This window comes from Papio anubis, chromosome 6 (assembly GCF_008728515.1).
Source record: "Papio anubis isolate 15944 chromosome 6, Panubis1.0, whole genome shotgun sequence".
Taxonomy (NCBI): Eukaryota; Metazoa; Chordata; class Mammalia; order Primates; family Cercopithecidae; genus Papio; species Papio anubis.
In genome coordinates, this window is record NC_044981.1 from 151094148 (window position 1) to 151640304 (window position 546157).

General features: G+C 42.6%; 3 protein-coding genes and 1 non-coding gene across 19 annotated transcripts; 3 read left to right on the top strand and 1 right to left on the bottom strand.

Moving 5' to 3' along the window:
• Positions 1–175839: 175839 nt before the first annotated feature.
• Positions 175840–386080, top strand: FYN (FYN proto-oncogene, Src family tyrosine kinase). 11 transcript variants are annotated; one of them, XM_003898298.3, is made up of 14 exons: positions 175840–176317; positions 203803–203843; positions 267583–267652; positions 327348–327605; positions 332194–332290; positions 338668–338766; positions 342595–342698; positions 343669–343818; positions 346463–346627; positions 350259–350438; positions 351984–352060; positions 352158–352311; positions 372230–372361; positions 384899–386080. In XM_003898298.3, exons 4-14 carry the CDS (start codon positions 327359–327361, stop codon positions 385105–385107), a joined length of 1614 nt encoding a protein of 537 aa, XP_003898347.1. In that variant the 5' UTR covers positions 175840–176317; positions 203803–203843; positions 267583–267652; positions 327348–327358; the 3' UTR covers positions 385108–386080. The 11 variants fall into 11 exon arrangements, with proteins under 11 accessions (XP_003898347.1, XP_017813893.1, XP_009204526.1 ...); XM_009206262.4 differs by lacking the exon at positions 346463–346627 and adding an exon at positions 347047–347202 and having other exon boundaries at positions 176018–176317; XM_021937971.2 differs by lacking the exon at positions 384899–386080 and adding an exon at positions 372450–372577 and having other exon boundaries at positions 176018–176317.
• Positions 386081–398329: 12249 nt separating this feature from the next.
• Positions 398330–399142, bottom strand: LOC101004536 (histone H3.3-like). The gene has a single exon (XM_009206263.3). The coding sequence runs from the start codon at positions 399059–399061 to the stop codon at positions 398651–398653; it is 411 nt and encodes a 136-aa protein (XP_009204527.1). The 5' UTR covers positions 399062–399142; the 3' UTR covers positions 398330–398650.
• A 2212-nt stretch (positions 399143–401354) lies between these two features.
• On the top strand, positions 401355–401455 carry LOC116275601. The gene has a single exon (XR_004184716.1). It is a non-coding gene; the product is annotated as a small nucleolar RNA U13 (small nucleolar RNA).
• Positions 401456–438470: 37015 nt separating this feature from the next.
• On the top strand, positions 438471–485748 carry TRAF3IP2 (TRAF3 interacting protein 2). 6 transcript variants are annotated; one of them, XM_021937973.2, is made up of 9 exons: positions 438471–438584; positions 451575–452405; positions 464175–464367; positions 468766–468944; positions 471338–471426; positions 476890–476958; positions 478063–478179; positions 481629–481703; positions 485140–485748. In XM_021937973.2, exons 2-9 carry the CDS (start codon positions 451583–451585, stop codon positions 485284–485286), a joined length of 1692 nt encoding a protein of 563 aa, XP_021793665.2. In that variant the 5' UTR covers positions 438471–438584; positions 451575–451582; the 3' UTR covers positions 485287–485748. The 6 variants fall into 6 exon arrangements, with proteins under 6 accessions (XP_021793665.2, XP_021793664.2, XP_021793666.1 ...); XM_021937972.2 differs by lacking the exon at positions 438471–438584 and having other exon boundaries at positions 451409–452405; XM_021937974.2 differs by lacking the exons at positions 438471–438584; positions 451575–452405; positions 464175–464367; positions 468766–468944 and adding an exon at positions 469234–470761.
• The last annotated feature ends 60409 nt before the right edge of the window (positions 485749–546157 follow it).

Below are 546157 nucleotides of genomic sequence, written 5' to 3' on the forward strand. Positions count from 1 at the left end.
TTTTCTAGGCACCTTCTAGGTCTGCTGGATTATGTTCAACCCCCACTCGTGGTGGCAGTGGTGTGGGTGGGTGGGTGGTCATGATGGTGGCCATGGTATTGAGGAGGGGGAGGAATGCACCAATGACACCTTAGAATAAATTCATCTCAGGATGGAGGCAGGGTGGAGGCACGGTGGAGGCAGGTTGGAGGCAGGGGAGGAGAGTTCAGAGCCGGTTTTTTTTTTTTTTTTTTTTTTTGAGATGAAGCCTCGCTCTGTCACCCAGGCTGGAGAGAAGTGGCGTGATCTCCGCTTACTGCAAGCTCCGCCCCGCTAGGTTCACGCCATTCTCCTGCCTCAGCCTTCTGAGTAACTGGGACTACAGGCGCCTGCCACCACGCCTCGCTAATTTTTTTTTTTTATTTTTAGTAGAGACGGGGTTTCACCATGTTCGCCACGATGGTCTCAATCTCCTGACCGTGTGATCCACCCACCTCAGCCTCCCAAAGTGCTAAGATTACAGGCGTGAGCCACCGCACCCGGCCCAGAGCCTGGTTTAATTTGAATTAAAGAAAATGAATTTGTGAAGTCACACTCATACTTGCTACAAATACCACAAGCTTCACAAAATTGCCATTCTCCTGGAGTGTGGACTCTCCCTTGAAAATTCACAGAACTCAGAACCAAAACCAATGCCCGAGCATCTGTACCATGTCCCATGGCTCTCTGTTCACTCCTGGCTTGGCCTGCAACTGGGTCTCTAATAATGCAGCAATTCTACCCGCTGGGTTGCAGGCCCAACAAGGCTGAAGGACGTTTGCTCGGTGGGTGCTCAATAGACTTGGTGATTCAGAAGAGAGTCCTTTTAAATCACCTTATGCTACGTACTGCATACTACCAAAGCTAAGCATGTCTTTAATTTTGCATACATTTATCCATTGCATTCTTTCCTGCCATTTGCAAACTATTACCATTACAGTCATATGTCCCTTAAAGACAGGGATATGTTCTAAGATGTACGTTGTTAGGTAATTTTGTCATTGTTCAAACATCATAGAGTGAACTTACACAAACCTATAGCCTGCTACACACCTAGGCTGTATGGTAGAGCCTGCTGCTCCTAGGTTACAAACCTGTACAGCATGTTACTGTACTCAATATTGTCAGCAATTGTAGCACAATGGTAAGTATTTGTGTACCTAAACATACAAGAGGTACAGTAAAGAGATCGTATAAAAGATTAAAAATGGTCCACCTGCATAAGATATTTGCCATGAATGGAGCTTGCAGGACAGGAAGTTGCTCTGGGTGAGTGAGTGGTGAGTGAATGGGAAGGCCTAGGACATTACTGTACACTACTGTTGACCTGATGAACAAATAGATTTAGCGTAGCCTATTTTTTCTTCAATACTAAATTAACCTTAGCTTACTGTACCTTTTTTACTTTATAGACTTTTTAACATTTTTTTAACTTTTTGATTTTTGTTTGTTTGTTTGTTTTTGAAACAGTCTCACTCTGTCCCCCCAGGCTGGAGTGCAGTGCTGCGATCTTAGATCTCTGCAACCTCCACCTCCCGGGTTCAAGCTATTCTCCTGCCTCAGCCTCCCGAGCAGCTGTGACTACAGGCGCCTGCCACCACACCTGGCTAATTTCTGTATTTTTAGTCGAGATGAGGTTTCAGCGTATTGGCCAGGCTGGTATCAAATTCCTGACTGCAAATGATCCACCTACCTTGGCCTCCCAAAGTGCTGGGATTACAGGGGTGAGCCACCGTGCCCGGCCAACTTTTTGACTCTTTTATAATACAGCTTAAAACACATTGTACTGCTATACACAAATAATTTATTTATTCTATATGCTTTTTCTAATTTTAATGTTTTTTCTTACTTTTAAAACTTTTTTTATTGAAAACTAAGACACAAACACCCACATTAGCCTAGGCCTACACAGGGTAGGATCATCAATATCACTGTCTTTCACCTCCATGTCCTGTCCCACAGGAAGGTCTTCAGGGGCAAAAACATGCATGGTGCTGTCATCTCCTATGATAACAATGCCTTCGGAAGGATCTGCCTATCCTGTGTTATAGCTAACTTTTTTTAATAAGTAGAAGGATTACACTCAAAAATAATGATAAAAATATAGTATAGTAAATATATAAACCAGTAATGTCGTCATTTATTATCATTCTCAAGTATTATGTACTGTACATAATTGTACATGCTATACTTTTATATGACTGGCAGTGCAGCTGGTTTGTTTACACCAGCATCACCACAAACGTATAATGCATCGCGCTGTGATGTTGGAGTGGCTATGACGTCACCAGGTGATTGGAGTTTTTCAGCTACACTATAACCTTATGAGACCACTTTTGTATATGTGGTCTGTCATTTACTAAAATGTCATTGTGTGACATGTGACTGTATTGCACATCTCACTTACCTTTTTTTCTATATGTCTTTCTGTTAAAAGCATCCAGTTTTTTTAACAAAGCACTGGTCTCAAGATCCCAACATGATTCTAGTGACATGTGCATGAGAGAGAAGGTTTGTTTTCTCTTCTTCCTCCACTAATATGTATACAAGCCTTGTTAATTGACACCTGTACATTCTCTGAGGGGCTGTTCTGTGTGTGCTAGAGTGCTGCCAATGCCCCCATGGACGGAGGGACAAAGAGGTGCCAGGCTCTGCTTGGTCTCCTGTCCAACTTTTAATAAACCAAGTCCAAAAACAAGCAACCCCTAACCACCACAAAACGCTCTGCCTAGCCATCTGCGTGGGGCTTGGGTCAGAGTCTCCTTGAAAATAAGCAAGTATCCTCATTCCAAGGGCATTTAGAAAAGTCAGGCTGTGGCCCAAGGAAAACAAGGCCAAATATCTCAGAGGGATATAATTCATTTTGTCACTTGGCCGTGTTGGTCTGGTTTGCAGAGGGAGCTCTGTGTGGGAAACAGGGCCGAGTTGATCAGAGGCAGACACCGAGGCCGACCACATGCAAAGGAGAAGTGAGAGAAGAGGAGGACAGAAGAATTTTCAGTATTTCCAAATGCGGGTGAAGTTAATCTTTCAGAGAAGGAAAAGTAGGCATAATGTGGTGTGTGTCATTCCTGATTTGTAAAATGCTTGCACATGTGAATCATAATTCAATCAGACGGGGACAGTGACAGGCATCCTGAACTTGGAGTCAAAAGACCCTCATTCACATTCAAGCTCTGCTACTTTTCTGAGCTCACTCGCCTCAGACAATTTCCTTCAGGCCTCCCTGCCTCCAAGCTTTCTACCTACCCCAGTCCAGCCTCAACCTTGCTATTTGATCTCTTTTCCTTAAACACAAATTTGATCAAGTCACTCTCCCACTCAAAACCCATTTTTACTCCCCCTGGAATAGAACCCAGCTCCTGGGACACACGGTAGAAGGCCTTCAACGATGAAGCAACCTCGCTCCTGCGCTATCCTTGCCTCACCTGCCAGCTTGGGTAGCACAGACTTGCTGTACTGTGAGTCCCCCAGCCTCTTGCTTTTGCTTATGCGATTCTACCAGAACAACCCTGCCCTGAGGAGTCCGCTGCTCATGTTGCTTTATCTAAGTGGTTTGCACAAGTGACTTCTCCCCTGAGAAGGCTTCCTAACCAGCACCCACAGCAAAGCTCCTCAAGCAATTAGTGTGCCACCATGCCCTTGTAAAACCCATACTGCAATCATCTGTTTATATGCAGGGTTGCAAGATTTTGCTTGTAAAAATAATGATAATAATAGATGCCCAGTTAACTGCTTTAGCATATATGGGACACACTTACACTTAAAAAAAAAATTCCTTGTTAACCTGAAGTTCAAATTTAACTGGGTATATGTTCATATGGCTTGTCCCTACTAGACTGGGTCACTGAAAATAGAGACTGAGACATCTTCATAGCCTTGGTACCCACAACATGACTGACCTACAGCAGGGGCTTGGTAAATATTTACTTTAGAGTTCCTAGCTTTAAAATTACTAATCTTACAGGCAAATGAATAAACAATCCACTCACTTTTTATTTGCCTTCTTAAGTGAGATCTACATTAAGTGAGATCTAGGTTTTGCAGAAGGCCGAAGGTCACCCTTCTGCAAAATCTAGATTGCAGTTTCCAGACTGTCCAGCTTCAACCAGCCACGAGCCCCTGCGGACGCTAGATGGCGCAATGGGTTAAGGGACCAGCCCTGCTCTGGGGTCCGGGCACCCGTATATAAAAGCAGGCTCTTCCTCTCCCGCAGAGCCCTGCATTATTGATTGTGACGCTGCCGCAGAGGCGGGAGGAGCCCGCCGCCATCTCGCCAAGTCTGCAGTATCGGAAACATGCTTTTAGGATCCTTTTCTCTCTCTGCAGAAAGTCCCTCGTTAGCTGGAAAGAGAGAGCTCTCTGTGGCACACAGGATTGTTTTCATTCATAGGAAGACCAGACTTTCCCATAGTCAGAATCATTTTTATTTCACATTCTCATTCTGAATAGCGGCACCAAAGAATAGCCGCTGTACTTGTTGAAAGCCACTGGTTTGAATCGGCACCTATCGTAAAATATTACCGAGTCACTGAAAGGCAAAATAGTCGGGGGCAGTGGGGGAGATTCATCACCTCTTTAGGTTTCTCAGTTACAAAGCATTCTTATAAAAATAGATGAAAGTACTACGGACGTAAAATAGTTTCATGATATTTAAAACCACGGCCGTATTTTCAGCCGGCATTCACTGGAACCGGAAATCGGCATCTTGGAACTGAAAAGCGCTGATCTGAAACTAAACCGTGGGTGGGGCCTCCATGCCGTCCCCGCCGTGGCACCCTTCCCTCCGGGCCAGCAGAGGGCGCTCAATGGGCAGTCAAAGGGGATCTCGCAGGAGCCCTGCCTATGCAAACATTTTATTTTAGCAGGGAACTGAAATGTCTTTTTACTCACCAGTGCTTTTATTTAGCCAGTGCCTTTCTTTGAATATAGATGTGCTGATTAGAGTGCCGTATTGTTCCCTCTCTTTGTGAGCCACACATATAATGCATCCTCCATGTTGTTTCATTTGAGTTTCCTTTGTGAAATGAGAATTTAAAGACAGTGTAAAGCATCTTAACTAAAGAATCTTAGATTCTGTACTCATAACCATCAAATATAATTCGACAACACATTTAAAGCAGCTTTTCCTATTGACTCTTTCCCAAGCATTTTGCTTTTGTTTTCATTGGAAATATCTCCCCTTTCTTCATGTATCTGTGTATCACTAGTTTTAGTAATATTTGCTCAAATTAATATTTGCTCAAATTGTGTCATTATCGGGATACAATTAAGTGGAATGAACAGACTAGGAAAGAGGCAAACAACACACGGTGGGCCTACTAAAGAGGAGCCTCCTGTCCTACCACCTGCAAGTTCTCAGTGAGCTCAGGGCATGTTCGAATGTTTCACGAAAGAAACTGAGAGTTAATTAATCTGTCCGGGTACGCGGAGGTCAATCAAGACAGCTTCCACCTGAATTCAGAAAGGTTATCATCATTGTTTAAAAGAAATGCATACACACACACACACACACACACACACCACTTTGCCAAATCCACATGTAATGTAATTGAATCAATTGCTAAATCAAATGCTGTCTTAAGACTTGACAGAACAAAACCGAGCTCACGCTTACACACACTAGGACTGTTAATCAATGAGGCTCATCCACCAAAGACTCTCCAAAGCGAACCTCGTGCCACAATTTCAGAGTATGGAAAGCAACTCTTCAGTCCTGGATGGTGACTTTCAGAATGCCATCTGTGTCCTGTGCGTGCCAGGCACACAGACACTGCCCTTACCTGCCCCTCAGTTTTTATGTCCAAACTTAGTATGTCCAACTTCAGTAAGCAAGAATATCAGTTCTTTCAGTTCTTAAACTCAGGTTCAAAATACATATCATATATTTTTAGAATCCTTTAAATCAAGTTGCATGTAACTCCAAGTCCCCCTTTTACTGAGCTGTTGGACAGCTGAGTCATAATCATTATTGGGCAACTCCTCCATCCTGGTTTGGGTCAGGGTTCCAGGTCCATGCATTCCACAGGCAATGGTTCCTTCGGGTTTGACAATCCTGCTATTTCAGTATCAGCCTTGGGGCATGAGAACATTGGTGCACTGGAAGATGCTGCATCTAGGGAGCAAGCTCCCTGGCTGGAGTCGCTGCTAGGGATGTCTTGGCACCTCCCCAGCCCAGCACGCAGCCAAGGAGAGGTGAGCAGCTCCCATTCTCACAGGACCTCTGACCAGTCTTGGAGGCAGAGAATCTCTTCCAGTCACCTAGCTGCTCCAAAAATGTGCCACTTCCTCCTCCCACTCTAGGAATTTACTGTAAACAGTAGTATCAGCTGTAAACCCTTTCAAACAAGATGGTGTCCCCACCCTCACCCCCATTCCCAAGAAAACTAAGGAGCTGCAGAAACTAAATATGTGGATTGGCACTGCATGGGAAAAAGTTCTGTTCTAATGGGGCAAAGTAATGCTAAAGATTCAAAGCCACTTTGATCAAAATCATTCTGTTTTTTCTGGACAGTTACAAAAAGAGGAAGGATGGAAACTTTCCCACCATGGAGAACATGGGAGCTCTGCTTTGGGGCTCTTGAAGCATTTCCATGTATAAACACTTTGTTTTGTTAGCCAGCATTTTCAGTTCATGCATTCCTTCAGTCCCACCTCTGATTAAGCAAGGGCATTACATTTGTAGTATCAGTAATAAATGTCCCTTCCACTCCCCAAAAATGTCTATTACAATTGTATATTTTTTTCTACTATAGAAAAGGAATAACTTAAGTTTATGTGATGTAAATGTTGGCTTTGAGAAAATGAATAGGGAAGTGAGTCAGGAAGTAATCAACAGGAAGCATAATGGTGGGAAAGAAAGCTGGGACTCACAACCCCTGGGATCTGGAGGGTGAATGCAGGTCACCAGGCCACTTCCTTTAGGGAGCTCATTATTTCAGAGACAGCACACCATTGTTGGAACCCTGTGTAGCAGCACTGTCCAGCAGAACTTTCAGCAATGATGGAAATATTCTATAATATAGAACTATAATGTGCTGTTGAGCATTTAAAATATGGCTAGTGTGAATGAAGAACTACGTTTTTTATTTTAATTAATTTTAATTAAGTTTAAATAGTCATAAGTGGCTAATAGTTACCATGTTGATAGCATAACTCTGAAGTCTTTTTTCTTTTTTAAGTCATAATTTATCCCTCACATATTTTCATAAATGTTTTTGTAAGCTAAGACAGCTTACAAAAAAATGAAGCACAGTATAAAACAGGAGAATTGAGTTTTTTTTAATGATTGAAAAAAACAGTAAAAGAAGAGGAAAGCTCTGTAAAATAGAGCAGAGAACTAGATGCTCCCAGACACATGGAATGAGTTAGTCAGTGCCTTTGAAAATTAAATTTATTTCTAAATTGCTGGAAAGTAAAGCAAAAATGAAAAGTCATGCAGGAGGCAAAGGTGAAATTTATAGTTAACCATTGTTTGGCTGCTCAGAAACACTCAGTTCCTGAAAATGGTCGCCTTGCCCCTGAAGCCCTCACTCCTACCCATCTGTTCTAGTTGGTATGGCAGAGCCCCTCTGGGTGATACCCCTGGGACCTCACCCAAGCTGGCCAATCATAGTCCTTTCCTTGAGAGATGACTGGAGACACAGAGAAGTGTGGTGTCTCCATAGACTGATGGATGGCATGTGTGAAACTTGGGGTGTGTTGAGCTGAGGGGCAGAGGACAGCAGTCTGCACCAAGGCAGGAGACGACGATGTGGTGAGGGTCACCAGTACAGGCTGTGGATTCACACTCGCTCTCTTACTACAATAGCTGTGTGACATTGGACACATGTCTTTACTTCCCCAGACTTCCACCTCTGAAAAACAGAATAATTTTAGTTCAGATTGTACAGAGTTGTTGTAAAAATAAATTTTTACATTTATTTGTAAAAAAAAAAATAAATTTTTACATTTATGTTGTCCTGACAACATTCATGTTTTTGGATTTGTGTCATTCCCAAAGTCCAAGCATGGATTCCATTGGATTCCATGAGACATGCTCCTCCCCCATATTCTTTTTTTCTGCAGTTGTATTGAGCTGTAATGGACAAATCTCTCCCACATCCTTAAAATAAAATTTCTGTTTTGCTTAAGCTAATTTGGATTGGGTTTCTGCTAACTGCCTCCAAACGAGTTCTCACTTGTATGCCACCTTGTTTGGGAGTCTGACTTGTCTTCCTCCCTATGCAGAAGGCCGGGTCAGCTGCAGGAGCACCTAACCCTTGCAGACTCTTCACAGGCAATGGCCATGGAATAGGAGAATGCAGATGGACCAACTGTAGTAAAGATACTATGTTTAGTGAACATTCGCTATGTTTGGGGATGCCTATCACCCACACTCTCTTCTTACTTGGGAATAAATCTCCCAGAATATGCATCTTGGAGGGACATGCGGCTCCATCTCCTATGATAGGATCTGGAAGTTACCACATCAAGCTTTTCTCCAATCCTAGGCAATCTATGCACTGTGTTCTTCTCTGAATTCTGGGTAGATAAGAACATGAAGACCCAGTGCCTAGCACTGCTGCCAACACAGTAGATAATAATTGTCTGTTGAACAAATGAATAAGGGAGCCAGTGGATGAGTTAATGCGGAAGCAGTAAACCAAAGCAGAATGAGGACTCCGCTGCTCATGGGCACCAAGAAGGCAGGTGTTTGCCCTGGAATGTCAGCCCTGCCGTGAGCTCTGTAATGGAGAAAGCGCAGGGCTGATGATCCAAAAAAATCTACTCATCACAAAAATATGAGGTTATTTGGTCTGTTTTTCCGAGAAACGTTTACAAGGTAAACCTTCAGTTAAGGTAACGAGCACACCTTGCCTGAGACAGATACGCGCAGTGAACCGGTCACTGATGGAGCAAGTTGTGACCCTGTTTGATGGTGGAGCGAGATGCACCGACACAGTCAAAGGACAGCTAAGAGTTCATCACTGGCATCTGTGGGATTTCTGACTCTTCACTCTGCGTTCATCCAGCTCAGCTCCCTCGGGCCCCTGAAGGGACAGACTCGGCCACACCTTGCTCATATACATTTGGATGATGTGGCTCATCTCTCAGGGCCTTCATTTCTGATATTCCCCCACTCTTTATTGAATCCAAAACAAAGAAGGAGAAGAACCATTTCTGACAATGTTTGTCATCTACAGAAATAAAATTACATTTCTGTTTGCTTGTTTGTTTGCTTGTTTGTTTTGTTTTCCTGCTGCTTATTGTATCAGGGGAAGACAGATTTCCACCAGTTTGGGATCCCCCAACTAACTGGTGTTTGAAACCGGCACTGTGGAGGGGGGGGGGAGCTGAAGGCTCATTTGAGAGGTAGGCAGCCATCTTCTGGGGAAGCAGGACAGAGGCATAGAAGCCAGTCTGACTATGCCTCTGGGACTGAGACGAAGTAAGAAGCAGGCACACAGCAGGCCCTCTGGTTCACAGGCTTCCAGTGAGTGGAACTGCTTTCCACAGGGCAACTCCAGTCTAGCTCAGGGCTGTCAGGCTGCAATGCTCCTGCAGATCACCCAGGCGTCATGACTGGGATCTGGGTGGGGCGGGAAACTCTGCCTTTCTAACCAGCTCTGGTGGTTCTCAGACCCTACTTGTAGTCAGAGGTTCAAGCGCCAAGGTGAGCAGCAACATGGTTATTTACATAACAATTTCCCAGAGTAATTTCCAGTACAGCAGATACATTCAATAAAGGAAGCCTGGAACAGAGAAGAAAAAAATCCTTTCACACATGAGCATCCCCACTTGCCTGAAGCAGTGGCTCTCAGCTTTGGCTGCAACTAGAATCATGTGGGGAATTTACAATATCCCAGTGCTCAGGCCCCATCTCAGACCCATGACATCAGCGTCTCCAGGGGTGAGACCCAGGCGTCAGGATGTTTTAAAGCTCCCTGGGTGATTCCGATGTGCAGCCAGGGTTGAGGCTGGCTACCCGAAAGCAACCCTTTCCCATGAGTCACTGGCATTAACTGCCAGCTCCTCCTCCCACTGTTCCTTCAACTGGCTTCCTGTGCCTGCAACGGTGACTTCGCAAGCCTGCTAGAGCCATGTCCCCCCTTAGATTTGAAGGTGTCAGTCGTCAGCCCATTTGGCATGGAGTCTATTTCTATGAGCATCTAGGTCTCTGCTATCTGCTGGGACACAGCTCCCAAATTATGTTCTGCACAACACAAATGCCACAGAGATGCTCGTAGATGCTATTTAAAACAGGGAATAAATGTATTTTTATTAAAGTAGTTTGGGTTAAAGTCAGCCAGATTTATTTACTGAGAGACTTCTCAAATCCTTTAATTACCCAGTGCACTCATCCCCAGTAGGAAGACATGACAGGCAACATTTTCCAAACAAATTTGACCATGAAAACTTTTTTTAAAGAAAAGGAAAATCCAGGAAACAGGCTTTGGAACACACTGCTCTCTCAGGGTATAATTTAAACTTTAAACTTTTTGGATGTTCCCCAATATTTTCAATATTGTTATCAATCAATTTTACTCAATTGACTAGTGTTTTTACAGGTAACTACTGTGTGCTGTCTGTGCTGTATTAGGTACTGGGAGATAAAATTCACATGAAAGTATTAGAAAATAGCTGCACTGAACTGAGTTGCATTTTTAAAACAAAATAACATTTATTTTTTTTTAAATTAAGCAGTAAAAGAGAAGGCTACATAAGTCAAAGAGGTCTTTGTGGAGGAAGTGGTGCTTTCTTTGAAGACCTTGAAGAATGAGTCGGGTCTACATGTGCAAGAGAGCAGAAGGACAGAAATTTACTTTTAGGAAATGGCATGAGCCAGAGCCTAAGAGCAGGAATGAGTACAATGGGGTGTGATATGGGGATAGGGCATAGGCAAGAGGGACAGTGAGTGGACCAGCCTCAATACAGTATCGATGGGAATACTGAGTGTATGCAATAAAAAATGACCTTATTCATAAGGCGATACCCAGTTTTCCCAATGAGATAATTTTTAAAGAAAAATTTTAGTAACTGACCTGAATGTGTAAACTGATAAGGAGGTAGATGAACTAGTCGACATCTCCTTGTAATATTTATTAATGTCGTGCCCATGCTGTCACAGACTGAATTCTCCAGAAACAGATGCTGAGATGGAGTTTGGAATGTGAAATACTTTTCAGAGATCAATACCTGTCAAAGAAAGAGAAAAGAAGCAGGATTTAGCAGAGGAAGATATTAAACTGTGATACAAGCCTGACAAAGACTCCACCAACCCTGCAGGGAGCTCTGGAGCAAATGTTGCCTACCAGAGTTACCCTCAGTGAAGCCAAAGTGGCCAGGGCTTTATGTCTTTACCTTGCTTGGTCACCTGATGTGGACTGACCCAGTAGTGAGACTTCAGCCTAGCAGCTAATCCTGCTGAGGAATGCCCTGATGGTGTCAATGTGTGGGCAACAAGGCTTTCCTTGAATGCACATGCTTGTTTACAGGCATATCTTACACAACATACAAACACTGCTTTTCTCCATTCTCACATTTTATGCATCAGTTTTTGAAACTCTTCTCATGAATCACCATCATCCCTTAAGGCCATATTTTGAGTCATCTATCACAATTTTACAGAGTACCTCATCTCTACGGTCATCCAAGGTGTTGGATATATGGCATGATTTCAATCCATGTATGAAGTTGTTATTAAATATTTTACCCAAGCCACAATTTACCCGTTCTAGCCCATTAGATTAGTTTTTATAACCTTCTTCCTGTAATTGCATACTCATGATCTCCATAAAGTACCTTCTTACTGTATTTTTAAAGTAATCTTGCAAAAACTTTAATCTTTAAAATCACTTTTAAAATCTTAGAAGTAAGGTCATGCTCCCAGAAGTAATTACTAGTATTTGATGTCTTTTCCTACATTTTTTTTTGTTTGAACAGCTAACCTCAATAAGCATCCTCAATCAGTCTAAAATGTGATCCCCAAGCAGTGCTTTTTTTTTCCCCCCAAATAAAGTAGTAGAGAAAATACACACATTACCAGTGCTTTTTCAAAAGGCACCCAACTTTGTAAAGACACATCTAAAGTGACTTTCTATTTGCCAAGAGATGATATTAGGAAAGAAATCTTGATTAATATTTTTGGTATACATGCCAAGTTTGTCCGGGTGACATGAGGCCAGGTCACCGAAGCCTGAAGATAAAGGAGAGTCATTTAGATGGAACATCACTGTGGTTATGAAACAGGAAAGTAGCCTGATAAACATCATCTTAGGAAATTCTCTGCAGCTGAAGACATTCTTAAGATGTGTTTGGGGAAATATTGTGGAAACAAGTAGTCATCTCATAACTGTTATAATTAGAAGTTATAATAGCTTGGACTTTAGGGATGGCACAGGAAAGGAAATGAAAGAAGTTAATGGAAACACATTTCTAAAGAATTAATAACCTTGAAGGCATGTTGGATGATGGAAGCATAGGAAAGAGAAGAGCCAAACAGGACTTTAAGAACCTAAAAGGAATACTTTATTTTTTAATTTGCTATTGTTATTATTACTATTTTATTTTTATTTTTGAGACAGAGTCACGCTCTGTCATCCAGACTGGAGTGCAGCTGTGCGATCTTGGCTCACTGCAAATCCGCCCCCCAGACTCAAACGATTCTTCTGCCTCAGCCTCCAGAATAGCTGGGACGACAGGTGCCCGCCACCACACCCGGCTAATTTTTGAATTTTAGTAGAGTCAGGGTTTCACCATGTTGGCCAGGCTGATCTCGAACTCCTGGCCTCAGGTGATCCACTCATCTCAGCCTCCCAAAGTACTAGGATTATAGGCATGAGCCACCGCAAGCAGCCTAAAAGGAACACTTTAAATATGTGGTCAGTATATCCCTGAGGAATGCTTTCATCATAATTTTATAATTGAAATTTTCTAGTTGATGAATTTCTTGAAGAGATTTTAAGTTAGCCATGCAGAAGCCACAACAGGACACAGGGCCTGCCTGCACACCCACCCACCTGCTCCAGCCATGGCTTTTTCTCAAAAACCAGAATCAAACGCCTTTTTCCCTGCTGTCAGCACTGACCACCCAATGTAAGATAATCCCGATAGGTCACTGCAGGAGCCTAAACTGCATTGCAGCCTCTGCATTCGCAGCGGCCACAGAATTCTCAGATGTCTCCCATGTTCCAACCTTCCTGGGCCATGTTACTGTCCTTAATCTTGCAATCACCATGAGAAAAGTCTTTACTTGTCAGCCTCCAGGGCTGGTACCTTTTTATTACTGTGATTTCCACATTTAGCATATGAAAGATGATCCATATAGGAAGGTAGTCTTTGATTAGGTGATTAGTTCATTGGTTAATCAAGACCGAAGACAGAAACCTAGGCAGCCTTCTGATCTGCTCTCAAGTATACACCCAGCACGCCTCAGACCGCAGTGTGCACACAAATCATCTGGGGGAGCTCGTTAAACTGCAGGTTCTGAGGAAGTAGGGCTGGGGTGGCCCTTGGAATCTGCATTTCTAATACGCTCCCATGATGCCATTTCTGCTGGTTGAAGGACCACATTTGTGTAGAAAGGTCTTCCCTATAAAGGGTAGCAGAGAGCCACTGGGAACTGACCTTGCCAAGCAGTGTATGTGCACAGAATGTAGATCAGGGAGGTATTCATGGTGAATTCAGAAAAGCCAGGAAGCTAAAGGGGATAGGGACTTCAGAGTAAGCAGACTCAATCGGTAAGCCTCGCCTAAGAAGCCCTATAGCCAGGATGTGGAGGCTACATTGACAGTGAAATTATAGGAGCTGGGGAAGCCTGCAGAGCAGCTGTCAGTCTCCTGCCTCTCAGAGGAGGGTGTGGAGGGGCACCAATTTTGGCAAGAATGAGGATTACTTTATTATGGAGAACTCCCTAATTATGCAGTTAGAGAACAGTGTGTGGCACATTCCGGAGCCTACACGGCTCGCATAAGGATTCCACTGTTAATTTTAAAAAGAGAAATAGCAATGCAACTTTCTTAACTCCCACACCATTCACACATTGAATTTGTGTGCTTATCCATGATGCCCTGGAGTGAAACAGACAAAGCCAGGCTCTCAGGCTGAAGCTTGTCAAATACTGAATCTCTGGGGAAAGGGATCTGGGAGAATGCAGGAGGAAGAGAATGAATGTGGGGAAGAGATGGGGAAGGGGATGGAGGGATAGACAGGGGAAGGGAAAGACAGAAGAAGGGATAGACAGGGGAAAGGATAGACACGGAAGGGATAGACAAGGGAAGGGGTATACAGGAGAAAGGATAGACAGGGGAAGGGACAGACAGGGGAAGGGATAGACAGGGAACGGGATATGGGAATGAATCAAAAGACAAAGTCGAGATCTCAAAGGGCTCGAATCTCAAAGGATAAAGAGATAAGGACAAAGAATAAGGTAAGATCGAGTCGAATCTCGAGAAAAAGATCGACAAAGATCGATAAAGAGAATCTCGAGATCCGGATCGACGTCTCCGAAGTCGACTCGAATCGTCGCTGAATCACCAGAGAGATCGAGATCCTCAAAAAGAACCGAGACTCAGAAAGCTCAAAGATCTCAAAGGATCGGATCGAGATCAGATCCTCGGGGCTCACGGATCCGACAAAGGGAAAAAGGAAAAAGGATCCTCTCGAGATCCGGTCGACAAAGAAAGATCGTCGAGATCTGTTCGAGAAAAAGATCGTCGAAGAATAGAATCCCGAGATCTCCGGGAATATAATCTCGAGAATATCAGAGATCGAATATCAGAGATAAATGTCCCCAAAGTCGACAAAGGATGAGATCTCGAGGTTTCTCGAGATCAAAGCAATCTCAAAGGCGAATCGACAAAAGGAATAGAACCAGAGATAAGAGATCGAATCTCAAAGGGGCTCACGGATCTCGAGATCGGATAAAGGAAAGTCTCGAAGGAGATCTCGGGGACAGGATATAGGGAAAGGATCTCTAGAGGAAAAGGATAGACAGAGTCGGATCTCAGGGGACAGGATCAGGGGGAAGGATAGGGAAAGGGATATAGGGGATATGCGGAGACAGGATCTCCCTAGGGGATCGGGACAGGGCTGGGATACAGGGAAGGTATGGGGGAAGGTTTCTGTAAAGGGGGAAAAGGATGCAGGGGAGAAAAGGGATATGGGGAAAGGGATAAAGGGGAAGGGATGGAAACGGGGAAGGTTTAAAATAGGTACCATTTAAAATTGTTACATCGTTTTGTTAAACCAAAAATGGCAGAACTCGGTCTCCTAACATAGGGCCCTTAACATAGTAAGCTCTCCACCAATGTATTATCGCATGAGTGGTCTTCTGTGCATTTACACAGTATCCAGTAAGAACAGCTTTGCAAACATACCCACATCTGGATGCTTTCCTGAGCACTTGGGTCAGATATGGTCCCTCCCTTTGCAAATACTAGCAGGCAAGGCAGATGGAACTAGTAAGTTAGAAGGTGTCTCTGGAGCAAATGGAGACAGCGAACAATGAGACACCAAATCTGATCGCCAGTCCCTGGCCACTCCTGCCAGCTTTGTCCTTGTGGGGCATCTAACTCTATAGAGCAAGTGCTTTCAAAGTCTCTTGACTGGATTCCCAGGAAGAAAAATATTTTATACCAGATCCCAACACACACACCTGAAACAGTTGTATGAAATCATAGTCACCCATGTTACATAGTCACCCCATTTCTGAACGATGGTCTCTTTAAATGCATCCTTCAGACGATACCCTAGCTACACTTTTTTCATGGAGTTTTCTTTATCTTACAAAAAAACTACATGGCAGCTTTTTAAATCTCCCAGTACTTTAAAGCATCAACTTAATAATTCCTTTTCCCATTGCCATTGCTGCTCAATGCACTGCTCCTGTTATTCTTCTCCTCACCAGTGAATTTTATTCTTCTCTTTTAGAACCTGGGGAAGCGATTAGCACGGTGATGAGTAGCATAGGCTTACTTCCACTCCTGTGTCACCTTGGGCAAGTTACTAAGCCTCTCTGTTCTCAGTTTCTCATCTGGAAAAGGATAATAATAATAAGGCTACCTGATAGGTCGGTCGCAAGAATTGAATGTGTTAATACAGACACGGAAATTAGAGTATTGCCGAGCGTCGCAGAAGGCACCTGCTGCCACAGCTGCTGCTACTGCTCAAATTCTCCCCTCCAGGGGAAGGTGCCCACTGTGGGTAGCCTGTGCTTGAGCCTCCAACGCTTATGTGTTGAGCCTGGACAGCGTCCTTTCCCATTGGTTGACAATCATGCTGCGTGCTACTTGCAACTTGCATTTTTCTGGCCAGTGGAGTTAATATTTTAAGAGTACATATTCCTTTTCTTTTTAACATATCTAAAACATATTATTTAACACGAATGACTTCAGAAGATACTAAATCTAGTTTGGACTTTATTTGATCACAAATGGCTATTATTGAAAATATGCATTTTTATAGAAGGCTGGGATTGCAGTGATACCTCCTGTCAGCTACATGTTCCCTTTAACAGGTGAGTCCACTTTCCATTTCTACCCTAAAATATTGCTGTAGGGCTGGGATCCCGGAGAAGCAGGTTTGTTAAAAGAATGAATAAAATTCCCAAACGAAGGAGACTCTGTTTCAAGACCTTCTTAATGAATAGCGTGCATACACTTGGGTGCATGTGTTCGGGGACATTTTTTCTGGCTGCTCTGGGAACACTGCTTTTTAACTATGTTCCAGATAATTGCTTTTACACAAAAAAGGCATCTCAGTAAGTGAGGTGCTGTGATATGTGGTTCTCACAGTATTTCATGAGTGTGCACAGCCACTTTCCAACCTGATTCTAGCAGAGTGCAGAGACTTTTTAAGCTTTCATTCACTTATTCTTCCAACAGAAGAATTACCAAGCACCTGACATTCCAGGCATGATGCCAGGCGGTGAAAATAAAAACAAGCGTGTACACAGGGAACTTTATAGTTGTCCAGTACTTTTGGGTAAACTACCTCACTTATTCCTCTAAACAGCTCTGTGAGGCAAGTGATCTTGTTCCCATTTTACAGACAAAAAAGAGAGATCATGCACAAGAGAAATAAAAGGAAAAGAAAGAAGTACTGTGTTTATTAACTGACCAAAAGTCCTCGACGTCCCATCCCTGTTGGCATTTACAGAAGGACAACACACTCGAAGGGCGTGGACCTTGCTCTATGAACTTATTTGGTGTTTGTCCCGCACAGCACTGCATGCAGAAAGCCACTTAGTAAATACTTTGGAGGAAGATCATTTTGATGCTGGTGAGAGTTCAGGCCATCTCTGGGAACGGGAAAAAGGATGGTAATGAACTCCAGGAACCAGAGGAAAGGAGAAAATTAGACAATGGTCTGGGTGAGGTGAGAAAGGCAAGACTTACAGGAAAGTAATGAAGTTTATTTTTGTCTAGGGGAGAGGACAGACTGACAGAGAGGAGGTCAGGGGTTAGACAGAGAGGCCTTAGCACACAGAAAGCAGAGACTTAGGATCCAAGGACAGTTTCCAGGATGTTATAAATGGGCCCTAAGGAAAAGGAAACACACTTCTCCATGCCTTCACTGGCAAGTTCTAACCAGCAAAATGGTTCCAGATTGCTGACCGCATTTTGCATTAGTTTCAGTCTCAAATTCGAAGCAGAAACTGCCCTAAATTCCTCCGTTTCTCAATATGTCCTGTTTCTGTTGCATCGGGGAGCTAAGACACTCCTTACTGATGGTTTTGCAGATGCTCAACCATGGTAGCTTTACAGATTAATCAATGAGCCAAATATTTATTGGAGATCTGCTGTGTGTGCACCACGGTGAGGACCAGTGACATTCAGATGGGAGGCGTGGCTGACAGCACACACAGCATGCTGGCGGGCAGCGACACGCCTTCCAGACATACACTTGTGTGAGAGCCAGTAAAGCAGGTTATGCCTGAGTGGGAAGAAAAATTCGATAGGTCGGGTGGGGCCATATCAGAAAAAGCCTGAAGAGGGAGAAGAGTGGGTTAGAAGCCTTTAGTTAAAGTCTGGCAACAGTAGGTGTCCAGAAACTATTTGTTGAGTGCATGCCTGCATGAATGATTTCAAGTAAGCATGTTGTCCCAGACCCAGGACACAGTTATACTCTCTAAATCATTCAGTCCTAAGTGTCCAAATTGTGCCCAAACACAATTATGACATTTACATCTTTGTGGAATTATTCTGAGAATGTGGATGGATAGAGGTCTAACCTTTCCATGAGGCCAATGATCTTTTGCCTCTCTGGATCTACTGGATCACTTGGAAACAGAGGAGTAGACGCTGGAAGAATACAGTGCTTGGTACATAATGACCAGGCCATGCTAATTGCGGAATAATAGAGAAACAGATTCTCCTTCCACCCAAAAATGTTCCCAGGGCAAGCAGCCACAGAGGACACGGAGGCAGAAGGCCTACTAAACAGGCCTCTTCTGTAAAACAAAAAAAAAGTCCATACTGGCCACCACACCTTAAATTGCATGATTCCTTTTGCCTTCCTAACTCTCAAATGCTTTCTAGTCTATCTCATTTATCTTGACAGTCAAAGACATAGAATGGGTAGAACATTTGTAGAGTGAGCAGCAAATTAGCCGGTTTCTGAATCTTAAACAGTAAAGTCTTTCAGATGAAGAATGTGCTGGTTTAAGGAGGATGCCTCCTAAGCAAAGTCTTCAGCAGAAGAAATGTCTTCAGAAACCTTCCTGGACAGAACTACAGGCATCTTACACTTCTCTCCTGTTACTCATCCTGCCTTCTATCTGTACCCACACCAGAACACATCTGTCAGACCCTCAGACCAGTTCTAAAGCAGCTGCCTCTTCCTAGACGAGCCCAATCTTAATCATTCCAACATAGTAACAAGAGAAAATCTACTTGGGCAAAGGTCCTTGCCTTAACGAACAAGTAGTCTGCAACCACCACCAGCAGAGGGCGATGTCCAAAACGGCTGCGGTGAATTCAGCATGCTGCACACAATGGAAACATAATTCTTGCCATAGATCCCTTAAATGTCTTTCCATTAAATTAGTCTGAACTGCTCTTAACCTCAGAGCAGTTAAGAACATCAAGGCCTTTCTTGGACAGCCCTTCCCTTTCCCACAATGCGAGACTCCAGCAGTAAGACGCTTGAGAAGGGAAACGTGTAACCAATAGAAAGGCTCAAGCATTTCCACAAAGACTCCATGTTTTTGCGCTTTCTCTGTGCCACGTGACCGAATGATCATTTCACACTGGTGTAAGTCTCTGGCTTCTCTGGATTCCATACTTCTTAGATGTATCAGTTGGGTTTGCATTTTATTTGTCTAATATAAAGGAAGCAGATGCCAGTAGCGACTTTTAGATATAATCATTGAGTTCAAATCCAAAACCCATTACCCTGTCCAAGCTTCATGGACTTTGGTATCTAGGGAGATATCCCAGAGGTCATTGCTCTGTCGCCAGGCTGGAGTGCAGTGGCACAATCTCAGCTCACTGCAACCTCCACCTCCTAGGTTCAAGCGATTCTCCTGCCTCAGCCTCCCGAGTAGCTGGGACTACAGGTACACACTACCACACCCAGCTGATTTTTGTATTTTTAGTAGAGACAGGGTTTCACCATGTTGGCCATGATGGTCTCGATCTCTTGACCTCAAGGCCTACACTTTCTTAAAGTGAGTTCTGAGGGCTGGATGGAAGGAAGGAGGGATTGAAAAGAAGAGGCAGGCAATAGCAAAGGCAGACTGAAGCCAAGTTCTCCTAATTTTTGCCTCTTGGAGGACAGTAACCCCCTCCAGTCCAACCTGGGAATTCACCACCCAGACACATGATACTGAAAGCTCCCACGAGGCGGGTGGCAGTCCTCTGACCTTTTCACTAAGAATTAGAATCTACACATTGATCTGCAGCATGTCATTTAACTGGGACTATCTACTCTGTGTATCAGATATCTTGCCTCTCAAGATGTAGTGTTTAAAGTCCAATTTGAATGCTGAGATTTTTTTCTATGAGAGACATTTTTGGAATCTGCCTTCTAATTCAGGAAGGACAATCTCAGCTTGTACTTGATTTCCAAACAATAGCAGCAATAGCTCTCCTACTCTGGAGGCAATTATAGAACTTTATCTTAGGTAATCTTTTATCACTAGTGTTAAGTGCTGTTGCAAGCACTTGGCTGCAAGTACCCATGCACAACAGGATGTGGTTAGACAGTCAAAATTCATAGATCTTGGTAGCCTTATGGGGCAAGATGGAACAGGGTGTCTGAAAACCCCCACCAAGTATATGCAGGTTTTACTGACAATGTCAAAACATGTGGTTTAATTCAACCTATGTATTTAATGCCTACCATTTACAAGGCATTGTGTTTGGTGTTATGGGGGTTAAATAAATTATCAACTCAGCCCCTGCTATAAAATGGGGGTATAACGGCTAACAGACTCAGACTGAAATAAGCCCTGTTTAAGCTCCATTCTGGAAGGTGTGTGGTTTTCTGGGTTTTCTCACTTAGGCCACTGAGTAGATTTGAATTATTAGGTAAGGTCAGCTCCATCCAGGCAACCAACTAAAGTGACAACTGGGAGGGTTATTTAATTAAGGACCTTAAGAATGTACCAAAAGCAACCTTTGGGAAAAGATTGGACCAATACACCAGAATGAGAATTTGATGCCTGTTACCACACCACTCATGTAGAAATCCCTAAATATACAACTTCAGAGGGTAGACATGGGTCTCTGAGAGGCAATCCCACCTCCTTAGCATCCAGGAACTAGTGAAAACCAGTTCATGACCATAGGGCTTGGGTTCTGGTGTGCCCAGGCTCTCCCTGGCCACCCCTCCTGTTAAGGTCCTGTCCTGCCTCTCTCCAGGCTGGGATGTGTTTCTGGCCCTCTACTGCACACTCTGCACCATGCTGGCTGCCCCTGGATCTCCCCTTCCCATTTGGGATTGGCTTCTCTCACAAATGAGAGTTGTCCTGGGCGTGCTCTCTGCCCTACCAGTGCTCTGGGCCATCTGTGCCTTTAGTAAGAAGAGAGAAGGGAGAGTGTGGGCAAAAGTGTGATTTCCAGTATTTGGAGACTGAGATAAAGAAGGATTCCGCCTGGAGAAGAACCAGACTCCAGATGCCCCCTGTGTAAGCCATGACACGTCCAGTAGCTGGTTTTCCAGCTTGACCTTTGACCCCAGCTACATGTAGGTCAGGTAGGGCAGGGGGCGAGAGGCATTGCACAGCAAATCACAACAGAAGGGGCACAGGAAGGCAGCCATTTTGGTTTTCCCTCACTCTACCTTCTTTGAATCCTCCTCATCGCTCAGTAACAGGAAAGTACTGCAATCTCAATGCCATCCACATGTATCCATAGCACTGCTTCTTCTAAGATATGAAACTGTACCCAGGACTTTCCATGCACGGTAATCGGCGTTCATCAATACTAAAAGCTGAGTCTTCACCGCCACCTTCCTTTCTGGTCTCGGGCCTCTGTGGCCTGCTCACGCCCCTCCAGAGGTCTATCACACTTTTGTAGTGACCCAGCTTATGATAACAAGACTGTGAGCTCCAAGAGGGCAGGCCTGATGTCCAACATGGTCACAGGTTACTCCTGTGCTCAGCACACTGCCAGGCACAATAGGAGGCCTTGGTAGTTATTTACTGGTTAACAAATGCAATAATAAGTTATTTGCTTTCCAGTTAGTCCCTGGGTAGGAGGAATCATGCCATCCCCTGATCCTGCATAATGTCCCAATGTAAATCCTAAAGCCCAGAGGGGAGCCATCAAAACTGTCACAAATACAATTTGAACACTCAAAAGCACATAAAATCTGTCATAAAAATTGGGAAACATCTTCCATAGTTCTGTTCTCCTGTAATGTACTTTTTTCCGTGAAGGTAGGAAATGAAAGTGAATAAATACTCTGGGCTCCACATAATTAATGACAGCTGCAACTACCATAGCCATGCATCAGGGGCAACAGAACAGAGCTAGGTTCAAGACCTGGCTCTGCCATTTACTAACCAGCAGGTAATTGTTATAGGTGAAGTTATGTCCTCCTAAGGTCCTAACGCTCAGTACCTTGGAATGTGACTTTACAAGGAACTAGGGCCATTGCAGATGTAATTCATTAAGCTAAGATGAGGTAATACTACAGTAGGCTGGGCCCCTAATCCAATAGAATTGGTGTCCTTAAAACAAGGGGGAATTTGGACACAAAGACATGCACATATGGAGAATGCCACATGAAGACGAATCATGCTGCCACCAGCCAACGAACCACCAAAAGCCTGGAGAGAGGCCTGGAACAGATCTTTCCCTAGCATCTTCACAGGGAGCACAGCCCTGCTGAGACTGTGATTTCAGACTTCTGGCCTCCAGAACTGTAAGACAATACACTTCTGTTGTTTGGGCCACCCAATTTGTAGTACATTGTTATGGCAGCCTTAGATGACCTGCGGCAAATTAACCTCTTTGTGCCTCAGTTTCATTTTTTAAAAATGATGTTAATAATGGTCCCTACTTTATGGAGTTGTTATGAGAATTAAATTAGTTAATACTTGCATGGTGCTTAGAACAGTCCTTGGCTCAGAAGACCAATGACGTCTCATAATGTTCAAAATTATTTCCTATTCTATGTGGCAGTGATGGGAGTAGATGTCCCAAATTCTGACATAATAAGTTCTAATTTACAACCCATTGTTGTGTCGGGACATTTCATAATTTATCTTCAGTGCAGAGCAGGGATACACAGAAGCACTCAAGAAGCACACAAGAGCGATGAATGTGAGGTGGCTTTGCAATTACTTGGATTCACTAGACACTGAGCAACTTCCCCATGCATGGTGCAGAGCTGTGGTACTCACACGGCCAGGTGTGACCTACACGGAAAAGTATTTTATGTTATTTTATTGTTTCCTAACACTGAAACTTCGAAAGCAAAAATGATTCTAGATTTTCATCACTTTCTCTTGAGCATTTCCAGCGTTCCTGTAACTTATACAACCTGGGAAATTCAAAAGAGCAGGAAAACTTTTAAGGGAAAAAAATAAGAATGAAGGACTGAAACAGCTAATAGGAGAGAGACTGAGGCCAAAGAAAATTCAAGAATTATTATTATTATTTTCATTTTAAACAAAGGATCCTCTGCTTAACCAACATGGCTCTCTCTCAGCTATAGGCCATCAGTGAACCTTAATTAGTTAAAAGGTTTGTGGGTTCCACGGGTCTTCTTGTATAAGAGTATGAATATCTGCATTTTCCTGGCCAAAAGGACCACTAGAAAATCCTTTCAGTCATTCAAAAGTATTTATTGAACATCTATCATGTGCTAAGTACAGTTTTAGACATTGGGAATATGGCAATAGATAAAATTAACAAAAGTCCCTATCTTCATGAAACTTATACTCCAGTGAGACAGAAAGATAAACAACCAAGTAAATAAGTCTGTATATAGTATGTCAGAGAGTTACAAATGCTATAAAGAAAATCAAAGCATGGATACGTTTGGGGTGGGGATTTACTAGGGGTGCAATACTAGATAAGGTGGCCAGGGAGTCCTCATTGAGAAGGTGACATTTGAATAAAGATCTGAAGAGGTGAAGGAGTGAGCCATCAGATATCTGGGAAGTGAGCAGAGGACACAGTAAGTGCAAAGGTCCTGAGGCAGAAGTGTGCTTAAAAAATTCAAGGGACAGAACAGGCCAGTGTGGCTGATATTGAATGAGAGAGGGTACGACATGGAGTTGAGGGAGGTACCAGGGGCTGAGTCACAGAGGGCCTTGAAAACACAGTAACAACTGTAGCTTCTGCTCTGAGTGCAACAGGGAGGCATAAGAAAGATCATTGGCTGCCATGCGATCTCTTCTAGACTGTGTCTGAGGCAAAGGAGGATGCAGGGAGACAGGTTAGGAGGCTGTTGCAATAATTCAAACAAGAGGTGACAGTGGCTTGGCAGCAGTGTTGATTCTGAATATATTTTGAAAGTAGAGCAAACAGGATTCACTAAGTAAGACGTGAAGTATGAAATAAAAAGAAGAGTTACAGATTATTCTAGGGTTTTTGACCTGAACAACTAAAAGAATAGAATTTTCATTTCTCTGAGACAGGGAGGACAAGGAGATGAGCAGATTTGCAGGCAGATCAGCTCTGGATGTGTAGGGTTTGAGATGCCTATCGAATATTGCATTTGTTTTCTAGGGCTGCTATAACTAATTACCAGAAACTTGGTGCTTCAAATAATAAAAACGTTATCTCACAGTTCTAGAGGCCAGGAGTTCTAACTCTATTTCACCGGGCTGAAATCGAGGTATTGGCAGGACCACACTCCCTGCCGGGGCTGTGGGATGAATCTGTTCCTTGCTGCTTCTGGCTTCTGGTGGCGGCCAGCATTCTTTGGCTTGTGGTTGCATCACTTCAGTCTCTGCCTCTGTTGTCACATTGCTTTCTCCTCTTCAGTATGTCAAATCTCCCCGTACCTCCCTCTTATAAGGATACATGTGGTTGCATTTAGGGTCCACTCAGAAAAACTGAGATAATCCCTCCACTTCAAGATCCTTAATGTAATCACATCAGCTCTTTGCCATCTAAGGTAACATATAAAGGGATTAGGACATGAATATCTTTTGGAAAGAGTCATGATTCAGCCTACCACAGAGATCCAAGTGGCAATGTTGCATAAGCAATTCCCTATATAACTCTGGATTTCAGGAAGAGGTACAAGCTGAAGGTCTAAATCTATAACTTATCAGTATACAAGTAGTATTTAATGTCGTAAGCCTGGAACACCTCAGAAGTGAGTGTAGAAAAATAAGATGTCCCCTCAAAAAATTAAAAATAGAATTAGCTTTTGATCCAATAATCCTACTTCTGGGTATATATCCAAAGAAATTGAAGTCTGAATCTCGAAGACATGTCCACACTTCCATGTTCATTGCAACATTATTCGCAATAGCCAAGATATGGAAGCCATCTAAATGTCCATTGACAAATGAATGAATAAAGAAAATGTAGTTTACACATACAGTGGAATATTATTCTGCTTTTAAAAAAGAAAGAAGAAATCTTGCCATTTGTGACAATATGGGTAGAACTGGAGAACATTATGCTAAGTGAAACAGACTAGACACACAAAGACAAATACTGCATGGTCTCACTTATGTGTGGAATCTGAAATAGTCAAATAATGGAATCAGACAGAGAGTAGAATGCTGGTTGCCAGGAAGGGGGAAAGGGAGAAAGGGGAAAGTGTTTATCAAAGGGTACAAATTTGAGTTATGCAAAATAAATAAGCCCTGGAGATCTACTATACAACATAGGGCCTATGACTAACAGTACTGTTATGGCATACTTAAACATTTGCTATGAGGGTAGATCTTATGTTAAGTGCTCTTACCACAAAAGGAAAAAATAATAACAGCCACAAAGGGAATGAGAGGAATCTTTTGGAGGTGATGGATAAGTTTAGAGCATTGATGGTAATGATGGTTGGATGGTTTCGCAGGTGAATACTTATCTCCAAACACATCAAGTTGTATGCATTTTACATCTACAGCTTTTTGCATGTCAATCATATCTCAATAAAGCAGTTTAATTTTAAAAAGAAAAAGATGTTCAAAAACTGGGCCTGGAGCCCTCCAATGTTCAAAGATCTGGAATACCAGGAGAAATCAGCAAAGGAAACTTAGAAGCAGCAGCTGGAGAGGTGGAGGGGAAACTAGGAGGCCCCCAAGAGCCCAGCAGATAACGCTTCCGAACGGCAGAGGATAATCCAGTGTCAGATGCTAATGATAAGTCAAGGAAAATAAAATCTCCGAGCACTGGCTTTGCAATGTGGAGGACACTGCTGAACTTCACAAGAGCAGTTTGAATGCAGAGGTGGGCAAACGTCTGATTGGAGAGGTTATTAGGAAAGAATGTGAGAAAGGAATGAAAGACAGCAATCACTGACAACAAGATGCTTTGCCCTGGGAGGCACAATCAAAAAGAATCCCTTGACCCCCTAACTTTTAGAACAGCAGAGAGAATGGCCATTGGAACTGTTCTAGTTGGAATTCCGGGATCCGACAGAGAGAAGATGGATGCCATAGTTTTCCCTACTCAGCTGTTTTGCCCAAAGTCTACCTTGTGAGTCCTTCTTAAAACTGCTAAGGTTAATTACATTCTGAAAACTCCCAATAGAAGGCTAATCCCTGACACCAAAACCCTTAACCACAACGATCAGATGGACCACACCCTCACATAAGCCCCAAACACAAGCAAAAATGCCACAACCCTTATCAATGTGCTATGCAACCCTCCCAAACACCTAAAGGCCTTTAAATGACAAGGTTTCTAAGTTGGTAGAAGTCGACGCACCTTTATGTACACACTCTGGAGATGCAGAGCTAATCAATCTCAATCTAGGCAAGTTTCCAACTTTCTCAGGGAAGCTTATTTATGCCTAGTATAACTCAGGGCAATGAATGCAGCCCCTGATTTTAATTCCAGATTTGAGAAAGTGCAGGGCATTCCTTTAATGCTAATGAAAGAGGCACAAGTAAGTTAGCACCAGCTTTCAAGGAGTTAAAGAAAATCATACGGTTCTCTCCTGAGTTTCTCAGGCGTACAGGAGTATACTTACCTTTTCATGACTGTGGCACTTAGGAGGACACAGGCCACGCTCAGACAAGACTGGAGGGATGATTCTCACTGTCGTTTATCGAGTGCTCGCTCTGTGATAAGTAGTGCACCAGATGTTTTTCTGTGCATTATTATTTAACCCTCACAAGAGTCCTGTGAAGTGGTTGCTTCTATTAGCCTCATTTTACAGACAGAGGACATGAGGCTCAGTGAGGTCATGTAGCTTCATGCCATTGCCATGGGAATTGCAGGTGAATGCATAAGTACGGCAGCTACAGCCTCTTCTACGCAGGACAGTGGCCTGCAGTTCAGCAAGAGAGATAGACCCAGGGCCTCCAGAAGAGGTCTGGTGTCCAGAAACCTGCATTTGAAAACGCTTTGGCCTTTAAAATTCTCCATTTAAAAAAGAACATGAGAAGCTTCATTTGCAAATCCAGAGAGAACCACAAAAGGAATAGAAGGTGTGGGGGTAAGGGGTTGCTTCTTGCATAAAAGAAATCTTGTATATATGCAGATATTCCCTTCTGGACAGAGCAGTGACATAAATTTATTGAAGGAGGCTGGGGTTTGGTTATCAGCTCAGCTGGAATACATATGTTAAAGAAGGGGAAAGAGCAAAAAGTAACTGTAACATCCCCATAGCCCATATGCCAACCAGGACCTTTTCAGTTATTATCATGGTGGCTTTTTAACAAGCTGAAATTTAACACGACACCAATACTAAATACCCCTCCAAAATAAATGGTGCATATGAGACTGAGATCTGGCATGTGAGGGCAATAGCTGTTGATTTCCAGAATGTTAATCCGCTACCTCAAGGCCAGATCTAGGTAACATTGTAAAACAAAAGTTATCCTCCATAGTTCTTTCATTATCGACACTTTCTTCATTTAGGAGTTCCCAGACAAGCTCAGGTGTTCACTCCTTCAAGTAATCCCAACTGTCGATGACCTGCTCCCTTAGGGGGCCCCTCTATTCCTGCCCCTTCTTGCTCTCATCAGAATTTATGTCCTGGACTCAATTTTTTTCCGCTCCCTCTTAGTTGACAACCAAACTGATTTTACTGGAACAGAGAGTTAGTATTTTCAGGGAGAAGAAGCATGTTTGGGTGCCATTCAAACCACTGCCCACTGCTTTTATACAGCTCTGGACCTGTCTCTGAAATTGGCCAAGCTTTTCCCAGTCCATGTATAATTTAGTGAGAACCTGAGAAATGCGTGCTAGCCAAATGTTCATGGGGAGAACCCACTCACAGACTTACTCGTTTAAAACCATCTTCACAGCTCTAATCATTGTTGAATAGGAATTAGTTACCCAGATCCAAATAGGTACTAATAAGACAAAAATGACCCCCTGAAAAGCTTGGTTTTGCCTACCTGTCCCCCTTCCCTCCAGCCCCTGATGCCACCGCCACACACACACAAATCCTTACACTGTCAGCCTAGTAATAAGTGTATGTGCTTTAGTACCGCACAGAACAAGGTGAAGAATCTGTTTCTGCTAACTGGGTGACTTTGAGCCACAACTTTCCTCATTTATAGGACCAAGATAATAACAGTACCTACTCCATAGGGCTTTGTGCAGATTAGATGTAATAATAACTCATGTGAAACCCTTAGCACAATACTTGGCCCTTAGTGAACATTTTAAAAATGTTTGCCATGGTATTATCACTCCCTGAATAGTAACAGTTACACTTATATGGAGTTTACTCAGTGCCAAGCACTGTTCTCAGAGCTTTACAAAGGTTAACTCATTTAATTTTCACAACCACCTTATAATATAGATACTATTGTCCCTGTTTGAAAGAGCAGCAAATGAAGGCACAGAGGGGTTAAGTGATTTGCCAAGGTAACACAGCAAGCAAGTGGTAGAGCTACAACTCAGACCTAACTAGTCTGACTCCAGGGTCTGCACTTTTCACCACGCATTTAATGGGGGCTCTAGAGGGCACCCCAAGTCGGGCTCCATCTTAAAGCAAAGGGAAGTTGTGTTGTTGGTTGGGACAAACAGAAAGTTGTATGTGAACTCTGTCACCAAGAGGAAAAGGAGAGCAAGCGATCCGAGAAGGCGGAGAAGACTTCTATTAGGAGAACAGAAACTCCACACTCAGGTGGACGCGAATGGTTCTGAAGTCAGCAGGTTAAGGTCCACATTTCTGTAATGTTTTAAAGTGAAATTTAAGGGGAGGATATTCCCCACCAGGAATGAACAAAAGTCACTGTGAAGTTAGAGACTAACGAGACAGTCTAGAAAAAGTGCTGATGAAAAGAGGGGAGGGCCAACAGAGGAAAAAGGCCACAAGAGGGAGAAGGGAATGGAGTCGTATTCCCAGAGTCATAATTCAAATACAACCCAGCTTCTGGCAGTTTACAGCGACAGCTGATCCAATAATATCCACAATACACAATGCTCTAAGGACTTGCTTGATGTTGAAATGTTTTCTTGAATGAGATTCACAAAGGGAGTTACTGTTGTTTGACATTCCTTCAAGTTTATGAGGCCACAGTGACCTGTGTTTATCGCTGTGTGTGTATGGGGTAGCGGCAGCATCTGCCACGTGTTGCATTTATTCATGGATGAGGCTTGTCACTCCATTCGACTGCTGCTATGCCTCGTATTTAATTCATACTCAATACTTGGTGAAGGGGGGAAAAGGAAAATAAAACCCTTTGTGGAGATTTGCCTGATTTTTTTTTTCAATAATCCTAACGAAATTTTCCCAATTTGCAATTCTTTTTAAAAGCACCTAGTCTCGTAATAAAATCTCTTTAAAGGTGCATCAAAAGAGCTGTGAACCCTTGAGATCTGCACTCAAAATTTATCCAGATAAAGTCCAGGCTGCTCCGCATTTAGCCTGCAGCTCCAAAGGCCAGGCCATTAGCTGCTGACCCTGCCAACATATCCTGGCCAGGACAAACAAAACCAAATCCAGGGTCCATACAGCGAGCGAAAGGTCTCCGGGACGTTTGTCACTCCAGCTTATATCCGTGAGTTCGCCAGTTGCCATGGGGATAGAAATCCTTCAGTGGGGAGAACAACTATTATTTTCAGTGCTGGCTACACTACTTTTGCAAATAGTGTCCATAATTTCTACCAACAAACTGTGCACCTATAACCACTTGAGAGTAGAAGGGAATGAATGAACTGCATTTCAGCTTCTCTTCCTTGCAATTTTCACTTTTGAGGAAAATTGTAAATTATAAAGCAGAAAATGGATTCTCATTTTTCACGAGATGCAAGCTAGCCACCTACTGTGTATCATTGCCATTAGGTAATCTAGAAACTTATAGCTAGCCTGAACCGAGGCTGCTGAAGAGCTGCATGAGATCTACGAAGTGCCCTCAGTGCTTCTAGATCCGCTTCCCTGCTGATCTTAAAGCTGAGAGTGCCTTCCTGCCCGCAGTGAATCCAACTGCTGCAAAGCAGGCTACCTGCTCCTCGATCAGCACCAAGCCAAGCCTCCGACTTCCCAGCCTCTTTCTGGGAGTTGATTTGCTAAAGGACTTCTTTGACCATACAGATAAACTCTCATTTAAATTCAGGCACATACACCCACAGGCTGATCCACAAACACACACCATGAATTGAGTGATAAATAATACATGCAGACAAAGACAACACCAGCACTTATTTGCAGATGAAAGAACACTAGAAATTATTTCTGATGGAAATATAAAAGATTTAATTCAAGCAGAGAGTGGAGGAGGAAGTATTTTTTAAAGCTCCTCAAGAAACACCCTCATTGTTTCACTTTCAAAAAGACACTTTCTGTCTTGAGTCGGGAATTCAGTGGGCATTGCATTTGGAACTTGGGCCTCAATGGGAGATGCTAATCCATGAAGGATAGAGCTTAGGAGGACAATCATAGCTTAAGTCTAGGACAGGGCACCTGGTGGTGGTCAGCCTAGCATACATCTCCTTTCTTCTGGTAATTTTCTACAGGAGAGCTATTCCCTTTCCAGTCTCACTCCATAGAGCCAATAGTGCTGTGTCTTACCATCCACCATTGTGATCCCATTGTGATGGGATCAGCAATGGGAACATGAACCAAATCATTCCAGTGAGACTCAGTTGCTAGACTTTGCTCTTTTCACCAAAGTTGTGAGCCAGTGGGAGTGAGCCTGGAGAGCTCATGAGTGTCAGGAAAGCCTGCCTGAAAGCACAGAGGAAAAGTGAGCTGAGAAATGGAGCACTACAGATTCCTGATCATGTAGTGTGAGCACCTGGATTCAGACTTTCCTGAAGCTGGACTGCCCTGGACATTTCAGTGACATGAGCCAATAAATTCCGTTTTGTGCATAAGCCAGTTTGCACTGACTTTCTGTCACTTTCAGTCCTGCACTCAGTAAGGTGGACTGCTGGCTCCCACTCACATAGCTTGGGTGGCATCACTGTGTGGTAGAAGCAGACCTGAGCATGAATGTATGAGGAAAGGAGATAGGGAGCTGGGGACTCATAGAGCCCGGGCGAGGTGACTGCTAGGCGTCCGGGCCTCATCTCTCTGGTGTGATTCCAGACTCACTCGGCGATTATAAAGCTCCCAAGGGGTCTTAAGTTGTTAAAACTGAGATGGTCTTGGGAGCTAACTAAGGATTACTCATGGCGCCTTGATCTTAAACTTTGACAGCTTGAAGAAGCAAATATACATAAGTATGTGTAATATACATAAACATATATAGGCGCATATGTACATAGAATTACTAATAGGAAAGCAGTCTTCTTATGTATTAGTAAGAAGATGTATCCTACTGACAGGCAAAACCCACAAAAGAAAATCCAGGTTATTAATTGGTAAATTAGGGAGTAGTTATTTATTTGTTAAGGATTACACAGGATGCCAATGAAAAAATTATAGGGCAGACAAGACCCTTGTCTAAGATTAGGGGAAACAGTTCTCAGAGGGAGAGGATCATGGCCTGGCAAGACACCTCAAAGGATGTTTAATGTAATATGGAAAATGCAATTTAAACATGCAAATTAAAACAAAAATGTGAATCAAATCAAAACCATGAGCATTGTGGGAACATACAATGCTGGAAATAGGCAAATGAGATAGGTTCTTATGAATGGCTCCAAGCGGGAAAGCTGACTGTGCATGACTAAACCGAACTATGAAAAGCTTGATATCTCCTGTGTCAGTATTTAGGGAAAGTCCCCTAGGGTGGAGGTCAGGGCTTAGGAAATTCTGATGTGTGGGAAGAGCGAGCGTGATGGCTCCTGACCTCGTGGACGGTCCAGAAGCCACACTCAGCAGATGAGTTGTTCCCCTATATCTGTCACAGATACTGCCCCCAATCAGGCTATCTTGGACTCCTTGCCCCACAGCCAATCCATCTAATCCTTTTAGCTTCATCTTCAAATTTATATAGACTCTAACTCATTCTCACGCTGTGGTCCTGGGATAGCATCAGCCTCTGCAAGGGCTGTTGTGTCTCTTGATTGATCTCCTCACTTCCACTCGGGCCCTCCTACAGTCTTTTCCATCAACAAGACAGTGAGCCTTTAAAAACACAAGTCAGACCCTGCCACTCCTCAGCTAGAAACCTCTCCATCTTCCCCAGAAAAAGCCATAGTCTTACCATGGCCCACAAGGGCCTCTGCTCTGTTCCCCATGGCCCATTCCCCCATCACCTCTCTGGCCTCATCGACTCCTACTCTTTCCCCTGTCGCTCTGCCAGCCTTCCAGCCCTTCCTGCACCTCCTTGAACTTCTCAGGGTCCTTTGAAAATGCCAGGGCTGAATCACTTCAGAACCTTTTACTTGCCTTTCCCTTTCCTGGAACATTCTTCCCCCAATAGCTGCAGGCTATGTCCCTCATCTCCCGTGGGGCTTTGATAAAAAGCCTGCCATCAGCGGAGCCTTCTCTGACCACACTATCTACAATTACAAACTCACCCCAAGTACACCAAAATTGAGAGTGTTAGGAAGGAAAAAGTAATTCAATCTTTAAAAAGAAAGGAGAAGCTGGACAACTAGGAAGGTTTAGGCAGGAAGATCACTTGAGCCTGGGAGTTTGAGTTCAACCTGGGCAACATAGCAAGACTGTTTATAAAAAAAAAATAAAAATAAAAATTTTAATTGAAAAACTCAGCACTTCCTGTTCCCCTTCCCAGCTTCATGTCTCTTTATAGCTTTATCACCATCAAACCTATGCAAAAGCAAAATTCTTAAAGTTTATTCTGAGCACATACCAATGTTCAACATTTTAGTCAACTTATTAATAAGGAAACCAGAAGAAAGACAAGAACTGATTCAAAGAGCATCTAAATAAACAGACTTATGTAGTCAGTCTGGGTAAAGGATATTGACGTAAGATTCCTCAATTAGATACAAGAGTAGTTACTGTTCCACAGGGCAATACAACTGTAACTTCAAATTATCTTATTTACCAAGACCACCCCCAACCCCCATGCACGCACAACAAAAACAAGACATTATTACCTCATATCACTTTTTTGCAGTTTAACCTCCACATTTATAGGTTGTTAAACATCTGGTCCCTTGTTAGTTAAACAAAGTTATATCCCCTTAAGAATCAGAGGATAGTCAGGAGCTGTTTATAAAATGTGCTATCATCAGATTAAAGAAAACAGTCATCACTTAGGTTTATTTCCAAGTAAGGGATAAATTACCAGTTTATACCTATCATATGTTTTGCTTATTTCTTTTTAGTTGTCCATCTTACTCTACTAGAATGCAAGCTCCACAAAGCAGAAATTTTTGTCTATTTTTCACTGTGTTGTGCCCAGCACCCAGAATGGTGCCTAAGCCACAGAAAGTACTAAACGAAAAGTCTAATTGAATGAATGAGTTGCCAACGTTTTTTTAAATGCTACCATATGGCTATTGCTAACAGACAAGGGTGTTATCTTTTTCTTTTCTAATCTCTTACAGTGTGTGCTGTCTTGCAAAGAGTAGGCTTTAATGGTCAGCAGCTGTCCTGAACTTAATGATCACTGAAAAACTTTGTAAAGTCTTGGTTTACAGACGGCTGCATAGTTTTCAAATAGTCTGGGTCTGGACCAAAGCCTAAGGGTGTATAAAGTTGAGTCAGAGGAAGGATTTCAAACTCAGTGTTTGGCCTGCTAATTTTAGATTGACTCCCCATTTTTGCTATTTGCTCTGGAAATTCCATTCTTGTGCACCTTTGTTTTATTATTATTATTATTATTATTATAATATTTTAAGTTCTAGGGTACTTGTGCACAACGTGCAGGTTTGTTACATATGTATATACGTGCCATGTTGGTGTGCTGCACCCATTAACTCGTTATTTACATTAGGTATATCTCCTAATGCTATCCCTGCCCCCACCCCCCTCCCCACAATAGGACAATGTGTGTGATGTTCCCCTTCCTGTGTCCAAGTGATCTCATTGTTCAATTTCCACCTATGGGTGAGAACATGCAGTATTTGGTTTTCTGTTCTTGCGATAGTTTGCTGAGAATGATCGTTTCCAGCTGCATCCATGTCCCTACAAAGGACACGAACTCATCTTTTTTTATAGCTGCATAGTATTCCATGGTGTATATGTGCCACATTTTCTTAATCCAGTCTGTCACTGATGGACATTTGGGTTGATTCCAAGTCTTTGCTATTGTGAATAGTGCCACACTAAACATATGTGTGCATGTGTCTTTATAGCAGCATGACTCATAATCCTTTGGGTATATACCCAGTAATGGGATGGCTGGATCAAATGGTATTTCTAGTTCTAGATCCTTGAGGAATCACCACACTGTCTTCCACAATGGTTGAACTAGTTTACAGTCCCACCAACCATGTAAAAGTGTTCCTATTTCTCCACATCCTCTCCAGCACCTGTTGTTTCCTGACTTTTTAATGATCGCCATTCTAACTGGTGTGAGATGGTATCTCATTGTGGTTTTGATCTGCATTTCTCTGATGGCCAGTGATGATGAGCATTTTTTCATGTGTCTGTTGGCTGTATGAATGTCTTCCTTTGAGAAGTGTCTATTCATGTCCTTCACCCACTTTTTGATGGGGTTGTTTTTTTCTTGTAAATTTGTTTGAGTTCTTTGTAGGTTCTGGATATTAGCCCTTTGTCGGATGAGTAGATTGCAAAAATTTTCTCCCATTCTGTAGGTTGCCTGTTCACTCTGATGGTAGTTTCTTTTGCTTTGCAGAAGCTCTTTAGTTTAATTAGATCCCATTTGTCAATTTTGGCTTTTGTTGCCATTGCTTTTGGTGTTTTAGACATGAAGTTCTTGCCCATGCCTATGTTCTTAATGGTGTTGCCTATGTTTTCTTCTAGGATTTTTATGGTTTTAGGTCTAACATTTAAGTCTCTAATCCATCTTGAATTAATTTTTGTATAAGGTATAAGGAAGGGATCCAGTTTCAGCTTTCTACATAGGGCTAGCCAGTTTTCCCAGCACCATTTATTAAGTAGGGAATCCTTTCCCCATTTCTTGTTTTTGTCAGGTTTATCAAAGATCAGATGGTTGTAGATGTGTGGTATTATTTCTGAGGGCTCTGTTCTGTTCCATTGGTACCAGTAGCATGCTGTTTTGGTTACTGCAGCCTTGTAGTATAGTTTGAAGTCAGATAGCATGATGACTCCAGCTTTGTTCTTTTGGCTTAGGATTATCTTGGCAATGCGGGCTCATTTTTGGTTCCATATGAACTTTAAAGTAGTTTTTTCCAATTCTGTGAAGAAAGTCATTGGTAGCTTGATGGGGATGGCATTGAATCTATAAATTACCTTGGGCGGTATGACCATTTTCACGATATTGATTCTACCTATCCATGAGCATGGAATGTTCTTCCATTTGTTTGTGTCCTCTTTTATTTCATTGAGCAGTGGTTTGTATTTCTCCTTGAAGAGTTCCTTCACATCCCTTGTAAGTTGTATTCCTAGGTATTTTATTCCTTTGAAGCAATTGTGAATGGGATTTCACTCATGATTTGGCTCTCTGTTTGTCTCTTATTGGTGTATAAGAATGCTTGTGATTTTTGCACATTGATTTTGTATCCTGAGACTTTGCTGAAGTTGCTTATCAGCTTAAGAAGATTTTGGGCTGAGATGATGGGGTTTTCTAAGTATACAATCATGTCATCTGCAAACAGGGACAATTTTACTTCCTCTTTTCCTAAATGAATTCACTTTATTTCTTTCTCCTGCCTGGTTGCCCTGGCCAGCACTTCCAACACTATGTTGAATAGGAGTGGTGAGAGAGGGCATCCCTGTGTTGTGACAGTTTTCAAAGGGAATGCTTCCAGTTTTTGCCCATTCAGTATGATATTGGCTGTGGGTTTGTCATAAATAGCTCTTATTATTTTGAGATACGTTCCATCAATACCAAATTTATTGAGAGCTTTTAGAATGAAGGGCTGTTGAATTTTGTCAAAGGCCTTTTCTGCATCATTGAGATAATCATGTGGTTTTTGTCTTTGGTTCTGTTTATATGCTGGATTACATTTATTGATTTGCATATGTTGAACCAGACTTGCATCCCAGGGATGAAGCCCACTTGATCATGGTGGATAAGCTTTTTGATGTGCTGCTGGATTCAGTTTGCCAGTATTTTATTGAGGATTTTTGCATCGATGTTCATCAGGGATATTGGTCTAAAATTCTCTTTTTTTTTGTTGTGTCTCTGCCAGGTTTGGTATCAGGATGATGTTGGCCTCATAAAATGAGTTAGGGAGGATTCCCTCTTTTTCTATTGATTGGAATAGTTTCAGAAGGAATGGTACAAACTCCTTCTTGTACCTCTGGTAGAATTCGGCTGTGAATCCGTCTGGTCCTGGACATTTTTTGGTTGGTAGGCTATTAATTATTGCCTCAATTTCAGAGCCTGTTATTGGTCTATTCAGGGATTCAACTTCTTCCTGGTTTACTCTTGGGAGAGTGTATGTGTCCAGGAATTTATCCACTTCTTCTAGGTTTTCTAGTTTATTATATAGAGGTGTTTATAGTATTATCTGATGGTAGTTTGTATTTCTGTGGGGTCAGTGGTGATATCCCCTTTATCTTTTTTTATTGTGTCTATTTAATTCTTCTCTCTTTTCTTCTTTATTAGTCTGCTAGCGGTCTATCAATTTTGTTGATTTTTTCAAAAAGTCAGCTCCTGGATTCAATGATTTTTTGAAGGGTTTTTTCTGTCTCTCTCTCCTTCAGTTCTGCTCTGATCTTAGTTATTTCTTGCCTTCTGCTAGCTTTTGAATGTGTTTGCTCTTGCTTCTCTAGTTCTTTTAATTATGATGTTAGGGTGTTAATTTTAGATCTTCCCTGCTTTCTCTTGTGGGCATTTAGTGCTATAAATTTCCCTCTACACACTGCTTTAAATGTGTCCCAGAGATTCTGGTATGTTGTATCTTTGTTCTCATTGGTTTCAAAAACATCTTTATTTCTGCCTTCATTTTGTTATGTACCCAGTAGTCATTCAGGAGCAGGTTGTTCAGTTTCCATGTAGATGAGCAATTTTGAGTGAGTTTCTTAATCCTGAGTTCTAGTTTGATTGCACTGTGGTCTGAGAGACAGTTTGTTGTAATTTCTGTTCTTTTATATTTGCTGAGGAGTGCTTTACTTCCAACTATGTGGTCAGTTTTGGAATAAGTGTGATGTGGTGCTGAGAAGAATGTATAATCTGTTGATTTGGGGTGGAGAGTTCTCTAGATGTCTATTAGGTCCACTTGGTGCAGAGCTGAGTTCAATTTCTAGATATCCTTGTTAATTTTCTGTCTCGATCTGTCTAATGTTGACAGTGGGGTGTTAAAGTCTCCCATTATTATTGTGTGGGAGCCTAAGTCTCTTTGTAAGTCTCTAAGGACTTACTTTATGAATCTGGGTGCTCCTGTATTGGGTGCATATATATTTAGGATAGTTAGCTCTTCTTGTTGAATTGACACCTTTACCATTATGTAGTGGCCTTCTTTGTCTCTTTTGATCTTTGTTGGTTTAAAGTCTATTTTATCAGAGACTAGGATTGCAACCCCTGCCTTTTTTTGTTTTCCATTTGCTTGGTAGATTTTCCTCCATCCCTTTATTTTGAGCCTATGTGTGTCTCTGTATGTGAGATGGGTCTCCTGAATGCAGCACACTTATGGGTCTTGACTCTTTATCCAATTTGCCAGTCTGTGTCTTTTAATTGGGGCATTTAGCCAATTTCTATTTAAGGTTAATGTTGTTATGTGTGAATTTGATCCTGTCATTATGATGTTAGCTGGTCATTTTGCTCATTAGTTGACGCAGTTTCTTCCTAGCATTGATGGTGTTTACATTTTGGCATGTTTTTGCAGTGGCTGGTATGAGATGTTCCTTTCCATGTTTAGTGCTTCCTTCAGGAGCTCTTGTAGGGCAGGCCTGGTGGTGACAAAATCTCTCAGCATTTGCTTGTCTGTAAAGGATTTTATTTCTCCTTCACTTATGAAACTTAGTTTGGTTGGATATGAAATTCTGGGTTGAAAATTATTTTCTTTAAGAATGTTGAATATTGGCCCCCACTCTCTTCTGGCTGGTAGAGTTTCTGCCAAGAGATCCGCTGTTAGTCTGATGGGCTTCCCTTTGTGGGTAACCCAACCTTTCTCTCTGGCTGCCCTTAACATTTTTTCCTTCATTTCAACTTTGGTGAATCTGACAACTATGTGTCTTGGAGCTGCTCTTCTCGAGGAGTATCTTTGTGGTGTTCTCTGTATTTCCTGAATTTGAATGTTGGCCTGCCTTGCTAGGTTAAGGAAGTTCTCCTGAATAACATCCTGCAGAGTGTTTTCCAACTTGGTTCCATTCTCCCGGTCACTTTCAGGTACACCAGTCAGACATAGATTTGGTCTTTTCACATAGTCCCATATTTCTTGGAGGCTTTGTTCATTTCTTTTTAGTCTTTTTTCTCTAAACTTCTCTTCTTGCTTCATTTCATTAATTCGATCTTCAATCACTGATACCATTTCTTCCAGTTGATCGAATTGGTTACTGAAGCTTGTGCATTCGTCATGTAGTTCTCATGCCATGGTTTTCAGCTCCATCAAGTCAGTTAAGGACTTCTCTACACTGTTGATTCTAGTTAGCCATTTGTCTAATCTTTTTTCAAGGTTTTTAGCTTCTTTGCAATGGGTTCGAACTTCTTCCTTTAGTTCAGAGACGTTTGATCGTCTGAAGCCTTCTTCTCTCAACTTGACAAAGTCGTTCTCTGTCCAGCTTTTTTCCATTGTTGGTTAGGAGCTGCTTTCCTTTGGAGGGGGAGAGGCGCTCTGATTTTTAGAATTTTCAACTTTTCTGCTCTGTTTTTTCCCCATCTTTGTGGTTTTATCTACCTTTGGTCTTTGATGATGGTGACACACAGATGGAGTTTTGGTGTGGATGTCCTTTCTGTTTGTTAGTTTTCCTTCTAACAGTCAGGACCCTCAGCTGCAGGTCTGTTGGAGTTTGCTGGAGGTCCACTCCAGACCCTGTTTGCCTGGGTATCAGCAGTGGAGGCTGCAGAAGAGTGAATATTGCTGAATAGCAAGTGTTGCTGCCTGATTGTTCCTCTGGAAGCTTGTCTCAGAGGGGTACCTGGCTGTGTGAGGTGTGAGGTGTCAGTTTGCCCCTACTGGTGGGTACCTCCCAGTTAGGCTACTTGGGAGTCAGGGACCCACTTGAGGAGGCAGTCTGTCCGTTCTCAGATCTCAAACTCTGTGCTGGGAGAACCACTACTCTCTTCAAAGCTGCCAGACAGGGACATTTAAATCTGCAGAGGTTTCTGCTGCCTTTTGTTTGGCTATGCCCTGTCCCCAGAGGTGGAGTCTACAGAGGCAGGCAGACCTCCTTGAGCTATGGTGGGCTCCACCCAGTTCGAGCTTCCCGGTAGCTTTGTTTACCTACTCAAGCCTCAGCAGTGGCAGGCGCCCCTCCCCAGGCCTCGCTGCCACCTTGCAGTTAGATCTCAGACTGCTGTGCTAGCAATGAGGGAGGCCCCGTGGCATGGGACCCTCTGAGCCAGGTGCGGGATATAATCTCCTGGTGTGCCATTTGCTAAGACCCTTGGAAAAGTGCAGTATTTGGGTGGGAGTGACCTGATTTTCCAGGTGCTGTGTGTCATGGTTTCCCTTGGCTAGGAAAGGGAATTCCCTTACCCCTTGCACTTCCTGGGTGAGGCAATGCCTCTCCCTTCTTTGGCTCTCGTTTGGTGGGTTGCACCCACTGTCCTGCACCCACTGTCTGACATGCCCCAGTGAAATGAACCCAGTACCTCAGTTGGAAATGCAGAAATCACCTGTCTTCTGTGTCGCTCACGCTGGGAGCTGTAGCCTGGAGCTGCTCCTATTCAGCCATCTCGGACCAGCTCTTGTGCACCTTTGAGTTGAGAATAATCACTGTTACTCCCATTCACAATATCTTATTAAACACAGAGGCAGCTGACAGGATTTTCCAAATGTGATTTTGCTTTCCTCTGATCTGTCCTAGAGCTTCATGTCTGACCAATCTGGATGTTGAATATGTCCTTTCAATTCATGGGCGGGGACTGAAGGGTCAGAACAGAGAACATGGAGTGATCATGACCTATTTCAGCCAGAGGAGAAAATGGAAGCAAGACGTAACATCTTTGCGTCTTTTCTCTCTAATTGAAAGGCAAGCAAAAACCCAAGAGAGATACAAGTACACCAACATTCAGAGTTTTGTGAAGGCAACAGTAACTAAATGTTTAAAAATAAAGCAAAAGCTGGGCACAGTGGTGCATGCCTATAGTCCCAGCTACTCAGGAGGCTGATCGCTTGAGCCCAGGAGCTCAAGTCCAGCCTGGGCAACATAGTAAGACCTCATCTCTAAAAAGAAAAAGAAACTTTTTAAAGTTAAAAATAAAATAAAGGAGAGTAGACTTGAAACATTGTGGGAAAGAAGTATGGTACAGTAGTTGGAAGCACACAACTGAAGTTAGAATGTCTGGATTCATAGCCCAGCTTTAGCACTTATCTATAGTGAGGTCTGGGCAAATTACTTCATTTCTCTAGGTCTCAGTTTTCTCGTATGTGAGTGTTTACTTTATCAGATAGTTAGGAAGATAAAATAAAATAATGTGTCTAATATGCTTAACACCTTGTCTAACATATTATAGGAGTTCAATAAATATTAACTATTAACATTTATTATTTGTAAGTATTGAAGAAAAAAATTCAGACAGTTTAGTTGTCAGCAAGTATAAAAATGTTATTACAATCATTCATGCATGGGAAAATGACCCACAGTAGGCCATGTCAGAGATAAGGTATAGTAAAAGAAAATAATAAAAATAATCATTATTAGGTATAAAATGAAAAGAATGTCTGGTCAAAAGTTCCTGAACTCTTTTCTGACAATCAGCTAACAGTCAACTGGGTGGGTGAGTAACTAATTTCCTAGACCAAATCTTCATCCCATCAAAATTCAGCAGAAAGTTGCAAAAATATAATTTTTTTTCCAAAAGAAGGTAATGGATTTTTATCACACTGAAAAGGTTCTGCTCCAGACCAGATTTGGGACAACTTTTCTATTATAGGACAGAAGTGCACTAAAATATTACGTACTCTCTCATTATTCCCTTGAATTTTTTCTATAAGGGGAGCAGGATAATGAGTCATTTATCATCCTAAAATTATGAGAATGAGGCTTCCCTCGAAAGTAGACCAAGTTTACATGATTAGGTCATATGACATGACAATAGAAGAATATAAAGAAGAATCCCATTCATAATAAATGATTCAATGAGATCATGGAAAAATATAGTCTTTGAGCCAAGCTGATTTATAGTCAAATCTTGGTTTGGTCAAATTACTTAACCTGTATTAGTCTCACTTTACTTATTTGAAAATAGGGATGATGTCTATTTCACAGAGTCGATGTGTGGATAAGGTAAGATAAAATATATCAAGTACCCAATGCAGTGCTGATAATATAGACTCAAGATAATATTGTTTCTCTTTTTTCTACCCCCATTCCTCTCTACCTGCATTGCTCATTCCCCACTATAGCCAAGAATCTGTAACTTTTGATCTCAAATACTACCCATTCAGCCTTCAAGCCAATTGCCACATTCCCATTTCCTACATTTATTAGGAGTTATCAGGAGAGCAAAGTTAGCAATAATAAGTCTCTCCCACATACTCCAAATGGCTACACTTATTGTGAGAACTCAAAGCCCCATGTCAAGGGTGTTATCTCCTCATGGTCCCAACCCGTCCAGTCTTCAGAGCTCCAGAACAATGTGGGGTTCCTGATGTGGCTCTCACTCACCCTGGGGCATTCACTTTGTGAATGGTTCCATCAGCCACTGACGTGTTTCCTGTATCCCCAAGCACAGGACTCACCTTTTCCTTGTGTCTTAGTGGCGTGGGTGTTACATTTTCTCCTCCATCCTCCTCATCTTCTTTTCCTGGTCCCAGTTACAGATTAAAAACTCCTATGCATTAGAGTAGAGACAAACATGGTGGTGGTGTGTGTAAGGGACAGGGTGGAGGATGGGTTAGTTATTGGAAGCAGGCCACTATGCTTCCAATTGAATCAACTTTTTTTTTTTTTTTTTTTGAGACGGAGTCTCGCTCTGTCGCCCAGGCTGGAGTGCAGTGGCCGGATCTCAGCTCACTGCAAGCTCCGCCTCCCGGGTTTATGTCATTCTCTTGCCTCAGCCTCCTGAGTAGCTGGGACTACAGGCGCCCGCCACCTCGACCGGCTAGTTTTTTTGTATTTTTAGTAGAGACAGGGTTTCACCGTGTTCGCCAGGATGGTCTCGATCTCCTGACCTCGTGATCTGCCCGTCTCGGCCTCCCAAAGTGCTGGGATTACAGGCTTGAGCCACCACGCCCAGCCTGAATAAACCTTTTTAAAGTGTTTACTCTGAATCTGAATTATGTTCCCAAAAGAGGAGAATATATAGATTCAATTCCTATAACCATTTGCAGCCAGTGGGAAGGAGAAAACTGCCTCTTGAGACTGGGGCAGTCCATGTCTCATTCTCTGTTGGCATTCTCCATATCCTTGGCATAATGCAATCTCGATAATTCCTGGAAATAATAATAAATTAATGAAAGATTCTCTTTAGCCAACTTAATATGCACTTGAAATATGTGATTTTTGTCAAACTAAAATACTTATGATGAAGTATCAGGACAGTGAAAACAGCGGCCTATTGTGTGAGGGAAGATATCCAAATATGTACATTGTCAAAAGTAGAGACTGGGCTCCAGTCAACAAAATGAGATACAATCAAGAAAAACAAAGTGGCTCCAATATGAACAAATACGCAGCAAGCTGAGAAATGAGATTGTGGGTCTGGCTGAGCATGAGGAGTAATAAATTGTTTGGAAGTCCACAGAGGGCCTCATTGTAACCACAGACCATGGTGTTTTGGCCTGGGCTTGCAGCGATTTTACTCTACGGTCAAATAGGCATGTGTTTACTACTCTTGATTGGCCTTCGCTAAGCACAAGCCTGGCGGGGATATTAGGTATTCTTCTTCAAGTTCCAAATTCAAAATCAATGCAGATCCATCAACGAAGTTTCAGAGAAAATGAGAATGATTAAAATTTTGAAAAATAAGCCTTGTGAGAAAATGCAGCTAAGATGGCCTGCGTTTGGTTTGTAAGGAAAGAAACTAAGAAGGGCCATCATTCTCTGTGTATAAAGTTAGACTGAAGTGAAGACAAAAATGATTTCTTCTTTCCATACCCAGTGAACAGTTAAAATACTGAAAGGCATGGTGCCCACATTGCTTCATGAGCATGGATAAATCTGTAAAATAGGCAATGAGGAAAATCACTGGCATGGTCTGCTTCACCTTGGACTAAGTAAGGCTAGCCTTTATTTGGCTTGTTACTCCAAAGCCCTGCTTCTCCCTCACTTGCACAAACAGAAACTAACCCCCCAGAGAAAACTTGGAAGGAAGAAACAATACCCTATCCTCTCACATAGAAGGTGTCAGCATAACAATATTGTATTCCAGGAAAAAGCTATCTGGTGGGGTGAGGGCTGGATCTCTGTTATTTCTGTGCCTGTGAATTGATGAGGTCTTAGAGTGCTGGGTGAAGTGGGGATGTCTCTTTTTTTGTGAACTATATTCCCTCTAATTTGGTTTATGCATCCCAGATATAGACCTAGAACCTATATAAGTCATACTGAGGAGCACAGAAGGGGCTTTTATAGAATGCAAGGCCATATCACTTTTTTCTGAACCCTTTAACAGCTCCCATCCATCCCACGGACAAAGCTGTAGGTACTCTACAGAAGATGTGATGCTTTCTCCAGCATCTCAGGCCAGCTGGTCTCCACCCTCACTCTGAACAAATCTGTTCTGTCCTGTATCTCCCTTCTCTGTCCTGGTGCCTCATACCTAGTTTCCAAGCACTCTTCCCTGCCTCTTCAGATCAATGTTCCATGTTTAGTCTCTGGGTAGCCCTCATTTCAGACTTTGCCATGGTGCCGTCTTCTGGATTTTCTCTGACTCCACAACCAGCCACCCACATAGCTCCCCATACTAGCTCAGTGTCCCACATTTTAGACCAGGTCATAGGTCCCAGAACCCCCATCCAGGAAGGCAACTTGGATATGTCTTGACTGCGCTCGCTCCAGAAGTCACTCTGACTGAAGGAATCCCCCTTGAAGCCGTATTCAAGATGAAATCTATCAACGTTTGGCCAAGATTCAGAGCCTCTAACCCTTCAACCTGCCACTGTAAGACTGTGAGGAAAGGGGATAAAGGCCTCTCCCCTCAACCAGGAAAATGTACTCTCTTTGATCCTATGAGTCATGGGTCACAAGCAGTATGTCCCCAGGGGTCAGGCAGGCCACAGAAGTGGTGAAGTGGGCCAGGAAGAAGAGCAGAGGGAACCATAGCAAACTGAAGAGTATGCCAGCTACAGGAGTCCACCAGGGCTGCTATAACAAAGTACCACAGCCTGGGGGCTTATGCAACAGAAATCTATTTTCTCACAGTTGTTGAGGACATCTTCAAGGCAGTTCAAGAGCAAGGTGTGAACCCAGCTGGTTTCTTCTGGGACCTCTCCCCTGGCCATATAGATGGCTGTCTCCTAGCATACCTACATGGTCTACCCTATGTCTGTGTGTGCTAATTGCCTCTTTTTACAAGGACACCAGTCATATTGGATTAGGGCCCAACCCTCATGCCCTTATTTTAATTTAATTATTTCTTTAAAGACCCTATGTCCAAAAATGGTCACATTCTGAAGTACTAGGGGTTAGGACTTTGACACATGAATGTTGGGGGACACAATTCAGCCCACAGCCCCACCTACATGACTTCTGCCAATGTCTGCCAGGAGAATAGGGGCCCAAATTTGACAGAGCATCCTTCTCAGAAGGAAGCAGACATCTGGAATTTCACATGAAATCCCCAATTTTTAAACATAGACAGCTGAGTTTTATTGCATTTTTATTTGCCCTCACTCTTGCTGTCACTTTATAATTTTTATTTTTTTAAAGTATCATGTAGGCTGTAGGCCCCCAGGCAGCAAGTCTGTGACCTCTTCAATTAGCATGTGGTTCTCTGTGAAACCCACCACGGAGGCTGACTGTTTGAAATGCTTGACATTAGGCAGCCCAAGCAGCAGATGCTGAAGGCAGACTGGCCGGCCTCCTGGGCCTCTTCTCCAGCAACACACTGATCTCAGCCCTGCAATGGTGGGAAGGGCTGAGGGAAGACCAACCGCATGAAAGAACGGCCAAGCAAAGAGAGCATTTATCTCTACAGCCTTGGCCCTAGGAGTTGGCATCCTACCCCAGGCCTCTGACCAATCCTGCTTGGCCTTTCTAGGGCAGGAGATGGCACCAAGTGACAAGTGGCCCAAAGAGAACAGGGGAGACTGGACAACCCATTCTGTGGAGGTCAGGGTATTTCAATGTTTTACGGTTTACACCATAAGCTCCACTGCCCAGCATTAGGGCTAAATTATGTCAGTGGCCCACATCAGCACCATCTATCCTCAGAGACAGAGGGATGGAGTGAGGGTTTTCTTTGTGAGGGGCACAGGGACTGCACAGCAGAGCCTAGTCGGGAAGCCCAATTCTGAGTGATCTCAGAAAAACACTTATAACCAACCTTGTCCAGCTCTGTCCCTAAGATAAGCCTATAAATGGCACAGAGGAAAAAAAAAAAAAAAAACTAGGACATTTCAGAAAAGATCTCTGACTTCTCTGGCTTATTTTAAACACCCATGTAGAGAAGCTGCTACTAGGAACAGTACGGTAATGGTGATGAAGAAGGAATGTGGGCCCTGAAGTCATATCTGACCTGTAATAGGCATAACGGAGCCAGATTCTGTAAACACCTGGTAGCTGAAGTCCAGCAGTCTCTAGGGCTGTCTGTTAAAGGCCAAGAGCTAAAAAGAATTGTAGGTAGGTTACAGTTGTCAAATAGACAGGAGACAGGTCAAGTCCAGAGAGGCAGAGGAGAGACCAATAAAGTGGATCCGTGTGGGTAAGGGCATGATTTAGTGTAGGGATGGCAAACAGGGTTCCACTCAGTGCCAGCTCTCAGTAGTTGCAGCTGCTGGGAGTATCAGGTTGAGAATGATCTGCAACCTCATCCAGACACTGGAGGAAACAGTGCTGTGATTGATGTGGAATAGACGAGGCTATGCCATCCTGCTCCAGGAGATCAGGTGGCAGTAATCAAATACCCAGGCTTGGATGCAAGAAGTGTCAAGAGTGTTTCAGCTTCAAATGGCCAGAAGCTAGGCAAGGGTCTATGTACAGCGAGGGCATACCACCCACAAAAAAGTACCTAGATAATGATAAAAAATGTATGTAACCCAAAAACTCCATATATATTTCTTTTCTAGGCAAAGACTGTGTTAGAGTGTGGGCAGACCAGAGACTGCCAATGGAGAAAATTGGTTATATCTGAACCAGGAGGTAGCCTGAGAAACAGGGAAGTCCAGCAGCTCCTGACACCAGGAAGCCCTGGGGACTCACAGATGTGACACAGTCAGGCTGGTCGAGTGTGGAAGTTAGGCAGGGGTCTCGGGACTTCTTGAGCTGCCAAAATAGGAGATCTGGGAAGCCACAACAGAAATGAAGAATTTGGTGTTATCTGCCTCGGGAGCAAAACAAAAGCTTAAGAACCTGGAGGTCAGAGCAGAGGTGGGAAGGTCTGCCGTGTTGGTTTTCAGGAGCTAACTAATAACGGGAGAGAACACCAGAGAAGAGGTAGGTACAAGTGATGCTCCGCCCAAACAGGCAAGATCCAGCACCCAGAAATATAGACGAAAAAACAGCTGCAACTCTCCTAATATACGAGACCTAATATATCTCAGACCAAGGGATCCAGGTATGCACACCTGACAGAGAAGCCAGCTGAAGCTGGTTAGGGAAAAACTGGGTTCTAAAACCACTTCAGGCCAAGACAGACCAGTCCCTGGATTGCAAGCTCACGTATTTATTCAAAAGAATATTTACCAAACAGCTGCACCGTGTCAGGAACTGAGAGGCAACAAAACACGCTCCTGGGCCCTGGAGGAGCTCAAAGTCAAGCAGAAAAAACAGGCAGCAATCTTCCTAATGAATATGCTGAGCGTTGTAGTGGAAGTAAACATAGCCTACAGTGGGAACAGAGGCAGCAGAAACTACAGCTCATGTGTGAAAACGAGTGTGAGTGTGTTGAAGAAATGAGCCAAGATAACAAATACATATACATAGTGTCCATATGTGTCAGGCATTGTTATAAAACGCTTTACACACATCAAGTCATTTCATTGTCGGGGGAGTAGTATTGTACTACTATCATTTTACAGATGAAGAAACTGAGGCTCAGAGATATTAAGTAACTTCCTTGAAGTCCCACAGCTAGTAAGTGACAGGGTCACAATTCAAACCTTTTTGCAGTGCCTCCAGAGCCTGTGCCTTGCTGCCTCTCAAGGGAAGGTTAGAAATAGACCTAAAAGGTCACTCTCAAAAGATGTCTCAGGGACAAAATGCACCTTGGAGGTTATCTAGTTCAAGTGCCACATGGGCTGGGGACATCTGGGCTAATGTCTTCAAAAATCTTGAGTTCCCAGATTGTTCTGAACCCTCTGAAACTGCAGAAGCATCCCACTCTTCTCTATTAAGGGTTAACATCCCTAGGACAAAATTAATGGGCAGCCAGCAATGATACTACTCAATCTGAAATAAAAAGAAATCAAGGATGAATGATCAGGAAACGGAGGGCTGTCACCTCAGTGAAAAGTCATGATCTCTTCCCCAGTTTACAGATATGACCCAGTCTGTGGCCCTGGAATCTATTCATTGAAAGAGTGGTTGGGTCCTTAGAAGGAAGGGCCTGTAACATTATAGAAAATATATTCCTCCAGTCCTTCTCCAAAGAGATACATGGCCATTTGCCACAGATACCCTGAAGAAAGGGGACTATCCAGACATTTTGAGATCTGTTGAACACTTGACACTGATAACTGGAGACATAAAACACCACCACGACCCTCCTGTTAGAGTGAGGGCATATGGGACCCAGGTAATAAATGGAGGTGAGCTGGCCTAGGTCTGGCTCACAGTGGGCCCACTGGATCCATAGCCCAATCTGATAGTCGTGCTCACAGTCCCCAAATGTGTAACTGGATATACATAACCTACACTGATTGCTTGGATTGTGGGTAAAGTCAAGTGGAGGCCTCTGAAAAGGTACCCCCACACACACCCAGTTCAAAATAGTTACTCAAAAGCAATGTAGTTTCCTAGGGAAATGGCAGAAATTAGTGCTACCCTTAAAAACCTAAAGTCTATAGGGTTGGTGAACCCCACCTTACTTCAATTCACCAATCTGACCCCTTCAAAAACAAGACAGATCCTGAAGGATGGCAGTGGATGACTGCTACCCAAGCAAGCTCAAATCCAAATGCAGCTGCTGTGGCAGATGTGGTATCTTTGCTAAAGCAGATTAACCTGGCCTTGGATACATGGAATGCAGTCACTGATCTGGCGAAGGCATTGTCTTCCATTTCCATCAGAAAAGAGGATCAGAAATGCCCAGCACTGCATATTCACCCTCTTCACTGAGGAATATGTTAACTCTCCCATCCTCTGTCACAATATGGTCCAAAAAAAGAAAACTGGACTGGCTGAACATCTGTGGACAGAATGTTATACTGGTTCAATACATGGATGACTTTATGCTAATTCAATTGGATAAACAAAGTAGTGGCTAGTACATTGAAGGCCTAGGTGTAAGCCACATGCAACTCTTAAAGAGTAGGAGATAATAATCTATGAATATCTATAAGCCTGATAAAGATTCAGGAACTCACCACATCAGTAAAAATTTTAGCTGTCCAGTGGTCCAAGGAATGCTAGAGCATCCCTTCCAAAATAAATAATAAATTATTGCATTTTGCACATTCTGCCAACAAAGAAGGCCGGAAATGCCTTGTTCCAGTGGTGGGTACCAAAGACACATTCAACTCTCTCCTCACACATGAGGGTCAGTAGAGCAGACAATGCAAGTATTCTTAAAAGCACTCCCACTCAGAAAGGGCTAGCAGTAATCTGACTATAAACAGAAGGACTGCAGGCCACCTCATCCAAATGCATCCCTAACTCACTTCCCCCTACCAGGATCCCAAAAGGCTTCTGCTGTTCCAACACCACCCAACACAAAAGGAAATTAGAGTGCACATTTTTCTTTAAAACTCTGTCCAAGTGAACAAACACACTGCTAGGGCCCCTCCCAGGTCCTTGGAAGGGGACTGTACAAGTGAGGGGGCCTGGGGATTAAGCATCATTAGTTTCTAGGTCCATTCACTCATGGCTGGGAGCCAGGAGAATGAGCATGAAAGTGGGACTGGAGGAGACTGGTGTCAGGCCAAGGCTGGAGCTGGACAGGAGCGCTTAAGGTTTCATGCACTGTCCAGACGTCTTTTCTATTCCTCTGTAAATGTTTTCACCCTATGACAATTGCCAAGGGCTTTTTGTTTGTTTATTTTATCAAACTAGGTTCCATCAAATACTCTTGTAATTAGGAACAGTTGGTGAAGTGCAGGCACTGGGAGAGGAGCCGACTCTCCATCCTCATCCAAAATGAGAGTCATGGAGACCAAGAGTTTGGCTCCTTAGCTGCTGCTCTGGGTGGGAATTAGAAATATCTGGACATTCTTGCCATGGTCTAAAATTCAAGAGCTCTAGACCAAGGCATGGGAGCTTGCTGCTTCAGCTTTCCTCATCTGCAAATCGATGATAATTACTAGTCAGTGACTGCTAGATGAATGGCACTATTGAACTGCAAAATATTAGTATTATTGCTTTTCCTCTTTGATCTCATGGGGCAAGATAAATTTATGACATCATAATTGTTTCTATGGCAGCAAATCATATTGTCCCAAACAGGGGACTTCATGACTTCATGGCTGGATTGAGAAAAAGAAGAAATCAGATTGGGAGTGAGAATTTTGCTCAAACATAAATATCTTCAATGTTAGCACAGGGAATAGAGCAAATTACAGACCGGCAAAATTGCTTTTACTTTAAATGTTCTTCTCACAAGTTCATCCCAGTGCAAAAGCCCCTTTCCAGGCACGTAATTTGTGTAATGATGCCTCCTTGCTTGAATTCACAGAAGGCTAATGGTGAAGCTCATCTATTTCAGGGAACACTTCAGCAATGTTAATACTAATTGTTTTGCAGCAAATATCTGGATTTCTGCCGTAAGCAGTTTTGTTTGGTTTTTCTATTTGTTTGTGTGTGTTTTTACTCCCTCAATGTTTTATCTCTACAAATATATTTGAAATAAACCAATTTCCAGAAAAAAAAAATCAGTTTTTATCATCTGAAAATCTGTCAAGAACTCTGTCCCCTCGCTAGAAGCAGCTGCTTTGTCTCACTTAGGTTCCTATTGACTTTATTTTCATATTTCCAGGGTCTATTGTTAGTTTCTGCTTATTGCCTGAAAAGAACACAAAACGTCTAACTTTGAAGCCATTTAAATTCACCTCAGTTTCATTTAACCATACACTACAAACAGTGACTTGGCATCTTAAAACTCTAGAGATCTCTCTCCTCCTCCTGCTCTCTCTCTCTCTCTCTCTCTTTTCCTCACCTCCCTCCCTGTTTTTCTCCCCACTCCCTCTACCTTCTTCCCTTCTCTTTCTCTCTCTTCTTTCTCCTCCCTCTCTTCTCTCCCTGTCTTTCTTTCCCTTTCTTTATATACAAACATTTCCAGTACCTTCTACCAGTGATCTCCTCCTCTCTTCCTTTTAACTCTAAAATTTCCAGAACCTGCAAGTTCTTGCTGATTCATAAACTTCTTGCCAAGGGCCTCACCCAGGAGCACCATATGGCATCAGTTTTCTACGAACCCTGGAAATTCACTGCTTCTTATCCAGGCCTCTCGGTGACCCTTCTCCGCTCTTACTCCGAAAACTCCACCTGTTGAATTTCTCACTATGACTCCATCAGTAAGTGCAATAAGATGGTCAGTTTTATGTGTCAACTTGGGTAGACCATAGTACCCAGTTATTTAATCAAACATTAATCTAGGTGTTGCTGGGAAGGTATTTTGTAGATGTGGTTAACAGCTACAGTCAGTTGACTTGGAAGTAAAGGAAATGGCCTTTAATATTGTAGTTGGGTCTCATCCAGTCATTTGAAGGCCTAAAAAGCAAAAACTGAGGTTTCCCAAAGAAATTCTGCCCTAATACTGACACGTCAACTCTCACTTCAGTTTCCAGCTTACCACCTGCCCCACAGATTTAGCACTTGCCACATCCCCATAATCACATTAGCCAATTCATTAAAATAAGTGTGTGTGTGTGTGTGTGTGTGTGTGTGTGTGTGTCTCAGAAGAACCCTGACTGGCACACACACATAACAAATACAATGATGTGCTGAACACTATCCCATGGGAAGTATAAAGAGTGCATAAGATGTCGCCCATTTCCCCCAAAGAGCTTACAACTCATGGGAGAACCAAGATTAACTGTGCCTGAAACAACAACTTATTAAAAAATTATAAACATGGGGTTTAGATGTTTTGTGTAGACACCCAGGAGTTCAGCAGAAAGAAAGGCCAGTGAAAGCTGGAGGAGTCAGGGACCATTTCATGCAAAAAGTGAGTGCTGAGCTGACACTGGGGGATTTGAGGATTTGATGCCCTTGCTTCACCCTACTCTCAATTTTACTTCCTAGGAGAGGTCCTCATGTCAGAACCCTGGGATCCTCCTCTCTCCAACTTCTTCTCCATGCTCCTACAGTCCACCAACAGAACAATGTCTTATGACACCAGTTTCACGCAAGTTTAGATTGAGGAGTGGTATGGTTTGGATTCATGTCCTGGCCCAAATCTCATGTCAAATTGGAGGAGGGGCCTGGTGTGAGGTGATTAGATCATGGGGGCAGATTTCCCCCTTGCTGTTCCCGTGATATTCAATGAGTTCTCATGAGATCTGATTGTTTAAAAGTGTGTGGCATCTCCCCACCTCTGCCATGGAAGACATGCTTGCTTCCCCTTTGCCTTCTGTTGTGATTGTAAGTTTCCTGAGGCCTCCTAGCCATGCTTCCTGTACAGCCTGTGGAACTGTGAGTCAATTAAACCTCTTTTCCTCATAAATTACCCAGTCTCAGGAAGTTCTTTATAGCAGTGTGAGAATGGACTACTACAAGGCGTCAAGAAATCTGCTCATCTGGTTGTGTCACTAACTTGCCTTGGGTGCTTGGGCAAGGTACTTGAACTTCAGTCACCCTCTGAGAGCTCTAGCTCTCTAAATTCTAGGATTTCTTTCTACCACATCAAGCCTGCTCAGTCTACCCAGTGTTTATTGGGACTCTACATAGTCCATTCTCAGTCTGCCTCTCCAAAACCTTGCTTTCCAACCTCTCCAAATGCTCCCTGCCCTGGCCAGTCTGATCGCCTCACTGTCCCAGAGCCAGACTGTACTGATTCCTATCCTTGTGCCTTTGTCTACATAAGTTCATTTTCATGCTGCTATAATGACATACCCAAGACTGGGTAATTTATACAGGAAAAAGGGTTTATTGGACTTACAGTTCCACATGGTTGGGGAAGCCTCACAACCATGGCAGAAGGGAAGGAGGAGCAAGTTACATCTTACATGGATGGCAGCAGGCAAAGAGAGAGCATGTGCAGGGGAACTCCCACTTATAAAATCATCAGACCTCATGAGACTTATTCACTATCACAAGAACAGCAGGGGAAAGACCTGCCCCCATGATTCAATTATCTTCCACTGGGTCCCTCCCACAACACATGGGAATTCAAGATGCAATTTGGGTGGGGACACAGCCAAACCATATTACATGGCCTTTCTTGCCTAGTGCCTTCTGAACTGTGCAATGCCTATGCAAATCCTCATATCCCCACTGTGCCAGCTCAACACTCACTTTTTCCATGAAATGGTCCCTGACTCCTCCAGTTTTCACTGGTCTTTCTGCTGAGCTCCTGGGCATCTACATAAAACATCTAAACCCTATGTTTATAATTTTTAAAAGTTGTTATTGTCTCAGGCACAGTTAATCTTGGTTCTCCCATGAGTTGTAAGCTCTTTGGGGGAAATGGACATCTTATGCATCCTTTTTACTTCCCATGGCATAGTGCTACATATGTCCAACACTTTTCTCTCCACCACACAGTTTCTCATGCCTCTGCAGCATTTGGCAGTGCCAAGAACTCCTTCCTGAACTGCTGTCCATGTCTTCTCCAACACCCTCTCCTCCCTTCTCCCTTGACACTCCTCTCTATCTCCCTCCTCTGCCACATCAGTGTAGGCATTTCACAAGGAATGTCTTCTCTTCTCTTTTTAGAAACATCCTGGCAATCATCATTGATTTGTTGCCCTTAACTCTCACCTTGGTTGGGGAGAAAATTGCTTTATACAGGTCCACCTGTGGTCATGATTTCCAGGCGTATATGTTAACTCCTTACTGGAGCTGTGAACTCTCCACCTGGATATCCCGCCAGCACCTCTAACTCACTGGGACTGAAACTAAACACATCCCTTTTCTTCCCAAATCTGATTATCTCCTCCTCCCTATTTCTGACTTGGAGATCAGACACTTGGGTCCAACATCTCATCATCTGTTTGTGACCATTTCTTCTTCTTCACTCTCCATGTTCAATCAGATGCTAAGCTCTGTTCATTCTCCCTCACCAATATCTCCTCCACCTCCCTGTGCCTGCATTTCCACTGCTACTTCTGCTGCCCACATTTAGGCTGCCATGTTCTCTAGCCTAGCTGATGATCCTCTTTTTATTTCTCCTCTGCAACCCATTTAGAAGCTATGACTTAATTAACATTCCTGAAACACAGCTCTGATACATTATTTATCTGATCAATGTTTTCAAATCTCTTCCCAGTGCCTTCAACACAAAATTAAAAGTCCCTGACCTCTGTCTTCCACCTTGCTTCCCATTCTTCTCCCTTGTGCACTCTAGGACCCATCTAAACTCAGCTCTGACTCTTTCCCTTACCAGGCCTGGTTGTCTTGCTTCTGGGGTGTTCTGTTCATGCCATCCCCCCCATCCAAAAGGCCTCCCTCCCTTAGGATCTGTTTGTCCAAATACCACCTGATTTTCAAGGCCCGTCTCAAATGTTCCCTGTTCCCTGTTTAGAGGCTTCTCTAAACCAGGTGAAAGTATTTTTCCCTCTTTTGCATTCTCATAAACCCTAATTTAAGACTAATTATTTTCTGGCTTAAATTATAATTCCTGAACATGCTTTTCTTCTCAGCCTAGATTACAAACTCCCTGAGGGAAAAATATGAAACTTTATACCACACCTCCCCTAGGTATTTAGCATGGTGTTTTGCAATAAATACATACTTCCTTAATTAATACATTCTGAAAGAAGAACCCCTAGGACTTGGTGTTTACTGGGGAAAAAAGCATAAAGAGAGGAATAAAAAGAACTTGAAAGATTTGAAGCTTAGCCGAGCAGAAGGGAAATCATGACACTGGTAGGGATAGTGACTCTGATAGAGAAAGCAATTTGGGAGTTTAGGTGACAGTAAGGCAGCTTAATGGAAATGGCCACCAGGCAGCTAGAAATATGAGACTAGCAGAGAGCACAGATGTGAGACATACAGCTCTGAGAATGCATATGATCCCCAATGAATAAAGTGGAGAAAGAGAAGAGTATGTGTTAAGAACCTGAGCCTTGAAAAATAAGAGTATGGAAAACAAAGAAACCACAACATAAGAGCTAGAGAAAAGAACTAAGATTGTGAAGAGGACAGCATTTCCAGAAAGAGATGTCAGCAATGTTAAATATAGACACTCACTGAACTGATGTTTACTGAGCACCTAGTAGGTGCCTTGTTCTTTTGGATATACTGGAAATAGAATGGCCAGGAAAGGTCAACAAGGAGGTGACATTGAAGAAGAATGCTGGACGCGAGGGAGCAGACCATGCAAATATCTGGAGAATGTGTGTTCCAGACAAGGGATAGCATATTAGCTTCCTATGGCTTCCATGGCTAGATATAGTATGAATCTCTGTCTTCTGGTTGCCAGCTCTAAGGGTGGCTCCTGTAGTGCTCTCTGTCACTCATTGGCTTTCACACATGGATGAGGGATTATGTCTCTGTGATTTTCTATGCTCAGGGGCCCAATATGGGAACCATGCTGGGATTTACAGGGTTTTTTTAAATGGTGAGTTTATGGCTGGATCCTTGAGGACCACTTTGGACACTGTCTAATTCTTCTTTGCTTCTCCAGCACTGATTGTAGTAAACGGTGCCCAATACTTGCTCAACCAGTGTGGACCATTTTTAAATGGACTACCAAAGAGAGACAAAACTGGACACTAAAGTGGAAAAGGCCTATTTTAAACATTAATAACAATTATAATAGAGAAAAGAGTCCAGTGTGAACAGAACTCAACCTTGATTTGCAAATGTGGATGGATATTTCACAAAGGGATTGAGGGAGTAGAGGCTCAGTAGAGTCAGAGAAGTGAACAATTACAAAAAGCAAGAAGGAGGTGTTGATCCACGTGAAACCCACCTGGATTTGCTAATAGGCACTTACTGAAATTAGATTCCTACCATGCTGCAGAGATTGGGAGACTGGGGCCCTGTCTTCAGGTGTTGGTGGGAACAAACAGTAAATTCTTTGGTGGCCTTGAGTTCTCTTAGGCAGGTGCTTTATGGGGGCTAGGGTCATCTGAGGGATGCAGCCTTGAGTTTTTTGATACTTTGTTAGTGTTTGTTCAAGTGTTTATAGGTCAAGGTTGAGGCCCAGTAGAGAAGTGGACTCAGGGGAGTCTGCTAGTTTGGTCAAGAAGAGAATCTTTGTTGGGACAATGGTTGTTGCTAAAAGAAACTGAGACAAGTCTAATAGAAATTGTACAAAGGGTATTCACATGTAATATACTTCTTGCTTTTGACATGGATATTTTCATAACTCTGAGAATGTCTCTGTAAGTTTGTGTATTGACAGGGCAGGTGGATTAGGCCCTTAGGGTTAAGGCCCTTTAAGCAAATGCTTGGGTCCTTGATCTAATACTACTGGGAGGAGGAAGCACAGATGAAATTGAGAAAGCCCCAAGCACCATTATGTGCTCATAGCTTAAAACACAACAGCAAAACATGCAGCATTTCTACGCTGAAGCTTGGTTAAAAGGCAACAGCCCGTCAAACCCAGTTATTACAGCAAATATGTACTGCAAATCTATCTGCCTTCAACTGGTTGAAGTTACAGGAAAATGTATTCCCTCATTCCCTAACCCCCAAACTCCTTGCAAAACACATCCCACAAATTCCCATCCCCAAACAGCAAAGTCATGGGCCAGAAACTGTGATGTTTAGCCTTACTCTAAAGAATCTCCTCCTGGCTCCTGACTGAGCTTGGAAGTCATCCTCTGGCCCCGTTCTTCGCTGGGAATGAGTGCCATCCGCCTGTGCACTCACTTGGCCTGGACATCACCCTTGAGACTCAGAACGTGGCTTCAGAAGAGTGGGAGGGGCATAAGACGGAAGCGGAGAGCAGGGGCGAGAGCAAGAACCCCCTGGAGCTGATTGCTGCTCTGTGGACGCACCAAGGTCAGGGGAAGGAAGTCTTCTATAGTCGACAGCCTCAAGTAGAAATGGAGAGCTGGCCACCTCTAGAGAGCGGCCGTCAATGAAGAAAGGTGAGCAGGAACCCCTGACCTCCGCACAGCGCCCGGGGACATTGCTCTTCTCTCCCACCCTCCTGTCTTCAACCACACACACGCACGCACGCACGCACGCGCGCGCACACACATACACACATTGCAGTAAAAGAGTGGATGCCCTCCTATGGGAACGCTCTGGTTGAAACCCTAAAGGCAAGCGAAAGGGCTTTTTAAAACCAATCCCAATGATCCGTTTTAGAGAAAAGAAATAAGGCAATGTTTGAAATAGCATCTCCAGCACTGATGGGAGTAAGTGGTGCCAATGAAGTGAAATCCTCAGCTGTCAGTCCTGGGCTTCTCTACCCGGGAAAACAATGAGAAATGTCTACCTTGCCTTTGTTCGTTAGAAATTTGATCAGAATTCTCATCTCTGCTATTTTCCTTCAGTACTTAACCAACTGCAAATTCTCAGGCTCACGCTAGAGGTCGCTGTTGATCACATCAGAACCTCACCTCCCCACGCAGGCTGGAGAGGCAGGCCCACCGCCGCAGGTCTTCACTGCGCAGCCTGCAGGCTTTGGTGGCAGGAAGGTCATTTGGGCCACACCCGGTTCAGGTACAGCGCATCGGCCTGCGAGGACGTTGCTTTTTGTTTCACAGACAAAAGTATAAAACGAGGATAAAGCAGGTCATTAAAAGTGCTTCAAATTAATTTGAATTTTTTAAAGTACTGCATAATTTATGACCTTTCAACACTTCCCTTGCCCTCCCTGACTGACCCCCCAACCATATCACTTCTTCCCCCACTTCCATTAAGTAATTTGAGGAGCGTACAATATTAAGGACTTGAATAAAAGCCCAGGCTTAAATATGGACCATACCTGCAGTTAGCCGTTATCACTGACACCACCGGGTTTGTATCCTTCCCAGCTGGTTCTACGCCCAGAATATAAAACAGCTAAGAAATAAAATGACAAGACAACAGGGCTGATAACACTGTAAGCAATTACAGCCTCTCTTGATGCTGAGATTTCTAAAGACGCCACCCAAAGAGCAGTATTCTAATCGAAGGCCATTGTTAATGGACCAGATCTCTGCCTGGCTGACTCCTATTCTTCATCTCCTAATTATATTCATCTGCTCCTTCTTTGGTCCTAACTTTGGAAATTGCTTTCAGCACAGACCAATCCCAAAGGCGAGCTGGAAGCCAGAATTGACATAAAAGTCGGAAGTATTATCATTTTGAGGCAAGTCACGAAGTATTTATTGTTTGCTGCATTTCCACTTCTGCCCTTGACTCTAGACCCAAAGTAGAATTGCAGTGGTGATGCAGTGACATCATACACGCAGACACTGGTGCAAAGCAGTGTCTCATTCAACATTAAGATCGTGGCACTGACAGCAAGGCTTAGAAAAATTCCCAAAAGATAGGGTCAAGAGCACTGGTGTCAACTAAAAAAGGTTTCTTGGTAAAGAGTGGCTTTGACAGCCCCCCACGTGGGAAGTGAGCAGAGGCTGCAACAACCTAGCAGGGGCCAGGATGCAGCCACGAGCGTGGCGTCTGTGAGGAGGCTTATTACATGACAGCAGCCAAGAACTTATTATGAGAGGCAGCCTACATTTGGGTCCTAGGTGCAGGTACTGTCACTGAGTAGGATGAGAGGACAGGAACCTCTAACAGTATTATAGCAGGAGGGACATGGCACAGGTTGGTTTAGAAAGAAGGAATCTGTACACATTTGTTTGCTTATTCATTTATTTAGAAGGAGTCTTTCTCTGTTGCCCAGGCTGGAGGGCAGTGGTGCAATCTCAGCTCACTACAAACTTCGCCTCCCAGGTACAACCTGGGAAGTACAACCTCAGCCTCCCAAGTAGCTGGGATTACAGGCACCCACCACCACGCCTGGCCTAACTTCTGTATTTTTAGTAGAGACGGGGTTTCACCATGTTGCCCAGGCTGGTCTTGAACTCCCGACCTCAGGTGATCCACCTGCCCCAGCCTCCCAAAGTGCTGGGATTACTGGCGTGAGCCACTGTGCCCAGCCCACCTTTTTAATATTGTTATATTATAACTACTATGTTCTGAATGTTTGTGCTTCTCCCAGATTCATATGTTGAAACCTGACCCTCCAATGTGATGGCATTAATTCGGGGAGGTGACTCAGTCATGAGGGCAGAGCCTTCAAGAATGGGATTAGTGCCCATATAAAAGAGGCCTGGGGGAGCTGTTTGTCCTTCTGCCATGTGAGGACACATACAAGTCTTTGTTTATGAGGAACAGGCCCTCATCAGACACCAAATCTGTGGGTGCCTTGATCCTGGACTTCCCAGCCTCCAGAACTGAGGCTGTTCTGAGAGCAATAAATTTCTATCATTTATAAAATGCCCATTTTAAGATATTATAGCAGCCCAAACTAAGACATATATATATATAATAAAATTTACCATTTTAATCATTTTTGAGTGTATAATTCAGTGACATTAAGTAGATTCACAACATTGTGCAGCCATGACCACCACCCATCTTCAGAACTTTTTTACTATCCCAGACTGGAACTCTATAGCCATTAAGCACTAATTCCCCATTTTCCCCTCTTCTCAGTTCTTGGCAACCACCAGTCTGCTTTCTGTGTCTGTGAGTTTGACTGTTCTAGGTACCTCATAAAAATGGGATCATACAATATTCGTCCTTTGGTGTCTGATTCATTTTACTTAGCATCATGTTTTCAGGGTTCATGTATGTTGTGGCATGTCAGAACTTCATTCCTTCTTAAGGCTGAGTGATAGCCCATTGTCTGTATATACTACATTTTGTTTATCCATTCATCTGTCAATGGCCATTTAGGTGGTTTCCACCTTTTGCATAGTGTGAATAATGCTGCTGTTCACACTGGTGTGCAAGTATTTGAGTTCCCGGTTTCAGTTCTTTTGGGTGTATGCCTGGGAGTGGAATTGCTGGATGGATACGGTAATTCTTTGTTTCACTTGTTGAGGAACTACCCAACTGTCTTCCACAGTAGCCACATCATTTTATGTTCCCATCAGCAAAGCACAAAGGTCCCAATTTCTCCACGTCCTTGACCACACTTGTTATTCTCCTTTTGTGTGTGTGTGTGATAATAGCATTTTAATGGATATGATATTGCATCTCATTGTGGGTTTGATTTGCATTTCCCTAATGACTAGCGATATTGAACATCTTTTCATGTGCTTGTTGGCTATTTGCATATTTTATTTGGAGAAAATACCCGTTCAAGTCCTTTGACCATTTTGAACAGCCATAACACTTTTAAGCAGAATGCTTCTGTCCTGCTCAGCCACTTCCTAGCTGTGTGACCCTAAGCTGGTTACATAATTTCTCTGTGCCTCAATTCCTTCATCCCCAGGATAGAAATAGTAGTATCTATCTCATAGGATTGTATGAGGGTTAAGTGAGTTTGTATCTGTAAATCATATTGAATAGTGCCATAGCAGACACTCAACTAATGTTAGATTTATTTCTACATAAGGTGGCTTGGAGAGGGGAGAGAATGGGTGTAGGGGAGCAGTCAGGAGACAGTTTCCTGCCACCAGTATTGATGGGAATGGCCTCAGAGATCTTCTAGGCCAGCACCTTTATATTACAGGAAAGAGACAAAAAGATAACTCCTATGCCCAGTATTGAGAGGGACCCTTGACACCACCTCTCCAATGTCCTCTCTTTTCACCACACTTAGATCTTTCTCTCCTCTAACTTCTGCTTAAGACTGAAACCTCGTGTTAATGTCCTCATGGGATATGACTTGAACATCTTCAAAACCACCTTGACAACCTGTATTGGCGTCACAAGCTTGTATCAATGGACTTGCAAAAAGTTGTCATTCCTGAGGGTCAGAGTGGTAGCTGGTGTGAGCAAGAGGCAGTGAGTACTGCCTCCAAAATGTCCTTTGGGAGAAAACAAGCCCCAGTCCCTCCTCAGTGTTCAGCCTCTCTAACTTTGCAGTCAGTGTCACAGGCTCTTAATGACCTGCTCCCACCTTCCCCTATTACCTCTTACATACACAGGAGAAACCAATTAGAGCAGTGACTTGGGACTACGAGACCATCTCTCCCAGACAGACCACTCTTAGGACCCCCACAAAGCACCACAGTGTGCAGGCAGCCTCACTCACTTCAGACGATGCTCTTAACTGAACAGAACCCTGCTTCTCTTCGTGCAACTCCAATTATTCATGCCTGCCAGCAGGTGTAATAATGCTAACTGCCTCTCAGCCCCCACGGTGGCAGGTGCCACAGAAATAAGTGGATAAATGGACAGAAAGCTACACAGTCTGCCGAAGGCTTTCGCAGCCCCTTGGAAATAACACCCGGCTTCACTGTCTCGTGAATCAATACGGCCTTTTCTCATAGTCCCTAAAGCTGAAGTTCATCTCCAATTCCTTAAACTGTCCTTCTCCAGGAGAAGAATTCGCTTACCATCCACTTTACAAGAATCTGGACACTCTGTGTTTCTATCTTATTATAGATTCAGCTGATACAATTTCTCCCATCCACCATCCCTAAACAATGCAACATGTGCTTCGTCTTTGACTAAGCCCCATGGTCTTCTCTCTATACAGGGTGCTTTCTGATGATTCACATCAAATTTCCTGTTTGGTTTCCTTTATAGGTGCATGGCTCCTAATGTTTTTACTTCTCGTGGCGCATCCGGCCCAGGAAGCTTTACTGCACTTGTTAGTTTAGCAGCTGTGCTTCTCCACTGAGGCTACCCCAGACGGGAGGCAGCTGGAGAGGGCAGCGTAAGAAATTGGAGATGAACTTCATTGTTGTTGTTGCTGTTGCTCACGCTGTTGTTTTAGAGACAGGGTCTCACTCTGTAGCCTAAGCTGGAGTGCAGTGGTGTGACCAAAGCTCACTCCAGCCTCAAACTCCTGGGCTCAAGGGATATTCCCACCTCAGTCTGCTGAGAAGCTGGGACTACAGGTGCACACCAACAAATCCAGTTAATTTTGTTTTAACTTTTTGTAGAGACGGGGTCTCACTGTATTGCCCATGCTGGTCTCAAACTCCTGGCTTCAAATGATCCTCCTGCCTCCCAACGTGCTGGGATCACAGGCATGAGCCACCACACCCAGCCAACAATGTTTGGATTATTTTTTCTTCCTTATACTTCCCCCATTTTTTTCTCAGACTAACAATAGTGAGTTTCTGTGACCTCCAGGGTCCTAGATACATCTTCTGTGGTCACATATCCAATGAGCACAAGAAACACGAACAAGCTCCACCCCCAATACCTCCCATGGACAGTGGGATAAGGCCAAAGAAACCACAGCACAAAGGGTGGCCCCCAAGTCTTCCATTTTTAAAAAACAGTCAGAGGTTTTGTGTTTGCTCAAAGCAACTAGAAAGAATGATGAACCCCACACACAGAGATAGCTGTGCTATAGATAAGTGTTTTTCAAACTGTACTCCCCAGAAATGCCTTGGGAGAGAGAAAAGTAGAAAACAAGAGAGAAGCAGACTCTGGGGCTTCCTCCCGTGATTCAAGCAGAGCAACCTGAGCTTGGACGTTGTACACAAGCTTTTATAGAAAAAGGGTTTCTGTGGCCCCAGACATACAAAACCACTAGTGTACTGTAAAGGTCACTGTCCTGGGAGGCAGGGTCCTGGTCCCATCTTACCTCTATAGCCTTTGGCAAGACACTAAGCTTCTCAGGGTCTCCCTGCCACATCTGAAAGGGAGAGGTGTCGACTAAGAGATGGCCGGGATTCTCCGGTTTTATGATCTCTTCAGTGTATTTGTAACCTTCAGATGACTGTGTCAGTGGCAAGTTGGAAAGACTTGGAACCGAATTTTAGTTCAGCTACTCTTCAGCTCTGTTACCTAGGGTCGGGGGAGGTCTCTGTAGGGTGAATGACCCTGTATAACAGATGCACCTGAATGTGTGTTCCCAGCTATGGAATCCAGGAGTGGCCAATCCAGAGATTTATTCCTTGTCTATGAGTAATATCTGAGCCCCCATCCCATCCCATGGGACACGGGCCGTACAGAGGATTGAGGCCCAGAGCCTTGGGTTAAATGGACATTGTGAGGCAGAGGTCGTTAAGGGGAGGGTGTTAGTGAAAATGCCGTGTAAACTGCATGATGTTTGCAAGCAGCTGTGGTTCTCCTACCCATCCTGATGCCACCGGGCCATACATATATCTTGTCCAGCCCACTGTCACTGGACTCTCCCCCCTGCATGTGATCCCCTAATAAAACCCCAAGTCTCGTTCTCTGGCTCTGAGTCTCTTCTTCAGCATCCTGAACCTAATGCCTTCCCTATGGAGGTTAATAGACGTTCGACACAACAGCTTTCTCCTCCCTGAAGTTCAGTTCATCCTCACCTGTAATCACTAACACTATCAATGACCTTGAAAGATTGTTGTGAGGATTAAAAATAACATATAAAACTTTTCCTGGCCCAAATTAGCTGTTCAATAAAGGGTAACTATGACCTACATGATTTTTATGCATGCAGCCTTTAACTCAACCAACCCAGTGCTAGGACTTTAACTTATGGGTATATGTGTAAAAGTTCACCAAGATGTTCATTTGAGGATATTCATAGCAACAAAACGTGTAATACCAAAAAATGAATAAGTAGAATGTGTCCACCAATCAGACAGCAAATAAACAAATTATGCAAATATACCTATTTGAATATTTGCATTTTATAACCGTTGACAGGTTTTTAAAAATTGATTTATCAAAATTGAGATTATAGCCTGTCTTTTTATTTGTTTAACCTCTTCATACTTCTCTGTATTAAAGGTGACTTCAAAAAATACTTTTCTTGGTACATTTTATATTGTGTATCTATTGGTTAAAATAAGTGAACATTGATGATGAGGAGGCTGATGATGAAGGTGGCGATGGGTCACATTCAGAGGATATAGGAATCCTGGGATGTCCTTCGGGGCAAAATGACCAACAAGGATCAGGCTCTGCAGATGGATTTTCTCTGGCCAGTCCTTTCTTCTGACCACATCTGCTCCACTTGATGAATGACTTGGTCCTTCTTGGGATCTTCAATCAGAAGAGCTCTCTGACCCTTGTTTTTATTTTTCTCCATTTGACAGCAGAGTACTAGGAGAAAGGAGAGTTTACAATTCTCACCATATCTCAAAACAGTTAACTGAATGCTCAACTAAACATCACTAGGGTTTACACTCAAGACATAAGCCTGACTTCTCAGTTTTCAATGTGGGTTTCTCAGCAGTTGGGTTTGAGTGTGATAAGACTCTAGAATCCCCAAGCAGATGATCTGTCCCACTTAACAGAAAAAGGTGTTGCTGCCCTTATATATAAAGCTCAGATCTTTGGGGTGTCTGTTTTGTTTAGAATATTTCTTTTCTAACCACCTTTAAAATAAAATATGTATTCTTCCGACATACAGGCCAGTGCTAACCAAAAATTTTCATCATACAGATTAAAACCTCTAGAATATTGAGCCAACGCTAGTCCAAAAATGCAGGATTTCTGGTCTAGGAAAGAAATTTATGAGTAGGTCCTCATATTGTTTGGTCCCCTTCTCACCTGTGAACGCCCGGCACATACACACGTTGAATGTCTATTCTATTTCCTCTGGTTTCAGGGCCCCGTTACAACATCCTGTCACAGCTGATTTCTTCTGAAGTGTGTCAAGCTCTGCATAACTTCTCCTTTTCCCCCCAATACTCCACACCCCTCAAAGCCTCCTACCCCTACCCAAACTCAGATTTCTCCATCCTCATGTAAATGTCAGAAGGCAAGTAAGCTGACTAGCTCATTTCATTTACAGTGTGACTGACTGGTGGTCTGATACTTCTCTCAGGGGAACTGAAGGTTTTCGCAGAGGCATTTCATACAAATCTTTACCCTGCCGAAATTACAAATCCTCTGTGTTTCCTTTCCTTCTTGCCTAACCCAGCACAGAATTAGATGTTAGCCCAAAATCTGTTGTAGGAGGGATCCTGAAGGGGTCCTAGGATCTCAGTTTATGGAGAAGAAGGCAGCCTCTTAACCTTTGTCTGTTCTGGGATCTCAACTCCTTTCTACTTTAAGTATCACATGTTCTTTACTTCCTTTATGCCTTCATTTCCCCATAGCCCAGAGCCCATAGGTTCTTATCCTCTCTCATTCATTTCCATTCAAGCATGCATTCACAGGCATTCTCCTGCTTGGCATTAACCCACTTGCCATACTTTCTTTTTGTGGTGGCTGCTTGGTTATCCGGGCTGATAATTGAAGGACTCATTTTTTATGACCATGGGCCTTTCTGATGCCAATCTTTTATGTATAACCATGCATTCCTGGGTTTGGGGAATACAGTGTAGAGAAAAGTAACTAGTAAGTGGGCTAAGTGCACCATTCATGAAATAACCACTGCTCTCTGTGCAAGAACTCCTGACATGTCCTGGGTGTGCTCTGAGCAGCCAACACTTTCCTCCTGCCTCTGCCACTCTCTACCTTCCAGGGTCTTCCTGCAAGGACCTCTGCCTCCTGGCTGTCCTGCTGCTCCACTAGTGACTTTGTTGTGTTTCTACGGATCACAGTCTAGAAGTGGAGTCCTTCTTCCACTAGCGCTTAAAGGACTTTATTATTCCAAAGTATGAGACAGTTGGGCCCAGTCAGTGTCTTGGAGCTGCCAATGGAACCACTTTTTCATTTGAGTAAAAATTTTTTTTTTTTTTTAAGAGGGAGTTGCGCTCTGTCACCCAGGCGTGAGTGCAGTGGTGCAATCTCTGCTCACTGCAAGCTCCGCCTGCCAGGTTCACACCATTCTGCTGCCTCAGCCTCCCGAGTAGCTGGGACTACAGCCCCCGCCACCACTCTGAGCTAATTTTTTGTATTTTTAGTAGAGACGGGGTTTCACCGTGTTAGCCAGGATGGTCTCGATCTCCTGACCTCATGATCCACCTGCCTCGGCCTCTCAAAGTGCTGGGATTACAGGGGTGAGCCACTGCACCCGGCCTGTAAAATTTTTCTTTTTAGTTTCCCTTACCATTGGAACATAGCACATGTCCCCCAGACTAGGAGATACTGTGGAATGCTAGCTGTGCAAACTATCACCAAAGCACCCTGTGGATAAGTCAAAACTGAGTTTATTGCTTATGGAAGTAAAGAAAAATACTGCTCCTCAGAGTCTTGGAAGCAACTTGAGAGGAGAGGGCTGAGAAGGCATGTTTATTAAGATTGTAAGATCTGGTTTTAGGTAGGTTTTTCAATGCAGGCATATGGTTAGGTTTGAGCAAGGATCATGATATTGTAATTTAGGATTGCTGGAAAAAAACAAGGCAGGATTTTGAAGCAAGAGGTTTCAAGAGTCGTAGGGTATAAAACGTCATTTGATGTTTTATCTTAAAGAGTAGATAGGTCTTTCAGGTAGTCCTGCTGAGATCAATGAAGTTATCTGTCACTTTTTCTCCCTGGCGAGAGTTGCCTGGAATAATAAAGTTACTCTGAGGAAGGCAGTAGAATAAAGTCCCGTGTAGAAGAGGCCTGTGTAGAAGGTTCGATTCTCAATAGTAAGAACACCCAATAGTGCTGTCCTTAATTACATCCCAACATTCTGATCCCATACAGCCAGCCCATGCTTTCTGCAGAATCTGCAGACCTAAAAGGTTCAGCCCTTCTTCTTCCCTCATAGTGCGTCCTTCCCCATCCAAATCACTGCATGTGAAGTGGCCTCGTTGTCTAGGGTGACACCCAAGGTTTGTTGTCTCACAGCCCAGGAGACCAAGGACGCAGACACACAAAGAGTGAGGTTAAGAGTGGAAGTTTAATAGGCAAAAGAAAGAGAATAGCTCTCTGCTACAGAGAGGGGTCCCAGAAAAATGAATTGCCTATCCGCAGTGAAATGCAGGGAATTTTATAGATGAGCTGGTTGGGAGGTGGTGCCTGCTCTACATAGAATGCGAAAAACTGGTTAGGACCAGATATGCCATTTGCATAGGGTGTGAATCTCTGGCCATCCCCATCCCAGTCTTTTATTATGCAGGCAAGTTTTCAGCCTGAGCTGCACTGTGTTGCCCACTGTACACGTGCTAACAAAAAGGGAAGGTGGAGCTTTCATGGTGGACATACCTGGCCCCCAGGTAGCCCTTTTCTGTTGGCACAGTTGCCAGCATTCCCCTGTGCAAGCTTCCAGCTTCATTGTTTATGCTTGCAGCTCGATCTTTCAGGCTGCTCTTTGTTAGAAAAAAAAATATTTCTAGGGCTACTTTTTGTTAGAAGGGAAGTTCTACTAAGGACTCTTTTGCCCTCACTATCTGTCTAAATATTTTCTTTCTATCTCCTGTATCACATGGAAAGTAAAGGGTTCCTATCTTCATTCCCAGCTTAGCTACCCACTGTCTCTCCTTGAAGCTCATTAGGATCTCATGCAAACAGATTTCCTTCTAGCCTTTGGACAGGCCCTGACATGCCTGAACCCACATACAATAGGCATGCAGCATGGGCCCTTGCTCTATGTCTTTCTCAGACACTTGAAGATTTTGTGTAAGGAGCAGAAGGTGAAATTTGGGCACTTTCTAAAGTGGCACTAGGGTTTAAAGGACCACAGAAAATAATCAACATTCATTACTTTCATTACCAAAGGAAATGGGACAGACATGGCAACAGTTTTACTCCCCCTTTCCTAATACAGAGGGTCCTCAGCTTACAATGGCTCAACCTACAATTTTACAACTTTACAATAATGCAAAAGTAATACAGATTCAGTAGACACCATACTTCAAGTACCCATAGAGCCAGTCTGTTTTTCACTTACAATACAGCATTCAATAAATTACATGAGATATTCAACACTTTGTCATAAAATAGGCTTCGTGTTTGATGATTTTGCCCAACTGAAGGCTAATATAAGTATTCTGAGCATGTTTGAGATAGCCTAGCCTAAGCTATGTTTGGCAGGTTAGGTGTAGAAAATGCATTTCAATGTATGATATTTTTAACTTATAGTGGGTTTATTGGGACAGAGCCACATTGTAGGTTGAGGAGCATCTGAAAAGAGTTATTGCTGATAACTGACTGCGCAGCCAGAGACCATGTTTCCCAGCTTTGTTTGCTTCTAAGTGTGGCCGTGTGGCTTGTTCTCACTATTGGAATGTGTGCAGAAATGATATCTGGCCTTCTAGATCAGAGCTTTCTATTCTCTTTCCATTCTGCCAGCTTGATGCAGATAATGTAAGATCCAAGGGTTGGCAGGTAAGACAGAAGAGGTCTGGGTCTGGCTCTCAGGATCACCCAGGGAAATGCCACTTGCTGTGTAAAAACTGATTAAGAAATAAAGTTCTATTACATTAACCATGAAAAACTGGTCTATTTGTTACAATAGCTAGCAAAAGAAGTAAAATGATCGTAACAGTCCCCTAAGGAAGAAAAATCTCCATCATTGTTTTGAACTGAAGAATCACACCCCAGTGAAAAACACCAGGTTTAGGCTTTGGGTAACCTTGATGAAGAACCAGAACAAATCCATTTGGCTTTCAGCACATTAATAAAGTGGCAGGTATGTATAGAATGTGTCATTAGCTGATCGTATTTTGAGAACCAGTTTGCTTCTCAGGATTGGTTTGGGCAGCTGTGAATAGGCTTATAGTTTTCATTGTTTCCCTGCTCATAGTAATACACTGAAATTATTCTGATTTGCATACTTAAGACAGAAAGAAAGATGGGGCAAAGTTACATTGCAGCCAGAATTGCCTCAATACCTAGGTTTTTCCTAAACATGGTCTTGCTGCAGAATCAGGAGAATAATCTCCCTCCCAGGACCCTTCTAAATAGTACCCTCATGGCCTAGAAGAACTAATGTCCTTGCTACACAGGAGCCTTTGCAACAGAGGAGCCCTTGCAACAGAGGAGCCCTAACTGCCAGGGCTGATCTTGGAATTTTGCCTCCCCCAGTCAGGTGTTCAAGTTGAATCAAAGAAAAGAAATAGAAAATGCCCTCCAAGAGTAGGCTAAAGGCTTCTTCTGCCTTATGTTTCTATCATGTTCTGGAGAAGGACTCAATGTTGATCCAAGTACAGAAACCATGTCAGGTGGCTTGGATAACAACTGTAAACGAGTTTAGTTGTGCTGGTTTGGGGTGGGCCCCAGCCCGGGAGCATTGCTTCCCTGTGTACACCAACATTGAGCAGTGTGCGTTCTAACTCTTTCATCGCAACCATATGATCCATGCTAAGACCACCTTCTCCACCTGCTCTGCCATTTTCTGTAAAACAAGATTGTTAAATTTCATGAGGGAAAGGTAGTTTATAGATGTAAAATGATGACAGACTATAAATATGAGGGGAATATAGAGCAATCTATATGAACACTACACAAATGCTAATTAGCCCTAAGGCTGCGATGTTTCTTCCTACCACACTGCAAAAAGAACACAATGGATTAAAAAAAAATTTACAAAATTTTCCTTTCTCAGTAAAACCTTTACATGGAAAATAAATGTAGCATTTGGCTCAGGCATCTTGAGTACAAAAGGATTCCACGGGCAAAATAATGTGAGAAGAAGCTACCCGGCTCATACTTGCTCATTCATTAGTCAGAGTGTGCGAGCTGTCTGGAAACTGGTTTCGTCACATTCTTATGTGAGGAAGTCACATGGGCACCTGCAGCACATTTACCTGTGTGAGTCCTAGCTTTGATGGAGGTATTTGTGGGCAAGGCCCAATGAGAGGGTTGACTTTTTGAGGTTCAGATGGGAGTGAGGAGAGAAGCTGGCTTCAGGGACTGAAGGGCCAGGAGGCCTTAGACAGACTTGGCACTAGGTGCTATTTTTAGATAGGAGTTTGTCTACCTTACTGAAGTGAATAAATGCCAGGGAAAATAAGATCTTCATGGAAGAAGCCTAGTTGAACCATCAAATACGGCAGAGAATACTCATTAAAGTGCTTCTCCTTACGGCCACCTCCACTCAGTTATTTATGCCCCTTACCTTCCAGGTAGTGGTTCAGATTTTACTACTTGAGGAGCACAGGGAATGTCTTTGTGTTTTATTATTTCTCATAATAATATGAGAAATAATTTAAAAGTAAATAAATATATTAAATATATATATTATAAATAAAAATATATATTATACATATATATACACACACACACATAAATTTGCTTTTGGTTCGAGTGTACTTTTTTGTCTTAAAGTTTCTTAAAAATAAAGAGCCTTAGACCAGTGGAAGACCTATGATGTCAGAGAGAGATCTCACCTTGCACAGACTTTGTGGTATTCTTCCTACTCTTCCTGAGCCATGGAGTCCTCCTCTCTCCTCCTGAGCCTCAGAGTCCTCCCCTCCCCTCCTGAGCTGTGGTGAAGGGCAGCTCAGGTCTGCCTACTGCACACCTTTCCTGCTCTCCAAGAGTGGCAGCCATGCAATGAGAAAAAGTGGCTGTTCCTGTGGTTTGTTTCAGTTCGATAGAGTCTCACTGAAGCTATCCCGATCAAACGTGATTTCTTGTGGGGTTACATGGAGTTTCAAAAAAATAAATGGGCTCCTTTGCTTCATCTAAGAACAGAAGCTATAACAGAACTAGGTCTTAAAAGCGCCTGCCTTCAGGGATGCTCAGTGGACCCCATACGTAGGTATTAGTGGACCTTCACTCCCAAAGCTCCAAGAACTGCCAAAACCCATGTTGGATCATGTCATTCCTCTGTTCAGAATGCTCTGGTGGTCCCCCATCTCACCCAGAGTAAAAGGCAAAATCCCCGCCATGACTCACAGGCCCTATGTGATCCTCCCGCCCCTGCCCTACCCCATCTACTGCCTCCTCAGCCACACTGCCTTGGCCATGCTGCTCACGTTGTAGTCCTTTCCCACTCCAGGAATAGTCTTGTCTCCAGGGTTTTGCACATACCGTTCCCTGTTTCTGGAATGCTTGTCCCAGATATCTGCTTATCACTTCATGTAGGTCTTTGTTCACAGGTCATCTCAGTGAGGCCTTCCCACTCAGTGAGATCTGAAATTGTAAGCCCACTCTACCCTAACATCTCTTGTCCAACTTACCTGCATTCTTGTTTAAATTTTGTATTCTGAGAAATTTTAAGCTTACTCAAAAATAGTAAAATGAACCCCCATCTATCCATCACCAATCAGTTGTCTAAGTTTTACCACTCTTGTTTTATCTACTCATCTATTCTCCCTCCATTTTTTTTCTACATTACTTCTAATTTGCTCCCAGGATTTATCACTACCTGACATATATCTCTTACTTTTCTTTGTTATTTTGTCTCCCCCACGAAAATGTCAGTTCCATGAGGCCTGGGATTTTTGTCTGCTTTGTTCACTGCTGTATCCCCTGTAGCCAGTAGAGTGCCTGACACATAGTAGGTGTTCATGAATAATGGCTGAAGGAATGAATGAATGAAGCAATGAAGCAGTTACTCCACAATGGCACCTATGTTTTTCCCTATAATCCCCCTCACCATCTGACCAGCACAGCCATGAATGCCTCAAGCACCCCTACTCTGACTCCACCCAACGACTGCCAGCCACAGTACCCACGTAGCCCCCTCCTTGACTCTCAGTAGTCCCAGGACACCCACACAAAAGGCAAAGCTAGATTGGCCCAGCTTTCTGGGTGCCATGTCACAGGACTCTGGCGAGTCTGTGAACTATTACCTTCCCTGAGGTCTTCTGGCCACCACTGATCATGTCATACAAAAGTGAGCACCCAACAGGGGCCACAGGGGGCATTTCCCTTTGAAATGGGCATGAACGATTGACATCGACATCTTTCTTTCACCAGGCAAACAATTTGTTAGCAAACTGGATGAGACTGTTAAGTGGGTAAGTAACTCTCTGGGCAGCCTTTATTCATTGCAGCCATCCTTGCATGTACTGTGTATCTCACTGAACAGGTTGGTGTTTTTTTTTTTTTTTTTTTTTTTGCCAGATTCCACCTGTGAGGGAGGGAAGAATTCACAAGGAACAGCTTACCTGGTTTCAATTTCTTTCTTTCACCATTTTCAAGGTTGTCAACCAGCAAAGCCCTTCAGGCATCAGACACTCTCCAATTAAGCCTTCCATAAAAACCAGGAGATATTGCCAGCTACAATGACAAGTTAGAAACCTGCAGGACCAGTACTATGCCAGCAACCCAATGATGGCAACTAGGATTGCTTCGCCACTGCTCCCTGCCAATAGTGCTTCCTGTCTACCTGTCAAAGGGGTGTGGCTTCCTCCCCGGCCAGGTCCTGTGTAAATCAAGTAATGACCAGGCAAGAAGAGATCCAAAAAAAACCCATTGCCACATCAAAGCATATTCCAGGGCTGTTGCATTCTTTGCAATAAAGACTACTTATTTTTACAGAGGCTGGGTGCCCCTCACAGTTCTGCTCCACCTGGCAGCCATTTATGACAATTTTAAAGGCCATCTTGTTCTCGAAGTCACTTTATAAGGTTGTGGAGACTCAGTAGCTGTCAATTCTAATCCAGATTCAAAATATTAAATTGATAGTAGGTTCTCTGCTGGTTGCTGGATCTTTTATCAGTAAGCATATTGACCAAGACATCATATGGGGATGTCCTTTTCTCTAGATTCTTTCAAGAATGGATTGGAAGTCTGGGCACGGTGGCTCACGCCTATAATCTCAGCACTTTGGGAGGCAGATCACGAGGTCAGGAGTTCGAGATCAGCTTGACCAACATGGTGAAACCCCATCTGTATTAAAAATATAAATATTAGCCAGGTGTGGTGGCATATGCCTGTAACCCTAGATATTCAGAAGTCTGAGGCAGCAGAATTGCTTGAACCCAGGAGGCAGAGGTTGCAGCGAGCTGAGATCATGCCACTGCACTCCAGCCTGGGTGACAGAGCGAGACTCCATCAAAAAAAAAAAAAAAGGAATGGATTGCTATTCATCTGGTATTGTCTGGTATAGCCAGGCTATGTTTAAAGGATTGAAATACTTCTGTACCATTTTGTAAATAGCCAATGCCCCCAAGTACCCCCACTCTGAATCTTTCGCCATCTCAGCTACCTCAATCCTTCTCTCAAGACCCTTGAGTCTAAAGGTTTAATGCTAGCAGGAACTACGGGTACCCATTCTGATTGGTCAGCACTTGTGCTATACCAGTTGCTAATATTATGAATATCACCCCTACTTCTACTTCTAAGCTAAAATCAATGGCAACGACTAGTCCTCATTTTAGACAATGTCACTCCTACTAATTTATAGAGAAAGGGATGCAGTAGGATTGGGATTAGACCAAGGTCCAAATCCCAGACAGCTGCAGGACAGCTGGAAACAGAATTAATCATTCAAGCAGTGATGCTATAAGTGTTTTCCTCTGCTTTGGATGTCTCTCCAATAGAATGCTATCCACAAGGATAGGAATTTTTGTCTGGTGTGTCCACTGCTATATCAACACTCAGAATAGCACTTGGCACACAGAAACTGCTCAATAAATCAATACAGCTCTTGAATGAATGCATGAATTCCCTGATCTGATGGCCCAGTTGTTGCCTAACTTGACAGATCTGGGAGAATCTAAAGCTCTTCAGGGTTTCTCAGTCTGACATTTTTTCTTAACTATTTAATTTCTTTATACCTCAAGGCATAGAGGCAAGCACGTCATCACACATAACCCTGCAGAAGTCTCCAGCACACAGTGATGTGATGGTTGCAGCCTTCCCCTGGGGCCTATCAGGCATTCTAGTTTCTCCAAGAGACACTGATTTCTATTTCCAAAAATTAGCCTCACACATGACATCATTTTGATCAATTCAGCAGAAGCTGCTCTAGGATCTCAGCCAGCACTGGTGAAACAAGGAAAGGAGAGCAGCACTCTGAAATCATGGCTCTGTCTCAGCCACATCATTTGTGACTTCTTGTCCCGAGGAACTCCAGGGTCATGGAACGGTGTCCGGGGCCAGGAGGAAAGGCTGGCAGCCAGCCTTTGAGCACTGGAATAAGGAAGCTCACATTTTTTAGTCTGTCAAGAAAGGCCACTTATGGAGAGAGGAAAAGTGTTCAGGTTTGATTCTCCAAGGCATCCCTTATCCTGCCATCAAGCTGTGCTCAGCGGGGACATGTTTCCTGTCATCAAGATCTCTGTCGGTGAGGAGTGAGGATGGAATAGCAAAGGTATGAAGTCTCTGAAGGAAAACTTGGAACATGTAACATTTGAAAATCAGCTTTCTTCACTGTTTACAAGACTATAGGGAGCAGCGTCAGCCCACGAACACACATCCCATGCAAACCCACATTTTTCTCTTGACTTTAGTTTGGGGACCAAGGTGGCTTCCAACACCATTCTGAAATGAGACCCATTCTCCACAGAGCCTATGTTCTAAGATGAATTTTATCTGTCTGTATCGATTCTAATCACAACACGTACGACAAGTGACACAACCTACCAAGCCTCACAATTACACTTTGTTTTTAACCCCTTTCATCCCGGCATTGTCACGCAGTTTGCTAAGTTTAATTAATACCCCCTCGCAAACTAGGGAGTATCATTATCCCTGTGTAAAGTCCTGAGAAATCGAGTCACCCAAAGGCATAGGCTGAGTCAGTGTGAGAGGAAGAGTCTGAATTCCTGACACCAAATGCTTGGGCCAGTGGCCTGGCCTCACACCCACTGCAGAGGTATTCTTTATTTGAAGCTGCTTACTTCAACCCAAGGCCAGCTGGACCTTCTCTGATGTCTCATTCTCATTCCACAGCCAACGAGGCTGTTGTGACCCAGGAAATGTGGAGAACGGGGAGAGGAATGGTTGAACACACGCGTTAGAGAGCATCTGAGGACCTGAGACAGTGTCAAGAGTCTGGGACTGATTTGGGAGTTTTTCCTTGTGAATATTAGATGGCAAAGCCCAGGCTGCATCCCTGAGCCTTCCTGACGCCTCCTCCTTCCTTAAGGCACCTTGGCCCATTCCCCGCAGAGCCTCCACTCTTCCACTATTACCTCAATCCCACATCACCCTCTGTAACCACCTCCACCCCCACTTTACCTTCTCATGCTAGCAGTCCTTGCTCTGAGCAGAACTTCCTCAGGGACAGGATGGAGAAGAGAAACGAACCATGTCCCTCCTTCTCACACACTCTCCATCGTCATTCTTATCAACTGAGATGTTAGGGGAAGGTACCACCACTAGTGTGGTAAGGCTGTAGATTTCCTTTCTCACAGACACCCACGTGGCTGTTCTCCTCCTAACCCTATCCAGCCAACCTCTTCAAGACAGCCCTTTCATATTTAACTGTGCCAAGTGACTAAATATGAGCCTTCACCCTTTGCTTCTGGGCACGCTGCTTGCTATCACTCCCCTCCTTTTCCTTTCTTCCCTACTCCATATATGCCTTGCCTCCTTCTGCAAATCTCCAGATCCAAAACCTTTGCCTAGAAGGCCTGGTCCTCTAGCTTACCTTCTGTATACAGAATCTCTCTGGCACTCTCTAGAAAATGAAGCCAGGAACCAACTCCATGGAGATCAGCCCTCAGAACACGGCAGACTGCACCATGTGGACGAGACACACATTGACAGCTGGGAGTGTCTCCGCTGAAAGTGACAAACAAAGACAGCATTTTCCCCCAAAGGAGGAGAAACACAAGGAAGTGGAGGCCCAAGAAGTTTTCATTCATCTAGGGGCAATGTGGTACAGTGGCTAGCGAGGGCCACAGAGCCTAATGTCCTGAGGCTGAATCCTGGCTCCACACTAACCTTCTGTGAGACTTTTGCAGCGTTATTCTTCCGCTGGTGCTTCAGTTTATTCCTCTGTAAATTTGGCTAACCTCAGAAGATAATTGAGATAAATAAATGACTTAAGGCACCTGAAGTTCCTCGAATAGCATCTAGCTATCTGTAGTTGTTAGAACCCAACAAGAGCTGGCCTTCCAGGGATCTAGAGGGAGCAACAGACAAACAGATGTTCATTGTAGTGGTCAGAGCAGTGATAGGAATGTGCACAGGGCATGTGGGCTTGCCTTGGTGTGAAACAGAAAACAATCCCAGCCCCAAGGCATATGCTAGATGGTACAGCTTGGCCTGGCATGCAGAAATTCACTCCCTCAGCAGGGTGACTTTACCCAGTGAAAACTCTGCACAACTGTACATGGTAGCACTGATTAATAGTATCAAACCCATGCTGGGAAGAAAAAGGGAATGGTCAGAGATAGGCTTCAAGGAAGTGATGCCTGAACTGATCCTTATTAGGAATTCATTCATCAAAATGGACAGGGGACATTCTAGGCAGAGGGAACAATGTAAACAAAAGCAAAGAGGCAGGGAAGAGTGCATTATATGCAGGGAAATACAAATAATGTGGTACTGCCTCGAGCACAAGTCAGGAGTGGTAGACCGTGTGCCAGGCACAGGCTAGGCAATGTAGGGTGTGTCCATCATGCTCACACCAGCCCCAATATTCAACTCGATTCAACCAAGAGAAGATGACGACATGTTCAACGTTTTCTACTGAATCTGGGTTGAAAGTGGTTTCAACTTCCTTTCTCTGTTCTATTCTAGGGTTTGAGGGGGTATTGCTAACAGCTGGCATACTGAGGACAAATGATCCAACAACAATCTTGGGCTCCCATCCTTCCTGGACATCGAGATTAGACTGGAACCCTGTTTCAGGAGGGTGTCTTGCTTATTTACCAAAAACACTGAATGGAAGGCTCATTTTTTTTCTACTTTCTCTGGTCTACAGCTTCCTCTCAAGTTCCAAGAGGGGCCTTACTCAAGTCACCTCAATAAAAGAAGAAATTGATCCACTCTGAATGTATTATAGAATAATACTGCATAACATCACATATTTCTTACATGGTGCAATTCCACCGAAAATGAAATATACCATGTCATGACAATGCAGACATTCTCAAGTATAACTTTGCCTTGGAGATCCAACTTGTACTTAGTATTTTATCAATCAAATGCCATGAATTTAGTAAATTATTTATTTTCTCATTTTACAACTATGGAAAGCAGAGTGAATATATTTCCATGGCAGCAATATGAGCTTATACACAAAGGCATAAACCTAGATCTAAAAACTCCTTGATCCCTCTCAATCTAGAATTTTCATCTTGGTCCAAGTTCCTTTCAATAATCTCATTCAATCACTTAAAAAACATTTTTTGAGCATCAAGTGTTGGTCACAAGAAATAGGATCTGAGCTTCTAATCTACGAGAGAAGTCCAGTGCATAAATGGATAAACTACCAGCTGATTCATAAAGTGATGGAACAAAAATATGGGCAAAATATATGGGAATCAGAGAAAAATCAGTTTGGCAGGCAGACTTGGGAAAGCCTGCATAGAAGAAGCGGCTTTTCAGCTGGTTCTGAGAGGCTTCATGAATGTGGAAAACACTTCAGACAGAAGAAAGCACAAGGTTGTGAAAGCATCTGGTGTTTCAGAATAAGCCACTCCATCAGAATGACTGTGGTGAAGGTTTGAGTACCAGAGTGGACATGAGCTGAGCTGTAGCTATAGGTCATGGATTGAGATAAGTCCTACAGTCCCGTGGTCAGGTTTGCTTTTTGGAAAGATATGTCTGGTGTCTTCATTTATTTCAGTGTGTCTTCGTTTATTCAGGCTGCTATCACAGAATACCATAAACCAGATCACATATAAACAGAAATTTATTTCTCATAGTTCTGAAGAATCGAAAGTCTAAAATCAAGGTGCTGACAGATTCAGTGTTTGGTAGGGGTCCACTTCCTGGTTCATAGAAAACTACTTCTAGCTGAGCTGTGTCCTCACATGGTAGAAGAGGGAACACAGCTCACTGGGGTTTCTTATAATAAAGGTCACTAATTCCATTCATGAGGGCTCTATCCTCATGATCTGATCACATCCTGAAGGCCCTACCTCCTAATACCATGGCATTGGGGATAAGGTTTTCAACATATGAATGTCGTGAGACACAAACATTCAGACCCTAGGACAGTGTAAAGGGATGTGCTGGAGAGGAGCGCAAGTCAAAGCAGGGACTCCACGGATGGAGCCATCGCACCACCCAGGCTAGCAGCGGAGATGACCTGACCTAAGACAACACTGAGGGGATATTCACGGGCTAGAATCCTCTGGGTTTTTGACTGTTTGGCTACAGTGGAAAAAAGAAGAATTCAAGAATGACTGAGTTTTTTAACCCAAGGAACTGAGGAGGTAGTGACACCGTGAACTGAGACTAAGAATATTTAAGATAGAGAAGTTTTGAGATAAAAGGATTTTGTCTGGGATGCATTCATTTTGAATGGAAACCATCCAATCAGAAATATCCAGTTGGTCATTGGAAATGTTGATCTAAGCTTAGGAGACAGATCAGAGCTGGAAACAGAGGTATGGAAATTATGATAGGTTGAAACATATGAAATTACCAACACTTGATCACATTTTACCTGTAGAAAAATGGCAATTGCATCTGGGATAATAGTTTACATGGGAAAATATACACAGTGAGACAGAGGAGAAGAATACCAAGAGTAAGATAGGACCTGGAAAACACTGACTTCTAAAAGTGAGCTGAGAAGGAGAAACCATGAAGAAAATTGCAAAGAAATACAACAGGCAGGAGATGGAGTTTACAAGGAAACTTTAAGAGAGAGTAGTGTTGTGGAAGCCAGAGTAGGAGGGCTTATCAGAAAGGAGTGGATGTTCAGAGCCTCAAATGCTGCAGAAGATACAAGGAGGAGGACAGAAAGCAGGACTCTGACTCTGGCAGTTGGGAGGTGACTGCCCTGTCAGCAGGAATTTCAGCTGAATGATGATACAAAAACTCGACTGTAAGCGGTCGAGAAGAGAGGCCTGATGGCAAGATTTATTTATTTGCGTGTTTTATTTTTTAAGGTTCAGGGAGATTTGTACATATTTGTGCATAAAAGGAAAAAGCCAGAGGAAATAAAGTAATTGAAAATATAAGAGAGAAAGAATAATTGGGAGAGCCAGGTCCTAGATGAGGCTCAGGGATAGACTTGAATGCGTAAGAAGAGAGGTTTTCCCCAACTAGAAGGGACAGAGGGGGCTTGCTACAGGAACTTTTATATCTCTAGCCATCATGTGCACTTTCAGCCATGCATTCAGATAGATCACATTTATTAGTGCTATTATGTTGTCATGGGACAAAAATCCTTCTCAACAGAAAGATGCCAGAGATGTTAGTTACCAGGACTTCGTTCCAGAGTCAGTTCTAAGGCCTTTAATGTATTCTTGGGCACACCTACCTCGAAGGCCGCAGCATCATAACTAATCTTTCTCTATTGGCCATCAAGGGCTCGCCTTCCCAGGAATAGTCATCTCCTTAGAAGACCTCAAAAACAGTCAAGTTGTTTGTTGAGAACTGAGGGAGGGTGTCAGAATTTACTCAGGCTGCCAGCCTTAGAGGAGGTGTTTGGACATTTTCTCAGGCTCTAATACTAATGGTCTCAACTCCTACCACTGAGAAGAGTTGGGGCAAAGGGCCTCCCTTTGGTTCCAGTTTCTAACAAAACCAAAGGGAGAAATGCATCGCCCAGGAAAGTTGGTGTTTGCTTAATCAGGCATCACCAACATACGTGCCGTCTTAAAATCCCCAGCTAATCCTGCCCTCCTCATCACTCTGAGGCCAAAGTGCTGGGATTATGTTGTATTTATATTTGTCTACTCAGTTTATCTAATCAGAATAGTAGGAGAAACAGAGTTAGGAACATACAGCTCCTCATTCATGGAACCTAATAAGTGAAAGACCCAACAACCCAACCCTTTTACAAAAGTGCTTGCAATCCATTAGGCAAGGGACCTAAGTTGCCAGTTGAGCTTCCCATGGACTGGAAACATGGAAAATGTGAGCTATTTGTCACAGGGAGGACCTAATAAGAGATCAGGGGCCGGGCGCCGTGGCTCACGCCTGTAATCCCAGCACTTTGGGAGACCAAGGCAGGTGGATCACGAGGTCACGGTGATCAACCCCATCTCTACTAAAAATACAAAAAATTAGCTGGGCGTGGTTTCATGCGCCTGTAGTCCCAGCTACTCAGGAGGCTGAGGCAGGAGAATTGCTTAAACCCGGGAGGCAGAGGTTGCGGTGAGCCAAGATCAAGCCATTACACTCCAGCCTGGGCAACAAGAGTGAAACTCCATCTCAAAAAAAAAAAAAAAAGAAGAAGAAGAAGAAGAAAGAGACCAGGAAGGTTGCACGGTAAGCTTTTCATAGATTACCCACATAACACTTCACAGTTATCACAATTGTCTGCTTACAGCTCTCTGTCTGGTACAAGGACTCTGTCTATTACAAGAGATGTTCAGTAAATGTCTCTAATGAATAAGTTACCGAATGAATGAGAGGTGTTTCCAAGTACACCATTACTATTTACCCAAATAGGAATTCAGCTTGTCTTGGTGTTTGTGTGTACACAAAGAGAAAATAAGGTAAGTCTTTTGGAAAGTCACCTTACTACCCATTTCGGATCTAAGACGGTGAAACCAGTTTTTAAAACGAGACCACAGATCTTCCAAATACATATAAGTGTATATACCTATATAGCTATACATAAATACACATATGCTCATACACACACACACACACACACACACACACACACAAAATGAGGAGTGCAGGCATCTGTAAGACTATAGCTTGGAGTAAGATGACCTTGGATGCTTAAAGGTAATGAGAAACTGACACAATTTACACCCAGTAGCATCAAGAGAGTTTGTACTCATGTTTTCAGATAAATAAAACAGCAATAAAATTTTTCTAACATTCCAAGAAATTTTGACTTTAGCTCCTGCCTTTTGTTCCATTCAGATTTTCTCCTTTTTTCTATAATCTTCCACATGTTTCTCACACCATTAAGTGATTTTGTTACTATGGAAACCACAGAGTCTGCATAAAGCTCAAGTATCATGTCAACTTAGAAAGTGATTTGAAATGTGTCCCATGGCCTGATAAAAAGCACTTGGAAGAATATTGTGATGTGTCTATATGAACACATATCTGGGAATAATACACCTTTTAAAAATACAGGTGGGCATATGGGTGGGCAAACATGATTAATGAAGAATTCACTTACAGATACTGCTCCAAATGAAAATAAAGCTTGGTTAGGAAATGACAGGTTTATAAAATCATGGTAATTATGAGTTAGAGCATGTAGAGTTTATCCTTCACATGCAAACTTTTCCTTGTTTGTGAAGCACTTAAATCCTAGCTTTCCAAAAGAGCTTTCCTAGAAATATTTAAAAACAGCACAGTGAAACATCTAAGGAGAAAATTTTAGGTGACTTTCTGCCTGGAGGGGAAAGATAAAGAAGCTCTCCTCTTGGGGTGGTTTCTAGGCCTCTGGATGCTTAATTCTCCAACTGGAGATCTTGTTCTCATTTCCTAGGCTAAGTCCTGCCTTCAGACTAACACATATGTTTCTGATGTCATCATCTGGCCTTGAGTCTGTACATGATTCAGTGGCAGTGGAATCTCCCCTAATACTCTGAAATCACTTATTACACTGATAACAGTGGGTGGGGGTAGGGGGGACATGGAGGAGACTGGGAACCCACGACCAAAAATCTCCCAAGGCTGTCTATTTGAGGACAAGCCACAAATCTGTGAAAGCTGTCAGACAACAAAGAAAGTAAGTGGCACAGAAGGCGAGCTCTGCTCCCTCCTCCTCTCCTCCTCAGCCGCCCTTCCTTCCGCCAGATCACTCGCAAGCGAGTCATCGCAACAACCCTCCAGAGAACATTCTTGTTGGGTAATAAGAAAGCATAATTATATACTTCAGAGCTGTTGAGGTTTTCTTCTAGTTTCAAAACAATGAACATCCTGTGGAAAGATAGCGCCACTTGTGAATAAGCTGAGATTCTTTCCCCTGAACAACACACAGACAGTGGTTTGGAGGAAAAACCAGAGGACGGCCCTATTTAATGATTTTATTCCTTGGATAACCTAACCGCATTGTTCTGTGGTGCTCCCAGGAACAAGCTTCCGAAAGCATAATTATAAGTGTAATATCTTCAAAACTAAATATTGCATTCTCTCCCTCTGTCTCTTTCTCTCTCTGCACACATGAGGACACACACACACACACACACACACACACACACTGAATAGGCCATCTAGTGCTGAGAGAAATGGAGTTGTTTCTCAGTTCACAGCAGGCAAAATTCAAAACTGACTTCCGCAACGTGTTATTGGTTTATTCACATATTCCTATTTCTCACCCCAAGCGTGATGAATGAAGATGTAGAAGGATTTCAAGTGTCTCCATGAGCAACATGGTGGTCTTTCTGGATTTGGAATCAGAGTGAAGCTCCATGAATGTGCAGAATTATGGGCTTTCCAGAGGCAATCATTGGTTCCTGTGATTATCATCCCAACATTCCTCAGAGTCTCGCAGAAAGTCATAAGAAACAGTTGTTGCTGGAGCTGAAGAAAACAACATTTAACATTTCAAAAATGCCACTCCTTTCAGTGCTCCTGTTTACTAATGATTGTCCATATGACTTCACAGGTGAGGAGATGGAGACCCAAAAAATGCCCTAGGCATTCCTATCTCAGTCTTTGTTCAGACTGAACTTCCAGAGCCCAGACGCTTCGCTTATGGCTAAATCAGGCCGCCCTTCAGAGAAGGTTGAGTTGCTTCTAAACCATCATGTAAGTGTGGTTCCTGGAACCACAGCCCACTAAACTCTCAGTTCCACTCAGATGGCCTCAGCAAAACATGCTTCCAAATAAAAACATCACATTGGTGATTTTATGAGGCTTGGGTCAAGTTCTTTTGACCACATGGACCCTGTCACGCGGAAATGAAAATTGTCAATAGCTGTCAGAAAATAACATCCCACAAGAGGAAGCAAAGCATTCTGGAGCTCACACAATCACTAGCCACTGCCTGACTCTAGACCACAGACTCATGGAGATTCTGAGGCAGACACTGGGGATTTGATTCGTTTTACTTTGGTGATGGTTTGGGACATATGATTTTCCTTCCTGAAAATCTGTTTTCTGGCAGTAAAAACCAAACCGAGGGGAATGAGTCATTTTTCCTCACCCAACTTTGGGTTCTGCTTTTTAACCAACTGGGAAATTTTGGAAAATCCAGTTTTTATGAGTGTGCAAGTATGTACGTGAGTATGCATGTACATGTGTGGATGGGAAAGAGAGAGAGGGGAGAGAGATTAATTGTGGGAAGGAGTAGGGAATGGAGAAAAACATATTTATCTGAGAGCCAATTTCTACCTGATAATTCATATTCTTAGCCTGTGGCCTTGAAGATGGCTGTCATTTTATTGGCACAAATGACTTGCTATGCAGTTTGCTGAGTAAGTGTTTTTTGTTGCTGTTGTCATTTTTTTTTTTTTTTTAGTAGGAAAAAAATCTCAGCCATATGGGGAAAATGACTTGGCAGATGGAGCACATCTATTCCAGACCCCAGGTCCTTCACGGCCAAGAATCTTACTCTCCTTTGTGTTAGGCCCATTCACTGATGGGGAAACAAACGCCAAGAGTGTCCCAATCTCACTGCTGAGGATTTCTGAAAGGAAGAGAAATCTGGACCATTGCAGAAAACTCACTTGAAACAAAACCTCTAACCTGCTTGGCCTCTAGGTTAAGAGGGCTCTTTACCCAGATAGGCAGTAACCAAGGCTGGGCCCTGTACAAAGTGGCACTTCGTCTCCCTTGATCTGAGTGTGCTCTGAGCTCCAGCAATACAGGAATTAAGAGAGGTTGTTTGTAATTAAACTCCTCATACGATGAACTTCACTCTTGAAACCTGAAGAGAGACTGAAACAGTGGTACTAGATTCATAGGTAACCAAGCATTTTTATTTTGTCCCAAGAGCAGAACATGAGTTTATTTGGGAAGTCTTTTGACGGAATATTTTGATGGGGATGAGAAACTTACCTGTTCTCTTCAGCATCCAAGTCTCAATTTTCACAAACACTCAATTAACATGCACATACATGCAGATTCTGTTGCGTGTTTTGGATCACGTAGATGGCCACTTTTAGGAGACAAAGACATAGAAGACTCCTCTCCGGAGCTGATAATCTAGCAGAGGTAGAGTTGATACATGTGAATGGAAAACTAAAAATACAAGGGCAACCACTGTGAGGTGTCATAACTCATCAGGCTAGAAGCAAATAAAATGTTTTTTGATGTGTTTATTCATACAGCAAATATTAATTTGGCACCTACTATGTGTCAGGCACTGTTTGAGGTTCTGGGAATAAAGCAGAGACCATAATAGATTTAAAAAAAAATCCCTGTCTGCAGATTATTAGACCCTAATAAAAAGAGTCTAACGTAGGAACAGAAAACCAAATACCACGTGTTCTCACTTATAACTGGGAACTAAATGATAAGAACTTATGACACAAAGAAGGAAATAACAGACACTGGAGTCTAGATGAAGGAGAGAAGCAGAAAAAGAACTACTGGGTACTAGGCTTAATAGCTGGGTGATGAAATAATACGTACAACAAACCCCTGTGATGTGTGTTTACCTATGTAACAAACCCTCACATCTACCCCCAAGCCTAAAATAAAAGTTAAAAAAAAAATTGTGTAAAGCAAATTTATCTTTAAAAAAGGAGTTAGGCAGTAAAATATAAAAAATACATTGAGATGCATTATATCATATGAAGGTAAGTGATGTGGAGCAAAACGAAACAGAAAGGGCAATGGACATTGCCTAGTGTGTGTAAGGGAAGGAAGGGGCTTGGAATTTAAATGGGGTGGGGTTGGGGAAGCTTTGCTGAGAAGCTGAGAGTTGAGCAAAAACCTGAAGGCAGCAAAGGAGGGAGCCTTGGTCAAACAGGGGAGGGGGAAAGGGCATTCTAGGCAGAGGGTTCAGCAAGTGCAAATGCCTCCCGACAGGAGTATCCCTAACCTCTGTGTTTCAAGCAAAGCAAACTACGAGGAAACTATAAGAGAAGAGATCAGAGAAGCATGGGCTGAGCAAGGTATGAGCCAGATTACGGGGTTCATTTAAGTCATATTAGGGATTTCTGGCCTTTACTCTGAGATAGGGAGCCAGCAGACGGTTTGCTTTGCTTTGTTTGCTACTCACTAGCTTGGACAAATCAATTAACCTCTCTGAGCCTCAATTTCCTCACATGTCCATTGGAAACAGTAATAGAATAGTAGTACCTATTCCAAGCATGTTCTGAGCATGTTAATTACGGTAAAATATACATAACATAAAATGCATCAGTTGAACAATTTTAAGTGTACAGTTCACCACTATCCATCTCCAGATTTTTTTCATTATTCCAAACAAATCTCATTATTCCTTCTCTTCCAGCCCCTGGTAATCACTATTCTACTTTCTGTCTGTGAGAATTTGACTACTGTAAGTACCTCATTTAAGTGTAATCATACAATATTTGACATTTTGTGTCTGGCTTATTTCACTTAGCAAAATGTCTTCAAGGTTCATCCAATTTGTAGCATATATAAAAATGTCATTTTTAAAGGCTGAGTGACACTCTATTGTATGTATAGACCACATTTTGTTCATGTATTCGTCCATTAGCATTTGAGTTGTTTCTACTTTTTGGCTATTATGAAGAATGCTGCTTTAACATGGGTGTGCAAATACATTCCAGTCCACTTTCAATTCTTTAGATATATACCCAGAAATGGAATTGCTCCACATTCTCACCAACACTTGTTACTTTCTGATTTTTTATAATAGCCATCCTAATGGGTGTGAAGCGATATTTCACTGTAGTTTGGACTTGTATTTCCCTAATGATTAGTGATGTGAAATGTCTTTTCACGTGCTTACTGGCCATTTGTATATCTTCTTTGAAGAAATATCGCTTCAAGTCCTTTGCCCATGTTTTAATTGGGTTGTTTGGTTTTCTGTTGTTGTTGTTGTTATTGTTGAGTTGTAGGAGCTCTTTATATATTCTTGACATCAAATCAATAATATTCTCTTCCATTCTGTGGGTTGACTTTTCACTCTTTTAGCAGTGTCCCTTGATGCACAAAGATTTTTAATTTTGATAAAGTCCAGTTTACCTATTTTTTTGGTTACCTATGCTTTTGATGTCAAGAAATCACTGCCAAATCTAATATCAAGAAGTTTTCCCCCATGTTTTCTTCTAAGAGTTTTAGAGTTTTATCTCTTATGCTTAAGTCTGATCCATTTTGAATTAATTCTTTATATGGTATGAGCGACAGTCATTGGAGGGTTTCAAATAGAGGAGAAACACGACCTGACTTTTATTTTTGAAAGATCACTCTGGCAGCTGTGTCAGGACCAAACCAGTAACAACTATGCTTTTGTTACCATTGGCAAATCCGTACAGACCTGCAGCAACCTCAATTTTTGCCTCCTCAGAAGAAAGAATTTGACTGAGGGGCACAAGGCAGAAGGAGAGACTGAGGCAAGTTTTAGAGCAGGAGTGAAAATTTATTCAAAAGTTTAAAGCAAGAACAAAAGGAAGTGAAGCATACTGAGAAGAGGGCCAAGCAGGCAGCTTGAGAGAATCAAGTGCACGACTTGACCTTTTGACTTGGAGTTTTATATGTTGGCATACTTCCGGGGTCTTGTGTTCCCTCTCCCCTGATTCTTCCCTTGGGGTGGGCTGTCCGCATGTGCAGTGGCCTGCCAGCACTTGGGAGCATGTGCAGTGTGTTTACTCAAGTTGTACGCATGCTCACTTGAGGCATTCTTCTCTTATCAGTTGAATGTCCCTAGAAGGTCGTGTACCAGTTAAACTCTTCCATTTTGGCTTTTAGTGCGCGTGCTTGAGCCTACTACCCCAACTCCTGAGATTTTATCAGAGACCTCCTGATCACCAGTTTTAGATGTTGCTGTTTATTGGGAGACTGCCTTTCCCTGGTGCTGGCTGCAACCAATTATTATTTTAGAGAGATAGTTAACAGCTGCCTGACGGTTGCCTGACACTCTTGGTGTGTGTGTGAGAGAGTGTGTGTGTGTGTGTGTGTGTTGGGGCAGGGGGCGCCCTTTCTGGCCCGGCTCGTATCTGACTAGCTACCTACTGTAATACTTTCACATACCAAAAAATGGATTCAAAAACCTCATCTCAGTCTGAATGTATGAATTTTCTCTTTGTTCAGCAACTATCTTGATACTACTTTTGCATGAATGTGTGCATGCCTCCTTCCCTTCAAACACACTGAACCCATCAAATGAGAAATAAAAAACTAAATACAATCGTTTACGTTCATATTATGCTTTTATTATTATTCATGTCTTGAATATGTATTTAACAAGCATCTGTTAGGTATCTACTCTGAACCAGACACTTTCCCAGGCCATGAAGATGCCGTGGTGAGAAAGACAAACTCTGTCCTCATGGAGCATAGATTCTTATCATGTTTTAAAAAGCTGACCTAGGCCGGGCGCGGTGGCTCAAGCCTGTAATCCCAGCACTTTGGGAGGCCGAGACGGGCGGATCACGAGGTCAGGAGATCGAGACCATCCTGGCTAACACAGTGAAACCCCGTCTCTACTAAAAAAATACAAAAAACTAGCCGGGCGAGGTGACGGGCGCCTGTAGTCCCAGCTACTCGGGAGGCTGAGGCAGGAGAATGGCGTGAACCCAGGAGGCGGAGCTTGCAGTGAGCTGAGATCCGGCCACTGTACTCCAGCCCGGGCGACAGAGCAAGACTCCGTCTCAGGAAAAAAAAAAAAAAAAAAAAAAAAACTGACCTAACAGATAAATGGTCCTCATATACAATGATTACAAATAGAATGGCTAAGATGAACTATTGAAAAAACTAAACTATCAGACTTACTATTCTCAATCATAACCAAAGAGTCTATTGAGACATCCAAACCAATTAATGACAAAACAATTGGTAAAAAAAGATTCATAGAAAACTATGTTGCTTAAACAAAGATGTTAATTATTTCTGTGACCAGAGTCAGCAAACTGTGATCCAGGAATTCATTTAGTCCTACTTTGTTTTAAATTCTTAACCTACTACATGCCAGGCACTTTTCTGGGAGCTGAATAAGCAAGCCTATAGAGTGAGCTGATGTTGGTCAGGAAAGCAGGGGCCAGATCATGGAGAGCTATCCAGGCCACTGAGAAGAGTGTGCCTGCTGGAACGTGGGCCAGGGATTATTGCAGTTGTGTTCTACAGAATAGAGGGGCAGTTCTCAACCCAGATGCACATTATAACTACCTAGGAGATTTTTTTTTTTAATGCCAATGCCTGGGTCCTAGCCTCAGAGATTTAAATTTAATTGGTCTGGGGTGGGGCCAAAGCATCAGTAACTCCCAAGGCATTCTAAAATGCAGCTTGAGGCATTCTTCCCTTACCAGTTGAATGGGCTGAGAACCACTGCTGTGGAAATTTGTGGCTGAATTTACCTATTCATCCATGTATCGAAGTAGCCCAGCGTAACTATTTTTTTCTGAAAATAACTTAATTTTTTTTCTTATAACCAAGGCAACATCTGCTTATTGTAAACATAGAAAAGAGAAACGTCACCTGAAATCCCACTTCCCAGACATTTCTGCTATCAACATTTTGGTGTATTTTATTACTGGGCACACGTTTGTGCTCCTTTTCCCCAAAATGGAATCAAGCTTTTCTTGTCATCTAATAATGTTCTGTAAAGAACTATTCAGTGTCACAATTGAGGACTATTTTGACCTTGCCCATAGATATGTCTCAGCTCTTCTCATGCAGAAATGGCATGGTTCTGTTCAGGCAGGTGTGTTTGTGTGGCTTTTAATTTTCATTAAAAGGGTCTTAGTCTTACTGCCCACCTGACTGATTATCCAATCACATTTCTCTGCCCTTCATCAATGACAGAGGGTATCCATACTTAGGAGTTTGCCTTGAACTCTACTTTCTTATACTTTTCAAAAGCCTGATTGCTAGAGATAGTATCTACAGAGGATTGCCTGAAGGACACAAATCTATTTATTCCTGTATGTATTCTAAAGTCTATCCTTGCAGCATGCCAGATCTCAGAGGATTGCATACACATAGCACACAATTGAACTCCTTGTAAAAATGCTTTTACAGGATTGAACTTCAGCTGTACATCATCAGCCTATATTGAAAAGCATCATAGGAAACAGTTCTCTGAAGTTTATTATTCTATCCATGACAAAAGGAGATGCATTATTATGGTAGACATCACTTACACCACTTAGGATCCCCTTTATGAGAATCCACAAAAGTGCTCAGGAAAGAAACCACAGTCTTTATACATTTCCTCCATCTCGTGGACCTCACTACTCTTAATTATTTGTTTCCATCTTTCCTTTGGCTTCTAGGAAGCTCAGTAAAGTGATAGCCCCCAACTAGCAATTATGCCTAACCATGGTACGCATTTATGCATTTCCTCTTAACCCCAGCTTTATGATATCTCTACCATCATTTTCCTTCACCCATTTTCCCTTCAACTATACATTAATTTTAACTTTTTAAGTTGGATATATTTTTTAAGTCTTTGTGCTAGGGTGGAAGATGGAAAAAGTAAACAAGAAAGGTAGGAAGGGAAGAAGATATCAAAAGAAATAAGAGAGAATGAGAAGTGTGAGAGGGAGAGAAGAGGCAAGTAGGCAGAAAGACAAGAAAAGGCAGCCTAGAAAAATGGGGCAAACATCTGTGCTGCAGGAGTCTTAAGGAGGAAGAGATTCGTCTGTGTCTGACTGTGCTGGTCCGGTGAATACCTGAAGGGGCTAATGATAATCGCAAGCTCTCACAGACAGCCCACCTTTGTGGGGTTATCTGCCAGGTACCTTAAGTGCATTATCTCATTTAATCCTGATAGCAAAGCTTTGAGGAAAGCGCTATCAATATATCCATTTCTCAGATAAAAAATAAATAAATAAATAAATGATTTGCCCAAATTCACACTGGGAGTGATGAACCTGGTTTTCAACCCAGATCTGTTTGCTATACACTATCGCCTGTGGTTGAAGGTTAATCTGGTTCTTTTAAAATAAGCCTTTAAAAAACTTTTAGAGAACTCAAAACTCCAGTGGAAAGATATTTCCTTATATTAGCAATACCTTACCTTACCATCATCTTTGCGTGTGTGTGTATGTGTGTGTGCACACATAGATGCACGCAATAAAGGATGACTTTCCCTTTCATCCATCTGTTTCTATCCCCCAAATAGATGTAATCTTATTGAAAATGAGAGCAGGAATGGGGTGGGGGAAATAGTACAGACTGGCTGGCAGGAAGAGCAAAGAGGAAAGCCAAAAGGACAAAGGGAAAGCTGACAAGACAGAAGGAAAAGAGTGAAGGATGGGAGAGCAGACGGGAAGAGGGTCTTGCAAAGAACTGAAAACTTGACTGAAGGCCAGGGAAAAAACAAAGACAGTCTTGGCAGGAAGCATGGCATAAGAAGTGGCAAACTACAGCGAAAATAACAAGGAGGTGCTCAGATAAAGATAAAGGTTTAAGGAGAGAAAGAGAGAAGGCTTTTTCAACCTCTCCTTTCTACCTCTGGGTCCACAACACTGGACAAGAGACAGACAAAGTGAAGGGAAGAAACCATTGCCTACCCTAAGCCCTCAACCCTCCAGTCAAAACCCAATTCTTCTAATTCAAAAATTGGAGATTGAAATATTTGTCTCATTTTTAGTAAAGATTTTTTTATCTCCAATTTTGCAATTGTTTTATTAAATCTTAATTTGTCAATAGCTCTAAGATCCCAGTAAAACGCAGTATTTTTTTTAAATCTCTAAGTCCCTGAGAAAGCTTTATACTAGTGGTACAGATGAAGATGGACTTAGGGACTTTCAGGTGGCAGTGGACAGCTGCACTGGGCAAAGCAGGACTCTATTCACGAATGCACCAACACTGAGCCCGTTGCTTGGTGGTTCCATTAGCAGTAATGTAAAATCTCATCATTTTTCTATGGGTAGGAAAATATCATCTCTATTTCAACTGGGTCTTTTTAAAAAAATTATCCCAGTCACTGTACATGTGGTCATAGAGTCAAAAGATTCCATTTAGGAAAGCACCCCAAAGCCCAGCATCCATTCCCTGAATGAAAATAATGACAAATCTTTCTTCCTCCCTCCAATGTTTTATTTTGAAAATTTTCAAACCTACAGAAAGGTTGCAAGAAAATACCATGAATATACATACTCCGTTCATCTAGATTGGCTTTTTGTTCATATTTTGCCACATTTATGCCTTCTCTGTGTGTGTGTGTGTGTGTGTGTGATACATACACATACATACATATACACATTCATTTTTTGCTGAATCTTTGAAACTTTACAGAATTATTTGCAGATATTATAACCCTTCACCCCAAACACTTCAGCATATATCTCCTTAGGACAAAGACACCTTCTTTCATAACCACAGTATAATCATATTCATAAAATTTCACAACTGATATAATACTATTATCTAATATACAGTCTACATTCAAATTTATCTCAATAATGTCTGTTACAGCTAAATTCCCCCAATCTAGGATCTTAACAAGGAGCATCATTGTATTTGATTTTTATGTCTCTCTAGCTTCCTTTAGTCTAGAAGAGCCTCTCCTCTTTTTGCCTTTTTAAAAAAAAAAAAAATTTATGACATCGACATTGTTTTAAAAGTCCAGGCCAGTTGCTTATTTTGCAGAATGCCCTCAATTTGGATTTCCCTGGTTGTTTATTCATGATTAAATTCATGCTAAACAATAGAAATATTGTTAGGTTGCATCATACAAAATTGTCATTTTTGTAAACCAAAGTCAGTCAAATATTAGCAACTTCATTGATTGAAATTAATACACCGAGGGTGTGTGTCCTTCCTATTACATCCCACCTGGGACACATGATGTTTGTTTGTGCCGTAACTGGTGATGTTAAGTTTGACCGTGTGTTTAGGGGATGTCCCCTAAATTTCTCCATTGCAAAAGTAATTTATTCTCTTTGTAATTAATATGAAATCCGTGGGGGATACTTTGAGACCGTGTAAGTATTCTGTTCCCCCGCAGTCTTTCATCTCTGTATTTTATTACACATTGATGATCCATTGCTATGTCGGATTTAAAGTGATAATCTTCTGTTTCTATAATTGTTCCATGTTCACTAGTTGGCATCTTTCTACCTCCCCACTGGTTGTAAACTTTTTTAGTCAGTAAAGATTCATGGATTCTTTCTTTAAATTTAGTATGTTATAATTCATTCCTGCCATTATTAATTATAATTTGTTCCTACTAAAAGTGTTTCTTTTTAAAAATTACCAAGTCATTCTTGCCTTTCTAATGCGAGTACATTTTCCCCTTTCAATGTATGTTACCTGCTTTGCCAGGTTTAAATCTGCATCTCCTGAGAGGCAGTTCCAGAATTGCTCATTTATAATCCTGCATATATTTTATATTCTCCTTATCCTCTTCCCAAAACATCTTATTTAAAGAAATATATTTATAGTTATTCTATATATTGTTAGGAAGTTTCCTTCCTCCCTTCATCTCTCCTTCTGTCTTTCCTCTCTCATTCTTCCTTCTCTTCTTTCTTCTCTCTCTCTCTCTCTTTCCTCCTCACTCTCTTTTCCAGATCTAAGTTCTTGCTTTGTCTCCCAGGCTGGACTGTAGAGGCACAATCATAGCTCATTGCCATGTCAACCTCCCAGGCTCGAGCAATCCTCCCACCTCGGCCCCCTGAGCATCTGGGACTACAGGTGTGCACCACCATTCCTGGCTAATTTTAAATTGTTTTGTTTTGTTTTCTTTTTGTAGATATGAAGTCTTGCTACGTTGCCGAGGGTAGTCTCGAACTCTTGGGCTCAAACAATCCTTCTGCCTCAGCCTTCCAAAGTGCTGGGATTACAGGAGTGAGCCACCACACCTGGCCCTCTTTCATTCTTGCTTTTTCTTCCTTCCTTCCTACCTTCCTTTCTTTCTTGTCCCAGATATGTTTTAGAGTAGCTGCTAGGCCAGACAGTGGACCCAGTAGAGTCCCTGAACTTAGTCTAATAAGAAACAAGTATATAATATACGGAGCTATAATTCAAGATTAGAAAGTAATAAAGTGGTTAAAACACTTTAAAAAGGAAGACTTGTATAACGAGTAAAATCTGGACATGTGGTCGTTTGGAAGACAATAAAGGTTTAAAAATGAACACTATTCTAATTTAGTCTCAAATAAAGTTCAGTTTTTCATCTAATGTTGCAAGTTAACCAGGATTACCCATATCGCACATATGGGAGACACTGTACGTGTAAATGCCACATTTAGTTTCCAATGCACAAAAGTCTATTACTATAATTTATCCCTTCCATATAAGACCTAAAACATTGTGTCTGATGACATAAAGACTAAAAAAAAAAAAAATTAAACTGGGTAATTTATTCTGACCTAGCTTCCAATTCACTAATTCTCTCTTTATCTTTGTCTGCTGTTTTTAGCCCATACAATGGGCTTTAAACTTCAATTGTTGTTTCTCTAGAAGTTCTATTTTGTTCTTTTTCAAAACTGTTTATCTATTTTTAAAATTTTTTGTTTTTAGAAAAAACTATTACAAAATTCACATGGAACCAAAAAAGAGCCCAAATACCCAAAGCAATCCTAAGTTAAAAAAAAAAAAAAAAAAGCTGGAGGCATCACATTACCCAACTTCAAACTATGCTATAAGGTTACAGTAATGAAAACAGCATGGTACTGGTACAAAAACAGAAACACAGACCAATGGAACAGAATAGAGAACCCAGAAACAAAGCCACACACCTACAGCCATCTGATCTTCAACAAAATCAACAAAAATAAGCAATGGGGAAAAGACTCCTTATTCAATAAATGTTGCGGGGATAGCTGGCTAGTCATATGTAGGAAAATGAAACTGGACCCCTACCTTTCACCACATACAAAAATTAACTCAAGATGTATTAAATATTTGAATGTAAGACCTCAAACCATAAGAATCCTAGAAAAAAATCTAGGAAACACCATTCTGAATATCAGTCTTGGGAAAGAATTTGTGACTAAGTCCTCAAAAGCAATTGCAACAGAAACAAAAATTGACAATTGGGACCTAATTAAACTAAAGATCTTCTGAAGAGCAAAATAAACCATCAAAAGCATAAACAAACCACCTACAGAATGAGAGAAAATATTCACAAAATATGCATCTGACAAAGAACTAATATCCAGAATCTATAAGAAACTTAAACAACTGAACAAGCAAAAAACAACTCCCTTAAAAAATGGGCAAATTACATGAATAGATACTTTTCAAAAGAAGACACACAAGCACATGAAAAAGTGGTCCACATCACTGATCATCAGAGAAATGCAACTCAAAACTGAAATGAGATACTATCTCATACCAGTCAGAATGGCACTTATTCAAAAAACAAAAAACAACAAATGCTAGCAAGGCTGTGGAGAAAAAGGAATGCTTATACACCATTGGTGGGAATGTAAATTAGTACAGCCACTGCAGAAAGCAGTTTGGAGATTTCTCAAAGAACTTAAAACAGAACTACCACTCAACCCAGCAATCCCATTACTGAGTATATATCCAAAAGAAAACAAATTGCTCTAACAAAAAGACACACGCACTTGCATATTCATTGCAGCATATTCATAATAGCAAAGACATGAAGTCAACCTGCAGTGGACTGGATAAAGAAAAGATGACACATATAGACCATGAACTACCATGCAACCATAAAAGAATGAAATCATGTTCTTTGCAGCAACATGGATACAGCTGGAGGTCACTATCCTAAGAGAATTAACGCAGGAACAGAAAACCAAATACCACATGTTCTCACTTATAAGGGGGAGCTAAACATTGGGTACTCATGGATATAAAGATGGCAACAATAGAAACTGGGTACTACTAAAGGGAAGAGGAAGGCAGGGGCAAGTGTTAATTAAGTAACTATTGGGTACTATGCTCAGTACCTGGACAATGGGATCATTCATGCCCCAAACCTCAGAATCACACAATATATCCAGGTAACAAACCTACACATGTACCTACCCCCTGAATCTAAAATAAAAGTTGGGAAAAAATAAATGGCAGCCAATGTTCTGTCACTGATGGGTGTCTATGAACTGCTATTTTTATATGACATAATCTAAAATTTCCAGATTAGCAGTAAACACACTTCAAAACCTCACACACGAAAAAAATTAATTTTCTTGTTCTATGTAAATATTTTCAAGCTTGTCTTATTTCTTGAAACATAATAAGCATGATGGTTTTATATTTCTCAAATAATAATCTATTATATAAAGCCTTTGTAGATCTATTTCTCCTGTCTGTTTTTTCTATTGGTTATATTCCATCACGGTACTTGTGTACTTATGTTTTTACCATGAGCTGCTCATTTTTAATGGAAACTTATTTGTGGGACTTCTTTGAGGCCTGTTACTTTCATCCAGAGAGACACTGTCACTGCTTCTACCCAGCTTTCCAAGGCCACCACCAATCCTAGACCACCTTAATCTAAATTTAGGTTTGACGTTTTTTTAACCACCCAAATAACATAAAATTTGTACTTAAAAAATGCACATGGACAGATTTTTGTGGCTAAGATGTGTCAGGGCCAGTTTCCCTAACATTGGTTCTGCTCAGGACAAAAGCCACATTCCTTACAGTCCACTGGAAGTGGAGGTAGGGGTGACGTGTTCATTTCTGATTAACCTGTACCTTGAGGGTCCAGCCCTTCGGGACCCCAGTTTGATGGGTGGGATCTCCCGTTAAGACATTCTACCTTGGTCAAGCCCTGAGCTTTATTTTTTTGTCCTATGAATCCCTTCAATCATCACACACACACACGAAATAAAAATTTAAAAAGTTTGCTGGTTCAGCAGTTCAGCAAATGCCTTTAGGGCAAAAGTAGTTTTCCTCTCAGACTTTTTGCTTTCACTAAGATTGGCCTGATAACTCTTTACAATATTTTTTACCCTTCCATGTTTAAAAAACATATATTTTTCTATACTGTATTATTAAGATTTTATAATTGCTTTTAATAAAAGCATCCAAGTACCTAGCCCACTGTACTCTAAGAAATAGAACTTTAAATCAACAGTAACTGCAGTAACTTCTCAGACGTCACTTGATCATTCTACTTAAAAATGTAAAATGCTTGTTTAAAATGTTTCCATTCCATAAATATCCCAAGTTATTTACTGTCAATGATAAAAAATTATTTAAAATACACCCAATAAGCTCAATAATATGCATGTGTTCTGGCAAATTCTAGAAGATAAGACTTTAGATACTGGGCTTATAGACATTTATTTTTTACAATAAACTCTAAACTTATTGCAACAGCAGAAAATAAAGTATCCTGAGTAATTACATTGTTTTGATTAAGTAAGAAATTGTCATTTTGTTTTATTTTTATTATTAAAACGTTCTTAAATATTTAAGTACACATTAGTTAAAAATACAAAGTACCATTTAATGATTCAGAATCTTAACAATATTTCTTATTTAAAATTATGAAAAACATTTTAAAATCTCCAGAGTATCCTCTAGAAGTTGTTTCAAAAAATTCAAATAATATACATCTAATACATAGCACATCTAATGTTTGCTTGCCATTTGTCTGTCATCCAAGTCAAAAGGTGAGAGACAGAAAATAGTGTTTGACTAATTCAGGGTAATAAATTAGGTGTTGCTCCAGTTATTTCTGGTTTCGTTTTTAAACAATTCTTATTTTTCTCACAGCATTGTGAAAATGGCCAGTATTAACCCTCTTCCACAGACCAGCAAACACAATATTACACATTGATTCAAGTAGTAAATAATCAGTTCAATGTTGAGAGGGCTGAACTGTGCTTTTATCTCCCCTGACACAGCTTTTGAGCAGAATTCAATTATTTTTAAAACCGTGAAAGAAGGGTTGGGTAGTAAGTCAACTGGCAAGAAAATCTAACATACCAGCAATGAAGTAGGACTTGGGAAATCCCATGACTTCAATGGATTTGTTCAATAACTACTTACTATGCACCTACTTTGGAAATGCACTAGACTCTGTGGAAACACAGTGAACAAGACAGAGTTCCTGCCCTCAAGGAATTTAGCCTCCAAAGGCTCTTGTAGGTGGCCAGTGGGGACAATAGCTTTGCTTTTCCACCACTTTCCCTCCCATTCGTCTTCCGCTTGCTCTCTGCGATTGCCCCCGCTCCATCCCAACCCAGGGTGCAGTTTGGGGAGTAGGAAGGGCCCAAGGAGGCCCCATCACCCCAGCATCTGCCTTGTTGACCAAGACCCCAGCTGGGTCCCATTTCCTCATCTCCCTCTCTAGAAGCCCTTCCTGTTCCTCGTCCCAGAGCTCACATATTAGTCTGTGATGAAATGCCCTGTGGAGCCTCAGTCAGGCTTTGTTCTGAAATGTGGATATTTATATGGATGGTCTTACGTGAACTAACATAGCACCCAAGGCAGCAGAGGGCCCCTGGCAGAGGCAGGACCACCCTCAAAGGAGTTGATGTCAGTGCGAATGCCAAAGTAGAAAATGTGAGTGGGCTTGCTCCTAAGCACATAGAAGACACATCCTCACATCCTGGGGACTCCTAAAAATAACTGGAAGAAGTCTCAGAAGGAAAGCCGTAGTCCTTATCAATCAGCGGAAGCAGCAAATCAGCAAAATTGGGCATTAAGGTTATTGCAACCCCATCGTTAGCCAAAGCTAGTGACAACTGGGGACATTCAGGACATATATGCTGACTTCTGTCTCTAACATATAAGTCAAAAAGAGAAAAGGGAGTTGGAGAGGGCTGAGGGAAATTCCGAGAGCTCCTTACACTCTAATTCTCTTTTAAAAGGCCGTGTAACTATTTCAGAGTTGGGTGTATAGAGATGAGCTATGAGATTGGGTGGACTCTGTCCCACAACGGAGTCTTTGAGGAAAGGATTTGGTTAGAAGAGATAGTTGGGAAATCAGAAGAAGCAGGTAGCCTGGTTCTGGGTTAAGTCAGAAAAAACAAGCAACAACAACAACAAACACAGGCATTCATTAGAACCAAAAAATATGCTCAAAACTTATTTACATTAGCAGGAAGGCTGGACTCCCACCCTCAACAGGACCTTGTTCCACCATCACCCCCTCGCGTCCCGTTCTCACCCCTTAAGCCTCTCACCACCACAACCTCCCACTTCATTTTAACCCAGCAATCAATTTACAAATTTTAGGATCGTGGCTGTCAACCTTGGCTGCATATTAGAATTACCCGGGGAGCTTTTAGAAACCCCAATGCCCAGGCCAATTAAATCAGAAGTGAAACCTAGACATCAGTAGATTTTAAAGCTCTCCTGGTGATTCCAGTGTGCAGCCAAAGTTGAGAACCACTGTTTTAGGAGCACAACTCATTAATAATAAATGTCTAGCTTTTCATCAAAAGCAGAGTGTCAAAAAGGAAAACAGACTGGTGGGGGATCGGGCAGGGGTGGAGTGCAGAAAGTAGGCTTTTGCATCAGTAATGACAGACAATGTGTGTGTGTGTGTGTGTGTGTGTGTGTGTGTGTGTGTGTGTGCATGCGTGCACATGCACGCGCTCCCTCTGTTAAGAGCTCATTCAAATTTACCGCAAAAATATTGAGACCTAAAAAGGGAAGTGCACCAAGGTGATTAAATACAAAGAATAAACAAACTTGGAAAAATCCTTTTTGCTGAAAATGAAAGAACCAACTTTAAAAGCAATCTTGAGATTGCATTTTACAATCACCAGTGTAAGAAGAAAAATCTTAAATGACAACTTTGGTGAGGTTGCAATGAAACCAATATGCTCACAAATTCTGATGGCATTGTAAATTGATTTTAAAATATCCTTCTGGATAGCAAATGGTAGCACAAAGAAAATTATAAAGACGCTTGGACCCATGGTCTCCTAGATGTTTATCTTCAGGAGGTATTTAAACTGGAGCAAAAAGATAGACTTGGAAACTATCTCTGTAACTAAGTAGCAAAAAAAAAAAAAAAAACTGGAAAAAAACAAAATTTTCAACATCGGGGTAATGGCTTAATAATTCATGAACACTATGCAGCCATTAAGCTGACAACTATGAAGGCTCTGGGGAAACGCAGGAAAAAATCATTCCCTTTATGGGGCCCTGCCCCAGGCTCAACACAGCCTGGCTTCTCCACAGCTAACTGCCTGCGGGGGCCCATCCTGAGAAGGAAGCTGTAATTTAACTTGATTCCCAGCTTCCCCTGAGAGACCTCTGGAGGTAGCTCCTGTCAGGCCTCACACCTCGGTTTGGGACCTGCCAGCACCACAGGGAGCCCAGGCTCCTGCCACCTGGGCCCTTATCCCCAGGGCCTTGAACATACCCTCATCTCAGTGAGCCCCTCCACATCTTCTTCCTCCCAAAGCTCTCAGTCTGCCCTCTGAAACCCACAAGGTGTCATCATCCAAGCCCCCTGTATCTGCAACTTCATCTCTGAGCCTTCCCTTGTCATGCTCACTCAGTGGTTAGGAGGCATTTTGGAAATTTGAAATGTTAGTCATCAGAGTGATTGGGTGCAGCTTCCACCAGGGTGATAGGATTTGCTGCAATGAGCACTAACAGTCCCTCACAATGAAGAATCGCCTTGTATCCTGCAGGGCAGTCCCACAGTTTAAGAAACTGCTTATCATTATCTGAACCTGTAATTCAACCCTAGTCTACATACACACCCAAAGTATTTTTCATACACTTTCAAAATACACCGAATTGTCTAGACATCAAGCTTCCGTGTACAATTGAACTGGTCTTTGTCTCATGCACTTCCTAAGAGTTGCATATGCCATTTCAGAAACTCTCACCCTGGAAGGCAGCACACCCCTAACAGTCTGCCCAGGCACGTGTCACACTGCAATTCCCCTCCATGGGTCCACAGTTATAACTAAACATTTGTATATGTCTACATGAAACCATCTTATCATAACTTACTTTCCCTTTATCTTTGCATTAGAACACAGCTGCAGAGTTACAGAACATTTATTAGAAAAGGGGAGCATTGAGACATAGAGGAATGAGCCCCTAGTTCCTCTTATAGCTCTTAAAAGTGAAGTCTGAGTTCCTCCCTGCACGCTTCTTGCACAGGACTTCAAGCTGGTGTATCTCCGTGATGACTTCCAGACCATGTCTCCTTTCTCCTCTATCAAAACTCTCATGTTTTGAAAAGAAAAATATGCCATCAGACCATACTGCCCATATCCCCTTCTCAATGCATTCAACTACAGACTTCGGGATCACTCCCCTTCATTTACTGATTTTTCATCCCTGGCTCACCCTCTTCCTTTCTACCAATACTTCTGTGACCATTCCTGAAAACGTCGGCCTTTACGGGGACAATCAACCATCACCCTGGCTTTGCAATTCTTTAATCTCCTCACTTCCAAAGACCACTTTTCCAGCCTACGTTAGCCAACCACTATCATGGCTATACCCACAGTCCTCATCATCACCAGGAACTGCACCAACTCTAAAATCTCAGCTTAAATCCTCCTCCCTCTGACTGCCACCTCCTGTCCTTCCAGCTCCCTTACTCTACTACCCTCCTTCCAACAATTCTTAGACCCTGTTAGGACTTTCAATTCATCGTTCTCATCATTTTCCCACTCTCTTCCTCCCTGTCTGCACACCTGCCTCAATCCACGTCGTTACCTGTAAGGTTATGTTTTTATTGTTTCTTGATCCAGTTTTGATTCCATGGGACACAATTCTATACACACACACACACACACACACACTCTTTGTCACTTACTCCCTTCATTGTCTGGCAAAACCCTAATCCCAGTTAAACACTCCACTTCCAGCTGAATGAAGCAGAGGATAAAAGCACACTACCATGCAAATTGTCTATCTTTAATTTATGACAAAAAAATCCAGGTGGGCCCTTGCCTCATTTAGATTGATAATAGGAAATTGATTTTCTTACTTTTTAAGACAACTCTTTCACATTTTCTCCTTTTCTCAAATCACCAGCACCATCTCCTCTCCCCACTCTCTGATGATGATCTAGTATTTTATTTCATTGACAAAAATAGACCCAGTTTCATGAGAATCAGCTCCTCTTTCCACTATTAAATCTAACAACCTACTTGCATCTGTATCTATACGTTACACCTTTAACAATGTAAGAAGGATGAAATAGTCATACTCTTATCTAAGACCAGTCCTCACTTGTGAACCGATTCCTTCCCATCACTTCTTATCTACTTAGAGTCTTTGCCTCAGAAATTATCCCTCTCTCATGAATCACCAGTTTCTCACTCCTAGCAGCCTACAAATATGTCATATGTTTTCCTCCTTTACTATGTCCTTCTCCAGCTATGACTCCATGTAACTCCACTTCTCTGCTCCTGCTCACAGCAAAACTCCTTGAAAGTTGTCCCTGCATGTCTTCACTTCCTCACCTTTCTCATTCTGTCTAGAATGCACTTTATTGAAATTTCACCCTCACCACACTACTGAAACTGCTCTTATTAAGATCATTAATGACCTCCAACTTGCAAAACCCAATAGTCATTTCTCTGTCCTCTATCTTACTTCGCTTCTCAGGAGCATTTTACATAGTTGATCAGGTCCTCCCTTCTTTTTTTCTTTTTTTTTTTGAGATGAACTCTTGCTCTGCCACCCAGGCTGAAGTACAATGGCATGATCTCGGCTCACTGCAACCTCCACCTCATGGGTTCAAGCGATTCTCCTCCCTCAACCTCCCCAGTAGCTGGGATTACAGGCGCACACCACCACACCTGGCTAATTTTTGTATTTTTAGTAGAGACGGAGTTTTACCATATTGGCCAGGCTGGTCTCTAACTCCTGACCTCGTGATCCACCCACCTTAGCCTCCCAAAGTTCTGAGATTACAGGCGTGAGCCACTGCGCCCGCCCTGGTCCTCCTTTCTTAAAGTATGTATTCATTGTTTCTAGAAAGCTACACTATGCTGTTTCTTCTTCTACCTTACTGGTCATTCGTTTTTAACTTCCTGCTTCTCTTCTGCTCAACCTCTAAATGTTGATGCCCCCTAAGCTTAGTCCTAATCCCCTTCTTACCTATCTATCCTGAGATCTGTGGCATTAAGTATCACCTACAAGCTAATGGCTCCCAGTTTTAATCTCTAGCATCAACACTCTCCTAGGTTTGGATACACATCTCTGCTGTGTATCTGACGTCTCCTCTGGTGCTATCTAACAGGCATCTCAAACTTACCCTGACCAGGGCAAAATGCTTGGTGCTCCCCCACAGTCCACTCCTGCACTAGTCTTCCCCACCGCCTTTCATGGCACCATCATTCACCCAGCTGCTCAGATAACAAACCCAGGAATCATCTGAAACTGTTCTCTTTCTCTCATCCTCACATCCAATTCAATAGCAACCCTTTTGACTCTACTTATCAAAATTGTTGTTTACTATGGGAAATGCAAACAGTCAGCATCTCTTTGCTGCCTGTTTACAGAGTAAATGTGTCAGGCTCAGACCACAAGTGAGTCCAGCCAGTCAGAACTCACTCCATTCTGGCCATCTGCAGATACCCACGAAGTTACTTATTACCTAGATGTTTCAGTCATCTGTTGCTATATAAAACACCCCAGAACTCAGTGGCTTAAAACACAACACTTACTTATTTGCTGACTATTTTTAAGTCAGGGGGCTCATAGAGGGGATGGCTCATCTCTGACCCACAAGGCATCTGGTAAGGAGCTTGCCTGAAGCTACAGGATCTACCTCCAGGGTGGCGTCATCCACACGGCTGGCAAGTTGATGTTGGCTCCTCAGCTATTATCACCTAGTGACCTCATTTGTCTTTATGTGGGCTTATCACTGAAGCTTCTTGGATTTTCTTACAGAAGGGTGACTTCCAAGAAGAGAGAAATAGAAGTTGTCAGTCATCTCAAAGGATAGGCCTGGAATTGTCACTTCTATTGTGTTGAACAGTCCCAGGGCTAGCCAGAATTCCAAAATAGACTTCTCCTCTCATTCAGGGAGAGTCACAAAGAATTTTTGGCCATCTTTAACACCCTACATCGGCCCTTTGAACTGCATAACCAACCTGTAGTCCATTTGATTCTTTAGAAACGGTGGTGTGTTGGTACCGTTTTAACAACTGCCTAGAGAGAAGCAGGGAATGGGAATTGATTTATAGTATTTGCCCATTTCCATGGTGTACGCTCTCTCATCATGGCTGATTTGAGGCTACCAACATGACATCACTGAACACAGAACTGGGAAGAAATGCACACAGTCTGCTCTCTCAAGTCAGTACAAGCTTGCTCCAGAAACAATGTTGATCCGTTGAGAAGGAAACCTCTGCATGGTGTCCAGGCAATAAATGTTTATTGAGGACCTACTATGTACTAGGCGTTAGGAACACAGAAGTGGCCAAAAGTCCTGCACTCACAAGGCTTGATCCTAACAAGGGAGTCAGATAATAGGTAACAAAGTACCATAACGATATGTGCTACTAAGAAAAAATAAAACAGGGCAGAGTAGAGAGGGATGAAGGATACTCTTTGAAGATAGGGTAATCCGAGAAGGCCTTTCTGAAAAGAAGACATTTAAGTAGGTTAGCAACCGATAGTCAGTTGAAGCTAACTAGATGTTAACTCCCTTATAGCACTTGCTGCGTGCCAGGCACTCCTTTTGTCAGATTACACATATTAATTCATGAAATAAATTTCATAAGAAAATTTCCTAAATTTCCAAAACATGCTAGGGTTAAAGCCAGACTGAGAACATGACACATTTAACTCAATAAAAAATAATATGTTATTTATATCTGTAGTACGTATTTTTTATATGTAATATGTAATACGTTTGGATGTTACAACCATTGAAACATATGTCTAGATTCAGAAAAAAACATGTTGAAAGGGGCAGGAAATTTGGAACAGCAATGCAGAAAGACAAAAGCATTGGGAAGAATGTGATTTGGACTCTCATCCAAGCTCATCCTCTGGCGGAGAAACCAGCTGTGAAAGGACAGCCTAAAAAGAGCGGGAGGGAGTGAATTTACACATGTGTGATTCAGCAGTTTTGGGGAGAGTTTACAAACTGTCTTTAAATATGATGTTCACTGTCTGGCCAACAAGGGCAAAGACCTTACAGAGCCGTGCCCGAGAAACCCGCCTTAAACATGTGATGTGTTTTATGATCCAGGCACCTTCACCTTTATCCTCAACAGCCACCCTGTGAAGCAGCTAGGGCAAGAAATAGCCTCTTTTCACAGATGAGGAATCTTGGACTCAGTCAACAAGAGAGTCAGGCTCTAAATCAAATTAATTCAATAAATATGTCTTCAGTGCCTGCAATGGACCAGGCGTGATGCGGAAGCTGGGGGTGAAACTGTTCTTCCCCATCATTTATCCACTGCCCTGGGAACATGGGGAATGTGGTGCCACACCCTCACGGGCTCCCCCACACATGGACAGGGGTAGCACACCCTGAGTGATTCATTCTTCAGGCAGAGGAGGACGCCAGGGAGAGGTAGGGCCCTTCCCATGTGCAGTAGTGGATGTTGAACCTCACACACGTCTGCCTCAGCCCCCTCCGTCAGCAAGAGCAGAGACAAGCCACTCCCGACATTTCACCTTCCCCATCTGTAAAGCAACTTCAAAACTAATTTCTCTTATGACTAAAAATCTTTCTAAAATGCTATACCAAAACCAACGATTTCATAATCACCATTTCTGAGATCCTGAGACACCTCCCCGTAAATACACGCTGTTGTTGCTCTCAATCAAATGTGTTAGAGCTGGAGCAGGATAGAAGAGCCGGTCCCCTGGCAGAGCCCCTGGGGCTGATGAAAGCTTTGACTCAGTGGGTCAGAGGGACGCATCCCCAGGGAAACTGTCTAAGAGCACTAAGTTGAACCAGGTGTCAGAAGCCCCATTCAGCCTTTTAAATGGTTCAGGGGAGGCTGTGATCAGCAGAGTGAAGGGCTGCTGAAAGATCAAAGGCACCAGAGAGCAAGAGACAACCCAAGTCGGCCGTGAATAAGAAATTGTTTTCTTCCTTAAGGAGCAAAACATGCTACGGTTAAAGCCAGACTGAGCACGTTCAGGCTACAGCAGATATGGCAGGAAATATTTACGTGTATGTGGAGGTGGTAGAGGGGTGGAAGAAAAAATTAGTTTATGTAGTCCATAAACATTCATCTCCTCTGGAACTGTGAAGAAAATGATTGGAATTAGGGTCTCTATTTTTTAAAAGAACTGATGTCAGAGGAGGTAAATTGTTGAAAGACTCTAAGCAGATAAACAGAAGCAAAAAAATAAAAATCCCAAATATTTTATTCTCTGGTCTAGCCATCAAAGAATGTATCCTTTATCTTAAAAGATGGTTATCTAGTTGCTTTAAAGCCTGGGGAAAGATCTGAAAATGGCAAAATGCCTAATATATAGACTCTCTTGAGAAAAGAGGAGGGGAGATAAGAGGTTTTCCTATCAATGGAATACTAAGATTGACTTTCAGCTAGGAATCCAGCCAATTTATTACTTCTTTCCCATTGTGAAGAAATACTATAAACGACACACTAAGCCCCAAAGAAACTGGTTGGAGGAAAAGAAAAAAAAAAAATCAAAACCCGAGTGTAGAAAGACAGGCAAGTAAGATCAGTTTGCTGGGTTCTATCCAAGTCCACCTAATTATGCAGGAGGCTTGGCTGGCAACCTGACATCAGGCAGGCGGTCCTTAGATTCCCAGGCCCAGCCGGCAACTTCCCACCTGCACTGGGCGGGTAACAGGGCACCGCATCAACCTCCTACAAGTACTCAGGTTTTCTGTTTCTGTGCCCAAGGAGAGCCCTCCCAAAACCTAAGTACATTCTGCTTTTTCGGAATTGCTCCTTCAGGCGAACGGCCAAGACCCGGTGGCTCTTTTTTCTTGCTTAGGCGCAGCTACACACAGTCCTTTCTCCCCCTCCTTGGCCTTGTCCTCTTTCTTTTTCCACTGACCCCACCCAGAAAAGACTGTATTTCATTGTCTCTAACTAACTCAGTTGCGCTTTCCACACCAAGAATGTTATTTTGGAGAAAAAGGTTATAATACTCTGTGGCATACCCGGAAACATCTGGAGAGAAGGTGTAGGGACCTCAGGCTTGCTCTCATCTCCAAGCAAGCACAAACCAAGAGGGACTTTCTTTGCTACATTTAAGTGTTAAAGGGAGGCATCTTCCCCCTGCTCAGTCCCCCTTCCCTACATCTGCTTCACGCCCAGTCCCACCCTCGGGCAGCAGAGTGCAAAGGGAGCTGGCAGGCCATGCCATCGTCTCCTCTGACTGACCCTGAAGGATGCAGGGTGACTCTTCGCTGCAGCCTGGGAGTCCAGGCATAGGCAGATTCCCAGGATCTGGACAGGGCCCATGGCTTGCCTCCCTCTTCCTCTGTGTCAATCAGTCAGTCCTCCTCTGCCAAGCCAGCTGTCTGCACCTGGACGTCTCTGTCATTCTGTTCCCTCGCTCTGCCTGGCAAGTAGCCAGGTTGGCAGGGTCCCTGCTGGGGTCTGTGCTCCACTGTGTGGGCAGCCAGCTGGAGCTAGGTGGGGGTAGGGACACTCTCATGGGGCCTCTGGCCCCACAAATGCCTGAAGCAGCCAACCGTGCTCTGGCTTGACCTGGCTTTAACCCAGTGTAAACTCGTCTTCAGGCTTCCAGGGAGCTTCAGAGGCTGTGCCTTAACCAAATGGACAGGCCAATTGCAAAGTATTTCTATTTATGCACAATGTAGTGTGGATTTACATGGGTAGGCATATCTGGAGACCAAAGTTGATATTCTTGTCCATCATCTCTAAATAGTACCTTCAAATGTGAATTTAAGTAGTCAACAAAAATAGTAGATTTTTTCAATAATCTTTACTCCATTTAAGGTTCTAGGACCTCCCAAAATTCACTGAATCTCTCAAAAGTCTTCACAGAGCCACATTTTCAAATACCAGAATTACACTGTGGTACATGTTGCCACAGGTCATGCAAGTCCACAGCTCCTCATGTTAAGGCTCTTTTGGTTATAAGCAACAGAAAAAAATCTGCTGGCTTTAGCAGGAAGAGGGAATTTTATTGTAATGCTTGGACAGCTCACAGAACCAAATGAAGAATGGAAAAGAGGGAGGGAAGGAAGGGAGGGAAGAAGGAAGGAAGGAAGGAAGGAAGGAAGGAAGGAAGGAAGGAAGGAAGGAAGGAAGGAAGGAAGGAAGGAAGGAAGGAAGGAAAGTGGGGGAAGGTGTCCTGATGCCCTCAGCTGGAAAAGGTTACTGCCCTCTCCAAATGCATTGCCATTGTCCTGTGTATTTGTTTTATATTGCTGTCATAAAAAACTACCAGAAATGCAGTGGCTAAAAACAGCAGAAGCGTGTTAGCTCACAGTTCATTCATTCTTCTCTCTACCTCTAGGAATTTGACTATTTTAGGTACAAGCATACTTCAGAGATATTGTAGGCTCAGTTTCAGACCATCACAATGAAGCAAATATGTAATAAAGTGAGTCACACAAAACTTTTGGTTTTCCAGGGCATATAAAAGTTAGGTTTACACTATACTATAAGTGTGCAATAGCACTGTCTAAAAAGCATACGTACTTTAAATAAAAAATAATTCATTGCTAAAAAATGCTGACACAGACACAAAGTGGGTACATGCTGTTGGGAAGATGGCACCCACAGACTGGCTCAGTGCAGGGTTGCCACAAAGTTTCCATTTATTTCAAAAAAAAAAAAGGCAATATCTGCAAAGTGTAATAAAGTGAAGCACAATAAAACAAGTTCATATTCTTATATGAACTTCATATAAGTAAAATCATGGAATATATTGTCCTTTTGTGACTGGCTTCCTTCATTTAGCATAATGTCCTCAAGACTGATCCATGTCATAGCATGTGTCAGAATTTCCTTCCTTGCTAAGGCTGAATAATATTCCATTGTATCTGTAGACCACATTTTAATGTATCCATTCATCACTGGTGGACATTTGAGTTCCTTACACCTTTTGGCTACTGTGAGCAATGTTGCTATAAACATGAGTTGAGTATACAAATATCAGTTCAAGTCCCTGGTTTCAATTATCTTGAGTATATACCCAGAGGTAGAATTGCTAGATCATATGATAATTTTATTTTTAATTTTTGAAGGAACCACCACAATGTTTTCCATAGAGGCTATACCATTTAACATTCCTACCAACCATGCACAAGGGCTCTAATTTCTTCATAGCCTTGCCAACAGTTGGTATTTTCTGTCTGAATGTTTTCACAGTAGCCATCTTAACTGGTATGAGATGACATCTTATTGTGATCTGTCAAAGACTTTTTGAAAAGTATATCAAAATCTTCCACTACAATTGCGGTTCTGCTCTTGAACTCTAGTAAACAATTGTGCTTTTTATATTTGATATTATGTTTTTTGTGCATAAAAGTATTACATATTCACATATTTGTGCAAAAAGTTAGTATTACATAGATGTAGTACATTTTTGTGTCTTATTGCCTGGCAAGTTGCTTCTTAAATCCCAGCAGAGATTGACGATAGGTGCTCACATTGTTGCTCAGTGCCTGGAGTTTGTGGCCCCTCTGGTTTTCTTTTGTCCATTACCTCAAATAGAAATTAATATTAGCACTCCACTCTTGAAAGGCCATCTGAACCTCAGGCCATCTGAACATGCCATCTGAACATCAGAAAAATAAGCTGAGTGCAATTGGCCTTGATATTCCTCTAACTCTGCAATAAATACTTGAGCACAGCCAGACTTTGGCCTAGGTACTAGAAATGCAGCTGTGAACAAGATATACACAGTTTCCACTTTCATGGTCCTACTGTGGAGAAGGGAAACATTAAATAAATAACTGTACAAGAGAGGTACAGGTGTTAAGCAGCACATAAGAGAAAGATCAAACCTAGTTAAGGAGCCAGGAAAACCATCCCTGAGGAAGTTACATGTAAACTGATCTGTAAAGGGTCATGCATTCGGTCAGTTACGGAAGAGCTTACTGGTCAGGAGTGTGGACTCTGGAGCTGGACTGGCAGTACCCAGTCCCTGCTCTGGCATTTCTTAGCAGGGCCATAATGGACTGAATGTGTCCCGCCCCAAGTTCATATGGTGAAATCCTAAGCCCTAAAGTGATGGTATCAGGAGGTGGGACCTCTGGGAGGTCATGAGGGTGGAATGGGATTAGTGTCCTATAAGAAGAAACACAAGAGGGATGATTCCTCCCTCCTTCATGTGAGGAAACAACGTGAAGTTGGCCACCTGCAAGCCAGGAAACGGCTCCTCAGCAGACACCAGATCCGTTGGCACCTTCACCTTAGGCTTCCCAGCCTCCAGAACTGTTAGAAATAAAGATTTGTTGTTAAAGCCACCCAGTCTATGATAATTTGTTACAGCAACCCAAATGGACTTAGATAAGGTCTCTAGGTGGATTATTTAACTTATTTGTAAATAAGCATTGCAGTCATTGATGAATACACACACCAGTATCCAGCACATAGAAAGTACACAATAAATGCTTATTATTCAGTAAACAAACATGAGTGCTTACTGTGCACCAGGCACTGTGCTGAGAGCGCAATGATAAAAACGGACATACAGTCAGTAACAGACTGCATAACAATGTTTCAGTCAATGACAAACCACATATACAGTGGTGGCCCCATAAGATTATAATGGTGCCCTATACAAGTATATCATTTTTCATCTTTTATGCCATATTTTTATTGTACCTTTTTATGTTTAGATATGTTCAGATACACAAATACTTACCATTGTGTTATAATTGCCTGCAGTATTCAGTACAGGAACATGCTATACAGGTTCATAGCCTAGAAGCAACAGACTATACCAAATAACCTAGGTGTGTATTAGGCTATACCACGTAGGTTTGTGTAAGTACACCCTATGATGTTCACACAATGATGAAATCGCCTAATGGCACATTTCTCAGATGCGTGTCTCAGAACGTAGCCCTGTCATTAAGCAACGCATGACTGTAGTCATTGCCTTTATAGTATTAGTCAATGGAGTACACCGTGATAGAAAACATACCTACAGAAAGACTTGACAGCTTTTATCTAAAGTCTGTAAAATGCCCCTACCCTTCACCTCAATAATTACATGTCTTGGAATTTATCCTAAAATGACCACGAATGTATGCAAGCTTTTAGCCATTTCTAATACTGAAGAACTGAGTGCAATCTAAGTGTTCCACAGGAGATTAGTTGTATTTTGACACGGCACATATGATGGAATGTCATGCAACCATTAAGAAGATAGAGATGAAATTCTATTTACTGACATAAGATGAAATTTAGTATCATGTGTGAATACCTTTTGCTAATAACATTAATCTATAGGAAGCAAGAGTGAAAATATCTAAACCAAGGTGTTAACAGTAATTGTCTCTAGGTGAACACACCAGCTAGGAATCAATAGAAACCAACTCTGGCAAACTTGGTGGGAAGGGAAGACTTTACTGGAAGAAACTGAAGTAACTTAGAGAAAGGAAAGACAAGCTGAACAACCAGGCTTTGGTCAGATAGAAACCAGATGGGTCTGGAATCCAGGTAATAGAAATAAGAGGACAATCTCTGTTAAGCTATGCCATTGGTAAAAGTCAACTCAATCTTGTGTGTGTGTGTGTGTCCTTCTGCTTTCAACTCCCTCAGATCCAGATCTCCAAGAGAGAGAGTCTGGATTGACCCAGACTAGGTCACTGTAACTGGTGTTGCAGCGAGACCAGGACCACATGCAGTAGAAGAGCCACAGTGCCCCAGGGAGTGGGTCAGGGGAAAGGTGAACTTAACAGCTGTCCACTGTCATGGGGTTTTAGGCACAGTACTTCCCTTTTTTCTTTATTCATCTGTATTTTTTAATTCTTCTGTATTAGACAGATGGTGCTTTTATAACAAGAAATTTTATTTTTGTAATTAAAAAAACCTCAGAATGCAAATAAGTCAAGTTTCCTGAATGGGTTATTTCTCAACCTGTTGTCTTCTTTAACATCCTACTGCTGCATCTTCCATAGCAAGCCCCATCCCCCTGGCCCCACACAAACCCTACACCTATGTATCCACGTGGGTTATTTATTTTTATGTGGTTATATATAAATACAACATAATACAATGAGTACATAACACTCCAAATAGGCCATCACACTCCATTTCAATAAAACGATGACAAATCAATTCTTGAATTTATTGCCTAATATGAGAGTGGAATTTTGCAAAATAATCACTACAAATTACAGAAAGCATTTACTAAGTGCTTGTTTTGTGCCAGAGACTAGACTGAGTCCTTTACTTACATGATGTCACTTTAATGTAAAATACACGATTTGCCAAAGCAATATTTCCTTTCTCCAACATAACATTCTTTCTAGATTCTGTCTTTTCTGAAAACAGATCCTTCCTCTTCCAATAACCTCAAGGCATTCCATTCATATCAAGTATTCCATATAAATTCTTTCACCATCTCTAAGAGCAAAATACAGGATCTCTTCTGTAGAGTTGAGGACACTGTAGACAGGTACTTTCCTCAAAATTACACAGCTATCAGTAGCATGTGATCATCTCTCTGTTTATTGAGTTGAAGATATTGGGTAAGCTATTCTTTTATTTAACAGACCTATTTTGTGGTCCTGCTTCGTGTCAGGCATTCATGCAAGAAATCAAAGACTGATTCCTTTGTGCACATCCATACAGTGTGTGCCCAGGCTGTGCTGAGCACTGGAACAAGGCAGATCAGTCCCAGTCCTCAAGAGGCAGAAGCCCTGCCTGCCCTCAGGAGTTTAAGTTGGTGGGTAAACACTGCAGTATTTGCAACCAAGGCATTTGGCTTCAGAAACGGAAGTGAAAATTATGTTTGAGAAATTTGGGTGTGTGTGAAAATGATGAAATGAGAACAAAACTACACAAAATACACGTAGTTCAAAGGAACTCTTGGGAGAAGATGAAAGTAACATGTTATATATAAGGAAATGAGAAAGTAAATCACAAGCAGATATAATAACCTGAAAATGTTGGCTAAGCCTGGATAACAATAAACACACATACACATACACCCTCATGCAAGTGTCTTTTTTACTCTGGAATGTACTACCCCTCGTTAGGAGAGACGCTCCTGACCCACTGTCAGTGACTACATTTTCAATTACCTTCCCATAGTGATGGGTTTGCATAGTCCCAGCTACACTCTTCAGGCCACCATGTAACCAATCTCAACTTGTAAAGGCTGACAGAAGGTCAAATGATACAGCTGCTGTGGAAAACAGGATGGTGGTTTCTCAAAAAAAAAAAAAAAAACTGCACATGGAATTACCATGGGATCCAGTAATTCCACTTCTGGATATATATCAAAAGAATTGGATGCAGGGACTTGAACATATATTTGTACACCCATATTCATAGCAGCATTATTCACAATAGCCAAAAGGTGGAAACAAGCCTTTTGTCCATCAACAGATGAATGGATAAACAAAGTGTGGTATATACATGCAATATGGAATATTATTCAGCCTTAAAAAGGAGTAAAATTGTGATACATGTTACAACATGGATGAACCTTGGACATATGCTAGGTGAAATAAACCAATTACAAAAGTGCAAATATGGTATGATTACACTTAAATGAGGTACAATATGAGATACTTACAGGAGTCAAATTGATAGAGAGACAAAGTAGAATGGTAATTACTCAGATGTAGGGGAGGAGGTGATGAGCAGTAACTGTTTAGTTATTTCCCTTTGGGGTGATGAAAAAGTCCTGGACACAGGCATGGGCAAGGACTTCATGTCTAAAACACCGAAAGCAATGTCAACAAAAGCCAAAAGTGATAAATGGGATCTAATTAAACTAAAAAGCTTCTGCACAGCAAAAGAAACTACCATCACAGTGAACAGGCAACCTACAGAATGGGAGAATATTTTTGCAATCTACTCATCTGACAAAGGGCTAATATCCAGAACCTACAAAGAACTCAAACGAATTTACAAGAAAAAAACAAACAACCCCATCAAAAAGTGGGCAAAGGATATGAACAGACACTTCTCAGAAGAAGACATTCATACAGCCAACAGACGCATGAAAAAATGCTCATCATCACTCACCATCAGAGAAATGCAAATCAAAACTACAATGAGATACCATCTCACACCAGTTAGAATGGCAATCATTAGTTAGAATGGCAATCATTAAAAAGTCAGGAAACAACAGGTGCTGGAGAGGATGTGGAGAAATAGGAACACTTTTACACTGTTGGTGGGACTGTAAACTAGTTCAACCATTGTGGAAAACAGTGTGGCAATTCCTCAAGGATCTAGAACTAGAAATACCGTTTGACCCAGTCATCCCATTACTGGGTATATACCCAAAGGATTATAAATCATGCTGCTATAAAGACACATGCACACGGATGTTTATTGCGGCACTATTCACAATAGCAAAGACTTGGAATCAACCCAAATGTCCATCAGTGACAGACTGGATTAAGAAAATGTGGCACATATACACCATGGAATACTATGCAGCCATGAAAAAGGATGAGTTCGTGTCCTTTGTAGGGACATGGATCCAGCTGGAAACCATCATTCTCAGCAAACTATCACAAGAACAGAAAACCAAACACTGCATGTTCTCACTCAAAGGTGGGAATGGAACAATGAGATCACTTGGACACAGGAAGGGGAACATCACACACCGGGGCCTATTGTGGGGAGGGGGTAGGGGGAGGGACAGCATTAGAAGATATACCTAATGTAAATGACAAGTTAATGGGTGCAGCACACCAATATGGCACATGTATACATATGTAACAAACCTGCACTTTGTGCACATGTACCCTAGAACTTAAAGTATAATGAAAAATAAAAAAATACAAATAGTCCTGGAGATGGATAGTGGTGATGGTTGGACAACAATGTGAAAATGCCTAATGCTACTGAATTGCACACTTGAAAATAGTTAAAATGGTAAATTTTATATTATGTATATTTTGCTACAATAATTTTTTTTAAAAAAAAAGACTAATAGATCACAGGAGAGGCTGGCACACTAGAAGGAAAAACGACTGTGACCTCTAATAATAGTATCCCAGGGTTAACTAACTCTAATAGTGTGCTTCCCAGACACTGTGAGTACTTTGCAACCATTTCAATACAACCTACTTTACTGTAGACTCAATATATTCCTTCAAATCAACTTACTTTCTAAAATTAATTTCTACTTTGCCTTTGTCCTAAGCAAAGACGTACCATACATGAAATCACGGGTCTTGTGTGCCATTCTATTTTTTTTCTAACACACCCTAATAACATATAACTTAAAATAATAGATATTGATCAGCATATAACCTAAAATTATGTTTTGTGTCACACTTTGGAAAATACCACATTTCAGTTACAATATTGTTTCATTTTATACTAGTAGTTATGCAAATGACTACTAGTTTCTAAATCAAATGATAGAAAAAGAATGGGTTTGAAAATGATAAGAGGTAGATTTTAGAGCTGTGCATCCATCAAGGTTCAATGGGGAATCAATGGCACACCCAAATTAGACAAATTCCAGGAGCCTTTATTTACAAGGGAACTATTTACAAATATGTGAGTGGGTGTGGGTAGGGTGACCATCAGTCCCAGTTGCACAGGACAAGGTGGTTTCTACCTATTATTCTGGTGTAATAATTAATAACACTACTGTCAAGCCTCTGAGCCCAAGCCAAGCCATCGCATCCCCTGTAACTTGCACGTATATGCCCAGATGGCCTGAAGCAGCTGAAGAATCACAAAAGAAGTGAAAATGCCCTGCCCCACCTTAATGATGACATTCCACCACAAAAGAAGTGAAAATGGCCAGTCCTTGCCTTAAGTGATGACATTACCTTGTGAAAGTCCTTTGCCTGGCTCATCCTGACTCAAAAAACTCCCCAACTGAGCACCTTGTGACTCCCACTCCTGCCCACCAGAGAACAACCCCGCTTTGACTGTAATTTTCCTTTACCTACCCAAATCCTATAAAACAGCCCCACCCTTATCTCCCTTCGCTGACTCTCTTTTCAGACTCAGCCCGCCTGCACCCAGGTGATTAAAAAGCTTTATTCCTCACACAAAGCCAGTTTGGTGGTCTCTTACATGGACGCACATGACATTTTGGGGCCGTGACTCAGATCGGGGGACCTCCCTTGGGAGACCAATCCCCTATCCTCCTGCTCTTTGCTCCATGAGAAAGATCCACCTACGACTCAGACCCACCAGCCCAAGGAACATCTTGCAAACATCTCACCAATTTTAAATTGGGTAAGCGGCCTCTGTTTACTCTCTTCTCCAACCTCTCTCTCTATCCCTCAACCTTTTTCTCCCTTCAATCTTGGCACCACCTTTCAATCTCTCCCTTCTCTTAATTTTAATTCCTTTCGTTTTTTTGGTAGAGAAAAGGAGACACGTTTTATCTGTGGACTCAAAACTCTGGCCCCGGTCACGGACTCGGGAAGGCAGCCTTCCCTTGGTGTTTAATCATTGCAGGGATGCCTCTCTGATTATTCACCCACATTTCAGAGGTGTCTGACCACGCGCAGGGACGCCTGCCTTTGTCCTTCACCCTTAGCGGCAAGTCCCGCTTTTCTGGGGGAGGGGCAAGAACCCTGACCCCTTCTCTCCCTGTCTCAACCCCTTCTCTGCTTTTCTGGGGGGCAAGAACCTCCCAACCTCTTGTTTCTGCACCCCGACCTCTTATCTTTGCATCCCCAACCCCTTATTTCCATGCCCCAACTTCTTATCTCTGTGCCCCAACCCCTTATTTCTGCACCCTGACCCCTTTCCCGCTTTTCTGGAGGGCAAGAACCCCCGAACTCCTTCTCTCTGTGTCTCTACTCTCTCTTTTCTCTGGGTTTGCCTCCTTCACAATAGGCAACCTTCCACCCTCCATTCCTCCTTCTTCTCCCTTAGCCTGTGTTCTCAAGAACTTAAAACCTCTTCAACTCACACCTGACCTAAAACCTAAATGCCTTATTTTCTTCTACAATGCCGCTTGAACCCAATACAAACTCAACAGTAGTTCCAACTAGCCAGAAAACAGCACTTTTGATTTTTTCCATCCTACAAGACCTAAATAATTCTTGTCGTAAAATGGGCAAACGGTCTGAAGTGCCTGACGTCCAGACATTCTTTTTCACGTCAGTCCCTCCCTAGCCTCTGTTTCCAATGCAACTCATCCCAAATCTTCCTTCTTTCCCTCCCGCCTGTCCCCTCAGTCCCAACCCCAAGCATCGCTGAGTCTTTCTAATCATCCTTTTCTACAGACCCATCTGACCTCTGACCTCCTCGCCAGGCCAAGCTAGGTCCCAATTTTCCTCAGCCTCCGCTCCCCTACCCTGTAATCCTTTTATCACCTTCCCTCCTCACACCTGGTCTGGCTTACAGTTTCATTCTGTGACTAGCCCTCCCCCACCTTCCCAGCAATTTCCTCTTTAAAAAGTGGCTAGAGCTAAAGGCATAGTCAAGGTTAATGTTCCTTTTTCTTTATCCGACCTCTCCCAAATCAGTTAGCATTTAGGCTCTTTTTCATCAAATATGAAAAACCCAGCCCAGTTCATGGCCCGTTTAGCAGCAACCCTGAGACGCTTTGCAGCCCTAGACCCTGAAAGGTCAGAAGACCGACTTATTCTCAATATGCATTTTATTTTATTACCCAATCTGCTCCTGACATTAAATAAAACCCCCAAAATTAAATTCCGGCCCTCAAACCCCACAACAGGACTTAATGAACCTCGCCTTCAAGGTGTACAATGATAGACTAGAGGTAGCCAAGTAGCAACTTATTTCTGAGTTGCAATTCCTTGCCTCCACTGTGAGACAAACCCCAGCCACATCTCCAGCACACAACTCCAAACACCTGAACCGCAGCTGCCAGAGATTCCTCCAGAACCTCCTCCCTCAGGAGCTTGCTACAAGTGCCGGAAATCTGGCCACTGGGCCAAGGAATGCCCACAGCCCAGGATTCCTCCTAAGCCGTGTCTCATCTGTGCGGGACCCCACTGGAAATCAGACTGTCCAACTCACCCGGCAGCTACTCCCAGAGCCCCTGGAGCTCTGGCCCAAGGCTCTCTGACTGCTTCCTTCCCAGACATTCTAGGCTTAGCGGCTAAAGACTGACGCTGCCCCATCGCCTCAGAAGCCTCCTGGACCATCACAGATGCTTTGGGTAACTCTTACAGTGGAGGGTAAGTCCGTCCCCTCCTTAATCAATACGGAGGCTACCCACTCCACATTACTTTCTTTTCAAGGGCCTATTTCCCTTGCCTCCATAACTGTTGTGGGTATTGATGGCCAGGCTTCAAAACCCCTTAAAACTCCCCAACTCTGGTGCCAACTTGGACAAGATTCTTTTATGCACTCCTTTTTAGTTATCCCCACCTGCCCAGTTCCCTTATTAGGCCAAGATATTTTAACCAAATTATCTGCTTCCCTGACTATTCCTAGGCTACAGCCACACCTCATTGCTGCCTTTTCCCCCAGTTCAAAGCCTCCTTCACATCCTCCCTTCATATCCCCCTACCTTAACCCACAATTATAAGATACCTCTACTCCCTCCTTGGTGACTGATCATGCACCCCTTACCATCTCATGAAAACCTAATCACACTTATCCCACTCAACGCCAATATCCCATCCCACATCACTCTTTAAAAGGATTAAAGCCTGTTATCACTCGCCTGCTATAGCATGGCCTTTTAAAGCCTGTAAACTCCCCTTACAATTCCCCCATTTTACCTGTCTTAAAACCAGACAAGGCCTACAGGTTAGTTCAAGATCTGCACCTTATCAACCAAATTGTCTTGCCTGTCCACCCCATAGTGCCAAAGCCATATACTCTCCTATCCTCAATACCTCCCTCCACAACCCATTATTCTGTTCTGGATCTCAAACATACTTTCTTTACTATTCCTTTATACCCTTCGTCCCAGCCTCTCTTCGCTTTCACTTGGACTGACCCTGACACCCATCAGGCTCAGCAAATTACCTAGGCTGTACTGCTGCAAGGCCTCACAGCCCCATTACTTCTGTCAAGCCCAAATTTCTTCCTCATCTGTTACGTATCTCGGCATAATTCTCATAAACACACACTTACTCTCCCTGCTGATCATGTCAGGCTAATCTCCCAAACCCCAATCCCTTCTACAAAACAATAACTCCTTTCCTTCCTAGGCATGGTTAGTGCGGACAGAATTCTTACTCAAGAGCCGGTGCCGCATCCTGTAGCCTTTCTGTCCAAATGATGTTACTGTTTTAGCCTAGCCCTCTGAAACTTCCATCTATCAATCTCTTCCCACACAAGGCAAATGGTTCTTAGACCAAGGAAAATAACTCCTTCCAACCTCACAGGCCCATTCTATTCTGTCGTCATTTCATAACCTCTTCCATGTAGGTTACAAGCTGCTAGCCCACCTCTTAGAACCTCTCACTTCCTTTCCATCTTGGAAATCTATCCTCAAGGAAATCACTTCTCAGTGTTCCATCTGCTATTCTACTACTCCTTGAGGATTATTCAGGCCCCCTCCCTTCCCTACACATCAAGCTCAGGGATTTGTACCCGCCCAGGACTGGCAAATTGACTTTACTCACATGCCTCCAGTCAGGAAACTAAAATACCTCTTGGTCTAGATAGACACTTTCACTGGATAGGTAAAGGCCTTTCCCACAGGGTCTGAGAAGGCCACTGCAGTCATTTCTTCCCTTCTGTCAGACATAATTCCTCGGTTTGGCCTTCCCACCACTATACAGTCTGATATCGGACCAGCCTTTATTAGTCAAATCACCCAAGCAGTTTTCCAGGCTCTTGGTATTCAGTGAAACCTTCATATCCTTTGCCATCCTCAATCTTCAGGAAAGGTAGAATGAACTAATGGTCTTTTAAAAACACACCTCACCAAGTTCAGTCACCAACTTAAAAAGGACTAGACAATACTTTTACCACTTTCCTTTCTCAGAATTCAGGCCTGTCCTCGGAATGCTACAGGTTCCAGCCCATTTGAACTCCTGTGTGGACACTTCTTTTTATTAGGTCCCAGTCTCATTCCAGACACCAGACCAACTGGGACTGCACCCCAAAAAACTTGTCATCCCTACTATCTTCTGTCTAGTCATACTCCTATTCACCGTCCTCAAATACTCATAAATGCCCTACTTGTGTTTACACTGCTGGTTTACACTGTTTCTCCAAGCCATCACAGCTGACATCTCCTGGTGCTATCCCAAATCTCCACTCAAAATTCCCTCTTAAAGTAAATAAATAGCCTTTGCTGGCAGGGCTATGCTGGGCACTCCCTAATTAGATGTCCTAGGTCCTCCCAATTCTTAGTCCTTTAATACCTGTTTTTTCTCCTTCTTTTATTCATGCCGTGTATCTTCCGTTTAGTTTCTCAATTCATCCAAAACCGTATCCAGGCCATCACCAATCATTCTATACGACAAATGTTTCTTCTAACAACCCCACAATATCACCCCTTACCACAAGATCTCCCTTCAGCTTAATCTCTCCCACTCTAGGTTCCCACGCCACCCCTAATCCCACTTGAAGCAGCCCTGAGAAACATCGCCCATTCTCCATACCACCCCCAAAAAATTTTCGCCGCCCCAACACTTCAACAGTATTTTGTTTTATTTTTCTTATTAATATAAGAAGGCAGGAACGTCAGGCCTCTGAGCCCAAGCCAAGCCATCGCATCCCCCAGATGGCCTGAAGTAGCTGAAGAATCACAAAAGAAGTGAAAATGCCCTGCTCCGCCTTAACTGATGGCATTCCACCACAAAAGAAGTGAAAATGGCCAGTCCTTGCCTTAAGTGATGACATTACCTTGTGAAAATCCTTTTCCTGGCTCATCCTGACTCGAAAAGCTCCCCCACTGAGCACCTTGTGACCCCCACTCCTGCCCATCAGAGAACAACCCCCCTTTTCCTTTACTTACCCAAATCCTATAAAACGGCCCCACCCTTATCTCCTTTCGCTGACTCTCTTTTCAGACTCAGCCCGCCTGCACCCAGGTGATTAAAAAGTTTTATTCCTCTCACAAAGCCTGTTTGGTGGTCTCTTCACACGGACGCGCATGACAACTACCTTTATTCTCAATGGTGCCCCAGCTTGGATAATAAGTTACATGATTTCTCTAAGGACTGGGGAATCACAAGGGATCATGCAACAATCCAGGGTGAGTAACAGTGAAGCAGTTGCCAGCTCTAGACCCAGAGGGATAGGGGAGGGAGAAGTTACTGGTACCCAGGAGGAAAGTCTGTCTAGTGGGCCTTTCAGAGGAACTGTGCCTTTGGGTGGAGGGATATGGTCAATTTGAGGCAACATTGCAGGGAGAGAGCCAAGGAAATAAAAAAAAAAACTAACCTCATCCTGTTCTTTCTTCTCATCTCCTGCCAAAGATCCCTTTGGGCAAGTCAGGAAGTGAGGGTGTCTATTGATACAGCCTCGATGGATCAGTTTCCTGGGCTGAGACCAGAGTGGAGGGTAGACAGTGAATCTGGAGGACCACAGTTTATGTTCTTTGACCAAGTCCTTCAAACTCTTTGAACACCAGTTTCCTTACCCTTCACATGAGGTCCTCATTCTGGTCATCTCTAAGGATCTCCCAGTTTCAACACTGTATGAAAAAGGAATATTTATTAGTCTAACAAGAATTAGGGGAGATTTCCTTCTGTCATCTACTCAGAAGCATTATTTCCCCCACCTGAGGTGTATTTAATGTTAATAGGAATCCTGTTGACCTGATGAATTAGAAGAGTGTCCACTAAATGAAAAAAATGCCTTCTAGGAATGTTAACCTTGGTATGCACCTCGGGAAGGTCAGTCCCCCTCTTGCTGAGGCAGCCAATAAGCGGAGATAGACACAACCATCATAATATCTCCCCTTTAAATGTAAGTACTATTTTAATACCAAATAGATGAGGAGCAGCAAGGAGATGAAAAGGAGAGAGGAAGATGATCATTACCACTATTGAAAGTGACTTTCACCACTTCCTCTAAGGATGCTACCTCATAATTACCACTGAGAAGAAGTGTAAGACACTGGCTGGCTGCCTGGGACAGACGCTGAGCAAAGGTATGAAAGTCTACATCAAGGAGCCTGCATCCATGGGAAGCCCAGGACTCTGATGGGCCTTCTGTCTGGAACAACACAATTCATTCCACAATGCTGAGTGCTTACCGAGAACTGGCACACGCTTTAATTGCAGAGTACAAGAATTCACCAATGTGAAGGGAGAGAAGGGTTTTCTCCACCAAGAAAGTCAATAATACGTCAGGCTCATTTTATCCAGAATTCCAATACATTTGCAGAGCTGCAGACTTTGACTTCTTGACCTGCACAGATGGGAGAGGTGACATAGTGAGGAGGTGAAGTAGTGAGCACAGAAGCCAGACTGCCCGGGTTCAAATCCTGACTCTGACCTCATTAGCCATGTAACCTTGGCAGGTTACTTCACTTCTTTGCAGTTTAGCTCCTCATCAATAAAATGAGGACTGGTGCCTTCTCCTAGGACTGTTATGAGGATTAGAGTATTTAATAAGAAGCTAATAAACTTAATGAAAGCAGAACAGTACTATATATGTTTAATAAAATAAATGTTTCAATGGAAGGGCAAAGAACTGAACCCAGAAACCCTCAAACTTAAACATAAGGTGGATGGCACTGTTTCCTAAATAAAACGGAAAAGGTAAAGGTAATTTCTACTGGATTTGAGCAAGTTCCCAAGTAAATTTGAAAATAAATTTCCTATTAACTTTGTTTCTTTTTTCTGTGTTTTTACAGATGTTAAGAAGTATATGGCCTATGATTTTCATCTATTGCAGTTGTCATACATTTATATTTATGTGATTATAAATAGACACACACTATGTGCTCAAATTCTCCTAGTGCATAACCTACTCTCTGAGGCATGTCATTCACTCATAGTGAAAAGGGTAATGAATCCAAAGACACATCAGAATTTTGGTTCTATGCCCTTTTTGAGAGACCTTAGATAAATCTAGCTTTGGGATATGTTTCACCATCTGAATATGAGATGATCTCTCAGATTCTTGTGGGAATCAAACGAGGTAATACAAGCAAAGCACTTAGAGCAGAGACTCATTTTTAAATAAACAAAAACAAGCTAAATTGATGGTGTGAGACTTTGAAGACAAAAGGCACTGCAGCTTCCCTTCTACTCTTTCTCTGGATCACTCTGGGGGAAGCCAGCTGTGTGTTGTGAGGCTGCCTGAAACACTCTATGGAGAATTCCATATGGCAGGGATCTGAGGCCTCCTGCCAGCTGTCAGCAAGAAACTGAGGCCTCTAGCCAACAGCCAGGTGAGTGTGCCATCTTAGGAGCAGTTTCCTCCAGCCCCAGTCGAGCCTTCAGATGACTACAATCCTGGCCAACATACTGACTGCAACCTCCTAAGAGATCCTGAGCCAGAACCACCCAGCTAAACTGCTCCTGGATTCCTGCTCCATAGAAACACTGTAAGATAACATTCATTGTTGTTTTAAGCTGCTAAATTTTAGGGTAATTGATTACATAGCAATAGACAACTAATATAATAGGGGTTGAGTTCCTGGTCTACCTACACTGGGACTCAGAATAATAGCAAGATGAATATAGAAAGTTGAGAATAAGATTATATATAATAAGATGCTAAACTGAACACTACAGGAAACAAGACTGAGCACGATGAGGTGATCATTCTAAGGTATGAAAAATAAGCTGGAGAAAGAAGACATCAATTTGCCAAAAAGAAAGTAGGGTTGGAGCTTAGTGTGTATTCAGCTATGCAGCAAGTAAATGGGGCAGCAACTATGTGCTACACAATTCTCTCAGCAATGATTTCTACCCCCCAAAACACACACAACACAAGTAAATAGAATTACAACATGAGTGATAAGTGCCCTCTGATAGTGCCCTACAGTTTTCAGAAATTAGGGAAAGCTTCCCAGATGAAGGAGTATCTAACAGAAACAGAAGGTGGGGGTTGCATTAGCCAAGCACAGAGGAGGAGGTGAAGTACAATGATCTAAGCCAATGAAACAGCACATGCAAAGCCAGGATGATGAGAAAGTACAGCACACGACTGGAGGTTTTGACAGAGAGTCCAGGTTGGGGAGAGATAAGGCTGGCAAGGAAAGAGAGGCTGGATCCTGTAGACCTTATAAGCCCTTTAAAGCATCTGTACTACATCATAAGCAAGGGAGAGCTACCAAAGGGTTTGTTTTTTGGTTTTGTTCGTTTGTTTGTTTGTTTTGAGGTAGAGTCTCCCTCTGTCACCCAGATTGGAGTGCCGTGACCCCATCACATGAACAGATCCATCAAAATTTTAAAAATGTATCCGTCTTTATCCTATTATCTTTCATCTTTTTTAGACTTTTCCTATTTTCCATGGTAGATACTGATTTTCTTCCTCTCTCACCACACAGTTCACTGCAGCTTTGACTTCCTGGGCTCAAGTGATCCTCCTGCCTCAGCCTCCCTAGTAGCTGGGACTACAAGTGCACACCACTAAGAGTCCGGCTATTTATTTATGTATTTATTTTCATGTCTTAGTAGAGACAGGGACTGGTTGTGTATCCCAGGTTGGTCTGGAACTCCTAGCCCCAAGCAGTCCTCCCTTTCTCAGCCTCCCAAAGTGCTGGGATTACAGGTGTGAGCCACCGCTCTTGATCCCAAGGGGTTTTAAAGTCAAGTTTTGGTAGAATAAGAGTCAAGTGCAACACCATTCAAATGTACAGTGCCACCCAGTTTACAAGGCCTTCAAAGATACGCTATCTCCTTAATGCTTACCCCAGGTATGTATTATTTTAACTCCAATGCAAGGCACAAGCATCTGAGGCTCAAGAGTTTCAATGCCTCACACATTAGTTGTAAAAGGTAGAGCTCAGGCTTAAAAGAAAAGAAGGAAGAAGCAATTAAGGAAAGGCAAGTAGCTAGGGAACCAGTCTGGCAGGCTGGTACAAAGAACAGTATTATATTTTAAAAGCCAGCTTCAACTATCTATTACTGTAATAGGACTTCCCTTAAAAAGCATGTTGCTACAGCGGTGTGAATGTATGTAAATTTGGGTAAGACCCACTGTAACTACAGAGAACTAGAAAGCATTCTGACAGGTTCCTACTGCTTCCTTTATAACAGCATGTGTCCTGAGAGGTGTCTCGCTGTCCCTGATCTAAAGTGATAAATGATGATGCACATGTGATGGATACAACTCAGACTTCATTTGTGCCCTTCATAGTAGTATGTAATTCCACTGCAGGTGAGACCAGCAATGCCTCCCAGTGACACAGGCCCCCTGTCCAGCTGGCCCTGCCTGCTTCCAGCCTGTTACCCCCTAGGGTGTGTTCATGTCTTGGTGTGGAAAGAAAATAAAAGCAGAAGCATGCATGCTAAGCAAAAGAATGGTTTAAAAACCCTTAACTGGAAAAAAAAAAAAAAAAAAAGTCCTTAGCTGCATTCCTGAGAACACTGTTGATCATTTTCTCTGAGGCCCTTCATTTACATAATTTATCCAAGTATACATTTTCAATTACTTGTAAGAATTTCAACCAAGAATCTTACAAAACAGCAACACGAAATTCATTAGTCTCAATAACTGTTGTAATGAGTAGCAGATTGTCCTTATGGCAAATCAAATGTCTGGATATATGTCTGAGGTTTTTTTAAAGCATACTGCTTCTCATTTTTCTTCAATACTTTAGTAGCGAGAGAGGAAGAAAATGAGTATCTATCATGGAAAACAGGAAAAAGCTAAAAAAGATGAAAGAGAATAGGATAAAGACAGACACACTTTTAAAACTTTGATGGATCCGTTAACATGTAGGCTAAAGAAAACTGCAAATAAAAAATGAGTTCATTTATAATAGAGAAATCCCTTTGATAATATCTGAATCCTCTAATCAGTCTCAGTCTCAGAATCACTAAAAACGGCCAACCAGACTTTATATGCAGAGCACCACCTAGAAGTTAAAAACTTGAACTAGGATCTGATCAAGCCTCTAGACCTACCTCCCCATTTACAAGAAATACAGAGGGCAGACGTGCAAGTTAAATGACACAACAGAGAAGCAATTAGCTAATTTCAAATATGGTACATTCTCCAGGACAAATGACCTGCTTTCTCCCACAAATCAATAGCATGAGAAGAAGAAAAGAAGGAGCAGTGAAATGATAGAGACAGAAGAGAGATAACCAAATATGATGTATGGACCTTGTTTATATCCTGATCCAAGTGAACCAACTATAAAAAAGACATCTTTAAGACAATCAGAAAATTTGAATATAATGTGAGTAATAGATACTACTAAGGAATGGTAGTTAATTTTGTTGGGTGTGATAATGGTATGGTGGTATGTTTACTGCAGCACTATTCACAATAGCAAAGTCTTGGAACCAACCCAAATGCCTATCAATGGTATACTGGATAAAGAAAATGTGGCACATATACACCATGGAATACTATGCAGCCATAACAAAGAATGAGTTCATGTCCCTTGCAGGAACATGGATAAAGCTGGAAACCACCATTCTTAGCAAACTAACACAGGAACAGAAAACCAAACACTGCATGTTCTCACTCATAAGTGGGAGTTGAATAATGAAAACACATGGACACAGGGAGGGGAACATCACACACTGGGGCCTGTCGGGGGTGGGGGGCTAGGGGAGGGATAGCATTAGGAGAAATACCTAATGTAGGTGACGGGTTGTTGGGTGCAGCAAACCACCATGGCACATGTATACCTATGTAACAAACCTGCACATTCTGCACATGTGTACCTATGTAACATACCTGCACGTGCTGCACAGAACTTCAAGTATAATTTTTAAAATAACAAATAAAAAACATCCCTATTGTGTAAAGATGAGTACTGGACTTTGTATTGGTGAAGTAACGTGATAGCTGGGATTTACTTTAAAATACTGCAGATTTGAATGGTGATCACCAGGGAGAGGGGGGTTGGGGAGATAGTGTTCAAAGATCACAAAATTTCAGCTAGATAGGAGGAGTAATTTCAAGAGATCTATTGTACAAAATAGTGACTAAGTTAATAACAACATATTGTACTCTTGAAAAATGCTAAAAGAGTAGATTTTAAGTGTTGTCACTACACAAAAATAACTATGTGAGGCAATACACATGTTAATTAGCTCAAGTTAACCTTTCTGCATGGTGGAAACCTTTCCAAAGATTAACTTGAGCTAATTAACATGTGTATTACTTCACGTTATTTCACATATTTCAAATATGTTGTATGCTGTACATACTAACTGTATACAATTTTATTTATCAATTTTTAAAAATGTTGTAAAATGAAATGTTAAAAGAGAAAATACTGCGGATTTTTTTTAAAGAAGTCCAGAGGAAACGAGATAGGTGAAATGATCAGTGTCAAAGCTGGGTGACAGCACTGAGGGTTCCTTCTACTTTTCTCCCTTATCTTTTATGTGTGTTTGAAATTTGTCATTAAAATTAAGAAGAAAAGATGAAGTCATTGAAGGACCAATTTCTGTGGTAGGACTTGGTCTCATGGTGATCTAATCTCATTTGGGTCACTATAAACTAAATGAACTTGGAAGTAAAGACTCTTGAAGTCCAACAAGACTACAAGATCCCTGGAATTGCGGATGAGAAAGTCAACGACAAAGAGGTAATTGAGTAATCCAAGACATGCAGCTAGGCTGGGGACTACCAGGATTAACAGTCAAATTCTCAATCCACCTTTTTTTTTCTTTTCTCCACCATGTAGAAGACCAGTCCTTTAATCCTCCTGGAATTCAGTGTCTTTATCCCTAAAATGAAAATACCACCACCTATTATCGTGACTTCACTCAGAATTGTCCTGGAGATCAAATGATATCGTGATGTGAGAGGGCTTTGCTAAGCCCCTCAGAACTGTCAAGGAGTTGCTACTATTACTTCCCCGGTTCGGTTTCCCAGTATAAAACAGCAAAACTCAGAGTACACCAAAAAGGGAGGAGGAGGAGGGGAGGAGTAATAAGGAACAAAAGAACAACAGAAGGGTCTTAATGCTGCCAAGATACACTCAGTGTACCCTCCCCCTGAATAAATCAAGAAGATTTGGGGTGGAGCAACAATAGATCCAAATCAAACCCACAGAAAATGACAGCTCATCGTGTGTCTTTACCTGAGAGCAGCTTTCAGACAGGGCCTCCCACCTGATGCCAGTTGCCCTCAGGGGCACTCTCTTATTCCTTCCTGGCACATCCTTTGCCCAAAAGCTATATGGCTCCCTGTTGGGAGCCCAGGCACAATAGTGTGTGCCTGCCAACCAAGAGGTGTGACTTCTCTAATTGGCAAAGTCTGTTCAAGTGTCTAACCACCAGCTGACAGGCACCAGTGTTGACAGGGAGGAGTGGGGGTGGGTAATCTATGGCGGTGAATGGGGAGAGGGAGAGTGTGAGGTCTGAGAGGCAGAATTCTCCCATTACATTGATTCATCTTTTCCCTTCCCCCATATTAGGGGTTGAGGGATGTCAGCAGTGTAATTAATCGTTTTGGTAAAGGCATTATAGTATGAGAAGCTGGATGCCCACTCAGGGACATCTGCTCTGCAGAGCACCTATAAAAGTAACTCTAGGACCATAAGGGAACTGCTGGGCCTGGGGAGTCCCTGAGGAAGGGAGGAGGAGGGAAGGCAGTGGAGAATTAGATACCTGCCTTGCCACATCTACCATTCCATGCTGGCAAGCAATGGACCAGTGACGAGCAGGCTGAGCCACGTTCCCAGGAGCAGCAAAGGAAGCTTTTCCATCAATAAAATTTGTGCCATGATTCCAAACACTTGCAAAAGAGAAGTCATGCATAGAGTGCAGAGAATCCATAGGCTTTATTTCTTTCCTTCATTTGTCATTCAGCAAACATTTATTTAGCATCACTCTGTGCCAGTTGCCAGGCTAGGTGCTGGAGATCCAAAGGTAATGTGAGGACTGGGAGATGCAAGGAGTTTATAGGCTATTGGGAGGAACAGAAAATAACTTTTTTTTTTTCCTGAGATGAAGTTTCACTCAGTCGCTCAGGTTGGAGTGCCGTGACGCAATCTCGGCTCACTGCAACCTCTGCCTCCTGGGTTCAAGCAGCTCTCCTGCCTTGGCCTCCTGAGTAGCCGGAATTACAGGTGCCCACCACCAAGCCCAGCTAATTTTTTGTATTTTTAGTAGAGATGGGGGTTCACCATGTTGGCCAGGGTGGTCTCGAACTCCTGACCTCGGGTGATCTGCCCGCCTCGGCCTCCCAAAGTGCTGGGATTACAGGCATGAGCCACCGCACTCAGCCAAGAACAGATTTTTTTACAAGATAGCTAAACCTTGGTTTCTGTGGAGGCATCTAACTCAGACATGAGTGCCTGAGTCCAAGCTCTCCATTAAGTTGTTGGGTGATCCTGTTTCAGCTACCTAATCTTCCTGAGCTTTTGTTTCCTTACCTGGAAAATAGGACTAAAGCTGCCTTTCCCTTACACAGAAGGCTCAAGTGAGATGTGTCTGAGTCTGGAGATGTCCGTGAGTGAGGCAGCATTACGAATGGAGCTGTGCCTTTTTCTATGTCAGGATGGCTTGAGATTTCCAGAAAAATTATGTATCAACTTTGTCTCTCTTGACTGAGGTTTGTAAGACCTCACAAAAGAGAAAACAAATACGTGGCCTGTCTTTATGTGAGGGATGAATAAAGATAGGTATGTGGAAAGAAACAGTTGTCCAGATGATGTGTGTCCCAGTGACCTACAAAATGCACACCATGGCAATAGCTACATTTACTTAGCATTTACTTCATGCCAGGCATTATGCTATGTGTTTTACACACAAACATACACCTCATTAAATCCCCAAACTGTCCAGTGAGGATGACTTTATTAGCCTTACTTTATAGGTGAAGAAATTGAGACCCAGAGAAATTAAGCAACTTGCCAAAGGTCACGCATCCAGCAAGTGAGCCTTGGTTCAAACCCAAACTCTGTTTGACTCTGCTGGGGTCTTTTCTTTTAAGCTCCCAACTCCACCATCTCCACCGCTGGTGGGAAAGGACAAAACCATGACTCTAGGGAGCCAGCAGGGCACAGAACTGTCAGGTGGCAGGGCTGGAGGAGATCATCAAGGTCATTTGCTCTCTCTCCCTACCTCCAATTCATTTTATATAACAGAAAAAAATAGGTCACAAAAGGATGAAGTATGCTGCTGGGAAAGGCCGCTCATAATCCCACAATCTTCCCACCAAACAACATGGCCATGGCTGCTGGGCCACCCAGCAGAGCCTCTGGAAGAGGAATTTACAGGGAGTGACTTTACAAGGACCACAGCAGTCAAGGGTGAGGAGCTGACTGCTTCTGGGCCTTCCTGACTCATTTCCTCCTCTAACGCCCAGCCTCCCATCTGGCTGTTTAGAAAAGCATTCCCTACTAGACCAGTGGTTCTCAAACTTTAGCAGGCGTCAGAAGCACCTGGAGGGCTTGTGAAATCTCACCTTGCTAGGTTCCACTTCCAGAGTTTCTTCTTTTGTTTGTTTGTTTTTAAGAGACAGGGTCTCACTGTCAGCCAGGCTGGAGTGCAGTGGTGCAATCATAGCTCATTGCAGCATCCAACTCCTGGGCTCAAGCAATCCTCCTGCCTCAGCTTCCCAAGTAGCTGGCACTATAGGCACATACGGCCATGCCTAGCTAATTTTTAAAATTTTTTGTAGAAATGGGAGACTCACTATGTTGCCCAGGCTGGTCTTTTCCTAGGCTCAAGTGATCCTCCTACCTCGGTTTCCCAAAGTTTTAGATTATAGGCATAAGCCCCCATGCCTGACCAATTCAAGTTTTTGATTCAGGAGCTGATTCAGCAGGGTGGGGAGGTTGGAAGAATCTGAATTTTTATCAAGTTCTCAGGTGATTCTGATGCTTCTAGCCCAGAGACCACACTTTGAAAACCACTAGTATATAGCATTGATCTTGAGGATGAGCGGGTGTTTAATACAATATTTAGCCAAAAACCGCTAGTCGGTTCCTAATATCTATTCTCCCCTCCTTCTGCAGTAATAGAAAATCTGTTCATTTATTTGAGCACACAGCCAACCAAAATAGAGACAATAATTTTTAGCTCCCTTGCATCTGGGTGTGACAATGTGATCTACTTACAGCTGATGGGATATAAGCAGTAGTGATGTGTGTAACTTTTAGGATGTGCTTTTGAAGGGATAGGGCAGGCCCTCACTTTCTTCCTCTGTGCTGGTGGAATCTAGAGCTGGAGGTAAGTTATCTCGGACTATGAGGAGGAAGCAAAAGTCCCTGATGACTTAGTAAAACAGAGTTCTTAAACCATCTTGAACTTTGATAGTAAAGAAAAATAAACTATCTTTATTTAAGGCCATTTGATTTTGGGTCTCTGTCACTTGTAGCCAAACCTGTATCCTAAATGAAACAGACAATACCCACCAATATCTTGGAACACCGGAAACTAAGGTAGATAGGTAAGCTTAAACTAGAGTAGCTAAACAGATAGATCATTGACACATTAGCAATCAACAGTCAGAGCCCAGAATGTAACAGACACTTGATCTGGAGAGCTGGATACATCACCAGTCATCTTCAGTTGGTTTGGCCAAGGCTTAACTTTGCCAAAAGTCATTCAGCCGTTTCTAAAGATTTCATTTCAATTGACAATTATAGAAAATGTTCCCCAGTCATTTTATTGCCTTAAATTATACCTATAATCTTCCTAACTTGGATTGTTAACTGATACATAATTATGGTGCTAGAAGAAGACCAGGATCCCAGCAGATGATTTAAAATAAAAGTTAAATGGATGTAATTTGTGTTTATTTTTGTCTTATTGGAACCAAACACTATAGAATTGCCAGTGTCTATTTCACAGTGATGGTTTGAGGCAAGTAGTTATAGTTTCCCCTTAAATAGTCTCTTTGAGGAAAGTAAATGAGAATGAGACCAAAATTGTCCAAGAAGGGAAGGCAAGGTAGAAGGTTCCAGCATGATCAGGTTCTGTTCGTGCAGATTCACTTTCACCCATATGTCACTTTCCAAAATTGTGTCCCCTATATTGATCTCTGAAAAAAATCTAATCAAAGTCAGAAGAAAGCACAAATCAGAGCATCTTGATGTTGATGAACAACAACAAAAAGTTTTATACCTTTCTGCGGCATCTTAGAGTTTGCAAAGCTTTTCACAACATGTTATTTCATCCTCAGCTGAGAGAAACATAATTTTTTTCCTTTTTAAATAAATTTCTGAGAGTTATCTCCCGCAATTAAATGAAGTTAACTTTTAGAGTAACAAGCTCACAAGACTGCTTGCCAGCTCTACCTCAATGATATATGGCTCGTCTTGAGTTGTTCCAAATTGAGAATATTGGTTAATTGGATTTGGATGGAAAACATCGGGTAAACTGTTGTCTGACACTTCTGCCTGTCTTCAGAGCATAGATCAGTGTCTGGCATATAGATATCATTCATTAAAGATAGAATGAATAAATAAATGCAACAAACATAGAAGCCAGTGGGAATTGAGATAAGCAATTAAGAACTCTCAATATCCCACAATCAACATGACTTATGTGGGATTACAGAGCTGACTGAAAAAGATCCTATCTATTCCTTCGTTATTAAGTCTTTGGCAGAGCTATAAGGTGATTAAGGATGACCATGTTCGTGGCTGGCATTCAGTTACATGGAGGAATTATAAAGCAAAGGCATATGTACAGAAGCCATTGACAATGCTTACAGTATGACAAAACACCCATGCTAGTTATAATTCATGAACAGTACATGGGAATACTTATTTAAAAGACTACACTAAGCAGTTTCAGGATAATCTTCAAATTTCTGCAAGGCTGTCTCTTGCAACACTCACTGTGATTTCATCAGATTCTAACTGTAACTTTCCAATTAGACTGTGGCCACAGACCTCTCAAAAGTCTGATGTCATCAATGGCAGATAATTTCACTGATCTGCAAACTAGCAAACTAAAAATAGTGTTTTTTTACAACCTTGGAAATTATGGTGAAAAGTTGCCTTCCAGAATATTTAAGCATTCTCATTGAACCTCTAAATCTGTTTTTATTAAGGTGTAGAGAAGATAAATTAATGGAAGGAAGAAACATACTGGAGAGTTAGGGAAAGGAGGATCGTTTGGGTTATAATCCCACAGGTAAATGGCCATTTTTCCCCCCAGTGCATTTCTTGTTGTGACAGAGATGGATGGGGGAGGGCTGTGGAGACACCTGTAAGGTGCCTATGGAATTACATTATGAACACTGCTGAAAGTTACTTCGAGAAGGTACAAACCCATCAAGAGGGCTTTTTAAATAAAGAAAGGAAAGGTTGTTGGCTAGAAGATACCACTCTTCTCATATTCCTTTATCATGAAGCAGCATGCAGAGCAAAACTCATCATGTTTCAAGAACATGGAAAAACAAAAGCACTCATTACAGAATGTTTTTTAAAATAATACTCAAGTAATATTTGTAGTTGTCAACTTGATTGCAAGCTATAAAAGGGGATTAAAATACTTATTGTGCTATAATTTCTCTATAATTTGGTATTTTTAGAGTCCAAATGATGGACTTTTTAGGTTTCCAAATGATGGAATCTAAGGGACTCTCAGAATTTAAATGCAAAATTAAAAAGCAGTTATACAACTAAATAAGTGCTTACCAGTAGCTAGTTCTTACTAACACAAAACGAAACAGGTCTGGGTCAAATTTACAAGAAAAAAACAAACAACCCCATCAAAAAGTGGGCAAAGAATATGAACAGACACTTCTCAGAAGAAGACATTCATACAGCCAACAGACACATGAAAAAATGCTCATCATCACTGGCCATCAGAGAAATGCAAATCAAAACCACAATGAGATACCATCTCACACCAGTTAGAATGGCAATCATTAAAAAATCAGAAAACAACAGGTGCTGGAGAGGATGTGGAGAAACAGGAACACTTTTACACTGTTGGTGGGACTGTAAACTAGTTCAACCATTGTGGAAAACAGTGTGGTGATTCCTCAAGGATCTAGAACTAGAAATACCATTTGACCCGGCCATCCCATTACTGGATATATACGCAAAGGATTATAAATCACGCTGCTATAAAGATACATGCACACGTATGTTTATTCCAGCACTATTCACAATAGCAAAGACTTGGAATCAACCCAAATGTCCATCAGTGACAGACTGAATTAAGAAAATGTGGGACATATACGCCATGGAATACTATGCAGCCATAAAAAAGGATGAGTTCATGTCCTTTGTAGGGACATGGATCCAGCTGGAAACCATCATTCTCAGCAAACTATTGCAAGAACAGAAAACCAAACACTGCATGTTCTCACTCACAGGTGGGAATTGAACAATGAGATCACTTGGACACAGGAAGGGGAACATCACACACCGGGGCCTATTGTGGGGAGTGGGGAGGGGGGAGGGATAGCATTAGGAGATATACCTAATGTAAATAACAAGTTAATGGGTGCAGCACACCAATATGGCACATGTATACATATGTAACAAACCTGCACGTTGTGCACATGTACCCTAGAACTTAAAGTATAATAATTTAAAAAAAAAAAGAAATAGGTTTGGGTTTTCATCACATGATAGGCAGACAATTATCTCAGAGCGGGGAAAAGCTTTGAAAATGTGGTGCTTTTAACCAGGCTTCCAAATAAGCTGGTGACCAGCAGCTGTAAGGAATCCAACATCTGGCTGGGCTCATGGATATTCAGGGCCTGATCCAAAGAATGCAGTCCTGGGCAGGGGCCTACACTGGCAGGCACTTATAAACAAATGAATGAATGATCAGGTAGAGCTTGGAGACCATTGGCCGAGAGACTAAAAGGATTTTAGAAGTCTTCCTATTTGGTTGGTGATGGATATTCTAAACTTATTTGCACATCTGACTTTAACACCTAAATTTCAGAGTGACCCTTTCCAAAGCAATGGAATCATTGCAGTAGTTGATCCTAAAACCAAGACCCCATATGCCTAATGAGACGCTCCTCTCCTAAGTGTAACAGCCCCCACCTCACCCCCAACTTGACTGCAGTTGTGCACGGAATGTTCATGCCACAAGATGCACCTTTCCTCCTCCCCAATTTCTCACCTGAGTCAGGCAGTTGTTTTGACACAGGAACCTAAGGGAAAAATGTACAGCATTGTTCACCCAGGTGGTGAAAGGCTGATGATTTTGTGGATTCTGCCCCCTGAGGAGACACCGTAGTTCAGGACCCTTCTGTCTCTTCCCAGCATCTGACACCCCTAGGCCATCCAGGAAAGAACCAGATGGTGCCTCTGGACTCTGAGGATGAACAAAAGGACAGATGGCTGAGGAAGAGAGGGTGGGAATAAGAGGCAAGACTTGAAAAGAAGGAGAGAGGGTAAGTTACCTCTGCAGAACTCAAAATTACCAAGCAAGTTCAGAATAGGTTAGAATGTAATGCTTGAACCTGAGGAAATGCTCATTCTAGACATGTTCAGATTCTTTCTGGGGGTTCCCTTTCCCTTCCCTTCTATGATACAGGTTAAATTCTGGGGCTACATTAAACTGTCAAAAATATACAAACAGCTACTGATTTTGGTTGATTTAATTTTATTGTTCAATAAAATACTTACCTCTGAGGTAGGTATTCTCCTTTCCTTCCCTCCCCACCATGCACCACTTAACAGATGAAAAGACTGAGGCCCAGTGAGGTTCAGTGACTTTCCTAACCAAGACTTCTCACGCAGCAGGTAACACGGTGGACTGGCGAACCCAGCCCTCCTGACCCGGAATCCAGTCCTGCTCCTTTAGATCATGATGAATTGCTGTGGGCCATGCATAAACATTGATGTTTTCATTTGTTTGTGTGACTGACTTTTTAAACATTTAATAGTGTGCCCACAGAGATCAAATCTGTATGGTTTTTCTACTTTTGCAGGAAATAAAATGACAGAAAGTCATCTTGGACTTCCTAAGGGTAGCTTTCCTTCTGTGGGGTGGGTGGATTCCCAGGAATGACTCTGGAAGTCAGGGGCAGAGCGGGTGGCCTGATTGTCCAGGGAAAGGACATACAGGATGGCAGCCTGACCCTCGAGGGCACTGGAGGGAAGGGAGGCTCTGAGTTGTTGCTGGCCTGTCAGTCACTGGAATCCAACAGAATGGCCCCAGGCACTTTTCTGTCCAAGAGGGACTTGGACATGGGCAAAAAAAGGAAAATGACTGCAAGCAGAGGGCATGGAATGAAGGATGCAGCCTCTTCTACCTTCAGGGCCAGCTTCTGCTCAGCCCTGCACCTTCCCCATGGCAGGAAACAGCCTCAACATCCTTGGCCCACACCTGAGCACGGGCTAGGCCAGCTTCTGTGAACTCAGGCCATCTTCCACACAGCCAGCTATTAATCAGCAAAGAGAACCCAGCCAGGCCAGGGCGCCCATCAGCCCTCACCAGCCTTCACAGGCGACACCAATGGGGCCAGGCACAAGGTGCCCAAGTGTCTGTACTAGCCTTAAACCCAGTGGGAAGGAGGTGAGCACACCAGTTTAAAAGGAAATTGCTAAGTATAGGATTTCAGTCACGGCTAAGCAAGTTCTATGCATGAAACAATGATCTTATACCCGAAGAATTTACCCCTTAAAAAGTACAATACTTTTTCACCGAGGGTTGTGTTACCAGCTGGTTTGGGGGAAGAAAGGTGTCAAAGACAGGCTTGTTTTGTGTAAGAACAGTTCACAGAACATGCTCACAGCCATTTGTGACATCACTGAGGACCAGTTCTGCAAAGTCTACCATTTTAAATTATTATGTATTTTTTAAAGTTAAACTACTTTGTGAGTGCAAGGGCAATTTACTAAACCCTCTCTTTTCCCTATTGTCTTAGCCTGTTTATGCTGCTATGATGAAATACCTTAGGGTAATTTATAATGAACAGAAACGTATTTTCCCACAGTCCTGGTGGCTGGGAAGTCCAAGATCAAGGCTTCAGCAGATGTGATGTCTGAAAAGGTCTGCTCTCTGCTTCAAAGATGGCACCTTGTTGCTACATCCTCCAGAGAGGGCCAACACTGTGTCCTTACATGGTGGAAGAGCAGAAGAGTGCAAAAAGGGCAGAGCCCTCACAAGTAAATCACTTCCCAAAAGTCCCCAACACTTACTACCACCCCAATGAGGATTAAGTTTCAACACATGAATATTGAAGGACACTTAGGCCACAGCATCTATATTCTCCCTTTCCCTCATTTTAAGCAGGGAGCCAGGTTTTATGACTTCTTGCCCTGAGAATCAAGGCTTTGCAAAAAGCAGAAGCACCCTGGTATCCAAGATTCTGTCTTTTGTAGAGCCCACACCCATGAACAATGTAAAAGCAGATGCACGCAGTCTGCGCCAAATACGGACAACTCTCCAAAGGAATGACTCCTGGGAGCTGGAGTGTGATTATAGCTCAGGCAGAGGCCTTCCCACTGCACCAGAGTCCCAGACACCCGGACAGCCCAGAAGCAGCAGAGCATGGGAGAGAAAGAACCAATGGGCTGGCAGAGGCTGTAACCACTGTGGGCTGTGACTAAGCCTTTTCTGCCTGTGACTCCTGGACTCACATATCTGGGGTTGAGGAGGGGGGAAGCTCTAAGTATGACTGCAGTTAGATTTCCTGCCAAGCTGGTGGGATGCAAGCTTAAGGGTGGAAATTTTAGGCTTAGCACAGTGGTTCATGCCTGTAATCCCAGCACTTTGGGATGAAAAGGCGGGTAGATCACTTGAAGTCAGGAGTTCGAGACCAGCCTGGCCATCTCTGGTGATATTACGTTCTGCTGGCCTAGAGATCTCAGTCCCAGAGGGAGGAACGTTGCCACCAGGATAACAACATGACAAAAGCCCATCTCTACTAAAAATACAAAAATTAGCCAAGCATGGTGGTGCATGCCTGTAATCCCAGCTACTTGGGTGGCTGAGGCACAAAAATCGCTTGAACCAGAGAGGCAGAGGTTGCAGTGAGCCATGATTGTGCCATTGCACTCCAGCCTAGGCAACAGAGTGAGACCCTGTCAAAAACAAAAAGAAAGAAAGAGAGAGAGAGGAAGGAAAGAAGGAAGGAAGGAAGGAAGGAAGGAAGGAAGGAAGGAAGGAAGGAAGGAAGGAAGGAAGGAAGGAAGGAAGGAAAGAAGGAAGAGAGAGAGAGAGAGAGAGAAAGGAAGGCAGGCCAACAACAACAAAAAACCAAGGGTGGAAATTTCATTTGATTAACAAAATTCCATAGGTCTTGCACACCTAAATTTGAGGATTGCAATTCATCTCCATCATGTAAATTACGTATCGTAAAGATGCCAACCACTTTACCAATAAAACATACTGTGATTCATTATGAAGTATGGCCAGCTGGGTTAGTATTAAAGGACACAAGAATTCCTCAATATGAGGAGAGGGCAGTGGTGTAGGAACAGAGACCAGTGTTCCAGTCCACAGCTTCTCTGTAGTCATAAATATTGTTTTTCTTGTCTTTAAAATGTGGGATTGAACTTGATTGATAATTCCAAAAGCGTGAATTTTAGGGGGTACAAGGACAAACATTTTTAAATTTTAGTAATTATATATGTAAATGTATGGATTAGAATATATTGCCAAGACTACCATCTGTGGACTCACGGAATGCCTTATCCACAGTCATGATATTCCATATAGCATTGCCTCTGACCAAGGCACTCATTTTACAGCTAAAGAAGTGTGGCAGTGAACTCGTGTTTGTGGAATGTACCAGTCTTACCATGTCCCCCATCATCCTGAAGCAGCTGGATTCATAGAACAGTGGAATGGCCTTTTGAAGTCACAATTACAATGCCAACTAGGTGACAATACTTTGCAGGGCTGGGGCAAAGAAGGCTGTGTATGCTCTGAATCAGCATCCAATATATGGTACTGCTTCTCCCATAGCCAGGATTCACAGGTCCAGGAATCAAGAGGTGGAAAATGGAAGTGGCACCACTCACCATCACCCTTAGTGACCCACTAGCAAAATGTTTGCTTCCTGTTCCCGCGACATTACGTTCTGAGATCTTAGTCCCAAAGGGAGGAACACTGCGACCAGGAGACACAACACAATTCCATTACACTGGAAGTTCAGATTGTCGCTTGCACACTTTGGGCTCCTCCTACCTTTAAGTCAATAGGCTAAGAAGGGAGTTACAGTGTTGCCTGGGGTGATTGACCCAGACTATCAAGATGAAGTTGATCTACTACTCCACAATGGAAGTAAGGAAGAGTATACATGGAATACAGAAAATCCTTTAGGGTGTATCTTAGTATTACCATGCCCTGTGATTAAGGTCAATGGGAAACTACAATAGCCCAATCCAGACAGGACTACAAATGGCCCAGACCTCACAGGAATGAAGGTTTGGATCACTCCACTAGGAAAAAAACCATGACCTGCTGAGGTTCTTGCTGAAAGCAAAGGGAATACAGAATGGATAGTAGAAGGTAGTCATCAATACCAGCTATGACCACATGACCAGGTGCAGAAAATGTTAATTGTCATGAGCATTTCCTCCCTGTTTTGTTAAGAACATTTTTGTGCATGTATATACTTGCACTATGAAAATATCTTTATTTTATTTCTTTTTTCCTTTATCATGTGACATAAGATTTATTGACTTCATTTCAGCATTTAAGTATTGTTAACTTTATGTAATAGTATTTGAGTTGGGGATTTGTGAGTTTCTGGTTGTACGAAGGATAGTTGTATTATGTTGGGCATAATTATGATCTTATTATTGTCTTTATTTGAAGATTATGTATGATTTCAGGAGATGTGTATGGGTTCAAGTTGACAAGGGGTGGACTTGTGATGGTTAGTATTGAGTGTCAACTTGATTGAATTGAAGGATGCAAAGTATTGTTCTTGGGTGTGTCTGTGAGAGTGTTGTCAAAGGAGATTAACATTTGAGTCAGTGGACTGGGAAAGGCAGACCCACCCGCAGTATGGGTGGGTACAATCTAATCAGCTGCCAGCAAGGCCAGAATAAAAGCAGGCAGAAGAACATAGAAAGATTAGACCCATTTAGTCCTCTGGCCTACATCTTTTTCCCATGCTGGATGCTTCCTGCCCTTGAACATTGAACTCCAAGTTCTTCAGCTTTGGGATTCGGACTTTCTTTGCTCCTCAGCTTGCAGACGGCCTACTGTGGGGCCTCACCTTGTGATAGTGTGAGTCAATACTCCTTAATAAACTCCCCTTTATATACACATCTATTCCATTAGTTCTGTCCCTCTAGAGAATATATATATGTGTGTGTGTGTGTGTGTGTGTGTGTGTGTATTTATTTATATAAAACTAGCACATGAAACCTGTGATTTCCCATATATTATTGCCTGGATGTGCCTCTCTCAGGCATTGATAATGCAAATCATAAAAGCACTTGGATTATAGGGTTGTGCATAATGAGTACAGGATCCAGGAGCCTGGTCCTCAGCCATAATTGCTCAGAAGTACGGTTAAAGCAGGTGGTGTTCATCTATAACTCAGATCCTCATTCCCTGAATTCCTAGGCACATCATTGTATTCTATCAGTAATATGTCAAACTATCCTCTTCAAAAGTTGACAATCAATTAGTGCAAAAAGGCTGTATTCATGAACATAAGTATGCTTAGAAAACGCAGACAATTTATCTTTGCCTTGTTCAACTAAATACACATGTGACTTGGATTTCTCAGTGCTGGTTAAGCAGCTGCAGGTGCTAGACCCTGGACATGCCTGGCTTCAAAGCCCTGCTCTGCTTCTGACTAGCTCTGTGACCTCTGGCAAGTTGCTAAACCTCTATAAGTCTCAGTTTCCTCATCTGTAAAATATGGGGGATGCCAGTAAATACCTCCTGAAGTCTTTATTGGGATTAAATATATGTTAAAGCTCTTAGATCTGTACCTGGTACATGGTAAGCCCACTATACCTGTTACCTTTTAAATAAGTTTTAAGAATGTTTTCATTGATGTACAACCTCCAATTTAGCAACAAGTTAACGGTTGATCATAAATGGCTTCAATACTTTCACTGAGAAACCTATTTTCATAACTAGATTCATTATATCTTATAATCCATTGTTAATTTTTACGTCTTAATAACATTCTTTTGTTTTCATTAACTTATTTTAACAGTTACCGTACATTTTTGGCAAGTAATACAGGTTTTCATTTGTGGAAGTGATATAAACTTTCATTTAAATAAAAATATTTTGAGGCTGGGCTCACACCTGTAATCCCAATACTTTGGAGGGCTGAGGTGGGAGGATTGCTTTAAGTCAGGAATCTGAGACCAGCATGGACAACATAGGGAAACCCTATCTCTACAAAGACATTTTTTAGAAAATTGGCTGGGCCTGGAGGTACACACCTATGGCTCCAGCTCCCTGGGAAGTTGAGGTGGGAGGACCACTTGAGCCCAAGAGTTCCAGGCTTTGGTGAGCTATGGTCATGCCACTGTACTCCATCCTGGGCAACAGAGCAAGGCCCTGTCTCAAAGAAAGAAAGAAAGAGAGGCAGCAGCAGGAGAAAAAAGGAGAGAGAGAGAGAGAAAGCAAAAAGAAGAAAGAAAGAGAAAGAAAGAAAGAAAGGAAGAAAGGAAGGAAGGAAGGAAGGAAGGAAGGAAGGAAGGAAGGAAGGAAGGAAAGAAGGAAGGAGAAAAGGTATTTCAGTTTAAAAAAAAAGTGATTCCATATAAAGAAAACTACTAGGTAAAACGTTGTACGAGGAATACCCCACTACACCTAAAACCATTGAGCTGCTACAAAGACTGGAGTTTGGAAACTCTGAACTAGCTGCTGCCTAAGCCTGCTTCCCCTTCTAGCATGCTATGACTTCACAGTCTGCTTATTTCTATTCTGAAAGATCTTTTGTAGTGTTTTATAGTATTTAATTACTTGTGGCTGGGAAATAGAGGAAAAGCTTAAAAGGAAAGGAAGAAATGCTATTTCATTAACCTCTAAAGCAGTATTTCTCAAACTTTAGCATGCATACAAATTACCTACCCAGTCTTCTTAAATGCAAATTCTGATTTAGCAGGTCTAGGGTGAGGCCCAAGGATTTGCATTTCTAGCAAGCTTCCAGGTAATGCTGATGCTGCTGGTCTAAGGACCACACTTTGATTTGATTAGGCAGGAACTAGAAGTATAAATAGAAATATATATATAGAGAGAGAAATATATATAGAAATATATGTGTGTGTGTGTATATATATATACACACACATATATATAGCGTGAGCGAGAGAGAGACAGAGACAGAGACAGAGACAGAGAGACAGCGAGAGAGGAGTGCGTGATGTGCTGATGTGCCAGGCTTTCGGATTAATGACAGCCCCATTTCACTGAAAGTAGCAAAAGAAATATGTTTCCCAAATCTCATGAGGCATTTACAAACAATATTTCTATCTACCTGGAAATTCTAGGACATTCAACTGAAACAAATCAGAACTAATAAGAGGACTCAGTTATACAGCCATCAGTAGAAAAAATAATCCACTTCCTATAAGCCAGTAAGAAGCCGTTAGAAAATATAACTACATGTGAGTATGGGGGAAGAAGGAGGAAGAAGGGGAGAGAAGTTTCACTGACAAGAGCAAACAAAATATAAAAAACCCAAGGCTTTGCTTAGTCAAAAAAAAAAAATGCAGGGACTATAGGAATAAAATAACAAAATTAAAATTTACAGTATAACTACATACAAAAGAGTGAAATTGGACTGTTACCTTACCACAAACAAAAATTAACTCAAAATGGATCAAAGACCAAAATGCAAGAACTAAAACTAAAATTCTTAGAAGAAAATATAGGGGAAAACTTAATGACACTGAATTTGGCAATGATCTCTTGTATATGATACGAAAAGCACAAGAAACAAAATTTAAAAATAGATAAATTGCACTTCATTGAAATTTAAAACTTCTGTGCACCAAAGGATTCATTCAAGAGTGAAAAAGCAACCACAAAATGAGAAAATAGTTACAAATCACATGTCTAATAAGAATATCATATATTCTGATATGATTTCCAGAGTATATAAACAACTTCTATAACCTAACAACCACAAAAACCTGATTAAAAATGGGCAAAGGACTTGAATAGACACTTCTCCAAAGAAGATATACAAGTGGACAATAAGCACATTTTTTTTAAATGCTAAAATCACTAATCATTAGGGAAATGCAAATCAAAACCACAATGAAATATTGTCCATGAGGATGGCTACCATTAAAAACAAAAGAAAAAAAAAAAAGAAAATAAGCATTGGCTAGGATGTAAAGAAATCGGAACCTCTATGCACTATTTGTGGGGGTGTAAAATGGTGCAGCCAATATGGAAAACAGTATGGCACCATTCCTCAAAAAATTAAGCACAGAATTACCATAAGATTCAGCATTTCACCTATGGGTCTATACCCCCCAAAAATCGAAAGCAGGGACTAGAAGAGATATTTGTATACCCATGTTCGTAAGAACATTAGTCACAATAGCCAAAAGGTGGAACCAACCCAAGTAACCATTGATAGATGAATGGGTAAAAATATGGTATATACATAAAATGTGTATGTATATATGTATACACACACACACACACACACATATACATATATAGTGCCTTTAAAAGGAAGGAAATTATGCCACATGTTACAACATGGATGAAACTTGAAAACACTATGCTAAGTGAAAGAAACCAGTCACACACAAGAAAAGTACTGTATGATTCCATTTCTATGAGGTACCTAGAGTAGTCAGACTCAGAGACCAGAAAATGGAATGGTGGATGCCGGGAGCTGTCGATAGAGGGAAAATAGGGAGTTCTTGTCTCGTGGGTACAGAGTTTCAGTTTGTGATGATGAAAAAGTTCTAGAGATGAATAATGGTGATGATTGCCCATCATTGTGAAGGTGCCTAAAGCCACCTAATTGTACACTTGACAGTGGTCAATATGATAACTTTTATTATATACATTTTACCACAATTTTTTAAGGAACATAGCTGAAGACTGTAATAAATAGATAGATAGATCCAGTGTTGGTAAAGTTACAAGGCATGTAATACTCTTATATTATCAGTGAGGGAGGAGTGGAAGAGAGAGAAATCGGTACAAATTTCTGAAGGATAATGTGAAAATATAATTTTGCCTACCTTTCAACCTAGAAAGTTTATTATTGGGTAAATAAGATGTGCAAAGATTAGGCGAAAGAGCAATCCATAACAGTGCTATTCATAAGAACAAAAACATAAAAACTTCTTAAATGTCCAAAACTATGGGATTGGGTAAGTATGGCACATCAGCTATGAAATAGACTAAATGCATTCTATTAAAATGATATTTAGAAGAATATTAAATGATTTGGAAGTGAACACACAATTGAGTGGGTAGAAAAAGCAGGTTACCAAAAGTAGGTACAACATACATGTACAAAACAATGACTAGTAGTGTATACCAAAATATTAACAGTGAGTATGTAGGGAAGTGTATTCTAAGTTATTTTTCTTCCTTTTGCCTATCTATATTTCCTATCTTTTTTGGGTAAGGAGCTTTTATTACTTTGGGATCAAGAACTAAGTAACTTTTCGGCCAGGCGGGGTGGCTCACACCTGTAATTCTAGCACTTGGGGAGGCCAAGGCAGGCGGATCACTTGAAATCAGGAGTTGTAAACCGGCCTGGCCAACATGATGAAACCCCGTCTCTACTAAAAATACAAAAAAATTAGCTGGGCATGGTGGCAGGTGCCTGTAATCTCAGCTACTTGGGAGTCTGAGCCAGGAGAATTGCTTGAACCAGGGAGGCAGAGGTTGCAGTGAGCCAAGATGGAGTCACTGCACTCCAGCCTCGGTGACAGAGCAAGACTCTGTCTCTAACAACAACAACAACAAAAAATAAGTAACTTTTAAAAATAATTTTTTACAACCTTGGATAAATCTTGGGGCAAAAGGCTCTAATCATTCATTGGTCCATAATGAGAGACATCCATTTGAAATTATTTAAAGTGTTTAAGCAGTGAGAAAACTTAGAGAGGAAACTCTAAGATGCTCTTCCTGTTTTTAAAATTAAGAAACAACGTATACAGACTTATAAGTACACTGAAAAATGCGGCTATATTATTTCAGATTCAGTTTGGCTGGCAGTAACAGTAGTTTGGACACACAGGTTTTTATTTACTTAAGCAAAATTTCTAGAGTTCTGCAGCTAGGGCTGAAGCAGTGTCCCACGGTATCTCAAGGAGCAGATTTTTGTCTTGTTGCTTTACTATCCTCAGCATTTAGCATTTATCTCATGATCTAGCACAGCTGTTGGAGCTCCAGCCATCACATCTGAGAACTGGAAGCAGAAAGAGAGAATTCCCACCCTCTCCCTTTAAGGACACTTCTTGGAAGCTACTCACAACATATCTGCTTACATGCTAATAACCAGAACTCTGTCACCTAATTGAACAGGAATGGAAAGGAGGTCAGAGAACACAGTCTTTACTGCACGTGATCTGTGCTCATCTAAAAATCAGAGTTTGGTTACTAAGGCAGAAAAGATCTCAGGGTAGAGCTTTCTGTCTCTGCAACTGCCTCACTACCTACAGGACTGGCAGGAGATTGGAACAGTGTCTCTCCTACACTACACTCGCCCAGCAGAGAAAGGTACATCAGAACTCTCACCCATTCTGACTGTGGAGAGTGGGAAAATCACCACGCTCTTCAACATGGAATTTACTTAAACATTCTATTTGCTAAAGTTTTAAATTAGAATATATTTATACAATGTTACAATGAAAGAGACGCAAACAACAAGACAATTCAACTAAAAAAAAAACTAGAGGATCCCTTCTCCATAAATATCCAGTACAAGCTTTTATAACCTCTTCTGATAATCACTTTTTACATGATTATGTTCTTTAAGATGTATGCACAGAATTATAATCACTGTGCAATGCTGTTATATTTTTTCACCTAGTGTTATTTAAAATATGCTCTCTGCTCTCTCATATGTCCATAGTGTCAATGTACCTACCATTTTCATGCCAAGATATTGAATCAATGTAGCAATTGCACCTCTGTTACCAATTAGAGGACATTTTCATGACTTCCAGTTGGTTTTGTGTTTGTTGTTGTCACACAAATAGAATAGCTATAAACGTCTTAGTGCAAATAAGCATTTCTTTCTTCTAAGAACTTCTTTAGAATAAATTGTCAAACATGGGATTACCAGAGCAAGGACTAAGGCCAATTTGGTGGCTCCTATGTGAACTATATTCTCTCCAGGAAATTCTCTAATCATCAAGGTATCCGCATTTTTCAGTGGTGCTATTTTGTCTTCAGCCCTGCCATATATACATTTCTACCACATTTAATGGTTTCTAATTTACTGGAGATATAGTAATATGAACTAACTCACTTGAGTCAGAGTATATTTAAATGTTTCTTAAGCTGAACATCATTGATGTTTGTTTACTATTTATGTTTTTAATCCCTTCAAGTCATATATCCATTCCTATTTTGCAATCTGACTACAATTAGCAACTGCTGTTGTAAGCTTACACCAGTTCCTCTTATCTTCTGAACCCCAAAATGTATATCTTATCATTTTTACTATGAATGATTTTCCTTTCTGTTGCTTTTCTTCCCCCCGTTCCCTACTTAGGGCTGCTCAAATGACAGTGAAAAGTTTAAAAAGCAACATTTGTTAGAAGGCATAATGATGCACATTTCTGCTCAACTAGGAGTACATTTTCTGCTGGGGCCAAGGTCTGGGAGGTATGTTTCCTATTAGAAGAAGCAGGATCCCAGGTTCTCTCTGCTGCCCACAGAAATGGCAGGACTTGGAATGCAGGAGCAGCGCAGTGGGTACTCAAGACAAAAGACAAGTAAAGGAAGGAAGATACTGTGCCCAGGCCATGCTAAGGGCCTACTGGCAGGCATTTTGCAGACCATACAGGTGGACTCCTAGTTTTCCATGGGATGCATTCCTGAAAAAGCATTTTCATTTGAATGTCTGAATATCATACACTAGGATACATGTTATGGATTCATGGATTGGAGGAAGGCTGGTTTATACCCAAAGAGAAAAAACATTGTGAGTCCCTAATTATTGGGTCCTTAGATACTGCTTGTCTCAAGCCTGAGCCACTCAGTGAACAGAAGAGAGAATATTGAGCCCAACAGCTCCTCCTCCTTTGTATTAGGTTGGTGCAAAAATAACTGTGGTTTTTGCCATTAAAAGTAACAGCCAAAACCACAATTACTTTTGCACCAACCTAATACCCCTTCTCTGATCCATTTACAGAGCCCCTGCAGAAGGTCATGATGCCCTCAGTCTTTACACTTGAACTATGGGACACTCTAGTTACCTGGAGCAGAGGGGGCGCTGTTTTCTAGCATGGAGACAGACACAACCCAAACAAACATACAAAAGGTAAAATCTGAAAAAGCAAATAAATAAGCATGATAATTGCCAACTTATGCAATAAAGGATATAGACAAGGTGATGTCAGAAAAAGTAATTTGGAGGTTGTGCTATTTAAGGTAAGATCATCAGGGAGGCCCTCCCTGAGAAGGGGACATTTGAGCTGAGATGCAAAGGATGGTAGACACATAAAGAGCAGAGAAGGGTATGCCAGGAAGAGGGAGCAACCCAGTGGAGAGCTGGGGCCTTCACAAACTGAAAGGCAGGAGGGCAGGAGGGCAGAGGTGCAAGCAGGGGCCACCTCCTGGATGGGTTTAGAGACCCTGGTAAAGCCTTTGAGTTTCATTCTACAAGTTAAAAAACAGACGTTATAGAAATATGATTGGACAAAGCAGGATTTAAAACGCTGTTTAAACAATGCTATTTTCTGTTGTGTCTGCTGTATTCTATATTACATTGCATTTAACTGTACAGCTATTTTAAATATATAGTTTGTATCATTGATCCCACTTTGTTACGGGTAATTTATTCTATTATCTTAATAGACAAAAATGGTATATTTTCATTAAAGTTGTAGAAGTATATTATCTTGTTTTCTTAAAGGTATTTTATGAATATTTTCTATTTAGCTCATATTAAACTCATGTACACATTACTTTTGCTGACAAGCCCAGTGTTTAGGCACCAGCTTATCTTCCCAGTGTGTGCCAAGATGGTAATTTTTCTTGATCTGATTCTCATATTCAGCCTAGGACTTGATCATCTTCGTAGTACAATCTTGTCTTCTTTACTGGAACTAAAAAATGCTGAGAATAACCCAATGGTTCTTCAGTAGATGGCTCCTCCTGTTAATTTATTCATTTATTGGTTCATTTTTCCCAGTCATTAACTCGGTATCTATTTCTTTAGTATCTTATGAGCCAGCTACTGTATTATCACTGGGGACATAAAGATGGATAAGATAGTTTTTGCCCTCCAGGAGCTCACATCCTGGTAGAGGAGACAGACACTAAACCAATAACAATGATACAGTGTGATATGCTGTATGATTACATGTGCAAATGCAAGGGTAACACAAAGTGGGGGCATAATTAATTTTCCTTGGGGTAACTGGTACAAACTTCAGAGTCTGGCATTTGTCTTGAGTCTTAAAGATCTGAGCAAGATTTACTGGACAAAGATGAGGAGAAGGTCATCACGGAAGGAGGAAAAAATGTGAGCAAAGAGGGAACTTTTTTATATTTTAATATTTTCATCAAAATAATGCATGCACATGGTTTTAAAATGTAATTTTCAAGAAGAGAAAATTATAAGGAGACACCTCTATCCCACACCTGCATTCCTACTCTACTCCAAGGGGCAACCATTCTTTTTCCTTTTTAAAAAAATATTTTTTCATTTTAGAATAGTTTTAGATTTGCAAAAACATGTAAAGATAGTACAGAGATTTTCTGTATATGCCACACCCAGTTTCCCTTATAAATTAAATTAATATTAATATCTTAATAGCACATTTACCATAATGAATGAACCAATACTGATACAGTATTAATCCAAGCCCATCCTTTACCCACATTTCCTAACTTCTTATCTAATGTGTTTTTTCTGTTCCATCCAGGATCCTATAGGAAATTTAATCATCATGTCTCCTTAGGCCCCTCTCAACTGTGGCAGTTTCTCAGACTTCGTTGTTTTTGCTCTTTCTCTTTCATGTGGGGAGAGTGTGGTGAGCAAAATAATGGCTCTCAGAGATGTCCTTGCCTTAATATACAGAATCTGCGAATATGTTGTTTTATGGAAAAGGGGAATTAAGATTCCAGAAGGAATTCAGGTTGTTAATTAGTTGACTTTAAGATGGGGAGAGTAGCCTGGACTATCCAGGTGGACTCAAGGTGATCGTAAGGGTTCTTAGGGAAAACGGGAGGCAGAAAGGACCAGAGAGAGGTCCGCAGGAGTAGGACTTTGCCGACTTTGCTGGCTTTGAAGATGGAGGAAGGGGACCACGAGCCAAGGAGAGCTGGAAAAAGGCAAAGAAATGAATTCCCCCTTACAGTCTCCAGAAAGGATCACAGCCTTGCTAAGGCCTTGATGTTCACCCAGTGATGTCTGTGTTAGACTTCTGATCTATGGAACTGAGAGGTGATAAATTTATCTTGTTTTAAGCCTCTTAGTTTATGGTAATTTGTCATAGTGGCAATAGAACATGAATGCAGGCTTCCTTCACATAGTCCGTTCCATGTTGACTTCACTTTGACTGGTTAGGAAATCATCATCCTGTTGGAGGACTGCAAAATGCTAGTATACCTCATATATCTTTTCCTAGGAACCGCTCAGTTTCTCCAGCAAAGAATCCTCCTGTCCTGTCTAAAAGGCAACCTGCATCCTAGAAGCAAAGAGAGGGAAAAGCACTGAGGAGTATGGCCATGCCATAGGCTGAGTTGCAATTAATTCTCTCACTCGCAGCCCTATGACTAATTCTGGGCCAGGCTGTGCATATTGTCTCCAAACCCTGAGCCTCTTCTCTCCCATCCTCCAAAGAATAATCAGCCTCCTGCCTGGTGGGTGATTACACAGCTGCTAGGGTTCTATGCCTGAGCCATAAGTGAGGTACACAGACTGTTCCTCATGTTAACATATTCTTCAATTTATTCCCACCCTCTCTGCTGTACTGGATTCCCCAGTTTCTGAGCTTCTCCAGGAGTCTACAGGGCTAACTTACTCTCTCCTTCTTGGTACCATCCTCTCGCTTGTCCTTTAAGATATGGTATCCTCAGTCTGGTTATATCAGACACTTTTCCTACATCCCTTTCCTGTCTTTTGAAATATGATTGAAATATTTCATCAATTAATGTCTTCTCTCCTATTCTCTTTGTACTTGCAAGCTTAAGCCTCTTTTATCTTTTCAAATATTTTAGCAGGATCTCTGAAAGGAGAGGCTATAAACTTCTGTGTCTATTCTTCTATCTTTAAATTCAACAAGAGGCAGAACATTTTCATGGTTAAGTTAGGCCTGCGTTTAAATTCTGCCTCTGTCACATACTTTCTCTAAGACTTAGCAATTTGCTAACCTCTGGAAACCTTGACCTCCTTTCTGTAAAATGAGAACCTACCTCATCGGGTTGTTGTGAGTATCAAATAAAATATGTATGGTTGGCACATGCTTGGCATTCAGCAATTCCTTAATAAATGTCAGTAATCACCATCATGCAGATAATAAAGGATTTGCACATGGCTGAAAAGGGAACTTGGGGACATGAGGCCCCCCAAAAATTCAAATTGGTGTTTGAATGGCTGACGTGGCAATAACTTAAGAAGAATCTGTTGGCCAGGAGCAATGGCTCATGTCTGTAATCCCAGCACTTTGGGAGGCATAGGTGGGAGGATCACTTGAGCCCGGGAGTTCAAGAAGAGCCTAGGAAACATAGCAAAACCCCATCTCTATAAAAAATAAAAATAACGAAAATTAGCCAGGTATGGTGGCACACACCTATAGTCCCAGCTACATGGGAGGCTGAGATAGGAGGATTGATTGAGTCAAGGAGGTCATGTCACTGAACTCCAGCCTGGGTGACAGAACAAGACACTTTCTCAAAAAAAAAAAAAAAAGAATGTGCGTCAGAGTTCCAAGCTGAAGAATCCAGAAATAGCCAACCCGGAGATTCATTTCTTATCTATGAGGAATAGCCGAACCCTTGGCTCATCCCATGGAATGCGGGCCAGACAGAGGATTGAGGCCTTTTGTCTCGGGTTAAACGAAGGTTGCCAGATGGAGGTTGCTAGGGGAATGGTGCTAAGTGAAAACACGCTATAAACTGTATGTTTTTTACAAGTAGTTGTGGTTCTTCCATCCTCCCCGCTGCCACCAGACTGCCCAGTACGTAAGTTCCCTCAAGGAACCCCGTGTCTCCTTTGCTGACTCTGGGTCTCTTCTTCAGCCTCTTGAACATGGTGTCATCCCTAACGAAGTCAAAAGGGGTCCAGCACAACAGTGTTATAATGAGATAAACCATGGCAGTGACAGGTGGCTCAGAGAAGACAGGAGGCAGGGAAGTCAGTTATGAGGCTACTTCAGTGGTCCAAGAAAGGCATGAAGCTATGCACCCCCAAAATGGCAGTGTTTGTAGAAAGGATAGGATGAAATAAAGCTAGGCTTAGACAAACTTCTCGACCCTAGATGCAGGCTATAACCCCCTGGGGAGTTTTAAAAAAAAATACTAATGCCCAGGTCCTGCATTGAGACCACTGAATCGAAATACCTGGAGGTGAGACCCAGGCATCGGTGTTTTTAAAGGCTTGCAGATTTTTATGTGCATCTGTGCTTAAAAACCACTGGTTTAGATGGTAAAAGTCACAGGACTGGTCAAGTGATTGTCTGAGGGAGGAAAAGTGCAGAATAACAAAGTTTCTGGTTTGAATGATTAGGTGGGTGGAGCTTCAGTTTCAGGAATATGGTTAGGAGATAATCTACACCACCTCAAGCAACTTTTCATCCCACTTCTTATGCATAAGAGGACAGAAGTTGGGATGGCTAATTAAACTGATAATAAAGTTTATTTCTAATTAACACACTACCTGTCCCCCACCTGTTCTGCCTCTAGGGAAAGCCAAATGTTGGAACGCTGTTTCTCCCTAGTGCATTCACAGCTGTCACCAGGTTGCAATCAGAGCTTTAAAAGGGTCCCAGGGAAGCAGGCACTGTGGGTCCACGTGGGAGGTGGAGGGAAGGGGAGGTTGCAGGTCATTCTCCTTGACAGGAGCCCAAACCTGAGCTGGCAGTGGCCACAGTAGTTTTATTTATTTAGGATTTACAACCTGCTTACTTTCAAAAGGATTTGAGGTAGCTTATCAGATTAAGCTAAAGCACCCAATTAGGAAATCAAAACAGAGATCACCAAAGGGCCTGGAAGAATTAGATGCTTCCAGGCATCTGAGAAGAGCTGTTCTCTGTAACTGGGCCCTGATGCAGGCTTTGGGCTCTCCAGAGGACTCTGTGGGTGGGTTGTTGGGTTTTTAGGTTTGACTCTAAAAAAAGCACACCCTTTTCCAGGAGAGACCAGCTCTTTTTGTGAAACCAAACTTGAAGAGGTTTTAAGAAGGAGCTAAGTAAATGGCCCAAGGACTTGAAGTCTTAGCAGGTATAAAGCTCACAGCATGTCACTGGGAATCAGAGGCCTGGGCTCTGTACAAGCAAGTCATTTAGGTTTCTTCATCCATGAAAAGATGGGACTGAACAGATACATTTTCATCTCTGATTGCAGGTTTGGTGGTGCACGCCTGTAGTCCCACCTACTCGGGAGGCTGAGGTGGGAGGATCACCTGAGCCTGGAATGTCGGGGCTGCAGTGAGCCAAGATCACATTCATTTCTGATTAATCATTAATCATTCTGATTAATCATTTAATCATTCATTTCTGATTAAATTAGAAAGGAAGAATAGAATTTTACCTTTACTAGAATTTAGAGTGAATACATCTGTAAAATTCTCTCACATATTAATCTGCTGAGCTCTTAGTATGTGCTGGAGGAGTTTATTCATCATTGAATCTTTAGCAAGAATCTACATGCCAAAATTTATTCTTGTTGGTAAAGTGAGAACCAAACAATTTAGATATCAGATATGGGAAAGACAAACTGTTATAGTCTCAGTCAGACCCCAGGCTAGCCCACCTCAACTAGATGGGGCGCAATAAGGATTCCTGCAGGCAGAGCCAGTATTTTATTTAAAAGAGAGCATTGGCGGGGCGTGGTGGCTCACGCCTGTAATCCCAGCACTTTGGGAGGCCGAGGTGGGCGGATCACCTGAGGTCAGGAGTTTGAGACCAGCCTGACCAACAATGGAGAAACCCCATCTCTACTAAAAATACGCAGTTAGCCAGGCGTGGGGTGCATGCCTGTAATCCCAACCACTCGGGAGGCTGAGACAGGAGAGTCGCTTGAACCCAGGAGGCAGAGGTTGCAGGGAGCAGAGATCGTGCCATTGCACTCCAGCCTGGGCAACAAGAGTGAAACTCTGTCTCAAAGAAGTAAAATAAAAGAGAGCATTGACTCTTCATAAGAATCTGTAATGTGGAAAAGGAATGAACGTTTACTTAGTTCCAAGTCCTACTCTGGAGTCCAAGGACGCTGGGTAACTCCAGCTAACTTCACAGGTGCCATACATACTTTATCTAATACTTACAAGAGTGATTTTAAACCAGGATACATTTCCCCATTTTACATTTGAGGAAACTGAAGTTAAATAATCTGCCCAATGTTATACAGATTGGACTCAAACACAGATTTGTGTCTTTCCCAAGTCGATAACCTTTCCCTTTTAATTGTCAATGCACTTAATTGAGTCTTTGAAGTGCTATTCCTTTCTGCAGGAAAACGATTATTTTCTGTACATCTCTTCGTTAAAACTAAGAGTATGGCCAAAAGATTTTGACATGGCAACCAATAATATCTGCTATGGTGTATAATTCTTTTCAATGTTTTTAAAGGTCTTCAAGTCTATTTGTTTTTGTTATTCTCCTAAGTCACAAGTCTATGAATTAGTTTGGGGCTGGTGGAGTTAATCTCCCTTGACCTTACAGAAAAATTGAGGCCCCCGGAAGTTAAATGACTTGCATAAGGGAGTCAGCTGATAGACAGGCCAAAAGCAAAACTGCTCTGCTCCAAACCCAGTGGTCTTCCACTGCAAAATATTTCCTCAAGCCTCATTTTGACATGAAAGATTTGTCCCGAAAAGGGGGCTATATCATGTGTTCAAGAAACTTTTTCACCTAAATCTATATCATTGAATATCAAAATAATAAAGAGGATTATCTAGTAACAAAAAAAAAAGCTGGGGTGCTGGGGTAGGAATTGGCCCCTCACTGCTGAGAAAATGCTCAGGAAAAGTAGTGCAAGAGGTCAGATGAAGGTATTTAAGCAGCCCAGTTTCCAAGGCCAAGTCCAGCTAAGTCTACTGGTGAAGACTAAGTCCTTTTCCCTTGCTGATAGGTGGGCCAGGATTGGGGGTCATGGGTATGGGATAGGGAGAGTAGTGGTTCTCTATACCAGGAAAGGCACTGACCTCTGGTTTATAATCTACAGAGCCTCCATCTCCCTCCAAATGGTAGAAAGATCACTTTTCATACTTGATTTCCATTTCCAGAAAAGGAACTTCTATTTTAGGTATTCAGTTATATTCAGCAAGTAGTATTTATATTGAATACCGAGGTCACCACTGTGCTAGTGTTAGAGAGAATTGCTATTATTATTATCCAAATGCAATATTATGAAAGTATAGTGTGCTACTATTAAATTCAATATTAGGGAAAGTACACTGGGCTAGCATGGCATTAGGAGTTTATATTCTAACTCAAGAAAACAGGCCAAGAGGACAAATTTCGGGACCCAGGAAAGGACCCAGACGAACTCTTTGGCAGCTTCAAAACCTCTAGTGAAAATAAACAAAATTATTCAATGAATGCTTTACAAAATCAAATGACTTGAAATTCTTCATATCTAGGAATATCTGAATTAAATCTAAAATGGTAAAGGAGACCAAGCACAGTGGCTCAAGCCTGTATAATCCCAGCACTTTGGCAGGCTGAAGTGGGCTTGAACCCAGGACTTCAAGACCAGCCTGGCGAAAACCTGTGTCTACAAAAAAAAAAAATTAGCTGGGTGTGGTGGTGCACGCCGGTGGTCCCACCTACTCAGGAGGCTGAGGTGGGAGGATCACCTGAGCCTGGAATGTTGGGGCTGCAGTGAGCCAAGATCACGTCATTGCACTCCAGCCTGGGTGACAGAGTGAGACTTTGTCTCAAAACATAAATAAAATAAAATGGCAAAGGAGACTAAGATAAATCTTTCTGAGAGACAAAAGGGATTCTTGAGTTTACATTTAATTCCCAATGTGACAGCATCTTCCTATAAACCAAGGAGTTGCTACCAATGTGACCGCATCTTCCTATAAACCAAGGAGTTACTACTCTAAGTAACTCTTTGGAGTAGTCTTATAAATACCAGTAAGGAATTTAAGAGACGTTTTACTCTTTGGGAGTATCTAATTCACCTTGAATATAGGTTCTCATAATGCGTAAAAGAATATTTTCCTCCACTGTTGCACACTAGATTCATGTATCATAGTGAAGGTTGAGTGACCCGGTAAAATTACAAAGGATAAGCAAGCTGCTCATCTTTTCAAGGCTTTTTAGCATGGACTGTATTTAGATATACGTTTTTAAAGATAGTTTTTCCATTCCAAAAACTGGGTACGTAAATAAGCAGTGCTGAAAATGCATGGCGGCACAACAAAACTCCACATGATGTTTGCAGTTTAGCTTTCATCACTTTGTCTTAGTATTTCTCTTAACTCTTCATGGCTTATGCCCTGGTAGTTTCAGACTCCAACTGGGACCAGTGCTTACTTTCTTTTCCAGATTTCACCATTCCAAGGGAAGAAAACCTCAGACCTTGATTTCTTGGCATAATTCCCTTTAGCATAGCTCAAAGCCCAGTTCACTTTATAAAAAATGTAAACTTTTTTTTTAAATTTCACTTGAAATTTAGATGAAAAAAATAAAATTTTAACCTTAAGTTGTGCACAACAGAAATAATACAGAATTATAAGTCAGAGGATCTGAGTCTGGTCCTGGCGCTGCAGCTAGAAGCAGTTGTTAACTTAGACAATTCAATTAGTCCTTCCAATGCTCATGCTTGTATCTGTAAAATGATGGTCCCAAACGCACTCTATAATGGACACCCACCTGACCATTAACTATTTGGGTGAGTACTATGTGCCAGATCCTCTGCTAGGTGCTGGGAAATCACAGAGATGATAATGGCATGAACCACACCAACAAGGAAGCTTAATTCCTAGTATCCACCGGTTGCTGATTGATATTAAGCTCTGCTGAGACAGGTGACAATGCTGCCAGATCAACCTGGTGACTATTTTTTTTTTTTTTAACCACAAAAGCCATATTTTAAGAGGAAATGTTAACCTATTTTTCCCAACCCCAAATAAGAATAGGGCCATAATGTTAGGCCTATTATTATGACGTACATGTCATATGCAAAGAACCTGGGTCAGATGAAGGGAAAGGCGATCTCAGAATGAATTCCAATCATCTGCTTCACTTCCCGAAAAGCTCTCTTTGCTAAATATTCGGGGCAGCATTTCCCTAAACGTGCTTCATAGTGCACTCGCTCCTCAGAACATCAGTGTTCTGTGGAAGAAGGTTCTAGCACGATAGAAGTTGGAGGAATTCTGGGCAGGAAAGTTAAACAAGTTTCCTTAGAGCAGGTGTTCTTGGTGCCTCTAATGTCTAAAGTGGCTCTAACAGAGCAAGGAAACATGTTTTGAAGTGTTAACAAAACTTATTTGACCATAGAACCTGTTTGTTGTTTTACAGAACATTCCATGGGACCAGTCCTCTATGAAATGCCATTAGGACTTTCTGAAAATGATTATTTATTTTAAAATGTATGTCTTTCACACAAAAACCTGTGTATGAATATTCATAGCACCTTCTTCATAAAAGTCCAAAAGTAGAAACAATCCAAATGTTTATCCACTGATGAATGAATACTAAAGATGTGGTATAACAATTACAGTGAAATGTTTTTCAGCTGTAAAAAGGAATGAAGTACTGGTATAACATGAATGAACCTTGAAAACATGGTAAGTGGAAAGATGCCAGACACGAAAGGCCACATATTGTGTGATTCTCTTGATATGAAATGTCCAGAGTAAGCAACATAAAGTAAAGGAGTGCTTGCTAGGTACTGGAGTGGGGATGAATATGAAATGACAGCTAAAGGAGATGGGTTTTCTTTGGGTGAGGGGTGATGAAATTGTTTCAAAATTATATTGTGATGATGATCATACAGTTCCAAATATGCTAAAAATCATTGATGTGTACACTTTAAATAGGAAATTGTTATGTGAATTATATCTCAATAAAGCTGTTAACAAATATATGTCTTTGTGAAAAAAAGGACTAACTAAAAGGGTTCAGGCCTATGTTTTTGTGGGTTATCCACTTACAGTTAAGATTTATCTTCCTAGTGGTGTGCATGCTATAATGGAAGGAGCTGACCTGGTTTACAACCCAGTTGTACCATTTAACAATTAAGTGACCATGGAAAACTCCTAACCTCATCCAAAACTAGGAGTAACAACAGGACCATTGTGAGGATTATGAACTCATGTATAGAAGTCCTTTTGAAAAGTGTAAACATTTAGGGCCAGGCACGGTGGCCCACGCCTGTATCCCAGCACTTTGGGAGGTCAAGGCAGGTGGACCACGAGGTCAGGAGTTTGAGACCAACCTAGCCAACATGATGAAACCCCATCTCTACTAAAAATACAAAATTAATCGGGTGTGGCGGAGGGCACCTGTAATCCCAGCTACTTGGGAGGTTGAGGCAGGAGAATCACTTGAACCCGGGAGGCGGAGTTTGCAGTGAGCTGAGATTGCACCATTGCACTCCAGCCTGGGTGACAGGCTAAGACTCCACCACAAAAAAAAAAAAAAAAAAAAAAAAAAAAGAAAAGAGAAGAAAAGAAAAGAAAAATGTAAACATTTAATAAATGCTAATTATTATTTTACTGCAAATAGTTCATAGAGTTCCTTGGTGCACTGTGAGATCATTCAGCAAGACTGTTTTCTCCTTTGAGATAACAGAACTCCTTCATCACTGGGCTGTTAGGAGAATTAAGTGGGTTAGTAATACATGTAACACTGTTAAAATATGCCTGACACCTAACATTCAATATTTATCACTTAATTTCTTATTTTTCTTGCCAAGATTGCTTAATAGTCTCTATACACTGTGCTTTTTTTTCTTATTTCATTCTTCTCACATCTCCATCTTCTTTTTGACCATATCCAATATAACTCCTCCCTTTCTTTTTAGTATCTCTTAGTTATTTATAAATCAAAATATCCTTGTTTTCCTGCCTTTCTTCTAGGCTGTGTATGTCAAATTATTATTATCTGGGTGAAAAAATAATCTGTACACCAGACCCCATGACACGCAATTTACCTATGTAACAAACCTGCACATATATCCTTGAACCTAAAATAAAAGTTAAGGCCAGATGCGGGGTCTCACACCTGTAATCCTAGCACTTTGGGAGGCCTAGGTGGGTGGATCACCTAAGGTCAGGAGTTTGAGACCAGCCTGGCCAACATGGTGAAACCCCATCTCTACTTAAAAAAAAAAAAAAATACAAAAATTAGCCAGGTGTAATGGCTCATGCCTGTAATCCCAGCTACCTGGGAGGCTGAGGCAGGAGAATCGTTGGAACCCGGGAGGCAGAGGACGCAGTGAGCCAAGATGGCGCCACTGTGCTCCAGCCTGGGTGACAGAGTGAGACTCTGTCTCAAAAATAAATAAATAAATAAACATATAAAAGTTAAAATAAAAAAATAAGTTGATGATCCTAAAATAAATGAAGAGATTATAGTCACCATTCATGAGGTAATTCGTTCAATAAACACTTATGGAGTACCTGTAGTATACAGAAGCATAACTCATGCAATGAGTGGATACGTTACAAGTGGATACTTGTAACATGAGAGGATACGTTACAAGAGAATGCCTCACCCACACTGGTAGTTCAGCAAAAGCTTTCTGGTCAGCATGACACTGAGCTAGGTCTTAAAGAAAATGCAGGTATTAGGCAATTGAAAGGAGGAAGAACATTCCAGGAAAATGGAACAGCTTATGCAAAGGTACAAGGCTTGAGAACAGCCAACATGCCCCAGGAACCCATTATATTTATAAACGCACAGTACAAACAACATGGCTGGTATGGATGTTTGTGAAGGACAGAGCACAATCTGCTAAGAGTACCTAATATGTTTCTTAATGCGTCATGTTGAGAAATTTGGATGTTGTCCCGCAAGCAACAGGGAATAGAGATTTTTAAAAGAACAAGTGACATAATCACATTTGCGTTTTAGAAATATTTGGGAATATGGAAAAGAAGTAAGAGGACAGGTGTAGAGGCAGGAAAATCATTTGGGCAAAAAATGATAAGGACCTTCCTGCCTCTACGCTTGTCTTCTTATTTCTTTTCCATATCCCCAAATATTTCTAAAATAGGTTGGTGACCTAGGGGAGACCATCCTTTTGAAGGGACTTAGCTGTGAAGGAAAGGAGAGAGGGCAGTAGCTAGAGTGGTTTTCTTTCTTTCTTTGTTTTAGGATGAAAATGGCATAAATAAGTCTGATGAGAAGGAAGAACTAATGGAATGCAAAAGGCTGAAGGGATATAAAAGAAAGGAGATAATTAATGAAATGAGTTTTACAAAAATATTCCTAATTAGAGTCCTTTAAATGGGATACTCCTCATGGGTCCATAAATTATTATATAATTTTACAAAAGAAATAGATTCCCTCTAAGCAGCACTTCAACTGTTGAAATCAAGAAATACTTGTGGTGTTGCTCTATCATCTATGAGAAATATCCATCTATCCATTAAAGTGTCTTTATTTAATTGTAAAATGAGACTATGCCCGTTAATTCTGTTTGTCTTCTCTCCTTCTCTCCCTCTTCTCTCCCATTCCTTCTCCTAAACCATCACTTTTATTCAGAGCTCCACATGGAAGGGGATACATCTATTACAAGCCTTTGTTCATTCTAACCCATGTGCTTTTTAGTTTTCAACATGCAGAAATTGAAATAGAAAGAAGAAATCCCACCGAAACCATTCCTGTAGTCCTGTGAACTGGGTGAAACAATGGAATTCTGGAATGCAAGGCCGGAAGCTCCTCTTTCCTGAAGGAAAGCCATACTGCTAATCAAAAGAAAATTAGGAAAAACCAGGAACAGAAAAAGAAAGAAGAAGAAATTCAATAAAATGCATTCAGGTTTGTAGCACTGTGTTCAAATTCAAATTCTCCTGCTTCTAAGCAGCCACCATCATATTGTCCATCTTTCTATCTGAATGAACATATCTGGCATTTGAGTCTTAGAATAGGGGAGAGGAAACTCTAGAAAAAAAAAATTCCTTTACTCCTTTCTGTTTACTTCGTTTTATCTTTACATTAAGTGGCAAAGTAGTTCATTTTAAAAATTAGAACACTAAATAACTTAAAAGCTGAATGGCTAGTTTTTAAAAATAAAAATTATATACACAGATTGTATTAAAAGCTCTAACAGAACAGAGGGTATTAAGCAAAAGATAAAATTCCCTCCAGCCTGTCATTGCCCTAGGACCCCTCCCCAGAGGTAATCATTGAGAGTAGTTAATTGGGTATCTTGCCAGAAATTCCCTAAGCATGCGTGAGCAAAAATATGATTACATTTCATTTGAAAGGAAGACGATGGCAGTTATGATCACTTGGTCCCTATGCTGCCACAGTCCTGGGCTTCTGTTTCTAAATCTTTTGAGTAAGTAGGTCTTTTTTTTCCCCAATAGAATTAACTAAAATGGGCATACCAACTGCACATTGCAGTCTTGATTTGGTAGTGATAAAGTCCAAAGCAGGTGTTAGAAGTGCTAAGAGGGAACTTCAACCCTCTGATCCTCCTCTTTCTCCTCCAAAAGGGAAAAGCAGCTTTGAAAAGCGCAGCCCCTGCCGAGGTCCATCTCTGACCGCCTCCGAGCTTCTCTCTAGAAGCTCTATCCTTTTCCCGGCTGGAGCCCCTCCTCCTCGGATGGGGCAGGCATCCTGCTGCTGCTGGCTGAGCCTTAATGAGTATCCAGTTAAATAGAAAGCCGAAATCCTCTTTTCTGAAGACAAGAGAGGATAGACTTGAGGTAGAAAACATCATGAACTAGAAAGTAAATGAGGAGGAATCAGAGTTTGACTTAAAATAATAAGAAGACTTTTTAAAAATTCTGGCAGTGATCTGCTGTTTCCCCACGTATCAATTTTCACGGATCCGCAGTCTGAGAGAGCTCTCTTTCATCATATTACATAGCTACAATACTGCTTTAAATGTGCAAATCTATGCCTTTGGTTGCTTCTGTTGACAAAAGATAACCCTCCTACTGTTTCAGCTTCAGCCTTTCCAGTCCTCAGCGACCTGAGCAAGTAAATGAGCAAAAGGGGAACACAGACTCCTACTTTTTGGCATCGACCCAATTTTCCAATCTTCAAAATTCTCAGCCAGTTTCCCTCTCCTCATCACTGCATTGTGCTACTTGAAAGACACAGTGAAAATAGCTATGGGAACACAAGGAAAGAAAGAACACACACCATGGGGTTAGCAAAGAGGAAACCCTCTTAATAGATTCAAAAGAATAAATCCTGGAGCAATGCTGAGTCTTAAAAGATTTACCAGAAATGTAGGCAGAACTCCAAGACTATGAGGCTGGAAAAAATTAAGATATTGGGCACTGTAAGATAGAAAATAAGGAGAGGAGAAATTCCCAATGAATTAATAATCAAATTCATATATGGCTTCTCATTAATGAGAATCCTACCAAGAATCCCAAGACTGAACCTGGTTACTCTGCTAGTTGTAGTAAATATGATGTAGTGCTTATTAAAGCCATCTGTAAAACCTTATTTCTGAAGTAATTTCATGCAATCGGGGCCTTTCAGGTAGCCAAATCCTGCACAAAGTCAGAACTTTCTAGTAGTTTTTAAAAATCAAATATTTTCTATAGTAGTATTGCCTGGCTTATACATTCTGGCAGTACTTTCCCAGAAATATTGAAATCTATAGATCCATTGGACCACAGCAGTGTCCTCAGTAATATTTCTCCAAGTTTGTTTTGTAACTTAGCCAGTCTCTTATTGTTGATTGCAGTTTTTTTCCAATATTTCACTATCATACATGATACTGAGACAAAAATACAGCCATTTTGCACAGACCCATAATGGTTTCCTCAGATGTGTTCTTAGGAATGAAATTGCTGGGTCAAAATGGTTAATACAAAGCTAAGCCCAAAAATGCTATATCAATTTACCATCTCTGTATAGAAGTTTGGAAGAGAGCACCCCCTCCACGACTTCGAAAATATCCAATATTTTGCCAATTTGATAGAGATTTTTAAAAAAAGATTTCCCTTTTGTTGCCATTGCTTTTGGTGTTTTAAACATGAAGTCCTTGCACATGCCTATGTCCTAAACGGTATTGCCTAGGTTTTCTTCTAGGGTTTTTATGGTTTTAGGTCTAACATTTAAGTCTCTAATCCATCTTGAATTAATTTTTGGATAAGGTGTAAGGAAGGGATCCAGTTTCAGCTTTCTACTTATGGCTGGTCAGTTTTCCCAGCACCATTTATTAAATAGGGAATCCTTTCCCCATTTCTTGTTTTTCTCAGGTTTGTCAAAGATCAGATGGTTGCAGATGGGTGGTACTATTTCTGAGGGTTCTGTTCTGTTCTATTGGTCTGTATCTGTTTTGGTACCAGCCAAAATTGACAAATGGGATCTAATTAAACTAAAGAGCTTCTGCACAGCAAAAGAAACTAACATCAGAGTGAACATGCCACCTACAGAATGGGAGAAAATTTTTGCAATCTACTCATCTGACAAAGGGCTAATATCCAGAACCTATAAAGAACTCAAACAAATTTACAAGAAAAAAACAACCCCATCAAAAAGTGGGCAAAGGATATGAACAGACACTTCTCAAAAGAAGACATTTATGCAGCCAACAGACACATGAAAAAATGCTCATCATCACTGGCCATTAGAGAAATGCAAATCAAAACCACAATGAGATGCCATCTCACACCAGTTAGAATGGTGATCATTAAAAAGTCAGGAAACAACAGGTGCTGGAGAGGATGTAGAGAAATAGGAACACTTTTACACTGTTGGTGGGACTGTAAACTAGTTCCACCATTGTGGAAGATAGTGTGGCGATTCCTCAAGGATCTAGAACTAGAAATACCATTTGACCCAGCCATCCCATTACTGGTATATACCCAAAGGATTATAAATCATGCTGCTATAAAGACACATGCACACGTATGTTTATTGTGGCACTATTCACAATAGCAAACACTTGGAACGGACCCAAATGTCCATCAATGACAGACTGGATTAAGAAAATGTGGCACATATACACCGTGGAATACTATGCAGCCATAAAAAAGGATGAGTTCATGTCCTTTGTAGGGACATGGATGCAGCTGGAAACCATCATTCTCAGCAAACTATCACAAGAACAGAAAACCAAACACCGCATGTTCTCACTCATAGATGGGAATTGAACAATGACATCACTTGGACACAGGAAGAGGAACATCACACACCAGGGCCTGTTGTGGAGTGGGGCGAGGGAGGAGGGATAGCATTAGGAGATATACCTAATGTAAATGATGAGTTAATGGGTGCAGCACACCAACATGGCACATGTATACATATGTAACAAACCTGCACATTGTGCACATGTACCCTAGAACATAAAGTATTAAAAAAAAAAAAAAAGGGATTTCCCTTTGCTACTTGAATTTGCATTTCCATGTGGTGAAATGCTTTTTCATTTGCTTGTGGACTTTTGTGTTTTGGTCTTGAGCCATGCATATTGCAGCACCCCCTTCAGAACTAAACCTCTTAAAAAGGTCATATACTCTCTGTGTCCACTTCCTCACTGTTCCTTTATGTCTTAGCCCACTTCCCCACCAATTAACAAAGACTTCTACTTCACAAAATCCCGGGTTCATTTTTCTGATCTCATTTCCCTACATCTTTGGGTGATATTTGACAACATTTACCATTTCCTCTTGAAAACACTCTCCTCACGCCTTCTCAGATACCATATCTGACTGGTTTTCTTTCTGCCTCTCTGTTCCTTCTTAGTCTTCTCCTCTACCTGACCTCTCATGGCCCTGTCCTAGGTCCTCTTTCTAAGTGAGCTCATTTGTTTCCCATGACTTTAATTACCACAGATATTAATTACCTCATTTATAACTCCAACCCAAATCTCCCCACCCCATCAGGTTCCAGACTCATACATTCAACTGATAATAACATCTGTACTTGAATGTATCTCAGGAATCACAAATTTAACATGTTCTAACACAAACATCAGCTCTCCTTGCTTTTCTCCCAGACTTCCCTGTCACAGAAAATGTCATCACCATTTTCAGGGCTACTTAGCCCAGAAACCTGAGGGTTATTCTTGGTTACTCCCTCACCTTCCTTTCCCACTCATAAACAAGTCCTATTGTTTCTCTTTCTAAAATATATCTTTTTAAAAACTTTTATTTTAAGTTCAGGGGTACATGTGCAGGTTTGTTACACAGGTAAACTTGTGTCACAGGCATTTGTTGTACAGATTATTTCATCACCCGGGTATTAAGCCTAGTACCCGTTAGTTATTTTTCCTGATCCTCTCCTTCTTCTGACCCTTCACCCTCAGGTAGGACCCAGTGTGGGTTGTTTCCCTCTATGTGTCCACGTGTTCTCATCATTTAGCTCTCCCTTGTAAGTGGGAACATGCAGTATTTGGTTTTCTGTTCCTGCATTAGTTTGCTAAGGATAATAGCCTCCAGTTCCATCCATGTTCATGCAAAGAACATGATCTCGTTCTTTTTTTATGGCTGTATAGTATTCTATGGTATATATGTACCACATTTTCTTTATCCAGTCTGATGGGCATTTAGATTGATTCCATGTCTTTGCTATTGTGAATAGTGCTAAAGTGAACATACACGTGCATGTGTCTTTATGATAGAATGATTTATATTCTCTGGGTACATCCCCAGTAATGGGATTGCTGGGTTGAATGGTAGTTCTGTTTTAGATCTTTGAAGAAACATCACACTGTTTTCCACCATGGTTGAACTAATTTACACTCCCACCAACAGTGTATAAACATTCCTTTTTCTCCACAACCACACCAGCACCTGTTATTTTTTGACTTTTTGGTAATAGCCATTCTGACTGGTGTGATCTAGAAAGCTCTGCATAACTTGACCCTTATCCATCTCTTCAAGCTCATTCCTTACCACTCTGCCTGCCCTCTCCCTTTCCACCCAGGCCTCCTTTCTGTTTCTTTTATCACTAAGCATTTGCCACCCCAGGGCCTTTGCACATGCTGATTCCTCTTACTGGAATGCTCTTCTCACTTCCTCCCACCCTCTTACCTAGCAAGCTCCTTCTCATCCTAAAGGGCTTAGGCCTTTCCTGACCACTGTATCGAAGTACTTCTGTATTCTCCGTCACTCTGCCTTATTTGATCCTCTCATAGTACCTATGACAATTTGTAATTACAGATATATTTGTTTCTTATGAACTATGTTTCACCTATTAGACTATAAGATCTGGGAGAGCAGACATGATGTCGTTTTATTCGCCAGCACATACTCATTGCCTAGCACAATGCCTCCCATTTAACAGGCTCTCAAGAAATATTAGTTAAATAATGGGTGAATAGCTATTTTGCCCAGTTTAATTTTTATTGGTGTTTTAATATTTTCTTGTTGATTTTCAATAATTTCAAGAACTGTGTATATTAAGTACATTAATCCTTTCCCTTTTGTCTTTTTTTCTGTTTTGTTCGGGCCTAGATGCTTTCACTTTTATGTACTCAATTCTACCATTTCTTTCCTCTCAGATTCTACCTTGGGTGCCAACTTAGGCAGGACTTTCCCATTCTGAGAGTCCATAAATATTAACCTTCATTTTATTCTGTTTGGTACCTTGATATTTTTATTTTATTTACATTTCAATCTTAAATTCATATGGAATCTGTTCTATATGACATGATGTAAGATTTAACTTATCTCAACACTATTTATTTAATATTTCTTTCATTTGTGGCTTATATGAAATGTCATATGCAATATATATTACACACTTACAAACATTTGGGTGTGTTCTTGCAACTTTTAGGATTTCTGTGCTTGTCTCTACTTGTCTGTGCACCAGTACTACTCTATTTTATTATCTGATAAGGACAATATCCTCTCATTATTTAAAGAATTCTCAAGGGGAACATTGACTATATCCAAGTTTTCAAAAATTTTTATCTGTTCTTATTCATTTTTTTCCTTCCAGATAAACTTAAAGGAATAAAAAAAGACCCAGTAGAATTCTAATTGGAATTGAATTTGATTTATAGTTTAATTCGGGAAAATTGAAATCTTAACATTATTAAGTCTTTCCTCCCAGGAACTTGGTCCATCTCTCCATTTAAATCTTTTTTATTTATGATTCTCAGTAAAAAATGTGTGGTTTTTACATGTAGATCCTATTCTTTTTGGGTTAACATGGTAGACTCTGCCAGTGACTGACTTACCAAATCCCCTCCCACTTGCCAGGGCCACGTCCTGTGCATCCCTGAGCTCTATGAGGGGTCTCTTCTGGCCATTGGGATCTTAGCAGGGTAAGCCGGAAATCTGGAGTTTATGTCCCTAGAAATAGCCTGTAACCAATAACAGTGAGGAACTGTGTGGGTACGATTGTTCATTTCATGCGTCAGCTTGACGTGCCCATGGGGTACCCAGAGTAAACATTACTCCTAGGTGTGTCTGTGAGGGTGTTTGCAGGTGAAATCAGCATTTGAATTAGTTGACTGAGTAAAGCAGATTGCCCTCTCTCATGTAGAAGGGCATTATCCAATCCCTTGAGGGCCTGAAAAGAACAAAATGGTGGAGGAAAAGGGTATTTACTCTCTCTTCCTGACTGCTGAGCTGGGACATCAGCCTTCTCCTGCCCTTGACTGGGACTCATATCATTAGCCCTCTTGTTTTCAGAACCACATCACCAGCTTTCCCGGATCTCCAGCTTGCAGATCATGGGATTTCTCAGCCTCCATAATCTCATGACCTAATTTCTTATAGTAAATCATGTACCTATGCGCATCCTGTTTCTGTGTAGGACACTCACTAATATAGTGAGTGAACACCCAGCTTCCTCTGCCTTCTGCTGGAATGACTGTGATGTATACTCACAGTGTCTCCCGGAGGGGACTCAGTGAGCTGGCACTCTATTTGCCCACAGGAGCACTGGCTTTATAATGTGCTGTCTGTGGGCTTCCTTCTCTTCCGACCCTCATTCCCAGACTGGGATTCCTGGGTTCACTTTTCAACAAACAACTCTAACACTCATCTTTGTCTCAGGGTCTACTGCCAGGAGAGCCCAAATCAAGATGTGACCCCTACTTATTTTTGGTTGCCATTGTAACCAAAGAACTTTTCAAAATTATAATTTCTAACTGGATATATAGGAAAATTATTGATTTTTTTGTCCGTGGCATTTCCCATATATACAAATAATATATTCAAACACAACTTTTTGTTAAGTAAAAATTAGTATTGTTAAGTTGTTTTACATATATACTCTTACATGCTGCAAATTACTATATATTCTATGTATCTAAACAGAAATAGCATCTAGAGTTGCATACAAAACCCCTCATGTATACAGCACTTCAGGGGCAACTTGGATACTTTTCAAAGGTGATTTTGACTATGCACAACTTTCACCTAACTCACTGTTTTTAGAACCCAACCTCAATATCTTTGGCAACTGGCTCCATATTGAATTCATTTATTAGTTTTAACAGTGTTTCAATTGATTCTTTTGGTCTTTCCAGGTAGACAATTACATTAATAGGAATTAATAGAATTTTGTCACCTTTTTGTCATTTATATTTATGGTTTCTTCTTTTTGTCTTATTGCGTTTACTAGAATTTTCAGATCAATGTTAAGTATTAGTGGTGAAAAGGGTGTCTTTGAATAATTTCAATTTTGAATAGAAATTGAATGTTTCTCTTTTTATTGAAAGACAGAAAGAGTTTGGGAAATGCCTATAGCTTACCCGAAGCCAATTCATTGAAATGAATGATAAATGAAATACAGAATGAAATAAATTTCAGTTTTGCTTCTGTATGAAATATTTTCTGATTTTTCAACAGACCATTCTTAGTAAATATGATTCTCTTGGGATAAAATGAGTTTAATTTCTATAAACTCATGAATAGTTTAAATCTATCTGAGATCTTTTCTGGCTGCCATCTGACCTTAATTTGCAAGCTAGAAAAATTAAACCTCTAATATGTAACAGAGATTTGAGTTTCTATACCTGTACTTGCCAAATTCACACATCCCAAGTAACTATTTCTGCTCTTTTTGGTTCAGACAGCCAGTCCTAGGTATTTTCACATATATATACAAAAAATATATATGTAAAAATATGCATATATTTATATAGAGATAAATACATACATACACAAACATAGATTATATATTATAAACTATATCTGTGAGTTCATTTTGAACTCATTACAATATCCTAATATCTAGCCAATACATGTGTTCTTATGTTCAAGGTAGCCAGATATATTTATAAATGTACAAAATGATGTACGTTTAAGGACAATAATTTCAGCATTTTTGTAATCACAAAAGATTGGAAACATCTTTTACATCCATCAATAGGCAACTAGTTAAATAAATTAAGATACTTGTAATAGATAGTGACTTAAAATAGAGTCAATTCTTTTTTAGACTTAGTAGAAAGTGTTTATTTCCTCTCATCTTCCACTTTAGTATAGCTGACCCAGAATCTGTTTCCACAAATCTGGAGACAATAGGGAGTGGGTGAAGAGTAAGGTGGACTAAGGGATTTTCAAAGTGTATCCATGAGGATGAAACTTTAACATTTATAAGCAACAAAAATTGCATCTAAGATTCCTCAAGAAAGAAGTTTTGCCCTTCACATACTATCAACAGATAGATGCTAACTTAAAATTAGTGTTTTGCGACATGTACCCTGGCAAAAATATCCTTGCCATCCTAGTGTCTGGCTTGATGAGGACTGCTACATTATAATACAAACAAAAACGTAATAATGCTGGCCAAATCAGTGAAGCAACAGTCAAAATGAAATTTAGAGAAGGATAGCTGACATTACTTCTAAGTTTTAATATTATCTCAAATTTTCATACTTTGTATCTATGTAAAACATATTTTGTATCTGTGTAAAGTGCATATTTATGTATTGTTTCCCCAGAGCGCTGCTTAATTTTACCATCTCTCAATGTGGCACACAGGCTAGATACTCACCAAAGCCATTTCCTTTTCTTCCTGGGAACACCACTAGATTACATTTCCCAGCTCCCATGCCTACAGGTGTGGCTGTGTGATTAGTTCTGGCCAACAGAATGTGAGCAAAAATGATGTATGTCATGTTTAGACCTGACCCCTAAAATCTGCCATGCAATTCCCTCTCCTTCCTTGTTTCCCAGTCATATAAATAGAATCCAATGAAATCCTTGTTAAAGGGAGCCTAGGTCCCTGAATCACTTTAAGAATAACTGTCCATCAAAACCCAAATGGACTGTGACTTTAGAGAGAAGTAAATCTCTGTTATGTAAAGCCACTGAGATTTGGGGATTGTTTGTTACAGAAGTTGGTTTTAGTTTACTAATTGGTGTAGCTCACTAATATATTCAGCTCTGTATCTCTCTTATCCAGTTTTCAAATTCTTGGTAAATAATACTTGGCTCGTTCAGGGATAAGTGTCTATCCCTGGTCATTTGGCTATAGCTAGTGTATCAGTCCATTCTTACACTGCTAATAAAGATATACCCAAGTCTTGGTAATTTATAAAAGAAAGAGGTTTAATTGACTCACAGTTCCTGGGGAAGCCTCAGGAAACTTATAATCATGGCTGAAGGAGAAGCAAACACATCCTTCTTCACAAGAAGGCAGGAAAGAGAAGAATGAGAATCAAGCAAAGGGGGAACCCCCTTATAAAACTATCAGATCTCATGAGAACTTACTCACTATTACAAGAATACCATGAAGGTAACTGCCTCCATGATTCAATTACCTCTCAACAGGTCCCTCCCACAACATGTGGGGATTACACGAACTACAATGCAAGATGTGATTTGGGTGGGGACACAGCCAAACCATATCAGCTAGGATGGGGTACTACAGGGTCACTTGATATAGACATGGCCTCCAGGAGCCCACTCCTGAGCACTAGGAGCTACTCCCAGAAAAGAGGAATCACTGTGAGCTGGGTACCCACACAAGAGTGTTTCCTACATAAAGAAGGATAATAAACAGGAAGAAAGGAAGACTGACAGAACCTCACATGCAGATTCTCAGGGTAGGAGAAAGTGTAAGAAAACCCATCAATCTTCCCATTCCTGACAAGCTTCACATCCCTACAAGATGTGTCATAAATCTTGGCATGCATTCTCAGAGACAATTAATTCTCCCCTGGTAGATGTAGAATAAATGAAAGTTGAAAGATCATTCATGTTAAACATTATGTTCAACAAATATTATGTACCTTGCTAAGGGAATGTAAAGGGTGGGCCTAGGGAACAGATTGGAAAGGAAGAAATTCCTGTTAAATGAATAGGGACACTCAATCACGGATCACTGAGGTTCACAGAGATATGGGTGACCAATTGCAGTGGGCATTTGTCATTTTTAAATTCTGGCCCAGCATCTCGTCTCCCTTTTTTTTTTGAGGGGAGAGAGTCCTATTATCTGAGTTGGGTGGGGCAAGGCCTGACCATTTCCCACAGAAGCTGAAAAAATTCAAATCTCCCTCCCCCTCCTCTGCCTCCTGCCCCCCAACTCCTTCCCACCCTGACTGGCAGCTGGGGTATGGTCAGCATATTGGATGCTGCCACCTAGGAATTTGAATCTTCAGCAAGTGACACAAGGATAAACAGATGGCTTGGAATCTATATCCAGTGGTGTTTCCTCTTGGCAGTGGCAGAAGTCTCTGGTAGGATGAGGACACCAGCAGAGGTGTCCTAACCAGCTCTCAATTGTGCCCCTGGGTAGTCATTTCTGGTTCCCTCTTTTTTTTTTTTTTTTCTTTTTGAGCCTGGTTCTTAAGTCTTCCAATTGATTCTATGAGCCAATCAATGGCTTCCTAAAAAATTCCTATTCTGCTTAAATTAGACAAAGTAGGATTTTCTTTGTTTTGGTTTTTTGTGTTTTGTTGTTGTTGTTGTTGTCATTTTGTTTTGTTTTTGAAACAGGGTCTTACCCTGTTGCCCAGGCTGGAGTGCAGTGGTGCAATCACACGTTACTGCAGCCTCAACCTCCCAGGCTTAGGTGATCCTCCCACCTCAGCCTCCCGTGTACCTGGGACTACAGGCTCACACCACCTTGTCTGGCTAATTATGTATTTTTTGTAGAGATGGAGTTTCATCATATTTCTCAGGCTGGTCTCAAACTCCTGGGCTCAAGCAATTCCCCTGCCTCACCCTCCCAAACTGCTGGGATTACAGGTGTGAGCCACTGTGCCCGGTCAGACGTAGTAGGCTTTTGATGCTTGCAACCAAGAACCTTGACTGATACAATAATTTCCTCCTCCTTCAGTTCATTTTTTCCCTTGACAACTTGACAGATAGAATATTTGATTTCTTGAAAGTAGCAAGATAAATGTCATAAAGTCCACATTTCACACAGATGTAGATCACTAAACTAATTAGAAAGCTGAGACATTATCTCTTTTTCTTTAGGACTACAAGCAGCTATGATCAGGAAAATAACTGAATCATTGAGGGCACACTCTAGGAGCTCTATCAGATAAAAACAAAACAAAAAGCCTCTGCTAGCCTCACAGTGTCACTCTTGAGTGTCTCCCGTGGTGTGTCAAGTCAGGGTCAGCTCACCTAAAGATGATCAGGCCTTATCAACCTGTGCCTGCAAACAGGGGAGTCCAGAGGTTTCTGATCCAGTTATCTGTACTAGGGTGGGGTGTTCTATTGGTTCCACCACACTGGAGGAGTCTTAAATAATGTCACTGCACTGAGTAGAGCTTGGAAATGGCGGACAGTGAGGAGTCAAGGGAGGGCCAGAGTGAAAGGTATGGCTGGTTAGTATGCAGAAGAAAGGGGCAGGCCATCTTATGACAGAACAGCCTCCCTTGTTAGGCTTCTATGGGGTCCCTGCAGGAGGTGTGTTGGAAGATAACTCTATGAAATTAGAAGGGTTTCCATCTAGACCCTCAAGGTTGACTAAGACCCATTCTCAGGCACTTGAACTTCACAAGCTAATAATCCAAGCCACCCCTGGAGAGTCGGGCAAAGAATCAAAGAAATGCGTCTTCAATCAGTGCCACCCCATTCACCCTCCCTGTGGTCTGGTTAGGATATAGGCCTCTCTTCCTCCCCAGCATGCCTGGCTTGCCCAGTACTGACCCTGACACGTTGAGAGCATCCAAAAGAGGTTCAGTGCACATGGGCTCTAAAACCATGTTCATAATAACTCCTGTCTAGTCAGTCTACCCTCCATCTTTTTAAGAGAGAAGGGAGCTGGAAAGCCAAATGCCAAGAGGGCTCTGCTGTGGCCTGCCAGGAGGACCAGCTGTCCAGTGTGGACACAATTTAACAAGAGAGACAACGGTAGAAAAGTAGGACCAGAATCTCAACTTCAGAAGAGCCGCAGGTATCTTCCTTTCAGAGGCAGGTTTAACATCACCTATCCTCCTTTCTCAGTTCAGGCTGAGGTGTTGCCCACATGTCTTGCCCACATGAGATTTTTTCCAGGACCATCTCCTGCTGGCTCATGGCAAGCTGTGGACCCGAAGTGCCCTAAATCCATTGGCTATGTTTAAGGACTTGATATAAGGCATCAGAAGCAAGAGGTAAACAGTGAACCAGTTATGCCAACTACAGACAGGTTAGCCCTGGGGCCACTTTAGCAGTGGTGTCCCACTCTCAGACTGAAGGGGTTTGTTTGTTTCATTTTGTTTTGTTTTGAGACAGGGCTCACTCTGTTACAGCAGTGCAATTAGAGCTCACTGAAGCTCTGACCTCCCAGGCTCAAGTAATCTTCCCATCTCAGCCTCCCAAGTAGATGAGACTGCAGGTGTACACCACCACACCTGGCATCTTTTTTTTTTTTTTTTTTTTTTTTAGAGATGGGGTGTTGCTGTGTTGTCCAGGTTGGTCTCAAACTCCTGGGCTCAAGCAGTCCTCTGGCCTCAGCCTCCCAAAGCACAGGGATTGCAGGGATTGCAGGCATGAGTTATCACGCCTAATCTCAAAGTGAAGTTTTGTAAGAATCATTCTTGCAAGTCCCAGAAGACCCACCAGAAACAAGAAGGGTAGCTGTGTGTGGACGGAAGCAGAAGGCTTCCCTCCGGTCCTGGTCTTGGTTCCTGAACACTACCCTGGGGCAATATTCCTTCAAAAGGGAGGAAAAACAGCAGACAGGAGGAAGAGGAAGAAAAAAGAGAATTAAAGTAGCAAAAAAAGAAACAAGTTTAAAATGTTTTTATTGTTTTTTCTAATAACATAATAAATGCCCAATGTAAAAAGTTGAGGAAATTCAGAAAAAGATAAAAAATAAAATAACAATGACCTAAAATATGATTACTTGGAGAAAACGATCATTAAAACTTTTGTGTATGTATTGCTTTCTATGAAAAATTACACATATAGATAAGTTTAAAAATAATGGAAATATATGTGTATTAATACACACACATATATAAACATACACATGTGCACATATAAACACAATACTAATTTATCAGCTTTTCTTAATTTTGTTGTGAAAATCTTTCCACATAAATAAATAAATGGCAATGTCATAATTTTATGGCTATATAGTATTCTATTATAGATATAACATAATTTACACACCAAATCCCTTATTAATGAACTTTTCTTAGTGTTTCACTATTATAAACAATGTTCCAATTATTCTCATCATATGTGTGTGTGTGTGTGTGTGTATTTGCAAACTTGTTCCATTCTTTCCCAGAAGTAAAATTGCTAAGTCAAATGTATACATTTTTTTTAAAAGGCTTTTCACAAATGCTATTAAACTGCCTTCCAGCAATGTTGTACCAATTAAAAATTCCACTAGTAGGGTATGGGTATCCATTTTCCTGTTGAACCTCCTATCACATGTACTGGCCATTTTGGGTTTTGTTTTTGTTGCACGTATTTTTCAGTTCAAACATTCATCTTTATTTTCTTGTTGATTTGTAAAAACTCTATATTGAGGGTTTTTACCCTTGCCATATGTGTTGTTGTTGAGTTGACATTTAAGAGATTAAAACTAAAATGAAATAATAAGACAAGAAAATGTTTTAGCTAATAAAATAAAAATAAGAAAAAAAGTTACTTTAAAAGCAAGAGACGAGATTCAGATGAGACAAGTTCAAGAAAGCCAGAATAGAAAGAGGAAACTTTCAGGTAAAGCAAGTAGAAAAATACAAAATATATAAACAATATCAATAAAATCAAAGAGAAGTTCTAGAACAATGACTACATTCTAATTTGTATAATAGAAGCTACTCATAAGAAAACAAAACTGGTGGTTGTGGAAGACAATATTACTTACCTTGGGTAGGGCAGGGACAGCATCTCAGATCTTTAATCAAGTTCTTGGTAGAGATCGGCAGAATAGATCAAAACGGGCAATAGTATCCAAATCTTTTGCAGTGCTCTACACACTTGTTCAGACCATTAGCAAATTCTCCTGAGGAGTCCAAATCCATTTAAAGCTACATTTAAGACGGGCAACAGATAAAAAAACTAGGTACGGAAAGAATTACAAAAAACAGGATGAAGTCTTGATGGGAGCAGGTTAATCTGTCATTTTAATCACATTGTCTCTTTGTCCACTAATTAGATCAAGAAGCCATTAGAGTTGCAGACACTAAGAAGTGGCTTCTCTTGAAGAAGTGGGGGGTGGGGGAGAGGGGGGGAGAGAGAGAGAGAGAGAGAGGACTTATCCCACCTACTCCAGATTTCCAGATTTAGTGTAAGATAGATTGAATTAAATATGAAATTTCAAGGAGGTCTGTAGTCTAACAGTGTTCTTTCTGAGAGCATATGACACTTAGTCTGTCAGGAATAGTTTGAGAACAGTTTTACTATTTTTCACATTTTATGTATGAGGACACTAAGGTTCAAAAAGGATAAGCGACTTCCTTCATCAAGGCGCTCCCAACAGTGAACTGTGGAGCTGGAATCAGAAACAACTGTGCTGCCCGATAGAGATATAATTCGAGCCACATAGGTTATTTAAAATTTTCTAGTAGTTGCATTCAAAAACAAAGAAACAATTTAATTAACTCTAATAATATGTTTTATTTAGCACAGTACATTTAGACTATCATTTTAACATGTAATCAATATTAAAATGGGACATTTTACATTCCATTTTTCATGCTTGATCTGAAATATTTAATACATCTTTTACATTTACAGCACATCCTAATTTGCAGTAGCCAAATTTCCAATACTGAAGTACATTTCAAGTACTTAACAGTTGTGTGGCTAGTGGCTACCTCCTTGGACAGTCCAATTCTAGAACTATGGTTCTCAAGGTGTTGTCTCCAGATCGGCTGTATCAGCATCACTTGGGAACTTGTTAAAAGTGCAAATTCTTGGGCACCATCCCAAACCCCCTAAATCAGAACCTCTAGGGGGTTAAACACAGCAATTCATGTTTAAGCAACCCCCTTCAGTTATTTCTGATACATGTCAAAGTTTGAGAATCATTGCTCTACACAACTGCCTCTGCATCCCAATTCAAATAAACCCAGAACAGCCACTGTGGACTAGCCCTGAGGACGAAGAGACTCTGCTCTTGAGATAAGCAATTCTTGGCTAAATGAAGCTGGCTTTCTCTTATATGGAAATATCCTAGTCCTAGCTATGGTTCCATTTCTTGGGATTATGGAATTTGCAGACACAATTTAAACACGGTTAAATTTGCCATTTTGTTTAAGGAAAAGGAAAAAAAATCCAGTAACCACCCTATACTGTCACCTAGAGTTAGTTACTTAACTTCTCTTTTCCTCAGTTTCCTCCTCCATAGGATGCAGATCATGTAATAAATATTAGCAACTTTTCTTAAAAAGTAGGGTGCACAAAAAGAAAACAGTCAGCAAAAGGGACTGATTTTTAAAACTTAATTAGAAACAAGTAGTGGGCCGGAAAGGCAATATTATAGATTTTTGAGCACAGAAGCAGAAGCTGATTCACTTATAATTTCTTAGAACATTAGATTTGCTGAGGGGGAAAGGTAGGGTTCTTGCCAAAATCATTAAGGAGAGCGATTCTGAGTATGCCTTAAAGCAGAACTCTCAGTAAACAGGAATTACCTATAAAGAAAATCAGGAAGCCAAAGTGTTTCTTTTCATGAAGTTACATCCTGCCATAGAAAAGCTGGATAGGAAATAAAGACGGATGCACTCCCAACTGTATACTAAACCGGCAATTATTTCATCAAGCGAAATCTGAGCAAAAGCTCAGATTCTGTGAAGGGGAAAAAAACATGAGAGGTTTGAATGTCATAAGAAACCAAAGACAACCAATGGCTACAATTAAACAAGGTTTTTTTGTGGGGGGAAATGTACGAACAAATCTCTGTGATTTCAGGTTCTTTAGTCGCCGCTCTCCCCTCCCCCCATTTCAGTAATACTTCCTCTAGACTTTTGCTAGAAAAGAAATATAAATAAGTGTCTCCAGAAATAGGGGACTGATAAAATGATCCTAATCTCCTTCTCCTCCTCATTGTTATTTGTTGTGCGTTTCCACGTTTCAGTGACAGGATTCTACTTTGTTCGCTACTCTTTTCAGTTTGATCAAAGAAAACGCTGCTATCACCGTCCAAACAATTTTCCATTTCATCCTCTCACCCTCAAATGAAAAGACACCAGAAAGGCAAGATAGCCCTGTCTCGAGGCAGGTTCCCATGGTTTGGGGGGAATGGCAGGTGTCAATCTGCAGCAGCAGCTGCAACCTTCCGCAAAGCAGAAACTGCAGTTCACACTCTCCGCTCTTTCTCCCGCCCTACTCCGCCACCTCACAACTCCACACAATCCTTAAAAACACACAGACCTCCTCCTCCAACCTCGCATCCTCTTGCACACCCTGCACCGCACGCACCCTGGGATGCCCGCTGCCACAGTAACGCTCAACCCACTCGGCGGCCCCACCCACTGCCGTCCCGCCCACGCCTCAGGCGCCAATGGTTGAGGCCCGCAGCTCCCAAGGGGCTCCTTGATAGGGCAGCGGGGCCTGTCACTCTCGGGGAGCACCCCGCCCCCTCCTCGCTCCCCTCCGGAGCTGGAGGGGCCGAGCATCAGCAAGAGTAGCAGCGAGCAGCCGCGGTGGTGGCGGCGGCGCGTCGTTGCAGTTGCGCCATCTGTCAGCAGCGGAGCCGGCGAGGAGGGGGCTGCCGCGGGCGAGGAGGAGGGGTCGCCGCGAGCCGAAGGTCTTCGAGACCCGCCCGCCGGCCGGCGACGAGAGTAGAGGCGAGGTTGCCCTGCGAGCGGCGCGTCCTCTCCCGCCCGGGCGCGCCGCGCTTCTCCCGGCGCACCGAGGACCGCCCGGGCGCACACAAAGCCGCCGCCCGCGTCGCACCGCCCGGCGGCCGCCGCCCGCGCCAGGGAGGGATCCGGCCGCCGGGCCGGGGACACCCCGGCGCCGCCCCCTCCGTGCTCTCGGAAGGCCCACCGGCTCCTGGGCCCGCCGGGGAGCTCCCGGAGCCGCCTCGGCCGCGCCGGAGGAGGCGGGGAGAGGACCATGTGAATGGGCTCCGGAGCCTGAGCGCCGCGCAGGTAAGCAGGCGGCGGGGATGCGCCGCGGGAGGCCTCGGGGATGCTGCGGAGACGCCCGGCCGCCGGCGCCCCCGCGCACGCCGCCCCCACCGCGGGGCCCGGCGCTGCGGTCCCTCGGCCGCCGGGGCGCCCCGCGGGGCTGCTGGGGAGTCGGCGCTCGGGGTCTTCCCGTGGCTGCACCCGAGGACACCCCTGCGGGGTGCGGCTCCGAGGCGGCGCGGGGATGGGGGCCCCATTTCCTCGCCCGCAAGCGGGCGCCGAGTGAAAATTGGAATTGGCTTGGGGGTGAGGCTGGCCCAGACTCCGCCCCCGCCCTCCTTTCGGGGCCCCCAGCGGGGACTGGGGCTGTGTGTGTTGTTTTAATGTCAGGGATGATGTAATCACTTAATAATTGATGCCCCGTGCTGCTTCCCTCCCCCCCCCACCCCCTCCCCCCCCCTCCACCTCTCGGCCTCCTCCCTCGGCGGCGGTCGCCTTCTCCAACCCATCCTCCTGCCTATTTCTGGCACCTCCCTTGCACTTCCCCCATCCTCTCCTTCACTCTTCCTGTGCCACCACCCACCCACCCTTCCCCTTTCCCCTGTGCTAGAGCCTTTCCTTCTCTTCCTCTGTCCCTCACCCCTCTGCTCCCTCCAGCTCCTTTCTCCTTCCTTTCCGGCTCCCTCGCTGGATTTCCTCTCTACTTCCCTAGATCCATGGCTGTTTTTGTTTGGGCTCCTCCCCTCTCTTATCTCTGCGGCCACAGGCGGAGGGGACTGGGCCAGAAGGAGGCCACCGAGCTTGGGCCCAGGGAGAGATGTGCTGGGACTCACTGGGAAGATGGATAATAAAATCACCCTTCTTGCCCCTCCTTCCCCCAATAAATCACACAGACTCGCCGGGTGTGTGAGTGTGAGTGTGACACAAAGAGCCCTTTCAGTGCATAGAGAGGAGACACACAAAGTACCCTAGGATAGGCACGATGCTTCTTGTCTCTCCTCCCTGGGGCTTCCCTTTCTTTCCCATGAAGCAGTTGGTCTCTCTGAGTCTTTCCTGCCACATTTACCAAAAAATAAAAGAACCCCCAGATGCCGGGTGGCAGGTGTCGGCATTTTGCTGTGTTCACAGACCAGTAGTGTTGACTGGCAGCTGCAGTGTTTCTTAGATTTAAGGGGACAATTATTCCAGCAGTCTTAAGAGTTGCTTTACTTTTAAGGTAGCCTCCCTATCCCTATTCTTTCCCCTCTTCTTTTGGGAACAAGTACTAAGAGCTGCGGTAGAGTAAATTGGTGTGGGGGTCACAAGAATTTTGTTTCTGAATCAGAATTAAATTGGTATTTGATAAGGGGGAGGCAATCTGACTGGCTTCTTCTATCAAGTCTAAGAGGTCACTGTGCTGATGTCTTTTGAAATGAAATCCTGTCAGCCCAGTGATGTTGTTTTACCCTTTTATTGAAGTAAATACCTGGGGACGTGGATAAAACGGTCTAGAGTTAGCATTTGGAAGACCACTGCAGACTGTCTTTTGCCTGCTTCAAGGTAGTCTTGGGACGCCCACTTCCTTTCTCACCACCCAAGCAACTGCAATACTTTCCACCCTTTGTACTGTCTTCTTCCCCAGTCCCTGCTCCATGGTTACCCTGTGTTCAGATAAAGGGACTCGCAGACTTTTGGAGGAAGTGGTTTAACTATATGAGGCTTTGGGGCCACTTGGCTATGAACTGGGGCTGTAGAGAATCTTGACTGAAGTCTAAACCATCTGATGTTCTTTTTAAGGAGGAAATGTTAATGTAAATCTGGGGGCTTAATGTTCCGTTTTGTAAACCAGTGACTATTACACGCTTAATCGATATTGTCAAAACTTAAGTGAAACCCGTTCTTTCTTAAAAGTATGGCTCCTCAACTGTTATAAGTAACAGAACTGTAGGTTTCTTTTTCAGTAATTTTATTAGAAAAGAGTTATGATTCGTGAAACATTTACTTATGTGCTTTTTAAGAACATTAATCGTGGAGCTTTTTACATTAAAAAAAGCAATAGGGTTAATGAGTGTACTGTGAAAACAAAGGGTCGTTTGTTTGATGCCGGACCCAGGAAGGAAAGCCAGAGCACATAAACTCGCACTCTGTTGACCAAGTTTGAGAGACTTAATGATAAGGTTGAATGTGAGCAAATGCACACTCTGCTTTCTCCTGGGTCTGCAATCTCTAACCCCATCTGACTTCCTTGAAGTCCTTTTTAACCTTTGGCGCCCAGCTCAAATGTCATCTCCTCTGTGAAGCCGTTTCCATCTTCTCCTTTCCAAACAAATCATCATATTTTGGTTTCAAACTTTGGCAGCAGCTATTACGTTTGGCATGAGTCTATTTCCACCATTAGTTGGTCAGCACATTGATAAAAGGAACCTTATCTTATTTATCTTGTTTCCTACCAAGTTTTATCTTAGTGGGTACTCTGTTTCATTTAACAATCAACAAATGTGAGTTAGGTCTTTGGTATGTGTTCAACACCTGTATCAATTAGGCTAATGTTAGCAGTTGTAACAAATAGGCCTGCAAATATATAATGGCTCAAAAGCAATAGATGTTTATTCTTGCTCATTTAATAGTCTAAAGTTCATGTTTCTGATCTGTAGGTGGCTTTCCGCCATGCAGTGATTCTGGGTCCCACACCCCTATCTTTTAGCTCCGCCATCCCATAGCTTACCATTGGAACCTGTTTCAGCTTACAGAAGGGGCAACAGAGAGAGTAGACGGGGCACACCCACTTTTGAAATACCTTAGCCTGGAAGTGACACCATCACTTCCTCTCACAGTCTTTACTTGAGGGCTAGTTATATGGCCACATTTGATTGCAAGGGAGCCTGGGAAATGTAGTTTAGCCATGTGCTCAGAAAAAAGATACAGAGTAAATACTTTTATTGAACAGCTTTGCCAAACACTGCCACTTACCAAGGCACATTCACTGCCCTTAAGAAACTTACAGGCTAATGGGAATTAAATAGAAATCTAGAATGGACACCCGTCATTGCTTTTCTTTTGATTTTATAAGTTTAGATCTTTTCATCCTAAGCATGTTTCAAAAATCTTACTTGTTGTCGTGTTTCAAATGTTGCCAATTCCTACTCAGTAATCCCATGTAATACAATCATCTGATGCTTCCTGTGTTGACTTTGATGTGGTTCTTTTACCCTAGAAGCACCTTTCTTGGCTTAATTTTTCATCTGGTCATTCTGTAGACTCCCAGAGTTGCTAGGAGAGTCCTTAGAAATCACATTCCTTCTGGATGTTGTGGCTCACGCCTGTAATCCCAGCACTTTGGGAGGCTGAGGTGGGTGGATCACTTTAGCCCAAGAGTTTGTGACCAGCCTGGCCAACATAGTGAGACCTTGTCTCCATGAAAAATCTTTTAAAAATTAGCCAGGCATGGTGGCATGCATCTGTGGTCCCAGCTACTCAGGAGGCTGAGGTGGGAGGATCACTTGAGCCTAGGAGGTAGAGACTGCAGTGAGCTGAGGTCATACCACTGTACCCTATTTCAAAAAGAAAAAAGAAATCACAGTCCTACTCCCTCTTAATCGGAAGAGGAAATTAATCAGCCTGAGAGGTGAAACTGCTTGCCCCAAGGCCTTGCAGCTTCTAAACGGAAGGGCAGGAGGCTCAGCCAGCCAGCTCTTCAGGCCCACGTGGGTCTCCTCTGTCACTCAGCTGCCCTCTTTGTCTGTGAGTCTTGCATATTCCACAGAGGTTAAGTGACCTTCCAAATCTCCAGGAGCAGGGTTCTAGTGTTCTCGGTAGTCCCTTTTCTCCACAGGCTTCCAAATTGTTGAAGCAATTCCATTCATACCAGCCATCATAATTGTTAATGTACTTTTTTTTTTTGCAGTGAATACTTCATTATATTCATCTGTTCTGCAGACATTAGCCTAGTATGTTACTTTGTGCAAGGAACTGGGGAGATGAGGTCCTGGAAATGAATACTTCTGCTGTCCTTGCTTTTCAGAAGTTCATGGTCTACTAGAAGAGATAAAAATAATTAATAATTGCTAACATTTATTGAACATTTACTATGTGCCAAGCACTGTTTAAGCTCCAATCTTAACAATAATAATATGCAGTGGTTTCACTTATAATCTCCATTTTACAGATGGGAAATTGAAGCAAGCTTTAGTAGCTTATTAAGTAACTAATTCAAGATCATACAGCTACTAAGTGGTAGAATCAGGATTCAGGTCCAATTAGTTTGGTTCCAAAGCCTTTGCCCTTAGCCACTAGGTAATATTCAAAATACTACATGTTATGATGGTATTAAAATACGTTATGTGCCATAAAGGAGGGTGACTGAAATGCTTTAGAAATTAAGACTTTTGGTTGATGGGAAATAAAATTTTATAACCAAATAGAAATAAAATATTCATCCCTGCCCTCCTTTCATTCAGACTCTCATCTGCTACTTACCTGGGAAATACAAAATTAAATTAAAAAATGGTAAAGCAAGGCATGTCGATACGGGAAATAATTTTACTCTGTGTGATTCTTTATTTAAAGCTAGGCCTTTCTGTGGTACACAATTAGGTCTGTATAAGTTTATGAATTGTCTACATGCTTACTCATTTAACAGCATTCATTCATTGCATATTCTATTTGCCAGACAATGAATTCGATGGTTCAAGGCAAAAGAGATGTGATCCTGTCCCCAAGGAATTTACCTGCTAGTTTTGCAGAGCTATAAAAGAGTCTTCGAGCAATGTTACAAATGCTGTGATTTTAGGGGTCCATGTAGGATGCCAGAGAGCATACAGAATGGAGCATGAAACTGGAAAACAGGTGCACAAGTGGGATAGCCAAGCAGAGAAGGCTGGAGGAGGAGGGGTCTGAAGGCGAGATGAGTAGAGATGGCTCGGTGAGTGTTGTGGGAAGCCTCCTGTCCCAGAAAGAACAGCCTAGAGGACGAATGCACAGACCTTTTGGGGGAACTGCAGTTAGCTCAGGGTTGTTTGGAGTGGTACAGAGATGGACAAAGTGAAATGACAGAGCTGAAGGAGAAACTGAGAAGATTCTTGTAAGTACTTTATCCTGAGTGCCATTTAAGAGTTGTAAGTGGAGATGTGGCTTTGATGTGATTGTATTTTTATAAAGATCTGGCCACAGTATGGGCCTTTGACGAAGGGCTGGCAGAACTAGTGCAGGGAGGATAGTTATGGAAACTTCAATGAGTAGTAGATGAGGGTCTAAATGGAAGGAAAGGAGGTGCAGATGGAGCAAAAAAGACAGAATGAGAGAGCAGGAGACAGGGCATGGGGGTAGATAGAAAAGAATTTCTCTGGGAAATTAGGTGGAGACAAGCAGTCCAATAAGGAAAGCAGCGGCAGGTATCTAAGTGATGACTTTATCGTAAACACTTTAGACTTCCAGGTGTAGTAGCTCATAGGCAGGTAAATAGAGAGGTCTGGAGTGAGGGACAGGACTAGGTCTTTTTTTTTTTTTCTGAGACAGAATTTCACTCTCGTTGCCCAGGCTGGAGTGCAATGGCATGATCTTAGCTCACTGCAACCTCCGTGTCCTGAGTTCAACCGATTCTCCTGCCTCAGCCTCCTGAGTAGCTGGGATTACAGGCGCCCGCCACTACACCCAGCTAATTATTGGGGTTTTGCCACGTTGGCCAGGCTGGTCTCGAACTCCTGACCGCAGGGGATCTACCTGCTGCAGCTTCCCAAGGTGCTGAGATAACAGGCATGAGCCACTGTGCCCAGCCAGGACTAGGTCTTGAATATAAATTTGTTAGCAAATTACAAAATACTTGAAGCCGTGGATGTGGGTGAGGTCACCCAGGGAGAGTGTGTGGAGTAGAAAGAGCAGAAAGGGCGGAGAGCGAGCCCAGGAATAGAGGAGAAATCAGGCCCAGAATGGGAGAAGAGCCTGCAGAGTACTAGACCAGCCTCAGAGTTGAGCAACGTAAAGAACAAAATGTGCAGTTGGATTTAGCCCTGAAGATATCTGAACCTGCCCAAAGCAGCATCAGGAGAATTAGATGAGGAGAAGGCTAAAAATCTGTTGCTCCCCAACCAGGGTAAAAACACATATCAAAGCCTGCAGAACATACAACCATGAAGGACTCGCAGTTTTTCATGGGCACGGGCCATGGAATTGTAGAGATCGTGTAGTCAACATGTTCATTTTACTTGTGAGGAAAAATGAAGTTAGATAAAGAGGTTAAAGCAACTGGTCCAAGATGGCAAAGTCACCAGGTTTCACACCTTTCAGCCCAGGAGTATGGTGTGGTTAAGAGCATGGGGTTGGGGCCGGGCACGGGGGCTCACATCTGTAATCCCAGCACTTTGGGAAGCCTAGGCAGGTAGATCACCTGAGGTCAGGAGTTTGAGACCAACATGGCCAACGTGGCAAAACCTTTTCTCTACTAAAAATACAAAAACTAGCTGGGCGTGGTGGCACAGGCCTGTAATCCCAGCTACTTGGGAGCCTGAGGCAGTAGAATCGCTTGAGCCTGGGAGGCAGAGGTTGCAATGAGCCGAGATTGTGCCACTGCACTCCAGTCTGGGTGACAGAGGGAGACTCTGTCTCAAAAAAAAAAAAACAAACAAACGTGAGGTTGGGGTAGGGTCCCGGTTTGACCCCTTCCAGCTGTGTGAGCTGGACCAAGTTACCTGGTCTCTCTGTGCCTCCTTTTCTTCATCTTTAAATGGCAATAGTAGTTCCTGCCTCAAAGGGTTGCTGTGAGGATTCAGTGAGTTAATACATGTCAAATATTCCGAACAGTGTCCTACACACAGCAAAAGCTATGTGTTTGCTGCTGTTAATCCATATGTATGTGTGTATGTGTATATACACACATATGACATACCTGCTTTAGGCACCTCACCGTTCTTTTCATGTAAGTGTGGGTGACCATGTAATTCCCATAGTCTTATAGTCATTATTCAACAGATTCTTGATTTCAGATTGCCAAGTGCATATAAGGAAACTTTGAATATTTTAGAGAGATTTGGGTGATTGTCAGTTCTGGATCAAAAATTGTTAGAAAAGGTAGGAAAGTTACTTATATGGTATGATTGAAAACAGCATTTTTAGTAAGAAATGCAGCACCTTCATTCTTGAGAACGGAAAACATGAAAGCATTCTGAAGTTAGCCCTGTAAAAGGGTTTCTTTTAGTCAGATAACCAGAATTTTACCCTGTTTACAATGGAAATCCCTTGAGTTTGACTTCAGAATGTGATCGTGACTTTCTAAAGGCAGAATGAACTATAGAGTAAGGAAAAACGAATGGGTTATGACTTTCACACATTTGGCTCCTATGAAAAGGGTGTTTTGTGTTATTTAGAGGACTATAATAATTTTTTTAGTGTTTCTAGTTGAGCAAATCTGATTTTTAGCTACTAAAACACATGAGAAGCCTGAATGGTATTATCCAAATGGACTTGGGTGACATGCAGTATAGGCAGCTTAGGAGTAAGTGACACTCTGGACTTGATTAGGACGCAGTAATCCTGGAAGAATATAAATTGAACTGGATTTATGGTCTAATGAAAACGTGGGAGGAAAAGATAATGCTTACTGACTCATGAAACTTTAACAATGTTTGTAAGACTCTGAGTTGTCGTAATATTTGGATAAGAGCGCTTTCCTGTTTGTCTCAGCCTGCTTCCAGAACAGCCTGCTTTGCACCTCCCTCTGGAAGTGAAGCCTGACTTGAGTCTCCTTCTTGGGTATGCTTAGGAAGCAGAGATCATGACATACTCTGCACTTGTAAACCCATGACCTCCAGCAGCACTTGGCTGGTTTGGGCAAATATGTACTGAGTACCTATTAACTGTAAGAGTTTGGGGGAGAAAAAAGTACCATGAGAAAGTCCTAGTCCATTGCTTATTTGCCTTCAGAAAGCTTTTTTAGAGGACTACTTGTTTCTGGCCTTGTATTCTCCTTTCTGTGATACTGTACAAAAGTAGAGAGCATACCACAGCTACCTACTCCTCCCTGAATACACCATAGAAATAATAGCACGTGCCATTTTATTGAACTTGGAGGCATGTGTTAGCTGCTTACATACAGTCATGTACTTAATCATAGCAACTCTAGGAGGCATGTGTTATTATACCCATTAGTTAAATGGGGAGACTGAGGCTCAGAGAGGTAAATGGCTCATGGTCACACAGCTAATAACCAGTAAAGCCAGGTCTATGTGGCTGCTAAACTCCTTCCTGCTTTTGTTCCAGAGCTGTGGTTCCTCATTCCCTGCCTCCTTGCCTTTGCTTTGCAGTTACTTCTGTGTCCTGTGTTGCAGGACACGGAGGCACCTTTACCCACTGTAGAAGTCTCACCCTTTCTGATGACTCCTCTCAAAACCTACCACCTCTTGGGAAGCCCTCCCGTCTCTCCTACCTCTGGGCTCCCAGAGCACGTGATTACCACCTCCTCATCATCATCTCATCATAGCCTGACTTGTAAGGCAGAGAGTAGGACAGTGGGGCAGACACTGGCCTTTCCCACTGACTTGTGAGCTCTTTGGAAGTCAGGGACTCTATTTTATGATTGATTTGCCAACATAACACCCAGCACAATTCTAGGAGGTACTACCATTATTGTCCCATTTAAAAGATGGAAAAACTGAGTCACAGAGGCTAAGTGATTTAGTCAGCGTCACAGAGTAAGTGACAGAGCTGGGATCTGAACCCAGCAGTCTGGCTCCAACATCTATGCTCTTCACACTAAATTTGCGCCATCTCTTTAATGAGATTGTAAACTGTGAGGGTGGAGATGGTGCCCAGCAGCTCCCAGCCCAGTACCTCACAACTCTGCACAATAAACATCAGCCCTTTTATTCTTCTGTCCGCCCCAGCAGAGGGACAAACAGAATATATTGAACCAGGTCTCATCGCATAATAAGAAAAGAGCATGAGTATGCTGAAGATCTCATAGAATGCATATCCCCAGGCTTCATTCAGATTCGGTGGGTATGAGCCAGGCAGGGCTGAACACTTGTCATCTTTTCTGTATCTGGGAACAACAGTGAGAAGGGAAGAGTCAGCAGGCAGCTCTGGAAGACAAGGAAGGAAGCAAACGTCGGGAGTCCCAACTAGAGTGTTGGGAGCAAGCAGAGAAGTGGTAGAAACCATCAATCAGCCAGAGTCAGAGGGTGCCGAGGCTTGCGAGGGGCTCGGGATCATAAATCTGCACAGAAAGACCTCTTAACTTGCAATTTAAAGGTTTCTAAGTACCTGTGCCTTTTGAATGTGCTGATGGATTTTATCTGATGAATTCAAACACTTTCATTTTCTTCAGAGCTTCCATCTTTGAGGTAACCAAAAATAGTAGGCTTTTCATGGAGTTGTATAAGGATTCCATCTGCTTTATATTGAAAAGTAGGGCTTTAATGGAAAATTAAAAATGAGCCAGATCTCCTTTCCCACAACAAAGCCCAGGGCACTTTTCCCAATCCTTTCTTCTTTTAATCCCCAGAAAGTTACTGAATCTGTATTTCTGTGAAATCCTGCCCAATTTAAATTCTACTGAAAAGGCAAATAAACACCAACAAGTTCCTTCATTTCCACACAAATGTTGTGTCTATTTAGAAGCAGTAACAATTTCAAATGTTGCCACTCGTGAAATTTGATTTTTGTTTTAATTTTATTTTTATGTTATTCTAGAGATTGTGTGATGTGTTGCCTGTACCTAGGCGCATACATGCGCTAAGGATATTTTAAGAAGCACTGATTTCTGTTAATGGTTTCTCTAGTTGCTATCTGAGTTTGAAGGGTATCACCTTTTATTGTCTAGTTTATTTTCTAACCTAGAAATACAAACGTGGTTCTTCATTGTTTCCAAATGTAAAACTCAGAAGGAGTTACCAGTGAACTCTTAACATTCTGCCATTCTCTATCATTTGTCATTGTCTCCTACTTGAAATGTCCTTCTGTGGCTGTCCTTTGGTTATTCCTTTGTCTGATCCATATTCTCTGGATATGTTATATCCTTCAGGCTCTCTATGGTTTGCAGATAGCTTTGGCTTCACTCTCCTATTTCCTAGATTGAGTGAGGAGGTGTTGATCCATGTCACTGTGGATGTGCTGGCTAATGTAGATACTGGTTCTTGGGCCCTGTCCCTTTACTAAACAGCCCAGTGAATGGAGGCAGAATGAGCAGGTTCCTTAGCCTGGCCTTCAGTGCCTTCTGTACTATCTACGTTCTTCCTTAGTCATCCTGGCTCACCTCATTTAGCAGATGCTAATGCTTGGTAAGCCAGAAGCCCATCACCATCTCATTAATTGGCAATATGGCTCCGGCCTTTGTTTTCCTTTCCCAGAATCCCCCGTCCTCCCCTTCCCTTCGAATTCTACTTACCTGTCTAGGCCCAGCTGGAATCCTGACTCTCGAAAGCTTCCCCCAATCTCTTTATTCTCTTGCATTGAACACTTGTATCTGTCAATTGCCTCCTAATAAGTGATACCTGACATTGTTAATTAAATTCAATATGAGAAATTCAGGGTTCAGAAGGTTTTTACAACTTGCCCAAGTTTGTACATCGAGTTACTAATTTAGCTTAGACTAGAATCCAGTCCTCCAAGACACACTTGGCCCCACATGTGCAAAAATGTTGGCTGCTCCCCTTTTTGACTGTCCACCTCAGGCATGTAGCACACTGTCATTCACAGTGTGGATACTCAGCAGTGTTCATTTGGACAGGCCCGGGGTAAGGCACTGGAACGTGCAGGGCTTTCTGGGCATCTGTGCTATGAGGCTGGCATCCTTTTGTACATTGAGCTTCTGTATTTTCTGGTGGCACAAGATTTACTCCCTACTGAGCCACAACACAGTTTGGGTTCATTAACTGTCCTAGACTGTTTTAGGAACCACCATTTCATTTTGAGAATGGTATGTGTTTGAAGATCTTTTGTTTGGAATCTTGAGCTTTTTGTTAAAAATTTAGGGTGATTGGGGAAATAGTTACTCCTTTGCCCTCTGCCATCAGGTTTTCATCCACAAGATTTTCACTAAAAAAGAAAGGAAATGACATCCAAGAGCAGGGAGAAAATGCAGAATGCTTAAAAATCTACAGGAAATTGGAGAAATACAGTAATAAATGATGGGCGAGAGAAGAATAGCCAAATGGATCGCCAGTATTGTTGGGCCTGAAAGTATTATGTACCTACCCACTTCTGGACCTCACAAAGCAACATTTAACTGAGTGCCTCTACCATGTATAGCCCAATTTTGGCTGTGGAAGTGCCTTCCTCTCCATGCACTGATTTTGTTCGCTTTGTAGTAGAGTCTCCTTAGCGTAGGAAGAGGGTTCTGTCCCAGACTTAAGGCCCTACAAAGTAATGATTTAAATCCACAGCTCAGCTATAGCCTTTGTTTGTATATCCTTCAAAAGAATGATTGAAAACAAGCTTTATAAAATGTTTTCCATGGTCATGGGGAGGGACCCCTGGAGTCATTTCTATAACAAAACTCAAAACAGCACAACAGGCAGTGTTGGTCTGCATTCATGAAGAGCCTTCTCAGCTGCCTGTGAGAGCTTGCTGTGATTCCTCGTTAATGGCTTCCCCTGCCTAGTCCTCTCCTGGATGCCAGGTTTAATGTATCTGGAATAGAGAGCAGTAAGAACACTTTCTGTGGATGTAGGCCAACTGCTGCAGCTGAAAGGGGGAGGGGAGGTACCTGGTGCTTTACTGTTGTTTGAAATGCTATTGTGATCTTCGAGAAGTGGTGGTGGATTTTTTTGCTTGCTTAACCATACACTGTCTGTCTATAATTTAAGTGCTTTTCCTGCCACCTCCCTACCACCACAACCACCACCTTAAATGTGGGAGATCACATGGCACTTTGACAAAATATACTTTCCCCTCTGCTGGCATATAATGTCACCACTTCATGTATTTATTCATTCTGCTCATGTCCACCCTCTTTTGTACACGTCAGCGTCAACATTGTCCATTTTCAGAAGCAAGTTTCTAGAAGGCTGAGAGTGAACCTTGTTTAATTTGCCTTGTGCTGTGTAACACTACACTGTGCATTTATTAAATGCTCATTGGTTTTGATTCTAAGCTTCCAGGTTGAGAAGTTTTACATGTGTTTTCAGTACTTCTAGAATGAGATGCTTCTTAAATAACTTTTCTTCATGCAGGTGATACATTGGGTCCTCTGCACTTATGGATCCTTGGAGTCATGGTTTAGAATCCAGATTTTGGTTGCATGTTTTAGATTCCCCCTTATGTTCTGCCTCCTTGGGTGAAAATGCAATGGCCCTACCTTCTAATCTTGCCTGCCCATTAGGGCCAAGGCATACATAATGTGCTACACCTCACCCTTCTTTTCATATAAGTGTGGTTAACCATGTAATTCCCATAGTCTTGTAGTCATTATTCAACAGATTCTTGATTTCAGGTTGCCAAGTGTTAGAGGTTGTTCTCTTAGAGGCTGAGAATTACTCAGTGAAGACCAGTGAGGGTGAGGGGTGGCTGGGAAGATTCTGGAAGGACTGATAGAGTGAACAGAACCAGATGCCTCTGTGGGTGCCAGCAGCTCCTGGGAAAGGGACAGGTTCTGATTAATTTCTTCATAAGTATGATCCAAGAAGGATTGGCACTTAAAAAACTGCAACCCTAAACATTGTTTGATTGTACCCCAGTCCAACATGCCATGTGGGTGAGAGTCCCTGATCTGGGGTGCCCAAGGCAAGTCCTACTGGCTTCCCTGATCCTCACATCTCTAGCTCTGACAGAGGTTCTGTTTCCAGGGAATGAAACACCGTGGCCCACATCCCCAGAACGGGTCTTCCTTCCACACAATTGAGATCCAGAACTGCTGCTGCGGGAAGATTCCTGCTCTGTGCTCCCCACCAAAACACCCATGGGGTTTTCAGTCTAGCCCATGGTTGAGCTAGGACATGCAGGAATGATCCACTAAAGAGGGAGGTGTTGGTGAGGCAGGAGCGAGAAGGAACGATGGATGGAAGGAGATGGGTGAAGAGTTGGTGGAGGTGAGATCCTAATTAAGTATAGAGTTAGACCTTCTATTGGTTTCCTGGGACTGCCATAACAAATTCCCACAAACTCAGCTTAACACAAGAGAACATTTTCTCTCATAGTCCTAGAGGTCCAAAATCAGAAACCAAGCTCTTGGCAGGGTTGGTTTCTTATGGAATCCCTGAAGGAGATTCTGTCCCAGGCTTCTCTGTGGCTGCCGGCAAACCTTGGCTTTCCTTGGCTTGTAGGCATGTCACTACAATCTCTGCCTCTGTCTTCACAGGGTATTCTCCTCTGCATGTCATTTCATGGCCTTTTCCTCTCTTACAAGGACGCTTGTCACTGAATTTAGGGCCAGCCCTAATATGGGATATTCTTATCTTGGTATTCTTAATTTAATTACGTCTACAAAGACCCCTTTTTCCAAATAGGCCACATTCACGGGTTCCAGATGGGCATGGTGTTTTTTTGTTGTTTTTTTTGTTTGTTTTTCTTTTGTTTTTTTGTTTTATTTTTTTGGTTGAGGAGTTGGCACCATTGAACCCACTATAACCCCCCAAAGTAAGAGAAAGTAGCCGTCACTCAGAGAGAAAGAGAACAGACAAGAATAATATTTACAAGATCGCATGCCTACTAAATGGCAGGCATGGTGCTATGTACTTTACCTGTGTGATTTTAACTATTACTGCAAGATAAATAAAGATACAGTGAAATTTGCATGTGAGAAGAAAGGAGTTCAAAGGAGTGGAATGTCCTGGAACTTTTCTGTGAAGCTGGAGGCTGAACTGTCATCTCATGTTGAGAGATTTGGAGAAGGGAGAGTGGGCTTGGAGAATCTAGAAAAAATTCAGCCAGCCACTAAACTATAGGGTAGTGTGTAAATAGATGGATAAAAAATATTACGGTGTGAGGCCCCATTGGAATTTGCACATATGCTTATGGTTCCCTTTAGCCCAATTTTGTGACTTTGCCTGGTAATACTTGTCACTTTGGAATGAAAAATCTGGCCTTGTGGTGACCTAGAGTTAGGCATTGGTTTGAATAATAGGATGCTCTAAGAGACTAAAGAAAACATCATTTGAATCAGCTGAAACTAGTATTCGGGCTGGATAGGGACATGAGCTTGGATTGGAGGTGCTAGATACGGAAGGGTCTGAGGCCTCGGACATGATGACTGGGCACAGCAGTTCAGAGAAGGAGTGACAAAGGTGAGGGGGCCTCAGGTGAGGAAACCCAGGGAAGTGGAGAGTTCCAAAATGATGCTGATGCAAGGCTGGCTGATGCAAGGCTGGCTTTGGACCTCCACTCAACGGTAGGACAGAGATTGAAGATATTGGGTAGGAAGAACTCAGGAAACGGAAAGCCATAGGCTCCCCTTGCCCTTGGTTCAAATATGAATGTATAATGGTATAGATGGTATCTTCTAGGAGAATGACCTGCCAATGTGTTGCACTTTTTTTTTTTTTTTTTTTTTTTTTAATCCTAGGTAAGTGTTCCGGGACCTCTGAGACCTTGTGTTCTGGGACCTCTGAGACCTTGTGTTATGAGCAGCTAGTTTAGTGGGAATAATATTTTGAACTGGTATTCAGTTTACTTTCCCTTCCTCCTAATTCTTGTTGCCCTGGGAGTCTCCCCCACTGAAGCTAAGGATTCCATCACTTCAAGGGGAGGACAGAACATGGTCAAGGACAAAGAAGACATTGTTCAGCTTTTGACTTCCAAAACAGGCCCTTAAAGCCTGTTTCAGAGAACAGAGTTAGCCCAAGCCTTCATTTAAGAGAGACAGGCTTTGTTAAAAGAAAAATGGTTTTGTGGATTCCAAGCAGCCAAATCTCAGAAGGCCTGGCATATATGGTACATTTAGTCACTGAGGAGGGACGCTACAGGATCACTTCCGTTAGCCCAAGGGGAAAATCGCTTCCTGGGTTGGCAGGAGGAGCTTGCAGAGATTCAGAGGATTCCAGGGTTAAGGAATGGATGGGTCACTGAGATCTAGCACCCAGTTGTCCTGGGCTTCTGCTTACGGGGTTATTGAGATGATAGAAGGCCCAGGTAGGTGGGCGACCCCCTGTCAGCAAAGAGCACTGGTGCCCTGCCTCCTCTCTGGAACTCTGGAAGGAAACCACCTTGTAGTTTGCCCTGCAGTGGGGCGTGTTTAGGTAGAAATGGACCCTGAGGTGGTGTTCCTTCCTAGTTCCCCAAAACCTGTACATGGCGTGGGGAAATCCCGACAGTCCTGCTTATGCCCTTGGGTGGATGTAAAGGTACTGAGGGATCTAGGGTCAGAATAGAGAGGGCACAGAAGGGAAGTGTGCCAGTCTCCCTGCTGGAGGCTGGCTGAGATCGTGGCCACAGATACTGCTGAGCCCAGTGAGGTATTGACCAGCTACGTCAGCCAAACCAGGCCAGCACCCAATGACAAAGGAACAAGACATCCCACAGGGGCCAGAGGCCAGCACTTAGACTGGACCCTCTCCCCGTCGCTGTGATGGTCTGTAATCTCCCTGGGGAGAAGGTGGAGAAGGGAAGGAACAGAGCCCTGAGAGAAAGCTTGAAGTGAGTTTAATTTGACTAATTGCCCTGAAGCAACTACAGATTTAACTTTGAAGCCACTAGGTTACCTGTAACAAGTCAGACTGGGTTTTTTTTTTTTTTTTTCCTGCCGTAAGTAGAAATGCAATGATCATAATCAAGTTGAATTCAATCATGCAGAAATAAAGTAACATCTTTCATATATTGTTAGGTAGTAAGTGTATATTTCAAACCTGCCACTCTGCATTTGGGCTATATCTGCTTAAACTTTTTTATTTGTGACAAATTTACCTATACTCTTATAGTATACCATTTTTCCTGTGATAAATCATGGCTTAGTATACCTGTCTTAGGTTCATTTGGGGCAAGAAGTGTGCGGTTCTGTCCTCAAGGGACAGAGTTTTCCACTTGATGTTTCAAGGTGATGTGGGGTTTCTGGCTTCCCATTATTTAGCTAGTGGCAGTTTTCCCCTGAGAAGGACCTCAGTTGCCTTGGGGCCTCAGGTCAGTGGAAAGTATTAGAATTTCAAGACTTTCTCTAATGAATTTACTGTGATGCTGGAGATTAGAGAATTTTTACTGTGTGTCATCCTTCAGTTCCATATTTTAAAGGTAACAGGGTGAATAGTAGAAATGTCTCTAAATACAAGGGGAAATGCTCTTCATTTTTATTCAGTTCTCATGTGCTAAATAAAGTATCAGTTTATGAAGGGTTTCATTTCCAAGTGTAATTTGTAAGTAGTTACCAGAACACTCAAATGAGAGAGGGGGAGAAAAAACCAGTTAGCTCTTTTTAATCGCATTTCATCTCTCTTTGACATTCATATGAGGATGATGCTGCATTTAAGATGATGTATTTTAAAACCTGCTGTTTCTGAAATACCTAGTAATTTTGGAAGGGAAATCATCAGGCTTGCTTTAAAAGTGTGCCTTTATTAGGGGTGTTCTGGGGTGAGGTGGGGAGTTGCCTGTTTAGATACTGCGTATGTATTTTCTTACCAGAAAATTATTGTGACACTCTTAGCAAATTTTCTCAAAACATAAATATATCTCATATTTTTGCCTTGTCTGTCAAGGGGGAGCCAAGAGAGTTAGAGATGGAGAACCACATAATTTAAATTGAAAAGAGTCAGTAAATAATTACATTGATAGAATTTGAGAAGTATTGATTTATTAACTGACATCTAAAAAATATTTTAGACCTATAAAATAGTTCTCTTCAGAATCTTTTCAGAAATAAAATTTTTAAAACTTAAAAACATATGTCCATATAGATTAAATTTAAAAATCTTGTATTGATTATCTGAGTTTTATAAAACAATAACATAAGTAATTATTTTTCACTCCCATTAGTCAACTTTTTTTTTTTTTTTTTTTTTTTTTTGAGACGGAGTCTCGCGCTGTGTCACCCAGGCTGGAGTACAGTGGCGCGATCTCGGCTCACTGCAAGCTCCGCCTCCCAGGTTCAGGCCATTCTCCTGCCTCAGCCTCCGAGTAGCTGGGACTACAGGCGCCCGCCACCACGCCCGGCTAGTTTTTTGTATTTTTAGTAGAGACGGGGTTTCACCATGTTAGCCAGGATGGTCTCGATCTCCTGACCTCGTGATCCGCCCGCCTCGGCCTCCCAAAGTGCTGGGATTACAGGCTTGAGCCACCGCGCCCGGCCCATTAGTCAACTTTTTAGCTATGTCTCTAACACCTATGCCAGTGATACTTCATATAAAGAATGAATTGTTTTTAATTTTCTTAATAAAGTCACCTCCGCCGGGCGCGGTGGCTCATGCCTGTAATCCCAGCACTTTGGGAGGCCGAGACGGGCGGATCACGAGGTCAGCAGATCGAGACCATCCTGGCTAACCCGGTGAAACCCCGTCTCTACTAAAAAATACAAAAAACTAGCCGGGCAAGGTGGCGGGCGCCTGTAGTCCCAGCTACTTGGGAGGCTGAGGCAGGAGAATGGCGTAAGCCCGGGAGGCGGAGCTTGCAGAGAGCTGAGATCCGGCCACTGCATTCCAGCCTGGGCGACAGAGCGAGACTCCGTCTCAAAAAAATAAAATAAAATAAAATAAAGTCACCTCCAATCTCTTCAAAGTTGTGTTTATAGTAAGTATTTGAAATTAATATCTTTGATTGGCTTCTATGTGTACATCACAATATTTCACATTGAGAAAATAGCTCTTAGATGCAAAGTCCTTGGTGAGTTCTGAATAAATTCTGCTAAATGGAAGCTCTTAGACAAGTTTTAAAAATATTGAACTGTATAACTATTTTCACCCAAATATTTTCACAGATCGTTTTCTCTCATTCCGAATTCTTCAACAAATATTTTTATAAGACAAAACTTACAAAAGTAAGTTGCTCGGTGGTCCTTTTAAATGTTTTGTCAAATTTAGGTGGCACAAAATTGCAGACCTTCTCAGTTTCACTCCATTCTGGTACAGAATATAAATGTATCCAATCGAAACTAGGCACTCCATCAAAAGACTGCCACAAGTCAAGATATTACAAAACATCAGAACATAATTTCAGAATTAAATCTCGAACACTAAGTTCTCATCATGCAATGTGTTCAGTTCCTCCTTTGCTTTTATTGGAATAAATTTGAGCATCTTCTGTTTACAAGCCTTATTTTCAATAACTGCAGTTGGCTACAGGCTTCAAAAGCTGAAGTGTTTTGGTGCTTCATTCACTGCTTTGATGAAAGACTTCCAACTAGTTTGGAACAGAATGCACCCAAACTTTTTAAAGGATTTGTCTGTCATACCATTATGGCACACCCAGGTTGATATAGAGAGTCATTTTTCAAGCATTAACAAACCCAGTTGATGATGACAGGGGGCAAAAGAGAAGGAATATACTGCTATGTTGAAGTGTTTTTGTATTTAGTATTGGCTTTGTCACAAAAACTTTGGGATATTTCTAATTGGGTATATATAACTATTAGTTAATTTCTACCTCTGCAGTTTTTACATTCGATAGGATATAGCCACTTGTTCGAATGCGGTTATGAATTATGCATGTGCCATAACACATTCTAAGTAACTTTCTGCACCATAGGTTTCTTGATTTAGTTAATAACATTTTTAGCATCACAAATTTATATTTGTATTATTCCTGCAAAATCAAATCATTTTATCTTCCGTGTTGAACTTTTTACCGTTTACGGTAGCACTTACAATAATATGAGATGTTTTACCTGTGATAAAATAAATGTCCACAAGTTTTGTTTTGATCCCATGAGATAAATGAAAAAACTTATTATTTGAATTAATGGATTTTCTGTTTAAAACACCTGGTAATACTAACATAAAACTGGAGTAATTTAACTGTTGGTGAAGTTTTTTTCTTCTGCTAATGAAGCTAATACATTAAAGTCATTTCACTTTTCATATATGTGCAAAAAAACCTGAGCTCAAAAATAAGCAAAATCAATTTGGAACAACAGACATTTGATTCAAAAGAAATGTTCCTAGAGTGCTATGTTAGTAAACCTGCAGCTGCGAATGTTAAATCATCTTCCTTAACATAGTCTTGCATCATTATTAACATTTGAAGTAGTTGCTGTTGCCTTTTTGGCAGATTTGTGACTTGTGGTTTATGTAGTCAGTGATATCACTAAGGCTACCATGATGGATAGTAAATATCAACAAGCATTTTGTGTGAATTTATGTTCATCATCTGCTTTCTTGAAAAGCAAAAATTTGGTACTTAATTTTTTATTAAACTTGCATTTTCTTTTTCTTTTTAGCTCATCGCTGCCAAAAGGTATATTGCAAAATAAAAAATAGCGTAACCATTCAATAAATGACAAAAACACTGCAATGAGAACGTTCAGACAATTCTTTAAAAGGTCTGTAGCAGAACTGTTTCCTGTGAATATTTCATGTATGCCAAACCTATAACTTTCTGTGTTTTCCATTAACCCTTCTGACTGCTGTTTCGTGCATCTCAGGCTGCAACATGGGTCACAGTACAATGGTCAGCACATCTAGTGTCTGGTGGAGGCAGTGGCCTGGAATACTTTTCCCAGTACCAATCAAGACTGGAAGCAGTTAGCTGCCCTTAGCTGCTCATGTCCAAGTACTCTTTGTTTTATGGTGAGCATACTGTGTGTTGTCCTTGAAAGGGAGGTGTAGCTTACACCACGATTGGAAAGGGGCAGGAAAAGAGATGGATTGTCATTGGTCATCTTTCAGCTTTAATCACATGTTAACGTGAACATTCGCTTCACTGTATAGTTGTCTCACACACTGGTAGATAAGGTATGGGAGAAGCTGCAAGTGCAAAGTAGAGGTTACAAAACCTTTCCTGGTATATTTTAATATAACCAATAATAACACTTGGTTTACAAAGTGAAACGTCTGAAAAAGTGCTTAACCTGACTGTCTGCTGGGACAGCAGGCATAAACCGGCACTTTTGCAGACAAAGGGAGGGACGCTGTCAACCTGAGTAGACAATCACATTTCTCCATCTGCTTTGCACCCTCCTTTGTCTGGACTCTGCCCCTCTCTAGTCTTAATCTTTCCAACCCTACTTCCCACAATGGCTGAATGAGCTTTTAAAAAATCTATATGACAAAGCAGGAGGATCACTTGAAGCCAGGAATTCATGACCAGCCTGGGCAACACAGCGAAACTCCGTCTCTACAAAAAATTTAAAAATTAGCCAGTCATGGTGAAGCACTTCTGTAGTCCTAGCTACCCAGGAGGCTGAGGTAGGAGGATCACTTCAGCCTAAGAGGTCGAGGCTGCAGTGAGCTATGATCTTACCACTGCTCTCCAGCCTGGGTAACACAGTGACACCCTGTCTCTAAAGTTACAAATTCATATATTTAAAAGAATCTCTATGAGATCATGTTGCTCCCCTGATGTCATCCTGTCACAGTTAGGATAAAATCCAGCTCTTTGCCACAGCCCAAGCAAGAGGCTGTTTGTGCTCTTGCCTGATTGTCCCCAACTAGATTTTAAGTTTCCAGGGAACATACACCTGGCTATGTGCCTTCTTTGTCAGAAGGGGACGTGAGAGTTGCGCAATATATTTTCTTGATGTGATGAATTTGGTTTACTTTGAATTGATGAAAGAAAAAAAGGAGTGTCTTGGTAATCCATGCCAGTAAGCAAATTCAAGTCTAAATCTCTGTGTTCCAAATATCATTTGTATCTCTGATAACAAAGTTGGACAGCAGAATGTATGACAGGACTGGATCCTCTCCATTAGTGGAAGTCTTACGATGCATAAAACCATTCTGATTCTGTGGTCTTCCAGCCCCTCTCCACCTCTTGGAAGTGTGAATTCTAGGGAATCTATTGTCTTCATCAACAGTAGATCAGAGACTTTAAGTACGTTTGGAAAGGTGCTGCTCCGGGTGATTTGGGGAAAACGGACGTGCAAAAGCTCATGCGACTCTCAGAGACCTATGATGATGGTGGTAGAGGAATACTCTGAAGTCACAGTTGTGAGACCTTGTTGTGTTCTTGCACAACTGCTTCTGTTGCTTCTCTTTGTGAAACGTGCTACTGTTCAATTTTATCATGAATGCCTTTCCAAGGACAGTAAATGGTTTTTACACACTATGACATCGTTTCCATGGCAACTAATGTATTTTAGCAAAGAGAGACTGTGATAGAAGTAGGCTAAAAAGGACAAATACAGAAATGGCACAGTGTAAAATGTAGGGCAGTGTGTGTTGTAGTAAGGACTTTTTTTTCCTGGCTTCTTGTTTAGGAAAACCTATATAACTAGATTTTGGATTTTTTTTTTAAAACTCTTATTAATAAAATTTTTGCTGCACCCAACATAGTCTCGTGTTTTTCTGACACGGTTCCTTCAGTTGGTACTTGGGCTTTTTGTTTGCTTGCCTTAAAATGAGATAATTTCCATGATATGTAAACATTTGTAAGTTTATCCATCTTAAAGGATACACTCTCCTTAATCCCAATTCTCCTTTGGCCAACACCCCACTTCTCTGCCACCCTTTAGTTCAGTTCTTCTTGAGAGGGTTGTCAATACTACCTATCTCTACACGGTGTTTGTTAAAAATCAGAGCCATTCCAATCTGGCTTTCATTCAGCCATTTGATCCAGTATCATCCGCTGGTCACACCCTCATCCTCTAAGTCTACTGCAGCTCTCTTCTTTTGTTTATTTAGAAGCTAACTGCATGAATATACATTTTGAGTAATTCCACACCACATCAAGCCCCATTTATGTCAACCATGATTAAGAAATATAAGGGAATGTGTTACCCTGCTTTGTATATCTGAATACATTTGGATTATTTTGTTATATGATAATAAAACCCCCTTTGTGCTCTTAAATAAATCCCCAGTGGTGAGCAGATAGCAGTCAAATTCCTATTTAACAGAAGGAGAAACAGAGGCATGTACCTTTTTATTACTTCTAAAGAGAGCAAACCACTCTATGGGCTGGATCATACATACCCTCATTTGTGTTTTGTTGGGCCACATGGTGTGTTTTTAAAATGTAAACTAACACTTTTAAATAGGGCAGTATTATATATAAAAGCTGAGATTTCCAGTTTCTTCTTAAAAGAAAGGGAAGGTTTGACAAAACTGAACCTGCCTTGTCTAATGATAACAGCTTGCCCAAGCACTGTTGCGGCTATCTTCTTTGGAGGGAGCAGGGCTCTTCAGCTCACCCAGCTTCATCTCACCTGCGTTACTCATTTATGTTGCTTACCTGGCCCCTGGGATTTTTAAATATGTAACCCTTGCCTCACCATCTCCCACCCAATCGCAGAGCAGATAAATAGCAGTGCTAGGGATGAAACTTGGTTTCCAAGCCAACCTCTTCCTCCCTGCCTGTGGACCACAATTCTGTATTGTAGAGAGTAATTCATAGGTCAGGGATGAGGGGCATCATCAGGTGGTCACCATGATACTAATTGAAACAGACCATGCAGTTAGGGTTCTAGGTACACTGTTTTTATGGGGTCCCCTCCCCTCTTGGTTGCCTCTATCAGAAGTTGTATGCTCTCAATTGTGATGTGCAAGGCGGAGGTGCTGGGGTAGAATGTGAAAATTTATATGTGCATACAAAAACTGGCCCCAAATGAAAAGCTTCAGTATCATAACAGGGGTTTCATATTTTCCAAATCTTCAATGAGCATGTATTACCTTTTTAATGAGTTAAAATAAATGTTTACATAAGATAAACAAGACCAAAATAGTAATACAAAGTACACATAGCACTGGCTGAGACCTGTGCCATCCTCCCAATGTGGGGGACACCAAGGCCTTCCCCAGCCACCTCTGCTGTCCTCTACTAGACTAGAGTATTTCCCCTAGATGCCCCTGGGGTAGTACCAATGTCTAGTACCAAGTTCGTCACTGCCCTGTGCCCCTCATTTTGAACATGCACATATCACTGTACCTTGATTGGGACTGTTAGGTAAGACAGGAAAAGAAGTTGCAGTTGCTGCCATCTCTAACCTTGGGACAAGGTTTGTGCATGGAGCAAGACACAGGAGAATGAGCTAGTTTGGAGCCAGAATGAATGGTTGGAGGAAAATACATTTTTCCTGGGGAAATGAGGCAATGAGGAATGCTCCACAACAGAGGGCCTTGTCTGAGCTGGGTCCTGTCTCAGGCGCCTAACCCAGCTGTTGTGCGCACAGGAGACTGTGGTGACCCTGAGCGTGGATGGTCCCACACACTGCATGTCTGTCTGCAGCTGCATGGGCCTCAGGGAGCCCTGTGAGAGTGGGCCTGTTCCTGGGCTGCAGGCAGGGAGCCAGGGGCTGCCCCATTGCCAGAGAGCATTGAGGAGCTTCTGTGTGTGGTCTGTATATGTCTCAGCCTTCTTTGGAATTATGGCGGAGTCTGTCCCTGCCTGGTCATTTTTGTGCCTTGGATCCTAAGTTAAGAATAAGTGAAGGAGCACTTGTCCCTGTGGACACGCTTGATATGAAGTTGCTATCAAATGGCTATTTTATCCTCAGTCACCACTGACATCACTCCACGTACGGTTCTGAGGTTTTCACTTTAGTTGTGGTTGAATAGAGCTATGATCATTGGTGCAGAAAGAAGCCATTCAGATGTGAATCTGTGAAGATGTGTCTAGCAATGTACAGATGTTTTTTGGCAGGTCAATGAATATTTTAAATCTTTTGCAAGTAGTAAAAAGAGTTGAATTTGAAATAGAGAAGATACTATGGCAAGGGAAAATCATACCTCATCTTTCTCTCAATCTTCCATTTTTAAAATAATCAGACAAAATCCTAAACCATGATTTAAATCTTGGATTCATCATGGCCCTTAAATGTCCTTCATCCTGTATGAGACGTGATTACGACCCTAATGTATTGAATCTCTTTCAATAGCAAGAATTGCTGGGTAGTAGTCAACATAATAGCAGAATGTCCAGGTTGGATCTCCATCATTTGTTTAAAACTAAAGACACAGGACTGAATTTAATGAGGAAGATTCTGGTTTTGAATACATTGTGTGTGGTGTGTGCTTACACTCTGGATTTACGTACTCCAGCACCACCCCCAACACGCACACCTCCTGGTATTGCAGGGGCGAGTAGGGTGGGCCTGATTTAATTCCCTCTGTCACCTCCCCTCTTCACCCTTCCTCCAGCCATCACCAGAGATGGCACACGCCCCTGTATGTTGCAGGTACCATGCTTGGTGTAGTCCCAGTCACCAGCAAGCTGACAGTCTAGCAGGGAAACGGTGAAACAGGCCCTGTGCAAAGTGCCATAGGAGCACAGAGAAGAAGAAATCTAGTCCTGCATGGGGGTTTGGGCAAAGGAAAACAAGAGTGAAAGGTGATTTTGATCTGGACCCTGCAGGCTGATGAGGAGCAAGTTGCTACCCAGCAGGGTTGGCAAGATTGGAATGACAAGGCATAGCCCAGCGCCAGGAATATATTGGGGCTGCCTTTCTTTTTCGGCCCCTTCCTGGGATTGAGGCAGGTTAAAAAACACAGTGGTACAGTGCTACTGCTGGCTACCTTCTTAGCTACTGTACACCGTCTCTCACAGTCTGGCGTCTGCCTTCCTTCCCACCTTTCTCCCTCCAACGTGCCACCATCCTCCTAGCCACTCCTCTGTTCTGCAGCATTGTCAGGCCTCTGGCCATTCTCTGAGCATGCAGCCCGCTGTCCTTTGACTGTGTACTGGTTACTCCGCCTGAGTAACATTTGTGAGGCTCATAGGGAGATGTCTGTGAGCATTTGGAAACAGTGCAGGGGGGTGACGGGGAGCTGGAGGGATGACTTTATCAAGAGAGAGCTCAGGGTTTAGGATTGCTCAATTTTGTTTATTATCTGTGTGTTCCCCCAACGTTGGAGGATTGGTCTGATCTAGACAGTTGGAAGTAGTTCATTTTGGTCAAGGTCTTGTCCTTTGGCTTCCATTCCTACATTTGACCACACATTTGCAACATTAATGGATCAGCCTTTTCCACTGGGCTATCTGGGTCACTTCAGTTATGTTTCTCAAACAAAACATCAGCAGTGCTTCAGCAAGAAGAATAAAAGCATGGAAAATGCCCTAATGCCCAAAGCCCACAATTGAATGGATAGACAACTGTTTAAAATATCTGTATAACTACATATGCATATCAATATAGTATCTATACACACGTGCACACACACACGGGGGATGGGGGTAGGGTGGGAGAAGCCTATCTTCCCTTAGTCTTGGAAACCTAAAACTTGCATCTTCAAAAAATCAGATTTAGAATAAAGATAAATTAGGAAGATAATTGGTCAGTTTTAAAAAATGATTTTTAAGAAAATATGAGTCTTTGAAATAAAAAGTATCTCTATTTCACTTAAACATTTGTGAATAAACATTTCCTTATTCTCAACTTTTCAGAAAGACAGCCTTAAGAAAGATATACGTGGTTTGAAAAGCAAATGCCACTCTTTATTCTAGATAGCAATTCTATTTTGCGTCCATCCTTATCATCTTTGAAACAGTGGAGCTGCTGCCTAAAAATATTTCAGTATCTTGCTTGGAGTCCTCAGAGTTAAAGCTGTGGTGTCCTCCTTTTGGTTTATGGCTGCGGAATGATGGGTGTATATATTGTTTTTGTTAGTTAACTCCATCTGTTTCATAAGCCTGAAAAAGAAATTGGATGATGCCGTATATACGTATGGATGGATAACACTCCTTATGCAGTAGTGAGTCAGCAGCTTCAAATGGGTTTTCCGTTTTCCTATTGGTACTGGTTGCTAAAGTGCTGTAGCGTGAAGGCTTATTCTTTCAGAATCTGTTGTGAGTTGGGCATCCTATGTTGTTGGAATTACACAGTATGTTTGAAAGAAGGGTATTCAAGTTTCTTCCCTACATTAGAAATGGTAATGATTTTCTAAGTGGTCTTTCTAAGGCTGATGAAAGAATCTTTCACCTTGTAAATAGAAATCTCCTTATTGTGACCTGTAAATCAGAGCTACACTGAGCCTCTGCGGAAGTGTTCAAGAGTGGCAGGCAAAGTTCCACTCTATATATGTTCCCTTTTGTGAAGAGTTCTCATCGTATTGATTTATTCTCTTCTGATTATAGGGAAGCAAGTTAAAATTTCTGGACAAATAATTCTCATTTTATACAGCTCAGCAGTGTCTAGATCCTTGCCGGGTTAGCCAAAAGAAAAGGCGTGTATTGCCTGGTGGTTTCTCTGTAGGACAGGACAGCGTGTCTCAGAACCCAGGAAGAGGTGGGATGATATGGGTTGCTAAGGCGTGAGCTGCAGTGGCATGCTGATTCGCACATTCTCTCTCACCTCCATGGTGGTTCTCTTGCTCATCTCCAGTGAGATGTTCATGATTTGAATGCACATCTGCAGAGAACAATATATGAGTTTCAAATTCTCTTCCTCGTGGTCATTTTTTCTTTCCTTCATTCTGAGTCATCTTTGACTAAACAAAACAAAGATATTACTGTTAATTATACATCTTTACAAATAGTGCAAAAATTCTTGTGTGTGTGTGTGAGGGGGAGATGATTTTGATAGGAATAGTAATTTATGATGGGGGTGTTTTTAATCGTGGATCAGGAAGAAAGATACTAAGAGTCACATTGAAAAGCTTAAGAGTCTCTACTAAGATAGGAAACATTGTTTCTGCCTTTTTTTCATGTTTCTTAACTCAAAACTCTCTGCCCTAACATATTGTTGTAAACGTAATTCCATTCAACTATCTTTATTGTTCTCTTTAGACACTTTATTAAAACTGCAGCTTTATTCAAACAGCTAAAATCGCAGATAATAAATGAAGTACCATAATATTGGCCAGTTGTAGGCACAGCATGTGAACAAACTGGAAAGCTGCCGTCCTGCTCCTGGCACTTTAAAGATTAATGTGAAGCGTGCATGGGTGTCATCAGAACCAGCACTCAGTCTTGCCAGGGGCTTGGCACAAGGTTCTAAGGTAGTCCTGGGGCTGGAGTTCCATGGACAGGTTGATGCAGGCTGCTGGGTGGGCACACCTCCTGCAGAGGGGAACCCCAGCTGCTGGGAACCAGGGGCCATCTCCAAAAGGCTTTTTTGACAGTGGGGCCCACCCACAGTCAGGTAGGAAGGGGGAAGGTATGGGCTGGGTGCCGGGGGTGTTTTAATCCAAGAGGTAAATTGAGTAAGACCTTGGAAGACTCAGTTTTAATTGTGCCCCAACCATTGACGACTTGTAGAGACTCTGAAAAAGTGAAGTGTGTTTGTGTGTGTGTGTGTGTGTGTGTGTGTGTGTGTAGACACAAGTCCTCCATCCTTATCTTTCCTAGTTCTAGAAAGTTAAAATCTCATGCTGGCTTCGTTTGGTGGTACAAGGCCAGGTCTTTGCAGTTTCAGACAGGTGTTTGTGGCAACTGTGACTTAGCAACAATTGTGTGAATGATTAAAAAATTTGTGGGCAAATTGATTGTCTGCAACAAATGGAAATTCTATGGTGGTGCTTTGTGGGTGGTTTGGAGGCAGAGAGTACTTGGTTCTCTTTTGATGTCTCACTATTTTTTTTCTTCTTCTGCAGTTTTTTTGAAGAAGCAGAATGCTGATCTAGACGTGGAAAAAGTAAGTTGGCAAGTTTTGCACTGAGAGCATGTGCCTTGTGAATTATAAAGGGCTTCCTGTTGGAACCCAGGATGAAGTCCACTTTTAATTTGGGATTGTAATTCTGAGTCCATAGGTTTCTAAGAGAGAGGTCGAGTTGGAGATGGAACTGGTATGTGAAATAGAAAGAAAATCTTACCTCCCTTAGTGGACCCACTATTTTCTCCCTTCTCTTAGTTGTAACACTCAATTCTGGTAATTTATGGGAACATATGTTTTGACTATAAGTTATGGCTCCCACCCCAGAAATAGAATGGAACAGCTGTCCCATGGCTGAGGAGCCTTCGGGCTGGGGAGGAATGGGGAGCGCCTATGCTCAGGCTGGTCAAGAAGGTCGTCTTCAGTCCATTCATTGTTGTTTTTCCTCCTCTCTCAGATGGCTGCTGCTCACCTCTGCCTGAGCCTTATCTTTGAATTGCAGCCATTGTGTAGCAGGTCATTCTTTCATTAATGTAACATTTTTTTGGTTCCTACTGGGTGTTAGACATCATGCTGGACTCTGTTTAGACAAAAGTGAATGTGACTGACAAGTACTCAGGCAATTATGGTACAGTCTGAGAGCTGTGCAGAAGGGGCTTGGAATCTCTGACTGAGGGCTGAGCTATCCAGAAAAACTCCATGATGGAGGGGGTGTGAGAAGGAGCTGTGAATGCATTATTTCTCTGAACGTTTGCTGAGCCTTCTCTGTTTGTACTTCTGTCTGTCTCCAGGCGCCTTGAGTTCCCCCACTGAAAGGCTGGACGTCGCAGTTCTTGCTAGCCTCCCAGGTGTCCTTTTCGGCCCCCACTACTCTGCCCAGCCACATTGCCTTGGGTATAACTTTTCAGCTGTTCTGGGTTAATGTTCTTCAATTCCCTGGCCGCTTGGGGGCCGCCCCTTCATCATCTGAGAATGACTTGGGGTTATCTCTCATCTTGATTTGAGTGCAAGAGAGGCTTTTCTTCTTGAACTATGAGCCATTCTGAATGCAGGGCGTTTGTCTCTAAGTTAGGGAAGTATACTATCTGAAACATTGTTCCAGAACAATTGTGAGTAACTCCTGACCTTTGACCCCACGCAGGCACCTAGCTTCTGCAGGATGGCCTGTGATCTACTGCTAGCCATGGGCTTTTCAGCTCTTACAAACCAGGGGAACTTGGGGAAATAACACAGCTCTAGTTAGGACAAGGCAGAAGGAGCCTTTTTAGAATCCGCATGCACTCAGGTTTTGACTATGGAAGCCAGGAATTGGCAAAGGCTGTCCCCTATGTATTGTATTACATAGGGAGGCCGGTATACTGTGACCCTTCTGGACTAGGCCAGGTCACAAGAGCCTATGGGTGCCAGGAGCCCCCTCTGGGCAGTATTGTGCCGGGGAGCCCAAAGAAATACCTGGCGTTTGCCCCAGACTGCAGGACTTGCCCTGCCTTGTCCAACTCAGGCAGTGAATCCTGCAGCCACAGGAGGGGGAAGTCCATTCATCTGGGTTCCCAGTCCTGGCCCCATGCCGGGCGAACAGCAGGGCTCAGTTAGTGGGGGTGTGGGGGCGCTGAACGGAATGTGTTCAGTTTTGCTTCACTTCTGCTGTTAACTTGCTGTTAGACCTTAGGCAAATCATTTCTCCTCCCCAAGTCTCATTTATCTTGTCAGTAAAGCGGTCCCTTTCCCAGGACCAAGTAAAATTACTCGCTTTTAAATTGAAAAACACAAACTAAATACATTTTTTTTTTGTTTTCTGACTTGGATCTTGAATTAAAATGGAAAAAGGGCTGTTGGCCACCAGTCTAAAGAATGCCAGATAAGGTCAGTTATGGACTGGGACTGAAGGAGCAATGAGTGTCTAACAAAAGAGTGAACACGGGTGACTGATCCCGTGGTGTGGGTGTCTGTAAGTGCACAGGGAACCCAGAGTAAGAGAAGCTAAATGGGTAGAAATGCTGCTCTAACGGAGTGAGCCTGAGGTACCTCTGAAGGGCTCTGCCTGCACCCTCTCCTCAGTAGTTAATGACCTGAAAAACAATCATTGCCTTAGGGGAATTTTCTGTTTTAAAAGCTCTATTCCAGAAGTTCCACTTTCAGAACCTTTTTCTGTTGCTGGTAGAACACTGTTGAACACAGATCTATCACCTTTTCTTTTTGTCTGTGTTTACCTATCCAGAAGAATCTAATATAGGATTTGCGTCTATTGTATACGGAAATGACAACTGTTGACCAACCCCAGTGGAGAAAAATTGCCGAAGTTACAGTGTTTGTTCTTCACATGGATTTTTAAGTTTCCTCTTTTAGTTGAACGTTTTTATAAAGACAGAAGTGGAAAAATAGCTTTATTTTGACATGTTAAAGCTCAAAGACAAGTTAACATAAATTCTGTATTAATTAATATCTATGGTTTATTGAACTTCTGCTCTGCAGGGTGCTTTATATCATCTGTGTTACATTTTTCCGTGACAGCAGTCCTGTGACGGAGCCATGAGTGACTCAAGGTGCAGTAGTTATAGTAAGGATTCTACTCAGGTCTGTCTGGGCCCAGAGCTTTCCCCTTCCCATACCCCACCGTACTTTGGAGTTTATATAACATTTGAGACAATATGTTTGTGTGCCTTATTTTTTTAAAAGTTTTGTAAGTTCTAAGAAAGCGGTGTTTGTTGCTTTTTAGAGAGCTCTTCCTTGACACTCCCCTAAAGGCCCAGGCTGGATGGGGTTCCTCTATCGCCATGGCCACTTCAAAGCTGTCATTGTGGTTGCGTAGTTATCTGTGCAGTGACTGTCTAACAGCCGTGTTCACTGTGGAACTGCAGGCTTTGTCAGCTCAGAATCCTTATCTGTGCCAAGCCTAGTGCCTGACCCATAGTAGGCCCTCTTAAAAAAGTTGAGCAGGCATGAATGAGTGGAAACCATGCTTGTTAATAGCATTATGTGGCGATAAGACCATCATTCCTTGACTTTCTCCCCAAAAGTATAAAGTTTCAAGCAGACAAATGAACAGATAATTCTTAAAATCGAACTAATCTGGGCAAGCAAAGAGAGTTTAAAGATAGAAGAGGGAGCAGCAGTAGTGCACAAGGGAAACATTAAAGCAAATATATATATATTTTTTCCACAGAATCTTTTAGAATTCTTGAGGGTTACAGTTCTGAGCTTGGTTTCCAGATATCATTGCTTTAAATGTATAAAGTGTATTTTTTAAAAGTGAAACCCATACTCATTTAGAAATTGAAAAATATGTAATCAAGTTGTATCAGAACAAAAACGTGCTTTTTGTGTAAAAAGCTGATTAAATGGAATCATCCTATTTAGTGATTTAAAAGGATTTGATTAAAATAATACCTACTTTAACTACTCTCAAAGGGCTGAGGAGAGAGGTTTGGTTTCCATGCATCCTGGATGGCCTTTGTCTGGTGTGATTAAAGGGTTTTCAGTGCCTGCCATGAGAGAGGCCCCTGCCATTGCTGCAGTTTCAGTGAGACCAAGAATTCCTATACTGTCATTCCAACTGTTTGCAGGGTTTAGACAGCTGCGTTCAGGCCACAGATACGGCCGCAAACACTACTGCCTATCTGACAGACACAGAGGCCTTCCAAAACAAAAATTGTCATTCAAAAAGAAAAATAAAAAGAAAAATTACCTCCTGCCTTAGAATTGTTTTCTTTTTCCTCTGAGTGAGTGAATTCTTTGAAATGTGTTGGTCTGTTAATGTAGAATGTACATGGAAGTTGCTCCATTTTTCAGTGTTTCTTTGGTTTTAATAAGTCCCAAGAGAAATGATAAAAAAAAATCCTAGATTCTTGGTGTGGGGATAATTGTCTTGTAGGGGGAAAATCTAGTTCTAAGTGATCGAGAGTTAGAAATCTGAGGCCGCATCAGGAATCCAGCTTTAAAGCCACGTCCACATGATTTCTGTGCAGCTGGTTAAGAGGTGGGAAAATTGGCCGGGCGCGGTGGCTCAAGCCTGTAATCCCAGCACTTTGGGAGGCCGAGACGGGCGGATCACGAGGTCAGGAGATCGAGACCATCCTGGCTAACACGGTGAAACCCCGTCTCTACTAAAAATACAAAAACTTAGCCGGGCGAGGTGGCAGGCGCCTGTAGTCCCAGCTACTCGGGAGGCTGAGGCAGGAGAATGGCGTGAACCCAGGAGGCGGAGCTTGCAGTGAGCTGAGATCCGGCCACTGCACTCCAGCCTGGGTGACAGAGCGAGACTCCGTCTCAAAAAAAAAAAAAAAAAAAGAGGTGGGAAAATTAATTCATACAAGTTTTTTCTTTTGTGGGAAGAATAAGATTTCTGAGGTCAGAGGCCAGCAGTGTTTATGTGGGGTATCCAAAGGCTTCGCAATGCTAGTTGCTGGGGTGACATGAGGATGTGTCTCCAGTGTGAATAGGGGGACATTGGCTTTGGGGTGTACCGCCCTGATGCGTGTGCTGGTTGCTTTAGGGAGGTGAGGGAGAGAGTGAAGAAGAGGAAGGGAAGAACAGCATAAGCTACAACTCCCTGCTATCTGTGGGAGTCATTGCTTCCTGAGTGGGCATGGGGGAGTTGCAGGGGCAGGACTCAGGTGCGTCTGGTGCCTCTGAACCCATGGACACTGGACAGGGCAGCTCCCATGTGCAGACGGGAATTGTTCCTCAGGCCCTCCCTGATACATGCGCTGCAGGCTGCCAGCCTCAGAAACTATAGGAGGCCAAAGCGGCTTACATTCTTCATTTACCTTTCTCAGCCTCACACACAGATTGACCCATTCTGCTGGTGATCGGGCAGTGGAATGACCCAGTCTCAGTGTATAATTGAGTAAGAGTCATGTTTGACACAACCCACTTTCCTGGTGACTGGGGACCAGGAAAAGGAAATGGCTTTGACTTGGGGGCAGGGAGAGAAAGAGCAGGAATGCATGCATGGTGTGTGTGTGTGTGTGTGTGTGTGTGTTTAGGAGGAAGGGACATGCTTAGAATTCTGTTTTAGACTCAAAGGCAATCATTGTTAGTCTTGGCCCAAAAATAGTTGTTATGTATTGTCCGTAATAATTGACCAGCTTTCTTTTACGTAAATCCCTGGATTGTAAAACTAAGTGGTGCTATCGAAGAAGAAAAAATATGCCCTTTGCCAATTGGAATTTCAAAAAAAAAAAAAAAAATCCCTCTTCCTAGACATTCTGAATTTAGGAGGATATTGATAACTGATCTAGAGCAACTGCAGATAACAGTATTTTCATTGTGATTCAAGGAAAGAGTTGAAAAATTGAGGGTTTCTTGTTTAGTCCTGGATATAGAACAGTTCGTTCATTCTTTACACATTAATGAACACTGGTAGGCCAACCACTGTTTAAGGCCACATGTTATCTTATTCAGTTGCCGCATGTTGTATGTAAGGAAAATAAAGCTCAACAGAACGGGACTGAATTGCCCAAGGACTAACATCTAGGAAGCAGCAAGATCCAAAAGTATGTCTCAGACTTGAAGCCCCCTTCTCTTTCTCCTCCAGTGTGGATGCTCTCTTGTCCTGAAGCCATCATTATCAGCCTCATGTAATTTAAATGGTAATTTTATAGCCATCTTTCATTTTCTCTTCACTGAATTTAAAAGGTCTTTCTCCCTTATTTGTGGTTTTAAAAGTAGTAGTGGTGTTTTTATCAAGGAACAATTGGAAACCTTGAAAAGAGAATTACCTCTTTAACCTGACCTGGCCCTGCAAGATAGTCGCCCTGTGAAAACGTGAAACTGACTTCCAGGGGTGGCATTCTGCAGGCAGTGGGAGCCGGGGAAGCCCATGAGACACTCATTTTCTTTCCACTGCTGGTTCCCAGACTTGGGGATCATTTTCTTATATTCTTCATCTGAGTAGCATTCATCATTCCCTGTGACAAAGGCTGGATGTTGCCAGGAGAGAGTGGGGAGAAATGCTGCCCACGTTACAATGGAGAGACAAGACAAGCTCTCACCTACATACTTTGTACCATTTGTTTTTACACGGAGGTTTTCTCCTGTAGCCATGAGATACTGCATAATTTGTTTCACTGCAGCCAGGCCTGCTGTGTAGAAGTTGGAATCATTTGGTTGTCTGCCTTGCATAGACTTATTATCTGCTGAAATTGCGTGTGAAGGAAAGATTATTAATAAAATATGTGTGAAGAATGGCTGAAAAGATGCTTTTGTCAGTGCCCCTAAATATTTTTAAGAGCAGAGCTGCAGTTTTCTAAGACTGGTGTTGTACAGGCCGTAAAAATACATAAAAATTTAAGCTTTTCCTTTAAAGGTTATTACTGCCCACTTTTAGCCCACAACAAAATTTAATTTAAGCAGAAAACCTTCTTTATTAGCTTGCTGTGCCTGCTGTCACAAATTACCACAAACTTGATGGCTAAAAACAACAGAGATTTATTCCCCACAATTTAAGAGGCCGGAATTCCAAGAGCAAGGTATCAGCAGGGCCATGATACCTTCAGAGATGGAGAGAATCTGCTTCCTGTCTTCCCAGCTTCTAGTGGCTGCAGGTGTTCGTTGACTTGTGGCTACGTCACTCCAGTCTTTGCCTCTGCCCTCACATTGCCTTCTCCTCTGTGTGTCTCCCTCTGCAGCCTTCTTGTAAGGATACCTGGGATGGCTTTTAGAGCCTGCTGCATAATCCAGAATAAGCTCTTCCTCTCAAATCCTTAACTTTATCACATCTTTGCCATATAAGGTAATATTTGCAGGTTACAGGGATGAGGAAGTAAATACCTTTGGGGGGACATTTTCCGCCTAACATACCTCAATTTGGGAATTTCTGTAGTTTTCATTTATCAAAACATAAACCTTGCAACCCCTTGTTTCACTCATTACGTCAGTCAGTTTAATTTTCTTGGAAGGAGTCACTTGGAAGATCTAAGAACTAGTCTCTTCTCCCAGTCCCCAGATCGGGCAAGGCCATGCCTGTCTTCTTTCTCAGATTGAGGTTTATGTAAAGAAGAGGAATTATGGGCTCTGAAAGCTGGAAGTAGGCCTTGGAAATCATACCCTCTCAGTCTTTGGGGGAAACTGGGGCTACAGATGGAGGGTCACCCAAGACTGGAGCAGAGATGGGACAAGCACTTATTACACTAGCCCACCTCTTCCGCTTTATTCCTGCAGACCCCCAAGCTGTCTCTTGTGATACAAGCCTCTAGGTCATCTTTCATTTGAGAGCCCTTCAGTACCTGAAAACCCAATCCCTGAAAAATCATTTTTTCCTAGGCCAAGAGCCCTAGTTCATGTAACTTTCTTGCATTAGCTAGTGTCAGGAATTCCATCATTCTGGTCACTTCCTCCTGGATATATTCCCTTTATATCACCATCTTTTTGAAAACATGGCACTTGTACATGAACACAGTACTTACAAGATGGTTTGACCAGTGTAGAGTAAGGGGTTACTATCAGGTCTCCTTAGATGCACATTTTCTGCATCAGTACAGGCTATACTGATGCAGACCAATATTACATCTCTCATCGAGTCACTTTATCATATCTTCAGCTTGCATTGAGCATATGTGTGATAAAAATCCTTAGGACTTCTTAAGTATGAATTGCTTTAAACTCATCTCTGTTCCCCATGGTACACAGAAGATCTGGATTTCTGTCAGTAGCTGGATGGGATAGCTTGGGATCCAGAATATAGACCAGATAGGGATCCAGAGAACAAACAGATCTATGAGCTGGGGCATGCTCATGGAAATGGTACCAGCAGCAGAGTAAACAGAAGGCAGTTTGGATAATCTGGTGAGACATAGTACAGAGGAAACTCTTCTATAGGTGGCTGTCCAGATGGACAGATGTTTGGCAGCAGAAATGTGTGGCCGGGCATGTCAGGGAGCCAGGTGAGAGGCATGCAGATGTGCAGGGACTTCAGTTCAGAAGCTAATGCAAAGAGCTGAGTCCAAAAGAATGAGTTGTACAGTCAACTACTGAAATGGGGTAGGCCCCAAGACAGACGCTTGAGCCAAGAGTAAAAGGAAGCCCTGGTCTGAAGTCAGAATTGTAAAATTGATATGATTCTGAATGTCTGTGGCTGAAAGCCTTACCCATCCAGAGTCTGGGAACAGGATCACTGGCAGAACTTGTAAACAGGATGAGTTGTTTCCGTTGAGTAAACAACTGAACGTGAGGCAAGTGATAACTCCATCCTATCCACACATACAATAGATTATTTACAATTGAAAGCAAGATTTTATCTGTTAATTTGGAAAGGAAGATGGTGTTCTTTTGGTCAGTTGTGGCTGTCATTCTAGCCTATTTAAGTCTTTTTAAATCTCTATTCTGTCTTCCAATTAACTATCTCCTTTCAGTTGTGAATTATTTGTGACTGCTATAAGCACATCTTGATGAAAACATTGACCAGAGACAAATGTGCAAAGCCCTGTTCCAAGGACCTCTCTCCAGGTCAGTGTTGTTCTTCCATGATGTTAGTGCCTTTGGATATGGTCATTCAGTCACTGAGGCCACTAAAGTGAATTATCACTTGACCCAGGGTTTCCTATCTTGCTTAGATATGTTTTTGAGTGACTATCAGGTGCTTTGCTGACATCAAGGTGTTCTGCATTTGTGATCTATCACTCTAATAGTCTTGTGAAAATGCCCTGAGATGGAGCAGTACCATGGGAAGGGAAAGTTGGTAGGGTGCTTAGTCACTGCTTTGAGTGGAGAGGTGCCTGGATGTCCTCATTGATGTCAGTAGCTTTAAATCTTGAGTTCCACTTCCTGTAACATACCCAAATGATAGCCCATGGGTGATTTTTTTTAAAGGAGGGACTGGAATGTTGCATTCAGGTGAGGAGTACTAATCTTACTAGGGTTATGAGGGTTAAGGGTTCACCTCTACTGAAGACTGATCCTCCTTTGTGGGTATGTAGAGAGCAGCTCCCACTGTTGGGTGAACATCGTGTCTTCTCGGAAGATCTAGGGGTGTTCATTAAGTTGTGAAATGTGTCACTACTGAATATAGTCAGAGTGTAAAGTGAAAGAAAGTGAGATGCTGGGTGGATCAGTGATAACAGAAGGGATAAAACAATTTATGCATTTGCATAGTCCCTCCAAATAAGGCTGCCATGAGAAAGTGAGATGGTTTCAGGGTGGAACATGAGGCAGCATCATGTGGTGAAGAGTATGAGGACCTCAGGGGCTTGAGGAAGTCCTGACCATCTCACCAAAGAGCTAGGCCACAGGAGAAGCTGACAGTCATCAAGAGTAAGGTGCAACTGCGAAGAGTGTCTGAAGTGGAGGCACAAAGTGCCGTGAAATCCCCAACAGGAGTTAGATGAAGAGATGCCAGTGAGGGGAGAAAATCATCATCATTTACCAACTTATACTTGTTGTGCCCCCTTTCTTTGGTCAGTACTGGCCAAGGATGGACTAATTCCCAACTTTGATGTAGAGTGGATTCATACACAGGGTAGAAGAATGGCAAGAGGGAAGGCTCCTGTCCGTATTATTTTTTCTGTTGCTGTGTGTCAACATACATAATGCTATGGTAACTGAAGACAAAACCTTTGTGTGGGGGGAGGATTTTGTCCATCTTTAGAATATTCTAAAGAGTAGGAGTGGGGGAAATGTAATTAAAAAAAAAAAAAAAAGCCGGAGTACCTGCCACTTTCCCCATTCTACTGTTACCAGATGAGGGAAAAAACATTTTTTTTTCTTTTACAAGAGAGTTTGATGTACATCAAAGTGCCACTTATGGCAAATAAAGTAAATTTGATAATGGGAAAAAGTTTGAACAGCCCTCAGGTGTTGAAAATAAAGTAACTTATAAAACCCACTTGTGAAGTTTAGAAGTCGTTATGGTGACCACAGAGGTGTTAGGTATGGGAAGGCCTCACTGGTAAAATGTCAGTAGTGTTTTTTTTAAATATATGGCCCATGAACTGGTAGGACAAAAAACTTTTGACAGTTACCATAATATTTATTCTGTTTTCTTATATTTGGTATTAATAAATATTGGCTAACTAGCCAGTCATATGTCTTTACAGTATTCCATTTTTACAGTGGCCAAGAAGAAAATATAATTAGGCTTCTATGTTTTCTAGATGATACTGTTTATAACAACAAATACTATATAATGTTCTTGGCTTGTTTCAGAACCAACAGAGCAAAATGTGTTCATTCAGAAAAAAGCATTTGTTGTTTTTGTTTGTTTCTTTGTTTGTTTTTTGAGACACAGTCTCACTTTGTCAACCAGGCTGGAGTGCAGTGACACAGTCATGGCTCACGGCAGCCTCAACCTCCTGGGCGATCCTCCCACCTTAGCCTCCTGAGTAGCTGGGACTACAGGTGCATGTCACAGCGCCTGGCTAATATTTTTTATTATTTTTGTAGAAATAGTGTCTCCCTATGTTGCCCAGGCTGATCTTGAACTCCTGGGCTCAATTCATCCTCCCACGTTAGCCTTCGAAAGATCTGAGATTACAGGCATGAACCACTGCACACAGCCTAGCATTTGTTTTTTTGTTGTTGTTGGAAATATAATTTAAAAATTTTTCTTTTGGGGGCTAAAGCCCAAATCAGTGAATATCTGAGGCCGATTTGCATGTAAATTTTAGGCAACCGTAATTCGCTGGATGTTTACCCCATGAGTATCACTCCGCATCTCAGCTGAGATTCAAGATAGTGGATGACAGGTTTTCATATTTTCCGTCGTACCGCCATCTCCTGTGATCACTGAGAGCATTCTTCACCCACATTGGAGGAATTAGCTACCTCAGATGCCTTTCTCTGAAGGCCTACCGTGTTTTCTCTTTCCTCACAACCAGGTCCCTGAGTCCAGTTCTTGTCACCTGTCATTTTGGAATCACCTTCACGCGCCTGGCGTTTCAGACTTGTCTTTCAGTTTCTCTGTTTCTTGCTGAACTCAGACTCCTGCATTGAGGGTATCCACTCAGCCCAGCCCTGTAACTGTACCATGGTGTCTTGCTCCTCGTGGAGCCGCTTTGCTTTACAGTATGCCACCGCCTGCAGAAACCTGTCCTTACTTTTCTTGTTTTTGTCTTTCACATTCATCCTGTGGGATGTAATGAGGTTTCTCTTCAAATAATCTGATCCATCTTTTATTCTTTAATTCATAGTACCCCACCCTCGCCTTTTCTCCTTTTTCTCCTTTTTGCCTTTTTGCCTTTGTTAGATGCCCAGGCATGCCACAGTACCAGGCGTTATCAGTACCAGCTCACATTCCTTTCCTTATTTGGAAGGAGGACTAACTTCCTAGCTCACTACGGACACCCCTTCCCCTTCCTCTCCACTTTCTTTTACATGCCCACCTTATCTAAAAAAAATCAAATGTTTAGCCAACTGGGCTTAGTTTAGATTGTACAACCTGACCCCAGCCAATGGGGAAAGGATACAGGGGCAGGACTTGCTTCAGGAATAAAGGCTCTTGTGCCGCCTTGTTCAGGTGTGTTCTCATGGTGACTGGCCAAGGAGGCACCCCATGCGCAGAAGTAAAATTGCTTTGCTAAGAATCCTTTGTTCAAGTGTTCAATTTCCTTAGGACTTTGAGCATTATTCCTAATCCTTCACTTTAGTATGTCTTCAGTGAGCAAATGAAAATAGGATCATTAAAGTGAAAACGGATATTTGCTATTTTGTTTTCATGTTACAATGCAGATGGTGTGAAACATTTCTGAAGAAAAATCAAATTACCTAGACTCAGATCTTTAGGACAGTAGTTACAGTTTCTCAGGTTTTTACAAGTAATCTACTAAATAGGGGAGAAAAATTGAAATGAACAGCTGAATTCACTTGCCTTTTTTTTTTTTTTTCTTTTCTGTTTGAGACGGACTACAGGTGCCCGCCACCTCGCCCGGCTAGATTTTTGTATTTTTTAGAAGAGACGGGGTTTCACCGTGTTAGCCAGGATGATCTCGATCTCCTAACCTCGTGATCCGCCCACCTCGGCCTCCCAAAGTGCTGGGATTACAGGCTTGAGCCACCGCACCCAGCCAATTCACTTGCCTTTGAATTAACTTACCAATTTTAATTTTTGAATAGGAAATAAGAAAAGCTTTTAGAATAAACATTCCTGAAATAGAATAAATCCAATAAAAATTCCTGTTTTTGTCTAAATTCAGGCCATAGTACCAAGACCAGGAACTCCTAACTGTGGGCAAAGCAGAAAAATAAACTCTGAGTTTACTCTTAAAATGGGGATAGGGGATGGTGGAGAATTATGCCAAGGTTGGGAGTCTGGGTGTCTGAGAGATGGGTAGGTCTGGAATTATTCTATAGGAATGAGGAAGGAAGAAGGGGTGGTTTGGGGAAGTCAGTAGTAGTGAGGTACCACTCAGTAGTAACTGGGGCAGCAGTAATACGACTGATAAACTTTTGTGAACAGGAGGCAACCCTGGGGTTGGCTTGTGGGTGGGAGACCTAGGCCAGCACTGCCACCTGCAGCTCCTGGGTACAACTCAGCAAAAGGCATCTGCACTCTGGGCAGACAGATTAGAAATGGTCACTCCTTGCAGATTCCCTTGCAGCAAGGTTGGCACCACCTTCTGCACATCCCTGCTGGGTTTTACCTTCCCATCAGTGGTAGCCCGGATAAATGCAGATGAGTCCTTGTAGAGAACGAAGGTTGTCATGTTGAGTCTTCTGTTTGATTGGAGCTGGGAGGCAGAAGGAGCAAGTGCTCCACCTAAGATGAGTCCACGCCCAAGGCCCTACAGAGGGTCAAAATACTGGGGAGGAGGCACTGAGGAAGGTGGGCCCAGGGCTCAGGGTAACATGAGAATTTTTTTTAATATGAGGCATACAAAGGAATAGATATGTGTTTGTGCATCCACACCCACTCACACATTTACATTGTGTGTGAGAGAGAGAGAAATAAACAACCCTCTTACTCATCCTGCAGCTTGGAAGCCCTTGTGAGTTCATTCTCTCCACACCCTTCTCCTTCAATGGAACCACTATTCTAAATTTTGTGTTTATCATTTCCTTGCTTTTCTCTGTAAGTTTGTTTCCCTAAACAATTTATTGCTAACTTTTATTTACCTTAGGACTATATAAATGGTCTTCTTCTACCATTTGCTTATTTCCATCAACATTTGTTAAGATTCATCCAACATTTTTAAGATTCATTCCTATTGATGCATGAAGCATCACACATAAAATTTATTTATCTCCACTGCTGTCTGGTCCGCTCATTGTATAAGTGGAAGACCACTTTATCTCTTCTCTCAGAGACAATTGGGACATTTCTAGTTTTGCTATTTTAACCAATGCTGCTATGAACATTCTTGAATGTGCATCCTGCTGCAGTTTTTCTAGGATGGGTGCCTAAGGGAAGAATTTCTGGGTCTTAGATTGTGTGCACCATCCACTTTGCTGAATAATAGCAAATTGTTTTCCAGCGTGGTTGTACCACTTGACATTCCCACGAAGAAACATTAACTTTTAAGGCAAAGGGAAGTACGAAGGAAAGAAATGAAATGTAGGATTAACTAAACATTGGAGAGGAAAAGGAAGGATGTCATTAGATCCTGATGAAGTGCAACTCCTTATTAATATGTAGGGTTAGAACTGGGGAAATGAAGAGAAAGGTGTAGATTTTAAATGGCCATTGTGGAAAGGGTAAAAGGTTAGTTTGCGTGGACCGTGAGTCACATTGTCATCAGGGAGTAGATTCCATCTTGTTATCTACGGGTATGGAAACACCTGTTTCTCTACTTTTCACTCAGTTTTCTCTAATCAGCAATAATCTCCAGTGCTCTGAGTAGTAAATGCTGCCAAGCATGTAAATGTGCCATTCCTACATCGAACTGATAGTGGCATGGATCCTAATAAAGCTTTTAAAACTGATATCTATGCAGAGGCACACAAATATTTTGGAGATTACTTTCCCCAAAACACAAGTGATTTTTCTGACAGCCATGCTTTGTGTCTTATAAAGTCAGTAAACTTACACCGGATTTGACGTTGCTGTCTCTTTTACTTTGTAGGTTTCTTTGATGAAAACTCAGAGCTTCCCTGTGGTTGCTCATTCACTTGACCTGAGAAAAATGGGTCCATAATATTTTAAATAGCAGATTAACTGTGAAATAGGAATAGTCCCCGGTAAGCATATTGGCTTCATTTGTAAGTTCTAACCACTGTGATATGTAAAACTGGTGGGCTTTGTTTTGTTTTTTAAAAAATTTCCCTTCTTTCAAGTCTAGATTTTAGTAAGGCTAACTTACTTTGTGAGCATTCCTATGAAACTGAAAGTAGAACATTAAACCATTAAAAGCACTTGTTCTCTTTTGGAGTCTCACAAGTGCAGCTTTTTTTACCTTGTTATTTCTGGGTCACCCTTCAGTAATAGCATTCATCAGATTTACTTGATTCCAGGCCAGAAAGATTAGTGATGGTGGCATTTTCAAAATATTTCTATCAGAGTTTTTTATTATATATTGACTAGTATTGTCTGTTTGAAACTTTTGATGGTGACAGTACATATCTGAGAAGGCAGCATGGTATTCTGGAAATAATTTGGAAATTTTGTGTTTGGCCAAAAAAAATGGAAAAAAACCTCAATGTCCCCCATTTGAGATTTAATTATGTAAACTGTGATACATCTATTAAATGGAGTATTACATATTAGTTAAAATGATGATGATCAAAATTGCTAAATAAGTTGGACAAATGTTGAAGGTTGTTAAATAGAAAAAAAAAAGCAGTATACCAAATCATATGTGGAATGTGAAGATTGGATAGGATGAAATAAAGCTGTCTTTATTCATAGGCAATATGACAGTTTATGTAGAGGAATCCTAAGGAATGTATAAAACAACTACTAGGAGGTACTAAAAAGTAAATTTAATAAAGTCACAGGATTGAAGGTCAATAGACAAGTCAATTGCATTTCTGTATATTACCAGCTAATAGCTGGAAAATCAAGTGAAGGAAACAATCCTGTGTGCAGTAATAACAGAAAAATATGAAATATCTGGGAATGAATTGAACACAAACCAGTCCATCGGCGCTATCCCTGGAAGCATTTGCGTGTAATGGATGCTAACAGTCCCAGGAAACTCCCCAGGAACTATACTTTGGTTTTGTATCCCGTATCATTTTTCTGAGGGAAAAAGTTATATAAACTTGCATAATTGTTGTTTACCATCATTAACGTATGGATTATAATGTCAATTGATATTCAACAAGCAGCACTCCTAGGGACATTTCATAATTTTCCTGATAATTTACCAAGCATGTTTTCCTCAAACTTTGGGTGTAGTGTATAGTCCTGAGTGACAGATGGGGGCCAGATTAAATCTCAGGCATAAGATATTCACTCAGACAGTTGTATTATTGTTTATTCTTTCTTCCTACCTCTCTCCAGGGTGTGATGAGACATTTAATCTATCAGACACCAGGAGGATCTATATAATGATTTTTTACATGCCCCAATCATTTTAATGTAATCGTCCTTCTTTTAAAAGGCTTCATTAAGTCTATTGTTAGGATAGTAAAACTACCTCATAGAGACAGGAGGGCTTTCCTCATTTTCAGAATTCAGACAGTTTTGTTAATTGCGTAGCTTTAGGTGAACAGTAATTAAATGGGTTGTGAGAATGTGCAACATTTATTTATAGTGACATAAGCATGTCACATATTTATAGTCATTACTGCACAGTCTACTTGATAACATCCTTTTGAGGGGAAGGTCATGACTATTAAAAGTAGCTTCAACAACTATTTTTGGCAGGGTCCTTGAATATTACAGATTTGTGAATATTGCAGATCCAGGTACCCTTGTGCTAAAGAAATACTATACGTATTAAACTTTTTGCAAGGAACCTATACTTGCAAGGTTTTAAAATATGCTTTTAACATTTTACATGTAAAATATTTGAGTTAAGTATGTTTGCCAATGTCAGTCGGAGTCTTTGGATTATTATACCAAATTTTGTACCTTACTTTTAACAAGGTGATAGAATAGTAATAATCTTTGGTTCTTAAATTTGTTGATGAATACAGATGTAGTGCATTATTCTTAAAGTGCTCTAACATGGCACATTTATCAAGCAGATAGGAGAGAAACTTTCCATCAAGTGTTGAGGATCTTAATGCCAATGAAATCACTCTTTGGGGGCCTTTTGAGGATCAGATGAAAGCTAGAAATCTTCCCCACTGGAGACCTGTACATGCATACGCACACAGATACAGAATGATATTTCAGGAAGTCTTGAGACCTCTGCGTGCCTATTCAAGGACCTAAAGATATGAATCTTTTACCTCAATGTGGATTATACAAATAGCCCCCCTTCTGTTTTGCACTTCCCACCCCCTTGCCTAATCTCTCCCATGCCCATGTCTACAATGTCTACAAATCCATCTTTATATATACCTTTTCTCCATAGGACGTTTTTACTCAATATCTTCATTTTAACAATTCTGTCTAAATGTGACAGAAACAGAGATCCCTTTTCCACTACCGTTGATTTCCAGCCCATCCCCTTATTTCCCCAGTTACTAATATTAAAGGTTGTCATAACCTTCTCCCTCTGCCCTATCTCCCAAAGAATTTATGGACAGCTCCCTTAGAACAAGCATGCTTTCTTAACTCCATGCATCTAGTATATTGATAACTTTTTATTCCGTGTTCTTTCAATGGAGCTACCACTTTTGTCCCTTCTGTTATTTGTCCACACCACCACAGTGCAAGCCTTAAACATCTGTCCTTTAAACTCTCCCAGTTACCTTGCCGCTGGACTCTCTCTCCCAGCACTGTGCTACCACACTTTCTAACTCAGTCTTCCCTTGTATGTGGTCTGCCACACGCAGGCATACACTTTACCTTGCTCCCATCTCCTTGGCCACCTTCAGTGGTTCTCTGTCACTGGACACAGCAAATTTTAAATTGCCAATTTCTTCACTGTGGGGGCTGGCTCTCCTACTCCCATTTCTGCCAGAAACTATTTTTCCAGGTTCCTTGCATGTCTGTCTCAAACCAGTCTTATCCCATCTTCCTGTACTACTGACATTCTGTCCCTCTAAGATCATTAGTCTGTCAACGAGCCATCGTTGGGCATCTCACATTTTCTGTGTTTTAAGTCACTGGGCTCTGCAGGAAGGTGGGTCCCCACGAGTTGGCAGCCTTTCTTCTGTGGAGGCCTGCACTTCTGTTCACCTAGCAACTTTTCCATACCATCAGTCTGGCTCCATTGTGTCAGTGGTTCAATAAAGATACTTTAGAAACACCTTTTTAAAAATTATGGGGGTGGAGGACCAGAATACTACAAAGGAAATGAGTCCCTGACATCCCCATGTGAGCAGCCTCATCTTCTGAGGCCAGCTGGTCTGGAGGCCGGTGGCTCCTGCTTTACTCAACAAGGGTCATGGAGACAGTGATCTGTTCTCCACATCATAGCACTAAGCCAGGCACAGGGTAGGCCCTTAAGCGTCTGATGAAGGAATCATGCATGTATCCGTGGCATGTCTATTGCAATATTTCATAGCCTTAATGGAGCTGGAAGTGACCTTTGAGATTATCTCCTCCAACTACATCATCCGATAGCTGAACAAGCCACAAGTCAGGGAAGCTAAATGACGTGTCTAAGGTCAGACAGCGGTAAAATCAGCTTCTCAGCCTGTTTTCTGACTTCCATTCTCCCAATCTCCCTGTTTTTGCTCTACTGGAAGTGCTCAGTCTATGGTTCTTTTCCTTTCTTTCATTTCTGTGCTGATTGGTGTCTGTTCTGTGCTCAACAATCTGAGCTCCTGCTGTGAGAGACCTTGGCTCTCTTCCTTGTCTGCTGCACCTTAGTAAGCATTAGTACATACTTACTAATTATCGTACATTTTCAGTAGCCCTTGGTACTTTTCAGGTTCTTTTACATATGTTTCTAATTAGATTTTACTACAAACCGGTGAGATAGGCTGAGCAGGTATTTTTCCCACACATCAGGTGAGAAATCGGAGGCCCGGGGAGAGTAGTACTTGTTCTATGAGAGGATGATGGTGAGTTAAGACTGTTTTGAAAATCTGACTTCAGGCTGTGGAATCTTGCCTGCCTCTATGTAAATGTAAAAAATAGGATTTCATATTTTCTAACAGTTTTCCATTTAGTAGCTCATTTCATAAAGTGTGTTCTGAAGCAGATTGGTCCCAGGAGATGCTCTGTGGAAAATGGATTGTGTGGCCAGATAAGCTGGGAAGAGCTGCTTGTTATATCCCCCTCTTGGGGACTCCCTGTGCACATTAACATTTAAAGGCTCTGAGAAGTCCTACTCCAAAGACTGTTTAATGTGTTGTTTTTGTAATTGTGGTAAAACACATGCCACTAAAATTTACCATATTAACCATTTTCAAGTGTACAATTCAGTTGTGTTAAGTGTATTCACATTGCTGTGCAACCAGTCATGACTACATCTTGGAAAACTTAAAATCCATACCCCTTAAATAACAACTCTCAATTTTGCCGTTCCCCTAGCCCCTGGCAACCACCATTCTACTTTTTGTCTGTATAAATTCGACTCCTCTAGGTACCTCCCGTAAGTGGATCATATAGAATTTGTCCTACAACTGCCTGATTTCATTATAGCATAATTTCTCCAGGTTAATCTGTGTTGTAGCATGTGTCGAAATTTCTTTCCTTTTTAAGTTGAATAATATTCCATTGTATGTGTAGACCATATTTTGTTTGCATTCATCCATCAACGGACACGTGGGTTGCTTCTGCCTTTTGGCTATTGTAAATAGTGTTGCTGTGAACATGGACGTACAAATATCTTTTGGAGACCCCATTTTCAGTTCTTCAACTAGATACCCAGAAGTAGAATTGCTGGATCCTATGGTAATTTTATTTTTAATTTTTTAAGGAACTACTGTTGTTTAACATATTTTTATACTCAGTTCATAAACTTGCTTGATCACAAAGTTCTTTTTCCACATTACACCTTTGGGTATCCCACAGAGCATGGGTTTTTCAGAAAACGCTTTGGGGAATCCTGAGCTCAGTAAGCAATTTCTGCTTGTTCCAAGGGGTCAGGAACCTCAGGATGCTGGCTGGGGAATTTGGCCATTAAGTTTCCGGCCCAAGGACAAGGTCAGCAGTGCGGTCCCAGGAGCTGCAGAAGAGGAGGAAGCTCGCAGGGTGCACAGCCAACTGGAACCAGGGTTCCTCCGCTACTCCAGAACAACACCATCAACTTGACATGGAGTGAAGCGGCCATTGTGGTGCTGAGGTTGTTTAGGACTGAACTGATTGGACAGTATCTTTACTGGTCAAGAGAGTAAGGAGGGCAAGCCTGCCTGCCTCTGTGCAGTTAAGGGCCTGGGGAAAGCTTTATGATAAGTGTCCGATTTCAGAATCCACCGTTTCCCCTATCTCCCCCAAGAAGAGTACCCTTAGTCAAAATCTGAATGGGCTCCTCTGCAGGGCTTGTTGTGTTGACTCAATCTAATTGGTCTTTAATGTGGTTCTTAAATAGCTAAGGAATAAATGTGAACACTGTAATTGTGTGGGTGGGTAAAAATTGCAACCAAGTTGATGGAAAGGGTGTGTGGGGGCACAGGCAGTAAACTGAGGAAAGAAAAAAAATTCTCTTTACCCCCAAAAAGCTGTTGTGTACCTCCAGTGTCACTGTGGTCAACTTTTCTCCAGGACCAGCTCAGGAAGCCTGAGCTACTGGTGACCCTAAAGGGGGCATTACATGATTGAACACTTCAAATGCCCAGTGTTGTTCCTGTACACACTGGCTTAAAAATGGGCATGAGCCGGAATGGTTTTAGGGACATCTGGAAGAAAATAAACTGGGAGGTTCCTGTAGCTGTTGCAGCTTGGTATTAAGGATGAGAAAAACTGTGGAGAGGACACAGAGCCCCAAAGAGGCTTTGAACCAGCCTGCAATAAGATCATAGAACACTCAGCTTCTTAACTTACTTCACCGAGAACAGATAATGATACCTCACATTGTGGGATGAGAATTTCATAAGCTCTCTGAGATCCTTAGATGAAAGCTGCTACTGATCCGTAGACTATTATTATTATGAGACTTTACTTTTCCGTAAATAAATGTTACAGCTTCTTCTCTCTGACTCTCTGGCTCTAAATGAGGTCAGATTCAGCCTCTCTCATTGGCTGACTCTTGCCCTGTCTTCAGGACCACAGTTCTGCGTGGAAGCACTGAGATGAGCTGGAAAGAGCTCTGATAAGGGCTCAGGAAATTCTGTGCAAAATTTCAGACAAGCAGCTTCCCCTCGCAGGGCCTCAATTTTTTCATCTCTAAAGGTCCCTTTCTAAGGTCCGTTCCAGCTCTGTAGGTTTGTGATTTTATCAAAGAAACAGAACAAAAAGTCAACTTCTAATTACAAATTTTTATTGAGTCCCTGGTATGAGGTAGGCACTGTTTTAGGTACATGGTCTAAATTGGTGAACAAGGTCACTTATTTTAGTGGGGAGAAAAGAGATGAGACAGTAAGCAGTAAGTATTAATATGTAAGTAAATTCTGCCATTGTTAGAAGGGGATACGTCCTATGCAAAACCAAAATAATGTGGTAAGGAGAATTGGAAATGCAGACAGAAGTGCAATTTTAAAAATGTGACAAAGAGGAACTTTTCCATTATAAGACTTACTAGATCAAGTCCGTCATTAAGGGGATGGGGGCTGTAAATCTCTCCTTTGGAGATTTTTTAGGAAGCGAAATCTATTCATGTTTTTGGATTCAGGCATATTCTTGTTTGAATGTAGAAGGGTTAAATGGATTACCCTTTTGAAGGCTTTCTTTTTAAATGATTTAGTGGTGTGTGCAGGGGTTGCTCCAGAATTTGTGTGTGTGCATAAATACACACATATACATATATAGAAGCACACACACATACACACACACTTTCTTCCTAAGGAACAGTAGAAGTCAGAGTTGGGAGGCCCAGATGCTAACACACCTCCACACCAGCTCTGAAAAGGCCAAGTAGTGTGCCATAATGCTATAGCTCTCCCACCCTGCCATTTCACAAGGGAGAAAACTGAAACCCCGAAATGCTAGCAACTCACAGAAATCTCAGTGAATCAGGGATGGGTAATGGAACTTGGCAGTCCTCTGGCCTCTTCACTCCTCCCTGCATTCCTTTTTCAATGAGATTGGCAGCTCAGTTGTTTTCTCTTCGCCTTCTCTCTTGCTTGTCTACCACTTCTGCTCCCACGGTTGTATACTTAAATAGTAATAAAATGATAGAATACTCACTCTAACTCTTATGTATCCAGACCCACCCAATCCAGTGTCAGAATGATATGAGTCAAAGACATACAATCTAGTGACAATAATTTCAGAATAGCACAACTTGACTTGTCTTTCTCAATACCATAGAGGGATATAGAATTACAGCAATACATATTTAAGTCCATCTTTCTCCCTCCAGCTTTCCTCACCCTTTACAGCCCTTACAAATGAGCCCCCAAGCCTTTCCTAACTGTGGCCCACCTGCCCTCCCACCTTTCCTCCTGATTCTGCATCACAAAACTCCCCCAAACAGGTCAGGGCAAAGGGAAGAACCAGGAAGGCAAAACCAGAGTCCACATGAGCAGCTGGGAAGAGTAATCCTGGGAACGTGTGTTACTAACTTCCATTCCCTGTCTCTGCGCTGCACTAGGCATTCTTCTATCTTACCTTATATAATTTAATCCTCACAGAAATCCTGTGTGGTAGGCATTGAGATCTTCATTCTACTGATGAAAAAACTACAGTCAGAGAAGCTTAGTAACTTGCCTGGTATCATGTGATAGAGAAAATGCTAGGATTTGAGCCCAGGTCTGTATAGTTATCAAAACTGTGCTCTGTCTGCTACGTTACTACCCTCTATAGAATATAAATCCCAGAGGATCTATGTTATTTCAGTTGCCAAATTAATGAAACTCGCCGTCTGGTGTTCATATTAAGGCAATTAAATTGGTTTTCAGCTAAGATCTTGAAAGTACAGTAGCTACATGGAAAAGAGGATGCCTCCCCCAAAAGGCTTGTGCAGTGGAATGTTTGTTTTGTTCGGGACCATGGAGAGCTGTCCAGGCCTCCCTGCCCGCAGTCCAGAAAGATCCCAGCAAGGCCTGTGGACCACCATTCCTATGCATCAGAGGCAATGGCTTTCTGACTCTGTCAGTCTTTTAGCAGGTTTTACACCCAGCAGATGCTCATGTTAGGCCTGGCCATCTGAGACAATGCCTGCAATGCTCAGAAATGGGAGCTCAGCGGAGTTTTCAGAAGTACTGAAAACTTTAAACGATTCCTTCATCCCCAGAATAAAGATTCTTTCTGACAAATGCATTGGTTCAGTTTGTGAACTTGATTCAGATAACCTTAGGAGTAAAAGTGTGCAAGACCTCATTTTGTGGCTACCTGGTAACACCTTGGCTGAAAGCTAGTTGTTCACTTTAATAGTGAGTAGTGGAGGGGAAAAGGTCTGAAAATGAAAGAAGGCCTAATAGACCAGAGAAGAAAAATAGCTAAACCCAAACCTAAGGAAATACAGAGTGAAATTCAGAGTAATGACTGGGGGAAGGTAAAGCAAAATAGTTGAGACAGAGCGAGCAATGAAAGGTAAGTTAGAGCAGAAGTATATGTGACCTGAAAACAAGGCAAGAGGGAGAAATGTACTATAGACAAGGGTACAGAGTCATGGGCAACAACATCACCTGATGTTTTTTTTTGTTTTTTTGTTTTTTTTTTTTTGAGACGGAGTCTTGCTCTGTCACCCAGGCTGGAGTGCAGTGGCCGGATCTCAGCTCACTGCAAGCTCCTCCTCTCGGGTTCACGCCATTCTCCTGCCTCAGCCTCCCGAGTAGCTGGGACTACAGGCGCCCGCCACTTCGCCCGGCTAGTTTTTTGTATTTTTTAGTAGAGACGGGGTTTCACCGTATTAGCCAGGATGGTCTCGATCTCCTGACCTCATGATCCGCCCGTCTCGGCCTCCCAAAGTGCTGGGATTACAGGCTTGAGCCACCGCGCCCGGCCCCATCACCTGATGTTAACAAGATGCAGTATAGAGTTCTGTTCTCATCCATGATGGCGTCAAGGCTTTCTCCTATATTTCAGGAGAAGGTTAAGTCGAGTGTACAGAGAGCTTTTGCATGAGTTCTTTTTCCACATGCCTGAGAATGTATTAGTTACCTCGAGAGGAAAATTATTTGAAAGTAGAGGCACTAATATTTACCATCATCCAAGTTGCCCCTTAATAAACTGTGAAGAGACCAGCACAGAGTGAAAAGAGCTTAGGATAGATTCTGTGGCAGTGGCCCACCCAATGATGTTATCACAAGTGAGTCATTACCAAATGCATTCTTCACATCTTGCAAAAGATGTTTTTCAACTTTCCAAAGTTTGCAGTGGGGATTTTTTAAAGACCATGCACCCACAGAAGAGCAGTTGATACTTTTCCTTTGTAGAGCTGCTATGCTTTTTAAACTATTTACCCAGTTTGAAATGTTATTTGACTTCTGAGTATTCTATACCCACAGCCGATGACTTGATGTACTCCTTGCTTTCAGTTCCTGAGGCGTAATGTATGCCGAACTGATTAAAAATAGCATTCTAATGAAATGGTTGGGTGTGTTGTTACAATATACGTCAGCTACAAATGGGAACTTCTTTCCTCAGGAAATTTGATAAACTGAAGGTCAATTTGAGTGTTTATATATATTCTGTGAGAATGTTTTGTCCTTCCTCATGGCTTCCTTTTCAAAATGACCAGTTAATTTGGGCTTCCCACCCAGACACATATTTTAACACTTGTAACAGTTAGCTGAGGTCCGTTATATTAGCATGATACAAGAGCTTGGATTAAATGTTGACCAGCAGAGCCTGCGAGTGTATAGAATCTTAAAGGAAAGCAGAGAGAGTCCTTATTAGTTCAAATGTTGGATATTTTAAAAGTAAGAGGGGATGGTTTTTATCCCTTAGGTCTTGGCCCTCAGCAACATGTGAAAAGCTCCCATTCTTTATAAAAGGGAGAAAAAGTATAAAATTTTTTGCCTGACATTTTCTCCTCAATGCCAAACTTACAGAAAGCCTTAATGCTTGAGGTGGCACACATATTTTGTCTAATCCAGTGTTTTCTCAAAATTTGAGCCGGTATTTAAAAGTCAGGATATTTCACATTTTTTAAAATGCAGATTTATTTTCTTTAAAAATAGGATGATCTGGCAGCACAAGGCCAACATGGCCTCCTGGCAGCCATGACTGGGGCTGGAGCTGCATAGTGGCCACCTCTGCAGGTGGTTTCTGGATCCTCCGTTCGGTTCCCTGTGGGTCCCCACACCTGTAGCCTATGGCCACAAGTGTCAGTTGCCATTCATAATCACTGTTAATCACTGCAAATGTACTGTAGATTTTTGTATAATTGACAAGAATTTGTTTGTACCCATCTGATAACGTGAAAGAGACAGAGGGACATAATCTCACTTGCTCCCAGCTCACCTCACTTGTGTGTTAGCTGCCCTGTGGCATGTGATCTGCACCTACTGCTCATCCCCTTACACCCTGTTTTCACCCTGCTGCAGTTGTATTTCCACTGCTGCTGTTCTGCTGTAGCAGCCATGTGGAAATTAGAGCTTTCTCTTGTGTGACAAGCCCTTTCTTGGGTCCTCGTGCTCCTCTACCTCTTTGACAGTCAGTGATGGTGTGGTTGACCAGCACTCCCTCTCAACGCTGTCCTCCCTTAGCCTCTGTGACTCGACTCTCTCTTGCATTTCCTTCTATTTCTCACTCATCTCTCAGTCTGCTTTGCAGCCTCAACCTCTACTGCCTTTTTCAATTACTGTGATCCCTTTATCAAGTATTACATGAACTTTCAGGTTATGTTTTTACAATTCAGACAATACGGAGGTATGTAAAGTCTTTTTTAAAAAAATTATCCTCCTTCCCACTCTCCTCAGAGTTAGTCATGGTTAACCCCTGGACTGTTGTCTTTCCTGACCCTTTTCCATGTGACCTAGCTTGTTTGTTGTTGTTAATAGGATCGTTTCATAGCTACTGCTACTGGCCCTGGTCCACATAAATAGATGTCTACCTTACCTGTTTTATGATCTGCCAGCTACTTAAATGTTGGTATTTCCCAGCATAGCATTTTGAATAATTCCAGTGCTTATATCATTTTTTTTTTTTTTTTTTTTTTTTTTATAATTGTGTATCTGTTTTTCCTAAGACTCTGAGCTGGTAACAATAGTGTCTTTTCATGCTCCCTTGGCTGTACGTACCTGTAAATTCAGTGAGTGAATGAATGAATGTTGGCATTTTTGCGCATTCAGTTAGATCCTCCCAATTTATATTATGCAGAGAATACTAAATTATATCATAATTTAAATTCAAACGTAAATATCCTAAGCGCTGTGGTAAACATATTAGTGTAATTATTATAAGGTACAGTTAATCTATTTCTCAGGTCATTTCCTAATAGTAATATATTAATTTTGCTTTTCTCATTAAGATCACCATACTATTCAAAAGAGAATTCTGCACACCATTTATTTTGGTTAGGAGAAATATTGGTGGCTAGTTGTTTCTGTTTTGTATATTTTGAACGAGTGTGTACTTTGGCGTCTCACCAAGACAGTATTTTTGTATGCAATTCATTCTTCATAAAAGTATCGTTTATCTTTAAAGGGAATATAAATGCATAATGGTTGTATAAAGAGAATTGCCTTAACACAGCATCTCTTCAGTAGGAAAATAGTTGAGGTTTATGAAGTGAGCCTTGTCAGATATGATTTGAGCTGTCTTGCTAAGGGTTCCCATTCAGTATCATGCACTGTTCTCAGCCCTGATTTAAGGAGAAACCAGTGAAAACATCTATCATCTGATAGCCGTGGGATATCATCCAAGCTTGTGTCATGGTCCTGTAATGTTCCCGGGTTTGTGGAGTGAAGAAAATAACACTTGGGTATTTGGAATTTATTCTAAAGCTGTTTTTGTCAGGGGTGGATGACTTTCTCATTCCTGAGTTGAAATGAGACTTTTAAATATTCTTAATAACTCTCTTATCGCCAGACCCTCTGCATGAGACACCAAGGGTGAGTGTTTGAGAATAATATTTTTTAAATTTATTTGGGTATTTTTTTAAAGTGGAGGAGGTGAGACTTATGAGCAGTAATGAGCAGTAATGAGCTGAAGTCAGTTGGTCACTAACAGTCCGTATCAAGCCATGATCCCTTCTTGCACAAATTTGAAAAACGTGTAAACAAACACAAAGTAGGTAGTAAAGAAGCAGGAAAATGGAAACTACACAAAGACCTCTACAGTCCATGCATCTGTAAAACTAATTAAAAATCTGCCTAAGGGGTTAATGGAGTGGCTAAAACTCAATTTAATATGGGCCATGGTCTCAGGGAAGGCAGTTCAAGTACTATGTTTTAAAGACAGGTTCAGAGAAGAAAGAATATTCTATTTCGGGGACTGTCATAAAACAGTCCAAGATTTAGTTGGAGACTTGAAGTGAGTTCATATTATGGAGGGATTTAAATGTTGGAATAAGAATTTGAATGACTTCAACAAGGAACAGAAAAGGAATAAAATGATTCTGCCCATACCGATACCTTGTATTTATAGATGTACTATAGTTTACAGACTCCTTTTGGGAATGTTGTTTTATTTTATCTGCACTAAATCTTAATGAAAATCTCAAGTCTTTGTGAAGACTGAATCTCCAGGATTGCTGATGGCAAGCTGGGCCTGGATGTAGGGGATTAAGGGGAGAGAAGAGAGGGAGACAAAACTCTCTCTGAGTTTCTGCGCATCCGACCAAAATAGGGAATGGAAAGAGGCAGTTTGGGTGAGAAAAGATGATCAAACCTAGCCAAGACTAGTGAGGAGAGCTGCTGACAGTGTTAAATGTCAGGTCCTGGGGGATGAGAACAGTGAAGTTAAGAGGTTGCTGGTGAACTTTGCAAGAACCTGTTTTGCAGCTTGGTGAGCTTGAGAGCCAGAGTCTGAGTGGGGTGAAGCACAGCCGAATGGTCCAAGAGACACATAGTTAGGCAGTGGAGGAGGCTGATGGACTCAAGGGGAGAAGTAACCAAAAGAGAAACATGAGGGTCAAATGATGCTGGTAAATCAGGGAGCTGCTATGATGCTACAATTTAGAGAAGCAGCAGCATGACAGCATGAGATCATGTTCTGTGTTGTTTATTTGCAATTTGTTGAATTTTACCTCCCTCAGGAAATAGCTGTGGCTCAAAGGCAGACAGCTTTGGGTAGAGGCACATGACAGCAACATTGGAGAAAGCTAGTCAGCAGTGGCAGCAGCAAGGCAACAAACCAGGTACTCGTTACCATGGAGGGAGCTGGGCATCTGGGGTGGGCTGTGGGCATTGAACAGCACAGTCCACCAGGCTGGCCAAGCATCTTGCAAATTAGTGGTACAAACATCAAACATGTGTGATCATTACCGCTGAAAACATAACTCAGAGCTCATGCCCATAGGGTTGTCTTCATATATATGCCTTTTTAAAAAGGAGTATTTACAACATTAAGTCCATAGTCAGCTTGATCAGATCAAGCCAGCCACCCTTATGCCTGAGGTACTTATAAATGCTTTGTGTGTTGGGTGTGTGCTGCTGCTGTGCTCAGCGGCCACCTGAATTGATATTGCACCCAGAAATTGCACAAAGGGAAGTGGTAGATGTGTGTGTTTTCTCCCAGTGGTCCATCTTTGTTTCTCTCAGCCTTTCACCTTGCCGCTGCTGCACAGGATTATTTCGGTTGAAATACTGCAAGACTGAAATATATAGCTTGTTCTTGGCGTGGTGAAGCCCTGTATTGGCATGGCATGAGATAACTGTCAGCAGATTTCTGGAATTCACATAAATGGCATCCAAAGGAAGAGGCTGTCAGTCATCAGGTCATCTGTGTGCTCTTTGCCATTCTCACAATTGGCTGATTCTTCAGGGCACATGTGCATAGATGGAGCATTTGTTGGCCCTGACTCTTGCTTTCAGAGGCTGGCCAGAATCACAGCCAGGCACTGTTGTAACCAGACAGTGCCCCAATGGAGGAATCACGCTGCTCTTGTTGGAATCCAAAGAGAGACACTTTGTCATTTGTTTATTAGGGATACTTATATTTTATCCTGGATTGAAAATAATAATTACCAGAAACCATTAGTTACTAACACAAGTGGTCCACTTTGAAACTCAATCCAGCATTTAAGAAAAGCAATGTATCTTTGCCAAATAACTTGAGGTCTTTGTGTGTGGAGCTGACAGATGGAGTCCATTGATGATGAATGCACTTGGATGCACACAGAGTCCAGGAGAGCATCCTTGGGCCATGAGAGTTTGCCAGAAAGTTAACAAGGCTGAGTTCAGAAGGGCTGTGGACAGAGAAAGTCAAACCAGTGAAATAGCATGCGTGGAGATTCTTTTTTCAGTGGGATAGCTACCAGGGCATTTATTGCACCTGCTTTAGGATGATACACCATGTATTCATTTAGTTTTAGCCATATTATAGGAGTAACTTGCAGAAAAGAGGACTTTTAGTACAACAGTACTTGAGAAATCAAGGCAAAAGAAATTGTCTTAAATTTTACCCTGTGAATGTTTTCTGTTACTTAATAATACTTCTATAGCTTGAGTGGTTGGGATAAAAATTTAAAGAATAGGACTTCACTCAACCAAATAGAAAATATGTGGTTGCTGTGTTTTTTAAAAAAAAAAAATACAGAAAAATATATAGAAAAAGGTGATAATTATCCAAATCCCACCTATATACACAGGTAGAAATACATGATTTCATGTAATTGGGATTGTACTCTATAAGCTAATCTATAATCTCTTTTGATCACTCCTTTCTATGTTGTTGAATATAATTTTACATCAAAATTTTAATGCCTGCATAAAATTCAGTTGTACATGTTTATCCTGTTAATTTATTCATGGTGACATTCATTCATCAAATATTTTTTTTCAGTCTTACCATGTAGTAGACACTATGCTAAATCCTGGGGATGCAGCAGCAAGCTCCTCTCTCAGTGGATATTTAGGTTATTGCTGATTTTTCTGTTAGAAGCAACAGTGCATTGAACATCCAATACTGCAACATGTGTCTTTGAATACTTTATTTTCTCCCTAGAATAAGTTCCTAAGAGAATTGGCTGGTCAAGGAGTTGGCACCTTTTGAAGTTTGATCCGTATTTATTGCCTAAACATTCGTTACTGGAAGTGTCAGATGATGCCAGTTTTTCCATACTCTCATGATAATTGTTTTTGTTGGGTATCATCTTTGCAAACTTGATAAGTGAAAAATTATACTCTGCAATTTTAACTTATATTTATTTGATTTTTCAGTGTGCTTGGAATGGGAATTTTAACTACTAAGAAATTGTGACCTCCATATGATCTATGGAGTACAATTTTCTTTGAGTCTTAATTTTATTTCTCTTAAAAAGGAAGATCTTTTTTTATTTTCTTCTTCGGGGTCAGGTTAGAATCAGTGAGAGGTTGTCTATTTCAGGCAACTGAATCCTCACTGAAAGGATGTTGTACAAATATTACTACTGACTTAAATATAGTTGGTTTTAGTATCGTGTAACTATTATCAGAGCTTTTGCTCTAGTTGTTAATATGTCATAAGGGAGATTTATTTAACTCAAAGATGTATTTAACTCAAAGATAACCCTTTGAGTTAAATATGTTTAAATTTGTATGACTTGATTAATTGCCTTTTGTTTTCAATAGATGCCATATTTTTGACAACATAAAAGAACAAAGAGGCATTTAAGGAGTACCTAAAAAAAATCATAAGGGTAAATGCCTAAAAATATATGGTCTCCATTTAGCTCATCACCTAGCTATGTAGCATTTAAATTTTTAAAAAATACTGTCTATTTTCTGGCCACAAGTGAAATTCAGCAGTAGCTGAACAAGACAGATATGCCGGGCATGGTGGCTCACACTTGTTATCCCAGCACTTTGGGAGGCTGAGGCAGGTGGATTGCCTGAGCTTAGGAGTTCAAGACCAACCTGGGCAACATGGCAAAACCCCGTCTCTACAAAAACTACAAAAATTAGCACACACCTGTAGTCTCAGCTGTGAGGCTGAGGTGGGAGGATTGTTTGAAACCCAGGTTGAGGCTGCAATGAGCCATGATCACACCACTGCAGTCTAGCCTGGGCAACAGAGAAAGACCCTGTCTCAAAAAAAGACAAAAAAAAAAAAAAAAGAGGTACTCAGAGAACAGGATATAACTCCTTTACTGAAGTTCCACTACTCAAAGATGACCAATGTCTCTGGCCTTCGGAGTATTTTATTCTAGTATTTTTTTCCTCTAGTTATATATTCTACAAAAATGGAACCATACTAAGACTGTACAGCATTTTGAATCTCAGCAAATGTGTATAGTTATTAACAATGAGAGGGAGTGGTTACCTAGATTTTTTTTATACTGGTTTAATGGGGAATTTTGTTTGTGTTGCTATTTATTTGTAATAAAGTTTTTATTGGAATGAAAATTAAGTATAATTGAAAGGTATTTTAGACAATTAAAACTATAAACATTTCAGTTCCTCCTAATTTGTTGTTCGGATCTCCTGCTTATTATGCAATGAGAAATAATATGACCATTTTCTCTGTTATTTGGGAAGATGTTTAAACAGTTTACAGGCTGCGGGAGGCTGCAGCTGTAGCCATTTCCTGTTGCTTCTACTCCTGGAGAACATGGAGGTGTTGTTGGGCTGACTGAATGTAAACTGCCTGAACAGGTGTCTGCTCTCAATCTTTCTCAGCTCTCCAGCTCTCATCCAGTGTGATTGAGCTGAATTTCATGAGATAGTTCTGTTATTGAATACTGTCAAAATTAAATTTTTCAGTATTAAATTTGTTTTGAGGGAAGCCAGCTCTTCAAAGAAGCCTATTAGGAAATCCTTTTAAAGCACACCTGTGTACATACACACATGCAGAACTGTGAATTCACCAGCTTACCTGCCTTGCCTGTTTGAGATTATCCAGGAATTAGATTTTATAATTTTTTTGAAAGTTGAGAACTCACCTGCTGGCTGCACTCATGCGTATGTGTTCAACAGTCAAATCCTTGCTTGCGTTTCTGCCCCATATAGAGTAGAACTTCCATGTGAATTCATTTGAATGGAAAAGGAATTATTTTTATTTTATTGCCATCTCTTGCTTTTTGTTACAGAACAAGAATGGAGTTGTTTTGAAGGCTCAGACCAAATAGATATTTTAAAAATATGTATTCTGTTTGGCATTGATCCTTGAAAATATCTTTGTCACTGGGTGAAATTCATAATTTAGGTTTATATAATATTTTCTTAATTTAATTCTACACAGTATATATTATTCTAGACTATGTATATAAAATTTTTTTGCATAATTTTTTTCCATTTCAGATTCTTAATTATTTCCAACTTTTCATTAGCATAGATCAAATTTTACTTGTATTTAATTTAGAACTTTAATTATTTCTTTATTCTTCTAGGAAATTTCAGATGCTTGCAGTGAAAAAAAAAATCTTCTTGTGCTTCAGGTTTTACTTTGTTTTGTTTTGGGTGAGAATCTGGGACCTCATCAATGAAAATGGCTTTATCGTTTGGCTTTATTATTTTCCTCCCCACTTTTGTCTTTAGAATTATAACAACTCATAAAACCAGAGCCAATTCTGAAAGTTTCCCCAAATGTTAGGTTTTGTTTTCTCCCCATCATTTTGACCTATTTCTAAAATGTTGAATAGGAATACTGTTTGAAGTCAATTGTTGGCGTGGGATTTTTCCCTTTAGCTTTTCAAGTCCTCCAGAGCAAACGTACTTTCTCTTTACAGAGTGAACGTTAGTCAAGACAGCAGTGAGGCACTCTGGCGTTGGGACCCAGTGAGAAATTAAGGTTTGCTAGTGCTGGTTCCAAGGTGGCCTAAACTCTTGTACTTCAGCTCATGTCTTGCTGGGACAGATCTGAAAGAAGATCCATCTCCATCGGTTTTCTTGATACTTCTGTGCCTTCTGCCTGGCAAGGGCATCAGAGCCATGGGAACTTAGAGGTAACAAGGGCTCCCCATCTGTCCTCGACCCACTTGCAAGTTTCAACTCACACCTCTTTGAGGACACTCTGGCATCCACGCACATCCTCTTACCACACAGTGAAGATCTCCGTTAATAGCTAACATTCATCTAGTGCTTCTAAGACCTTTAATATTTCACTGCTGCTTTTTGGAAATCCTGTGAAATAGGGGTCATTATTATCTCCATTTTGTAGATAGCAAAACTGAGGCCTACAGAGCTAAAGTAGCTGATTTAAGTCTACAACTTATCATTATGGTCTGGAGTCTGTTGGAGTCCTGCATGCTAGCTCTTAACCACAGCACTCAATACCTCTTTCTTCCAAGCAGATTCCAATAAAGTGAAAGTTGAAGGCCCTAAAAAGTATTTGAGAAACACTGTGATTTCGTTTATTGGGATTTGACCTACATTCTTTCTGGGAATATTGTCAAGATGAGATATAGTTTGTAAATGAGGCTAGTGCAGTATGATTGTTCTCTCAAGTTTGCGTTTCATAAGCTGGAGTCATTTGCTCATGCTATGTTTTGTAGAGTCTTCCTGAAGCTGTTGGGTTCTCTGGTGGTTAAGGATAATATCTTTATTAAATTGCTGCTGTGGTAGGCCTTGGTAAAGTTCAACTGGGTTGGGTGGGGAAGCTCTTTGAACTCTCAAAAATCACCAAACTACAGATAATCACAAATCTAGAAGAGGGAAAATATCAGTTATTTGACTTTGAAAACAAATCCAACTTTATATTTTGGAAATTACTTGCAAGACAGTAAGTCCATGATTTTACAACACAATTGCTCTTGCAGGTTTAAAATTAGAAGTAAATATCATAGTAAATGCTCATTCAATAGTTGTTTAATGAATGAATTAATTATATTGTTTGTATAACGTTGAGGAACTAGAAAGATGAGTAAGGCAATCTCAATGTGTACATGAGGGCAACAATCGTGTATAATATCTACTTGGCACTTTATAGAGGGCATGACTCTCTCCATAAAAATATTTAGTATGTTCATGATGTCTTTTATCTAAAGAACTTCATGCTTTAGATATTAGTTAATTCTCAAAACACTACGCTGAGGAAGGTGAGTGACACACCCCTCATTTATAGATGAAGAATTTGCAGTTGAGACTGGTTAAGTGTGACTAACTCGAGATTGATTAACACTGGTGGTGGGAGACTTGTCTCTGGCCTCATTCTGTGCCTGTGACCTGCTCTTTGATGTTCGGGAAGCTTTATAGCCTCCTCCTGTCCAACCTCCCTTCCTCCCTTTAAAAAAAAAAAAAAAAAGGAACATTTCTGATTTAATTACCCCCATAAAGGAAGAGTGATAATTTAGCTGTGTAAGTATATTTGGTTTCTAAGTATACAACTAAAGTATTTCTAGCCATTTCTCCCCAAACTCTTTTTCTTCACACAGTTCCACAAAGTGCACACCAAGCAGATGGTACAGACAAGCACATGGATTATTTACAGCCAGTACAGTAGACGAAGGCATATGTGCTAAGCCCTCTTATACCCACTCCCTGGGAGCCATTAACACATCCATTTAGATGAAAGAGTCTCGGGGTTTTGCCATGGGCATTTCTGCTACACTCCCCTGAAGCATCACCATCTGCCCTGCCTCCTCCCAGAGGCCCTGTCACCCCCACTCCTGCCCAGCCAGTCACAGCCCTGTTCTTCCGAGTGCCCTCGTTCACTTGGATACAAAGCTGATAGCAGCTGCTGTTTTTCACTTAAACCAGTTTAGCTCTATGTCTCTCTGACTTCCTTCTACCTCCATTGATGTACAGGGCTCTTTAAAAGGCTACCCTTGGGCCAAGTTCAGTTCCCTACCATTCCATATAACTGTTTTGAGCACTGTCCACACTTTAAACTGGGTCCTGGGGTGCAGAAGGTCCTAAGACTTGGTCCCTTGAGCCAGTATGTTTGTTTCTTCCTTTGTGCGCAGTTTCAAGGCTATACCTGTGATGCCTGGAGAGTCCCATTCTTCCAGATCTGTAGACCAGCTCCCTCTGCTTGTCCTTGGCCCACAATAGACCCTGCAGTGCCCACATCTAATCTATATAATCTGACAATTTAGCAACCCACAGTTAACTAGCAATACCTTCCCCATTTTTGAACTCCAAATTCCTGGCAGAACAATCTAATTAGTTTAACTTATCTTTTTAAACCAAACCACAACTTGTAGGTTCCTAGCCAGTACAGGAATGAGCCTCCCTTGCATCAGTTGTTCACCCCTGCCCCATCATATGTAAGGTCACTTCTACCCTCATCATATGTAAGGTCAAGTAAGGTCAGAACAGATTCCCAGAGAAGGGGATAAGGGTGGGGCAGTCACCCAAAAATGTACAGATGTGCTTTGATAGATCATGAAATACAAAACTACATTCTGCCCTTTGTCTTCAAACAAGTCTATTTGTGAAACTGGATTCAGTTAGAATAAGGAGCACAGAAGCTATTTGACCCACACTGTCCAGTATTTGCAGTACTTACATTTACAGGTCCAATCCTTATACTGTATGCATACCCCAAGCCCTACAACCTGCTACTGCCCATTATGGCATCTTTAAAACCTTTCCTGGCCGGGCGCGGTGGCTCAAGCCTGTAATCCCAGCACTTTGGGAGGCCGAGGCGGGTGGATCACGAGGTCAGGAGATCGAGACCATCCTGGCTAACATGGTGAAACCCCGTCTCTACTAAAAATACAAAAAACTAGCCGGGCGTGGTGGCGGGCGCCTGTAGTCCCAGCTACTCGGAGGCTGAGGCGGGAGAATGGCGTGAACCCGGGAGGCGGAGCTTGCAGTGAGCCGAGATCGCGCCACTGCACTCCAGCCTGGGCAACACAGCGAGACTCCGTCTCAAAAAAAAATAAAAAATAAAAAATAAAACCTTTCCTTTTGAAAGTTTCCTCTAAACTTTATGACTTATGTAAAATTAAAGTCTATTTGTTTCCTGTAATTCTAGCAACTTAGTAAATCTAAAGAAATTCATAAATGAAATCATACAGCATAAAAAAAAAAATTTCTGTATCTTGTGTTCCTAAAACTGAGCTCCTAGAGTTAACAGCTCCTGACTACTTGTATATTCAGCAAAGGCAGAGGCAGAAGACAGCCATGTTTGCCACATATATCAGCTGGTGCCAGGCAAGGTTGGCTCCCGTGCCAAGCAGCTCCAATTATTCTTTAGTAAAACACACTTTTATTCATTGAGGAGCAGTTGCTTGCCAATGTATTATACAATTATATAGTGAATGGAGAACAATGGATGCATTGTAGAAATATTTTTAAAACAAGTAAACAACAGTGGATAGGAAAAGGACCCTAACTCCAAAGTGAAGACTGCTGACATACTGGATTTAGCAAAGCTCAAGTGTAAGGAAGGGTTCAGAAGGACAGAATGCTTTGTTTCAAACACCTCTTGCTGGAAGGGCCTCCGGCAGCATTCATTTCTGCCCCACCCACAGGGTGGGTTTGCGGGGAAGCACAGGGAGCAGGGGTGTGTAGGCATGTGTGGCAGTGGGTGTGAGTGCACCTAGGCACTGGGCTTCACACTCGTATTTCTAAGAAGAAAAAAGACAGCATACATTGGTTGATTTAGTGCTTCCTGAGGTCTTAACTTGAAAGGAACATGAACATACATGTAAATTTTTCAAGGGGTTAGAGCTTGCGGGTTTGGGTGACTTGGGATGAAACAGGGCCGAACCAAACCATCTGAGAGATTTACAGTTCACACAGGAGGTAACTATTGAAAGTGTTTTCCCTGATCAGTACCGCAGAATATTCAGTATTTTTACCAGACTGACATCAAGTGGATTCGTATCCCATGACTGATTGCATTTATGATTTAATTCTGCCTGGATGGCCCTGGGATACTCTCAGAGGAGGCCTTCTGTGAATCAGAGGTTCTTCTCTTCCCATTCCAGTGACAGCCAAAGGCTGCCTTGTTAGACCTGATGCCAGCAGACAAGGAGACCACCTCTTTACCTTACCTTCATGATGTATATTCCCATATTTTCATCCTAATAGTAATATAAATCTTTAAACCTTAATCCTTAATCATTTATCATAGGCATCTCTGTCATCTCATGAACAAGACAGGATTCAGATTACAAAGCGGTTTTACTAAATTTATATTACTCTCTTTGAGCTACAGCCATCTGACCAGAGAGCTGCTACCTTCACTGAAAGGATTGCTCTTTATAAAGTAAGGAAATCAGTCATTATTGCCTATTTGAGGGCAGTTAGAACTAAAACGTAGGTTTTTCTGACTCATGAGGTGTACTTAGTATTAGATCAGTGTTTCCACACTTGAGTCATTTGTATACTACCTTAATGATTTTTGCCATATCTATGTGCCACCTTTTTAAGGGAAAATGTATAAATATTTTCTCTTGAATTTATTTTTTCTACTGAATTTTCTTAAAGAAATTTGTATAACCATCTCAAGTAGAAGACCAATATCCTTTGATAGAAATGATAACCATTAAAATGGATAAGTGAAAATAAGAGAAGCCCATGCCTGAAGGCTCCAAGCCTAAGGCCACACCTCCCCAGAGAAGAGGGGGATTGGCAGGTGTTGGAGGGTGTCACTGGCATGGCAACATCTGGCTGAGACTTTGGTGCTTGACAAATATTGGAAAATAAATAAGGTTCACGCTTTGTGGTTTGATGTTAGTGCCACCTAACATCTGCCGTGTGTTTGTGAAATAACCTGGTGTATCCCTAGGAGCTCACACCATTCCCCATACCACGAAGCACCATGACTAATCCAGAGAACTCAAGAGACTCGTGCTTATTCTTCACTTATGCTGATGAAAAGTGCACATGGATACGGGGAAATGTAAATGTCTCTCATTGGTTACCCACTGAAGGTAACCGTAGAGTAGAGAATGGCAATCAATCGCAATGCCTCCTGAGAACATCTTCAGGTTAGTGGAACTGACATTAGTTGTATGGACCTTGAAAGATGGGATAAAGCTATCCTTCAACCCATTTATTTCAGGCTACCTGAAAGCACATTATATATTTGTTTGCCTAGATGGAGGTGAAACCTAACTGCAAAATCATCTATTTTCTTTTTAAAAGGCCGTGAGTATGTGCAGTTGAAGCGTAATGTCTTTCCACTTTAAAGATCTGAGAGAGTTTCCTTTTCTGTGGTGTATTTATTTTTGTTTCCTTTAGGAAAAAAGCAATGGGGGCTTCATACAACCAGGTGAACACTCACCATGTTTAACACAAAACACACTGAGACCTTCACTACACAGCTAAAGTCAGATGTCATTTCTTGCATGGGATAGGCGCTCCATAAATATTTGATAAGAACATCTATGAATTTAATGTTAAACGACTTCTCTGGACGAAGTTGTGTCATTTCAAAAGTTACTGGTAGGAGTCTGCAGTTACCTATAGCATCGGGTGCTTCCATGAGTGCGTGTGGCACAGCCTTTAGCTGCTGTCCTGCATGATGATGGTGGTAAGGGGTTGACACTCCCCGGTATGCTTGCTTTTGAAGTTTTGCACCCGGCATCTTCGTCAAGCTCCTCTGTATCCAAACGTTCTCCACTCTGCTCTGTGCCCCAGAAAACTGACTTCTATGCACAACCTCAGTGAGTTCCTTTCCCTTTGGTTTCGAGTTGAATTTAGCAAGAGGAACGCCCAGAGATTGGAGAGAGGAAGAAGAGGGAGGTCAGATTATCTACCCACAGTGGGGTCCTTCCTGATTCGCTGCAGCCCTGAAATGGTGGTCACTGCTCCTGTCAGGCAGCCCTTCCACGAGTGTTTCTGTCCACGTTCTGGTGTCTGCTTCCTCACCTTGCCCCTTCAGCCTTTTGGTATAACAGAGCCACCCTACCTGTTTCCCCCTCATTACTAGCCCAGGGGGCTGCACTAGGCCTTGTGCCCTGCTCAGTTCTTGGCAAATACCCCTTTGTGGTAATTTGAGGGTGCCACCTGTCTCTTGCTAGTACCCTGATTGATAGAGAGTGTGTTTGCAGATTTTCTGGTTCAGTGCCTTTGTGACACAGCAAAGCTGAGTGGTTCCAGAGGGACTGACCTCTGATCTCAGTTGGGTTTTTTTTGGTTTTTTTGGTTTTGTTTTTTTTTTTTTTAAGACTGAGTGTTGCTCTGTTGCCCAGGCTGGAGTGCAGTGGCACGGCCTTAGCTCACTGCAACCTCTGCCTTCTGGGTTCAAGCGATTCTCCTGCCTCAACCTCTTGAGTAGCTGGGACTATAGGCACATGCCACCACACCCGGCTAATTTTTGTATTTTTAATAGAGATGGGGTTTCATTATGTTGGCCAGGCTGGTCTTGAACTCCTGATCTCGCGATTCACCCGCCTCGGCCTCCCAAAAGTGCTGGGATTACAGGCGTGAGCCACCACGTCCGGCCCTGACCTCACCTTTAATAGCAGGGTGTTCTATACCAGTGTGGTCCCCAAACTTGGGGTGCTTCAGAACCCCCGGGGAAGTTGTAAAAATGCAGGTTCCAGGCCCCCAGCTCCCAACCTACTCATTTGGAGACACTTAGGATGCCTCTAAGGGCTCTTGCAATGACTAACCTTTTGTAGTTGACTGGACACAGAACCTGATAACATAGCATCCCAGCCTGGGCAGCCCTCTGAACAGGTGGCCAGTAAAGGGCACTCGATCCCTGCTTTTTGTGCCATGTGTTAATCTTCCATGAGGGTGAGTGAGTAATCAAGATAAACTCCTGCTGGCTGTAAAGAAGAACTCTCCTTTAAAAATACGGTATAATGCAAAGTCAAGAAATCAAACTAATTTGAGAGAGAGGGGAAGAATTGCTCTTTTAACTCCTTGTTAGCAACAGTGAACTGATCCATTAGCAGGAGTGACCAGACTTCCCTGGCTCACTGCACAAGATTCTGAAGAGACCATTTTCCATTATCCAGGAGTAAAAGCCCAGTGTCTATCTTGCCGTGGAATTCCTCACCATCGTCTGCTAAGAAGCAAATTCTTGTGTGCTACAAAAGTACAACTCAAGATGTGAAATGTAACTATCTAAATACAAGACACTGTTTTCCTACAAAAAATATTATAAATAAGTCCTCTGTTAAAATAAATCCCTCAGTCGATCCCTTGTTACAAGCCCATGAAATGAGTAGTCTGTCCCTGTCACACAGAGCGCACCCGGAAAAGGCATCAACATTCCATTCTTCCAAGGGAAACGTGAAATCAGAGCTCAGCACTCTGAATGAAACAAATAGGGTGTGGAGGACATTCAGTGCTGGGGTCCGGAAGACGTGAGTTCAAATCCTGCGTGGACCCAGGGGTCCATTTCTCCTTCCTAGGCTATTGGGAGGATTGAATAAGAATGTGAAGCTCTTGGGGCATGTAGGATTCTCAGCCTCCCACTCCCACTCCTACCGTCTAAAACATTTCCCACCCTAGTCTCGGCATAGTTAGGAAGATATGAAGATAATGGGGAGGCGCATTCCACTGAGTTAGTGGAGCGGACCCCAGGTGCCAGCAGCTCTCTGCAGTGGGTACTGCAATATTATAAGACAGAATTTCTTGGTCCCCAGTTGGTAATAATTTACCACACCTTCGATAGTGGGCCGGGACATTCAGTAGCTCCATCTCCTGCAAAGGTCCCATGAGAGTCCCTCTGCTGAAGCTAATTGCTTGAGAAGGATAGTGCACTATCTGTTTTGTCCCATTTTGTGATTTACTTTGTTTCCAGCCTTTTCCTTTTGGCGGTTTGGTGAAATGCTGTTAGCTGATGGCTTGTGGACGTGAAGGTGAAGGGTCACCTTGGACAGAGTAACCTAGGGACAAGGATCCTTCCAGGAGGGCAGAGCTGGGCCAAAGGGGTGTCCTCCTGACCCAGTCTGGGGTGCTTGAATAATACTGATGCAAGTGTGTCCCACCCCTTCTCCTCTGGTTAGCCTTCAGAGCCTTCTAGACTGATTTGCTCTGGAAAGAGATGGCCCCTGGAGTTATATATTTGACCAACGTTCAGGTTCCAGGAGTTACAAGCTCGTGCAATTGTATTTCATCTCTGAACACAAACTGGTTAAAAAGGAGAAAGTTCAGTCAGGCTTTGTGTTTTCTACAATCTAAATTAGATGCTAGTGCTGGGGCACCCTAGAAACTGCCTGGGACTCCCAGAGGGTGGCTGCTGGCTGAGGGAAGAATGTGGTGACCAGTCTACACATAGACCCCAGCTTCCTACTGTGCCCATCCCACTTCCCCCTTCCTTTTTTCCCTTATCCACAGGGTCTTCAGCTGCCCCAAGAGCTGTTGTGGGCTCCAAAGAAAAGGAAAAGACTAGGAAAAGCAGAAACACGCTGGAGGAACTCTTGTGAGGGCCAGCTCCTAAGTGGTCCCAGCTTCCCCCGCCCCATTGCCTACTTTTTTTTCCACTTCAACTTTTACGTGGCCTGTAATTCAGTCCTTTTAATTTGAGGTTGTAAATGACCTTTAAAGAAAAAGCAGTGGTTTCAGAGGGGGCTGATGACTCATTAAATGATCAGTGATGCATGTGTATGAGTTCATTCAATCAGCTTGTTCAACCAGGGGAAGGGGAGGGGGCTGTGCTTGGAAGGGTGATCAGTAGACAATTCAGGTGCCTCAGAAAGAAGGGACCCAGGGGGAATGTGTAATGTTGTGAAGCCTATAGGAGGACCAGAAAGGGGGCCGGTGTAGGAGGGTGGAAGGAACTTGAACCACATGGACCCTTGTTTTATTCCATGTAAAGACTGGTTTGGTGAGGCAGCCTAGTACCTAAGACCAACAACAGCAGCGTCTGCCATGTGTAGAGTTGCCAGATTTAGCAAATAGCAAAATATAGGATACCCAGTTAAATTTGTATCTTAAACAATGTATAATTTTTAATGTATGTCCCAAATTGTGTATCTGAAATTCACACTTATCTAGACATCATGAATTGTATCTGGCAGTGTTCACAGTGGCTTAGAACCTGATATTTGACAGCTCCGTGAGAAAGATGTCTGTCCCACTTTAGTGATGGGAATGCCAAGGCTAAGAGGGGTTGTGGTTGACAGGAAGCCTTCAAAGATAGTGTTCCAGATCCTTGACCATACATGTAAAATGCCTTGTAGGACTAAACAGTTGTCTTGCAAACATACTTCGAGCCATGTGGTGTTTATCTCAGGGTAGCACAAAGGGCACTAGATTAAGGGGAGGCCCTTAGGAAGGCTGAAGCAGGCTGAAAAGGACTCCTGGAAGTTAACCCCGGGGTTAGGGTTAAGGCAGAGAGGCCTGGAAGAAACGTAAGAATCATCTGGTATACTTTGATAAAGAAGCTGAGGACTAAGGAAGTGATGTGACGACTGAAATCACAGGAGAAATGACCAGCGAAGCCTAGAGCAGCCTCAGGGTTTCTGAAGTCCTCACCGAGTTCTTTCTATTATATTACATGGTGCTGACATAGCAGATTCTTATTAAAGCCTCCAAGTTTCCACACAACGCCGCAGTACCCACTTGTGGGAAGGACCACATACTGCTTATGAGTCACAGCCCTCGTTTTCTTTTCTGTTGGTGTAAGTACTACCTAGGTATCCCCTTGTTACCAAGAGGCTGGATTATGTGTTATACCCCAGTGAACAAAGATTAGGGACCAAAAATTCAGGTTGTGCCATTTATTGCATTGGCTGTAATTCAGGGCATGGTATGTTTGTTTCCAAAATCCAGCTACTCAGTAGAATGAAAGAAAACCTAAAGTTTTGCCTCCTTCTGGATTTTTTTAAAAATGCATTGGTTTTGCAATGTAGCATCCTATTCCTGTGTGGGACAGGGATGCCGGAGAGCTGCAGTCCCAGTAGTCTGCTTATGAGCTACTGGGGACCTCTACAGCATCCACCTGGGAAGAAAGGAACGACCAGAACAAATAAAGGAGGGTGCCACTTGTAAAGCCAAGGTCTCTGTTCCCCAGTTCCTCTGGGGACTGAGGGTTTTATGATCACAGGGGATGTGGATGTTCTTCAAGCCTGACTTTGGCCTGTTTTTCTGAATCCTTAAGCATAGCCCTCATATATTTTCAGAACGATGATGTCTCTTCCTGCCTTTAAATACACAGGAATGAAATGTTCTGTTTTGGTTTATTTGGTTTACTTTAGCAGCTTTTGATGTAAACTGTGGGTTTGAACATAAGAAGACTTAAGCAAAACTAGTAGCTGTATCCACACTGTCTCATCCCCTCAGTAAATTAGCACGTGGGAAACTATTTTGAGAGGAGGAGGTCATTTCTGGGAGAGAAGAAGCTTTTCCTGTTCTCTTTTCATGTGGTTTGCTCCATTCCTAACACGATGAATATTTTTTTGGTGTTTCCTTGGAAAGCAAAATATTCCATATTAACATACCATGACTTCTTTGGGAAGCTGTGCATTTCCACAGATTATTTCTTCAGGAAACTCTACATTTGCACTGTTGGCTGCAAGAATGAAATTATCCTTGGCAAGTTGTTTCATTTTAATCTCAGGAGCAATGGTGTTAAATGTTAGCCAGTCAAAACCATAAGCAAAGACTGTTATTCAAGTTTCTGTGTTACCCTTTATCTCTGTGGTCTTTCCCCACCTACCCTGCACCCCCATGCCCCAGGAGTCAGTGGCTCAAAACACTACGAAGTGGGTTACTTCCTTCCATGATGCTAACAGTATTTATACTTGACTCTTCACAGATTGGAGAATATGAAACAGAATGTGAAACTAAACAGCTGAGGATATATGATGAATGAAACTGGCTGGGATCTGATCAGTTATATAATTTGTTATATACAATTCAGAGTAGCTTGGGAATAAGAAAACCTCTTGGACATTCATTAATGTTACTGGTGGACTTTAAAAAATAAAAAATAAAAAAAAGATTGTGGGGTAAAATCTTTCTTCCAGAGTCAAGCCATAAAAGGGGCATGATTTGGGAGAGAAAAAAAGGTTGTAATGAAGCCCAAATATTTGAAGTGATTGAATTAATACTTTTAGAGGAGTGCCCCTGAAAGACAACCTGATTTGGAACATCCAGAATGTTAATACTACCAATTAGCCAAAAACAGTGCTCAAGGGATGAAGCAGGAGCTTGGCCTTGGAACTCAAAGTGGCCTTTGAGGGTTAGTGGGAAGCAGATGTTTTGAGGCAGTTAGAGGATCCTGTGAACAGTCTTCAAAGCAGGTGGAGGCTTTTTAATAAAGAAAAGTGGGTAAACAGCTAGGCTGCTGGATTTCCGTTTTTCTCCCTTAGAAGAACTTCAGCTGGATTCTGGTCATCTTTTGGTCCCAGATTATACGATTTCCTAGCCAAGAAAATCATGTGTGATTGAGAAATCTAGGACTTTTACCCAGTTTATTTAAGAAACCCACTTTACATCCATGTTGTTAAATAGTGGTTAAGTGGACTGTGGCTCTACTACGTTCCTGTCCCACACAGGAGTAGGATGCTGCATTGTAAATCCAATGAATTTTGTTTTAAAGCCAGAAAGAGTGTTCTCATACTGCTATAAAAAATTATCTGTTTGGGGCCGGGCGTGGTGGCTCATGTCTGTAATCCCAGCACTTTGGGAGGCCAAGGCAGGCGGATCACTTGAGGTCAGGAGTTCGAGACCAGCCTGGCCAACATGGTGAAACCTGTCTCTACCAAAAATACAAATTAGCTGGGTGTGATGGCAGGCACCTGTAGTCCCAGCTATCAGAAGGCTGAGGCAGGAGAATTGCTTGAACCCAGGAGGTGGAGGTTGCAGTGAGCCAAGGTCGCACTACTGCACTCCAGCCTGAGCAACAGAGTGAGACTCAGTCTCCAAAAAAAAAAAAAAAAACAGAACAAAACAAAAAGGGTTACCTGATTGGGTTATTTATAAAGAAAAGACGTTTAATTGGCTGAGTTCCACAGGCTGTACAAGAACCATGATGTTGGCATCTGCTCAGCTTCTGTGGAGGTCTCAGGAAGTGTACAGTCATGGCAGAAGGTGTGGGGGAGCCAGGACTTCACATGGCCAGAGCAAGAGGAAGAGGAGAGGGGGAGGTGGAAGAGGAGACGGGAAGGTGCCACATGCTTTGAAATGACCGGATCTCGTGAGAACTCACTATCATGAGGGCAGCACCAAGTGGGACATCTGCCCCCATGATCCAATCACCTCCCACCAGGCCCCACCTCCAACATCTGGGATTATAATTCAACATGAGGTTTCGGCTGGGACACAGATCCAAACCATATCAGTATTGCATTGTTAGTTAATGTGGGATATGTATATTGCTTATCTGCCAAGTAGGTTGCAATCATTTTGAATGCTGAGATGGTGTCTGGTGCCTCTCTGTTCCCTTCATAGTCACCTATCCTGTGTCTTGCACCCTGTTTAGTCACTCATTACCCATAGATCTTCCCCTGGTGCCTAACAAATTTAAGCAAGGCATTGTGGGGAGCTGAGATGGAGGCAAAGCCATTTTGTCAAAGAATGCTCACATATGGGTTGTCCACAGAACACCCATATATATGTATGTCTGATACCAATGGAAATGAGAGGAAGGAGTAAGACAAAAACAGTGCACAACCCAGGCACTGTTTTCATTTGTCACAATCTCAGATACAGTTGTTACTTTTGTAAGTGGCTTATGTTTTTCTAGTAGGATCTGGACCACTGAAGAGACCCCCCAGTTTACTGATAATTTAGAGTGAACGATGTATTTCCTGATGTGTCTAAGTGGCTGGTATGGAAGTTCTGTGGAATTTGGTATTCCAGCATTATCCAACCAATCATTTCCCTAGCCAACAAATGTCTATATATATTTGTTCAATTAAACTACATGTTATAAGAATTGGCATTTATTCTGCTTCCTGGCAACTAGGCAGGTGATACAAGAAAAATGGGGAACTCCCTTGAAAAGCCACCTAATTCTAAATAAAATGTACACAGCATATGGAGCTCTGCCTTAATGATGATGGCAATGGTTTACTTTGGAATGTGTAAATTCAGTACCCCCTTAAACCTGAAGTGCTTTAAAATCTGCTTTGTGGGAAGTGACCATTGAGCCAGAAGATCAAGATACTACCCCCCTTGTTGCCAGTGGTCTGAGGGTTGCTTGGCCACCTGCAGCATCACCAACAGTGCACAGTGTTTCCAGATCTCTCAGGTATGAAACTAGACTCTCAGTGGCTAACTGTACACATCCCCTTTCTTCTCCCACTGTGCATCTAACCTTAATGTTGTGGACTTGTGATTTGTTGGCAGAAGTCTTTCTACTATCTGTGAAGCATCAGGATAAAATGTAAGGAAGTGTAAGGTGACTGAGTATGAACGAGCAAATAGTGATGAGACTTTTAGATTCAAATTTTATTCTATTCTTTTCTCAAATCATGGAGGTTAGACATTTGCCATTTATGCTTGTCTCTCTGCTGTAGCCCCCGTGGCTGCTATCCTCCGGGGATATCAATAATCTGGTATTTGGTTTCCTATGAGAAGAGTTGAGGAGAGAACTGGAGGTGTGGGCAGGAGAGGGTTAAATCTAAAGCCGGGCTTCCAGACATTTGAGGCAGAGCTTTGTGTCGCTGCAAAATAACCTGTTCATTAGGAATTCTGCCACATCATCCTTGGAACTTAAATTCCCGTTTTCATCTTAGTGGGTATTTTTGTAAGCCAGTGAATAGTATTAACTTAAGCTCTGAAAAAAAAAATGGGATGAGCCTGTGACAGATTTAGGAAGCACAGTTGCAGTTGTTCCCGTTTTAGATTATAGTAAATTCTTTCTGCATCAAGCTCACTTTTTGTACATTTTCTTTTCCTCCCTTCCTCATATTCATTATCCCTTCGGCAAGTTGTGTCCATCCCTCCTGCTCCACTCCCGTGAGTGGCTGTGAGGACTCGTCCCACGGAGCCTCCCACGAGCTGTGGAGCCTTGTTTCTCCCATCCCCCGGGTTCTTCCTAGCCGGTGCTGAGACCTGTACCTCATTTTCAGCTCTTCTGGGTAGGGTGTTATTACTTGAAAGAAAATTAGGAAGCATTTTACCTTGCTTATTACAGATCATTAATTGAAGCTCCACTAAACCCAAGGAATTTATTCTCTCACTGATGTGTGTATAACTCCTATTAACATTAATAAAGTTGTTTAGAATCAAAGAGCCAGCAGAAACCCATAATAGAGAATCCATTTTGATCCTGCTTCACAAAGTGACTCATACCCACAGGGCATCAACAAGCATTTTAAAGATGATTTTTACAACTCCCTTTTTAAAAGGACAGCAATTACTGAATATATCATAGTACAGTCATGTCCTTCAGAATAAATTTTGCCGGTTACCATTTGTACAGGAGTGCCCCACCCAGGTTGGAAGTGGCGAGGTTTGTCCATATTTAACCAGTGCCGGAAATGTCACCCATAGCTGCCATTCCTGCAGGTTTCCACAGGGGAGCTGGCATGTGTGGGACTCACACATAACAAGGATGGAGAAGGTATGGGTGCAGTAAGAAGGGAATTGTACAAGTGACAGCCTCACAGACAGGGGGAACAGTAGAGATGTTTGTTCACCTGAACCATTTGTGCCCTGCTCTACCTCAGTGGTTCTGGACAGGCAGCATCATGAAATGGAGAACTAAGGAGTAGGGGGATTTTAGTCCAGGTATTTGTAAAGCTGTCTGAACCTATTAATACCATTTACCAATCCTTATTCTGATGAAAGGACCACAAGGAGACGGAAGAGGTCAGAAATTGGTAGTATGTAGCTGGGAAAATATCCTTAATCTTTTGCATAACGTGCAAACACCAGGGGTTAGAGTTGCACTTTCTCTGTCGGTGTATTGGTACACTTGTTATTAACTCACCTCGGTAGCCAATAAGGGGAAACATCTCAACTAAGCACATCCCATTTTAATGTCTCTGTGTTTTTCCCTTCTTTCCCCACCTCTTTTTCCACCTCATCTTCTAACTTTTACAAGTGTTCCCAAAGTTTGGGAAATGAGTTCAGTTTGGGAGAGAGACAGGAGATATCTGTACATTTACGTCTAATTTGGACATATGGTTGGCATCCTTCCTGTGCCCTTGAGTCTTTTCTTAGAAATGTTAAATTTTTAAAAACTTGTTTATTTTTGAACGTTGCTTTTTTAGAATCACCCTTCCTAAAAGGGAGAGAGGAAATACTATAAGTGAGTCTTATTAGATTTTTGAAGTGCTCATCGTAATTGAACTATTTCCCTAATGACTGGTAGCATCTCACCTAGATTTGTCCTTGGAATGGTTCCTGAACTTTTCAAGATCTTTCAGTTCCACTTTACTTTTGACTGTGGTTGGAAACATGGGTGTTCATTTCTGTAAGTGTTAATCTGGATATTCTGAGGAAGAAAAATATGGAATATCCCTTTAATCACTGAACTTTATTTCTGACCCTTTATTTTTCCTAAAGAGTAAATACACAATTTTCAAAGGAAGGAAACAACAGTAGCTATTAACATGTAGAATCCATCTGGCACTGTATAGATAAAAACAAGCCCAGAACACTTTTCACTTATTCTTCCCCACAGTGCCACGAACTGGGTCAGGATTATCCTTGTTTTACAAATGAAGCAGCTGGAGCCAGAGAGGTGAAGCCAGCCTTTAGCCCAGATGAGGTGGGAGAATTGAGAGCAGGTCTGCCCAGTTACTACCCAGCCCAGACTTCCACTGCATCTTGCAAGGATCAGGGTATGTAGGACAAATGTCAGCCCAATGGGTCATTCGTTCCCAGGGACCCAATTTGACCCCCTGGTACCTAACAGGTGCCAGGAGCATGACAGGCACTCCGGAAATATTTGTTAAATGAATGTATTGTCAAAGCCAAAGAATTCACTAAAATGTATCATCTCATCCTGGGGACTGCCCTTGGCCACTGCCTAATCTGTTTTGAAACCTCTTGGCAGGTGAGTTTAGAAATATGTGAATATATTTATTTAAAATAACATTACTGGAATTTGCGACATGTGCCAGTGTGGTTGAGGCCTCTGGTGGCTAAGGTCTTCAGCAATTCAGAGATGCACAGTAGAGGTACTATGTGTATACTTTCTCTTTTATTTAAACTTACTTAAAGAACTTTTTCTTCCCTGACTTAAAATTTTCATTGTAGAAAATTTGGTAAGCTATAAAGAAGAAAATGAAAACATCTCTTAATCACACCATATTGAGATAGCAATGTTAAGATATATTTATTAGTGCTGGGCGTGGTGGCCCACGCCTGTAATCCCAGCATTTTGGGAGGCCAAGGCAGGCAGATCACGAGGTCAGGAGTTCGAGACCAGCCTGGCCAACATGATGACACCCTGTCTCTACTAAAAGTACAAATATTAGCTGGGCGTGGTGGCACACACCTGTAGTCCTAGCTACTCGGGAGGCTGAGGCAGGAAAATCACTTGCGCCTGGGAGGTGGAGGTTGCCATGAGCCAAGATTGTGCCACTACACTCCAGCCTCGCCAACAGAGTGAGACTCCATCTCAAAAAAAAAAAGAAAAAAAAAAGATGTGTTTATTTTGTCATTTTGGGGAGGGGTGTGTCATATATATATATATGAAACTTTGATTTTTGACCTTGTTGCTTCTTTCATTTAATATCAAGTTGTGATCATTTTTTACTGTAATTGAATAATAACTGAAGTTTTCCATTGTGGAGCAGACTAATTTAACCAGTCACTATCCTATTACTATGCAGTTAAATATTCTCGTATTTGATATTATAAATAATGCTATACTAAACATTCTATAATGAAAATATTTGCTCACTTCTCTGGTTATTTCTTCATGAAAGGATTACTAGGTTTAGTGAAAATATAAAAATTCTATACATAAAAATTCTAAATTAAAAGCAAAAAAACCTTAGGAAAAATTTATCTGCCACAAATACATTAAAAATCTTAATATTCCATACCCTGGTTTCCTTTCACTCAGACTAATTTTTTTTTCTCACATTTTTGTTGCCAGGCACTCATTCTCAATGCTTAGCCATTATACTAGTTCCCCATTTGATTTAACTAAAACTGTTTCAGTTAAACATTTATTCCTTTGCTCATGACCCTGATAACATGCAGCATGATCTGTCCTCCTGAGGCTTTCCAAGGATTGTTTGACTCTTGTCATTACATCTGAAAATCCCCGGGTAACTTCTGTATATCTTTCTTGGAAACAACATTATAAAAAAAAAAAATAGTAAATTCAAACTACTATGCACTATGCCAAGCACTGAGGTGGGTGTTTTAAAATATGATGTAGCCCCTGCCATTGAAAAACCTCCAGATAAGACATGACCACATGACAGGTAAACCTGGATACAATAGATACTAAATAAAATTACTAAAAATTTCTGTTTAGTAATCCTGACTCATCATCCCATTTTCTACAATTTCGTTGACCTGTGCCTTCAACCCACCTGAATCTTACCTGCCACTCCCCTTACCCATAAGGGGGTTTCAATCAGCATGGTGTGGTTACATCATTAAAGTTTCTTACCCATAGTATCACCATGATGGCAGGATCCCCAGCTCTCAGAACAGGGCCTGGCACATAATATGTGCTCAGTTAGTGTTTACTGGATGTATGATAAGAAGTACGCGTTTTTTTTCTTCAATTGGAGACGACCAGCAGACAGTTATGAACAGTCACGCGTTGCTTCAGGACAGGGATACATTCTGAGAAATGCGTCATTAGGTGATTTTGTCATTGTGTAAACGTCACAGAGTACACTTACACAAACCTACATGGTATAACCTACTATATACCTAGTCTGTATGGTATAGCCCACCGCTTCTGGTTACAAACCTGAACAGCATGTTATTGTACTAAATACTGTAGGTAATTATAACACAATGGTAAATATTTGTGTATCTAAACATAGAAAAAGCACAGTAAAAAATACCAGCATTGTAATCTTAGGGGACCATTGTCATCATATATGTGGTCTGTCATTGACTGAAATGTCATTATATGGCACATGGCTGTACTCAGATTGGCAATAAATATAATTAGAAGAGAACATTTGTGGTGGGCAAGAGCTCTAGCACAAATGTCAGACTAATGAAGGTTCAAATCCTGGGTCTTCAACTTACCAGCTTTGTCATCTTGGCCAAGTTAAATAATTTCTTCCACATTCAGATTCTTCAACTGAAAAAAATAGTGATAGAGTCTAAGCCATTGGGTTATTAATAAGGATAAAGTGAGGTTTATGTAAAGCCTAGCCCGGAACCTGGCACACAGTAAGTATTTAGTAAATGTTAGCTATGTTAGTAAGTATTTAGTAAATGTTAGTATTTAGTAAAAGCAGCCATAGACATAGACATAGCTATTATGATTTATAAATTGTTTCCCTTATTTATTGTCAAACTACAGTCTCAACCTACTGTTAGGAATATAGAAATAGAAATTGATTCATCATGAGAAATAATATGTAAGCTTTGGAGTCAGATCTGGCTCTGCCACCTCAGTAGGTTACTTCTCAATGCTTTAGTTTCTTTATCAGGTGAAGACCTATTACAGAGGGTTACTGTAAGGACTAAAATGAGATGATGTATGCAAAGTGCCTAATATGTTCAGTACTCTTTTCTCTTTCTGTGTCTTGGTTCAATTAGAACATGCTTCTGTTTGCGATTTTGCTACCAAACATGTATTTCTCTCCCTCTGGTACAGTGTTCTTCCATTTATTTTGGTGTGACACAAAGAATTTAATACATTTTTATATCACAAGTCCACATGTGTGAATGAAAAAAATTCCACAAAATAATGCTCTGTGTGATTCCTGTACTAATTTGCTATGGCTGCCATAACGAAGTATCATAGACTGGGTGGCTTAAACAACAGAAATTCATTTCCTCACAGCTCTGGAAGTTAGAGGTCTGAGATCAAAGTGGCAGCAGGTTTGGTTTCTCCTGAGGCCTCTCTCTTTGACTTGTAGATGGCTGTCTTTTCCCTTTGTCCTTACACAGCCTTTCCTCTGTGTGTATGTGTCCTAATCTCCTCCTCTTATAGGGATACCAGTCATACTGAGTTATGGTCTGTCCATAAGACCTCATTTTAACTCTGTTACCTCGTTAAAGGCCTGTCTGCAGATATAGTCACATTCTGATGTGTGCTGGGGGTTAGGCTTTCAATCATGAATTTTGGAGGGATACAATTCAGTCTATAACAGTGCCCTTGATATTTTTCTCTTTATTTTATTAAAGAAAATGCTGGGCCCAACCAACTAAGTTAAATTTTGTGACCCACTGAATTGACTCGGGACCACAGATTGAAAGCCACTGCTTTAGTGGGTTGTGTTGGCTTACCTGGTTAGTGTGAAATTGAAACCAGCATTAGGATTTGCCTGTGACTTAGTGTGGAGACAGGCCCAGAGGCACAAAACAGTAAGAGTCAGAGTGGACATCCTTCTGCAAACACAGATATCACCTTAGCCTAGGATTGGCAAACATGTTCTGTAAAGGGCCAGATAGTAAATATTTTCATCTTTGCAGGCCATACGGTCTCTATCAAGACAATTCTGCTGTTGTAGTGTGAAAGCAGCCATAGACAATATGGAAACGAGCGGGCATGGCTGCGTTCCAATAAAGCTTTACTTACAGACACCTAGATTTTAATTTTGTATAATCTCCATGTGTGATGAAATAATCTTTTGATTTTTTTGACCATTTAAAAATGTAAAAACCATTGTCAGTTCATGGACTGTACGAAAGCAGGCAGCAGGCCAGATCTGATCCGCAGGCTGGAGGTTGCTGACCGCTGCCCACTGCTGCCCTTGCTGGCACAGCCTCAGTCTTCTGGCTGTAGACTCTGGAGGAATTGACCTAGGTGATTCTCCTCTGTCCATGTAAAATGTGAACTGATTATCTTATTTGACCCTTGTGATTCCTCTGTGTTTTCAGAAGGAAAATCTCTGTGGCCCTCATGATCAAAACTTATTTTTAAAGCATATGTTATCTTCTTAGCAGAAAACTCTAATTAGGGATGGGGGACCTTCTTAAAGTCCCCACACAATTGTTTGTCAGATGGTGAAGTTAGGAATAGAGTTGTCACTGAAAAGTCTATACAAAAACAACAGAGCTTGAATGTAAGGAGGGGTCTCCTTTGGGAAGCTAATATCCAGGGAAACAGAGTGACCAAAGAAAGGCCCAGGTGTCTTCATGGTGGATGGAGGAGAGCAGCTCAGTGGCAGGGGCCCTGCCCCAGGTTCTTCTCCCAGGTGGGGGCAGGCTGGAGGGTGAGTAAGGTCTCCACAGTGTCCTCATGGTTTCTTTCACAACCCAGAATGCAAGCCCAGGTGTGTGTGGCTGCCTCTCACTTCCTGTGGGGGCTGCCTGCAGTCTCAGAATGTCCATCTCAGTGTCTGCGTAGATCTCCTCCCCTCCCAAAGGGTCCAAGAGAACAAAGGTGTCTGAGAAAGCCAGAGTGTGGCCACCCGGTTTCTATGCTCCAAGGGATTTATTTCAGTGGTAGGTGGAGCAGCTATGTGGAGCACATGGCTAATGATAATGGATTGACTGACCAGAAGCAGGAGAGGACCTAGCAGAAGGAGGAGGTCAAGCTGCCCCAAGACTTGGGGACAGCCTGGGTCTCCCTCCATGTCATGCTGACTGCTCTCAGGTGTGTCAAGACTCCGGACCTCATGACCATGTATATTCCAGAGGGGTCTCACGGACTGACTCCGGAAGAGCAATGTTGAGTGCCTATTTTGTGCCGCAGAAGGAAAACCCCTTTATCCCAAGGGCTTTCCCATCTGGAAATGCGCAGACTCTAAACCAAGGCCCCAGAAAACGGTTTTTAACTAACATGAAAAAAAAAAAAAAATGGGCTTGAATATCCAAAACTTCACTTTAAAAAATCAGTAAGATAAAATTTAAATGATTTGTATTATTTTATTTTGAGACTATTTGCTTCATGCCATCGTAACATATAATAATAAAATAGCTTTGGCCTGACAGTCATCTTAAAGTGAATTTAAAAACACAATTTAATGAAATGGCACTTTTAAGCTTTTAGTGCAGCACATTTTCGAATTATCTTGCTTAAATTAAATTGCTGTGCTTTTTTGCTTTCAGTACTTATAAGAGCTCTGTTTTGTTTCTGGTTTCCTTGTGTTATCCCTGAGATGATTTTTTTTTTAATTGAACTATAACATTCATGCAGAAAAGTGCACAAATTGTTAAGTGCACTGATAATGAATTTTCGCAAAGTGAATTCTTCTTTGTAACCAGCAGCCAGGTGGAAAAAGAATGTCACTTAAACACAAGGAGTCCCCTCGGGTCCCCATCTAGTCCCTATACACCCCAGTTTCCATCAAGGGTAACTAATAGCATGACTTCTAACAAGAAAGGTTGGTTTTATCTAGTATGAACTTTATATAAATAAAATTGACCAGAAGCAGGAGAGGACCTAGCAGAAGGCAGAGGTCAAGCTGCCGTAAGACTGGGGGACAGCCTGGATGTCCCTGAGTTTGCACTCTCTTGTGTCATAGTAGAATAACATTATATTTAGGAGATTCATCCATGTTGTTATGAGTAGTACTTTGTTCATTTTCGTTGCTGTGTAATACTGTTTAACAATATCAAAATGTATTTAGCCCTTCTATTGCAAGTGGCCTTTTGAGTTATTTCGAGTTTGGGGCTATTACAAATAGTACTGGTAGGATCATTCTTGTGCATGTCCATGGGTAAGTGTATGTAGCATTTCTGTAGGATAGGCTCTGGATGGCAGGATCTGGGATCACAGGATGTGTGTGTTCAATTGAAACTGCCAGTTATCAGTGGACACTCCCACTAGCAATGTATGAGTTTCAGTTACTCTGTATCCTTACCAATACTTCATGGTTTTAGTCTTTATCATTTTAGCCAGTCCTGTAGGTGTGTTGGTAATGCGTTGTGGTTTTAATTTGCCTTTATTTGATGACTGAACTGAAGCATTTATATGTTTATTGGCCATTTGGATTTTCTGTTTTGTCTTCTCAAGTATTTGTCTGTTTCTTTATTGGATGCTCTGCCTTCTCCTTACTGATTTTAGAGTCATTTGTTGTATATATGTATTGCAATTATGTTCTCCACTCTGCGGCTTCCCTTTGATTCTGTTGATGTCATTTGATGAAGACATTTTTATTTTTAGTATAGTCCAAATTATCATAGTTTTCCTTTGTGGTTAACACTTTTTTGTGTTCTCTTTTAAGAAACACCTTTACCTATTACAATGTATGCAGGTGTTCTCTATGTTTTCTTCTAAGAGCTTTATTATTTTGCCTTTCACATTTAGTTCTATTCTCCACCCAGAATTAATTTTTGCATGGTGTATGGTGGAAATTAAGATTCATGTCTTTCATACGGATACCCAGTGTATTCATTTTCTAGGCTATTATAACATTGTGCCACAAAATAGGTGGCTTAAAACAGCAGAAATTTATTCTCTCATGATTCTGGAGGCTAGGAGTCCAAAATCAAGGTGTGAGCAGGGTCGTGGTCTCTCTGAGGAAAGCTCTAGGGAAGAGTCCTTCCTTGCCTATTCCCAGCTTCTGGTGGTGGCCAGGAATCCTTGGCATTCCTTTGCTGGCAGCTGCGTTGCTCTGACCTCTGTCTCTGTGGCCACGTGGCCGTCTTCCCCACATGTCTCTGTCTAGATTTTTTTCTTCCTTTAAGGACAGTCATTGGATTCAGAGTCCATACTAATTCACTGTAACTCATCTTAACCAATCACATCTGCAACAACCCTATTTCCAAATCAGATGCCGAGGTACTTGGGGGTTAGGACTTCATATCTTTTTGGGGGACACAGTTCAATCTATACTACCCAGTGAACCCAGCATTTATTACTTTTATTTTTATACATTTATACTTTATTTTTATACGTTTATACATACTTTTATACATTTATTACTTCATTGTCACCTTTGCGTAAGTTAGGTAACTGTGTAGCTCTGTTTTTGGACATTCTGTTTTGTCCTGTTGGTCTGTTTGTCTGGCCTTGCACAAATGCTATAAACTATTACTCTGGAATGAATCTTGATATCTGGTAGAGTAAGTCTTCCAGCCCTGTTCCTCTTGTTCAGGATTAACTAGGCTTTCGGCCCTTTGCATTTCCTTAAACTTTAGAATCTGCTTGTCAATTTCCATCAGAAAAAAAAAAAAAAAAAAAACACCTAGTTTAAAGAAAAAAATGACGGTGAAGTTAAGATGCAATTGCAAGGAGAATCAACATATAAAAATACTGGACTTCCAGCCCATGTACATGGCCCACCCTCTATTTAGGTCTTCTGTAATTTCCCTCAATAACATTTTGTCGTTTTCAGCATAAAGTCTTACATATCTTTTTTGGACTTATTCCCAGGTATTAGGTATTCTTTTGATGGAGATTTGTATTGGTGAAATAAAAAGCCAAGAGTGAGAAGGAAGGTTTCTACTAGGCTTACTACTTCACATTATTGAGGAATTTTTCCAAGTTTACCAAGCTTAGCAGAACTGAGATTCAAATCAAGATCTCCCTGACTCCAAATCAGAGCTGGGAAAATAAATCAATTATTACTTTAAAATGCAATGTTAGTGAGATGATTCAAAATGTGGGAGGCTCAGGTGGATAAAACAGGTCCTTGGTAGGGAACCCCTGGTAGATGCCCTTGGTCTCCAGTGTTGCAACATTGAGAATGTGCACATAGGCTGGAAGAGATGCTGAGACAAGACTCAGATACTGGATAGGGGTGGGAGACTTGATCTGAGATTTGCAGTGTTCTTAGGGACTTAGAGTTACCCGGAAGTACCAGGTAGGCCAGGAGGATGGCCATGGTGGTAGGAGTTTGAGTCCTTTCCCTCTTGAACCAGAGCTGTTCTGTTGCACTTTTATCTAATATTTTGGAATTAAGCCCTTCGAAATGTGCACGTATGTGTGTTTCTAAGGTTAGAACTACCAATAACAAGAAAAGAATTTTTTTTATAATAAAATATTTCCCATTATAATGGATTCTCCAGGTATGTGGTGTGCTAGCTGGATATCTTTTGACATAATTGTTACACATTTGGCATGGACACACACACACACACACACACAGACATACACACACATGCACACACAGTTCTGGTACTAAAGAATAGCTTAAAAACTATCAGACTAGATATTCTTTAACATTCCGTTCAGCCCCAAGGTTCTGGGATTCTGATATTGTAGCCAAGCTAAACTCAAGGGGCTCTGCACACATCATGATTAACCTTGATCTTGGCGACATTGTGATACTGTGTGCATTTCATGGGCCTTCCCCAGAGCCACTCCAGAATGTCTACTTGGAGGGACTTGGGAGCAGTAATCCGGTTGGAAAAGAGCTAGACATGTCCAGCCTCTGCGTTTGCATCATAGCAAAGCAGTGTGTCTGTTCAGACTGTGGATTGCAGATCTTAGGAACAACTTAATTTAAAAAGGCAAGTCAGAAATAATTCAAGTATACTACAAAACAGAGTTTTTGTTTTATTTTCTTTTTTTCCCGATACATGTGATGTGATCACCTAACAGGAACTCATTACCAGTAAGAAAAGAAAGATATGATTATTAGAACTGTATACTTCATTCTCATGAGTCTCATAGAAGCAGAATTGTTGTTTTTTCCTCCCAATAGTCAGCTGATTATTCCAATGCCATTTGCTTCTTTTATTTCTTCCCCAAATAAACTGGGTACCCATGGCCTTAAGGTTGAAATATAGTGATAATAATATGAAATGATATCAGAACTACTGCTGCTACTACTCCTATTACCTGGGAGTTGATGGGGATTGGAGATGGGGAGCTAAAACCCTACCCCCACCCATCCAGTCATCCATTTACATGATTCTGCACACCCATGTGTGCCACTGAGCCCCAAATCTTTGTCTCTCCAGTCCAGCTTCAGAGCCATGGATGCTGGGACCCCTGCATCTGGCCTCTAGGGCAGCTGAGCAGGAGCTTGTATTGGTGCCTTGCTCAACAGTGAGCCTCTGATTCCCTCTTGACCTGGCAATAGCCGATGTGAAGGGAGCAGCCAGCTTACGACCTTCCTGCCCCCTCATTCTGTGGTCAATAATTCCTTTCTGCTGGCTGAGCACATTCCATGCTCATCTCTTTTTCTATTCATCTCTCCTCGTCCTTCTCCTCTTCTTCTCTCTCCGCTGTTTACTCCCACTCCAGCAAATAATAAAACAACAACCACAACCTTGCTTGAGTCTGCCCTCTTGTTGGAGTATAGCCAGAAGGACTCTGGCCCCTGCCGGCAGGGGAAGCAGATGGGTCAGCGTTGCCTTCTCAGAGCACCCCTCCCACCTCCCTTCCACCCAGTTTATCCAGTGAAAGGGAAGGCCACAGTCAGTCAAAAGTAAGCTCAGTTTCCTAGGAAACCCTGTATTTTCTAGTTCCCATCCTCCTCCCTGGCGATTGGGCTTTGTTTGTGTGCTTCCTTGTTTAATGGTTTCTTTCACCATTTGGAACTCTTTAATTTTTCAGACAATCAAGTTTGGGCTTGCAGAGAATATTGTAGCATGGCAGGTTGCAGAACTATACTGTATTTTAAATTGACGGTTATTTTTGTGCGCAAGCTTCACAGCTTGTACCTCATGTTGCACAGGACAGCCATGGGCACAGAGAGCTTTGGAGGGGAGGGGAATTCATGCTCCCTATGCCCCCTCACCTCCATTCTTTGCTTTTGAAAATGAGACTCAACAAAGACTCACACAGTGGTTCCTTAGCAAGTGGGCCCTGCAAATCTGTGTTAGCTGTATCATCAGTCTACACATGCTAGAGGAAAAATTGGAATCTCAGTTACAAAATGTATGTAATTTGGTCACAGAGGTGAACGAAAAAGGGTGAATGAAGCCCTTTGAATGCAACAGAATGACTAGAACTGTCTCCCCTGTGCAAGGCGTTGGGTCAGACAAGGTGCCAGTCGTTTGAAGATACATTTAGCCTGGGTTCTTGCCCTCAAGGACCTGGCCATTTTCCTTGCAGCAGATAGTGTGAAAAGTTGTACAGTAGAGGTATATAGAGAGTAAGACTAATTCCCATGGAGGAAACTGGGCAAGAACTTCAGGGAGGGATTTATACTAGAGTTGGCTTGAGGGACAGGTTGGTTCTGTGTTCTTGCAGGTGGAGGTGAGGGCACAATAAGAAAGGAAATAGGACAGGTGAAGGCTCAGAGGAGGGACGAGTGTTGAGAACAGCAAGTGCTCTGAGAAGGCAAGGCATGAGGGAGGAGGAAGAAATGAATGATACTGCCGATGAGGTGGGTTTGGAATGATGGTGGATGGCTTTGAGTGCAAAGCTGAAAAGTTTGTGGAAGTCATTGGTCTTTCTAGCAGTGTCACCAAGCCGTGAGTTTCCTGGGAGCTGGCTCAGGCACTGCAGGGGAAGGGGTCTGGGATGCCAGCTGCTCCCCCAATTCTAGAGGAGAGAGCAGCTCCTCTCATCTTCATTCTGTATACAAGGATATTGTCTGTCTTTTGAGGAGGGTTCCACTTTAAGAAAAACCCATTGGCATATGCATGAGACCCATTAATTTATTCAGTCAGTCACTCAACAAATATTAAATGCCTACTACATACCAGACCCTGTACAAGGGTGTACTGAAAGACCATTGAAGATTTTTGAACTGATCAGTTGCCTGGTAGCAGGGGTGCTGGGTCTTGAGTTAAAATCCTATCTTTGCCACCCACTAATAAGAACTTGGGCAAGTCTCTTGGCCTCGTTGGACCCATTTTCTCCCTGTAAAGTATAGGCCTGGGCTGCTAAATCCTTTCCAGCTGAGACAGTCTGGGAGTGACATGAAAAGTGCTGTAACCAGCGTTTGTGTGTGTTGGGAGGGCGGGGAAAGAGAGGCCAGAGTCAGAGAGAGGTGGTGATGGCAAGAGCTTCTGTGAGTCTGAGTGAAGCCTTTCATTTATTCATTCAACAAACATTTCATACTCAGTGCCAGCCACTGTGCCAAGCATTGGGAAAATAACAGTAACCAAAACAAAATCCGTACCCTCGAGGCACTATCTCTGTAGGGGGTGGCAGAGGAACTGGGAACATGGGAGATAGATCTAGAAATGTAGTGTGAAACTTATCCCATGGGATGACAGTTGGGACAGTGGAAGTGTATGTAGCAGGAAAGAGATAGCAAAACAGTATTGAGAGAGAAGGAGTTCTGAGGAGATAGAACCTGGGAACATGCTGTGGAGAACCAATCAATGTTCCACTCCTTGATGGAAAGCACGTTTCTTCATCAAGTCCATACAACAAACCTAACCCCAGGAATACGCTCTTGTGGCTAAGAAGTTAGGACACACCAAAGAGATAATGTCCATTTAGACATGCATTTCTCCTTGACTCTATCACTTCTATGTGTGAAGCAGAATTAGACCAAAGCCACGTATGATTTTGTATAATAGCTGGTCTATTTGGTTTCCTGAAAAAGGTCTTTAATAAGTACCAATGATATGTATAAAGTTGTATGGGTGACTGCCTAAGTGAACTGCCAGCCCCTCAAATATTTTCCCAGACCAGCTGGCTCTTTTATTTTTTATTTTTTCATTTTCCCCAGGTAATTAGAGCAGATCCAGAAACAGATTCCGAGAGCCTCAAGCTTTTCCTTTTTTACCCTTCAGTAATTACATGTCACAGGTTGTCTTCCCTGTTAGAGTCTGAAGCTGAGCAATTAGTCTCCCATTGTCTTTGCAGGAAATGACATATCAGTATGGCTTCTGGGGAAGGCAACTGTTGACCATCCTGGTTAAAATAATTTGGAAAGTGTTCAGCATTTCCTCCAGTTGATCATTTAGACTGGCTGATTTAGAAAGCTTTTGGAAATGTGCAAAATGTACCATGGTTATCAGGACTGGAAATACTATGGGGTCAGTTCCCTGAGCAAAACGAGTTTCTGAACTATGGCTTTGATCTCTGGACATTCTGCCTTGTCCCACGTGTGCCTGAGCCCAGGGCCTTGGCATTCTATTCTTTTTGTGATGCTTTGTTGGAGACTGATTAGTGAGGATGTTTTCCAGCTGCAGGTAACTGAAAACCCAAGTCAAGGAGTCCTAAACAATAAGACATTTATTGGAAATCCAGAGGTCACACAGACTTCAACACCAACCTAATGCAGTAACGTACACTCTGCTTCACTGTGTTTGTTCTGTCTCTGGACCAGCTTTATCCTTATACTGGAACAAAATAGCTGTAGAAGTTCTAGGTGTCACATTCCACACTACATTCAGAGGAGGGAGCTTCTCCCAAAGGAGTGAGTAGAAGCTCCCAGAAAAACATTCTTCACATCGCATTGGCTTAAACTGGGCCACATGCTTATTCTAAAACCAATCACTGGCAGTAGGAATGGATATCTCTTGGATGAATGCTTCTCAAACTTCCGTGTGCACACAGATCACCTGGGGAAACTTTCAAAATCAATTCTGATTCAGCTGGCTTGGGTGAGGCCTCAGCCGACAGCTCTTACAAGCTCGCGGGTGATGCGAATGTTGCAGGTCAGCACACTGCAAAATCTTGGAGTGTCCCACCCCCACTCGCAGCTGGGGCTGCTGCCATGTGCCCATGGGCACTGTGGGTGCAGAAATATGGGGGCTTTGTTGGGAAGAAGAAAGAGGGAATGACCACATGCAGATGAGAACTATATTAGAGATGCTTGTGTTCAGTGTGTAATTAGCATTTTAACTTTATACCGGGAGTCATACAATAGTCTGTGATATGTATTAAAAGCAGAATTGTTACGTGGGAGCACTCACAAAAATTTTATTCATTTATGGTGATGCAGGCATTGCAGTTCTTGAAACAAAAGATAAAACAGTCATGCCACCTGTTTTGCTATCATTCAGCTATTTTTATTAGTAATGAATACCATATATCTAGTGTGTCTCAAAAAGAACAAATTCAAATGAAATGGATTGAAATAGCCTTAAGTATAAAAAGAGTGTGCCAAATCCAGCCTTTGTTCTGTGAGTGGAAATCTCATCAGTCATGGTTATTGGGGAGGGAGAGTACACCCCCACTTGTCCTAAGAGTCACTTGTCATGATATTGGGTATGAAAAATGCTGCCAATGGTGAATTTCTGCCAAAGTGAATGGCCACAATGCGCTTATAAGTGGTTTTCAGTGGAGAAAGTCATTATGCTCTATTCGTTTGAAAAGGAAGAACTGTTCTGTTATTTTGTTGTGCTTGACAAAAGATACACAGGATTCCTGTGCTGCAGCTGTTTAGGAAAAAGGCTGATAAGATGGAAGGACCAGTGTCCACCCTGAAGCTGGACAATCACAGGCTCAGTGGGCTTAGCATGAAGTATGTGGACAGGTGCTGAGTAGACCTTCCCGAGATAGTCACTGTGGTAGTTGCTGTCCTGGACCTCATGTGCTAGACAGCATCACCCAGGAGGGGACATGGAATTTCACTGCTCAGTCTGTTTGTCCCACCTGCCTCAGAACCACTGGTTCACATCTATGAGACTGATGGGAAGCTGGAGCTTGGTGTGGTCTCCTGTAGAGACCAGAGCAACTGTACCTGGCCTCACCAGCATGAGTCACCAGAGTGCCCATACTTAGGAAATCGCCAGTTGTGTCTTGTCTATTCAAAGGACCTGAAAGGTTGAGAGGTTATCTGCTACTCTGGGCTAGCTGGGGAAAGCTGCTAGACTTGAAGCCCCAGCAAGGCAGGCATTATGCTTGTGTCACACAGGCGCCCTGTATATTGACAGAATGATTGAACAGCTAGTCTGTTCCCAGGTGATCTGTCAGTCAACAGCATAGACTAATCGCTCACTCTCAAAGGAGAAGTATTAAGACAACATTGTGTTGCCTACCTTCAGTAATGTATAGTCTAAATATAGAATGCTTAGGTGTCCCATCTACATGTTTAGGACCTCATAGGCTGCCAAGCAGCAATGAGATAATATTAATGATTACTTGAGCTCATGTGGGACAAGCAGATTGCGCCATTACCTGTGGATGGACTCGACAGTCCTGATGAGCGCCTCCCCTCTGTGCTGCGATAAGGCAAGGCATTATTAGCTGTGGAAGGAATTTTAAAATAGGGAAAAAGGTAGGACCTTCCCTGACAAATTAAAAGGCTGACTTTAAAAGTAGTACATTTATTTAAAGTACCTATATGAAATAAAGTATTTTTAAAAAGAGAAAAATAAAGAGGCATAAGATAATACTGAGTTGGGAAAATCAAGGTAGAAAAGGCAATGGGAATGAAGCTAGGCCTGAAAGCTGGGTCCATGCGTGTAGTTCAGGGGACCAGTGAAATTAGATGGGGAAAAACATGATCTCATCATTGTCTCTAACCCTTATCTGAAATTGTACGTTTCCTAATATTATGAAAGTAGCATTAGCTATGTGGCCTTCATAGAAATTATGAATATTCCACAGAGGAGCTAAGTTGTTACACTTATTTAATGTTAATTAATTTAAATTTAAATAGCCAGATGTAGCTAGTGGCTACAATATTGGTCAAGGCAGGCCTAGTGCCTAATAATAAATTCCATGTTTTTTTTAAAAAAAAGAAATTATGAATATTTTCATGCTATATTACAGTTATAGATATTCTGAAGTATCATTTATGCCTAATAGTACTTCAAAATTACAGTGTATTAGACTTCTTGAAAATTATTTAAGTATTGAAAGATGCTCATAACAATTTTGTCAAATATTTTGCTAACCGTATAACAGTATACTCTGTTTTTGACTCCTGTGCATTTCATGTATTAGTTTCAAGCATTTGTAAACATCATTCTGAGAAAGATGTCTTTAGACGGCCATAGCACAAAAGGTAAAGAGCCCCTGCCTTTGACAATGGCCAGGCCTCCTACCAGAGAATGGATGGCCTACCTAGAGTCTCAGAGGCAGGACAGGCCTCTGGGCACTACATCATTTGATAGGAAGATGTGGAAAAGCTGGGGTGAGCTTGAGTGCCTGGCTAACATGACTCAATAGGTAAATTTGGAGGTCATAGGAGGTGGTGGAAGGTCCATCCATTGAGGAAGGACAGGCTGTATAGGTTGTGTTTAGAAAGGATGCCTTGTACAGCCATGAGAGTTGGATGGGAAGGGAAGAAACTGGAGGCCAAGAGACCAGTGTATGCCAGGCATGATGCTGACCAGATGGAGTGTAACGTTGAGAATAGGGAGAAGCAGTGTGTTCCCAGCACCACTGTGGAACTCTTGTGGGGCTGGACTGGGCCAGGGTGTGCAGTGGAGGTGAAGAAGGCCATGTTAGTTTACAGGCCTGAGGGACTGGGAGAATGATGATAACAGCTCAGGCTTACTGGGTGTTTACTGTGTGCCAGAGGCTGTTATAAGCCCTTCTATGTCGTGTATATATGTTCTTTAATTGATATCATTCAATTCTCATAGCAACTCTATGAAGTCAGTACAGTAATCCCTGTTTTACACATAATAAAGCCTAGAAAAGAAAGGTTAGGAAAACTGTCCAGGGTCTCACAGCTAGCTGGCAAGAAGGGAGGATATTACTGGAAAAAAGGAAAAGAGGAATTGGTTTGGGGGAATATGTTATAGTTCAACTGTAGATATTTTTCCATTGTTGTCTTCAAATATTTCAAAGGGCTAAACATTCAGATATTTATAAGCATAGTTTCTGGTGTATTTCATTGTCTAGTATTTAAATTTTTATTAATGAATACTGAGATGATTTGTAGATTGGTTTCATCTTACTGGGAAAAAAACAGAGAAAACTGGTAGGTGGGATTTAGTACATTGATGGGTGCCCAAAGCAGAGGAAGAGGCTGCAGTTTACAGAAGAGAAACATAATGTGTATTCAATTATTTGTGTTTAATGATGTGGTTTTTCTTTTGTTGTGGTATTGTTTTCCAGGACCAGTCCTGCCGCTGTTGTAGAAGACATGTGGTGTATATAAAGTTTGTGATCGTTGGCGGAAATTTTGGTAAGTGTTGCTGCATTTACTTCGAATGCCTCTTGCTGTAAAATGGTGCTTATGAAGGGAAGCTGTTGCCTTGTTCTGTGCATCTTTTACTTCTGCACTAAACTCAGGCAGAATGGAGTTCTATAATTAAATGTGACATTGATGTTTTCTGACAGTGTGATACTTTTTCTTGTTATTGCTGATAGTATTAAGCAATATGGGGTTTTCTAAAACGTAGTAAGTCTAGATTTAGAAAGTTTCTGGATGCCGGTTAAAGAATACCCTTGACAGTTTATGTGCTAAGCCAGCCATGTAATATAAGAGTAATAAACCTGCAGACCCAAAGAATAAAAGTCTCCAAAACAGAGAGATCCATGTGACCCATATATTAAAAGAAAGAAAAGCAGGCAGCTTAGGAAATGGGAAATTAAAGGAAGCTACAAGTCCAGCTTGCCTGGGAGCCAGCCCACAGCCAGCATAACAGTGGTCTTGGGAGACCAAGAACATTCAATTCAGCGACCGCCCAGACCTTGCTAGCAAGGTAAGAGGATAGTCTTTGCAATCAGGAGACCTGGGTTAAAATGTAAGTTCTATACCTACTGGTTGTTAGATAACCTCTCTGAGCCTATTTCTTCTTCTGTAAAATGAGGCTTATGTTACCTACCTCGTAGAGTTGTTGTGAGAATAAAATGAGGTAGGTAGTGCTGGAGCATAGTAAGTGCTCAATAAAGCCAGTCATTCTTAGGAATGGAGCAGCCTTGTTTGGAGACTGGACATTTCCCATTGAAGTCAAGCTACCAAGAGGCATATTTATCTTCCAGCAGGAAGGCTGCTGGGATGGGCCGGTTACAACCCTTTGATGTTGCTAGAGCATCCCAGCTACTTACCACAACCCCTCCTCCAAAATTTACTTCATAAGAACCTGTGGGAATCCCTGCAACATTTACCACCTTTTCCAACCCTGGAGACCCATTCTTAGACAAGTCTGGCTAACTAACTCCCTTCCTGCCGCCTTCACAACCAGGGAGGTCACCTTGTTTGAGCTCTGTTCATTTTTGGAGTTAACGTCATTTTGAATCACATTTATGAGGAAAGAAGGGTGGGGATAGATGACACCATTGGTTGGACCTCAATTGCCATGTTTAAGCTTTCATTTCCAAACCTTTCTTTTGATTTTACGTTTTTGTCTATGCTTATTACGTAGCCTTCACAGGGATCGGATTGCTGCGCTGAAATTTTTGAGCTTTGACTGAAAGAATTTGGCTTTTGGGTGGGGCCTTTACCTGTGGTTGGGAGACTCAGCTGTGGCATTGCAGATGGGCCAGTGTTTAAGGTCAGATGTCTGTAAGTGACTGTGCTTCCATTTCATGGAATCAAAGAGAGGGACATGGCTTCAAGGGTTGTCTGGCCCAATCCCCTGCTAGCAAAAAAAAAACAAAACAAAAGCAAAAAAACAGTATTCTACTGATCCCTGACAAGGGAATTCAAATTCTTCCAGAGATAAGGAGCTTGCTGTTGCACAGGGTACCTTGGTTCAATTAAAAGGACAATCAGGGCCTACAGGGAAACCCTTGTGGGGAGAGGGGAGGTATAGTTGTTCTGTCTCTCAGTTCTGGTGGTATTTATGCAGTTGTATGCTTTGGTGAAAACTCACAGAACTGTATACTAGAAAGGGTGAGTTCTCCTGAATGTTAGTTAGACCTGAATTTTAAAAATGGAAAAAAAAAAAACCCAGCATTTAAAAATTGAACAATTAGCCCAACTTGTTAAAAAGAAAGTGAGGAGGCCGGGTGCGGTGGCTCACGCCTGTAATCCTAGCACTTTGGGAGGCTGAGGAGGGCAGATCAGAAGGTCAGGAGATCAAGACCATCCTGGCCAACATGATAAAACCCCATCTCTACTAAAAATACAAATCTAGGAGGCGGAGGTTGCATTAAGCCGAGATTGCGCCACTTTACTCCAGCCTGGGTGACACAACGAGACTCCATCTCAAAAGAAAAGAAAAAAGAAAAAAAGAAAGTGAGGAATGCAAAGGAGAGAGGGAGGAGGGAAGAAAGAAAAGCCATCCAGTCCTTATATTGAACTATTAATACAGTGTATGTGCTCCATGGGACCGGGACTTGGTCTTGTTCCTTTCCGGAGTCTTGGTGCCTGGATAGTGCCTGGCACATAGAAAGCATAAATGTGTTAAATATTTATTGAATCACCTATTGCTCTTACTCACCTTCAAAGTAAGTCCGCTCACTTTCTAACACTCCAGCCCACCAAATATTTGAAGACACTGTCCTTCCTCATTCATCTTCTCTTCTCTGGGTGAACTTACCATCTCCCAGTCCTGGCCTCTTTGTCCTCTGATGCTATTTTCATACCCCTCTCCATCTGGCAGAGCTCCTTGAGGAGGCATCTGCTTCCCCACACCTCTCCTGTGCACCTAGACCAGCACTAGACACGCTGACGCATAGGTATGGCCCAGGAGGAGCACAGAGGGTGCTTGCTTCTGTGGATGCTGTTAATAGACACCCAATCCTCTTCCTTTCACAATTAGTATGAAGCGTCTAGTCATGGATCATAAGAGATTTATTTAACGCAGTCTTCTAAGAAAGGAGCTCCTAAAAGTAGGGAGGGTGGCAGTGCAAGAAAGAGCTCAGGCGCAGCTCATCCTCTTATAGGGCTTGTCTGAAATGAAGCCAGGTCCTGGCACCCTCAGTCTGAGGCAGCATGGTGCTGTTGATAAATCTTTAGAGGCAGTACTGTGTCACAGATTCCGATTCCTCATTACAAGTCATAGGAAGTTTGAAATTCTTCCAACTAAACTTGTGAGTACCTTGAAAAGCCTGGGTTTCTTTCTTCTGGCCATGACAAGAAGTGATATATAAACACATAAATACATATAGAGAGAGCAGTGGTTTTCAACCGGGGTTAGTTTTGCCTCCCCAGAGGACATTTGGTAATATCTGAAGCCATTTTGGGTTGTCACAATTAGGGGAGGGAAGAGGGTGTGTGCTAGTGGCATCTAGTGGATGGAGGCCAGGGATACTGCTCAGTGTCTTAAAATATATCTCATAGATCAGCAGCGCGCACTCGCGCACACATGCAGAACAGTCGGGCCCGAAATCTCAGTAATGCCAAGCTGAGAAACTCTGAGATTATAAGTAATTTTTTAAGTGTAAATGTTTAAAGTACTTATTATTTTGAAGGTTTAAAAATTGAAATATCTTAACATTTGATTATATGTAAATATACAGCTAAAAAACTTAAAGAAATTTGTTCAGAAAATCATCTGAGTGGAAAGGCTGCCAAGAGGCTATCCCTTCTATTACCCCTGACTCCAAGCAAAAAATGACCTAAATGAATTCAGACAGACAGATGGGCCTCTGACGGCTTATAGAGAATGACGGTCAACTAAAGATAAAAACAAGACTCACACAACATGATCCCAGCATTTACACAAAAGAGATTGTCTCGTGTTTTAAATTTCAACCCCAGCTTCTTCAGATGTGTTAGTCATTCGATGACCTCTAAGATTAAACGGTATTTCAATCTGGGCTAGTCCTTCTTTTTGAATCAAGGCGGTTCTGGTGTGATGAAAATGTGCTTAGGGAGGAGAGAGATCTCATTACAGATGATTGAGATTGAGTATTTTGGTACACAGAGCTGTTTATTTGCATCAGTTTGCTAGTGACACCACAATCTGGTTTAAATGTGAGTCGCTGAGAGCTTTTGTAGCCCAATATGGCTACATTTGCTGAAGCAGGGAGATTAAAGCAACATATGTCAATTTATGATATAGGACAACCCACTGCAAAAGACTTTACCTAATTATAGGGCCTATTTTGGGAAGGTAATGGTGCTTTTCGTGAAGTATATTTTGGGATGCACTCACCCGGCTTCTAGGCCAGTAATATCTTCCCAGAAAGGGTGTGGTGTGTGCTTGTGGACATAAATATTTTCTTACCAAAGCTGTGGTGTAATATTCTTTCAACTTTACTACCCTTCATTTTTCTTTTTCTGATTGTCTTTCCTTTTGCAAGAATGCTATGAAAATGTATTCTGGAAAGCCAGAGAAGAGGAAGATAAAAGATCTCATTTCAGATGGCCAAGTCCAGAGATACAGAGACTTTCTCAGTCTACTGTTTTTAAGATGAATGGGATTTGGAGGCATTCAGGAACATTGACTAATAAGCAGAGTTGAGGGAGGTGAAAAAAACACCGTGTTGGCACTAGATATTTTTATGTAAGTATCTGTGGGAAAACTATCCCTTTGCAACCCGGTGTGTCCCAGCCAGCACTGCTCCTGCTCCACTCCAACCCCTGAGTGATGCTCAGGGTCCATTTCCATGCCTTTGCTGTTGGCTTGTGACCCAGGGTAGGTATCTGCTTTTACTTCTGTTCTTTAAGACTGTGCCTTTCTCCTGCTCTACCTCCTCCATCCCAGCCTTTAACTTCTCTGTTAATACCTGAGACTTTTGGCCTTCAAGGAGAGGTCAGAACTTTCTGTCCGCTCAGCAAAAGAAGATTAGCTTCTTCTTTACGCAATGTTTGTACAGCAGGAGGAGAAGCCAAGATAAGGAGTGAAAATGGACAATTTTGTAACCCAAAATCCAACCAGACCTAGGGACCGGAGAAACACTTTTACCTAAATTCCGAGTCATGAAGGCCACAACATGAGAGCAAGAATAGCCCATGGGAAGAGTTAAAGGCGGAGGCTCCCACCGGAGAGCCCTCTGGAGAGGTGTCCCTGAGTCTCCCTGAGCAGCCTGTGGGCCCCTTCCTCAGAATTGGCCTAAGAGCTCGTTAAACACACAGATCCTGGCCCACCCCAGGCTGGTAGAATCAGACAGAATCTCTGTGGTGGGTGTGTGACTTTATTCTTAACAGCCTCTCCAGGCGGTGCTTATGCACACGAAATTGTGAGAATCCCTGTTCCAGTCTCCATTCTCAACTTTTCTTCAGGGCTTACGATTACATCTGAGGTTGTATGCAGCAGTCTGGCCCCCCTTTAAGACTGCTTCCCTTCCATAGCATCACTCACATATTTAAAGAACAGATCCCTAAAGCACATCATTTTGAAAATCAGCCCTGGGCATAGGAGGGTAGGGTGTCATCTTCTGTGTTACTGTGTAATCTTGGTTCCTAGAGTAATTTCCACAATCATTGTATCACTTGCTCACTAAGAGAAGTATCATTTTCATTCCAGGTTAGTTTTGGCAACATTCTAAACCAGATTCCTTGAAGCTGCTTTGCGGGAGGCCATCCTGCTCCTCTGCTACAATCATCCAAGTATTTGCCATCTGCTTTCACTCTAAAATTCACACTATGCTGTAGTTTTTATCTGTAGCAATACTTATAAATCAAAATTTCCCACTTATTAAGAGGAAACATTTTCAGAACAAGTAGCTGTCATGTATTCTAGTGCATGACTAGAGAGATAAGACTGTAATAGTTCCCACCTGGGATCCAGGTGGTTGGTCCCACCCCACAGCCCTTCCTCTGATGTCAGGCTGCCTGTGCAGATGCGTATTAGGTTATCGTTTGTATAGCTCATTTAAGTTTGTAAACAGCTAGCTGGGCACAGTGGTGCATGCCTGTAATCCCAGCACTTTGGGAGGCTGAGGCGGGTAGATCACTTAAGGTCAGGAATTCAAGACCAGCCTGGCCAACATGGTGAAACCCCGTCTCTACTAAAAATACAAAAATTAGCTGGACGTGGTGGCACACGCTATAATTCCAGCTACTCAGGAGGCTGAGGCAGGGGAGTCACTTGAACCTGGGAGGCGGAGGTTGCAGTGAGCAAGATCACACCACTGCACTCCAGCCTGGGTGACAAAGCAAGACTGCATCTCAAAAATTAAGGGGACTGCATCCTCTTAATAAGTGGGGTGGGGTGGGAAGCTGCAGCACATTTGATCTTCCCAAACCACTTCCTAGGCAGTGTAATCAATGTTATCACCCATTGGAGGCTCAGAGAATTTAGCTGATGTCTAAGGCAGGAGGCATTTGGGAATGTGTGTGGGAGATGGGGAGGGGTTTGTTGTTGTCCTCACAAAGACTGGGAGGTGCCATTGGCACATGATGCAAGAGAAAGTGGGGCAGGGATGGTAAATGTCCTGCAGTGCCTGGAACAGTCCTGCCCAGTGAAGAACTGTCCCTAACTCAGTGTTCATAGCACCCCTGTTGAGAAACACTGCTCTGAGGTTGTACTAGAATGCAGTAGAGCTAGGGGCACACCCGCATTATCTGAATCCAGATCCTTTATAGCCCTCTCTGTGTTAAAGGCATCACAGAATTAATTTCCACTTCATTGGGAGCTCTCACTCCCTGAAAGTTGAATCCAGAGTGGCTATTCTGCAGGTCATGCAATTGCTGCCCCAGGCATCAGAACTCAGGCATGACACACTTCATATGGAAATAGACTCTCTAAAACCCCGGTGGCCTGGCTGGCCAGCATGTTGTATTGTACCTGTCCTACCTCCATGAGTGTCCAGTGCAGGTATGAGAGAGAGTACTGTCTTTGGAAAGGATGAGAGCCCAGTAGGATGCTCTGCCCATAGCCTCGCATCCACCTGACTTAAAACCATCCTGATAGCAAAGTAGGTGTTGATTTCACAAGTTTTTGATTTGTTATCTTCAACTTCATACCTACCTGGTGAACCCTTACAGGAGCTGTTGGAGTTTTGTTTAAAGTTTAGTTTTGATGTCAGCCAGCAAGGGAGCTGAGACAGTGGCTACATCAATTTGATGAGCACACAATGAAATTTATTAAATTGGTAAAAATAAAACCATATTGAATGAAAAGGAATCCAGGGCAACTGACCTGAATATAGATGTTGAAGGGATTCTAAAAGAGGGAGAGAGGGAGTAGTGATATTATCTCATCTTTTTTTCTTTCCTGTTTTGTATTTCTCCCTCTCCCTCTCCTTTTCCCTCTTCTCCTCTCCCTCTTCCCCTCTCCCTCTCCCTCTCTCCCTTTCCCTTTCCCTCTCCCCCTCTCCCTCCCTCTCTCTCTCTCTCCCCCTCTCCTTTTCCCTCTCCCCCCTCTCTCTCTCCCTCTCCCTTTCCCTTTCCCTCTCCCTCTTCCTCTCCCCCTCTCTCTCCCTCCCCGCCCTGCTCCTCCTCTGCCTCTCTCTTTCCCTCTCCTTCCTCCTCCCCCTCTCTCTTTCCCTCTCTCCCTCTCCTTCTCTCCCAGTTTCTTTCCTAACTTTTTATTTTGGAAAATTTCGAACTTGCTGGTTGGAAGAATTGTAAAACAAATTTCCAACTTGCTGGTTCGGAGAATTGTAAAACAAACACTTTATGTCCTCTGCCTAAATTCACCATTTGTTCTACATTTGCAACATTTGCTTTGTTCCCTCTTCTAATTATATATATAAATTATACATATTATATAAAATTTTGCTGAACCGTTTAAAAGTACCAAACATCTTGACACTTTACCTCTAAATATTTCACCACCTATCTTCTAAGAATAAGGACATTCTTTTATATAACCATACTATAGTACTATTTCCACATCTTAAAAATTTATTAGTTTTATATTATCTAGTATTAATTCATATTCAAATTTCAACACTATAATCCCAAACAATATTTTATAACTTACCTCCCCACCCCCACCCCAAAATCTAGTAACCAATCAAATACACTTGATGAATTTGGTTGATAACTTTTCTTTCATTTATCATATAACTTTAAACAATGACTTTTTGAAAAGTTCAAGTTCATTGTGTTATAGAACACCTTACACTCTGGGTTTGTCTGCTTCTTCACAGCATTGTTTAGCATGCTCTTCTCTTCCTAAAATTGGTTAGATCTAGAGGCTTGTTATTAGGTGGAGGTTAAACATCTTTGCCAAGGATACTTTATCAGTGATGTCATGCACCTGATATTACATCATATCAGGGGGCAGAAGTCACCTTGTTCCACCATCTTCAGTGCTAGGTTTCATCTCTTGGGTAAGATGGTAACCAGACCTAACCAATGTCAAGGTGCACCTTGAGTTAATAAATCATCTGTAGGCTGATACGTGGGTCATTTGTGAACATCCTGCTCCAGCCTTCCTTTCATCCAGTGGCTTCAGTAATCATGGATAATCCTCACCGGATTCAGTTATTACTTTGAAATATTGTCTGATACTTTTTACTCTCACCTTTCTCTTCCTGAATTATTTGTAGTGTATGACCTAGGCCTTCATATTTTTGCAGTGATGGTTTTCTAGCCATTTCCTTGGTGGTCACCTGGATTTTGCTGTGATTGGGTTAAACTTTTTTTTTCTTGCCTTTGGGATAAGAAGGAATAACTTTAGCAAAGCATTTACTGCATGCTGGGTACCACACAGGCTCCTCACATGTAGAACCTTTTTCACTTTCTTCCCACATTACAGCTTAGACTAGTGAAGTGACTTGCCCAGGGTCACCCAGACTCTATGGGAGAGCTAAGATCGAGCCATATCTATCAGGTTTAGAGCCAGGATTTTTCAACAATTCCATGTTCCCTCTCATCCCTTCTGGCCGTGCCTCCCCCACGGCCCCCGACCCCCGCCCCCACTACAGTTCTTGCCTCAGGCCACAAGTGCCTGCCTGACTGAGTAGGTCCCTAAACAAGGAAAGTCAGCCAGGAGACTGCAGCTGGAGAAACACAAGCTAGGCACATCTAAAGGGCAGGTGCTGCTGGACCTCAGATGAGCCGTGCCCAACCGGAAACCGGGATCTTTATGTTAACCATTCCAACTTTTCAGTGGCGGTGACTAATTCAGATACGTGAAACTCATCAGCCCAGTTGCCAGTTTTCAGCACCAGCACTACTGCTGGCTGAGGCAGCCGTGGGTAGGCCGAGGCTTTGTTTATAAATGGAATTTCATTGTCATTTGTTTGTGTGTTTGTTTTTAACATCCTCTTTTACACAGAAATTAATATGCTTGGGAAGTGATACTGTTTCGATTTGGGGGATGTTTGATTTTTTTGAAGAGGGGGAAAATTGGGTTTCATAGAAGTGTTATTTAACTGAATTACTTCATAGGCCAAGGTGTTATTATACAATCTTGGATTTTTTAATTGGGTAGGTTAACAGTACAATAGTAGGTATTTCATATGTAAGTTTAAAAGAATGCAAATACATTTCCCTCTGCATATCATCTGTAGGATTTTGCTTTTTAGAATTTTTCTGACTCCTTCAGAAGGGTGTGACTCTGTTGTTCCTATCTCGCACTCTGTTCTTTGTGTGTCTTTAACTGTGTTAACATGTCACAGGAACTCTGTCAGGTCGGTCCCTGAGAGGTACTGAAGCAGAACTAACAGACAAATAGAAGTGCGTCTCCAGATGGGTCCTGGCAGAGGCTAAAGATCTCTGTTGGTCATTCTACTTGTTTTAACCAGAATTATTCTTGAGTTTGGAGTGACCGGGAATGGTGCAGGTAAAGAGCTTCTGTAGACTTACTTCATCATGCAAGAATTTGGTCCTGTCTCTCATTGTACACGTTAACCACCTGAAGCACAGAGAGGTTGAGGAGGACCCAGGTAAACCTTGCTATGGTTTGTTCCCACCAAATCTCATGCCGAAATTTGATCCCTAGTGTGGCAGTGTTGAGAGGTATTTGGGTCATGGGCAGCTGGATGCCATTCTTATGATAGAGAGTTCTCGTACTCCCAAGACTGGATTAGATCTCGAGGAAATGGTTAGGGTTCTTCCAAAGTAAAGACACTCCTCCTAGGTTTGGCCTCTTCACACATATCTGCCGTGTTTTGACCCAGCACATGGCCCTCCTGAGAAGCTGAGCAGGTGCCAGCGCTATGCTACTTGAACTTGTCAGCCTGCAGAATCATGAGCTAAATAAACCTCTCATCTTTATGAATTACCCAGTCACAGGTATATAAGAACACAAAATAAACTAGGACAGACTTGATTAGCTTGGCTGTCTTGTGTGTTCCTCATACTAAGCTAAAGTTTTCAGTCTACAAGCAGTCACCGTAATGCTTTACCCTGACATGTCACCCACAATGTTTCTTCCCATCTGAACCACCCCAGCTTCCCACCATCAGCCACATTTAACAAGTGAAGAAGGAAATGTCTGAATCAGCACTGTCCACTAGAAACCAAAGCCAGGCAGCATGTACAATTTAAAGCTATCTAGAAGCCAGGTTAGAAGAAAGTAGAAAGAAATGAGTGAAATTAAACTTTGTATTTTGTTTAACCCAATATATGTACAAAATATTATCATTTACATGCCGTCAATATGTTAAATTATTGAGATATTTTTGTACTAAGTCTTTGAAATTTCACATGTAGTTTATATTTACAGCATATCTCAATTTGGACAAGCCACTTGAAATGTGCCCAGTGTGGCTGCTGGCTACGGGGTTGGGCAGCACAGCAGTATGGAGGACGTAGTGTGGGGCGGCACAGCGGTACGCAGGACATAGTCCAAGGTCACACCCAGCTAGGTTCTGTAATTTAAATCTCAAGAGAAACTTGATCTGCTTTTTTGCCCTCCCCCCATCTGAAACCACATATTCCTGTCCTCTTTGTGCCATTTTCCCCCTCTCCAGCTAACTCTAATTACAGAGAGATGCTTGGTTTGGTCATGACTGCTAGCTCAGCAGTTTTCTGCCAGTCCTGGCAGCTGGTGAGACCAACATACACTGCCTGTAAATGATAGTGTAAAGCATACTTTTAAATTTCTCCACAGCAGAGTTTCCATAATTTTCTTTCTCTTAGAAGTAATTCACTGGCATTTTTCAAAGCCAGGGTGTTTTGTTTTTTGGTTTTTTTTTAATTCATTCTTTCTTAAAGTCCCATCTTAATCAATGGGTTTGTAAAATATTTACTAGCTAGTTATCTCCCCAGGACCTCAGCAGAACAAGTTTATATCTGATTTTTTAGACCAGTTATATGTCTGTTTTGATTAACAGTGGTTAGGTTTCCTTTTTCCAACTAGTCAAATAGTCTCCCAATATGTTGGTTCCATTTTGAGTATTATTCACCATGAAATACCGGTAAAGGTTAGATTCCATTTCCACTAAATGTCAAGTCTCTGACCACTGACCCCACTACTTGAATCATTAGATTATAATCACAGTCTCGGGAGAAAATGACGGAAGAATGGCAATAGACTCCTGGAGTTTGTTGTGATAGACTTTACTGAACTACAAACCCTGAGCTATAAGCATTGAAATTCAAATAGGGAAAAGATAGTCCCATATTACTACTTTGAGGCCAAAACCCCACATCTTCCAACATTCTCAGTTAAGTGAAGGCTAGAGAAGATCAAGTTTTTTGATATCTTTCAGTAACTGAAGGATGGCACTGCAAAGCCAGCCCTCCTGTAATACAACCGAATTTTCTTACATTCTCTTCAGTGCTGTATCCTTTGGATTTTGACTTGATGTCAACCTCACTATTCACAGATCCCCTAAAATCCACTGTTTAAAAAACTTTAGGTGTGGGGTTGCCTTTGGAATTAGAGCAGTGTTGTTGTGAGTGGCTTGGTTTCTTCTCTTTCCCCACCATTTCCCTACAGTAATACACACTTAGAGCCCCCAAATCACTATCCTTTTATCCCATTCTGATTCAAAGCCTTTTTATTTCTTTAAGTGGATATCTCATGTTCATTTCAAAATGTCATTTAGCAGCTGTATTTCTGCTAAATAACCAGAAATTATAGTTGACTCCAGCCAAGTGGCTGAGTACCTAGATTTTGTTTCCAAGTATGGTGCTGAGCAGAAATGTTTTGGTTTTATCCTCAATATTAATAGTTGACTGAGAGTGATGGATGGGCCTGGGGATGAGAAAAGGAAAGGAAATATAAAATATAGTGGCAGAGTATCATCTACTTCAGGGACTCTTGACCTGGAGTTTTTACCAGAATCACCTGAGAAGATATTAAAAATCCGGGTCCCCAGGCCCCACTGCCCCTCCATTCATTCAGAGTCCCGTAGAACAGAGCCCTGGCAAGTGTGTAGGAACCACCTGCTCTTACTCAATTGTATCCACTTATCAACACTTAGGGAGAACTTTATTGTGTATAAGTTACACCTCAATGAGCTTGTCCTGAAATCTCTTTGTACACGTGCATATAAATTTTTGAAAGTTTTGACTTGCCCTACCATGAGGAATATGTTGACTGTCAAACGTTCTGGAGTCTGAAGACAAAGCTCACAGTTGAAACAATCATTCATTCACTCAGTAAACATGTAAAGAACAGTGCTGGGCATCATTCCTAGTCTGGGAAAACAGAGATACATCGAGACACAGCATATACCTCGAAGGACTTTGTTTAATGAATAAGAACCGTATCCAACAATTACGCTGCAGTGTGAAAAGTATGAGTATATCTATAGAGCAAAAAGGGAGGAATCCCCGACAACCACATACACGCACATGCGCACACACACATACATGCACATGTTCCCACTTCCACCCCACTGCCTTTTGAAGATAGAGAGCTAGGCTCTCTTGTGAAAATTTTACAGAAAAGCCACAGCACGTGATTCCTGAGGTGTGAGTAGACAAGGAAGTGAAAAGTATTCTGCCTGTTTTGCAAAGGAATAGCTCTCAGAATTTGATTCTAACGTAAAAAAAAAAAAAAAAAGTTTTTACACTCTCATTAGTTTTAAGGGAATTTTAACAACCCCTGATGTGATTCAGTTTGCTTATCCTGATCTATCTAGTCCCAGCACAGGTCTCAGTGCTGGCACACAGTAGGTGCACAGCACAGCAAGTATGTTGAATAGAAGTGATGCTTTCAGCAGTTTTTTCTCTCTTCTAACAAACCATTAGCCACAATTGTATCTTAGAGTACACACATAATTTTCAAGATAGCACCCAAGGGCCAGGCGTGGTGACCCACTCCTGTAATCCCAGCACTTTGGGAGGCCGAGGTGGGCGGATCACGAGGTCAGGAGATCAAGATAATCCTGGCTAACATGGTGAAACTCCATCTCTACTAAAAATATAAAAAATTAGCCGGGCGTGGTGGTGTATGCCTGTAGTCCCAGCTACTTGGGAGGCTGAGGCAGGAGAATCGCTTGAACCTGGGAGGCAGAGGTTGCAGTGAGCTGAGATTGCGCCACTGCACTCCAGCCTGGGCGACAGAGCGAGACTTCATCTAAACAAACAAAAAAAAGATAGTGCCCAAGTTACCTTTGTAAGTATTGCTTCCAAAATACCAAAAATCTTTGCCCTTGAAGGAGAGCACATTTAAGAAAATATGAGTTGTTCTACTTGCATGGTATGTTTTGATTTTTACATATTAAGGGAATTAACTCTTTCTAACCTGATTTTTACTCTCATTTTTCAATATACCTGAAGTTTTAGAAGAGCAGCTATGTCAAAAGATCAAATGATCATAGCATGACTGACTTTGTCATTTAAAGGTAGACACAGAAAACAGCATTGTATCTTCCTGGATACTGGGTGATCTTGTTGGATTTGGGAAGCAGAGTTTATTTGAGAGCAGCTGTTTATATTGCATTAAAAATTTATTCGATGTTGGGACCAGGACCACTATATTCCCTGTGTATTTTTACAGCTTTATGTGTAAATTATGATCATTGGTTACTTTGATATTGTAGGACACAATAGGAGAATTGCCAACTTGACCCTTTGACTGTGTTGTAATAGGAAAAGACATTTTATGATTTGACTGTGTCCTCACCCAAATCTCATCTTGAGTTGTAGTTTCCATAATCCACACATGTCATGGGAGGGACCTGGTGGGAAGTAATGGAATCATAGGGGCGGTTACCCCCATGCTGCTGTTTTCGTGATAGTAAGTGAGTTCTCACAAGATTTGATGGTTTTATAAGGGGCCTTTCACTCTTTGCTCGGCACTTCTCCTTCCTGCCATCCTGTGAAGAAGGATGTGATTGCTTCCCCTTCCGCCGTGGTTGTAAGTTTCCTGAGGCCTCCCCAGCCACGCTTAACTGTGACTCAATTTAACCTCTGTCCTTCATAAATTATCCAGTCTCATGTATGTCTTTATTAGCAGCGTGAGAATGGACTAATACAGACAGCAAGAACCGGTTTACATATAGCTTTGTTTAGAAGGCTGAATGATATTTCTAGAAGTGCCCTGTGCATTGGAAATTTTTGTGGTTAATCTGCCTGCTTTCCAACCCTAAAAGCAGTGTACATTGCAGGCCCTATTAAAATAGCCATTCTGACTGGGAGGAAAATACATGATGGTGTGGGAGGTGAGCTTGAGGTTAAATGGCAGGAAATGCAGAGCATTAACTTTGCTACTGGGCATGTGCTGGCATCTGAGATCCATTGCTGACCAGCTGTGGGGTCTTGGGCAAGTCACCACCCTGCTGTGACTCAGCTTTCTCATGTCCAAAATGGTATTGTTTTGAGGATTTAAAGAGAAGAGATGTGGTGCTGACGTGATGCCTGACACACATAAGTGCTTACTCTGTGTCAAGTCTCTTCACTTTTCCCTTTTTACACATATATCAATCTTGTCATTCTCTTGTTTCAAAACTTTTCAAGGCTCCTATTATTCCCCCAAGAAAGGCCTAAACACCTTAACCTGGCATCTGAGGCCTTTTATTATCTGTCTGTCCAACCCACCTCTTTACCACATCTAACTCTTTCACTTCGAATGTGCTCCTGTGGCAAAACCAAACCATCTCTGTGCCCTTGGAGGGCTTTGAACACTCATGTTCTAACCTCTTGGGATGCCTTCCTGCTGTCACTTAGAGTCTAAGTCTAATCTGCTGCAAAGATATTTTTTTTTAAATTTCTAGTCAGTCTCTGCTTATCCAGCAAGGCTCATCTTAAATGTCACTTCTTCCTAGTCCCTCCGGCTAGAAAATTCACCTCTATGTCCAACACTGTGTCTTTTTCATCATAGGTGCTTAAAAATAACTGAACTGTTGAATAAGTCTTAGAACGTATTCATAGATAACACGCCAGAGAAATAGGTAAAGGTTCCTTTCAGGTGGGCATTTCTGTCAGGGGAAAGGCCTAGGTGGCTTAAACAACAGAATAGTATTTTCTCACAGTCTGGAGATTGAAAGTCCAAGATCATGGTGCAGGGAGGGTCAGGGTCTGGTGAGCCTCCCTCCTTGCCTTGCAGATGGCCACTGTCTCTGGTGTCCTCACATGGCCTTTTCTCTCTGCAAGTTCCCCTGCTGTCTCTTCCCCTTCCCAAAAAAACACCAGCCCTATTGGATCAGGGCCCTACCTTTTTGAACTTATTTAACTTTCATCAACCTCCTTTAAGGCCCCCTTCTCCAAATACAGTTACATTGGGGGTTAGGGCTTCAACACATGCATTTGAGGGGACACAATTCAGTCCACCACACATAGGTATAAAAATTCTTCCGATCCTCTGAGAGTGTGTGCGCACACCCTGTGTGCAGGTGTCCTCTGTTACAAGCATTCCTTCCTGGCCTCATTCAGGAAACCCACAGGATAGCAAATGGCCTTGCTCCCCTGCGGTGGCCAAGCTTGGCCTGTCTACTCTAACTGCCTCCGCATGATCCCAGCCCACAAAGACGCTGCTTTGGCCCCACCAAGAGGGCTCCGGACACATACTGTCTCACCCAGCGGTTCCATCACAGCCCCCTCTTTGCCTCCAGCTGCCAGCAAAGGGGAACAAGAGAGAATGAGCCACAGCGGGGAAGGCAAGGAATTCAGGAACTAGAACAGGAGGGTGATATTTTGTTTTTTAAAAGAGCAGTCTTTCCTTTTACTTCTGTTTAACTTTGTCCGTGGGTTTTTTCCTCCACCTTTCTCCAGATTCCCAATTCCGAAAGCACTAAAGGAACCCCTTCGCTCTGTGAGTTAAGATAGTTGATAAGTGATGTGGGAGAATGCACTCTAATTAGGTCCTTGGTTAACCTACCCCTGACTTAACAGAGGGAGGCTGTTTGGTTACAAATAGTTTTTATTCTGCTAAATCAGAGGCTTCTCACACTGTGTCATCTGCCTGCAAATTAGCTAGAGGCACAAACTTTGCATTATGCAAAGTACTTATTCTCACAATTAATATGCTGGAAAGTGTGGTTTCACACTTTTCTGCCAGCATAGGGGTTCTCACCCAGGAGTGAACGAGATCACCTGGGGAGCTTTTACAAAATACCCAAGACTTGTCCTTCCTCCTCCCCACGCTGCCCCACAGCTGTGAGAGTGAGATTGGGGTCCCAACCCCCCAGTAACCCCAGTATCACCACTTCTTATTACTTCCTCAGTGTCTTCTTATTAAATATTTCAAATCCCTTTTTTTCTTTTTTCTTTTCTTTCTTTCTTTTTTTTTTTTTTTTCTTGACAAAATCCAGTGACCAATTTGCTCTTTTAACATTTTATTCATTTTATTATGGAAAATTTCGAATGTATAGAAAGTAAGCAGTGTAGCATACTGGACCCCATGCACCCTCACCCAGCTCCAACAGTGATCATCAACATTCTGCCATTCTTGCTTCACCTATAGCTGGATAATTGTTGTCATTATTTTTGACTAATTCAATTTTGTTTCATAGATAGCATAGCCTGAGCGCTGAAAATTGGTTGTGCGTTTGTACTGCATATTGAATTGATTGTGTGCAAGGCACTTCCCACACTTTATCGCACTTAATCTGCACAGCACCCGTAGGCATTGTTACCCACATTTTTAACAATGGAAACTGAAGCTCTAAGAAATCACACACCTGCCCAAAGTCTCCCAGATAGTAAGTGCTCAAGCAAGAATTCATACTCAGAAGTGTTTGAAAAGCATTCTTTTCCCCCAAGCTACACTTCAGAAAAATAAAGTCCATGAAAAAAATGTATAGTTAAAAGTTTTGTAGCATGAATAGATGCATAGCTATTTGATAAATCACATATGTTATAATAATGTTAAAAGCTGGATGGTAAGTATATGGATATTCAGTGTAAAATTACGAAAACTATGTTTGAAATTGTTCATAATAAAATGTTGGGAGGTTTCCAACAAAAGCAAACTTTGTCTTAACTATCAAGCATTGGACAAGACAAACAAGCTATTTTCAGATACCTATCCTGTTGATATCCGCTTCAAAGAGAGCTTTGAGACTTGGTTGAATTTTGACTTTAAAAATAGTAAACCAAATGGAAGCCAAAAAGTATCTGAGACAGGTTTCAATCAATTCAGAAGTTTTTTTTGCCAAGGTTAAGGAACATGACCCATGACATAGCTTCAGGAGGTCCTGAGAACATGTACCCAGAGTAGCTGGGTTACAGCTTGATTTTATACATTTTATAGAGACGGAAGTTACAGACAAAGACATAAACCCACATATGTAAGACAAAGACATAAACCCACATACATTGGTTTGGCCAGCAAGGCTGGACATCTCGAAGGCAGTGTGTGTGTTCAAGGAGGGGTGACTTCCAGGTCATAGGTAGATTTAAATATTTCCAGATTGACAGTTGGTTCAAAGAATGAAGCTTTGCCTGAAGAGTTGAAATCAGATTGAGGTAAGTGGGGTCAGGGGGCCTGGAAGATAAAATTCTTGTCATGTGGATGAAACCTCCAAGAAGCAGGCTTTGGAGAGCATAAATGTAAATGTCTCTTATCAAAGGTGTCAGAGTCACGGGAGAGACCTAGGAAGGGAAGGAGATTCTCACCTGTATCCAGCCATTTGAATGCGAGGATCTTTTAGTTATCTGTGGTGGCAGGTGGTAGATATCCAGATATCACAAAAATTATGCATGGACTTTTTGTTTGTTTGTTTGTTTTAGCTCATCAGCTATCATTAGTATATTTTATGTGTGGCCCAGGGAAGAAAAAAGGTTGGACATCCCTGCATGCAAACTTCCCCCACAAGAGACATCTTTGCAAGGCCATTTCAAAATACATCAAGGAAATATATTTTAGGGTAAAATACTTTGATTTCCTTTTGGGGCCTGTTATCTGTCATGTGATGTTATGCTAGTGTCAGGTTGGAGTTAGTATCATATTGCTATCAGAGCCTGTTCTGTCAGCCTTAGGGTCTCTGTTTTAATGTTCGTGCCAGCCAGTTGTGCCTGAACTCCAAAGGGAGGAGGGTATAATGAGGCAGATCTGACCCCCACCTTCTCTTCATGGCCTGAACTAGTTTTCCAGGTTTATTTGAATCCCCATGGTCAAGAGGAGGGTCCACTTAGTCACTTGGGGGGCTTAGAATTTTATTGTGGTTCACAATAAAATAGAGCTTACTTAGAGGTGTAAGTAATCAACATTAACTGGTGAGGTCTTAGAGAACTCAGAAAACCAGATTCAGAAGCAAAGCCTCTCCCAGGGTGGCCCCCAGCTGTGGCCAACAACTCAGGAAGCGTCCTCACCGCTGCTGCTCGTAGAAAGCCAGAGCCAGACAAAATGAACAAGTTATTTTTTCCAGTTCAGGCCACTTAGGTAGGATTCCATGATGATTTCTTTCTTACCATTTACCCAAAGGAACATTTTGCATACATACAGCCTACGTGTTGAAGCTGTTCCTTCTCACGGAAGGGCATAACCAATTTCTTCACATAAAAAACATCGAGCCACCCACACTCCTCCATGATGTAATGCGGGTCCTGCTTTGATGGTGAGCTGACCAGGGATGCTCAGCAGTCTCAGCACTGGGAGTGGTGATTGGAGGCAGATAGCCTGTCCAGGGGATTCTCGAGAGCATTTTTTTTTTTTTGCGAAAGGTATAAGGAGACCCTGGGCAAGCAGCTAGCAGCCCTCTTTTGCAACCATGCAGAGTCCCAGAGGTCCCAGCAGCCACCGTTCTTCTTCTTAAGCTTGGCTGCCATGGCTGCATCCACTCCACCCTTCAGTGCTTGAAGCCAAGTGGTTGTGGCCCTGGAAGGCTCTGCCCTTCTGGTTTTAGACTGCTGTGGAGGAGGGAGCCACTTGGAGATACAAAGCCCACCTCTCCAGAATCTTCCAGGGTCCCCACAAATTATAAAACTATGGTCACACCAGGAAACCAAGGCATTTTCAATAACAACCTTTCCTACTGATTTTCAGCTTCACCTTCCAGAATTCCAGTGCACTGCCATTCATACCATTCATTAACTATTCTTTCACTAGACCACAAGCAGGTATAAAGCCACAAAGAGGAATCCATCTCATGAGTTAACTACTCCATCAGCTTCCTTCACCCTGAAATCTTTTGGCAGTACAGGCTAGAAGGAAGAGCAGGCTTTGCAGTCAGACCGGGGAATGAATCCCAACGTTGTCATTACTGGCTGCAAGATTTTGGGAAAGTGGCTTAACTGCTTTCAGTCCAGCTCACAGGATTAATGTCAGGTTTGAACTCAGATAAAGTATGTGAAGGCTCCCTGCCAAGTCTCTGGCTTGTAACAAGTGCCACCAAGTGCTGGTGTCCTTTTTCTGTTTTATGTATGTTGAGTTGTAGATATCTGCTGTCAGGCCCTGTCCGTGCCACTGGCTGGTGATGTGAACACACCTTGTGTCTTTGCATCTCTGCACCCCAGTTTCATCATCTGACAGTGAACTGCCTGTTCTTCAAGATGTGGAGTTTTTTAAATTATACGATTTAGTTGCACCTTAGGGGATCCCTCTGATTATGGAGGCACAGTAAGGTCCTGAGCGTAGGTGGTCAGCAGCCCAGAAAGGGAGAAGGCCAGGGGCAGACTGGAGAATGGGACTAGTGAGATTCAGATAGAAAGAGCAGGGGCAAAATGGTCAAAGTGAGACTGGAATCAAAAGGTTGGCATAGTTTATTGGCATGCAATAAACTATGATTGCACTTAAGTTTTTAAAAACCAAAGGTGATTTAGTTACCCCACAGTGAGGAACATGGGTGCCTATGTCTCCAGTCACTTCTCTGCAGGAAACCTAATTGCAGCCTGGGCTCCGTGCAACTCCCAGCTTGGGGAGGGCCATAGGCTTCTTTGTGTGAGGAGCGCACTGCAGCATTCCTGCCCACACACGCCACTGCCGCCTTTCTCCTGAGAATGAGTTCCGTTATTATTTCATGTGACCTCACAGCCAGGAGAGCTGGATTGCTGTTTTGCATAACACACATTAAATTTGTTGTTAGATGTGCTGTTGAGCCTTGCCTGTGGATCTTCTGTCCTCCTTGTCAGTCCCTGCCTGCTGCAGCCATCCAGGCACTTAGGACGCTTATCTTTTTCTCTACAGCTGCAAGGAGCCCAGTAGTTGGGTTTCCTTAAATGCAAGCAGATGGAAGTGAGCAGGAGTGTGGAGGCAATTAGAGGATTTCCTCCTCCAAGCAGCGCGGGTTTGCTCTCTCTTTGGGTGTGTGGCTGTTCTTGCTCATTTTAATTTTCCATTTGGGTTTTGTCAGGCTGTCAGCTTTTTTTCCTGACTGTATTATGCTGCTGGTTGCAGGAGTTTGCAAAATGGGGTGATTTGTTGCTTATTGTTTGGAATCAAACTTTTCACAGTAAGGTATGGGTGATGCATATCATAATGATGATGACACTTCATATTTGTAAAATATTCTGCAACTTAAAGAATGTTTTCACATACGCCACTGTCTCATTTGGTCTGGACAGAGGCCCAGAAAAAAAAAATGAAGGCTCTACTCAGTCTGCTGGTGTCAAAGTTTTCCCTTATCTTTTTACGCCATCTCTAGTCAAACCACGGTGGAGAGAGTAATCAAATGAAAACTGAAGCTTTCTGCTTTAATTCTTGTCTCCTTCTGCTTTCAGTCAGTTAAATATTTTTCAAACACTTTCTGAATGCACTGTTAGATTCTCTGGCGACAATTAAATAATCGTAGCAGATAATCGTTGCCGTTGGGGAGCTTTCAATGTAGGTGGGGAAACAAGACATACAACAATGAGTTTACGTAACAGTACCTGGCACACGGAAGGCACTAAGGAACTAGGTGCTGAATGAGCGGGTGAGTAAATGAATGTAGAACATAGCCTACCAAAGTCCCAAAGGGCAAGAATCCTTAGGGGGGAACCAAAAGATCCACAGTCCTTGATGAGAATGGGCACTGAGGGTGCAGCACCCTCTGAGTGCCTGGGTGCCTGGGAGTGAGCAGGCGAGAGGACCCGGCACCCTTGTGGACAGCCTCCATTCGGTTAGCACCATTCCATGAGGGCTGAAGTAAAGAGGAAGCCATTTGTTTATGAGCTGAGAAGAGTGAGCAGGAAAAATGCCATTCTTTGCTCTTAAGGATGAGACAAGCATAAAGAGAGAGGCAGACAGGTAGACCAGAAGGAAGAGATTGCTCACAAAATTATTGTCAGAAAAAGTGCCAGTGAAATCACTCCACTTTCAAAGATCTATGTCCTGGTTTTGAGAACCTACTATATTGTAGACCTGTGCCAGAAGCCAGAAGAAGGCAATGGGGAGAATCAAAGAGATTCTTGGCCCTAACCCTTACGAGATGCTGCCATGCACAGGAAACAGTTAAATAATTTGACTGTCTCACCTGCAAATGATCAAGTGTTGGGTATAAGCCAAGGAGCTGAGAGAGGGGGAGACCAGCACAGGCCTGAGGAGCTGAGAAGGGAGGCTTATGTGAAGGGTAAGACTCGCATGGGCCTGGCCAGTGAACAAGATGTGGGAACTGCATGGACAGTTATGTGGAGGTGCATTCCATCCTGGCTGGAGAGTGTGTGAGGGGTAGTGGGAGATTGGTGGAAAAAATATAGGCCACTGGTGTTGAAGGCTGGGAGGCCACGCTTCAGAGCGGAGAAAGTTGCTAATCAGAGAAGCGACATTCTGGAGGTGGTAAGTGGAACTTTGTTCATGCCCAGAATTTTCATTCCCGTCCTGCTGTCCTAAATGCTGGGCCGCAGTCTGCACTGTCCCCCGCTGATGGTATGAGAGTAAGCCAAAGGAAGGAAGCGTCTTCTTGGGATGGCACTGAGCATTTTCAGTGTCTCCTCGGGGCACCAAGCCATGCCCCAGGGCAAATGCCCAGTGGAGAACAGGAGTTCAGGAGAAAAGGTCGTTCTCCAGTCTAACAGTCAGCAGGACACTTGGCTTTTGTTGGGTGTTTTCACTGCCATGAAACTATACTTAGTTTGTGAATGTTTTGGTGACCACCAAAAATGTGTATGACGTGAATTCTAGGCATTTTCATTATGGTGGATTTTTAAAAATAATGTCCACATTAATACACACCCCTAGTGTAAAGTCCTTAAAGATACAGAACACACAGAACAAAGCAAAAGTCACCTATTATCCCGTCACACAGAGATAGTCACGCACATCGTTAGTATTTTGTTGAATGTCCTTTCCCGGTGCAAATTTAGGAATTTTAAAAAAAATGGTTTCAAATTGGACTTAATGTTTTATATCCTGCTTTGTTTTAACTTAGCAGTGCACCGTGAATATTTTTTCGTCACTAAATTTATGTTGCAATATGATTTTAGTGCTATATACTATTCCATTATAGGTATGTACTGTGTTTAATCAATCAAATAGAAAATCAGTCTACTATCTTTGCTTATTTTGGTGTTTCCAGTGAGTTAGGCTTTTAACATATTTTTAAAAACAACATCAGAATCTAGTATTTTCAGATAACCATGTTTTTATTGAATAAATTGCCCAGTAAGATCCAAGTGAATATACAACATTCTCTACCCTTTTATCTCATTTTTATTGTCACTTCATTAAAAATGGTAATAAGTCGACCCCTCTGTGGAAAAAAGAAGTAATACATGCCATAGTTTCCTTCTCTAAGACTGTTGAAAACATGAGCTGACCAGGCCCCCATGCCGATGGACATACCTGAATATAGCGTAAGAGTGTAGGAAACTCAATTGGATCAAGAAGTTCTAAGAACTTAAATGACATCCTGCGTTTGGTTGTGGTGAAATTTCAACAGAAGTAACTCTACCTATTATCTTCATATAAATGAAGAACCAAGCATTCAAGAGCTTTCTTAAGAGCTTTGCCTACCTCTTGACCAACGTCTCCCTTCATAGCATCCATCTCCTTCCTGATGTGGGATGCCGTTTTGGAGGGCCGCTTCCTGCTGACTTTATTATAAGCTGTGTAGAAGAGAAGGTGTCAGCCATGTTTTCCCTTTGAGGCAGAGTTTGATTTGCAGAGCCTGGGACTTCCTGCTTATGTGTCTTTCCAGTAAATAAGTGTGATTCACCACAGTTGAGAGTAACCCCATCTGCAACACCTCATTTTTTTTTCAAGTGAAATTTTTCAATGGGAATAGAATAGAGAGGAATCCTGTAGGTCTTCCATGAAATTATACTCCCTGCCTCTCAGAGTTTTACAATATAATTAGGTTACTTGTTTTTCTTAAATTTTTTTATTGTGCTGTGCTTATCTGGATGAGGTGCCTGTTGAAGAGCAGGAGATGAAGGTCAAGAAATATAAGCACAGTGCTCAATTTTTTTTAATTACTTTGTCTTACTGTTGCTCGTGGATAGAAATACAGTTTTTCATATTAAACTAATACTTAGACGTTTGCTGAAACCTCTTATGAATTCTAATAATTTATCTGTATTTCTCTTAGGTTTTCTGTATAACAAACATACCATCTATAAATAATTACAAGTTTTAGCTCTTTTTCAATCTTTTATCTTTTATGTATTTATTTTTTCTTTTCCTACCACTCTGTCTAGGACCTGCCGGAAATAGCGCAGGGGATAGGAAATAGGGATAGCATAGATTCTTAGCTTGTTCCTGAATTTAAAGGGAAGGCTGTTAGCATTTCACCATTGAGTATGGTGCCTACTGCTGGGTTTTGGTAAATACTTTCTATTAGATTATGAAAGTTCCCTTCTGACCCTAGTTTGCTAAAAGTTTCTATTTTAAAATATTGTAAATGTGTTAATTACTACTGAATGCCCTTTCTGTATCTATTGATAAGATCATTGGGGTTTTCTCTTTTAATCTGATAGTACAGGAATTATTGTCATCCACTTTTTAAATTTAAATTGTCCTTGCATTATTAGCAAAAATCCACATTAGTCGTGATATATTTTATGCACTGTTGGGTTCTCTTTGCTGATATTTTATTTAGGATTTTTACATTTGTATTTATATCTGCGAGTGGTCCATACTTTTCCTTTTTCCTGCCATCTTGGATTTGGTTCTGAGATTGTCCTAGTGCTTTTCCATTTTCTATCTCCTGCATTTTTGTTTTGTTTTGTTTTGGCTTTTTGCTTTGATCTAAAGCACAGATTTTTTTTCTTTTTCATTTTTTTTCTATAAAACCATCTGAACCTAGTGTTTATTGGTTTTTGGATTTTTTTGGGTGGAGGGATGAGTAGCTTTTTAACTAATGAATGAGTTTTTTAAATGGTTATTAGACTATTCAGATTCCTCTCATTAGAATAATAATTTGAATTTTTCTGTGGTATTCTTTATTTCATTGAAATTTTCAAGCTGAATGGCACATACTGCTTCACAGTAGCTGTTATTTAGTCCCTGCTGAATCTGTAGTTATGTTCTCTCATTCTTTCCTAATGTTATTATTTGTACCATCTCTGTGTTTTTCTTGATCAGATTTGATTTGTCTCTTGTTAGCCTTTCCAAACAAATAGCTTTTCCTCTGTTCATCTTCTCCAGTGTATCTTTGTTTTCTGATTTTAATTTCTACCCTTTATTATTTTCTTCTGCTTTCTTTGGACGTACTTTTATTTACTTTCTGACTTCATGAGTTGCATACTTGTTCATTAATTCTCAGTCCTTTTTTTCTTTCTAGGACAAGATTTAAGTATTTTATTCTAAATAAAACTATAGTGGAATCTGATACGTTCTAATATGGAGTATTTTTATCATCCCTCAGTTATAAGAATGTTGTAATAACCATAATTATTTCTTCTTTGATTCATGAGTTTTATTAGCAGCATCATTTTAAATTCCCAAATGAATGAGTCTTTAGTAATCATTTGGTTATGGATTTCTAACTTTAAAAATCTGTTGTGGTCTGGGAATGTTGTTTGTATGATACTATTTCCACAAAATGCATTGAGACTTGGTTTGTGGCCTAGTACATGGTCAATTCTTTTTAAATATTCCATGAATTTCTTTAGTGCGTATTCTCTGACGGGGGCTGTGGGGACAGAGTTCTAAATATGCCCATTAGATTAAACCTCTTCATTTCGTTGCTCACATCTTCTGTATCCGTATTAATCTGTCAGTCTCTTCAAGAGAGGTGTTATTAAAATCTCTCACTGTATGTGTCACTTTGCCCTTAAAATTCTGATGATTTGCTTTATAAATGGTTATAACCATTTTCCAGAAAGAATATTAAAGAACTTTCCATTGGCATTATCCGCTTTCCCTCAAAATACGGGGTTTGTTTTTTTTTTATTTTGGCTTCTAAGCAACCATGAATCCAGTTTCTCAGAAGCCCTTGTCTCAAGGCATTTGTTTCCAGAGCCTTACCTTGTTAGTGTCCACACTATGGGCTATTTTAGAAAAACAAAAAAAGTATCAAAATCATGTAGCTATGATTTTCCTATGCTTGAAGGAGCCTTAAAACTCATCTAGTCCAGCCAGTATTTGTTCATACAAATTCTGCCAAGAAATCTCTATTGTCAAGGTATTCTTTATCATCTTTAGGACATTCTCATTATTAGAAACAAATCCTAAGAAGAAATTCTGCCATGTAACACCCATCCATTGTTTAAAAAAAAAAAAAAAAAGCTTAAATTCTCTTGTCTAAGCACAACAATTTCCAGTGTTTGTATTAGTTTTTCTCAACAGAATTTCAGGTCCTTTTAACGTCGTATTACTGCTAACAAGTTCTAAATTCTGTGTTGTCATGCTTTGAGAGACTATCAGATTATACACACACATACTCGGGGGGGGGGTGTGTTTGTGTGTTAGTGTTTAGGAATGTTTTAGTGGGCTCCTATTAAGGAAGCCTTTCAGGAAGCTACTCTATACTGAGGCCAAAACCAACTGAACCCGACATACGATTTCTCTCCCTCAAGGAAAGCAAATGAGAATGAGCGACTGTGACCCTTGCCTGTTGTTTATAAGCATGTACACCAGGATCTGTGTGATCCTTTTCCTGAAGATAAACAGCATACTGCTCAAGGAAGGAAAACAACGCATAGCAACAAATTTCCTGTTTTTTAAAGAAAGATCCAACTTGGTTTAGAAATTATGCTGGCTTTCTTTCTATGTTTCTAATAGAGAATAAGGAGAAACTTGCTTCTTATTTGCCGACATGAGGTAAGTGTTATGTCTGAAAGTTCCAGAGATCATAGTTTATACACTGAGGAAAGGTAGTAAAAGGTTTGCAAAGACCTCCTTTCCCGTGGGAGAGGTGCCCTACTGTGCATTCAGGGAGTTGGCTGTGGGTCATGGGCACAGTACCCTTCACCCAAATGATTCTTTCCAACCTCAAGAAAGCAAACCCCAACTTGGGGCCCAGAACTATTCATACAGTGGAAGGGTTCCACGTTCAGACAGACGATAAAAGAAATATCTTCATATTGCCCAGCGTTGTATTTGATAAGGAATAGAGGAACAGTATTGTCCTTCTAACCAGGCTCTGTCTCTTGGTGCCTAAAATTCTATTATCATTGCATTTTTAAAAATCAAAGTTCAATCTTACTAGAATGGATAAGTGTAGCTTCTAGTTTGGTGAGTCCTTAATTGTTTCTTCCTACTGACCTTCCTAGCTCAGTCTAGCTAAGGGGAGGGTCTCCATGATGACCAGCAAAACTTCTCTCTGGTTAAGCTGAGCTTGGTTTCTTAAGCAACTTTACCCAACATGTTTATATCAAAAGCACCTATGTTTCTCAGTGTTACTGGAATCCCAACTTAAGTGAGGCCGGAGCTAATGCTGTATTTCAGTAAATACCGCATTAGATCACACTTTTAAGCAGCTATGTCAAACAATTGACTTAAATTGAAATTACTTTCAGCTAACACTTCCCCCCAAATTGTTTTTACACATGCTGCTGCTAAACCACATGTCCACTGTCCTGTACTTAGGCAACTTTTTTTTTTGGTTCAGGCCCTCACATTTTTCCTTACTAATTTTATCATGTCAGTTGTGGCCTATTACTCCGGCCTACAAAGATATTTTTATAACTTGAGATTGTCACTCCTGTCCTTTCAAAAGTTTATTCCATCTGAATATTTCACCATACAAATTTTCAGTATCTTCTATCTAAGATGTTGACAAGTTGTTGAAGAGCTCAGAGCCCCATTTTAGGCCTCCTGAGGCCACCTTCTAGGTGGACCTTAGCTCACCAATCAGCCCCACTTAAATATTATAATTCACTTCATTGTTCTAGTATCTAGCCCACATTTTCCTGTCTTATTCCCAAAGGTATTATGAGAGGCCTTTTTGGATAATGCATTGCTGAAGTCCGTAAAGAACCACACTTCTCTGACCCCTGTCAAAATAGAAAGTGGCATGAATATTCCTCCTATGAAAGCATCCTGTCTGGAGGATCAGACCAAATGCTAAAACACTTTAGTAGGTTTACCTAACTATAGCTTGTTTTTCGTGTATCATGCCTTGACACTTCTTCTGCAAGACGAGGTTTTTCTTTAAGACTGATTGATACTGAGATTTCAATATATAGAGAAATGGGACTGAATTTTATCCAAAGCTATTTTTGCCTCTATTTTGGGGACCTTCAAGTTAATTTCCCCCACTTACACTAAACTGCCAGATACCAGAATGTGGAAACTTGAATATTAGAGATAAACTAAGTGCCCAGTTCCATTCCACCAGTTCACAGCCCTGTCTATCCCTCCAGCAACCCTCCATCCCACCCTCACCACCACCCTCCTAAAGCAAGATTACTAACACTGACCTGGAGTGCTAAAACTTCTTCCTAGCATCTTTTAGGTGCTTTTGTGGCAGAGCCATTCTGTGTGGAACTGCCAGACCAAGTCACTCTTGCTTAGAACTCTTCAGAGCCTTCCCTCTGAGCTCCAAATTCAGTCCAGTCCTCTCTCGGCTGCCTGTCTGATCAGAGGAGCCACTGCCTCCCCATTCAGACCCTATTCCACCCAGTGGGCTCATCACTCTTCCCTAAATGTCTTCCATGCCTCCTTGATGCCCATCTTTGCCCTGGCTTTTCCTGTGGCCAGGAATGTCTCAACCCAGCTCTAGATTTAGAAATCTTGCTCCTTTCTCAAACAACAATATGTCTCTCCTCAATGGAACCTTGACTGATCTCTCCATTGGAAGTGACTTCTTTTTCCACTAAGCTCCTGTTAGCACCCTACAACTTCCAACTGACAATTGTCTTGCATAGAATTATTTGTACACTTGTTTTATCAAAAGCTGCTCCAGTGGGCTGATAGCTTATTCGTCTTTTTAATTCACCAAGGGCTGGATGTCTAGTAGATACGATGTGCTTGTTGGATGGGTCATGGGTAGATGGATAGATGGAGGAATGGATGGAGTTGAGGTTTAAGAGAGGATAAATAACTTGCCAAGATCACAAAGTTGAACTAATAGAATTAATAATAGACTCAGTTCCCAAATTCAGTATTAACTTATTTGTCTAGCACCACTCCACATTCTCTTCCATGGTTTTGCTTGGATCTTTTGGTAGAAGTCTTAGTAATAAACATCCAGTTTTATAAAATAAAGTCTTGCGTTTGTTTATATTATAAATTTATTACTCCTTGATTTACATGCTTAGGAATGTAAATCTGTGAAAATACATGGCAGGATTTTCCTACCACATGCTTCAAGCTTAAAAAATATTTGAAGCTGCCGGGCGCGGTGGCTCAAGCCTGTAATCCCAGCACTTTGGGAGGCCGAGACGGGCGGATCACGAGGTCAGGAGATCGAGACCATCCTGGCGAACACGGTGAAACCCCGTCTCTACTAAAAAATACAAAAAACTAGCCGGGCGAGGTGGCGGGCGCCTGTAGTCCCAGCTACTCGGGAGGCTGAGGCAGGAGAATGGCATGAACCCGGGAGGCGGAGCTTGCAGTGAGCTGAGATCCGGCCACTGCACTCCAGCCTGGGCGACAGAGCGAGACTCCGTCTCAAAAAAAAAAAAAAAAAAATATTTGAAGCTAAGCATGGTGGCTCATGCCTGTAATCCTAGCACTTTGAGAGGCTGAGGCAAGAGGATTGCTTGAGCCCAGGAGTTCAACACCAGCCTGGGCAACATAGTGAGACCTTGTTTCTACAAAAAAAAAAAAAAAAAAAATCATTTGCATATGGTGGTGCACAGTTGTAGTCCCAAGTACTGGGAGGCATAGGTAGAAGGATAGCTTGAGCCCAGGAGGTTGAGGCTGCAGGAAGCTGTGATTGTGCCACTCCACTCCAGCCTAAATGACAGAGCAAGATGCTGTCTCAAGAAAAAAGAAAGAAAGAATTTGAACGGAAACACTGCCACTTCTGAATATCTGTCCTATATGATTTAAAATATCTGTGAATACCTTGAAAATGCTGATCTTTTCAACTCTAAAACTCAGAATTCGCTTAGTAGTATGCTGTAGTTATACTGTGTCAGCAGTTTTTCGGGGTTTTTGTTTTTGTTTTTGTTGTTAGTTGTTTGTTGTTTTTGTGAGACATGGGCTAGGGATCTGATGTTAAAAATAGAGATTAAGCCCCAGGACAAAATGGCCACCCTACCTAGAGACAGCAGTTGTGGCGTTCTCAGGCCACAGTGTAACATAAACATGATATTGTCAACCTGAGCCAGGGCTGATTTGCCTCATTTGAATCTGAAAAGGAGCCCACATCCTTCCTGTTGCTACACAAAGATTCTGAAAAGAATTCACAGAGAAAACAAATGGACTAATACATGTTATGTTTCCCAGAAGTCCTGTCTCCAGTGCCCCCAAAATAGTAAAATAGTTGGGAATGAGGTTGAGCAAGAAAAGAATAAAGGAATAAAAGTATACAATGCCAAGGAAAGGCCAATAGAAACTATTCTTTTTACTTTGCTTCTCTTAGTGTTTTTTTTCCAGTGTGACTCTGTAGATAATGGCAAAGAGAAATGCAGGGTCATTTTTTCCATTTTCAAGTAGAACTTATTTTGCACAATAGATCCACTGAGGCTTGCACCCATTCATGGTTTCAACTCACATCTCTCCAATCTCAACAAAAGTGAAGGTGGCCAATGTGTCCTTTCGTTGTTCGGTGACTTTGCTGCCCCTTTCTTGCTTTTTAAAATAAGTTCCTTAGAAGTATGGAATGGCAGGAACACATGCCCTTTGTTTCAGCAATTCGGTCAAAATTTCCCGACTTGCCTTCAATGTTAGTTAAAAAAAAAAAAAAAAAAAAAAAAACAATGACATGAATTATACCGGCATGAATCTAGGTGGTCTGGCCAACAAAGAAAGGAAAGGAGGGAGGAAAATGAGGAAAAGAAGAGAGAGGAAGAGCGTGCATCCCTAAAATTTCTTTTCTCAACGAGTATTTGTTTGGTTACCTCTAGTACAGGCATTTTTAGTCATTGTATTAATTCGTTCTCACATTGTTATAAAGAAATACCCAAGACTGAGTAATTTATAAAGAAAAGAAGTATAATTGGCTCATGGTTCGTCAGGTTATACAGGAAGCATAGTGGCTTCTGCTTCCAGGGAGGCCTCCGGAAGCTTCCAATTATGGTGGAAGGCAAAGGGGAAGCGAGGCATCTCACATGGCAAGAGCAGGAGGAAGAGAGGGCTGGGAGAAAGGTGCTACCCACTTTTAAACAACCAGATCTCTCAAGAACTCACTGTCATGAGGACAGTACCAAGGAGGGTGGTGCTCAACCATTCATGAGAAACTACCCCCATGACCCAATCACCTCCCACTAGGCCTCACCTCCAACGCTGGGGATTACAACTCGACATGAGATTTGGATGGAGACACACATGCAAACTGTATCGGTTATGTTGCAGAAAGTCAGAATGGAAGGAATCTAGAACCAAATACATAAAGGCAGGCGCTACTTCAAAATGGACATATACATTTAGTAGCAGTTGTACAGGCTGTCACTCTTGGATCAGAAGTTAAAGATGTCAGATGTAAACTGGATGTAACAGGGAAATTCTACAGATGTGGGGATGCAAATTATGGGATTTTTTTTTTTTTCCAGGAGAAATCATGCAGCCTTCCTAGAGGTCTTCATTATGAGCACATTTTCCATCATGTAGGTCATTTATCCCTGTCATTTCTTAATTCCATATTTGTTTCCACACACAGATTTTGAACATATGTTTATTTAAAATATTTATGAGGTATGAATGCTATTTATCTAGCGTTGTGCTGAAAGTTTTACCCTATTAATTATAATTGTGTTATCTACATTTAAGTTTTTTACCTTTTAAGGAAAGAAAAAGGAGAAACTCTACAATCATGTAAAAAGTATATAATTTGCCCTAGAGATGCAGAATAACTTCTAGCAGATAATTGCGTGCTTTGAACATGAAAAGAAATAGGGTAGAACCTGAACTAAAAGAGGACCAGGTTCTGTTCTCCCTCCCTCGGGGGAGGATATGTTAGAATATTTTGTGTTCATGTTTTAATAAGCTTTCGTTGGATTATTAGGGTGCACTTAAGTTTTTCCGTTTTAGAAGTATTCGGTTGGTGCAAAAGTAATTACCAGTTACTAATATAATCTTGTCAAGTAAAACCCACTCGTTGGGGTACACAGAGCAAGCACCCTCTTTTCCATAGGGCAGCTCAGTCCGTGTATCATAAACACGGTTATCATTGCCATTCAATTTTAGCTGTTGCTCCAGAGAGACTTAAAAGCACATCACATGTGAGAGATCAGCAGGCAATATTTGGGGCTGTGAATATTGAGCAAATATTAAGGTTTTTTTAAAGTTCACCTTCACTCATGATTTACCTGCCCTAAGGAATTTGCAACAGATTCAAAATGTCAGCACTAGAAAAAGTGTCTGAGATGATCTGGATTAACCATTATAGTGGCTGAGGCCCAGGAAGAGTGAGTAGTTTACCTAAGGTAACCAGCAGGTCAGAGTACAATGCATGTTTCTGTTCAGTCATTTTATTCACCTCCTAGGAAACATATTGCGGTGCAGGTGGTTCGCCACTTTTGATCAAATGCACCAAATCTTTCACTTGGATTAATCTTTTCAATTACTGAGTATCTATACCAGTCCTTTCCCATAGACATAGTACAAACTATAAATGCAGGCAACATAGGTAATTAATTTTAAATTACCAAGTAGCCACATTTAAAAAGCAAACTCACGTGAAAGTAATGTTAATATTTTTTAATTTAAGACCACCTGTGTAAAATCATTTCAACATGTAATCATATTTTAAAATTTATTAATTAAACATTTTACATTCTTTTTTCATACTAAGTCTTTGAAATCTGGTTATGTGCTTTACACTTACATTACATCTCATCTTGCACCAGCCACATGCAGTTAGTGCTTGCTTACCCTACTAGCACAGGTCTATATGGATGAACAGGTCCAAGCTGTACACCAAACCACAGGCCCCTAACCCTTGAGATCGAAAATGTCTCTGAGTACTAGTTCCCATTTCTTTGAATTTTTGATCTTGGTACGCCATGCTTGTCTCCTGAAAACCCAGAGAGGTGAGCAATCATGAACTGCTATAAAATGAGTGTGTCTGTTGAAAACATGGTCCAGCTCCTGCTAAGATAGCATTATTCTGTGATGTAATCACTCCTGTCTTCGTCCCTTTCCATGAAGTTCTGCATTTCCTTCATGTCAAAAGTTCCCTTACCAGCTGCAGCCATTTCCTGTGGACAATGTTCTAAATGGCTTTTATTTATGAGATGTCTTGTGCTATAACTGCTGTCAGAATGAATATGTATTCCAAAGCCTATACCCCAAGTCAGTCTAATTAACAGTCTTCTAAGAAATAATTGTTAAACTTTAGCTGTAGCTCACAACACTGGTATCTCTCACTTTGACCTAATTACAGAATGTGATGTTAAAATATGTAAGGAAGGAGATCAAAGAGGAAAGTCATTTTGCTTTCTGTGTCTTCATCTTGCTTTCTATGTGCATCATATTTCATAGCTCCCAACCTCCACTTCCAACTGGCTGAGGGAAGGAAACACAGGGAACAGTAATGAATGAGTATAGAAGCTGAGGCTGTTTTGTTTTCCTCATCTTTGAAGTAGGAACAATAATAGTGCCTATCTTGGAGATTCGTAAGAATGAAGCATGAAACATGGGATCTGACATATCGTTGATGATCAACACATATTAAATTGCTTCAGGAAAATAGAGAGCAAGTAGGTCTATCTGGTGCGAAAAATGGAAAGGAAGCCTGCCAGCTTTTTTTAAGGACGTTATCTGCATTATTCTTGGAATCAAATCCGGCTCCACCCAGGGCTGAGAGCTTTTTATTTCCATTGTGTCTTTAGCATAGTCATGCACACCAACATCACAATGATAGGGGAATGCTGGAGTCAAAGCAACTAGTTCATTTCAGAGGACAGGCCGTGCATAATGTCAGAGGGAGGAGCTGACCCAAATAATGTGTTTCAAGTCATCAGAACACTTTCATGTCTGGTTTTCATAGTAAATTGTGACAGCTGTACAGGAGAAGCCAGAATACACTTTTTAGATGTGATTTTGTTTCTTTTGTGATGCTGCTTTAAACAGTTTCACAGAGTAAGGGAATGGAGTTTTTATACTGTAAGACTTTAACTCCCTTCTTTCCTTGACTTTTGCCTCTTGGCTCTGCTTAATAAACCCCTTCAGCAAGAGCTCATCTGCTTTCCTTGAAGCTTCCAGGTATTATCTCTTGGTTGAATACAACAAAAATCACACCAAGTAGCTACCTGACACTCATAGTGCAAGTATCTCATAGGAAACTGGTGAATTCTGAAAATGGTTTTGAATCACTTCCTTTCACTGCTGGACTCTTTCTTAATCTACTTACTAAAGTGCTACTTGGACAAGAGAGTATCGACAGTTACAGGGAAAAACAATATAGAATCCCAGGCTGTGTGTAGGTTTGTATGGACACATTTTAGTTTTTTAAAGAATATTTTAGTTATCTAAATTGTGTACCTAACCATTTATATTGAGTACATAAATTATCAGTAAATTAGCGTCTCTCTTTTGAGGGCCATGTGTTATCTGCTCCTGTGATCCAAACATATAGCACTAAGACAATATAAGGGATTCTCTCTCTCTCTCTCTCTCTCTCTCTCTCTCTCTTCCCCCCTTTCTCTCTCTCTCCCTCCCTCCTTCTCTCCCTCCCTTCCTCCTTCTACCCTCTTTCTGTTTGTCCTAATTTACCTGACGTTTAGCCCTTGTTGCTGTTGGAGGATTCTAAAGATGAAGCCACTCATAACCTTAATGCCTGATAGCATAGAGAATAGTTGGTGACTTCACCGGAACTTACACACCCGTGCCTTTTCTTTTTTGCTTTGCCATGAGTAGGCAGTTGCATACTTTATTTAGCAAAAGACAGAACTGTTAAAAACCTACTAAGTAGTGGTATATTCATACCATGGAATACTACTAGGCAATAAAAGCTACTATTATGGATAAAGCAATAAAAACTGCTATACCACTCAGCAGCAATAAACTACTGAATGTACAATATCATGGACAAATGTCAAAAACTTGCCGCGTAAAATAAGTAGACACAAAGAATACATACTATATGATTACATTTATATGAAACCCTAGACCAGAGAAAACTAATCTGTTGTGGTAGAAATCACAACCGTGGTTTGCCTGGGATGGGATTTGGCTACAAAGGGATCCCAGTGCATCTTTCTAGGGTGATGAAATGTTCTAGATATTGATGGGGGTTTAGATTATACAGGTATATACGTTTGTCAGAACTCATTGAACTGTAAACTTAATCTGTTTATACATTGCACTGTGGATAAATTATGCCTAAACTTAAAATAAGAGGGAACTAAAAAACCCACATGCCTTGCTAAACCTCCCCAAATTATTAGAAAGTCTCTTTCATTTATGAACTATTTTCTTGAAAGACAGCTACCAGGTATTACTATCACCACCTTTTTGTACCAGGTACCTGGTAGGATATCAGTTTCCTGTTCCTTTCAGACTCTTCCTGGTGCTGCAGTACACAGTGGTCACCCACATTTGAGAAACATAGAGTGCCTTCCTTTTCCCAGGAGATTATCCCAGAGTCACATGGGAAATCAATGTTGTATAAGTTGTACAGGGGAAACATTACTGAAGGCATTTTTTTTGGAAGGCATAAATGTATTTACTCCCCAGTGTATTGTTGGTTGTGTTAATTCAGAATTTGGAAGAGAATGCTCTTAAGTCAGGACTTTTTGTAAAGTATTCTGTGTTGAAATGTGCAGATGTTTACATTAAATTTTAAATCTTTCACTTACCTGCTCACCTTCTCCCTCCAGAACATGCTCCCTGTTGTTAAGCAGTGTTTCTGAAATACAAATCCATTGTGCAACTCTTGCTTAGAAACTACAATGGCCTGCTCTCTCCTTCACATTTAGGCCCTGCTTAACCCTCTAGTTACCTGCATTTGCTCATTCTTGGCTTGTGTCACACCAAACAAGGCTGCTCCCTGGTATGCTCCTCTCTCCTGAATCCATGCCTTCGTAAGTGCTGTACTCCTGCCTGCAAAGCACCTTGCCCACCCCGTTTTTCACCAGTCCTTCCCACAGGCCCCACTCAGGTGCCCATCCTCTGAGAACCTGACCCGGCTTTCACAGGAGGAGTGAGCCGTGTGCCCAAGCTTCAAGAACACTGTGTGTGTTTCTCCAGGCGAGCACGGTTACTACATTGGAGAGAACAGGTCCTTTCCTTGTCTGCCTTCTCCCATGGACTGGACACCCTTCAGTGAAAGAGACGCATCTGTACAAGAGATGCATACAGTGAAATGCATCTGTATTTTGTGCACACTGCTTGGATATATAGTATTGGCCCATGAATGATGGGTGAATGAGTGGGTAGGTGGGTGGGTGGGTGGGTGGATGGATGGATGGATGGATAGATTCATTCATTCACTCACTCATTCATTCAACACTGCAGCAGTAGCCTTCTTTGTGGGACCGCCAAGGAGGAGACAGATAAGGACCAGAATGTTCTGTGGTCCTAGCAAAAGCAAATTTTTCTGGGCGAATGTTAAAGTATTCCAGTCCTGCTTTTCTTGCTTTATTTTTCCAAGCAATAAGGAGAACATGACAATATTCTTTGCCGGGCTTGTACTTTCTACCTCTCCTCTGCGTGAGGGTATTCCTACCTAATTCTGAGAGAGAAAATGAAAACTTACTGCTAATGATATAAAAAGCATATTTATTGTTAAGTGATATTTGTATTTTGGGGATTTTTTTCCTCAGTAGGAAAATTTTCTAAATACACCATTTTGTTTTATCTTTACAAAAATCTCATTAATTAAGCAGGTGATGGATCATCATTCCCACCAGGCAAATGAGATAACTGAGGTGTAGTAAAAGCCTGATGATTTTTCCAAAGTCACACGTCTGGTTAGTGATAATGCTGGGACCAGAATAGGAGTCCATGTGTTCCCACCAGACTGGGAGATTGTTCAAAAGAACAAGTTCCCAGGAAAGATCAAATAATTGCTGGAAAAGCACTTCCGATCTCCAGTGAAAACAGATCTTTCCAGCTGAGTGCCCTCCCTAAGGTCTAAAGAGTATTATCTGCCAAGTAGCTCTTCTTTTGTCTTCTGCATAAACCACTGCAGGCTGAAGGCCCCTGTGAAATCTGTGAGAATCAAGAGCAGCCATCCACTGCAGAAATACATGTTATGAAACTTAATGAATAAGTCACTGTCCATCTAGAGAGAAATTAGAGAATGCCTTTTCTGAAATCTCTGCTAGAACACAGGTATGTCCTAGGGCCCTAACGCAGATATGAAGCTTTGTCCCCAGTGCTAAGACGAGACAGCTATTTTTGCTGGGCCAGTATAATATTTAACAGCAAACATTTAACAGTAGGATAACGGCTGCTGAAGCTGCATTTGCAGCTGCAGCTGCATCATTCCTCTGGGGAAGGCAAGATGGCTCTTCTCCAACTATTCATGAAGGGCAGAAAAAGAATTTGCTCATACTTAATACTGCGCGGTCCAATCTCATGTCCCATGTGAGATGCCCAAGTCAGAAGCTGACTGCAGAGACAGCTCATTGGCTTAGAGACCCAGGGTTCATTCTACAAAATCTTTCAGTCCTTCTTTTTTCTACAATAAATGAAGTCCTAAGCATTTTATTGGGAGTAACACATCAACAAATGAAGGGCTATGGATGTGGTCCACCTTACTGATTTGCTGCACCAAGGAGACTGCAGTCACTCCAGATCTTAAACATATTCATAATTGTGTTTGGAGCAAAGTTACCATTGGAATCAAATTTTCACAGCACTCGTACCTATCTCTGGGATCCTCTTGTCCTTTTTTGCATTTATTCTGCTCTGTTCCTTCTTTCCCACTTATCTTCCTTTCAGGGTCTCCACGGGCTGTCTTTGCTAACCAAATGTACAGGAGTTTCCTTGGTCACAATTAGAAAATGAGCTTCCAAAAGAAGAAGCATCGAGGGCCCTTGGCACAGGACACAGGAAGGGACTGATCACGTGAGCTGTCTCAGTTGAATCCCTCATTTCTCTGATGCTGTCGCCAGAATTACTCAAAATATTTCCTTTTATTTTCATGTAAAACCTATTTATGCAGCTGCTTCAGGGATCTATTATAAAACATGTGGAGGAAAATCATAAAGTAAAGAAATGCAGGGATACAGATACAGGAAGCCACATTTTTGTTAACCTTGTTGTTTGGAATTCTGATCAAAACTACCATATAAAAGATTCTAGGCCAGGCGCAGTGGCTCACACCTGTAATCCCAGCACTTTGGAAGACCGAGGTGGGCGGATCACGAGGTCAGGAGTTTGAGACCAGCCTGGCCAACATAACCAAACCCCATCTCTACTAAAAATACAAAAATTACCAGGGCATGGTGGCACACACCTGTAATTCCAGCTACTCAGGAGGCTGAGGCAGGAGAATTGCTTGAAACCGGGAGGCAGAGGTTGCAGTGAGCTAAGATTGCGCCACTGCACTCCAGCCTGGGCAACAGAATGAGATTCCCTCTCAAAAAAAAAAAAAAAAAGATTATTATCAAGCCCCTCTGTGATCTCAATATTTATATCACTTTCTCAAACTTCGGGTCGTGTGTGACCAAAACACAAGACAAATTGTAACTCATTGGTTGCTCGGGTATTTGTAAGTATGGGGACCTTGTCACCCAGACTTCTCTGTCCCTTGTTTATGTCCTGTTCAGTAAATGGGAACGGAGCAATAACTAGTTTCTAGTTTATTTTTGACATAAGATGGTAAATGATATATTTCCATCTTTGTGTTTGGCTTTGAATTTAAACTTAGTTCTTCGAAGAGTGGAACAGTTCTGTTCAGTTGCAAAGCCTGTTAGGGCCTTTTCCCACAGAACGTGTGTGAATTCTTCCCTTTGTTGAAAGCTGAGATACATGATAAATTCTCTCTCTCCCACTTACTTCACAGAAGACTTGCAATAATATGCCAGGCGTCAACTTTAATCATCTTTACTTGGGTTTGGGGGTTGGAAGTTGCTGAATATCATGTTAATGAATAAACCTGGCCCTCAGACCCAGAGAAATGGCTGGATGTTAATATCAGTGTATCTGCTTTTAGTATCATTAACAACATGATGTATTACAATTTCTTAAGGATATTTGTTTCTACACTGGAAGACGTTGATTTGCCACTCTGAATGCCACCAGCTTTTCATTCTGAAAGTTGGAGAATGAGCATAGACTTTATAGTCAGATAGACCTGGATTTGAAATCTGATTCTGTCACTTCCTAGTAGTTTGCTCTTAGGGAAGTTCCTTAACCTCTCTGAGGTTAGATTTTCTATAGTAAAAAGGATTAAACAAACAACTAAAATGTAGACCATCCCACACGATGCCTGGAGGAGAGGAGGCTCTCAAAAATTATTTATCCCTGTTTACTTCCCTTCTTTTCGGTTGCAACTTCTGGAAGAGGGCGTGAAAGCTACGGTTTTCCTTAGCATAGGTTATTGTTTTGATCACTATCATTCCTGCAGAAAGAGCAAGACATTTCCAAGGGAGCCATAAGAGGCAATGTGGCATAGCCTAGTGAATCTCAGAGTGTGGCCCAGGACCAGCACAGCCAGCGTAACCCTGGGACTTGTCAGAATGCAGGACTCAGGCCTCGCTTCAGACCAACTGCATCAGAAATTCTCAGGGTGAGGCTCAGTGGTCTGTGTTTTCACAAGTCCTTCAGGAAATTCTCATGCTCATAAAGTTCAAAAACCACTAGTGTAGTGAAAAATACATTGGACTAGTTTCTTGCACGTTCTGCTGAAACGAGAGGTGGGATTGGACCAAATGTCCTCTAAGATCTTTTCTAATTCTGGCATCTTGTGGTTCCAGTTTTAAGCCAGCTGTGTCACCATTTTCTTAGAATGACCATGTTCTTTAAAAAGGAAAAAAGAAAAACCTCGTTTTTATTATTTCAAAAGTAACGCACTGTTATTATAAAAAATGAATATAAACAAAATGAAAAAACTTAAAACCATCCAAAACTCAGCATCCAGAGATATTCTTTTATGCTGTGCTCTTATTGTCCTCCTTTTATGCAGATGCACATGTATGCATTACTCTCTGTGTACATACATAAACATCTCACCATAGCCATTAGCATCCACTGAGTGTCTGCTCTGTGCCAGGCACACTTTTGGGCATTATGGGTATACCAGGCACACTTTTGGGCATTATGGGTATACCATCCAGCAGAGCCTCTACTCCCATTGAGCTTTCTTTCTCATGAGTGGAGGTAGATAATAAACAAGAAAACAAATAACTAAATAAAGAAGACCATTTCGGAGGGCGTTAAGTGCCATGAAGCAAATAAAACAGTGATGTGAAAGAGTGACCAGGCAATGGCCAATTCAAATCTGATGCCAGGAAAAACCTTTTTTTTTTTTTGAGACAGGGTCTCACTCTGTCACCCAGGCCAGAGTTCAGTGACATGATCGTGGCTCACTACAGCCTCTGCTTTCATGGCTCAAGGGTTTTCCTTGAGCACCTCAGCCTCCCAAGTAGCTGGGACCACAGGTGCATGCCACCACACCCAGCTAATTTTTGTATTTTGTAAAGTAGGGTGTCATCATGTAGCCCAGGCTGGTCTCAAACTCCTGGGCTCAAATGAGCTACCTGCCTCTACCTCCCAAAGAGGAAAAACCTTTCTGAGAGGTGGCATCTGGGTTGAGACCTGAGAAGGAGCCAGCTATGTGAGTATTTTGGGGCAGAGCATTTCAGGCAAAGAGGAAAGTTTGTGCAGATTCGCTGAAGTAAAATAGAGCAGGATGTGTTCAAAGAAGAGCAGAAAGGTGTGCACTATTGCTGGGGAGGAGGCATGAAGAGGGAGCCACAGAAGATAGGGCCAGACGCATAGGCCAGGGCCACACCTGGATGACCATATCATTTAAATTCATTCCAAAGACAATAGGAAACCATTTTAAGCCTGGGAGTAGCTTTAAAAAAGATGACTCTGACTGTCCTAGAGGGTATAGAGCACAAGATTGGAAGCAAGGAAAGTAGTTATGTTTCTACCTTGTGTTTTGTGACTTGTATATTTCCCTTCACTATTTCATTAATATTTTTCAGGATTGTTAATGTCCTGCTGTGTTCTCATTTTTAACAGCTGCATAGGAATCTGGTATGATACCGTACTTTGCTAATCCTCTGACTGCCTAGATTGTATCCAATTTGTTTATTATCATGAAGAGCGCTGAAATGAGAGTTGTTAAATCTTTCGGCACATTTTTGTTCTCAGGATAATTCCTAACAGGGGAAGTCCTTGACCAAGAGTAGGATTCATTTGAAGACTTTTTCTTGAGTCTATTAGTTGGCTTCATCTGTATTTATTTAACTGAGCATTTTCAATTATTTAAAACCTTTAGTTGATAAACTTTTACCAGGTAGGGGCCAAAGTGAGATACTCCCAGCACTTTGAGAGGCCGAGGTTGGCAGATCATGAGGTCAGGAATTCAAGACCGGCCTGCCCAACATGGTGAAACCCCATCTCTACTAAAAATACCAAAATTAGCTGGGCATGGTGCAGGCGCCTGTAATCCCAGCTACTCGGGAGGCTGAGGCAGGAGAATCATTTGAACATAGGAGACGGAGGTTGCCACGAGCTGAGATTGCACCTGTGCGTTCCAGCCTGGGCGATAGGGCGAGACTCCATCTCCACAACAACAAAAAACAGATGGTCAAGTATCAGTAACTTTCTATCAGTAATTTATAGTAGTTGGCATAATCCACATTTTACAGGGAAGAAGCCAGAATCTTTTTAACCACTTCCTCAAAATAGAAACCCTTCATCTTAATGATGGCTTTCTACACTTCTTACACCCTGAGGGAATGAGAAAGGAAGAGAACAGGAGGAGAGAAGTGGAAGGAAACCTGCCTTGAAACTGATGAAGTGAAACTGAAACCATTAATAGAAAAATCTCTTCTGTTTCTCTCCCACATGCCCCTCAAATAATGAACTGCCCAGTGGCAGGGCCTCTCATGAGACTGGGCAGGCAGCAGGCAGCTCCAGTGGGACCACAGCATCCCCAGGCAGAAGCCAGAACCCTGCCAGGGCTGTGGGCATGTGGCCAAGTTGCAGGGAGACAGGCTCCCTGTATGTCCTCCTTGAACCCCATTCCAAACTCCATTTGTGTTTGTCTCATATCATCATCTCCATTTCCTCTCAACAGAGCCTCCGCATCTCCCGTGCATGTGCATCTTGCCAGAGCCCTGCACTGTCCTCAGTGAACAATTTAAACAGATTGTCTCCACCCTCCGTGCACTGCTGGTGCCGAAGGACAGGGCAAGTTTCACATGCCCAGTGGAATCTGAAGAGCTTTTGACACCTTGTAGGTATCTTTAAACCTAAAAGAACAATAGCTACATGGTCATTGGTACTTTGCCCTGGGGACACTTCAGTTCAAAATAGGAGAGTGATGGGAATGGACAGAGTTAGACCTTCGGCTTCATGTAGAGATGGGGAGAGAAGCCATTCTTGGCAGGAGGAATGCGTGGAAGCGCGGGTGACAGAGCCACCATTACACAACTTCCCTTAGAGCAGGAGGAGGGAGGGCAGTTTCACACCAGAAGGCAGAAAGCCCTTTCCCTCCCCTCCCCTCCCCCCCCCTCCCCTCCCCTCCCCTCCCCTCCCCTCCCCTCCCCTCTCCTCGAAGTTCATTATTCTACTTTCTCATCCTCATCTGAAAGTATTGCTTAATAAAGGCCAGCTTTCAGAGGGCTCACCCCTCAGTGTTACCTTCTAAAGCCCCACCTCGATGTTTCCTCTTTTAGGCAGGGAAGCATCACATTCATAGCAGCACCAGGGCTGGGTGGGCACTTTAGGACTTTGCGCTGAAAATGAGGATGATGCCAATGCTGACCCAAGCCTATCACCAGATGAGGTGAGTTTTGAGCCACACCTTGCTCAGACAGCGAGGGGTGACCAAGGAGGAAGAGCAGGCGGCTGGTAAGCAAGCATGCTGATACTGCGCTGGATTTTCCCACATCCTCAGAATAGCTACCTTTGACCAGGGAGGAGCATCTCCGATGGATGTGCGATTCCCCATTACTCCTCCTCAGTGAGCAGCTTTGCCTAGCTGCAGCCATGAGCCTTGGGGGCACCTGACTCCAAAAACAGATGTGAGTTGAGGTTGTAAGCCTTCAATCCCAGACCCCTGCAGGGGAGGAGGTAGCATCACCAGTGGACCTATAAAAAGTACAGATTCCTCAGATTCCTGAGCCTCACCTAAACCCCTGGGGTGCATGTATTTCCTGGTTCAGGTAGGCATGGTTCTTTGGGGTATATGCCTGGGAGTGGAGCTCTGCTCATGGGATAGGTGCATCTTCATCTTCACTAGTAATGTAAAATTGTTGACGTCCTGCTAGTGGTGTGTGTGGAGCTCTTGTTCCACATTTTCACCAGGACTTGCTCCTAACAGACTGAAAATTATGCCAGTAGCATCACTTTATGTTGAAATTACAATATAGAAATGAAGGATGACAGTTTGTGGTGGGTGTTGTGTTGTTTGGGTTGAAAATGAGTGAGAGTTTTGTCACCTGGCCTAGCAGGAAAGCAAAAATGCTCTGGTTCCAAAGAAAAAAACTATTTGTTTATTTGTTTTGTTATAGGAAAATAGTCAAAATTAAGGAAAATTTGTGGCCATTAGTGATGTTGTGAAATGTATATTTGATCACTGTTTTCTGGCAAACAGCTCCTAAAATCCTTGGAATCTCCAAAGTAGTAAACGTCTTCAGGATGGGGACTGGTCATGGGAAAGAGAGGATTAGAGGGTTGGGACTTCCAGCCTTATCTCCCAGTCTTCGGGGAGAGAAAAAGGAACTGAAGGTTAAGTTGATCACCAGTGGCCAGTGATTTAATCAATCATGCTTATGTAATAAGGCCTCCATAAAAAGCCAAGAGGACAACGTTTGGAGAGCTTCTAGGTAGCTGAACATGTGCAGGTTCCTGGAGGGTAGCAGGACGCAGAAGGCGTGGACGCTCCCACGCGCCTTCCTCCGTACCTCACCCTGTGTATTTCTTCATCTGTATCCTTTAAAATATCCCTTATAATGAAGTAGTAAACATAACTGTTTCCCTGACTTCTGTGAGCTGCTGTAGCGAATGAGTCAAACCCAAGGAGGGGGTTGTGGAGATGCTGATTTATAGCCGCTGCGTTAGAAGCACATACCACAACCTGGGGCTTGTGACTCGTGTCCGAAGTGGGGAGCAGTCTTGGGGAACTAAGCCCTCAACCTGTAGGATCTGACACAATCTCCAGGTAGATATTGGCACCAAATTGAATTGAACTGGAGAGCAGCCAGCTGTGTCCACTGCAAAATTGCTTGCTTGTGTCCACTGCAAAATTGCTTGCTTGTTTGCCTGATATGTGCGGAAACAAAACCCACACATCTGGTGTCAGAAGCATGTTGTAAGAGTGGAGGAGAAACTAAGTTTATTTATTCCTCTATTCACACCATTATTTTAAAGAGTCAAGTGTTTGAGGCACAAAAGAAATAGTGAAAAGAATGGATGATTAACCAGCAACCATGTTAGAACAGAAACAGATTTCAAACAGTTGAGATAGTTAAGAAAAACAGTTAGGGAATAGTTTAGTGGGTTTGGAAAAGTAGAAATTGGTATAAATAATCAGTCTCTTCTATAAGAGTTATGCAGATCCACTAATTGTTAGCAATATTTTTATTTTAGCAGTGAACCTATATAGAAAATACAAGTCTCAAGGAGAAGTAAGATTGCTAGAAAATAACGAAGGGACTTAGAGGGAAGTGCATTTAGTGCGTCCAGATTAAAGAAGAAACCTGGTGTAGGCTGGTTATACACAGGACCATTTTGTTTCACTTGAGCTGGAAATCAGCATGTCGGGTCAGCCTTTGTCACAAAGAATTATGGCAGAGCTGTTGCCTGGGCTTATTCCACGTGTGTAGCATTGTTACTCGCTGGGTCAATTTGGATTGTTTTGAGCCAGAACTGGGACAGAGCATGAACTCACCATGAGCTCTCAGGGACAGGCCAGTTCTGCTTAGTACTGGGACAAAGTGCTTCTGCCAGAGCTGCCGATTGATGACTCTTTCAGGTGGATGAGCAAGAATTTCCTTCCTCTAACTGTTCTAAGCCTGTATATATGAGTAGAGCTGTCATTGCTGAAAAAATAAGCTGTTTTCTAACCCAAAGAATGTGTTAATATTACATTTTTCATGCAAAACTGAAGTGTAACTGCCACTTCTGCGTCATGATAAAGGCGTTCCCATTTGACTTGACAACGCAAACCCCTCCACAGCTGGAGGAGAACGGTGGTGATCCCCTGTGACCTCACATTCATCTGCACCTCTAACCCTAGCCACTCCTTCAGGATCCTCTTGGGACATCAGTCTGTTGTTGGATTCTACTTGTTACATGCCCTTTTCTGTGGGCATTCCTGTCTTTCTTCTGATGACCTGCATTGCAGATGTCTATCTGTGGTGGTACCTGTCCTCGTCATGTTTAGGCAGCCACTTACACAACTGTGCAAGCCTGTTTCTCACTCCTACCAGCCCCAAATGGTATAAAGTTTTTTGTGTGCCAGGGCTCTCAGATAATGTCACTTACATAGTTCCATAGTAAATCACCTCTGCAACCATTTATGGTTTCAGATCTTTATTCTCACATGTTACAAAAGCTATGGCTTTGCTAGAGTTGGGGATGATTTAGGAGGTATGAATTATGCATAGCTAGCTAGCTAGAATGGATGGTCATTGGTCCACTTAGAAAGTCATATCTTACTTAGATACTCCCCTGTCCAGCCACCTGCATGCAGTCTCTTTCTACCCTTGGCCTCTTGATCTGGCACCCCTCACCCATGCTTCTCTTTTCTCCCCAGTTTCAGGATGTGTCTATCAAGACCCAGTTTCACTCCTGCTTAATACTGGATAAGTATCAGTTGGATAATACGCAAACCCTTTAGCTTATAGGTCTCAGACTTAGCCAGATCTGGGTTAAAATGCAGTTAAACCTAGCAGTGAGGCCTTAGGCAGATAACTTTACCTCCCTTCATTGATGAAGATGATGATACCCAGCACAGGCTGTTGATGGATCAAAGGAGATCATTTGCATATTGCACCTAGCAAAGCTTTAGGCACCATAGTGAAGGCTCTGTACCGGGCGCGGTGGCTCAAGCCTGTAATCCCAGCACTTTGGGAGGCCGAGACGGGCGGATCACGAGGTCAGGAGATCGAGACCATCCTGGCTAACCCGGTGAAACCCTGTCTCTACTAAAAAATACAAAAAAAAAAAAAACTAGCCGGGCGAAGTGGCGGGCGCCTGTAGTCCCAGCTACTCGGGAGGCTGAGACAGGAGAATGGCTAAACCCGGGAGGCGGAGCTTGCAGTGAGCTGAGATCCAGCCACTGCACTCCAGCCTGGGTGACAGAGCGAGACTCCGTCTCAAAAAAAAAAAAAAAAAAAAAAAAGAATGGACTCATAGTTGTTTAAGATCTGGCTTCTGACTGCTTCTCAAGCTCAGCCACTTGCCAGCTACACATTTCAATCCCATTAAACTATAAGCTCCTTTTGAGCAGGGAGCCTGTCTTCTTCAGCCTTAGCACTCAGAGCCTCGAAATATGCTTGGCACATATTTGAGTGCTCCATAAATATAGACGTACATCAGATAAGCCATAGGAACACTGACGGTTCTTTGAGGGCATCATGCTGTTCCACACCTCTGTGCCCTCAGATATGCTGTTCCCTTACCTGCAGTGCCCATCTCCTCCCTGCCTGGGCTGATGTCCAGTCACTTTCACAATTGCTGACCTGGATGAATTAGAACTCCCTCTGTGTCCCCTCTCCAACCTGAGTCCCTTGATTTACTTGTCTGTCTCCCTCTTAAGTATATATTAGCTCCCTGAGGACACAGGCCATGTGTACTTGACTTTATACCCACAGCCCTTAGCACAGTGCCTGTCACATAAAGGGGATCGAAATATGTTTGTTGAATAAAGGCTAGAGCTGGGGCTGAATATAAATAAAAGGATATGTGCAGAGAAACAAAAATGCAAGGGACATGAGACAGTTGAAAACTGGTGATTTGTTACTATGGTGATTTCTGAGTAACTTTTGTTTGGGGTGTGGGGGGGCGTTTCTTTATTCTTGTTATTGTTTTCTTCTGATCTCCAGCAGCTCAGAAGGAGAACAGCTGTACCTAGCTACCCTGTAGGGTAGAGCCAGAGAGAAGTGGAGCCTCCCTGTGATGAGGGAGGAGGGTCAAGACCACAGCATGACATGAATGTTGGAGTTGGTTGAGCCAGATCATAAGTTGTTCTTCATTTCAGCAACAAAGGAAAGTGGAGGACATAGGTCTTCTGAAAACTGTAGTAAGAAAGAGTTCTTTAAACCATAGGGCAAAAAATTAAATAAAAACTGTAGACAGCAATGCCTAGCTCTTCTCACATCATTAAAACTCTCGTAATGTGCCCTGCTCAAGGCTCTGGCACAGCAGGGGGCATCTGAGCATTGAGAGCCACATCTGAGCACTTGGTCTGGTCATTCCATGAGTCCTCATAATTCCTGAGGTTCAGCTGAGAGCCAAGAGCTGTCTGTCTGTCTGTGGACTCAGTGGTTCTGCTCAATGTGTGCAAAAGGTCTTTGGGCTCCTTCAGCATTAGTGTGAACCCTGGAGGGCTCCTTGTTGAAGCTCACATTTTTTTTTCTTTTTTTTTTTTGAGACAGGGTCTTGCTTTGTCACCCAGTCTGGAGTGTAGTAGCATGAACATGGCTCACTGCAACTTCAATATGCCGGGCTCAAGTGAGCCTCCCGCCTCAGCCCCCCAAGTAGCTGAGACTACAGGCACATACCACCATGCCTGGCTAATGTTTATATTTTTGTAGAGGTGAGGTTTCTCCACGTTGCCCAGGCTGGTCTCCAATTCCTTCAAGTGTTCCACCCGCCTTGGCCTCTCAAAGTGCTGGGATTACAGGCGTGAGCCACCGAGCCTGGCTTGTCCCTTTAGACCCAGGGCAACCCTGCCTGATACCAGCATCCTGCAAGCTTCTGGGGAAAAGGGAAGATAAACTGCTGTGCCATCTTTAAGGAGTGAACCTCAGGGTTAATTACTCTGCAAGACAACACTTTAAAAAAAACATTGTACTCTCTACCTCATTCATAGGCCAAGTGAAAAGTAACTATTAAATTGCTTTACCATAACTTTTACAAGCAGTAGTGTTTGCAGAATGTATGCTGGTATATAAACCCAGTGTTCCCTTTTTTGGATTTGTTAAGAAAAACCTGACTGGGTTTCCGTCAGGTGTTAAGTAGGTCATCCACAAGTGGTCTAGCCCATGTAGCACATGTTCCTCCCACCCAGAGTAGCCACAGCTTGTCATCCCAAATACTGTTTTTTATGTGCTGCTGGGGAAAGCATCACTGACTTCCTTCCGGTGATTCCACGTTCTCTTCCTCTTACTGATCTTCCTCCTTTAATTTCCTCTGTGTCTCTCTTGGCACTCAATTTGCATTCATAAATGCAGACCTCTAGTGAAAACTTGACTGAGACACGCACGACATAGTCAGCCACCCTGGGCTCACCCAGAGTAAGGAAACCAACATCAGGGAAGGGAGAGACCACCCTCTTTTCCTTCAGGCGATAAAGTGTAGGAGGAGGCTAGCTAGAGTCTGCCTCTCTGCATCTTTTGTTCTCGTCCTCCTTCTCAGTTCTGTCCCCATAGAGGCCATGGAATTAGATAAACTATGCTTTCTGACTGCCTACTTTATCTGCATTCACACCAAAACAGCTGCAAGAAGCTTTGAAATTCTACACCACGGCAGGGGATGCAAAAGTTATCCCTGCTGTTATTGCTGATTTCTGGCAGCCTGAATAAAGTGCCAACACAAAGACCCAGGGGCTGGGGGACTGGGCTTCATGTTATTCTTCAAAGGAAAGACACCAGCCTCTGTCCCAAAAACACAGTGCAAGTGGCCTCACATCCAAATTCTCAGGCTGGTAGATTTAGATTGGGCTGTGACTTCATAACCAGATAAATGATCAGCGAAAATGGGAGACATGGAGACCACAAGCACCGTGCTATCAGCTCAGAGGTGAAAGAAGTCAAGTCTCCTTCTTCAAAGTCCTTTCTGTGTCTTTAAAGGAATTGGATCTTCTTGACTGGAACTAGTGAATTAAAGAAAGAGAAAAAGAATGCACTGTTTTTTGAAAGGATGAGGCCACATTTGCAGAATCATCTGGCGAGGAACCTCTATAGAGACTGGGAAGATTGGCAGGGCGGGTTTTTGTTCGGCCTTGGAGAGTGAACCTCCTCGGCTTTCATTCTCAGCGGTCCTTGTACTCGGGGAGGGGGCATTGATGACGCCCGTTCAAACAGCCGCTTTGTACTAATGTGTTTTCTTGTGGCTCTGCCAGGTGACACCCTGACCCTTGGGCCCTCGGCCAGTTCTGCCACCACTATTCCTTAAACAGGCGCAGCCCAGAAAGCCAGGCTCTGCCACTGTGGCCCAGATGTGACACTGACCTTCCTGTTTCTCTTTGCTGGTTCGTGAATAGAAGTCCATGTTTTTGTTTTTCTTTTCTCTTTTTCTCTGGTTGGTTGGTTTTATAGAATGAGGGTAAGGAGGGTAGAAAGATACTCGATTGGATATCAACATCAGGAAGAAACATGTTTTCTGTGCCTAGTGTTTCTGAAAATTTTCAGATCGCATGAACTAGTGTTGCCTACCGTTCTGTGCCCTGCTTGGATTGCCCCAGGTTCCAGGGACAGTGGCTCAGAGTCCAAGCATTAAAATGCCCAGCTGAGTGTCTCAACAGGAAAGGGTGAAGGCAACAAGAGCGAGGGCAGGCCCCCTTCGCTCCCCACCAATCGGCATCCAAAGAACAAAAGTGCTTTGTTTCATCATCTCCACCTTCCTAGAGCCAAGCCCATGCGTGGTCTTCATGACCTCACTCACAGAGAGCTCCTGCAGACTCCTCAGGAATCAGATTGCCTTGGTTAGATGCCAAGGTAGACTTGAATGAGTACCGTCATTCTGAGTTTAGTGGGTATCCCCAAGTACCTACGACGTGTGGCCCAAAGGTTCTCAAAACCCCACTAATCCAGCCACCCTATTTTTGGTTCGGTTATCCCAGATTCCACACTTGTCCCCTACAGGGTCCTCTGCATGTGGCTTTGCCTTTTTTGTGCCCTTAATTAGATTTCTGTTGCTGTTCATCGATGTATACTCACCGCCCGCTCCCCACACTGCTCACTTTCCAGCACAGATTAGTTACGAGAACATGCTCAGCAGCCTTACCGTCCTTTAGTACCTTTCACCCTTCACATCTGCCTCTCAACAGGCTTCGGAATCAATCATTCTCGCCCTCTTAATTTTTCAGCTGACAAAGTGTACTTCATCAATGTGTGGTTGTTTCAACTTACATATACATTCAATCAGTAATTGATAATATTAAAAGGAACTTTCTTAAAGAAAAATAAAGGTGATTTATTCTCATTATAAAAAGAGTACATTCTTGGTATAGACAAATCTGAGAAATAAAGACGCAGAGAGCAAAGAAAGAACAGTTGCCCATAGTGTTATCAGCTGCACACCACCATAATCTCAGCATGTTTCCTTCCAAAGAGTTTTCTAGGCATTTGTTATATAGTTGCAATCATGTGATCCTTCCTAATATAACAGGAACATTTTTCCATATTGCTGATAATTTAAGTAAATATAAGTTTTAATTTCTGCTTAACTTGTCTTTATGGGCATACCTTACAATTTACTTTAGCCATTGCCCTCATGCTAAACAACTAACAAGTTTTCTAATTTTTCAAATGATAAATAATACTTCATGGAACCTCTTCATGTCATTTTTTAAAACGCATGTCTTTAGCACACATTTACAGGTTCAAGGACATGCCCCCCGCACCTCCCACCACCCGAAACCTTTTTTTTTTTTCTTTTTGAGACAGAGTCTCACTCTGTCACCCAGGCTGGAGTGCAGTGGCACCATCTCAGCTCACTGCAAACCTCCACCTGCCTGGTTCAAGCGATTCTCATGCCTCAGCCTCCCAAGTAGCTAGGTTTACAGGGGCCTGCTACCACACCCATCTAATTTTTGTATTTTTAGTAGAGATGGGGTTTCACCATGTTGGCTAGGCTGGTCTTAAACTCCTGGCCTCAAGTGACCTGCCCACTTCAGCCTCCCAAAGTGCTGGAATTACAGGTGTGAACCACCACACCTGGCCGGGTATACCCATTCTTAAGAATTTTTTATATTGCCAAATTGGTTTACCAAATGGTTTTACACTGATTTCTGGTCTTCTATCAGCAATGTAAGAGAGCAATATTCATTTCAAGGAAACTTCATCACTATTGAGTATACTTATTTGTTTTAATGTGTGAATTTAGAGGTGAAACATAGTATCTCACTAAATTGTATTTCTCTGATTACTACCAAAGGCAGTATTCTCTCATATGTTTCACAAATTGTTTTTCCTTTTTTTGTTGTCAATTTATGTTTCTGTTTGCCTAAACTTAGAGTTTCTCTTCTCTGTATAAATTTCTTATATATTAAAATATTAATCCAAGAGAGTTGAAAACGTATCTCCACAGAAAAACTTGAGCATGAATGTTTGTTGCACTATTATTCATAAGAGCCAAAACGTAAAAACCCAAATGTCCATCAATTGATAAATAGGTAAACAACATCTGGTATATCCATACAGTAGAATATTTTTTAGTCATAAAAAGGAGTGAAGTACTAATACATGTTACATGAATGAACCCGGAGAACATTATACCAAGCAAAGGAAGCCAATCACAAAAGGCCACGTATGGTGTGACTCTATTGATATGAAATGTCCAGAATAGGCAAATCTATAGAGACAGAAAGCAGATTAGGGGTTGCCAGGGGCTGGGGAGAGAAGGGAGTGGGTGGCGATTGCTTAATGGGCATGGGTTTCTTTCTGGAGCGATGAAATGTTCTGGAATTAGATCATGGAAATGGTCTCCTTTGTAAATGTACTAAAACCCATTGGACTGTGTGCTTCAAGAGGGTGAATTTTTTGGTGTATGAATTATATCTAAATTTAAATATAATAAAAGTTTTAAAAATATTAACTACAAGGGGCTTTTCTATGGTCCAAAAAGGGTTGGGGACAGGGGGTGGAGCCCGAAAAAACTTTACAACCTGTGCTCTAATTCTTTCTGAAACCTTTGGCATAGGTAGGGTTAAAACATATTATCCTTGTTTTTATCACCATTTCACTCTTGTCTTAACCCTGAGATCCAGAGCAAAATGAATTTAAGAAGAAAATGTTCTTACCCTTTTCTTGGAGTCTTTCCATGGTTTGGTGTTAAAACCTCATTTGGCCATTTAGGTTTGGGACTGGTTCCAACATTCAGTTGACTGCAGTCTTAAATCTCACCATTGGGGTCTGACTGATGCTTCCATTTCTCTTTTCTTGAGTGCTTTTGAATCTTCGGGCTGGAGAAATGGCAGGCTATGCAGAAAGGAAGGAACATGTTTGTTGCAGGGATGTGAGCAGCTGCTTCTCAGCCTGGGGGCCATTTGAACAAGAAAAGCCAGAAATGGGGACCCACAAAACTATTATAGGTGCCAGCAGTATGGCTTATTCTTAAAGTAACATGACATTTTAAGAGTGATTTATATTAGTTCGGTTCCCTTGCTGTGCAGTATGAGACAAGGTTCATCCTCTTTCCCCCTCCAGAGAGGCTTTCAAAGTCATGCGTAAATGATCGAATGGGTCCAACTTCACTTATTTCTGAAGCAAAACTTGGGTTTGATTTTTAAGTAGGCTCTGTTCTTCCATGATTGCATGTGGCTAGTGTCTGCATTGTGTAGATTCCCACTTTTACATCTATCTTCTCACCTCAGAGACTGTAATATTTTAATACTTGCATTTGGCGAGGGGCTCTCCCTCACAGGCTCCACCAAGAGTAGAAAGCTGTTATCTTGTGCTTGGTGGAGGCATTAGATGTGTATCTCAGTTTATGCAGTAAATATGTTCCAGAAAGTTTTGCCTGTAAAGCAAATCATATTTTAAGTGCAATAGGAAAACTGATTTTTATACCAAGGAAACCAGTGCCAGCTCCTTCATGATTCTTATAAATACCCTTGCCATGACTAGGAAAGATGAGGAAATTAAGGGCTGCTTCAGTGTCACTGGCCCAAATAGTCATTAAGATGCCAAACCACATGTGATCACTGCACCTAGTGTGGTCCAGCACCTCTACAGAATCCACTGTCTTGGGGGAATGGAATCTGAATTGGGGATGGAGGTGAGGCCTAGTCCCTGAAATCAGTGCCTCCATTAGTAATGTGTATTAGTGAATTCTCACCCTGTTGTGAAGAAATACCTGAGACTGGATACTTTATAAAGGAAAGAGGTTTAATTGACTCACAGTGCCGCATTGCTTGGGAGGCCTCAGGAAACTTACAGTTATAGCGGGAGGCAAAGGAGAAGCAGGCACCTTCTTCACAGGGCAGCAGGATGGAGTAAGTGCAAGCAGGGGAAATGCCAGACGCTTATAAAACCATCAGATCTCGTGAAAACTCACTATCATGAGAACAGCATGGGGGAATTGCCCACATAATTCAATTACCTCCACCTGGTCCTGCCCTTGACACATGGGGATTATAGGGATTACAATTTGAGGTGACAGTTGAGTGGGGACACAGAGCCAAACCGTACCATAATGTGTGAGATATTGAGCTCTGTGGAACCAGTTCTTCCCTATAGGATTTTTCCCTCAACACCTCCAGCCCTCACACCCACACCCTTGCATGGACTGGCCAGGATTCCATGGTCAGGAGACAGCTCTAGTATAGAGACTCTGTGTGTTCGCCATGGAATCAGGCTGTCTGATTTCAAATCCCATCTCTATGACTGACATAGCTGTGGACAAATTCCCCAACCCCTCTTTTCCTCCCTTGTAAAGTGTGGGGAAATAGTAATACCTATGTTTTAGAGTTGTTACTAGATTTTAATGGGACAGCATTTTCCAGTGTCCAGCCTGCACGTAGGCTACAGGGAACACTGATTGGATATTGGTCATGACTGCTGAAATTGGAGCCATCATCCCCATGGTGCCCATCCCACCAAAACATGCATTAGTTTTCTGCTGCTGCCTAACAAAGTACCGCAAACTTAGTGGCTTAAAACAACATCCATCTGTTAGCTCACATTTCTGTCAGTCACAAGTCCAGGCACAGAGGGGATTCTCTGCTCAGCAAAGCCGAAATCAAATGTTAGCTGATTATGTTGTTGTTTGAAGGCTTGATTAGGGAGGAATCCATTTCCAGGTTCATTCAGGTTCTTGACCAAGCTGTTCTCAGCTCTGACCACCCATGTGTCTGGCCACACAGCCCCTTCATCTTTCAAGGCAGCTGTGGAGAATCTCCCTCATAATGAAGGCCTCTTGCAGTTTTAATCTACTTTTCCAGGAACTGGCATACCTTTCAAGGGTTCGCCTGATTAGGTCAGGTCCACCCAGGATGATCTCTCAAAGTCGGCTGTGCCAAATAACATAACCCACTGATGGAATGACTACCCCATCATTCATAAGTCCTAGGGATTTACAGGGCACGTACACTGGGAGTAGAAGTCCTGGGAGACAGCTCAGAATTCTCCCTACCACACTGTCATTCAGCAAGGCACATATTTTCACTCACTCCCTCCAGTTGGCAGCAAAGAGAGGACTTTCCCACATTGGCAGAGCCCTGCATGCTTTTTTTCATAGCTGGGCTGGGGCCACTGGCTGAACCCAGCACCAGTGCTGAAAGTAGTTCAGCCCTCAAGTATTAACATCTCCGGAGGGCCAACCCAGCAGTGTCTTTTTCTCTGCTTCAGTACCTTGGGAAATGCTTGTGATCCCAAGAGTGGCCAGCATAGCCCTGCTTTCTGTCCAGCCTCCTCGGTCCTCCCTGGGCCTTTTGTCCCGGCTGTCCCCAGAAGGCAGCACTGCCTGCAGTCTCTCATGGGGTGTCAGGATCATCTGATGCAGTGTGCTACAAAGGAGAAAAGCCCCATTGTAAAGGATCGAAAGGTGCTGGGAAATTAGGAAATTTGGGTGACAGGTTCTGTGGTCCAACCTCATTGCTACTGATGTGGTACTCAACTGTCTCTGAATGTCCTCCTGCTCCCAGTAATGACATGGGGGAAAACTAAAGAAGGCTTTCGTAGGCTTTCAATGGATTAACTCTCTCCACTGAGAATGTAGCAAAAGTCCTCAAGTAGATTGTTATGGGTGTTTCTAATTTTACGAGGATCAAGAGCCCTGTGCCATGAATCTTCTATCCTGAAGTCAAATAATTTCAGATGTGTCTCTGCCACATCTTATCCTTTTCCTAATGCTATTCCTGCTGACTGAAAAAGTGTGTTTGCTTGATAAGCTTCCAGTTTTTGCTTTTTTCCTAGAAAAGTGTGAAACCATGCAGTTGATCTGCAATTCAGCTTTACATTCTTTTTTCAACTGCCCCCATCTCAGTTGCTTGCATTTGGTTTCTAGGTTCATTTCCCTTCCTTGTTCTTATACTTCCATTATGATACCAGGAAACATGCCACCTCTAAGTGTGGGCCAAATGTGGCTTTACCTGTCACTCTCCAAAGTCTGCTGGGGGCTGTCACTTCTTCACATCCACCTAGGTTGGCTTCTGAGACAAAAGAGCTTAAACCGCTGAAATTAAAGTTATTTGTTGTCAGTTCCACTTCCTCTTCCTGCCATTCCTCCTCTGCCTGCAAGTATATGTGTCTCAAGAGAAAGTAATTTGCTTGTACAGAAGACTGCCAGTGGCCTTTTTCCCATTTTGATACCTAGCTCCTGCACACACCTGAAATCTTACCATACGTCCTGCAAGCTTATAACTTGGGCATACTGGCATTGCTTTATTGATTGGCGCATGAGGAAATATGAATGTGTTTGTGTTTAATGTACATCTTGTAGACTGGATTGTGGTCTGTCTACATCAGGAGGAGGGAGTGTATGTTCAACCAGACTCATCTTGGATCGAAGCACCCTGTGCCTGTGGTAGTAAAGGATTGAATCTGTCCTTTAGGTCAGCTTCCGTCAATCACTACAGGGCTATGTGAAGAAGCATAGCTCCCATAGCATGGCAGCAGAAAGGGCTGTGATCTGTTGATCTGTTGATAATGTCTGCCCTGCTCATGGGAGCAGGGTGCAGCGTTCCTTGAATCCTGTGTCTGGCAATTCTTCCCAGGTTGCTTAACACTATTGGTGCATCGGAAAAGAACCACAGGACTAGGGAAATTTTAAGTAGATCAAGTTTTATTTCCATGGTAGAAACAGGGCCCCTCCCTTTGCAAAAGGATTGGAGAATAGAGGCTTCACAGCTGTAATCCAGACACCTTGACCACAGGCTCAGGATCCAATTAGTGAAAATGCCTTTCACCAGTTTTTCTAGGCATGATAGCCTGCAGAGGACTATAGCCATGAGTTCATGGCGTGTGATATTTTCCTGATGAGAGTAACTCCAGGGCTCCACGTCCACAATGGTCTCATTCAGTGTTTCCCAGTGCCCCAGGGATCTACAGCAAGTAAATTAGTGCATTCTATGTCACGATGCACCTACAGCATTGGACATAAAAGCCACAGCGCATAACTCTGCATAATAAAGGATATTTTTATTTTAGCGTGAATGATCAAAACTTTGCCTTGTAGCAAGGAGCCTGGGCACACTGAATACAGCTCATGTAGCGTCTTCTGACTCTTCTGTCACGAAGCAGTTAGCCTGACTGCCCCACAGGGGAGGAAGAAGACCGCAAGTTCCTATATAAATATTTTCATTGCTCTTAACTTTTAATGACTTGAAACTGCAGTTACTGATTTATTTTCACTTCTTCCTGTGTGTCATTGAAGAGAAGAGAGTAAGCAAGATCTGTATAGAAATGTTACTTAACTCCAAATGTCGAATGCACGAAGTGGTGACAGTGCTGTCTTTTCTATAAAAGAGGATTGTTTTCTCCAAAATAATTTTGATTATTTTTTAATTTATTTATTTAACTAATATTTATTAAGTGACTACTGTGTGCCAGGCACTGTTCTGGCCACGCAAGATACAGCAGTTAAAAAATTCCTGCTTTCAAGAAGCTGATGATTTTTCTTCTCTGTTACTTCATAAAATTATAAATAAGCTGCTAGTTGCTTATCATAGTATATTTCTTTTTTAAAGTGGATTTTGACAGATTATTTTTTCTTAGTTTGGTTAAATGTAGGATCCTGCTTTCTTCAGGGTTCTGATATGGGGCTTATTTTGTTTTGCTGGAGTTGGAAGAGGAGTTTGCAATGAGCGTTCTCATTACTTCTAGGTTCTGTTTCTCTATCACAGTGCACAAGCTTCTAGAGAAAAATCAGAGCACTTCTTGTCACACTTTAAAACTGCCTGCTTCTACCTAGCATGCCTATTCTCCTGAAGAAAGCATGCTGGGTTGTATGTTAATCACATCCATGTAAGGGAAACAGCTGTTAAACTGCTTCAAAGATGTAGATATAAATTCTGTCCTTTGTGTAAATCAGGATTTCTTGACCTTGACACTATTAACATTTGGGGCCAGGTAACTCTTGTTTGTAGGAGGCTGTCCTGTGCATTGCAGGAAGTTTTAGCAGCATTCTTGGACTCTACCCAGTAGGTGTCAGGAGTATCCCTCCCTCTGAGTGTGACAACCCAAAATGTCTCCAGACATTGCCCAATATGTCTCTTGTAGGGGAGTGGTAAAGTTACCCCCAGCTGAGAATCACTGGTGTAAGTGATGTGAGTCTATGATTCGAGTCTCACATTCTCTAATTACAGTAGATCAGTGAAATTCCTGGGAGGGGAAAAAAACATCTGGGACAGAAGTGTTTTCTGTCTGGTCTTTGCCAAAATGTGGAGCAACTTTCCACCATGAAAGAGTTAATATATGAGCAAGTTAATCAGTCTGATGAAGCAACATCAACAACAAATGATGAAATTCCTTTAGTACATCATGCCTTGGAAATAGCTTGCATTTCCTATTGGAAACTTGTTAAAATCATATCCATTTACCATAAGTTACAAAGCATGTTGGACACAGTATACTGTAAGTTAATCTCAAATGATTTAGGAGTAAATGTGTTCCAGACTTGGTGAGCTCAGCTCAAGCAGTAGGCGTCTCTTTTCCAAACATTTTCATTCTCAAGAACTGACATTCAATTCAATAAGTATTTATTGAAATGTGTTATATGAGAGAGCTTTAGAACAGTCTGATACTGCTCCCATCACCCAGTCCAGCAGAAAAGCAGTGCTCAGAAGAGTGCCCAGGGAGCACTCTTCTGATGTGGCACCTCCTGCATTGGTTTGCAAGATAGTATAGAAAAGCGTGCCTTCTCCTTCGCCGCCTCAAGCCCTTCCCATCCTGTGCCAGCTGTGCCCTCCCCAGTGAATAAATGTTATTAAACATGATGTCATGTGTTTCTTATTTGATTCTTTAGTCCCAAATGGGCTGGTTTGCAGTTTTGGCAGGGACCTCCACTGGCCTGTTCTACCTGACACCTGTCGGCTTGATGGGGTATTGCAAGTCCAAAGGGGGACCATTTAACCAACTTGTATTTCTGAATCTTCTTCACTTCTCACACACATACCAGTAGATTTTAAAATGCAAGGTACACTGGTGATAAAAATCACAGGAGGGGCCTGGCACGGTGGTTCACACCTGTAATCCCAGCACTTTGGGAGGCTGAGGCGGGCGGATCACCTGAGGTCAGGAGTTCGAGACCAGCCTGGGCAACATGGCGAAACCCTATCCCTACTGAAAATACAAAAAATTAGCCGGGCGTGGTGGCGGGCGCCTGTAATCCCAGCTACTTGGGAGGCTGAGGCGGAGGTTGTAGTGAGCCAAGATCGCACCACTGCACTGCAGCCTGGGCGACAGAGTGAGACTCATCTCAAAAAAAAGTCACAGGAGAGATCGGCTTTGATACAGAGATAAAGAAAGGGTAAAAGAGAAACATAATAGGCTCCAGAATCTTCACTCATCTGGTTACTATTTATTGTTCCAGGCACTGGCAGTGTAACTATGATGAAAACAGACAGTGTCCCGCTTTCCTGGAACTTGCAGTCCATTGGGCAATGAGACAAGTGGACAGGCCCTGTTATAATATGGTGCCAGGGGTGCCAGAAGGAGGGAGATGGGGATGCCATGGGAGCGCTTGGGAAAGCAGCCCAGCCTGGAAGGGCAGGAAAGTCAGAGAACGCCTTGCAGAGGAAGCGGTGCCTTATTAACTAGGACATGAAGGATACATCGCATATCAAAGAGGAAGGGGAAAAAGTGTTCAAGGCTATGTCCCGAGGCCCGAAGCGGGTGGAGGAATGGAGTCTTTGAGGATCGGAAAAGTTGGGCGTGTTTGAATAGGAGAGCTCAGACAGGAAGAGTGGGAAGTAAACAAGGAGGAGGAAATGAGGATGCTTCTCAGGATGCTGACTGGAGCAACTGGGTCACTGGCAGTCCCGTTTACTGAGATGAGGAGCCTGGGAGAAGTGGGTTTGAGGAGGGTGGGGTGGCAACAACTCAAGTTTTTAATCCGCCACTAACTCCATAACATGGGAATGATTTTTTTTTTTAATGTCTTTGAAGGATGTCAAAAGCTAATGGAAATTTGAAAAGTTAATTAGCAGCTGTAAGTAATTTCGTTACTGTAGGCTATCGTGACATCCTGCAAATGTACTCGGACCTCTTAGGTTCTGCCGATTTTATTTTTCATCCAGTAACTAGTTCTTAGTTTTGATACTTAGCATCATCTTAGTGCTTAAAATTGACCAGTTTTGTGCCTGAAGATTAGGTATCCGTGAGTGAAGCAGTCTAGTGACTTGATTGAAGGTTGTATTCTGGCTTATCCAACAGTCCTGCGCCCTCTTCCTTAAATTTCTTGTGCCCTGATGGGAGTTTTTATTCTAATGTTGCATAGACTCATTCTACAGAGCATATATATATTTTTTTTAGATGGCTAAAGAAAGGCAGAATTGGTAAGTATGATTGGACAGTCTGTAGGCAGGTGTATGCTGTTACAGAATTTTAAGAGGTACAGGCCTCAGTCGAGGAAAGTTGCTGCATGGTGAACATTGTGCTCTTTGATGATGCTGTCATCCAGAACATATGGGGAACAAATGTGATTGTGGGGTCAAGGAACTGAGCTTCCTCCTAACCATCCCCCCAGCCACTGCCTTTCCTCATGCCCCTCATAGGCCTGAAATAGCCAACAGTGAGCCTTGTCAATTACTCCTCGTTAACTGGAGAGCAACCCAGCAACTAGGGAGCATCCCAGCTTACGTGACCCCTTTTTTGTCTCTGGCAGGAATTTAGATAATGGGCTGTGTGCAATGTAAGGATAAAGAAGCAACAAAACTGACGGAGGAGAGGGACGGCAGCCTGAACCAGAGCTCCGGGTACCGCTATGGCACAGACCCCACCCCTCAGCACTACCCCAGCTTCGGTGTGACCTCCATCCCCAACTACAACAACTTCCACGCAGCCGGGGGCCAAGGACTCACTGTCTTTGGAGGTGTGAACTCTTCGTCTCATACGGGGACCTTGCGTACGAGAGGAGGAACAGGTAAGCCCCCAAAGTCACGGAGTGTGGAGAGGGGGCAGCCGCCCTTAACTCTTTTGGCAATTGAACATCTGGGTTCCCATCACTTCCCTTTGACTAGGGGTTTCACATTAAGTTTCTAATATGTCTCCTCTACTAGATGAGGGGCTGTAAGAAAAGCCAGAGCTTGATGTACAAACAAAATGCTTGGCTACAGGGTTGCAAGGTGCCCCAAGTTGCTGCTCTGAGGATTCTGTATGGGTTAGTGAGCTACAGCTTTCTACTGAGGCACTGTAGGTTAATGACTCTCAGCCTCGCCTGGCTGGTTGGCACAGAAGAACTAGGGCAGCCTTTTCAAAACACGGATGCCTGAGCCATGTCCCAGTCTTTTGAATTAGAGGCTCCAGGACTGGGTCTGGGTGTGTGTATTTTGAGTTCTGTAGATATTAATGTACTCCCTCTTCCCACCCACTTCTTCCTAATCCTCAGCCTGCCTTTCTCTTTTTCTTTTTCTTTTTTTTTTTCAGTTTCCTTGTCTTTCATACCACAAGGCTGTATTTTGCTGCCATGTGTATTTGCTGACTTAGCTAATACTTTGTAAAATATCTGGCATACATTCTCAGACATATGTTTTCCAAAATATTTGTAAGTTATCTCATGCATCCTTAGTCGTCCAAATTTTCTCTGAGTATGTGAACCATGGTAACTAGATATTTGACATTATTTGTTCCAAAATTATTTTGTTTATTGCAAAAGTTTGAAAGAACACAGCATCTCTCAGCTCATCTGGCAGCAGATGTCTTATATAAAAGTTTTAAAGAATGCGGTATCTTTCAACCCATCTGGCAGCAGGTACCTTTTCACCTAGGGAGGAGGCACTACTAAGGCATTAGCAAGTATTTTTTCCCTCTGCACCAAACACACATCAGTGTAGTTGTATCGAAAGGCCTGACCCTGAGCCTTTGGACATTATCTACTTCTCTTCTGCTAGCCTAGCACGCTCTGCCCAGTAGAAGTGTTTATGTTCACCCTCCTGCTGTGGTGACTTTAGCTTTCCTTTCAACCCAGGCCTTGCATGGGGATGTCTTCTGGGGATGCAGGAGAAAAAAAGAGGCGAAAACACACCCAACGCAACCCCCATCGTCGTGCCTACCATGAGAAGCATGGGGGTTTTGCCAGCCTAGACTGTTAATTCTGCTGACACAGCCATTATCCTTGTTCATTCATTCATGAGTGCTGGATATGGACCCCTGTGTCTGCAGGTATCATTCATTAAAGTCACTAGAGAGGGCCACTTGTGTTGAGCATGTGGGTCTCCACTACAGTCAGGAGCAGTCTTCGTCTAAGAGGCTACCTGATCCCTTATAACATTTGAAAGTTAAAACACAGTACCCCCAAATGTTGGCAGATTTTTCTGCCTTGAATTATTTGGTTTTAATATATATGCATGTCCCTTCTCCCAACACTGCCTTCAGTCCTGTAGGGCCAAGAACAATGTCTGTGTTTCTCTGTAACCTCCTTTGATTCTCCCCTCAGTTCCCGGAACATGGAACAGAAAAGCCCTCAGTGAGAACTTGTCAGCTGATGCAAGGAGATAGTGGGGTGCTGGTCTTCATGTGCCTTGCCTTCCATACAGTGGAGCTGGCTTGTCTTCATTTTTAGGTTGTTTTTAAAGAAGGGAATCTGGTCATGGAGTGTTAAATAAGAATAGGCATGACCTTACAGCCATCCACATTTTTGTTTTAAGCCAATCTCTTTTCTTACCTTCCAAAGAAACCTAAGGAAAGAAAGACAGTTGCCAAGTGAGCCTTGCTTTGCGTGGTCAGACCTCTGAATGCTAACTCTCCTGAGGAAAGTCCCACTTGGGATGGGGCAGAAAGACAAGCCCCACTCCTCTCTGTGGTCCTTGAATAGTACCATGACACATTTCTTCCCTTGGAACTACCTATACAGCAAACTGGCAGCTTGGTAAAAAAGTGGGCTCTGGCCGGGTGCAGTAGCTCACACCTGTAATCCCAGCACTTTGGGAGGCCGAGGTGGGTGGATCACTTGAGGTCAGGAGTTTGAGACCAGCCTGGCCAACATTGCGAAACCCTGTCTCTACTAAAAATACAAAAAATTAGCCAGGTGTGGTGGCAGGTGCCTGTAATCCCAGCTACTCGGGAGGCTGAGGCAGGAGAAGTGCTTGAACCCACGAGGCAGAGGTTGCAGTGAGCTGAGATCACGCTATTGCACTCCAGCCTGGGCGACGAGAGTGAAACTCCGTCTCAAAAAAAAAAAAATTTAACTCTCTTCATCATATAGATATATTTTTTCAATCTGTACAGAAGATCTTTCTTCATAATTTTTTTATAATTTAATGGTATCTACTATGTGATGTTTAAATATTTTTTTTTAATGTACAGAGGTTATGTTTCCCAAATCTTACCCAGACGAGTATGGCACTTAGTTAGACATTTCTAGCAGCAGATTTCCCCTCGCCTCTAACCGAACTATCACATTTCTGTCTTAACTAATGCAAAAATATCAAGTAGTGAGAGACCCAGGTTTATAACTGTGCTAGGTACGTAGAGGCTGCTGCCTTCAGCCTGGACTTTCACAAAGTAGTAATATTCCAGGGAGCTTGTAACCAGTGATACCACAACTTTTAAAAACTAAAACAAAAACACATTTGTCTTATGACTATGTAATTTTCACTAGAATCTACACTTCTCAGAGCAGCAAGGACTTTAGAAACTATGAAATGTCACTGACATTTATCATCAAATACAAGCATAAAATGTAAGAACTAAAAAATACTCAAAAGAAATAACTGCTTAGCCCTAGCTCCTGAGCTGGGAGGATTTGGTCTGTGGAAACAGGGAGGGCCAGCAACCTGTTCCAGCACAAAAGAAAATAGACTGTGAGGTAGATAACTGATCATACACAGCTGACCAGACAAGTACACGGTTTTGGAAGACAACTTAATTTACCATTGCTTTTAAGACATATGCAATTGCCTTAATAAAAGAACTTTAATAACAGTGAATTATCTTATATGTACTAAAGTAGAAATAGCTGTGTATTTATGAATCAGGAATTTCATAGTTTCAAAATTGGTTTTCTTTACACTCGAACACTTACAGTGACGACATAAAGTGTGGCACCGCTTGGATCCAAATCTTCCTTCATGCTTTTTTGTTTGTGTGTGTGTGTCCATACATCAATTAAAATTGTAAAACCTGAATTTACAGTTTCTGTGGGTCTGGAATCTGCGAATGCTTCGTTGGGTCCTTCGGAATCTCTCACAGGCTGTAATCAAGGTGTGTTGGCTGGGCTACAGTCATCTCACAGTTTAGCTGAGAATGATCTGCTTCCAAACTCATGTAGTGCTGGCAAGATTTGGTGCCTCCCTGGCTGTTGGCCAGAGGCCACCTTCAGTTCTTGGTCACGTGGGCCTCGCCAGCATGGCACCTTGCTTCATCAAAGTACACAAGCTGAAGTGGCAATAGAGAGAGTCTGCTAGAAAGGCAGAAGTCACCATCTTTTGAAGCCCAGTCACTTAAGGGACTGCACATTCTGTTGAGTAGAAGCAAGTCGTTAGATCCAGCCTACACTCAAGGGGAGGGGCTTGCACGAGACATGAATCCTAAGAGGCAGGAATCACTGGGGACTGTGTTAGAATTATGCCTATTGGGTTGAGCATGGTAGGTCACACCTGTAATCCTAGCACTTTGGGAGGCCAAGGCAGGAGGATCGCTTGCGCCCAGGAGTTCGAGACCAGCCTGGGCAACATAGTGAGACCCCCATCTCTATTAAAAAATGTATATATATGCCTAATTACGTGGAGGAAATCCTAGGCCAAATGACACTGGATAGTCTCTGCTGCTGCTAGCAAACTTCTGCAAAGTAGGAAGGGCCTCTCCAGAGAGTCAGCCAGATGAGACGACTTAGGGTGGATGTGAGGAAGAGTGAGCGCTACAAGACAGTGTGAGGAGAGGTGAGTTCAAGGTAGAAGGAGGACAAGGGAGAGGGTTCCATTTTCAGCAGTGGGGCTGAGCAGCACAAAACTGCAAACCCAACTGCAGATGCCGAGAGCAGTACATCCTCTAATTGGGGTGAATGTTACAGAAAGAGTCTTCTTTAAATGTCCCCAAGCTGCAGGAGGTCTTTCCTATTACATTCTATATTACTGTTTTACCAGGAGAAAGGGTGGTCCATTTTACCCAGAACCTAACATGGGCTCCAAGTGGAGGAGAAGACGTGACCAGCAAAGGATGTCAGTAACTGCCACAGAGCCCTGCAAACCTGAACCCTGATGCTGACGCTGCCCTTTCGTTTGGGACGTGATTTTAGTATCTCCCTGCTCCTCAGCACTCATTCAAAGCTATTACAGAAAGAAGCCCTTCAGCTGCAGGTTTTTATCAGATCCAGTAAGGCTTCCCTACAAAGACCAAGGCATAAACACAGCCCTGTGACTGTGGTTTTGACACATTAATTACAACACCTCATCACGTTATTAGTGCTGACTAGATGTAGATTTTGAGAATGAGATTTTAGTGAAGATCTAATTTCTTGGAATTAATTTCCCCTTGTGTAATAATCTCCCTTCTTGTGAATTTCGTTTTGGCAGGAGTGACACTGTTTGTGGCCCTTTATGACTATGAAGCACGGACAGAAGATGACCTGAGTTTTCACAAAGGAGAAAAATTTCAAATATTGAACAGCTCGTAAGTTTGGAGAGGGAGGAGAAGCATGTATACCTTTCAGGTTGGGAAGGGGTCTTGTATTTCTGGTCTGCACCTCTTCAGATGTCTGAAATCCTAAAAGAACAGTCACTAAATTCACTAGTTTACAACAATATACTATGAGAAAAAGAAGAGTCAGTGACACAGTGCAGTATTTTATGGCACTGTGTGTCCAAGGAGATTTTTGGAGAGTACCAAAAATACTAGCACAGTCCGTGTTTATTGGTTTTGGTTTAGGTTTAAAGGTTGTAAAATCACCAGCATCACTCTCCATAGCCCTGAGTGTTTCTACAAACCTACAGTTTCAAGTGATTGGCACAAGCCTTGGCTACCCACATTTCATGCTCTCTGCCTTGAGATTTTCTTCACGTTTCACATGTTACACTAGCTAAGCCCTCACTTGAGGCTTGCAACAAGTTCTTTGTTTTATAAACTGCTAAACATTTCATTGGTGAAGCCCATGGAGGCGTTTCACTGTAATGAAAATTTGGGAGTGACTGGAATCTTTTGGAGCCAAAAGAAGTGATTTCACCCACTCATGAATGAATATGCTGCATGGTTGTTTAACATTGGCCAGGAGGAACAACAGTTAAACAGGCAGTGGGGGGATTTCAAGAGTGAGGACCACTCACTTTTCAAATCCTGCTTTCAATACCTCCATAAGAAGAGTAAACATGGGTCAGATTTTCTTATGGTTTATAAATACTTCCTCTGTTAGATGGAGGCAGTGTGCGCAGATGAGGCCCTTCAGAAAAAATCTAGGCTCTGAAGAAAGTGTCGGGTGGTTCCACATCGGCAAGCCAGGCATCTCCAGCGTCCCTATGAGTGCCCCCAGTGGTTGGGAAAGAGTGCCACGCAGGGGCTGAGGAGCACACCAGGAAGTTCTATGCCACCAAGTCTGGTTGCTTCTCCTCTGCTCTCTGAGCAAACCAGATTCCATGTCGGCAGAAGGACTTGGAGGCAGGCTCCTCAGCTTTCCCAGAAGGATGTGCCAGAGGGAGGAAGACGCAGCTCTGGTCACACTGCACGTCCCAGGAAAGAGGAGTGCTGATTGCCACAGGAACCTCCTTCAGGCCTGAAAACTGCCTCCTTGGAAAGCCCACCCTTCCCGGGAATGCCTCCTGGCTCACAGAACCATGCACTGAGGATATGCCGCCTTTCAACAGCAAGAACTGAATACCGCTATAAAGGGCTGATGAGTCTCTTCCAGACATCAGAAAGCACAATCTACATAGCCACAGGGTTTTCAAACATATATTAGGATTGTCATCATTAACAAAGGTGTGGGGTGGCTTTTTTTTTAACTCTTTATTGGAATACATGCAGAATAGTGCACATATCAAAAGTGTCCACAGTGATGTTGCACAGCAGTGTGAACATACTTACTGCCGCTCAACTGTACACTTAAAAATGAGTAAAACGATACATTTTATGTTGCCTGTATTTTACCACAATTTTCAAAAAGTATACAGTTTGCTGAATTTTCACAAGCTGAACATGCCTGTGCAGCCACCACCCAGGTCAAGAATAGTGTCACCTACACCCCCGGAGTCATCCTCCTGTAGCCACAGGAAGTTTTTTAAAAAATAATAAACAGCTGTCATTCACTGAAGGCTCCTGAAGTACCAGCCATGCGCTAAGTTACAAACGTTCTCATGCATTTTTCCACAACTGTCTGAGGTATGCATCGACGTCATCGTTTGACATCTGAGGAGCCAGAGGCCCAGATTAGGAAACTGCCCCAGAGCACGGAGCTGGCAGGTGGCAGAGCCCAGGGCGAGGTGCAGGGAGGCATCCTGAGAACAGTGTCAGGTTTGATCTAGGAGAGGCCCAGGTACTTTATCAAAGGGGAGGGGACCCTTCAAGTGACAGGAAGGTTTGGAGAGTTGACCGGGGCTGGGGAAGAGGGGATCGGGCTTTGATCCTCTCTGGGTATACCTCCTTGCTGTTCGTTGGAGTCCATTAACTTTGAATTCTGAAGTACCCCGCCCCTTAGCCTCCCCTGCATGCCAAGGTTGATTAGAAATTTCAAGACTATTTGTAAACTTTCAACTGCAAGAACCACGGAATAGTAGGAGCACAGAGCCAGCTCTCGGGAGGCTTTGTCCACACTGCACGTGCATCTGTGCATCAGGCCGGAGGGCGTTGGAAAGTTAGTCCCTGCCGATGTCAATCCCACGGCTTCTTCCTTTGTTAATCTGGAAAGGATCTGCAATGTCACCAAATTGAAATTTTAGAGAAACACTTAAGGAGGATCCAATCTGTCTCAATCTCTATTTTGTGACTTCCATGCACGGCCTTTGATATTTACAGAGTCCTTTGAGCCTCCAACCCTGTTCTTGTAGAGGAAAATATTACAAAGGTTCTCTTCCTCTTAATGTTCTTCCTTTCTGCCAATGGAATTCCATATCAGTGGAATTTTAAAATGCCCTTTCTCAAGGTTATAGAAAAGAAAAATAAGGTTTGTGTAACACGACAATATCCTGAAGTCCTGGGTAATAACAGGGAAGAGAAAATCGTGAAGGAAAAACAAAGCAATAATACGGAAGCAGATGGCATGTGGCTCCTCCCCTCCCCCATTCTCTCCCGCCTCTGGCTCTGGTCCTCAGAGGAGAGGGAGGAATGGGGCTCTGTTCTGCCAGGGCAGCTGCCACACCTCCTAGTGTGTGTCCTCCCACTCCCTTCCCTGGTGGGAGCCCTGGTGGCATTGGAGGCCACAGGGCTGGCTTTGTTAAAGTACAGCATACACCATGGGATGTGCATGTATGTATGTACCCAGCGGCGCTGTTCCTGCTGCCCAGCAAGGGGCAAAGGTGCTTCATTGACCTGTTGTAAGAGCTCAGTGTCATGTATTAGGACATTATTAAATTTGAACCCATTTTGCAAAATATTTAAGTTCATCCATTGTATTCCCTGTTTTCACATTTTAAGACTAGTCATTTACCATCTAGGAACAGTGACTCTATAAATGTAATACGTGTTTTACACAGAGTGGAGTAGTGGTCACAGCTGCAGGCAGGTTTTTTTTCTCTATTGTGATAAAAAAAAAATCCTGGTTCAGAGCCCCACCCAAGCATTTGATAAAACTGTTACTGACATACTCTCTAAAAATCAGATGGGTAGTGACTACATTTACAAAGAATCCAGCATTTATAATAAAAATGCTACGCTACTGAGCAGATCAAGGCTGACTTCTGTTGGCAAATAACTACTCCCTGGCTCCAAGGCTCTAGGGCTGCCAGCTCCTGGGCCCACAAGCCTGTGAGCAACTTTGGGGTTTGGGGGTAGGCTCTTTTCTTGGTGTGAAGTGTAGTGGGGGGATGGAATCTTTTAACAAGTCTTTAAATCAGAGGAACAGAGAGAGCTGTTATAAAACCTTAAAAGCCATTCTAAACCAGCGCCAGGCTTTAAATCATATATTTGAATTAGAACAAGATAACAAAGAATATCTCACCAAGTGTAAATTAAAGAAAAATCTGAACTATAAGAACAGCTTAAAGAAATACAGCTTTAACAATGCTAATTACCCACAGTAACTCAACAAATAAAAGATAACATAGTAGAGATCCTATTTTCCTAAACCAACATGAATATAGAGTATGTCTATTTATAGGTGAGTTGGTGCTTCTAGGGTATCAAAAAGATGACTTACTCATTTGCTCAGAGGCTCTTGATGAATATTTTGGGTCTGTACCAGCCTCTCTGGGCTCAACATGTGAGGTTCACTACATAATAAACATTGAATCTTTGTCACCTTATGTCTCCTTTGATGAAGATGATGACCCTGGAAAGCCTAGAAAAAGAGAAATCAAGGATTTTATCTTTCTCATGAGTAGCTGAAACCCCTTGTGAGATTAACAGGGTCAAGTGAGAAAATCATGAATTCTTGATTCATGACTTTAGAATGAGCTGATAATTGCATTCTGATCTGTGCTACACTATTTAGGTGCCTAGACCAAAATGAGATAGTTAATGCTAGATTTGAATTGGAAATGACTTCATTAATGCCAGATCACCTGAATAAGGCTGGGCTTGTCCCAGCCTGCAGCGAAATGTATTGGCTTCCCGCCCCCATTGACATCCTCAGATACCCTAAAATTGATGCTAGCCATTTTTTTTCTTAATTTAATTCAATTAGAACTAACTTGATGAAGGTTATCTTGCATTAAAAAACAATAAGCCTTTGCTACAAGCACTTAATTTTTTCCTCGCCATTTTGGAGCATTTCCCAGGCTGGGCGGGAGAGGGTGGAGGGGGAAGAGCGGGGTATTGTTACTTTTTATGATGAAATGTCTCCATCTAGTGGAACTTCAGAGCAGTAAATGCTGTCAATATATTAAAGTGAAGATTATGTCTCCGAAGCCATTTCCTTAAACACATACAGTGTTTAAAGAAAAAAATAAACTTCCACATATGTTCTTAGATGATATCCTTACAACTGTATGTATTCCTTTTGGAAGGCATAGAAGTGAGACCAGTACAAACTGTTAAGATATTAACCTTTTTAATGTCATGATTTGAACCTGAGAGGGGTGCTTACAGTAGGGGAGCAGCACAGTGCAGATCCCACCCAGTTGGTAACGATCTAGCTCTTAAGTTGGGCAGTGGGTTCACGGGGTTCGTATATGCTGTACCTATGTTCTTCAGTGTGTGTAAATATTTCCTAACAAAGATCTAGACATGAACTAAATTTAAGATTATGAATAAATCTAGACATGAACTAAATTTTATGAATAAAGAACTTTCTGAATATGAGTACTGTACTTTTGGTGGATTTGTAATAGGGTTAAAAAAAGAGATTAGGAAACTAATGGAAACATAAGGTTGTAAAAACCTGTGCCGGCACCTTGGGTTTTTTGTGGGCTATTCTATTCCTTATGCCACCAAACACTTTCCCACAACATCACCCGCAGCACACGCTGGCTTGTCACCTTTATTCTCTTGCTCTGTTAAATCCGATCTGGAGGCATTGCTCACTGCTCACCTTGCTCAGAGTCCAGCTTTAGAGAGCAGCCTCTGGAATAAGGCTCGAGTTTCATGTGGAGGCTGGTTTTTCTCTACCTGATTAAATCCGTCTGCGGAGCAGCTTTACCATGGCCAAAAGCCAACACATTTTTTTGCGTGTCTGAAAGCTTTGACACAGAACCCAGCCAAAAAAACGAGTTTTAAAAAAAATGCCTGGAGTTTTGCTTGCTGCCTCCAAGGACCAAAAATGGAGGAAGAGAAGGTGCCAAGCCCCAGGAGATCAGATTTGCTGGGAGGTCTGATTTGCTCGAGGGCAATCATGTCGTTGACTGCAGGCTGGTGGAAGGTTCTGCAGATACTCAATGGATGTCAGAGCCACAGCGCCACATCCATTGCCTCTCCGATGTTAATGGGATGAGGTACACACTCCATTCCTGCTGTTTGTCACAGGTAGCCCTGTGTGAATCTAAACAGATGAACTTGAACTGCTTAATGTACTCACTGGCTTTAAGATGAAAGTAGCTACAAGCTCCCCTTTCACCTCCTCTGAGAGCTCCCCAGGTTGATACCACACTGCCGTGCTGTGGCATGGAGCCTAAGGCAGTGCAAAGTGGCATGACTAAAAATCTCACTCCCTTGCCGAGTTTCTGTGCTCCCTGTGTGCGAGCACACGCAGCCATACCCACCCTCCCCACTTGCCCATCAGCCTCAGGCCAGTGCTCTGGACATTTGATGGAATCACCTCAGATTGAAAATGCCTGGGGAAGGCGAGCCTACTCTAGTCTTCATCATTCTACCTGTAGAGAGGTGTCTCCCCATTTTTTTGAGAGCAAGCCAGGCACGTGTTTAGAGCATGCCTTCATCGCTCACCAGACCTCCTAACCTCCCAGTGTTAGGATGTTAACATTTTTAATGTCATGATTTGAACCTGAAAGAGAGAGGTGCTTACAATAGGGGAGCAGCACCGTGCAGCTCAGATTGGCCTCAGACCTCCTAACAAGCTTCCCTTCCCAGATGATCTGCAGCTAACATGTTTTACTTAATTCGGCTGAGGCCGGGTTCCTTTTCCCTCTGTCCAAGTTGAGGACACTAACCAAGCAAAATGCCCCCTACCAAGGGAGACCTCTCATGGCCAGGGTCCCAGATTCTTAATTCACGACTAAGACAGGAGACAACCATGGGTTCATCTCATGGCTAACTCGAACTGGAACCTTCTGACCTTCATGTGGGGGCTGTGTTGGAATTCAGGGTAAAGGAATAGATGGGAGAAATCAGGTGGCATGATAATTAGGTGACAGTTACACATTTCAGACCACAGTGAGTCTGTAACTGCAAGCTGTTGAAATGGTCAACATATTTACTTTTCTTTTTTCTTTTTTCTTTTTTCTTTATAGGGAAGGAGATTGGTGGGAAGCCCGCTCCTTGACAACTGGAGAGACAGGTTACATTCCCAGCAATTATGTGGCTCCAGTTGACTCTATCCAGGCAGAAGAGTATGTTTCGTTTTATTTTCACTTAACTACTTGATTTTAAAAGTTGGTTGCCACAATAGAATGCCATTAACATTGGGCAGGAGGGGGAAGAAATTCACAGCAGTGATTAAGGCTGAGTTTTTCAGGCTTTCTGCGCTGGTTTTTACCCTGTGTAATACTTGCACTGTTATTAACTTCATGTTTTTCTTGAAGCCTGCTCACTTATTTTGAAAGAAAACTTTCTATCAATATCCTAAATGAAAACCCAGTAAAACTTGTCATAGATTAAAAGTAGCCATAAAAATATGAAATGCTAGCTAGATCATATATTTATTATTGCCGACCCAAGTTTCTCAGCCCGCAGTCTGCTCCCTCTGTCGGGGAGAGAGAGGAGAGAGGAGCAAGTAATTGCCAAAGATTAACCTAAGATTATTCTCCTAAGCATGATCAGAAATATTAAAACAGTGCTGAAAAGACATCTCCTATGCCCGGTAAAAGTGACTCGTATACAGTGTGTCCTCCCAACTTGGGAAATACTACAGTGATTTGGAACCTCAGTTGGCTTCTTTGATAGTAAATAGTGACGAGCAGTTATTTGGCGCAGCTATTCAACTGGTAGCAGTTTAGGAAGGTGTTCAGCAGGCTGAGGGATCTAGAGGGATAACCTTTCTCCCTTCCTCTGACCCGTGGGATTAATGGGCACTCCCAAGGGAAAGAACTGCCAGTGGCTGTTTGCCAGCTCTGACTTCTGAACTGAGGGAAGGAGAGATGGAGCCATGATTTCCCAAATGCAGGAACTTGGCCTCCTCCTGACACCTTGGGTCTCGCCTCTCTAGAAAGAGAGTTGAGAAAAGTCAGTCACCAAGCCCAACTTTTGGCTCCGATATTTAATTTCACCATGGATTTGTTTAAGCAGCGCAAGGGGGATTAGACTCCACACCCTAGCCAAATCCCCAGTTGGATTGTTCTCTTCTTTAATTCCCTTGTATTCCCTCTAAGAGGATCTGTTTTGTTTCTCACTCTCAAATACTCAGTGGTTCTTAGTTGTTTTTTTCTCCCAGTGACCGTGTTTCATCATCAGTGAATCAAGATATTTGTCTTTAATTTGTATTTTAGGGCAGATTTGCAAAAATCTTTGTGTTCTTTCAGAATAAAAAGTACCACCAAAATGTAGCATTACCCTGATTTAACTGGGAATTTGTCAGCTATATATTTAAGTTATTTTTATAATGGTCAACTTTTTAAATATTTTGTTTTTAAACAGTATTATTTTTTAAAATAATGCGTTTGGTTTTACATGTGTAATTAACTATTATTATCTTAAAATACTATTGTTTTGGTGCAATCCATTGTTCTAACAATTCTTTTTTCACCACTGTTTTACACAGCATTCTAATTGGGTTATGGGTACAAACCCAGAAAGCCATTTCTCACAAATAATTGGCGTAATAGTCTTTACACCACCTAGTGCTAGATTAAGGATTGTTGCACATTTTGGTGTTTCTAAAACTCACTGAGGAGCTAACACGCCGTGTCTCTTTTCTTCAGTGAAGCTTAATTCACAAAAGAATTTGACAGTGAACTCATAATACCTATATTCAAGCATAATGAATTGAAATTTCATTTTAGAATCTGGATTCTTTCACAGTTAAATATTCTAAAAATGGTTCCCACACACACATTCCAATTGAATGCTCCAGCATTCTCCCTTGGGTTTGGGGAGCACCTGCTGCTCATTCAGCACCTAGTGCTGAAATAGTAACTAACTGCCAGGCTTGGTTAAGGCTTGAGAATGTAGGGGGAGGATATAAGGCAAATAACAAAAGTCTTGAGGTGACTTAATGTGATGCCTCCTGAAGTGGCACAGAGTATCATTAGTTTGTTCAGGGATAATATATTGAAATATCTGCAACACCAAGTCATTTTAAGGGCACGCTTATTGACTGAGCACAGATCTCAAAGGTGTACAGTAACCAGTCCTTACAGTTGTGCCAAGGAAAAGATGTACAGGGCCAACCGTGATGGCTCCCTCCTGTAATCCCAGCACTTGGGAGGCCAAGGCGAGAGGATCAGTTGAGCCCGGGAGTTTGAGACCATCCTGGGCAACATAGGGAGACAGTCTGACTCTTTCCCCCGGCTAGAGTGCAGTGGCCCTGTCTCCGCTCACTGCAACCTCCACATCCCTGGTTCAAGCAATTCTCATGCCCCAGCCTCCCAAATAGCTGAGATTACAGGCACATGCCACCATGCCCGGCTAATTGTTTATATTTTCATTAGAGTTGGGGTTTCACCATGTTGGCCAGGCTGGTTTCAAACTCCTGACCTCAGGTGATCTGCCTGCCTCAGCCTTCCAAAGTGCTGGAATTACAAGCATGAGCCACCACTCCCAGCCTCTACAAAAAAATTTTTTTAATTAGCTGGTGTGATGATGTGCACCTGTAGTCCCAGGAGGCTGAGGTTGGAAGATTGCTTGAGCCTGGGGAGGTCAAGGCTGCAGTGAGCTGTGGTTATGCCACTGCACTCCAGCCTGGGTGACAGAGTGAGACCCCGTCTCAAGAGAAAAACAGAAAAAGAGGAAGAAGAAGATAATGATGTACACAGATCACAATCCAGGTGCTGGCAAATGCCTTTACTTATCCAAGTCCTCACACCTGGGGGAAAACAAAATACAAATAAGTACTCACGGGCATTTTTCTCAGAATTCTTATAGGTAGGAAGTTACTGAAAATACTATTCCTTTATTCATATCATATCTATCTATTCTGACTTTTTTTAATGCTTGTTAATTATCTTCATATACATTGAGGCTGTGTTTTGTTATTTCCCAGCAGTTAATAATGCTCAGATATCAAGAGATTCAAGAGTTTTGTTTTTTTGTTTGTTTTTGAGACAGAGCCTCACTCTGTCACCCAGGCTGGAGTGCAGTGGCACGATCTTGGCTCACTGCAACCTCCACCTCCCAGGTTCAAGCGATCCTCCTGCCTCAGTCTCCCAAGTAGCTGGGGTTACAGGCTCATACCACCACGCCCAGCTAATTTTTTGCATTTTTAGTGGAGACGGGGTTTCACAGTGTTAGCCAGGATTGTCTCCATCTCCTGACCTCATGATCCACCCACCTTGGCCTCTCAAACTGCTGGGATTACAGGTGTGAGCCACCATGCTTGGCCTTTTTTTTTTTTTTTTTTTTTTTTTTTTTTTGAGACACAGCCTTGTTCTGTCACCCGGCTAGAGTACAATGGCACGATCTCAGCTCACTGTAACCTGGGTCTCCCAGGTTCAAGCAATTCTCCTGCCTCAGCTTCCCGAGTACCTGGAATTACAGGTGCCCACCACCACACCTAGCTAATTTTTGTATTTTTAGTAGAGATGAGGTTTCACCATGTTGGCCAGGCTGGTCTCAAACTCCTGACCTCAGGTGATCTGCCCGCCTCGGCCTCCCAAAGTGCTGGGATTACAGGCGTGAGCCACCATGCCCAGACTAGAGTCTTTTAAATAAGTGTGGAGAGGGTCTCATGCAGTTGCCATTTCAAATCAAGGTCTTAGATTTCTGGGTTTTTTTGCATACAGATGGCGGTTTTAACACAAACCAGTTCTGGTCACGTCTGGAGGGGAGGAAAACAACCCACAATTCAAATCTGATTTTTTTAAAAGAGCGAAAGAGATGAATTAGGGATAGAATCCAGGATAGATTGGAAAGGAACTGAATTAAGCTAGAAAAAATACATACAGGGAAAGGCTAAGGACTAAATCGGAGGTGAGGGGAATTCATGGGCAAAAAAAAAAGCCTATGCTGTTGCATTTTGTAAATGACTATTACAAAGTATTTTCTTTCCTTGATCTCATTTAAAGGTGGTACTTTGGAAAACTTGGCCGAAAAGATGCTGAGCGACAGCTATTGTCCTTTGGAAACCCAAGAGGTACCTTTCTTATCCGCGAGAGTGAAACCACCAAAGGTAAGATAACGAGTTGAAGAAGTTGGCTTGTCATTCAAATCTGTGGATTAGTCAGAGGGGATGAAAGGCTTATCTCTAATGTACAAGGATTTTAAAATGGCACATATCCTCCCTGCCTTATGAGTGGAGTCCTGTTTTCAGTCTTGCCTCCAGGCTCTAGAACTGCAGACAGCACCAAAAGAACTACAGAGGCTCCAAATCAAGACCTTCCTCCTGAAACAGGCTGGGGGCAGCTTTACTGCTCCGGGCACACAAGATCATAGAATTTTCAGAAGTCCTTTAGAATTTCGATTTTCTGAAACTCTTAGTTCCTCAGATGCCAGTCATACGGGTTGTTTTTGCTTTCCTTTTGTTTTTTAAATAACTGAGGACTTCACTTCTCTTCCTCCAACTGTTGGACTTTTCATTATTTAACCACTCATTACAGCCCACAAGAGGAGATAGGTCAAGGAAGAAAAGAGTAGGGGCCTCTAGCTTAATCCACCAGATTATCTGTTCCTGTGGAAAGTGTTGTAAAACAGAAGCTTGGAGCTCACTTCTAGAGAAACAAGCCTTAGATTTCTTTTGCACATGCTGCCGCTACCTCCCAGTATGCCCCTGGGTAGAGAAGACAGGGGAAGCAAACTCAGCCGTGCATCGTGGTCCTTCTCTCTACCCTGGAGGGAAGGAGTGTCGGAATTGAGTCTACGCTGTATTATACAACAAGGGTGACTGAACAGTGTGTTTAAGAAAAATATCCAGGAAGCTTTCAGTCTCAAGGGCAGAATTATTTTACTGCTAATATCTTCTGACATTTGCAGGACATCAAGAAGCATCTTCTTCCTGTTACTGAGTGGAGATGCTGTGTGTGTGTGTGTACATGTGTGTGTGTATCCTTGGTAATTATTAATCAGAGTCAAGAAAATGAGGCCTAAAAAGCAAGCTAATAGTCTAAATGACTGGAGCTGCTAATGCTTTGCTTGTTTACCAGGTGCCTATTCACTTTCCATCCGCGATTGGGATGATATGAAAGGAGACCACGTCAAACATTATAAAATTCGCAAACTTGACAACGGTGGATACTACATTACCACCCGGGCCCAGTTTGAAACCCTTCAGCAGCTTGTACAACATTACTCAGGTAACCTGAATTCTAACTGCCTACTAACCGTGTGGATGCTGGAGGGAGTGGATAGGCCCAGAGCAGGAAAGTGGAAAGGGTAAAACTAATTATGTACAAAATCACTCCTAGAATATGTTTTCTTTGCCAGCCCTTAATGGTGGGACTTGGCTGAATAGGTTCTATTGCTGTTGTTCTACTGTAGTTGTTATTATTAGTTCCACATGTTTGTCCAAAGATCCTATAATATTTTTGTTTCCCAAGTAGAAAGCAATAGGTTAAATTGTAAAAGTTGTTTGTCTTTTTATCTTCATCCTAAAATACTTCACGTTGTCTTTTCCCATTCCCCCTGCATTGCATATGAGGAAGGAGTCTCTCGGAGGGTGCTTACATGGGGACTCCTACAAGGAATACTGGCTTTCCACCATCACTTTACACTCAGCACTGTTGCAGGAATAGCTACATGTACATTTCATTCTCATGCAAGCCATTTATCATGTTCCCCACCAATACTGCTGTTTCCTAACTAGACTTAGACTTACACGACCCACAGCTCTTAGATCTATTACATCGTCTTGTGTTAAATTAAACTTTTAAAACGCACATCAGTCTCTGTCCTAACACCCAGATACCACCATTATTTTGTTGTTTCTGAAAACATATAAATATTAGGTGTGCAGTTTATACATTTTATCAAAGACTGTGGTTTTATGTGCAATTGTTAAAATGATTGCTTTCTTTCCTAGATTAGCAAGTATTATATACCACTATATAATACATGTTCACATGTGCCTGTAGTTATAGGTGCACATGTACAGACACATGTCTATATCCTATTAAGCCTAGAGGTTTTTTTTTTCGTGTGACCCATTTCTCCATTTTCTATTGTTCTCCAGGACAAAGGCAAGACTCAAAAGATAGTATACGATTTTCCTCTACTATTGCTCTGTGCACAATCATTGAAATATGTATGTATAATTTTTGGCATGAAAAAGCAATCTTTCAAAAATGACAATAAGAAATGTCTGTTGATCCCTGGCACTAATGAACAATAGAACATATTCACAGCACTTGCAGTACTAGTTGATTATGGCATTGGCTAACTTGGTTTATGTGGATTCTAATGAAACATTTGGGAGAAACGGAACAGAATATCTCCCTGAGCTTAAGTGATATACTCAAAATGCCTGCATGTTGTAAGGATTTTTCAAATGCTGAAATATATTTCATTACAGCCAAACATCAGCAGGATCCCCAGGGTTTGGATCATTTGAAAATACTGTGTTTGAAAGGGCACCTTAATAACATTGTAGAGCTGGAAGGAAGGAGGAGATGTGAACAATAGACACTTTTTTTAATCTCGGGGAAAAAAATCCATCTCACGTTAGACTTGTTTTTATATTGGCTTTCCCTCTTCCCTCTTTCTCTCTCACACAATAAAATGCCTTTGAAATATTGACACATAAATAATTTCCTACCTAAACATCTCAGAGCCTGATTCCATCAAAAAGAAAGGAGTAAAAAGCAAGTTACAGCCCAGCAGCACATCTGCTTTCCCTGGTTCCGGGGGCTGCCGGGAGGGAGCGGGAGGGAGCGGGGGTCTGTCCGCCTCCCAGGGCAGGCTCTGTCAGCTTTTGTCACTCCCTGATTTCTTATTCTTTGTTACCTTTTTTCGCCTGACTGATTTTTACTTGGCATTTAAGTTCTCCTTAGCACTGCCAGACTCTAAAAGGTTATATTCTTTTTAAAAAAGAAGAGAAAGAAAGAAAGAAGACAAAGAGAAAAAAAACCTCCGAGTGATAACTACTTTTTCCCTTTTTTTTTTTTTTGTAAAGAATACATTTTTTTCACATCTTGAATTTCTGTGAATTTTAGTTTCCATTCTTTCTCCTTTCAAACCAGACACCTAAATTATACATTGAAGACTGGTAAAAGGTGTTTTTTTTTGTTTGTTTGTTTTTTTTTTAATGGAAAATATCAAAGCAGCAGCCCAGGAGTATCTGACTTGGTGGAATGGAATCAGTTAGAAAGCCAAAGAAATCACTAAAAAAAGTGACTTCTTTTTTTTCCCCATCACTTACAATCTTCAGCCTTACTAGTTTATGACAGTTTAATGTTCTGTAGAAGAATCCTCCACTAAAGTTATAATTTTAAATATAGTCATGTAGACAGATCCCTAATCCCCTGGGTAATCTAGATACTAAAGGTGGGGAGGAACAGTCATGTTGACATTCTTTAATCCAAAACCACTTTTTGAAATTAGTAAGGATGTTTTCAGCATTCCCAAAAACATGTTATGAGCACATTGAGCTGAAAACGTTTTTCTTACTCAGTGAGTACAGAAACCAAAGCAGCCTGTGTGTATATCTATGTATAGACTGTATCGTACCTGGGCTTATGGAGTAGTCTAAATTTAAAACGTCCTCTATTCTACCTCCAATGAAAATGTTTCTGTGTGTGGCATCTGATCTTCCACCGTGTGTGTGGTCGTCTGCTGGTGTAGCGCTGTGTACTGCTGGTGTTCCACAATGTGTGTGGTCGTCTGCTGGTGTAGCACTGTTTGAGGAGCACTGTGCGCCGCTCGTGTGGATTTACACTTAGGAGTGTTGTCATTACATGTGTTCTGCTCTTCTCTCCCTCTCCTGCCCCTGCCCTGCTCCATCAGAGAGAGCTGCAGGTCTCTGCTGCCGCCTAGTAGTTCCCTGTCACAAAGGGATGCCAAGGCTTACCGATCTGTCTGTCAAAACCAAAGATGTCTGGGAAATCCCTCGAGAATCCCTGCAGTTGATCAAGAGACTGGGAAATGGGCAGTTTGGGGAAGTATGGATGGGTATGCTGAGACTCAATTATTCTATTATTAGCTTCCCCGTTTGGGAAATCCCAAACACCAAAGATGGAAGGTGAAAATAAAGACTGTGTGACCAGGAAGAAAGTTTGAATTCCTAATAGTGGGGAATAATAATTTCAATTCTGGTTTTAACATTCTGGAATTTCTAAAAAAAAAAAGATAGTAAGTGGGCAAAACTGGCAAATGGCTCAAGTTGTACTATTACATGACTCTCAATTCATAAACCAGCAAATGGTGCAAGGAATGTTCCAGCTGCCATAAAATGTCTTGCCCTTCATTTCCAAAAGTAAATATTTGTTAAGTGTCGTCGTAACGGGCAAGTCACCTTCCATCTTTCCTAGTGCATGCGTAATTATGGATTATAAGGACTGTGTTTTCTTTATTAATTCCCTTTCCTGTAGAGAAAGCTGATGGTTTGTGTTTTAACTTAACTGTGATTGCATCAAGTTGTACCCCACAAACTTCTGGATTGGCTAAAGATGCTTGGGAAGTTGCACGTCGTTCGTTGTGTCTGGAGAAGAAGCTGGGTCAGGGGTGTTTCGCTGAAGTGTGGCTTGGTAAGGCAGAGGGCACATTTTGTTTTGGCTGCATCTCAAAGCCGATTAAAAGGATGGTTTTGAACAAAAATGCACACACAGCCATTGGGACAAAGACACTTAACCTGGATAACTAGACAGGCACAGACCATCCAGATTTTCAGAATATGCTGATACCTTGCTGTGCTCATCTGTCCTACTTCATGTGGTTAATTAAGGCACCCGCAGAACAGGAAACCAGTACACTACGAATCTGGTGTTTCCTCTTCCTAAGAAATGGGAAGGTAAGATACTGTATATGGGCAGCCATAAGAAAGACCGTGGGCATTTTGCTCAGTGGGCCTGGGTTTGAATCCTTACTAGCTAATTAACCATAAATAAGGGCATATTTAACTCCTTTAAGCCTCAGTTTTTTCTTCTGCAAAATTGGAATGATACTTTTTTGTTGTTGTTGAGACGGAGTCTTGCTCTGTCGCTAGGCTGGAGTACAATGGCGTGATATCAGCTCACTGCAACCTCCGCCTCCCGGGTTCAAGCAATTCTCCTGCCTCAGCCTCCCAAGTAGCTGGGATTACAGGTGCCTGCCACCACGCCCGGCTAATTTTTTGTATTTTTAGTAGAGGCGGGATTTCACCATGTTGGCCAGGATGGTCTCGATCTCTTGACCTGGTGATCTGCCTGCCTCGTCCTCCCAAAGTGCTGGGATTACAGGCGTGAGCCACCATGCCCGGCCAGAATGTACTTATTTTATAGGATTATTTTTAGGATTACATGGGTTAATATGTTTAAAGTCCCTTGCAGATAGTAGATACTCAGTAGACATACATACTTCTCTTTATTTGATTGTCATTGATAAGGCTGGCTGCACTGGGCCTTTGTAATTTCTTTTATAGCCCTTTTGGGTCAGTTGCAGCTTTGCTTAGAAACAATTCATGGAATTAGGCCCCACTCAAAAACCTGTTTCAGTGAAACAATATTGATACTTATGGAATCCTCCATCTTCCTTCCTCAGAACTCATTCAAAACAGTGTTGATCAGTACCCTTTGCTATGTGTGGGTACAGATCTTTAGGTGTAGTCTGCATTAAAAGAGTTAATACAGGTGGCCGGGCGCAGTGGCTCATGCCTGTAATCCCAGCACTTTGGGATGCCAAGGCAGGTGGATCACCTGAGGTCAGGAGTTCGAGACCAGCCTGACCAACATGGAGAAACCCTGCCTCTACTAAAAATGCAGAGTTAGCTGGGCATGGTGGCACATGCCTGTAATCCCAGCTACTCGGGAGGCTGAGGCAGGAGAATCGCTTGAACCTAGGAGGCAGAGGTTACGGTGAGTAGAGATCGTGCCATTGCACTCCAGCCTGGGCAATAAAAGCGAAACTCTGTCTCAAGAAAAAAAAAAAAAAGAGTTAATACAGTTAAAGCACTTAAAACATATAGCCCAGCAAGTGATAAGTACTACAAAGATATATGTAGGTAAGTAGGTGGATAAATAGGTAATAGACAGACATACACATATATATGTATGAGTTAGCTAGTTTAATAAATCCACATTATTGTGTCCATCTCTCTCTGGACTTTATCTCAAGTATCATAAAATATATGACCTCCTTCTTCCTCATTCACTCTCTAATAATAGAGGATATTAGTCAAATTACTCATACAATCACAGAGAATTGGACCCTGTAAGAAAATTTGTTTTCAAATTGTACAGATATCAACTTTAAATCATGACATATCCTGTTCACATTTTGTTTCCCAATAAACACAAGATGACATGCCCAGCAGAATTGGGATGGGTGTCTATGCAATTAATGAGGTTTGCATTACAGAGGAAGATTTTAATGTATTTAAAATGTTGGGTGCTGAGTCTTAAATAGCAAAGATCACCTATAAATCACCAAATTTCCCATGAATGCTTAGTGGGCAGATATTTTATGAAGTTTAAATGAACTTTTCTTTAAGCCACTTGTTTTTTCATAATTTATATTTTGTAGGTTGCATGTTGTAATTGTATGAACATGTCTTTAACAGGATAATAAGAACTCCAATTTACAGAATCCTTAAATTCCAAAGTCAGTTATATTAAATATAAAAATCTTAATTTAAAGCAGTCTTCTTTTTCAAATAGAAAATAATCTAAATTAGCAGATTGTTTCCCCTTTATACAGTTATTCCTCAACATCACAGGTCTAATAATGGAATACACATGGAACCTAGGTGTGGGTTTGTTTTTTTAATGCTGGGCTGAAAGAGACCCAAAAGATAATCCAATTCCATTCCTGTATTTTACAGATGAGGTTAACTGATGACAATCATAATCCAGGCCTTGCCTTCAGATTTGCTAGGTTTTCTTTAACATGCTAAATTTAAATATCTCTGTTCCCTCTCAGCTGCTGTTTAATTTCCCCTGTCTACCTACCTGATGGAAGCCATCGTTCTTGTGGCTAGCCATCAGTAAAGCTGAGGAATTTGCCTTACCTGGTTGAAGTATTGGCAAGCAGACTATGAGCTCCTTGCCAGTGCTTATCAGCACGCTCGGCACACCTGTACAAGGACTCAGTCAAGTAACTTGTCCATTGCAGACATTGAAAGTCTAAAGGTAATTTCCAGACATCCTTATGTGGTGCCATATTTTTAAATGGCACACCCCATAAACTTAAATAATCTAATTTCTTCCATGCCCACTGTACTCCCTAAGGGACAGCTATTAGATGGCCAGGCCTGTTCCAAGTCCTAGACTTTCATCACTGTAAACAGCGGTCCAGAGCTTTTGGTATAAATGTGTAATCATATGACTGCACCAAAAAAAGCCAGAGTGGTATATATTCAAAATTTTAAAACATTTTAATGAATTATAAATCTTAATATAGCCATCCTTGCCATCCCCACAAAGAAACACATTTTTTCTGTTAAAATACTTGACAGAGTCCTTGCAATTGAATGTCTTTGTTCAACAAAAACTGTATTAAGTGTTTTAAATTTAAAATCTAATTTTATGCAAATAGCTGGTGGTCAAAACCCTCTTTTTCCATCAAAAGGAGATCTTTGGTTTGACTTCATGTTCTGGGATGTTTGTAGGTACCTGGAATGGAAACACAAAAGTAGCCATAAAGACTCTTAAACCAGGCACAATGTCCCCCGAATCATTCCTTGAGGAAGCACAGATCATGAAGAAGCTGAAGCACGACAAGCTGGTCCAGCTCTACGCAGTGGTGTCTGAGGAGCCCATCTACATCGTCACCGAGTATATGAATAAAGGTTGGGCAAAGCCTCTCCTGTCTCCAGCATACAGTGCCTTAAGGGGTTGTTTGAGGGAGAGAAATGGAGGCTTCCTACTTGCTTCTTTTCTAGTTTCTGCCTGGGTCAAGTATTCCCATTAGGAACCACCAGTTATGCACTCATTAATGAAAACATTTTTAAAAACATACCAACCTTGAGTTTGCCCCGCCCCAAATCCTTGTGAAATGTCAAATGCCTTTTACATGTTATGTGTGTCAGAAATTCAAGCTCCTCTCCATAATTAAAACATTCATTTTTCATATCAGGTGGTACAGAGGGTTATGATAGTTTGCTGTTATTTTGAATGTAGTAGCTTTTGTTGCATTTCCTTTTGGCAGGGCTAAACAATTAATATCAGACACTGCTCTCTAAGCTAAGTTTAGTCTCCGTCATTTGAACATCTTATTTTTTTCCAGCTCTCTTCTTAGTCAGATGATGAATTACATGCTTTCACAGACCACATTTATTCTCACATTCTCTCCCCCACAACCCCTCTGTCTTTCTAATCAAACCAGCATTGTTGGGGATAAGACCAGAGATCATTTTGTTTTGGAAAAATAGATGAACCAAACAAGAAACAGTCTTGAAAGGCAATACATTGTACATCAGAGGATACCAGTGTAATTTTTCTTTTCCATCTACTTTCTTTTAAAATATAATGGAAATTTTTTTTCTGGCAAACTGTTTTTTGTCCTTTGTATCCAGGGTTGTTTTGTAAATAACTTTGTGATTAAAGCATAAAATATCACTGATGACCATCATAAGCCTCCACCTTCTGCAAATGATTATCCCTGCCTTGTTGTGTTATACTAGTGGCTCTGAAGCTTCCAATGTTTTGTTTCAGATGTCTGATTTAAGGCTTGGCTGGCTATGATCTAATTAAGGGGAACCATCTGCCCCGCCCATATTCTTCAGATTGTCTTTTCTTGATTCAAAATCTGTAAATAAGCTAAGCTACTGAGTCTCAGACTTTACCTTGTATTATTAGAATCACCTGTAGGGCTTCTTAAAACCCAAGTTTCTGGACCCAACCTTCAAAGTTTCTGATTTCCTTGATCTGGGATGGGACCTGAGAATTTGCATATCTAACAAGTTCCCTTGTGTTATTGTAGCTACTCGTCTCAAGACCACAGCTTTGGACCACTCAGCTGGGCTGTATTTTCCCCACATCCATTCTTTGTGCAGGGGTGATTGGGGAATGGGATTGAAGAGGTGTGGTTCTTCATAGGTTCCTCTTTAGGACATAAAGGGAGATTGAGTCCCATTTCTTCTAGTTTTATCAAATATATATTGTTATTCCTAGAAATGGAATTAATGCTTTTTGTTTTTAAAAGATAAAACTGTTACTTCTCCATGCATATACTTTTTTCTACCCTGCTTTTTTATATAAATCTTCCCCCCCCCCCATGGATGGCATTATTCCATTTGACTACCTTATTACTTTTAATAAGAAAACCAAATACAGCTCTCCATTGGGAATTATCTTTCAAAGTAAATTGAAATGATTTTATGTTTTGTTCATAGGAAGTTTACTGGATTTCTTAAAAGATGGAGAAGGAAGAGCTCTGAAATTACCAAATCTTGTGGACATGGCAGCACAGGTAAGCCCTACAGGGTAACTTGATGTGCCATAGGTTTAATGACGTGTAAGTACATTGGGTCATGGTGTAACATGTCCTGTTCCTTGGGTTTCCACAGGTGGCTGCAGGAATGGCTTACATCGAGCGCATGAATTATATCCATAGAGATCTGCGATCAGCAAACATTCTAGTGGGGAATGGACTCATATGCAAGATTGCTGATTTCGGATTGGCCCGATTGATCGAAGACAATGAGTACACAGCAAGACAAGGTGGGCACTTGAATGACAATGGCTCGTGATCACAGCCATGAGAACAGTCACTTACCGCACGGCCCTTCCTTCCTCCTTACCTTCCCTTCCTTCAGAAAATACCTGAAATGTCATTCGTCAGCTGGGTTTGGACTCCTTGATCTGGCAGGAATTTGACAGCTCTGCAGGTGGGAGACTGTTGTGGGCCGAGTGGAGGAATGAGATATTGGTTTTTGGTGGGTGGGTGGGTGGGTATTGGTATTTGCTGCTGTGGTCCTCTTGGCTCATGCTGGTCTCCTCACAGCATCTAGGCCTAGGATACTCTGGTTTTGGAGAAAGAAGGCTGGGGAAAGCCAAGGGATCGTCAAGTTTTAGTTCATCGTTCAATCAGTCTGTGTCCTAGCAGAAAGCAGAAGGCATGTTCAAATTAGAGAAGTTAAGAAATGAGTTTTTTACAAAGGTATAGGCAGGGTTTCAGAAAGCCAACAGAGCGTGGTGCAGTATCTCGGAGCCTGTAACAGCAACAGAACCAAAGCCTCAAAGGCAAGGGGGCAGAGAAGTGGGCACAAGAAGTCAGAATAGACCACTGCACAGAGAGGGCCCCCTCAGTAGAGAGAGATGGCAGGAATGGATCTGGGGACTCATACCCAACCCCACTCTTTAGCCCACTTCCAGGTCTTCTACCAGACCTAACCAGAAGTAGAGGTCACAGGAACTCAGGGATGAATCCTTATGGGTCCAGAGCAGGGAGAGGGAGAGTGGAGAGAGGAGTTAGAAAGACTATAGATGGTAACAGCATAGTTCCTCGAAAATCTCCACCTCCTTTCATCATCTCCTTCATCCCACCCTCTGCAAAAATTTCTATCAATTAGCCTTTAAGTGAAATATATCAATTCAGCAGCCATTCCAGTGAGGCGGCTTTTCGGGTGCTGTTAGAGCACCAGATACTAGAAAGGAGTTTTTAGGAATATTTTCTTTGTTTCTGGATACTTACAAAGTGGTCACCAGGTAAAATTGTGGGACTAAGTATGCAGTTTGCAATCGAATATAGGCTCCTCATGTAGAACATAATGTTTATAACTGGAGCAGGGGGGAACTTTCATTGTTGGTATTTTTAACCAAAGCCTAGTCATCCCAAGCAAAGCCGAGCAGTGACTGGAATGTATTACAGGGTGGTGCTTTCTACTGCATTTCATAATGGCCACCTCTGGAGTCCTTTTCTTTCTCTTTCTCTTTCTCTTTCTCCTCCTTCTCTTGCCCCTGTTCCTCCTCCTCTTGATTCTTTCATTTCATGCCAATTATCCTCTCCCTTCATTTGACTCTAAGAATGGAAGCATTCTTAGCAGTCTCAAGTGATGAGGAAAAATGTTAAACTAAGACCCTGGCTGCTACCGATACTGTCCAAATGCTGAATTACATGTCGGTCAGACAGCTCAGCTATTTGAATTTCCCCAACACGTGGCAGTTCTTGTCCTGGAGCCAAATGCCCACACAGCAAGCTTGCCCGTGTGTTATACACACACATACACCCCCGGTGCTGGGCCAGATGGCATGCTGTATCTCTAATCAAAGGCGCGCTGCAGCTTTGATTGGCACTGGCCGTCCAGAGAGGAATGTGCATGTGATTTTGAGGCGAGGGAGCCGAGAGGACCTGAGTGCCAGTGGATCTGAGACTTGCCCTGAATGAGGGACTTTATCCTGAGGCAAGTCTGTCAGATCCAGCTCCTTAGACTTGGAAGGAGAGTGGGCGAAGGTTGTGAGACATGAATATTTGATTAAGAAAAGGGCTAGAATAGAGCCGTGTGCTCACCCTTCTGTGTGTGAGTTGAGTTTTTCCCCTTTTCCTGGACTTTGGACTCTCTGGGGTTTGTGGTTAATGCTCATGAACCATGGGTAAATGAGAAGGTTGCCAGGCCAGGTGCCAGGGGTGCTGTTAACAGTGTTAACAGGGCCTGGGGGTTTAGTCCACACCTTACTCACTGGAGTGAGGCTCCTCAGGCTGTGGCCCTGGGTGATTGGCACCCTCGCTGATTCCCCTCCCATCAGGCTGCTGCCCTCAGCCTGGCCCCGAACTGTTCCTCTGCATTAGCTGTCCTGATTGCCCTTCTGCCGGCTGCCCAGCTCCACCATCGTGTCCCCAGGTGCCATCAGAGCCCCTTTCAAAAGGCCAACCTTGTAGCCTTTGTACTGCATTTCCTTACTTAATTTCCAAATCTAGGGTCCCATCCTTCCTTCTTCAAACATTTTTCTTCTTTCCTCCCTTTTCCAAACACCTTCAAATCCATGCCAAACACTGGAAAGAGAGAAGGAAGAAGTAAGTGAACTGGAGAACTGAACTGGGCGGGGGGAAAGCGAAGCTTGCGGGGGGTCCCAGGATGTCCAAGGAGAATAAAAGAAATTCTGTCCTGCAGCAGAGGGGTAGGAAGTAGCAGAGCCATTTATCAAATACCTTCCAGGTACCAGGCCGGAGGGGAAACGTGAGGACCAGGCAGGGAAACAATAGGAATAGACTCAGAGGGGTTAAGTAACTTCTACAAAGTCACACAGCTAGTAAAAGAGCAGAGCCAGGATTTGAATCCAGATATGGCTGGCCCTGTTGCATCTACCATCTTAAGTTATGCTGACTGCTGCCCATCAAGTCAGTGATACAAACAACTGAAAATCAAGCTGGAGAGGATTAGCCATGCATCCCCTTTCCCCTGTATTTTATGGGGCTGTTTTTAAGGAGCACCTTCTAGTGTGCCTGTGTGAGGGAGTTGGAGAGACCTTCCTTTTCCAGCACGGGGACAACCCAGCTGTTTATCAAATTCCTCCCGAGGGCCCACCCTGCCCCGGCCGCTTTACGAGGCAGAAAGGGCCTGGTGTGTATCTGCTGGTGTACTCTGCAGATGGCATGTGTGCTGCGTGCTGAAGTTTCTGCGGGGAATTAATCAGCTCCTCCAGACAGCTGGTCCGCGTGCCTAATAATATTTGCAAGTCGGGTTTTATGTTACCCACAGGCCACAGCCATGCTGCATCTTGATTATGAGAATGCAGGCGGCATTCGGAAACATGCGCCAAACACAGATATTTTAGGACCATGAATGACAGTTGTTTTCAAAACAGTTGTGAGTTTCCCATCTCAGGGTGCACTGAAATATCTGTCACCCCTTGGGCAGATGAGGTGGCATTGCATAGGGCACAAGCAGAATTGGAGTGTGGAGCCGGATTCCACAGTCCTTCCTGTGCTCCTTGCTTCCCACCACCCCAGCTACCCAGGACTGAGCAGCAGCCCATGTCAGGGAGGAGGTCAAGGCCAGGCCCTGAGCCTGTGAGGATGGCCTTCCACTGACAGCACTCTAGAAGCAACTAGAAATTTGGAGGGATTGCTTATTCTCTATTACCTGGACATCTCACTCAGTTACAGCAGATGGTTTTTCTTTAGTTATAAACACTTTGCTAAATTCTGCCCAATCAGAGTCTCTAAATAATGCCAACATCAGTTATTTGAGTGCCTTGTCAATGAAAGGGACTTTATTAGGAGCTACCGATATCAAGAAGCCTAAGACTGCACAGGACAGTCAGCAAGCATGAGGAGGAACACGTGGGGCATTGTTGAAATCAGATGGAACCGGGTTTGATATCCAGCTGTACCACCTGACGATCTGGGGCCTTAGGCAAGTTATTTAACTTTTGCATACCTCAGTTTACTCATCTGTAAAATGGAAAGACATTTTGTCTGCTGTGTGCATTTTTGCAAAGATTAAGTGAAACAATGCATGTAAAGTGCTTAACAGGGTACCCAGCACCTAGTGATAAATGTTGCTTGTTACTATTGGTATATCTGGTACAACACTAAGTTCTTGGGGAATAAACAAATGAGTGAATGGATTGTAGATACAATGGAAAGTCTGAAACACTTCAGGAAAGGGAGAGAAAAATCAAAGATAATTCCCAAGTAGTCAAATGCAGGTGATCATGAGAATGGCATTACCAATAACAGAAATGAGTGACTTGGGAAGATCTTACCTTCAGGAAAGAGGATGCATTTGGGTTTTTATCTGTTAAGCTGGAGATGGTTGTGGTGGTCCTCCAAGCCCAGACAAATGAGCTGGGGTGCCCTCACTGGGTGTCACTGCCACAGCTGGGCCCTCAGCCTTCCAGCCATCCCCTAAGGTCTAGTCACGGCTGCCTCCCTACCCTAGCACTGCATCTTCCTCCCGGAATCATTCCAGAGCTCACCACAGGCACCGCAAGGAGCTACTGTCCATCTTCTTGTCCGTACACTTCCATACCACACCTGTCTCCTGTGACCCCCGACATAGGCGGATGTCACAAGCCTTGCTTCTGGAAGTTCACAGCCCCTCCGGCCATGACTTCCTTCAGAGATCACACAAGCAGATGAGAAGCAGTGGGAAAATTCTCTGCAGACTCTAGTTTTTTCTTCATGAGCTTTCAGTGCCGACTAATGTTGATTTAAACCTAACAAGTTCAGACAGACGTGGCTGTGTGTAAGCATAACTTCCTTTTGTGGATACCTTTTTATTCTTTATTGAGACACATACAGTATTAACACACATACAGTAAAATGAACAAATCTGAAGTGTGCAGCCCGATGAATTTTTACATACACGTATGCCCCTGAATCCACCCCGAAGATAAAGAGACAGAATACTTCCAGCACCCCAGAAGACCTCTTATTCCCACTCCCAGTCAGTAACCACCCCCACAAATAGCCTTTTTTCCACTCTTTTCACCATAGATTGGTAAGTTTTGCCTGTAAATGAACATCACAGACATGAATCCTATAGTATTACTCTTGTGTCTGGTTTCTTTCCCATTCTTATGTCTGTGAGATTCTTCCATATTGCTGCATGGAACAGTAGTTCTCTTCATGGCTGGGTAGTATTCCGCTGTACAAATACATCACAGAGCCTCCATTCTACTGTTGCTGAACATGTGGGGTCATTTCCAAACTGGAACTATTATAAATAAGGGTGCTGTGGTGGTACATACATGTCCTCGTCTCTCTGGGCTGTGTTCTCCAGTGGAATTGCTAGTCACAGGGCAAACCTAGGTTAGCAATTGCAGTTACTCCCTAACAGATTTTGTGGACATATTTTTAAAAAGGAGAATACACACTCAGTGTGTCATTTGCCAGCATTGTTCTTCCCTCTAAGCTGCTAGTGAGGCAGCCTATTGAGACTGAGGAACCAGAGGTTGGACGTTAGGGTCCCTGGCTTTGAATCAGCTCTGTTGCTTACAAGCTTGGTGTCCACAGGCCAGTTATTTAAGCTCTTTGAGCCTCATTTTTATCATTTGTAAAATGGTGATAATAAAAATGATCACCTCACATCATTAGTATGGAACTTACATGGGCTATCTATAAAAGTTCTTTGAGAGTTGTGAAATGTAAAAGTCATCCTTATAACCTCAACTTTTTGTATTTGACATACATTTTCCTTGAAAACAATCTATAAAGTTTTTAAAGAGAATCACTATTAGTAATCAATAGAGAAAAAAATCAGTCTTTCCAGAAAAAAATACTATCTCCCTATTTTATAGCCTGGGCCAGTCAATGGATCTGGGCAGTCACCACTTGGATATACCTGCATGCTCCAAGGGCCCCTCCACCCCAGACACAGCTGGGAGTCACGCATCCGCTGTCCTTGTGTCTGGCCAGCTTGCCTGTTTTCTCGTATTTGCATTCTCTGTTGGGAACTATCCCTGCCTCTGCGCTGCCTCTCTTGTTTTTAATCTTGTGAATTCTGAATATCAGATGGCCCTTCTCAGCATTTTCACCGATGCATGTGCATACACACATCAACACAAGCACACACGAGCACACACACTGCATGAGCACACACACGCTGCCTGAGCACGGCTGGAGCAGTTCTCTCGAGTATCTGTGGAGCCGCTCTTACTGCTTCTCTATAGAAGTGATTTAGTTTAAAGACTAGCAGCGGTCCCTTGTAGACACAGAGCACATAGTAGTATTTAATAAATATTTGTTTACAGCAATGGAAATAACCAAGGTCACCAACCCCTCCACACTCTTCTGAGACATGCTCTCCTGTTGTCTCTCAGCAATGTGCATGGCTCTCTCTGGGAATCAAATGCTGTTGTGGCTGCAGGAACCTCCAGAAAGGGTTGTTTATTGCATTAATATTCCTTGCACACTCCAAGATTGTCTTTGGAGTGATGGGAAGCACAGGAGCTTTGCAGCTAGATAAGCCGTGTTCCCGCGTCTGGCGCGCCCGTATTCCTAGAGCATAAGCTCTGGCCTCTCTGAGCCTCACCTTTCTCATCATAAAATAAGATTGGTGTTGGTTACCTTTAAGGTGATCGTAAGAATTCAAGAAGATAATTAGTAGAAGTTGTTGGTATTCTTCACTTCTTCCAACTCCTCCCCACAACACTTTGGTGTTTTTTTGTTTTGTTCTATTTTGGGTTTCTCCTTCTTCTTCTTCTTCTTCTTCTTCTTCTTCTTCTTCTTCTTCTTCCTCTTCCTCTTCCTCTTCTTCCTCTTCTTCTTCCTCTTCTTCCTCTTCTTCTTCCTCTTCTTCTCCCTCTTCTCCCTCCTCTCCCTCCTCTCCTCCTCCTCCTTCTTCTTCTTCTTTGTTTTTTCTTTATAGCTTGACCTCTTTTCTTCTTCCCATGTACACCTCAGTCCCCTCCCAAAGATGGCAGGGCCTGGATTGGTTAAGAGCATGACCCATGAAATCAAAGTGTCTTGGTATAAAACCTAGCATTGCTGCTAATTCACTGTGAGACCTTGAACAAGTTGCTTAACCTCTCTGAGCTTTTATTTCCTCCTCTTAAAACAGGGATAATAATAGTTTCTATATCATAGAATTGTTGTATGGCTTCCCTGGGAATAACCGTAAAGCAGTTGGCACAAAGCTAACACTGAGCTGATCGTGGTAGCTGGCAATAGTAGTAATAGTGATATTATTATAATAATATTGGTCCAATGGATGCTAACAGTTGTGTTTCTCTCTGTCACATACACACACACACACACACACACACACACACACACCCCACTTTGGGTTTTCCTGATCCCTCCCATCGGGGCTGCTTCCACATAGAGGCTCTGCCTCTATCGCCCTTTCTCCTGATTTGAATCCTCACGAAGGACAGGAGCTGGGGTTGCTATATGGTTTTGGTTGGTTTGTTTTTACGTTCAAAATTAATGAAACAAATGTCAAGGAAACATAATCTTTGGATCTTTGGAATATATATAAAAATAGGAACGTTCGGGTCTTTGTATAAGACTGCTGTAAGTTTAGGCTTATGTATTAAATAGAAGAAGAAAAATGTGTCTGTTCAAATGCTCCCAGTATTGGGGGTTTAAATTGAATAGATTATTGTCTGGAGGAAAATTCAAGTATAAATTAGACTACGAAGAATTACTAATTGTTGCAGTTTTCATGTTAATTATTTCATGTTAAAAAATTGTTACCGCATAAATTAACACATTCTTTCATAGAAAACATATTTTAGAAAGATTTGTTACTTTAATAACTCTTTGTGTATTAGAAATCCCAGATGCCTATACTAATTAAATATAATCAGATTTTAGATTCAAAAAGCACAGTAGCCATTTAACACAAACAAGCAGGCAGCTAGGTTGAAAAACACACTCAGAAAGAAGTGGATCCCTGTTTCTTTCGAATTTCGAATTTCACAATCCAGAACTGTGAATTCAATTCCTGTCCTTCCTTTGTATTACGACTGGGGATTATTAGACTCAGAGCGCCAGCTTTCCAGCTCAAGGGCTCCTGCGGAATTATTAATCAGCCGCTTCTGAGGTCCCTGTAATCCGGTGGCAGATCAAGGCTGATCTCGCCATGAGATGCCCTCCCTCTGCCCCCGTCAACACATGAATTTCTTGTCCTCTGTCAACAACAGCATTGCCATTCCCGCACAGTGTGCTGTGACCTGAACAGCAAATATCAGGAGAGGGAAGGAAAAAAAAAAAAAAAAAACCTTTTTAATTATTGAATTTAATCTAATTCTTCCCATGCTAGAGAAGCAAACCATCCTTTGATGAAAAGCAAACCCTTTAAAATGCAAGCCATTGTCTTAAGCACCGACTAGTGTGTTCCCAACTCAGTGGTGCCGCCATCAAATGACCACGCCAACCCCCGACTCCCCAGCCCACACTGAGAGTCTGTCATCCTGAGGGCTGTCTAGGGAGAGACCCCAGGGGACTTGCCCGACAGAATGCCCTGCCCTCCGAGGTCAGACACGGCTTTCCCGCTGAGCTGAGTCGCATGCCTGAACCATGCTGCTTGTAATCAAGCTTCCCGGATCCGAGTTTGGTACACTTCAGTCACTAAGCAGAAAAGCTCCTTCATTTGTATTCTGTCGCTTCAAGCTCTGAGCTTCCACCTCGTTTCTGGGAGGGACTGCTTTGTTTATCTGCTGAGCCACCGTGGAGCTTCGGGGCCCAGATTAATAGTTAGGGGGAGCAGGTCAAATTGGCAGGGAAATGGAGATGAATTGTAGACCGCATCCATTTTCCTCCAGGAAAGGGTGTGTTGAAAGCCAAAGATTAAAATTAAAAGAAAAGGGACTCTAAATCACCCTTTCCTACTACAGTCTCTCTTTAAAGATTAAAACTGTTTCAGGTCGGAGATGGGACCAATTTCTTTCATTCCCACCCTTGGGCAGCTCTGACTCTGCCCAGAGGATACAGATGGACTGGAGGTAAGCAGTGGTCACCTCAAGCCCAGCTTCTTTGCACACCTTTCCCTTTATCTGTGCCGGTCAGTCCCATTGTATATTCTGTGTGAGCATCTCTTTCTCCTTTGTGCTGTTTTGGGCAGAGCCTTTTGGTGGTGGTTTATGAATGGTCAAGAGCAAGTCCTCAGTCTGTGCCGCCCACGTTTCTTAGTAATCATCAAGAAGGAAGCAGATGGTCACCCTCTGTGATTTTAAAGTGTGTAAATAGGAACTGCAGATTGCCATCAAACATCAAAAATGTCATTTGGCTTCCTTGTCTTGCCTTGCTGGCAAAAGGAACTCCCGCATTTGCATCATCTGGGTAATCACGGACACGCAGTACGTTTGAAAACTGCGCCAGGTTCTGAAGCATCATTTCTTCCAGCCAAAGGAGGGTGCTCAGTGGCATTGCTCTGCTGTCCCCAGGGTGGCTCCCCTATTGGCACACTGTGCCAGATTGAAAGGGGGAACGGTTTGAAAAAGCCACCCCAAAGTGGTACTTGTCTTCTGTGTATCCTCTTATCCTTTGATACCTTCTGAGCTCCCGATCAAACTCCATGACCTCCACCTGTTCCCACACAGCATCCCCAAACCCAGTGCTGCCCGTGCAGCCTAGCTCGCCATGTGGCAGGAAGTCAGACTGACGCGGGCCCTCTGCCCCTTCTGGGGGTGGCTGGATTCTTGGCATCATTTCTATATTGAACTACATCCCACACAGCCATTGATCACTCAGGTGAGTTCCTCTCACCACCCTGGGCAGCAGTGTGCAGATGGTTACAAAGCCCTTGTCTTTTGCTCTGGATTGAAGGTCCACAAACACAGTGTTTATCCTGTTGAAGCTGTGAATCAGAATTTTTATTCTGTTTGTTTTGTTTTGTTTTCTCTTTGCAGAGGTAATCAAGTTACAGAATTTTTATTCTGATATTGCTTCCTTTCTGGCTCTTGGAAAACTGGAAGGATAATTGGAATTATTCAGAGCCTCAGTATTCTGGAACAGCAAGCAGGGCTCCTTTTTTCTTCAGTCCCACCCAAGTTAACCACTTAAATAAGCCTCCATAACACAGTCTGTACTCCAAGGAAAGTCCCTTTGATGGTTCTCAGATTTCCTTCTTAAAAGGACCAAATACCCATGATTTCAGGAGATGCCCATTAATTTTATTCTCTACTTTTGCATTGCCCCCATGAGTTAGAGTGGGTTTGTCATTGGTCACCATTGCAAGGGAGGTGATGGAGAATGACAAGCAGCCCAGAATTTCCTCCCTTTACTTCCTGGCTCCTCTAGGGATATTTGGAAGGAATGTCACAGTTTACCTTCTGGTAGCCTCCACGTCTGGATCAAATGCCCTTCCACAATTTATCCTGCTTATCCTTCCCCAATTGCAAAACCCCAGGATTAACACCTAGAGTCCAGCCTAGCCCCTGCATTCTCCCTGGTAGATGAGTCTACTCCCCTCTGTCCTCTAGTTGTCCTGGGTTCGATTTTTGTTACCCACTGATAGACCTTCTATCTCTTCTCTGTCCAGTCTTGAACTCTGGGCTCTCTTGGAACTTTTCTCACCCCAATCAGCCTGAATATTCTTTCCATGGATTCCACTCAATTAGACTTTGGATCTGTGCCTAGTTTATCAGCCTTATCTTTGCAATATGTTCAGGCCCACCTTCCACTCCTTGGTTCTTGTCCTCCTCGGCCTAACTTGTCCCTTTTCCACTCGCAACCCTGGTGGGACAGAATTCCTCCTTCCTCCCAACCTCCCTCTTTCTCAAACTCCTTACTCAACATTTTGAAATTTCAGATGGAATATAATCTTAACCCATTGTAACATTTACTTTTCATTTTTTTTTTTAAAGCATGATGCTAAAACCTTATGAACTTGAAGTAGAAGTTTCAACAGAATGCGTCACCAGAGATAACTGGAAAGCACCCAGTTGTATTGCTTCAGAAGCATTTGGGAAATCTGAAAGTCATTCCCTTGGCCTAGTGTGAAAATTCTGAGTTTTGCTTTGCCAAGTTTCATTGGGTTTGAAATCATTGTTTTGTTTAAGTAACCACAAAGTTCCAGGTCAGGTCAGCTTTGATTTTGCTTCTTTCGCAGGATATCCTGTCCTGGTACCGCCTTGTCACCTCTCCCTCCTGTAAACCAAATTTCTGTTATTGGCATTGTTTGTGATTTCTTTTCTTTTATTACCCGGAGTAACTTTCAAGTTGAAGTATTGCATACTATTAAATATTGGATATAAAAGTTTTCAGAGTTAATGGCTTTATAATTAAAAAGGGCTCTGGGTGGCTCTTTGGTTCAGAAAAGCAGTGTCTGTTGTTGAAAGTAATGGGTTTCCTCCTTGAAAATGCTATTAGGGCATAGCTCAGATTCTCTGTAGGAAGGATTTGGCTTCTTTTATTCAATACTGACTTCACCTTCTCCACCTTGACCTAGTTTTTTAGCCAGAGGGGATATTCTCTGAGACTATGGATGGCCTGGTCACCAGGAAAAATAAAAGAGAGAGAGACTTGGCAGTTCAGCTCTCCGGTGATGTGAGCTGGGCCCACCCAGGTCTGTCCTGGCCCCTGCCCTGACCCTCCCTGCCGCAGGGAGAGCCATGGGTCATGCATCATTTCAGTGCGGCTACCTCTCCCCGAAGCCCTCATCTCCTGCTCATGTTCTCTTTTCCTCTCTCTGCTGAGCCCTCTTCTTCCTAAAGGGAGTGCCACCATTTAATTATCTGTTGGATTTGCCTGTGAGCTCTGTCTCCCTGGCTGCCTAGAAACCCCAAGGGTGGAGGCAACCTGTGCTTGGTTTTCCCAGGAGCGCCTCACAGGGTGCTGGGGACATCGTGGACCCTCGGAAGATTCTCATTGATTGGTTGATGAGTGTTTTGATGAGGATTTTTTTATCTTCTTTTCCTCTTCTGATGTTTGGAGAGCTTTGGCATTGCTGATGGCATTTGCCAGTGCAACTCAGTGACTTTAGGCCTTTACTATCTGAATAAAATAACAGCTGGCATTTAATTAGCTATTACCAGGTGCCAGATGCTGTGCTGAGCCTTTTACATCAACGATTCTTCTCACCACAACCTTAGGAGGTTATCATCCCCAGTTTACAGACAAGGAAACTGAGACTTAGGGACATTTTAAATGATCAACCAGCAAATCCAGTGTGCAAGCACAGGGATGCCTGACTCGGAAGCTCCTTTCCTAAGTGATCATACTGGTCCTTCCACAAGTGACTACTCAATCCCAGCTCAGCCCACAGTGGGACTGCTTTGCATTGTCACTGAAGAGCATCCACTCCTCGTTTCCTGACCGGCTTATGTACTCTTACTGCAGGAGGTGATTTGGCAGCAAAAGTATCTACAGTCTTCACTGGAGCATTTGAAATGCCTGTGCCATCATCTTAATGTATGAAAACACATAAAGAACAGGAAGTAACTGAGTCAAGTAAGACTGTTTCTATTTGAGGCAGAAGTGAAAAACAGATTACCTGGCCACTAGGGATAGAGGGACTTCGTTTACTGGAATGTGGTCTGGGGCTTGGGATGGGCCATCCTGACATAATGACTTTGGGCAGTCATCCTGTTGGCACTGAAAAACTGAGAGCATCAGTCAGGCTGTGCTGTCGTATGAAAGGAAGATTTTATTCCTATAACTTTTAAGAGTGAAGAAAATTATTAGTTTATTACACCACTCTATTGTTACTCTTTGTGTTTAGTTTGATTAAGTCTGTGTAAAGGAAAAGAATGACTTTGACCGTCAGGGTGTCAGATAACTTACTGCCTGGCTGGACCCTTTAGCTAGTTAGAGCATTTATTGCTGTTTAACCAGCCTTAGGCAAGTTGCTATGAAGAAATATGTGTCTCCAACCTCAGTGGATTTGCATTCTGTTGAAGGAGATTTTTTAAATAACTTATGAAAGAACTAGTAAAAGGACACAGAGGAGACATGGACATGGTGGAACAGTGTATAGCGTTTATGCAGTCAGGCTCTGGCGCCTTAGGTTCAAATCCCAGTTCTGCCATCTACATGTGTTCTTTGTTTGGCACATTCCTTTCCTGTCTATGTTCCATTTTCTCATCTGTAGAACAAGACTATTCCTGGTATCCACCTCATGTGCACAGTGCTTTGCATGCCTGACTCTTAGCAAGCGCTGAGTGTATGTTTAGCTATTGTGGTAGCTGCTATTATCAAGCATTAAACTGTTGTTTCTAGCACTAGGCGCTAGGTGTATTGGAGAGATTAGTGAAGGCTGGAGTAATCACAGGTGATTTCATGAAGGAGGTGGGACTGGAGCTGAGTAGGCTTTAGCTAAGCAGGTGAAGGGAAAGAGAGCATTTCCAAAACCAATGTAAAAGAAACAAGTGTGAGCATGCTAAGTGCAGGACACAGGTTATAGTAAAGCAAACTGAACTAGATTAATTGTGTTTGGGGTAGCAAGAACCAAGTTAGGTCAGGCACGGTGGCTCACACCTGTAGTCCTAGCACTTTGGGAGACCAAGGCAGGACGACCCCTTGAGCCCAGGAGTTCAGGACTAGCCCGGGCAACATAGCAAGATCCCATCTCTACAAAACATAAAATTAGACTGGGCGCGGTGGCTCATGCCTGTAATTCCAGCACTTTGGGAGGCCGAGGTGGGTGGATCACCTGAGGTCAGGAGTTCGAGACTAGCCTGACCAATATGGTGAAACCCCATCTCTACTAAAAGTACAAAACTTAGCCGGGCATGGTGGTGTGCACCTATAGTCCCAGCTACTCAGGAAGCTGAGACAGGTGAATTGCTTGTATCTGTGAGGTGGAGGTTGCAGTGAGTTGAGATCGCACCACTGCACTCCAGCCTGGGCAACAGAGCGAGACTCTGTCTCAAAAAAATAATAATAATAATTAAAGTAAAGTAAAAATTAGCCAGGCATGGTGGTGCACACCTATAGTCCTAGCTACTCAGGAGAGGCAGGAAGCTTACTTGAGTAAATCCAAGCAAGAAGAGCCCACAGGGGAGACAAGCAAAATGCTTGGAAAGAAAGGAAGAACATGGGGAAGAATAAACTCAGAAAAATAATTCATGCATTTTTCACATAAATGTTTGAGCTTTGCAGGTTGGATTATGCTAAGTTTTACTGCTTTGTTACCAAGATTATTGGTATTATTCAAATGTGAAAAGTGTGCTAAAATAGTACAAATGCACCCAGAGCCACTCGTTAAGTAAACATGACAGAAGTGACAATGGAAGCATCATCTACCCAATTGCTAATTGCTGATAGACACCCATGGGCCTTGAAATGTCATGATGCTTTTGAAGAGTTTTGAAAAGTCAAAACACTTTTCCCATTCTGTCTCATCATAAATCATTCTCAAGGTAATGATGTGTTATCTTCCATGTTTTAAAAGACAAAGGAAAAGAACGATATGGGAAGTCATTGCACTTCTGCTCACAGCCCAGTGACTTTCTGCGCTTAGGATGGAATCCAGAATCCTAGTGCAGCTTACAGAGTCCCACAAAATCTGTCCTTGTACTCCGTCTTCTTATTCTCCATAGCACTTTATTGTAGTTGACATATGTAAAAGCCATTCATTTATTTTATCTCCCTCAAACTAAGCTTCTAGCGCCATGACTGCCAGAGACTGCATTCACTTTCATCCTCCTGGTACCAAGTGCAGTGCCGGGCACTGGGGAACACTCCAGAAATACTGGTGGTAGGAAAAAGAGAGAACAAGCCAGCCCAGCAGTGGTGGGTGTTTGTGTTATTTCTGTGGACAAACTTTGATAACTGAATAAATCCACAGCCCTCTCCTTTCTCTTGCCTGAAGCATGGATGATTATTAACTTTACTTTAAATGAGGAACACCAGGGTTCAGTGAGGTCGAAATGGTTGATGTCTAGTCACTTGCATTCATCCCAGTCTATTAAGAATTTATTCTTAATCCAGTCTATTAAGGATTTTCCACTTTGTTTCACTGTCAACTCTCCCAAGGCCCCTTGCCACTTTGTCTTTCTGCTGATGTAACTAACCACCCCCATCCCCAGCTGCAGCCCCAGTGAACTAGGCCCCCTTGTCCTCAGAGAATAAAATGTGGGGCTCCCTCACTCAGATACATTCACTCCGACCCAAAGGGGATCTGAACACACTTCCTTTGGCAGTGAAAATGCAGGGTTCTCCAGGTGTTTTAAGTTTCATTAGTGTGTGGCTATTGCTTTTTCATTTCAATTCACAATTGTTAGACTCTTAAAAGGGCATCCAGACAGTGACCCTGGTGCTGTCATCAAGGACAAGTAGAGGACTCACCAGAGGGCAGGGAACTGATAATATGCTCTGTAAGGAACTGTGGTTATTCAGCCAAAAAGGGAAGGGCTGTCCAGCTACTCATTCATTCATTTAGCACCTGTTTATCAAGTGCTTTCTCTGCACCAGACACTGTACTCAGTACTGGAGATGTGCTGGCCATCCGGGAAGACATGCTCCAGCACTCAAGCACAGTATGTATCTGTGGACAGAGACAGCCTTCAGACAATTCATGCATTCATTGCACTTTAATAATAACAGCTTCATTAGGCAATATTTACTGAAAAAAAATAGTGACAACTACAAAGAGGGAGGTGCTCTGGCAGCATAGAAGTAGGAAACCTACCCCAGTCTTTAGTGATCAGGCAAAGGTTCCCTGTGCAAGTAACACTTTGGCTAGGAGCAAAAGAGGAGTAAGAATTAGCAATGGGGTAAGGACTTTTGACAAAGGAAATAGCCTGTCCCTGAAGCAGGTAGGAGCCTGGCATTTGCAAAGCAGTCAAAGAAGGGCAGTGGAGAGGTTGTAGAGGAGAGAGGAGGGGAGCAGAGGAGAACACATCTGGGATGATAAGAAGCAGCTGGGGAAGTAGGTAGGTACCAGATTATGCATGTGGATTATATTAGAAGGCTACTGTAGAAACCCAGGGTGGGCATGCTGAGCAAGTGAGGACTAGAGGAAGGGTAGTGAATTCAAGAGTATGAAATGGTCAGGATGTAATGGACCTGACACGGGCACGGACAAAGCAGGAGGGCACAGAGATCATTCAGTAAAGATGTATTGACCTCCTTCAATAGGCAGGCCCTGTGCTGGGATCCGAGTGCACAATAATGAAAAATAGAGTGTCCAGGCGAGGATGATTCTCAGGATTCTGTTATCACCAACTGGGTGGTTTACAAAGTCACCAAGGATTGAGAAGCCAAATTGTGGGGAAGATAAATTTTGGATGTTGCATTTGAGGGGCGCTGACTTGTATAACCAATTTCCTTCTCAATTGTCTCTCCATTGTGATGATGGAGAGACATCCATTAGAGAGAACTCCATTGTGATGATGGAGAGACAATTGAGAGGGAAACTGGTTATGCAAGTCGGGGACTCAAGAGAGAGTTCCCATCTGGCGATATAAATGCAGGCATCATTGGGTTCAAGATAGTCGTTGGAACCACAGGAGTGAATAAGACCGCTGATGTTACACAGAGTTTGTGACCACTCATTTTGTTTCTCAACAGAATTCAGAGAAATAGGATTGAGCTGTATATCAGAAGTCATTTAAAATATCGATATATTTATTCATCACAGGAATGATTCAGCCTAAGGCTAACTGGTCTTATATATGTTCCTGGGAGTTAAATGACTAAGGTACAAAGATCCTCTTACCTGGAAGTTCTAGGACATGGGCCCCAGTGACAACACCAGGTTGTCAAGTTTTCACCATGACAGACAAGTCAAGGTTTCAGCAATGGCTTGGGAGTTTGGTAATATTTGCAAATAGTACCTGGAAAACATTCAGTGGAAAAGATGCTTCCAAGTGCACACACCACACACACACGCACACATATTATGGCCTTTGTGTATTGGCTTTAAAGAATCCTAAACTGTTAAGCTAATTCAGTAAGAAATGACAGACTGGTCACTTCTTTTTTTGAATTCATGTAAACATGGAACAGACACACTAAGTGTTACAGTAAAGCTCAAGATAACAGTGACATAGATGATCATTACCTGTATAGTTTGCTCTGTTCCCTCTAAATAAAATGCGAAGAGGAGAAAACTGTTTTCATATCTAAATCCTGCTCCCAAGCAGAAGAATTTCAAAGAGTGAATCAGCTAGTTATATAACAATACCAAGTTAACTGCATTGCAGTTCTGATGTTTTCTCCATTGTTCTGTAAGTCCATACTACTTAGAAGACCACTTTGATTCTGACTTTTTGCCTGTCAGAACTTTACTTTCAAGGGAAAGACAACATTTACACCCAGGAGATCCTTCCTTCAAGGTGTCTGAAGTCTCCTAACTTACGGAGCCCGCTGCAGCAGCCCTGCAGCAGGGACCCTGTGGGATTGTATAGGTTATGTACTACACAACCTTAGGGATGCTGTTTTCATAGGCTGGGGTTTTACACTGTGCAACCTGCACGGTTAGTTGTAAAGACACCTGCCAAAAATCCCCAGTTAACTCCTCCACATTTACAGCTGCATTTTAGGGCCAATAGCTTTGTACCCTCAGGAGATGGGAAGCCAGGATAAGGGGAAACAGAAGTAATGAGATGTGTGGAAGAGGAAGCAGGGATTAGCTCTTTTCAGTAGAAACCGCAGTTAATCATTAATACCTTATTGCTGCTTTGATTTAACCTTTTGTCTTCCTTGAAAAGGAAAATGAGTTATCTATAAAGAAGCTTATTTTGTCTAAAGTGACTGCTATTTTAAGACAGAGAAGAAGCAGGAGAAGTTGGACAAATACATTATTTTTTATTCCTCCAAATACATTATAAATACATTGTTTGGTATAAATATATTGCTTGTCTTAGAAAGAAAATTAATACAAAACAAATTTAAGTAAGCTTAGTAGTCAGACCACATATCTACAAATGACTTCCTTTCAAAGATTCCTTACATTTTGCAGCCTTTGTTTTAACATTTTTTGAAGGTTTATATATTATAATCCTTATTGTAGATTATACAATGAGAAAATAATAAAGCAGACTAATGCAACTGGCTGATATTGCTGTTGGTTTTTTTAATCTGAAATTTTGAAATCACTTGGAAAATCTAACATGACTGTATCCAAATTTTAAATAGTCGCTTTCAGCAACACACACACCTTCACCAATGTCGAGTGATTCAAAGAAGGGGAAAAACAACTCCTTTGGTTGTCATTTTATTTACAGGATTTGTCTGCACAGCAGAGACAAATGTTCCATTTACTTCAGAGACGGTCAGAGATTTCCAAGCCATTTGGCTCAAGAGATGGTTTAAATAGGAATGAATGTAGTATACCTTTAATTCTCTGAAGTAAGAGAACTCCAGCTGAGGTTTGGTCCAGGGCACAGTCTGCTCTCAACACTGAAGAAAATCTATCACATTAATCCCAGTGGCTCAGAGTCCAAAGCTGCGTGAACAGAATACTCAAGGATAGGAAGTGTGAGAAGAATGCTTTGAAAGAAACTTTAAAAACAAAACGACTATTCAGAGAATACCAGGTCTTATGTGGAATCATCTAGCACGTAAGGAAAGATATAAATAATTATGCCTGAGAAACATAACTAATTAAAAATAACTCTATGCATAAAAGGAAAACTATAGAATAACTTTTCTGCTCCAGTGTTAATGTGAGATGCCTCATAATGAAATAGTAGGATTTTTTTTTTTTTCATTTCATTTCACACAGACACATGAGAGATGGAGAGGAAAATTATATTGCCTGAAAATGCCAGGGTAGATTTACTAAAGATGTTATCATATGCTATATTTAAGACAAAAATCTAATTGCTGTAATTTATCATACCTCTGGCTATTAAAACTGTGCCAATTTAAATATTTTAATCATTTGCCACTTTTGTACATAGTGACTTTTTATAGAAGATTCTATGAAACATTCTGATTTTGTCAGCCTTTGTATGATTTTTAGGAGCTCCTTAAGTAGAATGAACATGCTTTAAACATGTAGTTGTGTTTCCATAAGTAATAAAAATTCCTTGTGTTTTTCTTTTAGTTTGTTCAGTAAAATACCTGGAACTGCTTTATAAATGTTTGAGAGCACAAGCTGCTAAATCCCTTTTATTTTATTTTATTTTATTTTTTTCTGAGACAGACTGTTGCTCTGTCACCTAGGCTGGAGTGCAGTGGCGTGATCTCGGTTCACTTCAACCTCTGCCTCCGGGGTTCAAGTGATTCTCCTGCCTCAGCTTCCTGGGTAGCTGGGACTACAGGCTCGTGCCACCACACCTGGCTAATTTTTGCATTTTTAGTAGAGACAAGGTTTCACCATGTTGGCCAGGCTGGTCTCGAACTCCTGACCTCAAATGATTGGCCCGCCTCTGCCTCCTAAGGTGCCGGCATTACAGGCGTGAGCCACTGCACCTGGCCTGAATCCCTTTTAATTCCCTGCACACACATCAAGCTTGTAGAAAGCAAGGTGGACCACGCCCTTCCTTTTGCTTTAGAGAGAAGATTATTTTAATGATCAGTTAAATTTTTGAATAAAAATTACTCCACTGACTGACATGAATTTGCACCTTGGTCTTCAAAAGTCAGAGACTCATAAGACAGTCATGGAGGCAAAACTGCTCTTTAAAAAACAAACATTAAATAGTACTCTTTCTGGATGGTGGAAGAAAAGGTGGTAAGAAAGTGATCTTACAGTATAGAAGAAAAAAGTATCCCGGGAGTAAAGATGGCCGCTACAGGGAGAAAGAATGGAGGAAAGACAGCAAATGTGGAGAGAGAAGGAGCTGGAGGCAGATTCCTTTCCCTGCTGTGGGTGTGGGAGGCCTTTGGGAAATCTAACCCATTTCAGCAGAACACATGGGCTGCATCCAGTTGTCCCCACCCTGGGAGCCGCTCTGTGTCTTCATCTGGTTTTGTGTACCTGGTGAGACCACACTATCTTACATACCAGAGGACTCATGAGAGCAGCATTATGACTAAATCCTGTCTGTGTGTATTAAAACATAGCATTATTTCAAAGTTAAATATATATGTATGTTTCCTAAATCACAAGAAACCAGGGCTTCTTCCCCCCTTTATTGAGGTATTAAGGTGCTTTGAGCTGGATTCCTTAGGGTCACACAGCCAAGACCAGACCCTACATCTTCCCAATCCCAGCCCATTCCTGCTTCACCTCCTTTCTGTCCTCCCCTCTAAACCTGCTCTCATGAAAGTAGTTTGCACGTGCCTTTCCCTCGCACACCCCATGCCCAGTGCAGCGCCCTCTGCCTGATGAATAACCAGGTGTTCGTTCTGCAGGTGCAAAATTCCCCATCAAGTGGACGGCCCCCGAGGCAGCCCTGTACGGGAGGTTCACAATCAAGTCTGACGTGTGGTCTTTTGGAATCTTACTCACAGAGCTGGTCACCAAAGGAAGAGTGCCATACCCAGGTAAGAGCAGGGCCTCGCAGACGTGGGCCTGGGATTGGAGGCTTTTTTGACACCATTTGGGGAAACTTCATCCACTTTGCTTTCTAAGCCCCATCCTCAGCTTTCTGCTGAGCTTGAGTTTGAAGAACACGGCCAGGTATTCAGCCAGAGAAAAGCAGAACTGGGAGCCACCATGTATGTAGACAAGCAGCCACCGTGAACTGTGTGTCAGGATTCATGTAAGTAGCAGCTGGTCTAAATGCTTCAGTCCCCTTCCAGTTCATAGAATCCCTCCTGTCTCAGTAGGAGTATGTGTCTGTGGTTCCCAGAGCAGAAATGTCACTGGCAGTGCCTCTGCCCAAATGGAGTTTGCAGACACGTCTGGGAAGGAGAAGGAGAAAAGCCCCACTGCTTTTTGATTACACTGTAGCACTGACCCACGGAGTGAGCCTGGGAGGAACATGCCAGGACCTGTTCTCTCCGCAGGACCCAGCTCCAGATGGCCAAAGAGAGCAGAGGCACATGCGAAGTGCAATTTAGAGCCACTCACTGCCTGTTGCTGAACAGTCAAAACATGTGATAGCAAAGCAAGTCTAATGTAAAGAAATCGGAAATTCTTAGACTCTGGAATGTTTCTGGATTATCAGATTGATGCTTTCCAAAGGAAGCACGAGTTTGGGTTATCCATGCTTAAATTGATGAATGTCGACAGATGGTGACATAAAGGACACCCATGCCATTTCACCTCCACGCTTTAGTGGTTACAGCACAGGGACGATCTGCTTTTTTGAAATGTTAAGGACATATTTTTCAGTTACTGCTGAGTGAAGAAAGAACATAGCTCCCCCTCATTCTCTGCCTAAGAAAGGAGCTTAAAGGAAAAAAACAAACAAGAAAAAAAAACAGTGATAGAAACGATAGTGAAGATTAATGAGGAATTTAGGTCTCCTGCAAATTCTGGGTTTGTAATCATATCTTTGCAGTCAGAGGAGCCAGCGAAGGCAGATTAATTTGTAATCCCTTTGTTCCTTTTTTATGATTGTTTCTGGTCATCTTCAGAGAACACAGAGAGGGGCACATCAAGATAATCTCGTTCTGGGTTGGTGTAGCCTTGAGACTCCTAGGAGAGCCAGGTTGACATGGAGGCAAAATTGACAAATTCCCGGTCTCTGAAGTGCCGGCACTGGGCGTTTAGAGATGCGGGTGTAAGTCAGTTTTATTGATGCTGCAGTGACTGCTGCTGCCGGCATGCACACACGGGCAGACACTCCAGGAATCGCCAACCAGCACAGAAGAAAGGGCCGCCCTGGGGGATGGAGCATAGCGTGGGTGTTTCTGCATCGCTTCTCAAAGGGGGAGATGTGTGGGTCTTGGGACGGTGAAGATGTGCAGGTGTCTCTTCTTTATTTCTTGTCTGAATTTTGAGCTGATTTCTTCCTGATCCCCCCAGGTTTATAGTCACCCTGTGTGTTAAATGCAGTCAGGGAGGAAAGGTTAATGTTGTTTGCGTTGCTGTGAAGCCTTCCCTTGCAGTAAATACAAAGCAGCTTTTTGTTACTCAGAATCTCACACAGAAACCAAGACAAAGGGCTGGAGCGGGGGTGGGGGGAGCCTGGGAGAAGGAAGGCAGGTGCGTGTTTCTCAGGGAGTCTTTTGTCAGGTTTGCTTTTAGCATAAAGAAAATGGCCTCGTTTTAACTCTTAGACCAGGATTCATTCATTCAGCGTAGCTTCAGTCACTGTGAACTGTGCCAGGCATTTTCCTCTATCCAGGAAATACTGCAAATAAGACCTTCATACTCTCAGCAAGCCTTGATTAGTACCTGCCTCAGGCTAGGCATTGTCAGCACAGTGGGCAAGTAAATACATTTAGCCCCTGTGTTCGTGGACATTACAGTCAGATAGATAAAATATGCATCAAATCCAGGAAGAAACCAGCCTTCTTTATTCCTGGTTTATTATTAGAGGGAGTCATCCTGAAGGGATGGATTACTTGGCTTTACCTACTATGGGGCCTAGATCTTCATTCTGATAATGGGGTCAGGGACACCTGATCCAGGTATCCACACACAGCAGGTCTGAGAGGGACTCTTCATGCCGAGTCCTGTGAGGATGGCAGAGGAGTCTGAAGTGAGAACTAACTCCAGCGGCTCCTGCAGAGAGAGCTGTGAGCAAGTGCTGGTCTGCAGTGGGCTGTGAGAACTGCCTCTAGCTCTGGAGGAGTGCTGGAGAGAGGGGGCTGTGTAAGGAAGGCAAGTAAGCCAGACCTTGGAAGGCAAGCAGGGTTTCCTCAAACCCAGAAAGTGGGAAAGCATCCCAAGGTCTGGCACGTGGGAAGGCACATAGGCCTGGGAGGACCGTTCCAGGGATCACAGGATGAATCTGAGAAGATGCCACGTGCAGGGACACACCTGGAGATGTGACTGGAAAGGTGGCCGAGAGCCTGCGTTGGGGCCTCGCTGGTTGGCAGTGGTGACCAGGGAACTGTGTCCTCATTGGGGGTGCCATGAGCTGGTCCTCATTCAAAGAAAACCACAAAAAATTGTCCCCAGGCCTGTTCCTACTCGTGGGTTCTTTCTGGGTTTTGTTTTTTAACATAGCTATAATCCTATTTAATTGGGTTTGTGAATCCAACAGAAAACTCTCCTTGAAGGAGAAGCTTTTACAGAGGGATTCCAGTTACAGGATTATTATCCTAACGAAGGATAATAATTCCTAAGGAATAAGAGGTTTCACGAAGCTTCCTTCAGATGTCACTGTGAAAACAAAGAAGGACCTTCCTCTCTGCATTCTTGCTATTTGTTGGTGTGGCAAGTCAGTCAGTGTACGCTCACTTCTCAACTTCCCATGTTGTGTCTTTGTGCCTGTTGCTAGTACCCCAGGACGAACTCCAAGTCCCGGTCCGTCATGATTTCCATTCTGCATTTTGATGCAGTAGTAATGTCTCGACTGGCTAGAGTATATTTTCAAGTAATGCTTTTTTGGAGAACAGTAGATGGTGGTACATTTTTCTGAGTCTTCCATACCTGAGAATAGCCTGCTGTTTCCTTGATACATAAGAAAGGTCCTTTGGCTGGTAGGTGAAGATGGAGGTGCAGGAGAAGGAGGTGACTTATAAATCGGTTTTATAAAAGCTTTCCAGGCATCTTTGCCCAGCGTGAAAGAAGGCCCAGAAGTGACAATCCCAGAAGGAACTTATGTTGGAGTATGTGAGGTGTGACCAAATAAAGGGCAAAGGGAGGCGGAGATGATAGAACATTGGCAAGTTGTGTGAGAGGAATGGACAAAAAGGAAGGGAAGAGGACAATCTCAAACTGAATGAGAACCTTGAAGCCGAAGGAGAAAAAAATACTGAAATACGATGCTGAGATTAACAGGGGGGTGGTGGAGAAAAGTTACATCACCTTACCAGATGAGGAAGGTTGCTTTCAAGATGTGTAACAAGTATGGATGCAGTTCCAAGGAAGAGCTCCATCAGTTCCCTGCTAACAGCCTGACCAGAATGCATTCTCTGCATTGCAGGCTAGCTTGCTTTTCTGCAAGCAAGGGTTCAGAAGCATTCTTTACCTCAAGATTAGAACTGATTTCATATTGATGGATTGTTGTGTATGAGAAATAAAAACACTTAAATAAAAGCAGTTTTCTGGGGTTGATGCATAAAATCAGAGTTATGCATTTTTACCTGTCATTTCACCTTTAAAACCGTTCTCAAATCCTTCTTTTCCTCTCTGCTTCCAGTTTCTCCCCGCCTCCCCACCACCCACCCACCATTCTACCATTGTCGCCAGCAGAGTTAGTATCCCAGAAAACACAGACCTGGTTGTCTCACCCTGCTAGTTAAAAACGTCCACGGCTTCCCTTTGCCTTCCAGATAAATCCTAGAAACCGTAATTTTACATAGTTCTTTATAACTATTTTTCTGCAGTCATTCCACAAATATTTATTGCGCACCTACTACATGCCAGGCACTGTTGCAGGCACCAGGAATACAGCAGTGAAGCAACAGACAAATGCTGCTGCCCTCATAGACTTCCATTCTTCTTTGAGGAGACAAACAATAAACAAAGATAAAGAAGCAAAATATAGCTAGTAACAGCTAGGGAGAAAAATAAAACAGGGAAGGGGAGAGAGGGGAGAGTGGCAAAGGAGCACCTCACTGGTCAGTAAAGACCTGAAGGAAGCAAGAATCCAGCCAGGTGGGTATCTGGGAGCAGAGCCTTCCATCAGGGGAAGGGGAGAGGGCAGAGACCCTCCAGAACCACAGGAGGCTAGCATGGCTGGAGCAGAAGGAGCAGGAGGTCCCAGCAGCCCCAGGGGCAAAGCAGATAAGGCCTTTCTAGCTCATGGTTGGAATTTTTGCTTTTACTCTTAGTGAGATGGGAAGTGAGGGGATTTGAGCAGGCGAGTGACATGATGTGACATGATTTCTCTCTTGCTGTCTTCCATCCTTCACACGTTACCCAAGACACATCAAGAGATCTCTCTTGAACATGCAATCCTCTCTTTGTGGCTCCTCTGTCTGCCTGAGAACCCTTCAAAGCCCAGCTGAACATCATCTGCTTTGGAAAGCCTTCCCCATGTCCAGACCAAATGGGGTGCTCCCTCTGCTTGCCTCCATGACACCTAGTGTATTTCTGTTGGGCCCCCTGTTTGTGTGTCTGTATTTCTCAGTAGCTTCAGAGAAGGGAGTTCCTTTGATGGGTTCCCAAGGCCCAGCACGGGTCCACCCCATAGTAGACTCTCGGTAAGTATAAGCAAATAAATGAGTGAATGAGACAGAAAAAAAAGAACTCACCTATGAGGTTTTTGAAACAAGGTTTTAAATTTTAGCCCGTGGCCCGCAAAGCCTTTTAACTGTATTCCATTATCTTCACACATAGATACATATTTTCCCAGCCACAAGGTAGCCTCTGTCCTCAAAGTTGTTCTGGAAAGTTGACCCTGTGATCATTTCAAACATCATGTTCCAACACTATTCTAGGCAAAGTGTCCTGGCCATTCTGTGCCCTGGCTCTTAACTGAACAGCTGTTTTGTGGATTTGGCAGGACCTGGTAGAGCAGGAACCCTTTATTTATTTATTTTTTCTTTTTTTTTTTGAGATGGATGAAGTCTTGCTCTGTCACCCAGACTGGAATGCAGTGGTGTGATCTCAGTTCATTGCAACCTCTGCCTCCGAGGTTCAAGTGATTCTCCTGCCTCAGCCTCCCAGCCTCCCAAGAAGCTGGGATTACAGGCACCCGCCATCATGCCCGGCTAATTTTTGCAGTTTTAGTAGAGCTAGGGTTTCGCCATGTTGGCCAGGTTGGTCTCAAACTCCTGACCTCAGGTGATCCATTCTCATTGGCCTCCCAAAGTGCTGGGATTACAGGCGTGAGCCACCACGCCCGGCCAAGAACACTTTCTTAAGCAAACCACACTTATTCATTGGAAGCACTTTCAAATCATTCAACAGGTGACTTTCTTGAATACATCTAGTTGCTTGATAATGACCTGAAGAAGTAAGGAAAATTAATGAAACTGGTAGCTCTTTCCTTAAAGAATTCCAAGTGCCACTCTGGTCCTCCCTCCGCCTTAGAGACCTGAACCGTAGATACATTTTCCTCTGTGTTCAAGATAACAACAGGAGCAGGTTTTTCATGGGAGAGGAAAGGGTTAGGACTCTCCAGCCAGGAGGAGACTGGGAAGCCGAATGAAAGCTATCATCTTAGCCGAGGCTGCAGTGTCTCTCCCTGGCTCGTCCACAGTCCCTGGGGTTTTCCTACAGCTCATGATGTTCCCTCCGAGAGGGAACCCTGCCTGGAATGCCCAGAGGTCATGCTGTCACCTCCCCCTACAAGGTTTTCCTTGGCCAGCATGTCGGGTGAGAAGAGGAGGGAGACCAGCAGAGAATGCGTGTGAAGAGGGCGGCCAGAGAGGGACTTTCGGCCCCCAGTCCTGTGTTCCAGCCCCAAGTGCTCCTTGGTCTCAGGGGTGCAGTTCCAGGGCCTTCCTCATGGGCACCCTGCCTCTCTTTTTCACTCCCTTTTTTTTTCTGGGACAAAGGAGTTCTCTGTGATACTATATTATCAACTTCAAATACAGAAATACCTGGTATTCAGTTACATGAGTAGCTGTCTTTCTGTGTGTATTAATACAATGGGCTGAATAAAAGCCGCTGTCCTGAGGTTATCTGGCAAGATGGGGAAAGAAAAACAAAACAAGTCATTATTGTACCTTCTCAAGATAAGTTCTTTATTCTCATCCACACTCTTCCATCAGCTTCCCTCTGCCCAGAATTTTCACAATGATCCTACACTAAAACCTAACTCGGCGTCACGGTTGTTAACCAGTACGATAGCAAGGACACATGAGAATCTGTTAATACAAGCACATGCGATGGCGCAGGCTCATGCTGAGCAAGCACCATTAACACCCCTCCTCCTTCCCAGCACCAGCACAGCCCTGCTCAACAGACGTGTAAACACAGGGCCTTTTCACAGGGTTTATGCACAGAAGCAAGGGGAGCCTCAGACCCAAGGCCTTATGCGCAACGTTGTGTAATTCCCTTTGAACAGACAGCTCAGTTAGCAAAAGGAATTTGGATATCTGATAACCTAAACATCATTCCCATTGTTAAAGTGCTTAATTATTCACATGGCACAAAAACCCAGGTTTTGCAACCCATAGTCAAATCCAGATGCAAACATGGACAGATAACAGTTAAAATCCCTGATTGTACGGATATGGCCCATCTGAGATCCATATTGGGAAGCTGCACAAATGGAAAGCTATAAAACACAAACACTCTTCTTTCATAAAAGACATTTTTTCAAGTAGCTGAAAGCACAATGAATGTTGAGGTATTTTGTTAACAAACGGATGAGCTAAGTTCAAGGGAAGTCAAGTCACTTGCTAAAAGAGGCAAAATTAGAAGTCAAGAAGTGACATCTATTTCAGTGCTCTGCCAGTGAAAGTAATTTTTATTCCTTCCCTATAGAATCTAAAAGAAGACCAGGTATAGCGGCTCACAGCTGTAATTCCAGTGCTTTGGGAGGCTGAAGCATGGAGGATCGCTTGAGGCCAGAAGTTCAAGATCAGCCTGGGCAACATGGCAAGATGCTATCTCTACAAAAAAATAAAAAATAATCAGCCAGGCATGGTGGTGCATACCTATAGTCCTAGCTACTTGGGAGACTGAGGTGTGAGGAGTATTGCTTGAGCCCAGGAGTTCAAGGCTGCAGTGAGCCATGGTCATGCCACTGCACTCCAGTCTGGGTGACAGAGCAAGACCTTGTCCCTTAAAAAAAAATTTATTTCAAAGAATCTAAAAGAAAAAAGGGAAGACTACGGAGTTCATGTACAGCTCAAAGAAGTGGAATAGGGAAGTTTAAACAAAAAGGGAAAAAAAAACACATACACAAGAATAGACACTGTTGGCAACCCTGCAGAGTCAGAGTTTGAAAGTGAGAGTTGGAAACTTGACCTCTGAGTTTGCTGGAGGAAGCCAGCAAAATGATTTAGAAAGGATAATATAATCATAATGGCAGGAAGTGAGTACAGTCCTCTTGGCTAGAGAATCTCAGTTACAGTGTTTGGGGCAGACCAACTGGAAATGATGCTACGTCAGGGACCACGTTTGAAAGCCTAAATCTAAGTTGACAGGAGGTGTTCCATGGAGGCTCTGGGAAAGGGACTCGAAGGCAGACCTCCACACAGTGGACTTACTAGTCTCGCTCTGTCACCCCGCGGTGGCATGATCTCAGCTTACTGCAGCCTCAACCTCCTGGGGTCAAGCAATCCCTCCACCTCAGCCTCCTGAACAGCTGGGACCACAGGTACAGGCCACCATGCCCAGCTAATTTTTGTCCTTTTGGACAGACAGGGTTTTAACATGTTGCCCAGGCTGATCTCGAACTCCTGAGCTCAAGCAATCTGCCTGCCTCAGCTTCCCAAAGTGCTGGAGGTGTTTTATGGATTGAATACTGTTCAGTTGTACCCTATGAAAGTGGCCCACCACAATGGCCTGTTTTCCTGAGTGATTCTAGAGAGACAGCAGGAGAGGCTGCTTGCTCCCATAGGGCTCAAAGGGCGGATTGGAACAAAATTGGACAGTGGCCTCTGTGCTTGCTGGCTCCCCAGCCCCGAGCCTCCTGTCTGTGGGAACCACGAGACACTCATACTGCTGGAATGTGGCTCTTCCCACAGTCAGACACCACTGGCCAGCCAGGACCTCCCCTCCTGTTGAAAAATGCTCTCCCTTGCAGCTCCCACTAGGAAACCTGGAAGGCTAAACTGTCTATGACGTTGTTTCCCTAAAATGTGCCCAGACACTGTGTTTTATAAAGTTTCTGTCTCTTCTTTCTGTCAAGAAAGGAGAAAAAGGATCCCAGCTATTCAGGAGGCTGAGGCAGGAGAATTGCTTGAACCAGAGAGGTGGAGGTTGCAGTGAGCTGAGATTGTGCCATTGTACTCCAGCCTGGGCAACAGAGCGAGACTCCGTTTCAAAAACAAAAGAAAGGAGGAAAAGGAAGAGCATTCCCAGTACTCTTGTCCACCTCCTCAGTTGGAAGTGCAATAAAAAGGTTCTTCTGGCTGGGCGCGGTGGCTCACACCTATAATCCCAGCGCTTTGGGAGGCCGAGGCAGGCAGATCACTTGAGGCCAAGAATTCAAGACTAGCCTGGCCAACATAGTGAAACCCTGTCTCTGCTAAAAATACAAAAAATTAGCCAGGTATAGTGGCATGCACCTGTAATCCCAGCTACTCGGGAGGCTGAGGCAGGAGAATTGCTTGAACCTGGGAGGTGGAGGCTGCAGTGAGCCGAGATCATGCCACTGCACTCCACCCCAGATGACAGAGCCATGCTTTGTCTCAAAAAAAAAATAAAATAAATAAAAAATAAAAGGATTCTTCTCTCTAGTGTTCCCATGTCTCTCAAGACACTCTCCCAACTGCCCTGGTGCCCAAACTCGTGTTTATTCCCTTCCTATTCACTACCCTTCACCTCTCAGGTATTAGGTAAAGCCAATGTCTTGGGGAAAAGTGACTAAAAAGAGGAAATGACAGTTTTCTCTCTAACAAAAATATGAAACCATCTAAGAAGAAAAAAAATGAAATAGACCCATCTTTTTGGTAGTGTGCAGAGTAAAAGCCATTTTAAAAAATTATTTTTAAAAAAACATGATTTTCAAAATTCGTATAACTGAGAACACTATATTTTAAATACAGGTTGAGTATCCCTAATCCAAAAATATGAAATCCAGAATGCACCAAAATCTGGAGCCTCTTGAGCACTGACAGCACTCAAAGGGAATGCTCCGCTTTAGGTTGAGCAGCCCTATGACGCAAATATTTCAAAATCCTAAAAAATCTGAAATTTAAAACACTCCTGATCATAAGCATTTCAGAGAAGGGACACTCACCCTGAATTAACACAATCCATTCAATTTAACTTTTTTTTTTTTTTAAGCTATTGTTTATAAAATAAAAACTAGCCTAAGCCTTGCTGAGGGGGCGTATCTTGATTGCAGTTATTGTTGCAGAGGTACATTGTGAAGAGGCCAGGTCTGTAGGTCAGCCCGTGCCGGTCCTGGTTTATGGATGGTTGGAAAAGAGCTAGTCCCATTCCAGTTGTCATTGTCAGCCAAGTGCATTGTCGAAATATCCCACTTTCCTGGCAAAGCTATCATTGATATATTTCCACTTGGCCCAGTGCGTGGAATTGTTTTCATACGCTTCCCATGCTTTGAGAGGTCTGCGCAGAAGAAAACATGAGAAGAGGAGTGGGGAAGAGCAGAGGGGTTCAGACAGGAAAAGGGGGAGAGCGAGAAGGAGCCTGGCCCTGTGGGTCTGCCAGGGCCCTGCATGGTCCAGCTTGTACCCTATCCCCTGGCCTCCAAATGCCCAGGAAGCAGACTGCCTCGGAAGACACTACATGTTGAGGTTCACGTCACCAAGTCTGCTGTGTCCAAGGCTTGGACCGAGCACTGGAAAAATGACCCAGTGGCCAATTAAACTTTCCACTGGCAGACATTGGATGAAAACTTTATTTTTAAGTGAAATCTTTCCGTTTGAGTAGTTTTTTAATGAAATGAAGCATGTACTGACATGCACTCTGTGGAGAATAGGAAAATGATTAAATTCTGTGCTGCCATTTTGGGTGGCGGCACTCAGAGCCAGCGTCAAGCATTAGGAGGCATTTCAGGGGCTGTACCACCCCCAGAAGGATCTGTCAGGCCCTTCTGCCTGTTTCCCCTCCAGTTCCTGTGGGCTCCTGGAAGGGACAGAGACACAGGAGATTTCTGCAGGTCCAAGCTCTGTCGTTGCTGAAATATGAAACCAAGGACTGTACTGAAAGATGCGGCAAGGCAAATGCTTTGGAGAATGCCAATTCTGCTACGTGATTACACACTCTTCCTTCCTAATCTTTCTGGGCAATATGTATGAAGAAATAGAAACAGTAAATAGTGTAACCATTTCAGGTTTTGTGGCCAAATGAGGTCAGTTCAGATCAGTTCTGCAGTCAAGTGAGTTACAAAAACTTGATGGTGTTCAGAGCTTGTTGGATTGTGGAATTGTGGAGAAGGAAATGCTGGCCTCTGACCGCATTTGTCTAGAGCCCAAGGAGAAGCCTGCCTTTCATTCCCGAGCAGCTCCAGTTCCTCCCTTGCTTCCAGCTCCCCCGCCCCCATCCCCCGTTTTCAGCCGTTGGAGGAGGATGTAGACTAATTAGCCACAGTGCTGCCTCTCCCTCTGCCCAAGCAACTGAGGAAGTCACTGGTAAAGGCATGCATGGCACAGAGGCAGGGACCCTGACTCCTTCACCAAACCTCTCTCCCTGAAATAAGGGGTCGCCCTGACACGTGAGTGAGGTTATTTTACGACAATTGCATTGAAGGCCTACTTCAGTACAGCAGAAATAATATATGAATTTTTATTATCTCAAGAAATGATCATGGCAGAGAATAAGAAAGCATCCTGAAAAGGTCTGGAGAGACGTGCGACGGACGGGCTGTGGTTGACAGCCAGGAGGAGCCAGGATGCACTCAGCTCTGCAAGTAACAACACAACCACGAGGACTGGCAACAGACCCCAAAGTCTGAGTGTTCCCTGCCCAGGGGGACAGGCTATGCTCTGGCCCAGCGCCTCTGGCTGTGCTGACAGGTTTCCAGCTAGCAGGTCACCACCTCCCCTGGAAGTAAAGGGAGCGAGCTCCATGCGTATGGTGTGTGCTTCTGCTGGCTGTAGCCCTGGGAAAGAGGGGAAGAAATCTTGGTTTCTATATGGCTTGACGTCGAGTTCTTGCTCCTGCAAATTAACCAGGTCAGAAATTGGGAGGATTCCAGATGACAGCCTCACCAGCCAGGAAGCAACCAAAGCACAGCACAGCTTGACAGGGGGCTGCCAGAAAGCGATCTGACGAAAAAGGGAAGCAAAACTAGAGAACAGTGGTCGGCAGTAGTTGGGAAGAGGTCAGGACATTGGCCACCCCCTAAGCATGGTAGTTCCTGTAGTGTTAAGGCGGCCAGTGTGCAGGAGGCCGCACTCTCTAAGGAGTTAACGATCTGTCTTCTGTGAGTGCTATGCAGCCCAGTGTTTCAGCAGCTTCCCCAGAGTCAGGAAAACCTCAGATGATGGATGGCCTGGCTGAGGTCATCAGTAGAGATAGGCCCCGGACATGGTCTGTCTCCCCATCAGATTCACCGAACCTCAGGGCAGTGGGGTCACAGGGCCAGACGGTGCCCAGCCACGCTGGCATGATGGCAGATTTCCCACAGTGAGGAACTAGGAGTTTGCCCAAGCATGAGGAAAACGAATTTATGAAGTTCATAAATGGAGTTTATAAATGCTGTAAACAAGGGGCAGCATGCTTTCATTCTGTGTGGATTTTTTTGTCTGCTTTATTCATGTATTTTTGTCAGTTTAATTGAAGTATAATTTACACACAATAAAATTCAACAATTTTAAGAATGCAGTTTATTGAGTTTTGACAAACATAAACAGTCACACCACCCCATACATAATATAGAACAGGGGTTGGCAGATCTGGCTCCCAACCTGTGTTTGTTTTGTACATTTTTAAAGGGTTGTTAAAAAGAAGACGACAGGGATCATATGTGACCCACAAAGCCAAAAATATTTACTGTCTGGCCTTTTACAGGAAAAGTTTGTTGACCCGTTGACCCTGACACGGAACATTCCCATCCCACTTGGAGATCCTTCTGGCCCCTTTGCAGGGATTCCTCCCCTCCCCAGGCAGCCACTGATCTGCTTTCTGTAGATGTAGTTGTGCCTTTTCTAGAATTTCGCATAAATGAAATCATACAGTATGTTGCCTTTTGTGTCTGGCTTGCTTCACTTACATTGCTTTGGAGAGTCATTCTGGATTTTTGCATGTCTCGGTTCTGCACTCCTTTATTTCTGAGTAGCATGGCAGGGTTTGACTCCTGGGGGGGAATGGGGGCACTTCACATGTTTTAGCCACCTGCAGATGCAAAGAAGAAGAAAGGGGATCTGCAAGTGCGGCGGTCAGGGCCTGGAGCCCCGGGGTGCCCACTCTCACTGCCCTTGTCTTTGCAGGCATGAACAACCGGGAGGTGCTGGAGCAGGTGGAGCGAGGCTACAGGATGCCCTGCCCACAGGACTGCCCCATCTCTCTGCATGAGCTCATGATCCACTGCTGGAAAAAGGACCCTGAAGAACGCCCCACTTTTGAGTACTTGCAGAGCTTCCTGGAAGACTACTTTACCGCCACAGAGCCCCAGTACCAACCTGGTGAAAACCTGTAAGGCCCGGGTCTGCGGAGAGAGGCCTTGTCCCAGAGGCTGCCCCACCCCCCCCATTAGCTTTCAATTCCGTAGCCGGCTGCTCCCCAGCAGCAGAACCGCCCAGGATCAGATTGCATGTGACTCTGAAGCTGACGAACTTCCATGGCCCTCATTAATGACACTTGTCCCCAAATCCGAGCCTCCTCTGTGAAGCATTCGAGACAGAACCTTGTTATTCCTCAGACTTTGGAAAATGCATTGTATCGATGTTATGTAAAAGGCCAAACCTCTGTTCAGTGTAAATAGTTACTCCAGTGCCAACAATCCTAGTGCTTTCCTTTTTTAAAAATGCAAATCCTATGTGATTTTAACTCTGTCTTCACCTGATTCAACTAAAAAAAAAAAAAGTATTATTTTCCAAAAGTGGCCTCTTTGTCTAAAACAATAAAATTTTTTTTCATGTTTTAACAAAAACCAATCAGGACAGGTGTTTGTTTTTGTTTTCTTTTTTATAAATATGAATATATATAATATATATGTCCCTGTACATATACAATGTGGGTGCTAATGCGGAGACCGTGGCCAGCCTGGGCCACCAAGCTATGGGACCCAGAGGGAGGATTTTACTGTAAGTCAGCATCAAAGCACTGGTGTTATTCTGAAAACACCAGTGGCCTCATTTTTGGCTTTTGCAAAGCATGAATTTTTTCATTTGGATTGCACTTTCCTGGTTCATGACTGTACCTGTAGACGGCTGTTACTTTGACTCTTTTCAGGAACCGCCCCCCCAGGCTGAATTGACAAGTTCTGTTAGCAGTATTTGCTTCCACTTACTGCCGTTTGTTCTCAAAACTTAAAAATAAGCAAGCAAATGGCTACCGAGAGAACTGGAAGATGGACACCACACAAACTTCTTGTATAAAAATATGAATGCTGAAATGTTTCAGACATTTTTAATTTAATAAACCTGTAACCACATTTAAATGATCTAAAACCCATAGCGTTGTAGTCATGGCAACCTGCTAAACTTTCTCATGCAACTAAAATTTCTGGGGGAAATGAGGGTGGGGGTTGTACATTTCCCATTGTAAAATAAGTGTTTTAAATGTCCTGTACTGCTAATGAATGACTTTCTATATGTCCAGGAGTTCTCCAGTGGAATAACTATGCACTACTTTACATTTCATGGGGATGCACAAAAACAAAAGAGTATTACATTTTTAGTTGCTGTTTGTACCACCTTAAATTACATATGTTTAACACCAACAAATCAAAAATCCTATTTCTATTGAGTTTTTAATACTGACTAGCAACTCTTAATTCCTTTTTTGTTATGATTCATTTGTGAGTTTACATTTTTAAATTGTTTAACTTTCTTAATTTAGTAATTAAAAAGAGAGCATTTTACATTTGAATTTTTTTTTGTTTATTTGTTTAAATCATGGAAGGTACTTGTAGTTCTGTGGTACATCTGTCCCACACCAGATGGTATGGAGTCACCTGGTGAATTTAGCCTTTGTGCGATGATTTGCAAATGACAGAAACATTCAGAACATCTGGAGAGTTCTTTTCCCTCTAGAAAGGGTAGGCTCTTGACCAGCTATTTCAGAGGATCATTAAAGCAAACGTAGGCATACCTTACCATTTGAATTTGTCAGACATTTTTTCTAACTGGAATTTACTGTGTCCTGCTTGTAGGAGAAATAGACAATCACAAGAAGAATCTTTCTTGTCCTGGAGTCAGTATATGTATTTCCAAATGTCCCCCCACTTCTGGAATGAAGGAGCTAACGGAGGAACAACCTAGTGTGGTAGGAAGGGCAGTGGTTGGACGCAGGCTACCTGTCCGCGTCTGGCTCTGTGATCATTCAGCTTCAGGACCCTGAGCCACCTCCTGGCCTCTGTCATTTTCAGGGCCTGTCTGTAAAACTGAAGGGGTTAGATGAGATTCACTCCTTAGATCTCTACAGCTCTAAGATCCTGTGATTCTAAGATCACTGATGCCATGCAGGGTCCTAGAAAAAGGATGGTTTTCTTTGTTGAAATAACCTTTACATTTAGGGAGGGCCTCCAACACTAAAAAAAAAAAAAGAAAAGAAAAGAAATAGGTTTTCTGATTAATCAAAACTTTATGGTGGTGTTTTTAGCATTAATAGACTTGCTAAACTGATAAAATTTTATTTATTTATTTATTTATTTTTGAGACGCAGTCTCTGTCGCCCAGGCTGGAGTGCAATGGCGCCATCTCGGCTCACTGCAACCTCTGCCAGGTTCAAGGGATTCTCCTGCCTCAGCCTCTTGAGTAGCTGGGATTACAGGCACGCACCACCACGCCCGGCTAATTTTTGTATTTTTAGTAGAGACGGGGTTTCACCACGTTGATCAGGCTGGTCTCGAACTCCTGACCTCGTGATCCCCCTGCCTTGGCCTCCCAAAGTGCTGGAATTACAGGCATGAGCCACAGCGCCTAGCAGATAAAATTTTAAAGATCTTATTACTTATATTATTATCACATTATTAGGTAGTTGATTAACATATTCTAGATATTTTTAAAGATAACTTTGCTTTTAATCCTCACACCCCACTAAGCTGGATAATTTGCAAATATTTCTGGAGGATTTTTGTTTATGTTCTGATTCATTCAAAACAATCTGGAAAAAAAAACCGTTTTAAATAGAAATTCTTTAAAAAAAAAAAAAAAAAAGTCTCTTCAAACCAAAGTATAGCCTTTAATTTATCAGTTGAGTTCATGGTGGATTCTCTTATATGAAAGAAAGCTAAGGGCTCAGGCCACCTCAAGGGTACTCTTAGGAAACACAGTGTGCTGTACAGTGAGGTTGCAGAGTGAAAGTAAGAGAGCATCTATAAATACAAAGAAGTCAGAGACTTTTGGGTTTTTTCTTCCAAGAGGCAAATGTGCTTTCAAAAGATATTCCTGAGGTAGACCATTCCAGAGAGTCCCCACACCTCCCAAGTAGCCTCTCTTCCTCATAAGTTGTACAAGCTTAGGGTGAGGAAACTGAATTTGCTGACCAGAAAGTTCTCCTGTTAAGAAAGAAAAGTATCACCTTAATGTCAGGGTGATGGTGAGGAATTTTTTGTCTTCAGTAACCTGGCAGTGAGCAAGTATTCGCTTTGTCCCCTTAGGAAAGCTGGCATCTAGCACTCCTCTGCTGGAAAGGGAGCCTTCCTCATAAACTATTACTTTTTACTTTTTTTTTTAAGACAGGGTCTTGCTCTGTCACCCAGGCTGGAGTGCAGTAGTACAAACATGGTTCACTGCAGCCTCAACCTCCCGGCCTCAAGCGATCCTCCCAACCACACTGGCTAATTTTTATTATGATTATTTTTTGTAGAGATAGGGCCTTGCCGTGTTGCCCCAAGCTGGTCTTGAACTCCTGGGTTCAAGCAATCCTCCTGCCTTGGCCTCCCAAAGTGTTGGGATTACAGACGTGAGCCACACAGCCAACCTCTTTTACTATTTAAAAATCAAACAATAGGCCAGGCGCGGTGGCTCATGCCTATAATCCCAGGACTTTGGGAGGCCAAGACGGGCAGATCACGAGGTCAAGAGATCGAGACCATCCTGGCCAACCTGATGAAACCCCGCCTCTACTAAAAATACAAAAATTATCTGGGCATAGTGGCATGCGCCTGTAGTCCCAGCTACTCAGGAGGCTGAGGCAGGAGAATCACTTGAATCCAGGAGGCAGAAGTTGCAGTGAGCCAAGATTGCGCCACTGCACTCCAGCCTGGCGACAGAGTAAGACTCGTTATCTCAAAAAAAATAAATAAATAAATCAAATAACAAACCTATTGGAGAAGACCATTTGCAAAGTTCAGACATTGTAACTGCAACAAAAGGATTTCTCTTCACTCCATTCTCTGTAGCTCCTGATCTCCTCTGATGATCAGTTCACGGGCTGGGAGGATCAGAGCGCCTAGGAGACAGGGGGTCCCATGCTTTAGAACATCAGGGTAGATAGAGACAAATAATGCATTTGACTTTGCCATAGTCATGACACAGAAAGGTGTATGGGGAACCAGGCATTTCCGTGAGAAAAGTTAAGGATATATATAATCCCTCAAACACAGCCACACTGTTGAAGATTTCCTTACCAGCACCAGGAGGTGTTTACCTGCTTTGAGAAAGATAGGAATCCTCCTGTGGCTAAGTGTTGGCACCAGAGGATTTTATAGTAGCATTAGTGTGGCAAAATATGATCTGCAATTTCCCAGGGGGTCTTAAGAATGTATACTATATTAATTGGAATGGTTCTTTTATGAATCTTGAAAGAGTATGGTTTTCAGCAACAGGCAGAAGAGAATGGTACTAAAGCCCACAGCAAAAGGGATGTCATCTGTTTATTAGTCACGACTCAGGACAAAGAACGTCACGTGCTAGGCATGGCCTAACAAGTTGTATTGGAATAAAATGACCTTTGGTCAGTTTGTTCCTGAAAGGTATTTTAATAGGTTTAAATGACTTTTGTTGACCTTCTTACCACTATATATTATACAATACTGTTGGAATTCAATTATGCTGTCAAAAACATTTGTTAGAAGGGAGGGAGGAGACTGGCTTTGGTTTGGGGGCAGGGGAAGGAAGCTTAAACACATTCTTATTCTAAAAATGATATAGAGGGTATAGATTACTAAAGCAATTGCCAATTACATATATTTTTTTAATTCTGAAAAATAGTTTATAACTACAGAGAAGAAAATAATGAAAAATAGTACCTTTACTGTATTTGAAATATCAAATAGACCTTTGTAATTTATATACACCTATATTCCCAGAAAATTTTCATACATAATAAACTCCTAAATCATACCTCATTCTTTCCCAACATGCAAAATATTCAGAATCCTATGAAGGGACAAATATACCTTTATTTTAAAAGTTAATTCTGAGCACTGAAAATAAATGGTTTTCCAGTGTTGCAGGGACATTCTAACAAAATGTGACCAGTGACAAACAACGGCTTCCTCAACAGCCAGAACGCTGTGCTCCTCTCCATCCGGCTTACTACTCTCCAATAACCTGTTTAATGCCACCACTGTGCTTAATACTACTCTCCTCTAATGTGTTTGCCCTGCCAGATTGTGAGCCCGAGAACAGAAACTTCCTGATTGGCTCACCATTATTCTCCCTGCACCTAAAACAGTGATGAGCTTCTGGCAGATGCTGGCTGGACTGATGGATGGACTGCTAGGTGAATGAGGCCGACTGTCCAGTGGGGTGAATGGTTTACCTTCGAATGACACATTGACCTAAGAACCTGCTAAGCCCATGGGACTGACAGCATGCTGCCCACAGTGCTAGTCCTGAGCATTATGGACGTGTGGCCACCAGTGTTCCAGATATGATTGAAGGCCCAATCTATAGCCTGATACTTCCCAACCCTTTCCCTAGAACTGTCACAATGCCAGTGAGGATAAACTTGTACCTCTGTAACCTGAGAGACAGCATGAAGTAAATGGCACCAAGTGATACATACTCTTATTTTGGTTCCATTTGGCTTTGAGACGGGATCTCACTATGTTGACCAGGCTGGATTCAAATTCCTGGCCTCAAGCAATCCTCCCACTTCAGTCTCCCAAGTAGCTGGGACTACAGGCATGTGCCACCACGCCTGGCCACAGTCTTTGTTGTTTGGGGGTGCAGGGGGGTGACAGGGTATCACTCTGTTATCCAGGCTAGAGTGCAATGATGTGATCATGGCTCACTGCAGCCTTGACATTTTGGGCTCAAGCCATCCTCCCACCCCAGGCTCCCAAGTAGCTAGGACTACAAGTGTGTGCCACCACACTCGGCTAATTTTTTCTTTTTTTTTTTTTTTTTTGTAGAGACAAGGTCTTACTGTGTTGCCCAGGCTGTAGCCTTAGGTAAAGTGCCTTCAAAGGCTCGTTTTAGCTTTGTAATTGTATGAAAAGTTGATATTCTACTCCCTAAGATATCCATCTTTGTCTTCAGATAAAAATTATTTTCCCAAGTCATCAAGTTGTGCCATATTACCCAGCCTGTAGCTTGTAGTGTCCCTGACACACCCTTGCATGAGGCAGGGAGCCCGTGTGCCCTGTGTGAGAAGCACAGAGTGAAGATGTTGTCTATATCGTACATGGAAAAGGTAACATTAGCCCCCATTAATGTGGATTCTCTCATCTGATTTCCTTTTTTCACCCAGCAAAGTGCCCAGTGACTGAGAATGAGACAGAAGATGAGGGTGTTTGATGATAAGGAAGAGGAAAGCCATCAGAGCCACCTGGAAGTAGAGGTCTGCTCAGGTCGGCCTGCTTAACCAAGATGGCCGCCAGTGGGAGTAGGAAGGATGAAGACATTGCACACATTTGGGGGAAGAACCCAAAGCTGGCATGAGAGGAGTCCTTTCCAGGGCTGTTCAAGGCAACGCGATGCAGGTGGATATGACTGTAGATGGGTGTAAAGACTTACCATTCACTCCTCCAAACTTCCGTTGTATACTTATTATGGGCTAGGCCCTGTGCCTAGCTCCAGAAATTCAAAAAGAGACGATATCCACAGTCTAGTAAGGACGAAGACCCATAAAAATAGTTGCAATAAGCTCTCTCAGAAGCACAGTTGTTAGCAAAGTAGTAACATCTAGCTCAGAATGGGGGCGCGCAGGGGAGGCTTCCTGGAAGCCTGACTCTCTTAAAGACAAATGGAAGTAGATTACATAGTGCTTAGTAAGGGCCTACCGCTCCTTGCCTTTGGATTTGTTTCCTTCTGATTTCTAGCCCCTGTTGGGGTTACCTCATGCTTTCAATACAGAAGACATAAACAAATGGGTCTCAATGAAGAAAAACCAAGAGTACACACACAAGAATCTCAGTCGCTCTCTGTCTCTCTGTTTCTCTCCTCTCTCGCTCGCCCTCTCTCTCCTCTCCCCAGACCCCATTAACAGTGTATATAGGTACACCATGTATTCTGATTAGTGGCCACTAAATAGAGGAGATGGTAGATAATAGCATTCAGGGACGGAGGAGGGTTTTAGCAGGTTGTTGGCTCCAGTGTCTCGATTAGGATATGGTCTGAAATATATTCATATTCATATTCATATTCTCATAAAGTATGAGAATAAAAGAATTGCTAGGAAGAAGCTTGGAATAACAATAACTCCTTACTACCTCTCAATAACAGCTAGTGGGAGGTTTTCTGCTATTTACAAATCCATTGTCATTTTTCCACTTACTAGCCAGGCTGTTTCGCTTGAATCATCATGCAATACGTACATTCATGATGGAAGGTATATACTAGCAGTTGCCTGGTGTTCTGGTTGTTTTGTTCTGGATAGTTTTCCTTTAGTTAATTATCAAATGCTTACTATGTAATAATCAATGAGTAGCTAATTGGAAGCGAGAGAGAATGAAGCGGGTATTATTCAGATAGTGTTTTTAATGAAAAGCATAGACATAGTCCTGTGGGGAAATATCACTAAATAGCAAGAGATTTCATCTTTTTTTTTTCTTTGGTGTGTGTTTACAAAGGATTCATTTAAGCCACTCATAAACTAAATCCAGGTATGTGAATCCTTTCATTTTTTTTTAGACTCCTCCCAAGGGGTAAACATTGGAAGACACCAGGAGGGAAGCCAAGCCTCTAGAGATTGCTCAGGAACCCCAACCACCCCAATGGAGCCAGAAGGTCTGTCAATTCCCAGAGAGGGAGGAAATGGTAAGCAAATGGCAGCAGTTGCCTAGAGAATTCAGGAATGAATAACAATGCTTTCTGGTAAATTAACCATATTACATTGTGCAGAGGAAAGTGATAGGAAAACCCTGTTAAAAATCGAATAATAATTTGCCCACCTCATTTATGCAAAATGCATAATTTTCCTACTTCAGTGGACTTTAGTTTGATTTAAAAGATGAGCAGCTCTAGGACTTTTCACCAAAGCATAATTTGTAAGATAATTGGGAAGGGGAAGAGAAATCAGACAGTAATCAGCACAATCTTTCCTAAGCCACTTCACCTTCCTCCTCTCACCTGCAAATTTGGGAAAATATTTGTTTACCCTTTCCTGAAGTTCTCTAAATGAAAGTGCAAAGCATTAATCATTGTCATTGCTACCACTAAACCATGACCTCACCATGAGAGGGGGGAAAGCAATGCTTCATTCTATTCAGTATTTTTCTGCTCTAATTCAAATAAGTACTTGTTTTGAATAGTGGGGGGAAAATGGAAATGTAGCAAAGCTATAGTTAAAACAGCAAGCCGAGAACAAAAGCAACATGCATGCAGGCAAAGGAGACCTTGGAAGACACACAGATAAAACAAAAAGCTGTGCTTGGCTGGGATTCTGTTTCAGAATCAAATGCAAAATGGAGAATATTGTTCCAGTTGTAAAGGTTTTGCAATCTACAATCAGTCGGAAGGAAAAGATATCATGTAATCCACCTTGACAGTCAGAAGCTGCTCTGTTGCTGTGAATTGTGATATTTGTTCATGACTAATGTAGATTTTCAGACCCAGAATGGTTGAAGGTGGGCAGGAATTTGTAGGTGTACCAGATACCCTTCACTTCAACAGGGCACAGCCATGTCAGCTGAGGTTCATATCTCTTCCTCTCCTCCTTTTCCCTACTCCTCTCCCCTTGCTCCCCAATCTCATTAGAATCATGACATTTTTACTTATATATTCATTAATTCTCTTCACCCCCATCTCTCCACAAAAGATCATTATCTACTTATTAAACTCAGCCCTTACACAGTGTCTCATGCCTGTAATCTCAGCTATTTGGAAGGCTGAGGCGGAAGGATGGCTTGAGGTCAGGGGTTCGAGAACAGCCTGGGTGACATAGCCAGATGTCTCTAAAAAAAATTAAAATCGAAAATGTAGTAGGGCATGGTGGCACACAACTATAGTTCCAGCTGCTCAGGAGACTGAGGTGAGAGGGGATCACTTGAGCCCTGGAGGTCAAGGCTGCAGCAGTGAGCTATGATTATGCCATTGCTCCAGCCTGGGCAAGAAAGCAAGACCCTGTCTCTGGAAAAAAAAAAAATTTTTTTTTTAAATAAATTCAGCCCTTAGAGTTCTACCTTTCAGGGCAAACCTGTTTCCTTTGTTGGACTAATTCCTGTCTCTTCTACAAACTTGCTGGTCCCATGACACTGAACTTTGAACCCCACAAATCTCAACACTTCTTATCTATTGGGTGCCCATTCTAGTTAAGCAAAAGGACCTTCCCTAATCCTAATACTCCTCCCCACTTCTTCCATCTCTATCCCCAACCACTGCTACTGGCTGAAGATTTATTAGATACTAGTTTTGTACCTATGCCTCCTGCCACTTGCTATAAATCGCCTTTATGCAAATCGAAAAGGCTACCCTGCCTCAAGACACTTTGCTGCCATCTGCCAGGAAATTGTTGTAATAAATATGCAAAAGGATAATGACTAGAATGTGAATGTTGCCCCCTAGAATTGTGCAGTACGCAACTGGCACAACTATATGTGACAACCCTGTTGTTTGAAATCACCTGAACTCTCCTGGAACCCTGTGTAAAAATCACAACCACCATAGGTCAGTCTTGCCTTTTCATGACAGTTTGCCATTTCAAAATCTAAATCTTCCACCACGGTCAGAGATTGCTGAGGGGCAGTTTCCAGGAGAGACAGAGTCCCCACACAGCAGTCAGTACCTATGAGATTAGAGGGCTCTTCCAGCATTCCGCCCAAGCTTTGACCTGCTACCTGGCAGATACAACCCACACCACACTTGGTTGATTTTCAGGAAGCATCCAAGTTAGAAAGCTGGTAAGGCTGAATGTTGGGGTGCAGGGGGAGGTGGACCTAGCTTACATTCAGGTCAGCCATTACCCCTCTCTGGCTTTGGCGGCTTCATTTCTTGTTGATTGCCCCATCTGTTCCCCTCCCTCCTTCCCATTCAGCACGACCTGCACGCACTGGTCATCTCTCACTACATAACAAACCACTCCAAAACTTAGTAGCAGAAATAGAAACAGTCATTTGTTTTGATCACGAATCTGCAATCTGAGCAGGACTCATTGAGGCCAGCCCACCCCTGTTCCATGCGGCCTCAGCTAGGGCAGCTGGGGTGTGGCTGGAGGAGCTGCTGTCACGATGGCTCTCGCATTTCACAATGGCTCTTCATCAACACGCTGCTACGCTGATGCCCGCTGTTGACCTCAGGAGTTCAGCTGGGGCTACTGATAGGGGCTTTGGTTCCTCTCCACTTGGGCTCCCATGTGTGCGTGGACTTGCTCACACGGTGGTGCCTATGTTGAACTACCCCAGCTGACTCATCATTAAGTAGAGACAAGCTGGACCCACCCAGCTCTGCCCAAATTTCAAATTTCTGAACAAAGCAGATGACTGTGGCTTTAAGCCATTAAGGCTTGGGATAGTTTACTTTGTAGCAATCAATCACTAGAATGTATACTCCATGCTAAATGTTGCATGAATCCATTCCCACATCTTTCTAGGGTGCCTCCTGGTGCTGCAGAGTCTAGGAAGCTAAAAACTACACTGCCTAGAGTCTCTTTTCATTAGGATCATGATTGTGAGTTAAGCTACACCAATTAGACATATGTGCCCAAAGCTTGGAAGGCAGAGGCCAATGTCTTGCAGCTTTTGGCTACTTTCTGCCGCAAAGCAAGATCATAGAGCTACTGGTAGCCACTCTCCAGCTTCATGGGCATCAAGAATCTTGTGGACGTGGCAGTGGCTAGGTTCCTCTGCCTAGCAAATGCGGTGGTGGCAGTAATTCATGCTGTTCCTGGCTTTCTGACCACTTTCTGGCCTTGTCTTGTAGCCATGGTGTTCTTGCAGTCAACAGTCCCAATGGCAGCTTCCTGAGTCCTCCTTCCTGATTGTGGCAGAGTGACAGCTCCCCTGGCAGATTGATTTTACCACATTATGGGAGCCATCCTTGGAGGCCCAGCCTAGAGCCCTGTCTTCCAGCCCTTCCAACAAGTTTGCAATTCTTCATGTTATATTCTTTTTTGGTTAAAACCCCTCACGTGGTTTCTATTTCCCACACAGAACCTTGTAACAGATATCCACGTGATCCCAAAGTTTTGTCTCTTCTCAGTCTTTCTTTTGTTCTTGCTTGTTTGTTTTCTCTCATTTAATCATTCCTTTAATAAATATTTATGGAATGTCTACTACGTGCCAGGCACTGCACTAGACCCTGGAGAAAAATCGATGAACTAAACAGACATGGCCTCGCTCTCATAAGACGAGGCAGAGCAAAGACCATGAGGCAGCAAAAGACAACCCCTGGGTCCAGTCGGCCCCTGCTTGTTTTTGTATATAACGTTTCCTTGGAACACAGCACACTCATTCATTTGTGTCTTGTCCATAGCTGGTTTTGCCCAACAATGGTAAAGTCGAGTAGTTGCAACAGAGACTGTGTGACCTACAACGCCGAAAATACTTACTGGCCCTTTTCAGAAAAAGGTTGCCAGCTCCTGTATTAGATATTTAAAACGCCAAGTCATACTCCTGGAGTTCCCCACAGCCAATCAATTGCTCTTTCTGTCAATTCTGCAGACACCAGGGGTCCCCAACCCTTGGGCCACGGACTGGTACCAATCCGTGTCCTGTTAGGAACTGGGCTGCACAGCAGGAGGTGAGCGGCGGGTGGGTGAGCATTACCGCCTGAGCTCCACCTCCTGTCAGATTAGCAGTGACATTAGATTCTCACAGGAGGCTGAACCCTATTATGAACTGTGCGTGTGAGGGATCTAGGTTGAGGGCTCCTTATGAAAAGCTAATGCCTGATGATCTGAGGTGGAATGGTTTCATCCCGAAACCCTTCCTCCACCCCCATGCCCACCCCAGGCCATGGAAAAATTGTCTTCCACGAAACTGGTGCTGGTGCCAAAAAGGTTGGGGACAGCTGGCAACACCATAGCATCATGCACGGTGCTAAGCACTTCATGAGAATCCTCTCAGTTAATTCTCACAACAACCTTTGTGATTCATTATTATTATCTCTGTTCTACAGACAAAGAGACTGAGATTTAGAGAGATTTGGGCTTAGGTGACTAAGAGGATGATGATACGGAAGAGGAATAGAAAAGAGGCAGAAGATGACAAGCTCAGTCCGAACTCACACCTCCTGCAGCGAGGCACACGAGGCCATCCCGGTAGATTTCCTGGTTGGTGTGGATTTCAAGTCTGGACAGCTTCTAAGTTCAAATCACAATTCTACCATTGACTAACTAGCTGTGTGACTTTGGGGAGGTTATTTCACTTTCCCTCCTGGCCTCTTTTATTTTTAATTTATTATTATTATTATTATTATTATTATTTTGAGATGGAGTTTCGCTCTTGTTGCCCAGGCTGGAGTGCAATGGCATGTTCTCAGCTCACTGCAACCTCTGCCTCCCCGGTTCGAGTGATTCTCCTGCCTCAGCCTCCCGAGTAGCTGGGATTATAGGCACACACCACCACGCCTGGCTAATTTTTTGTATTTTTAGTAAAGACGGTGTTTCACTATGTTGGCCAGGTTGGTCTCGAGCTCCTGATCTCAGGCGATCCACCCATCTCGGCCTCTCAAAGTGCTGGGATTACAGGCTTGAGCCACCACGCCTGGGCTATTTATTAATTTTTTAAAGAGACAGGGTTGCTGTGTCACCCAGGGTGGAATAAAGTGGTACAATCATAGCTCATCACTGTAACCTCTAACTCCTGGGCTCAAACCGTCCTTCCACCTCAGCCTCTCTGGGGCTAGGACTACAGGCATGCACCATCACACCCAGTGAACTCTGTGTGTGTGTGTGTGTGTGTGTGTGTGTTTTCCAGGCAGGTCTCAAACTTCTGGACTCAAGTAATCCTCCCACCTGAACCTCCCAAAGCACTGAGATTACAGTTTTCTCATAAATAAAATGGGCTCTTGTGAAAACTAGGAAAAGTAATATGCAAATAGTATCTAGCATCATAGGGGCCAGGTATACAGTAGATACATGTGCCAAGTATATGGCACATGGTAGATGTTTTGATACGTGTAGGCAACTTCCCCTTCCCCTTCAGTCTTTTTTTTTTTTTATAGTTTAATGTATTTTAATAGCAAGCTTACAGGAACAGCACAGAAGACAGACAACATTAAAAACATGTGCTTGCATGTAGGACAACTCAGTTAGAAAAGTATAGTGAATGGATGGAATCTACTGTATGATAAAAATGCTACAAACACCATTTAGTTGCCGTCAATAAGAAATTTACTTGTTTTAAAAAAATTCACATGCTGGCATTGTCCAGAAAAATTTAACAGGTTTATTTATAATTATTATAAAGTTGAACCGCTGAAACTTGTTCACTGAAACATTTTAACTTGCATTAATGCTTTACGCCTCTGCATTTATATTAAAAATTCACACACAAATGAAAATGGAAAAACTGCCAATACCTGATTTCTGTCCCCTATTTTTCCACTCGCAATCATATACTTAGGTACCTTTTGACCCCATGGAAAAAAAATATCTAACGTTCAGAACTACCAATAACAGGAAGAAGAGAATTTTTTTTTTTTTTTTTTTTTTTTTGAGAATGAAATGTTTCCCATCATAGTGGATTCTTAAGCACGTTCTCCACATATGCGGCGTGCTAGCTGGATGTCTTTTGGCATAATTGTTACACGTTTGGCATGGATAGCACACAGGTGGGTGTCTTCAAAAAGGCCAACCAGATAGGCCTCACTTGCCTCCTGCAAAGCACCAATAGCTGCGCTCTGGAAGCGCAGATCTGTTTTAAAGTCCTGAGCAATTTCTCGCACCAGACGCTGGAAGGGAAGTTTGCGAATCAGAAGTTCAGTGGACTTCTGATAACGTCTAATTTCACGGAGTGCCACAGTACCAGGCCTGTAACGATGAGGTTTCTTCACCCCTCCAGTAGAGGGCGCACTCTTGCGAGCGGCTTTTGTAACCAGTTGCTTCCTGGGTGCTTTACCACCGGTCGATTTGCGGGCAGTCTGCTTTGTAGGAGCCATGGTACAGAGACCTCCTCACTTACCCCCCTTCTCCTTCGGCTGGAGCTCGGCGAGCGAGAGGCGGCGCTGGCGTTGGAGAGCGACGGCTTCCCCTTCAGTCTTATCCTTCACATGGTAGAAAGTAATCTTCCAGAAGTACAGCCTCAATTATGTTATTTTCCTCCTCAAAAAAAGTGATAGTTCCCGCTGACTATCTGTAGTAGAAGGAGACCTCTTTGGAGGACCTGCCCAGCCATGCCTCTTTCTTTCAACTTCCACACACACTATCCCTTCTATTGAAGGGTGAGCCCAGTAGGTTATGTTTTCACTGTATAACACCCCTACCCTGCCCCCCAACCAGAACAGCTGATATTCGAGGGGTAGACACCTGACCAGGGGACAGACAGTCCATTGGCCACTGGCTAATCAAATTGTCTCTGTCGAGTTGGAACCAAGAATCAAGAGACTGTGGTGACAAATGCTTGGCCTACAGGTTGGCTTGAGTCAGGGCCAGAGTTGCCCTATGGGGGATCAGAGGACACAGCGTGCAGAGAGAAGCAGTGGCAAGAAACTGTGGGCCACCAGAGAGAGTGACTGGGAATAGCTACTGTCCACACTCTAGCATCTGGAGGTCCAATCATGCTGCCCCGCACCATTTCTGTGAGATTCCTCTGAAGCACTGTGTATCAGCTCTTTACTTGAGCAAATCCGAGGGAGTCTGGCCCACTACAGTCTGGCTCCACCGTCTGGCCAGGCTCATCTGTCCCATCACCTCCACCATCACCCTTGCCTTATCTCCTGGCCACGCTGAGTTACCCACAACTCTGCAAGCATGCTCTGCACTACTCCATTCTTTCCTCCTACCTGGATTGTTCTTTTTCCCTCTCTCCTCCTCTTAAAAGCTTATCCACTCTTTGAGACCCAACTCATATGCCTAGCGATGGCCACCCTCGGAGAACTCCCCACTCCTGGCTCTGGTCTTTTGAAGGCAGTCCCTGCACAGCACTGCGGGCTGTGGCTGTTAGTATATATACGTCCTTGAGTTTTGCTTCTTGCCACTAAGCTCAGTGAGGGTAGGAACCTGGCACACATTAGGGCCGATATATGACACTGAATTGAATCCAAGGATTGGAATCCTGAAACACAAGCTGAGTTTCTTCCGTAAAGAGGATTGTGCCAGTAGAAGGCAGTGCTCGTTAAAATGGAAATGCGTTTAGAGAATACTTCAGATTAAAGGGATGAGATCAAAGGGCACATTTTTGGCCAGGAGTTCTGAGTCTTAGAGACCCAAATAAATTGTAGACTTTTTATTTCCTGAACTGACTGGAACCGTAACACTGGATTTGGTGCTGTAATATAAAACTTTCTGGAACTTTTAGCCTGATGGGAAGGCTCTTTGCTGTTAAGTGTTAGGATTGCTTCTGTCTAAAATTAAAGCACTCACGCCTATTGCTGAAACTGGCTAGTACACCCAGAAGGCCTGATTTAGACTTCCGCGGTTGATCAGGGAACCGGCAAAGCCCTACCTTAGCTGGAGTTACAGACATACCCTGCTTCAGACTTATCAGGAGAGGGAGTGTCTGTATTACATGTGGACACACGTCCATTCTGGTTCGAGATCCTATGGCCCACGTCAAGAATAGAAAGCAGCTGCTCATGCAGACGGTGCGTGAAACATTAGCTGCGTTTTGCAAACATGTAAGAATTTCCCAGTAAGAATCTCGACTGCAGATGTGGGCCTGGCAGCCCCTCCTGGGCCTTGTGCCTGGGGCTCAGCCCTGGGGATGCTGTTCAAGCTGCACTTCCAGCCTGGCTCTGTACCAAGGAGCTGGTTTTGAGGTTCTAGGTCACAAGGTGAATCAAGCCCTTGCCCCTTATCCCAGGGAGGGAAACTCCTAACAGCTGAAACAAAGTCTGCTTTCTCACACTGACCTCTGACCAAGCTTTCTGAACAAACCCCAACCAGGTTAATCTAAAATCACCATTCTCAAATTTGCCTGTGCATGATCTAAGAGAATCTTTCAGCCCAGGCTGGAGTGCAATGGCATGATCTCGGCTCACTGCAACCTCTGCCTCCCATGTTCAAGTGATTCTCCTGCTTTAGCCTCCCGACTAGCTGGGATTACAGGCAAACGCCACCAGGCCCAACTAATTTTTGTATTTTTAGTAGAGATGGGGTTTTTCCATGTTGGCCAGGCTGGTCTCGAACTTCTGACCTCAGGTGATCCTCCCGTCTTAGGCTCCCAAAGTGCTGGGATTACAGGCACGAGCCACCACACCTGGACTAAGATAATCTTTTAAAATGCAGGCTTTGATCCTTCAGTTCTTAAACATGACAATTGGATGTTTATGCCTATGTGTGAGATGTGTCACCCTTGAACCTTGTTACCATGTCTGCACATTACCTGTCTGACATGAAAAAAAAAAAAAGAAGAAGAAAAATGCAGGTTTCCCAGACTTACTGAATAAGCTTTCTCAGGCAGAAGGTCATGAATTTGTCATTGAACATGTCTTAGTCCATTCGGCTGCTATAACAAAAATACCATAGACTGGGTGGCTTATAAACAACAGAATTTTTTGTTGTTGTTTTTATCTTTGTTTTGTTTTGTTTTTTTGAAGCAGAGTCTCACTTGGTCACCCAGGCTAGAGTGCAGTGGAGCAATCTCAGCTCACTGCAACCTCCGTCTCCCAGGTTCAAGCAATTCTCCTGCCTCAGCCTCCCCAGTAGCTGGGATTACAGGCATGTGCCACCACACCTGGCTAATTTTTTGTATTTTTAGTAGGGACGGGGTTTCACCATATTGGCCGGGCTGGTCTTGAACTCCTAACCTCAGATGATCCACCCACCTCAGCCTCCCAAAGTGCTGGGATTACAGGTGTGAGCCACCACGCCTGGCCTGTTTTTACCTTTTTAGAGATGGGGTCTCTCTGTGTTGCCCAGGCTGGTCTCAAACTCCTGGCCTAAAGTGATCCCCCTGCCTCAGCCTCACAAGTAGCTGGGATTATAGGTGTGAGCCATCATACCCAGCTAGAAATTTATTTCTTACAGCTCTGGAGGCTGGGCAGTCCAAGATCAAGGCACCAGCAGGTTTGGTGTCTGTTGTGGGCCTGCTTCCTGGTTCAGAGATGGTGGCTTCTTTCTGTGTCCTCACCTGGTGGAGGGGAACAGGGAGCTCTCTGGGGTCTCTTTCATAGGGGCTCTGCTCCCATTTGCAAGGGCTCTGCTCTCATGACCTAATCACCTCCCAAAGTCCCCACCTCCTAATACCGTCACATGGGGGGTTAGGATTCCAACTATGAATTTGGGGGAATAGAGCATTCAGTCATGTATGCCCTTTTCTCCTCTCCTTTGCCTCCTGCTGGAAACTTCTGGCCACAGAACAATTGCATGGCATACTTCGGGTTCCTTTTCAGTCCCTCTTGCCCCAGCCCCAGTGGCCTAGCCATGGAAGGCTCCTGCCTTCAACTCTGATCTGGACATCCCTGTCAACTGTCTCATAGTCTGCCCCTGCTGGCGAGGAGGGACACAGAAGGGAGCTGGTGAGCAGACACGCCAGGGCATGGCTGCAGATCCTCCCCTCTAGGCAGGGCAGCAGGGCAGCCTCGGCATGGGGCCTTCAGCTGCTGGAGAAGCAACCAGGCAGGTCAGGCGGACTTGGCATGACTCAACTGTTGTGAAAGCCAAGTCCCTGATCCAACAGGGACTTGTGATCTGTGAGGAGTGTCCTGGGAACAGCCATGAAGCTGGGCTGGGGATCTGGGGACCTGACTCCCATCACATGGGTGAGTATGCCCAGCTCACAGCCCGTCTCCTACTTGATTTGAGGCTGCAGGGCCTGGGCCTTCACACCAGCATTTCAAGGAGGTGCCACACTGTTGGGTTTGATGAGCCTGGCCTCCAGCAGAGAGTCTCAGCGGATCACAGACTTACAGGGCACAAGGGACCGTTTTTCAGGGCAAGCCCCTGGTTTTATAGATGAAGCTGTTCCGAAAATATACTGAAAACTTCCACTAGCTTTATTCCTGTCCCCTACCTCATCCTTGTCAGAATGTCTCCATGTGGAATGGTGGCCAGTGCCCTCTCCCTAGGCTGGCCACACTTCAGGATGCCCCACCTCGATTCTCATGCCCTCTTTTGATAAATGCAACTATCTCAAGTACCTCCTCTTACCCTTCCAAGATTCAGATAAACTCCCCCAGGGGTGGGATCGGACCAGGGTGAGATGGCGATGCCCTGTAGAAGGCATCCTAGACATTAACAGGAACTTTTCCCAGCCGCTGAATGGAGTCTCGCTCTGTCACCCAGGCTGGAGTGCAGTGGCGCGATCTCGGCTCACTGCAACCTCCGCCTCCTGGATTCAAGCAATTCTCCTGCCTCAGCCTCCCGAGTAGCTGGGACCACAGGCACCCGCCACCATGCCCAGCTAATTTTTTGTAATTTTAGTAGAGTTGGGGTTTCACCATGTTAGCCAGGATGGTCTCCATCCCCTGACTTCGTGAGCTGCCTGCCTCGGCCTCCCAAAGTGCTGGGATTACAGGCATGAGCCACCGCGCCCGGCCTTGTTTGGCTTTCTTAAAACCGAAAACCCTCAGGCAGAATTCTCCACTGCCTCCCCCACACAGGGGAAATCCTGCAGTGTGCCTTTTGCCCAGGCCACATCATGTTTCCAGCTCTTCCCCTGGCTGGCTGCTTCCTCCTGAGCTTGCTGCTGACTCAGGCAACTGAGAGGACAGGGACTGAAAATTTAGTTAAATGTCGATTCCTAGACTCTTCTGATTTGGGGTGAAACCTAAAAATCTACATTTAAATTTTTAAAAAAAATTTTTTAGAGACAGGGTCTCGCTCTGTCACCTAGGTTGGAGTGCAGTGGCACAATCACAGCTCACTGCAGCCTCAATCACCTGGGCTCAAGTGATCCTCCCACCTCAGCCTCCCTAGTAGCCGAGAATACAGGCGCACACAACCATGCCTGGCTAATTTTAATTTTTTCAATTTTTTGTAGAGACAGGGTCTCACTATGTTGCCCAGGTTCGTAAAGCAATCTTCCCACCTCAGCCTCCCAAAGTGCTGGGATTACAGGCATAAGCCACCATGTTCAGTTGCATTTAAAAATACATATTTTTCTTCTTAATGGCACAAATAATATATGTGTACAGCCTAGTCAGTGTAAAAACAATAAACACTACAGATAAAGCAATGACGCCCTAACACACTTCTCAACATCATACCTTCCCAAAGGTAATCACTTCTCAACTTGGTTTGTATCATTACAATCTTTTTTTAATACATTCACATAGACATGTTTTTTCTTTACATAAATGAAATCTTACTGCACATATTATTCTGCACCTTGACTTTTCACCAAACAGTATGACCCAGAGAATTTTTCTCGCTTCTTTTTAACAAATAATATTTAGTAGTATGCCATAAGGTGGAAATGGCATCATTGAACGATTCTTCTGTTGATGGATATTTAGGTTATTTCCAGATTTTCAGTGTTACAAACAAAGTTACATCCTTGCCCTTTTTATGGACATCTGTAAGGATTTCCCTTGGATAAATATCTAGAAGTGGAATTGCTTCAATATTAATTTTAATATGTTCTTAAATTTAGTATCTCCTGCTGACTTGTTCCATTACACTCCTTAGTGTAAATAAGTAATCATCTTCCTATAATCTTCATTTTTAATAAGTGCCAGATGATTTTGATACCAGTGTCCCAGAACCACCTTTTGAATATGTCAAGTAGTGGTATACCAGTTGACTACTGCTACAATAATGCTAGGCTTACAGAAATTATTCCAAAACTTCATGGCTTAAAATGACAAGTTGGATTTTTTTTTTTTTTTCTCATGGGTCTGCAGGTAGACCAGGACCCTGCTATACTTGACTGGACTCTAGGTTCAGAGTTCTAATTTGTCCACTGCAGAACTTGGCTGTAGGCTTCAGGTCAAGTTCAGATCTGTTTCACAGTGTTTATTCTGGGCCCAGGCTGAAGGGGGCAGTGGCTTCCTGGGAAATTCGTGTCTTATGACTATCACAGAAGCCCTCAGAGCTAACAAGACTTTCAAACTTTTAAGACCTCAGAGTGCATCGCGATGTCTCAGATTCCACTGGCCAGTCAAATCATGTGGCCAAGCACACATCAATAGGTCAGGACATATCCCCTGTACTTGAAGGGTGGGCTCTGCAACGTTATGACGAAGGGGACTGAAGAGTCACGACCAAGTCTTTCAGTCCCATCTACTGTAGTGGTGAAGGGTACAGGCTCTGGTGCCAGAAAGAAGAGTTGGTTTGAACCCCTTCTTCTGTGATATTGGGGAAATTACCAAATACAGAGTTACTCTTCCTCAGTGTTGTGTTGAGATGATCCTCACCAAAAATGATTTTTAGGAGTCAACTTTCATATTTGGTTTACAGGAAACCAATAGAAGTCAAATGTCTTCTTTTTTTTTTTTTTGGCACAGCTTCTCACTCTGTCACCCAAGCTGGAGTGCGGCGGTGTGATCTCAACTCACTGCAACCTCCGCCTACCGAGTACAAGGGATTCTCCTGCCTCAGCCTCCTGAGTAGCTGGGATTACAGGCAAGAACTACCATGCCCGGCTAATTTTTGTATTTTTACTAGAGATGGGGTTTCACCATGTTGGCCAGGCTGGTCTCAAACTCCTGACCTCAAGTAATCCACCCGCCTTGGCCTCCCAAAGTGCTGGGATTACAGGCGTGGGTCACTGCACTCCACCAGAAATCAAATGTCTATTTATAATATGGAATTTATTAAGCAGATTTCAAAACTGCTTTGCAGCAGCACAGCTCTTCATTTTTCCTGTGAAACACATTACCCTAAGTTAGAAAACCAAATCATGACTTCCTCACATGCTCTTGTTAATATGCCATTCACACCTTCCTTTGTGTTCATTCATAATTGGAATTTAAAGAGATTCACTTATTTCTCAGTGTTTTATTCCAAAAGAAAAAAAATACGGTAATTACCATAGTTCCTTAAAAGATTTAGATTTTTAAAAGTACAACCTAAAAATAGATTCATGGTGTCTTCCAGTAATTTTTATCTATTTTAATGTTATTTTTGAAGTTTTTATTGCACTATAAAGCATTAATATACATAGAAACATGTTTTTTAATTAAACAGAATCAAAGATTTTTTATCATAATTACTTTATGAGATTTAGCTTGAGAATTTTTATCTTGAGAATTACTGACAATACTGAGTATTTAAATCTTTTATTTTCTCAGTAATTATCCTTAACACCACCCCCACCCCCACCAAATTTAGAGAATCTCATTTGTCTAGAATTTTTTAAAAAAAAAGAAAAACAACCTCAGGAATTCCGAAGTGCTACTGACTATCAAAATGTTTTCAAAAAAGGCGACTAGGCCGGGTACGGTGGCTCACGTCTGTAATCCCAGCACAGACGTGGGAGGCCGAGGCAGGCAGATCACCTGACGTCAGGAGTTCAAGACCAGCCTGACCAATATGATGAAACCCCGTCTCTACTAAAAATACAAAAATTAACTAGGCATAGTGGCATGCACCTGTAATCCCAGCTACTTGGGAGGCTGAGAGAGGAGAATCACTTGAACCTGGGAGGCGGAGGTTGCGGTTAGCCGAGATCATACTATTGCACTCCAGCCTGGGCAACAAGAGCAAAACTCTATCTCAAAAAAAAAAGACAACTCTTCATGTGCTGAAAACATAGCGTGGTCAGACTTCTCTGTAGACATGGGAAGTTTCTATACTGTTAGAGTTTTAGACTAAATGCGGCATTGAAGAATATAAAAATCAACATAAATGTATTAGTTTGCTGGGACTGCCATAACAAAGTACCACAGACGGGGTGGCTTAAACAACAGAAATTTCTCACAGTTCTGGAGGCTACAGGTCCAAGGTCAAAGTATCAGCAAGTCTGGTTTCTCCTAAGGCCTCTCCTCCAGATTTGAAGATTCACCATAAAACTATAAGACAAAGTACTATTGGCCAGGTGCGGTGGCTCATGCCTTATAATCCCAGCACTTTGGGAGGTCAAGGAGGATGGATCACCTGAGGTCAGGAGTTTGCTACCAGCCTGGCCAATATGGCGAAACCCCATCTCTACTAAAAATACAAAAAATTAGCCCGGTGTGGTGATGCATGCCTGTAATGCCAGCTACTGGGGAGGCTGAGGCAGGGAGAATTGCTTGAACCTGGGAGGCTGAGGTTGCAGTGAGTTGAAACTGTGCCACTGCACTTCAGCCTGGCACAGAAGTGTCTTGCCAGAGCGAGACTCCATTAAAAAGAAGGAGAGAGAGAGAGAGAGAGAGAGAGAAAGAAAGAAAGAAAGAAAGAAAGAAAGAAAGAAAGAAAGAAAGAAAGAAAGAAAGAAAGAAAGAAAGAAAGAAGAAAGAAAGAAAGAAAGAAAGAAAGAAAGAAAGAAAGGAAGGAAGGAAGGAAGGAAGGAAGGAAGGAAGGAAGGAAGGAAGGAAGGGAATTATTGAGACAAGGATAAACACATAGACCAATGGAACAGAATAAAGGTTCCAGAAATAGACCCACACATATATATAGTCATTTGATTTGCAACAAAGGGACCACGGCAATCCAACAGGAAAACAGTCTTTTCAATATGTGATGTCAAGTCATTTACATACCATGTCAAACAAAAATCTTTCACACTTATTTTACACCACACACAAAAATTAATTTGAGCTTAAGTCATATTCTTAAATGCAAAAGGTAAAACAATTGGCCTCTAGCGAGAAGCAGTGGAATATCTTCATGCCCTTGGAGTAGGCAGAGATTTCTTTAAAATATTTCACAATAAAAGTAAAACATGATAAATTGGACCTTTTCAAAAATAAGAATGTATGTTAATCATTTTTTTTTTTTTTGTCGTGTCTCTGCCAGGCTTTGGTATCAGGATGATGCTGGCCTCATAAAATGAGTTAGGGAGGATTCCCTCTTTTTCTGTTGATTGAAATAGTTTCAGAAGGAATGGTACCAGCTCCTCTTTGTACCTCTGGTAGAATTCCGCTCTGAATCCATCTGGTCCTGGACTTTTTTTGGTTGGTAGGCTATTAATTATTGCCTCAATTTCAGAGCCTGTTATTGGTCTATTCAGGGATTCAACTTCTTCCTGGTTTACTCTTGGGAGGGTGTATGTGTCCAGTAATTTATCCATTTCTTCTAGATTTTCTAGTTTACTTGGGTAGAGGTGCTTATAGTATTATCTGATGGTAGTTTGTATTTCTGTGGAATCGGTAGTGATATCCCCTTTATCATTTTTTATTGTGTCTAATTTGATTTTTCTCTCTTTTCTTCTTTATTAGTCTTCATAGCGGCTCATCAATTTTGTTGATCTTTTCAAAACCAGCTCCTGGATTCATTGATTTTTGAGGGTTTTTGTGTCTCTACTCCTCCTTCAGTTCTGCTCTGATCTTAGTTATTTCTTGCCTTCTGCTACATTTGAATGTATTTGCTCTTGCTTCTCTTAGTTCTTTTTTAATTGTGGTGTTAGGTGTCAATTTTGATCTTTCCCTGCTTTCTCTTGTGTGGGCATTTAGTGCTATAAATTTCTACACACTGCTTTTAAATGTGTCCCAGAGATTTTGATATGTTGTGTCTTTGTTCTCATTGGTTTCAAAGAACATCTTTATTTCTGCCTTCTTTTCTGTACCCAGTAGTCATTCAGGAGCAGGTTTGTTCAGTTTCCCAGCTGAGTGGTTTTGGAATGAGTTTTTAATCCTGAGTTCTAGTTTAATTACACCAGGTCTGAGAGACAGTTATAATTTGCTCCTATACATTTGCTGAGGAGTGTTGATTAATGAGAGAATTTTAGACCAATATCCCTGATGAACATCATGCAAAAATCCTCAATATAATACTGGCAAACTTTGAACCAGCAGCACATCAAAAAGCTTACCCAATTAATTTATCAAGTTGGCTTCATCCCTGATGCAAGGCTGGTTCAATATATGCAAATCAATAAAATGTAATCCATCACATAAACAGAACCAAAGATGTTCCATGATTATCTCTAATAGATGCAGAAAAGGCCTTCAACAAAAGTCAACAGCCCTTCATGCTAAAAAAAAAAACTCTCAATAAATTAGGTATTGATGGGACGTAATTTCAAAATAGTAAGAGCTATTTATGACAAAACCCACAGCCAATATCATACTGAATGGGAAAAAACTGGAAGCATTCCCTTTGAAAACTGGCACAAGACAGGGATGCCCTCTCTCACCACTCCTATTCAACATAGTGTTGGAAATTCTGGCCAGGGCAATCAGGCATGAGAAAGAAATAAAGGATATTCAGTTAGGAAAAGGGGAAGTCAAATTGTCCCTGTTTGCAGATGACATGATTGTCTATTTAGAAAACCCCATCATCTCAGCCCAAAATCTCCTTAAGCTGATAAGCAACTTCAGCAAAATCTCAGGATACAAAATCAATGTGCAAAAATCACAAGCATTCTTATACACCAATAACAGACAGAGAGCCAAATCATGAGTGAACTCCCATTCGCAATTGCTTCAAAGAGAATAAAATATCTAGGAATCCAGCTTACAAGGGATGTGACGGAACTCTTCAAGGAGAACTACAAACCACTGCTCAACGAAATAAAAGAGGACACAAACAAATGGAAGAACATTCCATGCTCATGGATAGGAAGAATCAATATCATGAAAATGGTCATACTGCCCAAGATAATTTATAGATTCAATGCCATCCCCATCAAGCTACCAATGACTTTCTTCGCAGAATTGGAAAAAACTACTTTAAAGTTCATATGGAACCAAAAAAGAGCCCACATTGCCAAGATAATCCTAAGTCAAAAGAACAAAGCTGGAGGCATCACGCTACCTGACTTCAAACTATACTACAAGGCTACAGTAACCAAAACAGCATGGTACTGGTACCAAAACAGAGATAGAGACCAATGGAACAGAACAGAGCCCTAAGAAATAATACCACACATCTACAACCATCTGATCGCTGACAAACCTGACAAAAACAAGAAATGGGGAAATGATTCCCTATTTAATAAATGGTGCTGGGAAAACTGGCTAGCCATGAGTAGAAAGCTGAAACTGGATCCCTTCCTTACACCTTATACAAACATTAATTCAAGAAGGATTAAAGACTTACATGTTAGACCTAAAACCATAAAAACCCTAGAAGAAAACCTAGGCAATATCATTCAGGACATAGGCATGGGCAAGGACTTCATGTCTAAAACACCAAAAGCAATGGCAACAAAACCAAAACTGACAAATGGTATCTAATTAAACTAAAGAGCTTCTGCACAGCAAAAGAAACTACAATCAGAGTGAACAGGCAACCTACAGAATGGGAGAAAATTTTTACAATCTACCCATCTGACAAAGGGCTAATATCCAGAATCTACAAAGAACTTAAACAAATTTACAAGAAAAAATCAAACCCCATCAAAAAGTAAGTAAAGGATATGAACAGACGCTTCTCAAAAGAAGACATTTATGCAGCCAAGAGACACATGAAAAAATGCTCATCATCACTGGCCATCAGAGAAAAGCAAATCAAAACCACAATGAGATACCATCTCACACCAGTTAGAATGGCAATCATTAAAAAGTCAGGAAACAACAGGTACTGGAGAGGATGTGGAGAAATAAGAACACCTTTACACCATTGGTGGGGCTGTAAACTAGTTCAACCATTGTGGAAGACAGTGTGGCGATTCCTCAAGGATCTAGAACTAAAAATACCATTTCACCCAGCCATCCCATTACTGGGTATACACCCAAAGATTATAAATCATGCTGCTATAAAGACACATGCATATGTAACAAACATGCACATTGTGCACATGTACCCTAGAACTTAAAGTATAATTTAAAAAAAGAAGAATATATGTTAATCAAAAATATCATTAAACAAGTGAATAGGTAAGTCACAGGCTTGGCAAGATATTTGCAATATGTATTTCTTGCAAAATACTCCTACCCAGAGTATATTAAGAGCTATAAATCTATAAGAAAAGGACAATTCATTTAAAAATCGGCAAAAGATGGGCTGGGCGCGGTGGCTCACACCTGTAATCACAGTACTTTGGGAGGCTGAGGCGGGTGGATCACGAGGTCAGGAGATTGAAACCATCCTGGCTAACACGGTGAAACCCCGCCTGTAGTCCCAGCTACTGGGGAGGCTGAGGCAGGAGAATGGTGTGAACTTGGGAGGTGGAGCTTGCAGTGAGCCGAGATCACACCACTGCACTCCAGCCTGGGCAGCAGAGCAAGACTCTGTCTCAAACAAACAAACAAAAAACTTCGGCAAAAGACTTGAAGAGGCCCTTCACAAAAGAGGATTTCTTCATGGCCAATAAACATAGAAAAAAGGCTCAACAACGTTACTCACAGGGAAATGCAAATTAAAATTACACTGGGATAGCACTGAACGGCTCAGTAAAAGGAATGACCTTGCTTGGACCAGGATGTGGAGCAACTAAAAGGTCATTCATTTTCAATGAGAGTATAAATTTCTCTCACCACTTTGGAAAACTGGCAGTAAAGTTAAGCATATACTTACTACCCTATATCCCATCAACTCCACTCCTAGGTGTACATCCAAGACAAAATAGTACATATGCTTACAAAAAGATTTGTACATGAATATTCAGAACACGCATATTCATTACAGTCCAAAACTGGAAACAATCCAAATGTTCGTCAACAGAAGAATGAGTCAATGAATTGTGCATAAATTCATACTGTGGAATATATTACACAGCAATAAAAAGGAACAAACTATTGATACAAGTCATAACATGGATGAAATCTCAGAATTATAATTTGAGACACAGAAAGAAGGAGACACAGAAGAGTACATTCCGTCTGATTCCATTCGTATGAAGTCCAAAAACAAACAATGTCACAATGGTGACAGAAGTCAAGCTAGTGATTATCTTAGGCTCCAGAGGTAGGCACTGGGAGGGGACACAGGGGAACCTTCTAGAGTGAAGAAAATGTTCTAAATCTTGATCAGATTAGTGCTTACATTGGTACATATGTAAGTAAAATTCCACTGAGCTATACATCTAAGACTAGTGTACAACTGGCCAGGCGAGGTGGCTCATGCCTGTAATCCCAGCACTTTGGGAGGCTGAGACGGGCAGATCATGAGGCAGGAGTTTGAGACCAGCCTGGCCAACATAGTGGAACTCTGTCTCTACTAAAAATACAAAAAATTAGCTGGGGATGGTGGCAGGTGCCTGTAGTCCTAGCTACTCGGGAGCTAAGGCAGGAGAATCGCTTGCAGCCAAGAGGCAGAGGTTGCAGTGAGCCGAGATCGTGCCAGTGCACTCCATCTAGCCTGGGTGACACTGCGAGACTCCATCTCAAAAAAAAAAAAAAAAAAAGACTAGTGCACAATACTGATTATAAATTATTTCTCAACAAAAAATAAAATAGAGACTACTCATATTAACAGAAAATGTATACAAACTTAAATGTAAGCCTCCTCCCTCTTTAAGGGTCTAGTAGAATGTTTAACTTCTCTGAGCCTCAGTTTTTCGTCTGTAAATCAAAATACCTGTCTCATGTGCACTAATTTGATGAGATAATGTGTATAAAATTTGGCATTTAACTTCTCTCTTCCTCAGTTTTCCCATCTGTAAAATGGCTGTAAGAGTACTAACTCATATCAGAAGGTAACATTGAGCCAGTTCTCATAAGGCACTTATAACACAGGTCTAGTGTCTGACACAAGAAACTCTTAATCAATGCTGACACAGCGGTTGTTACTGCTATTATCCACATAATGAATACGGACTAAATTACCTTCAAGATCTCACTCCGCTGCTGCAGGAGTCTACGCATAAATGGAAAGCTGGAAGATTGGGTGTGTGTGGTCTGTGGTCCCTGTGACAGGGCTGAGATAAAAGGCAAGTCCTTTGACTCCCTGCCCAGAGTTCTTCCCAGCATGAAAGGGAGGAATCCCGGGAAGTCTGGATTCTGCATTTCTGTCTATGTGCCTGGCCCTTGTGCCTGGCCTTAGCGTTTCTCTGTTTAGGAAGCATCAGGTAGCCACAAGCATGGGGGAGCAGAGAGACTTTCATCTGTTTTGTCCTCCTCTGAGTAGTGCTTAGACTACTAAGTTCCCCTGTATATGCCAGGTTCTGTTCTAACCAGTTACTCCCATTAAGGCCTATTATCTTCATTTCATAGTTGGGAGAACTGGGACAGGTGTCTGAGTGACTTGCCTAAGGTCACACAGCTAATAAGTGGAGAAGCCAGAAATTGAGCACAGCCAGTCCAGTGGCAGAACCCACCTTCCTCACCTCTGCACTGTGCTGCCTCCACTAACAGGGCGCGGTTTCTGCAGAAACCTTTCTTGGCCATAAATCACTCCTCGAAGCACTTTGCCCGCTCTGTTCTCAAGATTGAAGGAGCCAAAGCAACATTAGTATTCCAGGGCTTCACAAGAGCAGGGGTCATTGCCCCAGTGGCCCTCGGCTTTCTCTGAGGCGGCATCGGGTCCACAGCACTCCCTTTATTGTGCTGGCTTCCCTGGGGACCCTGCTGCCCTGGCTTTTTGACAGATGTTCCAGGTCGAACCCAGAAGTACCACTTTACATTTCTTCAAGATGACACTCCCTTCCTCCACACTCCACCCACCACCACCCCCACGCAGCCTCACCTTCAGGCTTCCAAGGCCAACATCCACTCTTTCCTGGAAAGAAATGATTTATAACATGGTCAGCCTGGCAGGTGCCACCAGCAAACCTGTCAAGGCTCCTGTGGTTTGGGACTTCCGTGTGTGAGAAGTCCTTAACCCTGTAGACTTCAGGGTCCCTTTCGTGCACACACGTCAGTGTGTGTAATCTCACTAAGACAAAGACGAAGCTGTAGGTGTGGAGCCTGTGGCACATCCTGGGGCACATAGAGAGTGGGGGTGCTGATACTGATTTCACTGTAAAAAGCCCCTAAAAACGTTTGATTTAGTGAGCTATTTTGGAGATTCTCCATCCCAAAACAGAATTTTAAAGTAGAACCATGTACTCATGTGTCAATAGACAGGAGAATAAAATTCTCTCTCTCTCTTTCTCTCTCTCGCTTCCCCCTCCAGCCTCCTTCTTTCTAACCCTGGTTTCTCTGAAATTCACTAAAACCTCCAAAAAGGTGTCTGCTTGGAGTTAGAGGGTGCTGCCTTCAGTGTCATAGATTTCCTATGCTGAGCACATTCCATAGTAGAAAAGCAGCTCCAAGTTTGGATTTGGGATGCTAGGTGCTAGCACGGGACTGGCTCTCTCTCTCTCAGATCCTTGTTTTGTGTGTTCTGTTAGGGGCTAGTAAGGCCTCCAGCTGATATCATTTGTGATCCAATAAAGGGGATGTTTGAACACCCCATCCCAGCTGCCTGTCACCACAGGGAACCGTGCTTTTTCCAGGCCCAAATTGACGTCCATCCTCCATAAACTTTATACTGTGCCATGCTGCTGTTAAAAGTGATTTACTCACGAGGTGTTGGATCACAGGATGCAGACCTTCAGGAGATCCGTGCTAACTCCACGGGCATCACATAAAGAAACCACCTGAGGGTCAGGGCAGTTCTCCAGAGGGTCTTGAATCTCAGAGGTCAGGGGATAGCTTCTCCCCAGCTGAGGTCTCGGAGGCATTCTCTGGCTGGCTTTATAGCCTGACAGCCATGAAATTAGAGGAGGCCACAGAAGTATCTCACTTGGTTTGACCTGGAATGATACCTACTACGTGCAATGTCTTTCCTTTTTCATCTATACATACCCGAAAAAAGTCCATATATACTGGGGTGGTTATCTGAAGGGGAAAATGGAGGGAAATGTGTGTATATAGTCATTTAATATACATATTTAATATAAATATACATTTAATATAATTTAAATATGAAAAATAAGGCACTTCAAAAATATTTGTGCATTATATGTGACCAAGGCTATTTCTGCTCATCAGTGAACAATAGAGAGAAGAGTTGAGCCCAGACCTTGAAAGCTCCTCCAGTGGGCAAACGGTGTGGACCGGGGTGGAGCTACCTGACGGAGCAGGGGCTGGGCTTTGGGAGGGAAAGTGGTCCCTTTTGTCACTTATGCATTCTATTTTGTGCCTCCATGTCAAGCCTCTTTATACAAATAACTAATTCCCAGAAGCGAGAGAAGAACATGTCCTGATGTTTTATTTTCATAGCATCTTTGTCTATTCAGTGCGGTGACTGGTTTGCCATACTTTGCCCTCCACACTGGACCATGGTAAATTACTTTGGGGCTCAGACATCCCACACTTAAGAGACATAGAACCAAAGAGAACATATGATCTAGCTTCCTCATTCTGACAAGCTCAAACTAAAGGAATAATGAGTCCTATCTCTCTGCTATGTAAGCTTAAGAATGAGACTGTCCTAGCGCTCTTAATTTGCACAGTGTATCAGTCAGGGTAATAACACTAGCTACAGTAACAAAAATTCCAGTAGCATCAGAGGCTTAACAATTCAGTCAGACTCCAGTGCAGTGCGGTTTCGCAGCTCTCCAGAGCATCTCTCCTCTAAGCTATCACTTGGGCTTTTTTCACCTTAGGGCACCACCATCCCCGAGAGCTCCTTTGGAGCCTTCTGCTGGATCCCCTACCTTCATCTGGCCATCAGTGAACTGATGGTCTAATGGGATGTTTTAGGGGCCAGATCTGGAAATGACATTTATTACTTCTGCTCAAATTCAATTGACCAGAACTTGTTGCATGCCCCACCTAGAAGCAAGTCTGGGGAATATTTTCTCTTCACGTGCTTGAAAGCAGAAATGGAATTGGTGGCAAGTAGTCAGTCCTAGACACACCTAGGAATGGAGGTGAACTTGAACTAAGAGCTCAAGGCCTGACAGCATCCCTTTCCTGCCTTGAAGCAGCATTTAATAATCCCATCAGTTGTGATATACATTTATGTCATCTACATAGTGTGATTTGTGGACCATTAGAAAGCTGTTCTTCTCCAAAATACCTTCACTAGCCTGCTTATTCTGGAACTTTATCATTAGAAATTCATCCCATTGGGTTCAGCATTGCCTTGATCTTTTCTTTCTCTTTTACGGTATGTGCTGGTTATAAATGTGTAGCCTCTTGACTTTAAATTCACCATTCATTGCATGATCTTCAAAAATGGAGCTGTGCCCTTCAAACATTTTTCTCTTGCAGTTGGCACAATGTTAAGCTGTGTGTATATATGTTTAGTCATTTAAATATATACTGTGGTTTGGGGCTTCAGTAGAGGGGTCTGGGGAGACACTGCAGGAGGAAGGGGTTTCTGTCCTGGCTCCCTTATGCTTGCTTGGCAGACACCTGAAGCTTAGAAGACTCCTGTGGCACAAGCAACTTCTCCTATGCCTGGCTCCTATAATGCATGGTGACCAGAGGCACCCAGTGGCCAGCAGCTTCCTGGGCACTTCCCTCACCTTGGGTGGTTTTGTAGCAGAATGCATCTGGTACAACATCTTCCTGTGATCAGCTTTTCCTGACACCCTAGAGGATGGATTTCCAGGAAGTTTCACCTCTCTGTCCTCTCTGTCATCCCCTGTGCCACAACTGAGCCTTCTTCAACAAAGTCTGGATCTCAGCCCTAGGGGGCCTCTTCCTTGGCCTCTATCTCAGCTCTAAAGGTAGTGGCTGCTCCTTATAGCTGCCATTCTGATATTCTTTAGAGTTCTTTTTACATCTTACCAATCAGTTCTTTGTTACTTTAGTCTCCTGTTATAATGAGTAATTCTTTAAGTTACACTTTCCCTGTTCAAACTACTGTATAGTTTCTCTCTCTTGATTGCATACAGACTGATATGGAACACAAATGTCCTTGGGGTAGAACTCACACAGAGTCGATGACACTTTACTGTAAAAGAGTTTGTTTTGTTTTCCTGGCACCTAGAGAGCAATAGTTGTCCTGGAGCTGAGTGAGGAGAAACACCCAGCCAGGGATGATGGGAAAATCCTAGTAAAAAAAACTTTGCCTATTTCACAATTTTGTCATGAGCTTGACTATAGCTGTTAAGTGTTATTCTTTATTTCAGTGCAAAATGTCTTTCGTTCCCTAGGGTTAGCCTAACAGCGCTAGAAATAGAATGAAGGCACTAGTTTTTCTGGTGAAGCAGCAACGATTGTACTTTGATAAGCTTAGTACGTTCCTTACTTTGTTGCTTTGTTTTTTAATCACACATAAAAATGTGTTGCCATATAAAACATAAAGAGGACAGCTCTGGACGTTTCATTTCATGGAACAGAGCTGGGCTACTCCTGGGTGTACATGATCACCTTCAGGCTGTAAGGAAAATGTGAATTAAAAACATGAGGATCATCAGACAGTGAAACAGCTCAGTTCAGGAGAGAATTGTGTTGCCTTTCTCTGGGGGTTGTTAAAAATAGGATCTCAGATCATCTCTTTAGAATGGTGGAAATGTGGTCTTAATTAAAAGCTGGAGTAGGAAGAAGACAACAAAGGTCCCTTCCAACTTAAAAATCTTTTATATCAAAGTGATATATCTACATGATTTAAAAAACCAATGGTACAGGAGGACTTATTTGGAAAATCAACTGTCCTCTCTCTTATATTCCTTCTCTCACAGTCTACTGATTCCTGTTCCTCAATTCTCTTCATGGTATAGGGCTATACCCTTTTAAAATGCGTTTATTATCATTTTAATGGGTCCTTGGGAGGGAGTGGCAGAAACCCAAGTGCCCAGTCCACCATCTTGAAAAATAAGCTTTCCTATTAAAATTGATTTTTTTTCTTAGGCAAGAACATAAGAAACAGAACCCAGTATTCTGAAAATACCCTGCTTACTAAGTCAAATGCACTATCTGTGCCATTTAAGCCTGTAAGGGAAACATTCTTCTTCTAGCTAGTCCAGTGTTTTTTTCTGAGACAGAGTCTCACTCTGTCACCCAGGCTGGAGTGCAGTGGCACAATCTCGGCTCACTGCAGCCTCCGCCTCCTGGGTTCAAGTGATTCTCCTGCCTCAGCCTCCCAAGTAGCTGGGATTACAGGCGCCCACCACCATGCCTGGCTAATGTTTGTATCTTTAGTAGAGATGGGATTTTACCATGTTGGCCAGGCTGGTCTAAAACTCCTGACTTCAGGTGATCCACCTACCTTGGCCTCCCAAAGTGCTGGGATTATAGGCATGAGCCACTGTGCTCGGCCAGTCCACTCCTTTTGACCTTTTGGATAAGTTTCTCTGTCCTACTGGCCACTTGGTGTTCTTCTCCTCACCCATCTGGTACTCTTTGGACAAACATTACCTTGAACATCTACATTTTTTTTTCTTTTTTTGAGACAGAGTCTCGCTCTGTGACTCAGGCTGGAGTGCAGTGCCATGATCTCGGCTCACTACAACCTCCGCCTCCCAGGTCCAAGTGATTCTCCAGCTTCAGCTCCTGAGTAGCTGGGATTACAGGCATGCACCACCACGCCCAGCTGAGTTTTGTATTTTTAGTAAAGACGAGGTTTTGCCATGTTGTCCAGGCTGGTCTCGAACTCCCGGCCTTAAGTGATCCACCTGCTTCAGCCTCTCAAAGTGTTGAGACTACAGGCATGAACACTTGCACCCTGTTGAACATCTACATTTTAATTAAAACATTCAATAGAAGTCAACCATTTTAATAAGCAGCTTGTATTATTATTACCAAAATTAAAATAGCAATATTGCAGATGGTGTAATAGCTACAACCCCAAAGTGCTATGTCCTACAAAAAGAGTCACAGCAACAAAGCAGCTAGGACCCAAGAGGCGTAAGTGTGGAGTCGTCACACTGTGTCCTCCCACCCTCTTGAGTGAGGGTGGTCATCACGTCTCACAATCACTGACTTTTCTACTAGGATGGCTTGTTGTAATCCCCCTACCTCTGCCCTTTGTGACAAAAAAAAAAAAAAAAAATAGAGGGCTGCGTGGTACATAAAAGAGAGAAATGAGGCTAAATTGTTCTTCAATCTACTGCTGGTTAATCCATCTACACTTCATCCCAATTTCTACTTTTCTCCCCAACTGCTGCAACACCACAGAAGGCCCTGCCCAGCAGCCCTGAATGAGCCAAAGCTGTGCTTTAATTAGCCGGCAGCACTTCACTTAAGCTCATGTAATCTCACGGCCATTAGTCTATCATGTTTGTTATTAAGAATTGTTTTCAAGAGGGCCACGTAGAAAACACTCATAGAATGCATGTTTTTCTGGGCTGAAGCGCTGGTGTTAGTGACAGGGAAAGCACGGGGACATCTACTTCTCCAAAAAATACCATCAAAGCTCCTTAGCACATAATACATTTTAGCAATCAGAGCCAGAATCCAAAAGCATAATAAAAAAAGGCAAGTGAAAATGCTTATAATCGTCATATTTTAAATGCCTTATTTCCTGCCAATCTTAGATCCGTTCCCAGAGAAGCGTAAGTTACCCGCTCTGCCAGCGCCTTTGTCAACTGCCAGCTGTTACTTCCCTGGAAAAAGGGTCAGAAGGCTGCTGGTAGCTAATAGCCAGTCAGAAGCTGCAAGTCAGAGCCGTCCCTCGTGGGTTTTAGCTACTGGCTGATTGTCAGCTGAGAGCTACAAGTTCTGGTTTGATAAAAGCCAGCTATAGATTTCAAACCTTCTTCTTTTTTTTTCTTTTTCCATTTGTGCTCTGAAATTGTTGTGCGCTCCAAATGGAACTCCATGAGCACGTGGGCCTTTGTTCTGTCTTGTTAGACGCCAACAGTTGGAGTCCTCACTAAACAGTCCCTTTGCAGGGCAGGGGAGCAGGGCGGGGTGGAGCTAGGTGAGGTAGCAGGAGAGGGGTTGGGGTGGGATGAGCCGCACAATACCCGGTAGCACACGTGCAACCCCGAATGTGGCTGAACGCAGCTGAGAGTGTTTCATGCTCAATCTGAGAGATGCTCAGCCTCTCTAGTTGTTTCCGTGGCAGGCGGCGAGTGGGGGTGGATGTGCTTGTAAGTTCCAGTCAGGTTTCATTGACTGAAGCCCCTTGAAATGAAATGAGTCATCAGTTCCATGAGTCAGGCATGAAACCTTAATCTTAACCAAAATCTTAAACTGGCTCTTGGATCCCAACTGTTCCTAGAGACTAGCAGTCAAGAATTGGTTTTTCTGAGTGAGACATGGTGTGGAACTTAGAGAGCTCTCTAGATTTCAGGGGGTCAGGTAAGAGGAACAGGAGGCCGGAGCAGGACCTCTGTAGCATGGTGTGCTTTCGACTCAGATGCTTAGGGGCTGTCATCTGCAATGCATCAACAGTGAAAAATAAACACCCAGCAGAATTGGGCTTTGAGTTAAGGCGAAGGCACAATAAATTTCAACTGGTTAAATTAATCGCTTGCTGCTTGTTGTGAATATTAATCCCAGGGAGGGAACTGGCTTCCACTCCATCAAAAGACAGGTGAAAACTGAAAACAGCAAAACATTTGGGATCTTCAGAGGGAGGGCTTACCTGTGAGCCAAGTGTTGATGCTGAATCCCAAAGAGAAGCAGAATCTTAAAAACAACTTCTCCTGCTTTATAGGCACAGCTGCGCTGCAGTCACCAGCTCTCCCTGCCCTCAGCCCTCATCTGTCCCCCTCTAGGTCTCTCCAGGGACATGTACATGGAAGGGTGTTGCCTGAGGGTACAGAAGATGAAAGAGCCAAGGCTCCTAATTTGTGGGATTTTTTTCATTGTGATAAAATGCACATAACATAAAATTTACCATTTTAACCATTTCTAAATGTACAATTCAGTGGCATTAAGTACATTCACATTGTTGTGCAACCTTCACTACTATCCATCTCCAGAGCATTTTCATCCAGAACAGTACTGCGTATGCATTAAACAAATAACTCCCCATTTCGCTCTCTCCCAGCCCCTAGTAGCCTCTATTCTACTTTCTGTCTCTATGAGTTTGACTACTCTAGGTATTTCATATAACTGGAATCATGCAATATCAGCCCTTTTGTGTCTGGCTTATTTACTTAGCATAATGTCTGCAAGGTTCATCCTTGTTGCAGCATGTGTCAAGACTAACTTCCTTTTTAAGGCTGAGTGATGGTCCACTGTATGTATAGACCACATTCTGTTTATCCACCCATCCTCTGATGGATATTTGGGTATTGCAAACAATGCTGCTATAAATACACTGCAAAAATATCTGTCCAAGTCCCTGCTTTTAATTCTTTTGGGGACATACCCAGAGGTTGAATTGCTGAATCATGCTGTAATCCTATGTTTAACTTTCTGAGAAACTACCAAACTGTTTCCTAATTTTTTAATATTCCTGAAATGTATGATGTAACAAAGAAAAATATCACTACAAAAACATAAAATGATGGCTTATTTTGGCATTTAGGGAATAGTATTGATCTCAGTGGTAGATGGCTGCTTATGGAATTACCTTGATGGAACATGATCAGTTGAGATCACCAGCAATGGTCAGGAAGGAGAGAATTGCTACCAAGGAAAGGAATTCGGTGGTACTATCTGATAAAGCTGCAAGAATCTTGTCTCCTCTGGGTGGTACTAAGACATGGGTCTAGAGCTATGAAAGGAGGGAGAGAAGTTTCTGGACAGAGGTGGCATCCAGGGACCCTAAGATGACTGTGAGATATTTGCTATGGCAAGGATGGTCAATGAAGCTTTGAACGTCTCATAGTCCATTTAATATTTTTAGTAGAGATGGGTTTTCACCATGTTGGCTAGGCTGGTCTCGAACTCCTGACCTCAGGTGATCCATCTGCCTCAGCCTCCCAAAGTGCTGGGATGACAGGCGTGAGCCACGTGCCTGGCCTCATAGTCCTTTTTAAATATTTACTTGGTGTGCCCGGAACTGTAATTCCCCAACATTGTTCCTGTTATGTGGAACAGAATTGTGATGGTGACCCTTTGGGCAAATAGGAAGAATGGGAGCAACAGGGAGGTGGGGGAGGGGCTCTCCAAATGGTGGGGAGGGAAGCAGCACCCACATTCAGTGAGAGCAGTGGTCAGAATGTGCGGTGGCTGTGAGGCACTTCAAAACTCCTGCCAGAAATGAGGTGGGACTTGGAGTGACTATGAAAGGAAAAGGCAATTCCAGACAGTGGCAGGACTCGGGGCTTTCCAGATTATCCTGAGAGTACCGTGCCTCTGCACAGGAACACGGGAGCCACTGGCTGACTTGAAGTGAAGCCCCAGGACCATGTGCCAGGCAGGAAATCCCTGCTTAGTAAATGTTCCAACAGGCCCATAACCAAAACTCACCCCCTCACCCCTCTGAGACAAGTTCTAGCAAAACACACGGCCTGTGAAATAGAAGGCTGTGAGTTCCAGGGAGCTGGGAGACACCGGGACGGCTTAGATTAAATCTCACTTCCCATCACTATGAGCAACACCCCCAAAACGAGTCTCTCCTGAGGCAGGTCAGCCCTGAGCCACGCAGAGCAGAGACTGGGCTTGGAGTGTGGCCTTACTCAGACACAACCACCCCTCACTGCAACAGCAGCACGCCAACAGGCTGCCAGCCTCCGTAAGGCCATGTGGGCATCAGAACCTTGATTCGGAGAGCAGGTAGGGTCACCTCTATCCAGGTATCCATCTGTATCAACACAGAGGAGGTTTCTTTAACTTAAGACTTTGAGCAACAAAAGATTTGTTAGCCAGGTGTGGTGGCCCATGCCTATAATCCCAGCACTTTGGGAGGCCGAGGTGGGAGAATTGTTTGAACCCAAGAGTTCCAGACTAGCCTGGGCAACACAGCAAGACCCTGCCTCTAAAAAATAGAAAATAAATAAATAAAAACCAAAAGATTTGTTGATGGTGACTGATCCCAATACTCTGTAGGAAGAATTGGGTATGATTTTATTAGTCTCTAGTTAGGCTTTTACGCGTCAATGAGAGGTTCACTATTGTTTTAGTTCTGAGTGTCTTCTGCTTCTTTTGCCAACAGTCTGGTGGTAACTCTCAACCTGTGTGACTGAGGGATTCACCACTAGGCTGCTCGGGTCTGGTGCCTCATTGCAGGTCCTCCCTCCTTGTCCCCACCCCACAGGGGCCACTCTATGGAGCTGCGGGTCATTCACACTCGCCTCAGGCCCTCAGCACTAAGCCCCAGTCTTTACCAATGTAACAGGAAAGGAAAACAATAAACACAAAAAAGAAATGATTGTAGTTGTGCATCTAAATCCTAGAGGCGTAGGATGGATGGGCAGAGGGAGTAGAAGGAAAGGGGCTTGATTGTTGAAGAAAACACCTGTTTGGTTATGAAAGCTGAGCCTCCTTTCCACCCTACCCACAGCCTGGCATTGTCTGGAAGGAGAATGGATCTACACAATGAGATGGCAAGAATTTGGGAATTTTCTTCAGGCTTCAAAGGAGACTGGTTTGCCATGACCTAGAATAGGGTAAAAGGGGCCAGACTCTGCTCCAAAAAAATTGCTAAGGCCAGGGTTTAAGAAGAAAGATAACTCTGGCCAGGTGCCGCGGCTCACGCCTGTAATCCCAACACTTTGGGAGGCTGAGGTGGGCAGATCACTTGAGGTCAGGAGTTCAAGACCAGCCTGACCAACATGGTGAAACCCCGTCTCTACTAAAATACAGTAAAGCCAGGCATGGTGGCACATGCCTGTAATCCCTGCTACTCGTGAGGCTGAAGCAGGAGAGAGAATCCCTTGAGCCCTGGAGGCAGACGTTGGAGTGAGCCAAGATTGCGTCACTGCACTCCAGCCCGGGTGACAAAGCGAGATTCTGTCTCAAAAAAAAAGAAGAAAGATAACTCCAGAAATTCCCCATAAGCTGCAAAGCTGAGGTTCCTCAGAATAGCAGTACCACCCTTAGGCCCTGTGCTTTAAACCCTTGTTACTCAGCTTATGATCCAGAGACCAGCAGCATCAGTAGCACATGAGAGCTTGTTAGCAATGCAGACTCGCAGGCCCCACCCAGACTTACAGAACTAGAACCTGTCATTTAAAAGACCCCCTGGCAATTTATATGTATGCTAAATTGTTTGTTTGTTTGTTTGTTTTGTTTAAGATGGAGTCTCACTCCGTTCCCCAGGCTGGAGTGCAGTGGTGCAATCTCAGCTCACTGCAACCTCCGCCTTTAGGATTCAAGCGATTCTCCTGCCTTAGCCTTCAGAGTAGCTGGCATTATAGGCACCTACCACCATGCCTGGCTAATTTTTGTATTCTAGTAGAGATGGGGTTTCACCATGTTGGCCAGGCTGGTCTCAAACTCCTGACCTCAAGCAATCCATCTGCCTCGGCCTCCTAAAGTGCTGGGATTACAGGCGTGCGCCACCACGCCCGGCCTTTATGCTAAATTTTGCTAAGAAATGTTTTAGAGCATTGGTCTGCAATTTGGCTGTGCATTGTGATTTCCTGGGAAGCTCGTTACAACACTGATTTCTCAACTGCCAGAACTCTCAGGTGATTCTATTATGCAGCAGAATCTGAGAACCACTGCCTTGGAGAACTTTGATCTGGCCTTTCTCGGGCTGTGCCCGTGTGCATGGGGTGAGGCATCCATGGCACAGGGGTGTGCTGGCAAAATAGCTCCCCAGGAAAACAAAAATCTGATTTACAGTGTTTGTTAGTTTCCATAATGTAAGTATTCCCACCATCACTGATTTCAAGCTACCACCATGATGTGACTGAAAGTGGAGTTAGAAGATGTGCAGAGTTGGTTCCCAAGGGCCTGTCCTAGCCAACACCACTGTGTAGGGCCAATGAGGTACGTCCACTGGAGCCTCTCCCACTCCATGAGGACCAGGGAATGACCTGATCCCACAGTGGGCAGTAGAGAGTTCACATGTGAGGTCCCTCGTGTGCAGGATGGAGCTGTTGTTGGGAAGAGAATGGGGGAGAAGGTGAGGGTTGAGGTCTCCATTTGTGCTCCTGTCCATCCCTGTGGATGTAGGGGTGGGCCTGCCGGACAGTGAGAACGCATTTGGAATTTTCAGCCCTTTCCTGATCACTGCTATGAGTAGTGACCCTCTATTATTACGAAACCTCCTCGGTCCTTAAGAACACGTTTCCAGGGATTGGCTTGGTTGAGGTGTGCTTGGGGGAATGAAGGAAGATGGAGAATGCTCATGCCTTGGGTGAGGGAAGGGGAGAGAGGACAGCAGATACTGGCAGCAACAAGACTTGAAGGGATGAAGAATTCGGATAGCAGTAACCAGGAGAAAATAACCAACCCCCACCTCCCAGGATGCCTTAGAAAGGCTGAGGAGGCTGCTGACCTCCCACAGGATGCAGGAGATGGACTTGAGACATTTTATCTGTTTGTTAAAGGAAGGGTGAGCCCTGAAGGCTGGAGGATTCAGGCCAAAGAGCCCAGACGCTGGAGTCAGGCTGCCTGGGTTAAAGTCCCAGCTCCCCGCCTGTAGCCTTGTGGCCTTAAGTAAGTCACGTAAGCTTCCATTTCCTACTCTATATCTACCTCCTGAGCCTGGGGAGGGTGTGGGGCACCCAGTGTGCACTTGGAAGTCAGAGAGTTGGCCAGATCTGGGGCAGGAAAGGGCAAGGAGGGCAAAGGGCCTGGTGGCAGAGGCCTGGAGGAGGCTGGACAGAGCAGGAAGCCCCTCTGCAAGAGTGTGTCTTGGGAGGATGGTGTCCTACAGGAAGGGAGCCTGGAACTGCTAAAGGGAATCGATGAATGAAAAGGAGCCTGCCCAGGCGCGTTGGCTCACACCTGTAATCCCAGTGTTTTGGGAGGTTGAGGTGGGTGGTCATCGGAGGTCAGGAGTTCAAGACCAGCCTGGCCAACATGGTGAAACCCCGTCTCTACTAAAAATGCAAAATAATTAGCCAGGTGTGGTGGTGGGTGCCTGTAATCCCAGCTACTCAGGAGGCTGAGGCAGGAGAATCACTCGAACCCAGGAGGTGGAGGTTGCAGTGAGCTGAGATTGCGCCACTGCACTCCAGCCTGAGTTACAGAGCAAGACTCTGTCTCCACAAAAAAAAAAAAAAAAGAAAGAAAAGAAAAGGAGCCTGAGACAAACACCACCTACTTCCCAGGGTTAGTAACACAGCTTTGCCTCCCATCCAAATTCCAGGTAGTATTTCCTGTAAAATATTCAAAGTGTATTAGCCAGGCGTGGTGGTGGGCGCTTGTAATCCCAGCTACTCAGGAGGCTAAGGCAGGAGAATCACTTGAACCCGGGAGGTGGAGGTTGCAGTGAGTCGAGATCGTGCTACTGCACTGCAGCCTGGGCAACAGAGTGAGACTCCACCTCAAAAAAAAAAAAAAAAAAAAATATATATATATATATATATATTCAGAGTGTGAGGGCTTGAGCCCCACCAATGATTGCCAGAAATTAAGCACTCTCAAAGGGCCTGACAGCTCCCCAGATACTGACATTTTCCACTATTTGTGCTTGTGTGCGTGTGTGCGTGTGTGTGTGTGTGTGTGTGAGAGAGAGAGAGAGAGAGTTCCATGGCGTCAGGGTCTCGGCCTCAGTTTCCTCATCAGCTCCGGATGCCAGTCGGAAGCAGGCCCCCCTGGGCCTGTCCATTCCCGAATTAGAAACAGCCCATCTTCAGGGAGTCCCAGTCTGTGACTTCCTTTACTTTCCCATTCTGATCCAAAGCCTGTTTTTGTCTTCAAATCTTTTCTGTAGTTAAGCTCTTCCCAAAATTACTAATAAGAAAAATGCCCACAATCTTCAAGAAAAACCTATTTCCCACCTATAGTGGGAGGTAGTGGAGGGGGATGAGATGTCGTCTTAGTGGGAAAATCCCAATAAGACAAGCAAGTCAGAGTCAAATAGGAGTTTTGTGTGATGTTATATACCTAGGATGTGGGTTTTGGTGTTTTCAGGGACCCAGGCTTCTATCCTGTTGCTCCATCATTTCTGGGGTATAACAGCATTATTTGCAATAACCAAGAGGTAGGAAAAATCCAAGCGTTTATCAACAGATGAATAGATACCCAAAATGTGGTCCATACATACAATGGAATATTATTCCCAAACACGTGATCCTGACAGCTCACCAGCACCATTACGTCTACATTGGCGCCAACAAGAAAGGGGAAGGAGAAGAGGAAGGTATGCCCCTTTGCTTGAAGGGCATGACTTGAAAGTTGCACACATCACTTCTCATGTCTCATTGATCAGAACTTGGCCACGTGGCCATACTTACCCTACAGGGAAGGCTGGGTAATGGAGCCTTCATTCTAGGAAGCCACTTACCCAACTAAAAATGCTATTAGTATGGCAGGAGAGAATAAATATGAAGGTTCAACTCTCAGCCTCTGCTATAGATACCCACAACCGCAACTGGGCTGAACTGCAACAAACTCGGTCCGGTTCCTTGAGATTCTCTGGGGAAGGTGAAGAACCTTACCCTGCCAGGACAGCTGAAGAGAAAAGGTAGAATTGTTATGGAAAAGAGGGTCATGGGGTTTGGGAGTTTTTTGTTTTAGTTTTTGTGTTGCATAATCTACAAGTAAAATCAATCTCTCTCCTCTCTTTCTCTCTCTCTCTCTCTCACACACACACACACACACACACGCACACGAGTAAACTTCCTGGCTTTATTGTTGTTGTTGTTCTTTTTTGAGACAGAGTCTCACTCTGTCACCCAGGCTGGAGTGCAGCGGCATGATCTTGGCTCACTACAACCGCTACCTCCTGGGCTCAAGTGATTCTTATGCCTCAGCCTCCTGAGTAGCTGCGATTACAGACACCCGCCACCACGCGTGGCTAACTTTTGTATTTTTTGTGGGGTTTCACCACGTTGGCCAGGCTGGTTTCAAACTCCTGTGCTCAAGTGATCCACCTGTCTCGGCCTCCCAAAGTGTTAGGATTACAGGCATGAGCCACCGTGCCCAGCCTGCTGTTGTTTTGAGACAGGGTCTCACTCTGTTACCCAGGCTGAAGTGCAGTGTGCACTCATGGCTCACTGTAACCCCAAACTCCCGGACTCAGGTGATCCTCCCACCTCAGCCTGTCGAGTAGCTAGGACTACAGGCGTGTGTCACCACACCCAGCTAATTTTTTGTATTTTTTTTTTTTTTTCGAGATGGAGTCTCGCTCTGTCGCCCAGGCTGGAGTGCAGTGGCGTGATCTCGGCTCACTGCAAGCTCCACCTCCTGGGTTCACGCCATTCTCCTGCCTCAGCCTCCCGGTAGCTGGGACTACAGGCACTTGCCACCACGCGCGGCTAATTTTTTTTGTATTTTTAATAGAGACGGGGTTTCACCGTGTTAGCCAGGATGGTCTTGATCTCCTGACCTCATGATTCGCCTGCCTCGGCCTCCCAAAGTGCTGGGATTACAGGCGTGAGCCACTGCGCCCAGCTGATTTTTTGTAGACATGAGGTTTTGCCATGTTGGCCAGGCTGGTCTTGAACTCCTGGGCTCAAGCAATCCACCTGCCTCAGCTCCCAAAGTGCTGGGATTACAGGTGCAAGCCACCTCACCCGGCCAGCTTAATTGTTTTTAAGATGCAATTCTAAGAACATGTTTTCTATAGACAGAATTGCTATCCCCGTTTACTCTTACTTCTATATGCATTCTGCCAACCAGGCAGAGCTGCAAGGGAAAATATTTTAAATTAATAGAATACATAATTTTTCTCCTGCCAGGAAGGTGTGCGTATCCAGGCAGCAGGCTTCGAGAACAAGGACAGCTCTACTTATCCTGGAGCTTTCATGTGGTGGGAGAGGCGCAGTGCTGTGTCTGTCCCAGAGCAGAGCACAGAGCAGGGCAGGCAGCCCCTCTGGAGGTACGTGCTGCTGCCTTTGTTTGCTTCTCAACTGGATCCTCGTGTGTGATTGGGGTCTCTGATTTGTAGTACACTCTCTACCGTACAACAATACTCCCTTATTCAATTGTCAGCATAAAAATTCATCTCATTACTACATATGAGTCTCTCTCTCTCTCTCTCTCTCTCTCTTTCTTTCTTTTTGACAGAATCTTCCTGTCACCCAGGCTGGAGTGCAGTGGTGTGATCTTGGCTCACTGTAACCACCACCTCCTGGGTTCAGGCGATTCTCCTACCTCAGCCTCCTGAGTAGCTGGGGTTACAGGCACCCATCACCTCACATGGCTGATTTTTGTATTTTTAGTAGAGACGGGTTTTCGCCATGTTGGCCAGGCTGGTCTCAAACTACTGACCTCAGGTGATCCGCCTGCCTTGGCCTCCCAAAGCACTGGGATTACAGGCGTGAGCCACCGTGGCCGGCCCATACGAGTATTTTCATATTCTCTACTATTTTGTTGAGTTTTTTTCCCCTACAGTATTGACTGATAACTGATTCTTGGTATACTAATTGAGTTATGCATTTATTTAATATTGATTATAATAATAGCTGGTATTTATTGAGCCAAATGCTGGACGGAGCACGGAGGTCATTTTTCCTAATCTTCATGACTATCCCACAGGCTGCTGTCTACAGCTGTGCAGTTTGTGCCTGGCTGAGGGAGGTACAGGAGACTTGGTGGGGCTAAAATCTACTCTGGTCCCCACCCACGATGCTGTGTGCTGGGGGAGAGGATACACCCTCCTGGTGGGAAGGAGACGTTTTCTTCTCATAAAGGAGGCATCCAGAAGTGGTCCATTTGGAGCCTTGGTTACCCATGAAATAGACATATTACTATCCCCATTAGGCAGATTAAGAAACTGAGATACAGAGAAATTAAGAAACTTCCCTGGGTCACACAGCTGGCAGTAGATAGAAGGAGGAACTCAGACCAGGAAGCCTGATTCAGATACAGGCGCTTAGCCTCAATGCTGTTGGGATGATGTCTTTTCTACTGCCTGGGAACATTCAGTCTTACTCTGTAAGCACCTGGAAGACAGGCATCAACGTCCACAGGATTCGCCTTAGGTTCTGTACAGCACAATCTGCCAGTGAGTGTGTGGAATGCATTCTTGACACTAAAGGAATCATTGTTCAGATTCTATGGACAGAGAGCTCCAGCTACCACACCCAGCTGCTTGGGACTGGGATTTCACAGTGCAGAGAGGTGGCATTGAGAATGGTCAGAGAAGTGATCTGCTGAAAAAATCAAGCCCTGGATTCTCTTTTCTAGGATGCACATGGTTCTAGAGTCTAGAAATCAGGCAGCTACGCTTGCTCAGAGGAAGGATTTGAGCATCAACTGTCCATCCTCCCATCTCCCACACACCCACCCCTCACATCTTTGTGGAGCTCTGAAAGATCAGCATGTCCATAAAATCTATCTCCTTTCTAAATGTGTGACCAAAGTTTCACCATTTAATGCCTTTCCTTGGGTTATCATTGCCCCACCTGCCACCATCACCCTGCCATTTCTCCCCACTTGTTCCTTGATGCCTGAAATTCCTTTAATATGAAACAAAGCCTTTCATTTCATAAAGGGTGATGAGGCTTAACATGCAAGCACCCCTCAGAAAGGCAGTGCATTGATTTAAATTCACACCATGTAACTTAGGTGTAAATGAGTGATCAGGTTTTTCTCTGAGAGAATGTTTTGATGGGGAAAGGCAGAGAAGGGAATAAGGACACTAGAAAATGCAGGGTTGGAGGAAGTGCAGTCTAGAGAGAGAAATGCGCCGAAAGGACAGGCTAGGCCCGCCCAAGATGAATCTCTGTGGCATCAGCTGACACCTAGCACCTCTGCCTCCACTGCTCCCTGAGTGGCTCCTGTGACGCTCCTGTGGTGCGGGAGAGAGGCGTGGCCTTCACAGGGAGTCAGATCCTGATTTGATGCCCAGCTGTGTAGCCCTAGCAAGGCACCTAACTTCTCTGTGCCTGGATTTCCTCACCTGGGGAATAAGAGTAATAAAACGTATCTTGCACATCTGCTTTGGGATTGTTTTTTAAATGTGATGAAATACACAGAAAATTTACCATCTTAACCATTTTGAGTTGTACAATTCAGTGGGATTAAGCACATTCCCATTGTTGCATAACCATCACCACAATCCATCTCCAGAACTCTTTTCATCTTGCAAACTGAAACTCCATACCTGCTGAACAATAACTCCCCATTTTCCTCCTCCCTAGCCCCTGGCAACCACCGCTGACTTTCTGTCTGTGAATGTGACTACTCTAGGTACCTTATATAAGCAGATCATGCAGTATTTGTCCCTCGTCACTTATTTCACTTAGCATAATGTCAAGGTTCATCTGTGTTGTAGCATGTGTCAGAACTTCCTTCCTTTTTAAGGCTGAATAATATTCCATTGTATGTTGGGACCACATTTTGTGTATCCATTCATCTGATGATAAACACTGGATTGTTTCTGCCTCTTGGTTGTTACAAATAATGCTGTTATGAACATAGGTGTACAGAGAGCTGTTTGAGCCTCTGCTTTCGTTTCTTTGGGGTGTATATATACATGTATATTCAGAAGCAAAATTGTTGGATCCTATGGTAATTCTGGTTTTAATTTCGGAGGAACTGTCATTGTGTTTTCCATAGCAGCTGGAGTATTTTCCATTCCCACCAACGGTGCGCAAGTGTGCCAGTTTCTCCATATCCTTTCCAACACTTGATGTTTTCTGGGATTTTTTATACTAAACATCCTCATTTTAAAATAAGAGCTAAATAAAGCTGTCCATGGACACATCCAAAAGTCATACTGGGTAAATCCAACTAGAGAAAACTTGAAGAAGAATGTCGAACTTGATGATAGATTGTCCTGAAGGGCACAAGGATTGATGTAATGGGTCACGTAGCAAACATGTTGAAGTTCCTCCCTGTCCTTTCTACTGTTGCTGCCACCCTGTTCCACAAAGTCTGTCACTGCCACACTGCCACACTCCTCCCCCTCCTCTGCTGGCCCCATGCTATGCTGTCATGGCCCCTGTATCCCTTTCCAAACACACCCTCTCATCTGACCCGCCTATTCACCTTATTTTTGAAGAGAAATTCTGGAATTCTGGTGAGCAAATTTCTCCACTTCATTATACAGATGGTGAAAATCACCTTGCACATATTAGATGCTCAGTGAAAGGTAGCTGATCTCATAGCACCTGCTTCATGGAGGTGTTGTCAACAGTAAACAAGTGACTGCATGCAAAGTGCTCAGAACCCTGCGGGCGCTCACTAAGTGCTCTCTCGAGCTTAGCTACTTCTACTGTGGTGGAAGTCACGGGGAGCCTAGTGTAGAGAACCTAATCACTTTTTAACAAGAAAAGTTGCCAAGTGACCTTTGGGTCCAGGTGACCACGGAGAGTCAGTCGTCTCAGAACAGATCATCTTGAACTTTTCCCGAAACTTGAGAGTGCTCCCCGAGTAAGTATGCAAGTGTCAGGTGAACAGGCGTCCATTGCTTAACAGGATCTTTTGTGAGTTGACAAAGCCTGTTGTCCTCAGTATTCCCCTTAGTAGGGGAAGGAGGTTAATAAATTTGTACTGGGGGCTGGGCACAGTGGCTCACATCTGTACTCCCAGCACTTTGGGAGGCTAAGGCAGGTGAATCACCTGAGGTCAGGAGTTCAAGACCAGCCATGGCAAAACACCATCTCTACTAAAAATACAAAAACTAGCCAGGCATGGTAGCGGGTGCCTGTATCTCAGCTACTCGGGAGGCTGAGGCAGGAGAATCTCTTGAACCCGGGAGGTGGTGGTTGCAGTGAGCCAAGATCATGCTACTGCACTCCAGCCTCGGCTACAGAGCGAGACTCTGTCTCAAAATAAATAAATAGATAGATAGATAGATAGATAGATAGATAGATAGATAAATTTGTACTGGAATCAAGGAACCTCTTGGACAGAAAAAACAAATTGAGAGCTAACTCTTCCATTTTGAGACTCCATGCTATCAGGACTTCTATTCAGAAGGTCCCCTGACTGAATCTGATGACAGAACAAGACCCCGTTCCAGAGAGGAGCTCACCCAAAGGGAAGGGTCACTAGGAAAGCAGAGCAGAGTCCAGGGGCTCAGCAGGAGATGAAGGAGGATGGTGGCGGTCAGTTCTGGTATCTTCCAGGGCCCTGCAGGGCAGCCTCTCCAGACTGGAAGCAGCCCACAAAAGCAGTGGAACAGAAGCAACTGGTGGATTCTCTAGCTTTGTCTAGCAGCCAGTTTGGAACTGCTTGCATCACCAGTTTTTGCTTCTGAAAGAGACATGTTGAGAATCTTTCCATTTACATGCCTAACACTAAGCACATGCCTGGAATAAGGCAGGTACTCACTGCAGTCTGTGGGACAAGAGTGGGTCTGGTGTGGAGGACCCGACAATGGGAGCCTGAGCATTTCTTCTCTTCCTATCTCTACCCCAGCAGCAATTCCTTTGTGGCTATCTCAGTCTGTTCTGGTTGCTATAACAAAATACTTTAAACAAGTAATTTATAAACAACAGAAATGTAGTGCTCACTGTTCTGGAGGTTGGGAAGTCCAAGATCAAGGTGCTAGCAGATCTGGTGTCTGGTGAGGGCCTGTTCCTTACAGATGGTGCCTTCTATGTGTCCTCACATGGTAGAAGGGGCCAGGAGGCTCCCTTGGGACTGTTTTAAAGGGCACTAATCCCATGCCTGAGGGCTCCACCCTCATGACCTAATCACCTCCTACAGTCCCCATGTCTTAATACCATCACATTGCAGATAGGGTTTTCAATGTAGATTTTGGGGGGACACAGACATTTGGACCCTAGCAGTGACTGTCCACTGAAGGGCTGTGGGGAGAGTTAGCCTGTTGGTATTTGAGCACACCGGACCCTTTGGACAAGGGCCCTTCTCAGAGAAGAACACGATGGTAATTGTTTTCTCTTCCACATGAAATGTCATAGTTTCACTCTGCTTTTTTAGTGCTTGAAATTATAGTTTTTAAAAATGTAAAATCAAGGTTTGTCCAAGGAATAAATCCTTTCCCTTTTCATTTCTTTCCATATATTAATGCTATAGAATAGAGAGTTTCTAAGCATTAGATCCAAATGGTTTGGTCAGTTTTGTTTATGGGAGTGGGATAAGATATTCTCTATCTTCTTATGCCTTTTTAAAAAATACTAAGTGATATGGTTTGGCTGTGTCCCCACCCAAATCTCATCTTGAATTTTCACATGTTGTGGAAGGGACCTGGTGGGAGATTATTGAATCATGGAGGCAGGTTTTTCCCATGCCATTCTCATGACAGTGAATAAGTCTCATGAGATCTGATGGTTTTAAAAAGGGGAGTTTCCCTGCACAAGCCCTCTCTTTGCCAGTTGCCATCCATGTAAGATGTGATTTGCTCCTCGCCTTCTGCCATGATTGTGAGGCCTCCCCAGCCTCATGGAACTATAAGTTCATTAAACCCCTTTCACTCTATAAATTACCCGATGCTGGGTATATCTTTATCAGCAGTGTGAAAATGGACTAATACACTAAGTATTATAGACTGAATGTTTTATCCCCCCAAAATTCATATATTGAAAACCCAACCCCCAATATAATGGTATCAGGAGGTAGGGCTTTTGGGAGGTAATTAAGTCATGAGGTGGAGACCTCATGAATGAGATCAGTGTCCTTATAAAAGAAACCTCAGAGAACTCTTCAGCCCCTTTTCTACCATGTGAGGACACAATGAGAAGATGGCCACTATGAACCAGGAGGTGACACTTCACCAGACACCAGATTTTCCAGTGCCTTGATCTTGGACTTTCCAGCCTCCTGAACTATGAGAAATAAATGTGCGCTGTTTAAGCCACCCGGTCAATGGTATTCTGTTACAGCAGCTGGAATGGACAATGACACTGAGTGTGGTGGTTAGGTATTAACTTGGCTGGATTAAGGAATGTTTGGAAACCTGGTAAAGCATTCATTTTGGGTGTGCCTGTGAGGGTATTTCCAGAGGAGATTAGCATGCGAGTCTGAGTGGAGTAAGTGGGGAAGAGCCACGCTGAATGTGAGTGGGTACTATTCAATCTGCTAGGGGTCCAGAGAGAACAAAATCAGAGAAAAGGTGAATGGGTCAATCTGTCTGCTGGAACTGAGTTATACTCTTCCTCTCCTGTTATTGGACAAGGACTCCAGGCTCTCAAGCCTTTGGACTCCAGCATTTACACCAGTGGCCTCTGGGTTTTCAGGCCTTTGCCCTTGGCCTGAGAGTTACACCATCAACTCTCCTGGTCCTGAGGCCTTCAAACTGGGATTAAGCCACGCTACCAGCATCCTGGGGTATCTGGCTCACAGACAGCCTGTCACAGTACTTCTCGGCCTCCATAATCACGGAGGTAATCCTATTGATTCTCTCTGTGCAGAACCCTGACGAATTCACTGAGCAAACTCTAGGACCTGGCAAACACACATGCTCCCCTTCTAGATTTCTAACAGCGTGGAGAAGGCTGACCCACATCTTGACTATTCTATTTATTATCTGTACAGCAACCCTTACCATATAAACACAGCACCAGGCTGTGGCACAGTCACAACCCCATCCTTTTATTGTTTACACCTTTTTTTCCCTTCTTGAGAGTTGTCAAGAGTTGTGCAAAGAAAGCAAGTTACCTGTGTCCCACCCAAGCATGTAGGAAGAACAGATGGCAACAGGGCAAAGGAGGGTAGGGGTTGGGGGGCTGTGGCAGGGCGCAGGGAGGGGGCAGTAATAACATCCACCTGGAAGGGAGACTGCTCTGGGCTTGACTCCTCCACAGATGAGCTGTGTGACCTTGCAGAAGTTACTCAGTATCTCTGAGCTTCAGAGTCCTCAAAGGTAAAGTGGGAATGACAGTAAACACACTTCACAGGACTGTTTGGAGGATGAGATGTGCTCAGAGGGAGTGTAGGGTAGGTCCTTAGTGAAGAGTTGCTCTCCTGTGACGGCAACTCAAAAGCTGTATGCGTTCACCTGGGCCACCTGTATTTCACCGTAACTGCCTCAGGCAGGTTCAGAGGAGGTTTCTCCTGTCCAGGACACCTTCTCTAAACAGTGTCCATCCTCAGGCTGCTTTTCAGCCTGGGGCCCCAGCAGAGGCTTCTAGGAGGGAGCCACGAACTCATTCCCTGAAGTGCCTGCCTTTCTGCTCATGATAAATTTAGACAGGAGGCGAGTGGATCACCTGAGGTCAGGTGTTAGGGATCAGCCTGGCTAACATGGTGAAACCTTGTCTCTACTTAAAATACAGAAAATTAGCTGGGTGTGGTGGCGGGTACCTGTAATCCCAGCTATTTGGGAGGCTGAGGTGGGAGAATTGCTTGAACCTAGGAGGCAGATGTTGCAGTGATCGTGCCACTGCACTCCAGCCTGGGTGACAAAGTGAGACTGTCTCAAAAAAAAAAAAAAAAGGTAGACAAGAGGAAGGCCCAGCCAACAGCACTGAAAAGCAGCACTTCAGCACCTGGTGTTCTTCCTACAGGGCCCTCAGGTCGCACACCCAGGAAAATAGTTGCTGGAGAACTGGAGAAAAGTTTCCCTTTGTTCTCCCTGGCAGGCTGTATTTCAGAGCTGGTACTCGGCAGAGCATCTTCAGGCCTTTCCCAATCCATTTAAGGACAACAAAGAGAAATGAAAAATATTTCTGCTCCCGCTCCCCTTGCTCTCCCTCCTAGCTCCTCCCCTTGCCATTCTTCTTTGCTTTTCTGTTCCCATTTCCTAACTCCAGTAGCTCTTTCAAAGTATCCTGGTACCAACTAGACCACAGAAAATGTTATTTTTTCCTACTCTCCAAAAGATGACTCTAATAATAATTTTGAAGCAGAAACTTCAAAGCCAAGGTAATACATTTTTTTAAAAAGCTTCATTCTTTTAAATGAAAAAGTCCTATATGTTATTGTGAAAAAAGGAATCAAATAGTCCATATGTATATATCATAAAGCCCTCCATCCTCACTTATTTTCCTCAGTTGCATTCCCTTGAAGTGAGCACCACTAAACAGTTTGGCGTACATCTTTCCAGATATTTCCAACTTGGTCACTGAACAGATACACAGTGATTGCCTACAATATTCTAGGCAGGGCAGTGTGCTAGGTCCCCTGGGGCCCAGTGGTGAGCAAACACAAATCTATATGTTGGGCTGGGTGCAATGATGCACACCTGTAATCCCAGCACTTTGGGAGGCTGAGGTGGGAGGATCCCTTGAGACCAGGAGTTCAAGACCAACCTCAGCAACACAGGGAGATCCTGTCTCTAGAAAAAATAAAAAAATTAGCCAGGTGTGGTGGTGTGCACCTGTAGTCCCAGCTACCCAGGAGACTGAGGCAAGAGGATTGTTTGGGCCCAGGAGGTCAAGGCTGCAGTGAGCTATGATTGCACCACTGCACTCCAGCCTGGGCAACGGACTGAGACCCTGTCTCTTAAAAAAATCGATATACGTATCTATGTGTGTGTGTGTATGTCACATATATTAGCAAAAAATAAGATAATACTTTTCATTAAATAATATATCTGAGTCACTTTTTCATGTTAGTGGCTCAGATAATACATATTGATGATTTTTAATAGCCGCATCATATTCTGTTGTAAGGATATACCAAAATGCAAACAACCTGTGTATACTGTGTTAACAACGAGCTGCATTTTCTCTGCTTGTGGAATGTTGAGCAACCTGCTTCCTGTATCCTGTTTGAGCAGAACCTGGTACAGTCTGAACAGGGATGCTCTGGGGCCTGTCCCCAGAGTAGAGAGATAGCCGGCTGAGTGGACTGACATTTGGACCCCTTCAACAGGCAGACAAGTCCAGCACCAGGAGCATGGTGTGCCTGCCCAGGGCGCCCAGCTGGCCAGTGACATGGCTGAGTTCGTACCCAGGTCCTCCTGACTCCAAAGCTCCAGCTAACACCGCTCCCATGACCCGCTGCTGCCCGGAAAGGCAGTTGTGTCTTCTCTCTCTCTCTCTCTCTTCACATCGCTGGGTATCATCCTGCCTGCGGCGCTCCTTCATGCAATACATTCTGCAGGCTACTGATTAAACAATGGGAAGGGAAGGGGAGAAAATAAACTGGAGGTCAGGAAAATGCAGCCAGAGGTTAGAGTGCATGCGTGCATGTGTATGTATGTGTGTGTGTGTTCTTAAAATTAACCACTTTTTTTGTGCCTGACAATAGGGTGGCCTGTGCACAGGCCACAGGCATGTGTGTACACGTGTGTCCAGGGGCACGGTCAGTGAGCCCCCCGCTCAGTGGTTATAGGCAGCAAATACTGATGTTTTAAGCAGTTAGAGGAGATGCAAGAAGCTCCGCTCCCTCTTCCTCCCCATTATCTGCCCCCAATCCCCTCTTTGATGCTGCTAATGATTAGTCATTCTTAACCCTCAAGTTCAATATCCTCCCGGAGATACCCTCCCAGGCGAGGGCACTGCGACTACACTGAGGTTCGGCCCACTCCTGGGCAGCTTCTTAGCTGGGTGGCGAAAACAAAAATGCCGCCTAATTGGTCACTGGCCCTTTCTCATGAATGAAGGAGGTTTCTGTTTTAAGAAATAGTGACTCCTCAGCCGTTGATTCACTGCCCACAGGGAGATTTTGAGCAGAGGCTTCCTAGGCTCCGTAGAAATTTGCATACAGCTTCCACTTCCTGCTTCAGAGCCTGTTCTTCTACTTACCTGGGCCGGGAGAGGGCGGAGGGAGGCCCAGGGTGACCCAAGGTGGAGAGAGACGAGAAGCCGCCGAGAGCCGACCACTCTCCGGGCCCGGTCTGTCTGTCCGTGGTGGTTCTAAGGTAAGTTACTCGGAGTTACCACTTGCCTGGTCTTATTTCGTCACCTCTGACCTATTTTCCAAAGCACGCTGTTTCTCCTTTACTGAGACGTTCTGCCTTTACTTTTCTCTGTTTTCCTCTCCCCTCCTTTAACTTGTTCGCACAGAGACCATCTTAGCTGAGAAAATGACAGTGGAGTTTGTGCTGCGAAGATGCGTTGCTGGTATAGTATTTCAGGCCAGCGAGCCCCGCCGAGTTAACCCTTTGAGGAGAGGAGGCTCGCACACGGGGACAGCTCGGAGCTGCCTGGGAACCATTCGTTTGGGTACTTAGTGTCCCCACACGTTTCTATCAAGAATTCAAGCCCCACTTCTCCAAGGAGAGAGCCAGGGATGGCAAAGATTAAGTAATTGGCTTTCAGCCCCAGAACACGTCAGTGGCAGAGTTTTCTCGAGCCCTGTTTCGTGCAGGGGGAAAAAAAAAATCAACAGCACATTCTTGGGCCAGGAAGTTCTGCTGAGCTTTGTGCTGGCTCTGAGCCGCCTCCCGGCCCCTCTCCGCAGCCGCCCTCCAGTCCTCCCAGGCTGGCGCTGGACGGAGCCTTTGGGAAAAGGGGAAGAAATGCCAGAACTTGATCTTAGAAGCTAATCAAGCTTCTTGTGACTTTCAAGTTTAAGATGCTATCTTACAATAGGGGGCCTTTTTTTTTTTTTTTTTTAAGGAACAGGAGAACAAGAGGCCAATTTTTCTTTAAAAGGACAAGAAACTTGGTTTCAAGTTCTTCACTTCTTGTGGTTCCATGACTTAGGCAATTCACTCTGACTCCACTAAGCCTGGATTTCTTCATCAGTAAATTGATGGGGGGTGGTGATCTAACACGAGTGTGTCAAATTCCCTCATAAAACAAAGCCAGGATAGTCCCAGAGGGGTAGTGGTAATGGGTGGTCTTCAAGACTTGTTTTGTTTACTGATTATTCACATATTTTAATTTTACCTCCCACTACCAGTTGGTTACCCCCTTGAGGAAAGGACTTTTGTTTCCTGATATTTTTCTACCCCCCAGAATTCAGCATGCTACCAAATGCCTAGTAGCACCCCGCTTCCATGTCAACTGCTTTGATTTCTGTTTCACTCGTCTGCTCTCAAGGCAAAAGGTAAAGCAGCAGTCAGGGTGAAAGGCCGGGAGAGGCTGGGGGACACGTGTCTCTGCCAGAGGGCTGCCTGGAATTGAGGCCTTATGATTGGCTCTAGCCAAATAGGAGAAAACAGGGAGTTTCTCGAATTAGTTCATGTCCCATTTGGGTTACCCAGGAAGGATAGTCCGTGCTATTCACAACAGAGTCAAGGCAGGCCAGAGAACTGGCAGACAAGCCCAGCTCCAGAAGCCAGAGTTACTGCTGTAGCTGGACCTGGAAACCACTCCTCAGTTGGACCAGTCACTGTGTGTGGGGCCTTTAATGGGAGGGGAAGGGAAACTGTGAAACACATCCTAATACCATGTAAGGGTGATGACACTGATTAGAGACATTATTAGATGGCGGATACACAGAATCCTTAACTTTTTCCAGACCGTGACTTAAAAAAAAAAAAAGTTATTGTTTCTTTTTGGCAATTACCTGCCGTCAATACAGTTCAAGTAGGCCCTAGCTGACCGGGATGGGCTGGTGCAGAGCTTTTGGTTTTGCTAATCTGTTTTTGTGGGATGTCCTGGTGTAGTCCATGTCATGTTTTTAGGCATTTCTCTCTATTCCCCTGGGATGAAAGGACAGGAATTTCAAGATAGTTCACCTGCAATGAGTTCCTGATTTTATTTTCAAACAATGATGCACCATTATCTGAAAGCAGGCTAACTGTTGTGCACTTGCCAGCCTCGCTCTAATCCTTAAAGGCCACACACCACAGTCATTCTTAATCTGCTGCTGCAGCTACCAGTCACCCCATGACGGAACATCAAAAGATGGATAATGTAGTTACTCTGCTCTGTTCATTGCGTGGGGTGGGCTAAACAGGAGTGAGGTCTGGGTAATGTACCAACATGTCGGATAGAAAGGTTCTTAACTCAGGGTTACTCATTTTTGGAGGGCGTAGGGACAGAAAATGTTAAAGCCTGCTTCTCCCGGGATTAAGGAGTTAGTGACTTTCAAATGCTCTGAAAATAAAAAGAAGAGGAGAAGACAGTCATATTTGCAGGCATTCTTCCAACAGGCATTCAGAAAGATTATGGTGGGGTAGTTTGTCTAAATTAAATCTATGTTTTACACATTGCAGAATGGAAATCTCAGGAATATCCTGAATTCAAATCATTTTTCTGCTGCAGGCAATTTTAGATTAGCTTCTAAAAACATATATGAATTGCAGGCAACTGCTGCAGGAAAAAAAGAGAACACAGATGAGGCACATTCAACTTTAAATTCCTTTCAGATCCAACGAAATGACCCCTAATGTTTGATCACATTTCCTTATCAAAACAATCCTGCAGTCTGAAGGATTTTTCCGTGAGAAAGTGTCTGAGGATTGGAATCGAGAAGCTGCCCCCTGGGCCTCTCCTGTTTCTTCCGAATGCGTTGTCACCAAGATATTTTTAGTTCATGAAACCCAGGCTGTCCTTTCTCCCACTGACAGTCTTTGCCTCCCGTGTCCAGCAGGCCTCCTAGGAGCACACACGTGCTTGGCCGTGACTAAGCTCACTCTGTAGCTGTGTGTGCACACCTTGTGTGTGTGTGCGTGCACCTTGTGTGTGCACAGACTTTCCCGGATACCAGAAGTTGTAGACTGGCTGAAGAAGGGTGGGCTTCCATCTGTGGGGTGATCCTTAGGTCTGTGCTGGTTTGTCTTGGCTCCCTGATAAGGCAGCTGAACTCAAGCGGAGGGCCAGGACTGACTGAAGTTCCCAGCCTGTGCCCCTCTCCTCGCACCCCTCAGACCGAGGCTGCCTGGGTCTTGGCAGCTCCCTCAGCAATGAGGGATACTTATCTCCGCTGCCTCATTGTTTCCCTGCAGTCAGGATGCCAATGTTTTTTCCCTTTCCCCTTCCCAGAGTCAACAGGTCTCCCTCCCAGCTCTGAACTCTCTTCCTACTCTGAGCTGTCTGTCCAAACTCTTCCTGGCCTCCCAGCTTACCCTATGATCCTCTTGCCTTTTACCTATATTCATTCTTTCCCTTCCCTTCTAACTGCCCCTTCTCATACCCAGCACTACATACAAATTACAAGTTAATGAAGTGTCTCTCCTACACCAATAAAAGGCAAATACAAAAAAATCCTTCAGCATTTCCCCACTTTCCTTACTTCTCTTCCATTCTCCTTCCTTCCTTTCTCTCCCTTCCTCTTCCTCTCTTGATTCTTCCTTTCTGCCCCTTCCTCTCCTTCACTCCATGGCTGGGGCTGAATTTGGGATCACACGTGTGCTTAGAGAAACCATCTTATCTGAAGAAACAAAAAAACAAAAACCAAAACAATGACAATGACAAAACAAAACAAAAAACAAACAAAAACCATGGACTGGTTTGAGGTTGTTCTGTAAATGTTTATTATAACTTCTGATGTGATGGAGTCAGTGTGTTCCCATTAGTCCTTCTCCTCCTCATTTAGTAGCTCAGAGGAGTCCCAGAGCAAACTTCCTCAAATCAGGTCGGTTCACACTGCACTGCCTTCAGCCTGATGTGAGTCTTACTGTGCTGGGTTATGTCCAAGGGCCAGTAAATGTTCCCTTCCTTCCAGGGCTCACCACTGTTTCAAGTTCTCTGGCAAGCCCAGTGGAAGAACTTCTCTGTTTGGGAAATTCTGCAAGTAAACTTGGAAGTATTTGTTCACTGGAGTTTGAATCTGAGCCAAACAGTTTACTCAAAACCAGCCTTCCACTCAACAAAACAGTGTTATGAAAGTTTGCATGCATTTGGGCAGTAAACAAAGGACATTAATGAGTTTAAATACATACATTTTTAAATCCATGACTTTTGGACATTTATTAAAAAGATTACTCTCCGGGGAATGAAGTAAGGCCTTGGGAACCTTGTAATTGAAAGTTTCTGATCCAAAGTAGATCTCAGGATCCTCCTAGCTGTAAATGTATAGATTTCTTTTTAATGTCCACCTGAAATGTTCATGCTGTGTGTCTCCAGGACTCTTCAAACCTATTCCTGACTCAAAAAAACCTTAAGAAAAAATCCAAGCAGTTGTGATCACCAAGGCCTGATTATGGAGGAGCTGTTAATACGGTTTATTAATTACTCAGGCTGCTCACTCCTGCCCTTCCTCTGTTCCTTGCTGCGCTATTTGTCTTCTTCTGGGGACATAACACCTTCATTAAATCCCATCCGTCCTTGCCTTAGAGTTGTCCCCTGGAAGATAGCTCCCCTCTAGATGCATCACCATTTATCATCACCCTTTGTTGGTGCTCTGTCAACCAGTTTTCAATTTATTTTGAATTCAGTTTATGATTAAAATTTAATGAGATCCAATCAAATGCTTTTCTCAAATCAAGATGCCTCTGCAGCCTCATCTGTATCCTCTATTGTAATGGCGTGAAGGAAAGCCATGGCAGATTTCCAGCCTGGTGATGCTGTACAGAACACAGGTGGCCTGCTTCCATGCCTCCTCAGCTTCAAGGCGAATGGCTCTGAAGCATATTTATTCCAGAATCTGCTAGGGGTTATGCGGGTGGCTTCCCCGTCCCCTTTTTTCCCTCCCAATAGCTGAACCAGTCAGTGCTCCCAACCGAGATGCAAGCAGTTAAGTGCACAGGCTCTGGTGCCAAACCGCTTAGATTTGAATCACAGCTCTGCTATGGAATAGCCATGTGACCTTGGAAAAGTTACTTACCTTCTCTATACCTCGCTTTTCCCTTTTCCCGTCTGTAAAATAAGTCTGACAATAGTACCTAGGAAATTAGAGTGGGTGTGAGGATTAAGTAAATTAATACATCTATCACACTTGGAACAGCATTTCCCACATAGTAACCATTCAATAAATATTAGCAATGATTGCTAACAAAGAGTAAAGTTTCTTAAGTATGTCAGTTTCATTAGGTTTGTATTTTGGCTTATCAGCATACAATCTATATCAACAGTAAACTACAACCCTAGAGCCAATGGTTACCATGACCTGTTTTTAGCACCAGCCTGTTGCTCAGAATGGTTTTTATATATTTAAAGGGTGTTTTTTCTTAAAAAATAAAAAATAAAAAAGGAGCAGAATATGAAACAGACACAGCATGTGGCCCATAAGGCGTAAGCTATTTACTATGTGTCCCCTTTGCAGAAACAGTTTGCCAACCCCTGATTTATATGGCTTAATGGAAAGAGCTTGGAGATCTAAAGGCTTGATTTGGCTTCACCCATCACTTGTTAAGTGACTATGGAAAAGCTTCTCAATGTGTCTAAGCCTCTGTAAAACAGGAATGGCAAAGTGGTAACACTTACCCTGCTTATGGCCTAGGCTTGTTTTAAGGACCAAAGGAGATGATGTGTATCAAATGTGCCGGAAATGACTCATATATATACATGTTTGTTAAAAAGATATGGTCTCTATACATTAGCTTCAAAGAATAGTATTAGCACCTGGGTGTATTAGCACCAGGGAATACTGTCTTTAAAAAGAGAGCTCCAAAGCCAGATAATAACTGCAGTTGTAGCTGCATTAAAAATAACAAAATGGCCATTGCTTTTTGAAAGCTTGATATGGGCTAGGCTCTACATTCAACACTTCATTTACATCTACTCTTTATCCTCACCACACCCCTAAGGAGAAGTGTTGCTCTTTTCCCTATTTTGCAGATGAGAAAAGTGAGGCCCAGAGACGTCAGATAACTTTGTCAAGATCACAAATCTAACCATGCAGCTAGCTGGCACAGGGAGAATTTAACCCTAGGGAGTCTGAACCCAGAGCCTTTGCATTTAAGTATTGCATATTTTCCCACATCCTAGGAATATGTGTCAATTTAGGGTAAGCCCATCTGGAAGGCAGAAGCCACAGTTCACTGTGGATGTGGGCATGAAGCCTGTTCATGTGTGCCCTGGGAGAGACTTGCTTCCCACACAGGCCACGGTGGAGTCTAATGGACCTGAAGAAAGGGAGGCAGGCATGATGGGCGAAAAGCTTTTTGATGAACTGTGAGATCAGAAAGGTCGCGTTGTGAAGACTAAGAGGCTCTGATTCAAAAAACTGGTAAGTTAAGGAAGATTGTGCTAGAAGAGGAAAAGATTGCTAGAAACAGACATGAGCAAAGAGTTGGAGGCAGCTCAGGGGGGTTGACTGAGAACTGTGTACAGAAAAATAAAAAAAGAGAGAAGGTGAAGCATGGGAAAATCTGTCACTGGGACGCCAAGGGAGCATTGTCACATGGAAGTCAGGCTGCTGACATCTGGATGTGATATTATTCGCAAAACTAGGCAGCTCGGGGCAGAGTAGAGGAGCCCAGAGAAAGGTCTCAGGCCCGAGGAGGCAAAAAGGAAGACAAAGCGAGGGACCTGGAGAGAGAAACTGACAGATTTGAGGAAAGAAGCCTGTCCGATCCAAAAGTTAGAACCACAGCTCACAGTCCAAATGGTGATGAGAGTCCAGCGATGAAAAGCTCCTGTCAGGGTGGGTGCAGTGGCTCACGCCTGTAATCTCAGCACTTTGGAAGGCCGAGGCAGAAGGATTGCTTGAGTCCAGGAGTTTGAGACTAGCCTGGGCAACATGGCGAGACTCCGTCTCTACAAAAAAAAAAATTAACCAGGCGTGGTGGTGCATGCCTGTGGTCCCAGCAACATGGGAGGCTAAGGTGGGAGGAATACCTGATCCCAGGGGGGCAAGGTGATAGTGAACTGTGATTGCGCCACTGGGCAACAAAACCTTGTCTCAAAAAAAAAAAAAAAAAAAAAAAGCCAGAAAGAAAAGCTACTGTCGTCTTTGGGGTTTAGTTGTGTGTCCCTGGGAATCACCTCTGTCTCCAGCTCATGCGCACCCATGCTTACCTCAGGCATGTGTTCTCAGCCTCTGCTGAATGGTTTTTGATATTTGAAGAGACATGTTCACTCTGTCCTGGGCGGTCTCATGAGTTCCTCATTCGCATTGGTTCTTAATGTTTGTGAGCATCAGAATCTCGAGCAGAGCCTTTCCTTTTCATTTTTTATCTTTTAAGTCAATATAGGCGCCCTTGTGACAAAACTTAAATGGTATAAAATGTTCTGAAAAGCAAACCTCTTTCCTACCGCATTCCTAGCCATCCAGTTCCCTTCCCAGAGGCAACCACTGTTCCTCATTTGAGATGGGCAGATATACGACCTTTTATCATACAAAGGAGGGCATACCCTCCTTTGTGCTACTCTTGGATTTTTTTAACTTAATACATCTTGGAGATAGTTCCATTTCAGTTCACACAGCCCTTCCTCATTCTTAAAGGATGTGGAGTGCTCATTGTACAGATATACTACAGTTTTAAACATCAGAACCTTTAGACATGTGGGTTGTGTCCGGTCTTTGCTATTATAAACACTGCAGCGTTGGCTGTTTTCATAGCCTCTTCATTTCATACAAGGTATACATACCTCTGCAGGGGAGATTCTTAGAAGTGAAATTACTAGGTCAAAGGGCATATGCTTTTAAAATTCTGACAGTTACTGCCAAATTGCACAGATTACATTTCCCTTGACAAAGTATGAGAGAACTTGTTTACCTGTGAGACTTAAACAAAAATACACTAGTCTTTTACATACGATAAACAAAAATACTCCGAGTCTCTGGGTGTGGGGCCTGGGCATCTGTATCGGGAGCCTCAGAGAGGGATTCTGAGCCAGGAACTGTTCTGGGTTTCCTCCCCCTCCAGCCCTGCTTTCCCCCGAGGATTTGCTGGTGAGCCTGAGATGACACAGGGCACTGCCAACATGGAGGCTCCCAGGGTCCTAGTTGGCAGGTCTCCTGTTCCCCTGAGGAGTCGGTGCTTGCTCCCTGGGTCATGGCTGGAAAACAGGGCTTTTCCACTTCAATCCAGGTGCCGCCCTCTGGTAGAGACTGGAGCAAAGGTCATGCCAGAGTTACAAGCACGTAAATATGGAGAAAGCCTGGAAAAAAAAAAGGAAAAACAGAAAAATGGGTCAGGTCAGAACAAGAAAGAACCAGGCTCACATGCACAGCTGTTCCATCCAGTTGTATATCCCCAGGACTCACCTCTGTCCCCAGTTCATGCCCACCTGTGCGTACCCGGAGTACACGCTTTACCCTCTGCTGAATGGTTTTCTGTATTTTAAAAACACAGTGGTGAGATACTGAGTGTTTTTTTTTTTTTTTTTTTGAGACGGAGTCTCGCTCTGTAGCCCAGGCTGGAGTGTAGTGGCCGGATCTCAGCTCACTGCAAGCTCCGCCTCCCGGGTTCACGCCATTCTCCGGCCTCAGCTTCCCGAGTAGCTGGGACTACAGGTGCCCGCCACCTCGCCCGGCTATTTTTTGTATTTCTTAGTAGAGACGGGGTTTCACCGTGTTAGCCAGGATGGTCTCGATCTCCTGACCTCGTGATCCGCCCATCTCGGCCTCCCAAAGTGCTGGGATTACAGGCTTGAGCCACCGCGCCCGGCTGTTTTTTTTTTTAATGTTTAGTATTTTTACACTATTGTCATTAAAGACAAAACAGATAAAACTGCCATCCCTGACATAACCCATTAATCTGTCTGTGGCCCCCTGACGTGGCATTTGTAATTGTTCTCTATGACTGCTTAAGGAGAGTTGGCAGGGTTGCCCATTTTCTGCCAGTTCAGGCAGGGGTCTGAGGCCGGAAGGGGCCGTGTGGTAGCGGCAGGCATGCCCCACCCTTTTCTGTTCTGAGTGGAGCTCTGCAGAGGCACAAAGACCAGCACCTCCCTGCCTGCAATCTAAGAGTAGATGCTCCCATCATGACTGATGACATCTCCTTTATTCTGCAAGTAAGGATTGTGGCCAATCCTGCCCATGGGCAGGACCTTTGGGCATGGCCCAGACCTAACTTGGGTGCTTGACACATAGTGGGCACTTAACCAATGTTCTTGAGAGGAAAATAAAAGGAGAGGGAAGGGTCGGTCACCCATGTGGCATAATTTTAAGAACTCTGAGGACCAGGCCCACCAGATACTCCTTGCTCCCCAACACTGTTGTTGACAACATTCTCATTGTCACTGATCCAGCTACATGGACCTGTCTGTCCCCTCTCTGAAACCGGCATCAATTATTTATTCATTCAACGAATCTTTATTGAGCACCTACTATGTGCCAGGTGCAGTTGTAGGTGCTGAAAATATAGCTGTAAATAGAACAGTCAAAAATCATGCTCCCAGGCCAGATGTGGAGGCTCACTTACAATCCCAGCACTTTGGGAGGCTGAGGTAGGAAGACTGCTTGAGGTAAAGAGTTCAATACCAGTTGGGGTAGCATAGTGAGACCTCATCTCCACAAAAAAATTTAAAAGTCAGGCACGCTGACCAGCACAGTGGCTCACGCCTGTAATCCCAGCACTTTGGGAGGCCGAGGCAGGCGGATCACCTGAGATCAGGAGTTTGAGAGCAGCCTGGCCAACATGGTGAAACTGTTTCTACTAAAAATACAAAAATTAGCTGGACGCAGTGGCGCACACCTGTAATCACAGCTACTCAGGAGGCTGAGGCACAAGAATTGCTTGAACCTGGGAGGCAGAGGTTGCAGTGAGCCGAGATTGTGCCACTGCACTCCAGCCTGGGCGACAGAGCAAGACTCCATCTCAAAAAAAAAAAAAAAAAAAAAAAAAAAAAAATTAGGCACAATGGTGTGCACCTGTAGTCCTAGCTACTTGTGAGGCTGACATGGGAGGATCCTTGAGCTCAGGAGTTTGAGGCTGCAGTGAACCATGATCTAGGTACTGCACTCCAGCCTGGGTGACAGAGCAAGATCCCCATATCACAAAGAAAAAGAAAAGAGAAAACCGCACCCTTAGGAAGTTTATATTCTGGGAGAAGGGAGAGGTGATGAGCAAACAAGAGATTATTAGATATTTGTGTGTATTATATACATTTGGGTAATATATAAGACAGTGATAACTGCTGGAGAATAAGGTAAAGCAGGGAAGGGAGATGGGAATGAGAGAGCACGACCAGCGAGACCTCCTTGAGGTGACAGCCAAGGAAAGACCTCACGGAGAAAGGAAGCCAGCCATGCAGCTGTGTGAGGGAAGGGTACTCAGCCCAGTTTTTTTAAAAATTATTTTTATCTTTTGAGACAGGGTCTCGCTCTGTCACTCAGGCTGGAGTGCTGCGGCACGATCTCGTCTCACTGAAGGCTGGACCTCCAGGGCTCAAGTGACCTCTCACTTCAGCCTCTCAAGTAGCTGGGGCTACAGGCGCACACCACCGCACCTGGCTAATTCGTTTAATTTTTTTGTAGAGACAGGGCCTCATTATGTTGCCAAGGCTGGTCTTGAACTCTTGGGCTTAAGTAATCCTCCTGCCTCAGCCTCCAAAGTGCTGGGGTTACAGGCGTGAGCCACCACGCCTAGCCCCAGACCAGTTTTAACTGCAGAATTCCCACCAGAGGATGACCTCAGATTTCCAGTTCTGTGAGATGACTGCCCTCATCGCTTTTTTTTTAAAGCCTCCTCCAAGCCCCCTGATGGCTCCTCAGCTAGAAGAGTGGAATATGCAACTTTTTTTAATGTGGGTGGAAAAGCACTTCTAAGGTATTCACATGGGAAAACCCAGGGAGAATGTAAATAGTTGTACCTGAATGGGATTGAAAGCGAATCCCATGACAATAGAGTACAGGAATTAGTCCTGCTAGTCGGCTCACTTTTTGCATCTCTTTGCCTCCCGTTCAGCTGTGGGCCCACAAGTGCATGCAGAAGATGACACAACACTCAGCTAGGCCTTGAAAAAATACTTTTGTTTTCCGACCAGCTGAAGAGCATGTTGTGTGGCACATCCAATTTCATAACTGTGGAAAAATTGCAAGAAAGAATGGGAAAAAATGGTGAACTTTTTTTTTTTTTTTTTTTTTGAGATAGAGTCTCGCTCTTGTTGCCCAGGCTGGAGTGCAGTGGCGCAATCTCAGCTCACTGCAACCTCCACCTCCCGGGTTCAAGCGATTCTCCTGCCTCAGCCTTCTCAGTATGGGATTACAGGCACGTCCCACCATGCCCAGCTAATTTTTGTACTTTTAGTAGAGACGGGGTTTTGCCATGTTGACCAGGCTGGTCTCGAATACCTGACCTCAGGTGATCCACCCGCCTTAGCCTCCCAAAGTGCTGGGATTACAGGCCTGAGCCACTGCGCTCAGCCGAACATTTTTAAAATAATAAACAGTTGCGATATTTACTGGTGCTTTTGGTAGGCTCTTGTTCATTTTTATAAGGTCCGCTCACTTTAGCTGATGAGGTCCCCTTTTCTGCAGAACCAACGAGCAGAGGACATACACAGCCTGAAAAGGACAAGGACAGGGAAAGGGAGAGATGGAGGGAAGGAGGGAAGGCCAGCCCAAAATTAGAAGTTGAGTTTTCTGTTGTGTCGGAAAATGGAGCAAGGGTCGTCGTGCGGCAGGTGGGTAAGTTTGATACCAAGTGGCAGAAGAGTGTCAAAGAGCATTCATTTGGCAGGGAGTGGAGAGGTATCTTTCTGGAGGCCGTTAAGTACATTTGGTGGCAAACTGCTGGCCCCATCTGTGTGTAAGGGGAGCATTTCAAGATGCATGCTGTCATGATCGCATTGGATTGGGTACAAGGGCCAAGAGAAAGTGAATTCATGCCCTCCGAAACTTGTCTTAGAACCATAATTTGTGTAACCTGACTTTAGGCACAGTGAGCCCTCAGTCAGTGTTTGTGGTTGAAATGCGACATGGATCCAAAGTAGGACTTTTTAAATCCAGACACAATCCCTTTTCTCCCTCTGGTATTTGAACTATGCTATGTACCAGCCTTGCATAGAATAACCCTCTGGGATTTCTTCTTTTTCACTTGCTTGCTCTTTTACAACCCCTGCTCTGCAGCCTCCTGCAAACCCCCAGTTGCTCCTGTGCAGTCCTGTGGACTGCCTTCCTCCTCCCCGTCCAGTCAAGGCATCACCTCAACCAGTTTAATGATGAGAGAGGGCTGGTTTTCTTTCTCATTGTGTTAGGTTAATTAAGAGTTCTTCTTACAGCTAAAAGCAGTATTGCCTGGACTGTGGGCTAAATGCTCTGCAGGCTAAGGTCTAGTTTAGCGAGCCTTGCTGGCTCAACTACATCACAAACCAGATGGTCATGGCTACCTTTGTTGCAGGCATAGTGCCCAGAGGGAATTAAGTCCTCCAAATGACCTAAAATTAGGTAGAAAATGTCACTCTGACCTTTTTTCGATATGTTTTAAACTTGGGCTTTCTTTCTTTGCTTAAAAGAAAACAGTTTTCTTTTTTAAAAGTAGGCAATAGTCAAATGAAACAAAATTATAAAAGTTCAAAAGGTGAAAACTTCCTCCCATTGCTCTCCCCCAGCTTAATTCCATCCTCAAAGGCAACCAGTGTAGCAATGTCTATGATTCTTCCACACGTTTTATACATACACAAGCAGATAATGCACATACAAACACACATTCTCCTCTCATTTTTTACACAAAATAGCAGCATAGTATGCACACTGCTCTGCGCGTGGCTTTTAGAAAAAACTCACTTAATACATCTTAGCCATCATTCCATATCAGTTACTAAGATTTATTTCATCATGTATTCCAAGCACACACGAAGCAGCCCACATTATGATAATTTCTCTTTCCTCAATACTTGGCAGTTGATTTTCATCTGTGTTTTCCCCTTGCTGGTGAATGATTTCTACCACAGGATGGTCCCATCATATTCTTTGAATTGCCTTCCAGATAAAATATCTTAATAAGCATTAGTGCTTTTGCCTAGAGGATAAGTAAACAATTTTATGGATTAGGGCTCTGTAGGCACATTGGTGTCTCAATGTTAATTTAAACCACATCCTGAATGAGGTCCCTTAAGGTCATAAAGTGAGGACTCCAAGAATTGATCTGTCTTCTAAGGCTATGGCATGTTTTCTCTTGTTCCAGAAACTAGAATGAACCGAAGCATTCCTGTGGAGGTTGATGAATCAGAACCATACCCAAGTCAGTTGCTGAAACCAATCCCAGAATATTCCCTGGAAGAGGAATCAGAACCACCTGCTCCAAATACAAGGAACATGGCACCCAACAACTTGTCTGTACCCACAATGCCTCACAACTCCTCCAGAGACTTTTCTCAAGCTCACACAACCCTGAAACTTGTAAATCACCAGCGGCCTGTATCCCAGCAGGTCACCTGCCTGCACACTCAAGTTCTGGAGGACAGTGAAGACAGCTTCTGCAGGAGACACCTAGGCCCAGGCAAAGCTTTCCCCTCTGGGTGCTCTGCAGTCAGCGAGCCCGAGTCTGAGTCTGTGGTTGGAGTCCTCCCTGCAGAGCATCAGTTTTCATTTATGGAAAAACGTAATCAATGGCTGGGATCTCAGCTTTCAGCAGCTTCTCCTGACACTGGCCATGACTCAGACAAATCAGACCAAAGTTTACCTAATGCCTCAGCAGACTCCTCGGGCAGTAGCCAGGCGATGGTACAGCGGCCCCAGCCTCACGGGAACCGAGCAGGCCTGGATCTGCCAACCATAGACACGGGATATGATTCCCAGCCCCAGGATGTCCTGGGCATCAGGCAGCTGGAAAGGCCCCTGCCCCTCACCTCCGTGTGTTACCCCCAGGACCTCCCCAGACCTCTCAGGTCCAGGGAGTTCCCTCAGTTTGAACCTCAGAGGTATCCAGCATGTGCACTGCCTCTCAATCTTTCCCCACATGCTCCATGGAACTATCATTACCATTGTCCTGGAAGTCCCGATCACCAGGTGCCATGTAAGTGATCTTTACCTCCTCTGGGCATTCTGGGCTGGGTGACTGAAGAAACAAGGGCCTCACATCAATGCTTTGTGTCACTAGACTGGGATGAACAGGTCAGAATGCAGGGAGGGCATTCTGCTTCACCTAGGGGCTTTCCATGTGTGGTTGGATTTGCAAAGGGCCTTCAGAGAATGCTTTTTCTCTTTTTTTTTTTTTTTGAGACAGTGTCTCGCTGTCACCCAGGCTGGAGTGCAGTGGTACAATCTCGGCTCACTGCAGGCTCCGCCTCCTGGGTTCACGCCATTCTCCTGCCTCAGCCTCCTGAGTAGCTGGGACTACAGGCACCTGCCACCACGCCCAGCTAATTTTTTGGTATTTTTAGTAGAGACGGGGTTTCACCATGGTGAGATCAGGATGGTCTCAATCTCCTGAGCTCGTGATCTACCCTCCTCCGCCTCCCAAAGTGTTGGGATTATAGGCGTGAGCCAGCGCGCCTGGCCGAGAATGCTTTTTCTTAGCCTAAAGCCTGTCCCACTGGAGTCTTCTTCTCTAGGGACCTTTAAGGACAAAACAGGTTCCTCTGTCTGGATTAGTTTAACAAACCTGCCTAGAAGCAGAGAGATGACCCAAGTGAGTTCTAGAAAATGTATTTTTTGTTCTGATCTTTGGGCATGTGGGTTCTTCCTTCTCTTCATGTTTCTTCCCCATCTTAGATTTGGCAGAGAAAGGGCTTTTAGTGAAAAACAAAGCAAAACAAAACAAAAAACCAGAAGATGCCCAGAATGTCATTGAGACTCTGGGATTCGGGCCATTACATGAAAATGAAGTTGCGTCTGTGATTTTGCTGCTTAAACCCTTTTGGACACTTGAGCTATCTACAGCTACCCTACATTCCAGCCACTCTAAGACTGGCAGTCCCCCTACTTGTGATGGTTCACATCTCCATGCGTTTGCCAGGCTCTTCTCTCTATCCGGGATGTTCTTCTCCCTCTGGTGTGTCTGACCCAGTTTCGTTACACCTTTTAAAAAAACTGCTTTATCGAGATCTAATTTACATACTGTAAGGTTTATCCTTAACCCATTTTAAATACAAAATTCAATAAATTTTAGTATTTTCACAGAGTTATGCAACCACCATCATACACATTTTTTGAGACTTACCTCAAGTGTCCCTCTGAAAACCTCCCCAGATCACGTTCTCCTTCAGGTCCTCTCTCTCCCTCCTGCTCTGGTCCTGTTGGGACACCTAACACCAGCATGGCATCTGATTATATACTTGTCTCCTCTCCTTCCAGACTGCAAGCTTTTGTGCATCTGCAAATGCAAACATGTACTTTCAATTAGTAATTCCCCAGCATTTAAGCACAGTGTCTGGCACATACTAGACTCTCAATAAACTACTTCTGAAATAATAATATGTACCAGTGCAGTAAGCATCTCTGAAAGTGATGAAGTCTTAGATTGAGATAAAAGATTCTATCACCTTTTTTTTTTTCCCTACCACCTTTCTTGATGTTAAATCTCCGCTGAGGCCCCTGGAAAATAACAATAGGGCTTTACAGATGAAACACAGGGCTGTGAGATGTGATATTTTTCTTAGCAAATAAACACTAGACATAAACTAGGTCAAAGAGTGTAAGAAGTGCCTGACCAAAGGCCTGATGCACAGCTTTAAAATAAATTATAGAAATAATTACAAATGCTGTAATCAACCATAATTTACATACTAGTACATGTATACTAAGTATAAAGCTTCCTAAAGTGAAGAGAGCAACACAGTAATTCATAACTCAAAAAAGAAAAAAACAACAAAGAGGAGATAGAGAAATGTAACTTAGAAGATGCTTGGAAGAAATAGGTAAGAATGAATGTGAGATCAGGAACGAGGGTGGGGGCTGGGGAAACAGGAGGGTGTGAGGACAATGGGGCCTTGGGCTGGAGAGAGAGAAAGAGCTCGTGATGCCTAAAACTGGGACGTGGTGTATAAATGTTGGGAAGTCAACAGGGTGGGAGCACATGGATGCCACCGCCTGCTCTAAGCGCCCAGTCATAGGGTGGGTGTGGTGGTGGATTCCCTTAAGTATGAATCACTGAGAACTGAATGTTGGCAAGGTCAAGGCTGTATTTCTCAGTGATTGCCAGGTTTAAAAGGAATAATTTGTGAGAATAATACCATAAACTACTTTTTAACATTCTGTTAATCTGCATTTAAAGGTAAGTTTTCACCACGCATGGTGGCTCATGCATGGTGGCTCACGCCTGTAATCCCAGCGCTTTGGGAGGCCGAGGTGGGTGGATCACTTGAGGTCAGGAGTTCGAGACTAGCCTGGCCAACATGGTGAAACCCTGTCTCTGCTAAAAATACAAAAAAAATTAGCCAGGTGTTGTGGCAGGTGCCTGTAATCCCAGCTACTCAGGAGACTGAGGCATGAGAATTGCCTGAACCCGGGAGGCAGAGGTTGCAGTGAGCAGAGATTGCGCCTGGGCGACGACAGAGTGAGACTCCATCTCAAAAAAAAAATTTTTTTTCTGATCATTATAATACTTGGTCACTCCTAAAATGGAAATAATGCCCAGAAGTTCAAAAAAGAAAAAAAAAAAGTTTTCATATTTCTGCCACCCAAATAAAATTCCCTATTAGGGTTTTGACATATTAATTTTCAGTGTTTTTTTTCTTTTCATATATTTTTAATCTGAAATTAAAATAATTTTCAGTGACATTGAGTGTACTTATTCCAGAATCATTTAAAACTGCTTCATCGTATTTCATCAGATGAATCTACTAAATTATTATTAACCTGTTCTTTATTGTCAGACATTTAAAATAGTTTCCAGTTTTCTGATCCAGTAAGCAATGATGTGGCCAACATTGCATACATACGTTTTTAACTGCACTTCCGATTAACCCCTTAGATTAATGCAAAGAAGTGTGAATACTTAAGTCAAGGCTTTGTGATACAGTCCCAAGCAGCTGACTTTGACTACTAGCAAGGGAAAGCCTCATTGTGATAGACAAAAACAGCACTGACTCATTGTTATAATGGACCCTCTGGAAAATACTTCCCACTGGAAAATACTTTTCCTGTTGTTGGAGCTGAAACGGCGCCATTGGCAATCCAGTTTTTGGAGGTGAGCGTTGTCCCGTTGGGGCAGGTTCCTTTAAAAGGCAAACGCTCCTGACTGGGAACACTTTTTGTCTCTATTGCCCCAGGACCCGCTTTCTTTCAGCATTTCACCATCCCCTTGCTCTCTGTATTATTTCCTTCTGTTAAGGGGTTGGGGAGAGACATGTAGGATCCTGGGGGCAAAAAGAGGTGTTGAAAGGCAGAGGGAAGAGAATGGGGATAGGAGAGGGGAATAATTTACAGAAGATATACAAATAGCCAATATGAGAATTAAACCAAGCTCAACATTATTAGATTTAAGAAGTGCAAAATTCTAAAATATACCTTTTCCCTGATTCATTGTGCAAAAATTAAAAACTTTGGACAACATCCAGTGTTGGTGGAGTTACAGAGAAATGAATATTCCTAGTCACTCTTGATAGGAGTGTAAATTGGTGCAATCTCCCAGAAGGCAATTTCCCTATCAAAATTTTATATGTGCTTCCTCTTTGGCCCAGCAGTTTCACTTATAGGAATCTATCCTATAGAAACATTAAACAAGCACATACAAATACAAGAACAAGAATGTTTATGAAAGCATTGTTGCATTAGAGTAAAAACAAAAACAACTACAATGCCTAGCAATAAGGGGCCAGATAAGTCATTTGTGATTTATGTATACAATGGACTACTAGGCCCATGTTGCACTGAATACACCTTCTGACATCAAAAAGTTTAAAGGCAATAGCTGCAGTGATGATCCCATCCATATATATATATTTTAAACTATCTATGTTTATATATACGTATTAAGTCTAGCAGGATCTAGTGGTGATCTTGGTGGGGAGGGGAGCAGGGAATCAAGAGGAGATAGGTATATTTTCCTTCTAATTTCATATACTTTTGTTGATTTTTAAAAATAGCAAATGGCTGGGTGCGGTGCCTCACACCTGTAATCCCGACACCTTGGGAGGCAGAGGAGGGCAGATCACTTGAGGTCAGGAGTTCGAGACCAGCCTAGCCAATATGATGAAATGTTGTCTACTAAAAATACAAAAATTAGCCGGGCATGGTGGCATGCGCCTGTAATCTCAGCTACTCAGGGAGGCTGAGGCATGAGAATCACTTGAACCCAGAAGGTGGAGGTTGCAGTGAGCTGAGATTGTGCCACTGCACTCCAGCCTGGGCAACAGAATGAGAGTCAGTCTTAAAAACAAAAACAAAACCATATAAAAAATATAAAAACAAAAATAGCAAACAGGTATTACTTCTATAATTAAGAAATGAGTCAAGACTGAAAAGAACAAAGGAAAACTGAGCACGTACAGAAGGCAAGCTTGCCCCAATTCACCTTGCATGTCCCTTGGCCCTGGCTCCCATCTAACCACAGAGAAGAGGGTCAGGGTTGCCTGTGCTGATGGCATTTTTGCAGGGCATTGCAACCCTAGAATATTTATGAGGCCTCCAGCAGCAATGACTCCCATGAAGGTTGCTGTGAGGATTAAATGAGATAATGTATTAAAGGCACTAGGAAAGTGGCTGGCTGGTGGTAAGCCCTCAATACTAACAGCTTTTAGTTATTATTGTTATTATTTAAATGCATCCTGCAGCCCAGTTCTGCAGGGTGCTCCTCTACTTCCAGATCCCACTCACTGGCACAGATTTTAAGCATTCAGGGCAGGTGTACAAATGCTTAGTTTCATGTCAGGGCTATAACTGCACTTAATTGCCAACAAAACCACTTCAAAAGAGCTGTTCACCTAAGGGATGCTTGTGCAGTTGGAAACCATGGCTACGTGGCTCTACTCGGCTTTAGAAGAGCATTACTTCCTTACCCATTAATGAATATATAAATAAATAATAATCACCATGCAAATGGCATATCTAAGCTTTTTGCAAGGTAAAGCAAAAATGGTTATTGGTCACCTCTTTCATGTGAAAAAAAAAAAAAGGTTTTCAAAGTAGGTGAAAATAAGAAAGGGAATAAGCCTGTGTTTTCTCCTCACCCCACCCCCTGGAAAAGTCGGCCTCCTGCTGCCTCCGAATCCTTCCACTGAAGGTCACCAGCATGGAGTTCATGGCTGTGCAATCAAATGAAACTCATGATGCAAATATTTGGGAAAAGAGAGGGAATTAAGTCTAGAGAGCCCTCATTTTATTATAAAAGTATTGCTTTCTCTACCAAGGAGACTGAATAGAATAAAATTATGGGTACATGGGTACAATTGTACCTGTGGACCAAAAAAAAAAAAAAAAAAAAGGGATGATTTGTATGCTAGAATGCATGCACAATTAAAGTGAGGGAAAAAAGAAACCAGATGGAAGAAATGATAAAGAAGGAGTTGCCTTTCAGGAACCACAGCTGCTTACAGCTGTGGGAGTTCCTGCAACAGTTTATATTGGCCATTTTGTTTCCTGGCTAAACTGATTGCATTATATCACGATGTTTTTTTGACAACTTGAAAATCAGATTTTATTTCTCTCTCATAAACTCTTTTAATACCATTCTTAATAAGGAAGAAAAATGTTGCATGTTGCGACTGATAAATGGAAAACCTCATTTAGGATTTGGTTTCCACATTCCAAGTGGTAAAAGCTCAGTAACACGAGGATCGTGTGTACTCAGGCCAAGAAGATCACAGGATTGACAAATAACATACAGTCCTGGGCGCCCATTCGTGATTGTGCAAGATTTTCATTTCTGCTTTGTGATTAACACTGCCTCTGAACTGAGGAGTTACCATGCTAGCAAATCATTTGTCTGTCACGTCACCCACCTTCCCGCTCCTACAGAATAAACTCTCTTGATGGAATTGTAGGCACTGGGGACAAGTCCGCAGGAAAGCTATTTTTGAACAGGGATTCTCAAGTAGGTGGCTGTCGACTCATATGTCTCCCCTTCTCACACACTAACTAGTGTGGGTTTGTGTTTAAAAACAGACACCCACAGACAGGCAGATTTTCTTTCTCTCTCCATTTATTTTGAGGTACTCCCAAGGGAACTGTATCCTATTTATCTTTGTTCGCCAAGTGCCTGGCCATCGAGGTTCAATAAATATTTGTTGAATGAATAAAAAGAAATCTGTTCTCTACTTCCTGGGGAAAGGAGTGAGCCTTAATCATGAGTAGAGTCTTTGTGATATGAAGCCTTGGAAAAGCCATTTTTTTTTTTTTTTTGGTCTGGGAGGGAAGCAAAGAAGGGAGTCAGTGAAATTTGGAAACAGAACCTGTCCATCCACTTATCACTTTATTCAGCAAATAGTCATACACGGTCCTTGTTTTCATGGAATTCACAGTCTACTGGAGAGATGGATAAGAAATAGAAGTCAAAAACAGAATGACAAATTATAAGTGCTATAAGGGAAGTAACTGTTGGAATAGACATTAATAGACAGGTTGGCCAGAGAATGTCTCTTTAAGCAGACATCTGAGCTGAAACCTAAAGGACGAGAAGGTCAAGGAAGCAAGGAGCTAAGGAAGCAGGGAGCTTGATGTCATTAAGATATCAAAAGCAAGCCAGTGCGGCCTAGCAGAGTGAGCAAGGAGAGAATGGTGTGCTAGAAGATGAAGGCTACACAGGCCGTGGTGAGGAATCTGGATTTTTATTCTGAGTTAAACTTCTTTACGGAAATGGAAAATTGAACTCTATAATTCTCAATACGGAACTTAGAACAGTACTTGACATGTAGCAAGTGATCAATAAATGTTAGCCCTTATTTTATATGTATAGTATCCAAGTAAATTAGCAAGCCTTCGTCATAGTAATTGGAAAAAAATGATTAAAGCTTGAGCAATGAAAAAAATGATTAAACCTTGAGCAATGAAAAAGATGATCATTTACCTGATAAACATAGTTTTTATTTAGCAACTTTTCTTTTTTGTGTGTGTGTGTATTTCTTTTTTTGTAGAGATGGGATTTCACCTTGTTGGTCAGGCTAGTCTTAAACTCCTGGGCTCAACAGATCCAACCACCTAGGCCTCCCAAAGTGCTAGGATTACAGGCATGTCCAGCCTATTTAGGAACCTTTTCCATACAACCAGTCAAATTCCAGACAAAGCTGGTCAGATTCCACTTACAAAAGGGAATGCTCATTTTTTATTGATCCATTGATATTCAGTTTTCCTTTGTTTTCAACAATAAAAGGACAGCATGGAAGACTATATTGTCAGTACCCTAATTTTAGAAATTGATGAGGTGTATCATTTTCATCTGCTCACATAAACTGGCATAACTTTTTACCACAGGTGGCCGTTTCTGAAATGAAAGTTACAGCTAATCAAACACTTAGCCCCACATGCCTTGGTGATTTTAATGATATGATTTGTTGCTATGAGACAAAAACATGTTGTGCGGGAAATAATCTGTTAGAAATCATATGACCTTGATTCAAAGGCTTTTGATTAACAGCACTAACATCCGCTTTCTGGAAAAGAAATAAACCCTGTGATTAGAGCTTCGTAGTCCTTTTAAAGCAAATAAAACAGTATTAGCCATTCATTAATGGATATAGGAAGCAAAAATGGCTTCAAACATTAAAAACTTCCCAAGATACTTTCAGCTCTTTCCTCTTAAACGCTTTTAAGGCCACTGGCAAAGTTTCTCCTCTTTTACTTTGTCTTTCTCCTTCCTACTTCTGGAGGGAGACACCAATTAAACCAAAAAACCCCCAAAACAGATGGACAGCAGAAGAGAATTAAGATAGTCTAGAGCAGTGGTCCCCAACCTTTTTGGCACCAGGGACCAGTTTCATGGAAGACAATTTTTCCACGGACTGGGGAGGGGGATGGTTTGGGGACGATTCAAGTGCATTACATTTATTGTGTACTTTATTTCTATTATTGTTACATTGTAATATATAATGAAATAATTATACAACTCATCATAATGTAGAATCAGTGGGAGCCCTCAGCTTGTTTTCCAGCAGCTAGATCTGGGGGCGATGGAAGACAGTGACAGATCATCAGGCCTTGGATTCTCATAAGGAGCATGCAGCCTAGATCCCTCATGTGCGCAGTTCACAATAGGGTCTGCGCTCCTATGAGAATCTAATGCCGCTGCCGATCTGACAGGGGGCAGAGCTCAGGTGGTAATGCAAGTGGTGGGGAGCGGCTGTAAATACAGACAGAGCTTCATTTGCTCCCCCATTGCTCACCTCCCACTGTGTGGCCTGGTTCCTAACAGGCAACAGACTGATACCAGCCTGTGGCCTGGGAGTTGGGGGCTCCTAGTATAGGAGACCTGTGCCCTAGAAAGTATTAATAGATTGTGCAGTCCTAAATGGCTTCTCTTTTTCTGTAAGTCGGCTTTGTAACTATTGAGCCTTCGTTCATTCATCTATTGAGCGTCCCCTGGGTGCCGGTGCTATCCTTGGAGACATGGTAGCAAGAGGACACAGTCTATGTTTTCACAGAGCTTATGTTCTAGTAGGGAAGGCAGGCACGAAGTTGACAGGTAAAAGTCATGCTTACTTATGCAAACCCATGATAGGAACTATGAAGGAAGCAAAATAGGGAATGGGATAAAGTAACTGGGTGAGGAGGCAGGCCTCTTTGGACAGGTGATATTTGGGCTGAGTTCTGAATGGCAAGAAGTCAGTCTGAAAATCTAGGGCAAAAACATTCTGGACAAAGAGGGTGGCAAACTCAGGATCCCAAAGGAGAGGACAAGTTTGGGATATTCAAGATGAAGCCAGAGCTTACTGGGCCAGTGAGAGTGTCGTGGGAGGCAAGATCTATAGGGGCTGGAACCTGATCAAGCAGGGTAGATTGTAAGTGCAGTCCACCACGACAGTTCTATCTACAGCTGGGTTTGTAAAGGGTCTGCTCACACAAGGCTCATCAAAAAGCAGGGCTGGCCCCTACCTGGGGACCTGATAGCAGTGGCATTTTTTGCTTTTTTTTTTTTTTTTGAGATGGAATCTCGTCCTGTTGCCCAGGCTGGAGTGCCGTGGTGCCATCTCGGCTCACTGCAAGCTCTGCCTCCGGGGTTCACGCCATTCTCCTGCCTCAGCCTCCTGAGTAGCTGGGACTACAGGCGCCCGCCACCACGCCCGGCTAATTTTTTTGTATTTTTAGTAGAGACAGGGTTTCACTGTGTTAGCCAGAATGGTCTTGATCTCCTGACCTCGTGATTCGCCCGCCTCAGCCTCCCAAAGTGCTGGGATTACAGGCGTGAGCCACCGCGCCTGGCCATTTTTTGCTATTTTTTAAACCGAGGGAAAGGAGCAGTGGAGACCTGCCCTGTTGCCCTGAAACTGCAACTGGTGATCTGGACCCCCTGGAATATATCCGCCCTGCCCTAAGAAGGCTGCCAAGGTGAAGCCTGTGCAGTAGACCTTGTCCTAGACCATAGGAGTCTCTGTGGGCCTGTCTTCCATTCTGAGAGCAGTCCGTTCAAGTCCTGGTCTCCTTTGTCATCCAGGTGCAGGGATAGACCTACGTGGATTCGTTTCTCCCCCTCCCCCTCTTTAAACCCCTACTACTTGTCATGACCAGGCCTAAGCAATATCAGGGCAAGGGTCACGGGGTCCTGCCAGGAGACAGTCTGGGTTGGAGGGGCATGGTCACTTTTGCCAGAAGCAGCATGATCGGAAGGACCCAGGTGGTGTCATGGGTCAAAGGAGACAATAATAGATTGAGTCCAGGGAATCTGACCACACTTGAGAGACTAGCTTGGGTACGTCGCCAGGTCACCCAAACAGTTTCCTGAGTCTAGGCAATGAGAACCTGGAGGAGGCCACACTAGTGAACGTACACATTATTTGTCTTTTGTTCTGTATTTGAGGCCATCATTCCTCTGAATGTCCCTTTGAAAATGTAGATGGCTCCTGACTGCTTTACCAAACTAAGAATACAGTTCTTTTTTTTTTGTTTTTGAGACGGAGTCTTGCCCTTTTGCCCAGGTCGGAATGCAATGGCACAATCTCAGCTCACTGCAGCCTCCATCTCCCAAGTTCAAGGGATTCTCCTGCCTCAGCCTCCCAAGTAGGTGGGGTTACAGGTGTGTGCCATGACACCCAGCTAATTTTTGTATTTTTAGTAGAGATGGGGTTTCACCATGATGGCCAGGCTGGTCTCAAACTCCTGAACTCAGGTGATCCGTCCGCCTCGGCCACCCGAAGTGCTGGGATTACAGGTGTGAGCCACCGTGCCTGGCCTTAAGAATCAATTCTTAGCCACATTCTCACCCTTCCCATTTTGATTTCAACCTACCAGTCACTTTGTTGTTTACTTGCCAGTTTTATTTTGCTGTACATCCCTATATGTATCCTATCTACATGGCAGGCAAACTTGATTATTACTTTTATAATCAGCAAAAGAATGTTAAGATCAATGAGGGTTTTTAAAAAAAATAAACAAAACCACTTCCTTCTTGTCCTAACTAGTTATGCCTCCTCCTGGATCGTCTTATGCTTATGTGGGTCGCAGGGGCAGTGCTTGGATCACTAGGAGGTGCTCATTGTTCATCCTGCAGGGCTACCATTTGGCTCTTTTCAGTCCTCTTGCATCTCTCACATTTCCCAACACCTTACCCACTTTGGGCCTGGGCCATTCCCTCAGAGCTCTTCCCTCTCACCCTTACTTGGTTCCCTGCATCTCTCCTCTGGGCTTTTAGTTCTATTCTTTTGCCTAGTCAGGCAGGCTGCCCTTCCCTGGGGACCCTGCTGCTCCTGGTCCTGGCTGGGACCCACTTTTTCCCAGGTTGCACATTCACATAAGTCACTGCCAGCTCTGGCTTTGCTCTGAGCCCAGCCCTCTTCAAACAGCCCTGGCTCCAATTGCAGGTAGGCTCTAGCAGGAGAGGACCAAGGAAGTTGGAGGGTGTTGCCAATGGGTTGGCTAGTTCCCAGGAGGATGAGCGAAGTTTTCATTCATTTACCTCTTCTTAAGAGGGAGTGGGGGCCGGGCGTGGTGGCTCAAGCCTGTAATCCCAGCACTTTGGGAGGCCAAGATGGGCAGATCATGAGGTCAGGAGATCGAGACCATCCTGGCTAACACTGTGAAACCCCATCTCTACTAAAAAATACAAAAAATTAGCTGGGCAAGGTGGCGAGCGCCTGTAGTCCCAGCTACTCGGGAAGCTGAGGCAGGAGAATGGCGTGAACCCGGGAGGCGGAGCTTGCAGTGAGCCGAGATCGCACCACTGCACTCCAGCCTGGGCGACAGAGCGAGACTCCGTCTCAAAAAAAAAAAAAGAGGGAGTGGGGTGTGTGTGTGTGTGCACATGCACGTGTGTGTCCACTTGGGGGAGGAAAGGACAGAGCAGTGATTCTATATCTATCATACAGATAATTTTTCCTAGCCTTGGATTTGGGACATGAAGGAAATTATGGTAGGAATGGTGGTGTGAAAGAGGTTCTTCATGGTTGGATTTTCCTAAGAATCTTACGAAAAGAGGAGCCTGTGTAGAGTTTTTTGAAAAGTTTTTTGAGCTTTCCAGTTAGAATACCAAACTGGTGATTTCACATATGTTTTTATTTAGGACAAAAAAAAGTGAATTTTGTGAAAACCGTCAAGTAATCAACAACAGAGAAATATGGCAAACATCGCAGAGGTGGTAACAGATGTCTGGACCCCTCAGCTGGTATCAAGACACAAATGAGCATGGAGCTTACGACTCCTTTCACACGAAGGAGCTAGAGTTGATGTTCCCTGTTCTCTTTGTCGTCTTCATCTACAGATGGCCATGACTACCCTCGAGCAGCCTACCAGCAAGTGATCCAGCCGGCTCTGCCTGGGCAGCCGCTGCCTGGAGCCAGTGTGAGAGGCCTGCACCCTGTGCAGAAGGTTATCCTGAATTATCCCAGCCCCTGGGACCAAGAAGAGAGGCCCGCACAGAGAGACTGCTCCTTTCTGGGGCTTCCAAGGCACCAGTAAGTATGACAGGCCCAATCTTCAGGCATTTTTAACATGGAAAGGAATTATGCCAATGCAAGGAAGATGTAACAGAATTCTTTATAGGTTTGCTAATCCACGTTAGTGAGCAAGTCACACAGTGGAACACCCAATATAGACTTTTCAGGTCAGGAGGAAATGGAAGCTGATTGACAAGGATCTCTATCAGACACAGAGAGCCACTAGTGACTAGTCGAAATTCTGTTGAAGGAAAGGTTCTTCAGATGTTCTCCAAGTCACACCCCTTTCTTTTATTTTCAGATCATCTGAATTTTTAATCCACAAAATAGATTTTTGTTTTTACTATGACTGACTTCCACTGTAGCCAATTCTTTATATATCTAGTGTCTATTCCTGTTTAAGCCTATTTCTTTCTTTAAAATGTTAAATTCAATTAATTTTTGGTCAAAATTTAAAATGACCTGTTCTTTTCTTTTTTTGAGACAGCGTCTTGCTCTGTCACCCAGGCTGGCGTGCAGTGGTGCAAACTTGACTCACTGCAACCTCTACCTTACAGGTTCAAGCAATCCTCCCACCTCAGCTTCCTAAGTAGCTGGGACTAGAAGCACGCGCCACCATGCCCAGCTAACTTTTGTATATTTTGTAGTGATGGGATCTCCTTATGTTGCCCAGCTGGACTTGAACTCCTGGGCTCAAGTGATCCACCCACCTTGGTCTTCCAAAGTGCTGGTATTACAGGCATGAGCCACTGTGCCTAGCTTATTATTTTCTTTTGTAATAAAAACATTCATACATGTTGAGTACCATTATTAGGTCTCTCCTATGCTTCTTTAGAAAAACAACTCTGTATTTTCATGATTTCAGTTGTGTAACTCTTCAATCTTTTTTTTTTTTTTTGAGACGGAGCCTTGCTCTGTCGCCCAGGCTGGAGTGCAATGGCATGATCTTGGCTCACTGCAACCTCTGCCTCCCGGGTTCAAGCTATTCTCCTGCCTCAGCCTCCCAGGTAGCTGCATGCCACCACATCTGGCTAATTTTTATATTTTTAGTAGAGATGAGATTTCACCATATTGGCCAGGCTAGTCTCGAACTCCTGACCTTGTGATCTGCCCGCCTAGGTCTCCCAAAGTGCTGGGATTGCAGGCATGAGCCACCATGCCCTGCCTCTTTCATCATTTTTTCCCCTTATTCTCTTTGGATTTTCCTTTTCTCTTAATTTATGGATCTAAAATATACAGATAAAACTCATGTAAATGGAGCGTCCTGATTTATGACAATATTTGGAAGAAAGTAGATTAAATGTTTACTTTTGCTCAAAAACAACTTTTATATACCACTGTAAAACTAAATTCTGTTTTTACTGCATAGACTAAAATATGAAGTTACTATTAGAGTGGATTTTTCAGAAATACAGAAAGTGGTAATTAGTTTGAAAATTTCATTGAAAGAAAAAAAGTCCACTTTATTAACAATGGTGAAGAGGCACATGCCTGCTTTCTCTTTTGCTCAGAAGCCCACAAACCCTCATATTTTCTTTCAAGACAGATCCCTTTTTTCTCTTTTTCTTTTGAGACAGGATCTGGCCCTGTCACTCAGGGTGAAGTGCAGTGGTGCGATCTCGACTCATTGAAACCTCTGCCTCCGGTGCTCAAGCCATCTTCCAACCTCAGCCTCCCAAGAGTAGCTGGAACTACAGGGGCCCGCTACCATACCCAGCTAATTTTTTTTATTTTTTGTAGAGAAGGGGTCTCACTTTGTTGCCCAGGCTGGTTTCAAACTCCTGGCCTCAAGTGATCCACCCACATCAGCCTCCCAAAGTGCTGGGATTACGGGTGTGAGCCACCGTGCCGGGCCAGATCCCTTATTTTTCTAAACCATAAATACATGGAGTTTAAACAATGGAATTAGGTAAAATGTGATTTTACAGCAGGATAGGCACTCTTACAGCAGAAATATCTAAAATTCCAGGGAAATAAATAAAACGTTAGCATCTTTATGAAATAAGTTTGGTGTTGAATAGGAAAGAGAATAGTAATTTTTAAAATAAACTTTTATTTTGAAACAATTTTAGACTTACAAAAGAGTTGCAAAGATAATACAGAGTAGTTGGTTTTGTAGCATCAATTTAAGCCTGCTCTGGTCTTCTTGATCTATTTTATCATTTTAGGATAATGAAAAATAAGTTCAGGTAAAGGAGCTAGGCTGGGCATGGTGGCTCACACCTGTAATCCCAGCACTTTGGGAGGCAGAGGTGGGTGGATTGTTTGAGCCCAGGAATTTGAGACCAGCCTGGGCAACATAGCGAAAACCCATCTCTACAAAAAAATGCAAAAATTAGCCTGGTGTGGTGGTACATACCTGTGGTTCTAGCTACTCAGGAAGCTGAGGCAGAAGAATTGCCTGAACCCAAGAGATCAAGGCTGCAGTGAGCTGTGATTGTGCCACTGCACTCCAGCCTGGGTGACAGAGTGAGACTCTGTCTCAAAAACTAACAAACAAACAAAACATACATACACATACACACAAACCCATCCAACTGAGGCTGGGCATGGTGGCTCATGCCTGTAATCCCAGTACTTTGGGAGGCCAAGGCAGGAAGATCGCTTGAGGCCAGGAGTTCGTGACCAGCTTGGGCAACATGGTGAAACCCCATCTCTACCAAAATAATACAAAAATTAGCCAGGTGTGGTAGCTCATGCCTGTGGTCCTAGCTACTCAGGAGGCTAAGGTGGGAAAATCACCCAAGCCCAGGAGGTCAAGGCTGCAGTGAGCTGTGATTGAGCCTGGGTGACAGCAAGACCCTGTCCCAAAAAAAAAAAAAAAAAAGAAGAGAAGCTAGCTAAGTCTCCTCTTACTGATAGTTTGAAAGAGAACTTTAATTCGGAAAGTTTACTCTGTCATTAATTTCCATGGTGTTGTTTTTATACAGAAGTTTTTGAATATTATCAAGGCTTTAACATTTCTTTATCATATAAGCAATCATCTTCTATAACAACTAAGCAACTTTTGAAACAGTTTTTTTGGTATAAAAGAATTTAATGCAAAATAACTGGAATGGGTTTTTCTTGGAGAAATAAAAAAAAGAAAAAGAGAAAAAAAAATGGAATGGGATCCCCCCATTAGATGAAAGCTTATGTTATAGAAATTATTTTCTCTATATTAATAAAAATATGAAATAAAAATAATCTTAAGCATTCATATTTTCAAAATATAGTACAGTTGAGATTCTGTGTAATTTTATTTCAAATCCTGTTACATAAGACTTTTAGAATTCCCGAGTACTCTTTGGGTAAAAATATGAAAAGCATAAGCAACAATCTACAAAAACCGGGCGTATACATAGAGATTTTGTAGTCAAAACATTTTTTTAAAATTTATAATATGACACAATTTCAAACACACAACAAATAACAACATCCATGTTCCCACTACCCAGATTTAAAGAATGTTAACATATTGTCACATTTGCTTCAGAATTTTTTTAAAGAAATAAAACATTATAGAGACAGTTTTAGTCCTACCACCGGTTCGCGCAACACCACAGAACAGGGCCACTAAAGAGCCTGCCTCCTCTGGCAGCCAGGAAGGTGGAGAATCAGAAAGCAACACCGCTGTGACCACTGCAATGGTTGGATCAGTTCTGTGCCAGATAGATCTCCACTGGCGAACAATGGATACCCATGCCCTGCCCTCGATGCTTGTGAAGCTGGTAACAGGACACTGGGAGGCTTTCTGGGGAAAACCCAGCACCTCATCACCGTGCTTACCAACAAAAACCACAGAAGCAGCAGAACATGCTCTCCATTTCCTTCTGCCCTGCAAATCTCACACGAGGGCATCTGATTGTTCATCTCAGCAGAATGCTCGTGGGAATACTGGCAACCAAAATAATAAAGATGCTATCTAATATGGTAACAACTTCTTTAAAGGGTCTTCAAAATCAGATTTCCATTTATATGTCAACAGTACAAATACTTCTAAATCTACATGGCCCTCTTTACCTTTTGATACATAATTGAATGTTACCTATTATGAGCTAAAAGTCATGTCTTTTTATCTGAATGCCTATAACATCAACCATCTGTGTCACCTGTCATACTACTTTGTTTTGTTGGTGACCTTGTCTGCCCTGTGCATGAGACTTGTTTTTCCAATTAAACAAATCTTGAATAGAGAAATCAAATCCTGCTTCCCTCTTTGGAGTCAGAGCACAGGCCTTCACATGTGGCAGCCAGCTGAATTGCTTATTGACTAAAACTCCGTGGAGCTCCCTTCTTCCTTCTGTCTCAGATAAGAAATAGAGGCAGAGGAGAGAGAGCCCACTGGGATCTTCCCATAGTTTTAAAAGGCTTTCTGTCCCTGAAGGTTTGCCTTTGTAAAGAATGAAAATTGACTGTAAATGTATTCCTGTCTAGGGAACAGCCGCATCACCAGCCACCTAATAGAGCTGGCACTCCTGGGGAGTCCTTGGAGTGCCCTGCAGAGCTGAGACCACAGGTTCCCCAGCCTCCGTCCCCAGCTGCTGTGCCTAGACCTCCTAGCAACCCTCCAGCCAGAGGAACTCTAAAAACAAGCAATTTGCCAGAAGAATTGCGTAAGTTGTTTGCAACATTGTTCTCTCCTTCTTCTTGTGAGGTCTTGTACATTGTGATGGCTGGATGATCACTCGTCCCTAATCTCAGATTTTTTTTTTTTTTTTTTTTTTTTTGTCGCCCACTCCTGTCGCCTAGGCTGGAGTGCAGTGGTGTGATCATGGCTAACTGCAGCCTCAACCTCCTGGGCTCAGGTGATTCTCCCACCTCAGCCTCCTGAATAGCTGGGGTTACAGGTGCACACCACCACACCCAGCTAATTTGCTTATACTTTTACTAGAGACGGGGTTTTGCCATGTTGCCCAGGCTGGTCTCGAACTGCTGGACTCAAGCGATCCACCTGCCTTGGCCTCCCAAAGTGCTAGGATTACACTACTGTACCTGGCCTCATAACCTCAGCTATTTCTTATATACACAGTAAAATAAAATGTACTTTTTTTGCTTTTTGCTTAAAAAGTAACCAGCATTTTGTATGAATGTTTTTAGTGATTCTGACACCACTAGTAACGCTCAAAAACTGCTTACCTCTAGATTTCCTTAAGCACATACTCCAAAAACAAATAACCCCAATGCCTTTTCCCTCTTCTAAATGATGCTTTTGAGTGGACTTGTCCCTGGGTAAATTGATTGGATGTCCATGTGGTATTGGACAGGGACCCAGCGTCTCACCATAAGTTAGCAGCAGCCATCAAGAACGAGGTCATTTCCTGTAGGAATGAGCAATCTTGTTTGGAAAAAACCATCTCACATTCTCCATACTGCATCACAACCAAATGCAAAGTAAGCCTTTTATTTAAAGAAACATTCGACTAAGCGTAAGGTGATGATTCTTTTTCCACATTTTGCTGCCAGAACCAGAAATGTTGAAATATCACCAAAATGTTCTCATATTAAGGTCAATCAGGACAGTAATTTCCAGAAATCTTAAGAAAACAGCCACTATTTGTGAGATTATTATATGATGTGCTTGCTAGAGAAGCTCAGGTAATTCTAATATGCATTTTCCAAATCTGGGAACCTCTTTGAACCAAACCTGAAACAAAGCCTTTTGCATCTGCTAATTCCTTTTGGGGGATCTGTGCTGTTTAGTCATTGACAACTCTGAAAGATTTCTGTGACAATGATTCATTGCTGTTTTCATTCAAAACATTTTATTTCTGAACATTTTCTTAAGATCGTAATCATTTTAATTTTGAGCATTTCTGGAGAACAGATGCTGCCCTGCATACGTTATAGTCCTGATATCAGTCTATAGATCACATATATCTTACCACAATCTATAAAGGAAGTCCTAAAATACGTAAGAATTGGGTGAATGTTAGGTGTTCAGAAGAAAATTGAGTGCCATCAATATATCTAGCTGCTTAAATGTATAATATGACCATTATACACACTTCCATTTGGAAGGTGTGTTTCAAAAAACCTCAGAGTAGATACAGATTCGTATTTTCTCTCCAGCCCCCCTTTCTTCTCCGTCCTCTGCCCCAAGGGCTTCCTGAGATTTAACTGGTCCATTCCAGACTAAAAGCCAACACACAGAGATTATTCAGCTTTCACATTAAAATGCTAGTCAGACAATTTCCCTAAGACTTTAGCCTGAGAAAACGCTGGTTCATCCTGACTGGGTTAAGCCTGTCCAAACGGTACTGTCTGCTGCTCTAAGCTGACCCAGGGATGAGTGACGGAGTCTGTGATGTTGGACTGCCCAGAGGCAGTGTCTCTCCTTCAAGCTGCTGAAGTTTTTTGTTTGTTTTTTTTTAAACTAACATTTCTGAGCTGTGCTTTGGTCTACTCCAAACTTCCTGGCCTTTCTCCAAAAGTGAGTGGATTGCGGGCAAGAAGGGAGCGGGGGAACTACTTTCTCACTCTCCTCCCACTTGCTCTTGTCAGAAGAGCGAGCTTTCAGGGCAGCGGAAAGCATCAGGAGATCAAAAGGAGACACTGCTGGGTGGCCCCTTAGCAAGTTTTAGCTTCTTTGCCTGCTGCGAGAGTATTCCTTGGGCACAGTGCCAAGTGTCTCTAAGAAACTAGGCGGTGCCTGATCTTAAGGACTCCGGGAGTCTGGGTGGTAGATTTCTTGTTAACGCCTCGCGGTTTTTCAGAAGCCCCCTTAGGCTTGTCTGAGCCTGCCAGTGCTCTCCTCTGTCGCTCTGATTTCCATTCACGCTGAGCAGTCTGCACTCCCTTGGACAGACCCGCTGGCATTTTGGGCCTGAGGAGCTGTGCCCTGAGGACAGCAACCCATACAATGCAGGCATAAGCTCTTAGAGCACCCCCAGCCCAAGGTTTCCCCTTATTATTCCAGAAGGACAAAAGATATTACATATAATTTAGAAGTTTGTTTAGAATAGAATAATTTGACCGGTTTCTAATAAATGTAAACATTTTCTCTTAGGGAAAGTCTTTATCACTTATTCGATGGACACAGCTATGGAGGTGGTGAAATTCGTGAACTTTTTGTTGGTAAATGGCTTCCAAACTGCAGTAAGTATTTTGTCCAAATAGATAACTGAACAGTTAGAGTGAGTACAATGGAGAGAAAAGCAGCAGAAGAAAAAGTGTAATAGCTTTTGGTGTTTTAAATGATATTATTTGATTTATGTGATTATGCATTGAATGCTTATAGATTTAGGTAATAATTATTTTCTAGATTTTAAACTATCTGAAGTCTCCAGCATTTTTTCCCTGTATGCTGTTTGAGTGACCCCACGTACCTCTGAACAGCAAGATCAGCGCTAATGCTGACCATATATGCAGCTAGCCCCTGGCCTGAAGGAAACGCCGGGCTCTTGCTGCACTTTGTACCTTTGTCCTTTCTCACCAATCATACCCACTTTGGTTGAGCTTCCCATAATGCAGGAAGCTGCAGGCTTCACCACGGTCTCCTGCTTATTTAACAAAGTCCTTTTGTTCTGCACTGGGTTATGAAGTTTGAAGTAGAACCCTACAGCCTGAATCCCCCACTGCACACAGCTGCTGTTTCCACACCTTGACACAGTGATGCTTCTGGATGGGCGATACTGGCCAGGTTTGGGGCTGGTCTAATCCAGTTCCAGGGGAGGCTGACCTAACCCAGCCCTGCAGGTCCACTGTGATCCTGGTCCCAGAAATCTCAGGAAACAGACGCTGCGCCTGTCGCCCTGCGGTCCCTTGACACAGTACAGCTTAAAGCCATGTAAATTTTTCTCTATGATAAATAAAATACCACACGATGCTACTCAGGGGACTGGCTTTCCTCAAACACTGAGATAACTTCTTTTCCTTTCCAGAGCCCTCTTCTAGGCCTCTTCTAGTGAATTCTAGAGAGTGGTGAAAAATTAACGGAAATATGAATATAAATGTCTATGGGTAAAGAGGGATACTTAGTAACTAAATATCCACTTTTAAAGTTATTTAGTATTGTTTAACAGGAGTTTTTATTTGAAGTTTTCTTTATTCTATAAGATAATTTTTTTTTTTTTCTTTTTGAGACAGAGTCTCGAACTGTTGCCCGGGCTGGTGTGCAGTGGCGCAATCTTGGCTCACTGCAACCTCCGCCTCCCAGGTTCAGCCTCCCAAGTAGCTAGGATTACAGGTGCCCACCACCATGCCTAGTTAATTAAAAAAAAATTTTTTTTATTTTTATTTTTAGTAGAGATGGGGTTTCACTATCTTGGCCAGGCTGATCTCAAACTCCTGACCTCATGATCTGCCCGGCTCGGCCTCCCAAAGTGCTGGGAATACAGGTGTGAGCCACCACACTCGGCCAAGACAATTTTTTTAAAAAATGAAAATGAAAGTTCTTTTTTAAAAAAAGCATACAACTTATACAATCCAACTCCATAATTATATAGAGACTAATATTTCCCTTACTAATTTCTGGTATAAGAAAGCACTGTAGTGGCCAAGTGTGGCTCATGCCTGTTATCCTAGCACTTTGGGAGGCCAAGGCGGGCAAATTGCCTGAGCTCAGGAGTTCGAGACGAGCCTAGGCAACATGGAGAAACCCCATCTCTACTAAAATACAAAATATGGCCAGGTGCAGTGGCTCACACCTGTAATACTAGCACTCTGTAAGGCTGAGGCAGGCAGATCACCTGAGGTCGGGAGTTCAAGACCAGCCTGGACAACATAGTGAAACCCTGTGTCTACAAAAAATACAAAAAAATTAGCCGAGTGTGGTGGCACACGCCTGTAGTCCCAGCTACTTGGGAGACTGAGGAGGGAGAATTGCTTGAATCCTGGAGGTGAAGGTTGTAGTGAGCTGAGATCTTGTCACTGCATTCCAGCCTGGGTGACAGAGCAAGGCTCTGTCTCAAAAAAAAAAAAAGCTGGCATGCTGGTGTGCACCTGTAGTCCCAGCTACTTGGGAGGCTGAGGCACAAGAATTGCTTGAATCTGGGCAGGTGGAAGTTGCAGTGAGCCGGGATCACACCACTGCACTCCAATCCAGCCTGGGTGATAGAGCAAGACTCTGTCTCCAAAAAAAATAGAAAAAAAGAAAGCACTGTGGCAACTGTGACATAAAATCAAATTACACTGGGTGCGGTGGTGTGCGCCTATAGTCCCAGCTACTTGGGAGGCAGAGGTGTGAGGATCACTTGAGTCCAGGAGTTGGAGGCCGGCCTGGGCCATATAGCAAGACCAGGTCTGTGATATAAATAAATAATAAGACATAAGGCCAATATTTCAGAAAAGATATTACTTTTTGTCATTTCCAAAGACACATACTGATTGCCCCTGGAGAAGAGCTTAGGTTTTGTTTGTTTGTTTATCTTAGCAACCAGGGGCTGCTTAGGCAGAATTTAAATCTGTCCCTGACCCTCATCTCTATGTAGACTTGTGGTAGAAATCACAGAGCCCAGTCCTGGACAGCTAAGTTATTATGGAGACATCCAGATCCCCTTAGTGGAAAGAAACACTTAATGAGTAATTTAAGGAGAGTGTAATAAAGGGCCTATTACAAAGCTTTGGGTAGGTTTTAGAGAATCCAATTTTATTGGGGATAGTGCAGTATGCTGGCACTAGCAAAAGCAGGGAGTTGTTACTGCCCCTAGTTCTAAAGAGGCAAAGGAGGAATTCTCACTGGAACATGAAGAGGATGGCTATAGTAGTTTGCTAGGATTCCCATAAAGTACTACAGACTGGATGGCTTAAGCGTAGAAATTTATTTTTGCACAGTTCTGGAGGCTGGAGGTCCAAGATCAAAGTTTCAGCAGGGTTGATTTCATCCTGAGGCATTTCTCCTTGACTGGTAGCTGGCTGTCTTCTCCTTCTGTCCTCACATGGTCTGTCCTCTGTGTGGACACATGTCTGTGTTCTAACCCTGGACACCAGTCCTACTGGATTAGGGCCCACACATATTACCTCTTTTTACCCTAATTACTTCTCTAAAGGTCCTATCTCCAAATACAGTCACATTCTGAGGTACTGGGAGATAGGCTTCAACATAGGAATTTTGGGAGCACAATTCAGCCCCTAATAGTAGCTGTGTGGAGGAATGATCATGACAGGAGCTATGAACTTTGGGAGAGACTTGGAGAAACAAATGGAAGATATCCAGCTCATTGCATTACCCAGGATGTCCACCTCAGTAGCTGGGAATAATTTAGAGTGCTTGAATAATAACAATAATCACCATTTTTTATTTATTTAATTTTTTGAGACGGGGTCTTGCTCTGTCACCCAGGCTGGGGTGCAGTGGCATGATCTCAGCTCACTGCAACCTCTGCCTCCCAGGCTCAAGCAATTCTTCTGCCCCAGCCTCCTGCGTAACTGGGATTACAGGCGCCTGCCACCAAGCTCAGCTAATTTTTTTTTTTTTTTTTGTATTTTTAGTAGAGACAGGGTTTCACCATATTGGCCAGGCTGGTCTCATACTCCTAACCTCAAGTGATCTGCCCGCCTCAGCCTCCCAAAGTGCTGGGATTACAGGCGTGAGCCATCATGCCCGGCCAATTATCACCATTTATTGAGTGCTCATTTCCTGCCTGGCATTATGATAGGCCTTTTCCATGTTAACTCATTTAAGTCCTCACAACCACCCTAGGAAGTCAGTTTATTAACCACATATTACAAGTGAAGATAAAATTTAGTGAGTTCTAGTAACATTTCCAAAGTCATGCAGGTGGGAAGTGGCAAAGCCAAGATAGAACCCAAGCTGTCCATTTCTTCTCAACCCTAACACTATATTGCTTCTCTCCCATATAATATCAATGGATTAGCGACACAGTCACAGAAAGCTACAAGAGCGTTCTCAAGAGTAGTCACTGGCCATTACACATTGGAAAACAGGAGTCATCTAAACCAAAATAACAGCCATTCCATTTTTCATGTAAAGACACATATTCTGAACTCTGTACTCTACATATGTGATAGTTTGGCGTACACAGGGCATGGTCTCTTTCCGTAGGAAGCTTAGCATCAGGTTGAAAAGACACAGCAGACATAAATGAAACGTGTCCTGAATAAAAGAATGTTATCATATGTGTTAATTGTCCAGCATCATTAGTGGTCACAATGGGGTAGAGTTAGGTAAAGTGAGGAAGAGGAGGAGATTGGCGTGTGGGAAGGATTCACAGAGCAGGGGGGCTTGTGCTCTGCTTTTAGGATACAGGGGACACCAATGTGGGGAGTAAAGTAGACAGGATATGTGGGGAAAAGAGAGGCGAGGCTGGATCATGGATGGCACAGAAAGCCTGTTGAAGGGCTGGGACTCGACTTGATCAGTCCTAAACAGTGGAGTGACATTTATTTTTTATTTTTTATTTTTGAGACAGGGTCTTGTTCTTTTGCTCAGGCTGGAATGCAGTGGCATGGCCACAGCTCACTGCAGCCTCTACCTCCCATGCTTAACCCATCTTCCTGCCTCACCCTCCCGGGTAGCTTTGACTACAGGTTCATGTCACCATGTCCGGCTAATTTTTTGTATTTTTTGTAGAGATGGAGTCTCACCATATTTCCCAGGCTGGTCTCGAACTCTTGGGTTCAAGTGATCTGCCTGCCACAGCCTCCCAAGTGCTGGGAATACAGGCATGAGCCACCGTGCCTGGCCTGGAGTGACATTTAGGACAAGTAATCTGGGAGCAGTGCAGCTGAATCACATAACCCCTCCCCAGGGACACTCTCCCTGAGTCACCCATTCCAGTATATGATCCTTCTTCCCATCAACAGCACCTCGTGAATACACACGTGCATGCACACACACACACACACACACACACACACACACGGCAGTATAAGCCTGAGCCCAAGAAGGGCCTTCTTATTTGGTTTCTTATAAAATAAAAAAGAACTGATCTTTCTCCTTTTAAAATATCCCTTCAAAAACTTGAACACTGATAGTAAATATCAGTCTTTTCAAGGCCTAAGAGTTCTACTTCTGACTTTCATCATAAACTTCTTCCCTACCATTTCAGTAATTGTTTTTGTGACTGTTCCCTGGCTCTGCTCCAAGTTTCATACAATCCTTTTGAAACATATAGATCGAAACTGGACATAATACCATAATAATGACCTCACTAATGCAAGTAAAGCACCACAATTGTATCTCAGTTACTTGTATGCCACACATCCATTAAAATGTTCCAGAATTATGTTTGCCTTTCAAATTTCTAAATTACAGATGTATAATGTATGTATATTGCTGGCTTATATCCAACTTAGTGGTATACTGTGTCACTCAGATTTTTAAAAACCTGATTATTGTGTAGCCATAGATATATTTTGATGTGTATCAGAATATCCTAATTATGGACATAATATTAACTACTTAAATGCCTACTAATGTTGAAATAGGGAATATTTTCAGAAAATTATATTTTGTTTTTTAGACCTATGTGCTCCTCCTTGCAAAAAGCATTCGTTAAGTTTTGGAGCTTGAAATGTATCTAGTATCGTGTTTTCTTCTGCTCTGCATCTTGAGAGAACCTCTCAGTAAGGGCCAGCTCCCTCATCTTTTTCTTGCAGATTGACATATTTGAGGATAGAATCCGAGGCATTGATATCATTAAATGGATGGAGCGCTACCTTAGGGATGTAAGTACATTCCAAAAATCAGAGGTTGCTTTCTGGTGAGAAAGACAATGAGCTTACGAAGTTGCTTTATGAAAGAAACCCTGGCATACCCACCTAAGTCGGAAGCTGAGAAAGCCCCAACAAAGCCTCCCTTGTTGGAAGCTGTGCAAAGACTTGGAAAGGAAGGATGGGGTCGCCCTCTTGGACATGCACAGGCAGGAAATAACGGTCAAACCAGACACAGGTGGTTGATAACAATCAGAGGAAACAATCTTTTGACGAGAATAGGAAAGAAGGAAATGAAGGCGGAGAGTGGGGAGAGAGCAGCAGAATTCAATTTAATCTGAGGCCACCCCAAGTGTTTTGTAGAACTGGGCGGAAGAGGTTTCCCAGGCAGCCTCGCAGGCTGCACAGCACACCACCCCCGAGGTGCCCACGCGCAGCCCCGTGATTTGTTCTCCACTGACAGAATCTATACCGGCCACTGGGACACGTTGTGCTTTAACAAGATCGAAATTGATTGCTGCCAGCGTGTCCGTGTCGGCTGCTGCTTTCGGAGGGAGCTGGTGGGGGACGGGAGTCTCAGCAGGCTGGGGTTTTGCACTTTTCCTTTTGTCTGCAGCCTGACGTTTGCTTTGTGCTGAAGGGTCTGTTCCTACCGACTGTGCTAATGTGTACACGCAGAAGACAGGGCAGTCAAGAGTGCAGTGACTGGCAGCTCAGAACCAGCTGGGGGGAGGAAGGGTGCTTCTCACTGTTGGTGTCGCAGTGCCTTTTTGCCACGACGCAGACTCCCTCAGTGATTCGGGCTTTCATTAGAGGTTCATTAATGATGGTTGTGGACAATGGTAGGCAAAAGCACATCTCTTTGGGAGAGCCTCTCTCTGAACCATTTGCTCTGCATGTTCGAGGTGGGGCTGGGCTGGAGACGGAGGGAGAAGCAGAGACAAGAGTCTGCCTGAGTGGGGGCCAGTGCTTCTCTTTCTATGGAGGATGAGCCTGGCCCTCTGTCCCCAGTGTGTCAGAGAATGCCCACAGTCCTGCTGGCCAGTTTCCAGCCCGCCTTCACCAAACGGACCACACTTTACACTCCCATAAACATGCCTTTCTCCCTCTCATTAACAGAAGACCGTGATGATAATCGTAGCAATCAGCCCCAAATACAAACAGGATGTGGAAGGCGCTGAGTCGCAGCTGGACGAGGATGAGCATGGCTTACATACTAAGTACATTCATCGAATGGTGAGTGGGGAGGAGATCACAGCACCTCACTGTCCCCTGCGGATACCTTGTCCAGGGAAGTCCCATTCTTCCCCAGAGACCAACTGAAGGCAGCATGATGCTGGGTGAAGAGCACCAGGCCTGCAGTGTCAGGAGAGGGGCTGTTGTTTCTGGCTCCATCTACCTTAGGGACTGTGGGCAAGGCACTGCACCTCTGGGACTCAGTTGTTCCTATCAGTTGCAAGGGGAGAGCAATCTGTGATCTCTAGGATCCAAGATTCTGGAAAGACGTGCTCTGCTGGCTTAGCTGTTTACCAGCAACCGTGAAGTCCTAGGAGGCGGGAGACAGGGCAGTGAGGAGGGCTGGCTCCTGCAGCTGTATCATGTTCTGTGCCCTACCTTTTCAGAAAGGCAGGTGGCGTAGTGAAAGGGACACCTGCTGTTGCATCACGTGGGCCTGGTTAAAGTTGGCTTCCTCATGTACAGGCTGTGTGATCACGGCTCCACTGCTTAAACTCTTTGTGCCTCAATGTCCCTATTCACAAAATGGGTTGCTAATACTTACAGGGTTGTCGTGAAGATGAAATGAAATCATGTTTTCAAAATATCTGGTGCATATCAGTTGCTCAAACAAGGGAAGGGAGTGTTCTTAGCTCATGACAGGTGGGGAACTATGGGGCCTGGTTATACTCAAATCAGTGGGAGACATTGATGATATTCAACTTGCTCAGCATGGGATCAAACTAGAACATTTGACCGAAACAATCACCCAGCTTTGGAACTGGCTGTCTTATGGGCTACCACTCCTCCTGCTCCCCGTGATCATAGAGACGCTGTGAAGACAGTTTCTGCTTGACTGGGATACATTGCTACACTTGTGATTTTCAGGCTGTCCTGTGGAGTTCCCAATGGGTGTCCATACGTGCTGGAGGAGGGGCTGGGTCTGTGCCTCCCACCCCCACCTCAGCCAGAGCTGGTTCATACTTCTCAGGCTTGTTAGTTGACCGAGGATTCTGAGATTTTAAAAGGCTTGGAAAATCACTGGACTAGAACTGATAAGCTCCATTTCAGCTCTAACACTCCATGAGGCGGAAGGCACCTGGAATGGGCATCGAGTGTCACTAAGACGGGAAGATGGGGAGGACACAGTCAGGCTGTCTCAGGGCACACAGCTTTATCTCAGGGCAAGCAGACATAGGTCCCAGGTCTGTCCTGTGGGTCAGCAGCGTGGGAAAGGAGCAGGGTGGGTGTTCCCATCTGAGTTTTCACGGTCTCTGTCTCCCTTTCCACCAAGTGCAGACCACTCATGTGAGCTCATACCCAAGCCGAAGGAAGAGCCGAGGCAAGGGGACGAGGTTAAAAAATGAGGCCAGGGAGTCAGGAGATAAGGCTCCCTCCTCTTCTGGTCTCAACCAGTCTCACAGCCCTTGTACAGTGCTCCGGAAAGGTATCATTTCTGGGAGTAAACTGCCTTAAAAGGTCATGGCTGGCTCTGGGTGCTGCCGGCCCCTGGTTGTCTGATGCACGACTGCATGGCCTCAGAGCGCCCGATGTCCTGTCTGCATCTCTAGCAACCTGCCAGTCCCAGAAGCTGACAGCTGGTGCGTGGGAAGGGCTCGAGGCCTCAGCCAGTTCCTAAGGAAACCTGTCTAGCTCTGTGGGTGTGTGGTGTAGCCAGGCAGTAATACACAGCTTGGCCTCAGAGCTTGTCTGACTGTACCAACTGGAACCAGACTGTCTCCAAACTTGGTTTCTTGGGCCACAATGTCTTGGGCCCTTACTCATCACAGAAGGGGTCGAAGAGGTCAGATACAGAAGTGCCTTCCTGCCTGCCTGGCTGACTTCCTGGACCCCTCTAGGCAACAGAAAACCCTGGAACAATAAGAACTTGGCCATGACAGAGGTAGTGCAGAGGTACTGATGAGTAACTGCATCATAGAGTGAATTAGTTTACACTCAGTAGCTGGAAGGATGAGAGAAAATAAAAATGCACTGCTGCTGGCTGGCCCCTCCACAGGCTGGGCAGCCTAGTGCACAAGCCAAACTTCACAGTATACGGAGTCCTTCACAGTATACAGAGTCCTTCACAGTATACGGAGTCCTAGAAGTCAGACAAAACTCAGCGCTTCACTTGTAACTAACTTACGTACTCCATCCCCTTCCTTTCATGTGTACTTGGTGCTGGAGTGGTGGGTGCTTCTAGCTGCACAGTACTTGGGTCATTTTAAAATATGTTCTTGGTGTTATCTTCTGGTTTTTGGAGAGAGGTGATTCCGAGAACACACCCTGTGGAGGATTTGTGTGTGTTGTGTGATCGTGTATGTGTGTTTGTGTATGCGAGTATGTGAGAGTGTGTGTTTATGAGGGGTTTCTATGGTGATTTCAATAACGGCCATCACCACTGTCACTTTCTTCTCTGTTCTGTTATTTCCATGCACAATGAAAACTTCTCAGTTATAAAAATGAATTGGAAGATGAAATGGTTGGAAACACATAATTCCTCGTCTCCTCCTCATCAGATGACCGAAAGCTTTGTGCTGGTCACAGGATTTGGGAGACTCTAACTCCTATTGAAAATTCTGATTTTTGAGAGAGCTCTTGGTAGCTAAATCCTCTTGGGCTACCGCAGTGTCAGAGCATATTGGAACTGGTGTGAGGAACCTAGAGCCTGGCAGACGGAGCTCTTCACAGTTGACAGCCCCTCTCTGCCAAGCCCATCTTGTGCTCCAGCCACAGTGCATTAGTAGCTGGTCCCAACCACATCAACACACTTTCACACCTCCAGACATTTGCTCATGCTGTTGCTTCTGCCATGAAGGTCCTTCTCCTTGCCTCTATTCTCCCTACTTGACCAAAATATTTTCTTTCAGTGCCCAGATGAACCCTCTTTTGTAACTGTCCTTCCAGTCTCCGATGTAGAATGGATGGCCCCCACTCTGGGCTTCTGGAGCAGTTGTTCATACTTTTCACCCTGCACTTTGGTTGGTAATTTCCCTTTCTGCCTGCCCACTAGACTGCTGGCTTTGTGAAGATAGGGACTGTATCTGTGGTGTTCTGCTAAGCTGGCTCTCCTGATTTATAGCACTTACCTACTTCCATGGTATAAATACTCCCCAATACCATCGCCAGTTTCAAGCTATCAGTGTAAAGTCACTGAACACAGAATTAGGAAGAGATGCACACAACCAGCTTTTGTGAGCTGCTGCAAGCCAGTTCCAGCATACCCTGGAGGTGTATCCTAATCCTTCAAACCCAAAGTCGGACATAGAATGTGACTTCTAATAGGCCGCCAATAATCGACTGATGAGTGAATGGAATAGATGTGTAATGGGGAGGCCTTAAAATGCTAAGTGTGTGGCACTCAAGTATGGAATCAGAAGAAAAATGCCATGGGACGTGCGTGATTATGGGTACCATTAACTCCTCATCCTCATTCCTGAAATTAAACCTTCACATTTGTTTGGTTTCAGATGCAGATTGAGTTCATAAAACAAGGAAGCATGAATTTCAGATTCATCCCTGTGCTCTTCCCAAATGCTAAGAAGGTAAACAAACAAAGAAACAAAATCCTCATAATTCAATCTTTGGTTTTCTTTGCCATCTGGGATTTTAAGTGGAAAACACTGTCCATTGTTTTTTTCTTTCTTTTCTTTTTTCTCTTTTTGATATGGAGTCTCGATGTGTTGCCTAGCCTGGAGTGCAATGGCACGACCTTGGCTCACTGCAACCTCTGCCTCCTGGGTTCAAGTGATTCTCCTTCTTCAGCTTCCCAAGTAGCTGGGATTACAGGTCCCCGCCATCACACCTGGCTAATTTTTGTATTTTTAGTAGAGATGGGGTTTCACCATGTTAGCCAGGCTGGTCTTGAACTCCTGACCTCAGGTGATCTGCCTGCCTCAGCCTCCCAAAGTGCTGGGATGACAGGCGTGAAACACCGTGTCTGCCGATTCTTTATCAATCCTTAAAGATAACAATGTTACCAGAAAGCTCAACAAGTTGTACCACTCAGTTTAGCAGCATGAATCTGAAAGGTTTTAAAGCTATCTGATAGGATCACTGCTGTCCTAATTGTTCAAAGAACCACTGCACACAAAGTTTCTGTTTTAACTCGAGAGAAAAAGAGAAGGTTCATGTGATACTTCTCATCTCTTGTACATAAAAGTTAAGATGTGTATGGTTTTTGCTGGCTGTTCCGGGGAGGCACTTCACTGCACATAATTCAGCTCTCAAAGCTAATGATTACAGGAATTAAATCTACAGTTACCAGAGTGAACTTTGCTATGATTCATATGAGGCTTTTCACACCAGAAGGGTCTGCCAGTAAGTTTGGAGAATGGGGGCAAAACCATCTGAGGCCACATTCCAGGTTTGGCAAAGGGAAGGCGGCAGTGGAGTAAACATGCTGAGAATCAGACCACAGCACCCTCAACTCAGACCCTGTTTCACCCTGGAGGGATCCTCAGATATCAAGACTGCACTGAGACCTCTGCCCTGGATGAGGGAGGCTCCAGTTTATGGGAATGGGACACTCAGGCTGTATGATGCACAGTCTGTACAATGGCACACCTTTCTATCCTCCCTGCGCTGCCTTTGCCCAGAGTTTCACTGCTCTCACTTACCTTTGAGTCTCCTTACTGGTCTCATCTCCACTTTGACCTTGTGCTAGCCATCCTCTGCTCTGCCATCAAAGACGAACATCCAAAATGTAGGTCTGATCTGTTTCTTGGTAGCTTAAAAATTGTGTGCTGTTTTCCCATTGACTACAAGATCATATCCACCTTTCTTAGCATGAGCTATGAGACCTCTCAGAAGAGGACTGTGTCCCCTTGCGTAGATCTCTCTCATCATTCTCTGTAGATGCTCTGTGCTCTGGTCACCCTGGACCTCTTCAGCATGCTCTCACACATGCTGTGTTCTTTTGTATCTCTGTGCCTTTGCCTTTTCTGTTCCATCTGCTTGCGATGCCCTTCCCTAACTCGCCTGCCTAGTGAACTCTTACTTACCCTTATATCACCCAATCTCTCTAGCCTCCCCAACACCTCTTTTGCTTGTTTGTTTGTTTGTTTGTTTGTTTTGAGACGGGGTCTTGCTCTGTCCTCAGGCTGGAGTGCAGTGGTGTGATCTTGGCTCACTGCAACCTCTGCCTCCCGGATTCAAGCGATTCTCCTCTCACAGCCTCTCAAGTAGCTGGGACTACAGGGACATGCCACTACGCCCAGCTAATTTTTGTGTTTTTCGTGGAGACAGGGTTTCACCATGTTGGACAGGATGGTCTCGTTCTCTTGACCTTGTGATCCACCCGCCTAGGCCTCCCAAAGTGTTTCTTTCTTTCTTTCTTTTTTTTTTTTTTTGAGAAAGGGTCTTGCTCTGTCACCCAGGCTGGAGTGCAATGGTGCAATCTTGGCTCACTGCAACCTCCACCTCCCAGGTTCAAGCAATTCTCCTGCCTCAGCCTCCCAAGTAGCTGTTATAGGCACTCGCCACCATGCCTGGCTAATTTTTGTATGTTTAGTAGAGACAGGGTTTCACCATGTTGGCCAGGCTGGTCTTGAACTCCTGATCTCAGGTAATCCGCTTTCCTTAGCCTCCCAAGTGCTGGGATTACAGGCGTGAGCCACTGCGCCCTGCCCTGACACCTCTTTACCTCCATGCTGATATATTTCATTGTCTTTTTCTTAAGAGCGCTTAATTCTAGCACCTTGGATCAATGGTATGTGTTTGGGTTGAGGGTACTGGGAATGATTGTTTAGAATTATTGGAGCATGGTGGTATAAAAAATAGACCAAATTTTCATTGGTTTTGTTATTATTTTTAAATGTCCTTCAGAGAATGCCCATATTGCCTGAGCTCAGCACAGGCCGCTCTCACCACCTGTCCCCTTGGTACACTATTGACTAGAAAATCGTTTGTTGACATTTTGCTTTCATCCTAAGATTTGAAGTCCTCAAGGCAGTCCCTGCGTCCTTTTCATTTGGGCATCCTCAGTACTCAGCATGATGCCTGCCATGCAGCAGGTGCTGCTTCTAAGCACATCCTACAGTACCTAGAGGAGTCCCGCCCTATAGTCCCTGGGAGTTAGACTCAAAAGCAAAGGCCTTACCGAGGCCTACAGGGTGCTATCCGATACAGCCCCTTCTACTTCCTCCGCACGTACTCACTCTGCTCTACTCACTGTAGCCTTGTTGCTTGTGACCAGGCCCAACACACTCCCTCCACAGGGCCTTCGCGCTGGCTCTTCTAGCTGCCTGGACCCAGACAACCACAGAGCTTGCTTCTTCCACTCTTTTAGGTCTTTGCTCCTTTTCTCAGTGAGACCTCTCCTAAGCACCCTATTTAAAACTGCAAATCTTTCACCCTTGCCCCAGCACTCCCTGTCCCCTTTCTTGTTTAATTCTTCTCCACAGCATGCGTCACCGTTGAACACACTATCCATTTTACTTATGATCTGCCTCTCCCCACCAGAATATCCACTCCATGAGGGCAGTCTGACACTGCACCCCCAGGATCCCTGGCTAACAGTTTCTGCCTCTGCCTGATCACTGAGGTCTGATGGGCTCCCTCTACTGCAGGCCAGACCTGGGGCTGGAGTGAAAGGGCAATTAATTGATTTAAGCCTACAGCCCTGGCATACTTCTTCTGAAGTCACAGGGGAATTCACATTACTCTGTGTGACCTCTGTCCTACCCCTTTTATGTGAGGGTGGTGAAAAGCACGTTGAAATGCAAAGGGTAGGTAGCCTGGGAGACTGACAGAAAATGCTGTGCACATGTGGTTTTTATAATGAGATATACAGCTTGTACCCGGAGCCAAGAACATTTCACATGCTAAACCTTTCCAAAAGCAAAACAGCACAACTCCCAGGATAGTTTGGTAGGAAACGCCCATGTAGGGAAAGCCAGAAATATTTGGGAACGGAGCCTGGGATCTGGAATCCAGGTTTTTCTCTAATGACCTTTGCTCCTGTCATTCTGTCTCCCATAGGAGCATGTGCCCACCTGGCTTCAGAACACTCACGTCTACAGCTGGCCCAAGAATAAAAAAAACATCCTGCTGCGGCTGCTGAGAGAGGAAGAGTATGTGGCTCCTCCACGGGGGCCTCTGCCCACCCTTCAGGTGGTTCCCTTGTGACACTGTTCATCCCCAGATCACTGAGGCTAGGCCATGTTTGGGGCCCTGTTCTGACAGCATTCTAGCTGAGGCTGGTCGGTAGCACTCCTGGCTGGTGTTTTCTCTGTTCCTCCCCGAGAGGCCCTCTGGCCCCCAGGAAACCTGTTGTGCAGAGTTCTTCCCCGGAGACCTCCACATACCCTGGCTTTGAAGTAGAGTCTGCGGCTGCTCTGCATTCTCTGCTTTTAAAAAACCCATTGCAGGTGCCAGGGTCCCACATGTTCCTCCTGACAGTTTGATGTGTCCATTCTGGGCCGCTCAGTGCTTAGCAAGTAGATAATGCAAGGGATGTGGCAGCAAATGGAAATGACTACGAACACTCTCCTATCACTTCAGGCTACTTTTATGAGTTAGCCAGATGCTTGTGTATCCTCAGACCAAACTGATTCATGTACAAATAATAAAATGTTTACTCTTTTGTAACATTATGTTTTACTTATCTCAAAGGAGATAGATACATATAATTTATAATGATACGGTTGCTTCCAGGGACATCAACAAAACTGCTTAGATATAATATTAGATAAATATAACAGACCACTCTGTATTAAAGGATTAAAGCCAGCTAGTTAAACAACCCTTTTTAACCATAATCATAGAAGGTTTATTCTTGCAATAAAGATTTTTAGGCTGGGCGCAGTGGCTCACACCTGTAATCCCAGCACTTTCGGAAGCTGAGGCAGGCAGATCATTTGAGGTCAGGAGTTTGAGACCAGCCTGGCCACCATGTTGAAACCCCATCTCTGCTAAAAATACAAAAAAGTTAGCTGGGCATGATGGTGTGCACCTGTAATCCCAGCTACTTGGGAGGCTGAGGCAGGAGAATAACTTGAACCTGGGAGGCAGAGGTTGCAGTGAGCCGAGATCATGCCACTGCACTCTAGCTTGGGAGACACAGCGAGAGTCCGTCTCAAACAAACAAACAAACAAAAACACCCATTTTTAACAAAACAACTTTATATAGCATATAACCATGATTCTAAATAGTATGATTACGGTTCTCAGGATCTGACTACATAGGTAAAAATATTTGCATATGTATATGAAGTGACAGGGAATGTAGGCTAGAATTATAGTCTGTGTTCTAATTTTGGTTCTACCACCAATTAGCTGTGTGACCTTTAGCAAGTCCTTTCACTTTTCTTAGATTCCAGGGACTCATTTATAAAATGACATGGACAAAAGAATCTCTAATCACTCTAAAAGATTTGAAGTCTAAATTCTAAATATTCTTTTGAGGAGTGACTGAGTTTTCATTTTCATAATTATGTCTTTCAGAGGATAAATTTACATTTTCTTAACAGAGACATTTTCTTCTTCTTTTTTTTTTTTTTGAGACAGTCTCACTCTGTAGTCCAAGCTGGAGTGCAGTGGTGCAATCTCGGCTCACTGCAACCTGCACCTCCTGGGTTCAAGTGATTCTTCTGCCTCAACCTTCCGAGTAGCTGGGCCTACAGGTGCCTGCCACCATGCCCGGCTAAGTTTTGTATTTTTAGTAGAGACGGGGTTTCATATTGGCCAGACTGGTCTCAAACTCCTGACCTTGTGATCCGCCCGCCTCAGCCTCCCAAAGTGCTGGGATTACAGGTGTGAGCCACCATGCCCAGCCAACATATTCCTCTTTTAAAAAATATCTTCTCACACCTGTAATCCCAGGACTTTGGGAGGCTGAGGCAGGTGGATCACAAGGTCAGGAGATCAAGACCATCCTGGCTAACATGGTGAAACCCCGTCTCTACTAAAAATACAAAAAAATTAGCTGGGCGTGGTGGCAGGCGCCTGTAGTCCCAGCTACTGGGGAGGCTGAGGCAGGAGAATGGTGTGAACCCGGGAGGCCGAGCTTGCAGTGAGCCAAGATCGTGCCGCTGCACTCCAGCCTGGGCAACAGAGTGAGACTCTGTCTCAAAATAAATAAATAAATAAATAAATAAATAAATAAATAAATAAATCTTCAACAGTACCCTCGGGTTGATAATTTTGGATATCTATCTGTATCTATATATCTTGTTTATCTGGTCTCCAGAAAAAGAACACATACACATATCCATATATAAAATATGTATACATGTATCAAATCTACATAAACTGTAAAGGTGGGATGGCTTTAATTATGGCCCAAGCTACTAAGCCAGTGAAGACTTTTTGGGGCTGAAAGCTGCTGCTTCCCCTTCTTTATCAACTAGCCTCTTAAACAAGGCTCACTTGTGCTGCAAGACAGTCCACCTTTTCTTTTTCTTTTTTTTTGAGACAGGGTCTCACTCTTTCCCAGGCTGCAGTGCAGTGACACAGTCTCAGCTCACTGAAGCTTTGACCTTGCCGGGCTCAGGTGATCTTCCTACTTCAGCCTCCCAAGTAGCTGGGACTATAGGTGTGCACCAACATGCTTGGTTAAGTTTTGTATTTTTTGTAGAGACAGGGTTTTACCATGTGGTCCAGGCTAGTCTCGAACTCCTGGGCTCAAGTGATTCACCTGTCTCGGCCTCCCAAAGTGCTGGGATTACAGACGGGAGCCGCCACGCCCAGCCCAGTCCAACTCTTATATGTCAGCACAGGGAAAGGACAAATACTTGTCAACTCTAAATAAGAAACATTGCTAATGCATTGCAAAGAACAATAGTTCCATTTACTTTATAACTTAGATGTCTGCTGGGCGAAACGCATGTCTTTGTTCTTTAAAAAATAGGAAAAGAGAAGAAAAACTAGCATAACATAAGTACTCATTTGTAAGACTTTATGACATGTAACATAAGTTCCGTAGTTTTGAGACCGGGTAGAACTGACTTTCTTATTTGGATAACCTGGAAAACATCCCAAACACAAATTTCAAGTCTTCTTTCTCTTTTTTCATTATCTTTTGTAGTCTGAGATGACACCATCATTAAGGATTCGACACACATTTGTAAATAAAATGACATCAGCAATTACTCTGAAATGTTTCTAGTTTGCAACGATTTAGTAATGTGATGTTATTAACCCTTCCTCCCTTCAGAGACCTGTCCTAAGCTCTGAGCCACTCATTCCTTCCACTCTTCCTACCCCAGGAGGTTGATGAACAGTGGTCCCTAGTGTTCTACAAAGAGTCATTAAAGTGTTACAGCTGGTAGCACCGGTAGCAAAAAACAAACCAAACAAAAAGTACACACAGACACACACGCACTTGGCCAGGTGATGAAAGCTTGGCCCCTGAAATTTCTATGAGATCCAATGACCACCAACATCAAAGCACTTTTTTTTTTTTTTTTTTGAGATGGAGTCTCACTGTGTCACCCAGGCTGGAGTGCAGTGGCACAATCGCAGCTCACTGCAACCTCCGCCTCCCGGGTTCAAGTGATTCTCCTGCCTCAGCCTCTCGAGTAGCTGGGACTACAGGTGCCCGCCACCACGCCCAGCTAATTTTTCTGTATTTTTAGTAGAGATGGGGTTTCACCGTGTTAGTCAGGATGGTCTCCATCTCTGAGCTTGTGATCCGCCCGCCTCGGCCTCCCAAAGTGCTGGGATTACAGGCGTGAGCCACCGCGCCCGGCCCATCAAAGGAATTGTAACAACTATTTGAGAGCACTGACAGTAAGATTAACACTTGGTTGATTTAGATGTTATGCTGGTCCTCAGGCATTCATCTTTAGATACTTTTTGGGGTGGAAGTGGGGTAGGGCTGACTTAGTAAAAATAACCTCTTAGCCCCAAGGCTTTATTCAGACCTACACTGATAGGAGGGGTGGGTTTGTGGAATGAAAGGTTAGGTTCTTATTTAATATTTAATGACTAATTTAGAATTTTAAATGTAATTTTTAATTTTAGTGACTGGTTTCCAATCTATTTTGACTTCTAGATTGTTCAAAGAGGTCTCAGTACATGGCTACAATCATAGCTATGAATAGCTATTAGACTAGCTATTTCTCAGCTCAGTGCTCAGAAAAATTATTGCTATTGATACCGTTTTCTTTGTTTCCTGGTAAATAAATCACCTCTTTAAAGACAGAATTTTTCTCGGAGTCATCTCAGCAAGGGATGCAAGTTCTCCATTTTGAACATTCCACCCTAGTTTCGTGATGTTTTGCCAAGAGCATTTTTCTTTATCCCAGCTGCTTCGTCAACTACCTCATCCACTTTGCCAAACACCCCATTGTCACCACCACCTTTGCCAAGTGGATTGCAAAGTCCTATGATCATGGGAAATGATCCAGAAAGAGTCTCTGAAAACACAGGATCTTTCTGTTTCTTCTTAATGAACCAGGAAGAATCAGTGAGACCCACCTCCTAGTGGCAAATGAAAAGAGAAGGAAGGTTACACTGTGGGAAAATACCACAGAGAAGAAATGCCTCTCATCCCAGAGAATTATGCACTATTTTTCAAGATAAATAGTTCTACTTTAGCCTACTAACCAAATAACAACAACCAAAGGGGGGAAAAAAGGAAGAAAGCACAAAAATCAATTAAATTATCAGATCATTTATTTCTGTTATGGAACTTTCAGTCTAGAAAGAGACGCTAGAAATCATATACCCCTGCAGCTTTGTTTTATACACAAGGAAAGCAGGGCTCAGAGCAGCCGTGGCTTGCCTAAGTTCATCCTAGGACTAGAACCCGGATGTTCTGATTTCCAGACTGCAGACATTTATTTGATGAATCTAGAAAGCTTTCTGGTTTTTCACAGTAGATGTGTTCAGCAAATGACCTGCCTCCTGAGGAGCTACTTCCCTCTCCGAGGGAAGAAGTACCTCCTTTCTCTAGTGACTGGAGGATTAAATGATCATGTTGCAACTTGTTCTGTTGGAAATTCTTCGGGGAATTAATTATTGCTGTGATTATATGAAGTATGACTTTTCTTGAAGTGGCTTGGCATATTTATCTTATACTGGTATTATATGAAACGGAGGCACAATATAAAAGGTCTTGACACATGCCTGATGCTTACAGGCAAAGTCTGCTATTGGTCAGATCAACTTATTTATTTAGAGACACGGTCTTGCTCTGCCATGCAGGCTGGAGTACAGTGGCATGATCACGGCTTACTGAAGCTTCAACCTCCCGGGCTCAAGTGATCCCCCCGCCTCAGCCTCTTGAGCGGGCAGGTTGCCTGAGGTCAGGGGTTCGAGACCAGTGAAACCCTGTCTCTACTGAAAATATGAAAAAAATTAGCTGGGTATGGTGGCACATGCCTGTAATCCCAGCTACTTGGGAGGCTGAGGCAGGGGAATTGCTTGAACCAGGGAGGTGGAGGTTGCAGTGAGCAGAGATCATGCTACTGCACTCCAGCCTGGGCAATAGAGCAAGACTTCGTCTCAAGAAAAAAAAAAAATTTATTTTGTAGAGACGGGGTCTCATTGTATTGCCCAGGCTTGTCTTGACCCCCTAGCTCAAACAATCCTCCCACCTTGGTCTCCCAAAGTGCTAGGATTATAGGTGTGAGCCACCTCACCTGGCCCAGATCAGTTTCTTTTACTTGTATCTGGCCAATCTCCAAAACAAAACATCAACAATGAAAAAGGTTTCTAAATACTGTGATATTCATCTTCCTGTCACCATTCTTTTTTTTTTTTTTTTTAAGACAGTCTCACTCTGTCACCCAGGCTGGAGTACAATAGTGCGGCGATCTCAACTTACTGCAGCCTCTGCCTCCCAGGTTTAAACGATTCTCCTGCCTCAGCCTCCCTAGTAGCTGGGACTACAGGCACCCACAAGCCCAGCTAAGTTTTGTACTTTTAGTATAGACTGCATTTCACCATGTTGGCCAGGCTAGTCTCGGAATCCTAACTCCTGACCTCAAGTGATCTGCCTGCCTCAGCCTCCCCAAGTGCTGGGATTACAGGTATGAGCCACCATGTCCAGCCCTTCCTATCACAATTCTGATTCCACAAAAATGGCACTTCTTGGAATAATACTTAGCTGTTTGGAACATCTGCATTACCTTTCGGATATAGACATGAGAAATGTATGGTCATGCTGGCTCGCCTTTGCGGGGAGGCTGCACGAGGCACTGGAGCACACAAAGGAGCCTCGCTCAGTCAACACAGCTGGCATGCTGGGAGGTCTTGTGCCCAGGCAGGATAGCATGTTCCTAACTGCATATGACTTCTTCCATTTTCTATTGGAAAATGCTTTAGGACAGGATCACTTTCGAATAGGGTACTTGGTGGCAGGTGGGTGGTTTTTGCAGACCCTGGCAGTCATGTGTTGCCAACTCACTGTGCATTTGCTCCCAAATTCTTAGCCTCAAGCAAGCAGGTGGGATCTGTAAGAGGGACACTCAGTTTACTTTAGTTTTCTACTTAACTTTTCAAGGAACATACGACCATGGGTCCAGGTTATAGGTATTGGGTGATTAGGAAGTGATATTTGAGGCTTTGCTAAACAAAGAAAGTCTTGGACCAAAGTGTACCTGAGCAGAGGTGACCATGTTCTGGGCCTGCCTGCTTTTTTTCTAGAAACTCTCTTATGGAAGGAGTAACTGCAGCCCCCAGATCTCCCAGGGCTTGTAAATGAAAACCATAAGGGCACACATTTCTTGTCCCTTGCCTGACCTCCCTTTGCTCCCTTCACCAGGAAGGCGCTGATGGAAATCGGCAGCTGGGGAGAAAGGGGAGAGGGAGGGAGCTAGCGCGAGAGAACTCATGCCTGATGGATCCCATTAGGCTTAGTGTGCAAAGCAAGTTGAGATGAAGTAGCTGCTCTGGTATGTATCCAAAACTGCTGTTCTATTTTTAGTCCCTCCCGCGTGCTTCTTAGCCTCGCATTGTATGCGCCTGGGCACCTGGATCGGCAGCAAAACATGGAACTGAGCCACTCATTTGTAAAAGTGGAAGGCAGGAGGCCATTGATGCAGGGCTTGTTTATTGCTGACAGGGAAGAGGGACCTGGAATGTTAATGAGGATGGCTCTCTGAAGCATGCCTTCATGCTTAGCAAGGAGTTCAAAGGAGAAGGCAGACTCAGTCCTGTGCCGAACAAATGCGAACCGTTGATAGAGGGAAGGAGAAATCAATTATGCTGTCGCAGGCTTCCATGTCATTGTGTTGGAGTTGTTAGAAAAGGTAGGACAAGGACCAGATCCCAAAAGGAAACAAAGCCACATGGCCTTGAAGTATAACGAGTTTGCCATGGCAACTGATGGAAATGAGCCTCCCGGCACCGAGCAGGTGTGTTATCTTACAGAATAAACATACTTCCCTCACTCCCTGGTTTTTATAATAAAACCTGTGTTTGGATTACTTTCCCCTCCTCTTTGTTACCCAGAGAAGTTGGCTGTTGCTCAATTAGCCCAAGGCTCCGGTAAGGGAAATGTAATCAGTGTTATCAAAAGGGCTGCTTTTGAAAAGGCTGGTGCTAGACTTGGCTGCCAGCCTCATCGCCGAGCAGCAGCTGGGCCGCAGGTACCTGCCTGGCCTTTACCACCTTCCAGGCGATGCCCTCCACTGCAAGTCACTTGTTCTTGCCTTCATTGAGGCGTCACAGTGAGGCCGGCTCTCACACTGCGCAGTGGTCAAAAGCCGCATTCTTCTCAGGAGAGGAGAAACAGGTTTAGTGAGGCTGGGACCAGACCAATTTTCAGCATCTTGTATTGTCTGGGCTATGGGCCAAGGGTTCCTTGAGTTCAGGGATTAACTGATTCTATCTTCCAATCTGTTGTTATCTACAAGGTTCGGTTACTCAGAAACTTGAAGAGAGCTGCTACTTTCCTGAGCTTTAAATTCCTCTCAAATGGGTTCTGGGGTGGTAGAGTCTCATGTCTGAAATGTACACAAAATGGGGAGATTTTATAAAATCCTCTCGAGTTAAAAAAGTTTACTTTTAATTTTTACAAGGCCAAAATAACAAAAATAAAGTTCAATAGCTATATTTTCATTGCTCTCATTTATAATTAAAAAGTCCACTTTAGCTTCAAATTGATCTTAAAAATAAGATGTCTGTTCTTCATGGGCTCCTAGAACACAGATGGTTTCCAAACAAGGCTGTGGTAAAACCAATGACCTGCGGAGAAATTCTCCAGCCAGGGCCAGCCAGCTGAGGGCCACACGTCAAGCCGCGGCCTGTGCTGGGCAGCACTAAGAGCCCTCCTCTGCTTCTGCCTGTGTTCCTACTTCCCTCCAACCAGATGCCCGGCACCACCCCCCTTATCCCTTCCATCGAGCCCTAGCCTCCTGATGAGGCCTCGGCTGCCCCTTCACACATCACCTTACCTTTGACCCTAAGAAGAAAAAAAATGTCTGCCTGAAGAACTAATTCCACCTGCGGTATCAGTGGTGAAAAGGGTTTCATGGGATAATCTTCCAAGCCACAATAGTATCCCAAGGCTTAGGCACTAAGCCTCCCCACTCTTATTCCTAACACAACCATCAGACCCTCACCCAGATCACACTTGCTCTCACTTTATATACATGGTTCTAACAAGTGCACTTTTCTGTTTTTCTAACGCTTGGTAGGTTAGAAGTTGCCAGTTTAGCAGGACAATAGGGAAGAAGGGTTAGAGGACCAGCATCTTGATGGAAATGACAGCTGACATTTTGACAAAGTGGTTTTGTCATGAAAATATTAATATTTTGAAGCACCCTGAAAAGCACTAGTAAATATTCAGCTTTTAAAAAAATCACGAAATAATGTTTGTAAAAGCAACCTTACATCTAATTTTCACCCAGGTCAAATCAAAACAGCCACATTAAAATGTCCAGCTTCACTGGTTCAGATCATGTACTATAGCAATAAACACCCCTCAGAAGTCACTGATAACAAACATCACAGCTTTCACAGCAAGTGACTGGTTTTAAAAACAATGTCTTTAATCATCTGGAAAAGGTTACATCATGTTTTCTCTGTTTTTTTTAAGAAGGTCATTGTTCATCTCATTTACAAGGTTTCCTTAAGGTGAAGCCATTTGCTCATTCCATTCCTGGATGATACCCCTAATCCAAGCCAGGGCTTGGCTCAGCCTGCCCTACACAGGCCTTGTCAGGCCCTCAGTTCAAAGGAGAAGCTTAAGACTGAGGTCCTCTAGGCACCAAGTAAGGGGAGTATTTAGGGCATTTCATATTGGATCTAATAGGTGGCTGCTGAGTTCACTTCTGATGCTGTAAGGTGAGCTTAACAGGGGCATTCCAAAGTGGGTGGGCAGGTTCTTTCCATATTCAGGTTTTTAAAATTCAAGACTCTAAACTGGTACCATATACTTCGGGTACCAGCATATTGTTATTATTTCAAAAGACACATGAGGCAGAAGTCCCTGACACCACAGTGTGAGCATGGGAGGTCTGGTTCCATCATGCCTAATAAAACTGTCATTCAAAAGCTAATCCCAGAAAGGCCGCAAGGTGAGAGTTCAGCAGCACCCACAGCAACTAACACATAGCAACCAGACTCCAACTACTCATTAAATGCCTACTGTGTGCAAGGAAATATGCTTGGCACAAAGATGAGTGATACACGCTCTTGCTCTCTAATTGCTTAAAATCTAGCTGGGGTGATAGAACATCAACATGTGAAAAGGCCATTAACAACCCAAGGCAGCATACAGTAAATGATAAGGAAGTGGGTCAGCTGGTCCCTTTTCTCTGACCCTCACTGAGCTCACATTGATGCAGCTTCAAGGTCAGATCTTTAAAGAAGCAGGGACTGCTGAATTTTCCTAATAAACAAACCTGCGCACTTCCTCCTTCCCACACATACCCTTTAGATTATAATATTCAAAATCTCCATAAATCACCATGTAAATGCAATCAGAGATTAAGAGACAGAACGTAAAAATTTGGAAAAGTATGTAAAAGCACCACAGAACGTGCATATTAAACCAACAGATGATAACGCAGCCCACAGGGCACACATCACATCTTTCTAAAGAGCAGCCTAGAACCATTTCTACGGCCAGACAACACTGCAGCAAGTGGAGTGGTAAGGATGTGTGTTTTACATTGCAGACCGCACATCTGGAAAGGCAGATGTGGTCAGTGTTAGAACCAGCTGGGAGACAGCAAATGGATTTCTCTACTCTGCTAAGTAGGGTGTGGGAAATGTGTGAAGTTGAGTCCATCAGCTAAATACACAAATAACTGAGTAAGAAATCAGAAAATGATAATTTGCTGGAATGGGCAAAGAAACTCTATGAATGAATATTGGCATTGTCCAAGTTCCCCAGACAAAATCTGTGGCAGGAAACACTGCTAGTCTGTGAGGTGTTTTCACGTTTCTCACTCACGCAGTGTAGCTACGGAACCAGACAAAGGTGGGATTGAACCTCAGTTTACTTATTACAAGTTGGGTGACCTTACGCAAATTACTTCTCAGAATTTCAGCCAATGAAATGGGGACGACAGAACCGACTCCCATGGAGATAGTTAGAATAAGTTAAGATGAAGAATAGAAAGCTTCTAGAATAGTGTCTGGCATCTAGTAAATACTCGGTAAATGTTCCTTTCTTTTGTGCTCTTTCCTTCTTGTTTTCTATCCCACAGTTAATGATCATGGGGACTTTGACTATTACCTTATTTCCAAAAAGTTAAATAGCAAATCCTAACAACAACAACAAAACTTTCATTTTAAAAAGAAAGCCTAGGAGAGGTCAACAATATCAGTGTTAAGCTTAAAACTTCCATTCAGGTTTCAGGGGAGCTCATCAGCATGGTTTATTTTCTTAATAAGGCCTGGGAGAGGCCACAGCTGACTCACAGAACATTCAGAGCACTTGGAGATGTCTTGCCTCTAACATCGTGCTAAGGAGCAAAGCTCCTAGCAGCACTGGCTAGAATAATTAAAGGTATAACATCAAAATCTGCCAATGATGTTTGACTTTAAAGGAAACTTACTTAAGAGATTCGCAATGGGACTTCAAAAATAGGATAATGGATTTGAAAGTATTTTTAAAAAGTAACTTGACAGTATTGTGTTCATATTATACTTATGATTAAAAAGGAAGATTTGAATTCAGATGGAACACTGCTATCCTCTCCTCTGGTTCTGCTTTTCCAAGAAATGCGGTATCACTGTCATCTCCAACACAGCCCGCTCTGTGAGCTAGCCAAGAAGGAAAAGCCAAGAGGGTTGGCTGAGCCAACACTGAGACTGAAAGAGAGCCACCATATTGATTAGTGTGTCTCACATCTCTCTTTCTTTAAAGGAAAAAAGTTCTCTTGAAACCCCTCCCCATGTTGACTTAAATTATTTTCATTATATGGTTCCTTAAATATATACAAATATGTAGTAATTAGGTATAACTGTTTTATGCTTGTAGCTAACTAAAAACTATACAAACACAAAAGGAAACCGTTCTAGAGATCTGTTGAACAACTATGTGAATATACTTAACACTACTGAACTATATACTTAAATTATCTTAATAATTTACCATCTTAATGGTAAATTTTGTTATATGTCTTTTTACCAAAATTTTAAAAACCACGAGAACAGATCAAATTTATAGATTAACAGATCATCAGTTAAATTCAAATAAAAAAACATTAATTCAGTGTGAAAGTGGTAACATTTGCTGAAACTAAATAACTAATATTGGGTTTAATTATGATTTATAAATACAATTATAAAAATATAATATGATGCTTTTATAGATTTTATTTCAATTGTTTACTTATATATTTGACATATTTATCAAGCATGATAGTCATTTGACTCATAATCATTATCATTATAATTTTTTCCCTCCTACAAGGTTATTCATTGGAAACCATCAGTTCATTGTTTTAATTGGCCCACTTAATTTAAAAATGACATTCTCCAAAATATAATATTGATAAATAATTTTGTTTTATTTTATTTTAATTAATTAATTTTTTTTTTCGAGATGGAGTTTTGCTCTTTTTGCCCAGGTTGGAGTGCAATGGTGGGGTCTAGGCTCACTGCAACCTCCGCCTTTAAGCAGTTCTCCTCCCTCAGCCTCCCAAGTAGCTGGGATTACAGGCACCCGCTACCATGCCCAGCTAATTTTAGTAGAGACAGGGTTTTTAGTAGAGACAGGGTTTCACCATGTTGGCCAGGCCGTTCTCGAACTCCTGACCTCAGATGATCCGCCTGCCTCAGCCTCCCAGAGTGCTGGGATTACAGGCATGAGCCACTGCGCCTGGCCTGATCAATAATTTTAAAAGAACTTTTAACAAAAGTTCTTCATGGAGGATATTTGTAAGTTGGTGTGTCACATAAACACAGAATCAAACCCAATATCCTGCTTATAATCTGAATAAAGTGACTGCTTTGCCTGGCTTCTTTTGAGTTCAGCCTGTGCTACCATGAGCCCTGTAATATTTCAATTTTCTCACTATGCTTCTCTGTTTGAACTACTGTAAAACTTTATTGGTGCTGGGTACCATGACTCACTTGGCCTTCACTTTACATGAATGCATCATTTGTGTACTAAATCAGCCCTGTTCTTTTCTCATTAGTCTATGACAGATTGGCATGTTTATTTTTATAATGGAAAGTCAAAATCGATTTATTAAATAAATTAAGAGACTAAACTCAGTTGCATCTTATCACTGAAAAAGAACAGTTTTAACTTTAAAACTGGTAAGGTAACTCAATGATTCTCTTTAAACAAAAAGCAAGATAGTTACTGTTATTTTGATGACAGGACATGCCAACATAATGACTACTGGACACATTCAAAGTTGAATATTCCAAAAAGTGATCACATGGCACCAATCCAATTTTAAACACAAAGCACCAATTCTAAAAGTATGCAGTTTTCAAATGAACATCTCAGGTGAGCCAGATAAGTTTATAAATTTTTATATAAGTTTTTAAAACGTTGTTGAAATGAAAACACAATGATGTTGCTTATAGCCACAGTCTCCTCCAGTTTAAGGAAAAATTGGTATTACATATATAGATAGTAGATAGTACTTTTTGTTTGTTTTTTTTTGAGACAGGGTCTCACTCTGTCACCCAGGATAGAGCTGCAAACTCCTGGGCTCCAGCAATTGTCCTGCCTCAGCCTCCTGGGTAGCTGGGACTATAGGTGTGTGCCACCATGCCTGGATTTTTTCCTTTTTTTTTTTTTTTTTTTGAGACAGGATCTCACTCTGTTGCCCAGGCTGAGTACAGTGGCACGATCATGGCCCACTGCAGCCTCAACTTCTTGGGCTCAAGGGATCCTCCCATTGGAACCTTCCGAGTAGCTGGGACAACAGATGTGCACCACCACACCCTGCTAATTTTTTATTACTTCTGTAGAGACTGAGTGTATTAGTCTGTTCTTGCACTGCTATAAAGAACTACCTGAGACTGGGTAATTTGTAAAGAAAAGAAGTGTAATTGACTCACAGTTCCACAGGCTACACAGGAAGCATGGCTGGGGAGGCCTTGGAAAACTTACAATCATGGCAGAAGGCAAAGAGGAATCAAGCATGTCTTACCTGGCTGGAGAAGGAGGAAAAGAGTGAAGGGTGATGTGCCATACACTTTTAAACAACCAGATCTCATAAGAACTCACTATCATGAGAACAGCAAGGGGGAAATCTGCCCCCATGATCCAATCACTTCCCATCAGGCCCCTCCTCCAACATTGGGGATTACAATTCAATATGAGATTTGGGTGGGGACACAAATACAAACCATATCACTGGGTCTCATTATGTTGCTCAGGCTGGTCTCTAACTCCTGGACGTAAGGGATCCTCCTGTCTTATTAACCCAAAGTGTTGGGATTACAGGCATGAGCCACCACACCTGGCCATAATTTTTTTGTATTTTTTTTTTGGTAGAAACAGGACCTTGCTCTGTTGTCCAGGCTGGTCTTGAACTCTGAGCCTCAAGCAACCCTCCTGCCTCAGTCTCCCAAAGTGCTGAGATTACAGGCATGAGCCACTGTGCCCAAGAAGGATGAAAGGGGTGTCCCTGAAGAGGGTCAGCTTGGCTCAGAGTGCCAGAACAAAAGAGGACTGAGAGGATGGCTCAGTGCAGAGTACTGGGGCCAGGTGGGTTGAAGGTGGGAGTGCAGGCCAGCATGGGGTTTCAGGGTCCACATGGGGTGAGGAGAGTGGTTCTTGCAAAGCAATAACCGAGTGTGGGTTGAAGAGGGGTGGCTTGATGTGGAATGTTAGAGCCTAGGTGGGGCGAGGTGGGTGTCTGTATAGGAAAATGGCACAGCACAGGCTGTTACAGCCAAAGCAGATGTTCCATCTAACGATACAATAAGAACCCACAGTGTCAATTTTGTGGTAGTCTTGATAAGGACATATAACTTAATCATGAGAATACATCAGACAAGAGCAAATGGAGGGATAGTCTACAAAACGACTGATCCATATTCTTGAAGTGTTAAGGATATGAAAGTAAAGGAAAGACTGAGGAACTATTTCAGACTAAAGGCGACTAAGGAAAGATGACAAATAATTGCAATGTGTGGTTCTGAACTGGAATCCTTTGCTATAAATGATACATTATTGAGCAATGGAGAAACTTGACTGTGGTATGAAGATTAGACCACAATGTATCAATGTTAATTTTCCAATTTTGCTGTTTGTACTGGAGTTATGTAGGGGAATGTCTCTGTTGAAGAAATACTAAGATATTTGGGGATGATGGGGAAATCAAATTGACATCTTCCTTTCAAATGGTTCAGGGGAAAAGAAGGTCTTTGTACTTCACTTGCAACTTTTCTGAAAAATTGAGATTGTCTCAAAATGGACATTTTTTAAGTTTAATAAGAAGGGAGTATCATTAAGAGAACTGTAGTATAGTCACATGAATAAACGTTATGCAGATATTAAAAATGTTTTGGGAAAATATTAATGATGGAATGCGTTTTTTTAAGAGGATAAAAATGTATGTATAAAGTATGATCAACTTATGCAGAAATATCTTGCAAAATAGTGAGAGTTCCCATATTGAGTACTTAGTATGGGTCAGATACTGGACAAAGCAATTTGTATATTTTATCTCATTTAAACTTCACCACAATCTTACCAGGCAAGCATTATTAGTTTCATGTTACAGATAAGGAATTTGAGGCACAGAGAGGGTAAGCAGCTTGGCCAGATTCTTAACTAGCCTGTTGTACTGCTAAGAATAAAGACTGGAAAAAAATGCCCAAAATGTTAATAGCAGTAGTTTCTGGGCAGTGGGACTACAAATGACTTTTAGATTCCCCTTTTGTAGTTTTCAGTATTTTCCAAAATATCCACATGGTATGTTGCTTTTGTAATTTGGCAAAAGAGAAAGTTGTTATTTTTCAAGGAAATCATTTGTTGTGGAACAAAGTTGTAAAAATATTCCAATTATTCAAAACCATACTGAGCAACCCAAAGTACTAACAGCAATGTTATCTCTTAATAGTGATACTAGTGGTTATTTCCACTTAAAATTTTTTCCTTCTATGTAATCAAGTTCCTATAATTCATTCATTCGTTCAATAGTGAGCATCTGCTTTTTTTTTTAATAAGAAGAAAAAAATTTTAAAGCAAAAAATGTGTAAGTCCAGAGTTGTAAATTTTACTCAGAAAAGCAGGGAGGAAGTATATTATGCTTAGAAAAGTCTAGGCACTAAAATGTTACTAGCTGCTATGTGTCAGTGGTGAGTTAGTAGAAATTTTATCTTTTCTTTATACTTTTCCATGCTTCTCCAGTCTTCGGCAATATGTATTACATATATATTCTATTCATAGCTGTGACTCCGTTGCCAAGAAGAGTATCTGGCACATCGTAGGAACTCAAGAATATTTATTGAGTAGATGAATGCTTTTGAGTACAAATAGCCTCAAAACACAGTTTTTAAAAACAGCATTGACCTTTATTCATTCCTTTATGATAGTTGGCAAACTTTACATTCAACCTATGAACTGCTATGCTAGAGAAGATGTAAGAGAAGGTCTAAGTGTGGTAGGGAGTTCTAGTTACTAATTACTGGCTAATGGTGATGGGGAAAGCCATGTTACAGGAAGGCAGGGTAAGCAGAAAGAGGGATATGCTATTCAGACAAACACCACAGTGTTGTTTTATTGTATGTATTAAGATTTCTATTCAACCTCTTTCCAGGAGGACTGGAGGTGATACATTACTATATGATACATTACTGAGGACAGATCTCACGCTGGAGGAGCTGGGTTTCCTGGTACTGATGTCTGAGTTTCACAGAGAAATAGAAGGGTGGAGTGAAGTTGGGATGACCCAGGCATAAGCTCCTACTTTGCTTATAATTATGAGGCTAATTTCTCTGGTTTTATAAATTAACTTGAATCATAAACCCTAAGAGAGATTAGATATGAGGCCAATATGGGGGTAGAAGTTCCTTAGCTGGTGGATGAATCAAGTCAACTGCCCAGAATCCACATCTGCACTTGGCTATTCAACTCTACTTATTTACAGGGCAGTTTACATGCTATAGCGATACTGCCAAATTTGAAGATTCCCCAAGACCACACGAGGTAGTCCTTACATATATTCAAGGATTACTAGAAAAAATAAACCTTTGAAGTCATCCCTGAATCCTCCCTTTCTCTTACATCCTACCATCTAATACATTGGCAAATTCTGTTGCTCTACCTTCAAACTATGTCCAGAATCTGACCACTACTTTCCTCTCACCTGACTTGGGTTATTGAAAAGCCTCTTACTACCCCTTGTTTCATCCCTTCGCCCTCTAGTATGCTTCCCACTCAGCAGCCACAGGTTCCTTTTAAAAACTAACTCATATCATGTCTTTACACAAAAACCTACAATGGCCACAGCCCTTACAAAAAAGCTGTCTTGTGTTCCACAACACTCGGAGTTCATTTTCTATAGCCTTCCCCTTGCTCACTTCTGCTCACTGCACTCTAGGCACTTTGACTTCCTTGCTGTTCTTCAAATATGCCAGGTACACTTTGCTCTTGCAGTTTCCTTTGCAGGAAGTTGCTCCCACCTCCATCCAAATGGCTCTCTCTCTCTCTCTTAGAATCTCTCTTCAAATATCACCTTATCAGAGAGAACTTTCCTGACCAACTACATCAAATAGAAACCTCCTACCCAGACACAGTCTCCTTTACCTTGCTTTTTTTCTCCATAGAACTCATCACTGGGGACAGTTCTGTCCACCAAGTCTGTCTGATTTTCTTGAGCGCATGATATGATTGCACTACCTCACCTTTTGAAGTTGGGTGTAGTTGTGTGACTTGCTTTGGCCAGTGAAATGTTATAGACGTGCCATGTGTCACTTTCAGGCATAAGCTTTAAGAGGTGGTGTATAATTTATCACTCTGTCTTCTCCATCTCCCACAAAGACAAGCCATACACTAGATGGGGGTTCTCTAGGTGGGTTGGGTCCCAGAGGCAAGGTGCTCCCAGTGCAGAGCCCCCAGCTGACCGGCAATGAACATGCAGTGTAAATGAGAAATAAACTTGGTTGTTTGAAGCCACTGAGATATTGGGTTGTTTATTGCCACAAAATAACCTAGCCTATCCTGACTGACACACTCTCTGACATATTACCTATTTGTTGACCATCTCCCCTTACCCACCTCTAGATTGTAATCTCTATGATGGTAGGACTCTGTATGTTCACGGCTATGTCTCCAGCGCCTGGAACAGTGCCTGGCACATGGTAGGCATCCAGTCATATTTGTTGGTTAACTGAATGAAATAGGAAGATTTAACAATGGCAGGTGAATCTAATTCTGGGCTTAGCTAAAAAACGTGTATTCCACCTGATCTGAATGTGAACAAAATGGGTCCTGATTCAAGATCAGAAGTGTGTCCGCTTATCTCACTAGACACAGTTTGAAAGCATGAATCGCCTATGGGTACATAACGCAGCTAGTCATGAAAGCACATAAAGTAGCTAAAGTTACAACACAAATGGAAATCTGGCATACTGCTGAGGGGACTCAGTGACAATCCATAAATAAAAAGCATTAACAATGTTTGTGTCAATGCTGAATGCTGATGTGGTTTCCTTTCCCTGTGTGGACATTAGCATTTGAAATGAACCAAGCTTCACAGGCCTGGGATTTTATCTGCCGCTATCATAAATCGGTGTATGAGTCCCTCTAAGGACTTTCGCAAAAGCAGTGTGTGCTTTTGTGAGCTGCTTTCTTTTCACGTGCTTCCTCCTGGTATGCCAGAATTTGGATGGGGATAATGCATTTCCTGTATCATGTGGCACAGTACAAGGAAACCCATTGTATCCCTGCAGAGGAAGAGTACATCTGTAAGTAGTTTTTAAGAGTGTACTGAAGGATCTTGTTAGGGTGACTTATTCTCCCAGTTCCATTTGGTTGATGAAGTGGATCACGTGACAGATGTGCATAATGAACTGCTTCACTTGCTGCCAGTGGGAAGCTCAACCTATAAAATGCAAAATCTCATGGAATCACTGAGGGCATAGCACGCTGATCACATTAAGAGAGAAGCTGGCCTCATTTGGAGTTGTCATTTCTTATTGCTGCATACAATGCACCAGTGTTACTAGACTGCATTTACTTCCCTTCACCCAAACCACCCTTACTCCCATACCCCCAAAGTAACTGCCTTTCCGATTTGTTCCTAATTCAAACTGCAAAGGCAGTTATTTCTGCATACATTTCCTAAAGAGCAAACATTACGAAGATGTGCAAGTCATCATCCATTAAATGCACTTGCAAGGAGTCTTTATGTTTTGTCACTAGAAAAAGGAAACATATTACATCAGAGAACAGGATTGCTGGTTTTTTTATTCTTTCTCATCTCTTTTCCTCTCACCCCCTTCTATATTTCTCTTCTTTCCCTGTTCCATTAGCATATATATATATATACACACACACTTTTTTTTGCCTTTATACTAATTGGCGATTCTCTAATGACTGCAATTGTGAAGCATATAATGTGTCCCCTATTTTCCGTGGGTGGTACAGAACAGTGATGTTCAAGCCAAAAAACAAGTTGACCAACTATTCCAGGAGTGGTCCAACTTGCAACTCACTGTGGATGCTCCTGGGTCACTAAGGAACTGATAATGAATGGAAAAATAAAAAGAAATAATGCAAACCCTAGTCCTAGATATGCTAATTCAGGTAATGATGAAAAAGGGTATAAGCCAATTCGATCCACTTCTACCATGGAGTCCATCTGTACTAGGCACTATGCTAGGCACTGCAGGGGGAGCTGAAAAGGCAGAGCACATGGCCTTTGCCATGAAAAGTTAGGGAATAAATGATGGCGTATGATGACATACCCAAATGCCATAACAGCTTCACAGATCACAGGGCTTTAGGTGGTCCCAGAGGAAAGATGTCAGTAAGAACTTAAATTGTCAGGAAAGGTTTTGGGCAGGAGGAGAAACTGAGCTAGACCCTGAGGGAAAGGTAGGTTTTAGATGCTGTCAAAAGAGTAAAATACTCTATTAAAGAGGTCAGTTGTGCATGACATCTTGATTGAATTCAGCTCTTTGGGGCAACTCACTTCATAGCCCCAGTTTCCCACCTAACCACACAGTTCAGCCACACAGGTCACCTAAGGAACATTTTTAAAAATATTCATCGGATGTTAGTATCAGGCAATTAATCACAACATAAAGTACCAAGACATCACAGCTGTACACCTTAAATTGATCATGAAGACAGCAGAATTATTTTTCTTGTATACCAATGAGTGTCATGGATTAAATATTGCTAAATTTCAGGAAAATAGAAAATATAATCTGGGAAATTAGAGCTTAATCTTCTAACGGCAACAAGAAAGTTTATGAGACTTCCTTTGGAGACTTTAAAGTATGTTAGATTTGGCTTTAGTGAGTTTAGAGAATTTTCCTTTGCAGACAGAAAGCTGGCTTTCGAGCACTATAGAAAGTTCAGTGGCACTTCAGCTACCTCATTCTGACTCTAAGGCTGGCCAGCAGCCTCTAGTGAAAAATCCCTGGATGTTTTCTGCAGAGGAATGGCAAGGCCTGGCAGCGACTGTTGAGCTCACACAGACAGGAGTGACTTGTTCTCAGGATCAGCAGGGGTAGAGGTGAGAGGCAGCTCAAGGCCAAGTATTTGACTTTCTGACCCTTCTAGGAAAGTATAGCATTCTCTAATTTATTCCTAATTGGCACACTTTGCTGTGGTTTTCCTGGCCACAAGATGTGCCCTTTTAACCATTTCCTCTCAAAAAACCTTTGTTAGATTTGATCCAGTTTTTTCAATATCAAAATAGCTGCCACCTAAAACTTATTACCAAAAATGTCTCGTATTCCTGTTACATACCTCAATAACATGGCTTCTGAGGTTTTCAGCCTGGGGTTATTAGTCCTTGTGGTTGTGACAGGTGGAAAGAAAAAAATTAAAAGAGTTTATGAAAAATAGGAATACTTTTGGATCATCTTATTATTATTATTTTGAGACAGAGTCTCACTCTGTTGCCAGACTGGCGTGCAATGGCGGGATCTCAGCTCACTGCAACCTCTGCCTCCCAGGTTCAAGTGGTTCTTCTGCCTCAGCCTCCCGAGTAGCTGGGACTACAGGCATGCGCCATCACACCCGGCTAATTTTTGTATTTTTAGTAGAGATGGAGTTTCACCATGTTGGCCAGGATAGTCTTGATCTCTTGACCTCGTGATCTGCCCACCTTGGCCTCCCAAAGTGTTGGGATTATAGGCGTGAGCCACTGCGCCCGACTAGATCATCTTATTTTGAATGCTGTGAATACTTGAATGTGGGTGCACAAACACATGGTTTGCACGTGCACACACACATTCTCACATATCGCCTATTTTACTGAAAAATATTATGATAGAAAATTTGATTATTTTAGTTTAAGTCCTGGTTTTAGTCCTTCAATGATGAGCACCTAAAAAGCACATGTTTGCAACTAGCTGAAAGTACAGCTAAGTGGTCTGCTTGAAATCTAAAATTAGACTGAGTCGATGATTCTACTAGGAGATGTTTTTCCCTCAGTGTTTTTATTCCCAAACATAGCTACCTTCACTTCCTGCAGGGGCTGAAGTCAAGGTAGACACTAGTCAAAGGTTAAGAACTCTTGAGGGATTCCCTCTGGAAAATCAGCACGCAAAAAGCAGCTGGTCCAGAAGTCAAAGACTCTTGGCTACAGCAATAGAATGTTAAAATCACAGAATAGTAAGAGAAATCTGGTTTCCTATCATTTAAAATGTCTATTGTTTCAACCTTAGCATTAGGGAAATCCAAAGAAATGAGTTAATAATTTTGCTTTTACAGCCTTGATATAAACAAGAGTTTTGCTGGTGTTCCTAGAAAGATGGTGAAAATTAGGTGCTGAAATTTAGATGCCCTCTGAAAATGACTTGAAATAATTATATTTGTTAAATTGGGCAGCTCTGATATTGTATGCTGTATCAATCAACTTTCATTATTCTTTAATGACTTTTTGCAATTATTTTTTCTAAAACTTTGCAAACTTGACTCGTGTTCCCTTGCTGTGGAATGCTTTAAAGTGCATTTCGTCTAATAGCAGAGGGAAATGATAAATTATAAATGCCAAATCATATAGTAGTGATTTAGATAGCACCAGGGTAAAATTGTGAGCAATAAAATAAAAAATTTCCCAATCAACCTCTGCGTTAGGAGCAAAAAATAAATAGCTGTCTGCATAATTAAAGAGAGAGACATCAACAGGCTTCTTAATGTGCTAATGTGAGGGCTTTTTAAAAAACTTGAAATCATAAAGCCAAATACTGGAAATTGTTATCAGTTTAAATAAAGAAGTTTTGTATTTATGAATGAGTATGAATTAATTTTATTCTAAGTGTCCTCTGGAAATACAGAAAGAAAAAAAAAAACCACCTCAGTCTTGATCTCTTAAGCATCTGGGGGGTCAGGACAATGAATGAGTAAGTTTGCCTGGGTCTAAATTCTGCCTAAGTCCTTCCTAGCCATGTGATCTCAGGCAAGTTACTTAACCTCTTTGGACCCCTGTTTCCTCCGTGTAAAATGGGGAATATAGTGGTTCCTATCTCATACGATTATTGTGAGGATTACAAATAAAGTGCTGAAAATAGAATCTAACAGAGTAAGCACTCAATAAAAATGGGTGATACAATATCTTACAATTTCTCTGCCCCAGCCTCTCTGGTGATTTCTCTTCTTCCTCTGAGTAAACGCCTTAGTCCTTATCAGGTCCTTTAAGGCCTCACACAAGCAGCCCTTTCTCTGTCCTGATCTCTGACCACTTACCCTGTCTCCCTCAGCTCTGGCACTCTGGCCTCCTTTCTGGGTGTTCCTCTGACACACTAGGCAATATGTGCAATAGCCCCTGCATCCAACCACCAGACAAAGTTAGGGCAGGAAGAAATCAGCCAGTTCAACTTCCTAAAATTACAAACAGGGAGACGAACGCCTAGGAGGGATACATGACTTGTCCATGGTCACAAAACTGGGACCAGGACCCTGGTTTTCTTGGTTCCTTAGTTCTTCATTATACCACACTCTCTCTCTTGTCTTTGTCCAGAGTATGTGGATTAAGAAAAAAGCCATCTGGTAAAAGTTGTGAAGGCAACACAGGGGCCTGTAAAGACTGCAGGTGGGCCAGGTACAGTGACTCACACCTGTAATCCTAGCACTTTGGGAGCCTGAGGCAGGTGAATCGCTTAAACTCAGGAGTTCAAGGCCAGCCTGGGCAACATGGCAAAACTGTCTCTACAAAAAATACAAAAACTGGCCGGGCATGGTGGCATGCACCTGTGATCCCAGCTACTTGAGAGGCTTGAGCCTTGGAGGTCGAGGCTGCAGCGAGCTGAGGTCGTGCCACTGCACTCCAGCCTGGACTAGAGTGAGACCCTCTCTCTCAGAAAAAGACTGAAGGTTGGGAAAGGATAGCAACAGAAATAAATAGCAATCAGTTTAATGAGGTTGTTAGTAGCAGATATAGAAAAAATGTCAAAGGCACAAAAGATTATGATAATGGACTTGATAGGGCTCACAACTGATTTGGGGGATGAATTTTAAGTCAAAGCTGAAGTGAGAACAAGTATTCATATGCAATATGAATTGAAGGAATTACGGATAACAATAGGTGCTATAATTGAACACTTACTATGCCATAGGTACTGTACTGTACTTTACATGACTTAGTCTTCTAACAACTCTACACTAAACTGTTTTTTATTTTATTTATTTTTTGAGATGGAGTCTCGCTCTGTTGCCCAGGCTGGAGTGCAGCGGCGTGATCTCGGCTAACTGCAACCTCCATCTCCCGGGTTCAGGCTATTCTCTGCCTCAGCCTCCTAAGAAGCTGGGATTACAGGCGCCCGCTACCACGCCCAGCTAAATTTTTAGTATTTTTTTTTAGTAGAGATGGGGTTTCACCATGTTAGCCAGGATGGTCTCAATTTTTTGACCTCGTGATCCCCCGGCCTCAACCTCCCAAAGAGCTGGGATTACAGGCGTAAGCCACCGTGCCTGGCCCCCAAACTCTTATTATCCCATTTTACAGATGAAAATATTGAAGCTCAGACAGGTTCAACCTGGAGTCTGAGCCCAATTAGACTCCAGAGCCAAAGTTTTAATCACTATGTCACTGGTCCTCAACATTAGAATCTTTATGAGAATGTTCACAAAATATTTATGCTTGGGTCCCACTCGCAGAGATTCTGAATTAATTAGTCTGAAGTAGAGTCCAGGGAGGGATACTCTGTAGAAGCATCCAGGTGATTCCACTGCAACTAGTCTGAGAACCAGTTCCATATACAATAGTCTCCATGCTTAAGTATACTATCTAAGGTCAGCTGCTAGTAGGCAGTGAAGCTGGGTTCCAAATTCAAATCTGTATGGGTTTGAAGTCTGGTGCAGTTATCACCATCACCTTGACCACTACTTCCACCATTTCCATTCCAATACCTTTACATTTGAAGAAGATTTACATCTTACGCAGCATGCTCAAAGACAGAAAAATAAGGATTCTTCAGCCAGTGAATCTTACGAAAAGTGCTGCTTTCAAGAAATATTTTCAGCTGGGCGCGGTGGCTCACGCCTGTAATCCCAGCAGTTTCAGAGGCTGAGGCGGGGGAATCACAAGGTCAGGAGATCGAGACCATCCTGGCTGACACGGTGAAACCCCGTCACTACTAAAAATACAAAAAATTAGCCGGGCGTTGTGGTGGGTGCCGGTAGTACCAGCTACTCGGGAGGCTGAGGCAAGAGAATTGCTTGAACCCGGGGGGCAGAAGTTGCAGTGAACGGAGATTGTGCCACCATACTCCAGCCTGGGCGACGGAGCGAGATTCTGTCTATAAATAAATAAATAAAAAATAGGTACATGGTTTGTAGCTATTAAAATGCAGAAGACAAAGAAAAAATTTTATAACTTCTTAAATAATCTAATGTCTTCTTCTTTCTTTCTTTCTTTTTTTTTTTTTTTAAAGGGTTTGGCTTCTGAAAAGTATTCCAAGTATAATGGCAAAATACCTACTTTTTCTATGAGTTTATAAATTGAAGTGGTTCTTCAGGACAAACAAAAACCCTTTTCATCTAAAATTTTAATTGAGACCAGTTTCAGTGCCCTGGGAATTAGTTCCAATGTTTGGCTCAAGTTTTCTGGCACTGAGCACAGGGCTCTGGCCTCAGGCCTGCACTGGGTCACCTTACAGCTGCACCTCAGGGCTACTTGCCAAGAAGCTGGTCTCATGGCAACACTTCCCTATGGCTTAACACCAGAACACTGAGCCTGGATACTCAACCTGGCTGAAAGCAATTCACATGACTGCAACTCTATCTAGCAAGCAACTTGCAGGCGTCATCTCGTGCAGCATTGTAACACCCTCTGACATTTCTGGGAGAAAAATAAGACTAATGTTCATTAGTTTGTCTAGGAGTGGAGACAGGTGTTTCTCGAGGTTTAATTTATAGCTAGAAAGTTGTATATTGCTATAACCATCACATAAATGGAGAAAGGTGTCACTTAAAGTTTGTAACCAAGTTTTTAGCAGCTCTTTAAAAAACAGGGAAGATTACAGTCCAGCTATCCTGGTTCAGGAACCAGAAAGATCAGGGTTTGAAATGTGATTTTCCCACTAACCAGGTGGAAGAGTTTGGGTAGTTAACTTAGTCTTAGTGTGCCTCAGTTTCCTCATATATAAAATACAATTTGGGCTCATTAAATGAATTCTAAGTCTCAGTCTTAACATTTTACTATATGTATGAATATATATTTATAGTTTTCCTATTTTGGTATACTCACTTGAAACCCATTCTCTTACTAGAGAAATCTAAATTTCCAAAAATCTCAGGTTGCCATTAAATATAGCACCTAAGAACAAAGAATTATAGAGTTTTAGCTGTAAGAGGTACTTAGATAATCTAGTCCAACTTCCTAATTTTAACATCTCTCTTCCTCTTCACTTTCCTTTCTTCCTTTTGGCAACACATTTTTTTCTGAGTTCTGGTATATGCAAAGCATTGAGTTAAGTGCTGGGGACTAAGACTGAGTCCTCAGCGTTAAAGAACTTCCAGTACGATAGAGACAGACAAGTAAATAGGTAATTAAAATACAATGAAGTAAGTGAATAGAGGTGAGCATAGGGTGCATCAGAAGACAGAGGCCAGTCTTTGGGTGAGGGGAGAAATGACATCTTAGCTGAGACCAGGGGAAGGGGGGGCAGTTTTCTAGGCAGAAAAGTAGCATGGGCCTTTGAATATCAGAGAGGGACCCAGGGAGCAGTGAGGAGGATTGACCAAGGGTATGCATCTGGCCAGTAGCAGAGCTGGCAGTAAAATGGAGCTCAAGGCCCTAACTAGAAAATCACAGACTCAGATGAATGTCAGTGACACAAATTAAAAGTTCTTGGTTTTGTTTTTTGGTGCAGGTAAAACATCATGGTCCCTGCCTTTGCTGCCACCAACTGAATTCAGTTCTGTGGCTCTTGCCTGGGCTCTAGGCTTAGGATTTCCTCTCCGGCTCTAGTGTCTTCAGCAGTAACACATCAACACAACACAACCACATCACAGGCTTGTCATCTGAGAAGTACCATCACCAATCTACTCTAGGGATGAGGATCTCTCAGTTGCTGAATGGCAAGGATGAATAAACTTCCTGGCTCTGATAGGCTCAGGAGACAAGTCTTTGTTAGTGATGGCTCAGTTATAGGACAGTTATGTCATGATGATTGTCTTCACATATCTGAAGGATTGTAGGAGGGATTAGTTTATTCTGTGTAGGATGGAGGGGAAGAATGAGAACCAAATGGATACATAGATTACACGATTACAGGTAAATATATTTTCCCTTAATAAGAACTTGAGGTTCCAGGTGTGGTGGCTCACACCTGTAATCCCAGCTACTCAGAAGGCTGAAGTGGGGGGATCATTTGAGCGCAGGAGTTTGAGTCTGGGCAACATGGTGAAACCCTGTCGCTATAAAAAATACAAAAATTAACCAGTGTGGTGGCTCGTGCTTGTAGTCCTGGCTACTAGGGAGGCTGAAGTGGGAGGATCGCTTGAGCCCAGGAGGTCGAGGCTGCAGTGAGCCATCATCGCACCACTGCACTCAAGCCTGGGCAACAGAGGGAAACCCTGCTTCAATTAAGAAAAAAAAAAAAAGGACCTGAAGATGACTGTGTTGGTAAGCACTGAGTATCCCTACACCAAAAGTATAACAACAAAAGTATAACAAGTGCAGAATGACCACTTTACTGGGATGCTGCAAAGGCAATTCGTGCCTTTAACAAGATTGAGATTGTAGAGGCCCTGATCAAATCCTTCCAGCTCAGAGCTTCTGTGACTTTATATTTTTACAGTTGCCCAGGCTAACTGAGGTCTAATTGTTCTCATTTTTTATCTATTCCTCACAAAGTATGTACTCTCCAATCTAATTAATTAGCATTTCAAGCACATTATTTTTATATTTATAACAAATATATGCTTATTGTATATTGTAATATTTAAGGAGACAAATTCTTTTTCTCATAATGCATTAACATTTACTGGTAGGTATTGAAACTGCTGTACTTACGTGAGAAAACCGGCAGTTTGGCATGTACACATCTGCGTACACCACACCCGCATATTCAGTCTGACACACACATATCAGCTTATTTTAGGTATATTTCACCTGTGTATTTATCTGCTGTGGATGCTAGCATCTATATGCTCACATGCCCAAAGTTAATTTAATACATTCCTTTCCTTTCTTTCAACCTTTGTTTTTTATTGTGTAAACTGTATGGCTGAAATATCTGTTCCATTTGTCTAAATATATGGAGGGAGTGAAAGGAAAGTAAAGTCAGTGAAAATTGAAGGTATTACTGGCAGTTCTGGCAGGTGCAATTTGGATTTTGTAAACTCCAAATTATTTCTGGAGAGCAGCGGTAAAAGATGATCTATATTGTTTTGTAAGGCAGGCTACCCTGATGCCAACATAGTAAAATAAAACATATAATTTGTTTTTACTCGCTTTCCATGCATGGTGCATGTAATGTGTTATAAATCAAATATATTAAGTAATACTTTGTTTTAAATTAGAATTTGAATAATATATTACCTAAAACCTAAAATATGTATGTTTTAAAACAACATAATAGCTTTTTCAAAAAGAGAAAAAGAATGCAAGTCCATTTTCTAAGTGTACAAAATCAAACAACATTAAAAGGACCAGTCTAAAATGAGTTGGCTCTTCCCCAGGTGCCATGGAGCATAAATTCCTTTATCATACTGCGCAAAGGAATTTATCCTGCACTACCTCCTATATTCTACCTTACAGAAAAGTTTATGCTCAACTCTGCTTTTTTGAAGAAAGGTATTCCACAGCTGCTGGTTCTAACAGTTCATTGTGCACTGAGAGAAATGTTGGGAGTGGCTTGGCCAGTCCTAAGCACTTTGTGGAAAGTTAGAGAACTGACTCTGGGACAGTGGTTGACTACCCTATGTGCACAGGATGAATAAGCCATTTCTCTCAACGCAATCCTGTGGAGGCCTTCTCCTCAAAGACCATAATCATCGGTCCTCTGCATGTAAATGTAAAATTCTAGCTTTCTGTTGTACTGATAGGGTAGAGCGCATCACCAAAATCAACAGGCGGGACTTGTGGACGCAGCAGCAGCAAGCCTCTGAATATTAGCTGATAAACGCTTTTTTCTTTCCAGTTTTTAAAAATAAGATACAAACGTTTTCACTAATGATCTTTTTACTATACAGAATGCTAAAAGTAAGAGGACACCAGGCAAAATCCCCTGAAATCACTGCAGGGACACAGCCAGACCCCAGGTGGGGCACTGAACAGGAGAGGGCAGCGGGCCATTTTGAAAGCAGGAAAAGGGCGACTGGGCGCGGAGGATGTGGAGCGTAGGAGCAGATGACGCAGAAGATGCTACAGCTGCTTACTGCAGCTGCTCTCATAGTCGCCTCTACTTCAGAGTAGGGGCAAATGTGTTTAGAGATGAAAGGCAAGAGAGGGTAAGAAAAATGTACCTTCCATTTCTAACCAACTGCAATATAATCTTCACAAAACTCATTCTGTTCTTATGAAGTGGTTATTTTCAGGATTCAAATATAGGCAAAATACTAACCAGTAAACCCTATGTGTTTCTTAGCTGCAGGCGCAATTGGATACACCCAAATTACTGACAGCACATTGTAATTTCTAAGGCAACTTCTAAGGACAAGCTTGTAGTTGGAACCCTGAACATTAGAAATGGCAGTAATTTAGTAATGTGATAGTTTATGGCCTTGCCCAACTGTGAACTCAAAAAGTGCTTTGTCACATGTAACCTTAATGTTTATATGCTTTAGGCCATATAATGACTTTAAGTAGTTATTTCTTGTTTTAGACTCAGTACACGTAAGGGTAGTTGATCCATCCACTCTGAGATGATTTCCTGGAACTCTGAATCCTACTGAATTCTGTACTATCCTAAGGACTGGCTCTGATTGACTTGAAATCCTACCCTGAGGAAATAAATACATGAGTGGGGATCCACAGGGATCCTAAAGAGTAGTTTTCAGCTCCTTGACAGTAGAGGTCATTTACGATTGGACTAAGATGTTCTTCCAAAATGTCAGGAACTGAGAGAAGTCACAAAAGGAAAAAAAGAAAGTTAACAATAGCTGCATAGTTATTGGGCTGTTATACAGATTAAAAAATACAACAGACTCATACACATTTGATAATTTGCCTGAAGTCACACAGACTTCAGATTAAGGTCTGTGAGGCTCCAAAGCTGCTTTCTACTATCACAAAATGGCATGGGAATCTGATAATTCTATAGGGTTCTTCCCTTTTAAGGTTTATAAAATGCAGAGATTGCACATATCACTGATTTTAAAAAGTTTAAGCCATTTCTTTCTTTCTTCTTCTTCTTCTTTTTTTTTTTTCTGAGATGGACTCTTGCTCTGTTGCCCAGGCTGGAGTGCGGTGCCGTGATCTCAGCTCACTGCAATCTCCACCTCCCAGGTTCAAGCAATTCTCACGCCTCAGCCTCCCAAGTAGCAGGGACTAAAGGTGTGCACCACCACACTCAGCTAATTTTTGTATTTTTTGGTAAAGGTGGGGTTTTACCACATTGGTAAGGCTGGTCTTGAACTCCCAGCCTTAAGTGATCTGTCCGCCTTGGCCTCCCAAAGTGCTGGGATTCCAGGTGTGAGCCACCGCGCCCAGCCAAGTTTAAGCCATTTCTTAGGCTATATGCCTTCACAGGGCAGTGGCACTCTCCTGCCAACTCTAGTCAGCCACTTAGAATCACTTTAAGCTTGTTCCAAGGCCTCTGGCCAGGGGTGAGTGAAGGCATAGGACTGCATGATCTCCTAGCCTAATTAGGCATGACAGAACTTTGAGTAGAGAATCAGGAAGGGCCAGTGGTCCATACAGTATGTTGTGATCCAACCAGACTAAAGGATAACAAACATACTACTTAATCCAAAATGCTAAGTTCTGTTGAGATGTATTCTTACAAGCATGTTTAGAGAATTGAGATAATTTCACTGAGCAATTCAATTAATAGAATAATGATGCCAGCCTTCAGCATGCAGCCATATTAATAATCTGACCCCACTCTATCTACTTATAAAGTATATCCCATTACTCCCCCAAACCTATCTGTTCCAGAGGTGAGGTCTCCTCATTGCTTCCACATGCTTCCCTTGTTCCTGCCTTCATGCCCAGCTGATGTTGAATCTTGTCTAAGATGCCTCTTCTTTCCACCACAAACCCCATCCCATCTTTCAAGGTCCATCTTAAAACCCATCTTTTCTACATCATTTGTCTTGATAACTCCAGCCATAGTGGCCTCCAAAATCCTGACCAGCCATAACAATGTCTCCACTCAACATTTTCATATTTGATTATTTTCAACTTAGAACTTGACTGTGAGCTCTGTTAATTCTCATTATCTCATCTTTGTAAATCTCCCCAGTCACCAGACTTCACGCATCTTGAAGGCAGAGGCTTCGTTGACACTAAAATGATTGGCAAAAAGGGAGCACCATAGCAGTGTTTCCTACCCACAAATCTGTTTCTTTACTTTGGTTTTAAACCAGATAGAAGGTGAGGAATGCTGTCCTTTGACACTCAATTAAATTGGTTCAAATCCTGTTTCTTTGTGTAGAGGGGGCTCTATATTCCTTCCTCACGGTTTGGGGGTCCAGGGAGGGAATATGGATGGTTTACAATTTCTTTTCTAGTCACTGTTAGATCCAGGCTCTTTGCTTTTGTAGGCTTAGTTCAGAGACTGGACTATTGCTGTCCCTGAGCCCCATATCTCCCAGACGTGAAACTCAGCTCTTTTTTTCTGCTTCAGTAAAATGGACTGAAGCTGGAGTGATATCAACTTCGACGAAAAGCCAGAAGTAAGGCATGTGTGTACTAGGTCTTCAAATACTAAAATTTTATTGTGGGTACTATTTGCTTTTGAAATTTTAGAAGAGTATTTTGTATTAATTAACCCTTTATTATATAGAGTAGCATACCAGAAATTTACTTGGAATTTTCTTTCCTATTTTTTAAATGACTCTGACTTATTACTTGTGCTACGGTATTACATTGGTGCAAAAGTAATTGTGGTTTTTGCCATGATTTTCAATGGCAAAGAAGAATGAATGAAGCCGCTTCTTTATTTCTCACATAATGACAACCTAGTAACTGCTAATTAAACATATGCAGAATTTTCAAGCCAATCATAATTTTATCTCAAATAGATATTACTGTGTCTTCTGTTTCTTTGCTCCAAACTGAATATTTCTTGTTTTTGTGAGGGGCAGTATATATACTGCATGAAAGTTCAGATTCTGGAGTCAGACTGCAGAGCTTCAAATCCTATTTCACTTACTAGTAATGTGACCCTGGACAGACTACCTAGCCTCCCAGTAACAAATGAGGATAAGGATAGTACCTATCCTCATATGGGTTAAACACACATGTATAGAGTGTTTTGAACAGTGTTGCACACATAGTAAACACACAATGAAGGTTAGGTGCTCTTATTTTCACATGCTTTATGCTATATATGCATTGTTATGGGCTGAATATGTCCTCCCCAAATTCCCATGTTGAAGCCCTAACCTGCAATACTTCAGAACATGACTGTATTTAGAGACAGGGCCTTTAAAGATGTAATTAAGATAAATGGAATTGTTACAGTGAGCTGTAATCCAATAGGACTGGTGTCTACATAGAAAGAGGAGATGAGGACACAGACAACACACACAGAAGGACAACCATATGAAGGCACAGCAAGAAGGCAGCTGTCTTAGCCTGCTCAGGCTGCCATAACAAAATACCATAAACTGGACAACTTAAAAAAACACACAATTACTTCTCACAGTTTGGAGGCCAGAAAATCCAAGACCATGGTGCTGGCAGATTCAGTGTCTGCTAAGGACCCATTTCCTCACAGGCGGTGCCTTCTTGCCCTGTCTTCACGTGGTGGAAAGTGTGAGGGGTTGCTTTGGGCATATCTTATAAGGGAACAAATCTCACTCATGAGGGCTTTGACTTCATGACATAATCACCTCTCAAGGTCCCCATTTCCTAATATCATCACCTTGAGGTTAGGATTTCAACATATGCATTTGTGGGGACATAAATACTCAGACCATAGCAGCAGTCATCTGCAAGTCAAGAAGAGAGATCTCGGAAAAAACCAAACCTGTCAACAGCTTTAGCTGGGACTTCTTGCCTCCAGAATTATGAGAAAATAATTTTCTGCAGCTGAAGCCACCCAGTCTGTGGTACTTGGTTATGGCAGCTCTAGCAAATACATGCATCAAAATTAAATATGGACAGAAAAAAATAAATATGATGAGAAACTAGTGGTTTGTCATTACATTTTCTTTTCTTTTTTATTTATTTATTTATTTTTTATTATACTTTAAGTTCTAGGGTACATGTGTACAACGTGCAGGTTTGTTACATATGTACATATGTGCCATGTTGGTGTGCTTGAGACAGAGTCTCGCTCCGTCGCCCAGGCTGGAGTGTAGTGGCACAGTCTCAGCTCACTGCAACTCTGCCTCCTGGGTTCACGCCATTCTCCTGTCCTAGCCTCCCGAGTAGCTGGGATTACAGGTGCCTGCCACCATGCCTGGCAATTTCTTTTGCATTTTTAGTAGAGACGGGGTTTCACCGTGTTAGCCAGGATGGTCTTGATTTCCTGACCTCATGATCCACCCACCTTGGCCTCCCAAAGTGCTGGGATTACAGGTGTGAGCCGCTGCGCCCGGCTGTCATTACATTTTCTAACAGCATTAAACTGGTAGGATATCTCTAAGAGATTTTAAATTTTGTGAGGCTAAAATCACAGCAGCCAAGAGCACTGTGCTGTACAGTAGTTTGGCTCTACTACTTCCTACTTACGTAATTTTAGGCAAGTCAAACCTGAAGACATATACAAAGGCCGTGTAAGCTCCAGTGCTTCGTATGTGTGTTAGAACTAAATGAGATGTGGAGCACAATGCCTGGCACATAATAAGCATTCAGTTAATAAAATTCCATCTGTCTATCAAAATGTGTTCTGAGAAGGGTAGGGGCAGTGGAGTAACACTTTCTCAGCATCTAACATTTGCTTCCTTCTTTTTTAAAACCAGATAAGGAAGCTGAGACCCACAGAAACTAAGCAATTTTGCTAAGGTTCTACAGAGAGTATAGTGGAGCTGGATTCACAGGTGGGTTTGCCTGACTCCAAGACTCATTCTCTTTCCACTATACCACATTACCTTTCTCATTCATTTCCTAAAACCTATGGGTTCTAGTACGCTGTTCACAGTATGCTCATGCAATACCTGCTTCCTAGTACATACATCTATTTTATAGGCGAGGGATGACAGAGGCCAGGGCATTAGAAAATTAAATATCATTTTAAAAGAGTCTTCCCATATATGAAAGAAAAACAAAAAGAAAAAAAATAAAGCTCAAATGTTACACAGAGGAAATTCTTGCTTTGGTAATTCTACAGAAACTGTGACAACTATGGTTTAACGACCTCGTAAGAATGTGGCATAAGTGATTTATATTCACACTGCAGTGTCCTGATTTGAACTAACAGACTACAGTTTCTAAAGAATAACGTGTGCAGCTATTGGACCAACCTCAATGTCTAATGTTAGCACAAAACTTGCTCCTGAAGTACTTAATCCTAGTTAAATAAGCAAAGTGTGTTCTTAATTGCTAAATAATAGCTCTCTGTTTCATTTTGTAACTTTTCCACACCCCAAGTCAGCAATCACAGAACAGCTACCTATGGAGTTATTTTAAAATATCCGAACAAGGCATTTTCCCAACTAGTTTAACAAAACAAACAAATAAACAAAACATGAAGGTAGTCATTTCTTGAATCATCTGATTTTTATTAAATTACCTCCCAGAAAATGTTTAATTCCTTCATGTGAGCTGTTAACTCACATATTTATTTTATTTTTGTTAAAAACAGAGTGGCTTAAAGAGGATGATACCATATGCAATACCAGTTTCTAAATGTCTCAATGAGGATGGTCACGTACACATTTCTACCACTTCAATTAAAAACAGAAGACCAAAGCTGAATGATAAGAAAGTATTTTCTAAGTAGAGCTAAGCTGGTTGGTGTGAACTACTTTGCTCCAGCAAGTATACTGACAGGAGCATAGTGTGCAGTTTTATTTAGGTATTTGGGCTTGAAATGTGAAACCCCCTATGTTCAAAAACTCTTTAATCCATTGGAAATATTTTAAATGCCTACTGTAAATCACAATGCAGTTCACTAGACAGTTCCCTAGATTATTATTGGCAACAGCATGAAAGAGCAAAAGATTGAAAATTGTTTTTAAAATCTTTGCATCTAAAAGAACATAGAGCATAGTTCGAGGCAAATGAACAAGTAGGAAGGCTTTTCTTCCTCCTCTTGCCCAAGTTCAGAGGCAGTAACACTCTGGAAAGGCTAGAAAGTTATGACAAAAGGTCTGAAAATCCACATATTCTCCAAGAACAGACTGAGGGTTGCATAAAATAAGGACCCATATCTTCTAAGAGGTTGGAAACCACTGCCCTATCCCCTCTTTAACTTTGTTCCTTCTGCCTCTTCAGGAATGGAGGAATAGGAAAAGGAAAGAGAGCAGCTCGAAGTAGAGATGGGGAGGAGATAGGGACGCAGAGCACTGTCTGATACCATTCTCATCAACCAGACGTAGGAGGGAGCAAAGCTGGGATACTATCCTTGTTCTATTCTAACTCGAGCACTGAGTTATGATGACCTCAAAGAAACAATGAAACCACTATATGGAAAATGACTATATTTCACCTGAATTTCTGGATTTGAGATCCCTCAAAATGATAGGGAGAGTTGGGAGCGTTTCTCAATAAAGCAGGCTGTTAAATTACATTATTTCCTAAATCAAGACAATATCAAATTGAAAAAGAATCAGTAGAATTTCCAATCAAGAGGGCACAGTAAATTCATGTTTCAGCTTATCTTCTATGCTCTAAACACATGGTAATGAGAGATAAAATAGAAAAAAAAGAAAACTAAAAGGCCATTGTTGGGTTCAAAAAACAAAACTAATATCTTTGTGGACCAGAAACACAATAGAAATGCAAAGCAGTAAGCTGGGCTAGAGCCGCAGTTGATCAGGGTCTGGGTCTTGAGGCAGCTAGTGGCAACTGGAAACTCAGCTCTTGTGGAATACGCAGACTAAAATGCTCTGCTCAAGATGAAGACCAATGCCAGCCATGTTACTGGAAGTCAGAAACTGGGGCATGACTGAGGTGATCAGCCATCCTGGTTTTCCCAGGACTCTTCCTGTTTTAGCACTGATCATCCCAAATCCCAAGAAACCCTTTAGTTCCAGGCAAACAGTGGTTTGTCACCCAGTTTTCCCCAGCCTCATGAAAGGAGGCTGAATAAAACGGCTTCTGATACTGCCTGGGGCTGTGTATTTATGGGAAGCTTTGGACCCAAGAGGGCAAAATGACAAAAGAAAAACATCACCACAGCAACCGAGCTGAGCTAACAGCTGGTTCAGTTACTGAATTGGCCATATTCCAGATATCAGTAAGGAGTAGGAGCCCTCTAAAGCCATTCTAAGAACTGGTTCTGGAATGGGGTATGGAATGGGGAAAAGGGAAGATAGAAATATTCATCAAACTTGAAGACAGGTCAAGAAAGGGTGACAACAAAAATATCTCCCGCTCAGAGTGATTATGCTAATCAAAATCCTAAAACTTATAAAGAAGTAAATGCTAAAAAGACAGAATCAGGCCGGGCACAGTGGCTCACGTCTGTAATCCCAGCATTTAGTGAGGCTGAGGCGGGCAGATGATGAGGCCAGGAGATTGAGACCATCTTGGATATCGTGGTGAAACCCCATCTCTACTAAAATACAAAAATTAGCTGGGCATGGTGGTGCATGCCTGTAGTCCCAGCTACTAGGGAGGCTGAGGCAGGAGGATCACTTGAAACTGGGAAGTGGAGGTTCCAGTGAGCCGAGATCTCGCCACTGCACTCCAGCCTGGTGACAGAGCGAGACTATGTTTAAAAAAAAAAAAAAAAGAAAAGAATCAATGATGGAGTAACTAATATGGGACTAGCATCCTGCTATAAAAAATAGTAAAAATAGACAAAATATGTAAAATAACCAGTTCGAAAATCTGAACAACAGGTAGTACAGGACTGTGATCTCTTGGGAAAGAAAAATGAAGTGAGTTCCAGCCTTCTTCCTGGGGGCACTCTATGGATTGATATACAAAGAAGGAGAAGCTAAGCAGAGTACAGTGGTTTTGTTGAGCTTAAGAGAGAGACAGGAACTTAGGAGGGCGACCACAATTTGAGAAAGAGAGCACCACAAGAGACGAGAAAGCTGTCAAGAGACAGAGCTCCAGAAATCTGCATAAAAATCATCTTGAGTCCGGGCGCTGTGGCTCAAGCCTGTAATCCCAGCACTTTGGGAGGCCGAGACGGGCGGATCACGAGGTCAGGAGATCGAGACCATCCTGGCTAACACGGTGAAACCCCGTCTCTACTAAGAAATACAAAAACCTAGCCGGGCGAGGTGGCGGGCGCCTGTAGTCCCAGCTACTCGTGAGGCTGAGGCAGGAGAATGGCGGGAACCCGGGAGGCGGAGCTTGCAGTGAGCTGAGATCCGGCCACTGCACTCCAGTCTGGGCGTCAAAGCGAGACTCTGTCTCAACAACAATAACAACAACAACAACAACAACAACAAGTCATCTTGAGTCTACATGAATACTAAGATGTACATCCAGAAAATGGGACTATGTAAGGCCAGGCAGAGAACAACTACTAGAAGAACAACTCTCAGAGGAAGAACTACTGGGGCACAGAGACCTCAGCAACACTTTCACAGGGCTGACAAGCATTTGAGTTACAACCAGTGGAAATGCCTCTTGAACATGTGGGTGCTAAACAACAATCCTCCAAGGCATTTCTGTGTGTCTTGTGACAACTTTTGACCTAGACTGTCTTTCGAAGGATGTTTGTCTAGCCAATAGCCTTTGGAAGGCATAGTGTCATCCTCCAGCACAGAGGACAGATTTGTTTCCCGACCAGAAAAATAAAGTGAATGGCTCCTTCCAGGACAAAGTGTGGCAGATTTACTAGTGGTTACCTTATAAGATTAGAGGTTTCCTAAGCCTGGGGCTCTTCAGATGTGACACAAACCAACTGTATGTATAGCATTTACCTGGACCTACTCACATCGTCCCCATTGTCTTGGTTTGGAGAACAAGGAAAACCAAGAGAACATAAAGCCCATGCTATTTGCTGTACTGTGAATAATAAGGTTGTCTGTTTCTGACCTGGGAGTCTCATGTCTTCTGCCAGCATCTGTGCAACTGTGGCAAGCTCATTTACTGGCTTTGAAGTAGGGTAAAATCTCAATCCCTGAATAGTCTCTGACTTGACAGAAGAGTATTTAATAACAAAAGTATGGCTAAAGTAGCCCTAAAGAATTCTTTAGAACAGCAATTGGTGGCTCCAGCCCACAGGACAAATCCAACCCAAAGCCTGGTTTTGTATGGTTCACAAGCAAAAGATGTTTTTTACATTTTTAAGGTGTTGTACAAACACATATGCAAAAGGAACTGTAGAAGCTAAAATACTATCTGGCTCTTTAAATAAAAACTTTGTTGTCTTCTACTTTAGAACCATCTTAAGAAAGCATATAAACAAGCTTGAGGCTGGGTGCAGCAGCTCACGCCTGTAATCCCAATAATTCTTTGGGAGGCCGAGGCAGGCGAATCACCTGAGGTCAGGAGTTTGAGACCAGCCTGACCAATATGTGGAAACCCTGCCTCTACTAAAAATACAAAATTATCCTGGCATGGTGGTGCATACCTGTAATGCCAGCTACTCAGGAGGCTGAGGCAGGAGAACTGCTTGAACTCGGGAGGTGGAGGCTGCGGTGAGCTGAGATTGTGCCATTGCACTCCGGTCTAGGCAACTAGAGCAAAACTCTGTCTCAAAAAATAAACAAAACAACAGCAGCAACAACAACAAAAAACAAGCTTGAAAGGATCAAGTTAACCTTCAACTACATGCTGGAAGTGAATGTTCTTGGAAAAAAGATAAAATGCAGACACACAACTACATGGTAATCACAATGTCCAACACCAATAAAAAATTATTAGACATAAAAAGTAGCAAGGAAACATATCCCATAACTAGCATAAAATCAGTCAGCAGAAACAGACTCAGAATTGACAAAGATGACGGAATAGGAAAAGCCTTAAAATAGCTAGCATAAATATGTTCAACATATAATGGAAAACACGAAAAGATAATGGTCTTTATTGATGATGTTTCATGTGCATTGGGGAAAAAAAAATGTGTATCTGACAGTTATCGGAGTGTCAGTTGCCATTGAGCAAGTCTCAAAAAATTTAAAAGAATTGGCATTATAAAAACATGGGTTCTGAGTATAAAATAAAATTAACTTAGAAATCAATAGAAAATAAATCTGCAAAATTCCCAAATATTTGGAAATTAAGTAACTTAAAATATATAAATTGCAAGGAAAATTACAGAAAAATATTTTGAATTGAATGATAATGAAAAGACAACATATCAACATGTGTGTAATGCAGTTAAAACAGCACTTAAGAGGGAAATTTATAGCAGATCATCTCTAAAGAGGGACCATAAGAAGAGTAACTATAAATAGGCTGAATGTCTACATTGAACCAAAGTAATTTTTAACAGCAACCTATTGAAAGTATAAAAGTTCAGAAAGTATTAAAATACATAATTTTCTCATGGTATACTTCTTTTAAAGTACAGTTGACCCTTGAACAATGCGGGGGTCCCCACACCATGCAGCTCAAAATCTGTATATAACTTTTGACTCTCCTGAAACTTAACTACTAATAGCCTGCCATTGATCCGAAGCCTTACCCATAACATAAACAGTCCATTAACACATACTTTGTATTTCGCAAAAAGTGTAAAGTTTTCATGCCCACTGGCATAGTTGCAGTAATGGCTTCACAAGTTCCCTTTTCTTTTATTTAAGAGACAGGGTCTTGCTCTGTTGTCCAGGCTGGAGTGCAGTGGTGCAATCACAGGTCACTGGAGGACAGCTTCTTGAATAGCTGGAACTATAAGTACAAGTGCACACCTCCATACCTGGCTTTTTTTTTTTTTTAACATGAGACTTATTTTATTTAATTTTTTTCCCCATAAAGACAGGAGTCTTGCTATGTTGCTCAGGCTGGTCTTGAACTCGTGGACTCAAGTGATCCTCCCACCTCAGTCTTCCAAAGCATGGGATTACAGTCATGAGCCACTGTGTCTTTTTACAGTGGTCTTTAGGCTGAATTCATTCATCTAGAAATGGCAGGCAGTTGCAGCTGCAGACCTCAATCTCTGGGACATATCAAGGAATTCAACCTTTTCTCATAATGTCTTAACTTTTCTCTGCTTATTGGGAGCACTTCCAGCATCACTAGTGGTACTTCATATGGGCCCCATGGTCCCACACATCCAGGGTTTATAGCATTGAACTAAACACGATAAAAAAAAAATACTCGAGAACTCCTACAGATCACTTTTTACTGAGATACGCAATTTACTGGAGGCGAACTGTTCACTCAAAGATGATTGATTAGCATCACATAGAGTTTTAAGTGGATACTCCCAACACATAAACTCACTGCAACAGCAACAGGAGGTTGCTATAAAACTATTAGAGTAGTACAGTTACTTTTATGCAGTTATGACTTAATACTGTATCTTTCTTTGTTTACATTTCTTTCCACTAGAAATCTTCCATAGTATGGTCTGTGTGTAAGGTTTGATAAATTTTAAATTTTATAGTGGACTTGTATACACTTTATGTTAGTAAATTATGAAATAGACTAGTATGTACATATATTTTATGCATTCATAACACACTTTTTTCTTAATTTCTTCAATATTTCTGGGTTACACATTCACCTGCAAGTTTTTTCAAATTGTCAAAAATCTCCAAAGAATTTTCCAAGGTATTTATTGAAAAAAAATCTGTGGGCTGGGCATCGTGGTGTACATGTATAAATCCCAGCAATTTGGAAGGACAAGGCAAGAGGATCACTTGAGGCCAAGAGTTTGAGACCAGTTTAGGCAACATAGCGAGATACTATCTCTATAAAATAAAAAAAATTTAGCTGGGCATGGTGGTGTGAACCTGTAGTCCAGCTACTCAGGAGGCTGAGGCAGGAGGATCCCTTGATCCCAGGAGATCGAGGCTGCAGTGAGCTATGATGGCACCACTGTACTCCAGCTTGGGTAACAAAGGGAGACCTTGTCTCTAAAAAAAAAAAAAAAAAGAAATTTGCATGTAAGTGAACCCATATAGTTCAAACACGTGTTGTTCAAGGGTCAACTGCATATAAGAGGGAGAGTCCCACAATTCCTAGAAAGAGGAATGCCCATAGTGAAGCTAAAACTGTATTTAAATTATGTTTATAAAGCAGAATTGGGTCCAGCGCGGTGGCTCATGCCTGTAATCCCAGCAGTTTGGGAGGCTGAGGTGGGCGGATCACTTGAGGCTAGGAGTTCGAGACCAATCTGGACAACATGGGAAAAACCTGTTTCTACCAAAAATACAAAAATTAGCTGGGAGTGATGGTGCGCGTCTATAGTCCCAGCCACTTGGGGGGCTGAGACAGGAGAATCGTTTGAACCTGGAAGGTGGAGGTTGCAGTGAGCCGAGATCACGCCACTGCTACAGCCTGGGCAACAGAGTGAGACCCTATCTTCAAAACAAAACAAACAAGCAAACAAAAACAGAATTGGTGAAACAGATTAAAAAACATTCAGTCTGCATGACTGATACTCCTAGGTCATTTTCCAGTTATACTCTTACAGATTCACTCTTTCAACAAATATTTATAAGTACCTACCATGTTCTAGGAATACACCAGTAATATGGGACGGGAGTAAAAAGGAAAAAAACAACCCCAACCACTCAAGCACCTTACCTGGGGTAGAGCTGAGGGGGGTGACAGACGATAAACGACAATTAACAAGTAAAAATATATGGTATTTCACAACATGGAGATAAGTGTAACTGAGAAAAATAGAGTAGGGGAGGTGGGGGCAGTTATACTTCGAAAGAGTGGACAGGAAAGGCCTCATTGATGATATGAAAGATGAAAGGTCAAAAAAGGGTAAGGGAACCAGCTAGATGAAAATCTAGGGCAAGTAGTGGGGGTTCTAGGAAACTAGAAAATCTGGGGCTAGGTGGAAGTTCTAGCCAGGGTGTTCTAGGAAAAATAAAATCAGTGTGGCTGGTGCAGAAAGAGCTGAGGGAGAGGAGTAAGATACTAGGTTAGAGAAGTAAGAAAAAGTAGAGGGCAGGGAAGACCAACTAGGGTTGGGGTGTTGTTTTTTTTTTTTCTTTAAAGATTTTAACTTTTACACTCAGTGAATGAGAAGCCTCTGGAGGGTTTTGAGCAAGAGTGGATTTTATGGAATCATTCTGGCTATTGCGATGAAAATAGAGTGAAAGGGAGCAGGGGCTAAAAGGAGACCAGGCAGGAGGCTACTGCAAGAATCCGGGAGTGGGCTGATCATTGCTTCCACCAAGCTGGTTGTGGGAATGATCCAATAGAGAGGGTGGGAGTGATGCTGCAGGGGAGAGGAGAAAGTTGCTGAATCACTCTTTGAGTAGGGGAAGGAATGGGATCTAGTGCACAAGTTGCGAGGATACAGCTCGGAACATTTCATTCATAAGAACAGATGGAAGACAGAGAATACAAGGCACAGTTACAAGTAGGTGACTCTATATGGTGGTGGGGGAGGTGGTCTGTGGGAGTCCTTCTCTGATTACTCCTGTTTCTCAGGGAAATAGTAAGTAAAACTGAAAAGGAAGATAGGAGAAAAAGTCCTGGTGGCTTGAGGATGAGAAGATATGAAGCAGTGGATGAGGAGAGTAGGAGAATGAGTAGATTAGATTTGATATAGTTGGTATTTTTAACCAAGGCACTTTTGAAACAATTTTCTAACATTTTGTTCCTAAATTTAGGTACACAAAGAAAGCATCATTTTGATGCAAGTAATTATCAATGTCTATCCATCTTTATTATGCATATGCTACTCCAGAGAGATAGCAAATCCTGCCCTCTAGTAAAGATAGATGTGTCTCAGAAATGTGTAGCTAAATGTGAATGGAATATTGGCAGGTTTGTAGCTTTCTTGCACATTTGCAGAGCTGAAAACAAGTTCTGTTTTGAATTCCTTCCTCATTACAAGACTACCTTCACAAGAGAATCAGTGCATGATACATTTAAATGCGCTTATGTCTATTTCCCATTTACCCTAAGATTACAGCTGAAGAGAAAACTTTAAGGAGTAAATTAATGTCATAGAGGAAAAAATGCTTATTGTTAGAGGCTGGAATATTAGAAATGTTAAATACCATGAAGCATTACAATGACTGCCTCATATAGAAAGCTTAGAAAAGATTTTTTTTTCATAGCCTGTAGGTATCATCTAATAAAACCATCTCAAATAAATAAGGGTGTAAGTTATGTCATGAATGTGCTATACATGAAAATTACAAATCCATAAAACCTCTGATGAAGTGACAGGGAGACTAACTGTCATTTTATGTTTTTTCTATTGATGTAACTCAGGAAAATAGAAAAACAATCTTGGTGTATTACGAGACATGAATAGTGTGTTGATTCTCCTAAATTGTCTTATTCTCCTAAAACTTTGTATTTGAGAAACAGGAATTTGAGAAATAAAATTACATTGGACTCCTTAGGGGTCTGTGTGTGTGTGTGTGTGTGTGTGTGTATTTTCCCGCCTAGGAAAAGACTTGTATATATTTTTCCAGAATCCAAACCTTTTGCAAGTATCTCATCATACAAAATTCCCTTGTTAAATGGAATCTTTAGGCAGGTGTTCCAAGGCAGGAATCTCCTGCATCTCCCAACATGCTGATTCAAAGGACACGTATCTTTACAACTGACACATTTTTAACAACAATGATTTTTTTCTGTGTGTGTGCGTGTGTTATCATAGATTATTATTTAAGAAAATTAGGCCACTTCCCATAAGTAATTACTGTTCATGTATGGGAATGAGATGTCAAAAAATAATCATTGGGAATATTCAAAACCAACCAAAGACTCAATACTCTCTTTTTTTGTTTTGTTTTGGTATGAATGAAGCAAAATTAACCAAACTAAGTCACTGGTTCCTAGACAACATTTAAGGGTTTAAAAATGTTGTCCTGATTCCTCTTAAGAACAGAGGAAAATGTTATAATTCTTAGGTAGAACTGTTTATTCTGCTTAGTTCAAGTTTTGGTTTTGAATGGCTGTAGGCAGTTTTCACTTTTGGACAAAGTCCATGGTGCCATTCTCAGGTAGGTTTGACTGTTTTCAAATCTAGATAATTTTTAAAATATTGGCTCAGAGTGAATAATACAAATGTTCAAATTACGGCCAATCCATGATTATGAGGGCCAGGAGTCTGCACATGTAATGAGCAAGGCTTGTACTCTGAAGTAATTTCCCCACAAGTTAGGAATATATGCCAGGTCAGGCATGGTGGCTCACGCCTATAATCCCAGGACTCTGGGAGGCTGAGGCAAGCAGATCATTTGAGGCCAGGAGTTCGAGACCAACCTGGCCAACATGGTGAAAACCTGTCTCTACTAAAAATACAAAAATTTACCACGTGTGGTGGTGCGCCTGTAATCCCAGCTACTTGGGAAGGTGAGGTAGGAGGAAGCTGAGGCAGGATAATCGCTTGAACCTGGGAGGTGAATTGCAGTGAGCTGAGATGGCACCATTGTACTCCAGCCTGGGCAACAGAGCAAGACTGTCTTAGAAAAAAAAAAAAAAGAAAAGAAAAAAAGAATACACACCAAAGAAACCTGGATCCCTTTACTAATATATTATAAATGAATGAAATATTATGAGAGGGACCCAGATTTTAACTAAAAATTTTAACTAAAAAAAAGAAAAATCAAAGGGCTATTCATATTTTCAGCCCATTCTACCTCAAAGTAATAAGAATTTTCATAATCACGTTATTATTTATCCCAAATTTGTCTCTTCAATCTTTCACAGAAGGAAAATGTAACTCAAGAACAAATTTCTCTCATAAAGCCTCTGGTATAAGATATTCCTGATGAATAAGTCTTTTAAAATAATAGCTAAAATAAGCGTTTTGTTTTATTCATGCTTTTAATCATCTCAGCAATTCTTGTCCCTCATTTGCACATATAATTGAAGGTTGACTATGCTACTGCTACACTCCAAATTTCATTCTGGTACCATCTGTACCATCAACGCTGTTCAAACTTTCAAAGTGTCTCAGGTCTAAATTTCTTTGCTTTCTGATAATAGAGGGCATATCTATTTTGTGTGGGAAAAGACAGGGAAGAGCATGTTCTACACTGATTTATAAGTAAATAATTAATCCTAAAACCTTGTTTTTACCATTAATTTAAAACAAAAGCTATAAAGCCTGGGGAAACTTAAAAGTTCTCTTGAGTGGAGCTTCTCTGATTTTTTTTTTCTTTTTTCCTTTTTTTTTTTTTTTTGAGAGGGAGTCTCACTATGTTGTCCAGGCTGGAGTGCAATGGCATGATCTCAGCTCACCACAACCTCTGCCTCACAGGCTCCAGCAATTCTCCTGCCTCAGCCTCCCTAGTAGCTGGGACTACTACAGGCGCCCACCACCACGCCTGGCTAATGTTTTGTATTTTTAGTAGAGACGGGGTTTCACCATGTTAGCCAGGACGGTCTCGATCTCCTGACCTCGTGATCCACCTGCCTTGGCCTCCCAAAGTGCTGGAGCTTCTCTGATTCTTCCTAAAAAAAATTAATCTGGCCGGGCATGGTGGTTCATGCCTGTAATCCCAGCCAAGTTGGGGGGATCACTTGAGGTCAGGAATTCGAGACCAGCCCCGCCAACATGGAGAAACCCCATTTCTACTAAAAATACAAAAATTAGCCAGGCGTGGTGATGGGTGCCTGTAATCCCAGCTACTTGGGAGGGTGGGGCAGGAAAATCGCTTCAATCTAGGAAGCGGAGGTTGCAGTGAGCAGAGATTGCGTCACTGCACTCCAGCCTGGGTGACAAAGTGAGACTCTGTATCAAAACAAAACAAAAATTTGAGCCCGTATTTGCCTCTGCCTCTGTGTTGGAGGGCACGCCTGTCAGCATGCCTTATAAGTGCTGTTACAGTCTAATACAATCCTTCTTAGCTTCTCCAGGGTAGGCACCTCACCTTACTCACCTATCACAGACGTACCTATTCAATACTTATCTAGAATGCATTAAGTACCAAATACATTTTTGCCAGGTTGATAAATAATTCTGTAAGACAAGGGGTTTGAACTTGATGACATCAAAGTTCCTTTCCAGGTGAAAATTCTATTTTTTCCATTTGTCTCAACTTCCACCTATAGATTTTGAGAATTCCTAGGTATGTTCATATTAATACACATAAGTTGTCAATTTGGTCTTTAATGGGGTGCTAATCCTTTTCCTGCATTATGTTGGTGATTTAAGACCCAATGTGAAGCTAATACACGTAAAATCCTATTAACAGTTATTCTAGACCAGCGCCGTCCAACAGGAATAACACAAGCCAAAAATACAAATCACAAATAAAATTTTAAGTTTTCTAGTAACTACATTAAAACAGTAAAAAAAAAAGGTGAAATTAATTTTAATATTCTATTTAACACAATGTGTCCAAAAATAGTTTCAATATGCAATCAGTATAAAATAATGATTAAGATATGTTATCCTTTTATAAAAATTGTCTTCAAAATCCAATGTGTATTTACACTTATAGTACATCTCAATTTGGACTAGCCACATTGCAAGTGCTTAACAGCCTTACGTGGCTAGTTAGTGGCTGCTGTATTGACAGCACAGTTTTAGAGCCTTGATATTCAAAGTGTGGTCCATGGACCAGCAGCACTGGAATCAAGAGGAAGCTTGTCAAAAATGCAAATCCTTGGAATCATAATCTGCATTTCAACAAGCACTCCAGGTTTTGTGTGTGGACATCATGTTTGAGAAGCACTATTCTAGGAGTATTCAAATTCATTTTCAGTGAAACTTTGTTTGGAATATTTTTATAACGTCTACATTTCTAATATGTATAAGCTTTTAATATGTATATGCTTGCTGGGTTCCCTCACCCCTGTATTTTAAGATAACTAAGTTTTTTTAGTTACAAAAGCGGAACTTGTTTATACTATGGAAACATTAGAAAATACAAATAAGCAAAAATAAAATAGGCCAGGTGGGGTGGCTCATGCCTGTCATCTCAGCACTTTGGGAGGCCAAGGCAGGTGGATTGCTTGAGCTCAAGAGCTCAAGACTAGCCTGGGCAAGATGGCAAAACCCCATCTCTACAAAAAATACAAAAAATTAGCCAGGCGTGGTGATATGGGCCTATAGTCTCAACTACTCAGGAAGATGATGCAAGAGGATAGCTTGAGCATGGGAGGTCGAGGCTGCAGTGAGCTGAGATTGTGCCACTGCACTCCAGCCTGGGCAATAGACACTGTCTCAGACAAAAAAAAAAAAAAAAAAAAAAAAAAAAAAGAAAGAAAGAAAAAAATAGAATAAAAGACACTTCTAGTTCCACCAGCCAGAGACAAGTACTATTGACATTTTTGGCATTTATCCTTTTATTCTCTAAAATGTTGTTTACTTCTTAATTATACAATACAGAAATATATTCTTATAAATAATTCAAACAGCAACTCATAAACTAAGGTCTCCTTAAATCACTTCCCCAAATCTAGTACCCTCTTAGAGGTAATTGCCATTATAAGTTTGAAGTATATTCTTTCACATCTTGTTCTAGGCATTTAAATAAATTTATATAATCCAGAGATACACGTGAACTTACACACATGTATATGGATGACATTTGTTTTGTTTTTAGAAAAACATTTAACTTGCCTTTTCACTTACGTATGTATCAAGGTACATTTATTCAAGATCATTTTTAAAAAACGTTAGTATATATTTTTAAAAAGTATATTGAGTATACACAGTATATTGTATATTGAGTATGTACAGTAAAATTAACCTTTTTTAGCATTCAGTGCCATGAGTTTTGATGAATGCATACAATAATGTAACCATCATGATCAAAATATGGAACAGGTCCATCACCCTCAAACTGTCTTTGTGCCTGATTATAGTTTAGAGGCACTTGCTCCTTCTCTAGCAATCACTGAACTATTTTCATTCCCTACAGTTTTGCCTTTTTTGCTTTTTTGGAGGCAGTCTCACTCTGTCGGCCAGGCTGGAGTGCAGTGGCATGATCTCGGCTCACTGCAACCTCCATCTCCCAGGCTCAAGCAATTCTCCTGCCACAGCCTCCAGAGTAGCTGGGATTACAGGCGCGTGCCACCACGCCCGGCTAATTTTTGTATTTTTAGTAGAGATGGGGTTTCACCATGTTGGCCAGGCTGATCTCAAACTCCTGACCTCAGGTGATCTGCCCACCTTGGCCCTCCCCAAAAAGTGCTGGGATTACAGGCGTGAGCCACTGGGCCCAGTCCAGTTTTGCCTTTTCGACAATGCTACATAAACGGAATCATACATTTGCCTTTTGAGCCTGGCTTCTTTCACTTAGCCTAATGCCCCTGCAATTCATCCATGTTTTCTGCATATATTTGTAGTTTGGTCCTTTTTATTGCTCAGTAGTATTCTATTCTATGGATGTACATTATATGAATGTTTGTTGATCTGTTTACCAGTTGATACACAATAGAGTTGTTTCCAGTTTTTGGTAATTATGAATAAAGTTGCTATAAACATTGAATTTCAGGTTTTTGAGTAAATACGTAGGAGTGAGATTGCTAATAGAAGACATCTTTTTTAATGGCTGCATTTTACTTCAGGACTGAAATGTGTATGTACATTTATTCATTCAATCAACAAATATTAAATACACTATAGTAGATAATGAGACTTCAGTGAACATAGTGTTGGTCAGTGTTAGTCCTAATCCTCATGGAATTTACTTTCAGGCAAACTCCTAAAAATAGGCATGTAAATTACTTCCAATTCTCCCTATCATATACAATTAAATTTTTTTTAACCTCAATTCAATCATTACCAATCATCTGCCATTCTGCCAAATATTTTCCTAGGAGTATTCAAGGAAACAAATGAGGTTCTAGGCAGTAGTCTTGGTTGAGAGAGCTGCGTATCTCTAGCAATGGCACTATATTGGAGATGGAGCGGTCGTCTAGCCCCAGGAAACTGTTGCAGTTTAATACTGTTGCAGTTTAATGTAGGGAACCTGGGATCATTGTTCATAGTCCTAGGACAGTTGTTTTCAAAATTTAGTGTACATCAGAATCTTGTTGAAACACAGATTTCTGGGCTCCACTTCTCATTCAGTAGGTCTGGGATGGAGTCCAAGAGCCTGTGTGTGTGTGTGTGTGTGTGTGTGTGTGTGTGTGTGTGTGTGTATATATATTTTTTTTTTGAGATGGAGTCTCGCTCTGTTGCCCAGACTGGACTGCAGTGGTGCAATCTCGACTCACTGCAAACTCCGCCTCCCGTGGTGCGATCTCGACTCACTGCAAACTCCGCCTCCCGGGTTCAAGACATTCTCCTGCCTCAGCCTCCCGAGTAGCTGGGACTACAGGTGCCCGTCACCACGCCCAGCTAATTTCGTTTTTGTATTTTTAGTAGAGATAGGGTTTCACTGTGTTAGCCAGGATGATCTCTATCTCCTGACCTCGTGATCCACCTGCCTCGGCCTCCCAAAGCGCTGGGATTACAGGTGTGAGCCACCGCACCCGGCCAAGAGTCTGTATTTTCAACAAGTTCCCAGGTAAGGCTAATGCTGCTTGTCCCAGGAACATACTTTTGAGATCTAAGTTATTTCTGGCAGTTTCTGAGCCTGATAATCTTAAACTTGGATGCTCATCTCCTGTTAGGAATTCGGAGATCTAGAAGTATTAACAGCTATCTTTGAAGTTATTGATGTAGGAAAAAACTCCTGTGGGCCAGACTCCTCTGCAGGATCACCTGACAACTGTAGTTCTTCAAGATTTTATTTTCATTTCTCTTACCATCTTCAGGTAGGTTTTTCCCTGAGTTGTACTAGTTGGCAGGGTAGCATGTTATCTGGCACCACTCAGCACCACCAATAGCACAGAAGGGCTTCCTGCCTTGAAGGATTCTACTAGAGTAGGGTCTTAACATCGAACTTAAAGAGTTACATCCTCTAGGTTAGAGGTGCCTAGATTTCCTAGATGGGAAGCCTTGTGAAAGTTCTGGGGTATTCACCTGAAACTTCAGAAGGGCTAGGGGGAACATGCCTATCCCGGATTTAGGGGTAGGGGGAGTCTTGGGCACATGAGCTGGCTGCAGGGGCCAGGTCCCACAGGCAGAGGAGCCAGAGTTGAGTTGCTTGTAGCTGTTGGTGAGTATAAAGCTAACTGCAGTAAAAGGCTTTTTGGTTTCCCTCCCTTAGCCAGTTTGATGGGCAGGTTTAATGAAGGGATCCCTGGTTTCATTCCCTTCATAGGAGGTTTCAAATCAGTTTTACCATTCACTAGCTCCACCACCAACTAGTTAGTTCTTGGGAAATTTCCTCATCTGTAAAATGAGAACAATCCCCCTACCTCTCAGGGTTATTGTGAAGAATAATGAATAAATGAATAATGAATATAGTAACATATGTAAAGTAGTGTGGTAACTGACATACAGTAGGCCCTTCTTTATCTAATGGGAACATGGATCCCAGGTGGGAAAGCTGCAGTACGCCATTCTGTGGGAACTCTAGTTGCCTCATCACAAAGTATACCTAATTCTCCCATATAAGGGTACTGACATTACTGCCTTTGAAAAATGAGGCTAACTAGCTTTGGGGGCCTGCTGTGAAGTTACTCACAAGCACATGCATTCTCTGGAGGACATGTAAAATTGGAGCCTATATCAGCTGACAGGATAAGAGCCACACCACATTAGCACTTGAAGACTTGCAGGATCTAGGACAACTATTCACAATATGGAACTTTCATTTTTGAGCTAGAAGGAACAGGGCTGATTTATTTCAATCACTCATTCTACAGACTATCCTGGGAGGTTAAGTGACCTGCTCAGGGTCACAGAACATTGTAATATTTAGGGTTCCTCTGAGTGGGTCTTGTTTTCGGCCACTGCATTCTTTCGGAATCTTCCCCTTTTGTCAACAAAGCACTTCCTCTACTACCTTTTTTATTTTATATATACATATACAAAATGAGGAGAAATTCATTAGCACCGTTTTGTGGCTCCATAATCTTGTTTAGAAAAGGATTTTGGAAGAGTAGAAATGTAAGGTAAATTGGAAGAGAATGTAGGTTGGTGAGACAGAAGCAGTGGCACTCCTCTCTGCTCCCATCTGTCATTCCCAGATACTAAAAGGTTATACTACTTATAGGTTCACTATAAGCATTATTCCAACAACCTGATTTTAGCTGGCTGGCAGTTTAGTACCTATGCATATATTCCAATTTTATGTTTTAACAGTCAGGAATCTTTTCTTGTTGTCTGAGGCATGTCTTAGCCTGCGAAAATGATTTTTCCCCATATCAGAAACTTAAGACTATCAGCCCTCTTTTTAAAAAGTCTGTGAAACATAAGCTTTAGGTATATCACACAGTATTTGTTTTATAAAGGGAGGTTTCCTTTCTGTTCTTTTAAAAAATAGGCTTAAATAAAAAAGCACAAACTAACTCTGTCAGCAGAGAAAGTGGTAAATAATTTCAGAATGGTATGGGAGAGTAGACTCTCGTCCTCCAACACTCAGTGTTCCTGATACATTTGCTGAGGGCTAAGGAGCCCTCATAGACAAGATACCTGTTACAGGAGAGCTTGACTCCTCAACTCCCCCTAGCAGAGGAATAATTTCAGAAGGGTATACACGAAGTATACTCTGTCCCCCAGCTGTTGACTCTGAGTTCCTGCTACTTTTGCTGAGAGAGCTAAGGACCTATCACAGACAAAATCTCTATTACAAGATCACTTGACTACTCATTTTCCCATCCCCCTTTCTTAATAGAGAGGAAGATGAGTGGTGGTATTCCCTAGTATTCTAATTGCAAAAGAGGCATTTTCTGGCCGAGTATGGTGGCTCATACCTATAATCCCAGCACTTTGGGAGGCAAAAAGCAAACTTGAGGCCAGGAGTTTGAGACCAACCTGGGCAACAAAGCAAGAGCCCTCCTCTAAAAAACTAAAGAAAACAAAATTTTAAAAATTAGCCAGGCATTGTGGTGTGCACCTGTAGCCCTAGCTACTCAGGAGGCTGAGGCAAGAGGATCACTTGAGCCTAGGAGTTAGAGGCTATAGTGAGCTATGATTGTGCCACTGCATTCCAGCCTGGGCGACAGAATGAGAGTCTAATTTAAAAAAAAAAAAGAAAAAGAAAAAAAATTCTTTTTTTTTTGAGACGTACTTTCACTCTTGTTGCCCAGGCTAGACTGCAATGGCGTGATCTTGGCTCAATGCAACCTCCGCCTCCTGGGTTCAAGCAAATCTCCTGCCTCAGCCTCCTGAGTAGCTGGGATTACAGGCATTTACCACCACGCCTGGCTAATTTTGTATTTTTAGTAGAGATGGGGTTTCTGCATGTTGGTCAGGCTGGTCTCGAACTCCCAACCTCAGGTGATTACAAAGTGCTGGGATTACAGGCGTGAGCCACTGCACCCCGCCAGAAAAAAATTTTTTTGAAGGAGGCATTTTCTCACTGAAACAATGTTTACAATGATGGGTAAATTTCCCTGAACTATGAATTAGATAAGTTACGGAGAGCTGACCTGAAAACCTAATAGCCATTTTAAGACTGTTTCTATGAAAAACACATTTATAGGTCCAAAAATTGGCTTATCACCAAACTTTTACAATATATTCTGTCATAGATAGGGAAATGGAGGGATTTTTAAAAATTTTGATGTACACAAATTCTTTCGAGTGGGGGTTTCTGTTCCAAGATGGCCGAATAGGAACAGCTCCGGTCTGCAGCTCCCAGCATGATCAACGTAGAAGTTGCATTTCCAACTGAGGTACCTGGTTCATCTCATTGGGACTGGTTGGACAGTGGGTGCAGCCCACAGAGGGCAAGTCGAAGCAGGGCGGGGTATTGCCTCACCTGGGAAGCACAAGGGGTTGGGGGATTTCCCTTTCCTAGCCAAGGGAAGCAGTGACAGACTGTACCTGGAAAAATGGGACACTCCTACCCTAATACTGCACTTTGCCCACAGTCTTAGCAACCGGCAGACCAGGAGATTTTCTTCTGTGCCTGGCTCAGCGGGTCCCATACCCACAGAGCCTTGCTCACTGCTAGTGCAGCAGTCTGAGATCAACCCTGCAAGGCTGCAGCCTGGCTGGGGGAGGGGCGTCTGCCATTACTGAGGCTTGAGCAGGTAAACAAAGTGGCCGGGAAGCTCGACCTGGGCAGAGCCCACTGCAGCTCAGCACGGCCTACTGCCTCTGTAGACTCCACCTTTGTGGGCAGGGCATAGCTGAACAAAAGGCAGCAGAAACTTCTGCAGACTTAAATGTCTCTGACAGCTCTGAAGAAAGCAGTGGTTATCCCAGCATGGTGTTTGAACTCTGAGAACGGACAGACTGCCTCCTCAAGTGGGTCCCCAAACCCCGTGTAGCCTAACTGGGAGACACCTCCAGTAGGGGCCAACAGACACCTCATACAGGTGGGTGCCCCTCTGGGACGAAGCTTCCAGAGGAAGGATCAGGCAGCAATATTTACTGTTCTGCAAAATTTGCTATTCTGCGGCCTCTGCTGGATACCCAGGCAAATAGGGTCTGGAGTGGACCTCCAGCAAACTCCAACGGTCCTGCAGCTGAGGGACCTAACTGTTAGAAGGAAAACTAACAAACAGAAAGGAATAGCATCAACATAAACAAAAAGGACATCCACACCAAAACGCCATCTGTGGGTCACCAACATCAAAGACCAAAGGTAGATAAAACCACAAAGATGGGGAGAAACCAGAGCAGAAAAGCTGGAAATTCTAAAAACCAGAGCACCTCTTCTCCTCCAAAGGATCACAGCTCCTTGCCAGCAACGGAACAAAGCTGGAGAGAGAATGACTTTGACAAGTTGACAGAAATAGGCTTCAGAAGGTCAGTAATAATAAGCTTCTCCAAGCTAAAGAAGCATGGTCTAACCCATCGCAAGGAAGCTAAAAACATTCAAAAAAGGTTAGACGAATGGCTAACTAGAATATACAGTGTAGAGAAGACCTTAAATGATCTGACAGAGCTGAAAACCATGGCACGAGAACTTCGTGACACATGCGCAAGCTTCAATAGCCGATTCGATCAAGTGGAAGAAAGGGTATCAGTGATTGAAGATCAAATTAATGAAATAAAGCGAGAAGACAAGTTTAGAGAAAAAAGAGTAAAATGAAACAAAGCCTCCAAGAAATATGGGACTATGTGAAAAGACCAAATCTAAGTTTGATTGGTGTACCTGAAAGTGATAGGGAGAATGGAACGAAGTTGGTTCCATTCTCCTATCAGGATATTATCCAGGAGAACTTCCCCAACCTACCAAGGCAGGGTAACATTCAAATTCAGGAAATACAGAGACCACCGCAAAGATATTCCTCAAGAACAGCAACCCCAAGATACACAATTGTCAGATTCACCAAGATTGAAATGAAAGAAAAAATGTTAAGGGCAGCCAGAGAGAAAGGTCAGGTTCCCCACAAAGGGAGGCCCATCAGACTAACAGCAGATCTCTCTGCAGAAACCCTACAAGCCAGAAGAGAGTAGGGGCCAATATTCACATTCTTAAAGAAAAGAATTTTCAACCCAGAATTTCATATCCAGCCAAACTAAGTTTCATAAGTGAAGGAGAAATAAAATTCTTTACAGAGAAGCAAATGCTGAGAGATTTTGTCACCACAACGCCTGCCTTACAAGAGCTCCTGAAGGAAGCACTAAACATGGAAAGGAACGAACGGTACCAGCCACTGCAAAAACATGCCAAATTGTAAAGACCATCAATGCTATGAAGAAATTGCATCAATCAATGGGCAAAATAACCAGTTAACATCATAATGACAGGATCAAATTCAAACATAACAATATTAATCTTAAATGTAAATGGGCCAAATGCCACAGTTAAAAGACACAGACTGGCAAATTGGATAAAGAGTCAAGACCCATCAGTGTGCTGTATTCAGGAGACCCATCTCACGTGCAGAGACACACATAGGCTCAAAATAAAGGGATGGAGGAAGATCTACCAAGCAAATGGAAAGCAAAAAAAAGCAGAGGTTGCAATCCTAGTCTCTGACAAATTCTTTCAAGTGTGCATTAAGCAACAAGTGTTTTTTGAGTTCCTGAACATGTGTTGTATCAACAATCACAGTACCTGTAGTAACATATTACTAAAAACTCAAACATAACTTGGAGGTTCATGTTATTTGCTTTGTCTTTGTATATGTTTAAAATTTTTCATAAAAAAATTTTAAAAAACCCTTCAAACATAAATTCCACAAATCCCGAAAAGATCAACTTAGGCTGAAATTGGATGGCAATGTAAAGAATCTCTAATAAAAAGAAAAATCTTGAATTTTGAATTGCATCCACAATATAGACAGCAAACCAATTATCGAAATATTGAAAACATTTGAAATAATGCATCTATATTGGATCTTCCAAAACCTCACATAACTATTGTTCATAATTAAGAATGCCTTTCAAATGCTTACACGATTTTTTTTTTTTTTTTTTTTTTTGAGACGGAGTCTCACTCTGTTGCCCAGGCTGGAGTGCAATGGCACGATCTTGGCTCACTGCAACCACCATCTTCCAGGTTCAAGCGATTCTCCCGCCTCAGCCTCCCAAGTAGCTGGGATTATAGGCACTTGCCACAACACCCAGCTAATTTTTGTATTTTTAGTAGAGATGGGGTTTCGCCATGTTGGCCAGGCTGGTCTCAAGGTGATCCGCCTGCCTCGGCCTCCCAAAGTGCTGGGATTACAGGCATGAACCACCGCGCCCAACCTTTTTTTGTATTTTTAGTAGAGAAGGGTTTTCACCGTGTTAGCCAGGATGGTCTTGATCTCCTGACCTCATGATCCACCCGCCTCAGCCTCCCAAAGTGCTGGGATTACAGGCATAAGCCACTGTACATGTGACATTTTAAAAAATTGATATATACCACAAATAAAACTGAATTGAGGCAAATCTTACTAAATTTGGTACAAATGAAAGATCTCTGTTAAGTTTCTGAAGAGATTATTTTAGCTCTTTATTTTAATCTCAACTCTGATATTTTGATTTAATTCAGTTACCAATTAGTACTTTCAGAACCATACAGCAAAATATATATTCCCATTAATTTTTCAAATGTCTTAACACTACTTTTATCTATTTCTATATTATTTTAAAGTATCTAAAAATCTACTGCAATTAATATAGAAAGGAAAATTCTTCTTTTTAAGTATCTCTTTTTAGTATATTTATCTTTTTAAGATGCAGGTTAATAAAAGTCTACTGGGCTTCCTAGGATATAATGTTATTAAATTCAGAGTTGAAACTTTTACTCTTTAGATATCTACAGTTAACTAATAAATTTTCTATAACATACTCTCATATCTTTTATAAACAGAATATTTTTAAAACCCACAATTGCATGATATTAAACAATAAGTAGACAAAATAATAAATGAAATATGATATGGCTTTTGCTAGGTACCTATGAGTTTTACAGAATAATCATTACAACAGATGTCCTTAGAGAACAAAGGAGAATGAGAAAATGTAAAAGTCGGGGTGGCATGGAAGATATTTTGTTATCTTCTACTGTGTGGTCTTTCATTGCACTATTCTTTAAACAGAAAAAGGCCTCCTCAAGGGCAAGTCCTGTTTCAAATGTCCCCTTCCCCTCCTGACTACAGAATAATGTGTTTGTGTAGTATATGATTACACCAGACAAGACTGTGAACACATGTGATTTACTCAATGATCCTATTCTGCTTCCTTTTAAAGATAAAGAATGCATTTAAGTCGATTGTGTATGAGACTGTGGTAATTCCTTAGAAGGCTCCTTTCAAACAGAGAATAATATTACCTTATTTTAAAACATTAAGAGCATAGCTATTTTCCTGGTCTTCATTTTCCTTCCAGACAACATTAATACTTTCATTTATTTTAGAACAGATAAGTGTAACACATGAGTGATTATTTTAAAATAGTTTTAATTTTTCTTCATATAAGCAAGATGCCCCCATAAAACATTCACTTTTCAAAAATCTTTATATGCAAATAACTTACAAAAATCTGTTTAAAAGAAACAACTAAAACAAGACAGCCACCACCACCACAGATCCTAATAGCAGGCCAGATCAAGGTGCAGATCTCATGAAAACAAGCTGCTCACATTCCCAGAACCACAACCCCCTGGGGGTGGAATCTTGTCTTCTTTAACTTGCTGGGTGGTAGAGCCCATAGGAATTACTCAAACTATGAAAATCCCAAAGCATGGTCACCTACAGGGAAATGAGACAGATATGACTTGAGCATAATTATTTTCTTGTAATAACAGTAAAGAAAATAACCTTAAATAGTAAAAGTTGTGTGAGCTTCAACTTCAACAGATAGATAATTGTGCTTGTTTTTACCAAACATAGCATTTGTTAGCTAAGGAGCAAAAATATACAATGTATACTTGCCATTTTTTCTTTAAAATAATATTCTCTAAGGCAATCATATATAGTGATTATAGATACACTTAACCAGACATAGTGTTCTTGGCATTTCACATGGTTTATTTCATTTAATCCTCACAATAACCTTATGGGGTAAGAACCTTTTTTTTTTTTTTTTGAGACAGAGTCTTGCTCTGTCGCCCAGGCTTGAGTGTAATGGCGTGATCTCGGCTCACTGCAACCTGCGCCTCCCAGGTTCAAGTGATTCTCCTGCCTCAGTTTCCCAAGTACCTGGGATTACAGGTGCATGCCACCACACCTGGCTAATTTTTGTGTTTTTAGTGGAGACGGGGTTTCACCATGTTGGCCAGGCTAGTCTCGAACTCCTGACCTCAAGTGATCCGCCTGCCTCAGCCTCCCAAAGTGCTGGGATTACAGACATGAGCCACCGCGCCTGGCCCCAAGAACCATCATTATTACTATTTTTCAGATAAAGAGCTAAGACACAGGGAACTTAAATTACTTGGCCAAGATCACACAACCAGAATTCAAAACCAAGTATCTTGTCTCCAGAGCTCTTTCAATTTAGTAAAAGTAAATGTGAAATTGCATTTTTAACCCCATTATCATACAGAACCATTCCTCCAAGACTGTAAATTCTGAGTTTCTTCCCTGTGAACTTCCACCTCTTTGACTCATTGTGACTGCCACACTCTCAGTCCTTTCTAATTCATCTTCTGGTTTCACTTGCTTTCCTTTACAGCCTGGACTCTAGTCATTTCAATTATGCCCAAATCTCCTGCTCAGGCCTCACCAGCTAGAGTCAAACCAAAGTGGTCCCTTGTACCACAATCTCTTCTATTACTCTTCTTAGCAGTGATTTAATCCAAGAAAAGTCATGCTGCTTCTTTTTAAGTGAGTTCACTACTGCTCAGCAATCCTTTCACTGACACTACACAGCTGACACTACACAGCATCTATAGTAGTGGTTCCAAACTTTTTCTAGGACTAAATCCCTGAATATACCCATCTATCCCTTTATAGATTACTTTACCATGGATATATTTAAAATTCATCCAAAGTAGGGTTGCCAAATACAGGATGCCTAGTTAAATTTGAAATTACAATAATCAAAAAAAATTTTAGTTTAAGTATGTCCCAAATAGAGAAATACATAAATAGTATTTAAGATAGTAAAAAATACGAAATGTACTGAGCCAAATATTGCTTGAGACATACTTTAATACTAAAAAACTGTTTACCTAAAATTCAATTTTAACTGGGCATCTTGGATTTTAATTTGCTAAATTTAACCCAATCAAATTCCCTTCTTTCCATTCCCAGAAGTATCTTTTCTGTTTTCAAAGGTTAATTCTCTGAACTTTATTTGTCTTTCTCCTTACTTCTCTTTCTTCCTCATTCTACATATTCCTTCTTTGTACTTTCAAGCATGTTTGGGTCATCTCTACTGTGTTTTATTTTGTTTTGAGACAGGGTCTTGCTTTGCTGTCTCCCATGCTGGAGTGCAATGGTGTAATCACAGCTCGCTGAAGCCTCAAATTCCTGGGCTCAAACAATCCTCCCACCTCAGCCTCCCTAGAAGCTGGGACTACAAGCATGTGCTATCCCACATGGCTAATTTTAATTGTTTTGGGTAGAGACAGGTTCTCCTTATGTTGCCCAGACTGGTCTCGAACTCCTGGGCTTAAAGGATCCTCCCACCTTGGCCTCCCAAAGTGCTGGGATTACAGGCAAGAGCCACCACTCCCGGCCTCCTACTGTGGTGTTAAGGGTCCCAATTCTTCATCCCTCTATGAATCCATGCCCTTTGCCACATCACTTTGCAAGTTCTCTAAAGAGGATAATTCTGTTTCTCTGCTCCTTGAATATGGGGTTGGCCACATAAATTGCTTTGGTTATCAGAATGAGGGAGAAGTGTCAGTGTCAGTTTGGAGTCCATGTGTTTCTGTTTGCCCTTTTTTTTTTTTTTTTTTTTTTTTTGAGACAGAGTCTCACTCTGTCGCCCAGGCTGGAGTGCAGTGGCGCGAATGGGTTCAAGTGATTCTCCTGCCTCAGCCTCCCGAGTAGCTGGGACTACAGGCACGTGCCACCACACCCGGCTAAGTTTTGTATTTTTAGTAGAGACAGGATTTTACCATGTTGGCCAGGCTGGTCTCGAACTCCTGACCTCAGGTGATCTGCCTGCCTCAGCCTCCCAAAGTGTTGGGATTATAGGTGTGAGCCACTGCGCCCGGCCTCTGTTTGCCCTCTTCAACACTTCTTCCATCTTCATAAGAAAGATATGCCTAAGTGAGCTGGACAGTCACAGGAGGATGATGATAGATAAGTGTCCAGCCTAGAGTAAAGCTCCCAGTAGGTTTGCTGATGTATGAGGAAGCTCAGCTGGGAGGAGCCAACCCTCAGACACGTGAGTTATAATAATAATTATTGTCTTAAGCCACTTTAGAGTGTTTGTTATACAGCAAAAGCTAAACGATGCATCTACCCTGAAAAACCTCATCCTGACCATACTATTCCAATTCCCTTTGTTGTATTCCCAAACTGCTGCAAAAAGTATCCTTTAGTTTTTGCTTGCATTCCTTTGCCATTTATTCTTATCTGTACCACTTCTCTTTTAATTGACACCAAAATTCTCCTAATGGTCAGTCTTATAGCTCTGGCAGTATCCTCATCCATGCTGGCCTCTGTACAGCACCTGACAGTATAGGTCATTTCATACCACTGTTAAATTTCTCCAGCTTTTATTGTACTCTACTAGTTTTTATTTCTTTGATTGCTCCATTTACTTCAAGCGCTCATCTTCTCTCTTCCACTCTTCTGGGGAGTTTATTCATTCTCTCAAGAGTGACTGTTATATATCTGACTTACATATCTTTATTTCTACTCCTAATCTCTGTTTCAAGCTGTAGTCCTCAAACTGCAGTGTGCATCAGAATCACTTGGATGGCTTGTTAATATTCATATTGCTGGGGCCTTACTCCCAGTTACCTATTCAGAGTAAGTCTAGGGTGGGACCTGATAATTTTCATTTTTAGTAAGTTTCCAGGTGATGCTGATGCTGCATCAGTGACCACACCTTGAGAACCACACTTCTAGTTCCATATTTCCAACTCTCTAACAGTTTTCTCCTGGTTATCCATAGGTGCTTCAAGTATCATATACAATGTCAATTAGAGTGGTTTTTGTTTTGTGTTGTTTTTAACATTGTAACCACTAGTAACTAATGGTCTAAGTAATGCAAAATAAAGATTTTTCAGGAAGCTCACTAAAGGCTGCAGAACCATGTTCCAAATAAAAATAGAACCAGAAACTAGACTACGTGACAGTAGGAGCATTACCCCTAAGTCTGAAGTAAACTGAGTGTTTCTTGTTTTTGAATCCCTCAGTTCAAGAGTCAATTCCAAATGAGAGTCACCTATTTATCCCTTAGCTGTACCAAGAGAGAAACAGAAACAGGATTATGGTGGAAGTAGCCACCAAGGACTCCTCTTCTTTTCTTTCACATTGTCTTAGTTCAGGCTCTCTTAATTAAGCAGGTAGATTACTAAAACAGCCTCTTAACTAGTTTTCTTGCCCCTAACATAACCTCCAATTCATTCTCCACATCATCTTCAGTTATCTCTTTAAGACATATGTCATTTTCTTCTTTGCCTTATCTGGTGTAGTATTCATGTCTTATCTTAAGTAATAAATTGCTTTTCTCCATATACAAGTGGTTGCAATATTTTTGCCTTAGCTGACACAAAAAATGCAAAAGCAGTTTGAGAGGGTAGGAAACACAACCATTGTAAACTGAGGATCTAATCGCCTAGTAATCAGGCAAGAGTCAGAAGCAGAGTACCAAATTTTGGATAGAGACCCCTCAAGGAGCCTTTAAGATATCAATGTCTCTGACTAGACTGAAAACTCCCTCATGGCAAGGACCTAGTCCTCGTTCTATCCCCAGCACCTACCTCAGTGCCTCACAAATAACAGGATTTAATGATATGAAGAAAGTCATCTCCAGACCCTCCCCTACTTTAAATGACTAGTTTATAGTCTCTGCTGGCTTACTGCCTCATCACCAAATCCTTCCTACATACCACTGCTAAATCAAGCCGATTATCGTTTCATTTCCTGCTCAAAACCTTCTGACTGTCCAATACATGCTCGCCAACTCTAAACTCTTCACCATTCAAAGCCTTCCAGAGCTTGGTTCTAACCAATTTTCCTAAGCTTTCTTCTACTCCTCATGACACTGTCAAACAGTCTGGATAAATAAGATTTAACATAACATTTTTTCGGAAGGCCGAGATGGGCGGATCACAAGGTCAGGAGATAGAGATCATCCTGACTAACACGGA

What these genes read in the sequence shown, in the direction of transcription:
- LOC101004536 (XM_009206263.3), bottom strand. Translation starts at nt 399,061, where the DNA reads ATGGCTCCTACAAAGCAGACTGCCCGCAAATCGACCGGTGGTAAAGCA.
- FYN (XM_003898298.3), top strand. Translation starts at nt 327,359, where the DNA reads ATGGGCTGTGTGCAATGTAAGGATAAAGAAGCAACAAAACTGACGGAG. An exon ending in TTTCAAATATTGAACAGCTC is followed by an intron (nt 332,291 to 338,667) that starts GTAAGTTTGGAG and finishes TTTTCTTTATAG; the next exon opens with GGAAGGAGATTGGTGGGAAG. An exon ending in GCTTGTACAACATTACTCAG is followed by an intron (nt 343,819 to 346,462) that starts GTAACCTGAATT and finishes CTGCTCCATCAG; the next exon opens with AGAGAGCTGCAGGTCTCTGC.
- TRAF3IP2 (XM_021937972.2), top strand. Translation starts at nt 451,556, where the DNA reads ATGTTTTCTCTTGTTCCAGAAACTAGAATGAACCGAAGCATTCCTGTG. An exon ending in TCCCGATCACCAGGTGCCAT is followed by an intron (nt 452,406 to 464,174) that starts GTAAGTGATCTT and finishes CTTCATCTACAG; the next exon opens with ATGGCCATGACTACCCTCGA. An exon ending in CAATTTGCCAGAAGAATTGC is followed by an intron (nt 468,945 to 471,337) that starts GTAAGTTGTTTG and finishes ATTTTCTCTTAG; the next exon opens with GGAAAGTCTTTATCACTTAT.